Source organism: Ammospiza nelsoni, chromosome 10 (genome assembly GCF_027579445.1).
Source record: "Ammospiza nelsoni isolate bAmmNel1 chromosome 10, bAmmNel1.pri, whole genome shotgun sequence".
NCBI classification, from domain to species: domain Eukaryota; kingdom Metazoa; phylum Chordata; class Aves; order Passeriformes; family Passerellidae; genus Ammospiza; species Ammospiza nelsoni.
In genome coordinates this window covers 23,514,449-24,091,164 of record NC_080642.1, presented here as the reverse complement: position 1 = coordinate 24,091,164, position 576,716 = coordinate 23,514,449, and the positions used below count along the sequence as shown (strand labels likewise).

The following is a 576,716-nucleotide window of genomic DNA, read 5'->3' as shown; positions in this document are numbered from 1 at the left end:
TCTACCTTGGAATAGTGTAAAATACAAACCCGCCACAGGGGATTCACATTTTCTAATTAAATGCCGATTAAAATCAATTAAGAAGCTATAGCAGTCCTGCACTAACGAGGGAAATCGTCTTATTACCTCTGCATTAAGTACTGTATCATCCACTAATTCCATTTAATCACAGTGATATTTTTTGTAATACAAGGTCCTTGACTAATTTTGCAGCAGATTTGAACAAAAAGTGATGCAGTTGCAGCGTTTCCCAGCCAAAGTTACACATTTTCCTGTTCACTGCATGCTATGGTGGCTCCAAATGTAATCTTGTGACAATTGTAAGAGGCATCATTTCCATTTTTTAATTCCTTCATGTTTGAATAGGGTTTTTTAACTCAAAGGATTGCTAATAGTAAATTTTACTAGTATCGTTAAAATGCAGGAAGAACACTAAAGTGTTGTGATCCAAGATTTATAAAATCTTGCTGCTGTGTCTGAAGGCTCCTGTAAGGAACAAGAAAGAGCACAGAGGTGAAGGCAATATGTGATCTAGGAAAAGTACAGAAATAGGAATATTCATCAGGCTGTTAGGGAAGGAGACAAAAGGATCCAAACATCTTCAGGGTCAGATGATGTCCTAACTTTCCAGACAGAGGAATCAAGAATGGGCAAGGAAAGAAAGATGGATCTTTCCATTTGGATTATAGAAAAGAGCAAATAATCCTGTGGTCTGAGTGGCACAGCCCCAGCTTCCAACCAGAGCAGGAAAGACATTCCAGCAGGAGTTCTGCAGTACACATTGAGCCTTGACTGGGTTCAAATAGCTAACTAACCCCTCAGGAGCAAGTGAGAGGCTGCAGGAGTTAAAGAGCATCTCTCTTATTCAGTATTAACTTGGATAGCACACTCTGCAGTTTATTTTCTTTGTAACTCAGTGTCATTATGCCAGAGTATGTCCTGGTAGCAAGCAATGAGGCTGATTCTCTACAGACAGCCCAGCATCCCTCTGCTCCCTCAGGGAAATGCAATTTGTTCCTTTAACAGACCTTGCCCATTTGCGGGAATCAGAATTGGGTTGGAAGGGGAAGAGGGGCTTGGCCAAAGGGAAGAGTGAAGTGAGGAGCTGAAACTCAGAGCTCAGGCTGGTTAGTGGATTCTGGTCTCTGTTTTGTAGCTGCAGGACTGAATTGCAGCTTCCCACTCTCACCAGCCACTAAACATAAATGTGTCTTAAAATGCCTTATAGTGATTGTAATGTTAGGCTGAATGGTGCTGACAATTTATTCATGGGTCACCAATAATGATGATTTTAATGTGATTTCTGTACTTGCCCAAGCTTTTTTATGCAATCTCTCAGTGAGACATCTTTACTCTGTCATTACACAGAGAACTGGAACAGAAGAAAATCTACAACTGTGTTGGCAAACATGATTGCAATGAGAGGGGAAAAGGGAACAAATGTTGTCTTGGAGAGTGGCACTTCTCACCACGCTGACACTCACGGGGAACAGAAGGACCCTGTGCTGCCACAGCATCCTCAGGGGCTTTGGGACCTGCCACGCTCCATCCAGGCCAGCTGGTCCTGCAGCCATCTCCCAAGGGTGCCCAGCATGAGCCATTCATGCAGAGACACACAAAACTGCACAGGGAGGCTGGAGAAATGAAGTGCTTGTATTGATCATTATTTGAGAGCACAAATTCATCAGTGCAAAGCTCCTGGTAGGGGAAGAGCTGCTACACTTTATCCCAAACTTAAATGGAGCATAGTGACACAGAGAGCAACAGATCCAGTGGTTTGTGGTGACTCAGGGAGCTGAACACAGGATAAATCCAGTGTAATGGAAAAGATCATTGAACCATTGGAGGTATTCCTTCCAGAACACTCAGCCCCTACTGAACATTGCTGAAACCTCTGCTTTGGGGACTCTCTGGTAGCCAGACTTTGCTGTGGGTCCCAAGCAGAAGTCCAGCAGTCCATGAGGGCTGCAGTCCTGCATACCCTGGAAACTAAACCATGGGCACTAAAGCAATTCATGGGGTTTAGGGAGTGAGGAAAAAAAGATAATCAGAGATTAAAAGAGGAAACCCCTAATAAGCAAAGTAATGAGCTGCAAAATGTCTTTAAAGTGAAATAGTATTTATCTAAATCTCATCTTTGTGAAAATTTCAGCCTTTTCACAAGTCTTGACCAGAATCACCAAGCTGACAGCCTGGACAATTCAAGCACTTTCTGGCCAATAAGAGGAGAATAACCCACGTGAGTTTTCCTCATTTTGGGCTGAGCCTTTACACCTGATGAAGATAAAAATCCGAGGAGGGGTTGGTAGTACAGCGTGCAGCGGACAGAAACAACACTTTGAACGGTGTACACTGTCAAAAAAATTTCCATGTTGGCTTTTTATTAAAAAGCTTGCTAAGCCTTTCTAGGACTGAGAGAGAGAAGGAAATGTCTTGCAGCAGTCAAGGCTCACAGGGCAATTGTTGCAGTTTAGAGCTCATAATTTTTCCCTCCTTTCATTATTCCTCAGCCCGCTGTGGCTGACATTGTGCATAACCAGCTCACAATCACTTCCTTATTGCATTTGATTTCCCATGTTTCACCCCGTGGATTTTATCTTGCTAATGAAACCCAGGGTATTTGTCCTCAGGTATTCACATGGTCCCCATTGCCAGAGAGCCTGAAGACCTGAACATCTTAATGGAGCCTTACAAATTCCACGGGCTGCTTCTGAGCCACCCGAGATGAAAATAGACTCGAAGTCATTGAGGCTGGGTCACTGGTGTTGTGTATCAATTATGCAGATTCCCTCGAACGGATTCTGAAAGCATCTGTCACACATGAAAGAAAAGCTCTGTGAGCCTTTCCAAGCAGAAATGTCTTTTGTTCTCTGACGACTGGGTACATAAAGGTGTGAAACGAGGGGGTTCAAAGAGGCTTTCCTGTGACAGGGAGCGAGGAGAGCCCAGTGCAGGGATGTGGGGAAGAAGCTTTTCATGGATGCTAAGCACTGCATGGCTGAGGTGGGGGCTGCCCCCAGCCCAGGACTCACCCTGGGGCAGTTCTCACTGAGGGAAGAGCATAAAGGGAATTCTGTTCCCTCTCTGAGCACACAGGAACCTTGCAAGGGGAAATGTGCACAAGCACAAGGCTATGAAGGTTTCAAAGAGTGTATAATGAGAGCGATGTGCTGATAATCAGCTTAATTCCCATTTCAAACACCAAAGTCCTTTTGTGAATCGGGCCCTATAGACTTAATCCTGCATATAGCTTAATTAGCTTAATTGTTGGCCGTGTCTGGTGAAGGGAGGGTGGGCAGGACAGTGTGCTCTGGGGAAGCTCTCCACAGCCAGCAGGTCAAAGGAAAGCTTGTGGTGGATGGGGCTTGGAGGGCTCCAAATGGAAATGGCTTTGTTTCAGGAACAAGAAGCCTGGGAAGAGGCTGCAGAAGTTTGTGTTCAGATAGGCAGAAGTAACTGCGACTGAATGATGAGGAACCTCTTAAAGCTTTTCAGCAGCAGAACGGTCCCATGCCCAGGGCACTGAGGATTGCTTTTTCTTTCTTGTCTCCAGACAAATGTCTCATTTCACTGTTCATGGATGTGTGCAAGGATCCTGTGACTTATTTCTGTTCACTCTGCAAGAGCACAGCTCAAACTGGGCTGGATTTCCTCCACGTGCCCCTTTGCTGTCCTGCACAGAGTCTGTGTGCTGGTACCTGGGGACACCTTGAGCACCAACGCCCCAGTGCTCTGCCCCTGCCTCCTGACAGCCAGGGAGTGTGAGATCCTCCTGTCGAGGGGCTCTCAGGCATGGAAAGGGCTCTGGGACCAGAGCAGGGACACAGTCTGACACATGTCCCTCTGGCTGACCTTTATCACTCTACACTTCAGGTGTCTGAAGTTACACTTCCCCTATAAATCACTCATAATTTGGCAAAAGAACCACCTGAGCATCATCCTTTCTTTAAGGACAGTAAATCACTAATAAATGACTAATAATAAATCACTATAATCACTAATAATTTGGCAAAAGAACCACTTGAACATCATCCTTTCTCTAAGAACAGTAAAATAGGAGTTGGTCCTGCCTGGACAACTTCTGAGAAAGTATTTTCTGTTGCATACAGGGGACATGCAATTTTGCTATATGTAGCAAAAGGCGGGTGTGTAATTGAATGAATATCCTCCTAAATATCCATACAAATCTTTTTAGGTGATTGAGACTACCAGGACTGAAGTGGACTTTAGAATTATTTTTCCTTTACCCTGGTATGCATAGTTAAATGAGGAGAAAGTTGGGTCAAGCTGTCTCAGTTTGCAGAATCCTCATTAAAAAGTAAAATAAGCTATCCTTCTGCAGTGAAGAAACCATTAAATGTAAGTTCCATAAATATTTACTCACGTGAAAGAAAACCTTAATCCAAAGAGTTTGAGAAACAGGCTTGTTTTACTTGTCCTGCTATAAAAAGAATCTGAGCCTGCCCAACCTGATCAAGCTGCCTCTCTAATATTGTAAACATGTGTATGGAATTGCTTTTTACATTTTCCCACGACGCCCCAGAGGACAGCATCGTATTACATTACACACCAAAGCCACAAGCATTTAAACAGACAGAAAGTTCATCCTGGCTATCAGTGAGTTCCTCAGCCAGTCAGGCAAGGCAGTTACACTGGAGCTAAAGAGCCTTTAAAGAATGTGGAGTCATCCACAATCCCAGATCTTTGTTGGACAGCACAAACTATGAGACTGGGGGACATTTAAACAGCCAGAAAAGGTCCCTAAATGTCCCTAAACTCCTTTCAGGGTGGTTGGTGCAGCACATGAGGGATGCCTGCCTGGCAGTGCACCCTTAGCTGGAGTTTGTCCTTCCTCCAGCCCAGCACAGATGGGCCAATCAAAAATCCACCTGATGCATTCCACAGCAGCAGATAACCATTGTTTACATTTTGTTTCTGAGGCCTCCCAGCTTCTCAGAAGGGAAGAAAATCCTAAGAAAGGATTTTCACAAAAAGATGTCTACGACACTCACCTACCAGCCAGGGGCTCCGCACTCCTCTGCACACACATTAAAAAGTGAAATTCCCACTTTGGAGCTGCACTCCTGAATGCAATGTGAACACACAGCAGCTTGAGAGAGTCACCATTGCTGCTGAGAATGGGGACTCTTCTGCCTACTAGGAGTCAACCACTGTGTTGTTGTCCCTGTAAGCTCCACTATCCGAGTCGTGGTCACTGCTGACAGCGTCCTTCCCTCATGAGCTGTTCCCAGCCTGGGTGTAAAAACCAATGCAATCCCAGGGTGCCTTAACCAATCCCTTCCTTGCCTCCTGACCAGGTGTTTTCTACAGAAATCTGCAGAGCCAAACACAGCTCCATACCAACTGTAGTAGAACCCACCCCACTTGCCGCCTTCGAAAGCTGATCCTCTCTAATATCATCCTAATCACCAAGAAGCTGTGAACCAGTATTAGCCTTTTGAGCTAAAGAAAGAGGGCTTCCCCTCCTCCTTAATGGTATGCCTCAACTAAACCCTAGCCCCTGATTTTTTATCATGCTCACTTCATGACTCGCTTTCTCTTTAATCATACAACCCAAACTTCTGTGGTTTATATCAATAAGTCCCCCCTCTAGCAAACCACCCACACTCCAAGCACTACCCCCTGAACCTGACCATGAGTTTAAGCTTCTTCGACCAATTTTCAAGCCCATCCTTCCTAGGAATCCCACCAATTCTCATCTCAATAACAATTCAGCTCTCTTATTACCCTCCCTAGACAATCAATGAATTACTAACCAACTCTCAACCCTCCAGCTATGATTTATCAACCTAGTCACAAAACAACTAATAATACCCCTAGACAAAAAGACTGGGGCCTCCCAAGCACCTCCAGCTCTAATGTTTGAGGCAAAGCTGGTTCCTGGCAGAGCCAGGCTCCCTCAGTGATGGCATTCACACGGTGCTGATGGACCTGTGCAGGACGGGCACTGCTGAGCTGTCACAACCCTCTGAGCTCAGCAGCACTGCCCTGGGTAAAGCTCTCATTCCTCTGTCTCTGTTCAGCTGAACAAAGTAGCTGTCAAACACTTCCCCTTCTGTCCCCAGTGCTTGATTTGCCTGTTATTTTGGCTCCTCACACCACACTCTTTGTTTAAAGTACCAAGTATTAGCATGTCTTTCTCCCCCCCACCCGTGCTCCCCAATCTGTTGTGCTGTTCAGACAGGTGGTGAGCCTTGGTAGACCAGGCAGCTCCTCTTCCTCTCTGTCCTGACAGTCTCTGACCCCTGCACTCACTGTTCACACCTCCAGTCCATGGGCATCTGTGTTCTCCTCCTTGTGGGAAGGTTTCACCACACTCTGCTCTCTCACAGTCATTCAGGAACTCAACAAATAAAAATTTTTTAGAGGAATTTTGTTTGACTGTTCATACAAAAGCCTCCTTTCCTCTTGAACACACTTGCTCAAACTTACTTTGCACCTAGTTTCTCCTGTAAAAATAAACATATGCAATATGTTTTTTCATTTAAGGTATAACTATATAATTCTATTAATTAAAAAAAAATCCTCACGTACTTTTCCATTACAAAATTGTGGTCCTGACTTGCAATAAACACTTCTTACTGAAAGCTTAATTGATGCTTCAGCACGGGAGCTTATTATCATTCAGTGTTTGCCAATATAGACAGTGCTAGAATTTATATTTCTCACAGAAGTGGTGTTTAATTTTCTCCCAGTGTTACCTCCCATTAGCAGATTTAGCTTATCAGAAAATGCAGCAATAAACATACATAACTCCCAGCCTGTAACTGGAGCAAGTTAATATTCTTCACTTGGGATAAAAAAGAAAAGGGAAGGCAGCTTTTTGAAAGGACCCCAATCTTACTTTTTTCCTGTGTTTAAAAAAAAAATAAACATTAATGAAAATATATCTGGCATGAATAATTTCTAGGCAGCAGAAGCATTACTGAGCCTACCTCCTTTCACTACACAAAGCCACTGGCCATGCCCTCAGGTTGCAATTGCTGTTCTGCTGCACCCTTCTGTTGCTGGTTGCATGAAAGATCAATGGAAAACTCTGAGTTGAGACTTTTGGGATTGCACAGCAGCATTTAGTTCACATGAACATGAGGTAAGCAATGTTTGCTCTTTTGTCTTGTCCCTCCTACAAGAAGGGTTACCAGTTTGCTGTCTATATCCACCTAGAGCCTGAGAAAAAATATCCTTTATTTCAATTAACATAGACAAAGTTCATTTAGACCCTCTCAGTATTGGAAGAAAACTAAAAGTGAAGCTGGAGAAGCTCTATGCAACCATGGCTGAGTCTTCAGAGTGGAGTTTGCAGGAGTGCACACACATATGTGCATGGAAAATGTGTGTGATTGTATTGATGTTAACTTACAGCTTGTGGAGATTATACCTGGTATCTCCAATTTTCTGGAGATTTAATTTATAAACACAATTTAATTTATAAATATATTAATTTATAGTGATTTTCTGGATCACTATAAAAAGCCACTTCTTTTGGCTTTTCTGCATATACCGTGGGACTTGGAAGATGCCTAAAAGACATACTTTCCAGATATCTTGTGAGGCAATTTTGAAAGGGTTTATCCTTCTTAGAACCTACCAGTACTGCAGAATAAATATATACAAAAATATATTCTCATTTATTTTTTCCAGTACTTTATCCAGGCAAACACATGCACATTATGGATATCCACAAACTCTCCATGCAAAGTGCACATGTGATTTTATGCACATATGTCTCCATGTAAACTGTATGCACAACATGTATTTGGGTTCCTGCAGGTAGAACTGACATGGATGTATGCAGATATGTTAGACTGGACTGCAGTCTAGTTTTGTTTCATAAAAACTGTACAGGGAGAAGTTGGAGCACTTCACAAAGGGACACAACAAAGGCTGCTGTACTCCCCCCATGAGGAAGGACCTAAAAAGCTGCAGGATTTCAGCAGAATAACAGATATTTAAACTGCTGCTTCTGATCCACAGAGTTTCTGCAGCAGGGACTGAGGGAATGACTCTGGGACACAAGATCCCAACGCTTTGATCAATCCCTGCTCATCTTCTGCTCCTTAGTCCCAACCAGTGATTTTGTGTGAGTTTATTTTTTTAAGTAACTGCAGTTATCCAGATTTCAATTATTATTTTTTTTTTAATTTTGCTACAGAGAAATACAGATGCAGCATGAAATTCCTTCTGAAATTCTGTGTGGGGAATCCAGAGAAAGTCCCAGTCCTTTTTGAAGAGGATTATCCATGTCCTCATTCCCCTCTGCAGGGACAACAACAGAAGCTACTGCCATCAGTCTGTCTCCATTGCTCTGCCAAATCCAGCAGGCAAGGTCCCTGCTGACACAACTCCATTAAAATCACTGGATTTTCACCTTTGGAGATTTTTCAGGGATTTCCTAGGAGGCAGAGCACAGATTGACCTTGAAAAGAAATTAAAGGCTCTGTCATCGATTGCCAATATTTTAAATTCAACAACCAGGGAGGAGCAGCACCTGGAAAGAATTCCCCAAAGCCTGTGGATACAAAACATGCCTAAACAAAACAAGCACATGTTTCTCTGCCTAGCCCCCAGCAATGGGAATGTCATGTATAATGTGTGTGTAAACAGGTTTATTGCTAAGGTTTTGAGAGCCTGTAGTACACAACGCTATGGGTACTGAGTAAAGTTCATTAAGCACTGTCTAAACACTTTGAAAACAACAAAAATGAAGAGTCCCAACATATTACAAACCTTCATTTCCAAAGGTTGAATTCCCTCATTTGAAATAATTCGCATTAGAAATTGACATGGATTAAATGTTGTTGGGATCTCTTGGTACTCAACCCTAAGTGTACATGAGAGGAATTCAAAACCAGCCCTCCTTGTTCCACCCAACCTTCCCCCTCTTGCTGCAGTCACCACCCCTGCAGCTCAGCACAGTGCTCACTAAGCTCAGTGGAGCCCTCTGAGTTGCATCAGGGATTTATTTAGAACCTTATGCTGACTTTAACACGAGAACCTGTGCAGCCACATTTCCCTTCACAGAGAAAAGCAAGGCACAACTGCCCAAGGATTTTCTGGGATTCACATTCTCTGAATCTCAGAGAAAGAAAAAAAAATTCTTTCTCAATTGCTGCTCCTCTTGCTGCTCACAAGTGGAATGCATTGAGGAAGATTGTTTAGCTGAAGGGAATTGGTGATTGGATTCTGGTGTGAGTGTTGTGATTCACTGACCAATTGAATCCAGGTGTGTGTGGGGACTGTGGGCTGGCAGCCACGAGATCCTGGCCAGTTGAGTTGGGTGCTTGGCAGATTCAGTTTGGATGTAATGTAATATAGTATAGAATAATATAGCATAATAAAGTAATTAATTGGCTTTCTGATATCAATGGAGTCCTCCTCATCATTTCTCCCCAGCACAGGGGGTTGCCTTGTTTACTGTAAACCTGTGGAACCAGACCTGCATAAGAAGAAAGAGCTATTTGAAATAAACTTCTGGGTAAAAACAAAGGAGACAGGAGAGCTCAGTGCCCTGCACACATCTGGAGCTGCTAACAGCCAGGTTTGCAGTTATGGTGGGTAGGTACACCAGGGTTAGCTGCAATCTGTCCCTGGCTGGCATCTCCCATCTCCCAGCCCTGCTGATGTTGGGCTGTTTGTTTGCTATCAGTGCAAGGCAGTGAGGATTTGGAATTATTTACTAAATGAGTGCATTTCCCTGGCAGGACAAGCAGCAGGAATAGTTCCTTCCAAGGAAAACAGTGTTCCTGAGACACAGCAACCACACTGAATGCCCTCTGCACTCACTGCTTCCCTATCCACACTGGGATGGGAGATGGAAGAGATTTTCCTGCATAGCTCCAGCAAGCTTGTTCACATCAATAGATCAGACTGCTGAAAGATGAGATTTGAGAGAGGTCTGGCTGGTCATTTGAAGCCTCAGCAGACTGAGTCGTTACCAATTAATTAGAAACAAAATTCACACCTGTTTAAATAAGAATTAATGTGTTTTATCTCAGTCCACACAATGATGTGTATTTCACAGTTTAAAAAAGCAAGAAGAGATAAAACATTAACTTGTAAGGCAAAAATGTGAAATACTCTTTGCAACTACTTTTTAAAGCAATTTTAACGTCCTCAAAATGAGAGGATGTTGGTTTTGCTAATATTTTCTTCCTTTTCTGTAGTACAGAGAAAGCAAAAGAAAGTATGAGTGAAAAAAAATCCTCCCCATGTTTTGGATCACTTGGAGGACAGAGCAATAGCAAAGAGGGCTGCTCACTCTCAGGAAGGACGAGGTTTGCAGAGCCTGTGGGAGCCTCTGTGTGCAGTGGGTCTGGAACTCTCAGTGCTGCAGGAGCAGCATCCCTGCATCCCTGCCCACAGCAAGGGCATCCACAGCACAAACCTGCCTGAACTGTGCTCCTCAGCACTGCCACCAGAGCTTTCTGCTTTTCCATGGCCTGTTCATGAACCTCAGCCTGTGTCTGGGTCCTTGGTGCTGCTCTCAGCCTGAGCTGGAAATGCATTTTCTGCAGGCCAGCTCAGGCATGTTTGCCAAGACTGCAAGGGCTGATTTTCAGCACCTTTAGAAAAGGCTTTTAAATAGTTTTCTGTTTCTCTCTGGCTTTTACACAATCAGCTCTCTCATCTAAATCTGTAGATGCCACTGATCACCCATGAAAACCCTGTCAGCATGTGCTGCCTCAGTTTCACCTTTGGAAACTTGAGAAAAATTTCCACAGTGTTTATCCAATGAAAGAAATCCTGCAAGCACTGTACTCTGCTGAAAACTTGACTTTCACACAACAGTGCCTTAATCAATAATCAAGGGAACAGCTTTGAATGCATACAAATGATGCAGGTCCACTTCACCACAACGATATGCTGAAATTTATTTTTGAACAGCAAAACATTTTCCAACAGATTGTATGTTAATGACAATGCTGCTGGCAAAACAAACTCCCTTCACCCTGAGCTGCTTCCAGATGCTAAACAAAGCCTTAATAAACCCAGGCTGTCCTTTAGAGGTAACTATCTCTGAACCTGTGTGAATGATTTAACACACAGGGCTGTACATTCACAATCACTGCTATATAAGATATTACCTCTGAATATGCAATGAGAGTTTTCGATTAAAGCATAAACAGAATGAGAGATTAACAACTTCTGTGAGGTTCTGCAGCTGGGTTTATTCAGCAGCTGCAGAGATTGTGCAGAAATTCACTTTGTCCAAGATAACCATCTCAAAATGTGTTCTCTCTATATATTTTTCCCTATATTATTTATTTGTTTCACACCTATGCACCTGCTTCAATACATAGAATGAAAATAAGTTCTGGGAAAGTCCTGCTGCTGGAAGAATATGGCAATCCCAAAAGAGTGATGTTTAATCCTTGCCATTTTGCCATATAAATATTATACCCCTAATTTCTTTCATTAAGCCAAAGAAAGATGACAAGTCAGTTTACACCTCTGAAAACATCTTAATTTTTAAAATAATTAATAAAATAAACATCATAATAAGCCAATGTGTTGTCTTCCAAAGACAGATGTGTATTGGTAGAAATAGACTCACAAGATAATGCTTTGGCAAAGAAACAAGCACAATCCTGGTGCGTTTGGCATCTAAGGTGTTAATAACTCTGCACTCTATACCTGGCATGAGTCTCTAACTTGGAAAAAAAAAAGAAAAAAAAAGGAAAAAAGTAAAATAGAAAAACCACCCCTGTGTTCAGGGCAGCCCAGAAAAGCATTTCTACAACAGCAAAACAAATCAAACCCTGACCAATATCCCCGTGGTCACCTGTTAGAGACTTGTGCTGTGCTTCCAGCGCACTTTGTATTGCAGCCATGAGATCCCCTTTCCCTGGTGCTTTATGGAAATTGGACACATCTGAAATCACTTCTGGAAGAAGGACAGCCCTCCTATTCTGCCTTCACACGTCCTTTGTGGTGGTGCCTAAATTACAGCTGAGGGCTGGAAAACAGTGCTTGCAGCTCGATGAGAGTGAGGGGGGCAGAAAGCCATGCCAGGGACAGATCTGAAGGACTTCAAACAGGCCTCAAACAGAGTCACTTCTGTCACATTTTGGTGCCATTAGTGTCTGTTTCAAGCAGCTTCTGTCCTTCCCTCTCCATTCACATGGAGCTTGGAAGGCAGAGAGCAGGGCGGGGACTGTTTTGACTTTATGACTACAGAGGAATAAAATGAAAGAATTCTCTTTTAAACACAAGGACCTGAATTTTAAATTCTCCAGCACGCTGTTCCATTTACAAGAACTATTAACAAGGGAGTAAAACCCTGTGTTTGCTCATCCCACTGCCAGATGGGATTTGTCAGGGTAGCAGAGTTGCCAAGCCCTGAGTGGTATCCTTGAAGAGGCAGCCACTATCCATGAATGGAACTTTGGGAAACGGGCAGCACCACACAGCAGGGCACAGCTCAGGGGTGCTCCTGCCTGGGCACAGTCTGGCAGCACTGCTCCAAGCACAGGGCTGGTGCTGACACCTCCAAGGTGACAGCAGAGACATGTCTGTGTCTCCCACAAACACCTGCAGGGCCGGAGGTCTCACCCTGCTTCATTCTGCAGCGACCAAAGCAGCAGCCAGAAGGGACATCCTGGGACATTTCTCAGTGAAAGGGGACAGGAGGCTGGGCTACAACAGCAATCCAGCAGATGGTAGAAAAGAAACCCAAACCAAGCCATCCCCTACACTAAACATGCCCAGTCTCTGATTTCCCACTGCTGTAATCAGAGTCAGAGCCACCCCTGAGCAGTCCCACATGGCCAACAACCCTTTAACTGCAGCCTGAGCCTCTGCTGCCTTAGATCAGGAAAAGGCTGGAAAGGTGTGTTTTGGCCAGCCTGGACCTGCAGGACATGAACTGAGAGCATCTTCATGCTCCAGGTAAATACAGCTGCATGTGAGACCATTCCTGAGGGGTCTGTGCTCCAGTGGGAATGCAAGACAGGCCAATTCCTGGGGCCCAAAGTAATGCATGAAAATGTAATGGGAGTCAAATCAGATGCTACTGTTTTAAAGAAAACCAAATTTTCTGTCATCTTTGAAGCTTTGAGCAGCAGTGGTCTCCCTCCCTTACCTCTCAGCAGAAGCAACCCCCACACACAGCTGGGCTCCATCCCTCCATGCTCTGACAAGGGTGGGTTTGTGTTTTTGTCCAAGGCCTGCACTTGACCCTCTGGGCCAGATAAAAACTTGGAGAAGACAAGGAAACTTTGTACTGGCACCACACCCCATTTCCATGGAAAGCTGAGCTGCCAAGCAAGGCTCTCATGTAAGAAGCTTTGCAAAAAAATACAAAATAAAGAAAATCAGTGTGTTTTCCTGATTGTAATGACTTAATACCACATTATTTAGGGTCCTACTTAGTTCACTATCTTATCTTTATAGAAAGAAAATAAAACCCATATTTTGTTTTGAAAACCATCCATGTTTTCTTCAGATGTGCCTCACAGTCTGGGGTTTCCCATTGGCAATATTGTATGAAAGATCTGTCAGGATAGCTTCTCATTCCTTTCAGAGAGTCTCTAAAAGATGTTTCAAAAGGAAATTACAGGGATGCCCATGGAGTGGAGAGTTGTCATTAGTAAAGGTTTGTGTCAGAACCCTGATTGCTGAGAATTTTAGACTTTCTGTGCTGACCCCCAACAGAGCCCTGTATTTGACCTGAGGCCATAGAGAAAGCTTCCAAAATTAAATAATAGAACTAAGACTATAAATGTATAATTTGAATAGAAGTATATAATATCACATATTAGAAAACTTAGAGTTTAAAGTTTTAGAATGTAATAATATATATATTTATATATATAAAACAAGGTAGAAGTTTAAGAGCAGAAACTAGTCCTCCTTCTTCATGAGTTTGAGTAGTATTGTGTAATTAGATAAAAAGTCCACACTGTGGACCGCAAGTAGTTAGTTATTAAGTTAAAAGTAAAAATAAGTGAAGTGTCATTTCTTAATTAAACAATTTATCCTTAAAAAGCCTTGCACAAAGAAAGATACAACTCCATTTTTAGTTAATTAGAATACTGTAGAAATCACAATCTGTGAAACTGTAACATAGATAAGAATGAATAAACATCTAAGTCCAAACAAAAAATACCATCTCACACATTTAATCCCAACCTTAACAAAAAAAATCCCAAAGAATCCCCAGGTTTGAGCTATAAAGGACCCATGCTCATAATTGCAGCTGTGCTGGCAGCACACAGAGGGAACAGAGGGGGAAGAGCCCCATGCCCTGTGCCAGCGTACAGGACACCTCACCTGTGTCTATTCTGCTCAAGAATCTCCCCTGTAGATCTGTCTCCACATAATTTATCTGTGATTTACTGGAAGTATTTGATTTTCTAACCTGAGGATGCAAATTTCTACTTTTGATCACAAAAGAACAGAGACAGATGACAATCAGCCCAAGCACGAGAGCCCTGTAGGAGACAGCTGGAAACAACCCCATGCCCACCAAGCTTTGATGCTGAAAACCCAACACAAAAACCATCCCCTCTTCTTCACAGGCTCTAAAGAGCATTCACAGCAGCCTGCCCACCATCCAACACAACTGCTGCCCTTCCAGCTGCTGGGATTCCATCTGCTCCTCTCACAATCCAGGGGACCAAGTCCCACCTTGTGCAGAGAACTCATTTTGGGGTGACACTGCAGGCAGGAGAAGCAGGGACAACCTCTGGCATCACTGAGCAACAGGCTGATGCTGGCTTTGGCTAAATTGCACACAGCATGAAATAATTGTGTTCACAGCCACTGTGGTGTTTTAGGGAGGATCTTAATGAAGCAACACTACTGGGAAAATGCAGTCTTTGACAGAGAAAAAAATCCAACAAAACAACAAAGTCTTCAAGTAGAAGAGGTTTTTTACTCTAGATAAAAGAGGTAAATAGGTAAAAAAAATCTGTAAATTTAGCCTGGCCTGAGCCCAGCTTAGCCATGGAAGAAAGGGATGTGCATACATGACCATTTAGGTTGTTTTCTTTCTGAGCTCACACAAAATCTGCTCTCAGTGCAAAGTTTTTATAGGGACAAGTGGAAATCATAACAAGCTCTCTGGAAGCAAAACTCCATGAACTCCAGGGTTATTGCAACTCTCTCCTGCTTTTTTTTTGTGATTAGAGCACATCATATCACCTGCCAAACATTCTGTTGTTCACAGTAGAAGGTCAAAGTGCTTTAATAAGAAAAGATACAGCAGATGTGCTTTGGATAAAACTGCATTTTTGATCTGGCCACAGGCTTTATGAATGCCATTCTAATTACTTCATAAAATCTAACTAAGTTTTAATCCTACTCTTCTAGAGACTGACTTTCAGCCACGCTTTAATTAGAGATTAAAAATGCCCTTTTAAAAAGCCCTCTTTAGACAACAAAACACCTTCAGAACACAGTGCGCACTTTGCCACAAAAACCCCCATGACACTGCTCTCCTAAATCACCTCTCCTTGAGTCAGACAAGGACAGACTACAGAAAAGACTCACCCCTGAATTCCCAGGAACACGAGGCTGGAACCACAACCTCAAATCCTCCCATCATCTCAGTCTGCTATTGCCTACTGCCATGCCAGCTGAAAAACTCAAGCCAGAGTTTTCAGGTGTGGCCAATTCTCCCGACCACCAGACAAAAAAAAAAAAAAAAAAATAAATCCCCTTCCTGCCCCAGGTGCTTTCAATCAGGCAGCAATGAAAACAAACCCTCAGAAGGCAATTCTGCTGCCAATCCCACCCAGCTGATTCCAATTGCGTAATAAACCCAACCAACGAGGCTTTCAGGTCAGTTCCTGATGATTTCCAGTGAATTTCCAGTGAATTCCATGTTCAGGTTCCCACAGTTCTGGGGACTCCTTTACCTTTGGGGTATCATTTCTGATTTATCACCCTGTAATATCTGAAATTATTTCCCACCAATGACAGCAGCAGCCACCTTGAGTCTCCAGAGCTTTGACACATAGAAAATTAAAACTATGGCACAATGGCATGTGAACTAAAAAAAAAAAAACCAAAAACAAGCCTGCTATGTTTTTGTCTAAAGGAGGATTCAGATATTCCCATCTTACAGATCCATGTTTCTAGGCTGGGGTTTTCAGAAAGAGCACTGAAACTCCATTGGCCAAAGCTTATTTTAACTGGAAAGATGCAGCTCTCAGCTCACAGAAATACATTTTTAACAAGCAACAAGGAGAGGAATGCTCTCAGTGCCCTGGATCTGCAGCAGGTACACAGGCACTGGCAAACTGCTCCCAAGATAAATGAGTGGAATAGTCAGGTCCAGAAATTTTGGAACATTCCTATCAAGGAAACTTGCCTGGATATGACATACGAGTTGAAATCTGTTCCCTCAAGCCCTCCTTTCATTTTCAGCAAGTCCCAACACGTAGTGGTGCAAATTATAGAAGGCACCAGTAAATAACAGAACATGAGACATTGAATGAAAAGGGAACAGGGTTTTGCAGGAATTTCTTTTTTCCAAGCAGTCTATTCAAGCTCTGACCCACAGTGCACTGGTGGCACCAGTTAAAACCTTCTCAGATGTTTCCCATCCAAGCCCTCCTCTTGCACTTGTGTGGGGCCACTGAACATGAAATGCAGGTTTGGTGCAGCAGGACAGCTCTGCTAAAAGCCCTGCTCCTGCTCATTTCCATGCAGTGCAGCACAGAGGGAAGAGCTTGTGTTCCTTGGTTTGTTTGAAACTCCTTCCCCTTTGGAAATGCCTCTCTGGCAGCCAGGCTCTCCTTTCAGAGGCAGTTTCTCTCTGGTCACCCCAAAAGTATCTGATAGCAGAGTTTAGTAATGAGGGGTCCAGCCATTCTCACTCAGGCAGTGACTCTCCTTAAATGGAGGTGATTTCATGATATTCTGCATTATTTTCTTACAAATCTTTGCCTCACATAAGGAACAGCGGTTTGCTTGCTGCTGCCATGAATAAATAAATAGTAAACTGAGGGAGCTCTGAAGTTAGACATCCCAGAGAGTTCAGAAGCTGCTCAATAATTGTAGGGTAAATGTTGTACAAATATCTATATCATGTCAAGTAATGGTCTATGGATCTTGGATGCTTTTTGAAAAGCAGCCTGGAGTCAGTAAGTCATGCTGACACGTTACCCATTTAGGTCCTAATTGATGATCTGCCTGAAAAGAACAAAGCTGCTACTTTGGTTTTGGTTTTGGAGACTGACCACAAATGTTCACATCCCAAGACTGCTGGATTTCATTTGACTGCTCTTAGGAACAGAAATACCTCTGTTACAGCAGAGCCAAGAAGCCAGACTGAAACCATATTGTGTTCAAGGCACTGCACAGAGACAAAAGTACAAATAGTCAAAGGAGGAAAGGGGGAGAGGTGAAGAGGATCAGCAATAGATAAAACAACAAGTAAAAGAGCACATGCCTTGTCAGCAGAGGCACTTAAAGCACTGATAGCTTTTCCCTAATGGGTTTGTCCCCTGCCAGAGCCATTTGTGGAGTGATGCTCCTCTCAGCCTTACCTTACCTACAAGCTGCTTTTCCTATTTCCCTGCCTTCTTGGGGAGAACAGACAAGGTTTCCATAGGACACAGGAAGAAAAAAGCAGCTTTTAACTAGAAGTGGGGAGAAAACAAAGGCACATAGTAACTTCCTTATTGGGGTGCAGAGAGAAAGAGGTTGGAAAGCGACATATACCTCCCTCTCTGTGCCTCCATCTGTCCCACATCCTCCCTTCTGCAGAGGAGATGCCATTCCAGAGGCATTCTCAGACTGGAGCAGACAGATCCCTGGAGTTACATGAGAGCAGAAGACACTACATGGTTTTATGGAGAATGTGAGCATGCACAATGTGGGAATTCTGGATTTGGGGAAATGTAAAAAGATCCTCACCACCAGGCAGCTTTTTTGATAAATCTGTGTAAGATGACTTTCTCTGAGTTCACTTGGGGAAATTCTGGCTGCACAGCCCAAAGCATTGGGCTTTACATTTCAGAGCTGGCACCAGGAGCAGCCTTGCAATGTGTGTATGGCAATTTCAGGAGTGGCGCGGCCAACGCAAACCAGAGCTCCTGGCTTTGGGGCCATCATCATCCTCTCGGTGTGGGAGGTCTGAGGGAGGATCTCCCTGCCCTGCTGGGTGTGGTACCAATTCTATGGTCACCCCCTGAGCCCATACACCCAGGCTGCACAGAAAGAGCCAAATCTGGGCACGGGGAGCAGCACAGCTGCACTGGCACAGCTCCCTGCCCAAACACAGCCCCTTTCCAGGAGGAAGCCTGGGCACCTCTACTTGGCATAACACTGGATACATGCAGATCTCTAATTTCAGAGTTAGAGTATTAGAATAGACACAATATGCTCTCATTCTTTATGTAAGACTTTAAAAAAAAGAAAAAAAAAATCAATTCAAGCAACAAAGCAAATTTGATAAAAGTTTGATGAAAGTGTTTTTCCTGGGCCTGTAGAGCCCTTCATGGCATTCAGGATGGATCCCTCTGCATGGACTCGCTGCTTTGGACAGTGTTTGGACAAGACTGAGTAGGGAAATCTCTCCAGCAGTTTCCCACACAGCACCCCTGCACCCACAGGGAACAGGGATCAGAGGCAGCCAACAAGCCAGCAAGATCTGAAGGAGATCAGCGGGACACTGCAGGATTATATTATTATGCCAGCCCAGTCATTCAGCTGAACCCATGTTAAATTCAGCAGCTGGCTGGGGGCCAAGCACCTCTTTCCCCTCAGGGCTGAAGAGGAGCAGTGTGTTTGCAGAGCTGCCCTGCACAGCCAGGCTGCTGGGCTCTCTGCACTGCCCAGCCCCTGCAGTTACAGCATCTGGAACAGCACAGCCCATGCTGCTCCTGGGATCTCCTCTGCTCTGCCCACACAGCACCAGGCACTGCCCTCCAACCCCCCCAGAGAGGATGGGCCCCCCCTGCAGAACAAGTGCCTACCAATTAGTGACACTTACTGATTGTATCTGTAGAGAATCATTATGAAAAATGCAGAGCATTATGCGCCCACTATTAATCTTCTGCTTTTGTTGCATTTACTCGTGGTTTATGGCCCTCTGAGGAGGATAAATGATCGAGGCATGTACTCACATTGTTATTTGTCTATTTGTCTGTGCAACAATACACGTGCTCAGCACTAAGTAGAAGTTATTTTTCACGAGGAATGCAGCTTTAAGGCTTTTCAAGGTCAGAAGGCTTCCTGAGGAAAAAAACCTGCAAGTGACTCCGGCTCATTTGCTGCCCTCTCTTCCTTTTAAAGTTACAACCCACACAAGACCATAAGCAGGCTAAGGCCCAGGAGGAATGGCCAGAGGAGTGCTGAGGAATCTTTGTCTTTTGCTAGGGCACAGTATGGCACACAGGTGTGTGTGCACACAGATTGTTGTCAAATTGTTGTCAAATGACAGCTCCTGTTCCGAGGTATTTAACATATTTCTGAAACACCCCTTCCACTCTGCATTTGGGATAGTGAAATATCTCCTCCACCCACTGCTCTCCTCACTAGCTTATAGCGCATTGTGAGCAACTATTTTGGCCAAGTTTTGTTTATAGCAGGGATTTATTTCTGGAGGTTAAGTTCTAGCAAGTTCAGGCTTTGGTACATCTGCAGTGGTGCTTAACTAGCCAGCAGACACTAACAAATAGCACTAAGAAATGTTCCTTGGCACTGCACAGCTCTTTGCAGGAACGGCCGGCTCTGTTATGAACACAGAGTACTTAAAACAATATTAGTTCAAACCTGGGAATGCAAAAGCAATACAAATATTTTAGTAGCTGCTACAGAAACTACATTCTGGTTAAAATGATCAGATTTCCATGTTTACTTTGAAAACATGCAGACGTAAGTTCAAACCTCTCCCAAGTTTTTAGTCCTAATATAGAAACATGATATTACAGTAGGGGTGGCACTCTGTTATTTGAAAGATAATAAAGATGAGAAGCAGTGTTTTTCATCTAATAGTTACATGGCAAAACACAGCATTTGTCCCTTCCTTGCTCGGAGAAAGAGCAAGGCTGAACCAGAGCCAACTGTGTCACTGTGAGTCTTCCTGTCACTTCTGCAGCTCTTGGATCTGGCCTGGAAGTCCCACAGGACTATAAATACAAACCATGGCCTTAGCACCGTGTCACACACAACAGGGAACTAAAACCTGTTGCCAGAGTAGCTATCAGGTAAGGCCAAACAGCTGCTGCTTGATTCCCCAAACAAAGCTCCTTTCAGGCAGAGGGTTATAGCAAATATTTATAAAACACAGTCATGGAGGAACTCAGTTTCACACCTCACGATTATCTTTTCTTCCTGTAGTTCTTCCTCTCTCGCTTTCAAGTCAACCAAAAATAGCAAGAGAAATAGGAGAAGACTTTTCCCGAGATATTTGTTCAATGTATTCCTTAAAATAGGTTTTGTTTCCAGAAAACTGTTCAGTGTTCACATTTGCATGTATCAGATCCCCTCAGCCATTTCCATTGGTAGATCAGCAGTTCAAGCAATCTAATTTCAGTAAGTCAAGATGTGCAAAGAGCAAAGCTAGTGGAGTATTTGACAATAGATATTCAGACATCATGGAGGACATTGAACAATATTTTCAAACCCCTTAATGAGATATGACTGAATAGATCTTGCCAGGTGATAAATGGGCACTGTTTGAATAGCAGGTAGTTTGCAGAATATTATCAATTGTATGCCACGAATATTGTATTGCTAACAATAAATGTTTTGACAGATAATGATGCATTTATATATAAATCAATCAGACTACACTCAATTATCCTACTGTTAATTGTTCAATCTTTTTAATTGTTGTGAATGGTGCCTTCATCAAGGGTTTTGTGTGTTATAAATCAGAATGGTTCATTTAATACCTTAATTTTCCTTAGCCAACGTGCAGAAATGTGAAGAGAGTAGAATTTGGCCTATCATCTTTGGAAATGATGAATTTCTCTTAAACTAAAATGTTGTCTCCTTTGGCTTCATTTACAGCAGGTGCTGGCATAGATACCATGCCTTTTTGGAGACTATGGCTATGTCCAAGCTCCAAACATTATATTGCCATTACAAAGGTGCAGGGCAGGAGAGTCTAAAGAGTTCTCTTACATTTGAAAATCACTGCAACAGCCATACACTACTTTTCTATTTATATTGTTTAACTACAACAATAGATTTCCATCCCTGCCTTTAGCATTACTCTGAGTTGCCTACACTTTCTCCTACCACCATTCCTGTAACTGCTGCTCTCCCTCCTGAGCATACCTGGGGAAATGCTGTTGTCTGTGTGCTCTGATGAGATGGCACCTGTGCTTCCAGAGTGACCTGACCTATTTGCCACTTTGCACTGCTCTACAGGTTCACTTGCTGCCCACCATCATTGTTGGGCTGCACATCTATTGCCCTCTGTGCCACTGAATCTCTGGATACGGAGTTATTTTTCCTCCCAGAGTTCCTCTATTTTTCCTTCACCTTGAGCAGTATCCATACCAAGTCCATTCTGGCATTGTATCTGCTTTCAAATGCCAAATAAAACAGGTTAGGCAATAATGGATCTCATATGAATGCGAGCATTTCAACTAGATATCATCTTCATCAACCCCCTGCTTTTATTTCTAATTGTTTCTTTCCCTTCCACCTGTCAGCAAGCAAAAGACACTCATGAATTCCAAAATATTTCTAAATTAAATTTTATGCACAAGATTTCACCAGAAGCCACTTTAGGATCAAGTCAAGCCTTCTTCATACACAACAGTCCAGGTTTCAGGTCAGGTTTCACTCTTACAGCCCAGTGCAAGGCACATGTGTGTGACTTTGCAGGGGGTGTTGTGTAAGGTGCCTCAGCAGTCTCACAGGGAAACCTCTGCTGCTGGAAAAGGAGAGATCAGTTCCCCTTTCCAACAGGGGCCCACAACAGGAGGAGAGGAGTAGCAGGCATCCCTGCAGGTAGGGACCTTTGCCTTATATATCAAGAGTTCTATTATCATCATAGTGCAAGAATTCCATATCGCCAAAGATTCGTACCTCCTCGATGTTTCTCACAGGCACTTCCTCTAAGCACTGACTGTTCCTGATCCTTGCAGTCATCTGTCTCCACTGCCCCCCAATCCACTCTTTTTACCACTCTTCTTATTTGTTACAGGTGTGGCCTGTTAACATTAGGCCTGCTCCTAATTTATAGTAATTGGTTCAGCTGCAACTCTTTGGGGATAAGATTACATTCTATACCACCTTCATACTGTATCTCCCTACAATTCCCCCTTTTTCTTTTTATTAAAGAGTTTCAGCACTACCAGAAAGATATATTTAAAAAAATTACCATTATGACATATTTATACATTTCATTTAGAACAGAGAGTTATACAAAGGTTCAAACAGCATATTATAGTACAGATATATATTTCTATATATTAGTTCAGTTTTATAGTTTTCCTCAGTTTACAAAGCACTCATATTTAATAATCACTAATAGCTGTAAATGTTATATTTTGCTAATAGTTTAGTATTCAAATCCAGTTTCCCCAAATCCACAGGGTGATATAGTTTAGTCGTGAATCACTTTGGGGTCACCATTTGTTCTCTTATAGATCAAGAGTTCTAACATCATTATAGTGCAAGGATTCCATATCACCAGAATTTCATCCTCCTCAATGTTTCTCACAGGTATCTCCTCTAAGCACTGACTGTTCCTGGTCCTTGCAGTAACCATTTGCCTCCTGATCCCACCAATCCACTCATTCATGCCACTCTTCTTATTTGTTACAGGTGTGGCCTGTTAAGATCAGGGCTGCTCCTAATCTTTAGCAATTGGTTCAGCTGCAACTCGTTGGGGGATAAGATTACATTCTATATCACCTTCATACTGTATCTCTCTACAGGGACACTTTCAGTGCTCATTCCCTCTGAGCTCTGGCTGCTGTTTGAGGTTTGCGGGCATGGCTGGAGTGGAAGCAGCAGCTCCATCAGAGCTGTGGCTCCGGATGGATTGCACAAACAGCCCCCACACAAGTGCCCCATGTGTCCTTGCACACACACACTCCTCTCCTGGGGCTCACCAGAACTGCCAGCAAAGTGTTGAACATGTACCCACATTATGGTAGGGCAAATCCTCACAGAACTGTTCAAAAAGCATCACACCTACTACACATCTGCAGGACACCTTGCAGAGGGTTGGCATAGGCTTTTCTTTCCATTTGGAAAACCCAGAAAATGCATTTCACCCTCCTTTCACAAGAGCAGAGCTCTGTACCAGCCTGTCTCTGTCCCTGGATCTTCCTTAGGGAAGCAAGTCTGTCTCTGCTGTTGCAGAAGGATCTGGGTGCCTGTGTTGGCAGCAGACTGAAGAAGATAAAAAGAAGAGGAGGCTTCTGCATGTCAGACCTCCACCTGTTTTGGGAGAATCTGTAATTGTCAGGTGTGACTGACCTTTCTGGTCATCTCCCCACTGAGGCTTCACTTTAAAGAGAATCACCTGCTCCTAGTGCTGACCTTCAGTTTCTTTCCATAGTCTTACTAGAGCTTGAAATTAGATCTACCAGACAGGAACTGTCAGGCTTTTCTGAATTCTGGTATTTCTAAAACATTCACAAATGCTAGATGTGTCTCTCCCTCACCTTACACATCCTAGAGGTCAGAGGGAAACCTCAGAAAAGCGTGACAGCTCAGAATCCAGAAATAAAAGCTGTCAGACAGTGGAATTTTATTAGAGTAATGAAAGTTATCTGACAGAAATAAATGAGCCCCTAAGAACATTCTCCTGTGCACACACATTTAGAAAAATAACCAGCAGAGGGAAAAGAGAGCAACCAAAAAATCCTTCTGAAATGCTCCTGTTATGTCTTTACTTTTATAACTTAAAACTGAACTAGAGAGCAAAACAGTCAGGGGGCCTGGGTTTGGGGCATGACCTTTGTTCCCTGGCCCTTCTTCTCTTGCAGGGCACAAACATTTGCTGCTCTTGCACGGGGGGCGAGTGCCAAGAGGAGATCTGGCTCTGGGATGCAGGAATGAGCTCCTGGCCAAGGCTTTCCTTCCAACCAAACCCATCATGGCTCTGTCACCAAGGCTCTGCCACCGAGAGGATGGGGAAGATCTTGTCACCGCAAGGTTCAGGTCCCCCTTTTACCTCAGTATTCCACAGAAATATGCAGTGAGCCTTTATCTTTCCTACCCTGAGCAGCACTTTCCCTACACAGGCTGCTCCTCTCTGAGCTGTCCATTCCATTGTACTCACCTGGGAGCGCTGGCACTGCCTTTGGAATGAGAACTCCTCCTCTCAGAGCAGTTTTGTGCCCATGGTTCCCTGGAACACAGCAGGTTTCAATGTGTTATACCTGTCTTGCATTGCCAGGTAGCAATTAGCAGTTCCTGTCCTATGGGCCCTAAATTCTGCACTCATTTCCAACCCCAAAAGGCCCAGGTGGTCCTGTGGGTTATCCTCCTCAGGAATCCCTTGCACAAGGGACCAGGTGGATGCAGTTTGGTGTTGCTTGTCGTGTCCTCTCCCCTTTGACACCTATTGTTTCTGTGTGCTCAGTCCTGTGTGTGGAATCAGCCCTTTCCTGCCTGGACTCCTTCTCCAGCTGTATGGAAACGAGGGCCTGAATCCCCAGCCTTCATTACTCAGGTCTGCACCACCATCACTGCCATCACCTACAAAAACTAAAAGCTTATGTATATTCTTTATCTTGTGGATAAAACTTCTAAGTCCTTCCATGTGCTAAACCATCTCATTTGGTTTGCTTCTAACACTTCAGCATTATATTTCACACAACAATTAATTCATCCTCTATTTCTCACTGCACTGAAGGCTGTACCTTTATTGAAGTCTGTATCTGAGCAGAGCTAGTAATTAATCAGCACTCCAATATCTCTACATACAATGTGCTCATTTTGCTATAATGGGCTTTTTTAATCTTGCTGACAATTGAAATGTTGATATTGTTAAGGTTAATGACCCACTGATAAATACCAGAAAACACATTTACCCTCAAATAGTTTTTAATCACAGCTGCTGCAAAGTGTGACAAGAATGCTTTGTGCCTAAACAGGCTTTAGGAACAGTATTTTCTAAATATCTGAAGATCCCTTTTACTACACAAGTGGTTTCTCTGACAGTTCCTGGGTTTGCTTGTGTGCCAAGTTCTCAGGTTTATTACACTGAGTTTGTGTATGAACGGGCTGGTTTTTCTTTCACACTTCTTAATGGTGTGCATTGTGTGTTAGATGTGCTGAGACGCCTTCGATCTGCACTTTACAAATGATGAAATCAATGCAACAGAGCAGGCTAATGGGAAAGAAGAAAAGCCTCTGAGAGTTTTATTGGGGTACAGCCACCCCAAAAGTGCTGTCCCTGATAAAGTAATGCAGCTCTGGGGACAGGGGCATAAGAAAGCAGGATCAACACTGATTTTTCACATTCTGACACAGGAGGAGATGTTTGCATGTGAGGAGATATTTGCCCTGTACTAAGCAAAAGGCATGCCCAGTTAATTCGTGTGATCACTAAGCCAGCATGCAGAAAGTGCTAGAGAAGAAGTTTCCATTTTTAATCCACATTGTTTTTTGGCTGGATTTCATCCAAGCATTGAACCAGCAAAAGAAATATGAAGCACTTTACACGGTGTTCTCAGAGATACTGCCTCAACTCTCTATAACGAAAAAATGTCAGTATGCTCCACTGGAGCCTGAGCAGCACGTGCCTGTCAGCTGATATGTGACCCTAAACAGACATTTCTGACTGTGTGAGCTCTGTGAAGACAGACAGCAGAAATGGATATCAAGGAATGCACAGTATGAAGCGATGGGAATTCAAAAAGAAAATTTGCATTCAAAGCGAGCAGTATTTTGCAGCACTGAAGGGATTCAAGAGGGGAAATGAAATCCAAGATGTGGGTCTCATAAATTCCATGTATTGTCTCTACATGAGGGACAGAGAGCCCTTTGCTTAGGCTTTTACTGCCCTTGATTTGTCCTCTTAATTCCTACTGAAGAGGCTGTAGAAATAGCTGGTACTTTCAGCTGAACGGAGTGTTTCAGAGCATGTTAGCCAAATGCCACTCAGATCCATCTTGCCTCACTCTGAAGCCAAGCAACTGAGCCAAAGGACAGTGCTGGGGAAGGACAATGAACTAATGGAAATGGCTAGAGATATATTACCTCTGGAAGTAAGAGGCTTGCTGAGAAATGATCCTTGCCATCTGCATGATGAAGTACAGCTGCTTTGGGAAAGTCAAGGTAACCATGTTCCCTGGGGAGGCTGGCCAAGACACCTCAGCTGTGCTCTGAGACAGCCTGGGCTGGCAAGAGGGCAAGCACAGGGAAACTGCCCCTTCTGAGTGCAGGTTTGGCAAGGAATGGGCCTCTGGAGCTGGACCTGACAACCTGCACTGCCCAGGTACAAATTACAAACAGGAGGATTTAGGAACTGCTCCTGGATGAGACCAATGGAATCTCAGGCCCAGGATCCTGACTGTGCCAACAGGAGAAACTGTTTAGAGAGAACCTGTCAGTCTGGTCACTCTCTGCTCTCCATTTACATTGTACTCCCCCAAAGCTGTTGTACCAAGGATGTTGCAGTGTGTATTGCTCTGCCCTCTCAGTATCCATTTCTCGGCTCTTGCACCATGAATATCTAGTTGTCACAGACATCTTTTTTGGAAAATCCTTTTCTTAGGATTTTTCCTCCTGAGAAGCCAGGAGGCCTCAGGAACAAAATGTAAACAATGGTTATCTGCTGCTGTGGAATGCAGCAGGTGGATCTGTGATTGGTCTCATGTGGTTGTTTCTAATTAATGGCCAATCACAGTCAGCTGGCTCGGACAGCGAGTCCGAGCCACAAACCTTTGTTATCATTCTTTCCTATTCTATTCTTAGCTAGCCTTCTGATGAAACATTTTCTTCTATTCTTTTAGTATAGTTTTAATGTAATATATATCACAAAATAATAAATCAGCCTTCTGAAACATGGAGTCAGATCCTCGTCTCTTCCCTCATCCAAGAACCCCTGTGAACACCATCACATCCAGTCCCTTTCTGCACCTGCTCATGCAAACCACAAGATGGTTACAATCTTATGGCCACAAGATCCAGAAGTTCACCACCCACTGCAGAAATAAGCACTTTTTAAAATCTATTTTAAACTTTTTTTACCAGCTCCACTGAGATTCAAACAATAATTCCTGCTGCATCTCAAGATAACAGTAAAAATACATATGTAGTCCCTGTTTCAGGCATGAGAATTCCAGAGTCCTACAGAACATCTTGAAAGTCTCCATGATCAAAGAATTAATCACACTTTTGGACTGGTTCAGTTCTAAAGTACACTAGCAACATTATGTTGGTTTAGCCCATATAGCAGCATTCAGTGCAAAGGAAAAATAAAAAAAAAGAGCTCATTTTTTACATGCATACACACATAGCAGATGTTCTATATTTTTAGCTTGTCCGCAGGTGTTTGTAAAAGCAGTTTTGGGACTCATTGATTGTGGAGTTCTCCAACCTGTCTTAAACTTGCACCATTCAAAAAGAGATATAGTCCTAAGAGCCTTACTGCTAACAAGCTAAGCCCTTCACAGGAGCTGACTTTTGGTTTGGCTGCATTCATTTCAAACTGTGTTATTCTCTGCTAATTAAACTTTTGAAAAGGAACATCGCTGACAAGAAGCTGGGAGTAATTTGCTCAGTCCTTGACATTAGTCAGGGAGCCTCAAAGCAGAGGCCACAGAAGTACAAGAATACTAACCTCCAAGAGAAGAGACAACAGCCCTTAATTAGAGCCGTGCCTCAGATGTTGCTGGGAGGAGTGAGCTGAAGATATCAAAGATTTCCAAAGCCCAGATGATGCTGGTGGTGGTGATCAGTTCAGACACACTGTGGCTACTGGATCCCCAGAGGCAAAAAGAAATGGAAGAAAGTCTGAGTATAGCTTGGAGACACAGATGGAAACTTGCCGTTTGCCCTGTGGAATTCTTGGATGCACTTGAAAGGTTCCACTCAAGGATGAAAGTGCAGGCTCTGATTGTTTTTCTGACACCATCACATTATCTCACTCATTGGCAAATGGTCTCGTCCAATGGCTGCAACTGGTATTACATTACAAAATATGCAAAACCACAGATGTCTGCTAAATTAATTGCCAAATTATTAACTGCATGTTAATGAAGCAAGACTTTAAGACCAAAATTTAAAGAAAGAATCAGGTATGAAGGAAATCTGAAAACTGCTGCCTGCATTTTCAGGCTCTATCCTGCTAAAGTGCACCATTAGCCAAGGAGACACTTCTTTTTAAAGTCATGAGCAGCACATAAGTTTTTTGTGATGGTGTTCACAGGGGTTCTTGGATGAGAGAAGAGATGAGGATCTGACTCCATGTTTCAGAAGGCTTGATTTATTATTTTATGATATATATTACATTAAAACTATACTAAAAGAATAGACAAAAGGTTTCATCAGAAGGCCAGCTAAGAATGGAAAGGAATGATAACAAAGGTTTGTGGCTCGGGCTCTGTGTCCAAGCCAGCTGTGATTGGCCATTAATTAGAAACAACCACATGAGACCCATCACAGATGCACCTGTTGCATCCCACAGCAGCAGATAACCATTGTTTACATTTTGTTCCTGAGGCCTCCTGGCTTCTCAGGAGGAAAAATGCTAAGGAAAGGGTTTTTCATAAAAGATGTCTGCGACGGATTTTCCCACTCAGAGCAGGGTTGGTTATGTAGGGAGACTTTACCCTGTCCTCAAACTTCAGTGGAAGTCTCTGCTTAAAAAATGAGTTCAAAACCACTTCCCTACTCCCTTCCCTTGCTCCAGCCAAAACTCCCCTCCAGCAGGGATTGGCCAATGCAGCCTTTGTGGGGACTTGGAGACAGCTGTGCCTTTTTTACACAACACTGTGTACACAGATCAGTGCTGTTGATGTCTACTGCAACAATGGACTGTGTGAGTAAATGACAGTAAATCTATTAAAAGACATGCTTTAACACCTCCCTCCCACATGAGCCCCAGATTTAGGCACACCTTGGTAATGATTTGGCAAGTATAGGACAGAGACTTACTGAAAAATGGAAGGGCAGTAGCTCTGTCATCCGGCAGGATGAAAAAAGGTTTGATTTAACATCTCAGAAGCAGCAATCACAGGCAAAAAGCCCATGGCACAAGTCAGGTTCAAACTACTGCTGGCCCTGCAGCTTCTTGGCACCCAGCCAAGGGACATTGCAGGCCCAGCCCAAAGGGCACTCAGCCCTCTCCTGATGGCCAACCCTGCACTGTGTCCCTGCCACCCCAGTGCAGGGGAGCTGCAGGGCTGCTCCCACGCTGCAGCAGGCAGATGCACTCCCCTGGCCAGCACTGGAAATGAAAATCCTGGCAAGCCTGGCTTGTGGTGGAAATACCAAACCTTCACTGCCTCCTGTTTCCTACAGATCAGTGATGGGTAAGGCCAGAGGCATTTGAAGGAGGAAAGGCAAAGCACTGCCTGTGATGGCAATCTCCATTTTTCTTTTCCCTTCACACACAACTCCACACAGCCATGCATCTTCAGTTTCCAGGCTCAGGCCAGCACTGTTGGCAGCTCTCTGCCCCCTCCAGCAATGCAAGGACACCCTGGGAACACTCTCAGAGTCAGCTCAGTCTTGCAGCTCCCACTGGCTCTGCTTCAGGATGCAGTCAAGCTTCAGCAGAGACACCCAGATGTGTCCCAGCTGTGTCCCTGGCACCCCAGCCTGGTGCCTGACAGCAGGGATCGTGTTCCTTTCTTCCACATACAGTTAATTTATATAAACCAGCACTGACAATTATTTAGCTCTGTGTAACACTTTCTGAGAGGCTCTGGAAAAGCAGGGATTTGGGATCCTGCACTGTGTCAGGCATAAGGAGAGATGTGGGATGGGGAGCACAGAGCAGTGCCCAGTGTCTCCAGCCCCTCAACACAAACTTTCAAGGCATGGATTACTGTCAGCACTCATAGTATGATTCCCTAAACATTCGTGTTCTGCCCTAGGTCACTGTCAGTGTGCCCAGCACTCAGAACTAACAGCAACTGCAGGAAAACTTCACAGCAGCTGATTGAAACCTACCAGGAAACAATGCATGTTCAGGTAGTCAGTCAGAGCCAGGAGGGCAATTCCCTTGCTCTTACTCATGCTGCACATGTGTGCTGACAATTTTAACTTTCCTAGATGTAATCTTTTGTGTTTTGAAGGGTACAGCAGCAGAGCTCTAGGACTCTTTTGCATCCCACAATCAGCATGTACCACTTACAGTCCTCTCCTGAGCTGTCTGGCTGTTAGCACTTAGGAAAATACCAGAGCTCAGAACTCTGTTAAGACTTCCTTATTAGCCTCACTGACTCACCTCAAATCCACAACTTTGTGCAAGGACCTCAAAACTTCACCAAGAAAAATACATTTCTTCTGTTCTCTTGAGTTCCTGCCAAGCTGCCTGAATGCCTCACCTTCCCGTATGTGATGGGGAGCCTTGTTCTTGCTGCTGGCCTGAAACACACCAAAGAAAATCCCAGTTTGAATCCCACTTTCACTTGGCTTCAGAGAACTTGGTAAAGTTTGTTTTGGGACATGTCACTATGGTCTTTTTCCTTTTAGTTACCACGGCTGCCTGAGAGAGAGACGTGACGTGACAGAACATCTGCAGCGTGTGCAGTTCTCCTCCCCAAGAGCCAGACCAAGAAAAACAGCCTGGCAGTGCACTCAGGTAAGTAGCACAGGACAATTTGGGTGCTTTTTGCTGCTGCTAAACCGTTCAGATTCCTGTGGACATTTCTACTTTGTGTGTGTGTGTGTGGTCCTACGTGTTTCTAGCAGTGCTTCATGAGATGGGCTCTACCTCTGCAGGCAAAGCTGTTCCAGCTCTCTTCTCCTCTGTTTCCACTGCTATGCTATGAAAACACAGTTGGCTGCATTTGTGGGATGGAAAGAAAACATGCAAGGGATAGAAGGAAGATGTATAGTCAACTTTCTGGGGGAAGAAGTGGGAATGACCTCCCAGCAAACATTAGCTACTGTCTCAATTTTTTCAAGAGCTTGGAAAAACAAGGAAAGAAAAAAAAAAAAATGTGCAGGAAAAAGTCTGTAAATCTAACCTTAATTATGGTAATGGATCACAAGTGGCTTCTGGCACTCAGCTGAAATGTGTCACCCTGTCAGAGACCAGTGAGATGAAGCACCAGCTTGCAGCCATAAGCCAGACCAAGACAGGCTAGCAGTTGTGAAGAGAGCCCCAGGAAATCCAAAGTAGGAGAAAGTCCAGAGCTTCACAACTCTGAGCACAAGCAGGCTGTGTGCCCTGCTCAAAATCATCATGCACAGTGGATTCACCACTCTGCTCTTTAAATGCACCTTTCTGCATCAAATGGCACTTGTAGTTAGGCTGTGCCATTTCACATTGCATTAGCCTGTATCATCTCATATCATTTGGCAGTAAAATGATATGTCATAACATATACATAACCTGGGAGATGCCACCATATTTACAGTATTTAGTATATTTTATTTGATTACGTGACCCCCTTCTCCATCTTTTTCACACCTTCCTCTTACTGAAGCTGATGGAAGAAGCATATGAAGGACTGACAGGATAATCAGGATCCAGAAGCAGAAGGAGAGTTTGAGTGACAGTCTAGTTCCACTGACTTATTACCAGCAGCATCATTTCAGTTAACCTCACATAATTCTAATTCCCCTTTCTGTCTGTGGAGCATCCCCTGTTGTCACAATGTCAGCAAATGCCATTAAGCCTGGATAGTCATTTGCAAAGTCCTGAATAATCCCAAGGAATAATACTGAATTTTATTAAAGCTGTTCAGCTTCTTCATTTGGTCTCTTGCTTTCTTGAAGATATCCTAAGGAATTTGATTGTTTTCTTCTTGCCAGATAAGGTCTTTTATTTTCTGGCCTAAATTAAAGACTATATGGCAGCTCATGTTGATTACCCATAGCCAATTATAACAACATAATGTATTATATGTCATCTATATCTATAAATATGATTACATACATTTACTTCAGTGAAATCTTCCTCATCCATGACAGGACAAAAGATTTAAAAGCAGCCAGTGATACATACTGTTAATAGCACTCTGAATTTCTTCTCAGCACTTATCAGATCAATATCAGTAACTGGAAAGAAACTGGTCTGGAACAAGACACGAGGATACAAATTTGTCGTGATGCTGATGAGCCTCCAAGTAGGAGCACACTGCCAAGGTGGTGATGAGAAGAGACACAGAAGAGCTCTGACGATAAAGCACCATTTCCCAATCTCCTACAATGCAAGTGCTTCACTTCCAGCACACCTGTTCTTCACAACCGATCTGCTCTTGGATGAAGACTTACACAGAATTAAAATAAAAAACTATCTGCAACTCCCCAAGTCACAGTCACAACCAGTCACAATGGACAACCAATAAATGCAATATATGGTATTTTCAGTAGAAGACAGAGTAAAATTAATGAAGATGCCCAGCCCTGAGGATCATAAAAGCAGAGACAACCTCTCTTGTTAAAAAACAAACTCTGTATAAAATTGTATATTGCTGTGCACAGGCAGTTTCTGGGCAGTTTCTATGTTACAGCCCAGCAATAATTTAGCTGCACACAGCAGCCCTGCCTGGCAGTTTATGGAGAATCTATAAGGCAGCACAATATCCAAATAACATGTCGGGGGGATTTAGATGGGCCCGGTGCAGTAACTGCAATTGGATTTGGGATGCTCTCGCAGCCTCGCTCACAATCAATTACAGGCCCCTTTTGGAGCTGCACACCAGCACAACATTCCCTCAACCCCCCCAGCAGGCTGCTCTCAGGCACACACTGAGGATGGGAGGGTGCAGCACACTGTCACATCCTCCTGCCTCCTCCTCCCTGCTCACACGCCCCAGGGATCCCAGGATGGAAGGAGTGGTGGGAGAGCACCAGCTGTGCTGGAGGGCGGTGGCAGTGACAGCTCAGGGCCACATCTCTCCCTGGGGCTCAGTGCAGCTGAAGTGATCACCGGGGTTCTCCAGTGTGACGGTGTTCACAGGGATGAGGGAAGAGACGAGGATCTGACTCCATGTTTCAGAAGGCTTGATTTATTATTTTATGATGTATATTACATTAAAACTATACTAAAAGAATAGAAGAAAGGATTTCATCAGAAGGCTGGCTAAGAATAGAATACCAAAGAATGATAACAAAGGCTTGTGTCCCAGACTCTCTGTCCAAGCCAGCTGGCTGTGATTGGCCATTAATTAGAAACAACCACATGAGACCAATCCCAGATGCACCTGTTGCATTCCACAGCAGCAGATAACCATTGTTTACATTTTGTTCCTGAGGCCTCCCAGCTTCTCAGGAGGAAAAATCCTAAGAAAAGTATTTTTCATAAAAGATGTCTGCGACACTCCACTTTGGTTAACTGGGTTGCCAATTTATGCTCTTTCCTTTAAAAACTCACTAATAGAATAATTCTTTGCTTCAGATGAAGCCTCTGACTCTGTTTCTCTAAAATGACCTTTTCACGTACAGATGAGCACTGTTTATGTTCTCCCCCTTCCTGTCCCCAATTTAACAGGCAATGCTCAGAGGCTGAGGTGACCTCCATCAGATCTTCTGCCATCTAAGAATTATAACACAGGAAATTATTGAGATTAGAGCCCATGGAGTCTATCTGCATGTCAACACATTGTCTGTTGGTGTCAAAGGCCAGCACATAACAATACCTGATGTCTGAATTTCAAATTAATTTCAATCAGCTAATACTTAAAGAAGCATGGGAAGAAACAAAACACAACCGGTGCAGCAGAAGGATGAGCCGAAGGACACAAAAAGGTTGACTAAACCAAATTATTTCTGGACCCATAAAATGTGCCAACTCACTCTCCTCATACCTACACCTGGCAGAGTTCTCGCAGCAATATGCTGTAAAAAACCTGATTATCCCCTTTGGGATAGGTAGACATCACTGAAGCCCACCTCTCTGAGTTTCCCCTTCAGCTGGGCCTATTTCTGACCATCTCCAGCTGCTGTGGGATGTTGGTTTCTCGGCTGTTTAGGTGACCTGGAAAGGCCCGGGGTGGCCTTGGACAGCCCGCGCTTCAAAGGACAAGAAGAGGCTCCAGATCTTTTCTCGATCTCGGTGTTTATTAATTGTTTATCTAAAAGATTTTCTCTCGGCCCGACAGAGGTCTGCTCAGCAGCCAGCCATGGGCACACTGCGAGCCCCCGGGGCGGTCACTTATCTTTATACTCAAAGTTACGTATACAATATTTATCATTTTTCCCCAATACCTTTTACCCTTATTAACCAGTGCACTTTTAGTAATAACCAATCCCAAAGTGCCAACATCACCACAGAAGATGGAGGCCAAGAAGAAGAAGAAGAAGAACAGGACACGCCCCAATTCCTCCATCTTACTTCTTTAGATCCCCCTGTACAGAAATCCTAAACCCTGTGTCTCACACTCTAATTAACTTATCCCTTCACCATTTACCCCAGTGAAATCCTCCCATCCTCATACAGGTGTCATGTCCTGTGTAGGATCAAAGTCCAGCCACCAGACACTTCTGGCAACATTCCAGGACTCCCGAGCCCCCCAAGGGTGGTCTCGGTCACTCTGCACCTCCGTCCTGAGGTGCTGAGATCCCACAGTGGGACAGCTTTGCCTGTGGGCTATGGGGGGCTCCTTCCCTGGGTGCAGTGGCTGTGGGAGATGGGATGGGAGGTGCTGACAGTCAGCCCAGATATCTGGGAGTTACAGAGCCAGATCCAGTGGGCAGTGCTGGTGGGAAGGGGGTGATTCCAGCATTGAGGTGGGACCCAGCCTCAGCAGAGGCACTGGGGGATGGTCTCAGTAGGCTCCTCAAGGAAATGTCTCAGCTACAGACACAGCACTCAGCCACTGAAGGGAAAACATCTGCTAACTTGGCTCTGCATTTCTTCAATATTTCATATGATGTACTTCAAGTCACTCATTTTCTGTTTGTTTGGTGGGACGGTGTTCACAGGGGTTTTTGGATTGGGGAAGAGATGAGGATCTGACTCCATGTTTCAGAAGGCTTGATTTATTATTTTATTATATATATTGCATTAAAACTATACTAAAAGAATAGAAGAAAAGGTTTCATCAGAAGGCTAGCTAAGAATAGAATAACAAAGAATGATAACAAAGGTTTGTGGCTCAGCTCTCTGTCTGAGCCAGCTGACTGTGATTGGCCATTAATTAGAAACAAGCACATGAGACCAATCCCAGATGCACCTGTTGCATTCCACAGCAGCAGATAACCATTGTTTACATTTTGTTCCTGAGGCCTCCCAGCTTCTCAGGAGGAAAAATCGTAAGAAAAGTATTTTCCATAAAAGATGTCTGTGACAGTTTGGGGATCTTTTTCCCACTAGATGAAAAGCTGGACCATTTCCTGACCCAAGTGGAGCTTACCAGGTTAAATTTCATCCACGGCAAGATGTTACAGCATCTCGAATCAACAGAACAGTTTTGTGCTTGCTGCTTAGTTCAGAATTAAAGAGAAACTGCCAAGGTTAACAAGTAACAGGAAGCAATTAATTAAAGTTTTGATAATGTACTGTTTATCTCTGATTTCACTTTGCTATAAATTTTGCATCCTAAAGGAAGAACAAACCCTTGGAAAATGTGTACCTAACGTAAGAGACTGGCAAGCAAGGTGGAGTCCTCAGCACTGTCCCAGGAATTTTGGCAGCTTTAACACTGTTTATGGAGTTCAGGTCTTTATTCAGCAATGCTTAGTCATTGAAGTAATTCCTTAAATTGACTTTTTATTATCAAATACTCCATAAAAATTTGGATGCCTTCTCTTTAAAAATTCACTTCTGTTTGATAACACCCTCAGAATATTTGCAACATAAGTTTCATGTCTCTTTACCTTGAGAATTAAATCTTTTTACCGAAGAAGTGCAGCACATGTATCTTCTGGCACATTCAGTGTCAGCCCCTCGTGCAGACAAGATGCCAGACTGGACAGACGTGACAGCTGCTTTACTGAGGTTGTTTCTACAGTGCCAACAAACACGAAGGAATTCCTGCAAAGCCTTGGGGCCTGCAGTGGGCTCCATGAGTCTAAATGGTCTTGTTTTCCTTCTCAAATCAAAATTCTAGAGTCTAAATTAACTTTCCAAACTGAAAAATCCACAGTTTTGTCTTTTTAGCCTAATGAGGATTATCACCTAGACCATGAAAATTTTGGCTTCTAGTTTCTCCATCTCCCTATTTTCCCAAGGTTTTTCAGAACACAAAAAGTCCCTTCTTCTTAACCAGTGAATAACAATAGAAGTATGAAGATGACAAGAAAATGTGATAGATGGCAGCTCCTGCAATAGCAGCTGAAAGCTGAGGCCCCCAGCCCAATCTAGGGGGTGCACAACATTACTATAGTTACAGATGAGACCAAGGGATGGATTCATGGATGCAGTACTGATTGTGCATCTTAACACATTGGTAACTGGCCTTTAGCTTCTGGAATAACAGCTTAAATCTGGCCATTAAATTCATTTTAATTAAATGTTTGTGTTAGCTTTTTGCTATTACACACCGCAGAGAGACTGCTGCTGACTGCTCCATTAGTCTCCACACAGCATTACTCCCCGCAGCAAGCCCCTTGCTGCTTTGCCCTGTTGTGGGGAGGGTGTCAGCATTAGTCTTTGTGCACAGGGCCTGATTTTCGTGCTGCTGCAGGGAGACATCTCATTGCTCAGGCTGTCACTGCTCATCCCTCAGCGCGGCAGGGGATCGGCGCCGCGCGCTGGGCATGGAGCGGGGCTGGCTGTGCTCACTGCTGCGTCCTCAGGGTTCCTCTGCTGCTGCCCTTCCCCTCAGGCAGTTCCTTGCTTTCCCACAGGCTTCAACAGAGCTCCTGGGTGTTTACAGAAAGTTAAAGAACTGATTCCCAGAGGGTTTGGTTTTGCTTCCATACCCGCTGTGTTCCCAGGCGCGCACACGGGAATCCACAGGGGTCCCTGCAGTCACTCACCGTTCATCTCCCCACTCCCCCAGAACCTTCCACAGCACTCAGCACCACAGCCAGTCAGGCAGGGTGGCTTTAGAGGCTCTTGTCACAGCACCGGCCCAGTGACAGAGAAGGAACTGCCATTATCACCAAGCTTATCACCATGTCCACCCCACTATTGCCCACAACCACACTGTGACTGTGTTCACAGGGGTTTTCAGGTGAGGGAAGAGATGAGAATGTTGACTCTATGTTTAGAAGGCTTGATTTATTATTTTACAATATATATTACATTAAAACTAGACTAAAAAGAATAGAAGAAAAAGTTTCATCTCAGAAGGCTGGCTAAGAATAGAATAGAAAGGAATGAATAATAAAGGTTTGTGTCTCAAACAAAGTCCAAGCTAACTGAGCTGTGGTTGGCCATTAATTATAAACATCCAAGATGGGCCAATCACAGATGCACCTGTTGCATCCCACAGCAGCAGATAACCACTGTTTACGTTTTGTTTTTGAAGCCTCCCAGCCTCTCAGGAAGAAAAATTTTAAGAAAGGATTTTTAATAAAAATATGTCTGCGCTACCACAGCATCCAAGGAGCTGCACTAAGTGATCTCTTCCACCTGACAATCACATCCCCTCCTCAGTCCTGCTGGGAGCTGCCCCAAAGCTCACCATGCTTCCAGTAAAAACTTCCATCTGCACTCCAGAATTTGCATTTGGTTAAGGCCCATTTGGTTCTCTCCCTTAAGCATTGTGAAACACGTCAATCACTTGTTTTTAAAATTTTAAAAGTTTAATAGTAATAAAATGGTTATAAAAATAGTAATACAATTAGAGTAATAATAATTTGGACAATTTGAATTAGGACAATATGAGACAATAGAAACAAGGAGTTATGGATGGTCTGGGTACCTTTTTCTGGGCAGCACGAGCCTGAAAAAGGATCTACGTTAACAGAGGATTAACCCTTAAAAACAATAACCTGTTGCATATTCATACACCTCATATATGATGCATAAATTCCATTCAAACACAGGATTCTGTCTGGTCATCATCAACTTCTTCCTCTGAATCCTGACAGTGCCTTTGAGGTGGGAAGAAGTTCATTTCTTCTGATAAGAGAGCAATAAATTCTCTTTCTCTGAAAGATTCAGGTGTCCTGTGGCTGCTATCTCACTGCGAGTCCTTTCTTTGAAAGAAGTATCCTGCATAGCATAGTTTCTATTTTAACAATTTTTATAACCTAAAACTATATTAAACACAGTACTTAAGAGAATTAATACAGCATTACATTCTAACACAACACATATAATATTCATTTTAATATTTGTGAAAAGCCAATCATAAAATACATGCATTTTTCACAAGGATGAAAAATTTAGGTTTAAACAGTTGTGAAGGAGAACTTTCTAATATTTCCCTGCCTCAGTCACCTCTGGTGCTATACAACTGTGCAGATATAGTAGTAGTTAATCTTTTTGCCTGTATCACAGAAGAAAGAGGTTTAAGAAAATATTTTTTTTAATCTACAGTGTGATTGGTGTTAGGTGGGTGGAAGGTTAAAATACCAGCAAGAGTACACAGGGAGACAGAACACTGGGTGGTGAGCAAATCCCAGCTTCTTAGCTGGAACTGGTTAAAGATGATTTTGGAAGGGGTGTCACAGCATGACTTAGTTAAGCTTTCTGTAAACTTGACAAATAAAACTCTGTCAGAATAAATTGAGAAATACTGTTTTCGCATGCTTAAAGCAGTAATCTCTGGAACAGAGGGACTATTAGCAGGACAGTCATTTGTCTGCAGCTGCCAGAAGAGCCAGGAAGTGGGAGAAATGGTATTCTGTGCTGCAAATGGATGGAAGGACTTTGCTTAGGTTAGTGGGTGAGTGGAAGGAAGATCAACTCTGCAGAATCAAGAAATGACAGCAGCAGCCATCATAACTTGCTGCAGAAAGCACAGGAGCCTACAGCTCACAGGAGCTCCGAATTCCCACTGCATTAAAGTTCACAGGCAGAGTGTAATTGGAAGGTTAATTCTCTTGTTTAAATAACCCTTAAATTTTACCACACAAAGAGATTTGAATTGAAGAAAACTCCAAGCCCATCACTGGCTAGCACACTGAGGAGGGTTGTCCAGAGTCATGAGCTGGTGCCTGTTTTCAAGATGCCAGTGTTTCAGTCAGACTGGGGAAACTCTGGGAACATGAGCCAGCCCACTGAGGTCTGTGGTCACTGCTGTAAGTGCATTTAGGATGTCCTGCAACAGGCTCCAGCAGCAGACTGCTGGGAAGGCAAATGGAATGGCAAGGATGTGTTCCCATTGGAGAATTGTGAATAAAACCCCCAGTGTATTCCAACAGAGCCTTTATTTCACTGCATACTTCTACCTGTGATGCATCAGGTTTTAGCTTTTACATTTTTCAGGTTCTGTGCTGCTTTAGTGTGTGGGTCTGGGTTCCTATCAGGGGATGGTGAGCTCTGTGCACAGAGCAGGGAGACAAAACAGTTCCTGCTCCAGCTGGGCACCAAGGACAAATGATCCAAATCTCAGCCCAGGAGCACAAACACCGTGGGCTGGAGAGAGAAAAACAAGCAGGGTGGGACTGCATGGGCTAAAGCTGGAATGGGACAATGAACTGCAAGGTGCAAATGGAGCAGAACTGATCACAGTGACAGACCCCGTGCCTAGTTGTGCATTTTGGGACCATTTTGGTTCATCTTGGGTGCAGCCCTGGCTGGGCTCTTGTGCTGCCCAAGGTGGATCCATTGAGGAGATCCATTAATAAATCCCTGCTTTATTCTTTAGCTCTGTCCAGCCTCTGTTCTAGGCCAGCCTTCACAAGGCATCACCTGAGGGGCAGTCCATTGAAAGCTTACACAGTGCTCTGGGCAGGATTGTTGTCAGGACAGCAATCAACTGAATCAGAAGGCCCTAAATTGAGGAGCAGTTCAGACACGTTCAAGGAGAAATAAAAGGATTTCAGACAAGCATTTCAAAACTGGCTCCTGAGATGCTATTTCAAGAAAAGAGACATATCACTTCATTTTCCAGACCACTTATCCCACAGCTCCCACTGTGATGAGTAGGAATTTCTGGGAGTTCAGCAGTTTTGAAGAGCAGGATGCAGGATTTGGGAGCAGACGAGCAGTGGCAGCAGGGATGTGGTGGCTCAGCAGGACCCTGCAGCCCTGGGGAAGTGACAGAACGCTCACCTGCTCCCATTGAGGGGACAGCCCTGTCCAGCTGCTGCACCTGGCACCTCCCAAGGCTCCCTGCACAGCAGAATCCCTGAATCCAGCTGTGCCATCCTGCACAGACCAGGCTGCAGGAGTTGCCCAATTTATTGGTCCCAGGCAGGCTCTGCTCCCAGCCCTGGGAGTCTCTCCAGCCCTGCAGCAGGAACACTCCAGGTTTGCTGCTGCTGCTGCTGCAGGCTGGAAGGGTTTATCCCCACAGGGAAATTCAGCACCAAAAGCTAGGAAGGCATCAGCCTCGACCTTCCACTTAAAGAGAAATATTTCACATGAGTCAATGGAAAAGAATGAGCTGCTATGGATTGGGTGCATTGCTTCCTCCAAAAAGATGCTGATGCTGAATTTACATGCCCACCCAAAAAAAGCCCAAACACACTTATTTTAGCTGATTCAGTTCCACATCCAGTGGTATGAAGAATCTGAGGTTCATCTTCTGGAAATGAAGGAAATATTTTTTGGAAAGCTGAAAGAGCAAGGGAGATAGACTCAGGCTTTACCAGCCTTTAGAGCACCAGTGACTTATCAAAGAGAAATTTTTGGTTTCAGACTTTCAGAGTAGAAAGCCTGAAGGGCTGACTTTAATTAATTTGCAATTTCTTGCAATAATCTAATTTAGATGTCAAACAAAGTTCTGGGTTATTACTTTTTGGAGAAATGACAATGTAATTGTTATTGTTTTCTGCTATAATTACTCTGATGGAATTAACAAAGGATATTTTTAATAAGATTTGCTTATCTGAGAGATAATACTTGAACATAATAGAAACAGAATTCAGCCTTCATTCAGGGCTGTAATATTTTCTGCAGATGTATTCACAGTAACATCAGAATTTAGCTAAAGGGAAACCTGCTTCTGTTTCTGTGTTGATTTTCCATCTGGCTATAGTCATATATATCAGCAGTAAGAAGTGGACAAGAAAAGTCTTGCACAAAAAAGAAGCTTGCTATTTTCATTTAGAAATTAATATATTGGGAAAAAGGACCCTCACTCTTGTTTGGAATGTGTCAACATATTGCCCTGTACTGCAGTGAAGATTACAAGGTACATTTGCACTGGTCCTGCTGTCTGTCAAGGCATTTATTGAATCATTTTGCTGTCTTTAAACAGTGTGCTAGCCGCTGTTTTCACATTGAACATCAAATATTAACAAGGACAAATATACTTTGTAGACATGATTACACCTGGAAGCATGGACTGCAGCATTTACAGTATACATTTTGTAGGGAAATCACAATGCTTTATTATAGTTGAGTTTCCACTCATGTTTTCAACTTGGAAATCAGAAGAGCATCATGAAGTTGAGATTTGAAAGTCTCAATTTAAAGTTTCACATTTCAGCATTGCTCTCTGCTATTTTTCCCCTTTTTGTGGGACAGCCAGCATTTTTATGACCAGATTTGCACAGAAGCCACTGGCTGGGCATGCATGTGTGCACATTCCCTTCCACACAGTCATGTTTGCTGTAAAGCAATGAGGTTTCTCATGGGGTTTGAAAACCCTCTCCATATTTGTATGAAACTGGACGGATAATCTCTCCATTTAAGCTTTTCACCTCTGTGGCTGGGGACTGTCCTCTGCACAAAGTCCTGTAAGGGCTGTGTCAGATCTACAATGCACAGCAGTATTTTCACAGAGCTAAATCATGGCAGTTCCCACAAGGCAGTGACCTCTGTTTATAGACCTAAAGTTTATGAGCTATATATTTTATTATATGACTGTCTGAAAACCATATTGCATTAAGTACTCTGCACTGCCATGAATCACTGTGGGACTGGCTGAGAAAATGTGCAGGGGTCTCTCCTGCAGGGTCAAGGGTACACTCCTCTGTGACCCTTCCCTTCAACCTGAGGCAACATGGAAAATACCAAAGGCTCTTTTTCCACTGTTGGCAGTGGAAATGGCTCAGAGTTTATTAAACAGCAGATAATTCCACTATCAATCTAGCACCTTAAAGTGGGGAACCACCAGCAGAGAATAGACAAGCATGAGCCAACATTAAAATGTAGATACACACACACACACACACACACACACACACACAGAGAACCTGTTATTTGAAGCAAGCTGCTCTAATAAAGCTCTTTTTTCATTATTTTTTTATTTTTTGAACATATTCCTTCTGTTGCCTGAATGACTGTGGTCTTTTTTACCTTAACTATTGTGCCTAGTGAATTAAGGCAATGTAAATTATTCAGGTATGTCTTGTGAATATTTAATGAGGAACCTCCGTAGCAAAAGCAAAAAAACCTGAACATGGAATTGTGTCCATCTGCAAAGGCCTTTCCCAATTCTCTTCAAATACAGAACATTTTATTAGAGAGAGAAGTCATAAAAATAACATTTCAATACTCGTCTGTACATTTCTGAAATCCTAAGAATTACATGAGCTTAGCATTGTTTTTACAGTCAGATTTTTATGATGAGAATTCTGATACAGAATGCTGGAGAAAGCCTAGAAATTGTGCATGACAATAGTTAATTTCTGAAGGCGAAGAACAAAATCTCCTCTTGTTCAAGGATCTCGGTTTTTTATTTTAACAAGACAGATATTGTAGTATCTAATTTCATAAACAAAAATATTACCCACTTTCATCTACTGTAAGCATCTAGAATAACTAGAGGAGCTGTGTTTTTATATATTTTATATACTTCATGTGAATTAAAAGTGTATTTCAGTGAAGAGATAATTGATATTGTGCTTTTAGAGCAAACCAGTGAATAGAAATGCTTTGCAGATAAAAGACATTGAAAGCTTTAAAACAAACATACACCTTAGATAGCCGGCCCTAATTCATCAGGCAGTTATTCACAATGGCAGGAAATACAGGCTTGAGTCTTATAAGAAACTACAATTTTTTTCTTGAAATTTATGAAAGAAAATATTTGTTTGGAAATGTCAGTGTTCACAATGAGGCTTCCAGAAATGGCCACCCTTTTGTTTTGAACTGAAATTAAGGCAGTGATTAATAGAAATTCCCTGCATTTTCTTAAAAAAAATCTCCAAAGATAATCAACTCCTACAGCATCGGTCTGACCTGACATTTGTTCTCAGATTCTTTATAGTCAGTTGAAAGGTGTGGGATTTTTGTTTGGGGTTCTTTTAGTGGATTTGTTACTGCTGTTGTGGGATTTTTGTTTGGTTTTTATTTGTTTTTATTTTTGTTTTTGTCTGTTTGTTAGTTGCTTTTGTTTTTGGTTTTTTTTTGTGGTTTTCATTTTTTGTTTTGTTTTTTAATGGGCCCATAAGTTTTAAGGCATGTCCTTACATCAGCCACCCAAGTAAGATGGGTTGGTTCTAAAAAAGCCTTAGCATAGTGAAGAGTAAAGAAGCAACATCTAAATTAAAAAAAAAAATAAATTTAACATTCACATGCTCAAATATAGCTTTATGCTTCTAGATGTGAAATATGAGTGCTAGGACTTGTGATTTTCTTCTCCCAGGTGAATGGCCTAGTTGCCAGGCTATAAAAAATAATTTACTCCTTCAGTATGGCCCAATTAATATTTAATTATGTCAGGCAAAGTGGAAGAGCTTGAGTGGAAGGACTTGAGGGTCCCCACACAGCCCAAGGGTAGCCCAAACTTACAAATTCATGTGGCACAACAGAAGCAAAGGTGAATCCAGGTCTTGTGCATCCTAAGCAAATGTCCTAAATTGCTGGCTAGCAGGGCAAAACCAGCATTACCTCTTCTGTCAGCTCTGTTTGGTGCTGAGACCAAACCACTGCAGATTTGCTCTGAGGCTCAAGATCCTTTGGGGAAAGGCAGACAGAGTGTGAGGCTGTGAAGCCTGGCAAGGATTAAATGCAGGAGAAATGCTGACCTGCCCCCAAAGCTGTCAGAACAATGCACAGCTGTGAGGGCTGAGAGGAGCTTCAGCACCCAGGCTGAGCATTCCTCATCTTGGATTCCAGCAGCCCAGGAACCAAAGCCCCTCTCTGACCCAAGCTCTGATCTGGGGCCAGATTTTGGCTTGACAGCCAGAAGTGACAGGTAGAGGAGGAGAAAATGAATCCATTTGCCTGCACACCTTGTCTTCTAGCTGCCATTCATGGCAGGTGTTTATATGCAGGAGGTTACAAAGGGAACTGCTTTGTGTTTTCTTTATGTCTAAAAAGGGCACTATTTGAACATTTGGGTTTGTCTCCCTCAATTCAAAATACACACTACCTGGACTGAAAAGACACACCTTCCCACTGATACAAGGGGAAGATTTCCAGTTCCCACCACCAATTCAGAAAGTTGGTTTGCAATTCCTAGTAGAAGCAAAGCTCTGTTTATGCTGTTATTTTATTTCATACTGCACCTGAAAGCTTTAGGCAGCCTAGGGCTAAGGTGAATTAACTCAGCGTTCTCTGTTCAGAGAAAATGAAATGTGGATGTTTGGGATTAGCTATTTAGTTGACAGGCTGTGTGTATGAACAACCCCTAAATTTAGACATAACCCTGATGTTGAAAGAGCACAATTTAACCCAAAGCAGATTCTGGGTCCTGAGCTCACAGTGCCCAGGGATCAGGGAGGGAAGGCAGCTTGGGGACAGGGTGGGAGGACTGTGCCTGCTCCAGGCCAGGAGAAGAGAAGAGAAGAGAAGAGAAGAGAAGAGAAGAGAAGAGAAGAGAAGAGAAGAGAAGAGAAGAGAAGAGAAGAGAAGAGAAGAGAAGAGAAGAGAAGAGAAGAGAAGAGAAGAGAAGAGAAGAGAAGAGAAGAGAAGAGAAAGCATTACTTCATCATTATGGAGACTACAATGCATCTAAATGTTTTTTACCCATTTTTTGAGAAAAGAGACACTTCAAGTGTCCCAGCCTCATGCCCCACAGTGCTTCACAGAGCCCAGACCTCTCCACTTGGAGTTTGTCTCCAAGCCCTGCAGCTCCTCCCAGTTCTCTCCCAGTACAGAACTCCTGTTTCCTGAGCTCCTGTCCCAAATCTACTCCAGCCCAAGTCTTCCCTCTTATCTTTTTTGTCTTGCAAATTGTTCCCCAAAGCCTCCTGTACGCCACAGACCTGGGCTCTCAGTGCTTCTGTCCCACATCCCCCCTCTCTGTCTGGCTCTGCACCCACCCCAGCATCCCCTCACTCCCAATGCCTCCCCACCTCAGGCCACAAGCCCTGCTGGGCTCCAGCTGTTCTGCTTGTGCTGATTATTGACTATTGATTTGGTGGCCTCTGCTGTCCCTCACCCAAGCTCTGACATCCCTCCAGCATCCACTGCCACCTTCTCACCTCCCAGCCAACCAAACTTGTATCTTCCTGCAGAAATGTTCTTCTGACTTGTGCTCCTGGTAAATGTTTTCACCATTTCAACACAGGCTATGTCGCGAACATCTTTTATGGAAAATCCTTCCCTTAGGATTTTTCCTCCTGAGAAGCTGGGAGGCCTCAGGAACAAAATGTAAACAATGGTTATCTGCTGCTGTGGAATGCAACAGGTGCATCTGGGATTGGTCTCATGTGGTTGTTTCTAATTAATGGCCAATCACAGTCAGCTGGCTTGGACAGAGAGTCCGAGCCACAAACCTTTATCATCCCTTCTGATTCTATTCTTAGCTAACTTTCTGATGAAATCCTTTCTTCTATTCTTTTAGTATAGTTTTAATGTAATATATATAATAAAATAATAAATCAAGCTTTCTGAAACATGAAGTCAGATCATCATCTCTTTCCTCATCCTCAGACCCCTGTGAACACGGTCACAAGGCTACACTGGCCCAAAAGCTGCCTGGCTCAGCTCTGATGAAATTAAAAATAAACCACCCCCACAAATAAGATGTATGGGAGCTTTAAAGATCTGCCTGTGTGAATTGGCTGCTGGGCCCCCAAAATAATCAACTCCCAGTCTGATTTCTCTGCACACAAAAGTGGAACCAGCTTTGGTTTCCCAGTTCCTCTAGTTCTATCTGTCAGTGACTGGATGGTGCTATAGAGGTGTGCATATTGGAAACACTGTGAAGAACCCTGATGCTTTAAAATGTGAGATAAATATCAATAAGCTGTCATTCCAGTGCTAAGCTGTAAGCAATGCATGTGGGCTTATCACTGTCACAGCTTGGTGCCTGGGAATGGCTGCCCAATATATGTCATAGAACTCTCTTTTGCTCAGAAGCAGCAGTTTAGAGTATTTTGTGACTTCTTTCAGCACGTGTTGCACATTTTTCAGAGCCCAGGCCTGAAAATGAGTGATCTGTAGGATATTCAACCAGGCCTGACATCCCAGTGGGACAGGATTTCTGTGGACACCATTGCTGAATAGACTGTAAGGGCTGCTCACATCAGTCCTTAGTCAGCACTTAGGGATAGCTCACATCCTGCTGATGTTCTCCAGTCTGGGGGTTTTCCTGCATTTAGCAAACCATGAAAATATGTAAAAAGGTCAGTGGTTGAAGTATTGCCTTTGGGGTTTCTTCTAAATATTGTGCAAGAATACTATATCTTGATTTTAACGGATCTCATCTCCAATCTTACTTTCCAGTAATTTTATTAATTATAGAAATTTTAATCATTATTTTTAGCATTTCTAATCTCTATTAAGTTGATGAAATAAATATTTGGTGATATATTTAGACATGCATGTACTCAGATTGCTAATGGTATTCCCTGTTGAGTGAGGTTAATCTGTTGGGAAGGGAAGAGAAGAGAAGGGAAGAGAAGAGAAGAGAAGAGAAGAGAAGAGAAGAGAAGAGAAGAGAAGAGAAGAGAAGAGAAGAGAAGAGAAGAGAAGAGAAGAGAAGAGAGAAGAGAAGAGAAGAGAAGAGAAGAGAAGAGAAGAGAAGAGAAGAGAAGAGAAGAGAAGAGAAGAGATAGCATTACTTCATCATTATGGAGACTACAATGCATCTAAATCTTTTTACCCATTTTTTGAGAAAAGGGATACTTCAAATGTCTGCATACTTGAACATCTGCTACTGACCCAAGACATTAAATACATTCATACAAGTTTTGCTATTTCTCAGACTACTGTCACTGCAATTTATGAATGTCATATGGTAACTGAAACTGTTCTGTGAACTCTGTGGATGTTGAGTCAAAGTTTCAAATATTTACCCCACAAAGATGGACAGGCATTTTAAATTGGGCTTGATGTTCACATAAGAACCTGCTTGAAATAGTCTGAATTTCAGAAGAGCTCACCACCAGCAGCTGCTACAACCATCAGCATCTTACTCTTCAGATTTTGCCCAGTATCATCCCTAGTTTTGCTCTAAATGCAGGCTTGAACTGCAGCTGAAGCCAAAGCACACTGTCTGTCTCAGGACACCTCTGAAAATGCACAGTTCTGCCTAACAAAATGCCCAGGCAGCCTCCAACAACTATATTCTAAGTGCTATAAAAGGCAGACAGAGACTTATAAAACTTTCCCTTGTAATTAGAAACTTTGTGGATCTCTAGACTTTTATATAATAATTTAGTGAAGAACTGAACCCACAGAGATTTTTCTATGAGGCTCCTCAGACCTGCATGTATTAAAGCAGTAAATATTTCATTTCCTTTATAAATGTTAACAGGAATAAAATGAAACAAGATGCAACAAGACTGGGCTGTGTAGCACTTGGCTGGGGACACAGAGTGTTCTGTCATGTTTGGGGAAGTCAGGGCAGGCGCTGGAGCAGCAGAGCCAGCAGAGATGCTGAGTGTCGCAGATATCTTTTATGGAAAATCCTTTCATTGGGATTTTTTTCCTCCTGAGAAGCTGGGAGGCCTCAGGAACAAAATGTAAACAATGGTTATCTGCTGCTGTGGAATGAAACAGGTGGATCTTTGATTGGCCCATCAATTGGGTCCATCAGTTGGTTTGTTTGTAATTAATGGCCAATCACAGTCAGCTGGCTCAGACAGAGAGTCTGAGACAGCTGCCTTTGTTATCATGCCTTTCTTTCTATTCTTAGCCAGCCTTCTCATGAGAATCTTTTCTTCTATTCTTTTAGTATAGTTTTAATATAATATATATCATAAAATAATAAATCAAGCCTTCTGAAACATGGAATCAGGTCCTGGTCTCTTCCCTCATCCAAGAACTGTCACAACTGAGTGCTGCAGAATCTGTGTCCCACAGGAAATGCCAGCATCCTGTGTCCCACTGCATGCTGTGACCTCCTCCCTCTGCCCCTCTGCTCCTCCCTCACCAGGCCAGCTGCCCTTGCTCCACTTCCCCCTGCCCAAGGGGAGCTCTGGGAATGCTGGCTGGGAGCAGGGAGCCCAGCAGTGCTGGGAACAGCTTCCCTGGCCAAGCAGCTACAAAGGCAACTGCAGAGTATGAATGAGAGCCTGGGAATGCCTCAAAACCAATTTTCCCTCCATTTCTAACAGCAGGGATCTCGGGAGTTTAGTTGTTCATTGCAGCCCCAAGATGTGTGAACAGTCTCTGTTTTGGCCCGCGCATCTGAAGAATGAGCCAGAGTTCTTCAGCTCTTGGTCTCAGAGTTGTTTATTGTATCTTATCTAAAAATTTTTTCTCCTGTCCAGCCGAGGTCTGCTCAGCAGGACAGACAGAGGCACTCTGCCTGCCCCAGGGCGGTGTTATCTCTTTATACTACAAACTACCTATAACATGTTTGCAATTACTTTCCAACACCTATCACCTGTGTTAGACAGTGAGCTTCTACTCTAAACCAATCCCAAAGTGCCAACATCACTGCAGAAAATGGAGGTAGAGAAGAAGAAGGAGAAAGGCTGGACACACCCAGATCCCTCCATCTTGTCCCCAAAACCCCCATTCTAAAAATCCCAAAATCTGCTCTTTCACCCAGTGATAATTTTATTTTACATTATTTAAACTTCTGTGACTTTCAGGTCCTCATACAAAGCTGGTAATTTGCTCCACGGGTCATAATCAAACCCACAGGTGTTCTGGGCTGTGTGCCAGGGTCTCTGAGTCCCCTGGCAACTCTGGACACCCAGAGGGATGCACTGAGTTCCAATACAGGGACATTTTACCCACCTTTTCCATAAATGCTCTGGGAAGGAGCTTATGCTGGCACTGGCATCATGTCACTCCAGAATAATTCTATCAGATTTATTACATCTAAGTGCTTCAGTAAATATTTAAAGAATCTGATTGCAGCATATACAGTTCTAAGAGATTAAAGAGAAATGTTACCTTACATTAGCATATAACATTATTTACCTAAGATAATTAAATCAACTCAGTTAATCACTAAATCAACTAAATTTTCATTACCATGACACGCTTAAGGAGTACAGGTGATGTGTGCTTAGAAATGTTAAAGTAATAATAATAACAATGGTTGGTTGGTGGAGCTAAATTAAAGTGACATTAAACCTCACAAAGTATCTTCACCATTAATCTTAGACAAAAGTCAAGTTTGCACTGCTGTAGAGGAAAGTACTCATTCAGTTGTGAAAAGTATAGTTTAGACTTACTTACCAATCTTCCCTCTATAAATACTAAATAAATATCACAGTGCCCTTAACCACTTCACAGGCAGGAAAGCAATGCCCTGCAGCACACACCTTCCAAAGCAAGCAGTGGTTTTCATGAGGTTTAATCTCCTGACCTTTTATTTGATACTTCACAGAAAACCCTTCACTGGAGTGCTTACAGCTATCCAGTCATTCCCTACTGGCATGCTGAGGATGCTCCAAGGTGATTATTCACTATAAAGGTGGCTGGTCAGAATCATTTTACTGCCAAAAAATTGGAAGTAAAGGCATAATAGCAGGACAACAGCCAGAGAGGAATGGTCAGAGGAATTAAGTTTGAGAACAGATGAATTACTGCCATTAGCAGCAGGAAAAATAGCTTTTTTTTTCTCGTGAAACAGTGCCACTGTATGGCTCCACTTCCCATTTCATTTGCTCTCTGCACCTCTGTGTATCAGATAGAAACCTGGATGCTGCTGTACTTGCACAGACACTCCTTGCTCAGGAGGAAACTGCCAATTGTCATTGCACACAACAACAGCAATACACTCAAGGACTCAAGGAGTCAGAGCTTTTTTCCAGGGAAAAGCTGAACTTCTACAATTTTACTGTTTTTTCAAGATGTAACTTCTGATTAAAGCTTCCTTCAATCAGAGGCATTCACTGGCAATACTATTGTTCCTCACCAACATCTCTGTGGCAACTGATTACAAAGGGAGCTGGTTCTCAGCAGAAAAATATTACAAACTCCAGTGCCCCAAATGGGAAGAAATCCAGTTTTGATTGCTGACCACAAAAAACAAAAAAAAAAAAAAAAAACCACAAAAAACCCCCAAAAACACGCCAAAAAACCAAAAAAAGGTGGGGGGGGAAGAATTAAAACTAAACTCAGAATATTTTTTATGGTTACTCATAAAATTAATAATAGCTTTTCAGGACTTGAATGCTCTGTGCATTTTTTTTTTTTTCTCATAACATCTCCATTAAACCTGTGGTTGTCTGTATTCCTCCTGTTATAGTCCTGAGGAACAGAAATAAGGTAATTCCATCAAAAGCAATAGGAAAAATGCTACAGTGGGACCAACAACTTACTTAAAATCATGATTAACTCTTGTAAACTACTGGTGACTACACGTTAGGAACCTTCCTTCCCTTGTGCTGATCCACTGGGATTTTTAATACCTTGTAGTCCTCAGCCTGAGAACCATCCTCATTCAGGCATATGCAAGAGCCTCATGTTTTTAGCCTGGATGTGTTGACCCAGGTGGCATCCCCTAAATTTCCATTTCCTGGGAGTCCATCCAAGAGGAGATGGAATCATCTGGGCCAGCTGCACCGCAGGGAATGGGCCACGGGTGCAAATCCAGGGCTGAGCACCCAGCAAGGAGGAGAGGAGCTCCTGGGAGGCCAGAATGGCAGAGGGAGAGGGAGGGAGGAGCTGGGAGAGCTGGAGCTGCCAGCTCAGCCTGAGGGGATCTGGGGAGCAGAACCTCTGTGCTTGCTGTGCTTCCCTCTGTGCTCAGGGCTCTCAGCTGCAACGCAGAGCCTCACCCCAGTCATTCCGGCAAGAGTGAATTCTCTGATCAGATGAACTAGGGGACAGCTACATTTCAAATCCTTAACCCTGGCAGTTTAGCTTCACCTTTCGTGGCTCATCCTTGCCAGCATTTTCTGTATTTTCTGTTCTACTATACGATTTACAATTTATATTCCTTTATTTTTAATCACCTTTACTGTGTAATTTTCTTAGGTACTTATCTACCATTTCATCTCCCTGCTTTGCCTAATTACCTGTCCCTTTCCTTCAGATGGTTCTTTTATTCCCTCCTTACTTTTCAGAATCATTAGCATTGCATTATTATTCTTAACAGCAGTACATTTATGTTTATTATGCAGTGTTTGCAAATAAATAGAGAACTGAATTTCTGGCTGTATTTACCTAAAGCTAAAAGGAGAAAATGCAATGTGTGTTGAATTCTCATTTCATTTACTTGCTTTATTTAGAAAGAATAATTTTTAAAGACTTTTAAGACCTCTGCTTTACAATCAGTACTTTTTATAGCTTTGGTGCTGCAAGGAATGTTGGAATTTTTTATTAAATCATATCATTTCAATACCCAAAAAAGTACTAATATTGAATCCAGTTTTCTTCTTCCTTGGATACTGCTCTTTTCCTTGAGGAAATTCTTGTAACTACATCAGATAACTGAAATGATCCTGAGTCAATGGTGACATTCTGCCCTGTGTTGCACTTCTTGCTCACCCATATTTGACTCTATCAACCTCATAAAAGGATAAACCTACACACATGGTGTTTTACTGCTGTAACCTGTTGGACTGTCATTTTTTTCCCCTGGCTGTGTGGTTACCTTGCCAAGGAGTAAGAAGACTAAAGTGATGCCAGGCCCTTCTCCCATTCAGGTGAAGGACAAACACTCCTACAAGATTACAGTGGAAGCAAAGATAAATTCACTCAAAGCAAGCTGGTGGCTGTGCAGCAGCCACATTTTAGCCCAAAGGCCTGTTAAATGCATAAAGATCAGTCCAGACATCCCCACCTGATCAAGGCCCAGCATGTCTGCTGATCACAGAGCCACAGATTCATCTGCTCTTCTTCTGCAGAAGCAGGAGGGAGGTGGAAGCTGTTGGAGAACACCATTGCTTTGTTTGAGCTCATTTTGCTTAAAATTAGCTCGGCAATTATGGTTTTGTAGAAGCTAGTCTTGCTTCCTGACAGCCTGAGCTCTGCCTGCCATACCCACAGCAGGCTCTCAGCCAGACTACATTAAAAAAATTGACACTTCACTTTCATCAAAGGCTGAGAGAAACTTAGCCTTTGAAGAAAGAAAAAGACATTCTCTCTTCCTCCGGGTTAGGCAGCAGTGCTTTTAATTAATCCAGGGAAACAGGGAACTTCTTCCACCAGGGAAGGTCCCAATTGCCAAATTCCTAGGGAACCACTCACTTCATGACTGCTTCTCTTTCTCTGATGCTCTCCATTTAAAGCCTTGGGCTGCTCTCACCCCCTGGATTGCCACATCCTGTCCTAACACGGGGGCTGTGGATACCCTGAGTCTTTAGGTCCCTTCTATGTTCATAGGAAAGGACAATTGTTAAACACTCAGATCTAGACAGGAAGCGACCCCAACATCTCAGCATTAATCCAAAGGTGATTTGATTTGTTCCATGCATTCTTTTCCCTCTGTCAGCAGTAGATAAAACTAGCTGGCATTTAGTGGGAGCTCTGTGCCTTGCCTGTTAAGGGCTGTCTGGGGCTCCCAGGAGCAGCTGTGCAGTGAGATGTGTGGTTTTACGAGGACAGGGACCTGCTGCATGGCCCTGCTCACACAAGAGCACAAGACCAGGCTGCAGCTGAACTCTCAGAACCTGTCTGACTCTGGCTGCCAACCAGCAGGAGCTGTGAGCTCAGGGGATCCCATGGCCCTGGACAGAGGTTGAAACAATAGAGTGGCAATTATTGCTTGCTCTTCTCCTAAGAGGTATCACTGGGCTCAAAGCTGCTGCTTCCATTTCTTATTTTCATCTTGTTTTATTCTTTATCCCAGAGACATTACCAGTCGGTGAACACATTAAATGATATACAAAGCAAAGCACTTATATCAATCTTTCCCTAAGAAGCTCCAGTTGTGTTTTATTAACAGAAACATTTCAGTTTCATAAATTCTTAATGAAGTGACTGCCTATAGCAGGGAGACACTCCTGAGCTAATTGTTGCTGTGGTCAAACTACCAAGCTGCTTAGCATTTGCTTGCAGTGTCACATTACAACGAACACAGCTGACAAACAGGTTATTAAAGTATTGGAAGCATCGCCTCAAAAACTGGGATTGTTTAGTTAGCACAAGTCATTGGAATGATGTGGACTGAGCCTGGTGCAATACTGCAGCCAAGGCAATCAATGGCCCTGTGCAGTGAAACCAGAGAGCTCAGATTCTGGGCAAGCTGGCAGTGACAATCTCTTTGTATGCCTTTATTCTCACCAGAGGAACACAAGCCTGAAGTTCTCCTTCTGGATATACTGGTGCAGCAGCCAGCTACCGACCAGCAGGGGCAGGAGAAAAATCCAGAAGGACAGAGGTGATCCCAGGAGAGGTCTGGCAGCACCCAAAAGCACGCTGAGGAGCTCTACAGCACTGCCAGTGGGATGGGACAGGGCAGCCATCCCTCCCAAAGGAATCAGGGGGATGCCTTGGGATTTCAGCTGTCACAGACATCTTTTATGAAAATTCCTTAGGATTTTTTCTCCTGAGAAGCTGGGAGGCCTCAGGAACAAAATGTAAACAATGGTTATCTGCTGCTGTGGAATGCAACAGGTGCATCTGGGATTGGTCTCATGTGGTTGTTTCTAATTAATGGCCAATCACACCCAGCTGGCTCAGACTCTGTCTGAGACACAAGCCTTTGTTATCATTCTTTGTTATTCTATTCTTAGCCAGCCTTCTGATGAGAATATTTTCTTCTACTCTTTTAGTATAGTTTTAATATAATATATATCATAAAATAATAAATCAAGCCTTCTGAAACATGGAGTCAGATCCTCATCTCTTCCCTCATCCTCGGACCCCTGTGAACACTGTCTCATTTTAGCTTTTATATTTTCCATACATTTGTAATCCTGCAGTTCTTTAGTGTATAATCCAAATTCCACACACAGTGTGAGCTGCTGCTTTCCCATTTTGGGCAGACACAACAATTCCTCTCCAGGCCTGGCAATCAGGAACACCTCACTGCCTCAGGTCCTGAGAGATGGAAACAAAAGTGAGTTGTGGGGAGCAAACTTGGGGTTTGAGCAAACTTCATTACCTGAAGCTGGAATTGGGAGATTAACCCCCTATATGCAAATGGCCCAAACTTATAAAGTGTGAAACCTGTGAGCCATGGTCCATTTTGGGTGTAGCCCCTGGGGGGCTTCGTCTGCCCTAAATGTACCTGAAGGCCCTTCATTAAATATACCCACTTTTTATTCCCTTTATTTTGTCTGGCCTCTGTTTAAGCAAGCCCTGAAAAAGGCATCAAGGGCAGTGCTGACTGTCCAACTCTTCTGAAACCAGGCAACACAGAAAGGTTATTGCAAGATTAAAGTAGATGCAGAGGCTGTACATGTGAGATACTGAAGAAGGGAAATGGTAAACCAGCATCTAGACAAGCCTAAAACATCAAGGTTTGAAGCCTTAAAGTCAAACTAGCTTGGACAGCCAGCAAGGGATTTCTCTCACTGATGATAAAGTAAATTTATTGTATGCTAAGTTTGTAGGATGTTGAGCTACATTGACACAATGAAATTTATAGAATTTTCTCCAAGATACTTTATATCACATATGCATTCTCATACCTAACAGAAGGGCATTAACATATGAAATGAAGGGAGAATGTTTTCTTCCTTTTATCCTTATTATTATTAGTGGACTGGCTACACTGTTTATTTTGGCTCGCCCATGGGACAAAGCCTGACTGGGGATCTGAGAGGACAAAGGTGTGCAACAGAAGCACACCAGAAAGCCTGGGTATGACAGAGTAGTCCCAAAATAACCTCCTCACTTGAGTGAACATCTCCATGTTCACTCAAAAGGCAGCACAAGAGAATTCTTGTTCACACTGGGGTTTGCAGCCCAGCCATGCTGAAACCCCTGTGCATGAAACCCAGGGGAGAAAAAAAGTAGCAAATAGTACTTGAGTAGTACTGGAGTTTCCAAAAATAATCATCTGCTGGTCCCACTGTGGGATAGGTGAACTCCAGATGCCAGAATCACCATATAGGGCCTGAGGTATGCCTGGATTAGACTGGCTGGATATGATTGACTACAGATTTTTTTGCTATTTCTACCATGACTTCTCCCTGCTACACTACACAGTGAGTCAGATTTCATGGTTAGAACAAGCGTGAGTCATACCAAGAATCACTCCCCAAACCTGTACAAGTTAATTTCTTTATTTTCCTTTTCAGAGACTCTTGCTGATCACCCACTGCTGTTGAGATGTAATTCAGCAGTCTGATAGGATTCAAATATTGAACCAAGAAAATATAAGCTGAACCAAGCACTGGAAAAAACAGATCTCACTGAAATGTGATTTAGAAGTAAGTTTCAGAGGGAAAAAAGCCATGTCAGGTCAAAGTCTGTTGAGCTGTGAGTCTGCAGCTGGCATTCTCAAAGGGTCGCCCACAACAGGCAATCTGTGAGAGTGCCGGATTTCATTTCCAGATGTAACAGGGATTAAAACAAGGAAAGACATCAGAAAATATAAAGTGGCATTGGAAGACTCTTCTGAAAGGAAAAAACACATGGTTGATTGAAGGAAAATTTAGTTGGTGATTATGTCAGCATGTTGACAACAGATAGATATTTAAATTGATAAAAATGCAAGTGAGAAAATAATAAGTTTTGCTTTTGCATTGTTCCTTTCTCTTATGCATACACCTCTATCTCACTTGATAAGTTCATTTCAGAAGTTTTCAAATACAGCTCACAACTTGGTGGAGTTACCCATGGACCAGCACTGCTCCATGCACGGGCACTAAGGCACACTGGACTGGTTTGTACTGGGAAATTTCCTTGTGCAAGAGCATCCTGGCTTCTCCCCTACTGCTGTACAGCACATCCCAGCACAGCTCTGGGGAAATCCTGCTGGGAGGCCAATGGCTGCAAGGACAGCAGTTTATTTGGGGCTTTCCTTGAGCTTGGTACTGTTGGAAAGGAGATTTATGCTCTGTTGTGGGGAAGCTGGCTAGGAAGCATGGAAACAAACAGGCCACATCCAAGCCCCAGTGGAATGGGCTCCAAGCACTGAGGCAATTGCCAGTGCCACTGTGAGGCCACACTCAATTATCTGTGAAAGATCAAAGTCATCAGGAGATTTTTCTCAGGATTGGAAAAGCAAAGCTTCCTTTTATCTTCAGGGATCTACAGGCCAGTCAGCTTCACCTTCATGCCTGGGCAGGAGCAAATCCAGGGAAGAGTCACAAAGGTGATTGAGGGACTGAGGTGTCTCTGGTGTGGAGAGGCTGAAAGAGTCAGGACTGCTCATCCTGGAGAAGGAAAGGCTCAGTGGGACTTTGTCTGTGGTGAAAGAGTACAAGGAAAATGAGCCAGATGCTTCTCAGGGGCACCCAATGAAAGGACAAGAAGCAATGGACACAAACTGAATAGATGAAATCCTATTAAACACAAGAAAAAGCTCCAAACATGTCTTTTACCATGAGGATGGTCAAACCCTGAAACAAGTTTTTTTGGAGTCTCCATCCTCTAAAATACTGAAGACCCAAGCAGACCTTGTTCTGAACAATCTATTTTATAGAGGTTGCTTCCAAACTCCAGGATTCTGTGTGATTCTGATTTTTGTTTAACCTGGACACTTTAGCTCAGACTAGATTCTCCTGGACTTATTTTCCTAGAAGACTGTATGAAGATTTTAAAGTTCTTTTCAAATCTCTTATGACCTTCAAATCTGAAGACCTTAGATTTGAAAGGTGTGCATTGTGGACTATCAAACTGAAGATTAACATTTCCCAATACAGTTTTTTTCCCTCATGAACACACCCAATTGCAAGGAAGAAGTTAGATGTGGCCTATGTGGTCTGTCCCCTCCCCAACCTTGTTTACTGCTTTCTTTTCTAGACTTTTTTGATGCTGTGGTTCTTGCCAACAAGCTCTGAGAACAAGTAATACAACTTAAAATCCCTGACTCCTAAAGGTTTTCAAGTGGTCTCTGTATATCACAAAATTCTACAATGACAGGTTGATGGAAGGTTTTTTTTAAAACATTCTTTACTATAATCCTCCAGATAGCACAGGGAGCCCTAGCTATAATATTTTCTTTGACTTAATGTAAAATTCATTAAATCCCATTACTTTAAATTACTGGGCTTTGGAAATTGGTGTAACTCCACTGAAAGCAGAGGAATTAAACCAAGTGACTTCAGAAGATGATCCGACTATTAACCACAGTGCAGAGGAATTTCACCTTCCATCTGGGAATGCAGGTCTTTGGTGACAGCCACAAGTAATCTGATTAAAAGCCACTCTGACTTTGCTCTAAAGCACAGAACTTTATTTCACAGATTTCTCATGAACTTTAGGGTTTATAGGACTATCTGACAACCCAGTGATTTCAAGTCACTTAAAAATAAATCCCATGAGTCTCCCTTGGCCTTAAATAATATCAAGATTGGAATTATGGGCTACAGCACCTGACCTCATCACCACATCTTTCCACAAACTAATCAGGAAAGGGATTAGTTTCCTGATTAATTTACAGTTTTTAGTATTGCTGTGCATACACTACTACTAGGTTCAGCTTTTTCCTCTCAGTTCCAGATATCAGCCATCTGATCCTGCTTTTTTGTTTTTATGGAACAGGTTCTACACCTTGCCTCTGATACTACCCCACAGCACATACCTGGAGAACAATTATTTTGCCAAAGTAAACCAGCTAAGTCTGCTTAGTCTCCACTTAAGGGACAGGCTTTCCACCCCCTGGTGTCATTGTAGCTTTTTCCTGTACCTGTGAATGAATCCCTTCTGAACACAAACACCTGAAATCATTCACACTGTTTAAGATGAAGTTAACAGAGAACCTATGGCTATGCACAGTCTCTAGCAGAATAATATTTTAGGTTCATACTTATCTTGCTAACAGTGATAGGCATCTTCTGGAAAATTAATATATTTATGCCTTGCTTCTCCTTTTTCTTCCTTTTCAAATGCAGAGATCCAATAGCACATAAGAAACTTATCACTGGTCCCTAGCAGCACAGACTTGCCTTGTGCACTGTGGAATTACTGCTCACTTTTTACAGTTCAGCTCTTAGAATTCTCCTGCTTTTCCTGTATGTTTTGATCTGCTACATTTTTGATCAGCTTTATAAGTGTACTCTCACCTACCCATGCCATTAACAAATATATTAAGCAAGATCAATCCATCTGTGAATCTACTCTGACCTTTACTCCCCCCTTCAGCACAGCCTACTGTTGTCTCACATTCAGCCCACTTAATTCTTGCCTTGTCCCTATCTTCATCATCCTGACTATGAAGTTACCATCTGGCAGGGCCACATGGGTTGCACACTTGCTGAGGCACAAAATACATGTGTGCATCCAAGGAAGGAAAAATGACTGTCAAAGACAACAGGATTAAGGAGAGGCTCATTTTAGGAGTGTAATCAGTTATTATTACTGATGTGGGCTTTGAGGATTAATATCTGAAGATGTGAATATCAGACCATTAGTTTTTGGAAATGAACTACAGGATAAAGCTCACTTTATATCCAGCTTTAACTGAATTTGTGTCAGTACTTTTTGCTCATACATCTAGTGATGAAGACTCAAGTGAAATCAAGGACATGGATGAGGATTGGGAGATATGGCTTCCAGTGCAAATTTGACTTCCTTTCCATCCATATCCAGCCCTGTAAAAGGGCATTAGTGCTATGGAAATGTTCAGAACTATGGATTTCTAAGCATTTCCCCTCCATACAGACAAGCACTGCTCATAAATGACTGCAGCATTACTCCCACAACCTGGAAGGCAACAGAAAGCATTCAAGGCAGCAAACACACAGCAAGAAGGAAAGTGAAGCTAAATTGCACATATTTCCAGAGTTAAACATGCACACCTGTGGGGTCCATTAGCCACAGCTGTCTCTGGGCACCAAATGCAATCACTAATACCATGTGAAGTGAGCAGGGGTTGTGCCTGTTTTCTCACCCCATCAGAGTGTGTGGTACCACATGCACTAAGCTTGCTATCAGTGAATTATAGCATATCAATTATCATAACAGCAGAGCTTTATTGAAAGGAAGATTCCTTGTGTCTTCCTTTCAATGCTGTGCTGCTTTCTCTGCTCTGTGTAAGAAATGTTGTGTGCCATTGCTGTCTCTGTGTAAGAAATGTTGTGTGCCATTGCTGTCTCTACAACAGCCAGAGACTGGTACTAGAGGCTAAACAGGAGGAAAGTGTTGGTGCTGCCAGAGCTCTCCATTTCCCCTACAAAGCATATCTGAGCAACCTCCTGGCAAGGCAGGGAGCAAAGAAAGCCTATCCTTGCTAGTAAGCTCCTCACAACCACTTGTAACAGCAGTTCCAGTTCCACTACACCAGAAGTAACAGGAAATCAGGACTCTGCACGCTCCCAGCAGCAGGAGATTGGCAACCTGTGCTACTTGGTACAGCTTAGAACAGAGAGTGCTGAACACTTGAACCCAGAAAAACGTTTTTCATTTTTTTTTTTTTGTGAATGATCACTTGTTTTTTACCATAGCTCTACCAAAACTTTCAATAAGCAATCTGCTCAGAACCATTGTTTCACAATATTGTGCTCCTCTCTCAGGTTACAGGAGGGGTAGCAGCCCCACAGACAGCACCGAGGGAACACAGCCCTCTGTCAGGCTGAATCCTGAGATGCCAACAAAGGACAAGGCCTTAGGAAGTGTGCTTGTTAAAGCCCCTTGTTTTCACATGCAGTGCTGAATTATTTGTTAAGCTCCCATAACAAACACAAAAGACAAAAGGAAATAACCACAGGGCAAACAACCACCTGCTGCTTTTGAGATGGAAGAAATTAGGTACCTTTTATATTAAGACCTTTTGTTTCATGGAATAATTCTGTTGTTCTAGTTAAACAATCCACACCTGGCAAGGGCTCATTCCCATTGTTCCCAATGCTTCAGAGGGTTCACAGTGTAGAGAAAAACCACACTGTTAATGTTTCATTTCACTCCCCCTCCGATGCATGTTGTGAATGACTAAAAGTCAAACAGACCCCTGTTGGGATTAGAAATGATAAATTATTATAATCCTCCTACTGCTGGGCAGAATGGTTAGCAAGAGTATAAATGAAAGGCTGGCACTTTAGCACAACAAGAACTGTGAACAGAAAAGGGATGGAGAGTTGTGGACACATAGTTGTGGAGGGAAATGTGCCATGATTGATAGTCATGCTGTGAAGAAAGAAGTAAAAAGCCACATGCCACCTGGAAGAAATGCTTGTGCTTTGAAGGACTTAGAGAGAGAGCATGGTTCCCTTTATCAGCAAAATTTGTGAAGCAATAGGAGGAAAGTATAAAGGGAGAAAAGCAGGCACTAAGTTTAGTTCCAGCAGGCATTACACCACAGTAACAACAATTTAGTTATAACAATTGCTGTATTTTTGTTATTTTACTTTTTTCTGCTCTTGCCACACAATAGACATGTGTCATCTATGTGTGACATTTCACTAATGCCAGAGTATTGTCTCAGCTCCATGTGCTTAATGAATCATTATTACATTTGAAGTGCAGATTTATTCACAGGAACTAGAAATTATTCCCCTGTTTGCTCTGGGAGAAGTAGGGGGCATGCAATCACCCTTGCACAGCCTCTAACCATTCTTGATCTGAAGAGCAATGTGCTCCCAACTTTTTATTTTTTTCCCCTAAATCTCTTCTGGAGCCTGCCCTCAATAAGCGGATACTCCACACCCTTGAGTCTGCTCACCTAGCACAGCAAAACCACAGGGTTATTTCGTCTGTTCCTGGAGAAATACCTCCCTCTCAAGTCCTTTGGAAAAGCCTGGAAATGTCCTAGGCTGGCAACATCATGCCTTTGAGGTCCTGCTGCTGCTAAAGGTGCAGCACAAACCCTGTGAGTGTTTCCAAGGAGGAAAAAGGAACTGGAATAGCCCATGCTATGGTTACCTCTGTAGAGTAATTCAAAATAAAAACCTGCAGAGGTGGCTACTGAAATCTCACTATTTGTTCCACTGCTGAACTGAGGCCGATTTAGAAACCATTTGTATGCTGTCAAGCCAACATTGATGCTCAGAAGGGTTTTTCTTTTGCATGGGCTGAAAAGTTAGTCCTTCCATTTACACGAAAGTTTAGCCTCTGGAGAAGTGGATGCCAGCAACAGAAGTCTCCCAGAAAACTCATGTGCTGGCAGCCTCCTCATTTTTTCCAGGGCAGAAGGACTTTGCAAGCCTGCCAGCAATGAACTGTGTTTACTACCTGTCTTCCAGGGGGTTCGTATTTTGAAGCCTATTACACTCAGCCGAGAACATCTGACACTGATGCTTTACAGCTGTTAGTGGAGCTTGTTGACATCTATTTCAGTGTTTGTTCCTTTGCTGAGCACAGATCCTACCCCGGTTTTCACACGTGTGTCAGCTCCAGGCCTCTCAAGGTCAACAAAAGTATTTGCTGGCTCCAATGTGCGAGGTGGCCCCAGAGCTGACATTCCTCAGTGCCATCTCCTCCTGCCTCAGGTAGCAGATCAAACCAACCAAACCTCTTCCAAGTTATGCTGTTTACTACACCCAACAGCAGCCAGGGGAGTTTTTTCTTCTTGCTCATTTCAATGATTTGTGCACCAGAGAGAAACTCTCAGTGATAGCCAGCACTGGTGATGAGATGCAACACTGTCACATTCACATTTTCTGATAAAATCCCTTCACCCAGGATTTTTCTCCTGGAAACCTGAGAAGCCTCAGAGAAAAGGAAAATAATAATTATCTGATTTGCTTCTCCTGTATTGTGCTCATGTGGAATGTGTTTGGAGATTGTTCACCCACAGGTGATTGTTCCATTGGATTCTGCTGGGAGTTGTTTTCACTCTTTGGCCAATCAGGGCCAAGCTGTGTCAGGGCTCTGGAAAGAGTCAGGAGTTTTCATTATTATCTTTTTAGCCTTCTGTAAGTATCCCTTCCGTATCCCTTTAGTATAGTATAGTTTAGTATTCTTTTAATTTAACATAGTATCATAATAAATTAGCCTTCTCAGAACATGGAGTCAGATTCATCAATCCTTCCTTCCTCTGGGGGCAATACAAATACAACATAACACTAACACTGCCCCTGTGCACACTCACGCTTTGTTGTGGGCCCTAAACAGGGGTTTGGCTGAACAATTTCATTCATTTTTGCAGAAGCCTAAATCAGATACATGCTTCCACAGTCTTCAACTCAAAAACCTTTACATAAGGAAGACCTGATTTTTCAGCACTATGAACTTCAGCTAGAGGCTAAATGAATGTTCAGTTAATGAATTTTGGCCCTTTGGTCTTGCCTTTCCTCTGGATTATATGGATTAGTTGCCCTTGAAACAATTTATCAAATAAGATTTCAAAGGGGATTAATTGTACTCATGGGTTATTTCAGACACCTCATATTCCATTGCATAAACTATATGTAGTTTGAAGAACTGATATTGCCGGACTTGATAATTAAATGTCGCAAAATCTGTTTTATTTTCCAATTTTAAAATTTAATGAGGCAATAAGTAATAAAATGGCCTGGGCAGTTTCCTCTTTGCTCCTCCTTCCCAAATGTCAGCTCTGTTTAGCAGCCATTCCTGTGACAAGAACTCTGTGAGAATCCAGTGTAAATAATACACTCCAGATCCATGCGGACCAGACAGAATAGAGCAAATATCTGGCAGAGACAGAAGTGACAACTGCTCATTTTCATTGCAGAAGAAATACTACACCATACCTTACAGGTAATAGCCTCAGCTAAAGGCTTGCTCTCAGCTCAGCCCAGAACAACATCTAAAATCATTAAGCTCTAGACCTAACAGGCAATGAGAAATCAGCTAGACAGGGCCTAATGCAATGAAAAGATTTATTGTGTGTTCTGTATTTTAATTTTAATTTTTTTTCTGTGTGAACTTTAATTCTAGAAATAGTTTAATTTAAAAAATAATCAAGATAAATATGAGACATTCCTATGCTGGAATAATGAAGTCAGAGGAGGCTAACATGTGCATCACAAAGTACATATGAAGGAGTAACAGGATGCAGTTACAATGACTGCTTCAGAGTGCTGTGGGGGAAATAAGCAAAAGCAGGAACACCCATGTTTCCAATTCATCTCAACAATGGGTCCAGAAATGGTTCTTAAAAAGCAATGGTTCTTGAAAACTCAGGATCTCTTTCCTATGGGAAACTCTGGTTTTTTGTGAGAGCTTTGTTCTGAATTAGAACAAGAAGAAGAAATTTAGAAATATCCAGAATTAAGGACATTGTGGAAGAAAAAAAAAAACTGAGAAGAAAAGTGTTTGTTTTGTTTTGTTTTCCCCTGAATGAAACAGAACAGTTTAATAACAGTTTAACAGTTCCCAGCTCTGGAGGACTTTCTGTTTTCTTACTCTGAGGGACTTCACAAGTCCTTGAAGTCATCAGTGGGATCCTACACAGAGAAGGACAAACCCTTGAACCTTTTGAGGGTCTCTGCCAAGGAAATTACACTGAAGCCAGGAGCCCAAAGCTTCTCCTTTCTAGACCCCATACCTGAGAACCCGAGGATCCCAAAGCTCCAAGACCACACATGGAGCTTGCACTGGAACTGAGTGCCTCAGCTCCCCAGCATCAACAAGGCAGCAAGAAAGCACACAGCTCTCTACTAGAACTCACCAATGTGTCAGCAATAGTTTGTCAAACAGCCAGGTTTCCTCAAACATTTCAGTTTCGACATAAGTGACATTTTCCAGCAGACTCTCTCTTCTAGGGGGGGAAAAAACCCCCCAAGCTTGGAAAGTTCCCATCCAACTGTACTTGTGATATACACCTACAGAAATAGCACTGCATTTAGAGCCATTTCAAGCTTGATTTATATGAACCTTACGAAAAAAGAAGCACAAACGCATGTGCTGAGTGTCTAATGGCACGCAATATCCTCCTGGGGAAAAGCACCTCTGAGTGTAGTGTATCTACAGAACATTCCTGCAGCACAATCTGTACATGTCTGGCTCTTAGTCATCGAAATAACACCTTGATATTTCATTTTTGTGACTGCTAATTAAAGCACACTACCTTTCTTTGTGGCAACATTCTCATGCACAGCTTGACATTACGGCACACACAGATTGCCCAGAGAAATGCAAGCTTTTTCTTTTTTTTTTTGGTGAGATAATTGATCTGAACTTGCCTGCATTCATTTCCCTCAAGATGTTTCAGATTAAATGAATGAATCTCAGAGCTGCAGTAGAGTGAGTATTAAAAGGATTATGCTCCCCACAAGAGAGCCAGTACTCCTGAATCCACAATCACTTTTACACACTTTCTACCTGCTCGTCAGACTACGATGTCTCCTCACTAAATGTCAGCAGGTTATGGCTTTCTGCTGAGTTTAGAGATGCTCTGACATATTTTGCTCAAGCAGACTGCATACTAAGAAGTACTGCTAAGGTTAATGACCTAATGATAACAGCAGAAGACACCTTTGCAGGCAGAAGTTCACTAACAGAATTACTGAAATGATGATGAACTTTGCTCTCTTCCAGTTTTATACATCCCTGCACCCTAGGAGGGTGCAATCTCCTCACAGAATTGTAACTTGTCATTGAGCAGCAGTGTCTTTACACCTAACGATGGCTAGGACAACCCTTTGTCATCTTCAGGAGGTGGAATCACTGTCTTACTTACACTAAAATGATTTCTGAAAATGTAGGCTGGAACTAGCAATTATAACCACAGAAGGAAAGGTCACGAAACAGCAATTGCCACAGGTCAGCAGCATAGCAGAGTTTGCCAGCATTTGAACAGAGGAGATAGTGGCATTAAAATTAAGTCACCAGCAGCAGGTACAATATCTGTAGCTCTCACCAAAGAGTCAGAATTGTGCTCTTTGCTGCAGATGTCCCTCCCTGCTCAACTGGACCCTTGGGGAGCAGATCAGTCTTACAAATGGAGCTCTGGCCTCTGCTCTTTAATCTCCCATCAGACAGTAGCTGATCCAGGCCCTCAGCAGGATCCCCTTCCAGATCCAGAAGGGATCCCACAGAACAGATCACCTTCTCCAGCTCTCTGGCCAAAGCACATCATTGCTCAGGGCCTTCTCTGGTGGACTGAATGTCCCAAACATCTCCACAGCCCCCACACTGCACCTGCACTTCAGCTGTGAGCCCTTGAGTCCCTCAGTGTCATGGACATTCTTTCATAAAAGTCCTTTCTTTTAGGATTTTTCCTCTTCTGGGAAGCTGGGGCCCCAGAAGAAAAATGTAAACAATTATTGTCTGCTGCTGTGGAATGTAACAGGTGCATCTGTGATTGGTCTTCTGTGAGTGTTTGGATTTGCTGACCACTCATGGGAGAGTTTGTCCCTGCTTTCTGCCTGGACATAGAACTTTGTTATTAGATTCCTATACTATTCTTAGCTTAGCAGCTTCTGAACGTTTCTCTCTATTGCTTTTAGAATAGTCATAATGTATCATATATCATAAATTAATAAATCCAGCCTTCTGATCATGAAGCAAGATTCTTCTCTATCTCTCTCACCCTGAGGAACCCTCACAAGTCATGTAACACCTCAGCACCAGCAAGAAACCAGATGCTCACTCTCCACTGGGATACAAACAATCCCCTTTGGTTCCCTCCAGAATGGGAACTTTAAGTTTGCAAATTTTGTATTCATATTACAAGTCCTCCTTATTCCAGGATTGGACCTAAAGTAATTTCTCAGAAGATAGATACAGAAGCAATCAAAAAAGTCAAAATAAGGATTTTATCAAACTTTACTACTTAAACTGCCCATGAACCAGGCAGTTAGTGTTGGGCTACAGCAGGGACAGAAAGGAAGACCAGTAAACTGAGAGGGCACATCAAATGAGAGCCTGCAGAGAACACCCAGTCACTGCTTTAGATGTATGCATTAGATGGTATTTTATAGAGCAGGGAAGGAAAGTGTTTCCTCACCAGCAGTAAAGAAGCAGTCAAATCAGATAGCAGGAATTACAGGCACCCAGGCATTCTTAAACTGACTTTCCCTGTTTGTGTGCCAGAAATAAGAGGAGGGAAAAAAAAAAAAAGAGTAACTTGCACATATGCTGCCTCCCTGCCTACATCTCCGATGAAATGAAAAGTCATCCTGCAGCCACACATTTTCCTGGGAATGATGACTTAGATATGTCATCCCAATTCTTCCTACACACACATGCACATAAAAAAATCCCCACATCTCCCCAGTTGTGGCCACTGAATGATGCCATCTTTGTGTTTAATCATCCAATTCCACACAGGACCACTCTGACCTGACGGTGCAACTCTCTCACCTGCATTTCAGTGGCTCACCTGGGGGATTTCATGCAGGAAGACAGCACCTTCTGCAAAGTCTGTGGCAACTCTGCACAACACATAGGGCTGGAAAGAGACCACCACTGGATCCTACTGAAACTGCAGGTGCACCACTCATAACACACCAAGCACAGCAAAAATAGGGCCAGGCATAGAGCCAATACACACACTCTTGCTAAGGGCACCATCAGATCAGCACATGCCTCTAGCATTCAGTGCCCAGAGACTCCACTCTCCCCTTGTCCCCCAAACATGCTGTAACACTCTGCTCTAGCAGGAGAAACTAAAGGAACATCCATGAGATAATGAGAAGAGGGGATTGATAGAGGTTAAGAACTTCCAGACAGCTTTAAAAGGCTGCCTGTGTTTTAATTTTCCTATCCCCCTTTCTGAAGGGAGAATCACTATGGCCACAAAATCAGCGCCTGTGTGTGTGGGTTGGGGGAACTTCAAGTGAGAGAAACAGATTGCTCTTTAAAGCTCTTTTACATAACATGGCCACAGGGTCCCTCAATGGCCCTTAAAAGCACTTCAACCAGAAAAACACATCGGATGACTGAGCAGCACAGGGGGAACAAAGCACAGCTCTATTCTCAGCCTGACGTCTGAGAAACTTTTGAGATACAAGTGGGATGGGAAACTCTCGTGCTTGTGCTGTGCAGGAAGTTAATCAGGACTCCACGGGAGGCACACCATTAAGGAATCAAGAGTATCCAGCACCTGCAGAGAGTATGGGCCAGGATGGACTTTGGAACACAGAAGATGAGAGAGTGGGCATTTCTGCAACTGAATTTTTTTTAATGGGGTTGACACAAGAGGTAACCTTTAATGCTAGAACACACTAGCATTAAAAAAAAATATACTGCCCATGTTGACATAACAAAGTAAGGTTGAACTATTTTTTCAAGGCTTTTTTTTTTTAAGTATATGATGTATTGGGGGAACCATACAAAGAATGCTTTAGCAACCATAGCAACAAGAAAGCTGGCATTTAAAGGCTACTTGGATTTTTCCCTTTGTTTTTAAGAAAAGCTTGAACCTTTTAATAGAAAAATGGTATGTCCAGAAAGGCATTTAAGTAGTTCTTGAGTAAATATCCTCTGCTTATAATGGAGCTCTCCCCTGTGGTTCCTTGCCCACAAGGAACCTGAACTAAGCAAATTCACCTGTAGGTCACCCCTTGCAAGGACACAATTATCTGATTTCTTAAAACATGAGCGAGCTGCTATTTTTGGTGAAGCACTGGATTTCCTGCTCTCTTCTGCTTTTTCAGGACAAGCTCCATACTAGTGCTAAGTTCAATCTGTTGGCTAAGCAGAGAGCAGGGTTGGAAAAACAAAGAACAAGGCTGGAAAAACCCATTTCAAGGAACTGAAAACAGACTGCACTATCAAATCAGAACAAGATTAAAATTGCTCCATTTGAAGTCCTGGAAAAATGTAATTTAGCTCTAGGGCGAGCGTCAATAAAAGCACTCCACTATGATTTCACACCTTATGTCAAAGCTTTACTATTCTTGCTGCAGGTAAGTTAGGAGGAGAAATTTATTGCTTTTTCACACTGACAAATATGTAACTTGTGTGAGTTGTGAGGGTGTGCTAGCCTTGGAAAAATAAAGCACCTAAAACATGGAAACCAACACGTTCCCCAAAAGTCACCGGTGCCAGGTCCCTTGGCTGTCCAAGCGTTTTCCACAGGCAGAGCTGCAGCCAGCAGGGCCTGGGCTTGGGAGCAGCACAGGCTCTGTTTACCCAGGTGGGACAGGCTCTCCTGCACCACTTCAGGAAGGAACTGGCACGTTCATTAGCTGCTCTTTTGGGAGTTGCAGATGGCATCCCTCCAGCAAAACACGGTTTTCAAGTGCTGACATGAAAACCCTGGAGAGGAAATAAATGCACAACACACACCTAATACCAACAGCTCTGCTTCAACTGGCCACAGTGCTCCTCCTTCCAGAAACACTGATCCCACAGGGCACCACATCAGGCACAAAGCCAGCTCACTGTCCCTTTGCAATGGACAGACAGGTTTACATAGAGACAAGAAGGGGAAAAAAACCCCAACTCCTCACTGTGACAAAACAGGTAATTATTTTTCATTTCATAACAAAATACTTTGCAGATGGTGCCACCATCACCTGCGGAGAAAGGGAGCAAAGCATTCTTCTTCCTGGAGATAGCATGAGCTGATCACCACAGGACGGCTGGGAACTTCCCTTTTTCAGAACACACCACCCACCCCAGCCTCATCTCCAACATCATTTCAATTCCATGTCTGTGCTGCAGGGCTGGTAATAGAGCCAATGCACTGGGGAGGAGACGAGATATTTCTGGGGTAGCACAGCTCTCATTAAAACACCAGATGCCTTGCTCACTGCGAGAGAAAAGCTGCGTCATCTGGCTGGTTTAACTCAGCCTTTGTGTGAGACGATGGCAGGAAATATGCTCTAAACTCAGCTTGACTTTGGATCTTTATAGAGTCATATAATCATTGGGGTTGGAAAGACCTCTAAGATCATCCAGCCCAGCCATTAACCCAGCACTGCCAAGCCCACCCCTAAATTCTGTCCCCAAGCACCGCAGCTCCATGTCCTTTAAACCCCTCCAGGGGTGGTTACTCCACCACTGCCATGGCCATCTGTTCCAATGCCTGAACACCCTCTCAGTGAAGGAATTTTTCCCAGCATCCAATTTAAACCTCCCTTGGACCAACCTGAGGCCATTTCCTCATGTCCTGTTACTTAGGAGCAGAGACCAAGCCCCACCTTGCTACAACCTATTTTCAGGCAGTTGTAGGGAGCAATAAGGTCCCTACTAAGCCTCATTTTCTCCAGGGTGAAGAACTCCATCATTCTTGCAAAACTCAAGCATGGCAGGAGTATTAAGGCTAAAAAGTCAGATCCACATTTTTAAATTTTCAACATGTTGAACTGCTTATACCTAAACTGTAACCTGTGAGACTAAATGCCAGTACATCAACAGGGACCTAATGTTCTTTAAGCTTGATTTCTTATCTCCCTCCAGTTTCTCAATTCACCTCAGTGGTTTCTCACGCTTTTCTCATGAGCTGTGGCCAAATGCTCCTCCTTCTGCAAGCAACCCTTCACCTCCAGTTAGTGTCTATCCTCACACCCACGCAAACAAGCCACTCCCACCCACCTCTTGCAGAAGAAGCCTGTTCTCCAACATCCTCAGCCAAGCAGCACCATCATCCAGCGTCCACTCCGGGCTGTTGCCAAGGAAAGTGATGCAGAGTCCTAGGCCAGGAAGGCTGCAGCTGCCTGATCCAGAAGTTTATCTCCTGAGAAGGGAGACACAAGGCAGAGTCATCTGGCAGGATCTTGCTGATCCTGGCTACTGCATCCAGTCTCATGCCTTTATTGGGGCACCATCAGCTGATGCTTTTCACTGAACTGTGGCAGGCTCCTGGCAGCTCCTGCTGCACCAAGGGCTTGAGCACAGCTGGCTGTCTCCAGGGGAAATGTGACAGAACACCTGGAAACATCCCAGGCCAGCCCTGACATCAGGGCATTACCACTTAGGCTCCTTTATCTGAGTTTGTGAAGGAGGCATTGGATGGAACCTCCAAAAGTTGGATCCATATGAATGTTTCCAACTCCTCTGTTCCTTTAGGAAGTATACAACACATTAGATCTCCTGTCTCTTCAGAATTAAGGGTGGGGAGGGAGAACAATTTAGATTTGTAAAGGACACAGCTTATTTTTATTTGTGGGTATGACCCAACAATTGGAATAGCATGAGGCAGGTCTGACATTTTAATCTCGTGGTACAGCTATTAAATATCCACTTTTGTTTATGCAGAATTTAGGTAGCAGAAAATTGGCCCTTGCTCAGACAAACCCCCTCAGACTCAGGCAAATAGTGGCAGTGAGCACTGACATGCAACACCACGTCATTCTCCAAAGGAACTGCTTGTATCCCTGGCAGACATGGAAAAGGACAGAGACTGGGCATCACATACAGGTCTAGGGTTAGTCTAGAAGTAGAAGGGAAGATTGAAGAAAAAAAAATAGATTTGACTTGTTATGCAGATAAAGGAGGACATTTCATACAGACCTCAGTCAAAATTAGAGACAGACAGCAAAAACACTCCTCATGGATAGCAGCATGGCTTATGTGGTCTTCAGAAACATGATCATGGAAATGAAATACATTCGCCAGTATGCTGGCAATTTAAACAAAAAGTCTTGGTTTAAGAAGTACTGTCAAATGTCACAACAGTGTACAATATTCTGTCCTCCAGGCAAAACAAAGCCAGAATATTTTTCTACTTTAATTAATTTTTAGGAAAGAAATGTCCACATCAAACTAGGTCAAGATGACAAATCACTGTAAATAAAGCCTGCTATGTTGGTTCACCAAAACTAGGTTCTGCAATATGTTTTTGGTCTAATTTGGATTCCACAGGACCCAGTAAACCTGGCTGGGCAGTCCATGTTAACCTGTGGGAGCAGGGCACCAGAGAAAATTCAACATGCCTGGATTTTGGAAGCTGCAGCAGTGCCTGCAGAATCAGCCAATTATTATTCTCCTTCCAGGGGAGAAGTGTTCCCACAAACCACACTGAGGTGTCATTAACACTGAACAAAAGTACAATAGTGCTCTTGAGCAGGAAAGGGTGATTTCACAGCACTTGCAGATGAAAGACAACACGCCCCATAACACAGTATAAAAATATCCCCAAGCCTCCTGCTTCACAAAGTGATTCAATGAAGAGCTATAAATAAGCAGGAGAGAGTCAGATGTTACAGTGAAGGAACTTGGTGACTTAGTGACACATCAAGCTGATTTGGATAGTTAAGAATCAGTATGTTCCCCTACCAATAAGATAAATAAGCATATAAAGAAATATATAAGCCTTTCCACGGCTCTTGACAAGGTAAACAGGAGAAGACTTTTCTATATACACTGATGGGATTATAAAAATGTGACCAGATGTCTTCTATGCTTCATAATAGCCCATGAACTCTCGAGACATCTGCAGAAAATGCTTTGAGGATATCATTTTGATTTGCTGCCTTCTGCTTCCCTTCACTAACGTTGTTTCCCTTAACAGTGGACACAGATTGACTTTGAGCAGCTGTTCAACCCAGAGCAATCTGATTCTCTTCATTTTAACAGGATAAGGAGGCTACAATAACTCTGTTAAGTTGAGGGCCCTAGAGGAATAGTTTCTTGCTTAAATAGTGCTTGCACTGGCAATCAAAACCAATACAAAAAATGTAGACCCTCCCTCTGCCAATATTTCCTATATGCCTATATTTCCAGGTTAGTCACACAGCATCTTTAAAAGCTGATCCCTCAACCTTCTCTTTAGGGCTCAGTGGCAGAACTTAACCAACAGCATAAGATCGGTTTTGTCTTATTTCATTTTATAATCCATATGAAGCTGGCAATAAAGCTATGGATGATTTAAGGATTGGCTCAATGTGCTGTTTTTGATTCATTTGAACCAACTGCTGAGCTCCTGGACCTATGACCAGGAGTAACTGGGCCACTCATTACTTGCAATTGGTATTGGAGGCCCACTGACTATCTGCTGGATGAATAATCCTACTTTGCTTTTAATTTAATTTCAGATTACTACAAAAGAAAAAAAAAGGAAGCTGAAAAGTATGAGAATAAAAGACACCCAATATACAATAAAATAAAGGTTACATAAATGCATGTTTCAAAGTTGGAAAAGGACACTCATTACTTTGTGGTGAAAGAATTTCATGAAGATCCCCAGATCTGCCAGGGAGACAGCAGCAATGGCTCCAGTGACCCAAACCTGGTGCTGCTGCTGGACGCCAAGGTGAGCCCTGGGGATTTCACTGCTCCAGCCCAGGGCTTCTGGGGCTGTGCAGGACTTCAGCAAGAGCCACCTTGCATGTCCCTTTGCATCAGCTTCACAAAGACCCAGCTGAGGAAAGGTGTTTGGCAATTCGTGTGCCAGACAGAGGGGTGGGAGGAATGGTACTTGGAATGTTGAATAGTGTGAATGAGGCATTTGGGAATGGATTTGAAACATTATATAGTGAGCATGGTGTACTGACAAAGTCACAGGAGCTAGAGAATCTGATTATGCATTAACAGAGCAGCCAGTTACTTAGGATTTTACCCTGGTTTTGACTCCAGGCTTGCCTCTGTGGCCTTTCAACAGACACCACTCCTACTAAAAGTCAGTCATATTTTCACCATGGTGGAAAAATGCATTGGCGAGTTGCTAAGACTAATTTTAAAAAGAACTGACAAAGTAAAATTTAATGAAGAGACAGGGGACTAGAGAGTGAACATTATTTTGATGTTTGTGGAGGAGTAAATCTGCCTTTAACTCTCAAAAAGTCAAGAAAACTTTGCAGCTAAGGATTAATATAAATTCTCTAATTAATTTTATTTTCTATATATATCTGCATGCAGAGGAGAGACATGGGAGATGGAAACAGGGAGACCAGTAAACAAGAGACAAACTGCAGAATGTTGGCATTCTGCATTTTTAGTGGGGTGTCTGAGATAAAATTATTTTCATTCTCCTTTTCTTTTTGCTCAGGTTCAAATCAAAAACCAAGGGATGGAGATATCTCCAAGTGCTTATTCTGTGAGTTTCCCTAAACAAGCTTTGTACTTGGGATTTGTGGAGTCTTATTTAGTTGTTCTCTCTTATTTATTGTCTGGACTACCATAACACAGCTTTAGCTTTCATTAAGGGTTCTTAAAACAAATCTGCCTTGACTGAAAGCTTCCTTATAAATTTCATGCTTCTACATTGCTTTTGGTAATCACTCTCTAAATTCTCTTCAACTTTCTGTCCACAAGATTAAAAATGCAAAGATACACACAACCATGAGCATCACTTTTCTTTTCACAATTGCCAGCACCTGCACAGTCCAAGAAGCTCTTCTCTAAAATTTCTATTTCTGCAAAATCATTTGAGTTATGTCAGAGAAACCTTCAAGCCCCGTGACACCAGATATAGATGATGACACTACACCACTAACATCTATTCATGCTGCTGTGTCATCATTGCCAGTGATGTAGGGAATCAAGGTGGAAAACACTGGAATTGTCACTTTCTTTTTTTAACCACACAATTAATTATTTTTTTTTCTCCAGTGACCTCTGCATGACCTTGCACAAGCTGTTTTCCTCTTTCTTTTACTTCCCCTCTGCTTTTACTTGGAATTTATCATCTTCAGGAAGGGCCTGTCTTTGAACAGGCACAGCACATACCACTGTGATCTCTCATTTCAAAGCACTGACAGCAAACCATGACAAAGGTCTCAGAAATTAGAGAATATGTGATATAAGTGAGATTTTGCATTGCCTCTTTAGATCCACGACAACACGAGAACTATTCTCATGTTAGGGTTAGAGCTGGAACAATGCATGCCCAAGAGTGCTTTACAGCTCATCTATGCACGATGCAATGTTTTGCACTATTGTTTCTGTTTTACCCATATTTATTAAGGAGGTTGTGGTGAACAGTGAGGGAAGAAGAGCACGGCAGTACAGCTGGACAGGTGAAGGGGGCAGGCAGAGATGCTGCAGGAAGTTTTTAACCCTCCAGGGTGAGCACCCCGAAGGGCCGTGACCGCTGAGCTGGCTCACACAACCCCAGCCAGAGCCCCACAGCAACCACTGGGACACAGGGGAACCAACCCTGAGGGGAGCAGGACAGAATGCACAGAATCCAGGATTCACAGGCTTGGAAAACACCTTCAATGAAATAAACATGGCAGGAGACCTTTCTCCTTTTTAATGTCTTTATTAAAAGCGGTCAGCTCGGGTGGGGAGAACTGACGCGTCCACGCTCACACTGCCGCTGCTCCCAGGAATGACTCAGAGGAGGAGGAAGAGTGCAGCCGCATCCATTGGTCTGTGGACAGAGCTGGGGGTCCCATCCTCACGAGAGATTCAGGAAATCCCTTACTTTTTGGGTCAACATTTGAGGTCCCCTGTCTAGCCAACATCTTTGTAGGTTAGGGATTAAAAGGCCTTGGCGGATACTAGATTCTGTTCCTCACATCTAGACACCACTTTGATTTGTCAATTTTGTGTTGGTTCACTGTTTTTAGGGGGTTTTGGCTAGGTTTGGTGAGGGGTCTCTCCCGTTGCATGCTGGATCCGATGTTATTTGCATGTGGGTTAGATGTCCCTTCCTCTTCACTGTCCGGGTGTCATCCTCCAGGAAGCAGCAGTGTCACTGACAAAAAGGGAATTCTTAACCATCAACGACAGGTAGTTAACGAAAACGACAGGTGATTGCAATAACAAACAGATCCTGCTAGCAACTAGCCTAACCTGTGAACTCTGCAACCTTTTAAAAAAATGGGCAGCTTTTCTACTCATAACATTCAAGATCTTCGTGTCCAACCCAGCCCTAACCCCTCAACTGAACCCTGGCACCCAGTGCCACATCCAGTCTGTTTTTAAACACATCCTGGGCTGGTGACTCCACCACCTCCCCGGGCAGATCATCCAGAACTTTATTACCCTTTCTGTAAAAACTTTCTTCCTAATATCCAACCTATATTTCCCTTGACACAGGGAAGGGAGGTGTCCTGGCCCTACACAAACCCCCGGAGCGGCACGGGAGGCACAGCCAGGCCGAGCTCGCGTTGATGCGACTGCACGGACGGGGCAAACAACTCAAACTGACCAGAAACCGGCCCACAGCAAAGCCGGTGGTGGGCAGAGGGACCGGGCTGGGCTGGGCCGGAGGAGCAGCTCCTTGGCACTCCTTCTTCCCTCAGCCCCACAGGAGCCGAGCAGACACCTCCCTTCCCCTTCCCTCCTCTCCTCCCTCCCCTCCCCTCGCTGTCAGTTCGGAGCTCTCCCGTCTGCCCTCACGGAGGTGGCTGGGGCGGCGACGTCCCTCACACAGCCCCAGCTGTCCCCATGAGCACCAAACCCCGCCGTGCCACACGCCAGTGGGGGTGGCAGGGCTGATAATGCACCCAAGGAGCCCCAGGTGTGCCGCAGCTCTCAGGTGAGGGGATGAGCTCCATGCCTGGCAGCCATGAGTGTCCCTCGATGAGGGTGGCCGGGGCTATGTCAGGGACAGGGGTGCCTCGTGTAGGGTTTGTTTTTGGGGCTGGAGTTGTGCTGGGCTCCTGAGCTTCCCTGAGGGGGACATGGCCCCCTGGCCAGCTCCTCCTGACAGGCCTGCAGTGCCCAGGGCCCTCGGGCCGTTTCCCTGGGCAGCCCCATGTCCTGCCCCTGTCTCCAGGCTTGGCCACCTCTGGGGACAACACTCACTCAAACCTTTCCTTCCACATGTGGGCCAGGCCCAGGAGGGAGAGATGTCCTCTCCTGAACCCGTGGAAAGTGTACAAGAACACGTGTAAGTCCTAATCAGGCGCTGTCGCAGACATCTTTTATGAAAAATCTTTTAAGATTTTTCCTCTTAAGAAGCTGAGAGGCCTCAAGAATAAAATGTAAACATTGATTATCTGCTGCTGTGGAATGCAACAAGTACATCTTTAATTGGCTCATGTTAGTTGTTTCTAATTAATCACAGCCCAGCTAGCTCAAACAGAGTCTGAGCCACAAGCCTTTGTTATCATTCTTTCTTATTCTATTCTTAGGCAGCCTTCTGATGAAATGCTTTCTTCTATTCTTTTAGTATAGTTTTAATGTAATATATATATCATAAAATAATAAATCAAGCCTTCTGAAACATGGAGTCAGATCCTCATCTCTTCCCTCAACCTGAGAACCCTGTGAACACCATCACAAGGCACCTGTGCCTTAGGAACAGCCAACCTTTTTGAAGGGTGGGACACAGCCAGTCTATTATCTAGTCTATATTTGAGCCTCAAACTATCATTAAAAACAATCTCTTTCTTCACTTGACAGTCACTCAAATAGGCCAAACTCTCTAGATGGGTTTTTTATATATAGCAGACTCAAACCATATTGCTGTGAAGCTCCCATAGGGTCTGTACACATGCTCTATTTAAGTACCTTTTAAAGTATTCCAGTCTTTATTGATGTTTTTGTGAAATTTTGTGTGAAAAGAGTTCAGCAAGCCTAGTCCTGGAAATCAGAGCTTACTAAGTATTTTTTCACTATCATTTTTTGCTCCTGTTTCCTCAGCTCACCTTCCTTTCGTCTGTTTTTTGCCTTGCCCAATGCTTTTGCCACTGCTCACTGTAGTGCATATCTTCTTTCTCTCTCTCTGTGTTCATCATCTCCAATCTTCTTTTCGAAGAAGGAAAATGCCACATGATGCAACTTTCTAATAAGCTACTTCAAATAAATTATTTTATTCCATGTGGGAATAAATCAACACAACAGATGCTGGGGTTTCTGACCTCTTTACAGGGCTTATCTTTGCCTTTGGTAGCAAATGAGAGGGTTTATTGCTGAAGGAGCAAAAGATAAACCAATATTATTTAGTTTTCACTTTGCTGCTGGCTGTTGATTAGTGCATCTGGAGGAAGATGAGAAGCAGGATCAAAGGGGTTTGGGCACATGCATCTGCCTTCATATGGAAGTGGGCTTGGTCCAGCTGTCTGACATTAGAGCAACCCTTGGTATAAATTGCTTGAATTAAGTCAAACGTGGATCTTGCACATGGTAGGACCGCTTGAAAGGAAATGTCTGAGGGAAGCCATTAGGAGAGGAAGAGAAGCTGAAAGACTCTAAGGAAGGTTAAACCTCACTAGAGAAAACCTGATAAAATAAATTCCCCCATCTTCTCCCCTGCTGCACACACAGATGTTTGCCAACCCCAGGGGAACAGGACAGATTACAAAGGAATTTCTTCCAGAGGATATCTTCAAAGGATGTGCACAGATGTATTTTAAAATAAATTGGGTGGGTATTGAATTCACATCATTATACTATATGTACTGCTTGTTTCTTCCTTAGTGGGTGACTCTTGGGGATCCTTCCCTCATTAGGTCCCAGACAGGAAAAAAACCACTTATTCCTGAAGTGGAGAACTGTGTAATCTGTTTTTTTCATTGATCAATTACTCATCATGCACAAAGGCCATAAAATCCAGCAGGCACCACATCCTAATTTCCCATGGATAGCCTCTCTTTGGTGAAAGCACAGTAGTTATCAAATATTCTTTATACAATAAAGAAAGGGTTAAAGATGAACTTAAGCCCTCACCTCAGCTCATGAGTTACATGTATTCATAACTGCCTCTTGAATGGAATAATAAATTTGGTCCTCTATATAATTTGTACTGCAAAGAAAAGCTGAAGTCTAACAGAGAAGCAAACCCAATATAGTCTTAAGAGAAAATATTTACCTTTCAATAACACAAAGAATTTCATATTTTTCTGCATATTTTAATTTTCCTGACAGACTGTGAATTTTCCTTCACATGTAATAATAAAAGGTGTCAATAACAGGAATAAAACCTGAGAATGTTTTTGCCCTGTGACTTTTCTCTGATGTTAGACTATAACCTTCCTTTTGCTCCACAAATGGCATTTTATGACTTCCTACTAAGTTTGCTCAGACCAAGTCTGGTTTTTTTCCCTATCCAGGACAAACAAATGAATAAGGATGACTTAGAGCAGCAGATCATAGTAACAGAAAGAAGCAAACTGCACATTCTTATTTTATTCCTCCTACTCCTCTCCAAGGTGGAGAAGATGAGTCTGGGGCAAACAATATATGGAATTTGGTGGTGATTAATTTAAGCAAGAGATTGAAAGTGGGAGGGGGGAAAACACCACCTCTTTTTTTGTTGCTTAGGAGAGGGAATATTTCACCTGGCTTACACCTGCTGGGCATACTCCAGACCCTGCTGAGGAGCCTGGTTGAAAACTGCTACCAAAACTTTCTGGTGCTCACCCTCCTGGATGATTTTGCTCATGTCCAGACCTCCCTTCAAAGGCAGGTGCCAAATACTGATAAGAGGCAGAAGGAAAACTCCTCTTGGAGTGGAGCTGAAAGAGAGATCTAGAGTCCTCTTATTTTAATAAGAGAATATTGTAAAGGCAGAATGATTAGTAAATAGCATGCAGAAGGTTAATGAATATCTGTTCATATTCTAACAACAAATATGAGAAAAAAAATGTTCTGGAAGACAGCTTGGATCTAGGAGCATGATGGTAGGCAGTTCAACATGCTAAATGGAAATGTTTACAAAGCAAAAGGGATATCAAAACCAGGTTAGGGGTTTGCAGTGCTTCAGGAAAATGTGCCCTGCATGGCGTGGAACAAGGGTGTTGGGGACCCTGGATCCATTGTTGCAGCAAATTCAGAGCATAAAGTGAAATCCTGGAGGCAGATGAAATATAGATGCATGACTGATTCCATTAATCTTTATGAGTTTGCAAGTTTTTTGAACTTACCTTGTACCTTTGTCTTTTCTATTTTCTTTTCTGACACAGGATATTTCAGACAGAGATGGGCCACCATTTCACCCAGGAATGCACAATTCTTTGGGTGTTCTCTCTGGGACTCTTTGAGCTGTGCATTTTATGGTGGGGTTTTTTTAAGCCTTTTTTTTTTCTTTTTTTTTTTTTACCTTTTAATTATGATACCTTCAATTTACTGATTTGCTTTCTTTCTAAATGTTATGCTTATTGATTTTTGAAGATAACCATTACAGACATGTACTCATTACCATGTACCATGAAGTCATTTGGGAGTTCACAAAAGAACATTTGCCTAAGTAATGAGGGCTGACAGTTCACTGGCCTTTGCTCATGTGACAACACAAAGTACCATCATTAAAGTGAAGCACCTTGAAATCAATTATTATATCACTGCCTTGTTTTGATCTCAGTAAATGATGAATTAAGCCCTTTTATATTTAACCTGTAATTCAGCCACTTCTACATTTTCTGCAGCCTCCTGCCCCAAGTCTGGCTCCCCAGAAATGCCAGCAGAAATACTTTATCTTTATTTTTCCCTAGAATAAGTCCCAGATATGTTGAGGACTACAAGCCTAGGTATCCACAGAGGAGTGCCCATTGTAGCTGGCCAGTATGAAATGTTCCATGGTGGTTTGTGCTTTTGGCTGTTTAAAGCATGGCCTCAAGTGATTTCTGTGTCCTTTTTCAGGAGAACAAAACACCCAGCAGTGAGCAGGACTGTCTCTTCTCTTACCTCCTGCGAGATCCCACAGCTCTCTGCTGCCCAAGGAGCACGAGGTGTGCATACACACAAACCCCAAGGGACTGCCTAACACATGGGAGGCTCAGGTGTGTCTAATTAACAACTTCACTGAGAGGAATATTCCACTTGGTTTAGAGGCATTATTATTTTTATATTTAATAAATTTTTTCCTTTTGAAATTGCTGTGTGAGCCAGCCCTCTGGAGTCTGTTAGATGAACCAGCTTTTCTCATAAAAGGACCTGAAGAAACCTGCAGGTACATAGAGGTGTTTCTGCACAGCTTGTTATCTATACATGGAAATTGATAACAGTGCAGGACTCCTGCTGATCTGTCCACCTTCAAGACAAACCTCATTTCTGAGGCAGAGTTGAGTACTGAGTAATAGCAGGGCTGGAGAAGGCTCCTGGCTGCCAGCATGGCAAAAGGTAAAGGAAAAATGACCCTATAGGTGTGCTCTGCATCATCTTGGAGCCACCTTTTACTCTAGGATCAGTTCTGGGGATCCCAGTTTGCAATGCAGCTGTTGACTGGGGCAAAGCAAGTGACATGGACAGATAGGTTTTTCAGCCAGAACAGGTTTGAATCTTGCTGCTGTTGCATGTGCTGTGAGGATGGAACCCATTGGTAAGTTCTGCTCTGCCCAAGGATGAGTACTCAGGAGTTTGCAGGGAGCATCCAACAGGAGGAATCATATTCCTATTAACTCATTTTGCTACATTCCTATTAGCTTATTTTGCTCTGGGCAAGTACCAGCCTTGTGCTTTTGACTGTTCAGACAAAATAAGCTGCTGCTCTTAGTTCCTTGCCTGTCTGTGGATAGGAACATTTTCTGGTGAGTAACATCAGAAAGTCAGTGCATTTACCAGTGCATTTACCCCAAAGAATTCTTGTCCTGCCTGTAAGAAAAGGTCAGGGAAGTAACCACTGTGAAGTGACTTAGCACATGCTGATGTTCTTAATTTGTTTTGAATTTTTTTATTTTTCAGATTTCACCCATGGCAAATATAATTTCTTCTTTGCATAGAAAAAAACTTTAAGCTCTGGGAGGTTAATGAACATGTTTGTTCACACTGTTCTAATAGGTTACATGCCAGAGTAGGAGCCAAAAACATGAGTTCTCATTGTGGTTCTGACATGCAATGTAAGAGTGCTGTTCCCTGAGGTTCATTTTCCCAGACAGACAATGAACTATGGGGCTCTTCATCTGAGGTTAATTGGAGTCTCTGCACCTTTCCTTAAATTAAAGAAATTCCCTGAGGAAATTGATGCACCAAATGTGTCTCAAGAACTGTACATCCAATTTAAGGTGGAACTGAGAAAGACAAGTGCTAAACTCACCAGACAACACAGCAGTGCATACCAGGTGTATGTGTGTACCATGGATGCTTTCCAGGGAAAAGCAAAGCCACTGCCACTCTTAGAAGTTTCTAATTCCTGAAAGATCTGAGGTTGTTCACATTTTAGACCCAGTAGGACCAAGATACTTTCTAGTTCTGCACACCAAGTTACTCTGTAATGGAAAATATTGATTTTGCAGCTAGAAAGTCAACCCACCTGTGGCTGAGAGAACAGAGGGCAGGCACTGTAACAGTTTGTGCTATAGGATAAGGGAGCAGCCTCCTGCTGCCCCAGCACTTGCCTGCATCAACAAATAATGAGTCATATGGAAAAGAGGCCTTTAGGTTTTAAAGGACAGCTCTTGAACTGAAGGGGTGTCTCAGGCATAATTCATTCCTTCCTGCTCCTGGATGGAGGAACATCAGCAGAAACTCTTCTCCTTTCCTCCATGACCTGTGGGCTACCTGTGGAGCATCCATAACATTGTCTGCATGTACCTCAAAAAAGGGAATGGCAGCATGATGTGGGAGCCCTGAGAACCCTGGGGCAGAACATGGGGTCCTGCTGTGGGACACCCTGTGTCCTCACCCCCCTGGGAGCAGGGTACAATCCCTGTGGGACCAGGGGAGGCAACCCCATAAGGATGGAGTCTCCTCTGGGGGTTTTCAGGTTCTGGGAGTTACCTTGGATCAGTGCTGCAGAGCCAAAACTCCACAAGAAAACAGAGCAACCGCTGTGAGTGAACAGGGCTCACATCTGGTGTAATCTCCTTCTGCTTGCTCTGGCAGATCCCTTTCATCCATATGTTGTTTTCTTGAAAACATGTAAGATAGCAAAGTAGTAGTCTGTCGTTGTAGGACATAATCCTGTAGGTGTAGGACATGGGCTTCTCTTCCTTTGGAATTCCTTATTTCTTCTAAAGTTAACTCTGAGTCTCCTTGAGGACATAATAAATGCAAATAAAACCTGTCTTTTTCTTACACAAGCAGAAGTATTTTCAGTTTGCTCTTTTAGGATGGTGGTAGTTTATGCTGGGTTCCTGAGTTAATCATGACTTCACAGGCGTTCTTTCCAAAAAAAGACTGTTTATTTTCAGATGTAAAACTGAAGTGTAGGAAGACTTCCTACACTGAAGTCACAGTGCCTCTCTCAGTATCATAAGGCAAAACATCATTCTGGTAAGTCAGTGGTTGTGTTTGGAGCCGTTCCATTTTGGAACCCCTGAGACAAGGTAGGCCAAATGCATTCTTTTTTCCCCCAGAGTTTGGGTATGACCAATTCCTGATGTTTCAAAGCCAAAATGACATATTGCTCATAACTAAAACCAAGCAACAAGAAGAACAAAAAAACCTAAAGAGGAACGATTTAACGATTTAGATTCCTGATGGGAGAAGCATGAAATGGATCCTGTGTCATTGGGCTAAGCAGAAGAGCCAGTTACTCAGTGCAATTAAAGATCTCCAGTCCAAGATATGAACTCTAGCACCACTATTAAAGAATGTCCTCGAGGCACCTCATCAGATCTGATGTATTCTGAGTATTTTTGGAAAATACATATGGAATCAGGTGAGAAGCAAAGCCTTTAAATAACCTTACAAATTTGAAGTGTCAAAGAAGCACTTTTAAAGCATCTTTGGGAAAAGAAACAACATCCTTTGAAGTGGAGGCAGGTTGGATTTCAGAATGAAGCAGCTTTGCAGATTTAGACACCTGCTTAATTAGAGGATGAATGTGAAATCCTTAAAAAGCTTTTATGAGGCAGCACTTCAGAGAACAAGCATCCCTTTAGCAGAGGCAGAGAAGAGCTGTTGGCTATTATCTTTGGAGCTGGGTCAAAACTGAATATATTTGCAAAAAGCACTCTCCATACATAGTGGGATGAGCTGTATGCAATTCCAGGACCTCACATAGGAACCCTTTTGAAAGAATCAGGGACAGCTGGAGTTGTGGATGCTTTAGGAAGCGATATGCAAATCATTATGCAATCAAAAAAGAAATTGACTAAGAAAAAATTGGGTAGGTAAACAGGAGGCACACAGTCACGTAAACACAATCAAGATACATTTTGTTGATGATACTGTTGTGCTTCAGTGGTCTGCCTACAGTCTTCAACCAATATTACCAGAACAGGAAGTAAAAGAGAGAAAACCTTTCCCATCAATTTCTAAGCGGGAAAAAACCCATCTGTTTTGATGGAGCAGTGAAGAGAAGGTCATGGAAATGAGCTTTAAGAAATTCTTGTAACAGCAAAGATCTCTGCTGATCCACTTTAGGAATCTGAAAAAAAAAAGAGATTTGTTTTATCCCCCTCAAATGAAGGAAAATTGCAAAGTTTTAACTGACAAGTGATGAGAACATGAAGCTGACAGAAGAGAGTTCCTTTTTCTTGTACACTGGCCTAGATGAAGAAAGAGCAGCAACGTGCTCCTAATCAAAACCATGGAAAAAAGAAAGGCTTTTAATAGAGCACACAGCGATTGCAAGAACTCTGTCAGTAGAGAACTCAGTTCTGACTGTTTATGTAGGAATGGAAGTTTTTTTGGAAAAGTCCTACCTGTTGCGGGAGGTGTGTGGCCTTTACCCAGGAGACCACTGCAGGTATTGCATCTCTTCAGGGGCACTGAGAGCTCCCAGGAGAGCAGGCAGGCACCTTTACACCTGACTGTGCTCATTTCAGGAAAGGAAGAAGAACAACAATAACAGTTATGTGCTGAATAAACAGACCTTTCCTCTCCATACTATGGCCAAAATATGAAGTTCCTCAGCAGTTCTCAATGCATCCTTTAGTCAGAGCATCATCTGAACAGATTAAAATACATTTAAGATTTTATAAGGTTTGTAACTTACATCACTGATGATGAAAAACACTCAGAGGGAAAGAACAGAAATTTTAATACACAACAACAATTTCCTGCTGTGAATTATTTATTTTTATTCCCAATTGCAGTTCACTGTCTTTTACAAAGCACACTGTTTAACTTTTCAAAGTAACCTTGTTCTTCTTTTAAGACATTGTTCTCAGACTGTTTCTTTCAATTGCTTGTATTGTATTCAATGCTGAAAACAAACTGAAGAAAACTGACAAATTTATGCAGTAAAAATATAAGCAGATATACTGCAAATAAAACACGTGCTTGGGAAATAGAAATACATATTAGAGCTTGAATACAGCCTAGGGCAAAACCAATCTATTTTGGAACTTAAAATACCCAAGCTACAACTAATATAAGATAAAAATGGAGCAGCCTATTAATTCCTGTAAAGTAAAATGAACTAAAACAGACTAGGAGGCCATAAACTAGTTATTTAAAAAGCTAAATGGCAAAGCACATATTTTGCTAGAGTTCTATCCCAGTGTAGTGTAAACATTCATGCTGTGTTAGTTCTGATACCAAAGATCAGGAAGTAGCTGTATCATGCAACAAATTGCAAGGTTTGGCATACTGGCTTCCATTTTTATTCCAATAGGGTTCCATAGAATAAATGGGATACAAAAAACATTTTCTTTAGTATTGCTGCTCCAAAAGCCTGCTCCCATCTGCAGCTGCAGTGTTTGGGAGGAGGTTTCAACCCTGTTGCTCACTCCTAATGAAAAGTTCAAATAAGTCAGTTAAATGCATCTCCTCATTTTTCACTGACTCCCACTGACTGCCTGACTGCTTTGTGGACTTGTCTACAGCTTTTGCCTACACATGGTTTGTCACCTGTGAGCCATAATCCTGAGCTTTTCTCCAGCCCAAAACAGAACTAGAGGGTAGATGTGCTCTTCCATGACAGCCAGGTAAACTCTGACCCTTGCACCAAACCCAGCCCCAGTCAGGGGGACCTTTGTGAGGCCTAACATCCTGCTTTGGTTTCCTTCCAAGCTGGATGTTTAGCACAATAGAGAATGATGTTTGTTTCTGTTCAGAAGAAATTAATTTCTTCCCTATAGAACTGCAGCAACTCAGGAATTTGTCATTTTGCTAATATGGAGACTCCTGGATAATTTTACCTGAAACTGAGCACAAAGACACACAAGCCTTAGCTGAGGCAGAGCACAGCTGCCTGTTCTCTGCTGTGTAAGCTTCCCTGAAGACATCAAAGCTCCCATCAGTCTTCTCCAACGAGTCTCAATTTTTGAGACCAGTTCAAGGCTTGGATCCTGTTTTAACATGAAACAGAAAAATCAGGCTTGATCTGCCTCAAAGCTTGATCAGTATCAGTGAACCTTCTCTGAGAAAGAATTTCTACCCTAGGAGATACTCACAGGATAAATATCTCCTCATGGCCCAGCTACAAGGTGTAGAACCATCTGCTGCTGGAAAAGGCCCCTGCTGTGTCCTAGAAAGGGAAAATGCCAGCAGACTCAGGGCATCCCAAGTCTTACAGATTTGTGTTACTCATCAGTGGCTGGGGCAATGCAAAAGTTAACCACATTCTGTAATCCCTGCAGTTACTCTTGATTTTCTGCACCTGCAAAAAGATGGGCAGGAATTCCCATTCTTGGGCTGGATACGTATGTCAGGGTAAATTTACATTGTTAAACTGAAATCATGGAAACTGCACTGATCTCTAGGAGCTTAAAGTCTCTTCCCACATTTCACACCTCCAGAAAAGTATCTTTATTTTTGATTTCTCAATTTTGTATGCGTGGAGACTGTAAACATATTTTTTCAGATCTTCTTTTTAGAAAGATCAAATTATTTTCTTCAGTATTTTGTGCATTTAAATAGAAAATTACTATTTACCTAGAAGCTTTCTTGCAAGATGGAAGCAATCTGGTTTAATTTCCACAAGTTTAACACAGTGCTCTCAACTTCTGAACTGTATATGCATATACAGAAATGTGAAAATTACACTAGTATCTGTATTCTTGAAGTCTTACTGCTTTCCTTTTTCATTACTGAATAAAACAGGCTACAAATCTGGGATGCTGTAGTTAATTATGGGAAAGTGGTATCAGACTTCCTCCATCTTAACTGCATTTAAAATGTCAGTAACTATTTTAGGTGCAATAGCCTAAAAGCCTAGCCTGGCTCATAAACCCAGAAGATGTATGAAAACGTGCTTTTGCATTCCCCTGAAAAGTAATTTTTACAACTGTGTATTTGCAAGGAGTTCACAAAACTAGCAATGCCATTTATTTTTCAAATTAATTGTCCATAGCCTGTAGAATAATTCAAACAGGTGCTAATTAGGTGTACAGAAAGGCCACTGAGGACAATTTATATATCCCCCTGCAAGAGAAAAAAACCTATATAAATATTAATTGCTTATATTATACAACTAATTATTTTTAAGATGGCACTAAATTAACTGCAAATATTATAATTACAAAGTACTGAGTAATTTACTAAAGATTAATTGAAATGATTAAGTGCAAACAGAATAATTTTGCACTTTCTACATGGAAAAAAAAGAGACCAACGTGGTTGTTAGTGGGTATTTAATGAAGCACTTCAAGCACATTGAGAGAGCACCAGTGGCCTCTCCTTGATGTGCTCTTCTCCTGGAAGGGTATTACAGGATTTCCATGGGAGCAAATCCTGGTAGTGTTGATAATGACCAGAATGCCTAATGACCAGAATGTCTATTTTAAGGACAGTGACATGGAGTGACACAAAAAATTTTGATCATGCTCTGTCCAGCAGCCTCTTCTCAAAGCTGCAGCAGCTGCAGCTGCTTCCTGAGCAAGGGCTGGAGCAGCTGCACGTGCACTTGGAATGCATCCCTTGCAACTGGCAAAAGGACATCCACTGCAGGCAAGGTATTGGAAATATCACTGTGCAGCAATAGTTTAAATTCCCTTTGCTGAATGCAGTAGCAGCTTCCTGCATGCAGGCTTCCTGCTGTGTGTGTGAAGGTACCTGGAGAAGGGAGAGGGACTCAAGAAATTGTTCTAGTCCATGGGTGATTTCCTTCCTAGGAGTACTCTCCATGTTAAATGCAGGATCTTTTCCTGAATTTATTCTCTGTTTATTACAATCTCTCACCCAGCATTTATTTTTTTATGGCTTAATATTTAATACAATTGAAATGGAGAGAGTGACAATAGAACACAGAAGAGAATTCAGTATTTAGAATAATTCTAGACTTCTGAGGCAATGGGAGGAAGATAAACTTGTGTTCTTTTTGACTAACACATGTCAGAGGAGTAATGACATTGACTGGAAGATGTTTCACTTTTCAGTGATACTTATGCCATATGTCATTGCAAGAAGCACAGAGAGCAGCAAAATGCAATGAATGAAAAGAAATGCTTTGTACTTATGGCCAGTTGTAACATTAAGCCCTTACAATGTGCAAGATAGGGAATGTCTCCTACAGAGCTAAACCTGACCACGTGAGGAGACATGAGGAAAGCATGTATATCAACTGATTTCCCTTTAAAATGGGCAGACTGCTTATCAATTTTCAATAAAAAGCTGAAATCCCTCTGACACCATGCTAGTTAGGAAATTTTGGCTGCAAACTTTGTTTAATGTGAAGAGTTCCATTCAGGAATGTAGGAACTTTCTGGATTTTGTGTCCTACTCAGTATCTCACTTCAATGTGTGTTTCAGCTCCTTTCACTTGAATAGACCTTGCTTAAACCTAATAATGTGCAATACTGAATATCTCAGCAAATATGGGCAAAAAAGCTTGACTAATATTAAAATCAAGTCTGTACACAACATCCATTAGGACAACATGAAGAAGACTCATAGAGAATGAGAGAGTTAAATTTAAATTTTCTCTGTATGTTGCAGTCTTGGTATCAAAAGGGAATGGGGCCATTTTAAACAGAGATCTGATTGAAGAGATCAGAGAGATGTGAATCTCACAGCCAGATACCCCCACACACAGCCTCTGAAGTCAGTGCAGCTGGACAGTATTATTTGTGTGCCCTTATCAAGCTCTGACAGACATTTTTACCTCAAAAGGTTCATTACTGAGAGATCAGAATCACAGTTCCTTATGCAATAACGAAGCTGCACTAGAAGAGAGGGCACAGCACTGGCAATGTGCAAGCCAGAAACAAGTGAGAGAGGCCAGACTGTGTAAAGCCTCTAAACTGCAAAAAAAAAGTCCAATTCCTAGCAGGTGGCTGTGAAGTTGTCTGAAAGTGCAGTCTCTTGATTCTCTGCTGCTCTTTGCCTGGCCAGTCTCCAGGAGATGATTTGGAGAGGTGTAAAAGCTGCTTGAAATGAGCTGAGCACACTGGGCTCAGGGCTCAGAGCAGCCAGCTGGAGCTGCCATGCCCTGCACCCTGCAGCCACCCACGCCTCTGCCCACCCCTGCTCACCCTCCCCTGGTGCTGCCACAGCCAGCAAGGGGACTGGGGACACACAGACCTGAGCCTCTCACAGGAACACAGAGCCTGGAGAGCACTGAAACACTGAGAACTGACACTGTGCCCACGGCAGCTCTGTCTGATTTGGTAAAAAGCCTGCATCACTCCCAACAGAAAACTGTACATTGATTTTACTCACAAATGCATGACAGCAATTACTTCCCAATGCTGGCATTAACAAATGTGGGCACAACAAAATATTTAAAGAAAGTCATAGCAAAACAATAAACAATCAGAAAGCAGTGGCTAAATACAATTCATAACTGTTAGGCATGGCTACAGCAATGCTCTTAGACTGGTACCTTATTTTACACTGAGATTACATAGACAAGTCCAAAAGTATTTTGAATTTTGACCTTTGTAATTACATCATAATTACAGTGTCCTGGGTAACAAACTAAGACTTTGTAAAGCAGATGTCTAATTACTCTGAAAATGAATGCTTCCTTTATCTGACACAGCCAGTGGTTTTACCTTTACAGGTATAGATGGTTTGTATGATGGAAAACACTCATTTGTAAAAATGTAAATGCAACTGATCCTGAGAGGAAAAAAATATCATAAACCACCAGTAAAAATAAACTGCACTGCCCTCTAAAATGGCACAATTTTTGATGCTCATTGTGAACAGATTTCACGCTGGTTTGACCAGTTCTCTTCTTACAACGTAGAAGTGTTTTTGCATGAAATGATTTAATTGATGTACAACCCTCTTCCCTCATTCTGCAGCAAGTTTTGTCTATCAAAACATTGGTTGAGTCCAATGAAATGAGGTGATTCTATCTCACCCCACGATCTGAACTTGTGTTTTGTTACAGGAACTTTTAAAGGGTTGTCTTACTTGAGAGATGAATACAAATATTCGCCAACCAATCCCCAAATCCAAACCCTTGATTTTTCAGAGGTTTCTGTTCAGCAAAATGATGACATTTAGCCATAACAAATATCTCCCTGGGTGAATTCTTGCATACTTGCCTCCTGTGGGGTTTCTGCAGCTCCCTGTGCTGCAGCTGAACATGCGGCTGGCGAAAATATCGCCGCTAAAATCTTTTCCAGAGCAGAGCTCAGAAACACACCTGGCTCTGGCTGATCAGGTTCCCTCTCTGCAGGTGAGAAAAATCTGAAAACTCCCAACTGCACAGCTGACATCTGGCAGGACTGGAGCCCAGCCCTGAAACCTCATCCATAGGAATCCTGATGGTCACTCCCAGTGCCTGAATGATGACTGAGCACTGTAAGTGTGACAACTCTAAATCAGCAGTCAGGCTGACAAGCACCAGGCAGGGATTGCTCCAGTGAATTCAGAGTGCTTGGTGGGCAGGGGGTGAGTGTGAGCACCCAGGGCACATTTCTGTTTGTGCACACTGAGCTCCTGTCTGACTCAGCCATCACAGGGCAGGATTCTCTGAGTGCCAGGCATTACAGAGTCATTCCAGTGCACAGATGATGGGACCTGCACAGGTAAAACAGCACTTTTCCAAAGGGCACCCAAAATGAATACAAGAAGCAGCATTTTTAATTATGGTTCCAGAGATTGGTGCAGCTCACAAACCCTGGAAAACACATGACAGCCATTTAAATACTTGTGGGAAAACTGATTTTCACTGATAGGACTGGGAAGCACTCCTTAGGGATATTAATATCCTTACCGTTGTGAAAAATCAGACTTAAAATACAAAATACTTGATGTTAATGCAAGTATATTCTCCATTTCATTTCCTTGTTTCAACATTAAAATTGAATTATCTTTTAGAATATTAATAAAATTTAATAATAAAAATTTAGCTGCTGCCATTTTAGAGACACTGCTTTTGTAGCTGGGTGCATCCATGATTCGGACCATACCTTTATGTTGTAAATATGATCTAGGAACCAAATCTGGAAATGAAACTAAAGCCCCACTTGGCAAACATAATTAGACATGTTCACTGATACTGTCTGGAAAGGTGCAAGTGTAGTGAGCCTTTGTTCACTTATTGTCTGCTTGTTCTGTACCATTGTCACCTCCTGTGTGGTGGCACCCAGCAGTAATCCTGGCCCATGGCCCCTTCTGTGAGCCAGGCTTCTGTAACCAAAGTTGCCAATAAAATGCCTGGAGCTGGTTAGTGAGACACAGGGCTCTTCTCTTGAGTAATCTCAGTGAATGGGTAAGTATCAAAGAGATGTTTTACAAAAACCAAAGGCAAGTGTTTTACATTAAATCTTACAAAACTGTACATAAGAATAGTCTACAACATGAAAATGGCCATTAAACAGTTGTAATAGTTATGAAATGTAGTAAATATAACAATTCTAATGTTTCATATATTTATCATATTAATCACTGTATTCATACAGTTGTGTTTGTATACAGATATTCAATGGCACTGTAAACAGTTGTTGGAAAACACACATTAACTCTTAACCCATTAGAAGTTATTATAGTACTTTTTCATCCAAAAAGTTAAAATGCATCAATGTATCATTGACTTAAAAAAAATAGCCTTGTAATATAATGCACATTTGACGTATTCTAGGGTAGCAATCAAGATGAAGCATAACAGAGAATGTTCTAGATTTCAGAATGTTTTACATTTACACCTAACGTGATACAAAATTTTAAACATTAAATGTAATTAAATAATACACAGTTTATGAAACAGTTGATTTCAGAGTTCCATAATGCACAAGATCTAGTTAGTGTCTAATGGGAGTTCCCAATAATTTATATTTCTGGGACCTTTATGAAAAACTTAAGCTGGTTTCTATGTAACATCTCATAGGTAAAGTAAGTTTGAACTGAATTATCTTTTTTTTTTTTGGGTTTTTTTTTTTTTTTTTCTGTACAGAGCTGCATTTAGGTGGATAAAACATTATTATGTTTATTTATGTTTCCCTTTGCTGGACATTCATCCAATAAGCCTTGAGCATATGCTTAAGTATCTGGTAATGACATTTTGTGGGGCAGGGAAACTCACTATCTATGTCTCTCAGTAAACAAAGTGGTTCTATTCTTTTCCACAGTTAAGGCAACTATACTGATATATTAGACACACCATATGTTTTTATGTTGCTTCCTACAATCTAAACAATAAGAGTGAAGAGAAGTTTCAAACATGCTTTGATCTTCTTGACCACTCAGGAATTGCATCAAGCTGGTAGAGAGCACTTCACCCTCCATGGGAGCAACCTGGTACCTGGCTGGTGGGAGGGGTCCCTGCCATGGCAGGGGGCTGGGGCTTGATAACCTTTAGGGTCCATCCCAACCCCATAACATTCTGTCATTCTGTGAACTGGAGCACAGCTTGTTAGCTGCTCACTTCCAAAAACAAAGTATGGATTGCCTTGAAGACTGACCATTCATATAACTTACCAGAAAAATTAAACAAATAAACAACAGCCAGTCAGATTCTAGCAAACGAAATTGATAAAAACAGTAACACACACATACACAATTTCTGGGTTTTCAGTTATTTCTACCCCATAACTTAAGCTATGCAGACCCTTGTGATCATCTTCGCTGTACCTTGGCTGGCCTTTGCCAACAGCTATCTTCAGCCATTGAAAATGATGACACTTGGTATCTGCCAACTCCAGCATTTCACTCCTTATTTACCCTAACAAATCACATCAACTAGAGAGCCATTTCCATTGTTTCCAGTCGGGTAAGGCTGCAGGTATCGGTGACAGTGAGCAGGAGCGCAGCAGGGCAGTGCAGCTACAGGGGACAGTGCCACAGAGCTGCCAGGGCTGCCAGGACAGCAAGGGGGGCACTCAGGGCTGGGCTGCTCCCAGTGCCAGTCACACTGTGCTTGGAGGATGACTTGACAGTGCTTGTGCTGGTTGTGGTGTCAATCTTTTTCACGGTTGGTTTTGGTTCATTTCTGTTCTCTGCATGGGTTTTCTTGTCCTTGAGTACATCTGAAAACATGAAAGTGAACATGAGATTAATCACACATCTTTTAAATGGTGCGTGAACATATTTAAATGTTGCTGGAACTTGGTGTACACTCACTGTGAATAACTGAAACATGGATGGAGACTGATGGGGCCCTCGCACTCATGTTTTAGCTCGACTCAGTGTGGCTCCTCTGTCCTCAGCACCCTCTGTTGTGCTCCACAAGTCTCCTCTGCCTGCCTGGTGGCTGCTCACAGACACAGCCTGAGCAGAGTAACAGCTGTTCTGCACTGCAGTGGCTGGGCTCAGAACCTCATTTCTCACATAAAGCATCTTCAGTTTCACCTGGGCTGGGAACTAGCTCATGCTTTAAAATGTGCAGTTAGGATTGAGTGGATTCATCACAGTGAAACCCACTCCAGGCTGGTGGATGCTACAGGAGATTGGATATTGACTTAACAGAACCCCAGAACGGTCTGGGTTGGAAGGGACCTTAAAGACCTTAAAGATTAGCTCATTCCACCCCCTGCCATGGCAGGGACACCCTGCACTAACCCAGGTTGCCCCAAGCCCCATCCAGCCTGGTCTGGGATACTTCCAGGGATGGGGCATCCACAGCTTCTCTGGGCACCCTGTGCCAGGGCCTCAGCACCTTCTGAGTACTGAACTTCTCCTGGTATCCAACCTAAATCTCTCCTCTTTTAATTTAAAATCACTGCCCCTCATCCTCTTCACTGTCTGCCTGTGCAAAGGGTCACTCTCCTCCCTCTTTTTTTAAGTCTCCTTTAAGCACTGGAAGGCTTATCCCTCCAGATGCATTTTGAGGCAATGCCATGTATTCTTATATAAATTGGATTCAGAAGAAAGGAGTAGCCCTTTATGGCAAAAACATGGATTTGTTTTTTTTTATAGGGAGAAAATAATAAATCTTCAGTTATGAAGACATTTCCAAGCCATTTGCAAATATTACTGAGACCATATTGCCCTTAAACCCTCTCATTGGCATTGTGGAGAAAAAGCAAACAAACAAACCCAAAGACTATTTCATCTGCTGAAGGGATGATGATTTTATAGTCAGTCTGTAAAAGCATACCTGAGTGCTCAGAAAGAACTAATGCCTACCTGGGAGAATTTATAATTAACAATAAATGTTCAGGTCCAAGTCTAAAGGATTTGTGTTACTAATGAATGCAGTGCACATACAAAAGAAAGCAAAAGGCATGGATTTGTAATGCAGATGAAACAGCAGTCCAATCTTAAAATGAAAACTCTGAATCACAGAAGCAAGTTCCTGGCAGAAACTGGAAAGATGGAAAGTATTCCAGAAATGTAAATGCAATCTGAGATCATTGTCTGCATGTCAGTAGTTCTGAACAACCATCAATAAATTCACTTGATACTAAAAATGAGCTATTGTATTGGGAAAGCACACATTGTTCTTTTGCCAGAATAAACTGTGAAAGAAATGCAATGAATCCCTCCATTTTACCATAATATCAACATTAATCCCAGAGGAATGTGAGAGTCCTACACCTGACTCAAGAGGGACTGCAGGGAAGGGACAGCAGCTGGCAAGGCACACTTTGGGAAAAGGGTATTGTGACATTGTGCCTGAAATTCCTTATGGCAAAGTGCAGGCAGGGCTCCTCTGTGATTGCAACCTGCAGTGGAGCTCACAGAAAGGAGGGGGAGAAAAAGCATGCTCCAAGTGTTTAGAAAATATCAGTATTCTGAGGACATTTAAAGAAAAATGGACAACCTTCAGACTGTCATTAAAGTAAATTAAGAATAAATCATGGAAATAGGTGTGTTCTGACACTGCCTCGAGTCCTTTCCATCACTGTCACTCTCCTTTGCAGCTGCACTAAAGGCACTATTTCTCTGCTGCCTCTTATATCATCCCAGCCTGCTGACTTCAGCTCTCTGGGGCCAGCTGATTAAATTAAGCCCTCACTCAGGTAAATCCATTCCCCTCTTTCAGCTGGCCATGTCCAGCATTGTAACTTGATTGGCGTCTATAAATCGGGCAGACTGAAATGTATTAATTCGTTTATTTTCTTGCTATTGACTTTAACAAAAATCTAGGCTAAGATTTAATGCTATCAGAGAGACTGTTGGTTTTTAAAAGCTTTCCTCTCAGTCACTGCTTAATGCACTACATAACAAGCATTAAATAATACATTAGAAAATTCTGCCTCTATCCTTTCCAGGGGAAGGGCTCCATTCTGAATTCTCTCTCTGTCTTCACAGCAGAGGATCTTCCGATGCTATTCATGGCCAATTCTAATTTGGGATCTAATTGTGCAAAATTGGCATTTTATTTATAATGCCTTATTTTCTCCTTTCTTAAAAATAAATAAAAATAGCTTAACTTTCAATTCAGTTCAAAATCTTTTTCAATCCTCTATTTGGTTTTTAAGGCACAAATTTCAGCAGTATAAAGATTTCCCATTTTATTCCAGTTTCCTCAGAGTTCCTGTTGCTTACTCACTCCACGATTTTGGCTGAGAGGCTCTGAGTTAAATGAGTTTTTCCCCTTAAATCTTTTCCTCTGAGTCAGAGATGGTTATGTTCAGTCTACTACTGACATTCAAAAGGCAAAAAAGTACTGATCATGCTAGGAAAGAAAAAAGTGTTAGTGTGAAGACTAGCACAGAAATGAAACTTCAGTCTCAACAGAGCAAACCCCAGATGTTCAGCACCCATGAATTCAGCCCCCAGACTATGACTTCATGAAACCAACCCACCAAACCCCACAGCTTTGGGTTGTTCTCCTGTTTACCTTCTGAGTTTTAAAGGCTTTATGGTTGCCCACTAGAAGCTTTCTCCATTGCTAGAAAGTTCCTTCCACCATCAGTCCCTGTGTGTGTGTGAAATGGAGTGGCTGACCCCTCTGCAGGCTCCAGCTCCCCTCAGCCTGACAGGGGATGGCCTTTGGAGCCTGGCACATGGAAATTGTTCTGTGCTGTTTATTGTCACTGCACCGTGGTGCTGATCCAGCCTCTGCAGTGGTGGCTGTGCTGTTCCCTCACCCAGCTCTCAGTGAGGATATTCAAATCCTGCCAAAGAGGGTGCTTAGTGAAGGCAGCTGAGTGCCCAAGCAGCCTTTCTGAGCAGCCCTTTGGGACTCCTGCCCAGGCCAGGGTCTGCTGGGGTCACTGGAGATGGCTCACGGCTCCTCCAGCCCCATGACTACAGCTCAGCTAGTCCAGGGGATTGAGTCCACCTCCTCAGCTGAACTCTCATCTCTGTTAACTCTGCTGAACTCACACCTTGACCATATAAACAAAACACAGAATGAAAATGGCTTGACCTTGCTGTTGAGTGTTCAGGATTACCTTCAGCTCCGAGCTGTAACCACAGATTGCTGCCCAGGAATGCCCGTGCTGCTCTGACAGCACCGAGCTACTCATAAATACCTCTGTGGATCAATACTGTTCCTCAGAGACACCAGGATGGCAGGAGAACCAAAACTGCCACTGACAGCTAATTTAGGAACAGGAAACCTCCCTTACAATGAGGGCTGATTATGCTTTTCAAATACATTCAGTGAGTACACCTGAATCGAAGGCAGTGAAGATTCTGGGGCAAGAAAATGCCATTATAATATTTCTTTAGACAGAAGTTCAAGTCATACTGACACCAAGCTGTCAGCTCCCCCTTCCTAGGCCAAATCATTTTCAGTTTGCTGCTGCTAGAGATTATCAAAGCCATAACTATTTACTGGTGTTCTTGCATGCTATTGCTCTCTAGTGAGTGATATCATCAGGGTCTGCTTTAATCTGTTCATTTTTCCTACTGTCCTGCCAAGGGATGAACAAGTTCAGCTACTTAACAGAAACCTCCTTCCATTTTTGTCCTTCTCTTGATCTGATTTGAGCTCAGCCCTTTCTCTGTGATGGTAAATGATGACCTCTGCTCGTCAGGCACTGCACTCGTGACTGCCAACAGCCTGTGTGCTTCTGAGGCTGCACATCCTCTCACCAGGCAGGGCTACAGCCCTGAGAGGGGAGGCAGAATAAAAACAAACAGAGAGAGATTTGCCAGAGCAGCCCTGTAAATGTTAATTACAGCAGCCTGGCTTCTAATGGAGTGGGGCACTGACAGCAGAGAATCCATGCTCATCAATCCACCGTGGGGATTCTGGACACATTTCCATCAGTTTAACCTGGAGCTGCTGGAGGGAACCTTCAACCCAGCTATTTGGGGAGACAAAAGAAGCAGAGGTTGTTTATTTCTGCTCTCCCCATGTTGATTACATCAAGTCAGACCATATCCAGACTCTTCTTTTCTTGTCCATTTCTTTCTAGACTTTCACGCAAACACTGTGCTTTGAAAAGCCAGACTGTCAGCATCTATGATAGCAAATTAATGCCTTGGTCTTGAATGGCTCATCGTGGGTGCAGTGACACCATAATACAGCTCTGAAGGGAACTGGTCAGCACCTGCAGTTACTCTCCACGTTGGAGCTCAGTTGCTTGATAAATTTCCCCTTGATCACAGGCTTGGGTTTGGCTGACAGCTTCATAAGAAATTAAAGGTGCAACTTGGTGGAACAGTCTCTTAAATTACAGTAGATGCTGCAGTGTTATTATTAGCTTTTTATCACCTCGGGTAGCAAAAGCTAAAATTACTTTTACATATTCAAAGGAAGAAGCTCTGAAATTGCAAAACAATGCTGTCGCCATAAAATGTACCAACAATTTCCAAATAATCCATTATCTTGACATTAAGACCAGCAGTAATTATTTCCAGTTACAGCTGCAGCAGACAAATGGAAACAGGAATGTTGTGGAAATGGGAATGTGAGAACTCCTAAAGTATGAGAACTCGTGATGCAATTCTCCAGATTCTGGAGTCTGTTATTTTGGTCTGTATAATGCCAGGCAGTAAAAGGTGGGTGTAATGTTTGATTTGTGCAGCCAGAAGAAGGGAGCAATGAACAGCTCTGTGTGTACTGTTCCACCATTTTCTATTTCAGCCTGAGAACGTGGCGTCCAGAGAAGCCTTTTCCCCACATACCTTTTAATGGAAACCTGGTGTTAGGAGGAAAAAAGAAGTCTTTAATCAGAAAAAGAAAGAACTCCAGGAGTTTTAAGTGCACAGACCACTCTCCCCACTGAATTTCTGAGTGGCATTTGGTTCAGGCCAGCCTTTCCAGAAGACCTGTGGGATAAGACTATGGGGACAAGCTGATGTGTCCCAGTTCGATTCTGAGATCTTTCCATTTCTCTCTTTAAGAACTTTTTTTTTTTTTTTTTTAAAGAATGAGAGGATAATCATAAATTGGGACCAGATTATCTATTTCCACATTTTAGTTCTATATTGAGCTCGATGTGATCTTTGGCAGATTGCCATTCCCTGTGGACCAGTGAGAGAGTTACTTTACTTCCTGCACGTTTTGATCATTCTGGATGCAAATTCTGCTGTCTGAGAGCCGTACCCACTCTCTGAAAGAAATCACACTGGCTGGAACTTTCAGGAACTAATTCAAATGCAATAAAGAAAAGGCAGGAACAGCCATGAGACAGTTAGAGATGTCAGGTGCCTGGAAGCAACACTTACATGAAATGGCAGCTCCTTCCCCTTCTCCCAAGCACTTTTTTAGTCCATACACATCTGAGTGCAATGTACAGAGAGAGCAGGACATTATCTCAGCTGTCCTGCTCCAAGGAAACCTGTCCCTGTATGTGTTTGGCTTCTGATGCAGTGGCCATAGCAAACCCTGCAGGATTTTCAGGAGCACAATACACCTGTATTAGTTCTGGGTTTAAAAGTAAACCTGCACGTAGAACTGCTCCTGCCATGGTAAATGTCGAGCAGGAACAATCCATCTTTTCCTTGGGAAGAAATAATTCAACCTAACAAACCTCTTGTGATTCAACACTACTTCCATTAATCAATCAGTCATTTGCAAGAAAAGGTTTTGTCATGTTGTTTATATTAATATGGGACTTACTCAAACGCAAACAAGCTGAAAATATAAGCTTAAAACATGCCAAACATATTTTACATTTCCTGGAAACATCTGTTTTTAGTCTAGTCCTAGGCACATGTTTGTGGTCGCATGTTTATGCTTATTTAGTTTGCCAGATACCTCGTATGTAGTGTCGCACAGCTGACATGATATCCTGAAACACAGCATGGAAGTATCTGTAAAACATGATGTTCCCAGTAAATCTGTGCAACATTTGTTGTAACTTTCTTGTAATAAAAGAAACAACTCAAAAGCCCTGTGACAGCCTTCTGCCTGCACTGTATGGTGCAATTAATTAGCAAAGTTTGGGAATTGTGTACATGCCTGAGTGGTGCTATCAGGGAGACTGAGAGCGATCCTGATCCCGCCTCACATGTCCAAACTCCCATTAAACTTAATGGCAGTTTGGGGGGATGCAGGAATGCAGGGCTGACCTTTATGGGTAGAGATGAATGTGAGCTCCAGACTTCAAAGATTAGGTGCCCCTGCCAGTCTGGAGTGTGCAAGTGATCAGCACGCCAAGTGCTGAAGGCATCTGCTAAATATCACGCCACAGCTCAAAGCTGTAATTAAGAAAAATATAAACTGGCTCGAGGAAGAAAAATATTAGTAATAATTGAAAATGCTTTGGCTCTTGCTTTTGTCCTGATGATCTCATTAGTTTTGGTTACAGAAACAGTTCTCACACTGCCTGACGTGGGGCATGCTTTGTTTGTGCTCTCCTTCTACCCACATCTTTCCCAGTTAACTTTTATTGCTCAATACAAAGGTCAAATCGAAGGCTTAATTAAATTGTATGTGGGGAAACTATAAACATATTTTGGAAGGGAGTACAAAAATATTTAAAGCCATCCCTCTCCCCCAGACACTCCTTAATTTCTTGTGAAGAAAAGGAGCATGTGTTATTGGCACTCTTTCCCTTAAGGAGAAACTGCATATTTTCTGGCTTCAAAATTTACATTTCATGAATATCCCACCTTTTCATAACCTGCTAATTGTATTTGCAATTGACATTTGTAATGAGGATTTTAATTTAGCTCTGCTGCTATAAACACAGAGAGCTCCATTTTGTAACAGGCCTGGATATGATCTTATACTTCAGCAGTCTAAGTTCAACTTACAGCCAGGATTGGAAGTTCCCTTAAACTCTGCTTAACTTTAAACAGAACTTGGAGCACCAAGATAAATACTATTACCCACCTGCCTAAGTTAGGCATGCCTCTCAGGTCTAGATCTGAAAAGTAATTCTGAAAACACTGCCAGCTCTACCTAAGCAGCATTTACAGTTTCTTCACGCCATGAGAAGACAACCACATAGCTGGAGAGTCAGGTCAGGTCTGAGTAGGCTACAACCTGTGCACAGCAAGGCCAATCCCGAGGAATTTCAGCTTTCCCTGTGCCAGGCTGCTGCCCCAGCTGTGTTCATGCACCAGTGAGGTTCTCAGCGCTCCCAGCCAGCTGTTGCCCAGCCCTGGGGCAGAAGGATTCTCTGGACCCTTCTCCGTCTCCAACAGCCCTCCATAGTTTGTGTTTGTGCCCTCCATGGTTCGTGTTGGTGCAGCTGGCTGCACGCAGAGCCCTGGGAGCTGTGCTGGAGGTGGGGATGCTCTGCAGGTCTGCTCTCCTCAGCCAGACCCTGCCAGCCTGTGAGTGCAGGGGAGCAGAGAGGAACCTGCCAGGCAGATCAGACAGATGGCACCAGGGCTCAGAGCCTTCCTGAGAGTGGTTTACAAGGGCTGCTTGCACCCAGGTCTCTCCTGCACTGCCCACTCAGAGCAGCTGTGCAGGGAGGGACATCTCAGCCTGAAGCAGGCTCTGCCTGGATACATGGGCCTGCCCTGGAAGCAAACTGGCCCAAAATACACTGGAAAGAGCTAATCAATTAACTAACAGGGTGTCAGCCAAGAGAGCAGTGACAATAGGAGCTGCTCTGTGCCCTGCATGAGAGGTGTTCATCCCAAGGGGATGGCAGTGATGGGCAGGAGCATGGACTGCTCTCTGCTCAGGAAACCCTCCTCTCACAGTTTAGCATGAGCAGATCCCATATCCTCAAGGAGTGAGCAGGAGAAAATCAGCCCCTGCAGAACTCCCCTCCCACCAAGGGCAGGGACTCAGGGCAGAGCCCTTTGAGCTCAGCAGGGAGAGTTCAACACAGGCACTGCAGGCAGCTCAGCAAAACCCCAGTGAATGGCCACAACTCACAGCAGCTCCAGCATGGCAGCACAGGAAAACAATCACAAGCATCCCTAAAGGATATCTGAAAGGGTCTTTTCACCCTGCAAGCAGGCTGCTCTCATCATTCCCCATCCATTAAAAGCCAGTCAAATTCCTCCACTTATTCCCATTGCTCCCTGAGAAACTTGGGCACATACAATTCCTCCTTTAAGATTCTGAAGCCACCACATGACAACAGAGAGGGTTTAAAATGCTTCCTGTACTTCTGTCATTTTTGAGCAGCCACAGAACCTTATACTAAAGATCTCTTAAAGAGGTTCAAATAGGAGATAATAATAATAATTGATGTTTAATTACAGAATAAACATTGAAATCACCTCAATCTACACAGCATCTGATTGTTTTTTATCTAGATGATAAAAAGGATTAGTTGTAATGCCAAACAATACTTCCAGTCCTTATATCAATCAGTAGGAATTTTTATTTAATTGAATCTTTCCAGTATTTCATTTCACTCAGAACTGAAATCAAAAGAAACTGTGGCAAGATATTATCCTGGATTAATCATCTGAGCCTGAACATCAGGAGCAGTACAGAAAAACATCCTGGCATTAGGCTTGCTTCAGCTCTGGTATGGGGAGCTTTAATTAGTCTTTTCTCCTGCTCTAGACTGGCAACTCTTCAGCCCTGCACATCCTCTATTTCACATTGCAGGTTTATCCAGGCAGCCCAGCTCCATCAGAGCTGACAGTTATTGACAAGGGAGGGTGATTAGAGCCATCACTCTGCTGAGGAGCTGCAGCAGCAAGAACATGTTTCATGTGAAAATACCAAAGGGCTTAAAAGCATTATCTTATTAGTAGCATGCAGTGAAACTGATGAACCCTTATCACAGTCAGCAGGATGATGAATACCCAAATCAACACAAACGGAAAGGAGATATACAACCAGAGTAAAAAATAAATTTTTCTAATAGAAACTCTTACAAAACGAAGCCCCATCCATTAGGGTATGCATAAGGCTATGTTCTGTCAGTGTTCAGGCTGTGGGGCAAATGAAAGGAAGGAAATTCTTGTTTGGAGCTGGCAATGACCCCTTTCCCTGCTCTGTTTTTGTCAGGATGTGAACTGCTCCCTCAATTCTCATGGAGTCACCTACAGCAAAAGCACCAGACTGAGCTGAACAAGTCTGCCAACACTGGTGCATAACAGACTGAGGGCTACAAATCATCCCCTTTTTTTGGGTAACAACACTGCTCAACTTCACCTTGGCCAGGGTTCTCTCACTTGGCCAAAAGGAAAAAACATTTCTGCCATTATCCCTCATGGGCTGAACCTTCCTTGAGGCTCTGTCTCCATCATGAGAATGCTTAAAAACACCATTCTGAGAGGGACAAATCCCGCACTGGAACCCAAAGGTCTGCTTCCCTCTGCACTGATGGGCTCAAGCCTGACTGCCCAGGTGACACCAGTGACAAAGGTCCTGCTGCAGGCACCTGTGCAGGGATCCAGGGGATTGTGACCGTGTTCACAGGGGTCTTTGGATGAGGGAAGAGACGAGGATCTGACTCCATGTTTCAGAAGGCTTGATTTATTATTTTATCATATATATATATATTATAACTATACTAAAAGAATAGAAGGAAAAGCTTCATCTCAGAAGGCCAGCTAAGCTAAGAATAGAAGAGAAAGGAATGATAACAAAAGGCAGCTGCCTCGGACTCTGAGATAGCTCGGCCTTGATTGACCATTAATTATAAACATCCAAGATGAGCCAATCAAAAATCCACCTGATGCATTCCACAGCAGCAGATAATAATTGTTTACATTTTGTTTCTGAGGCCTCTCAGCTTCTCAGAAGGGAAAAAGAATCCTAAGAAAGGATTTTCACAAAAAGATGCCTATGACAGGGGATCATGCCAAGGTGCTGGTGAGAAACAGAGCTTGTTTTCAAGGACAAGGAAGCTGGAGAGCATGCAAGCATCAGGGTGTGGCTGGAAGTGTGTGGAGAGCAGTGGGGACCTCAGATCAGGGAATTCAGTGGGCTTTGATGAACATGAAGGACAATCTTTGCTGTGTTCATGCACAGAACTGGCATGAACACACACAGAACACTTCTCAGGTGACTGAGCAGGGGGCTTCACCTCTGTGTGCTTCAGGCCAGCCAAGGAAGCTTTGACAGGCCCTCAGCCTCTCTGAGATGTATCAGTTATAGATTTTCTATATATATATATTTTCAGTTATATGTTTTCTATATATATTTTCTTCACTGCCACTTCTTCCTGTCACAGGAGCTCCAATAAAGGGAAAACCCCACTGGAAGTTCACGAGAGCTGACACCGTGTGCTGCAAAGGATCTGTTGGCACTGCTCTGGTCTGTTATGCAAATACACATCAGTGGACTTGGTACAACATAAATTATGTAAATATCCAGGTAGAGACTCTTCAAAATGCAGATTGCTTGCCTCATGTTTGGAGACAATAATTAAGATCTCTGATGTGAATTAAGATCTCTGGGATTGCTGTGCAAGCTGGGCCAGCCTGTGGATGTCTAGGCCTAGCACACCTCATTTCACATGCAGATTCCATCTTGGTAAGAAGAAATTTGCACTCAAAGTTGACTGTGTCATAATCTACTTCAGCCACCTATCACTGACACCACAGGTTATAAGAGATCCTTGAATTTACAGCTGCAGAGGGGCTCCATAAGATCCCAACTGGAATTTTGGTATACACTCGTTCAGGATTTTGTAGGGTTGTCCTTTTCAATTAAGAATTTGAATTTTACTTTGTGGATGTCTATGCCAGACATACAGCTCAGCAGAGTGGTGGTGTAACCCCAGCAGGAAGCTGAGTGCCACACAGCTGCTGGATCTGTCCCTTGTCACCATCTCCGAGGGCAGGAGAATAAAAATAAATCTAAAACAGTAAACCTTACAATAGCTGTAATGAAGAGGAGAGAGGAATAAAACCCAAGAGAAGTCAGTGATGCCCTGCTGGCCATGCCCAGCCTGTCCCCAAGCAGTGAGCAGTGCCTCCTGGCCAGCTCCTCCCAGTTTGGGCACTGGGAATGTGGGATGGAATCTCCCTTTGCCAGCTCAGCTCAGGTGCCCTGGTCCTGCTCCCTCTGCACCCCTCACTGGCAGGGCATGGGAAACAGAAGGCCTTGACTCAGGGTAAGCTCTGCTTAACAACATCAAAACATCAGTGTCTTATCAACATTATTCTCATCCTGAATTCAAAGCACAGCACTGTACTAAGATGAAAATTAACCCTATCCCATCTGAAAACTGGATAAACATTTTTTTTGAACACTAAACATCTTAGATTGGGCTCAGTAGGCCCATTCCTGTTATCTGACATCCTACAAAAATCTAGGCCAAGTAATATATCCTTTGCTGGAAAAGAAAAACATCACAGACTGGCTACTCGGGTAAAGAATTTGGAGAAACTAGGTTTTCAGGAATAGTAAACTGAGCCTCTGTTGGACTTCATTAAATTCTTATTTAACTTGAGTTGAGATCAGTGAAATTAACCTTTATACCTCAACTGTGTTCTTCCTGCTTGAAGCAGCTGAATCAAAGCAGCTTACCCAAGGCATCCTTCTGCTTTATGACTTCAAAGAGCATTTATTCAGAGATAGCATGTGAGGATCACATAACTGGAGCCAGATGATAGAGAAATCACTGCAAACTGAGGTAGGCAGGAAAAATACCTAATTTAAAGATAGATTAGAGATCTGAAACAAAGGCTCATAAAGACTGGTGTGTTACAAAGCAGAGGTAACAACGTCCCAGCCCGGCAGAGACAGTGCAAGGTGAATGGAAGAGCCTTTCTAACCCCTGCTGCTGAGAAGTGCTCCCTGAACCACACACTATAAAAAGAAAAGGAGCTCAGAAGATGATTTGCAGCCATGCATTTTTCTGCACTGGCCTGTGTGGGCTCCTCAGGACATGGGCAGTAATTTCTGTGCACCTACAGCAGCCAAGGTTGTGATCTTGACTGGGGCACTCGTGCACTACTGTCAAATCAAAAATAGGAAGACATAAACAATGGTAATTAAAGGGCAGCAAAGAACAACAGTGGACATTTTAACATTCAATTAAACCCCAACATTTACTGGTATCCAGAACAGTTACCAAGTTACCAGCCATCCATAAGGCTGCAATCAAACCCTAAACTAGAAACCCCAGAGATCTACAGCCCTCTAGTTACAGATTTATATCAGAACCATTCAGAATAATTAGAAGGGATGGAACTGATCATTTCACTGAATCTTCTCCAACTGAGCACGAGTGTATCCAAGTCTGGGATGTGCACTGAGACATCCCCCTATCCCTGACCTGGCACACTCAAGCACTGCAGGCTCCTGACATCTCCAAAGCTGAGAGCAAGTCAAGGAAACAGAAACACTCCTGTGATGTGTCACCAGCCACAAGAACCCCTCAGTCCACCATGGATATTCCACAGAGCAGAAGGTATTGTGAGATGAGACCTTGCAACACTCAGAGCATTTATTTCTAGCTCTGGAGTGGGAGAAGGCAAGACAAAATATGATCTTGTATCTGTTTCTCTGCAACAAATTGTTGCACCTCACTGAATATCAAAAGGCAGTTTAGTTCTGGCATTGATAGTAAATGAAAAAAATTGCTGTGGAGTGACAGTGGTCACGCAGCTCTGTGCACCTTTAATGGAACTAATAACACAGTTCCCTTGTAAAATACCAAGCCTTGTTTGTGCAAGGATTACTGCAGTAACATCCCTTAGGAGCAAAACAATTCCTTGGCCATGGGCTGATGCACAATCTCTTCCCCATGCCACATTCCCACCAGCTTCCATTAAAAAATTAGAAGCAAATTGCTTGACTTGTGAGTTACAAGCCTTCCATCAATGTGTGTTTGAAAGTGGGCTGGGAGAAATGCCTGAAGTTTGCTCTGCACTTTACTCTCACTATCCAGTTACACAGGTAATAGGTTTTGCTTAAAACTGACACCTTTCAGAGAGAAATAATTTTACTAAGCTGTCTCCAATTAGTGTGGCAGAGCAGGGGCAGGCAGGGAAGTGGTGGCCCCACACAGCTCAATCAGGTGTCCCCCTGTCTGTTCAGCCAGGCAGGAAAAGGAGAGGCAGAGGATGGTGGGATGGGGCACATGGTGACAAACAGGAGAGCAAAGCCTCCAGTTGCACTGGCAGTGGCATGGATGTGAAGGACCACAGGAAAGGCTCATCACCAGTGAAAGGGAGACCAGGAGAAATGTGAAGAATGGTTCAGGGTGACAGAGGACACTCAAAAACTGAGGTATTAAATGCTTTCTCTGGCCTGGCTTTGCTAACAAGGTGATTGCTCAGGTTCCCATGGCTCAGCCTGGGGAGGAGCAGATCCCAGGGCAGAGGAAAATCAAATTAGGGACTGTGTGTTGGCAGTGGTATGAGGAGCAGCTGCTGCCTATGGGGTGTTGTGAAAGCCCTCTTGGTGAAGGTTTTAAAACCCAGATGAGGCACACAGGGATGTGTTTGTCACAGCTGACTCTGGCCTGGGACACTAATCCATCCTAGAGAAGCTTCTCCATCACTGTTTTCAATCTTCCAACGATCCACTCATTTTGCTTAATCTACTCCACGCGAAAAGCAAACGAAAACAAAGTATTCAATCAGTTGGTGACTGAATTTGTAACTATCTATAAAAACCAAGGGTGAACATCTTGTAAAAAGAATATACACTGGCAGCTCTTGCTGATGAAGTGCTATCGATAGGCATTAAAGCTGCAAATGGCAAGGTGTTGGCAAAGTGAGAGGAATTGCTGCAAAAAGTAAAAAGCCAATCTGTATGATGAACAGAGTGTACATAAAGTACAGCAAATTACCAGACACACAGCCCTGGGAGTACAGAGGCATGGGAGCTGATTAAGAAGTCCTTGTGAAGAAATCTTGAAGGCTGGCCAGTTCCCCCTCAGTCTCTGGCAGGCGCTGCAGCCGCTCAGCAGTGAAAAGAGCACTGTGTGCGATGTGAGCCCAGCACTTGTGGATTACGGGGAGATGATGGATGGGCCATACCACAGCAAATGGCTGCTTGGAGCTGCCACCCCTTGCAGAACAATCCTGCTTTTCAAAGGCTCAGTGCTCTTGGCTGGAGGCCAGAGCAGGAGGCTGGAGAGGCGCAGGGTTCTGTGTGAGGAACCCGCCGGGCGCGTGGCGGATGTGCCCGGTGTCACCGCCACCTCAGCCCTGTCACAGACACCTTTTATGGAAATCCTTCCCTTAGGATTTTTCCTCCTGAGAAGCTGGGACGCCTCAGGAACAAAATGTACACAATGATTATCTGCTGCTGTGGAATGCAACAGGTGCATCTGGGATTGGTCTCATGTGGTTGTTGCTAATTAATGGCCAATCACAGTCAGCTGGCTCAGACTCTCTGTCCAAGACACAAACCTTTGTTATTCATTCCTTTCTATTCTTAGCCAGCCTTCTGAGAAAACCTTTCCTTCTATTCTTTTAGTATCGTTTTAATGTAATATATATAATAAAATAATAAATCAGCCTTCTGAAACATGGAGTCAAATCCTCATCCCTTCCCTCATCCCCAGACCCCTGTGAGCACTGTCACACAGCCCAGGGACACTGGAGCTGCTGGGCTGGGCTTGCTGAGCACCTCACCCTGTGCATTGTAACCCGAGAGGGAGATGATGGTCATAAATCCTCAGAAGCCCAACAGCTGCTGATCTTCTCTAAACCCAGAAGCCTGATTTTTATTTATTTTTTCACTTCCTGGGTTTTCTCAAGACATTCCTTCCTCCTATTTCCTTCTAATTAAATACAATGGAGCCTTGCTATTTAACCTGCTAACTAGAGAAAAAAAATTAATGACTTTCTGATCATTTTAAGAGCCATCAAACTGTTTAGACTGGAGAAGACCTTTAACATCATGAAGTCCAAGCTCTAACCCAGCACTGCCAAGTCCAACACTAAACCCTGTCCCTAAGCACTGGGGCAGGAGCTTGGACTAGATGACCTTTAACAAAGGTCCCTTCCAACCCAAGCTATTCTATGATGTTATGAAAATATGAATTATTTGAGTACTGTTAATAATGGCTTGTGCCAAGGAAAAATTAACTGGACTGAATTTGTTGTAACTGAAAGATGAGCTTGGCTTAGAGTCACAAAAGGACTGAAGAATATTCTCTGCTTTACCAGCTCTCCAGGAAAACTTCAAGGCAGCAAAATCACAAACACAACTAAATTTAGTCTGATTTACCTGTCTATTTGAAAATTACCAGTGCTTTAATTCTTCCAGTTTCTGAGACAGTCTGCTTTAAATGAATGCTGAGTAGGCAAAGGTAGCCTGGTAAAAAATTCATACCTGTCTTTTTGCTTACCTATTGAAAAGGAAAGACTCCCCCCAAATTACAAACATAACTGCTTTAATTGGGGATTGTGGGTTCAGCAGCAATGGAAATAATAAAGCATGCATGAGATTATGATTGTTGAACTTTCATCAGCTTACTTCATCATTCTACAGCCAAAAATAATCGGAAATAGGCAAATGCTATTCCAAGGGCATGTCTCAGTGATTTGTCTTGTTTTCAGACCCACCAAGGATCTGCAGCTCCCATTAGAACCAAGACCTTGAAAAGCATCTCCAGGAAAATGCCCCTGTGGAGCTGTGGCAGGGGCAGGGAGCGGAGCTGAGCAGATTTCAGTGCTGTGCATCCCCACAGCAGAGCAGCAGCAACCCCTCCACGAGTGTCCCATGCCTCTCTGACGGGGCACACACAGCAATAAACCAGCACCACCTGCTCCAGGGGGCTCAGCACAGCCCATCCCACACAGGATCCAGCACAGGGTAACAGCAGCACTTGGGGCAGGTGGAAATAGCAACACTTCTGCTCTTCCTTGTGGGGTGGAGGAAAAATGGGATTGTGGAAGAGTGTGGGGATGGCAGTGGCATGGGAGGGAAGGTACAGCTGTTTTCTGCACCCTGAGTTGTGTTTTTCCTTTCAAAACTGGAGCTTGCACATGCAGCTGGGGGGCTCCTCCACTCTTTACATCCTCCTACATCACATCTGCCAGCCTGCCCAGCACTGTGTGTGTACCAGGAGAGCTGGGTTTGTCCTGCCAGGGCTCTGAGCCACAAAGGTCAAATATTTACAGGTATAATACTTTGTCCTGGCAGGGCTCTGAGCCACAAAGGTCAAATATTTACAGGTATAATACACTTCTGACTCAGGTGTTATCGTACCCTTATGTAGCCTTTAAAACCACTAAATTAAACCCCTGTTTTTCTCAACAGCTCTGAAGCTGTGCTGCAAGTGTATTATGTGACTTCTGAAGGAACTGCCTGTAAAATGTGACAGAAAATGAATGCAACTAAACCCAAACAAACCCCTGCCCCACTCCCAGAAACACCACATCTTTTACATCCTGGAATTCTTCAGTAGCTAAAGTCATACTTCAGCTGAATTTCCACTGTTTAGGTAAAATTTATGATGCAACAGCCAAGTAATTCATATTCTTGTTTGTTATGAGATTTCTAAATTCTGCTTTACTACAGATGTCAGCCACTATACTATATTCTGTCATTTGCCAGTGAAAGCTTTTCTTTGGAGTGAAGACATTCAGATGAATCACGTTTTCTTTGCATCTTTTTTAAATGAAAGGTTTCCTTGTCTCTGTAATTCCCACTCCCCATCCTCCAGCTTCTGCTGCTCTCACTCTACAGAGACAGACTGAGATATTTATTCCCTTACTTAACAATGAATAGTACAACATATCAGTGAAGGCCTTTCTGAAATCAATGAGACTTTTTATGGAGTGTGCCACTACTCATTGTGAGCAGGAGTGTTTCAGTTTGGCCTGAAGAAAGCCCCAAGATGACATAAGCTGGGATGAATAGAGTTACTCAGCACCACAGCACACGTGTCAGAGAGACCTGGGCAGATGGAAAACCATTCCAGCAGCTGCCAAGGGCCCTGACCCCCTGGAGCAGGTAACAAGAGACCCTGGCAGTTCTTAAATCAAAGCATGACTGTCTTGACAGTAATTTCAGAATAATCAATGGAAGAAGGAACTTTTTGCATTCCTAAAAAGTCTTTAGTTCAAGTCTTAACAGATATTACAAACAGCAAGTATGGCAGCACTCCTGGGAGGTATCATTCCCATTTTTCAAATGAAATAACAGACATGAAGAGGCTAAAATGATCCAGGTGGTGTCACAGCAGAAACCTGCAATGGCCTTCAGAGTCAGCACTATACTTCCATCTTCAGTCCAGAAACCAGTGCAGCCAAATGTCACTTCATTCCAAATGTGGCCATTTACTAAAAGCTAATTTACTGTGTGTGCAAATCAAAATCAAACTGTAGGTGGTGATACACTGGCTTTCCAGCCTGTAGCTCACATGCAGCTCGTGGTTCTTGGCCCACAATAATCTGATGAGGGATTGGATTGTCTTTGTTCTGTTTGTACAGTCTGATCTCACACCAGAGCTCCAGGATCATTCATTTATTGTAATTAGCTAGGGTGTACCATAACTGAATGCCTGTCCTTGCTAAAAACAGGATGGGCATCAAAAATAAAAAATGTGGAGTGAAGAATAAACAGTAATAATCAGATGTGATGACAGAAGTACACAACAGCTGCTGCTCTTGTGAGGTGCTGGGAAGAGCAAGCTGGAAGTATCAAAGCAGAGTTACAGTGGAGAAAGCTGGCAGCAAACAGACATGAAACAGTGCAAGATGAACCAGCCTTCCCCAAATCATGCAGCCTGTGACCAGTTTCACATGTGATGTGATACAGGTTATCACATGTGATACACTGAAGGTCCAGTAAGTTCAGAGTTTCTCTGTGTGGGTGTGTGATTTGGAGTTTTTTTAATACTCCCTACAGGGCAAATGAATGGTACCATGTCCTGAAGCACAATTTGATAGACTACAAACATTCATTTAATTCAGACATTCTCAGCACCTGTGAGAAATTACAAAGCCATCCAACCTACCTCTAAAAAATAAAGGTATCCAATGACAACATCTGCCTCAGCATCTGGAGATCCCCATGCAGCACACACATCAAACCTTGCTTGCACAGGCTGAGACAGGCAGGAGTTTGCTTTTTACCTCACCTGCTCCACTGTTACATTGTTATCCTGGAAATACACTGAATGATTATGTAGAGAGAACTTCATGCCTGACCAAGTACACAATGCAATTAACATTTTAAAGCCACTCTGTACATGTCCAATCTTCCTGCTGTCTTCATCCTTGGCCCTGTTCCTGTGGTGACCAATATTTATTTGCCTGTGTCTCAGTTTGAGACACTTGCCCCAAGTTTCTGGAAGGAAATGAAGATTCTTTCCTCAGGTATCTCTAAGCAATTTGCTTTTTCCTCTGACATTTCTGGCTTTCTGCACATCCTGATTGCTTCCCCTAGTCAAAGTGCTGTTTCTCATGTTTGCTTCAAGTGTTTTTGGGTTCCCTGTGTGCTGAAGGGAGCAGCACAAGTTCTCTGGCAGGGAGGGCACAGCTGGCACTGTCACTGTCACACCTGTGCAGGAGCAGAGCTCAGCCTTTTTCTGGGCTGGGATCTGTGCAGGGAGCTCTGCTGGAGGGCAAAGCTGTCCTGGCACAAAGGGACATTGCAATAGGACACGAAATGAATGACACACATAACGTTGAAACCTCCAAGGTAAAAAGAAAAAGTTTATTTCGAAACTCCAATATTTATAGACTTTGAAAAGTGACCATGGATTGGAGGATGAAATTGCCACCTCTCCAGCCACACTGGTCAAACCAACAGCCCATCAAATTTCTCCTCCTCCAGAAAGGAATGCAAAACAATCATTATTTATATGAAAAGTGCATGAGAAACTCCATTACAAAAATGTAAACATAGAAGGCTTAGAAGAACTTAGAAGGGACCTTCATGGACTGCTGGCATGTAAAACCTTTACACCTGCCTTGCCTCAGAACAGGAGAGAACACTGATTAATGCACAAAAATATTGAGTGTCACCTGTTTAAAAGACCAAAGATGGTTAGGCTTTAGAGGGAGCAGCCCCAAAGCTCCCATCCATATCCCCTCTCTGGAAGGGAATGGAATGGCCTTGCCCATACTCACACCCTACAGCCACAGGCTCCTTCAGGCACCAATCAGCACTGGAAGGGAAAGAATTCATTTGTACACGCAGAAATGCAGCATTAGGAATGTGCAGGAGCACGCAGAGCAGTCATCTCAATTTTACTTGTTTATGTACCTCTTGTAAAAATAATCATTTATGGTCATTACAAAGCAGCTCCAGTGTAAATCAAATGAACAAAGCAGTGCATTGCTGCTGCCTGCTTTGCTCAGGTTTGTTTGGCAGCTGGGTCTGTCAGCCCTGGCAGAGCCCAGGTGGGGATGAAGGAATGGTGGGTGCCACACTGATGCTGAGTACAGAGTGAGGGGTTTCTCCTCCCTCTCTGAGCAGGAGACAGAGTGGGGCTGCTCCTGTGATGCCTTAGGAGTTCAGCTTTTATATTTTTCATAGATTTGTAATCCTGCAATTCTTTGGTGTGTAACTCTAAAGCTCCATAGCCTGTCAGCTGCTGTTCTTCCATTGTATTCTGATACAACAATTCCTCTCCAGGCGTGGGAATCAAGGACACCCCACAGCCTCAGGCCCCAAAAAGTACCAACAAAAGGGAATTGGGGGCAGCAAACTGGGGGTAAATGACTTCATTACCCGAAGCTGCAATTGGAGAATTAACCCCTGATATGCAAATAGACCAAAATTATATCTGTCTGAAAAACTGGTACCCATTGTCCATCTTGAGGAGGCTTCATCTGCCCTTTATGAAGGCCCTTCATTACATACATCTGCTTTAATACTTTCCATTTTGTCTGGCCTCTGTTTCTAGGTAAGCCCAAAATAGGCAGCAGTTTTGTGCTTCTTTGCACTCTGAAAGCAAAGGAATTACAGAACTTGATGTGATACCAACCCCATCCCTTGATAATCCTCTCATTATTCCCTCCTAGGTGACTTCATTCAGTGACAAAGTGGCAAAGCAAAGAAGAGGAAAACGTGGGGAGCAATGCCTAAATCAAAAGAAAGGCTCCATGGAAAAATCTTCCCCTTGAGACTTCTGGCATCTCAAAATATGAATTACTTATTTTTACTGGAGAGCTGCCTGGAATAATCTGGGGAGAAATAAGGCCCTGTGACTTGCTCCAAGTTAAAAATATTGTTGAGAGGAAAGCTGAGGGCACCTTTTGCTTGTACCCAGCAACTTTTCTATGCAGTCTGATAGGTATCACATTGTGTTATGCATGAGCACAAAAGAGAGCACAGAGGAGCCTGCTCCTGTAACAGAACCTCAAAAATAAAAGAGATTTGAAAGGAGATTTTCCCCCCTCTTGAAGAAGTCACTTATCAGCTCCAAAGAGTCCCTGTGGGGAAATAAACCTTCAGAATCCTCCAGTAAAAAGTTCCAATGCATTTAATCCTTCTTGAAATATAACCTAGGGTGCCAAGCAGGAAAAGAACAGGGATAATGGGGAGGAGAAGTGCAGACACCAAAATATCCCTGACAACATCCTGGGCTGTGCCCCAGAGTGAGGAGCTGTCCCCCTCACAAACCTTGGTGGGCTTCAGTTTCCTAAAATCCTCAAACCAACCATATTTAGAACCTCTATTGCTAATTCATCTCTACCAGAAATAAAATTTTCATCTTGGTCTGGCTCAGAAATGAGCACATTTGTAAAGCAGACAGAGCACCTCTGAGTGCTACAGCCTTTAGGGAAAGATGTTATGAAATCCTGCAGATCTCTGTATTCCCTGGGCAACATGCTGCACTGTGTTACCTGCTCAGCATGCAGCTCAAAATGAGTACAGACAGGTATTTGCTCTCATAATCACCATTTGATAGCAGGGATTATGTTCTGTCCTGAATCTGCCATCTCCCCCTAGAGCAAACCTACCTGGATGACGAGCACTCATCAGAAATGAACTGATCAGGAGCTGGACTTGACACCAATGGTTTCCTGCCTGTGCTCACATGTCCCTTTCCATGTGCTGGGATGCAGTAACTCACAGTGGCACGGTGTCCCCAGAGCTCAGGGGTCACTGGGATGAGATCTGGGAGTGCAGAGCACAACACAGCACACACACCTCAGAGCTGGCACTGGCAGGGTCTCCCTGCACGGCTCACACAGCACTGCCAGCCCCAGGGAGCCCTGCAAGGGGCTGCAGCTGCAGCTGGGAGCCCCACTGCTCCCTCCCCATGTTGTGATTTATCTGTGATTCTCCATGAATTACAGCACTCTGGTTGTTCCCTCACAGTCTTTGGGTGAAGAGGTGATGAGAAAATATGTCCTGTAAACTGGAATAGCCTCATCTCTGGGTGATGTCCTCTTCTGAAAAGCCAGGCTGTGAAGGATCTAAAGGGTGCTGTGTGACAGACCTACTTCCAAAGATGGCACCCGTGGTAGAAGGAAGCTGTCACCCAGCATGGACATGTCACCAGCAAGGGCACAGAACACACGGAAAAGGACTGAAACCTGCTCTCCCCAGAAACATTTCCTGTACCCCAAACACTGCCCTAGAAAATCAGACTTCAAGGCAAAGCAATTCCCCAAACAAACATCCCCAAGTGGCACCTATTAGGAAAATCAGCCTTGCAAATACAGAATCACGGGGTTGGAAGAGACCTGAAGGTCTCTTCATCACGGAGTCCAACCCAGCCCCAACAGCTCAACTCAGCCAGTGCCACATCCAGGCTTTGTTAAACACACCCAGGGATAGGGACTCCACCATTCCAGAACTTTATCACTCTTTCTATAAAAAACTTTTTCCCGATATCCAACCTGTATTTCCCTTGGCACAGCCTGAGGCTGTGTGCTCTGGCTGTGTCAGTGCTGCTGCAGACAGAGCCCAGCCCCAGCTGAGCACAGGCACCTTTCAGGAGCTGTGCAGAGTGATGGGGGCAGCCCTGAGTCTCCTTTTCTGCAGGCTGAGCACCCCCAGCTCCCTCAGGGCTTCCTCTCAGGGTTTGTGCTCCCAGCCCCTCTGGATGTGCTCAGTGTGCCAAGGTCCTTCCCAAGCTGAGGGGCCAGAGCTGGGCACAGCACTCCAGGTGAGGCCTAGACATCACAATCTGGCAAATCTGATCCCTTCTGGATCCCACTCCCAGCACCGTGGAAGGGATTTATCTCCTTCACAAGGTTGGTGAGGGAATGAAATCACTGTGTGAGCGTAGATGCTGCAGTGACAAGTCAACCCAGTTCTTTAAGTACGTCCTACATCCTTCTGCAGAGAACACAGATTCATCCTGAGGGACTGACACTGAAAGGTTTTTATTCTTTTTCCTCTTTAAAAAATAGAATAGAAAAAGCAGAGCTGAGATTCTTGGTGTTTGGTGATCACTGATGAAGGTCTTACTGAATCTCCCCCCAAATTTTTCATGTTAGCATTTGATCAAAAGGTTACTTTTCTATACTAAGAGGGGATAAAGTCTGTATTTGTTGTTAAAGGCAATTCCTTATGTAGGGAGGTGGGATTCTTCAATGCTTTTATCAAACTCAAAAGAAGAAAATCACATTTTCTAGCAATTTCATAAGCCTCAAGGAAATTTTGAAAGTTTGATTCCTTAAAACTCCTGTGGTTTTTTAAAATAGTAAATCTTGACAGGAAAATACTGCAGCATATTTACTATATGTAAATAGACCTGCTAGCTGACAAGTCTTAATTACCTTTCAACTGGAAGCAAACGTTCATCAATACACCAAAAAATCTCATGGATTTGATTCTGTCTTGTAAAAAACATCAAAGTGATGATAAACATGAATGAATGAATGAACGAATGCAAAAGAAAACTTGTCCTTTTTTTTTTTTTTCCCAGAGATTTGCTAATGTAGTGGAAACAAGAAAATAAATTAATGAAGTTCCACTGCATATTTACAAATATTGTGGGAAATGTTTCTTTACTGAAGTTGTCCAAGAGTTTGATTTTATCTAAGCCACATTGCTGAAGAAAGCATATTTTAATTAAAATTCTTACTGCACTGAACACCTCAAGCCAATACTTACATCCTGTTAATATCAGAGATACACTTTGAATGGGGACAGTCTGATCATTTTGGGACATTTCTGCCAGAAATCATCTTCTGCCAGCTCCAGAGGAATCTCCTACAGCTTGTCCCAGTGCTGGAGAGCCATTCAGAGGCACCAGCAGAGACATCAGCTCTGATGTCTGAAGTCTCAGGAAGCTGCTCTTAATGAAACAGAAGAATTAAAGCAAAAAAAATGGAGGTGCACAAAGAAAGTCTGAATTCTGTGGAAAGTTCAAAACAAATGATGATCAAATTTTGCAGTTGCATGGTCAAGATGAACTTCTGCACAGAAATAAAAAGCATTTGACTGCACTCCCTGCAAATGTTAGTGTTGTATGAGGACAGGGAAGGAAGAATTGGACAGTTCTGGGCTGAATCACCTCTTATTTGTTTTAAGCCAGCTTTACTGGCTTCAGGGAAAAGGCCTCTTGCCACTTAGATTTGAACCAAAGATTTTAGGATTCTCTTGGGTGTGACTATACAATTCCTGGGACTTTTGCATGCTTTCTTTTCAGACAGATAACTTTTCTCTCCCTTGTCACTGAGGAGGTGGCTGCTCTCTGCCACTCTGAGCCTGTCACAGCTGCCTGGGACATCACTGTGGGAGCAGCAGACCCTCAGAGCAGCACAGCACGTCCCAAAGGGGCTGAACAGCTCCCCTGAGCGTGCCTGATGCTGTCACACATGTTCCTGCCAGGGCATGCAGGCTGGAAGCAGATTGTCCTCAGAGGCATTGGCTCCATGGCCAGCAGGGTCTCAGCACCTGCCAGGACTGTGCCCATCCATTTCTGAAGCCTGGCATGCCCACAGAGTGTCTCTAACACAGCCCTCCTCCCTCACTGCTGCTCTCCAGTGCCCTGGAAAGCAGTGGTTCAGAGTTCAGACACAAAGCTGGCACAGGAGCAGCAGCTGACTCCACAAGCTGCCTGGGGAAGGAAACAGTGCCCTTCTGCAAGCCCATGCTGGCAGCTCCTGCTGTTTGCTTCTACCGTCACAAATACAGAGAAATGCAACTGTGGTTGAAGAATCTGCTGAAAACATTCAGCACTATTTTCATATTGTCTGCTTGAACTCTACATGTGCCCTTTTCCTCTCAGCAGCTCTGCAATGGGAAGTAATGGCCCGTGACTGCAGAAGCTCTCAGGTAAGCTAGAGAGCTCTCAAGCTCACAAACATCCTCAAAAGGTCGATTTTGTGTGTGTCTTGCTCCAACAAAACATTTGGAAGAATAGTTTAAGAGATTAATCAATTTTTTCATGAGGTGGGATTTTTCACTGCGTGTATTTCCCATCATTTAGTCTTACAGAGAGAACACTGCTCTGATAAACACCCTGACTTGGTGTACTTCATCAGCAATTTCAACAACCACTCTTTCAAACTTCTAAATCCTTTCTGTTAAACCCTGTACTGTGGAAAACCAGATTTTGCTTCACCAAGCCCTAATAAAGTGTCTCTGTACAACATTTATACACAAATCCTAAACCAGACCCAAGTATGTGATTTTAATGGTCTGAGGTCATATTACTGTAGGTGCAGAGCTCCCAGTTTACATGACCTTGTTTATCACAATGTGCGATGGGGGCTAATTCTGTTTTATATGTCTGGGCTGGGCTGGGGTGAAGGTCAGCAGGAGACAGCCTGGGGCCAGTGGCAGGCACAGAGGGAGGCACAGACAGACAGACAGACAGCAGACACACAGCCGTGGGAACAGGGCAGAGGGAGAGGCTGGACAGAGCACAAATGTGGCACGTGGGGGAAGGCACGGGAAGCCCAAAGCCCAGAGAAGGAGAAATGTGCTTTCCAAACTCACCTCCTGCAGCAGGAACACAGCAGAGAGAATTCCAGCAAGGAAACAAGTAGCAGAGGGCAGAAGAAAGGACTGAGAAATAAAAAGCCTGGGAAAGCACGTGGGGCAGCACAGGGGCGAGAGGAGAAAGCCCAGAAGGCAAACGGAGGGGACAGAAGTGGAGAGAAGCAAAAAGAAAAAGGGTGAGGAGAGCGTGGCCAACAATGGCACAACTGTTGCCAAGGAGGGGTGGCTGTGACAGAAACACTTGAGCCTTTTGATGCAGCCAGCAGCATTCAGAGTGGCCCTGTGCAGGCAGAGCTGGGCAGGGGCCAGGGCAGGCACACAGGGCTGAGCTGGACCCTGCCCCATGCCTGTGCTGGGATGGTGGCTCTGGAAGCAGGATGGACACACCAGGCTCACTGCCTGTCCATGCAGGGGTGAGATTGCACCTGACACAGGGAAAATCAGCACTGACTCCAGCATGCAGAAGGCTGAACCACTTCTCTATTCTTCTATCCTGTATTAATACTATTTTCTTAAGAAACCTGTAACCCCTTCCAGCCTGTCCAATACAGCTTTGGCCTCATTGGTGAGCCAACCCAAACACCAGCACCCTTTGGAAAAAAAATCTCCATAACACATTCCACGTTAGCCTGGCAACAGGTGCAGCAAGGGGAGATAAGAATTGGCTAAATTCTTTCTCTGAGCTTTCTCACAGCCTCTTGCAGCCTTCCCCAGGGAAAATGCCTGGGAATGCAATGCCTGCTGCTACAGCTGGACCCCAGCACCTCTGAATTAATCAGGGCTGAAATGCCCCGTGGGTGGATCTTCTGCGATTTTATCACTGCTGCAAAAAGCCTGCTGTAGATTTGCTTGGGTACTCCTGTGTGCAGCTGGAAAGGTCCTTTGAAAACCCACCCCAAACACAAATTTCCACGGTTACATTTCCACGGTGTTGATGTTTGGAAGTGCTGAGTTGCCCAGGACAGCACTGGGAGAGCAGCTTAGCCTCAGTCTATCGAGTAATGCTGCCTTAATGCTGCTAAGAACCTTTGAGCCAGGATTTAAAAAAAAAAAAAAAAATAAAGAATTTACCTCCAGTTCCCTGTATGACATATGTTGAGATACTTTGTACCAAAAACTTTGTCAGGGTTATTCAGGAAGGACAACCCAGTTCAAAGATACACCACATGTTGGTGCTGTCATTTCCCAGATTACCCTGTTCCACTTCAGCTCAAAATAAGAGAAAAAGATAAAAAAATAGAGAAAAACTACATCCTTATGCATTTGTCTGCTGAGAAGCAAAGAATGGAGTTTTGTTTGTTTCCTGTAAAAGAATCTGAGTAAGATCCATTAAAGCCAATCCTTTGAACCCCACATGCAGAGATTTCAGTAAGATCCACTAAAGCCAATCTTTTGAACCCCACAGAATGCATTTCACATGATTACACAGCCAATACTATAAAATTTTTGCATACAAGCTCAAGTACACAAGCACAGGTACACATGCACAAAGAAAACAATGTTTATCTTCATCAGCTGCAAGTTAGCACATCCCTAAAAGGGAGAAGACTTGTACTCAGCAAGTGGATACTCTGGGTTTGCCATTTAATATCTGTAAAGATTTCCTTCAGAATCCTTTTCTTCTTTCCAAAAATCTTCATGCAAAGCACATTCCAGCTGCCCATTTAAAGCGAAACTGTCTACTTGAGATAAGCTGCTCCCTCCACATTTCTGCATTTATAAAATATGACTTAACTGAGAAAACAAAATGAAAATCTATTAGCTGCAATTCAGGGCTGTGGCTGCAGTGTAATGGCTTCATTATGAGCGGGATGATAAACATTCCCAACTGCAGGCTCTGTTTCAGCACAGCCACCCAACAGGAGCCACACTGGAGCTCAGGGACACAGCACACAGTGCCCAGCCCTGCTGCAGGGCAGGGACCTCAGGCTGGGCTTCCCAGGAGGTGCATTCCATCCCCTGCCCTCAAATTTCCCTGCAGCCTTTGGAAAATGAGCTGTTTGCTGTGTCTCTCCATGCCCAGCCTGCACATGGGAGAACAAATGCAGAGGAGGCTTTGTTTTATTACAGCAACTGGCCATGAAAACATCTTCAGAATGTTATGGATTTATGCCATAATATAACAGCAACCCTGGTTTTCCATGAATTTTTCATCTAGCCTCCCATAAGGGTCTGAGGAGATATTGCCATGGTTTGGGGAAGTGCAGCTGTTTGCTGGGGACTCCTGAGAAATCAGAGAGCTGGGCTGTGTTAGGCCCTGCCATGGCCCTGTGCAGAGAGCATCCAAAGCCACCCCCTCTCCCTGTTGTGGCACACTGTTCACACCACAAAACTTCACTTCAGTGCCCACAAAACACACAGCTCAGGGCCAGAGCCTGCTGTTGGGAGTGATCAGCTCCCCATCCCACAGCAGCATTCCCTGTTTGGAGAATTGTCACAGACATCTTTTCATGAAAATCTTTTCATTAAGATTTTTTCTTCTTGAGAAGCTGAGAGGCCTCAGGAACAAAATGTAAACAATGGTTATCTGCTGCTGTGGAATGCAACAGGTGCATCTGGGATTGGCCCATCTCAGATGTTTACAATTAATGGCCACCACAGCTCAGTTAGCTTGGACTCTCTATCTGAGACACAAACCTTTATTATTCATTCCTTTCTATTCTTAGCTTAGCTAGCCTTCTGAGATGAAACTTTTCCTTCTATTCTTTTTAGTATAGCTATAGTGTAGTATATAGATCATAAAATAATAAATCAAGCCTTCTGAACATAGAGTCAACATTCTCATCTCTTCCCTCACCTGAAAACCCCCGTGACCACAGTCACAGAGAATCTGTTCAGAGTGAGCTGCAAAAGCACACGTAGAGTTCAGCTGTGCTCTCCCTTTGTGCTCAGCTTGAATTAATTGCTTAAAAATCCAAATATGAATTACTCACATATTTGCCTATAAATTAGAAGCTTTCCCAGCAAATCTGGGCAAGTTATTTACTACCCACACAGAGCTCAAAGCAACCTTTAATAGCAGTAGCCACAAGGCCAAGTCCTGAGCTAAAAACCCATCGAGCTTATGAGTTTTACAAACACAGAGTTAAAAAACCTGCTCCTAATCTGAAGAACAAATAGGGGATTTATTCAGAGAATGCCAGAGGGACTGTGGTAATGCCAGCAGACTGCAGCAGCCAGCCTCGTGGAAGGTGAGCAAAGTTCAGACTCAGTACACTAAAGCTTTTAGAATAAGTCAGGACAAAAAAAGGACATGAAAAAAGACAGAAACTGCAGAAGGAACTTGAACCAGCATGGTTAGAGCTGATCAGGGAATAGGTCAGGCTGCTTCAGGTAAGCACAGCATAGAAGGAGGCCAGGTTTAGGCCCAGTCTCCCAGAAACCCAGTGACAAACTCAGTAAACCCCTGTTTGTAATGCTGTGGGTTGATGGTGTTTGCAGATGATCCCTGGTTTGCCCCAGGGCTCTGTTCCCCTGGCACTGAACTCAGGCTCACACCCGAGTTCCCACCTACAGATGCAGAGACACCCTGCCTGCCTTCCCTCCTTGCAGCACAGCTCCTGACACACGGGGCAAGGTGTGCTGCTCCTGGGATGGCCTCTCCCTGACCCACGAACAGCTTGGAAATTATCAGAGTTCTTACACAAAGATTTTTATCTTTTTTTAGACCAGAAAAACCCAAAAAAGACCAAAACAAAACCAAAACAACACAACCAAAACCCACACAAATTCTTATTTATTTTGTGTCTACAAAGTATGTAGTATTTTAATTAATTTGCTTCCACACTTCCCATGACTGATATTTTTGGAATATCCCATTTTTTTTCTGGAATTGATTCCTCCAAGTGGGGTACCTTTCCCTAAGCTCCTAATTCCTGTCCCCAGTGCTTGGTGAAGAGGAACAGGGTGAATCTCACTCATTAGGGAAAGCTGATGTTTCACCCTTGTAATTATCTTTACACAATAATGCAACTGAAGTTTGAGAAATTGAGCATTCAGGGATCAGGAAATGGAGAGAGAAGGTGGAAAATTTGCTGTCTTCAATTTTAGGCTTTTGCCCCACACTCTGATTTCTCTCCAAGAGGGAGAAAAATTTAAAATAAAAGTTTCTCACAACACAAAAGCAACCCTAGGAAGTCTGTACTATACAGACTGATGGAATACACCAAGGCAATTGTCACTTTTACATTTGCAAGGGGTTTTTGTCAGAGACAGCTCTCTGGCAAAATTAAACTGCCCTTACACTTGTATATTCTGATTCTAAATTTTAAAATAAATTTCTATGTTTACCTTAAAAAATGGAGAATAAAAAAATCTCCTACAGAAGTTTGTTTTATGAAATGGAACAATTTAGGCAGCTCTCCCTGAGTTAAGCCCACCAAAGTGCAGCTGCACACTTGACAGAGGACTCCTGAATGCCCTGGAGAACACAGACCTTTGGTTGGCACCTTCAGGTAGTGTAAGATGAACTCTCAGAATTTCAGTTCTATTAAACACCTCTTAACTACTTGGCACTAGCAGAATTTATTCCCAGTAAGCTTAATTCATGTTAATTAAGTACTGCTTCACACCAGTCTCTATCATTAGGCAAAATCAGTTTTCTGGGAAAAGTCATCATCTGGAGGCAACTTCATTTTAGAGTGCTCCAACTCTGAGCAGTGTGCTGTCATAAAGTTCATTTTAGAGCACCTCAGCAGCACCATTTCATATTCTGTGTGCAGGCAGGGCAGTGTCCCAGCACAGCAGGGCTGCTGAGGACAGCAAGGGACAAGGGACAAGGACAGCAGAGAGTGGCCCAGGTGTGCCTGCAGATGGGGCAGGAGTGAAAAACAAGAGAATTGGGAAATTGGGAAAGGGAGGGGAGAGGAGAGGAGAGGAGAGGAGAGGAGAGGAGAGGAGAGGAGAGGAGAGGAGAGGAGAGGAGAGGAGAGGAGAGGAGAGGAGAGGAGAGGAGAGGAGAGGAGAGGAGAGGAGAGGAGAGGAGAGGAGAGGAGAGGAGAGGAGAGGAGAGGAGAGGAGAGGAGAGGAGAGGAGAGGAGAGGAGAGGAGAGGAGAGGAGAGGAGAGGAGAGGAGAGGAGAGGAGAGGAGAGGAGAGGAGAGGAGAGGAGAGGAGAGGAGAGGAGAGGAGAGGAGAGGAGAGGAGAGGAGAGGAGAGGAGAGGAGAGGAGACACAACACCACACAACATGAGAGGCCTTAGACTGAGATTGGTTAAGCTGGGATCAGTGAGGAGAATGGCATTCCCACTCTGATACTGGTCTGAACTGGGGAGGAAGCTTTGTGGGCCACCAGCCCATGGCAGCCCTTGTGTTGGCCCACGTGGGTGAGATTCCTGCTGCTTTTGTGGGAGCTCAGCTGAGGCCAACCCGACTGCCTGGGAAATGCTGCCCGTGCTGCTTCAGACCACCAGCACAGGACACTGCAGGCATTACTTCTTGTAAAAACTGAGCGTCCTGTGGAACAGCTGTGATGCTCTTTAGAGTAAATTTCTGCCTTTCCATAAGTGATTTAGAAGCCCTTTAAGAGTTCTTTGTATATACACTTCCTAATTGGTTCCTGTAACTTTAAAATGCAAGTGTCCCAGCACCTGCCTTGTCCCAGCCTCTGTAAGCATGTGGTCATCCTGGTGATCCAGAGAATGCAGGAATACAATATTCCAACCCATTGTCCAGTCAATAAAGTGAAAAATGCCATTCCTGTTTTAGCAGATGGCAGCAGAAACGCAATACAAGGAGCAAGAACACTAATATAGAAATCAATATCTATTACAGTTTAAATCACATTGCAGTCTTGAAATGATAATAGCAATCCTTTAAAAGCTAATGCTGATCCTGTTTGTATTAGAAATCAGTTCAATGTATTTCAGGTTTTAATTCTGTTACAAAAATAATTACCTTTTAACCTAGACCCTCCAGCCCCAGCCCCCTCCTCCTTCCCCAGCCCCTGATCCCACAGAAGAAAAACAAACCAAGCAGCAAAAAAAGCCCCCAAACAAACAAATGTAATCATTTCCTTCCTTCCAGTCTGTGGCTGGGGAAGGGATTTTTGTAACAGGAATACCCACAGCAGCATGGCACACTCAGTGCACAGGGATTGTTCAGGCAGCTCAGCCCATTGCTGGGCAAAGCCCTTCTGGACAGGTACACAGCAGCATGGAGGAGGAAAAGAAGTCTTTAGAAACTGCTGACAGAGAAAGCACTTTCTTCTTTGAGTGAAACTAGTGTTTGGATGCTAGAACAGCATCTTGTGATATAATCAGCAGAGCTCCTTGCACAGCAATGCTGGCAAACCCATCTCTGCTGGTTAATGGTCTGCCATGGTCAGCAGCTGAGAACTGTCTGGGGCATCATTTCCCTGGTAAATAGCAAAGAACAGACCCTGGGAAACACCCACCAGGCCCTGGGTGTGTGTGCTGGGGTGCCTGAGGAGCAGCAGGACAGAGCCTCCAGCCTGGCTGCAGCACCCCAGCAGCCCCTGAGTGTACCCACATTTCTCCTCACAGAGAAAAGCAAGGCACAATTCTTCCCCAGAATATCCTTACCTCATTTGCTGTGCCTGTGTTTGTGCCAAAGCAGAATGCAATGTGGAGATTGTTTACCCACAGTGATGGGGTTTTGTTTCCTTGGCCTGTCAGGGCCAGGTGTGTGTGTGTGTGTGTCAGGACTGTTGGGCGACAGTCACCTGTGCAGTGTGTGCAGGGCTGAGTGCTTGGCAGACTCAGTTTAGATGTAATGTAATATAGTGTAATATAGTATAGAATAATATAGTATAATGAAGTAATTAATTAGCCCTCTGATAAGATGGGGTCAGATGCATCATTCTCTCCCCTTGTGGGGGCTGCCTGCAAATTCCACACCTGCCCTGAACAGCTTTGTGGCTCCAGGGACCACAGAGGCTCAGGCACAGAGCAGGGGATACCAAATCAATTCTGTTCCCACTGCAGCCAGCAAAATCCCACATTCAGCACTGGTGTTCACACATCAGGGAGAGCGTGATAAATTCCCAATGGCTCTAAGTCCTGAGACTGATTAAGGATGGGGAAACACATCTTGCAGTGACAGTCTCGAGGAGTTCAATTTATTTAGCTTATCAAAGATTAGGTTAAGGCATGTCTGATCACCAAGTAAATACTTACTTGGGGAAAGGGACACTGATAAGAAGAGGCTTTTCATCCTAGCAGAGGTGCAGCAGTCCCAGAGGCAGAACATGAAACCAGACAAATTTAGGCAGGCAGAAGCCACACACTTTTAATAACAGAGGAATAAACCACTGGACAAATTCCTGATAATTTTAGAATTATAAATGGGTATTTCTTTAAAAGATACACTATACCACAGAGTAAAATTTTGGCTAGGTCCCAAAGTTGAAGAAAGCCTAGAATAGAAGGTAATTTTATTAGCTTTTTGATTTTTCATTTCCTTTCTCCGTAGCATTCAACAAATGTTGTTTGATTCAATAAAAAAGCCTCAATGTCATAGAAGTTGTTTCTAGATCATTTTACCTCTCCAAAACCTACTCCTTTCTACTTTTGAGTACAAAACTATTCAAAAGCTTCATTTGCTTCCTTCTTGGAGTAAAACTGAAGTCTTTTTATGCCAGACACAATCTTTTTCACTTCATTTGTTTCTTCAGGTTCATTTGAAAGAATTTCTATCCGTGTCCCTAATGGTACATGTGTGTGCACACACTTTACTTGACAGGGCACAGGGACTGCAAGTCCTTTACAGCACGTGCCTTTCAATGCCTTGCTGTCCTTCATCCTCATGTCCAATTTCCCAAGAAGTTGTCTCTCATTTTTGATGATTTCCTGTCCTTCCCAGTGAGCAGAGGTGCAGGGTTGCCCCTGATTTCCCTCTTGCTGGGCTGGGGAAGAGGATCCCTGCACTTCCCTTCAGCCTCACCCCAGGCTTTGTGGAGTGCACTGAGCCCAGGGGTGGCTGCAGGGCTCCTGCCATCTCCTCGGGGCTTCCAGAAAGATCTAACACCCCGACTCAGGCATTTTTCCCCTTCTACTTGCCAAAAGCAGTGCCTTTCTTGCATGTTTGCATTCAGACTGGCAGAGCTGAGCTTCTCCTGCTGTCTCCTTTCCTCCTCCCCTACCACTGCTCCATCCCACACACAGGAGAGAACTCTGCTCCTGCTGGTCAAGAATGAACCTCCAGCATCTGCCACGGAAAGAGGAACCTTCAAAGAGCAAACCTGTTGAAGATTGCAATGCAAGATGTTTTCCATTCCCATCTGTATGGCAGATTACCTTTGTCAAGTGGGCAGTTTGCCTTATCTCTCTCTCTGAGTGACCACATTCACACCTCCCTGGGAGGGGACATTGCTGATAACAGCTATTGAATGTCTCTGCATGGCTGATAAGAACTACAGCATCCCATTGGGAGATGTGAGCCCAGAGGGAGGAGCCAAGCATTCCTACCCAGATATAATCCAGAGGTTTTGAGACACCAGCACGGCTTCTCCACTGGATTCCCCAGAGGAACAGCAGCTGCCTCTCCTTCCACTGGATCTTCAGAGGAAGAATCCATCCTTCTCTACAGGATCCCTGCTCCAGCAGAACCACCCCTGACACTGCAGGAGGGCTGAGCCACAATTCCAATGGGACTGCCACCAACACCCTGACCCACAGGGAGTCAGGTTGGGTTCTGACTCTGTCAGTGTTGTTCTAGTGTACTGCATTGTTTATTTTATCCTTTATTTGTTTTATTTTTCCCTATTAAAAAACTGTTATTTTCTGCTCCCATATTTTTGCCTGAGAGCCCCTTAATTTAAAATTTATAGCAATTGGGAGGGGAGGGGGAGGTTTACATTCCCCATTTCAGGGGAGGCTCCTGCCTTCCTTAGCAGGCACCTGTATTTCCAAACCAAGACAAAACCTTTGAGATCAGCCTCTCAAGCACACAGGCAGGTCCCAAATCCCTGTCCCTTGGAACAGCCACTGTGCCTGTGACAAGCCACTCTCTGCAGCAGCCAGGAGCAGTGAGCACAGGACACAAGGGCTTGTCAAACACCTTTGAGCAAAGGGGGATTTTAAGGAAAACAGGCCAGGCTGGAGGGACTGTCACCATGTCCTGCCTTGGCTCACACCTGTGGGACTCACCCAACAGCTTTGTTTGCCCACGTGAGATGCAGCACACTCATTCCATGTACCCCTGGTGATTGCTGACTGGATGGCCAGGCTCTGCTTGCACAGTAATTCAGGAACAAAGGCAGTGGCCCAGAGGCCACCCCTGCCCAGGGCACAGCTCAGTCCCAGCAGGTGGGGTCAGATCACTGCAGAGCTGCTGCCCTGGAAAATCCTCACCCTCTGCCCCTCCTGCTGCCAGCCATGTCTGCTGCGTTTCACTTGAGTAAAAACTTCTGGGTTTTAGGGGAAGGGATCAGTGTTTGGCCAGCACTGTGATCCATGACAACAGCTCCTGCATTTTGCAGGAATGACATAAGAGCCACTTGTCCAAATGGTTTTGTCCATAGCACTCTAGACACCAAAGATCTGAGCAACAACTGTGCAATTGGAGCTTTTATATTCACTGATTTGAGAAAAACTAACCAAGCCTCATTGTTAAGAAAATCCAAACTTTCCAGAGTCTTAGCCCAGCTGAAATCTCTGGAAATTCTGGGTTTAACTTAATTATTTTTATTATTTTCTTTATTGTCAGTCTCATATCAGAGCAGCAGAGATCAGTCAGCTTACACAGCAACGTACACATCAGCCTTTGGATCAGGACCATAAACGAAGATTTTTAAGAAATCTTGAGAAATACTGAACAGTTAAAACAAACGCAATAGTTAATAGGTTACATACATCACTTAGTATAATAAACCTCTGCTGATTTATTATGTTTTGAATTCTTGCAATATGCAAAACACTTAAATTAATCATTTCTGTAGAGGCATAATAATACTGGGCTCCAATGTCATATCTCTGCAGTGCAGTTTGCCTGGAGGACTAATAAAAACTGATCATTAAAACAACTGGATTTGGCTTTGATTAGAATCACCATAGAATAAAGGGAATAAAAGGAATTACAAAGAAAAATGGGAAAAGTAAATGAAACAGACAGATACTAGTGAATACTGTACATTAATATTTACTAAGGAATTAGGATAAAAACTTTTAATATGGCCAGCAATGAGGTGTGAAATACACCATATTAACAGGTTACTCACTGCTGCACCAGAAAATAAACCAACAGGGTAAGGTGCAATCAGAGGTCATTTCCATCCTTCTACACTAAATTACCCTCTACCCCATTTGGAAACACAAACAAAGCTTTGAAACATAACCACAAACCCCCCTGCATATACACGTATGAAAAATAAATTACTTTGTTAATCATGTTAGACTGGAGATCAGATTTCACCCTGCTCCCACCATGACTGCTCCTGTCACCATCTCTGCACATTTCACAGTCAAATGTGTTTTTCCTCTGCAAAATGGCAACTTTCTACTTGAAAAACTACCAACTGTTTCCTTAGCACAAGTGGCAAAATATTTAATAGAAGATCAAACACTGATTGCTCTTTTTAAAATTTCACTTAAGTTAGCAGTTCCCACATCTCCCTTTCAAATTAGTCCCACTAATATCTAGAGGTAGAGCATATTGAAATTTACACTTAATAGTTTTCTGGCAAGGACATGCTTCTGGTTTGCACATTCCATCCTGTCTTCATTTATTATGAGGAAGAGAGGGTGCAAACCCAGCTGCCTTGCTGAGGTACCTGTGCTGCTGTGCCTGCACTGAGCTGGCTCTGCAGCTCCTCACACCAGCATGGGATTCCATCCTGCAATCTGCAGAAGTCACCACTCAAAGCAGCAGTTTGGATGACCTCAGTGTAACTAAAGCTCAGAGGAGGGGATACCTTGCATCATGGAATATTTACAGCACTGGGGACAGGTTCTCTCTGGGCAGTGAGAACAAGTCTTTAATGTGTCAATATGGAACATCAGGGATTTCACATTTGACTATATGCTGGTAACTCTCTGGACAATGCTTTTGGGACTTTCCATGTGAAAATAAATAGTGCCTGAACACTCTCCATATGAAAAAATATTTGGATCAGGCTCTGAAGATGAAGGTGCTTCTTTTTTGACTTCCAGAGCCTTGACCCTGTACATTAAGTTTCTGAAATACAAATGTAACTTAGCTTCATTCTCGATCTAGAACAGAAAAAAAGGACAAATGCCTTTCCCTAAGGCATGATTTTCATCAGACACTGGCTGAAAGCCTCAGGCAGGGTGCTGGTAGCTGGGATGGGGCTGCAGTGAACAGTATTGGCAGTATCACTTTCCATCAACATCACTACCAGTGTCCCAGCCCTAATAAATGAAGTCATGACTTGCTTTTCACACTCTTCTCCTGGAAAGATACCTTTAACAGCTCATCAAGGGCTATCAAAACTAGCAGTGGTAAACATTCTAGGACAAAACTCATGCAGAATCAATGTAATAAGCATAATTCCTATTGTCAGTGCTCCCACAGCCCCATGGATCAGTCCCAGCCTTTGCAGCCACTTGGGCACAGGGCTGAGCTGCACAGTGACCCAGGCTTAGTGATCTGCGACCCCTCAAGGTGAACATTGTGAATAACTGCAGGCCAAAGAGGTGTCTATTGATTAGATAAACAAAGGAAAATGCACTCAAGAACCTGTTTTCAGGTTAAGGTCCCTTAAGAAATATTGGAACTAGAATCCACATCCCTATTTTATACTGTTCCTCAGGGTACAGCCATGAAACCCACCCCCAAACCACAACAAAAGGCCTCTCCACAGCTGAAGGGGTGGCTCCCCAAAAGGTGTCTCTTGAATAAAAGTGGCAGATGTGAAAGCTCCTGGGGGCAGAGGCAGGCTGAGTGTCCCCTGTGCCCTGAGCCTGTACCCCATGGACCATCCCTGCCCACCCCTGTGGGCCACTGATAAGCAGGATGGGAGAATTGGCAAGTTTTCAACGCAGATCAGTTCCTCAAACTTCATCACATGCGCACAGGCATGCAAATATGTGCAAATAATGGGAAGGGAGGAGTGGGACAGGAGTAACCAGGGAGGCAGAAATGCAAACTGCCTTTTCAAAACCCTTTCACTCTTCATGCCTTGCTCCTATTAGGAAAACCAACACAGAAACGTGCCTGGGTCACTGTGGGCTTTGTTGGAGTGTGGATTCCCAAAACTCAGCTGCATCTCCAGGGTGGCAGAGCTGAGACAAAGGAGAACTTTGAACAAAGGTAGGGTCCCAGGAAGGGCAGAAAACTGCAACACATCCAGGCCAGGCACAGGGAGCCTGAAAGATGCAGAGGAGCAGCTGCCCCTGAGCCATGGACAGGAGTGAAACCACATGGAAAATGTATTTGACAATATTTAATTGCTCAAGGTACAAGTCACAGATTGGTTTTTACTGTTCTTGTATTTTGTTTCCTATTCAGGAAAGAAGACAAGGCAGAGCAGGAGATGCACACAGCAACCAGAGCAGAAATTAGAGATTGTGAGAGAAACCACAGAGAGCAGGTAGTGCCACTGAGGGACCTCTTGCTTCCTGTGATACCCACAGATAAGATGAAACATTTGTATTTGCCACAGCAAATAAAGATTTGTTTTGACATCAATAATCTGCACAGCACATCCTTCCAGTGGCACAGCACAGCCTCAGCTCTCAGACATGGATTAGACCATGGGGACAAATGTTCCTTTTATACTGCCAGCAACCTGCAGGTAATGCACAGGATGAAGCTGTGGAGTGGATAAGCACAATTAAAATGAGCTAATATTTTTATGCAAAATAGGTGTTGTCAATAAGAAATCAAAAAGAAAGAAAATTCCCTGGTTACACTCCACAAGACCATGTTTGATTAATAATGATCATTTCATCATTGTGATAAGGTTTTTATATGGGGATTTGATTTAGTGCAGCATAATATTCTGGTTAAAAACAAATTATAACAAGTCAACTGAAAAAATTAAAGTGCTAGACTGACAAAGGATCATCATTAAAAGAGCTTTCTAATGGGGCTTCCTAATTAATTTCCCAACACTTCCATCCATGCTCCAGATGGAAATAAATGATAACTGCTACTAAAATCTGGGGGTAACATAGGTAAATAAAGAAAAAAAAGGTGTCTGTACAAAGGAATACAGATCACCCATCTCAATTACAGAAATTAAACTTGAACAGAATCAAATGTGACGTGGTAAACCTGTCTGAACATGTTAATCCTGCTGATGTGCATTTTACACTGCCTGCAGTTCACTTCTTCCTCCAGCCTTCAAATGACTTCAGCCATGGCAGATACTGGGAGGAGAGGCCCAGAAGAGCCAAGTTTGTGCCTGGCTTTTGAAGTTTATAGTTTACTATTCCAACATTATGCACACTGAGCCACTGAGATATGTAATCCCCACTACCAAAGGCACTGTTGGGGAAAGCAATCTGAGTCATGAAAACATGATTGCACATTTTGTACAGTGCACTGCTGTGCTCCCAGTGTAAATGGCTGCAGCAATCAATGCCTGACAAAGGGAATCCTCCTGCCTCTCACCATTTGTTTCTGCTTCCTCACGTGCCTTCTGCTCTTCCCTGCTGCTGCCAGCAGTGAGCCTTTGTCACCTGCCTGTGCTGCCCCATGGGAGTGTCTCTGTGAGCCCCTCTCCAGTTCAGTGTGCAACCTGGAGAGCTCTTCCCACTCCTTTAATTGTTCTAACCCTCTAACTACATGACTTGTCACTGTTAGAGTTCAGCACTTGCTCTCTGTTGCCTGAAATCTGTATAATTAGGAGCAGCATGTGGCCTGACTTGTTGGGGGATATGACTGCGATGGAAATTGTTAAACACAATCAGATTTTGATTGTGTTGCCTTTTTTTCCTCCCTTAACCCGTGTCTCCAATCTCTCCCATTCCATCTTATCCCTTATCCTGCACTCCCCATGCTGTACCCTCAGGACAGCTTCTCTGAGCTATCTGTTGTACATTTTCCCTCTAAAGCAGGCCATGCACACATGAGCATGTGAACAATGAACCACACACGCTCATGTGAGCTGGGGGTAGCCCAGATCCCCAGGGGAAATTCACACAAGCACATTTCCCTGATTCCACCAGCTCATTTGCTCTGCTGGAAAACGTTAAGCATGAGGAATTATGCAGAGCACAGAATGCTGTGTGAATGGAGGTCTGAGCAGGGAAAGCTTGGGTGTTCCTAATGAGCACCTGCTGCAAGAGACACTGCCAATATCCTGTGCAGATGACACCGGCCAGAGCAAGGCAGGTATTGACTGGTGCCTCCAGGGTGCAGGAGGGATTGTTCAGGGTCTCCTGAAAGCACAAGGCACAGCAGTTCCTGGGAGATGTGTGAATTGCTGGTAATAACATTATCCCTGCCATCCCTGCTCCCGGATCAGCGCCGTGCCGCGGAGCAGAACCAGCGAGAGGCTTTCCAGAAATAGAGATGCAAACGAGCATCCCATTTACCAATCCTGTCACTTTAAAGGAACTATAGATTAAATAAAGTCCAACTTGCTGCTTCTGAGTAGGCAGACTGTTGTGGGTAAGACACTTCCTACTGTGTTGACTTAAATCTACCAGAGCCTGCTCGAAGAGGGCTGAAACCGATTAGACCCAATGTGCTAAATGTCACTTAGTCATGATATGTGAGGTTTCTTCCTGCCTCCTGTGGACTGGGAGAAAACAAGCTGAGCTATAATTTCATACCAGTGAGAGAAAGTTCGGTCACCAAAGGGCCAAGGAAACGTTGCCAAGCTGGTGAGGGTGGCAGGAGGTGGAAAGAATGGGGAAAGAAGAAATAATAAATACGTGAACTGTCGTGAATGCTTTAAAGAGCTACAATTAAAAAACTGGGGAGATATTTTAGGGAGATGAAACACTTGCTAATGTGATGCTTATATTAAAATTGTAACCAGATTGGATAGTGGTATAAAACATGTCACTGGAACCAGCATTTCCATATTGTATGTTATGAATTTTGCCTTAAGGGCAGAAAAAGCAGCAAATGAAACAGGAGATTTCCACCCCAGCACCCCAGCTGAGTTTCATGCAGTTATTTCAGCAGGCTTACTTAGCAGGAGGCATACTGCAAAGAAGTATTTTTAACAGAAATTATCAGAATCAGACAATTCAGCCGTTTTTGTGACTCTTCAGTGATAAGATCTCAACCTCAGGAAGGTGGTTTTAATTTCGTTTGAGTACTTTTTTATCTCAGTAAAATGCTGCAATATGGGGCACTTCAAGTAGGTCACTTCCAAAAGGACAGCAGTATTTTATTTGATTATTTGTGGCAATGGATCTCTGGGAGAAGCAGCTGTGAGGGACAGAGAATGGAAAGGAAAGAAAGGTCAGAGGATTTCTTTGGGATGAACCAGGAAACTCCCACTCAGTGGAGCCAGAATGCCATGCTGGCATTCCTGCTACTGCCAGGCATGGGTAGAGACACCCTCCTGAAGGGCAGAAATCCCCTTTTTGGGACTTCTCAACCCAAATGGGAGAGCACCTCCCAGCATGGTGGGGGCTTGTTGCTCGAGTAGTTTCCTTTGTCTAAAGGTTTGTGACTGGAAGGAAATGATGAATCACCCAGGCAAAATGATGCTGTCAGCAGAAGAGAGCTCGGGGAACCTTCACTGTAGGAGGAGCTGCCAGTGCCTTGTGCAGCTCAACAACAGCAGCAAGGCTGAAGCACCTTTCACCTATGCTGCATCACCCAGATAACTCCAAGGGGGAATATTCTGGCAAATACTGGACTCCTCTTATACCTCAGCACGAAAAAAAATTGCAACCAAAAGACTATAAACAAACTTCTGTGGAATAAGTTGACAGAATTTGAAAATAGCTAGTAATAAAATACATAGATACTCCAGCCTATTTTCCATGCCATTTATTGCACTTGGAGAGAATTAACAAATACCAGGCAGATTCTTCATGGGTGGGGAAGGAGGGTATTTAGGATGACAGGAATTACAGTAAAATTGTACTGAAGACTAATGGATATGGCACCTCCCTGTGTGGAAAGCCCCAAAGCTGGGCAGTGACTAGTAAAATAGCTTATTTAAACTTCAGACCCTCTGTAAATTTATAGAAATGTGGATAGCAATGATAAGGCAGTCAGCATGGAGCTGAGGAGAAGTTCTGGCAGCCCTTGATTTCTCTCTGAAAACTGAATTTTGGCTGCTTCTTAAGTGATTCAGTGTCTGCTAAATGTTTGACTCCCCCTCCAACTTACAAAATATGTTTGGCTGAACATTGCTTATTTCTACGCTAGCCTTGGGTGAAATATCCCTGAACCTCTCAAAAACCAGGCCCAGCCCCAGCACCCAACCCACACTCCCAAAGCTGGGCTCCTGAGCTGCACACAAATTTCACCCCAGCACTGCAGAGGTGCCTGAGAGGAAGGATGGGTTATCCCTCTGGGAAACACTTCTGCTCCTTGCCAGCCAGATCTCTGCACCCCTTCACAGGCTGGGCTTTCTTCTTCACCTGTGGTGGGGTTCACAGGGGTCCCAGGATCAGGGGAGAGATGAGAATCTTGACTCCATGTTTCAGAAGGCTGATTTATTATTTTATGATATATATTATATTAAAAGAAAATTATATATTAAAACTATACTAAAAGAATAGAAGAAAATATTTCATCAGAAGGCTTGAAAGGAAAGGAATGGAATGATAATAAAATCTTGTGACTGACCAGAGAGTCTGAGCCAGCTGACTGTGCTTGGCCATTAATTAAAAACAACCAACATGGACCAATCACAGATGTACCTGTTGCATTCCGCAGCATCAGATAATTATTGTTTTTCTTTTCCTCTGAGGCTTCTCAGCTTCTCAGGAGAAAAAATCCTAATGAAAGGATTTTTCATAAAATATATCTGTGACATTCACCCAGCTCAGAAGATGGCCAGGGTTCTGAATTAGACAGGAAAGCCTTGGCTACACTGGGGGGAGTCTCTCCATTTGCTCAGGTATCATCTTTAAAATCCCTCACCTTTCAGTGATCAAAACCCACTCAAAGCATTTTTTTCCAACACAGAAGTAAGACTCCCTCTGGGTGTTTTGCCTGAGATGGGAGTTCCCAAGGCAGGGCTTCCCACAGGCCTTGCTGGGGAATGGTGTGTTCTGGCTTCCAGCAGTTTTGCTCACTGCTCACTCATTTAGAGCCCCTGATCCAGGCAGCACTGACACCCTTGTCATGGCCCCAGCCATGTCCCAACAAGCTTCAGGAGGGGATTCTGTGGATGCAGGTTTATAAATACCAGCAACCCCTCTGAAGCAAGGCTACCTGGGCAATTATCACTGAATTATGAACCTGGCGCAGTGTGACCCCTCTGGGACAAGGGTGGCTGCACTATGGGGGCAGTTTGTTACAGGAATTCCCTTGGACTGAGGTGTCCCCTGCTGCCCTCCTTCCCCAGAGCTCTGACAACTTTACTTTGGGGTGACAACACTACCAGATCCTTGGGAGCCCCTGGAATCCTATCAAAACACACCAAGACTTGGCATTTTCACTCCTGTCAGGAGAAACACTGCTCCTGAGCAAATGTGTTGAAGATCAGAATTTCCCTTTGAACCCAGGTCCACTCCTAAGAGCTCATTAAGAGAAGCCCACACTTATCTCTAGTAACCATTTGCCTTGCTCTATCCTAAATTCGAATCCTTTTCACTTTCCTTCAAAAGATATTTATCACGGTGAATTTCTCCATTTTCCATCCCATCCCTTTAAAGGTCAGGGTACAATGCTGTATTTATAGAAAAATCAGAGTTATCAACAGCTAACATATGGGCTGCACTGAATAGCAGAAGTCACGGTATTTATATCATATTTACAGAAAATGTGTTTGCAGCCTCATCCCTCCTGTACTGCTGGGTGATGCACTAACTTACAAATTAAATATTAACAGTGATGACAACTGATTTACTAAATAGAAATCATAATGATTCACTAAATCACAGCAGCACCTGCTGTTACATATTGGCATTTATGAGCATTGATGAATTTTAACACTACAAAGTGTTAGAGATACCAACTAATACACTCTCCACTCAGATCAATAGGGCTCATGAAAATCAGTACCAATTATTCTGCTCCCACTGGTTCCAACATTTGCCTTCATGTTCAAGGTTGTACAATTACAGCTGCTAAATTCCAGCCACGAGAGGCAACAGGACAATCCAAATTAATTCTGCTGTGAGAGCAAAGCTCAGCGGTGAAGCCGTGCTGTCCCCTGACTTACACCTCCTGTGACATCTCCAGCTCACCCCCACCTTCCCCTGGGCGGGCAGGAGAGCAACTGCAAACTCCAAATCACTCTGATGCTTGATTTATGGCAGTGGAGCCGCCTCTGCTGCAACCTGTCCTGTCTCAGTGGGAAAGGAAGGTCTTTTAGAGCTGAGCTGCTCTTTAGAGAGTGATTTATGTGCTGAGGTGCTGCAAGCACAGCTCCTGTGCCACATCTGGTGCCAGCAGTGCCCTCCTGGAGCTCCCCACTGCTGCCCAGGTGAGGCAGCTGCTGCAGAGACACAAGGACAGCAAACATGTGGGACTCTGAAACAAACCCAAAAGTTTGGGCCTTTAGTGTTTGTTTGGGTTTTTCAAAGCTTGGCTTTCTCCCAGGAAAACACTTATTATGGGCTCAGTGTTGCATCGTAAGGACAAGTTTCTCCCTTTCACCCCCTCTCCTGTGCCCTGTGACCCATCTTTGGAAAAGCAGGGAACACCTGAATGAGTGTCAATGGCAGCAGGGCACATTCTGCCTCTAAAAAACCTGACCACAGGCACTGGCCTGGCTTATCAAGTATTGATATACTGCGCTATCAAGTACTGATATACTGGGTTATCAAGTATTTAATGTGTTCTGCTGGCTGGTGGCTCTGCAGGGCCTCCAGCAAATGGGCTGGGGCTCTGAAGCCAAACACCTCTGTCAGGAAAGAAACACTTCTGCCGGCCTGAAGGACAGCAACTGCTTTTTCCTCCTCTTGCACGCCAGCTCACCTAGCTCAGAGGAGAGGTTTGCTGGTTTGCAGAGTGAGAGCTCAGTGCTGCAGAGCAAGCACTTGGCTTCACTGATTTAATGGGAATTCTTCTGGTCAGCTTGTGTTACTCTGCCAGTCTCCACAGATGCTGAGAAGCAGATCTCAACGTGCTCACTAGTTACAGGACTGGCTCTTAATTGTTACGCACTGGCTTCTTAATCTTTTAGAAAGGAGAGATAAAGCTGGTTGTTTTATAGCCCTTGAAAATAAACATTTGAACCCACTAAGGATACATACATACATACATACATACATACATACATACATATGTACATATATATTATATATATGAATAGATATATTTTTATATATATAGGGTACATATATAATATATAATATATAATATATAATATATAATATATAATATATAATATATAATATATAATATATAATATATAATATATAATATATAATATATAATGTATTAAATATGATATATGATATATGATATATTACATATTATATATTACATATTATATATTACATATTATATATTACATATTACATATATATAAAGGGTACATTCATATATACATACATACATATATACATATATATGATATATGAAAAAAAAATAAATATATATTATACATAAACAAATATATAAAAATAAAATATATGTGTATATATATAAAAAAGGGTATATAATGTGAAGAAGCTGCTTAACAAGTCCACAGGGACAGCATTATGGGAAGCAAAGCTGACAGTCATGACACAGAAATTTCACTGCAAATCCTCTGTGCTGCCACCCTCCAAACGTGGCAGCCAGTGCTGCTGGGAATCTCTCAGGATGGCAGGCTCACCTCATAACAATCACCTTATTAAACTATCATCTGTCATCATAATTTCATTACTTGGTGCCTAGGCCATTCCTGCTCAGGATTGTTTTTCAACACCTGTGGTAGTAGATCATTTACCCCGATGACATTTTATTTCATTTTTACAGTTCTAATCTAATCTGTGAGCTAACAGAATTGTTTTAGCTGTCGTGAATTCAGAGGCACACAGCTTCATTAGACATCAGCCTCTTTATTTTGCTGATGCTTTAAGAAAAAATTACCAAAACTAAGCATTCCTCTCATTTCAGTATCAACTCTCCAATTCTCTTCAGGTTAGACTGAAAAGTATAGCACTCCATTATCACAGTGCATTTAAAATATGCATTAAACACAAAACTACACCTAATCTTGTTTAATGCCAACATAAAACCAGATCTGTATCAACTTGAAATGCTAGATGGGTCTCTCAAATTACTTAGTGTTTGAATTAAAGAAAACTGTTCTTTTCATATGAAGTACCTGATCATGCAAACGCCACATGCCAAGCCCTCCTCACACAGGCTGGGGAGTGCTGGAGAGCTTACTTTTCCCCCTCAAACACCTGATTTCTGTCTGCTGTGCCCTGCACAGGGAATCCAGGAGCTGCCCAAGCCTTTCCAAATCAGGCTTCGCTCCCTGGGGAGCTGCACAGCCTGTCAGAATCTGTGGGGACCTGGCACAGCCCTTCTGGAAGAACATTCCTTTTATTAACCAGGCAGATTACAGTGAGCTGGAGCCTTTGGATAACAAGGGAAGGAGATGTACCCAGGGAGGTGGGGATGCTGGCAGCCATGGCAAAATCAAAACTCTGACCTAAAGCTCCTGGCACCCCTTGGGAGCTGGTATTGAATTTTTTGGGTGAAATTTTCAGACAACTGAGTGACTGTGCTTATCTTTCCAAGCCCTGGCCATGCTTCTCTCAGCAGCTCAAGGTTATAATTCCATGGCTCTCCCTGCTCCACACAGGATCTGCTGTGCCAGGCTCCCAGGCAGACAAACACCCCTCCCAGCTCCACACAGCTTCCTCTCTGAAAAATCCAGGGGCCACTCATATTCTGCCCTCCTGGGCTCCTCTGGTATCAGCTCTTTCCTACACACAGTGCAATGCACACCTCTGATCTTCCAGGACAGAAACTGATGCCTTGGGATTTCAGCTTTTATATTTTTCATATATTTATAATCCTGCATTATAACTCTAAACTCCACACACAGTGTGAGCTGCTGCTTTCCCATTTTGGGCAGACACAACAATTCCTCTTCAGGCCTGGCAATCAAGGACACCTCATTGATTCAAGCCCCAAGAAATATAAAAGAAAAGTGAGTTGGGGGGGAGCAAACTTGGGGTACATGGCTTCATTACCTGAAGCTGGAATTCTCAGATTAACCCCCAATATGCAAATGGGCCAAACTTATAAAAGTGTGCAAACCTGTGGGCCATGGTCCATTTTGGGTGTAGCCCCTGTGGGGTTTCATCTGCCCTGAATGTACCTTCAATAAATAGAACTGCTTTTTATTCCCTTAATTCTGTCTGGCCTCTGGTTTTAGGTAGCCCAAAAAGGCACCAAAAGATTTCAGCAGCACCACAAAACCAGGGCTTGCTCCTCTCCTGGGGCTTTCCCAGCTGCAAGGGCTCAGGCGCCTTTGGATCCCATGGATGTATCCCCATGGATGTGCTGGGGAGTTGGAGTAATTGCTAAACTTCTTATATTGAAAAAAATCTAGTTTGTGGATCTGCCTTATCAAATAAAAATATGGTTTGTTAATCTGAAGTAACAATATTCCACATTAAGTTAAAAAAAAAAGCCCAACTGTCTAAGACAGACAGCACAGGTACACTTGTTTAGAAAAGTCACAAAAAGATGCCCTGTGACATGGATGGGCCCTTCCATCCCATCCAGGGCCTCTCCTCTGCCCCAGGAGGCATCTGCCCCTCCTGCTCAATCTCTGTTAAATTCCAGTTTCCCCCTTGTTACCTGTTGGTGGGGGGCTCCTGGCAAAGCCCCTTTGGGCAGGGTTAAGTAATTTGTGATCCCTCCCCAGGGCTGCTTCCTGCAGCCAGCATTAATCACTGCTGCCAGCCCAGCTCCCACAGGCCTGCAAGGCAGCTTCATGAATTAATTGTTCCAGCAGACAGCTCACTTCCAGGGAATGATTAAACCTACTTTCACTTATTTATTTATTTTTAAGGAGTGCAGGATCCAGCTTCAATCTCAGGTGACAAAACTCTTGCACACATTTACCTCTCTGACTGATTTGTCCTTACTATTCTCTTTTTTTTTTTTTAGGCAAAGCTTAAAGATTTTTCCTAAGATATGGTTATTCACAACTTTTCTATCATCTCAGTATAGCAGTTTGATACTCCACAGGAGCTCTCTAATCACCTCTGGGTTATAGAGAAGGGATGAAGGATGCAGCCTTTTTTTTTTTTTAGAAAAGAAAAGAACCCACAAAAAACCCCCACCAAACCCCAACACAAAAACACAGAGAAAAACCTCAAGTTCACAAAAACCTCATTGATCTTCCAGGATCCCTGAGTTACTGCTCTCCCAGAAGAGACTTCATATTTGAAATTATGAAGGGTTTGTGCCACTCTTGAATTCCCTTTTCAAGCAATGATCTCTTTTACTTTAATGATATTCTTCAGAGCTCAGGGAACCCAGAGGTACTTTTGTCTGCAGTGCATTTGAAGCTGCACAGAGACTCACAGGTTCCATCCCATTTCTGAGGGGTTTTGTTTTGAAATCTCTTCCCACTGGTTTAAGATAATCTTCATCTTTTTTTGATGAGATGCATTTTCCTCACTGAAACCCAAAGATATTGAGCTGGGAAGTGAAGATCTCTGTCCTGGCAGGAGCAGCAGGGCCAACATGGAACTGGATTGTGCCTCTCTTCCCAGGGAACCTGGCCCAACCTCCTCCTCCTCTTCCTCCTTTTCAGTGTAGCAAATGGAATGGAGCCAGAAGGGAACAAGGACTACAAATACACTTCACAGCTGGGACAAGATGAGTCTTAGCACTTTTCCGTTCCCTTCCTACCACCCCCAAATCATTACTGAAAGATTTTTTCTTATCTGTTACTTGTGCACATTAGGAGTCAGTGAACACCAAACACACCTGGGATGGCATCTACCAAAAAGGAAGCTGCAAACGGACCTGCTGAGGCACATGGAAAGATCTGGCATCCAGATCCTAAACTAATTCCACTGCAACAACCAACCAGGACAACTGTGTACCTTCTTCCACAAAACCTTGGCTTTTGCTTCTTCCTCAGGAACAAAGCAAGAGATTTGCACTTGCCAGCTGAAGTTTGGGGACCCCAGACTGATTTTCTTTCTGAAAACCTGCTCCCACTATGAAAGCTGTATCACATTAAAATGAGAAGGCACTTAAGAGAAGCCAATTCTTCTGCTCTAAACCAAGAACCAAGCACTGCAATGATTTGTATCACCTGCTTCTTTCCAGCATCAATATCACTTACATGGGACTGAGAAAAATATTCCATCACTTTGGTGGATCAGGGAAGATAATTAACAGATGCATAGGCCAGTCTGTATCTATGCATAATAATTTCTAACTGTTAAGGCTACTACGTGAGCCTTAAGTGTCCAAAAGTAAGAGATTGCCCATGGTTTATTGAAAACTCCCTTTTATCTTGCAGAACTGGACCTTCTCCAGTTGGTAGGTGACAAGGAGATCCACAGGAGAGCTCAGCACAAACACCAGCCTGATGGTAAGGATCCTCAGAGTGCTGTGCCAGAAAATCTCCCCCCAAAGGCTGCTCTATTGGCAAACACAGTTATTGAGGAGAAATTCCCTTCTGTGCATGAATAGGGTATCAGCACAACTCAGGATCCAGTTCATTTCTGTGCACAGAAAAGCCTGAAGTTGCCCTGAACCTGAGGACACTTGGCTCCCTCCTTCTGGAAGCAGCCAGGGAACTTCAGCTTCATCTGTCAGTGTGAGCAGACTAGAGCAGACTGAAGGTAATCCATTTTGTAAAATAACAAACTCCACTGATTGATTACATCCTCATTTTCTCTAACCATCATCAAACGTGCACGTGAAGAGAAGAAATCCTTTTGCCTAAAAGAACCAAGGTGACTTCCTGACACCCCATGAGGGAACACAGATGGAATTCAGCAGCAGGAAAAGGACAAGCAGATCAGATTTGTGACTTTCCCACGTGCCTGATTCCCACCTCACTGGCAGCTCCTGAAGCCTGGCAGCCACTGCCCTCCCCTGCCCTGGGCCCTTCCAGCTGCCCTCACACCCATGAAACCTGTCACAAGCTTGACTTGATGCACCTGCCTTTCAAAACATCCTCTGATTGCAGAGAAATATGATATGACAGATCACTCACACAACATGTTATTTGTTAAAAACCAGAAATAAATGAGGGCACAGGAAGGGGACCCTCCCTTAAGCAAGGAGGGAGGAGATGTCCCTGTCAGAGAACCCTTCAAGCAGAGCAGTACACCTTTGATGCCTCATGATTTTAGGATTTGTATATATTCCATGTATTTGTAATGCTGCAGTTCTTTAGTGTATAACTCCAAACTCCACAGAGTGTGAGCTGCTGCTTTCCCATTTTGGGCAGACACAACAATTCCTCTCCAGGCCTGGCAATCAAGGACACCTCATTGATTCAAGCCCCAAGAAATATAAAAGAAAAGTGAGTTGGGGGGGAGCAAACTCGGGGTACATGGCTTCATTACCTGAAGCTGGAATTCTCAGATTAACCCCCAATATGCAAATGGGCCAAACTTATAAAAGTGTGCGAACCTGTGAGCCATGGTCCATTTTGGGTGTAGCCCCTGTGGGGTTTCATCTACCCTGAATGTACCTGAAGGCCCTTCAATAAATAGAACTGCTTTTTATTCCCTTAATTCTGTCCGGCCTCTGGTTTTAGGTACCCTCCAAAGGCATCACCTTGCTCCTGCTGGATTTGTGTCCAGCTGCTGTTCACACACAGAGGACTCCTGCCCCAGCACTCATCCCCAGTCCTGTCAGCTGATCTGTTCTTGTCTCTGTAACCACCCAGGGATTTACTCAGTGGGAAAAGGCTTTAATTGCACACACCAGGGTGGGCTGCAGCCACACAGAACCCACCTGGCACACCACTGACAGCTTGGGAAGGTCTGAGGTGAGCCCTGGCAGGAGCAGCCAGTGCCCCCAGCACAGCACCAGGAGCCTCAGGGAGTGGTGCTGTGCAATGTGTGCAACAAGATGAACTGTGTTCAGTACTTTCAAAATTAGCATCAGAAAACAAAGTCTCAAGTTTCAATCCTGATTTATTTCCTCATTTAAATATCACCTACTTTTCCTGAATGAAGCCTGCAATATTTTGATTTAAATTATAGTCATCAGTTAAATCACTCATTTCAGGTATGACAGTAAAAGTGATGTGTTGTAAAATTCATTCCTCAGCTAACTTGATTTTCATGTGTGTGACTAAAACAGCTGCTGCTTTCTGTACATTTGCCTTTGAAAACACCTCCAGAAATAGTGAGGCTGGAGAAATGTTGTGGTAAATAAAAATTGCTTTCTCTGGACTGGTTTCTGACAGTCTTGGATGTGTAAAGAGAAAGACATTGGCTTTAGGAACTATCCGTGTTTATGAGAAGGCTAAATATATTCATGAAAAGGCACACTGTTCATGGACAAGGAAAGCAAGCTGTTTTCAGGAACAATTTGCATGAGATCTTACCCACTAGCCTAGAAAAATAAATGGTGCATTCTAACACACTGGGGAAAAAGAGCACAAAACCAAAACCAACAATTCCTACAAAAAAGCAACATACTCCTGTCAAAGAGAGAAACCAAACAGAGAACAGAAACTGGCATCCTCTCCTGCCTTGACATATCTTCATCATTTTTACACTTACCAAAACATTCAGGGAAGTCCTGACTCACCAACAGGGCAGCAGACATCTGGGTAGAATGTCCAACATTTCCACCTTGCTTCCAGAATGCTTGAAGGAGGGAGGAAATACCCAGGTTTGATGGGAGCAGCCCAGACCCTGCAGCAGACAGGAGCCACCTCGCTCCAGAGTGTGCCAGAGACCCAACCAGCCAACTGAGGTGGGGATGGGCAAGCCCAGATGGATTAATGCTCAATAAATCCTTCCCTGACAAGCACAGAAACATTCAGAAGCCAGGTAAAAAAGCAACAGCACAGAATAAAGTCTGTGAATATTCCTGTGTCAGCTCTGGGGTGCCCTGACCCCCAGGGCAGCACTGACTCTGACCCTCATCCATGGAGAAAGTTTCCCACACTTCAAGACAGACTGGAACCCACAAAAGTGTGAAATAGATTACAGAGAGCAGTGCAGGTGCATCACTGGGTGAGAAATTGAGGGTTTGGGGTTTTTAGTGTGTTGTGGATGGCAGCAAGATGGAGGGCACAGGGTGCTGTCCTGGGTTTCTTCTTCAGCTTCTTCTTCCTCCTTCTCCATGGGTTTGGGTGGCATTTTGTAATTGGGCAGAACGGTCTGCACTGTGGGCTCTGTGGGATCAGTTATTGGGTTAAAAGGGAAAATAATCCAGGTGTCAGTTCTTTATTGGATAGTTTAGTCTTAAAAGACCTTGTACCAAGAGGTTGTTGGGCATTTTGTGCCTTCTAATGCAAAGCTGCCGAACTCACAGCAGTGAGACTGTTTTACTGATAAGAGATAAACACCTAAATCCCAACATGAAACTCCTGTCTGGAGTGCCTGCAATGCAGACCCAGAGAAACCAATACGAGGAATTTAGAGAAATCAAAGGAAGCACTTGCTCTCTGAGCAGGCTCAGCACTGCAGGAGGGAGCAGCTCCCACACCAGCTCCCTCCATAGCCCTGACTCCCCTGGGGACCCGGGCAGGCTGCAGGGCCTCAGGGCCATGGGCACAGAGCCTGCCTGGGCTGCCAGGGCTGTGTCCCCATCACCAACAGCCTGAAAATGAGCCCTCACACACGGGACATGGCCACTGCACTGAGGGACAGCTGTGGCACCGAGGTGTCCTGTGGGGACAGCCTGTGCAGGGCACAAACACCATGGGACAGGGCCCGGCCCCACAGGAGAGCCTGTCCGGCCCACCCAGGACAAAGGCCAGGCCTTGTTACCTGCTCCCAAACCAGAAAAAAAAGGACAAAGTTCCTATTTTCTTTTGTTTTTAACATGTGTTTTCCACAGAAATGTGTGTAGCTTTCCAGTAGATGAAATTTTACATTGCTTCTGTAAAACCTCCCATACAAAACCAAGACACACAGCCACAGCTGTTGTTGGGACCCAGGACATCCCTCTGGCTGCCCTGGGTGATTTGAGACCCTGCCAGGGGCTCAGAGACATTGGTACAGAGACAAAAACACCTGTGCCTTCTATCTTAGCCCATGGAAACAATTACCAACTTTGTGTGAAGAGTTACAAGCCGCAAGGGTTTGAGTAGAATGATAGTGAATTCATCACAGGGTGAAAAAGTAGAATTTTGGGGATTTAGAATGGGGCTTCAAGAAGCAGGTTGGAGGGATCTGGGTGTGTCCTGTCCTTCTTGTCCTCCATCTTCTCCTGTGATGGTGACACTTTTGGATTGGTTTAGGGTAGAGACAGACTGTCTAACATAGGTGATAGGTATTAGGAAATTATTGTAAATAAAGTACACGTAGCTCTTAGTATAAAAGGCCAACACCACCCCAAGGGCAGGGACTGTGCCACAACCCGACCTGCTGGACAGATCTTAGCAGGTCAGAGAAAGAATGTCATAGATTAGAGAAAATAAACAACCTTGAAAAGCAGAACTGATGAATCTTGACTTCTTTTTTGGTCACAGGGCTGGGAAAAAGAGACTTTCTAATTCCTTGGGATCATCTCAACCCCAGAAACCCAAGAACCTGTAAGCTGGGAAGTGTTTCCACAGCCTTCAGCATATCCCTGTGTGATAGATAAGTAATGCCATGGTTGACTCTCACAATTAAAAGGCAAATATCACACATATATGTTCAGAGAAGTTTTACAGACTTACAGTTATGTTTTACCCCCTTGTGTTGTTCTCAGGGGTGCCCTGGGTTTGGGACATTTGGGAGGGTGGGACAGTTACTATGGCAACTCCAGTCAAGAGGTAAGGGAGTGATTTCCACCACTGGACAGAAGAAGGAGTCAATGGACAGAACTTTGGGGGAGCTAAAGGGTTAAAAGGTGAAACCTCCATTGTGTGGGTGAGCACATGGTGGTAAAGATCCTCTGCTCCTCGTGCTATAATATTTTCTCTATTCAGTCTGCTGTTGTATTTTTGATAAGGGTTTAATAAACTTAAAAAAATTTTTTGGAAATGAGTATCATTTCTCACACCTATTTCCCGAAACACAGTCCAGTCCTGCCACAGACACAGCAGCTCAGCCTGGGAAACACCCAATCCCCACCCTGTTCTAGTGGGAGAGGCTGGCACAGTGTATCTGAGCAGAGCTCCTCTGTGCACAGCCCTCAGAGCTGTGTCACCAGTGTGAGAAATGACTGGTCACTTTTAAAACATTTTATCAAACTTTAACAAAAAACTACAACAAAAGACTAAATAAGGAAAAATTACAGCACTGAGAGCCCCCCCTGTGGCTGCCAGCTACATGGCTCATCTACAAAATGCATGTTCTGCCTTTTATATCCTTAGTCCCTCTGCAAGTTTTGTCAGCCAAGTCTTTCTCTGCTGTCCATTGGTGGAGATTACTTTTTGAACCTTGATAGTTCAGGAGTTGTTCTGCTGCCCCTCCTGGTACCAAGCCAGCCTCCTCTGAATGTCTTGATTACTAAGGCTGTTACAAGGGGGGAAAGAGGACTATGGAATGACATCTTACAAGAACATTATTATACATCTACATAATATTTATCTCTTAATTGTGAGAGCCAGATATTACATTACTTATCTATAACGCTGAGCACAAGGCACAGCCCTGAGGTGCTCAGTCCCAACTGCCTGGGGAACTGGGAACCCCTTTTGTCTTGTGGGCCTGGATGCTTAAAAACAGATATTGTGTTTGTAACTGTGTGATGTGCCTGCACTGAACACCAAGCCCTCACCTCATGCCTTACAGGGCGCTTTGCAGATGTTCTCATCCTCCTGCAGACAATTCATTGGCAAGCTGTGGTGAGTGGAGATTCTTGTAATGGTGGCTTAGTGTCACAGACATCTTTTATGAAAAATCCTTTCCTTAGGATTTTTCCTCCTGAGAAGCTGGGAGGCCTCAGGAACAAAATGTAAACAATGGTTATCTGCTGCTGTGGAATGCAACAGGTGCATCTGTGATTGGTCTCATGTGGTTGTTTCTAATTAATGGCCAATCACAGTCAGCTGGCTCAGACAGAGAGCTGAGCCACAAACCTTTGTTATCATTCTTTGCTATTCTATTCTTAGCTAGACTTCTGATGAAATCCTTTCTTCTATTCTTTTAGTATAGTTTTAATGTAATGTATATAATAAAATAATAAATCAAGCTTCTGAAACACGGAGTCAGATCCTCGTCTCTTCCCTCATCCTCGGACCCCTGTGAACACTGTCACAGCTTAGAAGCTGCACCAAGTTTTTCACTGAGTGCAGAGACCACCACAGAGCTCAAAGCAGCAACACCTGATGCTTCCCCAGAGCCACACACAGAGAACCCACCTTGCCCCTGCTCAAAGGTGACACACGAGGTGGCAGAGCCCTTGGGACAGAAACCACAGCCCCTTCTGCCATGCTGGTTCTACCCAGGTTCTGCACAATACCCACATTCTTCAGCCACTTTTTCCTCTGCTCTGCACTTTGCCATCCTCCCTCCCTCCCTCCCTCCATGCTCCCACCCTGCTGAGCCCCAGGACAGCAGAGGAAGGTGGCAGCAGCAGGACCTGCACCCACAAGGAGCAGAGCTGGGCAGCAGCAGGGTGTGCAGCACAGAAGGTGCTGCAGGGTGAGGGGTGCTCCCCTGTCACCCCCAAAGGGGCAGGGGCTGGGCAGGAAAGGGTTATGCTGTGCAGGAAAGGGTTATGCTGTCTCTGGGCCTTTCTGGGTTGCTGCAAGCCCAAGATTGTTAAAAGTCTCTTTTCCCAGCTCGGCGGTGGAAGAAGGAGTCAGGGCTCTTCATTTCTTGGTCTCAAGGTTGTTTATTGCTCCTTATCTATAAAATTCTTTCTCCTGCCCTGCCCAGGTCCGTCCAGCAGGACAGTTCCAGGCACTCTGCCTGCTCCCAGGGCAGTGTTATGTCTTTATACTAAAATCTACCTGTACAATGTTTACAATTACTTTCCAATACCTATCACCTGTGTTAGACAGTGAGCTTCTACTCTAAACCAATCTGTCAGTGCCACCATCACAGCAGAAGATGGAGGCCAAGAAGAAGAAGGAGAAAGGCTGGACACACCTAGTTCCCTCCATTTTGCCTCCTGAACCCCCATACCAAAACCCCAAAATCTACTTTTCCACCTCGTGATAACTTCACTATTATTCTACCTAAACTGTTGTGGCTTGCTGATCTTCAGATAAGGTTGGTAATTTGCTCCACGGGTCATAATCAAACCCACAGGTGTTTTGGGCTCTGTGCCAGGGTCTCTGAGCCCCCTGGCAGGGTCCTGGCCATCCTGGACAGCCAGAGGGATGTGCTGGGATGTTCAGGAAAGGGTTATGCTGTTCAGGAAGGGGTTATGCTGCCCTGCCCTGTCACACAGACACCATCTCAGCTCTAAAGAGCACCTGAAATGCACTTGGGAAAGCTCCAACAGTTCCAAGTTCATTTTCCCATGCACCCAGTCACTTATTTGAAAATTTAAAGGCACTTTACACAGCTTGTCCTCACTTAGAGCCTCTCCTGCCACGTATGTATTTCCTTCCCCCCACCTTGCTTTCATTGTTACACCACCACCACCACTGTCAAAAGTAATTTTATTTCAATTTCATGGCTTGATTGGGCTGAATGTAATGGAACCAGATGCTGTGAATGAATGAAAGTCCCTTCTGTGAAGACCCATCATATTTTTGAGCTAAGTGGGCCATGTTCGGCTGCATATAGGTACTTCATGTGCTTTCAGAGCATTAATCTGTCTGCACCAGGTATGAAGCCAGTCCAATGAGCCTGAACTAAAGTAAAAGCATTAAACTGGCCTTTGTTGTTCCATAAAGAAAAATAGTATAAAGCTTTAATTGCTAGGTAATCAACATACTCCAAAATAAATTAATCATACTATTTTCCTTGGTGCTTACATGGTTTAAAATAGCTAGAAAATTACACGCTCATTTTCCCCCCAAGGGCAAACAGTTGAAAACTGTTTCAAAGATGAAACAATTTACCCAGAACATTTTATTTCAGTAAAATCATGAGGCCACTGCTGAATAAGACTGCACAAAACTCAGTATTGGAGAGTGCTAGTGGCTGGTGTGCTGAATATTTCCTTCAGAAACATGATTTTCCTGAAATCCCCTTTTATGCTCCCATCCAGTGGAATGACAGGGTTGTGCTGTGCCAGGGAGGGAAGGCAGCCTGCATGGGCAATACTCTGGAGAATACTAAAGCAATGCTTGAAGTTATCTGAAGGGGTTTCAAAGCAGCATTTTTTCCAACTTTTCCTAGTGGCTGTGCAGTGGCAGAGTTCAGGGAGCTTGGTCCAAAGATATCCACAGGATTCCCTTTCAGATAATTTCAGCAGCAATAAAACATGGAGTTCAACAAATGAATGAAACATAATGGAACAAACCCAGTGCATTATAGAGGTATTTAGTATAATGCTTCCAAAATCAATCAATGAACAGGAGTATTAATCTTGAAATGTATAAATTTTTAAAGAAGTCTCAGGTAGTGAGATTCCAGCCTGCTGGAGGCAGATCTTGCCCAAGCTTCAAAATTATATTGGTGGGGAAAAATTAATCTCCTTGGATGTGTGAGTGGCAGCCTGAGCACCAACAGGACTGAGGTGTCAGAGGGCCATCAGGACTGAGCCCTCCCTTTCCTAATGGCTATACAGGATTATTCATCAATATCCATGGGCAGACTAAATGCCTATAAAGCATCTTTATGTGCACTAAATGCTCCTCTGAAGTCTCCTAGCCTTATGACAGTCCTCCTGCCTTCTGGGGATGCACTTTAGGTGCTCTGTAGGGCAGGAAAAGCTTCCTGTCCTGTGCCCAGCACCCAGCACACCAAGCTAACAGAGACTGCTGGGCTCTCCAGAGCCTCCAGGCTCATACTCTGTGTACAGCATGGCTACTGCATTTTCTCAGGAAGTTCTGAAGATTAACAGCTGGTTTAGGAATAAACACCCAAATTTAGGTGTAGTTTCACAGAGATGGGAATCTGAATGTGAGGAAGCCCTGGATGTGCAGCAGTGTTACTGACAGCAGCTCTGGAACATGGTTTAAACAGGAACTGGTATGGGGCATCTAAGTGCATTTCCTACTGATCCTATCTTTGTCCAGAGTGACAAAGAGGACAGAGCATCAGCAATAAAGCTGTTTTTTCCTGAGGGTCTCCTTTCCTTGGTTCCCCACACAGGCAGCTGAGCGTGACCCTGTTCCCAGGCACACAGGTGAGATTTTGGGGGTCTCCAAACCTGTGTGGGTCACAGCACACACTGCAACTGGAACAGGTGACCCTTTGATGAGGGGCTGAGCCCTGTGGATGGGGACCATCACCACCTGTGATGCCTTTGGATTTGAGCTATAATATTTTCCAAATTCTGAACTGCTCTGGGGTGCAACTCTAAAGCTCCACAGCCTGTCAGCTGCTGTTCTCCTGGTTTATTCAGACAAAACAATTCCTCTCTAGGCCTGAAACCCAAGGGCACCTCACTGCCTCAGGCCCCCAAAAATGTCAACAAAAGTGAACCGGGGGGACCAAACTGGGGGTAAATGACTTCATTACCTGAGGCTGTAATTGGTGGATAATATGTGAATGGACAAAACTTTTGTCTAAAAAACTCATGACCACAAAACTTTTATTTGTCTAAAAAACTCATGACCATTGCCCACCTTGGGTGTAGCCCCTGGGGGGCTTCATCTGCCCTAAATTCACCAGAAGGCCCTTCAATAAATGTATCTGCTTTTATCCTTTGCATTTTGTCTGGCCTCTGTTTCTAGGTGAGCCCAAAAAAGGCATCACCTGGACAGTGATCCCTGACCTGGACACTGCATCCATACACACACAGGGGCTGCCATCAATGAACCCAACCAATAAACACTAAAAGGGGATTTTAATTAAAATAACACTTATTATGGGAGGATGGGGGGTGGTAAATATTTGAGCTTCTAATATAAAGCTTGAAATTCAAAGAGCTGCCTATATTAACTCATCCACTCTTAATTTCCACATTTAATTGCAATATCAGCTAATTTTCTAAATTTAAAAAAAATGTTTCTGAGGTTAAGTTCCTTATTTCAACAGCATCCCAACTGTGTTTCAAAAAATTCTTTAGATGGCCAACAGACAATTTTCCCCTCACTATTTTTGGTAGATGGCTCATTATGGAAAATCAATTATGTTGTTTCTCATTAAATGGTCCAACAGTATCATGAATGTTAAATGTAATAAATTTCACATTGCAAGACAATTTCCATAGTTGAAATCATGAGGTTAGTGACATTATTAGCCTTTTCCCTATATAAAGCTCTTCTGATTTTCTCTTCCTCCTAGGAAGATATAATTTATGAGGGCAACCTAGTCTAAGCTGGGTTACTACTTGAATTCTTGCTATTGAGAAGCAGTCTTATCTACTAAAATAACAGAATAAAACTATTTAAATATTTCTAGAATATGGATGAATTTTCCTGTTGGAAAGAGATGAATTTAATACTACAGGAATAGGCACAAATTTGACTTAATTAATACACCAGGCAAAGAGGGGGAAAACTGCTTCTTGTGCAAAGGAATTGACATTCATGGTTGTTGTGTTGGGCATGGAAACCTCAGCAAGGAACTAAAATTATAAACAGAATGTTCCCAACACTGAACACAACTTTTCCTTCCTCTTTCCTGAGCACATCCAGCACACCCTGAACCCATGAGCAGCCCCCATGGTGAGCATTAAGGGATTCCAATATGCAGAAACCCCTGACCATGGATGGGGGTGTCCCTTGCAGCTGCACAGAGGCTCTGCCTGTGGTCTGAAGCTGCCACAACTCTGACAGAAGGTGCTTGGTGGGGTCACAGCTCCCTATCCAACCAGCAAAGCTTCCATGGGAAGCCACACCACCAGTGCCATTTATGTTTTCTAAAACAACATAAACAATATATTTTACTTGATATGGAAAGCATTTCATGGTCTATGAAGCATCCAGAACAGTTTCTGGAGTGTGCCATCTCTGAGCAGGCAGAACCAGCAAACACAGACCTGGGGGGATGCTCTGGGAGCCACTTCCCACAGCCAGCACCAAATCCTGCACTCCCAGCACAGCCTGACAGGCAGGGCAGTGAGGAATCCCTCTCCAGAAAGCACACACATCACAGACACTCCAAAGGAATGAGGAATCCTGGAGCACAGGTGTCCCTGGGCAGGCTGGCACTGCTGGGCTTTGCCGGAGGGTTGGCAGTGCCCAGCAGAGGAGCTGAGTCAGTCTGTTGAATAGTCTGTCAGGCTGGAGCATTGTTCTCCTGCTACCTCAGGGCAGCTTCTGCAAGAAGGATTTGTGTGACACTTCAGCAAGTCACCCTCCATGCTCCTGGCACTTCAAACCTGTGGAATTAAAACTGGCCAAGCTGGGATTAGGATTGGAGGTGAGTGCTGATCCCAGCAGGACTCTCCAACACATCCCTGCAGCTGCTGCTCACAAGATATCCTTCTGCCCTCTGCAGCACCTTGTCTGGCTGCAGGAAGGAAACGCTGGGTTTGTTTGAGCCCTCAATGACTTAAAATGAGCACTGGGGTTCCCCCCCACTCCTTTTTTCCTCCTTAGGTGTTTTTCAGCTGTGGATGTGTGGATGAAAACATGCTGCGGCTGAAACTGTGCTTCAGGCTGAGGAAGGTGTCTGTGGCTTGCAAAAGCACAAAGGCATAAACCTCAACCTTTCTATTAATAACTGAAGGAAAGAAATTTCTTTGCACATTATACCCTTGTAATAGCTTTTGTGATTCTATTTTTATAGCACCATGGATTGCCTACCAATCTCTGTTGTCTAATAAACTTTCAAAACACCTCACCCAGGCAAACAAGCATTTTCTAATGTATTCCTGACTGTAAAAATAGTACTACAGAACACAAAATTAACTCAAATTGCAAGCAAGACCAGGTATAGAAAGCAAACCAGTTTTGACACTTCCCCCAGAAGAGAGAACAAAGCCTGCTGTTCTTCAGTCACAGTCAGCCTACATCACCTACATGAGGGAAGAGCAGTGCTTCACTTCCAGGTTAAATCCTGCTTCTCCAGGGTGCTACAGCCCAAACTGTCACCTGCACAGACTGAAATTCTGGGGCCAGAACATGCTGCAGCCTGGAGCTAACCCAGGTGCCTAACACAGGATTTCAGCACAACATCTGGCTGCCTGTGCCCTGTCCTTAGGCTTACCCTCTGAACTGCAACACCACACACACACAAAACACACACTCAAAGAATATTTTATTAGAATAAGGGATTCAAACTGTACACCTCACCCACATAAAGTGAGAGGAAGTTTACAAAAAGGAATAAACAAGCCCCATGTGACATCTGCTGCTCAGGCAGTTTGCAGCACCTGCAAGTCCTGAGGCAAGAACCTGGCACACACATCAGTCCCTGCAGTGGAGCTGCCATCTCCTCCAGGGACAGGAAGCTTTCAGGGAAAATGGGAGCCCTGAAAGGTGTGGGGACAAGGAGCAGCATTCCGGGCAGAGGGATATACAGGAATCCTTCTGGCTCAAGAGCTGGGGCACTGAATGCTGCTGGAACCTCTGATGTCTGGCTGGTGTGGCTAGGCTGAGAAGATTGGAGCCCCCATCAGCTGTACCAGAAACCTGGAGTTTACATGGGTGGCCAAACTCAGCTGTGCCTCAGCCATTGGGCACCACACATCCTCACAGGACAGGCTGAGCCAGCTGGGCTTGGGGGCTCACGTATAGACCAGGTCCTGAAGAGGGAGGAAGGGTTTAAAAATACTGGTTAGCGCAAGGGAGAAAGAGAGACAGTGAAAATAACAGGCTTGGGGAAGGATCCTGAGCAATGCTATTTCAGAAGATGGTGAAAATTATTGAAGAAAACTGAAGTTCTCAGACAGCACAATCTGGTGCCACTCAGCTGCAGAGGCAGCACCACTTGCACCAGTCAGGAATCTGGCCCAGCTCGTTGTCTCTGCACTGCAACAGCCACAGTAAGATCTGGGAGTTTAAGGCAGAAAAGAACCCCAATCTGCTCTGCTCAGCTCAGCACAGGTGGCATACAAATAAAATATTCACCATGTGGGCTCTGCCCCTCGTGAATTCCCTCCTCGCTCCAGGCACGGATCTGATCCCTTCATTCAGCCCCTCACCTGTAGCCTGCACAGCACTGGAGGTGCAAAGAGGCATTGCTGGACCTGCCTCACCCACCTGAGGAACTCTGCACTGCTCCTACCCCCTGGCCAAACATTAAGGAGTGTGGGGAAAAGTTTAAACTGTAAGGGGATTGATTATATTAGATTCCCTGGAAGTTTTGAGGGAACCCCAGCTTCTTTACAAGGAATATTTTACAAATTCACCATCAAAGGCTCTCTCCCTAACAAGCAGCAAAAGCTCAACATGGAAAACAGTGTCAAATGCAATATGCCCTGAGGCTCAACAAACATGAAAAATTCTCTTTGTGGCTGTGTGACATGACCCAGGTGGTGGGTCAGGAACATCAGGGAACAGAGCAGAGCAGGCACCAGAAAAGGTCAGGAGATGGTGTGTGACCGTGTTCACAGGGGTCTGAGGATGAGGGAAGAGACGAGGATCTGACTCCATGTTTCAGAAGGCTTGATTTATTATTTTATGATATATATTACATTAAAACTATACTAAAAGAATAGAAGAAAAGGTTTCATCAGAAGGCTAACTAAGCTAAGAATAGAAAGGAATGAATAACAAAGGCTTGTGTCTCAGACAGAGTCTGAGCCAGCTGACTGTGATTGGCCATTAATTAGAAACAAGTACATGAGATCAATCCCAGATGCACCTGTTGCATTCCACAGCAGCAGATAACCATTGTTTACATTTTGTTCCTGAGGCCTCCCAGCTTCTCAGGAGGAAAACTCCTCAGGAAAGGATTTTTCATAAAAAGATGTCTGTGACAATGGTGACCATTGCACTGCAGCCTCAAAGAGCTGCTTCTCTGCCCAGCTTAACACCTCCCTGGCAGAGCATCCTCTGTGAGTGATGCAGTGTGGAAGTAAATTCTAGGGGTTTAAATGTGCAGTCATTAAGAAAATAGGACTTTGAGAGTGAGGATAAAAAATGTAGAGCCATTCAAAAATTCAGAATGTGAATAAATGACTGGTAATCTGAAAATGCTGCAAGATACTTGTTTGGGAGAATCTTCTCTTTTAAGGGCTGCAGAGACAGGACTGCTCGTGGTGGGTAAAGTGCAGGATCCACACAATCTGCTGCAGCAGGTAATCAGCTGGGTAATTTAATATGACTTAAGGAAGAACAATTAGACATCTAATGGCTAAGAGGAAAGCAAAATACATCATGATTAGGGTTTTTGCTGGAGGAAATGGGGAAGGCTAGAATACTCTAGGAATTACAGTGTAGAGAAGAATGATTAGCACATCAGCTCAGTACAGATCACTTCTTGCAAAGGGAAGAGAAAAAAGCTTGCTGCTGCTCTAACCCTCCTTCCTAACAGAGAGTAGGGGAGTTCTAGGCTCACCTCTGGTCAGTGTATGTGCAGTGCTAATTTCAGTTTTAAGATACTCTTTCATATTAAGAAAAGTGCAAAAAACCTCAAGCCACAACACCGAATCAGGGACCTATAAGAATAATTTCAGTAATTACACACAGCACACTTGGATGAACAAGGCAAATAGATGATACTTCTTGAAAGCTCATCACTGTAGATTCAGTATGCCATCCACATCTTCCACCAAAAATAATAATTTTGCATAAGATGCTGCATTTAGTCAAAGCCTTTTTTGATGAGGCTTTTTAAAAACTCTCTATGGAAAAGAAATGACATCCTGAATGTGGGAGAATCTGAACCAGGTGCCACTTGACAGAAGGTAAGTGCACATGACACCACTCCTGAGGCGTCATGGAGCATCTCACATAGAAAGTTTTTGATTTTGACTTCCAGGGTTTTGCTTATTCACTGATTTTATGGGGGTCAGTCAAAGCCTAAAAGCAATGCATCTGCCAACCTGTCAGAGATGTGAAACATGCTCTGCATCTAAAAAGAAGAATATGAAGTTTAAAGGAGGTACCTGCAGAAAAGACCAGGAAATGTTTTTCATTATATTTAAAAAATAATAATTTTGGGCACTTGTAGCATTCACATTCTCTGAAAAATCCCTTCACTCAGGGTTTTTCTCCTGGGAAGCCGAGAAGCCTCAGAGAAAAGGAAAACAATTCTGATCTCATTTGCTTCTCCTGTGTTGTGCTCATGTGGAATGTGTTTGGAGATTGTTCACCCACAGGTGATTGTTCCATTGGATTCTGCTGGGAGTTGTTTTCACTCTTTGGCCAATCAGGGCCAAGCTGTGTCAGAGCTCTCGAAAGAGTCAGGAGTTTTCATTATTATCTTTTTAGCATTCTGTAAGTATCCCTTCTGTATTCTTTAGTATAGTATAGTATTCTTTAATATAAAATAGTACTATAAAATAATAAATTAGCCTTCTGAGAACATGGAGTCAGATGCATCATTCCTGCCTTTGTTGGGACACTCCCAGCAAATACAAGAGGCACTTGCCCAAAGCTCAGGCTGCAAGTTTTTGTAACTAGACTCTGCAGCAGGCACTGCATGAGTCACAAAGGCCAGAGCCTCTTGCCACAGCCCCTGTGCCCTGAGAGGGGCAACCAAAACCCTGCAGGAGAAGCCCAGGAATGAGGGATGCAGATGGAAGGACCTGGGATTTCTGCACAATTAAATTTGTGAGAACTCAAAGCAACCGTGCCTCACTCTCCTCATCTACAGAAGGGAGATTTTCACTCTTATCTCTGCTGAAGTACTCTGGCATTTATATATATATATATTTATATTTATATAGATACAGGCATATATATATATATTTATGTATATATTCCTCTATATTCTATATATATATATAATATAGAGGAAGTTGAGCAGTCAATCTTTCCTTTTTTGAGCAATTAAAAAAAATTCATGTTCTGCTATTTTAGCACCTCCTCTCTCATGCAGAGAACATCCTGGAGCTTTCTGCTCCCCCAGTGCACTGTTTCCCTGACTTTAGTTTCCTAATACACCAAAACAAGAGGGCAGGAGCAGAAAGCAAAAATAATATTCATTTCACAAGAAGTAGAAAACTAACTCTGGGTGTTAAAATAGCCCACAAAATTGGTATATTTTCAGTAGATGGTTGTACATGAACAGTTTCATTTTCTTAAGCGTAAGATTTATATAACAGCATTTTTTACACATTCAAAGCCTCTCAATGTTTACTGGTTCATTGTAGGATATTTAAAACCAGGGTCTGCAAAAGAAAAATATTCTGTAGAAAACAGAACAGTACTTTTAGTGCTGTACTTGTGTCCAAATAACAAGGCAGATATCATTTTTGAACACTCTACCACATACACTCCTTCTCCTTTCATTTAAAAGCATTAGGGCTGTTAAACCTGTAAATGGCAGCTCCAGAGCCAGGCAATAAAAATGCACTTAGAGCTATTTTAGCCCCACATGTAAGTAATTCAACCCTTCAGGCTATTAGAAAAGACACCAATTGTGACAAAGCTGAGAGGCTTTTCCCACCATTCATACACCAGGCTGAGCAAGAGAGATGCTATTTCTCAAATCTGCTCCATCCCCACCTTTGTGCTGGCCAGGGGGGTCAGTGTGTAATAAATCAGCCTGCTCAGAGGCCTCTGCACACCCCAGTGTGAGGGCACAGCTCTGCCCTGGCCTGACAGACACACCTGCAGTGCACAGACACACCTGCAGTGCACACACACACCTGGAGTGCACAGACACACCTGCAGTGCACAGACACACACCTGCAGTGCACAGACACACCTGGAGTGCACACACACACCTGGAGTGCACACATACACCTGGAGTGCACAGACACACCTGCAGTGCACACACACACCTGGAGTGCACAGACACACCTGGAGTGCACACACACACCTGCAGTGCACACACACACCTGGAGTGCACACACACACCTGCAGTGCACACACACACCTGGAGTGCACACACACACCTGGAGTGCACAGACACACCTGGAATGCACACACACACCTGCAGTGCACAGACACACCTGGAGTGCACACATACACCTGGAGTGCACAGACACACACCTGGAGTGCACACACACACCTGGAGTGCACACACACACACCTGCAGTGCACACACACACCTGCAGTGCACACAGACACCTGGAGTGCACAGACACACACCTGGAATGCACAGACACACCTGGAGTGCACAGACACACACCTGGAGTGCACACACACACCTGGAATGCACAGACACACCTGGAGTGCACACACACACCTGGAGTGCACACACACACCTGGAGTACACACACACAGCTGGAATGTACACACACACCTGGAATGTACACACATACCCCTGGAGTGCACACACACACACACCCCAGGAGTGCACACACACACCTGTAGTGCACACACACACCTGTAGTGCACACACACACACCTGGAATGCACACACACGCCTGGAGTGCACAAACACACACCTGGAATGCACACACACACACACCTGGAATACACACACACACCTGGAGTGCACACACACACCTGAGTGCACAGACACACACCTGGAATGCACACACACACCTGGAATGCACACACACACCTGGAGGGCACACACACACACATGGAGTGCAAACACACACACACACATACACCTGGAATGTACACACAAACACACCTGGAGTGCACAGACACACCTGGAGTGCACACACACACACACACACACACACACCTGGCATGCACACACACACATGAATTCATGTGGGAGGTGCCTGTGCCTGGCTGCCAGGGCAGCCTCCAGCCCAGCTGCATGGGCTCACCCTGCTGGCATTTTTCCCTGTGTGCCATAGGCTGGGCCAGGCACCACTGCAGAATTCTGCATTTGTTGCCAATGTTCAAGGTCTCATCCTGGAGAAAAGGAGACTCAGGGGTGACCTTATCACTCTCCACAGCTCCCTGAAAGGTGCTTGTAGACATGGGGGGCTTGGTCTCTTCTCCCAGGCAGCACTGACAGAATGAGAGGACACAGCCTTAAGCTGCACCAAGGGAAATTAGACAAGGGTTAGATATTATAAATTAGACCATTAGAAAAAAATTCTTCACAGAAGGAGTGACTGGGCACTGGAACTGTCTGCCCAGGGAGGTGGTGGAGTCACCGTCCCTGGAGGTGTCAAAAAAAGCCTGGATGTGGCACTCAGTGCCATGGTTTGGTTGATGAGGAGGTGTTAGGGCAGCGTTGAACTAGATGGTCTCAAAAGGTCTTTTCCAACCTCATTAATTTTGTGATTCTGTGACCCTCAGTTGTGAGATTCCCAGCCACCCCCCAGCCCCGCCCCTGTCCCTGGGTCACACTCACACAGGGGCTCTCCCTGGCATGGCTGGCAGACTGAAACCCACCCCGGGGAAAGCCTGACTCCACACACAGCACTACTGCAGCTGTGCTTTCCACCAGTTAAAAATACACCAGGAACAGCCCTGATACTGAATTTGCCTGGTAACATCTGCTGGGTACTTGAGTGTATTTAAAGAGTTAAATTACAGGAAGCAACTTAATGCCTTACAAATACACATCATAATGTGTAATTTCAGCTAATAGAGCTAAGCTGGTAAAACCAAATGCATTCTCAAGCAATAATTGAATTTCTTAGGTACAAAGGGCTAAACAAGGGCAGTATCACTGTCCCTGTGAAGGTATAACCCGTTTCTGTCAAACCCCTTTCCTTCACTCAGAATTTCAGCACTGGTGGAATGAGACGTGAGACTGGTGGAAAGAGCACTGGAATAATCTCCTTCCAACCTGTGCCTTCCAACCTGTACTGGCCTCAAAATCATTCCTACACAGCAGAGCTTTCCCTCTCTCCTCTGGGCACATCTTGGAAAAATAAAAGTACTGTTTGTTTATCTGGCTTTGTTGGGAGCCCAGCCAAGTTAAGGATGGATTTCACTCTTCTCCCAACAACCAGCAAATGAAGTCAATGGGATCCCTGTTTCCCCCTTGGGGGGAGGCATTCCAGGGAAAGCTCCAGAACCAAAGGGCAGGAGACATCTCCTCAGGTAATTTCTCCTATGCAGTGAGGAATAATTGCACACATTGTCGCTCAAGGGGAGCACAGATGGGCAGCTGCAGGTATTCAGTGAGCTCAGCCAACACCTCCTGCTCCCCTGCCCACCCAGAGCCCAGGCACAGGCTCAGCTCCTGACAGCACAGCACTGCCAGGGCTCCCACACCACTGCCAGCACTGCACACAAGGGCACCAACCCTACCCAAAATGCCTTTGCTAGTTTCATTTCAACTGGCACGAGGATGCAATCAGAAACATTCACTGTCCCTAATTTAAAGAAGATGCATCATAAAAAACAAGTGCAACACTTTATTCTTCATTCATAGAACTGAAAAGGGTTCTGGCACTGAAAGGTCAACCCACCTGCTCTCTGAGCCAACACCCTTTTTTGCCCATTTCTTGCCCATTTCTTGCCCATTATAAGGCTTTTTTTTGTTTTGGTGTTGGTTTTTTTATTGTTTGTTTGATGCTTTTTTGTTTGTTTTTCTCTTTTTGGGGTACTGGGAGAAGTTTAGTCCAAAGGACTGGCATCCATTTAACAGAGAACCTGGCTGGAGATCCAGAATCCTTTTATTTCCAGGTTCCCAGACCTCCTCCTCCACAGTGGAAAGCACAAGCCTGCTCACACCTGCAGGGTCTCAGACATCAAGAAGTTCCTTGTTCCCCTCACACTTCTGAGAGGGCAAATCCAGCACTTACACTGTGGCATTCACATTCTCTGAACATGATTCCTTCACTCAGGGTTTTTCTCCTGGGAAGCTGAAAGGCAGCAAGAGAGGTCTCAGGGAAAAGGAAAACAATTCTGATCTCATTTGCTTCTCCTGTGTTGTGCTCATGTGGAATGTGTTTGGGGATTGTTTACCCACAGGTGATTGTTCCATTGGATTCTGCTGGGAGTTGTTTTCACTCTTTGGCCAATCAGGGCCAAGCTGTGTCAGGGCTCTGGAAAGAGTCAGGAGTTTTCATTATTATCTTTTTAGCATTCTGTAAGCATCCTTCCGGTATTGTTTAGTATAGTATAGTGTACCAGATTGAAAGGCAAGATGTATTCTATCGCCATCTGTATGGCGGTTGTCTTCTGTTCATTAGGCAGTTTGTCTTATCTCTTCCACAATCCCTCCTCCCTCAGGAGGGGACATCTGCTGATAACAGCTATTGAATGTCACTGCATGGCTGATAAGAACTATAATATCCCATTGGGAGATGTGAGCCCAGAGGGAGGAGCCAAGCATTCCTACCCAGATATAATCTGGAGATTCTGGAACACCAGCACAGCTTCTCCACTGGATTGCCCAGAGGAACAGCAGCTGCCTCTTCTTCCACTGGATCTTAGGGGAAGATTCCACCCTTCTCTACAGGATCCCTGCTCCAGCAGAACCACCCCTGACACTGCAGGAGGGCTGAGCCACAATTCCAATGGGACTGCCACCAACACCCTGACCCACAGAGTGTCAGGTTGGGTTCTGACTCTGTCAGTGTGGTTCTAGTGTTCTACATTGTTTATTTTATCCTTTCATTTTCTACCCTATTAAAGAACTGTTATTTCCTGCTCCCATATTTTTGCCTGAGAGCCCCTTAATTTAAAATTTATAGAAACTCAGAGAGAGGGGAAGGTTTACATTCTCCATTTCAGGGGAGGCTCCTGCCTTCCTTAGCAGGCATCTGTCTTTCCAAACCAAGACATATAGTACAGTATTTACATTATATAGTATAGTGTTTATATTATAGTCTGTAATATAACATAGTATAATAAAGTAATAAATTAACCTTCTGACAACATGGAGTCAGCTGCATCGTTCTTCCCTGCCATGGGGCTCACTGTGAATTTACAATACTTAAACTGCAGCCAGCTCTCCCTGGGCTGGTGGCAAAGGGACAGGCACCCCATTTTGGATACTCTGGCTTAGAGCACACAGGATGTCACTGGAGCTTTTCATCTCTGCTGTTATTGTGGTATCATTACAGGGGCAATGAAAAACATCACAGCTCCTATCCAGGCTGGTACTATGACCACCCCATCCTAAAGGTTCTGCATTTAGGAATTCAAAAGAGCAAGACCAGCAATGTTGGCTTCCACTCCTGATTTGTGCTTTGAGTTCAGCCTTTTTTCCTTTGGGCTTTCTGACTCTCAGTGTGTTTCCTCTGAGCCAGCAGAGCTAGAGCTGCCTGTCTAGATTGGCCAGGAAAGAGCCTGGGACACATCAGCAACCCCTGCCTGCCCCCAGCACCTGGGATTGCCTGCAGGGAGGGCAAGAGCAGCCTGCTTTGCTGCCAGGGCCATGATAAGGAAACAGACCCTGATTAGCTGTGCTCAAGCCTTGGCCACAGCTTTCATCACAGAGCCACTCCTGAGCTGACAGAGTACCCAGGGAAACCCTGCACTGTAAACCAGGCAAGAAGACAAATGTACTTCAGAAGGAAGCTAAAGAACCCCTAACACATCCACAGATGCTCAAAAAAACCCCTGATGAAGTCCCAAAATAGTAACCAGTAAAAGTAGCTTTAGAAGCTACTAGCTTTGTTGATACAGTATCTTCCCAATACAATAATGTTTACTCATTTCTGATGAAATCATTATTTGTTGAACTGAATCTCCACTGAGAGCTTTTACTGATGGCTGAAATGGGTGGATGATTAGGAACTGAGTTGGTGTGAGTGCAAAAAGATCTGCAACAACAACAAAAGCCAGGCTTATACAACACTCTCACATTATCTCTGCATCTCTTTGATATCAACTCATTATCATCATAAGAAAGAACCTTCCTTCAGATGCCAGAACTTATCCAAAGCTAGAAGAAATAATACTTATTAGAGTTTAGCCCTGTTCCTTTAGAGCTGCTGAGTCCTGGAAGCAGTGCTGTGAGGCAGCCCCCATGCCAAGAGATGGATTGCACAGGCTGTTTTCATAAACCATCCTCAAACCAAAGAGCACATTTCTTCACTCTGGCAATCGGTAAACCTAATTAAGGAAGAGAAACATTGCAAATGAATGCACTTAATTTTGAAGAAAATGTGCAGCATATGCAAACTTGTAGCACACTGAAAAAATGGCTGGGCATCCTTTTTTCTCTCCTCAGGTCTCAGGAGCTCTGCAAGAAAAACAGCTACTGAGTCAAAGCAGGGGAAATGCACCAATTCTTGCCACTCAGGTGTCACAAATCAGCCCAGCTTCCGCTGCACACTCCCTTCCAAAGTCATGGAATCACAGCCTAGTTTGGCTTGGAGGGAACCTTTAAAGGTTCCAACCCCCCAGGGTAAATCATTCATCTACAGAGGCCTGCACACCAAAATTCTGCTCTGGATAAAGAGCCCTCGAGGAGCTAGCAAGGTGCCAGGGGCTGTTGCAGTGCGGCCAGAGAGGATGGGAGGAAGGTGCAGGTGCCCATCCACAGACAGGCTCAGGGATCATGAATTCTCTGAAGATAACTCCCCTGGTACTCACAGACACAGAATTTCCTCCCAAGAGTGAGGGAACAGCCCTGTCCTGGTGTCTGAGCAGGGCAGGGCTCAGCTCCAAACTCCCTGAGTACATGCAGTGTCACACATGGGGCTCCTGTCAGTGCCAAAACTTTTGACCACAACCTGTTTAAACATGTTGTGTTTTTAAAGGCTTCCTCCTAAACAACAAAAACAAACAGTGACTGGTAATAATGGAACTGGAGATTGTGTATAAAGGAAATGGGGAATTGTTTAGGCTAATCTTTAAAAGGACTCTTAAATAAGGTAACATTGCTTACAACACACAGGGCCAAAGATTAACATTATTTTAGGTTTTGTGCTGTGGTTTTTGTTTTTTAAACCACTGCAGGAAAGGAAAAAACTGATGTTTATTAACATTAGCTTGACTGAGAGAAAAAAACCAGAGTAATTTGGCAATATAAAACTCAGAGGGGACAGGGATGAGCCTAAAACCTGAAATCATGTGGATTTCAGCATTTGCAATTACCTACAGGACAGGTAAGGATTCAAATGCATCCTTAAGCATGGACTGCCATAGTCTGTGGAGTCTACATTTCTGTTGAGATGGTTTCCGGCTCCTTCAGGCACCTTGCAGGATGTCTGTTAATCAGCCCCTAGTTCTAATAAAATGAGGGTTATGATATTTGCTCACTGAATTATGGCCTGCAAAACCTTAGATGGTTTATTTATATACCTGATTTCAGCAGCACAATGATGTCTTAACATGAAAGGGCTCTGCAGCACTGCATGGCACAGCCTGTCAGCCACAGAAAGGTCTCAAATGATGTTGAGTAAGAACTGCTCAACCTGCACCCACCAGAGAGGCATGGCTGGTCCCCTAATTGGCAACAATCAAATTATACTTTCTAATTCTACATGCAGTGGAAAAGGCTGTTCAGATGAACAGAGCAGCAGATGACTTCTTCACTCTTAAGTTCTATTACCTAAAGCAGAAATAAGGGAGAAACACTGCAAGCAGTGAAGTGCTTGATGTAGTGTCAGAGAGCCACAGGATTGCTGGGACATGGTTCATGCCTTGGAACCCCAAAAGTGACAGCCACACCATGGAACACATCTGGAAGGGACAATTTGGTCCCATTTGTTTTGCCTGGCAACCTCAGATTTCCCATCAGCTCCAGACAGGTTATTTAAAATATGATGGAGCCTGTGAAGGGCATCAATATTTGAGGTAGCCCAATATATCAGATCTTCCAGACATTTTTTCTATGTCCAGGTCCAAACAGAAAGCAGATATACTGTGACAGATTCTCTGCCTTGAGGCTCAGAGCAAAAGAAGAAGGAAAAAAAAAAAAAAAAACCAAAAAAACCCCCCAAAATCTAAAGAAGTGAAGTTTCTGCTTGTTTTTCCCTTCCCTTTTCCAGGGGGAAACAATCCTTCACTCAGAACAAATGAGGCTACAACTCCTGACTTGCAGCTGGCACACAGAACATTGAACTAGATTATGTAAGCCACAGAATGCAACACAGACCAGTTGTTTCCCCAAAAGCTTCAGAAGCATGGAGTCATACATCTGATACGTTCCCTGAACTCCAGGGTCTGGCCCAGATTTGTATCTGGCTGTGTGAGTGCTGCCAATGAGCATCACTCAGAACTTGGCCCGAGCTGTGGATTTCTGTGGAAGTTGATTGTGTAGAACTGAAACCAAAGCACATGGATTCACAGAGCCCTGCAGACCCTGCACAGCCCTGCTGCTCCTCTGCATTTCTGTAGCTGCAGGAATGCCATGCAGAGTGGGCAAAGCAGGCTGGCTCACACCCATGCTGCTTCCACAGAGGCTCCTCTCCACCTGGAGCTCCACAGGACTAACACATGCACTGGGTCCCCCTTCCAGTTTGTTTCAGTCCTCATCACCTACCATGCTCTGAAGTGGGTGCAGCTGGTCATTCATCACCTATCAGGCTCTGAAGCTGGTGCAGCTGGTCATTTATCACCTATCAGGCTCTGAAGTGGGTGCAGCTGGTCATTCTGCTCCCTTTATCAGCTCCCTCCAGAAGGTTATCACTTCCCTCAGAAAAACCCTTCAGTGACCAGCAGCACAGTGGGGTGGCAGCCAGGGATCAGGAGACCCTGGCTCTGGTGCTGGGAGCACAAATCTCAGCCCTGCTCTGCCCCCCATCCCTTCAGCCTGGCACACCAGGGGCACAGGCCAGCTCCCCCAGGTGAAAGTGCAATTCCTCATGTCACAGCATCCTGGCATGGATGCATCGTCTAGACAGAAAAGCAATGCAGCTTTTGAAAAGCTGGAAAGATTTCATAGAGTCAACATCTGGCAGCAGTTGCCAAAACAAACACAGCATAGAAATATTTGCAAAATAGCTGAGGAGCACTGTGGATAATGTGGCATTATAGTAGAAACAGAGCAGCATATTAATCAAGGAACAATAAAGCTTTTAATTATATTTTAAAGAGTCTCACTTAAAACCAATGCAAAACAGAACTCATGTGGAATGGCTGGCCTATTTCCCATTGGCTCCCTATGCCAGTTCTCCAGCTGTAAAATTAAGAAAACAAGTCTTGGGGGCACAATGAGGAAAAAAAAAAAAGATGAAAGACTAAGGAGCTCCAATGGAGCTGTAATTGATACCATGTAAGTAGGTGGGCTAGAGATCACTATCCAAGTACTAAAAAATTGTGTTTGTTTGGAGGGAAATACCACAAATATTAGAAGAGGACTTGTGGCCATCCAGTACACAAGTGCAGATTCACTAGGGAAGTCAAACACCCTTCAGCTCTGTCCCACCTTCTGTGCCACACTGAGAGCTCACAGCAAACCCTGCGTGGAGCACTGACACTGCCACCCACAGCCACGAGGCCACTGTCACCCACTCACTGCATCCTGCGAGAGACAGCTGCCAAAATGCTCTCCTTGAGCTTGGAGCAGGCTGAAACAGATAAGGCTGTGACACTAAGCTGCACCAGACAGGGTATTTTACACCACATATCTGGATCACACATGAATCAAAGGAACTTTCAGACATAAGGGACAAAAGATTGACAATATCTGCTGGTCTGAGGTGCTGAGAAGAGAGGCTGTCATCGGTTACTGTCAGCTACACAAAGTCTATATGGCCCTCTGCAGCACTCAGCTCATCCTCAGCTTCCAGCAGAAGTGCCAGATTGATGGGAAGCCCTGCATGAGCAAGGTGCATCTCCATGGGAATCCACAGTGAGGGAAGAATCTGCCACAGGAGACAGAGAGCAGAACAGCTGGGGCTCAGTGACATGAGGGACAATCAGCTGATCAAACGGCAGTACTGGCCACAAGCACCTTGGGAGTTTTTGCCTTAAAACCCACCCCACTCAAACCCACTCTGTTTAATATGATCTTTCATCTTAAAATTTAAGGATAACTATAGTTAGAAAACATCAGTGCAGTAAAAGCTGTAACAACTCACTTAGATGAGTTGTACAACTCATTTAGATGGGTGTACTAAAATGAGTGCTCTGTGTGAACCCTTCCCCAGGCCCCACACTCCCAGTGTCTTTTCCTGCTCCTATTAAAGGGACCTGAGCATTCTCTCCTCCACAAAGCTCTGAATATTGCATTTCCTCATCACTGCACACTTCCAAAGGAGCAGGACTGTACTTTGCAGTGTGGGTTTAACACACAGGACCCATGGGAGGTGTTCATGGCACTGGACAAACTCACAGTTTGGTGTCACTTGAGGGCCTCTGGAAGCACCAAGGAAAAAACATCACCCCAGCTGAACACCCAGAATAAGTGGGATATTGCTAAGAATGGAAAAAGGGATGGTAAATTAAATTCTAGGGACCAAGGAGTGTAAGGGAAGAATGTGAGATACCAAAAGGCAACCTGAGACTTGGTGACAGATGTGACAGCCCATGACACAGATGTTCTGCAGCTGGATTTGTTAAAAGAGAACAGTAAAGCAGCAGAGGAGCTACCTCACTGTTCACCATGTGGCTACACAGTCACATAGTGGCTTTGGGATTATTTGTGATTATGCCGGTGAATATGCACAACTGGAATGTCTTAGCAGGAAATGGATATGGAAATGGCCAAATGTCCCATGTTCTGCTTGGGAGAGGACTAAAAATCAGAAATGCACCATAAACAGCCATCCATGGTGATGTCTCTGATGGAAAACCACAACAGTCACAACTCCAGGTCTAACTGTGATTACATCAAAGTCTGTAACAAACCCTGGCTGAGGGCACAAGGTGTCTGTAGGGGAATAAGGGTGGAAACCCACAGGACTGATTTGTGCTCTGGCCTTCCAAAAATTTTAGAGCAAGAGGCAGAATGTATTGCTGAAGGCTTCTCTGGTACAAACCATGCCAGCAAGGGCCTGAAGGTATTTTCAGCAAACTGGGGAAAAGTGAATCAAATTTTCAGCACTGGACAATGAACATTTCAGCTCAAAGTAAGCAGCAGAGATTCTCCTCCTTCCAACCAGGCCTTAACTGCATTGATCCCTCAAAGAGAAGGCTGAGTGGTAATTTACATTTAAAAAGATACAGACACCATCCCATGAGTGAGAGGGTATTTAAGTTACAGGTTACTGTAAACAAGCCAGGTCAGGCCCAGGAGCTCTCCTGAGGATGGGATCCAGGCTTTGAGCAGTGCTCCAGGATATTAAACCAGGCAGAGATTACCCTGCTTTGGGCACATTTATTTTTAACTCTTCAACTTAACCCAGCAGTCACCTGTTGCAAAAACACTTGGGATGAGAGAGGCTGACTCCAGGATGATGCTCTGTAAATCACTCATGCTGGACTTGAACAGAATGAAGCCAGAAAATAGCTTTGCCCAGGTAAAAGGCAGGAGAAGAACACCCCAGTGCTGGGACAGCAGATAAGCTCGATGGAGAGAACCTGAATTAATTTTACTGTATTGCACAGGAGACTACCCAAGGGATGCTATTATACAACAGAATTATTCCTTATCTAATTTCTGCACACCCAGACGATTGTGTCCAGTGCCTGTAGACAATACATCTAGGTAGAATATTAGCACACTATCCAAGAAGCAGGCTGAAAGGTAGTACATTTTCACTAGGGCCATAATTCCACAAGAGAGTATATTTTTATGGAAAAATCAATTTTTCACTTTCACAGTGATGTTTAAGTATTGCAATACATTTTACAATAGTTTCCTCAACATTAAAAATACAACTTCAAATAATACAGAGCTATAAATGTGACACTTATGAATATGATGGCAAATGAAGCAGGAATGAGATCTTTAAGGTGGGTTGATATATTGGGCTGACATACCTGTAAATGCCAATTTTCTTTGGCTATTTTTTTCTCTTTCCTAGGCTTAATATTGCCAATTTCTTCTTGTTGGTATTTTAGAGAGGGGAGAAGAGAAGAAATGAGGGGCAGGATGTTGACGGTGTTCACAGGGGTCTGAGGATGAGGGAAGAGACGAGGATCTGACTCCATGTTTCAGAAGGCTTGATTTATTATTTTATTATATATATTACATTAAAACTACACTAAAAGAATAGAAGAAAGGATTTCATCAGAAGGCAGGCTAAGAATAGAATAAGAAGGAAGGAATAACAAAGGTTTGTGGTTCGGGCTCTCTGTCCGAGCTAGCTGGGCTGTGATTGACCGTTAATTACAAACATCCAACATGGGCTAATCAAAGATCCACCTGTTGCATTCCACAGCAGCAGATAACCATTGTTTACATTTTGTTCCTGACGGCTCCCAGCTTCTCAGGAGGAAAAATCCTAAGGAAAGGATTTTTCATAAAAAGATGTCTGTGACACGGGATGATACCAGTTGTTGCATCTGGCACTCGGGTGACAGTTTGAAAATGACTTTTAATTTAAAAAGTGTTGACTTTTAAAGTCAAGAGTAATCTGACTCTGTAACACGCAGCTGGGAAAGCAAACAGACACGAGTTCAGCTGATAAGCACATGCTGAAGACTGGCAAAGGAGGACACTGCTGGGATCCCACATGATGCAGACACTCAGCATGGCTGGGGATGTGTGTGAGCACATGTGCACCAGCAAGGCCTGACCCAGCCAGGCTGGCACAGAGCTTCAGCCCAGTGAGAGGCTCTGCTCAGAATGCCACCTGCTCAGAAAAGCAGTGGTTTGCAAGGATAATCTGATTTCTCATGTGCCATCAGCAGATACCACAGCACCCTGGCCAGCAGACTGACTGCAAACTTGCCTTAGAGTTACCAGTCAACAAAAACAGCCCCCAGTCCCTGTCCTTCACCTTTCTCCCTTCAGATCAGAGTGAGGGGCAGCAGAACCAGCCCCTGGCACACAACAGCTCTGCAGAGCAGGGAGGTGCATGGGCAGGCAGTGGGAAAATCCCTTGTGATCCCACTGCAACAGCAGGAAACCTGGTGTGGTGCAAGAGAAAGCTCAGAAGGAATAAAGGTTGTTCTTATCTGCTCTAGAGCCAACAATCAGCTGAAATCAGGCACAGGAATGGCCCTCGCAGTAAAGGAGAGAGATGGAAGCATTTGCAGTGGCTTTTCTGTGGGTTGGAGCCTCTGGAAGGCAAAGAGCCAGCCCTGCGCTTGCCCTCCCCACTCCCAGGCACTGCACAATGGTCAGATCAGCACTGTGTGCTCTCTCTACACCACTGAGATCTCATTTCTCCTCTCACCCAAAATCACAATCAAACCAAGAGAATGCCCCTAGGACTGCTCCTGTTGGCAAGCCAGAGTCCACAGGAGTGCAGGACTCCTGCCCTGATCAGCTGCTGCTGCCCTTGCTCCACATTTGGCCAGCCTGGCTGCAGCTGGAGCCAGCAGGGAGCTGGGAGAGGGATTTCCCTTGTGGATTCCAGGCTGCAGGAACTGGAATCTCTCAAGCTGAGAGAAAGGGGAAAAAAGAGATGATTAAGCAGATTCTAGTGACCAAGGAGTGTAAGGGCAGAATGTGAGATACCAAAAATCAACCTGAGACTGAGCCAGAGGAGCTGGGAGAGGGATTTCCCTTGCGGATTCCAGGCTGTAGAAACTGGAATTCCTCAAGCTGAGAGAAAGGACGGTGTCTGGAGGATGTTGGAAAGTTATTTCTGATAGGCACTGAAAGCTTGCAAAGAATTAGCAGAGAATTAGGCTGAAATGGAGTTATGGTGCTCAGATGGGTGTGACCAGGCTGCAGCACTTCCAGGAAGGAATGTTTAAGGGAGCCAAGCCATGGAGCTCAGCCTGGGCACAGCTGCAGGAAAGGCAACACTGGTAGCAGAGCCCAGGAAAGCAGGAGCTTGGAGAGGGACACCAAAGGGGGCTGGGACAGTGAGGAGCAGGGACAGCTGGCTCTGTGAGCCCCCAGAGCTGGGTGAGCAGCACTCTGGGGATACACTGAATATGTTTCTGTTCTGCCTAGAAAAATGCCAATACCTGAATCCAAAGGCATCGACAGCTTCTGAGGTAGTGCCAGAAAAGTAGGATTTAACTTTTTACCCACAAGCAATAGCAAGGGAATGTTAACAAAGAACAGAAATAGAAATATGAGTTCACAGCTCACAGCCACAAGAAAAACCTTGCCCTTTGCAGAGTTCAGCTGCTTCCCAAGCCCCAGCACTCTGTAACAAAGGCTGTCCTGGCTCCTTCCCTTGGCTCAGCCAGGAGAGCCTTCCTCCCATGTAACCTGTCCCAGGCATTCCCCTTGGGTCCCTCAAAGAAATTCACATTTTTCACTGCTGAGATCTTCAGACATGCTCATCTGACAAAAGCACCCAGAAATTTCAGATAAAAAGGAGATATTTTGAATACTGAGTGGATTCTTGCTATCTGTTGTGAAAATGGATCATTGTACTAAGTTTTCTGTGAGGAAAAACCTAAAAAAAAAACAAACAAAAAAAAACTAGTGCCCCAAATCCTCAGGCTGAGACAGTGACCTCTGGAGAGGTCAGAAGAGATGAGATCTGAGAAAATGAAAACTATGCTGCTATCTATTCACATGGCACAATTAAGGTAGTTTGAGAAAATGCACAGAAATTTCAACACTTCTTGTAAGCCATTACACTTTAAAATCAAGGCTGTTCACAGATTGTCTTCTTTTAAAACCAAGCATTTTTTTTTTAGAATTTCAGTAAAAGTCAGAATGTTTCATTTCTCAGTCATAATTGCTAATCAGGAAGATGTGATACAATCTGCTAAATCTCAAGAGTGCTAAGATATGAAGGGCCTTTAGCAGTGGTACAGGTAATTAAGTTTGTTATGATTTTCTATATATTCTGCAGCAGAAAATCTGATTGTTCTTTTGGCAAGGGGCCATGTCTGTTCATCTTCAAAGATGACCTGCTTTAAATTTTAAAATAAATATTATTTAAAGTTGAAGGTAATTTTGTTTTAATAGAGCACACAATACCAATGTACATTCTTCATTACATACAGCAATTATTATTTTTGCTAATAAACCATTGCATTGAAAATTTGTCTGATATTTTTAATACATATTCAAAAGATGGAAACACTAAAGGCAGGTGATGTTAACTGAGATGACAGATCCTGTGGAGCTGTATTAACATTCTGCATACTAAGAGTCTGGAATTTTATGTCTGGCTGTCGTAAAGGGGAAGATTTGAGGGAGAGGCTTTGAAAAAGAGGAGAACTTAGCACAACTGTTTCCTAATTATTGGTATTTCTCAGCAATTTCCATGAGACATGATGAGAAACAATGACTGTGGGAGATCTCCAGGGATTTTGCTAGTTGACAGCAGAAGGGGAATGTTATTTTGGGAGGATCGTGGGGTTAGGGGCTCCCATTTCTCTGCACTGGAGGGAATAGAAACCCTGTGTGCCACTGCTTGGGAGTGTCCCTCATGGAATCAGACCTAAAAATGCCATGGGTGTTTGGTACCTCCAGCAGAGCTACTACAAACTCTCCTTAGAGTCAGCTCAAAGGTGATTTATTTCATTAAACAGATTTACACACGCCCTAGTGTTAACCCTTGATGTTTCAGCCAGTATTCCAAGTTCTGAGTGCCATTAATGCACACATGCTCCCACATCTGCTTCCAGCCAGCACAGCCAATTGGTTTTCCTCCTCCAGAAACTGTCTCAAGGGAAGCCCCCAAGAAAGCCCTAATCACAGGCACCTCACCACTTCCTGAGATTTACCCCCAAAACTGTTTGACAAGCTATTAGACTGAACTGAAAAAAAAAGAAAAAAAAAAAGAAAAGATGAGTGCAACCATTTAGTTCCTTTACTGCACAGACAGCTGCTTTAGCAGCTAAATAAAACTGAAAGTATCTGACCAATTCTCATGTAGAGGCTTTGTTAATTTACAGGCACAATTTGGATTTCTGGAAAATGCTTCCTGTTGTCTATTTTGAAATGATACTTTTGCTTTGGTAAATTACATTACTGAAGTCTCCAACTCTAACAAATATGTTAAAAATAAGCCAAACTTGGTGCATGGCATTATTAATCATCAGTCATTTAACTTCATAATATTTGTGTATTTTTCCTAAAAAGCAATCACTTAAACCAAGGCAATAATCAAAATAAATTTATCTACATCCTGTAACAACCAGATTTCCTCAGCACAGACAAACACATTTGCACTACCTTAGCCCAATGAAGAATTAAACAGAAGTATTAACGCAGCATTTTCAAGAAAAAGGTGTGAGCTTGCCAGGGATGCATCAATTATTACATTACCACCTACTGCTTGGGAGTTTAGCCATGCTGCTTTTGATGAAGGGCATTTTAAGGCATTAATGCTGGGCAATTTTCTCAAAATTCCTTTCAGGACAAATCTCCTTAAGCTCATAACACCTTAATGCTTTCCAAGAACAAAAGCCTTCCGTTCCACGAGAGCAGTGCTAATGCAGGGTGCATTTGTGAGGAGTGACTTGCACCAGACCCCAGGAGAGAACAGATTACAGCTGTGAGCTGCTGCTGCTGCTGCTGTGGGGGCAGCAAGGGAGGCCAGGCAGGCAGAGAGGGATCCCACTGATCTGCCATGGTCACACAGCTCTGCAAGGTGTGGCTCTGCCGTGGCCGCACAGCTCTGGCATGGCCACACAGCCTTGCCACAGCTACACAGCTCTGCCATGGTCACACAGCTTTGCCAGGTGTGGCTCTGCCCGATGTGACTCTCCCCGGTGGGACTCTGTCATGGTCACACAGCTCTGCCAACTGTAGCTCTCCCAGCTGTGGCTTTGCCAGGTGTGGCTCTGCCATGGCCACCCAGCTCTGCTACGGTCACACAGCCCTGCCATGGTCACACAGCCCTGCCAGGTGTGGCTCTGCCATGGTCACCCAGCTCTGCTATGGCCACACAGCCCTGCCAGGTGTGGCTCTGCCATGGCCACACAGCTCTGCCTCTGCCAGATGTGATTCTACCATGGCCACACAGCTCTGCCAGCTGTGGCTTTTCCAGCTGTGGCTCTGCCAGGTGTGGTACTGCCACGGCCATCGATCTCTGCCAGCTGTGGCTCTGCCATAGCCACATAGCCCTGCCATGGCCACACAGGTCTGCCAGCTGTGGCTCTCTCAGGTGTGGCTCTGCCACGGCCACACAGCCCTGCCTGGTCATACAGCTCTGCCAGGTGTGACTCTGCCATGACCACACAGCTCTGCCTCTACCAGGTGTGATTCTACCATGGCCACACAGCTCTGCCAGCTGTGGCTTTGCCAGGTGGGACTCTGCCATGGTCACACAGCTCTGCCAGGGGTGGCTCTGCTATGGCCACACACCTCTGCCATAGCCACCCAGCTCTGCCATGGTCACACAGCCCTGCCAGCTGTGGCTCTGCCAGCTGTGGCTCTGCCATGCCCACCCAGCTCCACAGGCACTGCCAGGGCTCAGTGTGGCCCTGCAGATGAGAATCCCAAAGAGGAGACTGGCATGGGAATGGAAATCCTTCTGTCTCAGAAAGGGATTTATGAGCACGTCCCAAATCCCAGGAATCACTGACATGTGTGACACGGGTGAAGTGGAAAGAGCAGAGGACCTGAACGCTCACCAGGGCAGGATTTTTGACTATTTACCTTCTCAACTTGCTGGCATTTACCCTGCAGCTGTGACCACTGGGGGAAAGGATCATTGCAAAGATTTAACCTTAAGGCTCTTCCAGGGGAGCACAGCAAACACAGAGAAGTTACTGCACCAAAAACCAAGGCACCTGTCTGCTAAACAGGGCAAAGAACCCTTGAGTAAAGAGACACCTGTGCCAGTGTTCAAGCCTTCTTTGTAACAGGAGGGAACAAATAAAGAAGGATCTCTATTTTATAATAGGCTTCTGCTTTTAAAAAATTCCATTATTAAGGTGTATGATCCATAAATCCATCTAAAAAGAATGTACATTACAGAAAGGGATGGTGTTTGATTATGTAAGTGGTGGTGGATTACATTGCACTCCAGTGTCAGCAGAACATAAAGGACTGGAAAACAATGATTTGATTTTTAACCAGATGCGGAGAATTTGTCCATGGTTAGTCAGAAGCATTGTACTTTACATAAATGCCTCACAAATGGTGACACAGTAATTACAGCAGCAGAAAATGGCCACTATCTGTCTGCTCTGCACTTTACAGACTAAATAGAGATTTCATGCATAATGAATACACTTGTGTTAGCCCAATTCACTTTTTCAATATTATCTTATAAGGTGAGAATAACATAAAGTTGAAATCGTTACTCAAGTGTTACATCTATTATATCACGAGTTACATTTTTAATAAAATGCAACTTTACTTGAAGCACACATAATGTTTGCATAATCTGTGGAAGAAAATTGGCACTCTAGGAATTTATAATTTGCTTATTTCTTATAAAGCCTTTTGATGTATCCTGCAGATTGATAGGGTTTCAGTGTATTTATACAGATAGAAAAATATTTTCTGTGGTTGGTTATTTGCTCCTTTGAATAGACTTCTTTACAGTTTGCAATGCATTTTCATACAGTTTGCAAAAATAAGTTTATGATTTATCTGTAGTTAAAAAAAATTCATTTCAAATCTTCTTTGATACAACACACTTCCAATTTTTGTTGTGACGCAGATTATGCAAATGTGCTCGACAAAGAGGATGCAAAGTGATTTTAAAGCAGAAGTTCAGCTGACAGTGCCCAGGCTGCTGGGGGAATTCAAAAGGATTGGGGGTTTTCAGCCCCACAGATGGACATTGATTTCTTGGGGCTTTTCTTGGATTAATGGGGAGGCTCCCACTGGGCATTTCCCAGTGATGCATTTGGGTGTGATTGCCAAATGAAGCACTGCTGTGTCCCCATTAGTGTCACACATCTTCTTCATCTACTGACAAGCTGTCAAGGACATGCTAACATGTCAGGACTCTGGAACGTGATTAAAGTGATTTTTTTTTTTTTTTATAAAGCTCTTTTCAGTTCATGATATCCATGTGGAGTTAATGTTGAGGCTTAAGGCAGCTTGGAGACAGCCAAGCTTCCTTCCTACTCAAGAGTGGAGGATGCACATGCAGCAGAATGCCTGGAGCAGGGCAGAACCACACAGGGATGGAGAATTCCCAGAGGAACCTCACATGCTGCTCACCAGGGCAGGAATCCCCTCTCAGCACCCAGGGACCTGAGCAGGGAACACTGTGTGATGGTGTTCACAGGGGTTCTTGGATGAGGGAAGGGACGAGAATGTTGACTCCATGTTTCAGAAGGCTTGATTTATTATTTTATGATATATATACATTAAAACTATACTAAAAGAATAGAAGAAAAAGTTCTCATCAGAAGGCTAGCTAAGAATAGAAAGAATGATAACAAAGGCAGCTGTCCCAGACTCTCTGTCCAAGCCAGCTGACTGTGATTGGCCATTAATTAGAAACAACCACATGAGACCAATCCCAGATGCACCTGTTGCATTCCACAGCAGCAGATAACCATTGTTTACATTTTGTTCCTGAGGCCTCCCAGCTTCTCAGGAGGAAAAATCCTAAGGAAAGGATTTTTCATAAAAGATGTCTGCGACAACACTGCTCTATGAAAATCTGCATTCCCAGCCCCACAGGATCAGGAGGCCATGGGGAACAACACACAGCAGTGGCTGTGGCCTGGAGAGAGAGAGGAGGGAGTTCTTCCATGGGCAGCCACTGAAACTGTGGAGGCAATGACTGGACTGCAAGTGATGCCTTAGGATTTCAGCTTTCATATTTTTCAGATCCTGTACTGCATCACTGCATCACTCTAAACTCTCTATTAAAGTGTTATTTAACTGTCTTCACATTTTGGTCAGACAAAACAATTCCTCTGGGCCTGAGATCCAAGGACACCCCCCAGCCTCAGGCCCCAAAAAGTACAAACAAAAGTGAATTGGGGAAACAAACTGGGGGTAAATGACTTCAGTAGCTGAAGCTGTAATTGGATGATTAACCCCTGATATGTAAATGGAGCAAACTTGTAATTGTCTGAAAAACTGGTGCCCATTGTCCAGCTTGGGTGTAGCCTCTGGGAGGCTGTGACTGCCCAAGGTGCGGCTGTTGAAGGGCTTTAATAAATCCCCACTTTATTCTCTGAACCTTGTCTGGCCTCTGCTCTAGGGAGCTATCCCAAGGCATCACAGGAGGAGAGGTTGCTGAGCAGCTGTCTGGCTCTCTTACAGGGCAATGCCATATTCCACCTTGTCTGAAGGGAAAACACAAAACCATGTGATAGTGCCAGCCACAGAACTGCTCTGCAGCTACCAGAAAAGCCTCCAAATGTGAGGCTTTGAGTGTGACACAGCCTCATGGCTCTGCTGATGCTCAGGGCTTTTCTTCTGCTTTGGGAAAGCAAAACCCAGGCAGCACCTGGATGCATCCATGCACCTGTGCAGCCCTTGGAGGGCTGGAATGAAATCTGCAGGGACAGTGGTTGGAGAGGCAGGGATAAGGCAAAGGATAAGGCAAAGAACTTCCAAGAAAAATCCCCTAAGGTCCATGGAATGAACACAAGTGCAGCAGGTAGTGGCCAGACTGCTGGAACACAGAGATTTTTCTCACACCAAGGACTCAACAAAAGGAATGATGTTCCCATGGCTTGCTTTAATAAAAAATTTGGAGCTCCATGAAGAGAGAAAGAGAAAAACTTACTTCCAGTGAACATGAGTAGTTGGTCATTTTCAAATATAGTAATTTTTTAATGCATGAATATAACACGAATATTTCAATCCCCAGGACTGTTCTGCAAGTACTTTTTATGATAAGTGATAAAATCTTCCTGCTTGGATGCAATTGTACTAAACTCCTGTAATGGATTCCCTGCTTGAACTTGCAGTGGAGCTGTATCCCAGATTTGGGGCTGCATCTCACTTTTGAGAGGATATTTTATTATCAATAGCTGAGTTTCAAAAGGGGCCATGACCTGTGTAAATTAGATAAATCAGGATATCAAAAGAAGACAGTGCCACAGTTGTTTAACCTGAAGTAATGGAATTTCTGTGCTGTGGCACAGGCCAAGCTCTCTGCTTCAGGTCACCATGGGCAGCATCTTTGCAGCAGCCTTAGGGTTCCCACCCTGGGCAGGAGGGAGAAGGGCAGCAGAACCCAACCCTTTGTTTGTTGGCTCAAACTGGTGTCTCATCAAGTCAAAAGCAAAATCCCCACTGATAATTACTGGGTCAGAATCAGCCCAAACTCCCCCATCTTGTTTTTTTCTGGCCTTTATATTCTTTCTTGTGAATTTTAGAATGTAATGCCTTTAAATCAAGAACTTTCTGGCTAAAAATATCAAGCTTGCTATACATTATTATTATCTTAAAAGCTATATATTATTTGCAGGGGGTAAAATATTCCAGCTTGAATCAATATTTTTCCTTTTGTGTTCAAAACCTACAAAAAATATCCCCTGAAATTAACATTCTTCCAATTGCATATGTACAACAAATGTTTCCATTTTTCAAAATGAAACCTTTTCGATAGAGAAACAAATTTGTGGGTTTTTAAACAGGAAGAAAACTGCTTTTCCCCCATCAGCTCTGCTGTTTTTCTATTGTGTAAGAGATTTATCCTGATGGAGTGTAGCCCAGGGCAGTGTGCTTGCCCCTCCACGTTCAGGTTACTGCAAATGTTCTTTGTGCTGTTGGAGCAGTGTCCTGTGTGTGCTGCAGCTCCATACATATTTAACCAGGCTGTTGCTTTACAAGCACATGTTCAAAAGATTTTATCTAATCAAATTTTAAATAGGAAATTACTTGTCTGACTTCACATCAGAGAGCCATTCCTTCCCCTGCTGCTCCAGATTGGGTTATTAGGACTTCACTACCAAATGGTCAGCAGTGTGGCTGAATCACCACTCTTAATTCTGGCCTATAAATATCAGATGATGATTTATTAGCAGGCACTTGCAATGCTGCAGGAGTAAATTCTCTTTAATCTCTTTAATTTGGAGAGCAATGGCAAATAGTTTGGAAAGCTGAGAATTTCCAAGGTTCTCTGCGCAAGTAACAGTTCTATCAGCTGATTGCAGTGTCTCCCTCCACTTTCTGGTGATCCCAAGAGGTTTTCATGCCCACACTGACCCAGTCCTGCTTCTCTCTGTGAATTAACTGCTAACTGTGGGCAGCAATTCCATGGTAAGTGGGCTAAAGCTGTGGTGGTGAGAATATTCAATGACTTTCACAAGTAAATTGAATAAACACTGAAGGAGTAGTTGTTCCCTTGTGTGCTACCTGCCTCACCACTGTCCAACATTCCCACCTCACCTGGTGAGAGTTTATGGTCTGCACAGTGACAGAAATGGTACTGCATGTTCAAAAGTTGGAGTTTGCTCCCCAGAATATCCACTTACAGCTTTCAGCTCTTCCAAAATGCTCATTCTGTTTCTCCCAAAGGACACCAGACCAGTGTGTCTCACCCTTTTTGGGCAATGGAGCTGCCCAGGAAGGTTGCTGGTGCAAGGGAGGTTTGGTTGTGCAGATCACACCAGGATCAAGAATGTGCATCATTTCAGAAAGCACTAAAGCAGGAAATGGACTTGAATAATCTCACTGAAGTGAAGACTGATCTGCAAACTTAACAGGATTGTTTATTTAGAAGATGAACAAACTAATGTGTCACAAGATACCTCAAGAGATTTAAAAAAAAAACCCAAACCAAAACCATTTTCTTAATTTCAAAACACCTTTTTGTCATATTCAAAGTTTGGTTGGTTCTTTTTGTTTTTTTTTTTTTTTATTTCAGAAATAGTTCAAATTTGGCTTGACAATCTATTAGGTATTCAGAGAAGAACAAGCACAATAGGGAGATTAAAGAAGACAACCTAAAGAATGTCAGATAATCTGTCTAAATCTTAAAAGACAGGAAGACAAGGAAAGAAAACATTTTCTGATTGTGATATTTAGGAGCCTGAACTAGAAATAGAATGCAATTTAGAAAAATAAAAGCTTCTGATACAAGTAAACATGAGGGGCAATTACTGGAGGCAAATAGAGGAAACCAGACTAACAGCAGTGTTAGAAGTGCTGTAGGATCTTGAATCAAGCTGAGTTTTCCATCACTGAGAACTGTGACCCTCAGTCATCCATAATTTAGGGACTTCACCCTGTTTGTACACATTGAGGCTCCACACTTCAGCACCTCATATAAACCCTAAAAGGTTTCTAACTTCCCTCTTTTGCAAGTTAAATCCAGTTCCTGAGTTTGGGGCTACTGGGTGATGTTCCAGCCCAACACATCCTAACAGGCCTCTGAAAGGTGTCAGCTGTCCTGTCCAAACTGGAGATCTCAGGGAAATATTACTTGGCTGCTTTCAGGATCAAAGGACAGAAATAAACACTCCTAGAAACCAGCAGGCAGGAGACACTGTGGCATAAACCAGATGCAAAATCACCTGCTGAGGAATAATGTGCTTAATCTTGGAACACTTTTCAGGGAAGGTATTTAAGTACATGCAAGATCATCAGCTGGCTTAAGTTATTTTAAAGTACCTTGATCTCAAGGCAGGCAGATCCAGCCCTATAAATTTTGATCCTGTTGATATGTCACATACTTTAGCCTGAAGTTCTGTTCTTTTTGTAGTAAATCGAGTATAGAGCACAGAGCAGTTGTGCTGTGCTCTCTGTTACTGTAAAACTAAACTGTGCTTGCTTTCAGGCTATTGTTTTGATCCTAAATTTCTCAGCTGAGACATTCTGATGGCGTATCTGCTGGCTTCAGGCACAACAGAACTCTTTTAAGGAGTGTTATTTTACCTTAAAATGGACAATCAAGGAATAGAAAACCTCCAAATGTGCACCTGGTGTGCTCAAGGCAGCTTCTCCCTGAAAGCAAAGACAAAGCACCCCCAAGAAACACTGGTTCAAAGGGGGGAGGGAGGGAAAACAAACCAGAGCAGTTCTTTTCCTCCTCTATAAGAACAGCAGCTGCTTAGGCCTTCCTTCTGAACCATAAAACAAGGGAAGGTGTCAGCAGGGAAAAACAGAAAGTGTATTTTCATTTGTCAGTAACCTTCAGTTCTATTTCCACTGCCAAGCAGCTGCACCACCTGCCTTGCACTTGTTGTGTGCAATGAGAGATGACAGAGGGCGTCTCAAAGCCTTTAGGTTGCAGTAATTCATAACCTTACCTTAATTAACCTGGCAGAATTTACCTTTGGAAGAAACAAGGGCTTGATTTTAGTATCTTCCTTCCTTGCAGAAAGGTGAGGAGGGAAGGTGGCAGAGGTGCAGCACAAGGAGCAGAAACAATGTCCCTGTGACCTGGCTCTGGCAAGGTAAGTGTTTTTCCCTTGTGTGGCACCAAAACCAACTGGCAGGTGAACATCTGCCTTGGGCTTGCAGGATTGTTTTGAGAATTTATAATCTAATGGCATGGATATTTTAAAGGGAGATTCTGTGGTGTTTGTGAGGTCCCCAGGATGAGGTGAGAGATGAGAATCTGACTCCATGTTCTCAGAAGGCCGATTTATTATTTTATGATATTATATTAAAAGAATACTATACTAAAACTATACTAAAAAAGAGAAAGGATACATCAGAAGGCTTAACAATAATTAATAATAAAAAATCATGACTGCTTCCAGAGTCCTGACACAGCTGGACTGTGATTGGTCATTAATTAAAAATAATTCACATGAAACCAATCAAACATTCACCTGTTGGATAAACAATCTCCAGACCACATTCCAAAGCAGCAAAACACAGGAGAAGCAATCAGATAATTATTATTTACAGTTTTCTCTGAGGCTTCTCAACCTCCCAGGAGAAGAAATCCTGGCAAAGGGATTTTTCAGAAAATATCATGGTGACAAGCTTCCATTAAACAATATGAGTTATCTGTTTTGGAGCAATCTGAAGGACCTTTCACTGTTAACTCCTCTTCATTAATTTTGGCTTTATGATGTTTTGGGGACAGATTGCCTCAGCCTTCACATTTACCCTATCACTGTGTGGCATGACCAAGATATTGGAGCTCTCAGGTGCATTCTTGTCAGAAGGATGCAAACCACACACTTCATGAAAGCTCCATGTGAAGGATTGGTTTTATCCTCCACCTGTGAGCTCTGGGTGCCAGCCTGCTCCTGCAAATGACATTCCCAGAAAAAAGCACCACAACTGTGGGGTCAAAGTATCCACCTGCAGAGTGCTCCCACAGCCTGAATCAAAATGTCCTGCTTCATGTGTTTAGCAGTGTAATTTTTCTTAGAAACCTCTCTTTCTCATATTTTAGCCATCAAACACCAAGGTGCTTCTTTCTGTTCATGCTCTTTGTGGTTTGACTGTGATCCTATTTAGGATCATTCAGCTTTGTGTCACTTGTGTTTAAAAGAATTCCTTTTCATTAATACCTGTGAGAAATGCTGCTGAGTGGGAACTCACTGGAAAATGAGATCAATGAGTTTTCAGTTTAGGGCTGTTTTCAAAACCCATCTCAGAAATAGATATACACATGGAATTACTCCTGTGGAAAGTAACCAGATAAAATACTGCTGACAAGGGCAGTGAAAACTGTTCTGCTGTAAGAAGTGTGTTCAAGGGACAGAGATTACTGGTAATATTTTTAGTAGGAAGTTGGTAAAAGCTCATTACCCTCCAGTGATTTCCAATGCAGTCCCTGATGGCTGCTTATTCAGAACTACTGCAAACACCTGAGCCCCAAATATCTTTATCCTGATCTCTCCAATGTTTAATTTCCTCCTACAGAACATGCATTGGAAGGCTTAGGGTACCTTAAGCAACTAAAATGCTTTATCTTTTAATTTTGTCTAAATGCTGCTAGGATGATCAGAAATGTGCTGCAAAATGGTAGAACTGCATTTCCCCAGTTACCATTTTGCCTCTTTGAAGGCACCAGAGATAGCACCAAAGCTGTGCAGAGAGTCACAGAGCTGGCACACAGTCTGTTGTTCCTCCAGCTACTGCTCTGCTCAGCATTAGGAGGAATTCCTGCAGGGGATGTGTTTATCTGCTCGTGCAGAAAGTCATTTCTACAACTTGGCAAAAACTCCTGTCTTGAGTGGATCTAAGCAGGAGCCCTGGTGTGCTGGGAACTCTCACCTCAGGTCTGGGAGTGGGAATCTGAAGGAACTGAGATCCCATTCCTTTACACCTCAAAATGTCACATCAGTGCTGAGGCTGAGGAAGGCTGAGGAATGATTCTAAGATTCTTGTGTTCAGTTCATTTCAGTTAAAATTATACTAAACGAAAAAAATAATGTACTCCTGTCTTGGCAGATTATAAAATAGATTTACCCAGGGGACAGAGATGAGAAAACCTCCTTCTATCTCTCACTTTTATTTTCTCTCTTCTTCCCTCCCTTTGCAACACTCTCCTCCCTTCTCTGAAGCCCCTCAGCACAGAGCAGAGCCTGCAGGAAATGCCACTGCCACCCAGAGAATGCCTCAGCCAGGTGCATCCAGGAGGGAATGGTGGGACACCACTGTGACATCAAAGTCACTCATCTCAGGACCCTCCCCAAGTTCAAATAAATAATCAAAAACCTGTATTTTTTATTGGATTATTTCAGTTTCTCTGGTTTTCTCTGCTCTCATGTCTCTTCCCAAACTGTACCCTAAAACAGAAGCCACAGCCAGAAATTTGCCAGCTGTGGAACCACCACTCACTGTCCCCCAGACATGCTGAAGACCCTGGCAGGGTTTGCTTCTGCTCCTCTTGACAGAGGCTCATGTCTCTCTACCACCCCAAATGGCAAGCATAAGGTGGAGTTTTCCTGAAAATCAAACTTCTCTAAGGGTTTAACATGTTACTGTGCTGTTCTGAGGACAGAATGAGGCATTTATGCTGAGGGCAATCTAGGAATTTATAGGCTTTCTAAAAACAGAGTTGGAAATAAAATGTCTTGAGCAACAAAGGATGTAGAAAAATGGCACTGCAAGGCAGCAGGATGGGGAGGAGGTGTGATGGAGAGGTTTCTCTAGGCAGAAGATAGCAGAGACTGAAAATGCAGCAGTTCTGTGAGCCAGGATCATCTGTGAGGACGTGTGGCAATGAGAAGCTGACGAGCATGGCTTACTGCCAGCAGATATTATGATCTCAGAATATTGATGTTTTGTACTAATAATTACAAAATCAGCAGCTGTACAACTGCGTATTTGGATAAATACAAGTGTAAGTGCAGCCTGTGACACGGGGAATGGAAATGAAGGATGATTAAAACGACGGGTCACACAGTAATACTGATGCCAAGAAAAGACTGACAAGCTGGGAGAATGATAACATAATAAAGCATTAAAGAATCTTGATATTCAAAAGGAAAAAACTGATAATGGAAACATTCATAAGCAGTCAGAGAAACACATTAACTTTCCATTGCTCTTGAGAGCAGATACAGATCAGAGAGAAGACAGTAAGAAAAAAGAAAATTTACTTGTCTGCACTTGTAAAGGCATATTGGGGCAAAAATGCATCTTTCTCATAAGCCCTAAATAACAAATCTACAAGAGGATAATCTCTTCAGATACTCTGAAAGATAAGCAGAAAGCTGGGGATTGTCTACACAGCCAAAAAGAATGCCAAGAGTTGGAATCATGTCATCTGAATGTTCCAAGTAGATTTGCTGTAGGTTCCCACCCAGGCAATGATCTGTGACAGTAAGGCAGGATGTTCAGCTGGGATGTCCAAAGTGTGGAAGTTCTTGTTCAAGGGAGGGAGCTTCATGAAGGAATTAGGAAGAAGTACAGAATAAAATTGTTCCTGGGATTAGGTAAGCATTTGGCAAAAATCACAGTAATAAAACACATTTAGGCTACAGTCATGGTCAAAGTCTGGCTGGGATGTCCCAGGATGTGTTTTTATTGAATGCCTGCACTGACAGACATGATTTGAATTATTGTAAAAATCTGCTGTGCCTGAGGCTCAGACACTTGTTATTCCATGGACATCCTCTGCTTTTGGGATGGGGACACAGCAGAAGCCCAGCTCTGTGTGGAACAAGGCAGTGAGCCAGGCCAAAGGAAAGCTCCATATTTCCATTTCCAAACAATCTCAAGTTTCAAGGCATGTCAGAAAGAGTGGGATTAACACCTGTCCCACCTGAGGGCTGAGCTTTTTGAGCCACACACAGATTCTGACCTCAGAGAGGTGAATCTGAAGGTCAAGTACACCACACATTTGGGGTTATCTCTTCTGTTCAAGGATGGACTAAGCTGTATTTTCCTTCACCAAAGGACAGCTCCACTCCCTGGGATTTTGCACAATGTTGCCTCAGGCTCCTCAAGACAGAATGGGATGAATTTCTGCCTTGCACAGGCTGTGTGGAAGATCCAGCCTCAGACACAGGGATCCAGGAACACCTGGGTGTCCCTGCATGCAGGTGTGCTCATGAACTCGTGCCCACAGTGGTGTCAGCACAACCTTGGCACCACAGCGCTCCACAACCTCCACACAGCCGCCTTTGGCCTTGCTCTAAACACATGTTTAATCCTTCCTGTGGCCTAAACATTTCCTCTACCTTTGTACAGGAGTGAATCACTGATGATTTCCCTGAACTGACCCCTAATGTTGGCTGTCATTGCTTGGATGGGGCCCCATCACAACACAGAGCTGGGAACTGGAATTCCTGGCACAAGCTTCCTTCCCACTTTTTACCAAACATTTTTCTCCTCTGAAAAGGAAGTAGCAGAGGCAGGGCCCAATGTGAACTTGTTGCTGCTCTCTTTTCACAAGCAGCAGGACTCTCATTTCTCTCCTTCAATCCTGCAGGGCACTGAGCACTCCCTGCTCTCTCCAGCATCCCCACCTTCGTGTAAGGGCTAAAGAACAAGGACTGACACCAGTGAACTCACACTGTGATCAGAACTGGTTCTGTGAGCAGGCTGGGCTCAGCAAAGCTCAGCCAAAGGTGCTGCTTTGCCCTTCTGCCTAGAAACCTGCAGGACTGCAGCAGGGCAAACCACAGAGCAACTTCCCCATCCACGCTCCAGATTTATATGGCTGGCTTTCCTCTTCTTAAATCTCTCCCAACAGAGCTTTGTTCCAAGATGATTCACAGATGTTGTCATTAAAAAGTTGGGACTTGCCAACAAATAACACATGGGCCTGCTTGAGAAACTGCTGTTCCCACAGCTTTCCCCAGGAAGAGATGCTCAGGGTAATTGGTAAGGCCTGTGAGAACAGCACAGTATAAAGCATCTTCCACCATCCATAATACTTGAAGAGAATCCTGGTTTCCTGAGAATTTATCTTGTTCATTTAAAAATCACATGGATAAACACACATGATAGAGAATAGATAATTAAGCCCATTATCATGAAAGAAGTGTTGATCTTTTCAGGTAATAGTGAATGGCTCAAGCAAAGATTTATTTGCAACAAAGAGAAAAAAAATCCCAGTACTAGCTAATAGACAGCCATGTACCTTAATTATAGACATAAAATAAAATGAATAATTGATTTGCAGACATGAGTCTCAAAGGCCAGAAGGTGACAAACAAAAGGACAGGACTGTACTGTCCATTGCAGGATGAGCCGAACTACAGAGAGAGCAAACCCCAACCAAAAGGGAATAAAAACCAACAGAGGGAAAAGGGTGTTACAGTGACCTGGCTGGAATCTTGTGCTCACCCAGGACAGGCTGAAATCCAAAACCCAGGAGAGCACAGCCCTCTGTTAGCAACGTGGGGAGTCAGCAGGGAATCCTCTCTGGGCAGATCTTTACCGATAGCTATGAACAGAAATGTTTCATGATGGTCACCCATATATTGATGAAATTCTTGGTCACTTAGCAGTAAGGAAAAGCTTTTTTTTTTTTTTTTTTTCAGGGAGGTGGAAAGAAATGAGCATTCAGTAGGTTTTCAAATACTAAAAGCAATCTCAGTCTTTTGCAATGCTCTCAACACACAGAGCAGTAAATATAATTTTCATATAGTTTTGAATAAATGACAGATGTAGTACATATTTACTACATTCTCAATTCTGCAATTTAGAGGCTGACATTAAAATATTTTCCTCTGTTTTTCATGGGCCTGTTGTTACAAGCATGGCTGCTTTGCCAGAAAATTTGTGTTTGGAGAGGCTTTTATTCCTTTTTCATTCCTTTTGTCCTGCTGGGTGACTCTGTGCTCCACCGTGCCCCAAAGAGCTTGGTGGCATCTCACAGCTCTCCTTGTGTCTCAGCCACACCTGTGAGGACATTCCCACTGGCTTTACCATCCTTCAAACCAGGGCTCCAGTTGGGATTTGCCTTTAGAGCCAGTTCACCACTCAGTTTCCAGGCAAGCAGGGAACAGGCAATGCTGCCATATTCCACTTCCACAAAACAATGAGTAGATGGACTGGAGGAGTTTAAAGCTTAGGAAATACAAGTTCACAGGCTGTACAACTGCCAACATCATCTCCCAGACATGCAGCAAGGGGAAATTCAACTAATCTGATGTTTGTTTTTCTTTAACATTCTATTAAAGCAAAGCAGCTCCATAATGAGATTACTGCATTTTATCTCTTAATTGTATCCAGATATGGAAAAGAGATTTACTGCTAGTGGCTTGTATACAGTACAATATTTTAAAGCTAATTATGATAGAGCATTACTATTGTCACACAATGAAATACTTATTCTTCTGTTATGAATCAATACCATTTTCTAAAATTTATTCTAACTACCTTTTTAATTGGATATACACCCTGCTAAATTCTGAAACAGACAGTTATATAAATATAATTCTTTTAAATCCAGGATGATATCAGCATAAAATATTTTAATTAAATAGATTGCAAAAAAAGGAGAAAAAGTAACATTAAGTAGCTTGCCATTATTAAAGCCAGCTGAAAGTCAAGTCTTGAGCACATTCAAGATTTTATTTTTTAACTCTGCCATTGTCCATGGAAGCATGGATACACATCCTCCCCAAAGGGTGAATTAATAGTTTCGTTGTTCATTGAAGACTACCAAGCACCTGGCTTTTGTTTCTATTGCTCCACACAGAGAGGAAATCATATTACAGTATTTATCTTCCTAAATCCCCAGGGCCTAAAGCCTCTAAAAGTCTTTTCTTTGCTTATGGATGAAATACAGTAAACAATTAAAAAGTTAGGCAAAGAGTTTTAAAAAAAACATTGTATCCAAGTTCCTTTGTTCAAAAATACTGGTGAGTAGATGGTGAAAACCTCTGCTTGATCTGTCAGTTGTAATTACTTAATGATTTTTAAAAACAGTGTCCCTGTGTGATGACACCCTGATCACACTGGCCATCAGTGCAAACTAAAATTCAAGTATTTATAAGCTGGTACTGCAATTAACACTTTGCACACATTCCAAAGTACACCTTTAAGCTTGGTTTTCCTGAACAAATATTCACATCAGGGACAGCTGAAGTTTTGACCACAAGCTGATCACAGCATATCTGCAAATCTTACCTGAGTATGAGACACCTCCTCCCCCTCTCCACTCAGGGCAAAGGGACAAGGAAAAGGCATTTGTTGATCTCAGCAGAATCAAGCAGCAGTTTAAACCTACCTGAGCTCCAGCCATCTCAATGGGCATTGTTTTCAGCACTGTCATACCTGTATTTCATGGGTTTACACATCCAACCCACATTATATTTGCACTATGGTAAATTAAACCAGTCACATTTTGGTGAGGTAAAATGAATCAGAACTTAGAGATGAGGTAAATCAATAATATCATGTATTTAGAAACATCTTACTTTTTTATTAAGTTGCTGAAAGAATTTAACTACATATCATATTGCCAGTATGTTGGTGGAAGTTTTAGATATTGAAGCTGATTCTACACTTGATGACATATTATCCAAGTAATTTAATGAATAAATATTGCAGAATGCAATATCTGAGACTGTCAAGAAATTTCATTTAACCAGCAGCTCACCACGAAGGAAAAACCCCACAGTATTCCTTATGGTTTTTCTTCAAGAATATATACATTGGGTCATCCTTCAGTATGATTTTGCAATAAATAAATGTTTATATGTTAACACTTAGCATACTCTATAAGGTCATCAATTGTCTATTTATCTGAAGGGCCCACATTATGCAGGAAGGCTCTTCAGCATTCCTTTGATTCAAATTTCACTGCAGACATTATTCACTCTACATTTAAGTCTTTTATCTGCATGCCAAGTGTTAAATTATATTGGGTTACTGTCTGTATCATTCTATTTTTACTGCAGCCCTTCACAGATTAAGATTCCAATCCTTTGAATTTAGTAGGATTTTGACAGCAATTCAAGCTCTGTAAGTCTTAGCTCTGTCCACCTAATTGTGACACAGGGATTTCTAAGCTCTCCAAGTGCCTAGAGAAGCTGTGTTTACCTGCTGTGTGCATCCTGTCCCCGGATCCTTGGCAGCCATCCTCATCATCACAGTCCCCACTCGACTCCATCTCCTCACTCCTTCCAGCCCCACTGCCAGCATCCCGGGGTCCCCATCTCTCCAGCTTCAGCTTGGCCTTCTCAGCATCCAGCTGAAATGGAAGAAGTGACAAAGCAACCATGGTCAGAGCATTCACACAGCTCCTACCCCTGGCACCCATCTGGCTTATTCAGCAACAAACACTTTCTCAGGAACTTTCAAGAGCAGCTCCTCAAGCTGGAGGCTGTTTCTGGCAATTCAAATATTCTGGAATAACACACTATGCAACCAAATGTTCTGCACTGTAGATGACCAGGGGCACTTATCAACCTTTTAATTGAAAATATCACATCTACCAATAGCACCCCAGGGAGTGCTGTTCCTGCAGCTGGGGAGTCTTTGCTTCTTTTCTGCCAGGATCAGGATTAAATGTGTGAGATGGAATTTCGTGTTGGGATTCAGATGTTTATTAGTTCTTATCTATGTTACAGTCTCACAAACTCTGAGTTCTACAGCACTTCACTCTAACAAACTAAAATGGAGTCCTAGCTCTCTTTCTCTACAAGGCCTTTTAAGGATAAAGTGTCTAATTAAGAAATTACACCAAAATTATTTTTACTTTTAACCCAATAACCAACCACCTGTGCCCAGAATGGGAATTTTTTATCCAATTACACAAAACCAACCAAACCCATGGAGAAGATGAAGAAGAAGGAGCAGCATATGCCCTAAAACATCCATCTTGCTTTATATATATATTACTATATTCTAAACCCTTAAACTCTAATTATTAATTAATTATTAATTATGATTTGCAGAGACATATTAAAAAAAATTATTACGCATTTCTATTCAAACTCCACAGCCACAATCCCAGTTCTGCCATTCCATTTTGGAAGCTTCTCCACGGTCTCAGGTCAATGCAGTGTTCTCCTGGGGGTCAGTGCCTGGCAGCACAGAAAGCCTGAAATTCTCAGCATCCAGGGTTCCAACACACAGCTTTTCCTTTGCCAAGCTCAGTCTGGGGAACACTTGTTAAGGATGGTACAATCTGCCAGCTGTGCAAGTATTTGTTTTGAGGGATTTACAGCTGAAGACCATGACAAACTTCACAGCTGAGGGCATTTGCTACTTTTCATGATGGGTTTGGTCACTTGGAAACCTTGCCCCTGTACATGATTTTTAAGATGTCTGTTCCAACTGCAAGTTGTTCATTAGAATGTTTCCAGGACTGAGCACAGAATAAGAAAACCTTTTCTAAAATAAATGTAAATCTATCAAACCAGGTCATGCTTGCTCTAACAATATATTTACCCCCCAACACTCAGCTTTTTGATGTTTAGATAACTCCTTCTCCTGCTGTCACCCTGAACAGCTGCCTACTAGTAGCACTGTGGAAATAAATGATTTTCAGCTCTCTGGTAGTTCCAAAAGATGAAAAATCCCATTTCCTTGGGAGTGAATCTAAACCCAGCCTGTGCATGTCACACCAAGAACAGCACTACCTGGAGGAAAGGAAAAAAAAAAAACAAAGCTAAGACAGAGGCTTAGACTAATAAATTGTGTTATAAGGCAAATATTCATCAAGCAAGGATGGTCCAGGAGAACCTCCACACCTGAGGAGCACTGACCAGATGGGAAAAACTGCTCTCAAAGCCTCTGCAGTGCTGCCAGACTGGATCTACCCAATACCCTTCAGCACAAGATTCTTCCTCCCAAAGTACTCCAGATCCATTTCAGGATCTGCTTCATCCCAGAGGACTGATTATTCTTGGTACTGAGCAAAATGTACTTTGAAATGTAACACTTTGGAGATTCACACAGTACAAAGGAGCACTTCTGGGAGCTGGGGGTGAACTGGAGCACAGGGCTAATACAGCTGTATTAAGTGGGCTGAAAGGATGGTGATGGATGCAGCAGTTTCTCTGCAGTGGGAAGTTTTGTGTCATAGTCTCCTTCTTCTTCAGGTGCTGGAGCTGCCATCCTCCACTCTGGGGCTGCCAAACGCTTGGAGCAGAGATCTGGTTCTGTGGAACAACAGATGCCAACTTCTACAAGGCAGAAGTCAGGAAATTCTGCACCCGCTCCCTGCAGAGCTCAGTTTGCTCCTTCTGAAGACACAAATAACTGCACAGGGCACTGGGAAGATCAGCAAGTGGGAGGAGAGGGTATGGACTTGAGTGGGGAAGCACGTTGAGCACTCTCTAATTGTTACTGCATGTCTGGTTTTTATAAACAAGTTGCTTAATGCTGAGCCTTGGTATTCACAGCCATGAAAACCCATGTGACAGCAATACAAAACAACATTTTTGTTAAACAATTGGAAACTTTTGCCTATGAAGGAGAAAGATAGCTCAGTTCTTTCACAAATTTATTGTGTCCTGGTCATATTAGAAAAGCCTCATCCATTCTTAGTTATAATTCTTCAGAATGAAAAGAAATGGCTAAGTGGCAAACAGAACAGACACAGAATTTAATAAAGGCTTTTAATGACTGTTTGCAAGTCAGAGCAGAAATGTTTACTGCCTGTTAAGGCACTCCTCCTCTGCAAAGATCTGATTTCATTCATTGCCCATGGCTCAGATCCTGACCTCTGCTCAAAACAAGCAGTACTTGAACCAAATGGGCCCCAGCTGCAAGGAGGAAGCTGAGCTCTCCAGCATGGTTCACTGCAGCATTTCTGGGTTCTGGTGCCTTCACTGCAGCAAGAGAGGAGCTGGAGCTCAGATCTGCATCTCCTCTGTACCTCTGAATGTGCATCCCGCCCTTCCTTGGCTTGTCAGCAGAGAGGGGCCACCAAATGACCCAGAGCCCTGATTTCCAGGTTCCCCATGACCACATCAGCTCAGGTGTGACCCACCTTTTCACCTTGGATACCTTTTCCCAGCCTCTTCACAACAGGGCTTTTATGTCCTGTGGCTATCACTCACCTAGAATGATGGACCAGAGCCTGACTGTGCATCACTAAAGCTTTATCTATACATAAACTCATTCCAGGAGATGGGACAGTGCAGCCCCTTCAGTGAAGAGCTCCAGACACACCAAGCATCCCTGTTGAGAAGGCAATGTGCCCATTTCTCCATGACTTGTGACCCAGCATCCTTCTCTTTTCCGCATTCTGAAGGCACAGCTGTCCTTTGGCTACTGCCACAGGACTCCAGTGAGATCAGTGTCTCAGGGCAATAGCAAAGCTTATGGCAGCATGTCCCAGTCTCTTTTTTTTTTTCCACAGAATAACAGAAACCTGTCTCAAAGGCCTGAGACTGCAGCCTGGAGGTGTTTAACAAAGCCTGGACACAGCACTCAGTGCCATGGTTTGGTTGGTGAGGAGGTGTTAGGGCACAGGTTGGAGCAGATGCCCTTAAAGGTCTTTTCCAACCTAGACCGTTCTGTGGTTCTGTGAAAATAGCACTGACTGCATCAGGATGGACTGGGATGGTGGAGCTTTAGAAGACCAGAATGGAAGACATTAATAATAATTTTTGACTCTCTGGTCCCAGTTGTTGGGTGTGGGCAGGGAATACCTGCTGTGCTTGGTGGCTGTGGGACTGCAAGGTCCCTGTAGAGGAGCTGCAGCTCACCTGAAGGTTCAGGTCATCTTCAGAGACAGCCTGGCAGACACAGATCTGTTAGAAACCTTGAACAACTCTCCAGGCTGCTGCCACCAAGCACAAATCCTCCTGCTTCCCCAGATGGCCGTGGGGAGAAGCAGAGTGGCCTTGCCCTATTTAACACAGGGGGAGCAGAGATGGGAGTCAGATGTGGCATTTCTAGCACTGTTTAAGAGCCACTTTTAAAAAACACGTTATTTTGGTGGCTCTTTCCCTGCCAGCTGACAAATGATGCCATCCAGCCACTCGGGTAACTCTGCACAGCAGCTCCTGCCTGGCAGTGCCCTGTCCTGGTGCTCAGAATTGATGCCTTGGTTAAATAATTCTGGGCCCTGGAGCTTGTGCCTTTACCTTCACAAAACACAAGATTCCAGGGTATACTGGAATCCTAACAGCTTAAAAATTAAGTCTTTAAGTTTTTGTGAAAGACTTTTTTTCCCTTTTGAAAAGGTTATATAAATAGATCAATAAGATTTGTACAGTCCAACTGGAAACTGACTCAAATCAGGAATTTTCCCAACTGCAATAAGCCTTGGATCAGGTTCATAAACCTCTGAAGGGTTTCTGAGAAGCTCTATACTGCTTCTGTGGGGAGGTTTTAGTGTCTGTATCTGACTCAGCTGAAAGGCAAAAATCACATATTACTATTCAGCTCTGAGTCAGACACAGATGACTCTGCTGCATGGATTTTATTTATTCCAGCAAAGGTCCCAACCTTAAGTGACATGAAAAAAACCCCAAGTTCTGCTGACATAAGGTTTTCTGGAGAAGAAAGAAATCATATGAGAGTGGCTCCTGTCTTTCTCCCCTATTAATACTTCATGATGTAGCACACACATTCCCAGTCACATAAAAGAGTCCTTCAGACTTCAGAGGCTTCAAAGAGAGAACCCCTGAGCCCTCCACAATGACTCTAACCCTAAGGCTCCCTCTGAACACAGGTGTGGCAGAATACAAATTCATTATCGTGGTTTTTCATGAAGCCATGTTCCACTTGAATACTTCCACACCTTAATGAAATAATAACTGCTTCCCTCCATGGAAACCATTGTAGAAAAAGGTGCCAATTTCTATCTGTTTCATTGATGAGTCTATTTGCACCATATATGCATGTGTATGATTTCAAGCTGTAGGATAATAACCCCATTTTATCAGAAAATAGGTTTTAAAAAATATATTTTGCACCACAGTTTCAGACTTCTCAAGTCATTGAACACAATGAAAATATATAATTATATATATAATTATATAATAATTTATATATAATTTATATATAAACTATATATTAATTTATCTATAAATTATAAATATATAAATATATATCTATTATCTATGTAGATATATTTTATATAATATATATAAATTATATATTAATTTATACATAAATTATATCATATATAACAATATACTATTATATATAGTAATTATATAATATATGTATAATAATTATATATATATAATTATATAATAATTAAAATATTCTCTTTTAATAAAGCCAGTTAAAAGCTGTGCGCTTGGAATATTCAGAGAGAAATTCCATAGAATAACTGTTCCAGAGGGATTTGGTAATGAGTTTTCTACATGACAGATTGCACTGTGGGTGCTTTTTCCTTCTGAGGAGTCAGCTCTGAGGTGAAATGTGACTTGTGTCCACTCCCCATGTGAGCACACCTATCACTCTCTGGTGTTTCCAGTGGGAAGAAAAACCAGCTGGTTGTACACTGCCTTTAGGAACTGTAAGCTAAACATGATTTTTTCTCAAGGTACTTACAAGTAGCTGCCTTTTTCAAAGTGCTCTGGTGACATAATAGTGACAGAAATATGATTTGCAGAGACAAAGGTTTTGCCGGCTTATGCACAAATAATGCACAAAGCCTCATCTTGAAAAGAGTCATAAATGACTCAATCCTCCCATTGATTTCTTTAAAAATAAAAATAAAAAATCCTTTCTAAACCATTATTAGGTCAGAAATGACTACAACTGGAAAAGACAATGTGCCTTTGTTTCTGGCCTGTTATATACATTTTTTGTTAGGAACTGACATACTGCTTTAGGCATAAAGCTGCATTTTACTGGTGCCTTGTGACTGAGCAGATGTTCTGTCATTTCACAAAACAATAGCAACATAGCAAATTTTCGACATAACTGCCATGTATACGCTTATTCCAAGTGGGACCTCTCTGAGAAAACATTTATGGCTCATTTTGCTCCACATATGCTCTTATCTCCTTTATAAAAGCATTTGGCAGTTGCTTTTTTTCCCCTTCTTTTCATATTATCTAGCACTCATCTATTACAATGTAAGTAAGGGAAATAAACTTATTTAGCTTCAATTTTGTGAGATATTTTCTTTGGTTCGTTCTTCCTTTGTCTCTGTTTCACAGAAACCCAAAAAGGCCTGATGAATTATCCCCTCCTAGTTTCTTCAGGAAATAATACAGCTCAAGAAGGTTTCTCCTGCTATCACCATGAACAGCTGCCTACAAGCAGCACTGTGGAAATAAATGGTTTTTAAGCTCATTGGTAGTTCCAAAAGAGCTCCAAAATCCCCATTTTAGCAGAAAGGAACAGACATCCGACCTTCTGCAGCAACCAACACCCCCAGCCCTCCTTCTGCTGTTTATTCAGATCCTTCCAATAACCTTTCATGACACATCCTGCTTCACAAGTCACCTGGACACATTACAATAATTTAAATGAACAGCTATACATAATTTATGGGGCACACTTATGGGCTGACAATGGCTTTGGAATTTTATCCACGTCCCTCCAGAGCAGACCTTTGCAGCTCAGGAGCTGGACCAACACTGGTAAATTCCTTTGTTCTGTGGTTTCTCTCCAGCCTAAGCACCTCATATTTACATACATTGATATTTGTATTTATTGTCTGTGCCCATGCTCCTAGAATATATAAATATATATATTTTATATGCAAAATAAACACATATATTTATTTTATATAATTTTATGTATAAATATACATTTTATTTGCATATTTTATAACATATGTATATTTTATATGCAATATATATTTATTTTATATGAAGAGAAAGCTCTCTTGAGGCACATGGAAACATGCCAAGTGCAAGACTCAGAAAGTGGGGCCTGACACTTTGTTTTGCCCTCAGCCTTAGTGTATCTCCACTCAAGGAATTTCAAAGTTCTTTTTCCATTTTTGGGAATTTTTTTCCTCAGGTTTTTCTAATTTGTTCTGCCACCAAGTTTCTCAGAATAACCCTGCCCTCTCTGTCCTGGTTTGGGACACTGCAGCTCCCCACAGAGCCACCTTTTGGATAAAGCGCACCAATTTCTGGTGGAGCAGGACAGACTTACAGATCCAGCAGCAGGAGGGACACACTGACAGAAAGCTTCCTTGGGATCACTGCATGTGGCAGGGGAAATGACACAGCTGCTTCTAATTCCTTTTCCATGTTGTTCTTCATCTCCTGCTTCATTCTAGGATGATTTTGTTCCAAGTATATTGATTATTCGACCAGCCCTCCCACTATTTCTGAGCATCTCCAGTAGGAGCTGTACATCTTCTGGGAAGGTCAGGATTTGTTTTCTGATTTTATCCATCTTTTTTTTCAGCCAAAAAGCTGTTGGAATTGGTATTTTGATTTGGTTTGACTTGCTTTTATTCACATCAAATCACTAAATTACTGCTTTCAGAAACAGCATCTGTATTCCTACAATGGCTTTAGATTCTCATGGTTTCAGTGGAAGTCTCTTGCAAACATTCCTTTATTTTCTCTATGTTTCCCTCCTAATTTTAAAGCTTTATCTTCTCCACACACACTTCCCATCCTCTTTCATTGAGGCTTTGTAATTGCCCATATCTGTCTCCACCTGTGATTCCTTTTTGCTCTCCTGGTTTATGCAGATTGACTCATTACCCTCTTCATTATATTTTTATTGCCAGGTGACACACTGGATATCTACAAATCCACACCTTCACTTATCTTTGACTACTTTTCATCTCTTCTCTGAGTCCTTCCTCCAGCCTGGCTGTGTCTCTCTGATTTCCTGGACATTCCATAGCAGATCCATACCCAGGAGCAGAGGAGTTAAAAGCATTTATTTCTTCCTGGTTGGGTTACAAATGTTTCAGCAGGAATCTGAAGATGGTTTTTAGAGATTCACTTTGTTACACTGCACAATTAATGCTTCTGTTTTTGCAGTTTATGGTTTCTGTTTTCCAACTGCTTATCCAAGGAGAGCTAGGAGACTTCTAGCACCAGGAGCAGCTCAATATTCACTGAATTAAATTACACAAGCTACAAATGTTCTCACATTTACTGATTTCACTGTGAAGGAGCAACAAGAATGTGCACTCACAGAATCTTACACTACTAGCAAGAGCTTCATAGTAACAGTTTGGGTAAAATGTCACCCAAAAAGCACTAATTGTCACTGATTGTAAAGTGAGCACAAGTTAAAAAAATACTTTTTCCAATTAAAAATGTGCTTAAACAGATGTTTGCAGAGAAGAAAGAAAATCTGATTTAAATTCAGCAAGTCAATTGGGGCAAGGAAGCAGCAGAACCTCTCCTTGATGTCCGGGCTGTAACTTTTTGGTATTTTGTGATCCTTCTGATCTAGTATCTAACATGTCTAACTCAGACATAGATATTGGGTTAGTCCCTGCCACAGGTGTGAGTTTCACCTTTAGATAGAAAATGTAGCCCAGTGTTGCCCAAAAGCATAACTGGCTTTTTAAGCTGCAGTACGTGTCGTTTGAAAATGGAGCATATGGCAAAAAAATCTGTCGTGTTACACTGAAGACTCTCTGCATCTTGTTAAGGTAAAAACGAGGTAAACAATTGCAATAAAATTGTAATATTTTGTAATAAAAATGTAACATAAACATAATTGTTGGTGAGGAATAGGCAGTAGTTTCTTACAAAAGACCTTAGACTCTTCAAAGTAGTTCATCTGGGGAGAAAAAAAACCCCTTTAGACAGCATAGTGTACTTTCTTCCAAAAATAAAATCTGCTTACAAAAGACCTTTTACCCTTCAAGATAGTTCATTATTTGGGAGAGGGTCTGTTTGATACAACAGCTTCAGAGGCAGAGGGTTGCTGGGAGTGCCCATAAGGTAGTGAGAATGATATAAAAACCACATAAGTTTTGTTTAAAGATTAAGAATATAAATGACCAGAAATTGTAGATATCTCCGTCTCTTTTCAGTGGGCTCTTGCTTACCCCTCAGCTCTCTGTGCATGATATTCACTACAGCATGGCTCAAATACCAAGTTTTGTATAGATAAAATATACTAAGATATACTACTTATAGAAAATATACTGTATTTTATATAGATAAAATGGTTTTATATATAAAACATTATATATTAAATAATATATCAATACACTATATTAAATAAATATAGTATATTATACTATTTTAAATAGATGAAATATTTTATATATATAAAATATACTATATTTTACTTAGTAAAATATACTAAGAGCCTGAGAAGACGGTGCACAAAGATGACTGGGAGAATCTGGTTATTACTGGTAAAAGGTATTTTGCCTTTCCCTTAAATGCAGACATCTCTGAGAATAAAAGAATCATAGAAAAAAACAGGTGGAAACAAACATTTTAACTATCAGAGAGATGAGTTTTGGAAGCAGTCTCCTATGAGGAAGGTGGGGACAAAAATTCTCAAGCACTTGCAAGCCCTGGCTGAATAAATGGGTGAGGGGGATTGCCTGTGATGTCAGTGAGCTACATGTGGTATTTCAGGAGGTCTCTTCCACATTTCTATCCTGTAGCTCTACACTCCACTGGTTTCTAATATTAGAAAATTGATTTGTAAAATCCCAAACCAGAACTACCCCCCATTAGCAATTAGGAGTGGGTTTTTTCCTTGCTTCTCTGATTTCTATGTGGGAAAATTGTGTCCACCTAGCAAATTATGTCCTAGCAAATTCTTTCTTCTAGGCTAAGAATGAAGCCTCTTAATTGTGCCTGAAGTCAAAATGTGGTTCAAAAAATGTATTAATTATTACTGGGGCTTAACATGGTTTACAAATGAGCTCTGACTCATCAGGGTTTAGATGTCTAATAATAGGCAAGGACCTTGTGTCTGCTCAGACTTGGGAAGTGTGAAATGAGAAGTGCCCGCAATCAGCAGGCTGGTCACACTCCATCAGCCCAGGAATGGCACCCTTCTGCTAAGCTGCATGTTTTTATGGGCTAAGTGAGTAAACAGTGGCCAATCTCAATTGTCTAAGGAACACAGCCAACCTTTCTCCTTGCTTTGTACTCTGACAGCAATTACCTTTGTTATTTGCTGAGGGAAATGTTCATGACATGCTCCAGTGCATGTTAATTCTGTTTCATGTTCTTGGATAATTATCTGTTTTCAAGCTCTATGTTGGGGAACATAATTTTCATACTATGAAAAGTTTGACATTTCATTGGAAAGACTCGTGAACAATCAAAGTCTCTCATTTCTTGGTAGTGCTCAACAGACCCAGGCTTCAAATTTGACATTTCGTGTTAAAACATGACAGAAGCAGGGATCTGCTTAGGCTCCTCCACACTAAATCACAGCAACAAAGCACTAAAATACATCATGGAATGAAGTATGGAAAATATGGAAAAAAAATGGATAATGATGTTTGTCATCCATTTAGGATGTATCAATGCTGGGAGCTAAATCACCAATTATTCATTACACAAGCTAACCAGCTTTAATGACACTGCAACCCAAAGCCACATATAAAAATAATCTCACTGTCTCAGGGCCACCACCCTTCTCTGAAATCCTGAATATCATAAATATGTTGTATTATTTAGCAAGTGCCACATGTAGGAAAAGAAAATTAAAGGATTGGAGCCTGTGCTGCTATGAATCAGCAAACTGAATTCTGTGGAGCTGCTCCAGTTTCTTCCACATGAAGGGCCAGCCCAGATTTTTTCTGTTTGGGAAAGCATGGTGTTGTAACAGAACAGACAAATGCATTTCATGTTGCATAAGCCTGACAGAAGAAAAGAGTCTCTTTCCAGATGTTTTGCTCCCATGGTTTCATGGCAACATCTGAGGACATGATTGAATGCTTTTGCTAGATCATTTTTATTTAAAAAGGGAAGAAGAGGGGAAAAAATAAACTTCTGCAAGCAGCAGCTGTCCCTGGAGCTTTTTTCTTATGGTTTTTCCTATGGCTTTTCATTGATAGCTTCCATGGAGGTTCTGTGCCCCCACAAAGACTGAGTTCACAACACTGTGTTTTTACCAGCAAGTCTCTCTCCTCACAGAACTCAGGATCTGTTAAATTTGATTAAAATTGGCTAAAGAGTAGATCCAGCAGGAGTGGCAGAGCTGAGAGGCAGGGACACAGCAGAGCACATTACATAAGCTGTGTTTGTTTATGAAACCAGGTTAAAACACAACGAGAGGGCAAACACCCAACTACCCTTGGCAGCCCAGCAGTGAAATTTCTGGAGAGCAGGAAGAGCTCTTTGTCTGAGGCAGCTTTGCTTTTCCCCTCCCAGGTTTAAATTCTGTTCAGGCTCAGAACAGGCACAGTAAGTGGAAAAAGGTCAATGCATCGGTCTTCATGGAATATCATCTGCTCCTGCTGCCTTTTGAGAGCCACTAACAAGATAATCTGATCACAAAGATCAAAAGCTCTCTCGTGGTGCACTGGGGAAACTGATAACTGCATCCTCCTGTGCTGGATATCCTATAATTCAGGGCTGGGAACTGGCCCACATTTACCAGAGATGTAAAGTGGCTTTGAAAGTCTGTCTTTATCTCTCATTCACACTACATAAAGGAACTGATATTTCCTGGGAGAGAACATGAATGTTCAGAACAGGGCTGCAGACTTGTGCTACAGTGCTTTACTGCAGGACTTATTTAAGCCATTTCACCACATCCAAGCAACCATCACTTGCCCTGGTGTTTTACACTTCTATTTTGTACTTATTAATTCAGAATGTTTTCTTGACAAGTGACTAAGCTCCCACTTAATCAAATAGAATAATTTTCACTGATGTATCTTCTGAGATTTCTGAATTTCTTCATTCCATTCTTTATTTCACCAAAAGTTTAATTCTTTATTTAATTAAAACAATCATCCTATTTTCTCCATTGATGGGTCTAAATTAGATTCTGCCCCTGTACAGCTCTGTAGATCTTACCTAATTTTCAGCAGTGTTCAAAAGGAGCAAAGAAAAGATGTCAGCTCTGCTAAAGACCAGAGAGAATTCTGGACTGGAGCTGGCTTCTATTATTGTTAAGACCTAGTTTGGAATAGGTGAAAACCCAGGAAAATGACCTGAGAAGTACCAGTGTAAGACAGTCAGTGGAAAACAAAACATTCTACTGATCTTGTTTCCCCGCTTCTCAGCAAGATGCCCTCCATTTCATTTCTATTTCATCTTTCTTGCCAGTCCCTCTTCACTGCTTACTCGTGACCCATCCCTCTTCTTTTTGCCTTCTCATGGAACATCATCCTCTTTCCTGCCTAAATGCAGTCATCATTCATCTGAGCACGAGGGCTCTTGGTCCCTTCTGTCTGAATGCATCACTAGGTTTACATGTGGAAGCTCTTCTTGTCCTGGAGAGCATCCCTGGTGGGCTGCAGCAGCTCTGCCCAGCACACACTGAAGGCTGTGAGGACCCTTCAGTCCTGTGTCTCTTCCCTGCCTCAGACCTCTGCAGAACAAGGCTGTCCTGCCTTTTCATGTTGCTCTCTCACAGTTCTGTACTGTTGGAGCCCTGGCTGCTGAGAATTTCAGACTTTCTGTGCTAACAGGCACTGACCCCCAAGAGAACCCTGCATTTGACCTGAGGCTGTGGAGAAAACTTCCAAAATGGAATGACAGAACTGGAATTATGCGTGTGTATTTTGAATAGAAGTGTGTAAATAACATGGTAAAAAACTTATAGTTTAAGGTTTTCAAATATAGTAATATATATAAAGCAAAATAGAAGTTTTAGGGTGAAGGCTATTCCCTTCTTCTTTACCAGCTTCTTCACCTTCTTCCTTCTAGGTATAGGTAGCATTGTGTAATCAGATAAAAAAATGCATGTTGTGAGGCATGAGTAGTTAGTTATTGAGTTAAAAGTAAAAATAATTTAGGTGTCATTTCTTAATTAGACATCCTTAAAAAACCATGCAGAGAAAGAGATATAACTCCATTTTTTAGTTTGCTAGTAAAGTGCTACAAAACTCACAGCCTGTAAGACTATAATATAAATAAGAACTAATAAACATCTGAGTCCAAACAAGAAATACCATCTCATGATTTAATCCTGACCTTAGCAGAAAAAAGAAACAAAAAAATCCACACTGTGGTGGATTCAAAGACCCGTAGTCTGGGTCTTTGAAGTATTGCTGAGGTAATACAGCTACATATAGCTGCTTAAATGTAACATGAAGTGTTATAGAGGGATAATGAGATGATTGGCTCTCACAATTAAAATACAACTGTTGTGTGAATATTAATAAAAGGTTTAGTGATGTATAGTTATGTTATTGTAGTTCAGATGCACTCTGCTCTCCCCACAGTTCCCTTTCCCCCTGCATTGTTGCCATCACACAGCCTGGGCTGTCTGGGACAGGTACAAAGAAGCTGCACAGGTGTCCCTTGCATGGGGCAGTGGGAATGGAAAAGCTTGGGGGTGCTCAGGGGGTGGGCATGGCAACACCTGAGCTCCAATGCAGTGACAAGAAAGCAGTTTGCACTGATAAATGGCAAAGGAGAGCTGCCTGACAGACTTTGGGAGGGGCCAGGGCTGGCTGATGCAACCCCAGGGTACAAAACACTGAGCATCCATCTTGAAGGGAACTGGCCCTGTGGTGTGCATGAGGGGCAGCTCCCAGTGCTGCAGCTTTTTCCTTATGCAGTCCTTTGCTGTATTTTTGTTAAGGTTCAATAAACCTCTTTAAATATTCAAAGTGAGCAGTTGTCTCTCATATGAAGTATAGCAAGAAGCCTGCTGTGTATTTGATAATATAACATTTTCATGATCTTCAAGGTAAGATAGCTCTAGGACAGCTTACTTACATTGTGTTTATTGAACACCCCGTGTGGGGTGTCTGTCCTGCTGTCCTGTCCTTGTACCCCATGTGGGGGTGCCTGTCCTGCTGTGCTGTCCTTGTACCCCATGTGGGGGTGCCTGTCCTGCTGTCTGTCCTACTGTCTGTCCTACTGTCCTGTCCTTGTACCCCATGTGAGGTGCCTGTCCTGCCACCCTGGGCCTACTCTGAGGGGGAGCTGAGGTGTGACTGCACCCAGGGCTGGTTCTGCCCCAAATCCTACTCTGCTGCCCCTGAGCCATACCTGAGAGGCAGTAATAGAAAACAAACACAGCCTGGGATAAGCTGTGCCTTCCAAACAAAAAGCTGAGGGTGAAAGACCGCGGATTTCAGGCCTGACAGCAAACACTGTCAGTTTTCCTTCCTGGCAAGGCCCTGGCAGTGCAGTGAGGGACGAGCTGTGGCATTGCCACCCCACAGCTCAAAGCTGTGGCACTGCCACCTCAGAGCTCACGAACTGTGGCACTATCACCTCACAGCTCAAAGCTGTGGCACTGTCACCCCACAGCTCAGAGCTGTGGCACTGTCACCCCACAGCTCCCGAGCTGTGGCACTGCCACCTCACAACCCATGAGCTGTGGCACTGTCACCTCACAGCTTCCGAGCTGTGGCACTGTCACCTCACAGCTCAGAGCTGTGGCACTGCCACCTCACAGCCCATGAGCTGTGGCACTGTCACCCCACAGCTCACGAGTTGTGGCACTGCCACCTCACAGCTGAAAGCTGTGGCACTGTCACCTCACAGCTGAAAGCTGTGGCACTGTCGCCTCACAGCCCATGAGCTGTGGCACTGTCCCCTCACAGCCCACGGCAGCCTGCTCACTGTACCTCTGATCCCCCAGGGTGGGTGTGTGCACATCAGCTCTGGGAGGAGCCATTGCCTGTGATGGCAAAAAGGATGATCTGAACAAACAAAGGCACACCCTTGTCTTCTCACCTGATGCCTGAGCTATCACATTACCGAGCCCTGATTCTGCCCTGGGCGTTTTCCTAAGCGTGAATCACAACAGGCAGAGATGGCATGAAGAGACCATGAAGAATTGGCCCTTCTGGCACTGTGGCCTCCTCTCCTTCCTTGACACTCAGACATGGCTGTGCTGAGCCCTGCCTGCCCTGGCAGCAGCCACACGAACCAGGGCTGGCTCTAACCCAGCTGGGAAGGAGCAGCATCCCCAAAGAACCCCGGCACCATCGCTGTATCTGGGGGAGTTGTTTGGTCTGGGTCTTTGAAGCATTTCTGAGGTAATACAGCTATATTTAGCTGCTGAAACGTAACGTGAAGTCTAGCAAGGAGCCCGCTGTGTATTTGGTCATCTGATCCAAATTAGGCATGAAAAAGACGGGATCTATCTTTAGTTCGAGTTCAAAGCCGCGGCCGGGGTTCCTGCTGTCAGGCAGGTAGGGCTGGCAGGATAGCTGTGATTACAGCCGCGGGGGCAGCTGGAAAGGCTCAGCAGCACTAATGTTCCCTCTGTCTCTTTTCCTGGCTGCTGGGTAAGTTATGGGGCAGGCCAGGCTATTCATTCCCATTACCCTGATGTCCTCAATGACTGACTACCAAATCAAAGCCTGCTCACTGATTTCACTCAAGGTGATGCCTCGAAAAATTTCCCCTCCCCAGTGCTGTTCCCAGCCCTCCCCGTGCTGTCACAGGGCTCAACACAGACACACAGCCACCAGCACTGACAGGGACACAAAGAGAACAGTGCTACAAGAATTTTAGAGAGCAAAGTGGGCAAAAAGCCACTGTGGGAATTGTGTTAAGATCCACCTCCACCATAAAGCTCTCTGTTGTGCTCTCTGTCACCCTCCCCAGAGCTTTACCTGGCCTCCTGTATTTGCAACCTCTGCAGGGACTGCCTACTCTTTTGGATTTATTACCAGCTTAGAGGGCTGTTCTTAGCTGGTCCCTTATTCCATCTGTAATAAACATGATTAATCATAATAATTAAAAGGATATCCCCCATGCTTTTTGGTTCTTTTATTGCTATACAGATGGTAGGTGTTTTTTTCCTGTTTTCATTTCTATGCTGGGTTTTTCCTTTTAAATCTGAACTCAGCACCTCTCCACTGCAATGTATGCATACATCAGACAAGTAAGTGCAATTTTAATAAGGGGAATGGTGCTTAATTGTGCCCATTTTTATAAATAATGTTTCCTCTTACCCCCCTTCATCTGACATATTACACTCCAGGTAATGTGGACTTACACCAGTTATGCCATGACAACACACATTGCAAGCTTTGTTGTGATTATTTAAATACACGGTGTCCTGATTCTTATTCATTTCAGCTGGTTTTTGTTAAAAGAGATGGCAATATGGAACCATAATGAAGGACCTTCTTGTCAAATTTAATCTTCAAGGAGGTTTGATTTAATGTGAAGCACACAGCTGAGGTATCTGTGTTTTGAAGGGCCTGAGAGACTGTTTAATTGCTGCAATCTGTTGTGCCCCTCAGATCTATTTGTGAGGTGTTCAGCACGGTGTGTGCTTTGCTGATCAGCTCTTCTTTGTCTCTTTGTAATGAAGAAATGTTTTGTCTTCTGTCAGATATTAGAGCCACTGATATTTAAATGTCTAAGAATGGGAAATGAAAGAATGAATATTAACAAAATAATGAAAACAGTTATGATGGTTGATACAACATCGTAAGGTGGTGTTTTACTATTTTATTATGTTTTGTTTATCTCTCTTCTGTTCATTAGCCAGAAGCTCAGGAGTTTTCTTTCAACACATCCTCTAATGCTTTCTAGAAAAAGGCAGTTTATAACCTCCAAATAAACAGTTGCTATGGGCTGCATACATATGTTTTCTATATCCTTTCTTTGGGTCTACAGTGGATGTTTTACATTAGTGGTCTCTCTCAGAAGTTCCCATTTTTAAGATGTGTCTAAATTGTCTTGATACAGGGAAATATGCAGCAATAGTTGATTATACCCCCTAATTCTTCTTAGTATTCTATCAAAAATGGGAATTTATGTCACAACATGGGTGGGACTACCATTGGACCAGAAAACTTTCATAAATGTTGATTTAATACTAATAATAAATCATGTCTTTATTATCTCCATAGTAATCTAATACTTAAAATAAATATCTAGCGTAGAGCAGACCAAGTCACTGCTCACTTGTAAGGAAGGGGAAACTGACTGAAGCAACCACATTTTGCTATAATTTTCATGAATTCTCCCTTCTCCCTGTTGTATATCTCCCACACCCTTCTGATGAGTAATACACATCCCAGATAAACACCCTGGGCTTCTCCTCATCCATCCCATCCCTGCTGTGCTCCCACAAGCAAATGTCTCCATTCCCCTCTCCCACCACTCTGGGGTTATTTCTTCCCCCTTTACCTGATCTCACACACTTTATTCTGCCTCCTCTCGCTGTCTGCAAAGCCTCCATCACTGCAGTTTGCTTCTCACATCTACTCCCAGTCCCTTTATTCAGCTATGAAAGAGTGGAAGTACTCGGGGTGCTGATCTGGAGTTGCTGCCTTTGTTAACTTTTTTTGGTACTACAACTCCCTTTGTACAGTGTCTTCTAAATTGTGGTGTACCTGATACTGGGAGCATGATTTAATCTCGTTTAACTCTCTGGAAGTTAGTGCAGCCTGCAAGATCAGAACTAACCACTCTCAGGCTACTCATTTTCACAGACCATATTAGTCAAGAGTTTTTTCATTTCCCGTTCAAGTGCCAGAACTGCCAATGGAAGGTGAGGACTAATGATCTACCTCCAGAACAGACCTTAATATTTAATGGTCCATGATCACTATTTAATTTGGACCAATCCCATACTGTATGCCATAGAGGTCTCTCTCTACTGTTCCACATCTGTTAAATATTTTAGATATTTTAGCTTTATATTTATGTAGTTGAGGTGCAGTATAATAAAGCCTGTTAAAATCAAGAGTGTATGAGGTTGTATTGGGTATTCTGAGAAAGACAGATTTAGCAAGCTTAATGGAAACCATTCACTCCTCTGTGGAGACGTCACATTTGTTTCTCACAGTTTAGCACACTATGTTTAACTCAGTTTTTTCCATCAAAGGCAAGTGATGTCTTCTAGCAACACATTCAGACATGGTTTCCTTGTTAGCTCCAGCTTCTCCAGAATAAATTAATATGACAGACAGAGGCATGCATGTGAAGGAGATGATTCTGTATGCAAAATGACGTCTCCATAAAAACATAAAGGAGCACAACTTACTGTCTACATCTACTGGAATCCTTCCTCCTAAGTTCCTACTGGGCTTCCTGTTAACATTTGGGCAGCACATTCCCATTATGGCTAAAAACTCTTGCTCTGATTTTCCTAAGCTTTAATCAGCCAGGAATGTCAGGCTAACACCACAGCAATTCCACCTCATTTTCAGCAAACTGTACCACAAAGCTTGAGTGTCATTAGGTGGATGGAGCATTACAGATGTGTCTCTGCCATCAGGCTTCTGTCCATAGCCCTCTGCTGTCAGCATTTTTGCTAAAATCAAAGCTTTTATCCTCAGGAAAGACTCCTACCCTGAAGCAGGACATCTGTCTCTACCAAAGGCCAAATTTCCTATTGATATTAGGGCAGGATTAGATGAGTGAAGACAGAAGTACCCTCAGATCACGTCCTCACTGTTACAACTGTGGACACCACAGTCTTGGTACGAACTGAGAAATGCAGATCCGACCAAAAAAGTGTAGGAACAACTCCCAGTCTCACTCCTCACTAAAGTGCTTTAAAGTGATCTCACTGGGCAGGGGTACTGGGCAAGGCCCAATGATTAAAATGGATGACATAAACTTGGCATTTGAGCCATACTAGAGCAAATGCCATGACCCTCACAGACAGCTGAGGGGGAAGCAAGAACCCCCTAAAAAGAAAGAGACTGTACCTACTATTTCCTATCATTTACATCCTTAATCTTTAAACCAAACTTCTGCTTTATTTATTTGTGCAATTAAGCAGATTATTTCATCACTGGCTGTACACAGAGCTTGGAGGATTTAGTTAAGCTCTTAAGCAATTCTGAAACGTACTGCGAATACTTGTTCAAAAACGTGCCCGTACCATATAGCATGGACAGGTAAGAGAGTTAATCAGAGAAGAAAAAAGCTGATGTTAAGGAGGAAATGCTCTCAGGGGACACTAACACAAAGCAAAAGACACATTATGGCTTGTGTGAATTACTTACAGAAGCATTTGCTCTCTTATTGCAGCATTAATCTTTGCGGTGCTGGGGTTTATCCTCGCCCCTGCGTGCAGCAGGCAGGGAGCTGCAGGTCACCACTGCCTCCTGCCCTCCTTCAGCCACTGACAGCACTCATCTGCAATTTGTGTAGGTCAACAGTGCCTCTGGCAGGGAGAGGAGAATTTTTTCCATCTCTCTTACAAGCACTATTCAGACAACACAGAGAGTTTCACTGGGCTTCTCTCCACGTCCCGAAGTTTCCTCTTCTCTCCCCTTCCTTCCACAGGAACACACAAGCTAAGCTTGGCCATGTCCACCCTGAGTGCCACAGTCCAGACCCTTGTACTCATTCACATCAAGGGTCACAAGGACCTCTCTGCCCTCCGCACTCCTGCAGAAGGAAGGGCTGGATCAAGAAAATGTGGCACCACACAGGCACAGGTGCAAAATTCCCCCCTGACAAGCCTCACATCACAAGGCCACATTTGCAGGGCTAGGGTTTTTGTCCCAAGTAGAAAATGAAAAAAACCCTTCTGAATCTTGGAGGTGTCAAGCACAAAAAAGAGATAAACAACATCTGCTCTTCATAAAATAATAAATGCACCAAACTTTTCAAGCTAGAGGCTTCCCGAACGCAAAGCACAGCCCCACGTAACGTGACCTTCCAAAAGAGAATTATCACCTCCTGATTTATACTTGCAGTATCACATCTTTTCTGCATGAATTTCAAAGTGTATGATAATGTACTACAAGTCCTCAGAGCCGGAGTGAATTGCTGAATAGCTGGCTCGGGATCAAAACGATCAGTATGCCATAAAAATGGCCCTACAGGTTGAGAGAGGAGTTCATCAGCCCACTATTCTGCTCCTGATGGTGGCACAAAAGTGATACTGCTCCGTGCCCCTTCAGGCAAAGTGTGTTCATCATCCTGGTGACAACAGGCAAAGGAATTTGCTGACTCCCTCCTTGAGGAGCTGAACTGCAGCTGGTGGTGAGCACTGAGGGACATGGGCCAGAGCAGGAGGTGTGACAGCCTCGGGGGCTCTCAGGGACAGGTGACAGCAAGGCTCCAGGAGCCTGAGCCACACTGCCTCCTCTTCCTCCTCAGGAACATGCTGCTCTCCCAGCATTGGGGTCTACCTGAGGGATTCCTCCCCACTCAGGCACCCTGAGGACCAGGATGGGCTGGACATGCTGGGTAGAGCTGAGAGCCATGAGGGAACTGTAGGTTGGAGCCCAAGTTTTTATCAGTGCAGCTCTTGGAGACCTCCAGGTGAGCATGTGCCTGTCACATTGCTGAGTCTTCTCATGGCCACAGCTCCCAGTGGGCACGTTTAGCATGGCAGGGCACTGATGCCTTGGGATTTTAGCTTGTATATTTTTCATGTATCTGTAGTCCTGCAATTCTTTAGTGTTTAAACTCCACACACAGTGTGAGCTGCTGCTTTCCCATTTTGTGCAGACACAACAATTCCTCTCCAGGCCTGGCAATCAAGGACACCTCACTGCCTCAGGCCCTGAGAGATGGAAACAAAAGTGAGTTGGGGGAGCAAACTTGGGGTACATGGCTTCATTACCTGAAGCTGGAAGATTGACCCCCAATATGCAAATGGGCCAAAGTTATAAAAGTGTGAAACCTGTGAGCCATGGTCCATTTCTGGGTGTAGCCCCTGCCCTAAATGTACCTGAAGGCCCTTCAATAAATAGAACTGCTTTTTATTCCCTTGATTTTGTCTGGCCTCTGTTTTTAGGCAGCCCAAAAAGGCATTAGAGCTCCATGAGGGCTGTGCTGCAGGTCCAGCTGGCTCTGCAGCACCTGCTGCCACCAGCACGTGTGTCCCCATGTCCCAAATACACCAGGGTGCCTCCTGCAGGGCTCCTGAGAGCCTTTACACAGCACAGCTGCAGATCTGCTCCTGCTGACCCTGCAAAGAGCCCATCAAAGGGCACACACTGAGACAGGAGAGAGCCCCGCATGTGCCTGAGCCCTGCTCCAGCACACGCCTGGGAGCTGGCAGGAAATGCAACCCAAAGTGTCCATTTGTAATCCCTGCTAGCTGCCATGAAATAAAACCAGGGGCGTAGAGGAAATGCCTGACTGATAGTGTAAGCACTCATGTAAATGTGTGCAGGCTGGCAGGCTGATTTTCATCACTCAGGCTGCTCTATTCTTTGAAGATATGTCACTTGCCTGGATCACGCAGCTGTGTGTTTGAAGCTCACACTAGTTGGACAACATGATTTGTTCATGATCTTAATGTTTAGCCCTTTCACGGAAAAAAATTCCGGCACTTCAAGCTTTTGTGAGTCTGAAAGACTCATTCAGTTTTTACTGATCTGCCTTAGCTTTTTCTCTTTCAGTTATTTATTTGAAGCCTGAGCAGGCAATTTCATGAATGAAAAAGAGAGAGAGGGTGGACAAGAAAGCACACAAATATCATACTGTATATAATTTTGCCAATTATCACGCAACAGTCCTCAACCAGTTGAGAAGATTTTGTATTTGCTACTACACGGGCTTTCTTTAATTTTCTTGTTGCTTTCCTCTTTCCTTATTATTAATTAATCTATTCAATCAAGAGAGAATCTAATTTTAGAAACAGATCCTGATGGTTTTGCCTACACAGAGCAGTAGTTATGCTGTGTTATCTTCAGGAAACCAATGTCCTGATCCAAGAAAATCAAAGCACTGGATTCCGGAGCTGGAGGGATATTCACTTCATTCAAGGCTCTTATGCAAAGATGTTGAATTTCTCACCCCTGCTTCTTCTGTGCATATTTTTACAATTTTAACCCTCTGCATACACCCATGGCTGATTTCCTCCCTTGCACCTCAACCAACACACAGAAATGTTAATAGTAAGATGCTGTTATTTCAGGAGTGTCACTAGTGCCAGCCCCATCCTGGGAAAGGTGGCTGTGGTGTCTCTCAGTGAGGCAGGTAAAAGCACAAAGCATCCCATCAATGCAGTTGATTCTTCATTTGACTCACTGTGAGGCTTCATTCTTTCTCAAGTGTCAGATTAATCTGGAAGTGAGACCCAGTGCAGCTCCTCCTTTCTATGAGTTTGGCTATATTGCTTCCCTGGGAGGATCTGCCCCTACACAGCTACAAACCTGCTGGCTTCCCCGTATGATAAAAAGGTATTTTTAGACCACTCCTTGCACCAAAAAAAAACAAACCTGAGGGAATAATTTAAATAAAGAATGGCCATTTTTACAGAGTCCTCAATGCCAGCCTATTTCCCAGCAAAGATTGTGCTGAATTTCCTGTTTTGTTCATCAGGACAATCTCTACACACAGTGCCATGTTATTTCTTTTCATTCTGTATTTTCCAGAGGACTGCTCTACTGGGGGGTGTGAAATTTAGGCCTGAAAGCATTGACTATTTTTTGAAGCTAACCCTAAGCCTCTGAGCTACTAAATTATTTCTTAACCAGAACCAGCACACTCCTCATTTAAGATCATTCAGCATCCTCTTGATTACAGTCTGTCATTACTTAAACTGCTGGAAAACTTTAGCTAGTCACTAAGTTTTACACTGATCGTATTTTGCCAGTAAAATTTTAGCTATGACATAGTTAAAGAGACATCTTTCATAGCTGCTGACTGAATATTAATCTGATTTTTTATTTCCACCAGACTCCATTAGAATGTAACTAAACATTAAAAATGAGCCCTGGATTCAGTGATGCTTATTCCCCCATTGCCCATCATTATGTGACTCCTGAGTCCTGTTTCTCTTCATCCCATTTGAGGTCCCATCCATCTGATTTATGGAGCAGGCTGTGGCAGGAAGTGGAAAGGAATTCTAAATCAGCACTCACTCGTCAGACTTCAATACTAAGTGCAAAATATGGTATTAAAGCAAGACTGAAAGCTTTCTTAGGAGAAAATACCTCCTTGCTCAGGGCTGCAAGGAGCAGCAGAGGTAATGGGATAAGTGGTCAGGAATTTTCCAATACTCAGCTGCTCTGCACCTGTGTGCCACCAGCCAGGGAGAGCTGGAGGCAGGCTCCAACATGCAGAGTACATTGCAGTTTATGATTTAATTGTGCTGAGAACCAGCACTGTTAGGCTGGATCAATGGTGCTGAGAGGAGCATTTCTACCTCTGGGAGCTTCCCACACTGATCTGCAATTACCCTGCAAACTGTCCACTTACTGCACTGTCCTGCAGGATGATGCCTTCTCCAAGAGACATTAAAGGCTTTCATTTCTGCTGCTCAGCTTTCTGTTCCATCTTAAACTTCCAAAGGATTCATGCTATCTGACATATGGTGCTTATACTATCTGCACTGCTGAATTACTGCTTCAAAAACGATACAAGCCTATTTTAATTAGATTTATGGGAAATCTTCCTAAGGCAAATTCTTCCCAGTTGCAATTACAGAGCACACCTGAGATAAAGGGACGGCAGCGGAAGGAATTATCTTTCTTTCAACATGAAATATAGTTTATTTGGCTATTTTCATTATCAAAAGAGGTAATAATATTTTCAAAAGAAGCCAAGTGCCTCATCTTTATGAATCATTAACTGTCTATCCATAAATATGCACAAAGCTGCAAGAAATAAAGGAAATGAGGTTTCCTGCCCTAGAGAGTGTACAAAATGATGCTATAGACAAACTTGCTGTGGCAGCAGAGCACTGGGGAACACCTATGACTTGAACTGTGTGTGCAGAATGAGTAAAGACTCAAAATTACCACGGCAAAATTTCCCTAAGATCTTTCAAGACAAGTGGATGCCTCTGGACTTTGGGTGCTGAGCCCTGGGAGTGCAGAACTGCCTCTCTTTGGGGTGAATCCAATGTGATACCTCAGGTTTTAGCTTTTATATGTTTCAGATTCTGTGCTGCTTTAGTGTGTGGGTCTGGGTTCCTATCAGGGGATGCTGAGCTCTGTGCACAGAGCAGGGAGACAAAACAATTCCTGCTCCAGCTGGGCACCAAGGACAAATGATCCAAATCTCAGCCCCAGAGCACAAACCCCGTGGGCTGGAGAGAGAAAAACAAGCAGGGTGGGACTGCCTGGGCTAAAGCTGGAATGGGACAATGAACTGCAAGGTGCAAATGGAGCAGAACTGAGCACAGTGACAGACCCCGTGCCCAGTTGTGCATTTTGGGACCATTTTGGTTCATCTTGGGTTCATTTTGTGCCCATTTTGGTTCACCTTGGGTGCAGCCCTGGCTGGGCTCTTGTGCTGCCCAAAGTGGATCCATTGAGGCCTTTTAAGAAGTCCCTGCTTTATTTTTTAGCTCTGTCCAGTCTCTGTTCTATGTCAGCCTTCTCAAAGCACCCAATACACCTTCCCAAGTGCTGAGCAGGGCCAGGAGCAGCAATCCTCTGTGAACTTGCCTCTCCCCTTGCTGCTGACAGCTCTTTGCCCTCTTCTGCCCAGTACAGCCCCACCCCAGCCATGCAGAAGGCAGCTCTCACACACATGAGAGCAGACAGAGAAGATGGGGTCAGGAAATAGGAGAAAACATAGAACCACTGCCTTTTGCTCTCTTAATTACTCAGAACTGAGAAGCCCCCCATCAGCATAAAAAGTTTGCCCAAAACAAGGCAGACATTGAAAGGAAACCCCCCCAATGGTGACTTCAGGACAGCCCTGCACTGACTTTGCAAGGCTTATACAAGAAGCAGTGCTTGTTTTTATCGCTATATGCAGAAATGAAAATTGTATTTCATGCAAAAAGCTGCTCTGCTTAAATGGAACAGCTGATGAGAAGTAACCCCCTCGAATTGTGTTAACACCTGGTTCTTTTAGCTTCTGCTTTGAATGAGATTTTCCAGTTGAATTCTGAGTTGCTCAGGGAGGGAGGCTGGGAGGGAAGTGCTGACACCCCCTTCCCACGGCTGTGCTGGGAAAGGTACAGCAGTGCCACGTTTGGGGTGGGAGCTAAATGGGAAGTCAGATGTTGTCACCAATATAAACCACAATTTTCAGCACAGAAGTTACCTTACATTTTTGGAAATGCAGTAACAGTAATGTTAAATTTAACAAAATGCTGGCATGTGACCTTCATGCAGACTAAGCACAGCTATATATGCAGATCCATGGCCTCAATTGCATTTTGTTAGGTAAAATCCCATGATAGCTGCATTATTACACTATAAATGTAGCTTTTTTCTAAATACAATACATGTTAATTGTGGCAGATTTGATGTCACCAGGACAATGACCTGCAACAAACTGCAGAACAACGAAAATCTACAGCAAACAAAAAACCCCAAATCAAGAATGAGAAGATCTTTAAGATCCCTTTCAACCCAAACCACTCTGTGATAATATCTATATTATACATCACCAGGTTATTAAACACATCTGACAGAACAAGAACCCTTGAATTCAGCATCTAAGACAGGCAGAGCTACATAACATGATGCAAGATCTAAGGAATTCCTTGTGCTTTCCCTGCAAGTAAATATTTTAAAGTATCCATGGAAGAGCAGCACATGAGCTTCTTATGTGGAACTCTGGACCAGCTCTCTCTCATTAGCAATACTAAATCCCTGGAAAAACCAATACAAATATAAAATATTCCTGTCCTTTCAAACAGTGTTTTAAAATGTTTTTTCAGGAACATGCAATTATCCTAGCTGGGAATGGAATGAAAACTAAATAGAAACACGTGTAATCATTTCCTTAATAATGTTCTAATTTACTAGATGGATAAGCTCAACATCCATTCCATGCAGGAGAGATGATTTTAGCTCCTTGCAGCTCTGGAAGTCCTGGCACAATCTTCTAAACCCAGCACACAGCAATGCTAGAGGAGGCATTTATGATATCCTGGCTCCCTCCACACTGTCACACTCATGGGGCAGCAGGGGGGTCCCAAAGGATGGATCTGAGATCTCCAAATCTACTCTGAGCATTGCTCTGTCCCACACAGAAATGAAAAGATTTTCCATCTTAGGAGAGATGTTAAAAGGGTCTCTTTTTGGGCTCACTATTATCACATTCACAAATTTTTTGCACACCAGTGGCTGCTGTACTTCTTCTAATGTTCCTCCCACCCCCTGACTCTTTCTTTTCTTAGCAAGCTCTTACTTTTTACATATTACATATATGTATATATATTTTAAATAGTAATAATAATAGTAATAGTAATAATAATAGTAATAGTAATAATAATAGTAATAGTAGTAGTAGTAATAATAATAATATAGATGCATATATATTAATATATACACTATATTAATGTATATATATTAATGTATATAATGATACATAATATATATAATAATATATACATATATAAAACACACATACGTATATAATATATATAAAATATATACATGTATGTATTATATATACATATATACACATATTTTTATATTTATATAAAATATACATATAACAAATATATTATATATAATATATATATTCTTAAATATATTATATCTATATATGTACATATAATTACATATAAGTATAAAAACTACGTAAATGTAAATATATAAATTTATATAAATACATAAAATGGATATAATAAAATAAATATAAAAATAAAGTATGAATATATAAATATATATAAAAAATTTAAATGATAAATATATATATATAAAAATAGTTCTGCCCTGAATGTGTTCTTTGGATGCTTAAATGAAGATACCCAAAATGGAAGCAGCAACACACGTAGCAAATGTTAGAGTGGTCAAATGGTCACTTGTACAAGTATTAGCTTGCTTTTGCAACATTCAGTATTTAACTGTTGGCTCGATAATCCTGATGCACTCCTCAATGCCAGTCAATACCCATTTAATATTTCATGCTCAAGCTAACCAGTGAGCACCAAATCAATGTGCCCCCTGAGCTCTGGGAAGCACAGAGGAGCTGCAGGCAGCCCAGGGAGCCAGGGATGCTCCCCCTGCTCCTGGGAATGTTCCCACTGTCCCCACTGCTGCCACCCCTCCCTGTGGCCTGTCCTCAGGGGGAAGCAGGTGACAGATCCTCACTGCTTGGCTCTCTGTGCTCCCTCTGCCCTGAGAGCTCCAATATCCAGCATTGCTTTAGCAGCACAGGGAAGCCTGAGGAAGCTCAGAGCTGAGATCCTGATGGCAGATCCATGTTGTCACTGAGGATGGATCTCTTCTCTTCAGTGCATCTTCTCCTGCTAATGGCTGTGCCTTCCAGCTCTGTGGGGCTCAGGGCTGTGCTTGGGTTGTGTAAGGAGGACAAGAAAGCAAAGGCTTTCATTCCTTGTCACTCTGCTTTGTCTGGCTGTCCTGCAGAGTGGGGGTCACCCTTTAGGTCACCATCACCCTTTATTCTCCATCACCAGCCAAGGAAGGCACTGGAGCAGCAGGAGGAAGCGTGTGGGCTTTGCCTGTTCCCACATTCTCCTTTATTCCCAAGAGGAATAACTGGGTTTATGCAGGAGAAGAGTAACTTTGCCCTCAGTGGAGCAGATGTAACTTCCCCAAAGCAGAGGGAATTGTGTTCCCCTGTTGGTGTAGTTTAGGTGCTGAGAACACAACTGGCATTACAGCCTCACAGCTCCAGCACTGCTGTGCATTCACCTCTCCATGACTCCTGGGAGGTTTTCCCTCATAATGCCCCTATCAGATAAGAGATGCTGTTTTTCAGCCAAAAGCCTGAGAGCAGGTGACCTATCCAAGCATGACAATGGTTGCAAAACCGAGCCTAATTTTGGGAAAATACAAAATTCTGTCCTTCTCACTCACAGTGCCTCCAATAAAAACTGAGCAGATGATTTGATTTCAGGACATGTGCAGGGAAGTCCACTCATTAGCCAGCTGAGTGAGCACCAGCTAAACAAGAATGCTGACATCCAGCACCACACTTCACCTGCTCACACTCTTTTAATATTTTCAATTTAGCAAGTACATTCCAAAAGTTTGCGTGTCACAAAACAAACGAACAAACAAAAATGAAAAAGGTGAGGAAAATCCACCAAATTATGAAGAGAAAGGACAAAACCAACCCAGCAACAAGCATGACTTGCAGGACTAAAGCAGCAGCAGCAGGTGTCTCATGGGCTCTGGAGCAGCTGTCACGAGGTGGGAGCAGCAGGGACACACTGGGACAGACACTGGGACAGACACTGGGACAGACACTGGTCCCCTCCAGAGCCAGCCCTGCAGCCCTGGCTGCTGCTGGCAGCCAGACCCAGCCTGCAGCTCCTGCTTCTAATTACTGTGCTTGTACCGCACTGTTCCTCAGGAAACTTCTCATTTCCAGATCTGAACTCTGGAGATCAGGCTCCTTCCTAGTTATGTATTGATCCTTTTCAACCCAGATGCCTCCAGGGATGTTTAAATTGCACATTTTGTAGTAGTGACAGAGACCTGTGCTTCTCTTACAGCATGTGATTGTGCCTGCAAAATTGTGGGGTAGACAGAAACTTCACAATTTATTTTGGGGTGAAAGCCTGAACTTGTAAGCTTTTAGGAAAAGCAGAATTGTTTCAAATTTAATTTCTCTTTTATGTTACTGCTTCAAGTTTTGGCATTCAGAAACCTCAGATGCAGGGGAACAAAATAAAAAGGGAACTCAATTAAATTAGTGGCTCCCAAAGTTGTGTCTATAGCACTGGCTCGCCTCCTGATCTGCAGCTGAAATAAAACAGATGTGAGGGGAAATTAAGGGAGCAGCCAAAGCAAATGGTGTGACTTGGTCAAAAGGAACTCCCTCTCCCCTGCCAGATTTCAAGACTCCCCCTGCACCACAGCCAGCTGAAGGGTTATAAATACTTTGCCATTTACACCTGGTTGAAGCTTTCTGGATTTCATTTTTTCTCTTCCTTTCATCACCCCCTCATTCCAGCCATGCTCTGCACAGGTATACATGCACAGGTAAACACACTGAGCTAGAAATGAAACACATTATGGGCTGAATTAAAACACCCCATGATTTGCAGGGTGATGTACTCTGAAATGTGAAATGCTATCTAAATACTGTGCAGAAAATTGCAAAGTGAGTCATTAAGACAATTTTTGGAGACACACTTTGCTGTTGGAGCTCCAGCATTAGATGTTAGTTAGCATTTTGTGCAGTGTGGCTTTAAGTTAACACCAATTACCATCAGCCCTGCCACTAAAACAATTATTTTATCTCACGTTGCTTGGACTTTACTAGTGGCACTTTCTTTCAAACATGAATTGTGCAAAGCATGTGAACAGCTACAGTGTTTTCATGAAGCACTATTGAGGATCTCAGTTTATTGTTTCATCTTGTTCTGCCTGTGAACTGCTCTGGAGTTTGGGAGAGCAGAACAGATGCTCAGCACCACCTGGGCTGGGCCTGCCAGGGCGAGGAAAAGCATTCTGCCAACTCAGTGGAAACAAGGAACACCCCTCTCAGAAGGGGGCTTCAACCAGCTGACGTGCACAGCGCAGGCTCATCCGACAGCAGAGCTGATTTATGGAAGAAAAATTCTTTAAATCTGAGAGAGAGACAGAGGCAGGATGGAGGTGGAGAGCAAAATGCAAACTTTTGTCATGTCCAGCTGTCAGGGCTCACCCAGCAGCTGGCTGTGAGAGAAAGGGGTGATGCTCCTGTTTGATGAAAAAACCACAAACTGCACGATGGGCTGATCTAATCCAAAGTGAGAAAAATGTGTAGGCACCTGTTACTGAGTCTAAATTTACTTGTTTGTTGTGCAAAGATAATTCAGCAGTGTTTGAGGGGTCTGGGGTCCATTTGGAGGCTCCAGGCTCCCATCCTGCTCTCCCAGTTTCTGTGGATGGTGGTAGCAGAGAGAAAGAGAGCCCTGAGGAGCAATCTGTGCCCTGACACACAAGCTCTGTCTGCTCCTTGCATGCCTCATGTACTCTGGGTTCACTAAAAAGCCTGTCACCACCCCCCTGCTCAATTAAACCCGGGAAAAACCCACACCAACCATTTGTTGAAGTGTCGTGAATACCCCCACAAAATAAACTTCAAGCCAACATGAATTGGCAGGGCTTCATTTTGCCTCATGAATATGCATAACTAATATAGAAAATGCTAATCTTGCCCTCCTCCACTTCCTTTCTGCCTTCTCCGTCTGCCCCTTTTGGAATTAAGCACTTATCTCCTATGGAGTGAATAGGGCTCCATTATGTGGAGGGCTGCAGAATTTTAATGAATTGCAAAATATAGTTAATTATGGAAAAAAGACATCTTCTGCACTTTTTCATGTAAATGAGACAAATTAATTGGTGTTCGGTATTTTTTTAAACACATGCAGCCCTGGGAGGGAAGGGAAAAAAGCCACTTGACAATTCAGCACTGGAATGGTGACAGAGAAAGGAAAACTGAGGGGGCATTTCTGACCATGCACTAATCCAGCCCCCAAAGTGACAACCATAATTCCCAGCAGAATCGTGAGAAACCCAGGGAAGGCTGTTTCCACAAACTGAGTTATTAATTTTTGATGTTTTCTCCTCTTTGAGCTCCCAGATCTCAGGAACACATATCAATAGCTGGGTCTGAGCACAGCTCAGGGTGGGAATTGTGTGGGATTTCCCCAGCACTGCTGGTGCCACCTCTGTGCCCATTTCCCTCCAAGTGACACCCTGGATGGCATCATGTGTCTAGCTGGGGCTGCAGTGACTCTGTTTTGGTTACACTTTACCAGCATTTGCATCCAGCACCTTCAAAATGATAACAAGCTGTTCTGCCTGAAACCCTGTCCACGAAGAAAGCACTGCAAATTGCCCAGGCTGTAGCAGTGAACAAATATTAAATATACTCCAGGAGAGTGTGAGTCCTTCAAAACACGACGTAAATCTGCACTGCTGACCCAAACAAAGCACCTACATCCTGCCTTGGCTGCCCAAATCAATACTCATGTGTGCAAGGAAACACTATTTGCTGCAGGTGGGTTAAAGGAGTTCTGTTTAACTGGAGCTTAGAACAGAGCACTCTGTCAGCTGCAATAAAAACAATGGGTTTATTTCCCAAAATGTAAAATTGACTCTGGATACTTTCAGAGAGGGTTACTGTCACAAAACAACACAGCAGCAGCAATAACAGCATCTATTAAAATTACTATATAAAAGATGCCAGGGTGTATTAGGACTGCTCTTTATAACTAATATTGCACTCTTACATTGCAACTGGCGCCTGTAACAGAAGCATTCAGGCTGATTTATTTCAGAGCAGCAAGGCAGCATTACCCACACTGTATTATTTTTTAATCTGGCTGGAGAAGTGCCCCATTTGGAACACCTGAACCCAGAATGTGCTGACATGGAGCACAATGTCATGTCCTGAGAACCTCCAAAGCAGCACACAAAAATGGATATTTGAGGGATCTGGGGCATGAGCATCTGGGAATGCTGTTGGCCCCCTCACACCCTGTGGTCCAGCATGTTGCTCCCCTATTTCATACATGCATTCTGTGTGTCTTTATTGGCATTTGGAAGGAAATACTCCCCTTGGAACATGTCTTTCCACAACTGGTATGGCTTCTGCCTGTTAAGGATGCTTTAATACCTAATGATACTAAAGCTTCAGTGAAGATTTGAGCCTTGGGTGCTCCACAAGCCCAAGAGACAGGAGGTGCTCATGAAGAGGATGCAGCCAAGGGAGAGAGGAGCTCCTTCCTCATAGGGAGATGCCAAAGCAGGAACCTAACTCAAAGGGGTCTGAATCTATTCTGGTATTTCTCTTCCTCTACCCTAAACAGAGAAGGATGCTGTGGACACTAAAAAGGACTAACATCAGCCTTTAACAGCATGCCTGTATCTCCTCTTCAAAGAGATTAGATGAAAACACGTAAAGGATTCCAAGTTCAACATTTATTACAAATATTACAAAAATGAACTTTGTAACATTAATATGAGGTAAACACAAGAAAATTTTCTTTCTTGTTCTACATATGGAGTAATTGACATTATTTAGATTGATCTTTAAATTTAAGCAATATTAGAAAAATCCCAATTAAGAAGTAACTTGACTCTGATGGAAGAATGATAAATGCTGAATGCAATTTTATCCAAGTGAGAGTTCAAAGCCCTGCAAAGCGCAGCTGATCCTCGCTGACATGAAGGGAGCATGCCTCAGAGATATCAGGGCTTGTTTCAGGAACTGATTTATTTGAAACATGAAACACTTCTCAGGAAAAAGCTGCTGATTAGACCTTTTTAAGAGGCAGCCAGTAAGTCACTCAGTGAGTTGGGCAGGGGATGAACTTTGTGTGGGTCATCTGCAGACAAGTTGAGACGTGGATGTGCTGAAAGAGTTAGGAAGCATTAGTAACAAACTCCAACCAGATTAAATTCTTGTAGGAAAACCTTCCTGCTCCCAGGAAACTTTTGTGCCTTGTTAGGAACTTTAGATGATTAGGAAGGGTTTAGCATCACAATTTTAAACACTGGAGGGAACTTCAGCTAACCTTTCTATGTTTCATTTTATTAACCATGATTTTAACTTTAAAAACCCCTCCACACAGTGTTCTTTTCCATCCCCAGTCTCTTTGAACCAGACTACAGCTGGGTTACATTTTGTTGTCAGATAACACACCTAGGATCAGACATCCTTGGAAATCCATGTAGGTTTTTAGGGCTACCTGGATCAGCCCTGAAATAGCATTGAAGCATTTCAGCATCTCCCTAACTGTTAAGCAGATACTACATCTCCCCCTCTAGCCACTGATGAAAATTAAGATTATTTTAAGTCCTTTTGATGCCTCAGGTTTTAGGTTTTATATTTTTCTGTTTCTGTGTTGCTTTATTGTGTACTTCTAAGCTTCACATTATGGGATAGTGAGCTCTGTGCACAGAGCAGGGAGACAAAACAATTCCTGCTCCAGCTGGGCACCAAGGACAAATGATCCAAATCTCAGCCCCAGAGCACAAACACCGTGGGCTGGAGAGAGAAAAACAAGCAGGGTGGGACTGCCTGGGCTAAAGCTGGAATGGGACAATGAACTGCAAGGTGCAAATGGAGCAGAACTGATCACAGTGACAGACCCTGTGCCCAGTTGTGCATTTTGGGACCATTTTGGTTCATCTTGGGTGCAGCCCTGGCTGGGCTCTTGTGCTGCCCAAGGTGGATCCATTGAGGCCTTTTAACAAGTCCCTGCTTTATTCTTTAACTCAGTCCAGTCTCTGTTCTAGGTCAGCCTTCACAAGGCATCACTTTGCTGAAAAGAATGGAATTAAGCACCTTCCTCCCAGCCAGACCTAGAAAACAACAGAACCAATGAGCAGAGCCCTTCTTTGTACAGAGACTTTAAATGGGAAATGCAATTACCTTAGATAGATGTATCTGACAGAGCCATTAGAAATCACCAGAGCAAGATCACACAGATCAGCTTTGCTCTGCATTTCCTTCTAGCCAGACTTGTCAGGGCTGTGTTGTCCTAAGGTTCCTCATGAAACACAGAATCACAGAATAATGAGGTTGGAAGAGACCTCTAAGATCATCCAGTCCAACCCAGCCCTAACACCTCAACCAGACTATAGCACCAAGTGCCATGTCCAGCCTTTTTTTAAACACATCCAGAGATGGTGATTCTGCCGCCTCCCTGGGAAGAGCATTCCAGTGCTTTATTATTCTTTTGGTGAAAATTTTTTTCCTAAAGAATCACAATCACAACTGAAGCCTGTGAGGGTGCAACACATGTGAACACAGCTGCTGAGTTTAAGCTTCTACACTATTGGTACCTCTAATTTAAATCTAAAGTAACTCAGGTTCTGCTGTGAGCAGGGAGAGTGAGAGCCCTGAGCAGCACAAGCTGATAAAACCCCTCCAGCAGGTACTGCACAGCTGGAACACCCCAGGAGCTCATGGGCTCTGCTGGGGAAGAGTCAATCAGCCTATTTCAAGTGCCACCACTTTGCTCTACACTGCAATTTCATCTGTCGGCTAAAACATCCTGAATGTTGCATTATCAGTTGCAGCGTGTTGATTTGAAAGGGGTGTGAAATTCCAGGCTCTGTGTTTCCTGCACTGCAATCAGGAACAGCTTCAGCAGCTCCTGTGTGAGGCAGGATGTGCCTGCTTGGGCACAGCTGTGCCAAGCTGAGCTTCCCCACCCAGGATCCACCAGCATGGAAGGAGCCTTGATTGAAGGGAGGAGACAGAGCACCAATTTCCCTGCCATGCTGAAGCCTCTGCAGAAGCAAAGGACTTCCAGCAGGAATTAACCTCTGATGTGGGACAGCTGTCAGCGCAAGGTCCCATCCAAACCAGCATGAAAGGGCTGCAGCAGAGCTCTGAGCACTGCAGGGCAGCCCCAAAGGGCTCAGGCAGCTCCTGCTCCTCCCTGCACACCCAACAGCAGCACTGGACACCTCCCTGCAGGCTGAGCCACCACCTGGGTGAGCAGGGAGCTGTTGGACTATTCAACAAGCAGCTGTTGGACTATTCACAAAAATTCTCTAAATCTTATTACCACTCCTGAAGCTACTTAAGAAAACCGAGTAGAGAAAAGTAAATCAAAAGTACATTTTGAAGAACAGATTCTGTGTAATAACGAATTCAGCTCCCATTATCAAGCTTCATTTATATTTGTCTAGATAATGAATGAGATCTATCTTCCTGATGCTAACAAAATTTATTTGCAAACAGATAGTCCCATTGTCCAAGGCACTGGGAGATGCTTCTACCTGATAAACAGACATTGTACAAAATAAATAGCTTTGAATGGCATTTCAAAGATATGCTTCATTTATTTCTACTTTATCTGCCTGGAACAAAAAAGGAGATCATGATGTTTTTGCTTGAATTCCTCATCTTAGCCTGTTTCTTGCAACAAGAATTAATTATCACCATCTATCCATTATATTACCCTGACAGATGCCCTTCAGTTTTTTCAGGTATAGACAGAGAGAAGAATCTCAGTGTGTCCTTTTAAATAAATATTCTAGTGTTAAATATATGATGTGTACACAGAATAGCTATTGTACAGCATTGATCTGCATGTACCATTAAAAAATATTCTACCTTTAATTGTTGCTGAATTTATCATTGTTATGAGGAAAGTGAGATGAAGAAATGTCTTGAACTAGTGGAAAGTTTGCTTAATTTTCAGAGGACACTTTTCTCTAAAAAAAATCTGTATTTTGAAATAAATATTCTTAAAAAGAAACATTTATAAACAATGGGATTACAAAATGCTGTAAGAGGCTAATTAGTGCAAACAGTCTCCTCCCTCAAATCAGAAGTAATCACACTGCCCTGTAAATGAGGGAGCTGCAGTTACTCCTCCAATTCCCAGTTTTCCAGGAAAGCTTAGAGTTTTGTAAGGTCAGAAATGTTGGCAAAGAAAAGGGGATTTCTATGAAACATGTTCTGTCAGCTGTCCAGTCCAGTGTTCCTCCTCCACCACAACGCCACTGTTGCTTTCTAACCCACAAATAAAGGCAGTGCTTTTCAAGGACCACTTTATCCCTTGCTTCAAAAGAATTTCCAACAAACAATCTAATGATCTTCCCGTGAAAAACGATGATTCTTAATTCTCTATTTAATCTCCATTTTTTCTTTTTGATCATAGCTTTTTGTCCAACTTACTTTTTCCAAAAGCCTTCATTAAGACTAATGTGTATTTGATGAGCCTGGAGATAAATTTCAGAAAAAAACCATTTTGCCTGAGCAGAGCCACTCAAACTGCTATGAAATCTGGTTTCCCTTTCAGTATGGCTCAGGTTTGAGCTTTAAAAATATCTATTGCCTTGTTAGAATATTCTGCCCATGAACACTGAAAGGGAAGGGAAAGGAAAAAAGGGTAAGGACAAAGGGAGGGAAGGGAATGGAATGGGAAGGGGAAAGAGGGAGAGGGAAAGGAGAAGGGGAAAGGTGAAAGGAAAAGGGGGAAGGAGAAGGAGGAGGGAAAGGAAAAGGGGAAAAGGGGAAAAGGGGGAAAAGGGGAAAAGGGGAAAAGGGGAAAAGGGGAAAGGAAAGGAAAGGAAAGGAAAGGAAAGGAAAGGAAAGGAAAGGAAAGGAAAGGAAAGGAAAGGAAAGGAAAGGAAAGGAAAGGAAAGGAAAGGAAAGGAAAGGAAAGGAAAGGAAAGGAAAGGAAAGGAAAGGGTGCCATCAATTTCTACCCCATTCCCAGCAAGGCTGTGGCATGTTCAGCCCCATGCCAGTGTGATGGGAGGTGCTGAAGGAATCCTGTGCCCAGCCCTGCTCAAGGTCCCACAGCTGGTGCTCTGAGCAGCCCCACCAGCAGCACAGCCTGAGCATCTCCAGCTCTCCTTCCATGCCACAGCTGGTCCTGCACAATCGCTGATGCCCAGAACACCACAGGAGGAGGGGACTGTCTGTCTGTCTGTCTGTCTGTCTGTCTGTTGCCACAGGAAATGCTGTTAAGGACAGACACGTCCTTGGGAACACCAGGGGTTTGTCTCCAAGGTGGTAATTAAAATTGAATTCTCATTTGTCTTCTATATCGACCCTGAAAACTTCTCCATCTCTGACAGATAATCATCCTTGGCTTCCATTTGCCTTCCCCAATCCCTGCAAGGCAGCCTCCCTGCAGCTGAATGCTGAGAGAGATGCCCATGATGAAATAAATGGCCTTTTATAAAAAAGCAGCCAGGATATTGAGTTCCCAGCCTTATGTGATCACCTTGCTAGGAAATGGGCTGTTACAGCTCAGCCTCAGCGTGGAATATTTTGTAATAATAATCATGAGCTGTGGTGATGAGAACTCTCCCTACTAACCTATTCAGCCTTTCTCAGGGACTGGGGAAGATCAACTCTTTCTGGATTAGCAAAATTAAAATTACAGAGCCTGCTTTGTTTACATTTAGCAGCATTTACACTGACAGTACAATCTTCAAATTGTGAAACTGCTTCAAGAGAGGCTTTGCATTTCCTCCTCCTCCCTTTCCACACCCGTTTACACCTCCCATGGAATACATTTTAAGCACCTTGTAAAACTTCATGTAAGACATGTGTCTGTCCTGAGGCAAGGCCAGCAGGGAGTTGTTGACCCTCACCCCTCTCCCAGAGAACACAGAGCTGGGAGGAAACACCATTTCAGTGCCATGGCTGTTCTCCTCTCTGTGGGACAGGGACAGACACTGCAGGCTCCTTGCACTCCCACACCCAGTGCTCTGTGCAAAGGCTGGGCACTGAATGAATAATGAAACAATAGAAACCAAAAAATTAGGAAAGAACCCCTTTTTTAACAGAACATATATTTCTCTGAAGCATTTCCTTTTCCTAGCACAAACAATGAATACAATCTTTGATACAAGGCTTCAATACCACTGCATCCTGAAAAGAACCCCTGCTCCACTGGGAAGTGCCAAATGATTCCCAAGAATGTAAAGGAAGCTGAAAATCTTGGGAGGACCAAGTGCAGAGATGCAGATAACACATGTTCCCATGGCTTCCTTGGCATTTCCCCTGCTGGAAAACTGCCAGGGACAGAGCTATGGGCACACCAAGAGGGAAATTGTTTTCACAACATTCCTACCAGAGGGCACAGTGGTGCAAACACAGTGGACAGCTCCTACCACATTCCCAACCCCGGCATGCTCAGCAATGTGAACTCCTGGAACTTTGGCAGGTCATTCATCAAAACTTAGAGCTTTTCCCCTCCTTGGAATAGTTTTTGTTTCTTTATTTTCATCTTTTTTATGGGTGATCTTTTGCCTCCTTTTGTGACACAGTTTCCTATCCCTTTTTCATGTCCTCTGACTCTTTACCTTTGCCATTAATCTGCAATAGGCAAACTTGTCAAATGTCAGTAACACCCACAATGTCCTTACAGGCTTGAACTCTCTCTTTTCTTTTCTTTTCTTTTCTTTTCTTTTCTTTTCTTTTCTTTTCTTTTCTTTTCTTTTCTTTTCCCTTCCTTCCTTCCTTCCTTCCTTCCTTCCTTCCTTCCTTCCTTCCTTCCTTCCTTCCTTCCTTCCTTCCTTCCTTCCTTCCTTCCTTCCTTCCTTCCTTCCTTCCTTCCTTCCTTCCTTCCTTCCTTCCTTCCTTCCTTCCTTCCTTCCTTCCTTCCTTCCTTCCTTCCTTCCTTCCTTCCTTCCTTCCTTCCTTCCTTCCTTCCTTCCTTCCTTCCTTCCTTCCTTCCTTCCTTCCTTCCTTCCTTCCTTCCTTCCTTCCTTCCTTCCTTCCTTCCTTCCTTCCTTCCTTCCTTCCTTCCTTCCTTCCTTCCTTCCTTCCTTCCTTCCTCCCTCCCTCCCTCCCTCCCTCCCTCCCTCCCTCCCTCCCTCGCTTCCCCTCCCCTCCCTTCCCCTCCCTTCCCCTCCCTTCCCCTCCCTTCCCTTCCCTTCCCTTCCCTTCCCTTCCCTTCCCTTCCCTTCCCTTCCCTTCCCTTCCCTTCCCTTCCCTTCCCTTCCCTTCCCTTCCCTTCCCTTCCCTTCCCTTCCCTTCCCTTCCCTTCCCTTCCCTTCCCTTCCCTTCCCTTCCCTTCCCTTCCCTTCCCTTCCCTTCCCTTCCCTTCCCTTCCCTTCCCTTCCCTTCCCTTCCCTTCCCTTCCCTTCCCTTCCCTTCCCTTCCCTTCCCTTCCCCTGACTTTCAGCATGACTCAAAATAACTCTTTTCAAAAGAAGTGCAATTTTAAATCCAAAGGAATTCAAACTGTCATTTGGTTTGCAGCTCTAGCATCCACGTGTCCCAAGCCTGTATTTAAGTATGCACAGGCATGTTTAAAAAATGGTAAAAGAACATCAGAGTGCAACTTTTGTGAATTCTGAATTTTTCAATAGATCATGTTATGAAGCAACATGTCATAGACATACAGCTTCCAGTAAAATTGTGATTACAATGGGTATCTTGATATCTTCTATTAGTTGTTAGCAAGGAGGCACTTTTTGAGATGTTTCCTGGAACCAAAATCTTTTTGATGCCCTGATCCTATTCCTAATTTAGCCCTGAGCTACTTCCAGCCCTGTCCTCATGGATATCTGTCTGCAGCCACAGATTCCTGTGTTAGAGAGACATGGCAGAGCAAGTGCTGCTCTCCTCCACACAGAGCCATTTTCCCAGAGCCCATCCCAGTTTCCCAGCCTGGGCTGTGGATGCCCCAGAGCACTGAACCCCCCAGAGAGCAAACCCTGCCCCTCTGCCCTGGGGCAGCCTGCAATGGGGAGCACTGCAGGCTCACAGTTGTGCTCCCCACCCCAGGCTTGCTCTGGCCCTGCAGTGACAAACTCCCTCAGGAAAACCCTGCAGAAAGAACAGGCTTCTATTCTCATTGCCAATAAATCAGATTTTAGGAGGATGGCTATCCACACACCAGGCACATGAACTTACAGAAACAATCCCATTGGGACTGCCAAACACTCAGAAATGTTTGCTTAGACTTTGAAGGCTGCATCAGACACATTCCCCTTCTCCCCATCTTGGGCTTCTTCAAAAAGTTGTGATTTTGCCCATTTTTTTGTACAAATCTGCCCCAAAAGCTCCAGGCTGCAGTAGCTGGTTTGTTGAGCAGGAGCTGAGAGCTGCAGCATCCCAAGCTGTAACTCAGGGGGATTTCTGAGTTTCTTTGCTCAGAAGAAAATAAACTTTTCTGGGTTTCTTTGCTTTGTTTTCCTGCCTGCCTGAACACCTCAGCTCTTCTTTGAGCTGGGAACTGCACTTCCATGGGCTTGGCCTTCTGAAGATCATTTTCAGTGTGTAATCATCTGTCACTGCTAATTATTGCCACATTTTGGTCTATGTGAAAAACAGTAGCTAGGTTTTTCAGTTTTCTAACAAAGCTCTCTTGCATTTGAAGCATTGAAGAGGCTCTGTGGCATCTGAAATAATTAATAATTCAGAGTCATTCCATCCAAAAAGCACAATACATGACTGACAGCTCTCAAACGTATGACATCACCCTTCAGTCATACAACATAATAATTTATGGTCTAATGTGTTCAGTAAAATGAACAATCCACAGAAAAGTACAGAAACTTAAAGGTGAAGTCCATGGGAGGTTTCCTTTCTGAGCTGTTAATTTAGATTTTCTGGAAACAGTGGGAATGAGCAGTTCTTAGCACAGCAAGGCCCTTCTGAAATGAAATTAACTTTCAGCATGTAACCATTACCCCACAATGGTCCAAGATCACACATTAGGCTGCTGTACACTACGTGAGAAACTCAAATTCTGCTCTGAAAAATACACAGAGAACATTTTCCTTTCTCTTAACAATTCTTACTCATTACTGTGTTAGTTATGCAAATACAAACCCAACACTCAGATCTCCACTATTTTGGGTTGCAGATCAATTTACACTTCCCCAGAAGAGACAGCAGGAAGTGAAAGGGTAACAAGAGGCACATGGAGTCACTTATTTGGCAGTAAGGAGTTTAACTGTTCTCACTCTCCAGCCCAGAAACAGCCATGTTTAGGCAGATTTTTGTTCACCAAACTGCTGAGTGTAACAGGAAAGCACAACTGGACACAGGCACACGTGGAATGAGATGTTCTGTGGGAAGCAGAGCAGCCTGAGCACCTTTGGCTTTGTGTTCATGGCTGGATTATCTCATCTCAACTGTACTAAAGCAGGAGACCTGGCTGAGGCTCCTCTCACAGCTGAGCCACGTGGACACTTCTCATTCCTTCTCCTTAATGTGGATTCTATGGGGTACAGAACACAGCCCAGCCTTTCTGTCAGTGGGGCTGAATGTCTGTAAGAGCTGAAATGAGGGACGTGGGACTCCAGGCAGCTCTCCAAAATGCAGTTTATTGTATACAGAATGCAGTTTATTGTATACAAAATGCATTTTATTGTATCCAAGATGTTACAGCAGCCCAGAGTTGTGGGTGACAGAGCCTGTGCCCACAGCTGTCAGCTCCAGCTGCAGGCAGGCCTGGAGTCCTGCATCCCTCATTCAGGCTCTTACTGATGGTACCCCACGTTGGGCGCCACTGTAAGAGCCTAAATGAGAGATGTGGGACTCCCAGCAGCTCCTCAAAATGCAGTTTATTGTATCCAAAATGCAGTTTATTCCATCCAAGAGGTTACAGCACCCACTCTGTGGGTGACAGAGCTGTGCCTACAGCTGTCAGCTCCAGCTGCAGGCAGGCCTGGAGACCTTTTGGTTTTGGTTACAAATGCATTATATACTTTTCTTTTGGTTACAATGCATTAGATACTTTTCTTTGCTGAGCACCTTAATACAGTAGAACCAATCTATACCTTAACTATTATCTATAGCCTGTCATAACTACTGTAATTACCATATTCAAGTTACTGTTCTCCAATCACTAAAAGTCAGTACATTACAGTTTAAGCTAGAAGGTTTTTTCAGTTTTCTTGCAGTGGAAAACTCTGAGACCTTTTTTCTACTTGCAACATCAGCAGGCTTGTTTGCCTGTGCCATCTTTGTGCTTGGTAAAAACATCTTCTTGTTTGGGGTGGGTTTATCCTTTGCTTTAAGCCGTAAAGCCCCTTCTAACTCAAACACCCTTGGCCTCCTTGGTTATCCAGTAAGATTGGCCCAGCAATTCTTTTCTTCTATATCAAAACTTGCTTCCATCTCTATTCCTTCATCAGACTCCACATTTAAAAATCTTTCTGCCAAGCACACATATCTGTGAGACTTCCTCGTCAAACTTTCATCCTTCCCAACAGGGCATGAGCAGGATCTCTCTCTCCAAACACCTATTCAACTTCTACAGTCTCACTTTATTTTATTTTTTTTGAGGCTAGAACAGTGGTTGAAATGGCTGACAGGTTCAAGAGTTTCTGGGAGGATGAGCAGGGGCACCAAGGTGCTCCCTCCCTGTCCCTGTGCCAGCCCCACAGAGGGGACAAACACCAATCCCTGCACTTGCCAGGCTTCCCCCACTGCTCACCAGGCAAGGAGGGAAGGGAAACTCCCCAAAGCTCTGCTCCAGTCTGGGCATCTGCTGCAAACCTTTCTCAAGCCTCTGCCCTGGTTCCCAGAAGAAACACTGGAGCTTCTGACACGTGGAAATGCCACGGGAGCAGCATTTGGACCAGTGAACTTTCCCTGTTATTTCTGCTGTAGCCATTTCCCCTCTTCCCTTTTCAATTTTTATTAAAAGAACACAAAGAACCTGCAGCTATAGGAGAAGATTATCTGCTTTCTAACAGCAACAACAATTTGCCATTTTCTGCAATGGTGAGGGGGAAAAACCCAACAAAACAACCCAAGCACCCAAGCCTTTGAAAAGCACTGGTTTGCCTGCAGTTATACCCTCACAATCTGAGCAGAGATGGAAGGGAACCTTTATCTTCAAGGAAAATAATGAGCTGCAAGATGCCTGTATTTAAAGATACCACACAAAATTAGCCACATAATTCTCATTTTTGGAGAGGAACCAGCTCCAGGGATGCTGCAGAGATCCAAATTTAAATGGTACAATCTCACCGCACAATGAATATCGGATAGGGCAGGCCAACAGAGAATAGCAAGGAATTAATAGGCAGCCCTCAACACATTTTTAATTAAAAGAATCCAGAACAATAAGTGTGTCTAAAAACCTCCCCAAAGACCTGAAAAAGATAGATCTCAAGGACAGAAAATCCTTTTCAGATCGGCACCCTTGTAAAGGTCATGCTTGGCAAGGGTAAAGTGTAAAGTTACAGAAACTTGGCATCCCAAAATACTCAACAACATAAATTCTTGCTTGCAGATTGAAAATTTCCACTGAATTGTATTGGAAAGCCATAAGATTGGTTATACTGGGTTTTTCCACTGGGATGTGCAGGGCACTTGGTGTATCAATTCTAGAATATTCACAAAGAAACACCCAGAGCTCAGCTGCTGCTCCAGAGGGGCTGGAGGGATTGGCCCTCTCTAGTCCCTGCACAAAGGGCAGCTTTGGGCCAGAACCTGTCTGCCACAGCCCTGTGTCCCCTGCAGATGCAGTTCTACATTTAGATTTGGGAAGTCACATTTTAATTCTGTTTTGATACAAACATGGAAAGGCATTTCTGACCTCTGCCTTAGTCAGGAGCTCCTATACCCTGCAAATGAACCTGACCAGCACCATCAGATGCTGCTGAGACTTTTGTCTCACGTTAGAGCAATGCCACAAAAAGTGGCACCCAGCCTAAACACTCAGGGAGCTTAGAAACCCTGAAGAGAGGATGCTGCCTTGGCTAGAATTTGAAATCATAGTTATTGAACGATGCCTTAGGGTTTCAGCTTTTATATTTTTCAGATCCCGTACTGATCAGTGCATCACTCCAAACTCCATACAGAGCTCACATTTTGGTCAGACAAAACAATCCCTCTGGGCCTGGGAACCAAGGACACCCCACAGCCTCAGGACCCAAAATGTACAAACAAAAGTGAATCAGGGGAGCAAACTGAGGGTTAAATGACTTCATCAGCTGAAGCTGTAATTGGAGAATTATCCCTGATATGTGAATGGACCAAACTTATAATTGTCTGAAAAACTGGTGCCCATTGTCCAGCTTGGATGTAGCCTCTGGGAGCTGTGACTGCCCAAGGTGAACCTGTTTGAGGCCTTCAATAAATCCCCACTTTATTCTCTTTATCTTGTCCAGATTCTCTTAATTAACTAATTCTCTTAATTCTCTTAACCTCTGTTCCAGGTAGCCCCTCCAAGGCCCCAGTAAACCACACATGAAGGTGAGTTGAGAGCAGGGTGAGAGGGATAAGAAGCTTTTTAAGGACCAAACACCAACCATGGAACTGCAGTGGGCCTGGAGGATCCCTCAATGAGCACAGCAGATGGCAGAAAAAGGCATTTTGTGGACAACCAGCCTCTTGTCTTCTTTCAGAGACAGAGGGAGAAGAATCTCCTGTCATTGTGGCAGGCACAGGTAACCACCCACTGCCAAGGCTTGCAGTGGCATGTGAGCGTCCAGCTGAGCCAGCAGCTTTTGATTCTGCTGCTTTCAGTCTGTGAGGCTCACAACTATTTCCATACATACCCACACACGCATAGATGCCAACCCAGCAGATCACAGTGACAGCTCTCTGAAAGCCACCAAGGTTCAGATATGATGGCAGCCTGCTCAAGCTGCTGGAGATATTTCATCTGATTTCTGTCTCACCCCAGACTCTGTACACAGCCACAGTGAGGAACAGCATCCTCACACCACAGACTGAGCTGCCACCAAGCACTGAGGACTTGCAGGTGCTAATGAGCACTTTGGGGTGAGGGAGGGACTCTGAGGAAAAAGATAAAATTCTTCCTCAGTCCTTCATGTCAGGACTCATGCTGCAATTTTCTGTTTAGTCCTAGGCTGGAAAATTAAAATACAGCATGTTGAATTTTCAGGATTTTGTGTTCTTAAAGAAATCCTTTTTTTTCTGCAGGAGCCAGACTAACCCTGCCTTCTCCCACTTCTCTTATGGGGCTTCCAAAATGGTGGGAGAAACTTGGCTGGTTTAACTGCAGCAATGGAACAGTTCTGTGCTTGTAGCTGTGCTTGTCAAGGGTTTAACCCACACCCAAGGCACAAACCAGGGACTAACTGTGAATTTGCTGAATCTCCCTCTTCCTGCTCTTCCCTCTGACAGACACCAAGCTTCCAGCTTTGCTAAATTCGCATTATTGACCACTGTGAGTGGTTGATCCAACCAGAACAGAGGGATGCTGAGACTGACCTGGATTCTGGGGTTTGCAGTGAATTGCCACATCCCCACACTGCATCCTCCACCCACCTGAGTCCTCCCAGGAGAAGCAAATCCAAGTGCAAGGCTCCCCCACAGGCACAGGCAGATGGGCTGCTTCACACACTGGGGCTTCTGCTCCACCCTGCTCCTGTCACCCACTTAGCACAGGCAAAATTAAACATTGCATTTGCAGCAGGGATGACAAGGGAGAGGGAAAAATGAGAGTAGGAGAGAGCCAGTGCCTTCCCTTATCCTCTATAGTCTGTCCACAGCCATTTTTACTCCACCCTGGAGTAAGAGGATGTCACATCCCCTGGAGTAAGAGGATGTTATATCCTCTGACACCCAGGCCCACAATAATAATGGGGATCAGGCCAGACTTGCTCTTTTCAGACACTTTCTAATCCCCTATAAAAAATATTGCTGAAATCTGCCCTGGGATGCAACTAATCTCATCGGGTTTTCTCCACAGACCAAAATTTCCTTGGATTTGAGGTTCTAGCAAATGATCTTGTTGTTCCTGTGTGTACCAGGCAGAAGAACAAATGTATTGATCATATGAACTCTGTGAACCTGCCAGAGCCTAACAGCAGGCAGCACAGCAACTGCACACACTTAGCTCCTTTTCACCACTTTAACTCCAGCCTGACAGCTCATGTGGAACTATTTTAGCTCACCCCAGATTACAGACATTCACATTTTCCCCTGCCTGAACTGATAAAAAAAAGCATCCACACACAAAGCTGCTCTCAGTAAATCAGAGCAGCAGCAGCAGGCCAGTCCCAGCTGGTGCTGTGCACAGTTCCCAGGCTGAACACAGTGCCCTGCATCCCCTCATGCTCAGAGAGCATCACTCAGGCACTCCTTCCATGAATCTTGCCCAGGAATCAAGCTGCCATATGTCTGTCAGTGCAGCCCAAACCCCTGAAACAGGAGGAAAGGGCAGGAGAGAAACCTGCAGAGCTGAGCATGGTGAGGAAACGTGTTTAGGCTCCATCACCTCCAAAGGAGGACCAGACAGGCAGGACAGCTTGGGCTGCCCAAAGGAACACAGCACAGCAATGCCAGAGCCTTTCCTGGAACTCAAATGTTGCTCAGAGCCACTTTTTGCCTCCTTATTAAATAAAGCACTTGCTTATTTTCCTGGGCCCTACCTGTCACAGGTTTTACACTGCACCATTTAGCTCTTCTGATTGACTTTTATATGCCATAATTTCTCCTTCATTCACTTCAGTAGTTTTCTTTTCTTACTGTTGCTACCTTTGAATTTGCAAAGTGTTTGTTTCTTTGCCCACTGGCCTGGGATAGTTTATGACCAGCTAATCCCATTTCCTGAGTGTGCACTCATGACTTTCTGGCTTTTACCATTACACTTCGAAGCTAAAGAGAAACTTCTTATTTCCAAAACAAATTATTCACATTTTCAAAGTAATGGAATCTATTTAGTTCTGCTTGACCATCTCAGAATTAAGTAGCAATTTATTATATTTTGTTTGGATTATTAGTTAATATATCATCTTACCAACACAGAAAGTATTCTATATGGCTGGTTACTGGTGTGCAATTTGTAGTCTCCCAAGTGCTTGGAAGTGATTAGCAAAGCTAGACAAAAAACCCCTCAAAAATATTCTAACCAATAACTAAAATAATCTTTATAATCAGCAAGTATAATATTGTTTCATATGGTTCATAAACACTCTAACTGAAGTCCAAAATTGAACTTTAATACTCAAAGTGATTAATTTTATACACCTCACTTGGAACTCTTGTATGGTGCTGCATGACTCAGAATTACCCTTGAGACCAGAACTTCATGCAACACAGCTCCTTAACATTAAACCTTTATTTGAGGGGCTGGCACGAATGGTCAGCTTCATCAGGGGGGTCAGAGTGCCTGCAGCTCACCACAGCCCCTCTATGACTTCATCCAGCCCCAATTATAAGGCCTAAGACAAACCTCAAGCTTTCCATTTACCCTTCTGAAACCCATTTGATATTATTAGATTCTCTTATTTCAGATGCCACATCAAATATGGCTCAGCCTCATTCTCCTGCAGCCAAGCACGAGCCATATTTCATTATGCTCCCCAATAAGGAGATTGTTTGTCTCCAGTTCACTCCCATGAACATGTCACTTTGAAAAACTGCTCTGAGAGCCTCCTCTTATAGGTCCTGAAAGCAAACAAGACATAGCTCTGAAAGGATGCTGAGCACTTTCTGATTCTGTTTGCAAGGCTGATCACTTGGATCTGGACATATGGCAGCATTCAAAACACTCCCTGCCTCCTTATCAGCAGGCTGCATTCTGCTCATTTGCTTCTGGCTATTAAAAGCTCTGTTTAAATTTGACTATCACTTGAATCCACTTCAATTAGTTATTAGACATACTTTTACAACTGTGAAAAAGTCCTCATCACATAGAAGAATAATCTTCCCTATCAGAATTATTAATAAATTAGAGCTGGAAACCTTTCCTAAATGTTGGAAACAACAGATTGTGTGCATGAGGGTATTTTTCTTTTAGTTACACACGTTAAAATCATGTAGAGGCCAACCTAAATTCATCTTCAGATGTGCCTGAACTGTGTAAGACTGAGGACACATTGTGGCTGCTTCTAAACAATTCAATCCTGTTACCTGTCCCTCTTGGGGGTGTGTGTGTGTGTGTGTGTGTGCTGGGGTTTGCACACTCCTGTGAGCCTGACACACTCAGACACCTGGGCAGGAGCACGTCAGAGAGAACTGGGGGGGTAAAGGAGCTGTGTGACCGTGTTCACAGGGGTTCTTGGATAAGGGAAGAGACGAGGATCTGACTCCATGTTTCAGAAGGCTTGATCTATTATTTTATTATCTATATTACATTAAAACTATCCTAAAAGAACAGAAGAAGGATTTCATCAGAAGGCTAGCTAAGAATAGAAAAAGAAGGAATGATAACAAAGGTTTGTGGCTGGGACAGAGAGCTGAGCCAGCTGACTGTGATTGGCCATTAATTAGAAACAACCACATGAGACCAATCACAGATGCACCTGTTGCATTCCACAGCAGCAGATAATCCTTGTTTACATTTTGTTCCTGAGGCCTCCCAGCTTCTCAGGAGGAAAAATCCTGAGGAAAGGATTTTGCATAAAAGATGTCTGCGACAGAGCAGAGGTTCCTGTGAGCCTCACCAGAGAACCCTCCCTAATTCCCTTTGTTGGTAACAGAGAAGGGTCATGGGGTAAAAGCCTCAGGGTTTTGATTTATCCTCTCAAAGAAGGCAACAAATACACCAAGAGCTCAACTTCAGAAGGCTCACAGGCCTTGCATCTCACTTGCTCCTGAGCGTGCATAGCTGCAATTCCACACAGAGTGAGCAGCCAGTGGAATTATTTACAGCTTCCAAGTCATGGACACAGGTAAAGATTGATTCTGGGCTTGAGCACGTTACACATGCTGGGTCTTGTTTGCTCTCCTGCCCCAATGTCACCTTCTGCAAACACTCCCAAGGCTGCTGGGTGAACTTCCTGAGAGCTCTGAGCTGCTGAGAGAGGCAGAGAGCTGCACTGCTGCCCTGCACCACTGCTGAGAGGCAGAGAGCTGCACTGCACCACTGCAGGCACCTCCTGCGCTGCTGGGAGGCTCCCTGAGCACTCACCCCAAACCTTGGGGCTGGGGGAAGCACCTGGCTGAGATGCAGCTGATAAAGGATGCCCAAAGATTGATTCTCTCCTCCAGAGGGATGCCTGGGCTCTGCACAGCCCCAAGGCAGCCTGGGGAGCTGTGATGGAGCTGTGCAATTCCTGCACATGAATCACTGCCCCTCATTCCTCACTTGGCTGTAAAGGCAGCACCAAGGCTCCCTGTCACCATGATATTTTCTGAAAAAATCCTCTTTGCCCAGGATTTTCTCCTGGGAAGCTGAGACGCCTCAGAGAGGAATGAAAACAAAAATTATCTGATTGCTGCTCCTGTGTTTGCTGCTTTGAAATGTGGCTTGGACATTGATTACCAACAGGTGAATATCTGATTGGTTCCATGTGAATTGTTTTTAATTAAGGGCCAATCACAGCCAGCTGTGTCAGACTCTGAGTCAATCAGGAGTTTTTATTATTCATCCTTGTTAAGCCTTCTGATGTCTCCTTTCTCTTTCTTTAGTGTAGTTTTAGTATAGCAGAATATAATATGATATATAATATAATATAATATAATATAATATAATATAATATAATATAATATAATATAATATAATATAATATAATATAATATAATATAATATAATATAATATAATATAATATAATAATCAGCCTTCTGGGAACTTGTAGTCAGATTCTCATCTCTCACCTCATCCCTCACAACCACCACAGCTCCCCAGTTCTGAAGGGACTCAGAATGCTCTCCTGGGCCCCTGTTCTGCATAATGAAAAGTTCATCCATGACATCTGGGGCTGGGAATACTCAGCTCCAAGCAGAGCCACTCCCACATAACTGTACTGAGGCACAGGCTCATTTCAGATGCAGCAAAAAGGCAAGTGAAATAAATGTATTATCTCATTTAAAATGCATACAGTCCCAGGAAGCAGGGTAGATTGGAGGTGTCACTGAACAGTGCATAGTAAATAAATCATATTTGCAATGCAAGACACTGCAGCCAGCCAAAGCCTGGGGTGGTTAGGGCATAGAAACTGAGGGCCTGGGCGTTTGCAGGACTACAGAGCTCCAATCTTTAGCAGCATTTTCCACCATGAAATCACAATTAAAGGTAAAAGTCCCATCTGTGTTCAGGAGGCAGAGCTGTCTGCAAACCACCAGAGCTGTGGCACACACCTCATTGCTATTCAAAATAATGAGCAAATGGCTCCTCCTGTAACACCCCAGGCTTTCCCAGCACCATGTGCTCAGCAAATTTTCCTCCAGCCCACCAGGGTATGCAAATCCTGTGCTCTGGAAATGAGGTGGCTGCTGCTTCATCAGTGTTCTCCATTTATTTATGTCCACCTGCCTGCTGGGAGTCCAGGTCCCACCAGGAACCAGCCTCACACAAGAGATGGAGACACTCTGTCTGCCTTGGCTGTCATTTCCTTTGGATGTTTTCCTGTAGGAAGCAGGAACTTCCAGGTGTCTCACTACTGAGCCACATAAATACTCCTGCTTTGTACATTAGAACATATTTCAGTGTATAAAGGTATAAAGTGCCTATTCTTTGCCCAAGACTTATTGTCCTTGAATTCAAGTTGGACCCTGAGAACACAATAAACAGGAAGGAGTGAGGCACTTAGGAGTAGTATACTTATTTTCATAGAGATAAGCAAGCAAGCAAACACAAAGCAGAGGGGCACCAGGGAAGAGATGGAATCTCTCCCTCTGGAATGATGCAGGACCTGGTTTTACAGGGCCCTGGATAACCTAATCTAAAGCCCTGCTTTCAACAGAAGGCTGGATTGTCTCCAGACTGTCCCTTCCAGTCTCAAATTATCTACTACTTACTCTGTAGTAACTTTACTGAATGCTGGTACAAGATGCTAGAAGACTCAGAATTAAAATATATGCCTCTAAAAATAGTTTTATTGCTAATGCACTTGGAAAAAAAAAAAAGCCTTTAATCTCAGCTGACTATTACATGCCAGCCATTCCCATCAGTGCTCTGTGGGGGTCTCTGCATTTTGTCATTTAAGCATCCCCACGTGAGCCACAGACACAGTGCTGGACCTGGCCTTGTACAGAGGCTGAGGAAGGTCTGGTTTTTAACATTCCTACCTATCCACATAGAACAATGTGCTGGAACCCTGGCTGCTGAGAATTTCAGACTTTCTGTGCTGCCAGGCAGGAGAACACTGCATTGACCTGAGGCTATGGAGAAGCTTCTAAAATGGAATGGCAGAACTGGGATTGTGGGTGTGGAGTTTGAATAGAAGTGTGTGATATCACAGGGTGGAAAACTTAAAATCTGTCACAGACACATTTTATGAAAAATCCTTTCCTTAGGATTTTTCCTCCTGAGAAGCTGGGAGGCCTCAGGAACAAAATGTAAACAATGGTTATCTGCTGCTGTGGAATGCAACAGGTGCATCTGGGATTGGTCTCATGTGGCTGTTTCTAATTAATGGCCAGTCACAGTCAGCTGGCTCAGACTCTCTGTCCCAGACACAAACCTTTGTTATTCCTTCCTTCTTTTTCTATTCTTAGCCAGCTTCTGATGAAATCCTTTCTTCTATTCTTTTAGTATAGTTTTAATGTAATATATATAATAAAATAATAAATGAGCCTTCTGAAACATGGAGTCTGATCCTCATCTCTTCCCTCATCTTCAGAGCCCTGTGAGCACTGTCACAAGAGTTTAAGGGTTTAGAATACAGTAATCTATATAAAGCAAGATGGAGCCTTTAGGATGGAGGCTGCTCCTTGTTCTCCACCTTCTTCTCCATGGTTTTGGGTGGTTTTGTGTAATTAGATAAAAAGTCCACACTGCAGGCAAGGGTGGTTGCTTATTGGGTTAAAAGTGAAACTAATTTAGGTGTAATTTCTTAATTGGACAGTTTACCCTTAAAAGACATTGTAGAGAAAGACAGTGACAGCCATTTTGTAGCTTGTTAGTAGAATGCTGTAGAACTCAGGACTTGTAAGACTGCAACATAGATAAGAAATAATAAACATTTGAGTCTGAACACAAAATATCATCTCCAGTGCCTTCAATCCCAACCTAGACAGCAGCAGAGAAAAGAAGCCAAGAACCAACAGCAATGTTCATGGAAAACTGTGCCTAAGTCTCCTAGGACCAAAGCCATTCCTTGCCAGGTTCTCCTCCTCAGCCCTTGTACCTGCACAGGGCTGAAGTGAGTTAGGAGCAAACTGCACAGACTGTCTGGAGTGCAATGAAATCAGTGATACACTCAGTTTGTCGTGCCTTTAAGTAATGCAACTAACTCAATTGTTGTAAAATTGACTCAAATGAGGCTCATTTTCAGCAACAAAACATTTCAATATGGGAAGAAAGGCCAGTAAAAAAGAAGGGTAAAGACTAATCTATATGCTCCTAAAAGTCACAGATGGTGAAAATCAGAGTGTGGTAGGGTTTGTAAAATTCCTACTAAACCTTTTCACTCCCGTTCTTAGTAAATCTCCAAGAATTGACACAAAAGCAAGGAGACAAAAAGTAAGAAACAAACAGTTATAAACAGAAGTGATATTCCCTATGAGATGGCTCTCTCACACCCCATGTGTTGGAGTTCTGGATGCTGAGAATTTTAGATTTTTCTGTACTGACACACTCTGACCCCCAGGAGAGCACTCCATTTGGCCTGGAGCTGTAGAAAAGATTCCAAAATTGACTGATAACACTGAGATTACAGGTGTGTAGTTTAATTAGAAGTGTGTAATATCACAGAGTAGAAACTTAGAGTTTGGAGTTTTAGAAGACAAGATAGAGGTTTTAGAGTGCTAGTTCTAGAGTCAAGTTCTAGGTAGTTCTTCTTTACCTTCTTCACCTTCTTCTTCCTTCTTCTTCATAGGTTTAGGTAATTTCTGATAAGTAGACAGAAAAGTCCCCATTGTGGACATCAAGTGATTAGCTATTAGGTTAAAAGTGAAAATAATTTAAGTGTCATTTCTTAATTAGATAGCTTAACTTTAAAAACCTTTTAACAAGAGACAATTAGCCATTTTGTACCTTACTAATAAAAGACTACAACACTCCCTCCTGTGCTCACTACGTGCTCACTCGTGGCAGGCAGGTAAGGCTGGCAGGGAACTCAGCCTCTGGTGTCTGATGGGAATGGTGGGAATTCTGAGCAGTGGGATCAATGTGCAGCACTGAGCTCTGTGAGGAGAAACCAGGCTGGGAGCCACACAGAGCTGATGCTGCTGAGGGAGAAGGGTTTCCCTGGAGAAGCTGCTGCACTTGAGGAGAGGTCAGGGTCAGGATGGCAAAAGGATCCTGTGGAAACCCAGGGCACACAGGGAATATTCCTGTGTCTGCTCTGGGGTGCCCTGACCCCCAGGGCAGCTCTGACTCTGACCCTCATCCATGGAGAAAGTTTCCCACACTTCAAGACAGACTGGAACCCACAAAAGTGTGCAATAGATTACAGAGAGCAGTGCAGGTGCATCACTGGGTGAGAAATTGAGGGTTTGGGGTTTTTAGTGTGTTGTGGATGGCAGCAAGATGGAGGGCACAGGGTGCTGTCCTGGGTTTCTTCTTCAGCTTCTTCTTCCTCCTTCTCCATGGGTTTGGGTGGCATTTTGTAATTGGGCAGAAGAGTCTGCACTGTGGGCTCTGTGGGATCAGTTATTGGGTTAAAAGGGAAAATAATCCAGGTGTCAGCTCTTAATTGGATAGTTAGTTTAGTCTTAAAAGACCTTGTACCAAGAGATTGTTGGCCATTTTGTGCCTTCTAATGCAAAGCTGCTGAACTCACAGCAGTGAGACTGTTTTACTGATAAGAGATAATAAACACCTGAGTGTGAACATGGAACTGCAGTCTGGAGTGCCTGCAGTGCAGAGCCAGAGAAACCCACAGCTGGGACCATCATAACTGGGACCCTCACAGCTCCCAGCTCTGTCATGGGGCAGAGGGCACTCCCTGCACCTGGGGAGCCCAGCCCAGCCCTGCTCAGCACCCACAGCTCTGAGATGCCCTTTCAGCTTTGGGGAACAGGCTGCAGAGAAGCTCCAGGAGGTCTCTGGGCATTTCAGAGCTGCATCCTGCTTTGGGTGAAAGAGCAGCAGCAGCAGTGACCCTGTCTGACTGGTGCTTTTTGATTTTACTAATGAGGTTGATCCTACACACATCTTGCTTTTTTTGATTCCAACTTGGCAGAGGAGCTTGTGAAGAGATGAGGAAAATGAGTCTCATAAGCTAGCATCAGGCCTGGGTTTGGTGAGATGTAAGACACCCAAACCTTTACAAGTACTATGCACAACACCAAACAGTGCAAGAGTGTCAGAAGCAAAGCAGGCTTGTTTTAAGACTGAATTTCTTTGATGTGACAAAAAAATGCTGTTTCACAGCAGTGGTTCTGCCTGAAACGAAAGGATTGTTTCCTTTAGTCCTCCTGTTCACTAATTACTTGTGAATGTTTCTCAAAGTAGAAAAGCTCTTGCTGGCATGGCCTCTCTCCAGCATCCAGCCTTGCTCTCTAAATTCCAGTGTGTAAGGCAATAGACACTGACAGAAGGGCAGGGTAGAGCAAGAACTCCTCTGCCTCGCTCATGGCCCTGTTCTCTCCTTCAGACACCACACTGGGGAGTTTGCACAACCTCACCTCACAGGCACCATCAGCTCCTCTGCTCTCCAAGCAGGACATCACTGCTCACACGGCACCAAACACTCACAGGTTTAACTCCCCACACCCTGCACTGAGCACACAGACTCAGAGGGTGCTTTCCTGGGCAGGCAGGTGAGAACCATCTCACACGAAGCTGTCACAGCTCAGTGACCCAGATCTGAGGGCTGCAGGTGCTGTCCAGGCCCTGCTCCCCAGCTGGTGCAGGGAGCTCCTGGGGCTGGCACTGGGCAGCCAAACCAGGCTCACAGGGACACCTGAGCTGGCCTCCAGCCCCGCTCTCGTTCATCAAGCTGTGCTGCAACACAACCCAAATTACTGCTGGAGCCACGTGGCTTGCTGTAGCTGGAAGGTGTCGCAATGTCTTTGCAGGGTTAGGCCACAGTGTGCACCAGCACTGCTGCTGAGTCTGGTACCAAAGCCTCAGGATTTCATCAAGGATATTGGAGCATATTAATTGTGATAAATTAATATGTAATTAATTTAATACTTAATTACCCTAAAAATAATTAATAATTAAGAAAGAAGAGGCTGAGAAACTGAATACCAAGACTGCAGGAGAGGACTGTGAAACACCTGGATTGTAACCACTCACATACTCTAAGAAATGCAGGCAGAAAATGAGGGAACAAGACAAAGGAACCAATAAAGAAGTGTGTACTTGGTAGTTTGCAGAATCTATAAATATGTGTGTAATGTAAACAATAAATGGCTTCTGCTTGATCACACTGGTCAGTTGTTCAGGAGTCCTGGATCAAATCTGATATCATAACTGGACTGAGAATCTAAGGTTCTGTTTTGTGTGGTGGTGGAAATTGGGGGAGAGGAGGGGGAATGTTTCTGGAGGGTTTTCATTCTGTATGTTCCTTTTTTTCATATTATAAGTGAATAAAGCTCTTTCCTTTATTACTAAGCTTGAGCCTGCTTTGCTCCATTTCTGGTCACATCTCACAGCAGCCACAGGGGAGAATGTATTTTATATATAGGGACACTGGCATTGTGCCAGCATCAAACCAGGACATTTTCCCACAGGAAGGGGCTGAATCCTTCAGCAGATGAACCCACTCAGCACCAGCAGTGCAGCCCCCTGGGCTCACAGAACAAGTTTGGGTTTGATGGCCTTGGTCCTTCTCCCCAGCCCTGCTTTTTGTGCCTGCCTGCTTCCTTCAGAGCAGAGCAGAGAGAGAGGAAAATGACCTTGCTCTGCTTTTGGACAATGATCAATCAATTGTTTAAAGACCTTTACTCTACCCTAAAGAAAACAATGATCAACCCATAAAGCTCTGCTTTCTTTTCCTATTATGCTAAACTTACCACCTCCAAAAATAAGCACATCATTGTAGCTGAGGAATTAGATCAGAAGTAAATACCATGATCTCACTTCTAATGGTAATTACTTAACCAATGCATGTAACTCAGAATTACTGGAGTGATCAGAAAAATATGGGTAAAAGAAGAAAATAATCATGAATTTGTAATTTCAGCTAATTAATTCAACGATGACTGCTGACTTTCTGTCCATAAAAAATCAATTCCCATCCAAACAAACAGGCCAGCTCCATGAGTGCCCCTCCCCTGTGTGACCCCAGCAAGGGAATGCAGTGACAGCTCCTGCCCTTGGCGCTCACTCAGCCCTGGAGCTCCCACCCTGCCCTGCTCCATCCTCCCCTCAGCAATTCCACAGAGCATCCCAAACCCTTCCCAGCCCTCAGGTTTCCCTCAGCAGCCACAAGAACTGGGCACCCACCCCAGGGACAGACCCCATATTTATTTTCTCACAGTAAGACTCTCCCAGCAATGTTTTTGTGTGTGTGAAATGCTTTGGCTCAGCTCTGGATGGGAACAGTAGCTCTGCCCTCCTCTCCCCCACTTGGCTCGAGTCACTTCTGAGATTCAAGATGGGATCTGGATTTATTAAGACTAATTTCCCACAATGAGCAAAACAAAACACATGCAATGGTCCATCTGGGCAAATAATTTCTGAGAAGGCTTGCAAGACAAATAGCACAGCACACTCTGAGACACAACACATGAATAATAAAAGGGCCATTTTAGCATTATATATTTGCTGGCATATAATAAGATATGCTGGATTTACACTGAGGTTTAGATTTGTCTTGTTTTAAAATGCTAAATTCTACTTTAGTGGAGCCAGTATTTTACATTACTGTTCCTACTGAAATCCTGATGCTGGTTCTAGTACTAAAAGGTAATTTCTCAATTCTAATTAAAATTATTTCATTCTATCTCAAGTCACTATGTTTAACAAAACCAAACTAATAACCTGCAGCCCTCAGACCAGCAGAAGCTCACTGATTTCAGCTAGGAATGATAGGTATCTCAATTAGCACCAAATTACAATTTTAACACATGCTGCCCATAAAACAATGTTCAGTGATGTTTTCTCAGTGCACTGGACTAGAAAGAACTCTCCTGTTCTGATTCATGGACAAACCTCTGGCTTTGACAGGGGTTTTAGTGCCACAGCAGAACCAAGGTTAGAGCTTCCAAACCACCTTTCTTTTTAAAATCCAGGAGGATTGGAGAGAAGAAAAGCACTGCCCACAGCCTGGAGCTGCCCAGCCCTGGATGAGGAGATCCCACATCTCCAGAGGAGCAGCCCAGTGACAAATCACTGTCAGCTGCTCTGCTTTCACATCTATATAGATTTATATGTGTATATGTATTTCCTAAGAAATAGAAAACCATACAGAAGAGAGCACACAGAGGAAGATCATTCTCAATCTTTGAGTAAACTGGATTATTTCAAGCATTGGGATGAATTGTTTCATTGCACATTGATTGTGAAAAAGATCATAACTTATCTCAGAGCTGAACATTCAGCACCCATATCTGGAAGCAAAGACCTGTTTGACTTAGCAGGGGATAAGAAAAACTGCCCATGAATTCAATAAGGACAAACATATTGAAAAGAAAAAACAGGATGAGAAGCAAACTTTGTATAATTGCTGAAGTAATCTGAGATGATAGTTTATTTGACTATAAGGGTGAACAATTTTTATACAGCAGGGCAGGAAATAAAAAACCAAAACAATACAGTTCATGTGGTCTTTCCTGGTCTTCTCAAGATCCTAAACATAATTGTTTCAGGTTTAATTAATTCTATCTTTATTTTCCTCTAGTATGTGCATGTCTTGGTGCTTTCATTAATCAGCCAATAAATGTGGTATTAATTCAATTATCCCTGCTGTTTGCTCTGGGAGACCGAGGTGCTGAGGGCTGTTAATGCCTTCCCAGGGAGGAGAATTCAGAGAGGAGCAGCACAGCTGCAGAATCTTCCTCAGGTGATGCCTTTCCTTCCATGGATGGAACCAAGAACAGAAAATCCTGAATCCCAGTCCAAGGCAGCTACAGCTTTGGCTAAAAATCAAACCAACTTGTCTCCACTCATATCTCATATAAAAACTCTACGAGGTAATAAATTTTATAGATGTCTAAAAAAATACACACTTTTAAATTAAGTACTACTTAAATGATTTATTGTATTATTCCCTATTGTATAACTCAACTAAATTCACTTTCAAGATTAAATTATGGCTGGCTCATGTTATTGGAATGAAACATCTCAGTGCTGTTGCTTTGAACTCTGCTCTAACAGAATCCTCTGCATGGAAGTCTGAAAGGAATTAAGTTACATGCATTTCTTAGTTCAGCTGGCAGATCCACGAGACTTTGGCAGAGAGAAAAAAAATTAAATACATGGGTCCACATTCAGCAAGATTTGCTTTGACATCACTCTCATTTTCTGCACTGGGTTATTGCACTGCCTGAACTCCAGCCATGCCCTGAGCATTCATCTCTGACAAGAACAAAACACAAAACTGATTCACAAAACCTGTCAGGAGCAGATTTAGGCTGACAAAAACCAAATAAGTCAAACCTGTATAATGCTTTTTATATTGTAATCCCTTGAGAATGCTGATACCTCCCTGCTACTGAGGGTACAGTCACAGCTTTTTCACTTTTCCCAGCATTCTCATTTCTTCTCAGGGCAATTGATCCTTGAGGATTTTTAACCTTGGCCTGAGAACCAGTTTAGTTTGAACTATGAAAAGCATTGGGCTGAAGAAAAGCATTGAAACATTTAAGTGTGATTCTGTGGCAAGAAGCAGCACTCCAAAAGGTGCAATGGGGGATTATTGTGTTTAACATCAATTGTGGTTCACACCTGCTCCACTCACAAAAAAGAGGGAGGAAAAGATGTTATTTCTGCTGATTTTTTTCCCCCATCAACCTGAGACTTCACTTGATCTGTTTTTGCATTACCAGGAGTTACTGTAAATTGTAGCTCAGTAATTCTATTGATATGTGAATCAGCCACTAACAATAAAACCTTCAACCACCTTATCTGTCAGGGATGCAAATAACAGTAATTGTTGAATAATATTCTCTAAATTTCACTTTACTTCCAGCTTTGCCAAGTGGATATAAAATAGCCTGCTATTTGCATAATCATTTTAGGAAAAAAACCAAAAAACAACAACGATGTGCTGAGGATTTAAGTCCCTGATGAAAAAAAAAAAAAAAAAAAAAATGAGGAGCTGCTATAATCTCCACCAAAGTGGCATTTCAGCCTAAATGACAGCAGGACTGGAAGATGCCTTGCATACAGATTATTTGTAACTTGCTGGAGCTGGGATGCACCAACTAAAACAGGGGCAGGACAAGAGTTTTGTTCAGATCCATGAGATTTAGGGTCAATGGAGTTTTTGGATTTTTGTGGGTCTAACATGGAGCTCACAAAGGAAGGGCGAAGGGTGGGATTCCAATGAGGGAATTTTTGGCTGCTCCTGCCTGGCCAGAGCCACTCCTGTCACAGTGGCCAAGCCCTGCTGGCCTGGCAGAGGCTCCCAGGGAGGAGGAGGAGGAAGAGAAACCACCACAGACAGCAGTGATGAGATTTGCTCCAGAAATCCTCAGGAACTGCTGAGCTAAGGCAAACCCTCTAGGAAAATTAATGCTGATTTGAACACAGCTCTCCCCAGCCTCAGCAAACTGATCCACAGCAGGTTATTCTGATTTCAAACACTCTGAAAACCAGAGAGAAAGTGAAATCCCTGAGGGACAGACCCAGCACGTTTCCTTGAGACAGAAATGTTATTCCTTCAACAATCTCATCACAGCCTTCTCCTACCCAAGGCTGTGCTTTCCTCTGGGTAGCTCAGCAATATTATTGAAGGGGTAGGAGATTGCTGGGGCCCAGGCACCCAAATCACCTCTGATGCACATTGTGGGCATGGCTTTGCTCTCCCCACTGCTACAAACACTGCTGCAAATATTTCAAAAGATACATGCACATCTTATTTGAGCAGTGTTTACATTTCACCCTACATATCACAAAAAAAAAAAAAATTAAAAATATATTCTTATGAAAAAATTCAATTTGTCCATAAAATTAGGAATGGAATTCTGTATAACTCTGCAGTCTACACACACTATTGATGTCACTTTAAGCTCCTGATTTAATTGGCTTTTCAGTGTCAGTTTTTATTTGTACAATAATATCACGACTGAAACAAAAATCCAAGAAGTAGAAAACAGCTACATGTGTTTGATGTTGTATGTGAAAGCCTCAGATATTTAGCAACTTCTTTGATGCTTTGATCTCCAAAGAAATCTTACTAAAATTATGATCAAAGGATTTTATATTATTCTAAGTACTTAAGAACAAACCATGTTAGGGCAATAATCAGTATTCTGTTTAATCCTTCACCCTTGGAATCCATTCTTGCTAAGCACCTCAATCTGATGGGAGTTACATTTACTTAAAGAAGATATTCTCCTGAAACTGGTACAAGTACCAAAAAGCAATACTTCCAATTTAGAGCCAAGAGCTGGGTTTTACTCTGCTGGCTAAAAAGTGCTTTCTGAGACTGTTTTTAAAATGTATGTAATTTAAGAAAATTGGTATGCAGCTCAGACCAGGCAGCTTTTTATTTTCCTACAGCAGACAAAGAAATAGAATTTCCAATACACAACTACTTTTGATTTAATCTATTTCTAACTATTTCCTATTGTCAGTGTTTATAGAGCACTATTACACAGATGGATATATCTAATATTTATAAAGTAAATTAACACTCTATAACATGCAAAGACAGATAAATAATGAATTATCCTTTTCATCAATCTGACCACACAATGCCTATTTCAGTGCAATATTAAGCACTGCACCGGACTGGTTGTTGTAATCCCCCATGGTGAGTTAAATCAAACACAAAGCATCCCTAAACTGCAGCCTTCAGAACAGGAGAATATTACAGATCAGCAAGATGTAACAAAAACACTAATTACAGCTTAGATGATGGATTTATAGATTTGCTTGATGAGAGGGAAGGAGGTAAGCAGCATTTTTTAGGTGCAAGTAGAGAAATTCCTGACTCCCAGTCAGAGCCTTTACAACCTCCCAGATCCTGACTGAGCATCACCCCTCAGTTTTACCTGAGCAGGTTATTCTCCCTCCTGCACACCCACCAAGGTGTTTCCCACTATTTCCATCCCCACACTCTTTAACGGGGGAAGGTGATGAGCAGATTGATGTGCCCACAGCTCTGCTGAGAGCATCCCTGCAGGCTGGCAGCAGAACATGCCTGCTCTAAATGAAAATCAATCCTGCTAAAGCTGCTGGCTCCAGCTGGAGCTCCCAGAGCTGCTCAGGGACCACTCTGAGCTCTGGGGATGGCAGCAGCACCACGAGTGCCACAGCTCAGAAAAGAAAGTCAGATCAACATCCCAGGTACTGCTCTGGGAAGTTCTGGCAAAGCCCAGAGTGTCACAGACAAAAAGATCCTTTTGCTAGGATTTTTCCTCCTGAGAAGCTGGGAGGCCTCAGGAACAAAATGTAAACAATGATTATCTGCTGCTGTGGAATGCAACTGGTGCATCTGTGATTGGGCTCATGTGGTTGTTTCTAATTAATGGCCAATCACAGTCAGCTGGCTCGGACTCTCTGGTCAGTCACAAGATTTCATTCCATCCCTTTCTATCCCATTCTTTCCCTCTGATAAAAATCCTTTCTTCTACTCTTTAGTGTAATTTTAATATGTCATTTTCTTTTAATATAATATATATCATAAAATAATAAATCAGCCTTCTGAAACATGGAACAAGATCCTCATCTCTTCCCTCGTCCTGGGACCTGATGGTGTGAATTATAACATCTGTATTGTCTCACGCTTCACGCCAGACTGAAAATGGAATAAAAGTGTTTAGAACACCTCTGAGCTGCCCCATCTGTGTGTCAGGAAGGGGCTCAGTCCCCCGCAGAGGAGCAGAAGCTGCACAAGCAGAGGGCAGTGTCCCAGCAGGGGCAGCTGCAGCCCAGGAGGCTCCAGGGGAACTGCAGCAGGAGCTCAGCAGCAGCAGCCAGGGAGCAATTTCCAGGGAATTCTGCCTCCCTGGAGCTCAGAGCCCAGCTGGGACCATGGGATCTTCAGCTGCCTTTAGCCAAACCAAACCCCAGCTGCCTCAGGCCTGCAGTCCTGCAAGGTGCAATATGATGATGGAATATAAATATGAATCTCCACCTGGAGATTTTACCTTCAGCTCCATAATAAAGTGGTTTTATCTTGGAAAAATTACTTACTTGATTAAAGTGCTGAAGTTTATCAATTAAATTTTTGATGAGTGGGTCCAATCCTCTGACTTTCAGCTCTGGATTATTAATTTGTGCTTTTAGTCCATTGGAAACAACTCTGCTGGTATAACTGAAAAACAGAAGAAATAACAGATCAGTGAGTGGAACCACATCCATCAGAATCAAGAATCATATTACAGGGGACTTACAGAAAGAAAATGTTTTGCAAATGGGAATGAAATTTATTATAAATATTTATGTTTTAAAACACACCAACCAGAATAAAAGTCTCAGTTCCTTGCAGTATCATTTACCACTTTAACTATTCAAGTCATGAACCAACAGCAATTTCATAAACCATGGAGAGGTTTGTTTCATTCATAATTTAATATTTGAACCTTTGTAACTAACATTCTCAAGTTCTTCCATGCAGCAGTCAAAGCTGATAGCTTCCAAATATTCACTATTAGGTTATTGCAGAAACATGGGGCATGTAAGACAGAAATGATGTTTTATCAGATTTAAACAAATTCCAATGAACGGGGGATGGGATTTGAAAAAGATTGATAATCAAAGTGTGAATTGGAGTCCTCTTGCCAGAGCAGCTGGGGACACTGGGGACAAACTCTCTGGGACACAGCACAGCAGCAGCTGCTGCTCTCCAGAGCTCCAGGGAGCCTCACCTGTGCTGGGCCTCCCCAGGCATGGAACACAGACAGCAATTCCCTCTGAGCAAGCCCTGCTCTCCTGAGGAACAGCAGATCCCTCTCACTGGCTGGTGACTGAACAGCTCCTGCCAGTTCTGCGTTTGTGGGGGTACAGGGAGGAATGATGCAGCTGACTCCATGTGCTCAGAAGGCCAATTTATTACTTTATTATACTATATTATTACTTTGTTATACTAATTTATTACTTCATTATACTATATTATATTAAAGAATACTAAACAATACAGAAAGGATACTTACAGAATACTAAAAAGATAATAATGAAAACTCCTGACTCTCTCCAGAGCCCTGACACAGCTTGGCCCTGGTTGGCCAAAGAGTGAAAACAACTCCCAGCAGAATCCAATGGAACAATCACCTGTGGGTGAACAATCTCCAAACACATTCCACATGAGCACAACACAGGAGAAGCAAATGAGATCAGAATTGTTTTCCTTTTCTCTGAGGCTTCTCAGCTTCCCAGGAGAAAAATCCTGGGCGAAGGGATTTTTCAGAGAATGTGAATGTGACATGCCAGTCCTTTCTGGGAACACCCCACAAAGGTATTTTCAAGTCCTGCTTAGGCTGGGGCTCCACCAGGGTACCCTGATGGGGAAAATTTGGGGCAGAACACACTGTAGGACACTGCTGCTAAAGGTGTGGCTTAGAAAACAAAATAACTGAGAGTGGCCTGCTTTTTCAGAGCATTTTGGTCTCTACTTCTCTGTCTGTACCCCAGCTGAGGAGCTGAATCCATCAGTGTTTGCTGAGCCCAGTGCTGCCTGCAAGAATCCGGACTCCTTCAGATTTGCTCCAGCATTTGTCTGGACACAATTTAAGTACCACAGAGCTACAGAGCAGCCTATTTTTGAGAGTTATGGTTTTTAGGGTTGCATGAACCCCTGAGTGCACCACTCACTCGTAACAAAGGGCATCAGGGATGTTTTGCATGACCAGCTTTGAGCTGGACAAGTGCTCACAAACCAAACTCTCCAGACCCACACACACCAGGGAGGATCTCATTAAAGACTCAAATTGGCATCTCTGAGAGTGAGGGAGCCACTGGCTCTGCTCCTTTGGGCTGAAATGTGCAGAGGAACATCTTGCTCCATCTTTCACTTTGATCATACACACACACCTGGAAATGCCAGATGTTCTCCCTTCACTGTGAACCAATATGTGCTGAAGCTCAGGACAGCACTTCTGAGTAGAAAACAAGGCCCAAATTCTATTGTAGAGAGGCAACAGAATGAGCTAGGGGGAGACCTAGCTCTCTAGATATATTTGTCCTACCTTAGTTTCATTTCAAATGAACAACAAATTGATGCAAACTGCTGGGAGAACACACTGTAGGACACTGCTGCTAAAGGTGTGGCTTAGAAAAAGAAATAACTGAGAGTGGCCTGCTTTTTCAGTAAACTCAATAGATGTCACTTCTCAGGAAAAAAAAAAAAAAGAAAAATTTGTTTAGAACAGAGAATTGAGAAAAATCATGTTTTGACTTACTAGCTAGACAGTATTGACTGGACAAATGGTTAAGGAAAATCTTTTGCACTGAGATGGTATTTTTTTGTTCACTGAGCCTTTTAAAGACAATGTTCTATTTTTTTCTTGGCAATAACTCATAGATGTGTAAACTAATCTGAAGGATAAGCTTTCCAATGCAATAACACTCCCAAAATGATGGCAGGGCTCAGGTCTTAGAAGCAGACCCAGCTGGACCTGTGTCCCCAGGAAGAACCCAGCTGAACTATTACTCTGAAGCCAAGGGTGGTGTGGATTGTAAAAATCCACATCAATGCATTTGGACAATATTACAACCCTGCTGCATCTTACCTGCCTCTACCTTTATTCAGAAATCATATTATTTGAATGCTCAACACAGTTCATCATGTGAAAACAAACTCGTGGTGAGCCACTGTGGAAGCACAGGGACATGTGACACAGCTTCCTGAGATCATCTCGTTGTAAAACAGGAGAAATTTAATTTAATGGGTCAGCTCCTGGCCTCCTCCAGTCTGTTTGGGGATGCCCTGTGTGTGCTGCTTTGTCCGACCAGAAACTCATCCACAGCAGCAAAATGCAAGGGTTTTCCTTCTCACTGCTCTTGACTGCTCTGCATTCACCCCCTGGTTAGAGCTGTTGGAATTTCTCTGCAGGCTTACATCACCATCACTACAACCCAGGCTAAAGAAACCTCTGGGTTGGCTGGGGTGTTTTTTGGCAAATGACATTGTTTTTTCCCCCATGAATCACCAGGCTCCATTAACTGCCCCTGAGTGCAATTACAGACCTACAGCAGTGCATGGAGTTTGCACAGACATGGAGAGTGCAGAGACAGCAGCAGCAGTAGCAATGCCAGAGCCCTCAAAGGGACCAAAATGGGCAAAGGCAAGCTCAGGCAGCTCAAACCTACTGCTACTGCTGCTAAAATCTCCCTTCCACACATCATCACCAGGAAAACAGGGCCACTTGGAGGGAGGGTGTGAGTGAGTTCACAGCCCACGGAGACAAAGGGGCTCTCCTATCCTTGAAGTTCCACCCATGATTAAGAACTCCCTCTTTAAAGCTCTGGATATACACATGCATTATGCACAGATATTGCTGTTGTTCACAGCTAGATTCATCACACAGCTTGACTAAACTCCACGTGTCACAGACTGCATGGAATCTGTGTGAATCCTTCTTCAGCTCCTTCACCTCCCTGGTGCCACCAGCAGCACATCAGAGGTGGCCCAGCTCTGGTCTGGTGTCGCCACATTGCTCTTCACAGACAAAAGCAAGGCACAGTTCTTCCCAAGAATATTTCTGGGTTTCACATTCTCTGAACCTCAGAGAAAGGAAAAAACAATTCTTCTCATTTGCTGTGCCTGTGTTTGTGCCAAAGCAGAATGCAATGTGGAGATTGTTTACCCACAGTGATGGGGTTTTGTTCCCTTGGCCTGTCAGGGCCAGGTGTGTGTGTGTGTGTCAGGGCTGTTGGTGACAGTCACAGACTCTGGGCAGTTCTGTGCAGGGTTGAGTGCTTGGCAGATTCAGTTTAGATGTAATGTAAAATAGTGTAATATAATATAGAATAATATACTGTAATAAAGTAATTAATTAGCCTTCTGATAAGATGGAGTCAGATGCATCATTCTCTCCCCTCGTTGGGGGCCCCTGTGAACACATCAGTCTGCCCAAGTGGAAAAGCCCAGAAAAGCAACCAGAATGGTGAAACAGATGAGATCTGCCCCATGAATGGGTAAAAAGATGGTGGAAAAGGAGGCAAAAGACTTGCAGGGCACAAAGGCAGCTCTTGGGTTTTCCCATAAATACCTGTTTTAGCCCTTGTTGATCACAGTGGAATTGTTCAACCAGTACCAACAGAAATTATGAAAAAAAGGAGTGGCAGATGACAAAATATTTCTGCTTAGATGCTGCTGTCCTGATGTGTATAGAGTGCAATTCATTTTATAAAAATGTGATTCCAAGCTGTGCTGTCCTGTGTGCTCTCCCTGGGAGGTCCCTGCTACAAGAACCCTGAGCCTGGGGAGGCTCAGAGCAAGCAGGAGATGGTGATTTCAGACAAGAGAGTGATTCCAGAGAAGATGGTGATTTCAGAGGAGAGGGACTCCAGTTCCTGAGGAGGAGGAGGAGGAGGAGGAGGAGGAGGAAGAAGAAGCAGGGCACAGAACTGCAGGAGAACTGCACAGCCAGCAAGAAGGGAGCAATCCCCCAGCCCATCCCAGCCAAGAGCCAAAGCCTCACCAGGAACAGCCCTTTTGTCCATCTGACCCAAAGCACCACCCTGCAGAGCCTTCTACTACCTCTGTACCACCTTAAAATGCTTTGAAATAAACACTATACATTTCCTGAAATATAATCTGATTATTTTACTCCTTTGCACTATCTAAACCATTTTTTGTTGTTGACATCAGATCCTGAATTACTGGAAATGTACATTAAGTAAGATCAGGAATTGGCTTGCTTTATTTAATAACCTGCAATTTAACTGAAATATTGTAGTATAGAATTGTTAACTCTGGTTACAGCTCTAGTACTTTATTCCAACTAAACCCAGAAATGTCAGCAGGAATGTCCAGGAAAGCTGGATTAAAATATTGTCACTGGAACACTCCTGAAAGTAACTGTTACCCTGGAGCCCAGGTAACAGCTCCTGCAGACAGAATTTCCATCCAGACCTCAAGCCTCAGGCCAATGTTATTCCATTGATTGATCAGGCTAAGCTATGACACTTTAAAAAAACAAAAGCAAATCATAGAAAAAAAAACCCCAGCAGCCTCCCAAACCCAGCTTTTCAGTATTTCAGAAAAAAAGTATCAATTTTTTAGATCTTAGGAAAGGCTCATCTCAAGTTTAAAAAAAGATAAAAAAGTGAAATGCTGTTTACATACAGACTGCATTTCAGTTGAAGGCATATGTTTATATTTTATCAATAAATAAAGATAAATTAAGATATCTGAGTTAAAAAAAAAGGCATTTTAAAAAGCCAGATGCTTTTCTGAAATCTATCTTTTTAAATTCTTAATATGAAAAGGAAGCAAGGTACAGAGTTTTCTCAAAGTCAAATACACCTGTTCTTGCCAGGGTGCAGAGCCTGTTTGCTCCATCACAACCCTGAGCACAGTGCAGAGCAGCCAGCACCCACCCTGAGTGACTCAGGGGTTAAAAGTGATGGGGAGAGGCAAGGGAAGGGCTCTCAATGTGCCATTTAGTGAGGAGCAATGGGAAACATGGAGAAGCCACTTAACCAGCCTTGAGACCCCCTGGAAAACTAATTCAGTCACATCAGGCAAGGCTCACCAGATGGTGTGTTTTGTCTTGTATTTATTCATAATTTGACCCTTGGGCTGGAATGGTTTGCCTGAAATTCGATTGTGTGAATCCACTGACGATCTGCAGCAGTCAGTGGTGTCCCCAGATTTATAATTTTTGGGCATTTCCCTTGCAATTTTCAGATGCAGCCCCTGGAGCATTCAACCCTCTGACCTACAGGGCTCTGCAATCCTTGTTTTCCTCCCAATTCAGGGAACACAGGAACGTGCACCAACTAGTAAAAGCAGTGAGATAAGCTGCAGAATGTGACATAATTGATCAGGATTATCAGCTTTGATCTCACTGACCCCTCTGCCCACTCCTTCACATAGTAAAGCAGAGCACATGGCAAACACAAATCCCTCCCCTGGTTATCACAGGTGCTTGCCACCCATGGGGAAACTCCAAGGAAGGAAAGAAAATGTTGTTTTCCTGAGCTGCTGCTGAGTTTGAACACAATTCTCCGTGAGGAAAAGCCAGGCAGAGCAGGACACCCCTCAAACTCAGCTTTCCCTGAGCTGCTGCACACAGTGAACTGCAGAGGGGCGAGCCCACCCTCTCCTGAGCCCCGGCACTAAAAGTGACCCACACTGTGACCAACAGGCTGTGCTCATCCCCGAGCAGCTCCCGCAGTGGCACCGCTCACACAAACCTCCCCAGTCACACATTCTGTCATTTCTGCCCTGTAGATTTCATGTTTCTCTTTGCTGATTTATGTCCTGAGATAGCTCAGGGACGCCACTTGTAAGTTTTCTGTGCTGTCTAGGTGGCCTGGAAAGGCCCAGGGATGGCCTTGAAGAGCCGGCGCTTCAAAGGACGAGGAGAGACTTCTGATCTTGTCTCGGTCTCGGTGTTTATTAATTGTTTATCTAAAAGATTTTCTTTCAGCCTGACAGAGGTCTGCACAGCAAGTCAGCCATGGGCACTCTGAGAGCCCCCGGGCGGTCACTTATCTTTATACCCGAAGTTACGTGTACAATATTTATCATTTTTCCCCAATACCTTTTACCCTTATTAACCGGTGCACTTCTAGTAATAACCAATCCCAAAGTGCCACCACCACCACAGAAGATGGAGGCCAAGAAGAAGAAGAAGAAGAACAGGACACGCCCCAATTCCTCCATCTTACTTCTTTAGACCCCCCTGTACCAAAATCCTAAACCCTGTGTTTTACACTTTAATTAACTTATCCCTTCACCATTCACCCAGTGAAATCCTCCCATCCTCATACAGGTGTCATCTCCTGTGTAGGATCAAAGTCCAGCCACCAGACACTTCTGGCAACATTCCAGGGCTCCCGAGCCCCCCAAGGGTGGTCTCGGCCACTCTGCACCTCCATCCTGAGGTGCTGAAATCCCACACTGCTCCAGCCTGAATGTGGTTACACTCACTGAGCATCGCATGGCTGAGAGATCTCCAAAAAGGGATGAGCAACCCGTGACCAGAACTGCTCTCTAAGGAACTAAGCTGCCAAAATAAGCACTTTATTTAAAAAAAAAACCAAGGAAAAAGTTAAAAATAACACATCTTGATAAGTTTACTGGCACGCAATCATCATCCATGGCTGGTTTTTGAGGAAAGAGCCATGGCATTTACTCCAGAGTACAATTCTGCTGGAGGAGCTGCAGTCACCAGGGTAAAATCCGGATGCACAAAGGAAAACAAAAGGATTTCGTGTATTCTACACAATCAGCTGAGCACACTGCTGCAACATTCTCTGAGAGAAATGTTTCTCCTTTGAAAAATACCTATGGAATGAGTTCATTTTGAAATATTAAATAACTGCCAACAGATTACAAGAAAGCTCAAGTCTGGCACATAATGAGTTTTAGCTGCCCTGAAGATTTTGTGAAGCAGAACTGACACGACGAGGATTTCATCTCTGCCAGAACTATTCTAATGGGCTCCAGTGGAAATTTCACAAATAATCTTATTTATTAGCAATTATGGAAAATGATGAGACAAATGCAGTGTGCTAATGGGATAATTAGAAAAGGAAAATCACAAAGCCAAATAGCATTTAAAATTGTCTTTCTGCACTTCTACAGGGCTGAAAAAGAGCTCCTGTAGTCTAGATTATAAAGACAATTTTAAGACTGCAGCTACAAAACCAAGTTACCAGATGGCTTTGAGTGACTGGATGATGCCAGCCCATGAACACCCTGAAAATCAGTGAAAACCAACAAGAGAGTGTACATGTAAGAGATGTCAGCCTCCAAAAAGATGTGTTCATCAGTTTGTCCAAAATCATGCTGAAAATGTACTGACTGGAGCTTCACAGAATATTGTAAATGCTTGAAGGGTATTGCAAAAAAATATTATTCCAGATTGCTGGTGGAATAGCCTTCATTGAGGTAACTTTTCCTACAGCTAGGAAAAGTTACCTCAAGGCACAGCACAGAAATTTGCAGAAGTTAATTGGACAATCTTTATTATGTCAAGGGAAAGAAAGCACTTGCCTGGAATACCATCAGGTAGGAAAGCCCTTTAGTTTCAAGTGAAATAAACTCTTCAGGCCACACAAATGGCACAAACACACAAGCACAAACGTCTATACCCATCACAGGGAATGGAATGAGCAATGAAAATGATACAAACCCAAAGCTGATAACCTAACTGGGAACTGGAGGCATAAAGAGCATTCCCCACTATAATGACTCGAGAAACAGAACAGAAAATGGGACAGTAAACAAAAATATAAACTTATCAAAGTAACATCTGGGGCCATTCCTAAGGGAAAAGTAAAGGTCATCTGAAGCACCTTTTCCTCAACAATTCCCAGGCCAGGAGAGAACCTTCCTTGAGTATCACAGACATATTTTATGAAAAATCCTTTTGCTAAGACTTTTCTCCTGAGAAGCTGGGAGGCCTCAGGAACAAAATGTAAACAATGGTTATCTGCTGCTGTGGAATGCAACAGGTGCATCTGTGATTAGTAGGTTTTTTTAAATTAATGACCAATCACAGTCCAGCTGTCAGACTCTCTAATCAGTCACAAGATTTTATTATCATTCCTTTCTATTCCTTACTAACTTTCTGATAAAATCCTTTCTTCTATTCTTTAGTGTAATTTTAATGTATCATTTTCTTTTAATATAATATATATCATAAAATAATAAATCAGCCTTCTGAAACATGGAGTCAAGATTCTCATCTCTTTCTCATCCTGGGACCCCTGCAAACACCACCACACTTGAGAACAAACAGAACAGTGCCAGGATAAATCCTGAGGGAGGGAGTGATGCTGCCCCTCTTGGGGGCTGGCACAGCAAATGGGGATGCCCAACTTGAGAACATGCCAGAGGGAAAACACTGGTGGAAAACAGCACTGACTCAGCACCAAGTACACTCTCAGGAGAGGAGAGGACTTGAACTCTTACAAGGAAAAAATAAAAGCAGAAAGCAAATAAAAACAAAAAACCAAACTTAGCAGAGGAGAGAGAATGAGCATGGAGCAAGGGTTCACATTATTTGCTTGACAGGATTTTAGACAGGCCAAGGCAGCAAGAATCCAATTGCCTTTCTGAAAACCCTGGTTGTAGACACTTAACAATTAGCCTTGACAGATGACCACGGCTATACAAAAGGATATTCTGTGATCCCAGCACAGGAATTTTTATGAAGCAAAATGGAAAATGTCCTAATTTGCACACTATCCACATATGTCACAGGGAGAAGACCTTGCCTGTGGCTCATTAAAAACAAAACAAAACAGGAATAGATTAATACTGAGGTCAAAATTGCAGCTTTCCTCAGAAGCCAGTTTCTCCAAATGCACGTGGATACACGTGGGGGATTAGAGAGCAGCTGCCAATAATGAGTACATGAAGTGCAGCTCTGGATGAACCCAGCTCAGGGGCTGAACTCTGCCCTCCAAGCCCTTGCTGATCCCCCTGGCTCTGGCCAGACTCCATTCCCTTACACAGTTTTTCCAATCTATGTGTGCAGTATATTCACTACAATTCTCATCTGCTGCAGTCTCTGCTTCTGCCCACCCTTAACACCTCAGAGCAGGTGTTTGTCCTGGAGTCCCAGGTGGAAAAGTTATTTACCTTTCTGGGCTGCACTAGTGCAAGGTACATAGCTCCAATTCCTTCCTATTTCCAGGGTAAAAACTTCATCACAAAGATGGTGGTGCTAAATTTTACAGAAGGAAAAGCAATCAGGCGATCTTCGTGCTGTACGGAAAGAGATCAGACACCAAGACCTCCAAGTCTCCTGACTCAAGGGGTCCTAAAGTCCTTCCCTTTTGCTTCATCTTTTCCACCAGCAAGACAGGGAGCTGAAATCATCACTCCAAAGCCCCCAAGTTTTATTCTTGGTAGAGGAATCTGTATTTTACTGCAGAAGCTGCCTGTTCTGTACTGCAGAAGCTACCAGCAGACCTGCAGATTTCACTCATATTGTTCCATTTGCAAGTGCCTGATGTTATGAGTAGAAAAGCTGCCCATTTTTTTAAAAGGTTGCAGAGTTCCCAGGTTGGGCCAGTTGCTGCCAGGGTGGGGTTCTGTTTGTCACTGTAATCACCTGTCGTTTTCATTAACTACCTGTCCTTGATGGTTAAGAATTCCCCCTTTTGTCCAGTGCTTCCTGGAGGATGGCACCCAGACAGTGAAGGGGAAGGGACACTGATTTGGCATGGAAATGACATCGGAACCAGCATGCAACGGGAGGGACCCCTCACCAAACCTAGCCAAAAACCCCTAAAAACAATGAGCCAACACAAAATTGATGAATCAAAGCAGTGTCTAGATGTGAGGAACAGAATCTAGTGTCCACCAAGACCCTTTTTACTCCTCACCCTAACCTAAAGATGAGGGCTAGACAGAGGACCTTGAATGTTGAACCAAAAACAGAGAGAATCTCCTGATGCTCTCATGAGGATGGAACCCCCAGCTCTGCCCACAGACCAGCAGACACAGCTGCACTCTTCCTCCTCTTCCTCCTCCTCCAAGGGAGCAGCAGCGTGAGCGCAGACCCGTCGGCTCTCCCCACCCGAGCTGATCACTTTTAATAAAGGCATTAAAAAGGAGAAAGGTCTCCTGCCCGTGTTTATTTTCTCCTGACATGGAGCAGGACAACTCACACTTGTTGTCCCCCTAAGAGTAAAACAAGTGCACTAAGCAAATCCTGAGCCACTGGGCATGGCTGAATGTGGGAAATGGATTTCCCACAGCTCCAGGCACTGCACTGGGCTCAGCCTGGAGCCACTGGGCATGGCTGAATGTGGGAAATGGATTTCCCACAGCTCCAGGCACTGCACTGGGCTCAGCCTGGAGCCCTGCTCACTCCTCCAGGCTCACCAAAGCCTCTGCCACCCTGGCACCACAGGGGATGTGCTCAGCAAAGACCTTCCAGTGCCTTCATGGCTTAAAGCACTGTTAAAGCAGCACTTGTAATTTGTTCTAGCTTTTACCTAACTCAGTATTTGATGCAGTGTTTCAGTATGTAGCAAAAATCACTGTATTTATTCCTCCTGAAAACACTGCAGAAAATGTCAGTAGTGGTAAAGGGCAAGTAGGGTCCAGTTATGGAGAGCAAAATGTCTGTGCCCTTACCCAAGACAAATGTTTACCCAGGTCAAGGTTGAAGAGCTTTAGAGAAATGTGGGAAACTGAGCAGCCTCTATTCATGTTTTTGTAGTTAAACACAAAGCATTGTTTTCCTTGCTCCAGTGTTTGGTACTTCTCACAAAATAACTGCACTAGAAGAGAGGTCAAATGTAGAAAGATTTTCCTGTCATCACAAAGCTGGAACAGAAAATATTCATACAAAAATCAATTTATTTGACCTATACTGTTCAATTTTTCTGCTAATACTGCTGGAGATCTATGTCTGGTTAAAACTGTTCCCTTCTGCAATTTAGCACCTCTCCCCCTTGATTTTGCAGAAAGGTCACGATCCTGAGTTCAAGATTTTATATTTTGCTGCCACAGAGAGACAAACAGCAACACAAATTCACACAAGTTCATTGCAGGATTAACAACATCAAAACCACACTGTTGAGGGAAACTCATTTAATGCACACAAATGCATACACCACAAAGTATTGTGCAGAAGAAGAGCTAAGAAGAAAAATAAGGACAGGGAATCCCTTTTCCCTTGCTACAAATGTCCTCTTCTTGAAAACCCAAGCTGCCAGTTCAGTCGGGGAATGCACAATCTTATTTTTGATAGTTATTTTTAAGGTACACCATAGCAAATGGGAAGAGGAGCCACTTCTGACATAGTTCCAAGTTAGTGGCTGGTTTCTCCTCTTACGTTTTGATTTCTGTTTCAGAGATTCCCTTCCCTCAAACCCCTGCAAGAGCTGCAGCCCTCTGTGTTGGATGCAGACAAAATGAGAATCCTCAGTATGAAATCCCCAAGCACAGGGCAGATCAGGAGGCTCACCAAGGCCAGGAAAACTCAAACCATCTGCAACTCACACATGCCATGTAGCACACTCACAAACATGCATGATTTACTGGTTAGCTAAAAGGGGTAGACAGCTGAAAAAAGAAAAATAAATAGAATTAATGACATAACAGAGAAAAACCCAAGCCTGACAGGACAGAGTGCTGTACACAACACAAAAGGTCAGGTTGCAGGGATGGCCCTGCAGCCCTCTCCTACAGAAAGCCCTTTTTTGGCATGTAAGCATAATCACAAATAATCTGTTTAGCAGTGACAGATAATTCTGTAACAGCAATAACAGCAATAATTCTGCTCTTCCCAGTTTATATTCAGGGGATGAAGTGACAGTGCCTTGAGCAGAGATCCTAAAAGGACCCTGCTCCATCCCATTCCCACGGATCATCTGGGCCTACAAAATGCAAATTCACACTTGGGGGAGGATTCCAATGGACAAGGAACCAAACTCTGTCCCACCTGCCAGGACAAGGCACAGAGCTCAGGAGCCATCCAGCAGCTCCTGATCCTCTCTGTGGACATCAGGAAGCACTTGAGGCTTGAGTGGGCCCGGCCTGGCTCAAAAAGGAGCTGAGAGCTTCAAGTGGCTGCCCTGGCTGAGCAGACACAGCTCTCTGCTCCAGCTCACAGCTGCCCTGACCGGTGTGGTTTTCTCAAAGGGTTTGCTGAGATGCTGAGAGGTTTTGTCCCCCACACACACTGGGGCTGACACCCCTCAGCATGGGAAGGACAAACTCAGCCGTGAGGAAAGGCCTGCAGATACCAGGGAGACAAAAAAAGCACAACAAGAGAACTGGCTTTGCTTTTCTGCCAAAAAATCGGGGGGGGGGGGGGGGGGGGGGGGAAGGAGAAAAAGAAAAAAAGAGACAGGAAGTCTGTTTTTTCCTTTTTCTTTTTTAAGATGTGTACAGTATTAGAGAACACAGAGAACCAAAGTCATTTTGAACACAAGACAAAAGGAATGAGAGAATAGCAGGCAGTTTGTTGTGGCACAACTATGGGCTAACAAAGCACCACTTGTTATGTGTGTGCTAAAAATACTGCCATGATTAACAGCAAGGACCAAGGAGAAAACAAATAATAGAAGAATAAATGACGTAACGATGGGGAAAAAAAGGAAAGCATGTGACATTTCAACATTTACAATAGGATCTGAACAGACTCCTGTTGTCTGCAGCCTCATCCATGCTGGAGGTATCTGAAGAGCTTACAGAGGGTGGGTTGGGCTGGTACTGCTGAATGCAGATGGAAATGGCACTAGTCATTGTGAACAGCACAAATATTACAGCTGCTTTTCAGTGGGGGGAAAACCCTGCAAGCCTGTACAGCTAATGCTGGATACTTAATTCTCTTTTGGATATGATGGCCAGCATAGCACAAGGACAATTATGTCAGATTTCCAGGGAGAAATCACTCCATGCACAAATCCACAGGCTTTGAAAATTACACTGGACAAAGGCAGGAGGAGCAAGAGAAGGAGCAAGTATTGACTGTCATGTCCTACCAGTGCACAGAAAATCTTTCAACAGAGCAACCAGGTTAACAAACTAGGAACCAAGCTGGTTTGAAGTCATTAAAACAAGACAAGAGTTGCCTGTAGGGAATGGCAAAGTATTTTCTGCAGACATTTGTTTAACTTGTCAATCCTCTACTTTGAGATTGCATTTAAAGAACAATTGATAAATGATAAAAGGTTTTCAAATTTGATTAAAATTAATCAAAAGAGGTGCAGGGGTGAGGAAATAGTTTATTGCTTGCATTTTAGATGAATCATCTCTTTTTACCGTGGCAAAAAATTAATCAAAAAAAAAGGATCAATTTGGCAAAAGGTAAACTATTTCACCTGATTTTTACTCCTAGTGTCTAAACTAAGAGTTCATGAATCCCTGAGGTGTACAGGATATTCCAATGTGTCTGTCTAGTTTTGCATACACTTAAAAGTTTCTATTTGGATTTTGCCTTGGCATGAGACTAAATACTACCAAAAATGACTTGCCTCCATGCAGACAGTAATGCTCAGCAATAATGGTCTCTCATTTATTTTGGAAAAGCATCTGAAACTCTAATGACAGCTCTCCCCTTGGCAAGTGGTGCAAACACAGCAAATTGCATGAGGAAAAAACCGTTTAATCAGTGTTTTACTGGTTTTCGCCTTGAATAGAGCAATATATGATCCACATAAAAAGACAAGGTAAAATTATTACAAATTACTGGATGATTAGCCCAGCACAGGCCAAATTTGTTAGGCAATCAAAGCCTGTGGCTTAATGCCACTGCTCTACAAGGGATGAGCCTGGAACTTGTAGAAGCAGAACTAAGAGCCACTTGTGATCATGCCTCAGGTTTAGCTTTTCTATTTTTCACATTCTGTGCTGTTTTAGTGTGTGGGTCTGAGCTCACATTAGGGGATGGTGAGCTCTGTGCACAGAGCAGGGAGACAAAACAATTCCTGCTCCAGCTGGGCACCAAGGACGAATGATCCAAATCTCAGCCCAGGAGCACAAACCCCGTGGGCTGGAGAGAGAAAAACAAGAGGGATGGGTGTGACAGTGTTCACAGGGGTTTTTGGATGAGGGAAGAGATGAGGATCTGACTCCGTGTTTCAGAAGGCTGATTTATTATTTTATTATATATATTACATTAAAACTATACTAATAGAAGAAAAAAGTTTCATCAGAATGCTGGCTAAGCTAAGAATAGAATAGGAAGGAATGATAACAAAGGCAGCTGTCCCAGACTCTCTGTCTGAGCCAGCTGACTGTGATTGGCCATTAATTAGAAACAACCACATGAGACCAATCACAGATGCACCTGTTGCATTCCACAGCAGCAGATAACCATTGTTTACATTTTGTTCCTGAGGCCTCCCAGCTTCTCAGGAGGAAAAATCCTAAGGAAAGGATTTTTCAGGAAAAGATGTCTGTGACAGATGGGACTGCCTGGGCTAAAGCTGGAATGGGACAATGAACTGCAAGGTGCAAATGGAGCAGAACTGATCACAGTGACAGACCCGGTGCCCAGTTGTGCATTTTGTGCCCATTTTGGTTCATCTTGGGTGCAGCCCTGGCTGGGCTCTTGTGCTGCCCAAGGTGGATCCATTGAGGCCTTTTAATAAATCCCTGCTTTATTCTTTAACTCTGTCCAGTCTCTGTTCTAGGTCAGCCTGCACAAGGCATCAGTGAGAGCACCACAGGGGGGTCACACCATGGGGATGCAGCCAAAGGAGCTGCAGCTCTGGGCAGAGCTGGGACCTGCATTCCTCTGCCTTGTGCCACCCCAGTGCCAGGGAATTGGCTCCCAGCTGGCACCTTCCCTTTCACAAAGCTCTCTGCCCTTGCACAGGGGGGTTCCCACACTCATGGGCTGGAAACCTCAGTTCTGGTCATGTGTGTGTGCACAGATCCATGGGGAACACTCCTGGATGTAAGCTGGGCACTGTTTGGGCATGCAGACAGACAGACAGACACACCACATCCATCAGTGCAACTGTTGCATTAGCAGGGAAGCCCTGACAAAGGCAGGAATGATGCTTCTGACTGACTCCATGTTCTCAGAAGGCTAATTTATTATTGTATGGTACTAGATTATATTAAAGAATACTATACTATATTAAGGAATACAGCAAGGATGCTTACAGAATGCTAAAAAGATAATAATGAAAACTCCTGACTCTTTCCAGAGTCCTGACACAGCTTGGCCCTGGTTGGCCAAAGAGTGAAAACAACTCCCAGCAGAATCCAATGGAACAATCACCTGTGGGTAAACAATCTCCAACCACATTCCACATGAGCACAACACAGGAGAAGCAAATGAGATCAGAATTGTTTTCCTTTTCTCTGAGGCTTCTCAGCTTCCCAGGAGAAAAATCCTGGGTGAAGGGATTATTTCAGAGAATGTGAATGCCACATCCAACCAGCCCCTGGTGGAGAGCCCACCCCCAGAAGCTGGAGGGTGATGTTGTGATGCTGACAGCGCCCCAGGCAGGTTGGTGAGGAATTGAGGGGTCTGGGCTGTGTTTCTGAGAGGCATCACTCACCTTTAGCAGCACAGAGCTTGGGAGGAGCACAGGCTGCTCTCAGGGGCAGCCCAGGCTCTCTGCTGAATGCCCAAAGCTCTGCCCAAAGCCCTGCCAGGTGTCCCAACCAGCCCTAGAGCAGAGGGGGAGCAGTGGCAGGACTGCCTTGCTGAGGAGGCACAGCAAATTTCTGCACATTTTCCATCCTGGTTTTTCACTTCACTTAGCACATGGAGGCCTCAGAAGGGAATGAGAATCCCATGTCTTACTCCTCTCTTAAACTGCTGTGAATCAATCAAAGGGGAAAAAAAGACTGAAAAGAAAGTAACTAGTGTAAGGAAACAGCTAAAAGCCAACAGGTAAGTCCTGCTTACCTCACCTATCCCACAGAAAACTGAGAATCGCTGCACCATCACAATCTGATGGTGAGCTTGGGCAGAGCAGCATGTCTGGAGCTGTGACCAGCCTGCAGTGACACTGCCACAGCCACAGAGCCCCTCCAGCCCAAGGCTGTGCTTCAGGAACCCCAGGTTTATGGGGCTGGTGGGCAACTGCTTGTCACTGCTGAAAACAAACCTCTGTAAGAGAAGGAAATTTAAAAAGCAGCTCTTGGAGCAGCAGCTGTCCCTGCAGGGAAGGAGCAGCATCTGTCACACACATGGATGGCACAGCAGGGACAGTGTCACAGAGTTTTGGTGGCTACAGGACACAACAGAGGCTGAGCATCCCTTGCAGGGTCTCTGTGACTCAGAGTGACCACACCATCTCTGTACCTGCTCCATGCATTTATTTTTAATTTTTTTTAATGCAGAGGAAGCATTTTAAGCATAAAACCAGTTTCCACTTGCCTCACTGAAAACCTGCCCTGTGTTTCCTCCAGGTTAGCCAGAGCAGCACTGACATGGAAATGCAGCCCCAAGCTGGGTTCCAGCCCAGCCCATGTGCCCTGCAAAGGCTCTGGGCACCCCCAGAAGGGACCTGAGCTCACAAGCAGGACCTCAGGAGCACCAGAGCTGCACCTCCAGTAAGGGGCAGGGATTAATCACAAAGCTGTATGCTGTGGGAGTGGAAATGAAAAGCCTTTTATTGGCAACCTCATTATTTAGTGATAATTAGAGCCCAGTGTGCCATAAACTGCCCCCAGATTTTATTTCTGCAAAGAGAAGGTAAATTCACTGCTCCTTCCACAGATCTCCTCAAGTACAGAGGAAATTGGAAACGCAATGGCAGAGTTAAATCCAATACAGAATTAAACAAACCTTTCCCCACTCTATGCTTTTCAGGGAGATGGGGAAGGCAGAACTGCTGCTTCAATTATTCCTGCAGCTCTACTTGCTTAGTCTCCAGCAGCTCTAATCTGCCTCATTTGTAATTTCTCCCAACTGCAGGAGGCACATTGGAATTGCCAGCGAAGATCAGCTCCCCAGCACGTTTAGCCCTCAATTCCTGCCTCTGGCAACTGCCTGACTTCTAACTTGCACTGTAAAGCCAACAAAAGGGATTTTCTGAGCCAGGATGCCAGCTTGTAGCCCCAAGCTTTCAATTCACACCTTTCCTCCCTAAATATATATTGTCCTTTACACCCTAGTCATGCTGCTGTACCTTTCACTGGCTTTCCCAAAAACAAGACACAGAAGGAATTTCTCCCCCAACAAGAGGGATGAGGCAGATCCCAGGGTTCAGAAGGCTGGCATGTCTTCTAGGAGTTACAGGGGAGAGACCCAAAGCACCTGGTGAGTGAAATTACACCCACAGCTGTAATTCTCTAGCAAACTCCTGGCCTTGGCCATGGTTTTGTATCAGAGGAGTGGATTACCACATTTCCTTACAAAGCAAACTAACAGCAATTTCTGATAAAAAAAAAATTAAAAAAAAAAAAAAAAAAAGAAAAAATGGAAAAAACCCCCAACTTTTAAGCTGGGCAATATAAAAAAAAAGCCACTTCTAGCTTTTGTGGCAGAGCACCAGCCCCAGTCCCAGGTGTGTGCCCTGGCTGTTTGTGACATTCCTGGAGTCACCATGAACAGTACTGCACACTGCTGTGAGGGAAGGACAGTGACAATTAGCACTGAACACTGATTTGGGGCAGGAAAGAAGCTCAAGACTTCTCAGTTCTAATTGGAAAGGCAGTGCAGTAATTTTCTGTCACTTCCTTGTGCTCATCCGACACGCCAGTCACAACTGGTGAGGAAGAGCAGTTCCATTTAATGTAATTTTGAATAACAGCAGCACATTATTGCTGCAGAGTGATCAGTACCAGCACTCCCATCACAAGTTAGTGCACAGCATCACTGCTCAAGTTCAGCTCCCTGCCAAAGCTCATGGAGTGATCACTCCTGAAGCTCTCACACTGCATTCTGTACATCATTGTTAGAGCTGAGCAGGTCTACAAAAAAGCAGCTCTTTGTGAATTACTGTATGAACTCAGCGGAGAGGAAAAAGCCAGTTTGTACGGATTCTAATGGAAAAAAATCAAGTAGTTTCAGTTCCATTAAACTGTTACATTCTTGAAATTGTAATTTTATAGTTAAGTCTAATACACTGAGCAATTTAAACCAGAGCCTGGCTGAGGATGTTCTGTACAATCTATGAATATTCAGCAGCAATTTGAACCTGGAGCTCCCCCTTGTGCCACGCAGCCAAATCACCATCAGAATAAATTGGGTTTCATTTCCAGCGTCGGCTGGGGGAATTTGGGAGAGTGGATGCAAGAATGCAGGAGCAGTCCCTGGCTCCAAACAAGGGTTTAACATCCCACACAGCCCCTGACTGGGAAAAACACCGAGGGAAGGTGGGAACAAGGGGTTTGTACTTGTGCTCAGCTCACAAAAATAAGAATATCTCATAATGCCACTGCCACATCCAAATGCAGCTGCGGCCTAATGCATGTGATCCATGTGAGATGCAAAATGCAAGATCCACATTCACTCCTCATGGATTCCTCCCTTCTGACCAGAACACTGCTTGTGACATGTTTTTCAATGAGTATTTCCTCCCTGAATCCACATAATCTGAGGCTACAAATGCTACAAGAAATAACCTCTGAAAACCAAGTGCCAGCTCCAGCCTGAGCCAGCCTGATGTTCTAAAGGCAGAGACCACCACAGGCAATTCTCAGGTTTTGGTTGATATTTGCTGCCCCGAGATGTGCAGGATGTCTCTGCTTTGGCCCATACAACTGAACAACGAGTCTGGACTCTTCCTTTTTCTTTTAGGTCTTGAGGTTGTTTATTAATTCTTATCTACAAAATTTTCTTTCTGCCCAGCGAGAGCTGCTCAGCAGGGCAGCCACAGGCACTCTGACTGCCCCCAAGGCAGTGTTGTCCTTTTATACTACAAACTACATATAACATATTTACACTTAATTCCCAATGCCTATCACCTGTGTTAGACAGTGCACTTCTACTCTAAACCAATCCCAAAGTGCCAACATCACTGCAGAAAATGGAGAACAAGAAGAGGAAGGAGAAAGGCTGGACATGCCCTGATTGCTCCATCTTGTCCCCATAACCCCCATACCAAAAATCCCAAAATCTACACTTTCACCCTGTGATCATTTTGTTATTACACCATTCAAACCTGTGTGACTTTCAGGTCCTCATACAAAACTGGCAACTTGCTCCAGGGGTCACAATCAAACCCACAGGTGTTCTGGGCTGTGTGCCAGGGTCTCTGAGCCCCCTGGTGAGGTCCTCAGCAGCTCTGGACACCCAGAGGGATGCGCTGAGTTCTGACAGGCAATAACTGTGTAAATAAGAAATCAGACTGCTTCAAGGCTTCTTTCTAACCCCCATTCCACATTTATTCTTTTACTCTGGAGTAATAGCTCATCTGTGAATTGATAATGAAAATACTGGTTGGTTCCATGAGCTCCACTGTGGGTAACTAATGCTGACACCTGAGAGCCCCAAGAATTGCAATCACCAATTTCACCAACAGGAAAGTGTTTCTTCAAGCAAAGTTCCCTGGCTTTGAAGTATTTCTGTTTTTCTCATATGGAAAATCTGTGCCTGTAACTGAGTTTAGCTTATAAACCACACACAAATAAAAACCACTTAAAGGTGACAGTGCTTAAAAACCAAACTAATGCACATATAAGATACATCTTAAAGATGTGTATCAAGAATTTCCCTTGCACCAGAGATTATATCAAGATGAAATGCTTCTCACCTTAAAACCAAAGAGGAATTAGGCTTTAGCAATTGCATTTATATTGAAATATGAAAGACCTGTGTTTATTAGAAGTCTGTGGTCTGATGTTTTTCTGGGCCTTCAAGCACAGCTCTGCTGCAAATCTGTTTTTCCTGAGATTGATTCCACTCTCCTGCCCTGCTTTCTGAACCAGGGCTCCCAGCATAATGACAAGGAGTTGATATGAGTAGCCTTCAAATATCCTCCTAGGTTTTGAGGGTTTATTTTGTTTTGTTATAATAATTTCCTTAATTTTCCCATCATTTTCTATGACAATGATTTTACATTTCTTTCCCAGACACAGGTGCTGATTTGCACTGGGCTGAATGCAGATCCCCATGGAATGAGCACAAATTAAGCAGCTTCATTAGATGAGTATTCCTCATTTCCAATTTGGAGGTTTTTGGTGATCTTTCAGGCAGTCTTAATCCAGTGGATATGGGCAATATGGATTTAACAATCACACGTGGTTTTACTCACAATGTTGCCTGGCACTATGTCAAATGCCCTACAGAAATTAAATGTACTAACAGAGTTAACTTTATCAAACTTCTGTGTGTGCCAACAAAAACCCAGCACCAAGACTGCCTGATAAAATCTTGTTTATAAACCAGGATTTTTATTCCAGTGCTCCCTGGAATTCTCTTTCTGTCTCGAGGTCCCCTGTGACCTTTCCTAACTGCAATTACCAACTGCTTGAGCATCCCACTCACTGATTGTGGAACAGGGACACCCCATGAGCTTTTCCTCCCAGCTTTCCCATGCAGTGTTTGCCAAATTTCTGTGACCTCAGGGATGGAATTTGTCAGCCCCCACCAGGGTCACACCCTGCTCCACCCCTCAGCACTTACAGGTGTATTTGCACCTAAGCTGTGCCTGTGGTGGCACATTTTGTGTACAGAAACAAAGAAAAAGGGCAAAAGCAACCACCCAAAGGCTGGCCTGTATTTGCAGAATTGGGTTCCCTCCCACCCATCTTCCTCAGCCTCAGCAACTCAAAGCAGCTTCTGTCAGGACCATGCTACTGCACATGAAGCTGCTGCTTCCCTTTGTCCTTTAAACCAAATTTGTTGTGTTTCTTCAAAGTAATTTAATTCTAGCCTAATTCTGCTGCTGTAAAAACCCACATAGTCAGGCTTGCATTGATCAGGAGGGCACCTGTGAGGTATTTTCCTGGTGTCCCCCGTGGCAGGAAGGAAATGATGAATCTGACTCCATGTTCTTAGAAGGCTAATTTATTATTTTATGATATTATATTAAAGAATGCTATACGAAACTATACTAAAGAATAGAGAAAGGATACTTACAGAAAGCTTAACAAGATAATAATCAAAACTCATGAGTCTCTCCAGAGTCCTGACACAGCCTGACTGTGATTGGTCATTGAGTAAAAACAATTCACATGAAACCAACCAAACAACCACCTGGTGGATAAACAATCTCCAAACACATTCCAAAGCAGCAAAACACAAGAGAAGCAGATCAGATAATTATTGTTTTCATTTTTCTCTGAGGCTTCCAGCTTCCCAGGAGAAAAAATATTTCAGATTGTTCAGAAAATATGACAGTGCCACACCTGATTGATTTTACCTTTTTCTCCACCCTTCCCTGGGATGTGTGACCTGAGCCTCTGGTCCTTGGTGGGAAAACACCTGGAATGTGAATGTGAATGTTTCTGTGCTCCCACCTGCTGCCCCCAGGAAGGATCAGGAGCAGGCAGCCCCAGCTCCTAAGCACAACCATTCCTTGGGGGATGTGGTCAGCATGGGACATCAGACACTGCAAAAATAGTTTGATGTATCCTCACTGCTACAAGCTTCAAGAAATCTGGTGAGTGTGCAGATTTGAATATTTAAATATAACCAGCACACTCCTCTTACCCCCTTGAGCAACATAAGGAAGAATGTCTTAGCTCCCAGTGCCACCTCTCTTCCCACTGCTCATTCTGCCCTCACAACTGAAGTGCATTTTTTACACTCACTTTACACAAGCAAGAAAAGATCAGAGGATATATTTCAGCAAGAAAAGATCAGAGGATATATTTCAAAAACTTAAGAGTTTTTAGGTTTAAAAAAGAATTCTTCTCCTTCCTTATTTTCCACAGCAAAGTAGAGAAGGAGAAGAAAGAAAACAGAAGTGCTTACAAAGCTACAGAAAAATAAAGTTGCATAAAATAATTGGTTAAAATTTTCTGTCTGCTCTCTTGTTCAATACTAAATGAAAAATGAATTCCCAAAATCTCATAATGAAGAACTCCATAACTGTGATTTTTTTATTTTGTTATTGCTGTTGTTGATTGAGCTTGCACATCTGTGAATTAAAAAGAACTACCATTTGGGGAGCAGGTTTATCTCTTCTGTTGAAGATGTGTGCCTGTTTTCAGACATTTGTTTTTTGATAAAAAATTTAAAAACATGATCAAGTGCCTGTGCTTTCTAAGAAGAGCACAGCAAAAGGCTGACCATTAGATGGCCTGGACACACAAACTAAAATTAAACTTGTGAAAGTTCAGCTCCAGAGTGTGTGTTTCTGGGAGATAAACATGTAATACAGACTAACAAATCAAAGTTAATCTATTGTTATCTCCCTTTTATTTCATCAGCTCTTTGGATTAGACTACACAGCTTCACTACTGTGCACCAGGAACTGAGTAGATAGAAAAATCTTTTTTATTCTTCTTACTTTAAAGAATAGATGGAAAAATCTTTTTTATTCTTCTTACTTTAAAGAATACATTTTTCAAAGCCTGATTATAAATCCTTGGCTGGCAGGAATTACTACCATAAGTATTGTGTAAGAAATATATTCTCAGCACAATGCAAAAGGCTTTCATGGTGGATTTGAGGAAAGCAATGAAAATTAACATTAAACCTGAAACTGGGCAGACACTGCACCTTTCCACACCAAGTGTAATAGCTTACCTTCAGATTTGCATACTGGCCCTAATTTGATATTTTTAGCCACAGAGCAGGTGCTTTTAGACATTTTTAACACATCTGCATATTTCTGCCTGTCACTGCACTGTAGTGCTTTAAGTCTGAAAAGGAAAATGGCACCAACCCTACATGGAAGAGGTTTTACAGTGACTTCTGTGAGCCAGAGAAAAGTTTGATAAGAGGATCCCTGTTCACCCTGAAAGAATTTCCTACTAAGGTCATTGACATAGAAACCAAGAAAGAAAAAAGGATAATGTCCTGGTTTGAGAAGAAGTGAGTTTTTTGGGATGCTGTGGTCAAACCAATGGGTGCTCAGATTTGAATATTGGCACCTGGTGTGGCCCCTGAGGACATGGATACACCTCTGAGAACACAGGGGGTTAAAAGCAGAGAACTCTCAGGGGAAGCTCTCTTGGTTCCATCCATGAAGGAGGTCAGAGCTGCCCTGCCGAGCTCAGGAGGGTTAAAAGCAGAGAACTCTCAGGGGAAGCTCTCTTGGTTCCATCCATGAAGGAGGTCAGAGCTGCCCTGCCGAGCTCAGGAGGGTTAAAAGCAGAGAACTCTCAGGGGAAGCTCTCTTGGTTCTGTCGGTGAAAGAGGTCAGACCGTTGAAGGAGGGGAAGCCATGGGCTGGGTGAGGTAGGCCAGGCCTTGGACAGAGAGGGGAGGTGAAGGCCCCTGCAGGATGGAAGGGTGGAAGAGCACTGAGAGACATCAGGGAGCCACCCCAGAGAAAGAGAGAGCCTGTGCCACCTTGAAAATGAATGCCACAGCCTTGGCTCTTCTTTTTTATCCTATTCCATGCAAGGCACGCCGCTCTGCATCCTTGAAACTCACATAATCCTTTTCTCTGGAGAGGCAGGACTGGCCTGGCTTTTTGCAGAGATGTGGTGGCTGCACCTGGCTCTCACAGCCATTTATAATCTCACAAAGATTATTAATGTGAACAAGTGATGAGGAAGCACAAGGTTTTAAGCTGATGAGACCTTGAAGCCAATATTTCAAGATGGTGCAAACAGGTTGCTCTATGCCCTCTTCTTTCTGGGACAACAGAGCAGGGAGCTGGGAACACGGCTGCCAGTTCTTCTGAATAAATTAAAGATTCACCTGAAACTAGTGATTCAGGTCTGCTTCGAGTGCCAGGGTCTCTGTGACAAAATAGCCATCCTTTGGCTAATATCCTACAAGGTGTTGCATCAGTGACAGCTGGGGAGATATCCTGGTGAAATGGGTTCAGGCTGAGAAGGAGAAGGGGGGCGAGTGTGATGAGAAGGTGCCTGGCAGGGCAGCATGGGAGTTCTGGACAGGCAGAACAGATTTTTAACCCTTTTTCTTGGATGATAGAAACCTTACAAATGCTGATCCTCCTGGAGTTGAATGAGAAGAGAGATAGGGATGAAATAGGAGAAAATGGGCAAGTGTGATATAAGTTTGTGCAAGTGAAAGGTGTCCGAGAGAAGTTGAGAAGAATTCTAGGTGGGAGGAGGTGATGGAGTGGCCTTTGGGTGGACTTTTCTTGTACAGCCAGGGACAGAACCATTTTTCCTGGGACACAGAGACTGCATTTAGGGGGAGGCAATGGCTTGGAGCCAAGAGTGCAGTGATGTTATGTGAAGGAGTGCGTGAACAGAGACGACGAGTGAGGAGGGTGGTGGTGCCCTCCATCTTCAGTAGAAGAGATCTCTGTTCTTGAGACCCCCTCAGCCCCAGGGGGTGAATTTGGGGGGGACAGGTGTCCCAAAAGTGTGCTTTTTTTTGGAACTGGGCAAAGCATCCTTAAAAGGGAAACCCTAGAAGCTGAGAGCACTGGGCATGGAAGGAAGGTGTCAAGATGGCAAATGATCTCCTGGCGGTGCCACGTGTGACATGGAAACACACATCTCAACTGTTTCCAGGGGCAGCCTATGGCACAAGAGGGACTCCTTTCCTCTTGATGAACTGACAATTGATTATCTGAAGGGTGGTGATGGTCTGAGAGTTGGTGATCTGAGGGGTGGTAACTGAATTGAGAATCCAAGGTTTTGTCTTACTGTGATGTATTGGGAATTTGGTGGGGGGAGGAGGAATGTTTTTGGAAGGTTTTCATCCTGAGTTCTGTGTGTTTCTTTTATACATTGTAAGTTAATAAAGTTTTTTCCCCTGTATTCCTAAGCTGGAGCCTGCTTTGCTCTATTCCTGGTCACATCTCACAGCAGACACCAGGGAGAATATATTTTCATGGGGGCACTGGCATTGTGCCAGCATCAAACCATGACAGATAAATAAGAGAAATCTGCAACTGCCCATTCCAATGAGCACTTTGTCTTTCCTGACCAATGAGTAAAGTGTGGACTTATGAGTTCTGTAGGAATGTATAAAAAGCATGCATGCTAGAATAAAACCAGTTTGAAGCCTCCTGAAAATAGAGAGTGTTGCTCTGTTGTTACCATGATATTTTCTGAAAAATCCCTTTGCCAGGATTTCTTCTCCTAGCAAGATGAGAAGCCTCAGCTTCTCCCTGTTTTGCTGCTCTGGAATGTGGTCTGGAGATTGTTTATCCAAGCATGTGAATTGTTTTTAATTAATGACCGATCACAGCCAGCTGTGTCAGTCTCGGAGTCAGTCATGAGCTTTCATGATCATTTTTGTTCAGCCTTCTGATGTCTCCTTTCTCTTTCTTTAGTATAGTTTTAGTGTATCATTTCTTATAATATAACATCATATCATAATAAATCAGCCTTCTGAGAACTTGGAGTCAAATTCTCATCTCTCACCTCATCCTGGGGACCCAACACCACACTCTGTATTGTCTCCACCTAAACTACGACAAGCCTACACCAAATCACTGCCTGTGGAACACACCAACAGTGCCTGTGCCACCTTCCTGTACCAGAAGACAAATTTAAACAGCACCTGTGGTGTCCTTGTCCCCAGAATGGTGCCCCACAGTTGAGGTGTTGGGGCTGGACTCAATCATCTTGAAGGTCTCTTCCAACCTTGTGATTGTGTGAACCCCAAAATGCAGCCCTGTGTGCTGGGACAGGCACCCAGGGGTGTCTCAGTGGTGTCACCCTGTGCTTGCTGTCCTGCTGCTCCACCCTGGGCAGTGGCACAGCCACACTCTGCACAAAGAATTACAGTGACCAAAGAATTACAGTGGATAAAAAGCACCGAGACCACCAGGAAACTGCCAGCAAATGGAATTTTTTTGCTCTCACTAATTTTCTTCAGCCATCCCTCCTATTATTCCTGACCCTTTTATGAGCTCCTCTGCACTGCTACTTTTTGTGCTATCTGCTGATAATTGCAGGCAGTGATGAAGTGGAGAACTGCAAGCAACTGGTCTGCTGGCTCAATAATGCAATCTCACATATGGACAAACCCTAAAAAGCAATCTATCAAAAGAAGAATAAGCCTCCCCTTTGTCCCAGGGGCAGAGACAAGGTTTTATTAAAAAAGAAGGAGGGGGTTATGGGTGAATGTCTTTGTTGAGAATTTTTACAATTATATTTCACTGTTCCTCTCAACACTGAACTGCCACTTGCTCCCACGTCTCCTGAGTTTTTTGCCTGTGTAGAACAACAAAATGCAAATGGGCCAGTTTTAATTTAAAAGCAGACCAAATAAAGAATGACCCTCTAGGCTGTAACCTATGCAACAATCATTAAAGCAATTTCAGGCTATTCTAAAAGGAGCTTTTCCACTGAAAAATTTTCCAATGAATGCTCAAGCCCATCCTCCAATCTTGCTGAACTCATCAAGTTTAGCAGGAAACCACCACACTAAATGCCCTACAGTAACAACATTAAATTCTCTGGATGTTGGATATTTATTCTGTATGTAGTGTATTACATCCAGTGCATCAAATGCTCTCTTAGCAAGAAACAACCTCTCTTCACCAAAATGAGCTCACTCAGACTCTTAATAACAGACAAAACCCCAGATACCCCTGGGAGAACATAATTCACTAAAACCCAGTGCATCTCTGACCTCTCACCCCTCATGAGGGATTCTTCAAGAACAGGTCTAAAACACAAAAGCTTCAGAACTAAAATTCGTAACTCTGCTGGACATTAAAGCACCCCAATAAAATCAGACAATAAATCAGTTTACACACAGTGGTTCCAGAGATGTTTCTATTTCATCTGCGTGAGCTGAGCTGCAGACTATGAAGGACCTGTCTCCTCTTTTCTTTCTCTGCCTCTGCAGCTCCCCAGGGGCAACAACCCCCCTCCACCTGCCCCAGGTACTCACCCAGCACTCAGTGCCCATCAAATTACTGCATGGAATAATCCTTTATCCCAGCACAGCTCACACTGCACTCCTTGGTTTCTCTCCTCTGTTTCTCAGGCGTGCAGCCCCTCCTGAGGAGCTCTGGGCTCCCAGCAGGTAAAACACAGCATCATCTCCTGTGTCCCCATCCAGATACAACACAGCAGGTCAGAGGGAGCCCAGCTTCAGGCACATTCTGCTCAGTTAAAGCTGCATTTGGGGCCATGCTCAGTTCTGCTGCTGTTTAAATAGACCTCTGAATGGGCACCTCTGTGGTCCTGCTGCCAAATGTGGTACAATAATGAGAATATCAGCACAGCCCCAGAGACCTCAGCTGGACAAAGCCCATGCAACCTTAAATTTCCACCTGCTCTCTGTGACCCTGAGCAGCTTTTCCCACTCTCAGGGTTAGCTGACCTCTCTCATCCCACCTTATTTTCCTGTTTCTCCCTGTCCTGTGTTGCCCACAGTGGCAGAGCAGGACAGCTCAGCACCAGAAACAAGAGCAGCAGCTGCCTTGTCACACCTGCACCAGCAACCACAGGCAGAGAGCAGCTACTGTGCAAAAGGACTGCCTCTGATTGCTGGGAATGACCCCATTAATTGCATAATTAATTAATTAATCCCTGAATAAGCCAGGAGACTGACACAGCCAGGTGACTGCAAGGGATGACAGCAAAGTCAAACCTGCTTTGACTTCTGCTGCCTTTCTCACATGAAATTCCAGTGAAATCACCAGCTGGGGGCAACAGATCTACAGGTGCCCCTTCTCCAGGTGTGTTCTTACAAATTCTTACACTCTGCGGGACATCAATAACATTTCTTCCTGAAATTTGCAGTCATAGCTAAAACTGAAATAATCTTGTGAATGTGAGCCCCAGTTCTGTGTAAGGAAGCATTGAGGACACATATCCAATCAAGGGGGCTCTAAAGGAGTGATGGGTTTTCAACTCCATTATATCCTCCCCTGGGAAAGTTAAAAAAAAATGAAATAAAATAAAAAAGGCAGGACTTGTGAAGTGGGGAAATGCTATATTCCACTCCTCCTTTCCTTCTGGACTTAGAAAGTTGAGAGAAAAACATTCTAAGGTATGGAGAGCTCAAAGGAATAATTCTTTTCTTGGTCCACTCAAAACTCAGGGAAGAAAAGCCAGAAAGCTGCCAGGTGCTCAGGATGGCAAACAGACTCTGTGCACCCAGGGTTGTTCAAGGATCCCTAATGCTGGGGATTTTTACAATTATTTTTCAGTTTTCCTCTCAACACTGAACTGCCACTTGCTCCCACATCTCCTGGGTGCTTTGCCTGCGTAGAACAACAAAATGCAAATGGACCAGTTTTAATTTAAAAGCAGAGGCTGTAACCTGTGCAACAATCATAGGTGCCAGCCCTGTGACTCCCAAATTCACACCCCTGGAATTCAAATGGGATTCAGCCCCTCTCTTAATAAACTTGTCTTCTGTTTGTCTCCTTTGCTGGGCCTGTCAGCTCAAGACAGAATTTACTGCAGTTAAACATTGTTTAGCATCTGTTCAGCTATAAATTAATCACTGCCAGATAGAAATAAAGATAATTAGTTTCCTGGAGTGCATCTTTTTCTTTAGTTGTTAATTACCTACACAGGGACCTGCACCTTTCATGGAGTCAGCATAATCACAGCATTGAAATGCCATTATTCAAACTCCTTCTTAGAAAACATTCACCATCTTTATACCTCAGCAGCATGGAAATATCTACATGGATGAAGACATGATTATATTCACCATTTAAACAAGATGAAATAAACAAGTGATCACAATGTTTAAAGTTAAATTTCTTTGCTACTGGATTGTAATACAATAAAAATGAGCAACTGCAGGCAGATCATAGTCTGGATTCTCCCCCCATTTTATATGGCTGCCCCTGGATTTCAAACATCTTCTCAGAAACTCAGGTGGCACTTACCCAATGCTGCAGCCTTTTGTGCAGAACCCTGTAACTGCTATGTATGAAGTACAGGGTTTTGATTTGCCTTCTTGCTTAGCATAAAAAAATTCAAAAGTAGTGTAGAAATTGATTATTTACAGAGATGCCTGATCCAAAAATGAACAGATATTTCAGTAAGGCTGTCCAGAGCAGAAGACATAAAAACTAGGAATATAAAAATTTAACTTCTTGTTTTGTTATACAAGAAATGTTTTTCAGGGGGAAAAAACTCCAAATACACAGAATAAACTCTCAAGTCCAAACAAATATGTAATACATACCAATTTCTCCCCATAAAGCAAGAACTGCCAGCTGTGAGTTTTTATGTGAAGCCAGTAAGTGGACTTCTCTCTGACCACAGGATCAGAACCTGAGACACAGAAATCCTGCCCTTTCCTGAAGCTTGATTATCCAACACCTTTGGGCTTCAGACTGAAATAAACGACCAAGGGGGAAGAATTTCTGCCACTGTCTCCCAGAGCAGAGAGGTGCAGCTGTGCCAGGGCAACCCAGCTGATGCCAGGCCCCTGTGGAGGAAGGGAACCTGTGTGTGTCCCAAAGCCCCTGCAGGAACAGCAGCACTGTTGTATTTGCAGGGAATGTCCCAATAAAGACAGGAATGATGCATCTGACTCCATGTTCCCAGAAGGCTAATTTATTATTTTATAATAATATATTATATTAAAGAGCACTAAACTATTATATACTATACTAAAATAATACTAATATATTAATAATTAAATAATTAATTATTTAATTGTTAATATATTAGTATTGTTTTAGTATAGTATATAATTATAATTAATTAAAATAATTAAAATAATATAGTATTATTTTATAATACTATACTATACTAAAGATCACAGGAAGGATACTTACAGAAGGCTAAAAAGATAATAATGAAAACTCCTGACTCTTTCCAGAGCCCTGACACAGCTTGGCCCTGATTGGCCAAAGAGTGAAAACAACTCCCAGCAGAATCCAATGGAACAATCACCTGTGGGTGAACAATCTCCAAACACATTCCACGTGAGCACAACACAGGAGAAGCAAATGAAATCAGAATTGTTTTCCTTTTCTCTGAGGCTTCTCAGCTTCCCAGGAGAAAACCCTGGGTGAAGGGATTTTCCAGAGAATGTGAATGCCACACAGCACCTTTTGGGAATCCACTGGATGAGGAGGACATCTCCCATTTCCTTCTGCACTACAAACAAATGCAATCCCAATCTCAATCCCAATCTCTGAGCTGTCAGACACTCACTGAGGATCCACTCAAGGGACCTAAACCAATGTTTAAAGTACCAAAATCTAAACTGTTAAACTTAAAGATGGGTAAAAATAGTGAAATTACATCCTGTTAATGCTTTGTTCAGCCTATATTTACAAAATTCTATGCCAATACTGGAGGGGGCAATGGAAAAGGGGATGCATGGAAGGAATGGCTCTTCCCAATGACAGCAGTGAAACCAATGTCTGAGCTGGAAAATAAAGGAGAACAAGCACATGACATTTTCTCTGATGGAACACACTGGAAATCCAGATCAACAGGCATTTGAGAGCAGAACTCCAGAGGAAAACGACCTCAGGAGAGGTTTGGGTTGAATATCAGGAAAAGGTTCTTCACCCAGAGGGTGGCTGGGTACTGAACAGGCTCCCCAGGCAGTGGGCACAGCACCAAAGCTGTCTGAGTTCCAGAAGCGTTTGGACAATGCTCTCAGACACTGGGGTGACCTGTGCAGGGCCAGGAGTTGGACTCAGTGATCCTTGGGGTCCTTTCCAACTCAAAATATTCTATGATTCACATATGGAATTTAAAATTCAAAGTTAACACCGGAATTAAAATTCAAAATAAAATTCCGTGTTAACACCAGTACATCTCCCTCGTAACGTAGGACATTGTAACGTTTTTCACTGAGAAATGTCTGAATATCCTCTCCTCCAGCTGCCAGAAGGTGGCAGCATTTCAAAATATTAATATTATTTATGAGGAAGCACAGTCCCTGGTTGCTGCAGGCTGGCTGCCTGCCAGGGCTGCATTTATTGTACCCCAAAGAGTCACAGGCCCAGCTCTGCAAGGGCCTTGATCCCCAGCCCTGGGTGTCAGAGGGGCTGGAAAACAAAACTGCAGAGGGGAAAATGCATCAATGCCTGCTTGTCAGTGGGGCAGGCTGACACAGGATCAAACATCAATGCTGACTCCTGGAATCTGCACAGGAACTGAGGGAAACATTCCCAGGCTGAGATCAGAGTCTCAGAAGGATCACTCGAGGCCAAGCCTCACCCTGGAAATAAATGAACACCTCTTTACAGTGTCATTAAATCCTCCAGAGCTGCTGCTGCCTTCACAAATGACTCCTCCAGAGGGGACAAAGCAAGTTTCAGGATGGATCTGTAATTAAATAAGGCTGCCAAAGAACAAGTCTGAGTCATGTTGAAAGCCAGTTCTTGGCACGCGGTGTCTGAGTGTCTATCAAGGTAACCTGAACAAAAGCCATTCCACAGAAGTGCTAGAAAAGAATTCTGAGCATTTATTCATAAATGAGCAAAATTCTGCAACCTCAGAACCAGGGTGAAATTGCTGCAGCCACATAAATATCGTGCACGTTGCTTAGACCAGATGTGGTTGTAGCAGACAAAAAGCAGATGTCCTAACTAAATAAATTAAATCCAATGTATTTTTGCAGGATACCAAGGGCAGAAAGGGCACTGCTGGCAGATCCCCATCAGTGCTCCCAGGATGAGCTCAGGACAGTGGCACAGGGAAATGGGCTTGTTTGGAAACAGGACAAGAAAAGATCCCAGTAATTCTGCCAAATTGGATCCACACTACCACAGAACTACTGCTCAATGTGGGCTATTACACCAAATTTTGTGCCATTCCTCCAGCTGGTGGAGACTGAGGGGATGGAGGAGCCAAATGAGGACAATGAGGACAATGGCTGTGCCCTCCCATGGAGTCCTGTGCATGGACAGCTCCTTCCTCTCCATGGATTTCCCCAAGAGCTCCAGCAAGGGCTGCAGAGGTGACACAGCCCCAGTCACCATCTGTCCCCTCCCTGGAGAGGGGGAACAGCATGCACAGAGCCTGGAGGGGTTTCCAGGGAATATCCCCACCAGGAATCTCATTCCTGGCCAGGTTTGTGAAGCTCCTGCATCCCAAATGTGAGAAAAGCTGAGTGGCACTGCCCAGCTCTGACCCACCCAAACAGTGGCTCTCAAGGCATCCTTTATTTACCACATGGTAGGTGAGATATTCCTCTCAAGGAGATATTCCTCACAAAGGTGACCCTTCCTGAAGACCTAAATGACACTCATATAGAAACCCCTCCATGTACCTACCTGCTGTTAAAAGAAGTGGAAAACCTCTCCCACCCCAGAGCTGCACATATTTACAGTCAATAAAATACTCCTGATTCTTGCATTTTGATTTTTTTTCCCCCTACATCTTTAAGGAATAAAGTTTGGCAAAAGGTGCCTTTAATATGCAGGGAAAAAAAAAAAAAAAAAAAAAAAAAAAAAAAAAGGAGTTTTTACAATGGCACCCCAGGAACCAGAACAATAGTGCTGCCTTCATTCGGGTGTGATCTGTGCAGCTTGAAAAGTCATCTAGAAAAGCCAAGTGCTATTAAAAGGGAAAGATCTTTTCTTGGGGAAAAGAATTCCTTTAGGGCACGGCACACAGAAAAATCAAACCACAAGTTCCATGGATCTTGATTACACTGAGAGAATTGTGTGCTTCAAAAGTGTTAGCTCAGCTCTGGTCAAAATCCAGTCAGAAGGAATGAGGCTGAAAAATAAAAGGCTGTGTGGGAGATAAAAATCAGTCTCCTTGCAGAGGAGAGAGAGGAAACAAGCCCTGGGTCTTGGCTCCCACCACAGGGGTGTGATGGGGCTGCTTTAGAGCAGTGTAATGGCTCAGGGAAAGGCTGGTTGTAGAAGTCTGACCTTTGAGGCATAAAGGAAACCCCCTAAAATTTCTAGGAATTAAAAGCAAAAAGATAAAACAATGTGGAAATAACAGGAGGCAGAACAGCTTAGAGTGGTGTGTTAAATCCAGCTTTATCACCCATAAGAGAAAAATATTAAACACAAGGGAACCCTAGGTAGCAATTTATTTTTTTGAGTGTGCAAATACCACCTTTCTGTTGACCTTTTTACTGAGAAACAGAATTTCTAATGCTGAGCTAAGAACTGCCCTGCCTTTTGGATACACACAGAAAAATAAACACAGCAAGATTCCAGCCTCCTTTCCTTGCACCATGAAGGATGTTACACCCAAAGCAGAAACGAGAAAAAAGGAACCAGAACTCTCCCAGTTTTGCTACTGGCTGGAGTCAGAGCCCAAATGCCACATCTCCTACATCCCTCAAAGGGAATAAAAAGGGATGAAGTGTTCTGGACTGGGCTTGGAACTGTCAGGCCACTGCAAATGTTGATTTCCCTGGACTCTGCCAGACTGAAGAGAAATTGAGAGTCCCTTACCAACGGGAGTTTCTGTTTTCCATAGAAATGTCCTATAAAAAGATATTTATTGGATAATGAATTGCAAAGGGCTGTCAACTGAAAGTGATCTCTCATGCAAGCAAGTGCTCACATTAGGCAAAATCCTTTGGTCATTTAATCAAAATCAAGGATATGAGTTTACACATGAATCCTTCACATGACTCCCTTTTCTACGATTTCCTCTCTTTAAACAACTTCGGGTAGAATTTCCAAACCCATCAGTGACACTCAATTCTCACCTCTGTAACAATTCACTGGTTAAACATCTCAGGAACTTCTGCTTTCCAGAATTTGCATCCAGACTGTCCCAGCCTTGCCACTTGCTGCCTCACACTCCACTTTTGAATGTTGTGACTAAACATTTCAGTGTTCTTGCTACACACACAGGTAGTTCTGTGAGTCCAAGTCTTTCCTTTGAGGATTTTTTTTCATGTTTAATAAAGCTGCACTCACCTTACAGCCTTTCAATGAATGGAAATATTAATGTGGTTTCTCTGTGCTTCCTATTCTTGCAGGAATTGTGTTGAGAGCTCTTCCCTCCCATCAAATGGGCTTAGACTAGTTCAAATTTCACTGAAGTTCTGCAAGAACTGAGAAGTTAAGAGCAGAGGGGAACACTGTGACTGCAGGCACCTTGTTTCTACAGGAAACAATGCCAATAAAAAGAAGAAGAAAAGGCTTTTTTAATAATAATATTTAACTGCAGGGGGAAAAAACCAATTCAGCTGGGATCCTTGTAAATGCCTGGCTACTTCTGCTCAGGTTTTAAACACACATTTGTTCCAAACATTTAATAATTGTGAGACTGTTTCAGGATTTCTCCTTCTGAAGATTTTGCCATCTTCAGGCCAGGTTAAGGAATAGTGTGTGAAACCCAACCTTTGAGGTCAAAGCTGCATCAGCACAAGAACATTTTTAGCCCTTTTTAGGCTTGACAAATGATTTGAAATGAGAGAATTTGCTTGTACTGATCAATGAACAGAGATTTTACACCAGAACACCAGTAAGAAGATGGAAGTGCCAACATGGAGGGGCAGGGCTGTACTAATTCCAAGAACATTTTGGATTAAGAAATTGATTATTTTATTGTTAGTAAAGCACCATCCCAAGTACATGCAAATGAGAGAACAACCAAGCCCTCAATCAGTGCACCCACTATTCAATGAAATTACTTTTATGAAAAGAGATGGCTTAGTCCCTGTAGACCTGTCCAAAAGTGTTCTCACCTGACTGGTGCCAGACTAAAGGCTTCAATCATTTATTTGTGAGCTACAAAATTCTTCTCAGAGCTGTGAGGAGGAGGGAAAGGGATGAGCCAGCAGAGAGGGGGTGTGATGGAAGGGGTTCAGGTGCTGCTCTTGTGCCTGTCACACCCAACCTTGGTCACTTTTTTACTCTGAACAAGAGACAGCAGAACTGAGAGGGGTATTTACAGAAAAAAAAAGGGGTGTAGAGCAGCTTCTCTCCAGATTGCTGCTCTCCTGGAAGACTGACTATTCTCTCTTTTTTCTGGAAGCCTCCTTTCCTTCACTGGAGCCCTTTTCTGACTCAGTGCAGGCACCTGAGCTCCTCCTCCCACACATTCTGTATTTGTGCTATGGGTGCACACTGCACATTTCTTGGAAGCAACAGGCACAGGAAAAAGCTGACAGCAAGTTCTGCCAAATTCTTTCCTTGTCCACTGAAGAATGAGAAAATTAGGGTAGGCCTTGGGTGAGAAAAGTAGATATTAAAGAAAATATGAGAATCAGGATGGTGCTGAGAAAGTACTTATGGGAGGAAGTATTATGGGAGAAGGTCCTAGGAGGGAAAATGGTGGCTGAGCTGCTGAACTGGAATAAAGAGTACCATAAATAGTAAGAGTTTGTCACCTTTCCACCTATTCCCAGCATTTGTGGGAAAGCAAAGGGAGCTGGGCTTGTTTGAATGGGCCACAGCTTTCAGGGAGTGACCCAGGTCAAGTGTACCCACTGTGGCCTCACCACGATGCTTAAACACCCCAACCTCCCCAGGCACCCGAGGTATGAACTTCTGCACTGGCACCAATAAATCCTGAGAGGCTTTCTGCAAGAGATGTAGCTGAGCTGTATCTCAGTTATCCATCACCTTGTGCCACATGTAATCATTTATGCTCCTCCAAAGCAGGCAAATGTGTAATTAAAAACCTGTGGCTGCACCTTGTGCAGATTTTCTGCCGGTGTAGGTGATGGGGAGTTGACCTTTTCCTTCCTTTCCCCCAAGAAATACCAATATTGTTTGAAAGCTGCACTGAAATGGTGTAAGGAAAGTTTTTGTTATTTAGGAACAGAGCAGAAGTGAGAATTTTAACATTCTTTTTCTCCTTGAGATGAGAAAATATCCGAGATATGGACACCACCAGTGATGCAAAAGCCAAGTGTCCATGGGCTCTTGGTGCAGCATAGCTGAATGGCTGGGCAGAGGATGGGCTGGACAGGGATGGGGGCACCACAGGCTCCCTGAGGGATTCAGCAAATCCTCCTGAGGGCATTCTTGCAGCCCCTTCCCAAAGCCAAGGTGCTGCAGTGAGGGTTTGGAAACACTAAACCCTGATTGTGCTGGCAGAGCTCAAACCAGACAGCATGAGCAATCCAAACCTGAGAATGCACTGCAGGAAAATTAACTCATGGCAAGGAAAAAGGGGACACAATGAGCACCTCCAGATGGACAGAACTGCTAATTCAACCTCTAGGAAGAAGGCATCTCTTTGCCCTGAAAAAAGTCACCTGAATAGGGGTAACAATTTCAGCATTCCTGAGAAGCAGCAATTCACAGAATTCACAGAATGACAGGTTGGGAGAGCCCTTCAAGATCATCGAGGCCAATCCAGCCCCAACAGCTCAACTCAGCCCTGGCCCCCAGTGCCACATCCAGGCTGTGTTAAACACACCCAGGGATGGGGACTGCACCACCTCCCTGGGCAGCCATTCCAGAACTTCATCACTCTTTCTATAAAAAACTTTTTCCCAATCTTCAGCCTGTATTTCCCTTGGCACAGCTTGAGGCTGTGTGCTCTGGCTGTGTCAGTGCTGCTGCAGACAGAGCCCAGCCCCAGCTGAGCACAGGCACCTTTCAGGAGCTGTGCAGAGTGATGGGGGCAGCCCTGAGTCTCCTTTTCTGCAGGCTGAGCACCCCCAGCTCCCTCAGGGCTTCCTCTCAGGGTTTGTGCTCCCAGCCCCTCTCCAGCCTCGTTGTCCCCTCTGGATGTGCTCAGTGTGCCAAGGTCCTTCCCAAGCTGAGGGGCCAGAACTGGAATTACTGGAGAACACTCATGGTCTGGTGTGCTGGCATGGAGAAGCACACGCCTCAAAGGCACCTCTGAGTTAGAAGACAATCCTCTGTTACCCAGTCCTGGCAGAGCTGTTCAACTTTGGGGCAACTGGAATCACCCGAACAAAAGAAACCAGCAAGGGCACAGGCAAGAGCTGCTCCAGGGATGGCCTCCTGGCTGCCCTCCTCAACCAGAGAAAAAGGGGTTCTGGGTGGCTCCCATGGAAATTTTTTTCCACTTCATATTGCCTGAAATGGTTTAGATGGAAATAGAAATCCAAACTAGGAGAAAAGCAGGGTTGTTACCCTTGTTCGACTGACAAGGAATTGGGACAAAGGGAGACTAAGTCACGGTTGTGAGCAGGAACTGTAGCTTAACTCCTTCATCTCCTCAGATCCACACTTTAAACATCAGACTTGCCACACCCTCCTTCTTCTTTCTTCTTATTTCTTCTTCCTTCTTTTTTCTTCTTCTTCGTCTTCTTCTTGTTCTTCTTATTCCTGTTCTTCTTGTATCTTGTTCTTGCTCTTCTTGTTCTTCTTCTTCTTCTTTTTCTTCTTGTTCTTTTTCTTCTTGTTCTTCTTGTTCTTGTTCTTCTTCTCCTCCTCCTTCTTCTCCTCCTCCTTCTTGTCCTTCTCATTCTTCTCCTCTTCTTCTCTTCCTTCTCCTTCTCCTTCTCCTCCTTCTTCTTCTTCTCCTCCTCCTCCTCCTCCTCTTTCTTCTCCTCCTCCTTTTTCTCCTTCTCATTCTTCTCCTCCTCTTCCTTCTCCTCCTTCTTCTTCTTCTTCTCATAAGAAGGAAGAAATGCAAGCCTTGATGGTTTTGGGGAGTCTCTTTGACTCAGGGGAGTCACCACCACCTCCCCACTCTCTCCTCTGCCTTTTCTCTACAAGGCCCAGCTCCACAGCCCTCAAATTCCAGCCCCAGCCCTGCTCAGCTCTGTGCTCACACACCCTGCTGGATGTCACCATCAGGCCCTGGCTGTCACCCTCCTAACGGGATCTAAAACCACATGAGCAGTTTGAGAAATTTTATCCAATAGGACCAGAATTCCAAAACATGTTTAAAAACAACTATGGCAAAAAATATGTATACAAGGGGAGGGAAAGAAGCAGAGCTGAAGAATATGTTATCAGTATGGCTTCTGCATTGCTTTGCAGTCATTCAACGATGACAACAGTGAGAGTGATGGACACCCAGCAGCACTTCACTCTGTGCTTTGAGCAAAAGGTCATATTCATGAATTATGGATGACTGACTCCATCATCACTTACACTAATGCAATGCTGGGGCTTATACTGTTTCTCCTACCTTGATGCTCCTGCTGGAATATTAGAAAAGACACGTGCATCATAAACTATCAAAGCAGCCAAAAAAACCCTCAAACTCCAATAGAAGCTTGTAGAAGCTGGAGGTAAAGATGAGAAAAGTTCTTGGCACTAAATGCATTAAATTTGCTGAAAATACTATAGTGAGTAGCATTTGGGTTTTTCTGGGTCCCCTGCCAACCTATTTTCTTCAGTTCTACCAATGGCAAGCAACTTTCAAAAGGACTATCAGCCTCCTTTCCAACTTAAATCACAACAAGAGAATATTTTATCCTCACACTCCACCAGCCTCACTGCCCCTCAGGCTCTCACTTGGGTCACAGTGAGGGAACACCTGGGACACTGCTCACACACAATCACTGCTCCCCCAGGAATTCCTGCATGGAATCACAACCCAGAGCCATCCCTGGACTCACTGCTCCCTCCAAGCTTACACATGTGGGACAGGATGATCCGTTCTGAAACTACAGGAGCTGCCTCAGTTTCCATCTGAGGAGCCTCAGCCTTTCTGCCAGCAAGTCAGTGTGTGCCTGCCAGGGGAGATATTCATTTACAGCTGTGAAAACCTGTCTGCTGAACCTCACTGCAGCTATTGCTAGTCACTGCTGGTGCAACTGGGACAAGAACTGAGCTCTCTGAGAACCAAAGCTCACACTGATCCAAGAATGCCTGGCATTCCTCCCTCACCATTGTTGTGTCTGGCAGGGACAAAGCATGCATGTAACAGAAATCCTTCTCATTAATGTGCCTCAGGAATCAGGGCTACTGAAGACTCAGGATCAAGGCAACAATCTCCAGTTAGGGAGGAAAAGCCTTTTCTCTCCAGCGTGGCAGGGCCCCACACACGACAGCATAGCTACTTGGGCTTGGGGGGAAAAGGGGAAAGACTCAGCCCCAAGAGAGCAGAGGGTGAAGAATTCTCTCTCAAAACCCTGTTTTCTATGTACAGCAAAAGCTTCAAAGCTCTAGGGAGCAGGGAGCTGGTTATATTGTTCAGGCTGTGGTTGGGTTGCTGGGATTTGGTAAATAAAAAACATTTTACAGCTCATTAAGTGGCTCTTTGGGAAATGTTCTCATATCCGTCTTCAAGGGCTGTGGAGAGCTTGCCTTGCCTGCTGGGTCAGGGAAGCAGTCATTTCAAAGTAAGGGTTCCAGGGAAGGTGTGTGCAAATGTGTTTATATATTTTTTATAGAAATACTGGTCTGAGGAACCTTACTTTACTGATATTGGTAGTTGCTAACATGTTATTGCTGTCACTTGCTAGATTTCACTGAGGGACACTCTCTGCTGCTGTATAATGAAAAAGAATCATCAAACAGCCAGGAAGAATGGGACAATAGCAGTTGGGCACCTTAAAAGATTCTGCAAAACCATGGAATTGCTGTCATACCTGCTTCAAATCATATAAAAACTGTTTTGTGTGTGTGGAGGTGAAATTCCCAGGTGGGCTGCACAGGAGCACTCCTGGCCTCACAGGGCTTAAGGGACAGCAATCTTTCCATTCCTTCTTGATATAAACTCCCTAAAAACCCACACAGGCTGTCTTTCTGAAAAACACAGAGCACTTTCTGCAGGCTGTCACTGCAGAGCAAGCTGTGCCAGTGGCTCACAGCACTTCCAGCCATGGAAGGCCCTGACTGTACACAAAGAGACAGAGATGTAGCAGCACATTTCCTTTTTCCCCTCATGTTTGGGGTACAGAATATTCTAGGGGGGTATTTTTGTTTGTTGGTTGGTTTTTTTAGGGTTTTTTTAGATGCTGTCTCATCTTAGAACACCTCCCAGTCACAGGCAGCTCTGTGGAAGAAACCAACACTTTCACCTTTCCTCTCCTTTACCTCGGGTGCATTTCCAGGGGAGGAAGCAGACAGACATCTCTACTGTTTATTTTTATTTTGCAATCACTGCTGCAAAGAATACCCACCCCTGCTTTCTGTACCTCTGAGCTATTTGATGTTCTGCCTTCAGAACCATGAGGAAAGTCACAAAACCCTACAAACACCTTTCTGCATGCAAAACTAACCAAAGCCTTTCTAAGCATGGAATTACATAAACCCACATTTTGAGCCCATATCTAAAACTGAGAATTACACAGGGAAGCAAACAGATGGTCAGCAAAAGTGAGAAGTAACTTCTCTCACATCAACACTTTAAGGACTTCTTTGTTTCCTTTGAGATTAAAAAAAACCAAAAGCTAAAAACAAAACCAACAAAAAAACCCCAATGCCTATCCCCAAAAAAATCCCAAGAAAAATCTTATACATTAAAGAGTAATTTTTTTTTTTCCTCATGAAAGATCAGATAATTAAGAGCCCTGCAGGAATGCCAAAACAGTCAGGAGTTTGCAGGTAAATGGAAAAGCCTTGTAAGGATTAGAGTGCATCCATCCCAGCCAGCACTGCAGTGGGCTGGAGAAGCAGCAAAGATGTCCCTGTGAAGCTGTAGGTGATTGTCACTCCAAGTCTGAAAGAGAACAGCCAAGCCAACAGGGTGTGCCTGGAATTAATTCAACGGAAGGAAATTTGCTGATTGGCAGCAATCAGGATGGAGCTGACAGCCAGACATTTTCTGGGGCTGACTCAAAGAAACGATTCAGGACTTGGTTAAGAGTGTCCCTGAGGACAGAGTCTGTCACTGCTAATTAGTTTATCAAAATGATGCTGTCCCTTTGGGAAGAGCCAATTGGATTCATCTTCACATTTGCTATAAAAGTCCCTCAGTACTTTTTCTTTCCAGCCAGCACACATGTACCTTCAGAGAGCCTTCCTGCAAGATGGAATTTAATTCTTCAGTGCTGTTCTTAAATCTTAATTGTCACAACTCCTTACAGCCCAGTGCCATGTGAACAGGCAAAGTGACACAGTCTCATTTGTCACCTCCATCAGCACCATCACCAGTCTGTGCCTCTGTGGGTGCCTGCTGGGGCTCCTGAGGCTGTGAGGCTCTGACACACAGTTCACACTGCCAAGGCAGGGGAAAATGTGACCTAACAGACATGAAGGAAACAGCAATCTGAAATTTATGCCCATTAGTTTTAGAGCATTTCAACCCCCAGTACACAGCCCCACTGTTCTTTCTCCTCCCCATGCATGTGAAAGTGGAAAAGAAAAGCTCTGGCACTCAAAATAATGCTTGTCTTAAAAAGAAAAAAAAAACCAACAAGCAAAGTCATCAATTAAACAAACAAAAAATAGAAATTACTTTAAACAAGTTTAAAGGTAACTTGTGTGCAAAACTGCAACAGCACAGCTTGTAGCTGCTGCAGCAACAGTTCCACACAGATGTCCAGACTTACAGGAAAAAAGGTAGGAAGCCCCAGAGCAAAAACAGGGGAGAGGTTTCTGTTTGTCTTGGGGTTTTTTTAATACTTTTGTCATCCCTTTCTTCACTGGAAAGTAATAAATCTTCTGCAGGAAAAAGTACCTGCTAGTATCATTAAGAGACTTAAACACAGCAAGATAAAACTCCCTGAAGCCAAAGCAGCTATTTGTGTCAGAGCAAACAATACAGTAATTTATACTTCCACTCCCAAATCTTATGTTACTGCACAAAATGTGCTCCTTTAACAATTCATCATAAATCAAAGCACTGACAAGATATTAGTCTCCCATTCCTCTGGGAGACAAGTGGAATGTGCATCAAGCAGCAGGAGCAGGAGCTGGCCTGCCAGGGTGTCAGATGGGAGATGGGGAAGGGGATCCCTGCACTTCCCACCACCACAGCAACACAAACCAGGGATTTCTGATTCAGCAGCAAAGCTCGGAGCCCACAGGCTCCATCTGAAGGGAGCTGCTCTCTCAGAACCCTTAAATGGGACTCAGGGAGTGCTGGCCAGGGGCACCCTCTGGTGTGCACCCTCTGCGCACACTCTGCTCTTACACATTTTGTGATAACTCCAAGGGAACAGGGAAAAAGCAGCACTGACTTTTCCCCGTGGAAGAGGAGCAACTTATGTTTGTTTAATTAGTGATCATTATTATTAAACAGCCCGAGCTGTTAAATGCTGGAAACTTCAGACAGAAATTCTGAAACAATTCACACCGAGAACAAGGCAAGTGAGAACAAACTTGAGAAATAATCTTGCAGATCTATAATTACAGCCTTATTGGGTTGCTATCATCTCATACTGCATATTTACCCAGCTGACTGCTTGCCCAAAAAAACCCCAAAAACATGACAACAGCTCTTTATTTTCATATAAACCAGCATTCTAGGTACGAGGGAAATGTTGTTCTATGTGTGGTCAATTCTTTAAGGCAGCGTCTCAGGTGTAGAATTAAAGGGATTTAGGATAAAAATGGAAGGATTTCTGAGAGGTACTCAGCAGTGTCTTCTCTTCTCTTCTCTTCTCTTCTCTTCTCTTCTCTTCTCTTCTCTTCTCTTCTCTTCTCTTCTCTTCTCTTCTCTTCTCTTCTCTTCTCTTCTCTTCTCTTCTCTTCTCTTCTCTTCTCTTCTCTTCTCTTCTCCTCTCCTCTTCTCTGACAGCCTGGAGGGTGACTGAAGCACAAAGAGCCCTCCCCACATGCCCCAGGAGCTCCCAGCTCCATCCATCCTCAGGGCAAGGCAGGGGGGAAGGATGGCACAGAAATTCAGGTCAGCACTTGCCCCCTCTGCAAAAACCTCAGGAATTTACAGATTGCTCTTATTCATCAAATAAGCTGCTTTTAGGTTTAGGGCTTTGGTTTTTTATTTCAGTAGTGGCATTTTTAGCCCCATAAAACAAAAAACAAAAACAAAAACAAAAAAAAAAAAAAAAAAAAAAAAAAAAAGGAAAAAACCACTAAAGAATTGTGCACATCCTGTAGAAAAACACACCCAACCCAAAGCCATCTGAACAATATTAAAGTGCAATGTGTGGTGGGAATAAAGTGGGGAAAAGCAATCTAAACTTTGTAACTACCCTCCCAAACAGCTCCCACCAGCCAAGAGTTTCTAGTTTTAGGGCAGCACATTCACACCACTCATGTTTGAATACTTTAACACCAAACACACATCTCCCATCAGTGTGAAATATTGCTGCCTGCCTGTTCTCCACATCCCTCTCAGCCCTGCTGGCTCTGCTGGGATTGCTGAGCTGACAAGTACAGGACTAACCTGTAATCTTTTCTTTTCCAGGGAGATTTTTTCAGACAGTTATTCTTACAGCTTCTCACAAAACAAGCTATAATTTCACTATTTCTGTGACCAAGGAATAAGAAATCCTGATTACCATTTCTGTAGGGAATGCAATTAACAAATCTTGTGCTTACTTTAAATAACTGCTGAATGGATTTTGTTATTCCTACAGGATTTCTCACCTGACCAGGAAATCCTGGTTGAGTGCCCTACATTAAGAATTTCAGTGGCATTCAGTTATACCTACAAAAATTCATCCCTTAAAAGAAAAAAAGACAGAAAAACAGTGTGGCCTTGAGCAATTAAAAGATTTCAATTCCTCCAAAGCCAAGCAATGTCTCCTCAAAACTTCAAAAACCTTTACAAAGCTCGAATGGAACCATTTAGCAAATCCTGAATTTGTATCTTTGCTCTCCTCAGTAATAGAATATACTGGTATATGTAACTGATGATATCCACAACTATGATGTGTGCAGTAAATTCTGCTCATGCTCATTTTCTGGGAATTGTTTGTGGAGGCTGGGATACTTTTTAATGGACAAAATCAGGATGGAAGAATCTTATACAACAGCAAGAAGACAACATTTTACAATATAAAATGCCTTAAAGGTGGTGTAGTTTTGATTTTTTCTCAATTTCTTTTCCTGAATTGTCTGAAGAATTAGGTCACTTAGACCAGAAAAAGAAGTTACAACAGGTATTAATGAACTCAAAAGAAAAAAGCAGCTCTAGTCTCCACACGTAAGTGTCACAGGATGTCCACATCCCCCAGTAAGGCTGAATTTAACACAACTGGGGTTTCTGAAAACTTCTGTTCAGCTTGGTAATTCGATTAAAGCAAGTCTTCTATCTGAAATACCATTTCATGGTGTTCAGTAGAAAAGCTTCAAATCACTAATCTTACTAAAACATGAACACTAAGAACATTTAGCACATGTTAAGGATTCTTTAGCATCTCTCAGAGTTATGTGAGCAGCTGAGACATGTCCCAGCAAGAGCCAAAGCCAATCTCCTGCTTCCAGGTGTGCTTGGATGAGCAGCATTTATAACAATTCTCATAAATCTGATTTTGTCACTGCCTCTGCTAAAATCCAGCCCTCACTGTGGCTTTACACAGTGATGAGGATCCCTTAACAGGTGACTGAAAACCATCTTGTTATATTATTGCTATTATCAACAAAAGGGCACAGAGAGAAAGGTTAAAGGGATGAAGGATTCTGGTAACCTTTCCTGATCCAGTTTTAGCTGGACCACTCCCAGTCAAACATTACAATATTTAGTGACATTTCTCTTCCTCCTGACTGTGAGATTTTCCCTTTTTAACCAAATCCCTGCACACAAGAAGCTCAGCTGATCTCTGCACTGCTTTTTGAATCTCAAGCAATCACCGAAGCCAGAGGATGGAGAGAGCCACAGTTTACTTGTATTGCCTAGGAAAGTCAGAAATGCATTGAAAGCAATGGCAATTCCACACACTGTGTTTGCAGAAAGGCTGCTCTCTTTTGAAGTGCAATTTAATCTCAGAAACACTTTGCAGCATTAGAGCCACTTTACAAGTCTGTTTTGGACATTTAAAATAGAGCATCTTTTACACAACTATCTCAAAAGAGACATCTTGAAAATGTTTCCAAGTTTATTGCCCAGCTTTATTTGGTTAAAGAAATTCCTCCAGTTAATGGGCTCAGTTGTCTAAATTGTGGGCTATCTACAAAGTTTGTTAAGGACTGAGGGCTGGCCTCACCATCACTTGACTCGGTGCAGAAAGGACAGGCAGGTTTTGGCAGGAGAACAAGTCCCACACCCTGTTTATCACAGGATTGGACTGGAAATGAACCTCACCACACACAAACAGCCTGCAGAACTCCCTGGCACAGAGTACAGGAGTTTGGGAAGGCTCAGACCAGGATGACACATTAATGCAGCAGTGGGAATCTGCACTCTCTGGGATTTGTCTGAAAACCCTCAGGATCCCATCCTCCAGACAGAATCCACAGGTGTGTGTGCACATCCACAACCTTCATACTGCACTCACTGCAAAACCCAGATTTACACTGCAAAATCCAGCTTTACGAAACCTAGATTTTCCAGCAGACTTCATGCCTTGAAACACACCAAAAAAATCAAGCTGAGAGTTGTACAAGAGAGCTCAGAGTCTCTGAGCTGCTAAAATATAGTCATTATTGTAAACAGCGAGTGTGCTTTTTATGGTTTCTAACCTGAAAACATACTTATCTTTTCAACACAGGATGGATATAATCCTTCCCCTACTGTCCTTCAAAATAAATGTAAATCAAGCACTTTCTGAAAAGTCACAGAAATGTCAAACTGTGCAACTGCTCTGGATGGGCTCACTGTCATGTTCAGTTTATTCAGGAGAAGATTAAATTGCAACAAAAAGCAGAGAACATTTAAGAATTTTGCACCATTTGGCCTGCATACAAGTGAAGGAAAAGGCATGCCACACATCTGCTTCTTGTCATGATTCAAGCCAAAACTCATGTGACAATTGCTTTGCTTTTTATTACCATGCATTCCATCAAATTCCAAGCCTCTCCCTCCTATTATGGACATAGCGGTTTCCAATCTGTTCCTGGATGTGAAGTGTGGGGTAAAATTCCTGGTTAACCAACAATTCCTTATGAACTGTTAGGTAACAGGGAGGGAGGATTCCTCCAGGGAGCCTGGTGGAAGGGTCACAGCCATGCTCAGAGCCTATGGAAGGGCTTGCACAAGGGTGGAAGATGTGAGGAACAGCACAAAGAGCATCTCCAACTCGTGCTGCTCCCATCCCAGGTGTGTATTTTGGGAGCTCTGATGGAGAAGGGTTTCAGTCCTTGGTGGACTTTAGGGTGGTGTGTGTCGCAGACATCTTTTCATGAAAAATCCTTTCCTTAAGATTTTTTCCTCCTGAGAAGTTGGGAGGCCTCAGGAACAAAATGCAAACAATGATTATCTGCTGCTGTGGAATGCAACAGGTGCATCTGGGATTGGTCTGATGTGGTTGTTTCTAATTAATGGCCAATCACAGTCAGCTGGCTCAGACTCTCTGTCTGAGACACAAACCTTTGTTATAATTCATTCCTATTCTATTCTTAGCTAGCCTTCTCATGAAATCCTTTCTTCTATTCTTTTAGTGTAGTTTTAATGTAATATATATCATAAAATAATAAATCAAGCCTTCTGAAACATGGAGTCAACATTCTCATCTCTTCCCTCACCTGAAAACCCCCGTGAACATTGTCATAGGGGTGGGCAAAGGCTCTGGTGGTGCAGTTTGTTTTATTTTGTACTGCTTGGCTCCCTTACTGAAATTCCCCATTTCCACATTTCCTGAGCTCACAAGGAACTGGGAATGGAAACTGAGGAAATGGAAACAAGGAGATGGAAAGGGTGAGGTCAGTGCACTGTGCCTGCCCTGGCTCCTCTGATACCCCACCAAAAGCTCATAATCCACAGCTGGGCATCAGATATTCCACCCAAAAACCCCAGAGAATCAGGGAAATACTTAGAAGGGAAAAGGCCCTGAAAATAATCAATCAAACCATTAATCTAAAACAAGTCCCCCACTGAAGCATGTCTGTGACAGTGTTCACAGGGGTCTGAGGATGAGGGAAGAGATGAGGATCTGACTCCATGTTTCAGAAGGCTTGATTTATTATTTTATTATATGTATTACATTAAAACTATACCAAAAGAATAGAAGAAAATGATAACAAAGGCTTGTGTCTCAGACAGAGTCTGAGCCAGCTGACTGTGATTGGCCATTAATTAGAAACAACCACACCAGACCAATCCCAGATGCACCTGTTGCATTCCACAGCAGCAGATAACCATTGGTTACATTTTGTTCCTGAGGCCTCCCAGCTTCTCAGGAGGAAAAATCCTAAGGAAAGGATTTTTCATAAAACACGTCTGTGACACACGTCCACACTTTTTACAGGAGTTTTTATCCATCAGGGAGGATCCACAAAAAAATAATATGAACAACACAGCACCAGGGACTATTTGCCAAGAAATCCTTGTGGAAAGGGCGGAAGGGGAAAAGGTGGGGCTGATTCTCAGTGCAGAGACAGAGAGGAGGCAATGGGTGCCCTCCTGCTGCCATTGGGCCTCTCCCCTCAGCACAGCCGAGCCCTAGGATGCCACAGACACTGCACTGGATGATGATAAACAGAATAAACTAAAAAAGCACTAGGTCCTGACCAATTTACATCACAACAATTAATTCTTATATAGAATCAAAGCATGGGGTCAAAAGGAACCTTAAAGAACATCCAGCTCCAACCCCTCTCCCATTACAAGCCTCTAACTGCTGAATTTTAGGAAAAGTAGATAAACAGTGAACTTCAGGTCATCCTTGACTATGGCCCAGAAGTACACAAGCATTTATACAGTCTCCTTGGCAAATTTTCTATGAGAAAAAAACCAAACCCAAACTCCACAACGTTTCACCCTAAAGTGAACAGTATAAAAAACAGGAGATTGATATGACTGGAGAGATTTTCCTGGCTTCCCAAACATGTCCCAGAACACCCTGCCTGTCCCAGAAAAGTCCATACAATCAGGCTTTAAAGTTCTGATGGTTCCTGAAGAAAAGTCACAAAGTTCCTACTGAAAAAACCTGCTCTTGATTCCAATCTTTCTGGCACCTGACCTCTGCTCAGCTGGGCTAATGAGGTCACCTTGCCAAGCAAGTAAATCAACATCTCTGCTCTCAAGTGAGCAGGGCACCATTGATTTACAGCTCTTCTTTTGGGCCATGGAAAATAATCTTTGGGCTGTGAGGGCTAAGCAATTCTTACTTGTGAGATCTAGAAAGCAGTTCTAACATTATGTTACAAAGATTTATTTTTAACATTTCAGTTGCAGAGTAAGAGTCCTCTCTGCTTTCCAGTTCACAAATAACAGAATCTTTTCAAACTCTGCTGAAATATATGTAAACCAGGTGATAGTGAACCAGGTGAGAGTATTCTACCAGCAGATGGATGGACAAAGCAATGCTTTGACATCTTTCAGAAAATTAGTGAATGCTAAATAACCTAAAACAGAAATCGTTTTAGTTTCTTGTTTCTTAAAGGTTTTGTTTGTCTCCTTCACATTCACAAATGAAACACATTTCCAACATAAGAATCAGCAAAGTGGAATTATTTAGGTCATAACATTTGTGGCTTCTTAAAACACACCCAATAAAGCCTGAATCCCTCATTCTTTGGAACATTTTCTCCTGAAAGTTGTGGTTTGATACTGTAAAGAATCACCTATTTCTGCTTTCCTCTCTCATAACAGCTGAACCCAACGCTGGAAACAAAACACCAAAACTTTCAAACCCAGCAGACGGCAATGCTTTCTGAATTTGTGCCCAGCTTGTGAGACTGAGAAGATTCTGCTGCTCCTGGCAGCCCAATGGGCTCCAGCTTGGCTGGTTCTGCTGGGGTGGAGAGCTCAGATCCTCTGCCCTCAGCTCCTCTTTCACAGGAACAGAAATTCCCAAACGCCCCTCGAGTGTAAAACTCTTCTTCTGCTTTGTCTCTGGAACCTGCAACACTATCAACAGAGAATGCCAAGGATTTTAATTAAAGAGTGCCTGGAAACAGTTTTTGGTTTGGAATTGAGCGCCAGAATGTGGTTTGCAACCCAAGAGTGCAGAACTCTCTGCATGTGAGATCAGAAAAAATGGGTGGCAATGAAAAACTGTTCTCATTTAACTCCATCACTTTACTCATTTCTGATCATTTAAGTTAGGGAATATCTGTGAAAACATCACCATCCTCTCAATGGTACTGATTCTTTGAAAGCACTACTCCATGAGATTTGCAAAACATCACAGATTAAACATAATGTCAATTAAACATAAATGGTAATTAAACATAAATGGTAATTTGGTGTAGGTCTTTCTCTTCAGGTCACTCTTGAGTGGGCCTGCTAATGTGAGGCCATTTCCCTGAATGGAAATAGAGACTCTAAAATTGGGGTTTATAAACAGCCCAGACTTTGGGGGGAGAAAAGGCAAACAATGTAAAAGGAAAAATCATGAAGTAATTGCAGAGGCCAAACATTTCTAGCAGTATTTTTCTAACTTCCCCTCCTTATTTTGCCTTTTCCAGCAGAAGCAAGCTGGAAAATGTAAATTGATGCCAAAGTTTACTGAAAGGGTACTTGATTCTGGTGCAAGTGGCCCTAAGATGTTGCTGACAACAATAACAATATTACCCAATATTGACAGTACATGTTGAAAGCATGTGTTCTCCTCCAGATGACACAACTTTTACAGACTGGAAGCAAAGAGCACATTGGACCCTGATGAAAGAAAGGAAATTAGAAAAAGAGGAAAAAGGAAACAAAGAAAATACAAAAGTGGTGTGGATAAATGTTTTATCAAGTAACTAACTTTTTAAAAAAAGGTTTTTTTTCTTAAACACACAACAGATTTGTAAATTATATTAAGGCATAGTCTGACTGTATGGCACATGAAAAAGATGCCTGAAAGTGTCAGGATTAAGTGCCACATTCAGGCAGGTTCCATGTTCTGAAAATCCTTCTGGAACTGCTGAGGAATATCCATTTCTGTCTTTGCTTACAAAGGCAACAACATAAAATCTGGCTTGCTCACCTGGCAGTCAGGGAGCCAATATATGGAAGGCAAAGAATAATCCAGCTTTAAAAGGAAAATATCCAGTACAGACGGGAAAATGAGGAATTGGTTTTGTGTGTTGTTGAGGGGGTTTTATGATTATTTGGGGGGCTTTGGAGGGAGGTTTTCTTGTTTCATTTACTTTTAACTATTTCTTGTTACTCATTAACTATTCTTAAATATATATATATAAAATATATATATATATATATACATAAGAACATACATATATATAATATATATATATTTATATATAAGAATATATATATATATATAAAAGAATATATATATATATATATATAAAAGAATATATATATATATATATATATATATATATATATATATATATATATATATATATATATATATATACACACACACACTTATTAACTATTCTCTTCTTAACTATTTCTTGTTTCTAACAGAACCGAAAGCAGCTACAAGCAAAAAAAGGAATGGAGTGTTTTTCTCATGGTACCTTGTATTTAAATATCCATTTTCACACACGGCTAAAAAAGGCAAAAGTAAAGGCAGACATCTCAGAGGAAGGCAATGCTCCGGTTAGCCAGCACAGGGGACTCCTCTTCCCCTGCAGGAGCAGGCATATGGCAGGGTGGGATGGAGCCAGCAGAGAACTGAGCCTGGCCCCTCATTCAGGGGAGGAGGCATTTTTGGCAGGCAGCAGGGCCCAACTGCAGAGCTGAATCACCCCCTCCAAGTGCCTGATGCTCTGTGCTGACAGCAAACAGAGACCGTGGCCAACAGGCTCCTTAATCACTGCCCTCAGATAAGCTGCTAAAATTAGGAAAGGGGAATTGAGGCAACATCCAATTGAGGACAGCAGAACGATGCTACAGTGTTTGAGACAGGAAAGCTGGCCTTGCATGGCACAAAATGATGGCAGACAGGTCCTGTAGGTCACTACAGGTTTCTAGCATGCTTTCCTGGCAATGGAGTCCTAAATCCCTTCACAGGAAGGGAGCAGCATGAGCTCCTGGACAAACACATTTGGTTCCATCCATTCCCTCAGTGGCTCCTGGAACAAACCTGTGCTGGAGGAGCCAAGGGGACGGGCTCACAAATCAAGCATTGACATCTCCAGTGTGCCAAACTCTGCTCTGCCAAGGGATCACGTCCTGCCCATGAGCAATGGGACAGGGAGCAGGAGCCCTACATGGAAACAAAGGAGGATGAGCCCAGACTGAGCTGCTCCAGAAGCACTGCAGCTCTTCCCAGTGTGGGGCTCAGCAGAAGCAGGGGATGCCTTGGAGTGGCCACCAAGAACAGAGGCTACATAAAGTTAAGAGAATAAAAGCAGGTATTTATTGAAGGCCTTTGACAGACACACCCTGGGCAGTCACAGCCTCCCAGAGGCTACACCCAAGCTGGACAACCAGTTTTTCAGACAATTACAAGTTTGGTCCATTTACATATCAGGGGTTAATCCAATTACAGCTTCAGCTAATGAAGTCATTTACCCCCAGTTTGCTCCCCCAATTCACTTTTGTTTGTGCTTTTTGGGGCCTGAGGCTGTGGGGTGTCCTTGGTTGCCAGGCCCAGAGGGATTGTTTTGTCTGACCAAAATGTGAGGACAGTAATTCACACTCTGCATGGAGTTTGGATTGATGCACTAACACAGTACAGGATCTGAAAATACAAAAGCTGAAGCTGAAGGCATCCAGGGTGGCTGGAGAGGCTCTGAGGACAGCCAGCCTGAGAAGGGGCCATGGCGCTGCTCCTGCCCACAGCAAGGAGGAGGCTGCAATCCCAAGATTTCAGCTCTTCTGGCTCCCAGGGAGCCTGGGCAGCCCCACACTGCAGGGTCAGTGCGTGGCAGACCCCACACACACCACATCCCCTCTCCAGTTTCCCTTTTGGTTGGCACATTCCACAGAAATTCCCACCAGGAGCAAAGAAATGTGTCAGCCTTTCCCATCAGCTCTCACTCCCCTCCTGAAGTACAGGAACAGTTATTTCCCTTTTGGATCTGGCATATCATTAGTGTCTAATATAATGCATAAAAGATTTTTGATAAAATATGATTTGGCCTGAAGCATACTTTTATTAAAAAGCTTAACTCTAGTATATGCACAAGCATTAATAAAACACCAGATTATAATTAAAAAGAAAATATCCAAGTTTTTGCAATGTCCTTAAAACTCCCACACACTTTTGTTGTTTTTCTTTGGTTTGATTTGTTGGGGATTTTGTTTGTTGGGTTAGTTGCTTTTAAACAAATAAAGTTGGTCAAAACCAAGATGTTTCCCAGCACTGCCTTCCTGCCTTCTCATCGTGACAGTTAACTTTAGCACATTATATATATATATATATCTTGCCTGAGCTGAAGTTATTAACTGGAAAAATGAACAAAGTTTCTATTTGTCAACTCCTGAGTGAAGGAAATGCCAAGTATTGCTTTGTCTGAGGATAGTTTGGAACACCTCTGCTCTGGGAAATCTTGGCTTCTGGTCTGGAGGGAAGATGGGAGCTGGAGTTCATTTGATCCCTTTCCAGACAGGGTGTCCAATAAATGCTATCAGCCCAAATCTAATGGAAACAATCTCACAAAAAGATCTGTAGCTCATTTTGACAATTCATATCAGGAAACTTTTTTTTATGCCACAGAAATTACCATTTCTTTTGATTTTTTCCCCCAAAGCAGATTTTTAATCTTATTAGAAATCCAGTGTGAGCTGTTCTATGACAGCAGCCTTCTTTTAGTGCAGCCTCAATCTAAGAAAAGTATCAGTATGGATTAAAAGCATATGGTGGAGCAGGAATTTCTGCATGTTCTACCTTAGGCCAGCCACCTCCCTGCTCTGAGTGTCACCCTGCACTTAATGAGAATTGAAGATTATTTGGTTGTACTTCAAAGTGCATCTCTAAGGCAAACAGAACACCCTCCCATTTTCCTGAGAAACTGATATTCCCACAAGCTGCCCAAGGCTACAAGCCCTGGCTGCCAAACCCAGGGTCAGCACCAGCCCTGTGCCAGAGAAAATGCTCAGCCTTGGATTGCTCTGCAAGCTCCACGTTCATTCTTCATAAAAAGGGGATGAAATAGAATTACTTATCTCCGAGGACTCCTGCGGTCTATAAATAACATTTCTGCACTGCTAAGTCAGAGCAAGCCTTGCCAGGGGTGGCAGAGGAAAAGCAGCAGTGGAAAAGCAGCTCCTTTTTTTTTTTTTTGCTGTGTTGGTTGGACACAGTTTTATGGGTAAAGCACGTTTTTAGTCTCAAAGAGCAGGCAAAATGTGCAATGCCAGCTGTGTACAACGCCAGCTTTGTGGGCAGGGATGCTGCCAGCTGCCTGCCTTCAGAAGCATGTAACAGTAGAAGGATATTTTCTGGAAAGGAAAGTTCGGATTATTTTACAAAACTGTTTCATTTCCCCTAACTTTTGACAGATGCAGAAGTGGGCAGACATTTTTCAACATTTGCTTTCAGATGAATGCCATTTCACCTCACACACCAACTGCTGGCCAACACTGTCAGATTACACATTCTGGGACATTTGATGCATTTGCAGTATTTTGCCTGCTCTTTTAGACTAAAAACATGCTTTAGACATGGATGTGTGTCCAACTCAGCAAAAAAAGGACCTTCTTTTCCTCTGCTGAAAGATTCCCAAATGGACAGACTCATTGGGGTTGGTGTGAGACCCTCCACTCTCAGTTCTCTCTGGCTTCTTGGTAGCCACAACCCCAATTTAATCAAGCTTGCAGAAAATTGCATAGGCAATAATTTCTGCTCACTCATACTGAAATGACAGAAAAAAAACCCCTTTGATTTCTTTTCTGTCAGCTGCACTACAGAAAAAAAACCAATACACCAACAGAGACAACAAGGAAAATCCTGAAAAGGAGAATGTATGCACTTCTAAATACACCAACAGAGACAACAAGGAAAATCAGGAAAAGGAGAATGTGTGCACTTCTAAATACTGTTGTTTCTTCTGGGGAAGTTTTTTCTCCTAACAAATGTAATAAAATACTGCTTCAAATATTTTCTCTCATAAATTTCTTCCATTTTCAGAACTGAGTTTTAATCTGTATGTTTATTAAATTCCATACCCTTAATAGAAAGCTAAATGGTTTTATACACACCAAATTTGTGAATTTCACAAGGATGCAATAATATAACAGCAAAGACATCTGAAAAGATTTATACTAAAGCCATATGAATCAAGTTTGAAACTAGAAACAGCAAGCAGAGCAAACAGCAGTGTTCTGAGCAGCTGAGTGAGTGTTCCAGTGTGGATTGGGGATTTTTAGGTAATGCTCCCTCTAAATGTTATTGCCAATTCTAAGAGCAGCAATGTTATCACTTCTGCAATGAGCAGATCATGGCTGTCCTGATAAAGCACAGGATAAACATTTGTGGGGGAAAAAAAACCTGCAGGTCAAGTTCTGGGGATGAGAGACAGAGATGAGAGTTATCTGACGGAGGTGGTAGTTAGGTTGTGGCAGCATCAGGAACACAAAAGAAATCTTTTCACTCCCAAATGCCCACCAGTGACAGGACAGAAGCATAAAGGCCATATTCAGTAGAAAACACACCATGAATGATACCAGACTGGAATTCCTTAACTCTGATTCCCTTACTGCTTGAAGTGCCCTAAATCTGGAACCACAGACAGCAGAACCAGCAGAACCAGCCACCCCATCATCTTCTTCTTGCTGCTTGCTCCTTTTCTGCGGAGAAGCTGCATTAGCTTCACATCTTGCCTGCAATTCTAATATTTCAGTGCCATTTTCTGGGCTCTGGGTCTGGTTTGGGACCTGCCTGGTACAAGCAGAGGATGCTCTGTGCCTCAGAGGCTGATGAACACTGGGAGCTTATCTCTAACAGAATTTAACTTCTGCTTGAGGATCTCCCACTGCTGCTACACCCTGAAAGGTGCCAAAAGCTCATGGGCTGTGAGTCCAACCAGCCCCAGCACACAGGCACTAAACACAGCCCTCTCTGATCCTCTTTTTTCTCCCACACTTCATCCTCCCAGTGGCTTTCCTTTTAGGAAGCTCCCTGATATTTTCACCAGGATCTCTGTTAGCAGAACAGAACAAGCATCACTCTTTGGAACACCACCCAATAACCACGGTGCAGACACTGCTTGGTGCTCACTCCATTTGTATTATGAACAAATCCTGCAAGCAAAAAGGTGCCACAAAACATCACCAAAGGTCTGTGCCCAATGGTGATGTATTTATGGTAATGCCTCCAATTCATCACCCTCCTGTCCCATGGGAAGGGATTTATGTGCAAATAGCCACAATTCCAGGGAGTGGGATGGAGAGAGGACCCCCCTTTGCTGGGAAACCTGATCTTCACCAGAGCAGACTGCAGGAACAAATGCAGTTTGGGTAAACTCAGTGGTCTGTGATTTCTGTGTTTCTTGTGCTCCTACATGTTTTGTGTTGGGTTTTTCTTTGTATTTGACATAAGCAGCTCAGGATAAATGGAACTAGCAGAATGTGTCATCCCATGTTTTCCTTTCCATTCAGCTGACATGCTAATTTTGTGGAACACAAGAAATGAACAGCACTTTCCAGATGTATAAAATTGGGTTTTAATGACCAAGTAAGGCAGGATTTTTTTTTTTTTTATGGGATCACAGTTTCCTCAATTAAATTTTAAGAGAATTCAGCTTTGGAAACATTGAATGCTGTATTTTACAGTTCTCTGAGGGGGAAAAAAAAGCGAGGTGAGAGGATGTATGCCTATTTTCAAAGTCCAGAGTTAACAAAGCATTACTTGAAATTCAGTGATTTTCAAGTTGGTTGTTCATGTCTGCTTAAATGCCTGTGGGTAAGTGTGCTGAGGTCTGTAATACATTCCAAATGGTCAGTGCTGTTATGATACCCTCACAACTACTGCACTACAAGACAGATTAAATCCACCTTTAAGAGCTGTAGAAAGGAAATATTCTTCCCTTTTCTGGCTAAGACAGACAATTTTTCATGTCACAGCTCCACCCAACAGCTCAAAAGGAGGGTGGGGGACTGTACTGAAGGTGCTGTGCCACACAGAGCCCAAAAGCTCTGCCACAGCTGGGTCCAGCCTGAGCTGGTGGAGCTGCACAGGGCACTGAAGGGGCTGAGCTGGTCCCACCAGCTGAGTAAGAACCAGCATTTTAAGGGCAGAACTTGCTGATTTTACCAACAAAACAACTACTGACCAAGGGAGGTGCACACGTGTTTATGTGCCTGCAGACAAAGAGAGAGGAAATCTAAATCTATATACAGGCAGGTAAACTACAAAGAGGAATTCAGCCAAGCTGTCAGCACAGAATTCCTTGCAGAATGGAAGGGAACAGAGCTGCTCAGAGAACTGAAAGCATTAGAAGCAACTTGTTTGTGTTCCTCTGGCTTTTTGTTAAGTCAGCTGTGAAAACTATGCACATGTTTGAGTGAGGCAGTAAAATCTTGAGTTACCTATCCCCACTGAGGAGAGGCATCAGTTCAATCTGGGGACACTGACACCATTTTGTAACCACAAAAAAAACCAGCAAAACTCCCTGAAGTGACACCATCTTCAAATTTACCAATTTCACAGTTCATTATTCCTGCAAAAGAACATGGCAGAAAAATTACACTGAGGCAGGCTCTGCCCTCCTCTTCAGAACCAGCTCAAGAACATGTTCAGAGTTAAACTCCACTGAAGGAGCAGAATTTACCAATAACACAAATTTCTTCAGTGTGTGGAAAATCACAACATTTCATGACATTGAGTGACTGGACAGAAGAACTGAGGGATGAAGTTGGACATCACCAGACGGAGCCAGAGAAAAGCTGCCCTAAATACCAGCACATTGTGGGGGCACACAATCAGCCACATTGCTCAGGACAGAGCACAGGATTGTTATGGTCAGTTTGGGAACATCAGCTCACTGTTCAGCCACTATGAGAAAGGACAAACATGATTTATTCTTAAATTTTCTTTCTTAGATTTCTTTCCTCCTTTTTTCTCCCCCCCTATATAATTTTTTTTACCATTTCAAAGCCACAGTAAGGCTGTGTCTTGGACACTCCATGGAATTCCATTTTTCCCACCTCAAAGAGGATACTGCTAGAGAACAGAGAGGAATAAAAATGGCAATAGTTTAAAGATGTGGGGTAGCTGGAATCCTAGGACAGGCTAAACATATTAAGGTTCTTCACTGTGGGAAATAGATAGCTGTGAGTGGCATGATTAAAGTCAATAAAATCCATGAATGGCCAGTAAAAGGAGGAAATTTGGTTTTTACACAGTCTCAGGGTGATTGTGGAGGAATTAAGCTATCAGATAGCAGGGTTAAAACAGGAATATCCTTGGTAATATCACATATACTGGCACCCTGCAGAGACCAAGGGAGTCATTCCCAATACATACACAGGTACTGCTCTGCCCACAGAGAGCTGCAGGCTCTGCAGCCACCGAAGGGGAGGTCAACAACATCTTCTGAACAACAAAGCAACCTCCTCTGAACAGCAGCACTTCAACCTGCCCACAGAAAGTGTTCCACCCATCCCTGCACTGGGTTTGTGATTTTTACAGCACTCTCAACCTCCAACAGCAATTCCAGCAGCTACAGCAAAGTCACACCTGGGTTTTTCAGTAGTATTCCTACTTTTCTACTAAAAGTCTGATTTCAGGCTCAAAAGCTTCTCCTAAGGGCAGAGCCACAGGACAGAGAGGGTTAGTGCAAGTCAAACACCCCAGGAATTGTTCTTTCCAGCCCCTCCTGTGCAGTGCTACCAAACACTCAGCATCTCCTACATACACAGCCAGGCACTAAAACACACAATTAGTGTTTGTGTCTGCTAATAACAGGGTGATTTCTGCTACCTACAACCATAACCATAGCCATTATTGTTCTTATTATAATAAATATTATTATAATAATTATTATAATTATTATAATTTTACAATAATTATATTATTATTACTATAATAAATATTATAATAAATACTATTATAATAAATATCATGAATAAATTGTTACTCAATTAATAATTTATAAATTCAAAAATATGATATCATATTCTAATATGATATAATGTTATAATTAGTAAATTCTAAATTTATTACTTATTAACACCAAACGCTATTTAACAGATCTGTACCCCGATGCTGTCTATGTACTTGCTACATCTACCAACATAACTCCCTGTACTTTATCTCCTTAGAAAGACTAGAGAAAGAAAAGGACAAGCAGAGTGTTACAATTTCTATTGTGCTTTAGGCAACTCTTGAATTTGAATTAGTAGCTAGTATATTAAGATGATGTACCATAAAAGCCAAGAGGATAAATCTATAAATAGATTACCAGGCTGACTTTCTAAAGGATTTTAAGTATCCTCTCATAATTAGTCCACCCAGTGTTACTGAAACATTAAACCAATTTCTCAGATACTTTTATATCTAAAATATATACCACACGGTGCCCATAGCAAGCTTTCCATTCAAAAAATGTTTTTCTTTTTTAAAATGACACCTTTAACCCTAACGATTATGAAAACCTAATCTACCTGAAAGCAGCCTGAAGCTTTGTACCACTCTTTGCAGCCCGGCTCAGCAGTGCAATTCACCTTTTGACAACAGCAGATCAATTAGGAGGCATCAAATTTACCCTGAATTTAGCTGAAGGCTGCCCAGCCCTGGGATCTGCAGTGCCAGGAATGGCTCATGGGGAAAAGGCAGAGGAGGAGACACCCAGAGGGAGCCAGAGGAGCAGAGCCAGCCCAACAAACGCAGGGTGCAGCTCGTTCCCAAACCCTGCCCTGCAATTACAGCACGGCCAAGGGGGGTTCCTGCCCACACTGATCACTCTGCGTGCTTGGGTTTGCTCCTTTCATCTGAACTAAAAATTATAAAATAATCTTTTTTTTTTCTGCATGAGATAGAGCAGCTATTTCCTTCCAGGAAAAGCATCCAGTGCAGACAAACACAGTGCAGCCTTTCCAATTTGCCTGGACACCATTGCCCCTCTTCTGTCACAGCCCTGGCACTGCAAGCACACCTGGGCTGCTCCAAGGAATTTACGCAAGTGCAGATATCCAGGTTAGCTTGTTTCTGCAAACTATCCTGTTTCCTCCTTCCCTTTTGTCAGTATTTTGTTGAAATTCCTTTTAGATTCAAAGTTCTTTATCTGTTTGGATTTCAATTCACACAACAATACCTCGTTCACTATGAAAAAAACAAGACAAGTTGGTTTTGGGTTTTTTTTTTTCCAGGAGAACTAATGTTAAGCAATGTGAAACCATGGGAACTGTCAACTTGCACAAGGTTATGCTATAAAAGAAAATGAATTGGTGCAACCATCTCTTAAACACTTCTGTGGGTTATCGCCATAGTAAATCTGACAAACCCACACTTCATCCTATAACCAGATTTTCATTTCAATAAGGGAAACCATTGATCATTTTAACAAGCTATTTGTGATCTACAGTCAGCAGCTCCCACAGGAAGTAAATCTGTGCTAAGGGAAAGAGGGGAAGAGTATTTCTTCCAATGGTTCCTCTTCCATCAGCCCAGGGCAGCAAAGGGTGAGATGTAGGAGCCCTGGCTGGGACAGGCAACACTCAGTAGGAGCAGCCTGAGGTGCCTTGCAGCACAAGAATCCACAAAAATGTTCAGCTTTACTGTCCTTTGAGCAACGGAAAAATAAAAGACCATGAGGGCCGATTAACCACACAGAGTTGCTGAAGGAGTCATGAACAGAGAATAAACCTGAGCACAGCAGAGCTGTGGAGAAAAGGCTTGCAGGGAAAATTTCCTGGTTATTACATACACTTCCTACAGCAATGGCCAGTGGCATCCTGGGGGGTTTTGCCTCACATTCTTCCTTCCTTTCCATGATGTGCACATGAAACAAGGAGAGTGGATGAGATGAGGGTTTCTGTCCCACCAGTGTGTCACCATGATATTTTCTGAATTTCTTCTCCTGGGAAGCTGAGACGCCTCAGAAAAGAATGCAAACAATAATTATCTGATTGTTTTGGAATGTGGTCTGGAGATTGTTTACCACCAGGTGAATGTTTGATTGGTTCCATGTGAATTTTTAATTAATGACCAATCCCAGTCCAGCTGCGTCGGACTCTGCATCAGTCACCAGTTTTCATTATCATTCTTGTTAAGCCTTTTGATGTATCTTCTCTCTTTCTTTAGTATATATAATATATAATAGTGAAAATATGATATGATATGATATAATATAATATGATATGATATGATATGATATGATATGATATGATATGATATGATATGATATGATATGATATGATATAATATAATATAATATAATATAATATAATATAATATAATATAATATCAGCCTTCTGAGCACATGGAGCCAAATTCTCATCTCTCACCTCATCCTGGAGACCTCACAACACCACACCAGTGTAACTCAGGAATCCCTGCTCTCCTCCATCCAATTGTATAATGGGGGCTCTGTCAGATGGCAGCACTCCTTCCAGCACACAGGATGGAAACTGAGCTCCTGAGCCCCAAGCTCCAGGCTTTAGTCATGCTTAAAATGGCTCCTATTAAAACAATATGGCTTAGCTGACCCTCCCTACTCCTCTCAATGAACTGCTCCAGCAGTTTGGCTCTCCAGTGGACTGACATCTGAGTCCCAGACTAGATTTCACACTCTGCAGTCTACACCTTCTTACAGGCCTTTGCCAAAAACCTTTTACACTTAAATAACTTTTCTCTCTCTATGGTGAGGCCTTTGAGAGAGCAGCCAGAGCCCTCAGTGCCCCCACTGTGTGCAGCTGCCCAAGCCATGTCCCTGTGTCCTCAGCCTGAATGCAGCCAGAGCTGACCCTGCCTGTCCCAGTCACTGCCTTTGCCCTGGGCCCATTCATGCCTCTCTGCACTATTTCCTCTCACACAGAGCAGCATCACCAACTCTATCCACACATCCCCAAGCTGCTTACTCTTGTATTTGCTGGGAATGCCCCAACAAAGGCAGGAATGATGAATATCTGACTCCATGTTCTCAGAAGGCTAATTTATTATTTTATGATATATTATAGAATGCTATATTAAACTATACTAAAGAACACAGAAAGGATACTTACAGAAGGCTAAAAAGATAATAATGAAAACTCCTGACTCTTTCCAGAGCCCTGACACAGCTTGGCCCTGATTGGCCAAAGAGTGAAAACAACTCCCAGCAGAATCCAATGGAACAATCACCTGTGGGTAAACAATCTCCAAACACATTCCACATGAGCACAACACAGGAGAAGCAAATGAGATCAGAATTGTTTTCCTTTTATCTGAGGGTTCTCACCTTCCCAGGAGAACAATCCTGGCTGAAGGGATTTTTCCAGAGAATGTGAATGCCAGACCTTACATCTGCCTGGAGCTGTGCTGTGCAGTGCCTTCCTCCCAGCTCTGCCATCCCTGCTGCTCTGCACCTTCCTGCTCTGTTCTCTCCACCTCCATGGAACACAGGGAGCCTTCAGGGCTCTCCCTGCCTTGTTTCCAGTCCATGGTCCCAGCTTATTTGCTTCTCACTATATGTCCTTTGCTTGACCACACCATGTCCTGGCTGGGTTCAGCACTGTCCCCCCATTAATGACAGCATTTCTGTAATTACTGCCCTCAGCAGCCTCAGGACCAGGCTGTGCATTCACACATGCTCATGCCTATGTGTTGACAGCAGCTAATAAATTAGACTCAGGCTATTTCTTACTACAGATGATCAAGAATGGTGTTTGAATTCTGTTACTAAGGTAGATTCTTACCTCATGTGCTCCGACACTTCCAGTTTGTCCCATCAGACGAAACAGAGTGATTTTTAGAAAGAGGAAACCAGCAGTAATGACACATTATTGACCCATCAAGAGAGCTCAGGGGCTTTTTGTTTTCTTTTGGTTTTATGCACTGAGTTATCTCCCAAGAGAGATCACACAGCATTTTCATCATATTTCACAAAAGAAAGGCAGCAGCAAGAAAGCACAGACTGAGGTGGCTCTGAAACCCAGTGCTGGTTAAAAAACAACAGCAAACATTGTTGTGGATACAGCCTTTGAGGATCAGAGCCTCAGAAATGAGCCCAGTAAATCCTGGCCCTGTCAGACCTGTCCTTTCACCCAGGGATGATCATTCCAGCCCCAGTGAGAACACAACCTCTGCCTTCACCTCTTGTTTCAAACCCAAATGCAGAAAGGAATTTCATCTGGAGCTCTGCTACCAACCTGCACAATCCTGGCCCCAGACTGGGAAAAGCTTCTGAGAGATGCAACTCCATTGCCATAAACTGCAGGAAACACAGAGTTGCTGCTGTTGAGAATAAATTTAACCTGCCCCAACGCTCACAGGTGGAGTAAGCAGAGCTCCAGACAAGAACTGTCAGACAGCAGGCACTCACAAGTACACTCTGAATTGTTCAGTTAATTATAGCAGACTCAAAACTTCCCTAGCAACTTTGTTCTGTCCTGTGTGCAGGCTAGGAGGGCTGAGAAAGTGAAGACTCATTATTCTCTTCAGCTATCATTCCAGAGGTATAATTTGTTCTAAAAAGCAGCCATGCTGCTTTTTTCTGAGTTTCTCTCTTCATGAACAGAGGCAGGAAATTCAGAAACTGCCATTATGAGATGACACAGATTCAAAGCAGAATTCTGCAAAGATTCAGAACTCTGACTCCAAGGTTTATGAAGAATGAGTTGCAAAGAAAAAATATTTGATTATTCCATTTTTTTTTTTTCAATTAGATACTGGAAAATAACCTAAAATAAAAATGTAGAGTCTTAGTTTAATTTCTGAACCTCTCCATGCCTAGATAATAAAATGAAGCAGCCTATGGCATTAGTTTGTAGTGAAGTACAAATTTTTGAATACTTGGTAGACAGGAAACTAAAACAACATCTGTCAAAACAAACAGCTACTACATAACAGCAATCATGTACTGAAACAATTCAATTTTCTGCTGGTATGAGGTGGTGCAGCTCCACTGAGACAGAAGCTGCAGCAGCTGAAGGGACAGAGACTACAATGGACAGTGCTCCCAAAAAACTCTGCTTAAGGAACATTGGAACAGCCTTCCCCAAAATCTGTATAAGTTACCCCAGAATAAGCTTGGGTTGAAACCTCACTGCTGCTTAACAGATCTTATTGCAAAAAAGGTGATGGAAGTAAATGCTAATGGTGTTTTTAACAAACAGAAGATTTATAATGAGAAGGTGTCCAATAACCAATCTTTGTTTTTCCATGGCATTGTTGATAAATTAAGACATGTTCAGTGTTTGATCACTTAAACACTTAAACAATCTAGAAAGGTTCACCTAAATTATTTCAATAAAGCCTTTTCTCACTCTTCTGACAAGCAGTGACCTGAACCACTTGACACGTTTTATGAATGGACAGCTAACAGCATCCAGCACTGCTGACACACACACTGCTACTTTGGGAACACTCACACTTCATAGCTATTAACCCTGCCACACAGAAAAGCTCAGAAAAGCATTATTAACACAATGTGATCATCCTGATTAATTAAAAAGCTCTGGTTTACACACAGAATTTTCTGCAAATGCTTAGAAACCACAGACACACAAGTTGTCATACAAACTGAATGCAGTTTTATTTTTAAGCTGGATCAAGTTATATTACCTAACACAGACCCTTATATAGAGAACTTCTATTAACTCTGTAAATAATTCTCATCAGCCTGTGAAGATGCAACTCAAAAAACCCCCTTCCTATTAAAAAGGAACTTCATTATGTTCCAAGTCTGCTTGCAATCAGCCGTTCTTTGCAGGCAATAAGGCGGTTTAGGTCCTTTGCCAAATCTCAGTGTGTGGTCATCCTATAAAATTTACTAAATCAATGCACTTGGAATTCTCCAGACATTAATTTTCCAAAGAACTTGCCTGATTCAGATGTATTTAATACATATGCAGAAAAATGCACATTACATCAGTTTCTACTTTTTTACTTTTTACATCTATTCAACTTAATTCAGTTCCCATTTCACTTTTAGGTATGTCAGCATCAGCTGTGCTCAGTGCTGATTCCAGCATGACTTATGAAAGGCTGTAAAACATTAAACCCACTGCTTCCATGGCTGCAACACCCAGCAACAGCTGCACCTAAAGGTGTGAGGAGAGCTTTAATGCTCACCTTCCATTCTTCACCATCAGCTTTGTCCTGGATTGCAGGATGTGGCTGGGGTGTGTGTGTGTTCTATCCCCACCTGTCAGAGCTGGGGCAGTTCTCTGCTGTCCCTGGGGCAGTTTTTTCTTTCTCTCTCCCCCAGCCAACCCTCCCTGCAGGAGATCTCTGCTGTCCATGGCCACTGAGTGTCCCTGCAGGGCTGATCCAATGCCAGCATCCCATGGGGAGATGCTCCGCCCAGGGGAGGAGCCAAGCATTCCTGCCTGGATCCTTTTTGTCAGGAGTGCTCAGCTGGAAGGGCTGTGGGAGGAGCTGGCACCAACAGGAACAGGGTGGTTTCTCTCAGGAATGCAGAGTTTGCAGAGTTTTCCCTTGCCATGCACCCTGGCCTGCTCCCGACAGATGTTTAGGATGGGAGATAATTCCCTCCTCCAAATCAACCAGAGATTGTGAGAGGTTGTGACCGTGTTCACAGGGGTCTGAGGATGAGGGAAGAGATGAGGATCTGACTCCATGTTTCAGAAGGCTTGATTTATTATTTTATGACATATATTATATTAAAATGATACTAAAAGAATAGAAGAAAGGATTTCATCATAAGGCTGGCTAAGAATAGAAAAAGAAAGAATGACAACAAAGGTTTGTGTTTCAGACTCTCTGTCCAAGCCAGCTGATGGTGATTGGCCATTAATTAGAAACAACTAACATAGGCTAATTAAAGATCCACCTGTTGCATTCCACAGCAGCAGATAACCATTGTTTACATTTTGTTCCTGAGGCCTGTCAGCTTTTCAGGAGGAAAAATCCTCAGGAAAGGATTTTTCATAAAAGATGTCTGTGACAAGGAGTCACACAAAACTGAAACACAACTTAGAAATCAGGCTTAGAAAGGTCAATCTTTGCAAAGACCTTTAGTGACAAACAACCTCATTTCTCCAGGTAAGAGAGTCCTTGGCTGTTCCTGCAGCCCCTCAGCCTTTCAGGAGGGCTGTGCTTCTGGAATTACCACATTGGGGAGCAAATATCCCTGAGCATCAGGGCACTCTGTCCCCTCAGAAAGGTCTGGTCTTCTCCAGCTCTGCCTGCCTGACACCAAGGACAGCAGCTGCACCTCTGCAGGTGCTCCTACTTTGCAATAAGACAGAATTCAACTTTTTAACCCCAACACATCAATGACAGGACATCAGTGCCCCTTCACAGCAACATTCAGGCTATCAAACCCTGCCTGCAGGCTCCCCAGCTCCTGGCTGCCAGCTCTGAACTCAGGGCTGTCACAGCAGCACAGCTCTGACACCTGCCCTGTCCTTTCTGCAGGTGTGGGGCAGCTCCAGCTCTGTTTTGCACATTTGAGCCACGTTCCCAAGAACATCACAGAGGTGCAAGGCAGCCTAGCAAACTCTTGGAGGGATTGCTGGAGCTGGGTCCTCACCCCCAAACCTTGGAGATGTTCTGACAGGCTGCTGGGCAGAGTCACACTTCAGCACAGCACAGGAACTGCTGTTTACCATGATCTCCACTCTTAATTTGCCACAGAAACTTCTGAACTACAACTTGCCTTTTACTGTCTTTTCCCTGTAGTGAAGTCCTCCTTAAAGAGCAAGGTTTGTACCACCCACTTGAGATGGAGTAGAAATTTTCCAGAGTAGAAATCCATTTTTATTTAAGTGAAATGTACATCTTTGAGTTAAGTCTGTAGTTTGAAATATAGCTGTTTAGTCTGATTGCCTGTTCTCATAAAAAGCCTAAGCTCAAAAATAAAAGCTGTGCTGCAGCCTAAAGACAAAGATAAGGAAAGAGAAACAGAGAGACTGCTGTAAGAACAAGTTACCTGACCTAAAAATTCTTTCTGATAAGGAAGAATTAGCAACAAATGTCACACAAAAGTTATAAAAATAAATATGTATGAACCTATTGTGAAATTGCATACATATGTATTTTAAAAGAAAATTAAAAAAAAAAATCTGAAGTTCCCAAAAGTGCATGTCTTTTAAAAAAAGTAATCTCCACACGTGTCCAACACTGTAATAAACATACCAGCTTTACAGTTGTAGAGTTTTGTCTCTGCAAAACACACTCAAACATCTTTGGGGAGCTGTCTGACACCACCCAGCAGAGACCTCAATCCTCTCTCCTTCCAGTCCAGCTGCAAATAAACTCACCCAGCCCCAACCTTCAATAAAAGGTGTCAGAATATCCCAACGGGGAGCCAGCCATGCCAGGGAAACAGATGGGCTTGAATTTAGCTGAATTTCTGTAAATCTATCCCTGCCAGGGTAACCCTACACAGAAGTCTCCATTCTTCTCAGTTCAGTTCTAGCTCACCTTACATTCTGATGGAAACTCTCACAGGCAGCTGCCCAAATGTGCTTTAAAATTAAAAGTACTTAATATTAGAGGATACTCAGGTTTTTGCTGCATTACCAGGGAATAACACTGAGCTAAGCCAAGGCAACAGACAAGGCATCAGCAGAGGGTTTTGTAGAAGACATTTAGTCTGTGGCACCTCACCTGGAATTTTAGAGCATGCTGTGATATTTTGAAATCTGTTGGAAAGCCTTTTCTAGGTTCCCAGGGAGTGCAGCCACCTAAGCTGTCCCACAGAGCAGCCTGTCCCCAAGGGATGTGACCACGAGATTGAATCAATTATCATGGATCAAATCTGTCTCTGGTTTAAAATGGCACAGCTCTATTCAAAATAAAACAACTTTAAGGATGTCGGTTCTGTATTCCAGGTATTGCAAATACACCCAAAGAGAAGCTGCCATTGGAGCACCAGTAGATCCAGTTGTTCCTTTAACTTTTCAGCCTGTGAAGGTTTTGGTGGCATTTCTTCTCCTGCACACATTGGAAGGAGGCTGAGGAGATGTGAAAAATCCTGCAGCAACCATGGCAGTGTGCTACATCCCACTAACTGTGCTTGCCTGTCCTGCCTCTGCAAAACCAGAAAATAAAACTGCAGTTTTTGCAGTTTTGCTTTGGCCCCAGGTGCTTTTGCAGCAGTTTATCCCTTTTTGTCTTGCTTCAGCCAAAGCATTTTCCAATTAGCTGATGAAGACTCCCCATCACGAATCCACCACAGATATTTAAGATACTGGAAGGTCTGCTGGTTCTCCCTAGTGAAACTCAACCTCCTGATGTGCACTCAAAATCCCACACATACACTGAATTTCCTCAGTGCTTCAAGGATTACATTTTAAATGCATTTCCTTAGAATAAACCTGCTGATCCTGAGTCTCAAAACTCAAGTCTGTTTCTATATTCCTGAAGTAAACCAGGTGAAATTCTGATTTTAGACAAAGAGCCTGCCAAGGTTAGAGGTTAACACTGAACATTGTATTTTTCAAGTTAACTTACAGTGTTTGTCCCAAGTAGTTTAATACAAGGAATTTGAAAGGACTCCCACAGCTGGGCAAGGAATACATAACTTGCTTTAAATTTCTGTGTGTGGAAATAGTGCACTTATTAAAAACAGAAATGATGATTTGCCTTTTTTACATTAAGTTTCTGCAAACATATTGTTCAAATCATGCCCCAAATTCTTCAGTGGAAGTAAACTGCCAAGTGCTGGGTATGAACAGAAATAATAACTGAGTATTTATAGATAAATATTATCTGTAAATAAATAAATGTGTTTATAAATAACTTAATTATTATCTGAAAAATGACCCTGGGAAAATGATGAGGTCACAATCCAGACCACAGCCACATTATATTATTCACTGTAAAATTAATTTGTCCAAAGGTGAATCCATGAGCTGAAAGGCAAATTTAACTCCTTGGTTCAGTCAAGAGTTTTAACAATTCACTCTAAACTATTCACTGTTTATTTAAAATATGCTTTGAAATGGCAATATTTCAATAAGTAAAAAATCGCAGGTGAGTCAGAGATGGGCCTGGATCACCAACTCTGTCTCTTCAGGTCATGAAGTTCATCAGAGCCTTCTAAACTATCTGCAATGTTGGACTATTTTTCCTTAAAAAAGACTTCTGATTTTTCACATCTATTAAACATGCACTTCAATGTTTACTTTTATTTATTGTAATTAAAGGACAACATTAATGTCAAAAGAGTTTACAAAGCAATAAACTCTTCTACTTGACAACATTCTGCTCAAAGAATAAAGTAAATTTACCAACAGTCTTGAGAATTCTTTCATATTCAGGAAAGCGCGTGTGGTGCCTCCTTCTGGCCTAGAAAATAAGATAGTTGGGGGGTTTTGTTGGTTTTAAAAGCCAGCTTTGAAAAGTTTTCATCCTGCTCAAATTTGCTTTTCCAGCAGCAGCTTTCAGGAGCATTTCAGATGTTTCTCCAGTGACTGCTGCCAATAAAGACACTGAGATGTTTGCAGACCCCAGCTCCCCCCTCTCATCAAATCAAAGCCCAAGTGAGCAGGGCTGCCAGAACACCTCTGCAAACAGAATTATTTCCACACCAAGTAAAGCAAAGACTCAAAGAAACAAAATCCAGGTCAAGAAGGAAATAAATGCAGCAGAGAACTGAAAAAGATGTAACATTCCCTACTTAAGCATTGCAAGAAATTAATTTAGCACATGGAAAAAAAATGGTGCTGGTAATTTCAGATATTTGTATTTTTTTTATTCTGAGTAACACCGAGATGAGCCAGACAGTTCCTAAGTTGTGAAATATTTGTAGCAATCACTTTGACAGGTTGGGTGCCATTTCTGTTTGTTAACTGATCAATGTAAAGAGCTGCTGGGTTATTAATGGATCTTATTGGGCCAAGATCTCTGGTTGCACTGTGGGTGAGAAAATACTTTGAAAATATGATCACTCAACTGAGCTGGCAAGAGGCTGTCTGGACAGAGCAGGGTGTTGGATTAATCCCGTTTCTGACCCAGAGAGGGGGCAACTGAGAGGTGTTTTAAACACTTTTATTCCATTTTCAGGCTCATGTAAAGAGACAATACAGATGTTGTAATTCACACCATCACAATCAAAACCCAATCATTTCCTAATTACAATGCATTATAAACACTTCTTGGCCTATCAACTTTTGCCACACCACGCTATAAATACCTTAAAACCAATCATCTAAAATTACCCCTGTATTTGTATGTTAATGTATGTATGCAAACTTTTGTTTATGTATTTGTACGTAAATGTATGTATGTAAACTTTTGTTTATGTATTTGTATGTAAATGCATGTATGTGAATGTATTTGTATGTAAACTTTCTATCAAACTTTAAGAATTCTTCACAAATTCATTTCCCACACAGGGGACGTTCAGGTTTGACTCACCAGCTGAGCAAGGCAAAACTTCCACCAAAACTCTTAATTTTCTTTATTCACATCAATCCACTGGGCTGTTTCTGTGGCTGTGGGCAAACCACCAACTCCCAGCACAGAAAAGCTCATTTTAAAAAGCATTTTTGGGGAGGTCAGGGAAGTACACACCAGGCAGGGACACAGCCAGCCAGAGGGGTTTGGAGCAATAATATGGATAGGCTGTGGGATAAACAATGTATAAATTAAACTACTTTTAAATTACACTTAACGTGTATCAAGCTTTGTGTTTACTCATCTCATGGAGGCCTCTAAGCACAGGCATGGCTGTGAACCTTCCTGGAGCCAGCAAATACTCTGAGATAAACCTGTGCCACTGGGAAGTCACATTGGTGGGGTTTGTTCTGCCACAAACATCAGCACATTTCAGAGATTTACCTGCTCTGTGTTGGGAAAACACAAAAGCTTTCACACTGGAGAACAAGATCAGCCCACCCCACATCCTTCCTTACCAAAAGTGAGATTTACAGCCCAGCCAGCCCCAAGTGCAGAGCTCCACACTGAGCACCCTTCACTGGGCTGGTGTCACTGTCACATTTTCTGAAAAATTCCTTCAGCCAGGATTTTCTCCTGGGAAGCTGGGAAGCCTCAGAGAAAAGGAAAACAATTCTGATCTCATTTGCTTCTCCTGTGTTGTGCTCACGTGGAATGTGTTTGGGGATTGTTCACCCACAGGTGATTGTTCCATTGGATTCTGCTGGGAGTTGTTTTCACTCTTTGGCCAATCAGGGCCAAGCTGTGTCAGGGCTCTGGAAAGAGTCAGGAGTTTTCATTATTATCTTTTTAGCATTCTCTAAGTATCCTTCCTGTATTCTTTAGTACAGTATAGTATAGTATTCTTTAATATAATATAGTATTATAAAATAATAAATTAGCCTTCTGAGAACATGGAGTCAGATGCATCAATCCTTCCTTCATCTGGGGAACCCCACAAATACAATAGGGTGGGAAATGGTTTATGTTATCCCTTATTTTATCCCTCCCAGCCAGAGCAGCTCCAGCAGCACAGAGTGACAATCTCCCCACAGCACAACAGCTTTGCTGGCAACCTGGGACACTCTTCAGCCTTGCAAGCCAGAATCCAGGTTATTTTTTTTCCCCCATTTTGATGAATCAACATGTTTCCAGTGAAAACCAGCTAAAAAAAAATAAAAATGCCTCTCTCTGATTCCAGCTCCAACTCTGGAATCGACTCCACCTTGCCACAGCAATTTCTCTAAGAAGTTGTGTCCAGCTGGATGTGTTAAATCACACACACATCACACTAGACCAAAGATATTTTGCCAGCAAGGAATACAAACCAGTAAAAAGGAGATTATTTTGTGTCTTTTGGCACTTAAGGCTTGGAGAGCAGCAGAAACAGATTGCTCCTCCACCCTTTGGATATAAAGTACCTGTAAGACAAATAAAACCAACCCCAAGGCCTAATTTAACTTCATGACAGTTTACAGCAAGATCATCCTGCTAGCACAGGAAAACCTGCATCAAACTGCAAGGTGTATGTACAATATATTTGTATTTATATATAAATATATCTATACACTCATTCCTGCTTCTCTGTCTCAAAAAATCATCTGTCAGGAAGGCAAGAACTGTTACAGAGAAGCTTGCACCACCATATATATATATATATATATATATTTATTTGTGTGCATGTATGTATGCAGATGCAGATATATATTTCAACATATATCTAAATTATTTCACACAGAAAAAGATTCCAAGGCGGGAGGAAGGCTGGAGAACTATGCAGATTTTTTTTTTTTACATTCCCACTAAAAGATTTGCATTTAAGCAACAGGTTTTATCTCAGCAATACCTTCCTCACAGAATTCCCTTCTGTTTGGAAAATGTAAAATTTATTATTTGATATGGTGTGTTACAACACTGATGGATTCCTTCTTCAAAGTCCACAGAATTTAATGGATTTTTTTTTTCCATTGACCTGCTCATTCCACAGAGTCTACAAATGCTGTTTTCATCACTGCTGGGACACAGGATGAAGAAAGGAAAATGAGAAAATTCACTTCCAATTCACTTTACTTTTTAAAAATACACCTCTACTTTTAAGTCTCCAATTTCAACTTGAAATAGAATCGAAAATTCAATGTCCTGAAAAATACCAAAATCCAAACATCATATGGGAATCCTTTTTATCCAACAGACAAAAGCACCACACTTCCAACCCTGCCCTATAGTTTTAGGAGAAAGGATTAAGTGTATCAGCATTAAAAACACTCTCACTGATATCTCATTTAACTGGGATTCTGCAGAATACATTTCCAGCCCAATATCTCCAGGCCTTCATAGGATTTATCCTTCATGTTTGTATTGCTGTATTGCATAGCCATAGCAATTGAAAGAAAATGAATTTTGCTTCCCTCCAGTAAGAATCATTGGTAAGACAGACTGAAGGATCAGACAAGAGTTTCACTTTCTATCTTTTCAACAGGGCCTTGAGTGTCACCTTTCCTAAGTGAAACAGGTACAAAGTCACTCTGCTGGACTCTGCTCAATAAAATAAACTTTATCTTGGAGATTTTCCTTAGACTTTAACCATGTCTAGATTGTTCATGTTAGAAGAGCTTAAATGATTGGAGCACTACTATTTTAATACTGTAGTATTTTAATCGGAAAGCTTCAGTTTTCAGACTAAATAAGGGCTGTTCTTTCCTTCTGAATAACAAAAAAAAAAGCATACAAAAGAAAGAGTATTATTTTATGCAATAAAAAATATGTTCATTATTTTATGCAATAAAAAATATTCCAAACTTTCCTTTCTTACTATGATAGTATCAAATTAGTCCCTATTACAGTATTTTGCATCTGCAAAATACTGTCCCACTGGAGCAAGGTGGTGGTTGGATGACAAGATTTATTTTTTCATGAATTCTGCTCAAAGGAGTAAAGTAGACATGAGAAGGTACCAAATCTGAAGAAACGCTGAAGTCAAGAATTAATTATTTGTGTTCAAGTTCCTCAACCTGAAAAAAAATGTTGAGCGCTGCAGTGTCAAAAAAATGCCTTTGCAAGTTAAATGTCCATTTGCATTTACAGAAACGCTTTTCAACTACCGACCCAACCCATCCATTCCAATTGCATGGATGTATCACAGTAACTAAAGTCTTAACTGAAAAGAAGAAAGTGTGTCACTGCAAGGAAGATGAGAGAGTGATTTCACAGCAGGAGGACTGTTCCCAACAATCAGGTCATTGCTAACCAGCAGTGGGGTCTCCATGAGTCAATCCAGAGAATTTCACTAAATCTCAGTGAAATTTGTAACTCTAGCATGCAACGAACACAACCTAAAATGCAATTTGAGAACAGAAAGTGGGAAAAAATCCACCTTTAGAGAGAAGTACCCAAGTATTGGAAGTATTGGAAGTTAATTCTGTGCTGCAGAAGGTTGGCTGAAGCTGCCAGCAGAGCTCCTCAGTGACCCAAAGACAGCCTGAGCTCCAGGACCGTGGGGCTGTGAGGTCCCCAGGACAAGGTGAGAAATGAGAATTTGACTCCAAGTTCTCAGAAGGCTGATATATTATTTTATGATATTATATTAAAATAAATGATACACTGAAACTATACAAAAGAAAGAGAAAGGAGACATCAGAAGGTTTAACAAGAATGAATAATAAAAACCCATAACAGACTCAGAGAGTTCAACACAGCTGGCTGTGATTGGTCATTAATTAAAAACAATTACCATGTTTGGATAAACAATCTCCAGGACCACATTCAAGAGGACCAAAACATGGAGAAGCTGAGGCTTCTCATCTTGCCAGGAGAAGAAATCCTGACAATGGGATTTTTCTGAAAATATCACAGTGACACAGGATCTGCTGCCCACCAGCATCTGTCACCCAAACTCCTCAGCACTCCAGGCCAGGAGGACACAAATCATTGCATCAAACCTTGCCAAGATGAGCTCCTCATGCCTTCCATCAGGCTTCCTGGGCTCTTTTCTGTGGTACCACAGCTCTCCTGGCTCTCTCTGTACCTTCACACAAAAGTTCCCTCCTGACTCACTTTCACTGCTCATCTGGAGCTGGGGCTGGAGAATCCAACACACTGCTCCTTCTGGGGTTACATTTTCTCCCAATAGCTGGCACATAATTACATTTAATGAAATATCTACACTGAGATCAATCTCTTGATAGTTTCCAGGACTGGAATCCTTAAAATTGTCTTTCCTTGATAGCTGCATTTTAAAAAACCACAAAACAAACAAGCCTCACATCCCCACCAACATAAACAAAGTACAGATTTATCAGTTTATCTTACAAAGATGAAATCCAGGCAAATGGTCTGACACAAGTATCTGTGGGTTAGATACCATGTACAAACATCACTGACTTCTGTCACTTTTCTTCACACCTTTTTTCCAACATGGGTCATGGTGAGGACCTGCCTTGACCTTTTTAAAATTTGTGGTGAGGAAGACAAAAGAACAAAAGCCAACAAAACATCCCAAGTCCTGGAAAATACCCTAAAACCTTAAAAATGCTGCAAAAACAGAGATAGCATTTTGCAGTTTACAGTCACAAGGAGATCTCCAGAAATTGTTTACACTGATGGCATGAGAACAACAGAAGTTAAATATGCTTTAAGTAAGCTGAGGCTGAATGACTGTCTCTGTTTTCCATATCCAGATGGCTGCTTGCTAGAGCCTAAGGAAATGAGAAAAGGGACAATGAAAGTGCTAAACTCATAAAAACTGAGAGTCTCTAAAGGAACACATTTTGAGAAAAAGTCACTGTGATTTGCCACTTCCTTCCTCAGCCAGCTCTCACAGGCCCTGAGAGCCTAACAACCCATGACAAGATCTGTTCAAGCTCATGGACATGTGTCCCATAATCCCCCCTCTCAGTGCAAAAGTCCAAAAAAAACCAAGGTGAGGAATGAAGGAGAAAAGGAAGGAAAAGAAGTGTGGGTCCCCACCAGCTGTTACAAAACATCCTGATTTTCTGTTCCAGGTAACCTGGTTTAAGAACCATTTACATGTCCAAGTTTGCTGGAAAAGGGACTCCAAGTGCAAAAATAGTTGCTATAAAATATCTCCTCTCGTGTCCCCCAGAAAATCAGGGTACTGTGACGGTGTTCACAGGGGTTCTTGGACAAGGGAAGAGACGAGGATCTGACTCCATGTTTCAGAAGGCCTGACTTATTATTTTGTGATATATATTACATTAAAACTATACTAAAAGAATAGAAGAAAAGGTTTCATCAGAAGGCTGGCTAAGAATAGCAAAAGAAGGAATGATAAAAACGGTTTGTGGCTCAGCTCTCTGTCCAAGCCAGCTGACTGTGATTGGCCATTAATTAGAAACAACCACATGAGACCAATCCCAGATGCACCTGTTGCATTCCACAGCAGCAGATAACCATTGTTTACATTTTGTTCCTGAGGCCTCCCAGCTTCTCAGGAGAAAAAATCCTAAGGAAAGGATTTTCCATAAAAGATGTCTGTGACATCTTTAGGGTACTACACATCAAACCTGCACTCTGCAGTGACAGGAGTGTGTATTTATACCCTTGAACTCCTCAAACACTACAAAACCACAGCAGATATGGAGAAAGGAGATTGAACACTTCACCATGTCTCAAATATTTCTGCAATACCAACCTGAAGTGTGCCACATTCAGAACAACCCATTGTTAAAGCTAAAATCCACCCATGCACACTTGAGGAGACTCCTGTGCAATGGGAAGCTGTGTCTGACTAGCAGAATATTTCTGCTTCTACCATCAACAATGATATTTCAGATCAAGCTAACTGGCATTAAGAAAAAGATCATTTCATCTGGAAACCAGGAAATTTCCTCTAGAAATGGAGAGGCAACAAACACAGAACTGCCCAGAGTGATTTTCAGAACAGTTTTTCTTTCTTCACTCCAAATAAATCAAACTTTGATCTTCTGATCCAACAATTCTGTGCAGGATCCAAGTTAGAAATGGCTGTAGCCCAACAATCATTAAGCTGAGACCATTCATTAGTGCATGGATGATTTCTTACATGAAGTCTTGCTTCAGGAACAGGATGCTCAAAAGAGCAATTAAGAGAAAGAAAGTACTCCCAGTGCAAGTATTTCTAATTTTGTCCTGAACTGACACTGGAGGATTCCTAGCAAAGCCATCTCTTCCTGTTCTCTGAAAAGCAGGCCAGAGGCAGAGTCTCAAACCAGTGGGAATCTCTTTTTATGGTGTATTTAACTGGCAGCTCAAAGTCCTTTTTCCTGCAAACACAGTGATTTAAACACAAAGAAAAACAAAAACAAAACCCAAAGAACTAAAATCCAAAAGAGAAACGAAATCCAAAGAACTGACCTAAAATTAAAAGGTACAACTCTAACCCTATTTATCGGACCTCAAGTGCCCTCTCTACCAACTGAATGAATTATTACTCATTTCTGAGTAATGATTTCATATTGTTCCAGGCCAATAAAAAGGCTCAGTGTGGAGTTCAGAGCTGGTTACTACTGCTGGTATTTAATGCCCTGGGAGGGGAGGAAGAGCAGAGAGGAATTCATCCTCAGGAATCAGCAGGACAGGATCATGTGCCACGTGGGGAGGGCTGTGCCAAGCCCAGCTGTGCCAAGCCCAGCCTATAAAACAGGTGATGAAAGGAGCAGAATGTGCCTATATATATATATATATATATATATATACACATGTATATACATATATATATACATATATATATACACACATGTATATACATATATATACATACAAATTCATATATATAAAATACTTATTACATTATATATATTATAATATATATTATATAGAAATAATATATAATTACCTATTATTAATTATTATATAAATATTATTCTTATATAATGCTATAATATATAATATATAGTATATAACATATAATATGTATTAAGTATTATATTACATTATATTATATTAATCATATACAGTATATATTATATAATATAATTATATATACTATAAATATTATATTAAAATTATATAAATATATTTAGAACTTAATATAAATTTTAAAAATTTAAATGTATATTTAAAATTTTAATACAAAAACTATATTATATAGAAATCATATTGAAATTATAAATAAATTATAATATAATAAAATTATAAAACTTTAATTTTATATAAATTATAATATTTAGCTAGCTATCTATAGCTGTCTGATTAAACACATGAATTTAACCTTTTAGCTTTCCATTTTGCCCATTTAATATGTCAGCTATAGACACATATCCAGGTTGGTGGTAGGGTTAGGGGTTTTGCTGCTGTCATCTTTGGGGGCAGGCTGTTTAGATTTCCTTTTTCCTTTATTTCTCCTTTGTAATTCAACATATGAGGGATCTTGTTAGTCTTTTCCCTGCTTCCAATTCCTTTCAAACTTGATTTTTTTTCATGTGTCTCCAGCTCTGGGAATGTTACAGACTGGCAAAGTACCAACAGCTTTCCCCTTCATGCCTTTCTAAAACATGTGTATCAGCAATTTGAGTGCTTTGGGCTTTTTTAAAATAAAGTAAGATAAAAATTAAAAGTAACTTTTTTTTCCTCCCCCAGGAAACTGATATAGAAAATATTTGGGTTTGGGGTTTGTTTGGCATTTCTTGGTTTTTGTTTTTTTTTGGCGAGAAAGCTGTTTGTTCTAAAAGTTATCTGTGCACCCAGCAACATGCCACAAGCAAAAGAGATTCTGATAAGGAAACATTGATTAGAAATACTGATATCCTTCCTGTTTCCTCTCCATTACTTTTACAGAAAAAACTTCAACCTGTATTGCAACCACTACACATCAATATTTGGAAGATTGCTTTGTTGCCAAAATATTAAAACATATGCACTAGAATTCATTTTAATATATTGAAATTTTTTTTGATGTGTTAGACATGCATTTAACTCCAAAGAGCTCAGACATAATTAAGCTGAAGTTTTTTACAGATGAGAGAATTCAGCAGAGCTGTGTGGGAGTCAGACCCCCCATAAATGGCACAGACTGTGAGTGTCACATCTTTGCTCCATGTTGGAATTACTCAGGAAGTTCCTACAAACCAATTGTGACCATGAAAACTGTTTTAAAGCAAGAAAACAGAAACACTGGAACTTTATCTTTTGTAATTGCTACAGACCACAAAATCCACTTCAAAAAGAAACATCAATGAAAGCCAACACAATCCCATGGAACTTCTCTGGTTTGAAAAAAAGAAATTTTTGGAGAACATTCACTGGCACACTTCCAAGCAGCTCTCACTGCAAAAACTGATCTATACTTTGACAGTGATAGCAAAGATAGAATTTTGTTCTAAACATCTCTTTTCTCCTCAGGGTGATGTAACCTCATGTTATACAGAATAAAAGAAATGACAGCAACAAGTTTAGCTCATGGAAATGCAAGTGTGTATTCCAGTTTAGAGTCTGAAGGGTGATGGGAAAGGCACTGATAAAATACAGAGGGGAAAAAAACTAGCTGGGAAACTGGAAAGGTCTTTTCACTCTGCAGAGCACCTCCAACAATGCCTTAGAATGCTGCTGAACCATCAGAAGGATGTGAAGAGACCTTTTTTCACCATTTGTCCTGGTTTTGCATGGGAGGAATTTAGGGAAGTTGTGGAGGGGGGAGAAGTGTTCTGAAGTTTTGATTCTTACTACTTTTTTTTTTGTTGGTGGTTTTTTGTGTGTGGGTTTTTTTTTTTTTTTTTTGGTGTTTTTTTTTTTTGTTTTTTTTTTTTTTGCTATTTGTCACCATCACAGCAGAAGATGCAGGACAAGAAGAAGGAGAAGAAGGACAGGACACACCCAGATTCCTCCATCTTGCCTCTTGAACCCCCCTTCTAAAACTCCACAATTCTACTTTTTCACCCTGTGACAAATTAACTATCATTCTACTCAAACTCTTGTGACTTGTAGACCTTCACACAAAGTTGGTGATTGTTTCCATGGGCTAAAATCAAAGGCACAGGTGTTTTTGACTCTGTGCCAGGGTCTCTGAGCCCCCTGCCAGGGCCTTGAATCACCCAGGGCAGACAGAGGATTGTCCTGGGTCCCAACAGCTGTTAATAAAATTTTCTTCATACCCTTTTAAAGTTTTGAGCCTTCTTTGCCTTTCTCCTAATCCTGTCTCCAGCAGGAAGTGATTGGCCAGCACTGAAGCCACCACAGTCATTGTTGCATTGGCTGGGAAATGTAAAAATTGGTGAAATCTCTCATTGGTGAACCAAAACCACTACAGCATGCCAGCAAATTTTTGCTGAGAACTTTACCTTTCCACAACATCCTCTCCATTCCAGCATGTTGAGCTGTCTCTCATCACCAGGTCTCCATCACAAAGCCTTTCTGCTATGGAGGCATAAAAGGTTCTGGACCTCTTCATGTAACTGATGAACTCTCTGCAAGGCAGGAAGAGCACATTTAACAACACAACAGCAAACTCAGCACTCCGTTAAACCCCCTGCCAGCCCAACCCTCAATCACATCAAGGCTTTAGAAAATATCTAATCTGAATTAATTTCTACTTCTAGTGTATTTTTACTCCTTATAGATAATCCAGTTTCACTTAGTCTGGTGTCAATACAGATAATTACTCACCTAAAGGGTGCTTTTAACACATGGTGTTAACGTGTCTCTCACGAAATCTGAAAAAAGGCTACACCTACTCTTTGTAAACAGATTAAAAAACACTGAGAAAACATCATCATAAAAGGCATGGCCAGTACAGACAGTGTGTATGGAAAAATGCCTTGAGGGCAAACTGCTGCCTCTTTCATAACCTGATTATACCTATAACATATACCTGGCTGAGGCAGCCATAAAAACAAACTAAAATAACAAATGTTAATTCAGCCCCATGAGGAATTACCTGCTGCACTGCTTTAGAAGCTCCTGTTTGGTGTGTTACAAGGTTCAGGACCCAGACTGAGCTGGAGCCATCCCTGAGCTCTGTGCCTGTCTCAGAGCTGCCCTGGGGAGCCCAAAGGATTCCTCCTGGTTTGCAGGGTTTCAAACACTGGAGAGGAGCCTGGGTACAGCTGGATGGAGCTCAGCACAAAGCAGGCAGGATTTATCTCTCCTGGTTTGCAGGGTTTCAAACACTGGAGAGGAGCCTGGGTACAGCTGGATGGAGCTCAGCACAAAGCAGGCAGGATTTATCTCTCCTGGTTTGCAGGGTTTCAAACACTGGAGAGGAGCCTGAGTACAGCTGGATGGAGCTCAGCACAAAGCAGGCTGAGTCTCTAACCAGGATTTATCTCTCCTCAGCAGCAGCAGGTGCTTCAAACAACATCCAGCCCCACTGGGAAATATCTATTCCTGCCATCTCTCCCCACAGCTATCTTTATACCTTCTTTATACCATCTCAAAAGTGTTTAACCATCCCATTTACCTTCTGTGATGAAATCCTGCTCTAGATAAATCAGTCGTCTCATGCTCCTAAGAAACTAACTGAGCCTAATAGAGCAGGAAAGCTCGGATTTAAAGCAAAGAAAAAAGCAGGAATTTAGGGGCTTACAAAGAGGTAATCAACATTTCTACCTCTTGAGTACCATACTTACAAATGTGAGCTCTGAGTATTCCTAGAGTAAAGCCAGGCCCAGCCAGAACAATCTAAGAGGATCAGTTCCAAGAGGAAGCACAGATGCCAAAGATTTTACAGGTTCTAAATCAGAGTCTTCTTTGAAAGAGGAAACCAGCACCCTCTTAGGAGCCTGAAGCTTGCCTTACTCAGCTCACCCCTAGAGGTTTAAACTCCTTTGCCTCCTCAGCAGAGTGGGGCTCTGATATTTCAAAGCAGGGTCTTAGCAAATGCAGAATTCTCCCGGTCTTACTGAGTGAAAATATTTACTTTTCATCATTATAAAACTGAACACACTAGGGGGGAAAATGTAGAGTTTCCCAGTGCCCCACAATGTAAAAAATCAAAAGGGTTCCAGCTCCCAGATTACAGCTGGAGGTGAGCTAGGTGTAGAGACAACAACAAAGGATGTCACCTTGTTTCCATTCTTACCGAGAGATTTTTTTCAAACTTCTTGATTTGTCATTCTTTGAAGCTTTCAGAGGCAGAGAACTGGAATAGGCCAGGGAGAATAGGCATCAATCAGGAGAGGTTGGGGAGTAGGGGAGAAGCAGGAATTCAGGCAAATGAGGAAAAGAAATGAAAAACAAAAGAGAAAAGCAAAAATTATTTGAAGGAAAGGTCATCAAGCACATGCACAGGACATTATAAGAAAATAAATAAGGAGGAAAATTATCATGAGACTTTTGCCAAGTATACATGCAATCAAAAATGTCAATTGAATTATACTGGAAAAGAAGTACAACAGAGACTATTTGTCACAATCATTTCCAAGTAAGAGCAGAATTACAAATGCAGTGCACGCAGCAGAAAGCTGAAAATAAATTCAGTGGTACTTAAATTAAGTGTAACTGATACCAAATGGAAGGGTTGTAAATACATGAAGCTGTACAAGAAAACAGTGGCAAACAGTTTAGGATGGGAACCATGGGGAGGGGGATACAAACCAGTAGCATTCATGTTCTGGTACAATGAGCAATTTACTGCCTGTTAATAAATAATATAAACACAGGTATTTTCTGCTGTTCTGGGATTCCACCACTGAAAAAACCACCCAACTCTGCAAAACTGGAGACACAGACTTTCAGGTTACCGTGGAGGAAGAACTGTGGCAATAACCCTGGTGATTATTTCGTGTTTTTAGTGGAGACAGCAGCCTGAGGACACACAGAGGATGCAGCTCTGCCATCACAGCCCTGGCACTGATGGCAGGAGTGGCCACAGGACAGCAGGGACCTGCCCTGGCCACCAGGGGAGTGGCACCTGCCTGCAGGAATTCCAACACAGCCACTCAAAAAAACAAATGAAAATTTGTAACAGGGAAAATCTGTATCAACTGAAACTTCAGCCCTGGCCAGTGGTTCGTGTGCATCTGACATTAATAATCTGGTTTGTACTAGCACTTTATTACTCAAATGTTAATAAAATCATGTGATGTCTGACCCAACAGACAGTTTATTTTAAATGAAATAGATATCATTGACTCTAAACATTCCCAAAGGAATTCCTAAACTGTTGATTTAAAAGATCTGCAAATTCATGGCATACAGAAATCCCAACAAAATAAAATTTCAAAGCCTTCTTTCTCTAGTCAGGGACCTAAAATGTTGTAGTTCTTTGTTGAAGATGTTTGATATACAGCTCTGTAAGCAGTGTTTAGTGGTTTGAAATGTCCCATGGAGCAGAGATGCTAAAGGCAGGTATTCAGCTTTGCTGGGAGACCAGACCCTGGCCAGAACAGCTCTTTGTGCTGAATTCAGCAATAACATTCCAATTTACTGAGATTCTCTACATGCCATTTCCATTCCCTGCACCATCATATGGTTTCAATTTTCTTGTCATCTCTATTACATGTTATAGTAACCTCCACATTAAAAAAATGACTCCAGCAGCAACGCTGCCAGTTTCAGTTAATCCCTGACTACAATTGTGTAATGGTAAAAAAAATAATAATCAATTTTATGCTTGCCAGTTTAATCACAGGAAATGGTTTCTTGCAAGATCATGCAACATTTATTCAAGTTTCAGCTTCTTTCATTATTGTCCCTGACACCTAAGTGATGCATAACAAAAAATATGCAGGAATGGAATGCAGAGTAAAATCAAGAGAGATGGGAAATCTCCCAGGAACTCTTGAGAGTCAGAGGAGAAGAAAAGGCTTCAACTGCTGCAAAAGAGGATCCAGTTGCTGTGTGCAGACCCTGCAGCAGAGTGAAGGGTGAGGAGGGCTGGCTGCAGCCAGACCCCAAACAGATCCCAATGAAGAACAGCTCGGGCCAAGGGACACCATGGAAGAACCTCACTTGTCCTGCATCAGCAGCCCTGGCTCTGCTCCACAGCTGAAACCAGAGGTTCTCCAGCTCCAGGAAAAGGATCCTGATTGTTCCCAGAGACCCAGCACCCCTGGAGCAAACACCCATCTGCAGCTGTCTGGCACTGGGGTTCTGAGGGCACCTTGAGCAGGTTCTGTACTACACAGGAGAGGCCACTTGGTTGTGGTTTCTCCTCCACAGAGGTTCTTTCTGAGCTCAGGAATGCTCTGACACACAAGGGAAGGAGCCACAGCTTTTCTGTTCACTTGGGGAGTGCTGCCTCATCCTTTCTTTTTCCTCCTTACCCTAAAAGGCTGCAGTCAGTGCCAGCCAGCCCTGGAATTACAGGATCATTTGGAAGGATGTCCCTCAGCCAGACCTACAGACAGACTCAGCAGGGCCAGGGTGACCTTGCAGATGACATTACTGCTCTCCCTTTCTCATCACCACCAGGAGGAGGGGCCTCACAAGAGATTCATGTAATTACTCTTCATCTGGTTCCCCTGTAGCAATTTTCTGTCACTCCAAGTGCATTTTACACAACCCACTGCAGAAATTATTTAACCCATGTATTACAGATTTTTATTACCTTAAATTGATTTTTTATTGATGTCATATGTGATTAAATGATGGAGAATGAACAACACAGTGATGCTGCCAACCACTGTGTCTTTCACTCTATGGTTTCACAATTGTTTCCAAGAAGCAGAAGTACAAGCTTCAGGCAATGTGTTTTATAGGAAGTTGTGGAGAATAGCTTCAGATTTTCCACTTCTTGCTATTTATGGCATATTTCCATAATTCATTTTTGGTGCACAGGCTCTCCACAATACCTATCAACACTGTAATTCAGTAATTTCTCATGCTAATTATATAATCAGGGACTTAGTTTAGATGTTTTGGATAAATTAATTTTCAGACCAATTCTAGCAAACTTTCTAATTCAGAGCACAATATTTTCTTTTCCATCTACAAGCCTTCCATTTTAAAAGGTCAATATACCAATAATTCTGGATGGTGAGGAAGGGGAGCAAGCAGATCATCAGCTGAGAAAGAGCAGCTTTCATGCCATTGAAGACACAAATCTGCAACTTTTTAAGAGATCACCTGTTGAAAGGTTGGCAGTTCTGGCTTTTGGGCTGCCAGTGTTAAGCCCCAGCCAAGTCAGTGAGCTACACAGAAGATGGCCCAGGGCTCTGTGCTGTTAAAAGCCTATTTGAATAATTGTACTACAACTGTTCTTTGGATTTTTGTTGCTGAAGTTATTAATTTAATATCTGTAATGCTCCCTTTTTCTGATCTGCATGGTAAAAATTGATTAACTCCAAGCACTAGCACAAACTGTCATGGCTTGCCTTTCAATTACAAAAGAATAAAAAATTATCACTATCACTCAAAACACTTTGCTTGCTGTTATTACTTTTATCTTTTAAAACAATCTTTGTTCCATTCATGCACGCTAAGAATTAAGCCAGAAATGGATAAAAATCTCGTGTTCACAACTGAAACACCAGAACGCAGACTGTGGAAATGTTAACATTTTACAATTTTAACATTGCTCAAGTCATCCACTTACCCAACAGAGATACACACAGGCTGCCTGGGCAGTTTAATGCTGCTTTTGGACAGAGGTAAACCCAGCACAACTCCCCTGATGGGGTTTGTTCCAGATTAACTCTGCTCTTACAGAGGACAAAGGACCAGCCACAGACAGGCACTGGGAGTTTATGGGCAGCTTGCTCTGACATCTACTCATGTATTGTGAGTGGGATTGTGGAAAAATCCTCCCCTAGAATGTACAGAAGGAGCTACACAAGGTGAAGTGAGAGAAGAACTCAGGAGATGTGGGAGCAGGGACAATCCTGTCCAGGCCAGTGGCAGTGCTCAGCTGTGGGTGTCTCACATGAAGAACAGGAGCCAAGAAGGTCACAAGAAGCCTAAAAAACTCTTTCAGATCTTTGTTATACAACAAATCAAGGAGATCCCAAAGGATTTTATCACTCCTGCCCAGTCCAGGGCAATCAGGCACTGACTTGGTGTCAGGGCAATGAATTTTTCCTTTCCAACCCCTTCCTCCTTCCCCCTTCTGCCCCTGGGTAAGCTCATGTCCTTACAGACCTGGGCAGGTACATTTGAAGCACTTTAGACTCAGCTGTGGAAATCAGTTTCCCCAGACTTTGTTGAGGAAAAGCTTTCACCATTTTCACTGAAAGATTCTGGAAATAACAAACACTTTGTTGTTAAGCAAGGATACCAAGCCTGGCCTTTCTTGGACAGACCCACAATGTGACCCACAGTGTCCCCTGTGTGACTGTGGCTGGAGAACACACAGAGGAGGTGACAGAGCTGGGGCTTTGCCTTGAGCAGTGCCAAGAATAGCCCAAATGACGAGCTGAGGGTTTGTTTCAAAGCAATTGCAGCCCAGGGTTACCTTCTCCTGTTGTTGAGGCTGGTGTGGGCCATCACAAAGGTCTGGGTTCCAGTCACGTCCTTCACTGGCACAATACTGGCTGATGACAGGTTCCCTTCTTGCTGCTTGGGCTGTCCACACACTTTATCAACCTGTGAGAAAGGGAGGCAAAGTGAAACAGGATGTGAGTGAAAAGAAAAGATTTCCAACCCCACAAAAGTCCATTCCCTGCAGTCTGTGTTCACTGCACAAGATATTGTGAAAGGATTCTTCCTTCAAGCAGCTGGGAACAAGTGCCTTGCAAAAGAAGGAGCAAATTCCATGGCAGGGCAAAGAACAGCAGAAAGTCAGCAGTCATGTATTTCCCAGTGGCTACTTGCACAGCAGCACACTCGGAAGGGCTGAAGTGGTGACTGGTGAAGTATTGGCAAACTAAACTTTGATTTAGAAACATACCTGGAGCTCAAAGGTACACGGATTTTGGTGGAATATCTGCCTCATGCATGAAAAGCAGAGTCTATCCAGAGTTTGAAGGGCTTGTAATCAGCAGATAACCAATTCTTCCAGCCTGTAACCAGACCATGTAACATCTCTCAGTCCTCACTGCCCCTCCTGAAGGCTCCTCCAGGGATTCAGTATCAGCCCAGGAGAAAACAAGCTGGTGTTTATCCTTTCTGCACTGTGGATCTGACATTGCTCATGTATCCTGACACATTTATTTGCTGTAACAGCTTTAAGTGACAGGAGGAAGACAAGTCCCTTCCCTTTCTAATACACAGATGTGATTTATCCTGTGATGTTTTACCCACACTTAAATCCCCGAGCAAACACAAAGAGACCACAGAGGGAATCCTGCTCTGGGCATGGTACCACCAATGACCTGAATCACAGAATCCACCATCCCACACAGCCCTGGGCTTGGTGCCCCTTCCTCAAGGTCCCACAGCAACCAGCCAGGGTGAGATGGACTCTGACTGATTTGTGTCCTTTCCTGCAGCCCTAGAACCCTCAAGTCTGCTGAGTGTTTCACCCACAGGTGTCACCATGGTATTTTCTGAAAAATCCCTTTGCCAGGATTTCTTCTCCTGGCAAGATCAGAAGCCTCAGCTTCTCCCTGTTTTCCTGCTCTGGAATGTGATTTGGAGAATTGTTTACCCAGCATGTGAATTGTTTTTAATTAATGACCAATCGCAGTCCAGCTGTGTTGGACTCTGAGTCAGTCACGGGTTTTTATTATTCACTCTTTTTCAGCCTTCTGATGTCTCCTTTCTCTTTCTTTAGTATAGTTTTAGAATAGAATAGAATAGAATAGAATAGAATAGAATAGAATAGAATAGAATAGAATAGAATAGAATAGAATAGAATAGTAAATCAGCCTTCTGAGAACTTGGGAGTCAATTCTCATCTCTCACCTTGTCCTAGGGACCCACAACACACGGGTGACTCCAGGTAACTTTTCTGTCCCTTTGCACCACTATCACACAGATGTCAGCACCAGCACAGGACTTTTTCTCTGCCTAAGCCCATTTATTCCAGGAGAACCACAGAACCACAACTATGTGAAGCTAAGACATCCTCCTCTGAGAAAACAAACAATGTGCAGAACTGGAAGTTTTGTAGGCATGACAGTGACAGCCAGCTTTAGCTGTTTGATTTCCAGCCCAGCCCAGTATAATATGCTGTGAATAAGCTAAAACTGCAGCAGTTGGATGGAAATACTGGATTAATCCTGACACGTGTCCAGCACAGGGTGGGAGCAGCTGCCTCACTCAACACCAGGCACTGTGTACACTGCTCTGGTCTCACCAGGGACTAGCACAGTACTGGTTTAAAACACAACTTTGGGAAATCAAATAGTACATTTCAGTCCCTTCCAAACTTATGAAAAGGAAAAAAAAACACTCTATGCAAATGAAAATACCAAACAAAAAAGCCTTCTGAACCCTTTAGAGTGGACAGAGGGTATAACACAGCTGGAGCACATTCCTGCACAGGATGCTTTCTGCCCTGCACCCCAGGCTGCCCAGGTCCCCCGCAGCACACAGACCCCAATTCCCAGCAAAGCTCTCTGCAAAATCCATCTCAGATTTCATCATGGCACTAAAGTTCATGTCTTCAAATTACATACACCTCACATCTTGTCACTATGCATTTGAGACAGTTTTTACCAACTCAAATCAGAGTGGTTTGCAAAAGCAATGTGGCTCTCATATACATGACCAATGGAGAACTCCCAAGTTTCTTGTTTTTCCTAATAGAAGATTCAAAGATACTGAAGTCATCATTTCTGTTGTGAATCAACAGTTTAAGCATCCAACTGAAAACACCAAATTTGTTTTGACTGGAATTTTTGATACTATAGAAATTACTCTTTAGATTGCCCAGGTTTCAGTATTTCCTACGCCAAACCTCTGCTTCAGGGCTTGCTTTTTAAGCAGTAGTAACAGTTTCCAGCATATCAAACAAAACCACACGTTTGCTGGGAAAAAAAAAAATTCTCAGTGGAAAATTTTAACCAGTTCTACTCCATTAAGAATAAAGTTGTTAAATAAAAGGGCAAACTACACTTCTTTTGTCACACAGTGCCATTCTCAGCCCGGCTGGTGCCAGGCCAGGCAGTCCCAGCAGCCCCTCTTGGGGGTTATCCCTGTTCCCATATTTGTTCCAGATTCTGAATGAGTTAAACAGAAATCTGACTTTTCATTTATTTTATTTTTTTTAATGTGGGATAATTTTCACATCTCTCCAACATGTGTATTTCTCTGCAAAATAAACCAACAGAAAAGCCTGGATTTTACCAGCTGATTTGAGCAGTCACAAAGCTGATGGCACAAATGAGAACACTCATGTATGAAAAACCATCTCAACTTCCAGATGGGTCATTTATAAAAAATATGGTAGTGTTGTGTAAATTGAAAGGCATTGAGGCACACCATAAAAAACCCAAAAAGGTGTTTTCTGGAACTGCAACATCTAAAATCTCCTGCCACAAGTTCCCTGTGTGTTAACAGTGAGGGCCAAAGAGTTTTCCTCCCATTCTAAGTTGAACTCCTCAATCAACCACCATCCAGAGGAAATTCAGTGCAGCTGGAAATGGGGACGGGAATGTCAGATTACTAATTAATTTTTAAATTAACTAATTTAACACTAATTAATTTAAAATTTAAATTTATTTAAATTTTATTTTAAATTAGTTATTTTTTCTTATCCTAATTTCAAGGTGTAGGACTAGGAATAATCAGGAATCAACATAAAGAATGACTGAGCCCACGTCTTGGATTTTTAAACTTTAAATAAGTCTGCCAGTCTTAAATTACAAACTGACAGAAAATCATCCCTCATCAATGGCAGGACCCTCATGTCATTCCTCTTCTCTCTGCCATGATATTCAAGCACCATCTTCTAACAGTGAACATCTACAGCTGAAAACTGGTATTCCCCCTGCCTCATTAATTTCTGAATTATCAATCATGTTTCACAATTCTAACATTTTTATTCATATTAAAGCTTTTTTCTTACACAGCAATGATTCCTCTTAAATATCTGTTTTTCCAGCCCTAGCTACATTTTTTTCTGCTGTGAATTCTTCTTTGTAATGAAAAGCAGAATCATATATACACATTTTTTGACCTCTTACTATTTGTTATTTAAAAGAATGACTATTTACAATTATTACAGAGGCTTAACAAAATAAATGGAAAAATTCTCATCCAGAATCCTCTTGAACTCTTACAGCTTGAGTAACCTTAAACACTGAGGTCATATTTAATATATTTGATATAATCAAACATGGGAAAAAATGTCATGCCCTTCTGGATACCAAGAGAATCTTATCTCTCTAAAGCAGGAGACCTTTTCACTAGTCCAGAACAGTAATTTTCTTTGAGTTTGTAATGGGAAGATTAGTGTTTTAAAGTGCAAGATTTTCTCAGTGATGGGCTTTGAGTTGTTATTATTAAAATGCTGACACGTTTGTGTTACTGTGATATTTTCTGAAAAATCCCTTCACCAGGATTTTCCTCCCAAGAAGCTGAGAAGCCTCAGAAAAGAAATGTAAACAATAATTATATGATTGCTTGGGATGTGGTTTGGAGGTTGCTCACCAACAGGTGAATCTTTGATTGGTTCCATGTGAATTGTTTTTAATTAATGACCAATCACAGCCAGCTGTGTCAGAGTCTCTGAGTCAGTCAGAGGTTTTTATAATTCATTCTTGTTAAGCCTTCTGATGTCTCCTTTCTCTTTCTTTAGTATAGTTTTAGTATAGCATTTCTAATATCATACCATAATAAATCAGCATTCTGAGAATCTGGAGTCAAATTCTCATCTCTCACCTCATCCTGGGGACCCAACACCACCACAAAGCATTTGCCCACAGGTTTCTGTGCCTGGATTTGTCCCCAGCCCAGCTCTGTAGATCCCCTCTGCCAAATGACATCCCCAGCCCTGCTGTGCCCCACAAGTGCCACAAACACCCTCCAAAGCAGGACTGGAGTTTGGTCTAATCCAGGTTCCAGATGCCAAGTTTGAACTGATGTGGGGGTCCCAGCTGTGGGTTTCTCTGGCTCTGCATTGCAGGCACTCCAGACAGCAGTTCCATGTTCACACTCAGGTGTTTATTTTTTATCAGTAAAACAGTCTCACTGCTGTGAGTTCAGCAGCTTTTCATTAGAAGGCACAAAATGGCCAACAAGCTCTTGGTACAAGGTCTCCTAAGACTAAACTATCCAATAAAGAACTGACACCTGGATTATTTTCCCTTTTAACCCAATAACTGATCCCACAGAGCCCACAGTGCAGACTCTTCTGCCCAATTACAAAATGCCACCCAAACCCATGGAGAAGGAGGAAGAAGAAGCTGAAGAAGAAACCCAGGACAGCACCCTGTGCCCTCCATCTTGCTGCCATCCACAACACACTAAAAACCCCAAACCCTCAATTTCTCACCCAGTGACACACCTGCACTGCTCTCTGTAATCTATTGCACACTTTTGTGGGTTCCAGTCTGTCTTGAAGTGTGGGAAACTTTCTCCATAGATGGGGGTCACAGTCAGTGCTGCCCTGGGGGTCAGGGCACCCCAGAGCTGACACAGGAATATTCCCTGTGTGCCCTGGGCTTCCACAAAGTGAAGTGAGGGTGTGAGAAATGCTGAATTATGGGGAAATCCTGAGATTTCAGACCTGCATGTTAACCATGCTCTCACTGCTCAGGGTCAGAGATGTCCTTGCATCACTCCATCACCCAGAGGAAAAGAAACCAACCCATATCACTTGTGGTTTTATGCTGTCCAAGCATCAACCAGAGTTTACTCTGGAAACACAGAATCCTCTCCTTGGGATGGCTGTCACCTGGTACCAGAGTATTGCTGTAAAACATTGATTTCCAGTGCTCCAAAACCAAGTGGGCGCCCATATGATAAAATGCAAGTCAGGGCTCATGGCTCATTGCCACTGCCTCTATCTTACTGAACAAAATCAGACAAGAGAGCAAATAACCTCTGATTTTGTCTTTTTTAAAATATTCTCTCCCTTTTGGAATATGTTTCCTATTAAGAGTATTTTGCTGGTAGCAGAGTTCAGCAGTACATAAGTAAACTAAGGGATTATTCATTCATTTTCCTACAGGAATATGTTGGCTTTCACTCATGAGGGAAGCATTCTCTTCTCTCTCATCTTGAATCTACTGAATAGTTCAATTTAAATTAATTTCCTATAAATCTTCTGAAATCTGGAAGTTAGAGAAGCTGACCCTTAGATGGTAGAGATTTCTCCAAGGAGAATTGTGTTATGAATTCCTCAGGGGTAGAAAAACCTTCTGTCAGACTTCACACTTGGACACCAAACAATTCAGCCACAGAACTTAAATCCTAAAAAAATATATTAAAAAAATTTAAAAATAAAGTTCTGTGTGTTCTGTCTGTGGCAGAAGAGATCTTATAAGGTACCAACACTGAGCACAAGGAGTGGACAAATTCTGCAGCAGTTTTTCAAATGAATCAAATTCTACCCCAGCTAAAAGTAAAAATGGTGAGGATGTGGAGTGTTGTTCTGTAACACCATTAACAAAGAGTGGTGAGATAACCTGTGCTGGGCATGCCACAAAGCTGCATCTGAATGCACACACAGCCTTTGTTCACAGGGAGAACAGGCAAGAATTCCTGCAAAAATGTAAAATAAATACTTTACATGCCCACCATTTCAAGAATTCTACCCAGTTTGTATCTTACCAACTCTTACCATAAATTACAGTGCTGGTATTTTCTGTTCTCACTGGCTTTTAAAATTGCACATTTCTGCTCAGCGTGTCAAACTATCCACAGTGCATCTCAAAAGGTAGAATCTCTTAAGCACACACAAGTCAGTAATTTTGTCAGGATTTTTTCAAAACATTTTCAGTCCAACTGGATATATATTTACCCAGCTGAAAAGAGAAGTGGTTATTATTTATAAAGCCAAAACAAAATACCAGCAGCACCTGAGAGGTCAAATGATATCTCCCCTTTTGCTCCACAATCCCCCCTAGACTCAGAACTAATCTTCCCTGGCCTTTGTTACTTGTGACATTTGTCTTTAGATATTGACAACCTACAAAGGTTAAGCTCAATTTTATAATTAATTACAATAATCTAGCATGAAAAGAAAATTCCATTGGGAGCCAATCCAAGTGAGCCACTTTAGGAGCTCTCAGAAAAATTAGGTGACTTTAAAGATAGCATGACAAAATCAATTAAAATATTTTATTCAAATTTTCTTTTAATCATTTCTCAAATTAATTACAGTATATCGAAATGATATTGCCTTGTATTGTGTTTACTATTTATACCCATTGTTAAGGGAAAGCAATTATCCAAATATTCCTGGAATTTCTTTTATCACTACAAGCTTAAAATGTAACAAAGAAAAACTCTTCCCAGTTTGTTTTACAAAGGTTCAATAACCAAGTACAAGGCTGAAAGGTACAGCTGGGCGTGTGTATTCTATCCCCACCTGTCAGAGCTGGGGCAGTTTTTTCTTTCTCTCTCCCCCAGCCAACCCTCCCTGCAGGAGATCTCTGCTGTCCATGGCCACTGAGTGTCCCTGCAGGGCTGATCCAATGCCAGCATCCCATGGGGAGATGCTCCGCCCAGGGGAGGAGCCAAGCATTCCTGCCTGGATCCAATCTGGGCCTGGCACAGCACAGCAGCCTTTGCCCCCTGCACTGCCAGAGGAGCAGCTTTCTGCTGCCCTGCATGGCCAGAGGGAGCCCAGGCCCATCTGCAGCAGCCCTGGAGCTGCAGAGGAAAACTCCCCCCTTGTGCAGGATCCCTGCTGCAGCAGAGCCACAGCTGGCACTGCAGGAGGGCTGAGCCCCCCTGGCATGGGGCTGGGACACCTCCCTGGCACACAGGGGGCAGGGACTGCTCTCACTCTGACAAGGTTGGTTTGCGTTACTGCATTTTTGTTTTAATTTTCCTAGTAAAGAACTGTTATTCCTATTCTCATATCTTTGCCTGAGAGCCCTTTAATTTCAAAATTATAATAATTCAGAGGGAGGGGGTTTGCACTTCCCATTTCAGGGGAGGCTCCTGCCTTCCCTAGCAGACCCCTGTCTGTTCAAACCCAGACCCTGGACTGCTCAGGCTCACTTTGAGCCCGGCCCAGTCAGTGAGAGCTGCAGGGCAGGGCTGACAGGCAGCAGGGATCATACCCGGGGTTCAGACAATTCCAAAAATTCCCATCATTCCTTAGGCTCACGTACCTCTCTACACATCTTTAGTCAAAAATGACTGTGCCATACTTCTAGTACCTATAGATGAGCCATGGTTTTCTCAAATTAATTTTGGCCATGTTGAGGAATACCTGGCCTGCTGATGATGCCCAAGAGCTCCCCACGACAAGATCCCTTTCCAGCCCCCTTTTCCCTAATGCAGCCAGTTTAATCCCCACCCCAGCACAGTCAGTCCCCTTTGTTCAGCAGAATTCACAGGATGGCCCAGGACATCAAGGATCAACATGCAAAGGAGGTTACTGAGAGAGAGAGTGTTTCTCCCTCTTCTGGCACCTTCTTTTGGCATTGCCAAAGACAACTGGGTAGGACAGACCCTTAGTCTGAGCCATCTGGAGTCTCATGTTCCTGCAGCCATACTTATTGCAGTTGTAATTACACCAGAATTGCAGCAATGATGATTTCAAATAACTGGCTGAGGTGACTGACACCCATTTCTCATCTATGAACAAATAACAATTTGCAGTGAATTACCAGGAACCTGAGCCAGATTTGATCTGTGGGAAACTCAGTCACACAGCTCTCTGAACCTGCAATTCAGCTTCATTTCCTGGTTAACACACTTTTGTAGGTGGCCATCACCGCTCAGGCATTCAGGCACAAGCCCAGACATACAAAACAAACATCCTAACAGGTTCTTTGGTACAACAGACAGCTCTCAGGGAAGTGTTTTGTCTCCAGGCTTTACAGAATGCAAGCAGAATTGCTTCTTAGCAGTTTTCATTAGTGGCTGGCATTATAGAGGATATCCAAAAGAAGGCAAGAAACAGCAAAACAGAGCAAAAACAGATGTCAGACTTACAGGTCTGACAGCTCCTGATCAAAATCTCCCCTTTCTCTGCAGGTAGAGATATCCTAAGAACCAAGTTTCAGGAAAATAAATGAGGGAAACATTCTCTAAGTGAAAGAGTTTACACCAAATCCCTTGTGATAAACTGCTTCTGCTATTTTAAACTGACATCTGAGTATGTTCAGGGGATAATTAAATATGTTATAATACATATAACAAATATTGGTTATTACATATATACATATGCATGAAAGAGGGATAAGAGCATTCCTCTTAGGAATGGTGGATGGTGCAAATGTAAACCAGCATTTAAGATACATGAAGTCATGCCTCTCCCATGTATTTATAAGAGCACTTATAAATCCACCCTGAAAACATTTGCCAAAATAGCTATCAAGAGCAGAAAAAATCACCAATTTCCAGCAGATATTTGAAATCCTTCTGTGATTATTATTTTCTGTTCATCATTACTGTAAGCATTTCATTGGACAGGCAAAATGCCTGGGCTTTCTCCAAACAACATTATGGAAGCTGCCTAACAAAAATATGTAGGAAGTCAGAAGGTCATTATATACTTTCACATTGTCCTCTTAGACAAAATAATACTGTAAGTTTATGCAATCATTAAATCAACATGTCAAAAATAATGTCAACATCTACAGAGAATGAATAATCTTCCATTTTGCATTTAACTAATATAACAATTAGAAAAGACTGATAAACACATTCAATTCTTTTTACATGAGATATATAATTTCAATTACCATTTACACCCCTATTTGCTGACAGTTGCTGTCAAACATATTCTCCCACGCCTTTTTTCCTGAGCACAAATAAGTGACTTTAGATGACTCTGAAGAATTCAGTAACTACCTGTAGCAATTTAGGCAGCACAATTATCAGGGCAGCAGCAGCCACTCTTTTATAAAAATACTTAGAAGACATTTTTCACATTGAGACAAGTACATCAAATTTATAAGCAAATTCTCAGACTTCTCTCCTGTCTCCCAAGGAAATCACTCCTCATGCAGTAGAGGTGTGTCACTGTCATATTTTCTGAAAAATCCTTTTGCCAGGATTTCTTCTCCTGGGAAGCTGAGAAGCTTCAGAGAAAAATGAAAATAATATAATTTTGTTTGCTTCTTTGGTGTTTTGCTGCTTTGGAATGTAGTTGGAGATTGTTTATTTAACATGTGAATTGTTTTAACTTAATGACTAATCACAGCCAGCTGTGTTGAGGTTCTGAAAGGTTATGAGCTTTTAATTAGTATCTTGTTAAGCTTTCTGTAGGTATTTTTTCTCTATATTTTAGTATAGTTTTAATGATACTATATGATATAATATAATAATAAATTAACCTTCTAAAAACATGGAGTCAAATTTTTCCTTCTTCCTCCTGGAGACCCAAAAATACCACAGAGGTGTTTTGCTTACAGTGGGTATCAAAACAGCCACTTTTGTGCTCCTTTGCCTTAGGGCCTCAGGAGGTTCACCAGCAAAGAGGAGCGGGACCCTGCACAAGGGAAAACCTGCAGCCACCCCTGGGGGCCTGAATCATCACATCTTGGTGTGATGGTGTTCACAGGGGTCACAGGAAGACGGAAGAGATGAGGATCTGACTCCATGTTTCAGAAGGCTTGATTTATTATTTTATTATATATATTATATTAAAAGTAAATGATATATTAAAACTATACTAAAAGAATAGAAGAAAGGATTTCATCAGAAGTCTAGCAAGCAAGAAGAAGAATGGTAACAAAAGCTTATGTCTGAGAATCTGAGGCAGCTGACTGTGATTGGCCATTAATTAGAAACAACCACATCAGACCAATCCCAGATGCACCTGTTGCATTCCACAGCAGCAGATAACCATTGTTTACATTTTGTTCCTGAGGCCTCCCAGCTTCTCAGGAGAAAAGATCCTTAGGAAAGGATTTTCCATAAAAGATGTCTGTGACACCTGAGCCTCACCTGCACCACCAGGCTTCTGATTTCTAAATGTGTGTGGCAGGCAGATTGCCCTTGTACACGTGGGGAAAAGATGGATGCTCTGAGCATTCATTAAAGTCCTAGGGTGACTTTATGATGTTTGTATCCCCATTTGTGTGTTCTGTTTATGCTGGATATCATGTTCTGTGCCTTCAGGACTGGCTCTGAAGAGTGAAAGTTTTGTTTTGGTTTTGCCTCAGCCGCTCCCCCACGGCTGGCAGGACACACAGACAGGGCAGTGCATGGTGCTGCTTTTGCTTTTTGCTTTGCTGTTGCTCTTGCTCTTGCTCATGCTTCTGCTCATTAGTTAGTGTAGCTAAGCAGTCTGATTTTTCCCTGGACTGTTTCTCCTTCCCCTTTTTGGGACCTGCTCAAACCTGCTCTGGACTGGGAACTGGGAACACGGAGAGTTTGCACCTTGTGGCTGCAGCAGCTGCCCCAGCACAGGAGGGACTGAGAACAGAGCAACCACCCCCCGAGAGACTTTCTGAATTTGTCATCTTTTTCAGAGCAGTGACAGAGTGCTGTCATCTGGTATTGTTCATTTTGTGTGTTGAGGGTGCTGTGCCTGTTAAATAAACAGGTTCTCTCCACTTCTCTCCTAGGAATCCTTCCCCACCCGGTTGGTGAGTTTGCTTTCTGGAGGGGCCCCCTTTGGAGGTTTTCTCCCAAATTTGCCCTAAACCAGGACAACTACAGTGATTAATAAGAATGTGGGTCTGTTTGGACTATTAAACCAGTCAAGTCACTTCACTGGCTGAGCATTTCTGCAGCTAAAACCTCTGAGGATACCAAATCTGCAAGTTTAAGTCTAAAGCTCAGATCAGACTTTTCAGACTGTATCTTTGGATATCAGAACAGAGATCTTTCCAGCAAGACAACAACAAATTTACTAGTGAGGGCATCTTGTTTTGAACTTATAAACCACTTGTTAAATAAAGGAAACATACTCCCAAGAAAATTCTGAGCCTGCCTGCTCTGCAGGATTCATCCTGGCTGTGCTCAGGTGCAGGAATGGCCCCACTGTGCCAGATCTGTGCTGGAGCACAGACCAGCCTGGAAATAAGGAATAAAGGTGCTTAGAGCAGCATCCAAGACTACAGCTCCTAATTTATGGTTGTCAGGCCTTTTTAATTCTGAAGCTTATTTGTGATTCATGCTTTCTTAAAACAAAATCAACAGAAGGATTTACTTTAAACCATTTTATGTATTTTTATAGACAGACAAGGAGTTTTGTCATTATTCACAAGCCTAGGAATGATTTCCTCACTGATGTCACATTGACATTTGTGAGATGCATTCATGTACCTCTCTGGGCCATTTCTGATGAAGTTCTGCAACAAGAGCAAACAAAAAATAGCCGTTCTTTTAACTTGAGATTCCTCAGACTTTCTATACAATCTCAACGAACATGACGGAAGTCAGACTGGACGTTTTTGAGCTGGAAGGTAGTGAAAAATTCACATTATTACTATTAAAAACACATCATAATCCAAAAAAAGTCTCCTTTTACGATGTTATGTCTTTCTGAAAGAGAGACAAATTCAAAAAGGGACATAGAGTGGAGTCAACAGTAAGTTACAGTCATTCTAATATCAGTAATTGCATTCACTTCATATAAACCTTTCACCAGTGACTGGCTGGAAAAGAGTTACCAGCTCTGACTACAGGCAGAATTAATGCCAGCAACATTGTCAAGAATAAATCGTGCTTTATCAACCATGCAGTAAAGCTGCACATCAGGCATCAGATCACATCAAAAGCAGCACAGTGAACGTGTGTGGAACATTCAGCCCACTGAATGCACACAGAAAACTGACAGAAAATCTGGGTCCTCAGCACAGAACCTGAATTTGCATGGAAAAGATGTCCCAAAAGGGCACTGGATTGGGGATCAGAAAACCTTAACTGAGCCAGCCCTACAGGTGAAGGCTAAAAGTAGCCAGAGTATTTTACAAGTGATGATCTTCCCTTCTCTCCAGCACTGGCAGTGCCACCCCAGAACTGTGTCCAGTCCTGAGCATTCACATACAGCATGGAGCATGGAGGTTGGACTAGATGACATTCCAAAAGACATTTAAGAGCAGGGAATTTAAAATCTGGATGTTCCTGCTGAATGTGTGGGTCCTTAATTGCAGCACAAGAAATCTCAGGAAGGGACGCAAACCAAGCAAGCACCCAAAGCAGAAGACAACAAAAGGTACAGAAGTATCCACAAACCTCTAAATTTTCTCCCATGATTAAGTAATTTTCTAAAGATTCACCCTACCCCTGTTGAAATCAACAGTGGAATATTAGGATTCAGTGATTTTGTTTCCTACCTCTGGAAGGCACACAGGGCTGCCCTTCCTTACAGCACACTGAGTGTGTGTGTCAGGATATATATACATATATATCCTGAGTTTGCATCAGGATAAAATACCAGATAAAAGCTGGAGGCAAGAGAACTCCCCAGACCAAAGGGAATTTGGTGCAGTCAAATTGCTGTTGTTCAGCGCCAGTGCTAAGCACTTCCAAAGAGAAGAAAAAGCAATCTGAACTGCAGAGGGGAAAATAACTTAGCTAAATTCAGAAAGCTCATGTACAATAATAAAAAAAAAATAAAAAAATTAAACAAAACACTATCTATATGTCAGGATCTTTAGCTTGTCAGAGTGACCCTGAGAAGAGTTCCAAAGTCTCTTTTCCCAGCCCAGTGCTTGAAGAAGGAGTCAGGGATCTTCATTTCTCGGTCTCAAGGTTGTTTATTGTATGTCATCTATAAAATTCTTTCTCCTGCCCAGCTGAGGTCCGTCCAGCAGGACAGTTCCAGGCACTCTGCCTGCCCCCAGGGCAGTGTTATGGCTTTATACTAAAAACTACCTGTACAATGTTTACAATTACTTTCCAATGCCTATCACCTGTGTTAGACAGTGAGCTTCTACTCTAAACCAATCTGTCAGTGCCACCATCACAGCAGAAGATGGAGGCCAAGAAGAAGAAGGAGAAAGGCTGGACATGCCCAGATCCCTCCATCTTGCCTCCTGAACCCCCATACCAGAAATCCTGAAATCTACTTTTCTACCCCATGGTAACTTCATTACTATTCTATTTAATTTGTCATGGCTTGCAGATCTTCATCTAAGGTTGGTAACTTGCTCCACGGGTCATAATCAAACTCACAGGGGCATTTTGGGCTGTGTGCCAGGGTCTCTGAGCCCCCTGACAGGGGTCTGGGCTGCTCAGGAGAGCCAGAGGGATGCTCTGGGCCCTGACATCTAAAAGCACAGTGAAAGTTCCCTGCCAAGACTTGTCTGCCTAGCAGACACCACAGTGCAGCACTCCCAGCACAATGCCATGCACCATGAGACCACTACACTTCTGGGAATACTCTGTTCACTTCCAGTCTTTAATGGCATTTATCAACACTGCACCCTTCCCACCTTACAGCCCTCACCTCAAGGCAGGCAGCGACTTTGTATTTTTATCACCATTTCTCAGACAAGGACGCTAAAGCAGTGAGATTAACAAAAGCTCTGAGAAGAAACCACATAGGCAGGCCTGGAACTGACCAACTCCTGACAACCAATTTCCTTCTTTGACAATTAAATCAGATTCTGAGCGGCACAGCTTTGGCAAGCTGCCTGCATGTTTAGACACTTGCCTGTCTCTAACTTGTGGATTTGGGCCACAGATCTGCAGAGCTGGTCTCACAAACACGCACTGGGCCCAGGGCTGCCCTGCAGAGTGAATGTGCAGACAACCCAGGCACGATGCTCCCAGCTCATGGCCCAGACCACCCAGCAGCCCAGCACAGCAACAGCAGTTGGCAGCCACCACTGCAACCCAGCTTATTGTCCAGGGCTGTAATTAAACTGCCCCGAATATGCAAACTCGTTTCATTCACTGCTTCACTTGCCCAAAACAGGAACTGGAAGCTGTTGATTTCAGCTATGTGGTCTGTGCTCAACTGCTTTTCAAAACATGCACTGGATTTTTCATTAATAACCTCTATTTCTTTACTTCTTTCAGAGCAGCGGAGAAGAGTTTAATTTCCCTTTTTCTCCAGCCTCTTGGGCACTACTGGCTCAAACTGAAGCTAAATGAAGCCACTGGTTGTGGTATTTTCAGGGTCCCATGGATGAAGGAGGAATTGAGAATCTGACTCCATGTTCTTAGAAGGCTAATTTATTATTTTATGTACTTATATTATATTAAAGAATGTTATACTAAAACTGTACGAAATAATAGAGAAAGGATGCAGACAGAAGGCTTAACAAGATACTAATTAAAATTCATTACTCTCTCCAGAGTCTGACACAGATGGCTGTGATTGGTCATTAAGTTAAGACAATTCACATGAAACCAATCAAACATTCACCTGTTGGATACACAATCTCCAACCACATTCCAAAGCAGCAAAACACAGGGGAAGCAACCAGATAATTATTGTTTTCATTTTTCTCTGAGGCTTCACAGCTTTCCAGGAGAAGAAATCCTGGCAAAGGGATTTTTCCAGAAAATGTGACAGTGACAACTGGTCCTTTTAATACATCCTCACAGCCTGGTGCCCAAAGCTCACTCAGCTTTCATCCTCTCATGAGGCCTCCTCATTTAAGTGGGATGACAACAAAAATCCCTTAAAATATCCATCAAGGTTTTGATCTTGCCTGGGGTATATTCTCCAATACGTTAAATTTTCAAATGCTAAATTTTCAGCCTCTACTGGGATAGAACTGAAGGTCTTGTTTAGGAGCAAGCTCTTGAAGCAAGAACGTGGTAGAGCAGTGAGAATAAAAGTCATCATTTGGTTGGAGAAACAAAATTAAAGCTGGGGAATAGATACATACCTGGGGTCAGTTAATTACCACACAATCTACCATAGTTACAATTTTATTTTCAATTTTAGACTTTTGCAAGACAACGTGATTAGATCCAGACAAAACACTTACTTGTACAATCTTGTAGCCTGTTTGGCCTGGTTTTGTGCGAATTGGAACTGGTTATTAAAATCTGCTGAAAGCATCTTGAGAGTCCTGTAAATACAACCACTTTCACTACTCAATATACATCCAGGATAAATGGAATAATAACTTGTCTACGGCAAGCAGCTGATTCAAACCCTTCAGCCACAGTTTAACAAACACCAGCAAACAGCAGGCTGATATTTGTTTCCCTAAGCAAAAACTGTAAAAAGATGCTAGTCCCACTTTTTTCTGATTGGCAAAACCAGACATGACAAAACCTGTCACCAGAATGAGACAGAGAGAGAAAACTGAACTATGAGGGAGAGAAAACTCTCCTGAATTCCAGATGTTTCAGCCCAAATCTCAGATGTCTTGGGTTGAGATTACTTAATATAAGAAATGTAATTTGGGCAGTGCTTGTAGCAGACATTTTTTGCTACCTTTATATAAAATTGTCTTGTCTGCAATAGCATGAATGGGAATGAAGACTGAACTCATTTTCTTTTCATAACCATTAAAAATAAAAAATTAAAATCTCAGCAACCTAATAAAACACATGGGAGGTTAAAAAGTAAAACTGGCTTGTTACTAAAACAGGCCTTAATATAGAATGCCTGTAATAATGAAAAAGGGTAAATGAAAAGCATGCTGATTCCTGTTATTCTTTGAGCTAGACCATGCCCTTGGGTAGTACACAAAACCCCAGAAATGCAAAATATGAAAGTAATAAACATACAATTGCTCAGAACTTGATAATGATCTCTGTGAAAGAAAATCTGAGGATTTTTGGTAGGCTTTGATGATTCTGAACATGGAATTAAGCTGAATGTATTTTAAATTAAACCTAAAATAAAAACAGCTGCTGGAAAACATGCATGACCAAATTCCTCATCTGAACACGTGCTGCTTTTGGCTATTTTCTTTTAGATTTTCAAACTTCACTGGCATTCTGTATATTCAACTCCACTGTGAAGCACAGTACAGTAGCTACTGCTGGCATCCAGTTAAGCCAATCTAATTTTATAAATGTTTGCCTGACGACTCAGAACCACTGCTATTTCCATTGGTGAAGGATTACACCACCAAATAAATTTATTCACTCTGGTAGCTGCAATTCTGTGTGTAACAGGGCCTAAGAGAAACACAGGCATTAAGGTTCATGAAGTACCCCCTACTGCTCTGATGGCAACCCTCAAAGTCAAATAATCATATGGAAAAAAAGACAGCTAATTAATTTTTCTAGGAGTTAATGTGAAGAGCAAAACAAGATGGATTCCTAAGTGGAATTTTCCTATATGAAAAAGATTTGTTCCATTTAAAAAATATAATACAGATGAAAGAGACAGAGGAGAAGAAATCACCTCTATTAATAAACATATGAAAAAGACTTAGTCCAGCACAGCAAGCCAGAGGGCAAAATTAACAAGATGTATAGAATTCACTTCCACTTGTGACTGAATTACCCAACAAAAGATATCCATGTCACAGTGGAAATGCCCTAATCAAATCAACTTTGAAATACCATCTATTTGGAAATCTGACCCCTCTATCCCCAAATCTACAAGGTTCTGTGGAAATTCAAGAGACACAAAAAACAGTGTTCTGCAGCACTGTGAATTGAATAACTTTCAGACTTGCCATGGTTTTGTTGATAAAACTATAAACCATGTGTATGTATTGTTTCCTTTGCACTTGGCAGGATGACAGCAAAAACTTGAAAAATTAATTTCACAGTAGTCAAAAAGCAGTTTTGTATCCCATATTCATTTACCTTTAAAACCTGAATATCTTAAAAAATAACCCACATCCTAAAAAAGCCATTCCTATAAAAACCTTTCTCACTTTGTTTTAATCTCCTTGTAGCATGTACATGTCTCACAAAACACTTTAGAGTGAAAAGCCAGATGTTTTCTTCAGCCTAAAATCAGCCCATAACCACTGCCAAAACAAGGCAATATTAACCATAGCTAAAGAGTAGAAGATAATTTTTAGAATCTATCCATAAATCTGAAATGCCATCAAATGGAGACAGTAGGAAAAGAATTCCACATGTCCTGGGGAAAAAAAAATCAAAACCCAATAGAGTCCACATGCTCCACTCCTGAAAATGCCTCCCAGCACAAAGATAAGCTTTCATTGCTTTCTGCAGGAGTAACTCTCAAGGGTTTTGGGTAACCAAGTTACTCATAAAGTTGTTCCATGACAGGCATGGCACACAGAGGACAAGAGAAGAAATGGAGTTTTATTTGTGTGTAAACCTCAGGAGTGAATCCTGCAGGTCCAACAGCTGCCTACCCCCTCACAATCCCAAATGTCTGCACCTGATCTGGCCACAGGACTTGGAACTGATAACACTCCACAATTTCAGATTTCTCTATTCCACCCATTAAGTATGAATTTCACTGCTCAGCCTTCCCTGACACCCTGATCTGCTGAAGGACCTGCTGGCCTCTGACTGCCACAAGGCCCAGCTCTCAAGGGTCACAAAATATGAATGCTTTGGGTTGGAAGAGACCTTAAAGCTCATCTTGTTCCACCCCTGCCATGGCAGGGACACCCTGCACTATGCCAGGTTGCTCTAAGTCCTGTTCATCCCAAGTGTCTGCACCTGATCTGGCCGCAGTTGGGACTGATAAAACTCCAGAATTCCAGATTTCTCTTTTCCACCCATTAGCATGAGTTTCACTCCTCAGCCTTCCCTGACACCCTGCCTTGCTGAAGGACCTGCTGGCCTCACAAAACCATGAATGCTTTGGGTTGGAAGGGACCTTAAAGCTCATCTTGTTCCACCCCTGCCATGGCAGGGACACCCTGCACTATCCCAGGTTGTTCCAATCCCCATCCAGCCTGGCCTGGGACACTTCCAGGGATGGGGCAGCCACAGCTTCTCTGGGCACCCTGTGCCAGGGCTCACCACCCTCACAGGGAGGAAATTTTCCTAATACCCAATCTGAAGTTACTCTCTGCCAGTTTGAAGCCATTCCTCCCTGTCCTGTCCCTCCAGGCTCTTGTAAAAAGTCCCTGTCCCCCTTTCCTGCAGGAAGGGCACAATGAGCTCACCCTGATCCCTTCTCCAGGCTCAACAATCCCAGTTCTCTCAACCTTCCCTCACAGGAAGGCTTTCAAACTGGCAGAGAATAAGTTCAGATTGGATATTAGAAGAAATTCTTCAGATGAGTCCCTGGCACAGGGTGCCCAGAGAAGCTGTGGCTGCCCCATCCCTGGAAGTGTCCCAGGCCAGGCTGAACAGGGCTTGGAGCAATCTGGGATAGTGCAGGGTGTCCCTGCCCATGGCAGGGGTTGGAACAAGATGAGCTTTAAGGTCTCTTCCAACCCAAAGCATTCATATTTTGTGACCCTTGAGAGCTGGGCCTTGTGGCAGTCAGAGGCCAGCAGGTCCTTCAGCAGATCAGGGTGTCAGGGAAGGCTGAGCAGTGAAATTCATGCTTAATGGGTGGAAAAGAGAAATCTGAAACTCTGGAGTTTTATCAATCCCAACTCATATAGCCAGATCAGGTGCAGACACCTGGGATGAACGGGGCTTGGAGCAACCTGGGATAGTGCAAGGTGTCCCTGCCCATGGCAGGGGGTTGGAACAAGATGATCTTTAAGGTCTCCATCCCTCTAATAAAACCCCAAACTGTGGTGATGTGAGGTCCCCAGGACGAGGTGAGAGATGAGAATTTGACTTCCTGTTCTCAGAAGGCTGATTTATTATTTTATGATATTATATTAAAAGAAATGCTGTACTAAAACTATACCAAACTATAGAGAAAGGAGACATCAGAAGGCTTCACACAAATGATAATGAAAGCTTGTGACTGACTTCTCAGAATCTCAACACAGCTGATGGTGATTGGTCATTAATTAAAAACAATTCACATGGAACCAATCAAAGATGCACCTGTTGGAGAGCAACCTCCATACCCCTTTCCCAAGCAATCAGATAATTATTGTTTTAATTCTTTTCTGAGGCCTCTCAGCTTCCCAGGAGAAAATCCTGGGCAAAGAGGATTTTTCAGAAAATATCATGGTGACACCAAACCATAAAGTCCTGTGTTCCTGCTCCACTTTCCTTCCACAAGGAAACACAAAAAAGAGGCAACTGGAAGGCTGCAGTGATGTTTTTAGAAGGAAATGGGGCTTGCTAGGGAATATTTAGCAGCATCCAGGCTTTTATATGGTGGTCAAAATATTCCCTCCTTGCAACTCACAAGAAGATAAAATTTTCCAGAAGTTCAGGACAGCACTGCTTTTACCATATCCAGCAAAATCTTCACACAGCAAAGCACCAGAGCTCAGTCCCAATGATGGCAGTGACATCTGACAGACACGAGCTCCCCCTCCAACCCTGGTAAACACACGGAGACCACACAGCTCAGGTGAAATGGCACAGAAAATCCCACTTTCTTTGTCATTTTTCCATCTTCTCCCATAGCTTATTATGGACATTTTACTCACATTTCAGTATCAGAATCTATTTACTAAATAAAACCTAAATAATCTCAAGATTGTCAAAATACTGACCTTGGAATCAAAAGAGTGCAAATTTTATTAAAGCAGCAAGCAAGACAATTTCCAGGAAAAAAAAATGCAAGAGCACAATACCAACCATGTCAGCATGTTTTATTGGAAACATTTTATGTTTGTCTGGACAAAAAAAAGATGAAAAATTGCAGAAAATTAAAATTATTCATTATTATTTTAAAATATAAGAGAGGCTTGAAATATCTTGAAATATCTTCATGTTCAAAAATTTTCAATTGCCTCAAGTAAATGGACATAACATCCGTTTTGCAAAAGTGAATTTAGAAAAGTCACAAACATCAAACTGCTCAGTTACACATAAAAATATGTATGTTTGATGTCACATCACCAAAATGTCCCAGAAAACACATCCACCATGGCTCCTACCACTGGGGTTCACCATACTTCATTTTTGATTCATTACCTGGAGCAGAAGTGGGACCTTATTGCAGTTTAATAGTTGTAAATAACATCACATCAATTTTCAAATTTGCATTTAAATTCAAATTCAATACATACACTTTGGGCATATCATCATCACTGTCACATTTAACCCTTACTGCTTTCTTTAGGTGATGTGTTTGAAACAGATCAAAATACTTTCATTTAACCAAATTTTTTATGTATCCACTTCCAATAAACCCTATGAGTATGACCTTGCCTATGTTCAGTACATTTAGAGAGCTTCTGTATTTACACTGGAGTAGTGAAGAAGTTACTGGGACAGCCTGTATTTAGATATTCCCAATCCATAATTTTGAGTGTGCATGGCACTGCAACTCAATGCTTTGTGTCAAAAGAATGCAAAGTGCACCCTCATAACAAGCAAATGAGCTGAAATATAAAAATGTGCTATGGCTTGGAAGCTGAAGAAACTTTCAGGCACTAAAAAAGCACAGCAATAAAAAGGGAATATTTTGCTATGCAAATCTCAGTATTTTTTTCCTCCGAAGAGTATTAGGTCCCTAAGTAATTCACAATTAATAGGTCTGTTCTTGACAGAAAATGTGTATCTCATTAAAGGAAGAAAAGTTTGTTACTTTTACTCAGAAAGATTTGAGAGTTTCCAAAAGCTGCAAGTGGCATAAGCACTTCTTCAGAGAGGTACTTCTCCTCAGAGGTATAATCTTACCCTTTTCAACCGGGGCCTGTTAAAAGAATTTATTTGTGAGAGGATAATCTTGTGCAGTTTGAACTTTCTCACCAAGCTGCCTGCTCATTGCTATGCTGGGTGGGAGGTGAGGCTGCTTGCAATGCCAGCCATGTCTATCGAATCAGAACTAACCTTTTGTTCCACTCATTTTCTCTGCGACTTTCTGCCACCAGCAGCCACCTCAAAAAAAAAAATAAAATAAAAATACACTTTTGAAGCCTTGGTGCCTTTCAGGTAATTCACTTCTAAGATGGTTCAAAATAAGGAAGTTTGGTGGTTTTGTGGACAGCCAATCAGGAGTTTTTGCAGAACACAGGAATGTGTGGCCTTAACTTTGTCACCTCCACTTTGCGAATACTCATCAATGCAAAAATAAAGGGAATGTCATCTCAAAGTGTAACACATACTGATACCAGGGTCCAAAAATAAAGACCAGAAGACTGATTTCCATTAGTTATCAATGCCATCAGAATAGCAAGATTCTGACAGCAAATCAGTTTCAGAAAGAAGAAAGATCCTAATAAGTCAGCACTGGTGATACACGGAAACACACTAAGAAGAGCAAAGAAAGACTGATGACTACAGTACTCACTTCACTTTACAGAAAAGCAATATTCTTAAGGAATAAGTACCTGTAACTTACACTACACACACAAAAAATATTAGTGCTTGCTCACTAAACATCATAAATGCCTATAAAATCATAAAACATATGCACAAGTACCCTGCAATCCAAAAAAACCAACCCACAGTCTCTGAAGGAAAAGCACACAAAACCAGCATATAAAATTAGAAAACCTTACTAAGCAGACACTGGGGATACATCAAGAATGCAGCTTTATCACAATCTTAAACTGAAAAAAAAGCACATGATAAAATTGTGTTTATGGTTTCTCTTTTCATTCAATGCTGTGTATTACATTTCCAAAGTATCAAAAAATCATCTTGGTAAAATCACGAACTGTACGAGCAGCACTGGGGAATCTGGTAAAAAAGAAAAAATTCTTTGTTAGCCAAGCCACAAAGCATCTACAGAGGCTAACTGATCATGAAAATGCCAGGAGGGCTGACAGCTGAATGACAGAGCAGCCCTGGGATGCTGCCTTCCCCTTGCAGAGGAGCCCCTTTGATTGCATGTCTGCTCCTCCTGGGCAGCACAGCTCCTGGGCACAGGGCTGAAAGCAGCAGCCTGCCTCAGGAAAGGGGACAGGATGGGGACAAGGTCCTCACAGAGGATTCACTGCAGGCTGGGCACAGAGCCCTCACAGGGACAGGCTGGGCACAGAACCCTCACAGGGACAGGCTGGGCACAGAACCCTCACAGGGCCCTCACAGGGACAGGCTGGGCACAGAGCCCTCACAAGGCACTCACAGGGACAGGCTGGGCACAGAGCCCTCACAGGGACAGGCTGGGCACAGAACCCTCACAGGGACAGGCTGGGCACAGGCCCTCACAGGGCACTCACAGGGACAGGCTGGGCACAGAGCCCTCACAGGGACAGGCTGGGCACAGAACCCTCACAGGGACAGGCTGGGCACAGAACCCTCACAGGGCCCTCACAGGGACAGGCTGGGCACAGAGCCCTCATAGGGCACTCACAGGGACAGGCTGGGCACAGAGCCCTCACACGGATTCACAGGGACAGGCTGGGCACAGAGCCCTCATAGGGCACTCACAGGGACAGGCTGGGCACAGAGCCCTCACAAGGCACTCACAGGGACAGGCTGGGCACACAGCCCTCATAGGGACAGGCTGGGCACAGAGCCCTCACAGGGACAGGCTGGGCACACAGCCCTCACAGGGCACTCACAGGGACAGGCTGGGCACAGAGCCCTCACAGGGACAGGCTGGGCACACAGCTCTCACAGGGCACTCACAGGGACAGGCTGGGCACAGAGCCTTCACAGGGATTCACTGCAGGCTGGGATCTCCCTTTTCACCCCTTTTCCTTCCTCTCCCCCAAGGGCGATCAGGGAGCTCTGCAGCTCTGCCCAGCCCGTGCAAGCACCTGGCTCTGGCAACACCACCTGACACTGCCCAGGAACCCATTCCCAGGCATCCCAGTGCTGTCACCTGGAACCATCATCTCTCCTGGAGCTGCCATCCCATCTAGAGCCACCATCTCACCTGGGAGTTGACATCCCACCTGCAGCTGCCATCCTACATGGAGCTGTCATCGTACCTGAGAGATGCCACCCCACACGGAACTGCCATCCCACCTGGAGCTGATATCCTGCCTGGGAGCTGCCATCCCCCCTGAGAGCTGCCATCCCACCTATCACACCTGGAACTTCCATCCCATCTGGGAGCTGCCATCCCACCTATCACACCTGAAACTTCCATCCCATCTGGGAGCTGCCATCCCACCTGGAGCCACCATCTCATCTGCAGCTGCCAGCCCACCTATCCCACGTGGAGCTGCCATCCCAGCTGGGCATGGAGGATCAGCCCTGGCTGGGGCACAGCAGAGTGAGGAACCCAATTCCTGCTGCACATGCAGGGTCAGGGAGTGGCAGTTCAGCATTTCCAGCTGCCACTCCATCTCCTGCTCACTTGAAAATGAAGCCTGGGCTTAAGTGCTTTATGGGACTGGGGCCAGGCTGCTCAGTTTCTTGCAGAACTGTGTTTTTATATCCATAATGTTAGCTCAAGCCTTCTGCCAAGGAAACCTCTTTTCCCAGAGTTTTGTTTATTTTTCAGGATTGAGCTCAGAGAGGGCTGGGGGTTAACCTCAAGTACAGTGGCCTGATTGCCACATATGTTGAAGACACTTTCTACTGAAAAGGGAACTCTATGAAGTATGCTCAGTTTATTAGTCCCTAACTCTGCAAGGGACAAGCAAAGCAGCACAGGGATAAGTGAAAGTGGGGCTCCCCCATGCAATCTGTGACAGAACAGACAGCATGCAGATGAAAAAGTAAATTAAATAATGCCAAGTCCAAGTAACACAGCATTGGATTGTTTATGCTTTCAGAACCTAATTTTTCTCTGTGTATTTTAAAAATCTAAAACTCTAAGATGAAAGAGAAAGGGAAACAAGGGAGTACTTGGAAAAAGATTTCAGAAGAAAACACTTGAGCAAAACCACTCGAATCACTCAAAAAGAGAGATTATTTTCCTAATCATGACCAACGTGTTGGTGAGAAATGACCCTAAAATAACCCCAAACTTTTATACCCAAAGATAATCAGCTTCCAAAACTAAAGCAAGAGATAGTTTGGGTTCAGGAACTTTGTGGGAAATTCATGTATCTGTAACACCTTCCCCAGGTGGCAGCAATGGCTGAAGAGGCTCAGGTGGGGAACAGAGCAGGACTGAGCTCAGTCCCACAAACCCTGCAAGGCCACACAGCTTTGAAGGCTATGAAATACAACCAGATTTTAAAATCTTTGTTTCCCTCCTGCTGTTTGAGTAAGTGCACTTCCTTGGAGAAATTTTCATCAAAAATTTAAGAAATAAATTACAAAAAAAAAAAAAAAAAAAAAAAAAAAAAAAAAAAGAAAGAATAGAGCAAAAGTGGAAAAGAATTTATGGTTTTACGGCTTGGCTCAAGAAAATTTAGATGCTCCAAAGCAAAAGTGGTCATGAGGTCTTTGGCAGCAAACCAGTGAGGCACAGACTTGTTCTCTTTCACAAAGCATTTTACAAACAGTGTGCACAAGGAAAACTGGAACCACTCAGACCTTGCCATGACAAGATAATATTTTAAGTCTCACCCATTAGTCCACAAAGTAATGATGGGACAAAACCAACTTCTTTAGGCTCTGATGTCAAAAAATGGTATGTATACTACAGAATACTGTAAAGAAGTGATGAAACATTTTCATGGGTTCAGATGCACTGGGGAGGAACATGAAAAGACTTTTTTAAGTGTATCATGTCTTATGAATTGGAAACCCTGGGTCACTACATGTAGTCTCAAAACAGAACCATGGACTGGTTATACATTTTCACAGTCAAATATAATGAACAAGCCATTCTTTTTTACTGTCAGATAATCATAAATGTCACTTCAACTAATCATCATGAAGAATTAAGCTCATATCAAAATTCAGAGTCTACCAATGGAGCAGCTCAAATCCTGCAAGAAGGATTCATCATTCCATCAGGGATGAAGCCCCACAGCTGAGGGCATATCCTGGGCAAGCTCAGACAAGGAGAAGTACAGATTATACATACTTAATAATTAAAGCTTGCAGAGTAATGCATCACATACCTCACAAAAACCCCAGCAAAACACAAAGTGCCTTTTTTCGTAAAACAGGACCAATTAAAGGGAGAGGAGCAAGACAAACTGAGCAAAAGCCCTGAAGATGTGCTGCAGTGTGGGTGTGGAAGGGAGTTTGTGTCACTCACACACTCCTGTCCCTCCCCAGGTATCAGCAGCAGGGAAGCAAACACCTGAGAAGGTCAGGCTGGGTGCTCTGCAGAACTCACACACTGCTTAGTCCAGCCAAGCCCCCTCCAGCACAGGCAAAATATGGCTAAAAGCAGCTTGAAATGGTAGGATTAGCCAAGCAGGACAGTGTGAGGGGAAGACAGACATTATTGATGTTGATAGGTTCTCACCAGCACTCCAGAGTCTTCAAATACTGGGAGGTGGGGGTGTCCATAATTTTTTTTCCAGCTCTTTTCCATGTCTTTTGTCTCAATTTCTTACATTCCTTTCCCACTGCTTAGCCTCCATGTTCTTCTACATCTCTTTCTCCTGGGTTAGCTCTTCGTTCTTTCCACACAAACAAGATTCTCTCAAAACCACTGCCTGTCTCATTCTAACTGTGAATAGTGTAACTTTTCTGTTACCTCAAATCCCTGTTTCAGTTCTTCCTGTGTGCCTCTCTTCCCTTCTGCCAGTGTCCAGCAGTTCAGAACACAAATGACAAATTCCTGTCATAAATAAAGGTATAATGTACAATTCCTGAGAATTTGCCTAGTTTAACTTCTTCCTGCAATCTTCTGTTCCATAAAAGATCTGTTCCTTGAGTTTGAGCTTTCTCCCCGAATTCTCATCTGTGTCACACTCACTCACTAGAAAAAAAGAGGGGAAATAATGTAATTATACTATAGAGAGCATATTAGGAATGAGAACCAAGGATAAACTCCATACACCAAGTACAGCAGTGAGTCAAAACAGTCTTACTAGGTGAAGTTTTTAACAGAAAGTATGGACAAAGAAAGAAAATGGGAGAAAGCATGGACATCTCCCTAAAAAGAGCCAACAGACCTTTCAAACTCTCTCTCTCTATATATATTAAAAAAGTATTTATATAGATATATAAATATATATATAGATGGACATATCTATATAGGTACAGATATATATATTTGTGCACATCTCTGAGTACTTGCACTGTGATCCCATGGGAGCAAACAAAGATCCTTCTGTAAGGGCCCAGTGATGGGCAGAAATGCCCCAATCTCCTTTTCCACCTGCCCCTCAATCCTCATTCTGTACATCCAATTTCCTGCTGCTCCTGCCAGTCCAGCACACCAGGGCTCATCCTTCAGACTGCACTCCTGATCCACCTCATCTCCAGAGAACGGAGCACAGACCTGAACGCTTGAAACAGTCTAGAAATTACTGTATTTTTTTCTCTTTCCCCTATCCTCCAGTCCTTATTAATATTTCCAGTAGTAAATGCCCTCTAGGGAGCTCTGCAACAAGGAGGCTCACCTCTGGGAAAATGAGGATTCATGTGTTGCCATGGCTCACAAGCTCAGGAGCTATGGGGCTATAATAAAAGCAACAAAATTTCATTAGAGAGGATTAAAACTGTTTGATCTCCCAGAAAACAACTACAGGAGATAGTGCAGAGCAAGTTTGCACAGAAACAGAGATCAGAGGCACCAACATCCACTTCAGGTAAGGAAACAGAGGCTCTCAGCATTGTAAAAATCAGCTCTGGAAGTTGTGTCAGTGACTGCCAGTAACTCAGGTGTAACACAGCTGTCAGAATGTTCAGGCTCTGAAAAATCAGAGCCTGAACACTGAAAAATCAGGATATATATAATATATCCTGATATATATATAATTTTATACTATCTCCAGTTAGTGACATAGAAGCCAACACATGTTTGATGTCACAGACAACCAAATGTGTATATCTTTCTATATAAATGGCAAATGTTGCAAATGTTGCTCTGAGCAGAGTCCCTCTGAGCTGGTCAGGGCAGACACTGGCTCCACTTGGCCCAATGGCAGCAGAAAACATCTGTCTGCTGCAGAAAACATTTGTGCAGCCTTAGAACAGCCACATCTCTCTCTAGGCTTCAAGTTTCTAAAAGGAAATGCAGGTTTTCTATAAATGCTGTACAACTCCAGTAACTACCATTTATAGTTCCATTGCCCACTTCTCTGGTTTATATAGACATGGGTGGACTGGAGGAAAATTCAGTGAAGGTTTTGCATAGATGGACTAGAAGATTTAAAAAAACAGTAAAGCTTCACTACAATTAATAAAAGCCTAGAGAAACACAATAAAATCACCAGGGCCTTTGAGCTTATCCGGCACAGAAGGGCACACACCCCATGAGCCACCAACCAGGCTCCTGTTTCCAAGCTGTGCCCAGGTTCATTAGCACAGCTAAGCATTACAGCATTTCTCCTGAAACACCAAATACTGGTATTGGTCATTTTTCCTCAATTTTTCCAATTACTGTTAACCTAACTGAGCTGTGGCACACTGGGAGGCAGCCAGCACTGGTAATATCAAATATTGACAGGTAAGAACACATTTTTATTCTCTTTCACACACTAATGTCCACAGCTCCACTTATTTTTCAGTCTTCTAGTCCATCTATACAAAGCCTTCACTGAGTTTTTCTCCAGTCCATCTATGTCTACATAAACCAGAGAAGTGGGCACAGCTTATATAAGGGAAAATGGAATTATAAATGGCAGTTATTGGACTTCTTGTACCTGCATTTAGAGAAGACCTGCATTCCTTTTAAAAACTTGAAGCCTAGAGAGACATGTGGCCTTTCTAAGGCTGCACCAAAATCTACTTAGAATCAAAAAGAAAATGAAAGGAATTCAAAGTGAAGGCAGAAGAATTATCACCCAACTTCAGCTGGAGATCGAACAGACAATGCCCTGAGCTGTTTGTAAAAGAACTTGAAGCACTAAGATTGTTTGGCACTGCAGCCCCTAAAAGGTGAGGAGGGAATGAAATGAAGACCTACAAGTTTTGTAAACAGATTAGCCCCCAAATGCCTCATTGATAAAAACAGGACTGCAAGTTATTGATAGAAAATACAGTGCTAAAAGTTACTTTACAGTTCAGTTTTTATATTCAACAAAATGTAACACTGTTCCAGGTACAATTTAGATGGCTGGTATGTGTTTGGGGTTTTTGGTCATTTTTCTCCCAAAACCTAAACTATGCTAAATGCAAAATCAATGAAAACCTTTCTGAACTATCTTAAAAATGAAATTAATCTGGGAAAATTTATTGTTTGAATTGGCAAATCCTCTGCTGGCAACCAAACGGTTAAAGAAGAAATAAGGGGAAAAAAGCCTTAAAAGACTCAGGAGAATTAGCTGTTGCTAAAACAATTTTATGGTCCTTTCCACTCCAGTGGAGGTAGTTTGTATGGCTGACTGGAATCTATTCAATGCTGTCAAACATCTAACACTCCCATAGCCAGATGCCTCACAATGAATAACAAGCAGCCTCGCTGCCAATATGCTCGAGCTGCATTTTTTACCAGGGACTGGACCCCAACCCAGCAACACTCCAACTTCATTGTTCCGTGCCTTGTTAATTTATAAGACCAAAAATCAACCACAACAAACAGAAGTGCCAGAATTCTAAAGCATTGCAGCTACAAAATCCATCATATTTAACAAACCACAGTACAGAAAGTCAGGTTCATAAAAAGAACCTGCACATCTAATTTCTCTTTTGTAGTTTAAATTGATTTCATAATAGAAAATAACACTCAATTTCAGCAGATGACTTCCATAATCTGGGGAGGCTCACAGTAAGTGCACAGAATAAAAAAGAAAGAAGTAGAAACAATGAATAAAGTGTACACAACTCTCGTTGAAACAACTAAGCACATCATCTGTCATCCTGAGTATCATCATTTCCATAAATATTATCCCACCCGTTGATTGCCTTGCTCAGTGCTGTGCTTCAAGCAGAATCCTGGACTCTGACCATATTTACATCCTTCATCTTTCAGCTCTAATAATGCTGAAGTGCTGACACCAGCCTCTCATTGCAGGGAAGACAGAGTGTGCTCAGTGACAGCCCTGGCTCTGGGAAATTACAGCTCTGCTCTCCTGGCAGCTTTATGATTATGGCTCTGACAGGCCCTGTGTTCTGGAGCTCATCTCCTGCCCTGGGCACATCCTCCTCTGCTGCAGCACTAAGCTAAAGTCAAACAGGACACACACATTTCCATGGAGGTATCCTGGAGCATTTTCAGCTTTGGAGGGGAAAACCAGCACCGTTCTCACCATGATTCAAACACCTGATGACTCTGGGGTTTACTTTTAATTATACTTGCTGCTAGAGTTCCCAGCATCTAATTTTCTAGGAACCATAAGGTGGTGCTGAAAAATTCCAGAGCCTGGGTTTGTAAAACAAAGTGAAGCAAAGCAGCTGTTTTGAGAAAAAGTGGCCATATCATGCAAACAGCCCTGAGAAAAACTAAACTCGAGTCCACAGCAGAACTCATGAGCTCATTCTTATTGAATAAAAATTGCTGCTGCACTTTCAGAGCTGAGCTGATCACCCACATTAAAAAGACACAGCTTTGATGGAGTGAAGAAAAGCAGGGGGCTGTGAGTGTCAGTGTGTGCACAAGTGCTTGTGGGTGCTTGTGCTGGTGTTGAACATCCCAGAGGGACAGGCTGGGCAGCCCTGCAATGCTCAGGGACATTGCTCATCAGCCATGCACTTTGAAGGATGTATTCAGAAGTAACATCAATGAGGTATCATTGTTTTTAAGCCTAAAGAAAACAACAATGAAGTAATAAAATGTAAAGTTGAGGGATTTACCACCACTGAATTTTTTACCTAAATACGGGTAGTATCTTTATTAAAAAGTGAATTTTTTTAAGATTTATTTTTTACAGCATTGTTTAGGCCTCTTGCTCTGAAATCAGGGTACTATTTCTTTCTATTTATCATTAACCTGCTGTCCTTACTCTCTACATCTGGCCCCACAGCATTCATTAGCACGTGCACTGGAGAAGAAATACCCAAATTATGCACAACTTCATCTGGTTTGAAGCATGCACATCTCCAGAAAACACTCAGCTAAGAGCATTTCTGGGACCCCACAAACACACACAAATACCTGACACATTTTCAACAAACACCGGCACAAGTGTCAAACAAGTGTACCTTGACTGTAAACAGGAAAAATGGCCACAAAAACACAGATTGTCCCAAAACCTTAACCACAAATGATGAACCACAGATAAAGCTGGTCCCAGACCAAAAGCAGGTAAAAAGCTACATCCATCAGTTGCATTGATATCAGTGTTTAACATGAGCCTTTTAGGTTACATACTTACACAAACTCCAAGATTTAGGGAATGAAAAGTAGAACTTGAGTGCTGCTCCAGCAGGCAGAAAAGAGCTTTTTATCTTCCTACAGACTAATGAGTCATTAATAGTGTGGTTAAGCACTATCAGCAAGTCAGCAGCCAGTGGGGAGGCAAGCTGGGCTTTCCTTGTGAAGGGAGAGACACATCCCTGCAAGTGCATCATCACTCCTGCAAAAGCAACTGAAGGCTGCACAATTTATGTCAAATCCAATTCTTAGCTACATGTTTAGTCAAACAACATGACAGCTGGATAACACTCAGCAAATATTCTCAGAACTAACACAATTGTAATTACACGGTGTTTCTTTATTCCTGCTCCACTTGATAACAGACTTTTGGAAATGTGTATTTCAATTTAACCTACTCCATTTTGACATAAATACTTAATTTTAAGCAGTTCCACTGCTGCAGATGAGAGGATCCTTAGCACCAGGAAATCAGGCTACTCTGTGGCATCAAACACCTGCATGAAGAGAACTGTCATTACCCAACAGGGGCCAGAAAGCTCCTTGGATCCCCCCAGGGAGCTGTTCAAGGCTACATGAGCTCTAATTCTGCAGAGGACTTCTGGAACAGATGGAAATAAGGCAAAAGCATTAAACAATTTAGATTATTATTTCCAGAAATACTTCTACAGTACTCAAGTGTCAAAATGCTTTTAAATCAAGCAAATTGCACGTGGCAAGACTTACAAAGCTGACTGCAAGAATTAGACGCTTACACTCCATGAAATTCAGTTGATTCCAGAGATATAGCTCCACTGCTGCTTTTTAAAAATTCACCCATGACTGACCATAACATGAGAGCAGTATCTTAATGAGTATAAAGCCCAAGAGAAATAAAACAGAAATTTAATGCAGACTTATTTTTGCACGTTTACAGCACGGTGAAAGCCATCCCCTTCCCTTTCCCTCAGAAAAAGGTCATTGCAAGGTGTGCCCTCAGGGCAATTCCCCTGCTTTTTACAAATCTCCTCCTGCCCCAGGATTCACAAAGGACTTGAACTGATGTACATTCACATAACCTGGGTTCATGAGAACCAGATACGAAAGGACTGCAAGAAGTGCTGCTAAATCAGACAGGGCTTTTTGGAGATCTTGAACAGAAACCTCATCACAGCTGAGGGCTCCTCCAGTTTCTGTTTTCAGAGGAGGTGTCCTGCTAAGTGCTTAGAAAAAGCAAAATGTCATTTAAAATAACAACTTTCCCTGTCCTTTTTTACAGTTGTTTTCTGCAATCTAACCACAAGGAATTGAATATACTGCTTTAACCTCTGCTAAGTACAGTTTTTATACTTATTGACAGCTGGTAATGATCATTTGAATTGGAAAACTTGCAGGAAGGAAGCACCTGAGTTCAGCCCTGAGTGTTCTCCAAAGTCTCCAGGAGTGTTTTATGATACCATTCAATGTCATTAATCAAGTGGTTCATTACAAGCTGGCAGAAACTCTTTGTTGCTGTGAACTCACTCAGCACAAAGTTATTTTGTTCATAGTACTGCCACTTCCTTTTCAAATTTGTAAGGTTACTGTGCATCAGCCTCCTGCTGCTGCAAATTTGGCACTCTTTTCTCTGAGCTTTTCTTTCTCTAAAGGTGACCATTTAACAGATCTTGGGTCTTTTTTATTTCTGCATTCCTCATAATTTAAGACACCTGAGTTATTTTCTGTAAGCCTTCCAGACACTGCTGAATTTTTACCAGAAAATTTATAGTAAGATTTTATATTTGTTTTCCCCAAAAGTCCCTCCCCTGTAAGTTCTGGCTCAAGGCCACTGCAGTAACACAGGCATTCCAGGATACCCCAAGTGTGTTTTTCCACTGGCAGATGCCCCCTTCTGTCCTTAAACTGAATCTAGAAGAAATCTATATATTTGCTTGTTCAGTGCAAAGGTCCCATATGCTGCTTCTCATCAGGGATCATCTGTTCTGCTTAAATGCAACATTTAAACCCACTGATGGGAGGAGATTGATCAGCCAGCCACCAAGAACAACCATCTATCTACATGTATTTTCTCTTTGGTCTTTTTTTCACTGCCCTAAGCTCTAATTTGCTGTTAATTCTGTGTAATTTGCCTCCCAGGCCCCAGTGACACTCCGAGCTGCACAGGCACGGAAAGCCCAAATCCTTTGTCTGCATTTTCTCTGTCAGCAAGGACAGCAGACCTTGCTGGAAGTTTTCACCTTCTCGTGCCTTTCTTGCATTTCTTCTGAGCCACATGAACTTTTAAGAAACAACACTCAAATGATCTGCCAAAAATAGGCATCAGAAAGTCTCTTTCATTACAACCTGAAATCAGACCCTTTAAAATACAAATGGTATTTAGTGGATATTTTCTCAATACTATCCATCTTTCTCCTTGATGTCACAGAAAGGTTGTCATTGATTTTGCTCCAATTTTGATCACAATCATAATTTCTGTGCTTCCTGACACTCTTGCAATTCCATGCATCTTGCATCTTAAACATCCTTTTCTGTATTTTTCCTGCCTCTAGCTGCTCCTCCTCCCAAAGTTTCTTCTTCTATCACTTTTTATATCACTGTTATCACATTCATTACTGAGCTTGTCTCCAAGAAATTAACTGCCTTGAGGCACATCCTTCTGCTTTCTTCTAGTGCTTAATCTCAGATTGTATCTTGGTTTTATAATCCCTATCAAACCTTTTATTAGCTTTTGCTTTTATTACTCCTAAAATCACAAAACACAATATGCTGGACTTTGCTCTTGCCTAACAGTCATCCATCCTAAAAACAGCAGGTCTGTGGCTTTTTACATTCTCCTCATTTAATGCTTTCTCAGCCATTAGAACATTAGCAACAAGATAAATACTTTATGTGTATGAACTCCTTGCAGTTAGAACACAGAGAATTACCAGATGTGCCTTCCCACATTCCAAATATCCTGCTAGCACACCCCACTTTGCATTTCCCATCCCTTTGCATTCCCACCACAGGCAAAGGGATTCTGATCCAGAGACAGGAGAGAACCTCTGGAGCCATGAACTGGCAAAGGAAATCTGGAGGGAAGGAGAATGGAATGGAATGGAAAGGCCATGAAAGGCAAGGAAAGGCAAGGAAAGGAAAGGCAAGGAAAGGAAAGGAAAGGCAAGGAAAGGCAAGGAAAGGCAAGGAAAGGCAAGGAAAGGCAAGGAAAGGCAAGGAAAGGCAAGGAAAGGAAAGGCAAGGCAAGGCAAGGCAAGGCAAGGCAAGGCAAGGCAAGGCAAGGCAAGGCAAGGCAAGGCAAGGCAAGGCAAGGCAAGGCAAGGCAAGGCAAGGCAAGGCAAGGCAAGGCAAGGCAAGGCAAGGCAAGGCAAGGCAAGGAAAGGAAAGGAAAGGAAAGGAAAGGAAAGGAAAGGAAAGGAAAGGAAAGGAAAGGAAAGGAAAGGAAAGGAAAGGAAAGGAAAGGAAAGGAAAGGAAAGGAAAGGAAAGGAAAGGAAAGGAAAGGAAAGGAAAGGAAAGGAAAGGAAAGGAAAGGAAAGGAAAGGAAAGGAAAGGAAAGGAAAGGAAAGGAAAGGAAAGGAAAGGAAAGGAAATCAAAGGAAAGGAAATCAACGGAAATCAAAGGAAAGGAAATCAAAGGAAAGGAAATCAAAGGAAATCAACAGAAATCAAAGGAAATCAAAGGAAAGCCAAAGGAAATCTGTGCCTGGGCAGGGCAGCAACTCCTGAGAGCCCCTGGTCCAGCAGGAAAGCCATGCCACAGATGAGGGTGCCTGGCAGAAGCAGCAGTGCCACTGCGGGGACAGGATGGCCAAGCCTCACTGGAGGCCCAAAGTGAAGCACTCAGACCTGGAGCTGGAGGGACTGGTCAGATTCCAGCCATTTGTGATCCAACAGAAATCCTCACTCTGATCCCACCCCAGACACTCCTGCTGGAGTAGGACTGCAGGTCCCTGCTGGCCCTACGGGACCATGGAACAGCTCAGTGGGATGTGGCTCCAGGGGTGTGGGCACTGTTGGTTACCCCACCTGCTGATACACCTGCACCACAAGCACTTCAGAACTGCCTCTCCTCCTCCTCATCTCTTTATTTCAGTTGAGAGCAGTTTACTTTCACTCTGAATAAAAAACAAAATTAACATCAGCAACGATGTGTAAGTACAGAGCTTGTACAGCAATACAGAAACTGAACACTTGAAAAAGGAGACCAGCTTTAAAACACAAAGGCAGAAAAAGAAATAAACAAAGAGGAAGATGCTAAGGAAGGGTAAGGCAAGTTGGTGTGTGTGGCTGGCACCACGGGGCAGCCAGGGCTCCTAGCAGGAGGAAGGACAATTAGATTGAGCAGATGAAAGCAATGATGCTGATTGCTGGTGCTGCAGACCCGGGCTGGCCTGCATTAGGCTAAGTAAGCTGGATGCAAGCCAGCATCATTGAACAAATGGCATGGCACATCCCCAGGAATCTGAGCAGAGATTACCAATATCTCAAAGGTGACCTCGCACACTTGCTATCCCAGCAAATCAGGCAATTCTCTTGGCTGTAATGGACAAGATCAGCAGAGGCCACTCTCCTGAAGTTGTGCACGCCTCATACAAATAGGATTTTTAGTTTTAGATTTAATATCAATTGACTGCACCTCATTTGAGCAAAGTATCCTAAGTGCTTTATTGGTTTATTTCAGCCCTTCCCCATTTTAAAGAAAACATAATCTAACTTTCCATTATTCATTACCATCCACGCAGGCAACAAGAGAAAAAAAGAACCCTAATTTTTAGCCATATTGTCTATTAAAAATGTAAAATGTTTCCTAAAAGGGCAGGCACATTAATTAAGGCTGCCTCAGGATAAATGAAGATTACTAGGAGTGCTCTGCTTTCCTGGATGAGTTTTTCATTATAATCAAATGAAACCAATTACTGCATTTGTAATGGAAACTACCTAAGCTGAACATTTCCACTTTTGCAGAAGCTGGGGAGTACAGTGCCCAAACAAAAAAAAGGTCCCCAAACACTTAGGAAAGGAAAAGAGAATAAAACTTTTCTGGGGAAAACAAAGAATCCTGAAAGTAAAACCATAAGTAAAACACTGGGTACAAATCAAATGGCCCCAGTGTAATTGAGAATCACAGCCTGGATTCCCAGAAGCCATCTCCAGCAGGAAATCCTGGACCTGAGCACTGAACTCCTTTCCGCCGCTTCAGAGGAGAAAATAAAGCCTAATTAGGCTCAATTTTCTAAATAATGGTTATCCTCTGCAACTAATCAGGAAAATTTTAAACCAGTATCAGATGAATGCTTGTTCAAATAGTGAAACAGGCTCTGTCTTCTAAATACCATCTTACTCTGCAGGCACCTGAAAGGATTGAGGGTAACACACTGAGGCATAGCTTTTATTTTCAAGCATCCTTTGCCATCCTACTGAGCAGCCCCTAGAACAGCACACAACAGCACCTTCTTCTGCACATGGAGGTTCTGCCAGTGACAGAAAGCAAAGATAACTTCAGGGAAAAAAGAATTAATGGAATTTCAAACATAACAGCCTATTCTGAACTTATTCCAAATGGAAGAAGGCAAATGTTTAAAGGTATTTCTAGGGAACTAAGAAGGCCACAAATAAAATTATTTGAATAATCTTTAAAGAGAATCTGGAGCCTGAAAGACACTTTGAGAGAGAATGCTACTTCCAAATCACCTAAAAGCAACACACTCATTGAGTTCACCCATGATTATCCAATATTCACCTGGACCATGAATTGTACCCCAGTAAGCTGAGCAAAAGCACATTAATTATGAGGCTGATAAAGGCAATGCAGAGTTGTGTTTTAGCATTCTGTCCATGAAATCAGCAATGAAGCTCTACAATGATTTTAGAGGTATTCATCTATAGTCAGATAAAAACAGTAATGGTGTATTTTGATTTCTGGTTCCCTTTTAGACTCATTTAAAAACAACTTCTGAGTGAAAATAGGGGCAGAGGCAGGAACATTGCACACAACATGTTCTAAGTTTAACACTCCTCCATGGGGAACATTGTGACACCACCAACAGACTTTAGCACAGTGCAGACCTGCAGCACCTGCAGGCTCCAGTGCCCACTATCCTACCCAAGAACCTGGAAAAATTTCATAAAGGTTTTCCATGTTCATCTCTGAATATCAGATAAACTAGCAAGTTTGCCATTCATGAAAAGGAAAGGGAAGCTGAGGCAATATGAACTGAGTTTTAACTAAAATACAAAGTGAAATTCTATCAGATTACAGCTAGTAGTTGGGGTTTTTATAATTTATGTGTTATACTGACTCTAGGTATGACTCCCAATGAAGGGAGCTGCAATATTAGAGATTTTGGAAGGCTGCAAACATAGAAGCATTTTTCTCCTATTAAAAAAACCTTCCATTGTTTAGAATAAACTTGGCCACAGCTTCTTTCTGTGGAATCTCTAGACTACCTTCTCTCTTACATGATGTGGTGACCAAAGTTCTACACAGAAATTACGTATTTAAATTTGTGCATTTTTATCTCTGCTCTCTCCAAGAATTCCTTTACTTTAAAGACAGGCAGATGTACCTGCATTTTTTAGATTAGTCTTTCTACCCTACTTAAGGCCACACTGATACATTTTTTAACCACTGACAGTTGTGTTAACTTCCTACAGACATAGGCAGCCGCATCATCAGTCATTTCAGTAATTACTATCCTAATCTCCAACACCTTGAGAGAACACCTGCCAGTCATATGCTGCTATTATTTATGTGACAGTTCTACCATCCTAGTTCTTTCCACTTAATCTACACCACTCACAAAGCTGTTTCCAATTCAAGTGCATTTTTATCCTTTACTTATGCAAATGCTGCCAAATAAGTCTGAATGTTTTCACGCTCTTTTCCCAACTTCTGTATGATAGGTGTGCTTATTACAGACCTGTATTCCCTTCCTGATGTCTCAGTCAACACAAAAGTAAAGGGACTGTAAAATTGTCAAAGTCAATTCTTTTGCCTTTATTTAAAAGCTCACTTTTCAAGCCTTTATAGCAAATCCTATGGGATGTCCCCACATGCTACAATTACATGCCAAGATTACACCTGATTGATATCCAGTATCAGTTTTTGTTTAGAAAACAAAATTGTGAAAATCAATACTTCTGTCTTTATTTTAAAGCTCGCTTTTGTAGGCCCTTCCACAAAATCCAGTGGGATGTCCTCACATGCTACAATTACATGCCAGGATAACACCTGATTGATATCCAGTATCAATTTTTGTTTAAAAAACTGTGCAGACAAGGCAGAGTGTGATGGTGCTCACAGGGTTTCTTGGATTGGGAAGAGACGTAGATCAGACTCCATGTTTCTGAAGGCTGATTTATTATTTTATGATATATATTACATTAAAACTATACTAAAAGAGTAGAAGAAAAGGATTTCATCAGAAGGCTAGCTAAGAGTAGAAAATAAAGGAATGGTAACAAAGGTTTGTGGCTTGGGCTCTGTGTCCAAGCCAGCTGACTGTGATTGGCCATTAATTAGAAACCACCATATGAGACCAATCACAGATGCACCTGTTGCATTCCACAGCAGCAGATAACCATTGTTTACATTTTGTTTCTGAAGCCTCTCAGCTTCTCAGGAGAAAAAATCCTAAGGAAAGGATTTTTCATGAAATTGTCTGCAACAGCAGAGCTCTCTGCTTTACTGGGTTCCTCCCAAAGAAACAAATCCCCCCAACCCCTTCATTTCAAAGCAGACTCTACTGAACTCCACCATAATTCTGTGTAAAGTCTGCATGGATTACTAGACACAGATCTAGCTAAACACTAAAAACTGCTGCAAAGACAACACCAACTTGTTTAAATGTTTATCCACAGAAGGAGGGAACTGATAAATGTGAATGACCAGTAATGAGGGAGCACTTACTGTGGCAGAGAGCTGTGGTCCATTGAGCTGTGCGTGCAGGACGGCCTCGTTGATGGAGCTCCAGATGCCCGCCAGGGCCGTTTCCAGCTCGTGCGAGGCAGCCATTTCACTGGTGAGATATTCCAGCGTGGAGATGAACTCCCTCCACTGGGCATCCAGCTCTGCCACGCTGGCCAGGCAGCCCCTCATGACATTGAGGCAGTACCCCACGCAGGGCCTGATGAGGGTGAGCCCCTGGCAGTGCGGGCAGTACTGCATCCTCACCAGGGCCCGGCTGCACTCCTTGCTCAGCGCCGCGTGCTCCGTGCTGTTGATCACCTCGATGCCCAGGCTCAGCGCCTGGCTCAGCATCCTGCTGGCCCACAGAGATCTGGACAGCTCTGTAACCATGTTTTTAGAGTAGTGTCCAAAAGGATTGATGTCTTGCCTTGTAAGCCGCAGACACTCGGTGTAGTCCTCTGACAGATCTGTAATTCCTGGGTTTATGAGCCGGCTGTACACCAGAGGAAAGAGGCTGTCAAAGAACCGCAGAACTGCGCTTTCCACCGTGGTCTCTGCACCCAGAATGTAGAGAGAGATGTCTGTAAAAAGCTCCTTAACAGGCTCTGCTGCTTCTTTTGCCATAGGTCTGTAAGCTGTCTCAAACAGGGAACTCGTGCGGTTCTCAGCAAAGCGAAGCAAAGACTCAAAGGCCTCTAAAAGGGGGCAGGGGAGAGAAAGAACCAGAGGTTAATGGCAGGCACCTGAAATCTCAGTCACAGGACTAACACTGTCCTGAACAGGAACATCAATAGTTACATGGAATCTGCAATATCAATGCAATAGGAGGTAATACAGCTTTCAGCAGTAATGTGATTAAAGGGACCCTGTGTGTAATGAAGGCAACACTTAACAATTGTTTTTCTTAAAAAAAAGATGACTCTGTTCTCACTAGCCAGACCCTGATCCACCAAGGACTCACACAGATTCCAGGCCAGGCCTGGAGCACAGTCCAGGGCTTGTAAGGTGGTTTTTAGAACTCACACTGCATTTGGGCAGTTCAGCTGGGTACACTTCCAAAGCATCCCTCAGCTCAATTGTGAGGCAACTGGATACACACAGAAGCTGAAGGTTTTGTTTCACAATTCTTGAGTAGGTGGCTGAGAGGCACTTCTTGCAAAGTACAACTCCAAAAGGAAGGAAAAGAATATTGCTGTGTGAATAAATTCTCTCCCCATTAACACTGGCCATGTCTGGACACCAGCCAGTGGTTGGGGAGGACTTGACATCATGTCCACTATGACCCAAAGCCAAAGTGAAAAAAACAAATCAGGAAAACATTATCTCCTTTAATTACACCATTTCTGAGTGGCCTAAGAAAAAAATAATATTTAAGGAGTTCCACAGTTAACACATTTCAAATGGCACATGGCAAGTATTATACACCCAAACCACTGACTGGGGTGCTAGAATTCATGGCCAGGGCAAGGAAAGGATCATTTTTCCAGATTATTTTTAAAGACACAGAAGACAGTAACCCACACCATTCCCAGTGCTTTCTTTGGAAGCTCTCCAACAAAAAGCCTCTGACATAAATCATCCTTGCACTCCTCTGGGTGGCAAGCAGCTCCAGGCGAGGCAGATCTGTCATGCCATTCCTCCTGAGGCCTGGCCAGATAATGGGGTTTGGTCTAATCCTCCTCTCCATTCATGGCAACGTGGCTGTGTGATTCCCTGCTCTGCAGCACAGCCCCAGATCACCCAGAGATCAGCCCCACAATACACAGCTGCAGATGAGCAGAGCCTGGCAAGGTTCTGCAGCAAAGCCTGCACTGTGCCATCCCTGGGACAGCTCCCTGGGCAGCTGACTCCTGCTAGGATTGCATTACAATCCCTTTTAGCACAAAGCGTGCTTTAACTACACTGATAGCACAGCTCACCGGACAGCCATCAGCAGCATTTTGCACACACACGCTGCAAAAAATCCCTTCAGCACTCACACTGGGATTACAGCAGCTAATAGCTTGGAAGGGCTTATAAAATCCTAGAAATTAATGAAGCAGATACACTCCAGTTGAAAAAGATCACAGTACATTCTTGGCAAGGAAACACCTTGCCAAGTTTCAGACTGAAGCAGAGCTGACAACAATTCTGAAAACTGGATCCAGGGTAGGAATCTTGACACAACCTAAACTGTGGTTTGTTGTGTGCTACTGCATGTCACAGACATCTTTTATGAAAAATCCTTTCCTTAGGGTTTTTCCTCCTGAGAAGCTGGGAGGCCTCATGAACAAAATGTAAACAATGGTTATCTGCTGCTGTGGAATGCAACAGGTGCATCTGGGATTGGTCTCATGTGGTTGTTTCTAATTAATGGCCAATCAGTCAGTTGGCTCGGACTCTCTGTCTGCGACACAAGCCTTGGTTATTCATTCTTTCTTTTTCTATTCTTAGCTAGCCTTCTGATGAAATCCTTTCTTCTATTCTTTTAGTATAGTTTTAATATAATATATATCATAAAATAATAAATCAGCCTTCTGAAACATGGAGTCAGATCCTCATCTCTTCCCTCATCCTCAGACCCCTGTGAACACGGTCACAACTGCACACTGTTAAAAGAGGTTTTTGTTTGCCACATCACCTCTGTATGTTTATTTCTAAAGGAAACTAAAACATTGTTTTTATAGTACTAAAAAATCAATAGAAATATCACAAAACATAAAAACAGTTGTTTAAGTTTCCTCCCTATGCATGGTCCCTTACAGATATTCAGCTTATCATTAAATTATGGGAGCAGGGACTGCTGTCTGCAATGCCACCAATCTCACACTCTTCCTTTATCTGCCATATCCATAAAGGCACAACTGCAGGCATCACTCTCCTTACCTGAAAACTAAATGAAATTCATTTATCAATGTGCTAGTGGCATTATTTTCACAAGAAAATAAAAGCCTCAGTGAAACATACAACCAAACCATCCACTGGCAGCATACATCCCAAAACCAGAGATTTCAGCAGATTCCTGGGATACTAAGTTACAGGCTAGAAACCATGTAGTATTTTATTTTCAAACCTCTTAACTGTGAAAATTCTGCATTCTATTAAATAAAACTCTGCATTATTCTGAGACAAGCGTGAAATCATGATATATAATAATGACATTTATTTTTCATGGTGTAAGGGAAAAATTGTGATAACAAATAGCTTCATTCCTCCTGCAAGAAGAGCCCTCACACCAAAAACATGGCACAAAAATACTGTCTGGGATTATAGATATGCTGCTAACCCCTGTAGGGCATCATTGCTTCCTTATAACCACTGGTCAGACACGAAACGTGACTTGTGCCTGAGAGTAATTACATTTCAGAAGGAAATATGCAGGTCTTTTTCCATTTTGAAGGCATTAAGAGGTGTTTGAGATAATCAAATTACTGTTCTTAGGCCTTTAAATCAGAAATTGTTTAAAGGGACTTCATGCAGTCAAATTTGGCAACAATGGACAGCTTGAGTTGTGGCTGTATAGAGCAGAAGCTGCTGAGGTGATGAATTATCTTCTCTTTAGTGCTCTTTGTGTGGTACTTTGTACAAAGTTTCTAAACTCCAAGGAAGGTTTATCATATCTGCAAGACCAGCTTCTCATCTATGCTGTCGAATACAGCAAACTTCAGGCAATTATGAACTCACAAAAAGCTGAATTCTATGCCTAAAGATACACTGGGAGAATTATTTGATCATCTTTCACTGCCTTTGGCTTCAACACAAACCTACCCAGCAGCATGGAATATATTGCAAATATATCAATTCTGAACAGAAATAAGCCTTAACTGAAATAATCCAACACTTGATGAAAATATCAAATTTAGAAGTTTTTTGTCTTCCACTTGTATTAAAACAAATAGGAAGGTGGAGAGCAAGGTTTGTTCCCATGCTGCTGAAAAATCCCTTTTTGATTTAAGACTACAGGAAAAGTGAAATGACAATTAGTTTTGAATTTTAAACACCCACACTGGTGACTACTTAATGAAAGGCTGCATCACCTTCCATGGGGAGAATTTTGTTCAAACCATGTGCTCACGGATGATAGTCATCACCTCTTTGCCTGGAAGGCTGTGCAAGATTTCCAATGGAAAGGGGCTCAGTTTGGTATTAATTCCTCAGAGGTAATGCAATTAATACGTGTAATTAATGCAGATATGCTTGCGCCTTACTGCCCTGCAAGAATTAGTCACAGAACAACTGCAAGTGGGACATATTGAGGAATCATTCAGCCCCTGGAATATCCCTGTTTTTGTAATGAAAAAGAAATCGGGAAAATGGAGACTTTTACAAGATTTACAGCAGATAAATGCTGTAATTGCAACAATGGGAGCTTTACAACCAGGCCTTCCTACACCTACAGTGATTCCACAGGAATAGCAAATAGTTTTCATTGATTTGAATGACTGTTTCTTCACTATTCCATTGGCTGAGCAAGACAAAGAAAAATTTGCTTTTACCGTGCCTTTCACAAATCATGCTGAACCCAATGAAAGATATCAATGGAGGGTATTCCCCCAAGGCATGAAAAATTCACCAACTGTTTGTCAATGGTTTGTGGCACAGGCCTTGTCAAAAGTCACTTGACTCCAGCACAGCTGCTCAAACCCAGCTCACCCCTGGAAGTTCCCATCTGTCCTGCTGGGGTCATGGAATGAGCTGTGGGCACAAGCCCAGCTCAAAATCCATGCTGGGTTAGCTGCTCCCGTGGCAGCATCCACAAGCATCCCCTGTGCTGGGCTGTTATGGCTTTGGCCTGGCAAAGCCAGAGCCCCCATGAGTACACCTTCTCCCCGGTGTCTGCTGTGAAATGTAACCAGGAGTAAGCAAAGCAGGCTCCAGCTTAAACATAAAGAAAAGTTTATTAACCCAACTACACACAAACAATTACTAAACTACACACAAAAGAAAAAAAGAAAACACGAGGAAAATGAAAACCTCACAAAAAACACTCTCCCCCTCCTCCCCCCTAAATTCCCAATACAATATCCTCCAAAATCACCAGTTCTGGGTCCAACACCACCCTTTAGATTGCTCAAACTTTCAGTTCCTCAAGAGGAGAGGGAGTCCTTCCATGTGTCGTGGTGGCCTTTTCCGTCCTTGTTCCGGTGCTCTCACCACCGAACAGGGATCAGGGCTGCTTCCAGGGTTGTCTTTTTAAGGATGCTTTGTCCAGTTCCAGAAAAGCACAGTATCTCACCTTTGGGACATCTATCCCCCCCATATTTTATATACCCCCTGGGGCCGAGGGGTACCCACACTGAATCTTCTCTGGCACTGGGACATTTCTCCCCCTGGACTCAGTCTCTGTATCACACGGAAACATAGCTCTGTCCATGGCTACACAAAAGAGTCCAGCATAAAATGCCACTCCATCTTCTCCATTCTTTCAACATCTCTCACTCTCTCTCTCTCTGGTCCAGACCTCCATCACTCGCTCATTTCCTTCGTCCTCCTCCACTCTTATCACTCGTCTAGGAAGGGTTAATGTTCTGTAAGGTTTTCATTGTCCAAAAAGGGTTAAAAACTCCTCCAGGCGGCTGGACTCCTGGCTGCACCCCCCCCCACATCTCCTCAGCCGGGCTGCCTGCTGCCAGCACATATTTACTGAATTTCAAGATAACGACACAGGCTGCACTCTCTCTCTCTCTCTGTCTGTCTCCAAGGAGGGGGGGGGGGGGGGGGGGGGGGGGGGGGGGGAAGGCTGTCCGATGTCTCTTGGGGCTCCTCCACCCTTCCATCCTCCAGGGCCTCCTCACCCCCATCTCTGTCCAGGCCCGGGCCTACCGCATGGCTGCCCCTCCCCGCCCAGCAGCAGCGGCTGGACGAGGGAGAGCTCCGACCTCCGTCCCTCGAAGTCCCAAGAGAGCCTCCCAGGCCCGAAGCTCTGCTCTTAACCCCTGGGTGTTCTCGGAGGTGTGTCCTAAAACCCACTGGCTACACCAGGTGCCAGTATCAAAATCCAAGCACCCATTGGTTTGACCACAACATCCCAGAATTCCCACTTCTTCCTGGTCAAACCACCACAGGGCTCCAGCTGCTGCCAGCCCTCAATGCACCCAAACTGGATGATGCTCACTCTGACACACTGTCCTGGCTTGACTTTATCATGCTTTTACCCCCAACTGTCCATTCTTTTTATGCTGAATAAGAAGTTTTGCACCTTCAGGATATGAAAAATGCATGTATTTTATGATTGGCTTTTCGCAAATATTAAAATGAATATTATATCTGTTGTGTTAGAAAGTAATGCTGTAATAATTCTCTTAAGTACTGTGTTAAATATAGTTTTAGGTTATAAAAAATGTTAAAATAGAAACTATGCTATGCAGGATACTTTTTTAAAGAAAGGACTCACAGCAACATAGCAGCCACAGGACACCTGAATCTTTCAGAGAAAGAATTTATTGCCCCATTATCAGAAGAAATGAACTTCTTCCTGCCTCAAGGGTGCTGTCAGGATTCAGAGGAAGAAGCTGACACTACCCAGACAGAATCCTGTGTTTGAATGGAATTTATGCATCATGCATGAGGTGTATGAATATGCAACAGGCTGTTGTTTTTAAGGGTTAATCCTCTGTTAATGGGTGTCCTTTTTCGGGCTCTTGCTGCCCATAAAAAGGTACCCAGACATCCATAACTCTTTGTTTCTATTGTCGTAATTCATATTGTCTAAGTTATTATTACTCTAATTGCATTACTCTTTTTATAACCATTTTATTACTATTGAACTTTTAAAATTTTAAAATCAAGTGATTGGCGTTTTTCACAAGGACTTGTTCCAAGAGTGAAGGGGGGAGAGAAGAAGCTCAGTTTGTTTTCAGACACTGCACTCACTCCTCCACATTCCTGCTCCTGCACTGTGCTGTCTGCGGATGGACAGACAGCGGGACAGAGCTCTCCTTTGCTTTTAGTTAGTTTAGCTAGCTGAGGCAGAGAAGCTCCCTGGACTGTGGGGTTTTTTCCCTTTTCTTTGGCCCTGTTTAACCTGCTCTGGATGAACACCCAGGGGAGCACCGGCAGCTGCACCTGTGGCCACCGGGCCGGGCCTGGCCTGGACATTTCCAGCACCGAGGGACTGATCAGAGCCCGAGTGAGCTGAGCTGCAACCCAGGGAGGGACTGTCTCAGTTTGTCATCTTTTTTGGAGCAGCAAGGGGTTCTATTGTTTAATATTGTTTATGTTTTATTGTTTAATAAACAGGTTTTTTCCACTTTTCTCCAAGGAGGTATTTTCTCCCAAACCAGTGGGAGGAGAGGCCAATTGAATCTGCTTTTCTGGAGAAGATCCTTTGGGGGTTCTCTCCAAAATTTGCCTGAACCAGGGAAACACACACATGAAGTGTAGAACAAAACTCTCCAACTAGGCAAAGTCAGAAAGGGATATGTTTATTGAAAGCACTGGGCACAAGGGGAGTAATTTCCCAAAGGCATGTGCAAAACATCATAGGCACCGGGCTCTCAATTTATCTAAAAAGTATAATGACCCATATAATCACCCAAAATGCCTAACACATATTCATTACCTAACCCCACCTATCCCTGCTTTGTATTAAAATGTATTTAAATGGGTCCAAAGTTCTTTTTACGCCTGCGCAGTATCCTGATTGAACTGGGGAGGTGGATTTGAAATGGGTGGGTTCTGAAATGGGAAAGTGGGTTTGAAATGCTATGGTGGGTTCTGGAATGGGTCAGCGGGTTCTGAAATGGGGCAGTGGGTTCTGAAATGGGACAGTGTTTTCTGAAATGGGACAGTGGGTTTGAAATGGGGTGGTCGGTTCTGAAACAGGACACTGGATTCTGAACTGGGACAGCGGGTTCTGAAATGGGACAGTGAGTTCTGAAATGGGTCAGTGGGTTCTGGAATGGGTCAGTGGGTTCTGGAATGGGTTGGTGGGTTCTGGAATGGGGGTCTGCTGAGGTCAAAGTGACCTTTTGCTTTTGCCTTGTTGGCAGGCTTTGGGCCCCTTGGCTATAGCCCAAGTTTCGGGGCCCAGGTGCAGCCACGGTCCTCTTCTTTTTCACAATTAAATCTTCATCCCATCCTGCTTTTTTAAGCACATAAAGACAGGCAGGTGATATATAACCCTAGCTTTAACTACTTTATCTGCTAATAATTAACTATCCCTTATTATTTCTACTCTTCTTGCTATACTCTGAATTGTTTATATCCCCCCTACTTAATCTAGCTAAACTTTTAAACTCTTTCAGTTTGTTTAAAGCCTTGATTCACACACAGATAGACAAACATTGCTTTGCAGGTACAGCATTAGTGCTTGTTGATCCCAAGCATGGCAAAGCGTGGTTTGGAGCAAGACAGAAAACATAAGATACCGAGCACACTTCCCTTCTCCTCAGCCACCAGCTACACCTCAAATTCCTCCTGCAATGAGAATCACAAAAATTCCTGACTTATCTCACACCAGCTTCTGCACTGTAACACTGCTGACTTCTTCAGTGGGATTTAATGCTGGTTTAAATCCGCTGCACGTCACAAAATGCTGCAAGGATGGAAATGCTTCTGCTGAAGAATAGTGCTACAGGGAGAAACAAATGCAGGAGGAATGTGTCAATCTGCTCAGTGCTGGGGTACCAGCATTCTCCAAATATCTCCTCTATTTTCCCACTACCTGGGGGTCTATTTGTGGAAAACCAGGTAGATATTAAGTTTCTCATGTCACATAAAGACCACATTCACCAACTTGCATGGTTTCCTTTCAGCAGGAATAGCTGCTTGAGTTTTTTAACTGCTGTCACCTCTATCTTAGTCTGTGTCCGTTTCTCCTCCTGCACCCTTATCCTCCAGACAAGAACAAAAGATGCAGAAGTGTCACAGATCCATTTGCCACTCTTTCTGCCACAAAAATCTTCCTGGGTGTGTTTATTTTTGTCAGGCCCTGAGACAAACAGCAACACAAGCTCAAGGAGAGGTGTGAGCAGAGGATTCAGTGCAGTGTGCAGAGCTGGTGTCAGAGCCTGCATTCAGGGCTGCCCTCATCTCATGAGCCCTGGATTCCTTACAGAGCATGGGAGGCAGCAGATGTGGTCTCAGGAACACACACAGATAGGAGCTTTCCAAGAAAATCTGAACTGACATATGATAGCCATGCTTAGAGCAGGCTCGTTTGCGTTCCTCACTCCTGCAAGATTTCCACAAACTATTGAGATTAAACTTTCACAAACTATTGAGAGCCTTATTCTGCAAGCAGCTGTGAGGTTCAGATGGAGAGCATTAGGCAAGGTTAAGCAACATCCACCTTGCTGGATTATGATTTACCCCCAAACCTACATTCTTTTCTCTCCAGAGATCCAACACAGAAATATTAGCATGGAAACAATCTCACCAAAACAAAGGCAACCTAAACACCAGATACCTCTGCCCACAGAGGATTATTTCAGAGTAGCTGAGGCTAAGATAATAATGCCTGAACCCAGAGTCCTAACACTCACTGCAAACCACAACATGCCTGTGTGAAGGGGAAGTCACTGCCACCAGACCTCTGTGTGCCACTCCAAAAGAAAAAAAGGAAACTTTTACATTATAAACATCACGAAAAGATTTAACAATGCTCAAAGCCCAGAACTATCTATACAGACCCTATACAGAAATAACATCTGTGTACATTTTAGATTTTGACTGTAATGACGAAAGAAGAATGACAAATTTAAGTAGCTCCATTATTTGTTTGGTCCTGAGAGACTACACTAATATTTGGCTCCTTTCCTTTCAACATCTTGCATTTATTACGCAGTTCCAGAATGAATGAAAGCTACACTCGGTTGAACAATGGCTTCCTTTTCATGCTTTCCTTTTCCAATCTTTCCATTAAGATTTCTGCATCTTTACAGCTTGCCAAAATAAAGAACAACATATTAATATTTTGCAGAAGTAGAATTTACAAACTGTTTGCAATGTGCTATGGGGAGAACAGTGTACAAAGCAGAAAAATCACACCCAGACACGCATCTACATGGCACACAAATAATAAAATTTGGGGGTGTGATGATTTCTAAACAAGTTTAAAAGAATATGAACAAAGAGTGCTTAAAAACCATCATTAAATGAGATGAACAGGAAAGGTTGGGTTTGGGTTTTTTTTTTTTTTCAGATTACTTTATAAAAGGACGTAAGTGCAAAGAAAATTGTGTCAAGTTTGCAAAGACAAAACTCAAAATCCATTCATTCATTCATTCAACTGCTTTTGTAAAAAACTTTGTGTAACTTTCAGCTTAATTTCAATTCTGTGACATTTTGCTAAGGGCAAAATTTCCAAGCCTTCAAAGTTTCCTACTTATCTTCTTTATTTATCCTCCTGCAGAACACAGGACCAAAGCTCTTTATTGATACCCTTCTTTCCCATGTGCCTTGCTGGTTTTAGAATGGCAGCCTCCCTATACATAAACACAATTGCTCCTGATGAAGCTGATGAGAAATTACATGTTAATAAACACATGTTAATAAACATGTGTAGTGAGAGAATGATGTCTACCACATCCTGGCTGCCACATCACGAGCATTTGCAGGAAACAAAGCAACCTTGCTCCAAAACCATTTTGGGCCAGAGAAAACCCTGGAAGTGCTCAGAAGCATCAATTGCTGCCTACTCACCTCCTGAAGCTGCTTTTAACAAGGCAGGGCCGAAACAGTTTCAGAAGTAAGCAAGCAACGTCAGTTTTGGCAAGAGGGGGGAAAAGAAGTTTGAATTTACTCACCTTGACAGTCTTTAGAGTTCATCAGTCCTTCACAATATAGACCAGATGGGAAAAAAAGCAGCTTTTCATTACTGTGCATTGGGGTGAGGTCTTTATTTAACAGCCTCCTCTTGTCTACATTGACAACTTCAGATAAATACCCTGCTGTGTAGCTGCTGATAGAAACTTCTGCCCAAGCTGGAAAGAAGTCTGTGCCTCCTCTGTTCGCCCCCAAGAGCTATGGACACTGCTCATTAACCAGGAATCAATGAGCAGAATTATTTACAGGCCATTATTACCTCCTTTAAGCTACTGCTTGATCCCAGTTGTATTCAATACTGGTTTTAACTGTTAAAAACTTATGAGAAGTTGTAAGGGCTTTAAAAAGTTCTAGAAGTGAAACTTTGGGAGCATAAGAACAATTCCTTTCCTGGCCTTTCCTCCTGTGCTGTGAGCTGGGACAGGGGTTTGCCTCATGCACTGTGAGTGTCAGAGCAGCTGATCCCCACTGGAATTTGGGAATGTGGGCAAAGCCATGGCACTTGGGAAAAGCCATTTCCAAATGTTCTGCTGGAAGATTGACTTCCAAGAGCAGCTACAGGAAACACGCTGTGTTGAAGGACCATCTGTCTTGGGATGAAGATTAGTCTTGCTTCTTTTATATGCACAAATCTATTCTGGCAGCCTTGGCACAGCTTTGCAATATAAATGAAATAACCACCCCCCTCAGACTGCTGCCCCAGCCAGCAAACCCACACCCTTTTCTCCATGACACAGTCCTACAGAACATTTCTTTCTTTTACTATTTCTTCTTCTATTTTTTTTTGTAAATTTAAGCAGTTTATTATACATTCTTATACAGGGAGAAGAGGGGTGAAAATGCAGGTCATTTTTCTGCCACTGATGTACACCAACTTTGGGTTCAAAAATAGAAATAACACCAGGTTTAAAGGAGGCTGACTGCTTTAGAGGCTGGTGAGGCAAAGGAAAAACAGGCAGTGGATGCACAAGCCCAGGAGATGCCTTAATAACAGCAGAATGGGCCAGCAATAACCACAATCATTTGTTCTGCTCTGGTCAGTTTGCCATGAAATCACAAATAATGGTTCCTGTAGGCTGTGCGGGGAATGTATCCAAACTGCTGGAAGAAGAATGCACATATTCTTCACACTTAATGGCCTTGGCTTCATAATTTCTTCATCATTTCCAAATCAGCAATGCTTAACAAGTTACAACTACCTGCAAAACTATTGGCCAAAACCAGACCAGAGTGAGCTTTACACTCTGCTGCCCCAAAGCAATACTGCCCTTTTTAAAGAAAACACTACATGGAGGAGATTCTAGAAAATAATTAAGTTGTTACACTTCACAGAATCAGTTACTATTTGCTGGCTTGACTTTGACTGTGCACTTCATATTTCACCTTCAAACTTTTTTTGTGAACACAATGAATGAGCTGGTAATTAAATTTAACTGTTTATTACTTCTGTATACTTGATTTCAGTACAGTTGTACATTATTTTATACACTGTAATGATGGGGTAAAATGACTTTTTTTCCAAGTGAGCAGTCTCAAGCAAAGCCAAGTCAGTTGGCTGGCAGAAAGCTGGAGCCCAGATGTGGAATTAACCTTGTGTGACACTGCTGGGCTTCTGCTGACAGATAAATAAAGCAAGGAGTTCTCTGGGAGTGTTTGTGCAGTAGGAGGCTGATGGACACCCAGCAGCAGCATGGTGAGATGATCCATAAGAGCAGGGAAAGCCCTGAGGAGAATGGCTGGATGTGGCACAGAGCCGTGGCTATCGCTCTGATTTCCCTCTCATCAAACACAACTCCTAAGGATGATTCATAAAATCCTTATCTGCCAAGTTCAAACCTGTCGGCTGTTACTTAATAATATCAATCCACAGTTTTAACAGGATTTGCACCAAGATAAGTGAGGAAAGAGCCACAGCTGTGCTTCAACACCATCATCTGTGCCCTTCACTGGCTTTCCAAGGACAAGTGATTTATAAAAACACTTCTCACAATCCATGAGGGGAAAGCCACAAGCAGCTGTGTATCTCTAGGCAGCCAGCTGGTCACACAACATGTGAAGTTATCTGGAGGTTCAACAGCCAGAGCTATCTGATTTATCTGATCAGTCACTTACAGGGACAGAGATGACAAAAGTCACAGCTACAGAAGTCACAGCACAGAATCCCCAGGATGGATTCCAGCCCAAAGCTCTTGCAAAGCAGCTCTGAATGACAACTCTGGAACCATCACTTTCTTTCAAGGCAGACCCATGGGAACAGTCTACATTGCTTACATTAGGACTGATCTAATTAGTTTAACCAACAAAGTTTCTGCCACACAAAAAAGAGCATCCAGTTTTGTTTTATGTACTGTTGCAAAGATGCACCATCAGCTCAGAAAACAACATATTTCCTTATAAAATAAAGTTTTCTGGTAAAAAGAAACAGTTTGAGCAGTATTTTCTTAGCACTGAACCATGGCTCAGGGGATGAGGTAAACCCCTGGTGGCTTTGCAAGTGAGTGTCTTACTGTGGGGTGGGGTTGGATTTTTTACAAATTTTAGCACTGTTATAAAAACATAGCCTTTAAAAGAATGTTGGCCTAGCAATCCAAGATTTGCATGGTCCTAGACAGGATGAATGCTGGCTCTAAAAAATGGACTGGCCTCAGTTTGGACTCTTTGGAGTAGACGCCTGTGGCTCCTTGGAGTGAGCAGAACCTCCAGTACCAAAGGCCTGCACACTCTGCGTTCCTATTTTCAACACACAGTGGTTTATTCAGCTATAAGTGCACATTTCTCAAGCTGACAGGGTTGGTACCCAAGCACACAGTGAAGGGTGGAGCTCAGGTACCATCTGATGTCTGATTCTGGGGCGACACTGCTCCTGGGGATGACACGTGTCACACTCTGGCACCCAAAAATGCCACTGCCATTGGGAGATGGTGCAAAACCCTTACCTTGTTCTTCCTGGGGTTCCAGAGTGTTTATTTTTCCACATGTTAAGCAGTTTTCCAGAGCTGAGAATCACTGCACTACACACGACAGCACAGGGGTAGCTGATAAATGAAAATAATGCCCATATTGCAATCTCTAGGATTACAGCCTTCAGGTAATCTCTTCCCACAGACTGCTGGACAGAACAAAAGGGAATCACTTCTCCTTGGACTTCCCAAACTACTCTTATCAAAAGGACCTTTGGAATGAACTATTTAGTGTAGTTTCCAGAAATCTCTGTACATTCATGCCTGCTGTATGGGCTGGCTGGAGTGCCTGAGGCAGCACATCCTTTATCGTGGCACTCCAAATACTCTGGGCCTTTGTGGAGCAAAAAATTCTCTTAACTGGAACCTGTGCCTAGGTTAAGGGTGAGAACAACATTTAAATGACAACATGTGTCAGGCATACACACAGACAAATATTCAGGAGCAAACAAGCAAGAGGACTGTGGCCAGAAAATCCAAAATGCAACTGTGGACACAGCTCATGTACAAGTAAAATGTGGCTGTGTAGAGATACTGCTGGTTGATATTGCTGGTTTACACTGCTTGAGGAGAGGGACTATTCAGATAAATACTAGACAAAAAAAAAAAAAGGCCAAAAATTGCTTCTGCAGCCTTCCTGCAACTGAAAACCATGGAGAAAGTAAAAGCTGTGCCAAGAGTGCCCCGTGCCAGGCACTAATACCAGGGAGAGCAGATGCCATGGCTGGAGAAAGGGAGGGCATTTAACGCTGGTGGTCCCTGGGAGCCCAGACACTGCACAGGGACACAATGGGGCTTGGCCAGGGCCCAGCCAGCCCTGCCACAGCACTGCACACACTCTGCTCTCTGTTGGGATGCCTCAGCATTTTAGCTTTGCTATTTTTCATATTTTTATAATCCTGCAGTTCCTCAGTGTATAACTCTAAACTCCATCTGGCCTCTGTTTTTAGGTAGTCCCAAAAGGTACCAGCTGCTGGACTTGCACAGTGGCACCAATGATTCCTGAGGCACCGAGCACTGGGACTTACCTGTGAAATATAAAATACAAAACTATCTTTAGAATCCAGAGGTGAGCAGGGTACCCAGGACACACTAAAACTTGTCTCTGGAACACTGCTGCACTGCAGGTTCATGTTTCCTACAGAAATACACTTCAGAGTCACCAGTAACTCGGGCATACCAAGAAATTGAGGTATTTATATATATCTGATGTATTAAATACTATTGAGAAAGGAGAGTACAAAATAGTATAAGACTTGCAGTGGTTGAGAAGAAAGAACCAAAAATCCATCTTATGAGTTAATCAGGAGAAAGCAGAAAGATGCAGAAGACTTTTCATTCTTCTGGGAATCTTTTCATTAACAGAAAAGCAACAAGACAGGGGTCTCTAGAGAGAATTTTCTTGACCCTTTGATTAAGGAGTTCAACTGGCAGTAGGAAAACTAATATGTTTGTTTCATAAGGTCATGAACTATTTCATGATTTCCAGCTGAATTAGTTAGGTGGTCCATTAAGATCTATTTCTAAAAATCTAAGCAAAAAACAGATACAAGAGACAGGTTAGTTTAACAAAAATGAAATATGGGGGGACATGGCTTGTTTTTGTTTAGGCACTAACATAGAAATACAAGAAATTATGTCCAAGTTCCGTTAAGGAGTAAGGTCATAAATAAGACTAGAAGTTTTAAATATCTAGATTAAATTGTATTTATTAACAACTCTAAAGGTCTCTGTGTGGAGAGCAGTGAGGCAGCCTGTGCAGCCCAGCCGTGCCAGCTGGCCCGGGCACTGCTCCCTGTGTGTGTGGGCACATCCTTCAGCTGCCCAGGAACAGCAGCAGGGCTCTCCCAGAGCCACCAGGCTGAAAGAGCCCTTCAATATCATCGAGTCCAACCCAGCCCCAACAGCTCAACTCAGCCCTGGCACCCAGTGCCACATCCAGGCTTTGTTAAACACACCCAGGGATGGGGACTCCACCATCTCCCTGGGCAGCCATTCCAGAATTGTATCACTCTTTCTGTAAAAAACTGTTGGAATCCTGGGTGCTGAGAATTTTAAACTTTCTGTGCTGGAGGGCACAGACTCACAAGAGAACACTGCATTTGACCTCAGGCCATGGAGAAGCTTCCAAAATCGATTGATAGCACTGAGATTGTGGGTGTGTAGTTTGAATAGGAGTGTGTAATATCACAGGGTGGAAAACTTAGAGTTTTAGAATATAGCAATATGTGGGGCAAGATGGAGGTTTTAGAGCGGCGGCTGGTTGTTCTTCTTCACCTTCTTCTCCATGGGTTTGGGTGGTGTTTTGTAATTGGACAGAAAAGTCCAAATTGCAGACTTTGAGAGATGGGTTATTGGGTTAAAAATATAGGAGTCTTTTTTTAGTGGGATGGTTTAGCCTTAAAAGACCTTGTAAAGAAAGACAGTTAGCCATTTTGTGCCTTGTTAGTGAAAGACTGTAACATAGATGGGAAAAAATAAACATCTAAGCCTAAACACAAGCTATGGTCTCAAATGCCTTCAATCCCGACCTTGACAGAGGCAGACAAAGAAGCCAAGAACCAGCAAAAAAATTTTTCCTAACAGCCAACCCAAATTTCCCTAAATTTCTGTCAGCTGTTGCCTGGAAAAAGAGCCCAACCCCATCTGACTACAAGCACCTTTCAGGAGCTGCAGAGAGTGATGAGGTCACCTCTGAGTCTCCTTTTGTCCAGGCTGAGCAGCCTCAGCTCCCTCAGCCCTGCACAACCATGGTGTACTTCCCATGTACAGGGACCCACAGAACCCTGCTGCTGCTTCTCCTCATTCTGGATTGACCAACACTGACTTCATTTTCACTTCACCCAGACTTCCTCTCCAGCTTCTAGAGGAGCCTTTGCAAAGCAAACTAAGGAAAACATGGGAGTACCATAGCTAAGATTGGTGCAGAGGCTCTTCTGTGCAAGTCATCTTCTGCAAATACTTTAATTAATTGGCTCTTGTGTTTTTCAGGCCCTTGGACAACTCCTACCCACAAAAATCAGCAACAGACCAGCACAAGTATCCTCACCCAGATCTGAGGTGGGAACGCCCTTTGGCATGGTGGCACAGACCAGCTGGGTGAGGGCCACTGAGCTCCTCAGCAGCACCCCCAAAACCACTGAACTCATCTAAGATTAAAGGCAGAGGTATTGCCCTTGGAGAAAAGACACAAAAGATACAGGCATGCAATGCTTGAAAAACAGAAACCACTCCTGCAGCATCTATTTTTGGCTGTGTCCTCTTGTAGATTACTCTGAAGACATATTTGATACCACAACACTGTAAGGTAATTGAAAGGATGTGTTTGCTTGGGGAATCTGACCTGGTCCATGTACTTTTGTTCCACTCTGAACAAAGAATTTCTCTAGACTATAGAAAAAAACCACTGGACAAGACTTCCATGACTGATGTACTGAATCCAAATCACTGTAAATTTAGGAAAATATTCAGGGTGTTGCTTTTTAAAATTTCCCATGCTGACAAAAGCTCACTCGATGGAAAAAATTAAAGGTGGATCAATAGCTAAAATAATCCTATAAAAACAGAACACATATTTCTTTATGGTGAATAGTTTCCCCTCAATTTATCTGCCAAATTCCTTCAAGTAAAGTGACTGGCATGTGTTCAACACATGGGTCAGAGCTGGCAGCAGTACATGTGCTGGTGATTTGATAGCTGAGCAGATGTGTGTGGAGAACGAGCTCCAGCTATTCCTGAGGGAAGGCACATGAGACCCCTTAGCACTAATCAATCAGAACACCTATTTTTCTCCTGAAATTCGTCCCTTAGAAAATACACAAAGGTAAGTTTATTCTAATCACAGACATTTTACAGGGCAAGTCACCACCACACCAAAGACATGAAATTTATGTGCAGAAAACTACACAGTCCTTGATCAAAATAAAACCACTGTGATACTGTATTTCAACACTGCCACACGTACCTAGACACCTTTTCAGATGAGCAGGGTTTACCAGATCACAGAATTTCCTTATATTCAACAAATTGCACATTGCAACCTCATGTTTGCTTATTTATGCCCTAACTTTGAGGTGAGATGATTGGCCTGCAGCTCCTCAGGTCTTCTTGTTTTCCTTTCTAAAAAAGTTTCTCCTTTTCCAGTCACTGTGAACTTTACCAGACTGCCAAAATTTCTCTAGTATGATGGATAGTGGCTTAGCCACTGCATGTGCCAGTTCTCTCAGGATTGGCATCCCAGAAGAGTTTAAGGGCAGATTTTTGTGGGAATGCATTTGTTTCCTCCTCCTACTTTCTCACATTGTGTTATCAAAGTAATCATTGCATTGCTTCCTCTGTTGCTTAGGGTTATTTTGTGAATTACTGAGGGTTTCTGGTTAAACATGGGTCATTAGTGATGGGAACTCAAGTGCAGAAATATTATACTTGAAATTGAGGGCCAAAGCATCCATCACATCTGTCACGCTGAAGTTTTAATATGCAATTGTAAAAACCTCTCAAATACCTGCAGCTTTTATAGTTCTGCTTAAAGTTTTGCAATCTTTGACTCAACAGCTTAATGAAAAATAAAGGCTGCAGATAAATCAATCGGGTAATGAAAGCAAATTAGGCATTCTGCTCCAGCAGAATTCCAGCACGAATGAGTACGCTGAGATTGACTGCAGCAATAAAATGGAATGCTCTCCTGAATTCCAATTCAGAGCTTCCCTCTCCAGGAGCTTCAGAGGAAGTTCAGCAAACAAGTTTTCAGCACCAAAGCAAACTATGATCTACATAAAGGTTCCATAAGCTTTGACAAGCCCCAGCCTCTCTTAATTCTTATTACAGTCCTGCCTTTTCAATACCAGGGGTTTTCAACACACCAAAGCAAATCCATTACTTTTACTTGCTCATTAAGATGAAAAAGTTAATTCTAGACAGAGAGTTTCACAGTATGGTCACTCTTGCTTTCCATCCTATAAACTCCATTAATTTTAATCACTGAGTGCTGTCCTTAATTTGCATAATTTACACTGTATTAAGAATACTTAATACAGGGCGCAAACAGATGCTTAACTAGAAGGCAAAGTTTAAGAAGGATTTATCTTCTTAAAATGCTTATCTTCATTTCAAGGTCACATGGAATCAATAAAAATAAATAATTTTTGTACCTTGCTCATTTAGGTATCACATTTCTAACCTAGTCAGATTTAAAAAGTAAATCTGAAGTTTTTAAAAGCTGGTTGTGGTGGGAGAGTAACTATTAAATATTCTGACAGCAATTTTGTTGGGTTTGTTTCAGGAAAAATGTTCAGGAAAAAAAGATTCAGCTATTTTCATGAACAAGTAAATTCTCCCCTTTTTTCCTATCTTTTTAAATTTAATAGACACCTCCCACTGTTTGAATTCTACTCTCTGAAGCCCTAGAACTGACTGCTTATTTTAAAAGAGACCCTTTGGCATGAAACTTTATCTGTGTAACCCTGGAAATGGGATCAAGCCCTTCAGAAGCACTGAAAGAAGCCGAGAGAGGAACAACCACCCAACCAAAAAGGAAATTACTGGAAGGCTGAAAACAAGAGGGTAACAGATAACTCCTAAGAAATTCTGGGCCCTGAAGAAAAGCACATTTCTGCATTTCAGACCCTGCTCTAAAAAGCATTTTTACATAGGCAAGGTTTATCTTAGTTGTGCAGTGCTGGTCTTGATCCACAAAATCCCCACAGAACTTCAGTGCTCACTTCAGGTTTGCTGCCAAGAAAGTGGATTTGCAAAAAGGGGCCTTAAACTTTGCAGAATAATTTGAATTCTGTAAGGCCATTTCTGTTCCTCTGACAAATCTCCTGCCTTCTTGTTCCACAAAGGTCAGCTCATGGAAGAGTTTTCTTTTGTCTTTCAGATCAATCTTGTATAATGATACTCTTCACAAGATTATGAAAAAAGATGTTGACTTGATTAATTTATTCTGGGAAATGTTAAGAACCAGCTCTCTGTAACAGAATAAAATATTTCAGTGAGAAAGGACCTACAATGACTACATCTAGTCCAGCTGCCTGACCCATTTAGGGCTGATCAGGTTATATCATCTTGATAAGGGCACTGTCCAAACACCTCTTCAATCACTGACAGGCTTGGGGCACTGAGCACCCTCCAGATCCCATTCCAGGCCACCCCCTTTGCTACAGAAATGCAAAATGCCCAGCCTAGACCTCACCTGGAACAGCTCTGAACCAACTTTTTGACCAAATATTCTCCCATCTTGTGGAAATACCATCCCTAACACATTTTTTACCCCATCCTGATGGAGGGAAGCTCTGTAAGAACCAAGAGCTTCCCAATTTCACACTGTCAAAGCTTTCCTTCAATGAAAACCCACTGATGCTAACAAGTCTGCACTGTAATTTAGTCAGGCACAGCTAGAGACAGCACACCAAACAATAATTTAGCAAACACACACTGAGCAAGAGACACAAACCATTACAGTAAAAGTGGCACCAGGTGAAGGGGTTTCCAGATTTAGAGGATATGACCTTGAGGACTGGTTTTCTTCAGAGACAAGGTGTTGGAGATTTGTCACTTGGGGAGTTTCAACATAATGAAAGGAGCAGAGCACTCAGCAAAGGTGAAATTCATAGGAGCCCTTGACCTGACTCTGAGCAGGACAGAACTAATCAGTATTTACAAGCCTTATGAAATCTGAAGTTGTTTAATATACTTTGGGCAATGCTGGTTCTTCAAGCAGGCTCAGGAACATTATAAATTTCTCTACAATACCTGAGCATTTGTTTCCCAATCCTGACCACAGAGACAGAGAACAAAAGCCAAGCAGTCTGTCCCACTGGCCAAGACAAACATCCATCTACATCTTCTTATGCCTGGTATTACAGCAGGCCCTTGAGGGATGCAAAAATGTACACCCACTGCTCCTCCAAATCTGACATTTGATGTCACTGAACACTGCTTAAATATCACAGAAATATCCAGAGAGTACTCAGAAATTATTTCTGGATCTGGGGGTTAGCTGGGCTGGGATGGCAGGGACTTTGGGGACACGAAGCAGAGTGGGATGCAGCCCCAGCTCTGCAGGCTGCCCTCCCTCAGCTGCCTCACACAGAGATGATGAAGGCCTGCACTGACAGCTCCAGGGTACAGGGCAGTGTGCCCAGGGGACCTGCCCCATCTCTCACAGCCCTTCCTGTCTTTAACATACCACAAGAATTTCTTGCTGTTTGTTTTCATGTCTTTGACTCTTTGCTCTTCAAATTCCCTTTCAGGCTCTTCAGTTTCCTTCTCACAGTGCCCACTTTGGTCTGTGCCCCTGTCTTTAGGATTCACTAGTGTTGTATTTCCAGTTTCTGACAGCCATTCCTTTTGCTCAAATAACCTCCTGAACTCTGTGTTTAAGCATATGGATTCATTTGCCTTTCTGCTCCTTTTCTCAAAGGGTGCTGCTCCTATTTGCACTGACAGGCTCTGGGGTGCTTAAGTAGCTACCATGCCTAAACTAAGATTTTAATTTCTATATTTAATCACAGCCATATATTTAAACAATGCTCACATTGTTCTAGTAATCAAGAGGGGACCCCAAGAATGTCAGTCATTATGTTTTCCTGTCTCTCTATAACCTACATTGGACTTCAACTGTAAAACTCCTCTGTGAGCATGAATTTCCTGCAGGTTTAAATGCAAGTCTCCATAAACCAGACCTGCTCTTCAGCTGAAGCAATAAAGGTAGTAGGTAAGAGTGGTACCTCAATCAAATACAGCAGTGGCATCTCCAAAATCTGTCCATATCACATGGATAAGCAGTGGGTTGTTTTAGCTACAGGCATTTGTGCAAAAGTTCAAATAGCAAAGCTCTCCAAGTGCCCTAGGCTCTGAAAAGCACAGCGTCTCTGGAAATACTGCTTATTAAAACTTCTGGGCAAGGCTTGCCATCAAGATCTTAGAAGTCTGCATCTAAGTGACAAATACAACTTGAAAAAACTTCATTTCCTGAGATGCTAGCAGACATCTCAGCCCAAAGTTCTCAGGCATCTGGACTTGCTTTCCATTTCAACTAACCTGCCAGCACAAAGTTAAAAATTAATTAGAGACTGATTTCCTTGCCACAGAAACCATCCCATTCCCTTCAGCAGGGCAGCTCTGAGAGGAAAATCCTCCTCCAACAAAGAGCATTGAAATTTGTCCCCCAGCCCTGCATGGTTGGTTTCAGGGGTCTCCCTCAATCAATCACTTCCTCCACAGAATAATGCCAAAATTAAACTGCAATAAATCATCCCTCTCACATCTTCAGTATCCCCCATGGATTTGGCTCCTTCAGCCTCTAGGAATTAATCCCCTCCGCTTTTGCAGACCATCCATCAGGCTCCTTCCCACTCTGATTTCCCTATCTCCTTATACCACAGACTTCTTTCATCTCTGCTGCAAACTTTGGAACAGTTTTCTCAACTCTGCTAATCCCTCTTTCCAGACAATTCTTCCTACAGCCAGATGACTTCCACAAGTCTTTTCCTACCAGAATTTTGTCATTTCACATTCCTTTGTGTTCAGCTACTGAACAACACAGAAGTTATACATACAATAAAAAGCAGTAAGTTCATAGTGCTTACCCAGCTGAGCTGTAAATAGCTGCAAGTAGGCTGAAATGCACTTATTAGGGATTAAAGCTTTTATATGAAACTTGTAAATAAATATAAATGTAATTTACCATGCTATCTTTTAAGCATGCATTTGCTTTAGAAAGCACTTTGGAATTCATTGATCAGCAAATAAAATAACTTTTATGTCACCATGGTATTTTCTGAAAAATCCTCTTTGCCCAGGATTTTTTCCTGGGAAGCTGAGAAGCCTCAGAGAGGAATGAAAACAATAATTATCTGATTGCTGCTCCTGTGTTTGCTGCTTTGGAATGTGGCTTGGGCATTGTTTACCAACAGGTGAATGTTTGATTGGTTCCATGTGAATTGATTTTAATTAATGGCCAATCACTGTCCAGCTGTGTCAGACTCTGAGTCTGTCACGGGTTTTTATTATTCTTTCTTTTCTAGCCTTCTGATGTATCCTTTCTCTGTAGTTTAGTATAGTTTTAGTATAGCATATATAATATAATATAATATAATATAATATAATATAATATAATATAATATAATATAATATAATATAATATAATATAATATAATATAATATAATATAATATAATATAATATAATATAATATAATATAATATAATATAATATAATATAATATAATATAATATAATATAATATAATATAATATAATATATCAGCCTTCTGAGAACTTGGAGTCAGATTCTCATCTCTCACCTCGTCCTGGGGACCCTCACAAACACCACACTTTTAAATCATGCAAAAAGATTGAAATAAAGATCTTGAAGACACAAGCAAATAGTAAATTTTCATTTATATCAACATTATGTTTTTTTACCATCAATGAACAATATTTAATAGATCTACAATTTTACTGAACAAAGACAAAAGTACTGGCTCTTTCTAAAAATCTTAAAGATGCACAGCCTGTTTCAGTCCCACTTAAGTAGTAAAATGTAGGAGGGAAGGGTTGCACATTTACAGCGAATACAAAGACATAAAAGCATGAAATCCTGTCCATTTTACAGCTACCTCTGAAAAAAAAAATATTTTCCAACAACTTAACGTTGCACATAAAAAACAAATAGAGCTGCCTGCTAAACACAAGCATGACAAAGCTCTACAGTGAGGAATAAAGGCTTCCCACGTTGTACCAGAGAGAGGAAGGAGCTCCTATTGAAGGACTGTCACACCTATCAGCAAACACAAAATGCCTGTGCAGCCTGCAGCGGTGGAACAGTGCCAGGCCAGCCCTCGGTGGGCCAGGAGAAAAGCTGAAATGGCTTTCCCAGGGAAAGCTGCCATTGCTGCTGCTCGGGGACACTTCTGCGAGCAGGGAGCAGCAGCAGCAGCAGCTGCACTCCCCAGCACCTGGGCAGCTCACAGCTGCATTTGTGCCTGACACCTCCAACACCGGGGAGACACTGCTCAGAAATTCTGGAATGGACCCGTCAGCAAAGGTCCCTGAAAACTGCTTTTGTTTAGGTGGCTTAGAGAAAACCACTGCAGGTCATTCTGCAGTTTTTCATGAATTATTAGATTATTAACACTACATGAGAAACATCTTATTCAACAATTCCAATTACTTCTCTGGCTTTATCCAGCCATGAGCCTACATACTGTACACACTGCACAGTACAATCATAACTACTGACCAATTATAGCTGCTTTCAGGAAGATCAAGGACATTTAACCGTGGGTGTCCCACCCAGCCTCTCCTTCTGTGTGTCTTTTACTGCTGCCCACCATGGCATTGTCTCCCTTCTGTCAGGAGCCACTTGGCTGAGAGGCATTCCTGGAGTATCAGCCTGAACCTAAACATCCCTGGAGTATGACAGCCACATTTCCTGTGGGTAATAGTCTCTCCTTTTTCTGAGGACAGACCAGCTGCTGAACACAGATTTCTATATTTAAAAAGAAAAAGGAACAATTAAAAAAAGGAACAAAAACCACCACCAACAGAAAACCCACCACAGCAGTAAAAATAACCAAGCTTCAACTTCTTTGAAGTGTCCAGTTCAGAGATCACTGAAATCAGAGGCTGGAGCATCATTCCTCCAGACATTTCCTCCTCCTCTTTCAAGTTTGAATGTAAGAGTTACAGATTTGTCCAGATTTCTCCCCCACACCCCTGGGCTTGAGCTGCTGAGAAGCGCTGATGAATTGCAGCTCTGAGCTGCACACACGTGCCTGTGTGTAACAACCCAGGGAACTCTGCATTAGAGCTGCTCTGCTGAGCACAAGGGCTCAAGCTACCAAAAACCATCAGACTTTTCTAAAGTCATGCTGTGCAACTGGCCTAGACATTCGTAATAAATGACATTTCCCAAAATATTCAGGATTCCAGCAAGAGGACATTTGTTTGCAAACATAGGAATAGTATTAACTTGGAGCCCCAGAGTTCAAGCATTATTATAATTCTCAGAAACTGATAAAAAAGCATAAATGGCTTTGGGGGGAAAAAATGGAAATGCCTTCAAAAATATTTTATTTTCCTTTTTGAGGCATTCCTTAAGATCTTCATTCAAAACCCACAAGACTAAATTAATTTTCTGATAAATAAACCAATTTAATTTTAGTCTATATTAATTTTCTGATAAATAAACTAATACACCAAATAAATAAAGTAGTACTGCTTAGCTGAAAAAGGGTTTTTTTTTAAATGGTAGGAAAATATGAAGCATTATATAGAAAACATTCTAAAAAGAAAAGAGGAGCAAGCATCAGCATGGAATAAGCTATCACCTAAAATCAACTGAAGAGAACTGTTTGTCTCTTCAAAGAGCAGAATCTGATACAGGAATAAGGTCACAGATGCTTTCCCATTATCCAACCCCACCAAAAGCAGCAGATCCCACTCAGGGAGCATTCCCAGAGACTCCAGCAGCATGGCCACATCTGCACTTGATTCACTGGAAACCTGACTCCAACACCACAGAAGGAAAGATGTTTTTTTGAGGGCAAGTGTGAAATTCTGCTCTGGCCACAGTGAATAGGAGTGAGTGTTTTATGAGGTGTCTGTTATCTGTGCTGGCACAAAGCAAAGCCTGCAGAGCTCTTCCCACACCTCTGATTTACCTCCACATTTCCTTTATCTCTCTGCATTTCCTTTGATACACAAGCCATACCTTGAGGTCAATGGGGTTTGCATTTCTTTAAAACTGGAGTAAAACTGGAGTAAAATATATTTTTCATCTCTCAGCTCAGGTCTCTCTCTGCTTTAGAGCAAAATTCCTCACACTCAATGCTGATTGTTTGTCTGGTGCACAAAGTTAATAAACAACTTTTGAGTTCCCAATATTTGCCTGCTATAAACACCTACATTATACAGTCTCAAACTGTACCATAAAAAAACAATCTTAATCAAGCAATTAAGAAATTAAGCCATCAAGAATTGCTTAAGAAATTAAACAATCCTAATTTATTTATACTTAGCCTTATTGAGCCCAGAGGAGCACCCATGTGCACACAACTGAATGTGTTTGTGAGTACCACCATGGTTTGGACTGAACAGCACAGACTTAAGATATAAAACATGAGATCCAAATCTTGAAAAAACATGAATCCAAATGCTTCCAAAAATTCTGTAATTTAACTGGAATTTGCTACTGTATGGATTTGAAACTGTACTCTGAGCTTTCCCTTATTTTTTCTGCAGCCTTATTCCCCTACCACCAGCTTCCTGACAGGTGAGATATTTTTCTACTGACAGGCTAGCAATTAACCTGCTGCCACAAAAGAATAACAGAGTAAAACAAAATGTGAAAAATGAAAAATTCATCATAGGTATCACAGAAAAATCTAGAAACAGCATCGCTTCAATTAAGGTTCTTCTCCCTATGGTCATATAGTTTCTCCTGTACAAATCCACTGTTGTTCAGTTATTACTTCAATCTCAGGATTTAATTTCCTCCTCAGCACTTGAGATGCAAGCAGGAAGGAAAGCAGAGAATGAAAAATTGAAATCAAAGCCACTACACAGATCTTGGACTTTGCTTCAGCTGATAAACCAGGAGCAGCAAAAAGTTCAGCTCCTTTCATTTAAGACGTTCTCAATAAGCATCTCTCTGGACAAATTAAAAAAAAAAAAAAAAAGAAAACAAAAAACAAAAAGCAACCAACATTTAAAAACTGTTAAATGATGGGCTAAAAGTCACTAAGCCAGTCTGATGGCAGAAAAATACATATTTATATGTATATGCAAGTTGAAATTCCTTTGTGGAAATAGCTGGCTTCCATTGTGCCACCTGAGAGGTATAAAGTACTGACCACCCAAATGACAAATTAGGGAATCTGAAGTTGGAACTCCAGGCTATCTCTCCTGAATACAAGAAATACACACCTGCTTGAGTGAAACAAACCTGGCTTCTTTAGGCTGAACACAATCAGTTTATTGCAGGCAGAACAACACAGGGACTGCACCCATGGAGAAGGGGTAAAGCACACACAAACTCCACACAACACAGGAGAGCCACAGCACAGCCCCAGAATGATAAATCCTGCCCAGAAATGGTCCAGGATCTCTGAATGCCCCTGATGATTCAGGTGATGGATTATACCACAACAGATACTGCATTAAACCGTTGCTCCCGTGCTGTTGTAGAAATTCTGCCACAGGAGGCAGGTAAAGCTCTGTCCTGCACAGAAAATCTGCTCCAGGAATGTGATGTGACTTCTACCCCTTAGAACAGCACAAGTGGAAATCTCCAGACGTATCTGCCTACAGGAGGAGTTTCTTTAGATCCACAGAACACTGGAAAGAGGGCAAGAGAGGAGAATTGATGAATCCATTTCAGGAGTCCAGAAGTTTAAATAAGAAAAATTCTATTACCAGATGCCTTCATGTTCAGTATTCTAAAACCTACACCTGCACTAGAGAATTCTCAGGAGTGAGAAAAGCTTAAAAATTACCAAGTTAATGAGACACAACTGCCATTTACAAGCTTCTGCTAATCCCAGAGGCTTCATCCCAGCAGCGCTCAGCCAGTTTTTACTTAATGCACAGCCAGTCGTTCATTTCCAACTGAAATTAGTCAAGCTCTTGTGAATGATGATTGAGTAAAAACAGAGTTATGACTTAAAGAACTGGTCCCAGGATGTCAATTCACTGTCATGAAAATGAAAACTGTGCCCTGTGTGCACACAATGCTTACTGGTACTACTGGGAGTTACTCACTGTTGAACAGGCACAGAAATTAAGGATTTTTTTTAAAGTTTATTTTTAGGCTATGATAAAAACCCCATTAGGGAAATTACCTTTCCAAAACTAAAGCAGACAGTACCTCAAAGCAGCTACCTGACGTTCCCACATTGAGGGTGACAAAACTTTGCAAAGAAACGAGGATACTTGGACACACTGCTCCGTTCCCTTCCCCACCTCCTGACACAACATGACGGACATTCCCAGGAATTTCACCCACTGACTTCAGAACCTTGGGGGCCAAGGTCTGCAGCAATGACGAAAGCAGGAACAACAACAGGGGCCTGAACACCACAGGAAAGACAAAAAGAAGTCAGGGAAACTCAGGGCCACACCAAGCCAAGAACCTGGCAGAGGAAGCCCACATGATCCAGGGAGAGAAAAGGGCACTCTTCTGGGCACAGCCCCTGAGGAAAGGTGTTAACCAGTCCAAAAACACAATTTTACTACCCAAAGACTAGAGAAGAGGCTCTAAAGTATTGAGATTTACAAGCATTCCCCACTGAAATACTGAAATTGCATTAACTTGTGTGTTTTTCACACTAAAGAACCAGACTAGAATAGGGAGCCAGCATAACTTCTAAACACCCTCAACAGAAAAGGAATCATCTCAGAGAAAGAATCATCATTCTGGGAGAATCATTTCCCAAAAGAACTTTAATTCTCATGAAGTACATAAAGATTTCACTAACCCTTTTCAAAAGCACATCTTGTATCATTTTCATGGTTTCTTGTTAGAGGAAGCTCAGCTGATACTTTGAAATGGTAACTAAAAGGTTGTGTTCTAATTAAGGAGAATAGTGTCCATCTGTTATGGATCTAGGAAGGACTAATTAGAAGAACAATGTCTAATTTGATCAACCTCAACTGGCCAGGTTAATCCATGAATGGGTCCAAACAAATATATAATCTTTTCTAATCACCACTGGATTAGCTGGATGCATCCATTTGGATGTATATAATGTTTACCATATTTATTTCAAGTATCCCACCCTTTTCCTTCCCCTTTACAAGCTATACTAAATTACTTTAGGGCTTTGCAAGGATTTTTGGTTTTTGTTTGGGTGTTTTTTTGTTTGTTGAGTTCTGTTTTGTTTTGTTTTTTTGGGAAAGAACATTCATTCCCTCCTTGGTCCTCCACGAAAAATGGCAAACCATCATTTTGGACAACAATAATCATTCTGGTGTAAGGGACCTGGCAATGTTTACTGGCTTTAATTTTGCATCAAAACTTATCTGAGAAACAGGGGGCAACTGCAATTAATCATCTCTCCCAGCTATATAACTAATATATAGTTATATCCCACTAATTAATATATAGTTCTATATTTTTAGAACTGCCCAGTAGGCATCCTCACATTATCTGCTGACACTTGCTGGGAAACTCCTCAGACCAGATGGTTCCTCCAATTCCAGGGGGTCTTTAACCCCAAAAAACCCATGAAGAAGAAAAGGACCTCCCTCCCATCTGTGGCTGACCTGTTTATGAGTGCTGGGAGGAAGAACCCAACAATAAAACAAATCCACATCCACCAGAAGGGAATTATCTCAACCAGCCCCACACTGGATTGTCTCTTCCTGACAGTGGTGGGGTCCCAAAACCACCTGTGATGGGTTTGGTGAGAGGAAAATGGAACTGATCTCCTCAGGAAAAGAGGCTGGGGGTGTAAATGGCAGTAGCTGAGCCAGGGGAGGCTGACTGAGTGGAAAAGGGAATTCCTTGCTCCCTCTCTGCTCTGTGGTGCCCACTGAGGTACCAGAGCCAGGCCAAGGAGCACATCAGGGACTGACACCCCTGCTCTGACACAGATTGTGCAATAACTGGGAACAAAAGCTACCTGGAAACTGGATGGGGGATACAGGAACATTTGATAAATGTTCATTTTAACTGCATCACTTACACTTGCACCTTGCTTTCTTCCCCTCGCTTAATGAAGCATAGAAAATCCAACCCTTCTCTAACTTCACTCATTTCTAGTCCAGGAATTAGATTTTTCCTTAATTTCTCTTGCACTATCAGTGTGGCAATGAGAGTCATGACCCATTTCATCCTGACCCTATCATTCCACTCTCCCTGCCACCATTTCTTCATTCCCAGGGACATTTTTCTCTCGTTTTCAGTTGTACAAATGCATACAATAGAAAAGGTGTTTTATTTCCTGCTATCAAACAGAATGTTTTGATTAGGACCTTGTGTGTAAAGTGAGTGTCAAGCAAAAGGAGCTGCAAACCCTTTAAAGAGATGCTAGTCTGCAACTGAATCCATAGTTTTTGGGAGAATTTAGGAAAAGAGAATTAGCTAGGCTTTTCTGCTGGGATTATTTAAAAGTTGACCAATGAAATGAGCAATTAACTCCCTTAGGGCCATTTTAAAAAACTTCACATTTAATAATTAATCCCAGTCTGATTGTGCCAGAGAAGAACATTTAAATAGCACTGAGATCAGGGCTGTGCAGCTCCACCCAGCTCCAGGTAAGCAACAGGAATGTTGAATATCTGAAGCAGAGCACCGTATATTCCTGCTCACATCATAAAGCTGATAAAACACATTTCAGATGCTATGAAATACTGCCAAATTAATGTTCTGGGAACCCATTACTCTTCGTATTTCTTGTGTTTACTGGGTTTTATCTGGGCAATCTCAGTATTGTGTAAATACAGTCTGTTTGTCTCTTCTATAGATAACAGAGAATAATATAGTTTATGTACTTTTTTATATAGTTTTTTAATATAGTTATATAATTTTCCTCCTTAACAGGGAGAAAAACTGAGGCATTATGTAAAAAAAAAATCACCTTGGTCAGAGTGCTTCATTTCAAATAGATCTTAGACCCCCACATGACCCATTTCTAACAGAACCACATAACAATAAACTTTTAATTTCCTCCTCCAGCACTTCTCAGCATCATATCACTCCTGCCCATCACCAACAACAAGCACAGCAAATCTTTAACAAATGACCTAGAGGCTTCTCCAACGGTTCTTATAGGTTACTTAATAAAACTCTTTCATTCACAAGTGTCTGGAGAGTTGCATGTTGATAGCTTGAAAAAGGGTTAAAAATGCAACTTGGATTTCCTAAGGGTTTACAATGGAAGATCAACATTAGTAGTAATAAAGACCCCAATTTAACACACACTTAATGCAGGTTGTAAATAAAAGGTTTAAAGACAGAAAAATAGTACTTCTTAGATGGAACAGGGGGAGATTTTGAAAGCTGAGAAAGTTAAATAAAACGTACTGGAAGCATGCCAAGTTTAAAAACATTTTTCATCTGTACTGTTTCTGAAGTACAACATAAACAAAACCAATCATCTAATTAAGCTAATTACATCAGTAATACACAATTAATTCTGCTGCAGCCTTGGCAAAGATGATAAGAAAAGGATTCATAGAAAAGTATTTTTTCTGCCTAATTACAAGACAAAATGCGAACATTCAGAGCCTGGGTGCAGATCTCAGTGGCAGCAGTGATTTCTGGGGTGCAAGGCGGATCTGAGGGGCTGGCTCTGGGCACCCACACCAGGGGCTGCTGTGAAACAAGGAGGGTTTTATGGGGAAACCTGGGGACACCCAGTGCAGCAGCCCCTCCTTCAAACTCGGCCGCTCTGGCTGTGACCCACACGGCTCAGCTGCACACATCAGCGCTCTGATGCCTTGGGAAGGGTGGCCTAGAACAGAGACCAGACAGAGTTAAAGAATAAAGCAGGGATTTATTAAAATGCCTCCATGGCTCCACGTTGGGCAGCACAAGAGCCCAGCCAGGGCTGCACCCAAGATGAACCAAAATGGTCCCAAAATGGACACAAGGGCACGGGGTCTGTCACTGTGATCAGTTCTGCTCCATTTGCACCTTGCAGTTCATTGTCCCATTCCAGCTTTAGCCCAGGCAGTCCCACCCTGCTTGTTTTTCTCTCTCCAGCCCACGGTGTTTGTGCTCTTGGGCTGAGGTTTGGATCATTTGTCCTTGGTGCCCAGCTGGAGCAGGAATTGTTTTGTCTCCCTACTCTCTCACCATCCCCTCATATGAAGCTCAGAAATACACGCTAAAGCAGCACAGAACCTGAAAAATATAAAAGCTAAACCTGAAGCATCAGCTGAACCCAGAAACCCACAGCTCCTGAGCTCTGCATTGTTTCCACCTCTGTGCACTGGAACTTGGCTTCCACGTTGGGTTTTTGGCGGGTTCAGGGCACTGTGAGAATGCAGAGTTAAGGAAATAGAGCAGATGGTCTGTGTGAAAGAATGCCTTTGTGGCCCCAAACCCGTGTCACACAGTGAGCTCATGCCATGAGCAGCTACGTGATCCCTCCCCTTGTGACACGCTGCTCATCTGGGGCTCCTCACTGAACACTGTCACATTATCCCATGGACAACGTGACACCAGGCACAGGACCCTGCAGTGGCACTGCTGATACCCAGCCTTTACTGGAAAACCAATGTAATGAACTGCTGCTCACTCTAGGGGCAGGAATGTCACCAGAACATGGCTCTGCTGGCAGGTGTTTGAAAGGACACTGAAAGCCTGGACCAAGTTCACAGGATATGGCAAAGACTCTGCACCAAATCACACCTTAAACAGAAATAATGGGACATGCATCAACTGAAGACACTAACTCCACAGTTACTTCAGCTGATTTTGAACATTCATCAAACCCCATCAAAAGTTTCAGAAGAATTGCTGTGAATATATGGGTTTTGTGCCACCACCCTTATTTTCCAGTCTCTAACCATTTCTCCATCATTCCCAGGCTCCAAGGCAATAAAGGAGAACCTTGCCAGCACTGAAGAGCACAATTACCACATCTACACACAGCCTGACACAAAGGCTTCGAGACATTGAGTTTCTGCTCCTCTACAAGGTCTGCAGTGGTAAAGCTGGAGCCTGTGACAGTGTCTTGGTACCAGCAGCATGAAAAGAACCCTCTGTCCTTAACACAGGACCATGGGCTGAGCTGGAGCTGGTACAGGACAGAAATAATAGGAAAAACAGTGCAGGAGATTCACAGAGATGTGGAAGCAGAAAGGAAGAGAACAGCACAGAAACACAGGAGAGTAATAACTGCCAAACCAGAGCAGATTTTCTTATAGGGGGTAAAACAGAGAAGACAGCACTAAATTTAATCCATGCATGCAGAACTGAACTTTGGCAAAACTCTACTGCAAAAAGCAAAGACCTAAAAGAAACTAAACTCCTGTCAGCACAGTCATAAAGTTGAAAGATTCAGGTATTTCTCCCAAAACAGTATCTAAAACTCACAACTTAAAAACCTTCTTGATGAAAGAAGCAGGAATGGCCCTGCACAGCACTCAGTGCTGCTGACTCCAGCTGGGAGAACATGCTGGAAGCTACAGCTCCACAGTTCCTCCTCCAAGGGAATGCCCATTCCCATTCCACAAGGGAATGCCCATTCCCATTCTCCAAGGGAATGCCCATTCCCATTCCACAAGGGAATGCCCATTCCCATTCCACAAGGGAATGCCCATTCCCATTCTCCAAGGAAATGCCCATTCCCATTCCACAAGGGAATGCCCATTCCCATTCTCCAAGGAAATGCCCATTCCCATTCCACAAGGGAATGTCCATTCCCATTCCCCCTGCCCGTGTGCAGCACCCCAGCTCTGCAGGCTGCCTGGAAAGGAGAATTTAACCCCCTCTCTGGGAATCAAGGAACTGTGCAAACCAAATGCTGCAGCTCAAATGCCTTCATGCCATAGCTGGAACAGATACTTAACACAAATGACTTAAAATGGTGATTCCAATCAACTGATACTTGCAGAACTTTAAATTATTTTGAAGTTTTGCAAAAGACTCATTAGGAAACTGGTGGGCTGGCAAATCATGTTCAGCTGTTGCAAAGAACTAATTTCTATTTCATCCCTGCAGCTCATGATGAGCTACCTCCATAAAGCTTTTAAGCTTCTACAAAAGAAAAAAAATTGGTGTTCAGTCATCCTTTTGTGGCTCCTCAAGGTTGCAGCTCCCTGGTGCCAGCAGCAGAATGACACCCAAGTTCACCCAGCACGAGACGGTTCGTGTCTGGAAGCAATACAGCTGCATTTATTTTGTCACTGTGCTGCCAGACTGACTTGATCAGGTCAGGCCAAGCTGAGAGATCTCTGAACTGCAGGCAAGTGTCACTGACCTCTCCTCTCCCCATTACACCCACCATGGATGTTCTCACAACCCCAGCTACATGTGTTTTGAATAATCTGTCCTGTCTGGGTTATAAACTTACCCTTTTACCACCTGGAATAATCAAAAGCTGACCATATTCACAATTCAGAGGCCCTTATCCTACAAGTGTTAAAAAGCAAGTATTTCACTCACCTCCACACACAAAAGCATGTTTCATTATGAAGCAGTAACTGGGATAAACTTACAGGCATTAAAATTGCATTAAATCTTCTGCTTTTAAAAATTACTACTTCAGTTCAACATGTAAAAAAAGTGGAGTTTCTAAACACTGGGGAAAATGTCATTGGACGTATTTTTAGATTAAACTGTCACAATTGAAATGAAAATGCATTTTTAAGACAAGTTTTGACATCTAAAATAAATTTTCATACCTACTATATTGATTCAGGAAATTCCTCAAGACCACAGAGTGCAGATCCTACCAGCCTGCCTTTCATGATCATACTGAGCATTTCAGAAAAGAATGCTGGCTCCAAAGTAAGCAGGGGCTGTAGGATGGGAGCTTTGCCTGACAATCTGCCTTGTGGTCATGGCAATAACATTAATGAGGCTCCTGGCTCGTCTTTTATTAGAAACATGAAGATTTTATGAGTGCAAACCCTCTTAAAAAAACTCACGTAGGTCAAATGTGAAACACAGCTAGATGCTAGAACAGTAATTGACTTGATTCAATCAAGACTCAACAAAAGTCTTTCTGAAAGGCTGAATTTTCATCAGAAATCCTGGATATCAGACACATTCACACGTGGATTTGTAGCAGCTTAAATGGTTTAAGACAAGATCTTCCAAAAGGACCTTGCTGTTTGCAGAGTATCACTGGTGAAAAATAACACTTTGAGTCCTTTTGTTAAACATCTGCTGTGCTGGAACACAACAGAGTGCTGGAAAACAATGTTGTGATGAGAGTACTTGGAGGAGGAAGCAGTGTTTGTTTTCCTGGGAACCCCTTGAATGTTTGAACCCCAGTCCCACCATGGCCTCAGTCTCACGGATAGGAATTATGAAGAACAGATACTGTGGGATGAATGTTTGTTAATTCTTGCCCGTTTATCAAACCCATATGTACACAACCATCTCCTACTGAGCTACTGTAAGTACTTAAGGCTCCCTCAAGTAAGCTGCATGCACAACTTGCAGTGAATCATTTAAAGGAAAAAGAGTTCACTGTACCAGGACAGACTGATTTATCTTCATGTTTGGTTTAGCTTGTGTCAAATTATATGTAAGTTTGTATTTAATTTTATTATATAAATAAAAGCTTGCATTTAATTTTGAGAATGCAAATTATCTCTTGGGACCTGATGGAAATACTCTTTAAATTAGGCACATCCTGGTCTTTTAGGACCCTGGGAATATTCTGTCTCTGCTTTTAGCCTATGCCATCTCTAGATACATGAGAGATGTTTGGGGAATACATTTTTTTTAAAACCAAATTTCTGCACACAATTCAAAATAAGTAAAAACTTACACCACACTGTATTGTTTAAGATACTTTACCTGAGTGCATTACTCTACATAAATCACAGGTCTTCAAATAATGACTAGAGATTAAATCCAAGGCTTTACAGAGACAAGCTTCCTCTGAAATTACCTCTGTATCACAAAAGCTGGAGTTAATTTCAATAATATCTACTTTAATAATAATTTATACCTGTCACTAAGCCCTCCAGTATTTAGCAAAGGTGATTTTGACTGAGATAACTTCCTTTTTCTTACATCTTTTTCTTTAAAAAAGCACCCACCATGGCTTCCTGCCTGAAGCAATTCTTTAGTCTCACTGACAGTGTCTTTTTGCTCTCCTAGTTCTTCAAATACTTGCCATGAAAATATCCCTTTACAATTTTAAGTCAGTTATTTGAAGGAGGGAGTGGGGCTGGAGTCTGTGGCCCCCACTTGAGGTGACAGCAGGCTGTGTGACAGTGACAGCAGGGCTGAGGGACCAAGGACAAGCTGCTGGTGAATCACAGGAGCCTCCAGCTGAAGATCCATGCCCATGGAGCACTCCCTGTCTCTAAACACTGATGCTAAAGTACAGCTGCTCCTTTTTTTTTTTTATTTTTTTTTCCTCCTTCCTCAATTGCTGAGTCTGTGTCTGTACAGGAAAACCAAACCAAACCAAACAAACAAAACCAAAACAACAAAAAAACAGCCAAAATCTCTCAGCCTAACATTTTCAAAGGTGCCAGTGGCAGGTCTGACACTGCTCAGCCCATGGAATTCCTGCACATCCTCTGTACATGGATCCAGAAGGAGAAATGTGTAAAGCCATCTCAAAAAGGTACCAACAGCAACACCTTGCCACTAATGAATCAATCTGCATCATCTCCACAAGGAGACAGAGGGAATTTGGCTTTCTGTGATGTAGGTCTGTACTTGTATGACCTCAGCAATATAAACACAGGAATGCATTTATTTAAAATGAATTTCAGTCTCATTTTTAATAAATATCAAGACCAAACTATTCACCCTCAACCTTAACTTAACCTGAACTGGCCATGGGGTTTGCAATCCATTCTGCTAAACAACCCAGATCCAGGGCATTACATTTACAACACATTTCTATGACAAAGCTGGAACCCATGTGAATATGTGGAAGATCATGAAATCTGATACTGTATGAATGATTCCTTTGATAACTGAACAGTACCAAAGACACCAATACTTCCTACATGTAAAAGGGGTTCAGCCATCAACCCTCTGCAGATTATTTCTAAGAACTCACTCAGCATAGCTCAGATTATGAAAGGACTGGCTGCTGGCCATTACATGCATATCTCACTCTGGCCCTGCTTTCATGTGAAGAGGCAAGAACCAGAAGTTATTTCCATTAGAGCCTTCATGAATTTCTTAAAATATATTTGCTAACCTGTAATTCTGTGAGGCTGAAAGTCCAGCTTGCTCGTCCAAAACGTTCAAAGTTTATCAGCAAGAGGCTGCTGAGGGAGCTCTCTCCTGTCTGTGATGGTGTTCACAGGGATCTTAGGATGAGGGAAGAGATGAGGATCTGACTCCATGTTTCAGAAGGCTTGATTTATTGTTTTATAATATATATTACATTAAAACTATGCTAAAAGAATAGAAGAAAGGAGTTCATCAGAAGGCTAGCTAAGAATAGAATAGGAAAGAATGATAACAAAGGTTTGTGTCTTGGCTCTCTGTCCGAGTCAGCTGGCTGTGATTGGCCATTAATTAGAAACAACCACATGAGACCAATCCCAGATGCACCTGTTGCATTCCACAGCAGCAGATAATCAATGTTTCAATTTTGTTCCTGAGGCCTCCCAGCTTCTCAGGAGGAAAAACCCTAAGGAAAGGATTTTCCATAAAAGATGTCTGTGACACCTGTCCTTCAGCAAGCCAGCCACACTTTCCTGCTGGGAAGAAGGGCAGCGCATTGCTTTAGCATCTACATGTGTACCTGGGGCTTGGAACTCCCTATAATCATGCAATTATTTAGGCTGGAAATGACCTTTAAGGCCATCAAGTCCAACCATTAACCCAACATTGCCAGCTCCATCAGTGAACCATGTCCCCAAGGGTCCCCCAGTGCCACATCCATGGCTTCTAAATCCCTCCACGGGTGGGGACTCCTCTGCCCTGCCTGTTCCAATGCTTGACAATTAATTAAATGTTCCCCAATATCCAATTCAAGCCTCCTCTGACACAACTTGAGGCCATTTCTTCTTGTCCCTTTTTACCCGGGAGAAGAGACCAACCCCATCTCACTCCATCATCACCAGTCTCCTCTCAGGGAGTTGTGGAGAGCAAGAATGTCCCCCCAAGCCTCCTTTTCTTCAGGCTGAGCCCTCCCAGCTCCCTCAGCTGCCACTGGTGCTCCAGACCCTTCCCCAGTTCCCTTCCCTTCTCTGGACACTTTGTTCTTAAGGTTATTGTTCTGATCAGAAAAGCATTCAACTTCCTATCACAAGAAACTAACAGCACAGTATTGAAGTCTTAATTTCAGTAAAAATCATGTGAATGGCTCATTACTTTTCAGTTTTGCTGCTTTGAGTGATTCACTGCATAAAGTAAATGATGTGTAAAGTGGAGAACAGTTCAATTTCTATAGGCTATTAAAACAGAAATATGGGAGGCTGGGAGCAGGGAAAATAGTGATGCTGCAGGGGAGTGCTGGTCCATTTAGAACCACTGCACACATCTGAGTTTTACAGAAACAAGAAAAATTATACTGAAAAATGAACTCTTTTTTTAGAAAAAGTATTGCCCATTATAAATCATGCTCTGCTAGACACACAGCATACAGAATAATCCTTGAATCATCACATGCATTTGGCCACACTGACAGCTTGAGCATTAACCGCCACAATATAACTTTTATTACACAAAAGAATTTGAAAATTCCCTTTTTCCAATCTGGATGGCCCCTGGTTTTAGAGTCATGAGATCATAACAATAGGAGCACTTGATTTCCTTTTTCTGTATCAAAACTTCTGAGCGCTCTTAAAAGGAAGGTGAAAAACAAGATCCACAAAAACCAACACTGCAGTCCAGACTTTATGATATTATCATTATGAAAATCAAAGTCAAACAAAAATTTTCCCATGACAAAGATTCATAAGAAAATCCTGGTTTGGTTTGGGGCACCTTGGCCTTGATGGATTTGCTTGTCTGGTCCCTCTGGGCTGCACTGCAGTGCTTGTCCCAAACAAGCTCCTGACAATATTCTCTCCTCCATATGCACAGAAATACCTTTTGAGGATGAAATTAAATTATGTCACTTGAAATCAAGGTGGAGTACTCACCAGGCTACTTGTGAAGCTGTTCCTACTAAAAGAAAAGAGCCTAAATCCTTTAGACTTCTATCAAAATCCCAAGCTTCAGAAGTCAGCACCTTTCCTCCAAAATCTCCTTGCCAGTAGCTCTGACTCTTGAATAAGGAGTTTCTGAATGAGGAGAATGGGACTCCTGCTGGGTTCCTCTTCAGGGACATCATTAACACTCACACTGAATCTTTCCAGCCTGTCTTTTTCTGCTCCACATCCTCTACATCTGCAGTAGAAAAATCCTTCCCTTTCCTACAAACTGCAATGCCCTCAATCCCCACAGAGCCCAAGCTCCTCTTTGCTAAGCAACTTTTTCTAAAAGACCTCACCTACCACTGACTGTTCACCTTCAGAAACATGATTTCACCTTTTTCCTCCAAAACTTCACTAGGGAGACCTGGGCTTTCCTCCTCTTTCCCTGCAGACTCAAAGTGGCATGCAATCTTTCCTCTGTCCCACAACGCTGCTGTGAGCAGCCACCTGCAGATGAAATAAATCCTGAGTGCTCCATGCCATTCTAACTGCACTCCTGGCACTTTGTCCTCAGCACACACAACTGAAAACACACAGCTAAAATCTCCTCTACTGCTGGAAAGCTCAGTTTTTCACTGCCATGGAATTTGACCTGGAAGACTGACACTAAAGATGCACATCACCGACATGGCATGTGGAAAACCTGGGAGAGGTGAAGCTCTTCAACAATCCTCTGAGCATTTCTCAGCAGATTTCTGTCTGAGTATTCCTTAGATGATTCCTTGACACCTTTATTTCAAGATATCCCAGAGGAAAAAGTGTGAAACCCAACTCTGTCCACTGCCATCCAATAACTTTATCCAGTTTAGAGGAAAAACTGGAAATTGGGACTGGAGTAGACACCAATAAGAGCAGACATGGCACTAAATCCTGTTCCTGAGGTCTTACCTGTGTGCTTCTAATTCTGCCTTCAAGAGTTTGTGTATGTGCAGAATCAGAGCCTACAAGGTCTCAGCTGACAGATTTAAATCATGGCCATAACACATTTGTCCTACCTGTATTTAAAGCCCTGGAAGTTAATAGTAATAATATAATATAGTAAAACATTAATATAATATAATATAATATAATATAATATAATATAATATAATATAATATAATATAATATAATATAATATAATATAATATAATATAATATATATAATACAATATCTATATAGTATACTATGCTATATACAGTATATATATATATACACTGTATATAACATATAACATACTATATACACTATATATAGTATTTTATATATACAGTATTATATAATTATATTAATAATTATTGCTTATCTTTTCTTTTTCACTGGAACCTAAACAGTTAAAATAGTTTGATTTGAAAATACACTTCAAAATTTATAAAAAAAAAAAAAAAAAGACATCAGGTTTTTTTTTATTAGAAGATGTACTGATTGAAGAGAATATGTCAGAGAGTACTAAAAAACTCAAAGAAATCATCAACAGGGAACATGAGTTACTGTTCTGCCAAAAAACACTAAACCCAACCTAGTGCAACAGTCCCAGATTTATTGGTCTGGAAAGAATAAAGAGCCTCTCGAGCCAAGAGATGTTAGTGCATTAAAAATTGCACTGGATCAAAACACTAGATATAATTTCACTAAAGGGAATCATTGAAGAGCATGGAATTTACATGGGGTTTCTCTACCCAGAATACATGAAGTCAGCATCTGGCTTCTTTTATTAAAAGTAGCATTTTTTTGCCTTTTTCTTTAAATTTTTTCTGGAATAGCTCATTGTTATGCCGTGTAGCCAAAACCATTTTATTCTGCTGGCAAACACGTTCAATGTGGATTTAATAAATAATATGACTGGGAAAGTAGTTAATAAATATTATTTTTCACCAGGAGATTCTGCTGCCTACAGTGAGAAGCTATCCAAGGTTAGTTTGAGGCACTGACATGTGCCTGCATGTTGATGTTTTGGGCTGGGTTTTCTTATTCACAAGGCACCAGGCACATGACTTTTGATGTCCCAACAGAGCATTTTGATTTGAAAATGCAACGAGTGCCAAGTGCTGCTAATGCTGATCTAGGTGGGATTTTTAGCTCTATTTTTCTGGAATTCTGACATTATCAACAGGAGTCTTTTGACTGCAGGTGTAACCGCAAAGCACATGGGTTCCAGGGAAAAACAGATCTGTTTAGTCAGAGATGCTGAGGAACATCCACAGAGTTAAGATTCAGTCAGGCTCTGATTTGAATCAAGTTGATGAATTGTAAATAGAAACACTCTAATCCCACACAGGGACAGCAGGGAACTCCCAGAGCCCCTCTGATGTGCTGAATGGATTCTTTTAGAAAGGAAGGCCACACTTCAAGAATGCTGATTGAAAAAAAAAAAATCTTTTTCCATTAAAAAATAGGAGGAGGGCAATTTCTTTTTTTAAAATTCTCCCTGGCACCAGCCAAAGATACGCACACAGAGTTTTGATGAACTCTGTTCCTCAGTTTATAAGCAACAGTGTCCACACTACACAATGTTCAGGTGCCTTCTCTCAGTGTGCTTTTCCAGCTATTTAACAGATCACACAAGGTCGTGGCTCAGACCTTAAAAGTAAAGACGTTGCATGTGGAAACCTTCTGGAGTGAATGAGAGGAAACCACAAGGCACAATCTTTTGGGTCAGCAGATTATACGGGTTCAGATTTGCTGGTGTCAGAATTATTACTTACATTTTCAAAACAGATTTTAAGCAGAATGTAAGTGGTTCTCCCACTTTTTCTTTTGCTATTATTCTTTTGGGAATGGTTTGGTGTGACCAACCCTCGCATACACTTCAACTTGATCTATAATTTTATGTTGACTGCTCACTGTCCTAACTCAGAATAATTCTGAAATAAATTCTGGGAATTGTTCTGGGTTACAAGTTTTTAGAAAGCAAAAGAAAAAAGACCATACAGCTGAAGTTTTCACATGGTTTTCCACTGTAAAGGATATGCATGTTACTTCTCTATAATTGCCAACTACTAAACCATCACATATAGATCCATGCTTTAATTAATACATTTTAACCTGACAACATTAAAATGTTCTCAAAATAAAGTGGGATGAAAAATATTTGGAACTTTGTTTTATACTATATGTATATTTAAAAGAGTAATTACTTTTTTTTTAAATTCAAGAGTAAGATTCTTTAATAACTAAAATGCCCAGGTCCTCCTCTCTCATGCAATGAGCACAACCTGAGATAAAACCAAAGGCAGAATCTAAACAGAGTCCAAATTTGAAAATAAAAGAATGAACACATCCACAGTTCTCTATGCTTATAAACTACACTGGAAACAAAAACAACCAATGACAAATAGCATCCAAATACTAACAAGAAAAAGCTTTTTTTCACTTACAGCTCAACACAAATATTAAAACCGTTTCAGTTAAAATTTCATTTCCCAAATCATGGATCAATAACTGCATCAGCTTTAAATAGCAAGCCAAGATGAGAATGTGTCCAAATTACTCTAAAGGTCATCATAAAGGCTTAATTCCATTTTTATATCCAATTTTTTATTTAAACAAATTGTCATGCATGCGAATCTGAGAAATTGAAAGGTTAGCGTGTAAATAGACTTGAGTTCCTTCACTCACGAGCCCTCAGGCTGTCGAAACTCATATCCTGGCAGACCAATAAAACTTGTATGAAATCAAAATGTTTGATCTCCAGAATGCTGAGTTCTTTGGTCCCAAGCCAATAAAGAACCTAACCATGTGTCTGTCTGTCTTTAAAGCACATGAATCGAGGGCTGACCCCGACTTGAGCAGCCAGTGAGCCACAGCAAATGGCTGTGGAAGGAAGATGAGAATGAGTAGTTGTCCTGAGGCTTCCAGAAACTTATTTGACAGAACAACAATATATTGAGTGTTCAGATTCTTTTTCAGACAGACTGGACTGTGCAGCACAGCCCTCCTAGGCTGGAAGACCCCAAGCATCTCCAGGTGATGTGCTGCAGACACTGAGTGCCTGCCTTAGGTTGAAAGATTTATCTATGGGTGTGTGTTCTATCCCCATCTGTCAGAGCTGGGGCAGTTCTCTGCTGTCCCTGGGGCAGTTTTTTCTTTCTCTCTCCCCCAGCCAACCCTCCCTGCAGGAGATCTCTGCTGTCCATGGCCACTGAGTGTCCCTGCAGGGCTGATCCAATCCCAGCATCCCATGGGGAGATGCTCCGCCCAGGGGAGGAGCCAAGCATTCCTGCCTGGATCCAATCTGGGCCTGGCACAGCACAGCAGCCTCTGCCCCCTGCATTGCCAGAGGAGCAGCTTTTTCCCTACTTTGACTCTGTGAGGGTTGTTTTGTATTACTGCATTGTTTATTTTTTATTTTCTTCCCTAGTACAGAACTGTTATTCCCATTCTCACATCTTTGCCTGAGAGCCCCTTAATTTCAAAATTATAACAATTCATAGGGAGGGGGTTTACATTTCCATATCAGGGGAGGCTCCTGCCTTCCCTAGCAGACACACCTGTCAGGGTGTAATCTCACCACACAAATTTTTAAGCAACATTCAGTGCCAGAACAGCTCCATTCTGATTCCTGCCTTAACAGGGCCTTGTGCTGTGTCACCAAACCCAGCACATGGCCTGGTGGCACTTGATATGACAGCAGTCCCAAAAGGTGTGTCACAGTGTGTGAGGGGAAGAGTGGGTGGGCTGGAAGCCTGCACTTTGCTTTTAGTATTTCAGTTTTATTGATCTTGAAATAAAAACTCACTAAAACTTGCCATAAAGCCCATCAGTCATAAAATAAGATCAAAAGCAGACCTATAGAAAAGATGTCTGCTTGAGAAAAAGACCTTGATGACGGTTTCAGAAATACAAGAAAGCACATCCTTAAATAATGTTTATAGCCTCAAAACTGCTCTGTTCAGACAGATTATAAAATTAGATAAAACTATCTATTGCCTTGAGTGATGACAGGAAAATGAACGCTTCATCCTCTACAGAACCAGGGATCTTCAGATAAGATTTGTCTCTGCCATCACAAGATAAATCACCATGGGTCTCATGCTGCTGTGATTTACACCAGCTACACCTGGTGCAACTTACTTCACTCAACTTACTCCACCTGCAAGGAGCCATGAGGAGAATCAGTCTTCTGATACAGAGAGATAACTTAAAGATCTTTGAAACCTTCATTAGTTCTTTGCATTTTCCTTGAAGCTTTGCCATCCCCAGCCTTATTTTATCTTATCTTTTTTATTCATCGGCACGTTATTTCTAAGCCTGCAGTGGGTAGATGTGCAGGTACGTATTTCTTTTTATACAGCTTTTTCTACTTGTCTTATTTGTCCTTGAATTGTTGGGTATTCCTTTCTGCAAAAGTAAAATCATTGTTGAGGCTAGTCTTGCTGCTCAGACCTAATGAAAACACTTAGCAAAAAAAAAGGGAGGGAGGAGGTTTGGTGAATACTTTAAAAAAAAAAAGAGATGACAAATCTCATAGCCCAGTAGAAAAATGACTAGATTACAAGACAAAAAATTACAACAAATTCTGATTCAGACCACTGAAATTACACAATAAAGCACACCTGACTCATTAAAAAGCTCCCCTCCACTCTGAATTATGCACTCAGAAGAAATGACAGCTCATGCTATCAAGTGCCACATGCACGTGGTTAAGGCGCGCAGGAAGGTGAGTGACTGACCCACAGCATCCACACACACACAGCAGCTCCCTGCCAGAAGGACACACTGAAATGAGGGGACTTTTCTCCCCTTTAAACCAAGCCCCCAGCTCCAGACCCACCTGCTGCAGAAGCAAACTGCTCAGCAGGGTGAGAGGAATGTCAGGAGTGTGCACAACAGCCACAGATACCCAAAACAGAACTGGTGTGGAGCTGCACCAGCTTTGCTGGAAGGAAGGCTGGCTGAGGATATTGGAAAATGAAAGGTTAATCGGGAAGGATGGCATCTGTTATGACATGATTTGATACTCTGGACACAGAATTCTTCAGCCACGGAACTCTGAAGGTCTCAGACTGAAAACCAGTCCATTTTCCCTCCCCACTGTATTGGCTAGTGAAACAAAATATCTGTTTTGTTTGAACCTCAACCTTCTCTCATACCCTTGCAGAAGTTACTCTGCACATTTGAATATCAAAGCACTGGTGTTTTTCCTCCACCTATTCCAAATTTTGCCACCACATACAGAAGCAGCAAGAGTGAGGTAGATGGGATAAACAGTCTCAAAATCTGAAGGGAGGTGGTGGTGAAAGAGTATTTTTGCTGCTACATTTAGCATGTAAGCTAAAACATTAGGAGGTTATACGAGTAATTTTGTTTTCAACAAAAATTAACTACAGTGGGTCTTGGTTCTTTATACATTTACGTTCTCTGCAGGACTAATCTCCATACATTGTATTATTAAATCCAAACAAAAAAGAGAAGTGCCCGCCTCTCTTCGCATGTGTATATATCAGTACTTTACATTTTTTGTATCTCCTATGTTCTTTTGGCACTTGCTGACTTTCTCCTGTCCCCCAGCAGGACCCAATGAATGATCCTTCTCTCAGGAATCCATTTTTGCAGGTTGCCAGGAGGAAGATTTCAGTAATGAGTTCAAGCTGGCTCATACCCATTGCAGTTCAGTCATTTGCCACATATTCCATGGCACATCCCAATAAAGTAATCTTCACTGGGGAAAACAGAACCCTTCCCCTTTCTTTGGCATCATAATTGAAAAGTTTCAGTTTCATTCTGTCCTTGGAGCCAGAGCCCAAGCTCAATTAAATCAGTGCAAAGATTATCAGGGTTTTTAACTCCTTCTGGACCACAGCCAAGGTGAATGCTACATTCTGTTTTGTAAAGACTACATACATTTAAATCAGAGAAGCCTTTCTCATTCCTGTGTTTGCAGGTAAAAAACAATATTCATCTTGGTAAGAGCGGTTTCATCACTCACTGGTGCTATATCCTCCCCATATCTGCCAGCTCTGCTCAGCAGCTTCATGCTCAGGGACAGAACCTGCATGCCTGAGAGCTCTCACCTTCATGAGAGTTATAAATATCAGCCACTGCCACATCAATCCTGACAGTGACTCCAGGACAGCAGTGGCTGCATGCAGCAGGAACTTCTCAAGGAAACACTTCTGAATCACTGAAATTCCCTTTACTCCCAGTGCACAGATGCACTCTTCCATTATTCCCAAGGGTACTGAAATTAGTTACATACATGAAGACTGACATATTCACCACTAATCCCAAACAATCAACAGAACAGCAGTCTGGGTTAAAAGGATTCTCCCTCCTGCAGATGGTCTGCTGTTTCTTTAATTTCACATTCGTTTGCTAGTGCCCCCAAACATTAATATTTTTTTGCAATAAATTTGGTGGATTTCACATTTTCTGACCATTTTGTCCCAGCTGACTATAGTTGAAGAAGTTAGTATCTCTGGAGTGTTAAGTTTAAAGCATTAAAAAAATTAAAACTATTCCTTAAATTTAGATATTTATATTTGTACCTTTAGACCTACTCCCCATTCTGTGAGGCATTATTTTATCTGCAGTGTTTCAGCATTTTATACCTCATGTTTACAACTACCATGTGCTCCTTTTCTGCCAAGTTTAGTGAAGAAGGAAGGATGAAATGTGCTACAGGAGGTGAGTCCTGCCAAACCCCAACAGCCTCTTTTCACCCCATTATTTAAAAAAAAAGTGCCTCAGATTTAGCAGTCTGTAAGAGCATTTCAGAGACCCACACATCTCTGTGCTTTTAAAATATAAAAATTTCTAATATTTAATGTTAATTGCACACCTATATGACTGGCATCTCGATCATTTCCTGCTGAGTGAGATGCAGAAATAGCCCTGATTTTGGACTTCTAGTCCACAGGAAAACATAAAAATTAGCTCTTTGCCACATGTCAAAAGTTCTCCTTAGAGCAATCTGCACAGGCAGGAACAGAAGGAAGGTATTCCAGAGAGATTGGGTCATGTTTTCTGTTAGGACTTTCACACAACCACCTGGCCCAAAACTGCTGAGAGAGAAAAGGAGGATATCACACATGAGGAAGTGATTAAATGCGTGTAGAAAAGACATTCTAGCTTGGATAACTGCTTTCTGTCTGCTGGTCAGCTGTTATTTCTCAGAATGCTATTTATCCACCCAAAATTCCTGCCCAGCCAGCTGTATGAGCACTGTTCTTGGGTGGAACAGCCTGGCCATGGAGAGAAGGAACGAGGAGAGGTTCCCAGAGCAGTGAGTTCTGCACAAGGTGCCATGGGGCACAGGGCTTCAAATATTCCAGCAATCCCTGGTCATGCATGGAAAATGCAGAAGCCTTCTCAGAACACAGCTAAAAGGGGCAAAAAGAGATCTACAAGTTCCATGTTTCCACATGTGCATCTCTAAAATCCTGGTAGCAGAGACATACAGAGGATTGTTATGAAAAGCATCTACTCCTGTCCACAGCCTTCTGTTTACAATAAATGCTGTGAAACCCTACAAAGGCAATAACAGAAAGGGTAAAATAATTATTATATCCCCTACAGACAGACCTCTTTCCCACAGCAATCTAAAAGAGGCTGAAGGAAGCTCTCACAAGCATTTGAGAGAACAAATCAGAAAAAAAGTTACACAGCTGCAAAACAGTCATAGCAAAAAGAGTAAGAACTATTAAAGCTCTTCTTTCTGTTAAGAATCCATGAAGGTTTGCATCAATACTTACCTTCCAAATGTAAAACATCTAATTTTAGGATGGTACAAAGACACAAGTCTCAATACAGGAAAATGAAGAGAGCCAATCTCAAGCCTTTCTCTTTCCACTGAAAAGATTCAGAGCAGATGAAGTTATTTTCAGCAGGAAAAAACTGTTGGATCCTCTCACATCTGAGAAAAAAAAAACCCTTTAATTGTTATGAATAGGCCTGTAGGACTGAGGGAAGGATCTGGGAGTATGCATGGAAGACAGGACCCATGAATTCCTTAATTCCATGTCCTATTCTTACACTGCTTTCACTCAGATTCACTCCAAAGCCCAGAGCTCCTCCACACCATGTCTGAAGAACAGGGGGAGGGTGAGTGGTTTTGGTTTGTAATTTAAGATTTTTTTAATTTTGAGATTTTTTAATGGATGTGTTGATGAGCAGCACGGTGGGCTTTAGTGTTGGTTAACTATTAATGTATTTATTTTATTTATTGTTGTGAGATAGGATTAGGAGAAAGGTAAGGTAGGTTTAAAATTTTAAAAGGGTATAAGGAAAGTTTTATTAATAGTATTTAAAAGAAAATAGCTGATAATATAAAGAAATAAAACTTAAAATTTTAAGTTTCAATTTCAATGAGAAGCCTCAAAGCCTCTAGGAAGCAGCATCAATCCTTTCCCCACTGAAATGGATAGGAAATAATGCAGCACATTTTATTTATAACACAAATTTTCCTAATCCCCAAATCTGAATGTAGAGAAAATGTCTTGAGCTTTTTGTCAGGGTGGTGACAATTAAAAGATTCAGTACTTCATTAAGGAAACCCCAACTCTCAGGAAAACAGCAAACAAAAGGCACAATCCAATAGCAGCTTGCAGAATATTTACACTCCATCTGCAAGGTCTGAAGTGGAGAAATGCAATCCAAAGAGATGTCCATGAAAAAGGCACAGGACCAGGAATCCACTTAATTACTTCAATTAACTTCAAATCTGATATGCTGCACATGTCATTTCACTGATATTTCTGAGGACAGATGGAAAGCCATGTCCATTAAAAATCATATGGAAAAGTCAGTTTTAGTGAGAATTGTGTTGACATACCATGGATTTGAGCAGACACCTCTACATGGTTATAGCACAGTAGTCAATTGGATAACTGGTATTTCCTTAGAAATGCCACTCTCCCCACACCGATGTACACGGGGCTGTTCCAAAGCACCTCTGACACCCTTGCCACTGGGCAATCACAAAAAAAAAAGTCACAAAAAAAGGACACAATCACAAAAAAACCACACCAGCAGGGTTGATTTCCTTACCTTCAAAGACTGCTACAATTCCGAAAACTTCTGAACATGTTTTGTCGGAAGTAATTTAAAATCAAGCACATCTCTTTTTAAACTGAAGTCTCCTCCAAGCCTGCCAACCCCAAAGCTCTCAGCTGGTGGGTGACCAGGCAAGCCATGACACTGCAGAGCGTCAAGGAAATTGTGAGCTAAGATCCAGCATGAATTCTGAAATCTGATCTAAAAATCCCAACATAGCTCAGAACACTTTCTCTTGCACTGAAAAACACGACCCTGTTGGTTTTGCACACCCTGCATCTGTCTGTGCTCCTGCCTGTTGTGTTACAGGGACTGTGATGTTCCCAGCACTGTCACACTGACTTAGGGCTCTATGTGCAGCCCCAGCCCATCAATAAAATACCCCACAACAGCAATGAGTCACTTTCTGCCAATAACTGTGTGAAAAGAAAACTTTATTATCTTTTTTCACAACTAGACACACCTAACAGTTTAGATCAGTAATGCATTGTGTTACTCAGCATTACTAAAAGGCACACATTCAAATTTCTCTAAAAGCAGAAACAGATTCATTAATTTGGCTAAAAACCTCAAAGTAATCTAAGTCATTCCACCTCTGCCCTCTAAAACCAAGGCCAAAAAAACCCCAATGGCAGTGTACATGTAAACCTAAAAAAAAAATTTAATTTTTTGAGTACAATATTCATCCACTGAGTCTACAGCTGGCACACTGCAAACTGAAATGCCACCATCACTGGGGCACAGAGCTGAGACTGGAATCCATTTCTATTTCCTGTGCTCCCCTGAACATACTTGCTTTGTGATTCTGTTCTCTTAACCTTGAAGTCCCAGTAATTTTCTTTTTAAGTCTGAAAATGCAATGGTGAAAATTATTAATTTCCATCCATTTACACCCAGTTGTCTATAAGGGTTTTACTCATATTTTTGTTGAACTGACCAGCATTTACAATATTGCGGTATCAATACTCTTGCTCAAAAAACATCTACAATTTTGGATCCAGAAATGGCCTAAAAAGTGCCTCTCCTGTTTTCAGATACACAAGAAAATGGCTAATAAAATGACAAAAGGAATTTTTAACAACTGATCATCTTTGGAGAGAAGGATGTGTAATAAAAAGCTGAATTTTCATTGAAGTACCCCCAAACTGGCAGTCAGTGGTCTTTTCATTCCAAAAACCACTTTGGAATAAAAGTTTAAAAAAAAAAATAAAATCCTTTGTGCAGGATGTTCACACACTTACACTCCTATTCAGAAATCTGTCAGAACACATTCTTTCTCAGGTCTTTACCCATTTATTTTTCAAAATTCAGCCTGACTTTGGCAAGCAAGAACCTGAGCCTCGATTACAGGGGGAACAACTGGATGTCAGAAGATTTCCTGAAGCACTCCCAGAGGCAGCAGCAGAGCCCTGGGCTGAGGGACTGGGTGAAACCAGACTGGGCAGTCATGATGGGAATTTCCTGATGGAAATACCCCGTGAGAACAAAAGGGAAACAAAGGGAGAAAACCACCCACCTTCTAGAGCACAGGAAGGAGACTACAGAAATTTCACAACAAGGCTGTGAACTAGGTGTGCAACTCCAGAAGAAAGGACAATAAAGGAGATATACCAGGTAGCCAAGCCCTTGGATTCATTTGTTCACTTTGCTTTTGCGGGCTTTTTGGGGTTTTTTTTTGTTTGTTTGTTTGTTTTTTTTTTTAAGGAATGAGCACTTTGTCTCCAGCCAACTTTGTATCTTTGTGGTTTCTATCTCATCTAACATCTCATTAGTTTGTTGGGCTACAGTTCCATCACGTTTTTGTACTCTGAAAATACAATCAACAGCCTGACAAGGCACTGGAGAGAACAAAGAGGAAGAAAAAGACAAATACAAACACCAACAGGTGAAATATGGACAGGGTTGGAAGATAACCAAATACATGATCACATGATAGATATGTGTGTGTGTATGTTCATTAGATTTCTTGTTGTAGCACCAAGATGCCCTACCCACATTGCCTGAAAAGCAGCTATAAATAGATGATGAAGAGACTGTCCCTGCCCTAAATTGCTGACATTCCAGGCATCAAATGGCAGCCACAGGCAGACAAGCTCAGGAAGAAAGTTAACACAATGGTTATCAAGGCTAAATGGATGATATCTTATCTGGATGATCTGCTGTTTCCTTTTAAATGTATTTAATGTTTATTTCTCTCACCACTTCACATGGAATCATCCTGTCCTTTCAAAGCCTCAGGCCAAAGAGTTCCATAAAATCTGTGTTTAATAAATTGAATGTTACAAAGATATCTAAACAATACAGCACTTCTGCTTAGCAGTCAAAGCACTGCAATCCCAGTAACCAGCCAAAAACCTCAATACTGATAAGTGCATAATGATTTCCAGTATCAGCTTCTGGCAATATTCTCCAGTTATGCACAAGCTCAGCTCTGCAGGTGCACTCCTCAGGAAGAACTGCAGCATTTCACAAAGCAAAGTTGCACTCAGGAACTGTTGTAGCAGTGAGCTGCTCACAGGGCTGGGCACTGCCAAGGGTGACTGCTCATTGCCACTGGGATGTTGGGGAAGATGAAACAGGAAAGTCTTATAAATATGATTGTCTGGCAAAAGATTTTGAGAATATGGAAACTATAAGTGAGATTGAAATGAAAGCAAGCTTTGAGATCCCTTAGTTACTTAACAACTGGAAAACAATGGCATGGCCAGCTGAAGGTGATCTCCTTTTGATGGAACAACACCCTCTGCTTGCAGACAGCTCCAAGGGTCAGAGCAGACCCTACAGCTTGGCAGAAGGGGCCCAAAGAGGAGTTTTTAGGGTTTAAAATGTAACATGCTATAGTAATGTAATGATTCTTATAGGCTGTATGTAAATGTTATAGGATTTGTATCTTGTACTAGATTGGTTAGTGAGAATCAGAATATTCAACACAGAAGATGATTTATTGTATTGTAACGGGAACTTTGCGCTCTTACCCCTTTTTCTCTCTCACCCTCTCACCCTCTCTCCCCCTCTCTCCCTCTCAGGCCTGCTCTGAGCTGTGGCTGCAGCTCCCAGCAGGGCCCTGCACCCAGGCCCTTTGCAATGAACCCCAAATCCCAGCAGGGCCCTGCCCCCAGGCCCTTTGCAATGAACCCCAAATCCCAGCAGGGCCCTGCACCCAGGCCCTTTGCAATGAACCCCAAATCCCAGCAGGGCCCTGCACCCAGGCCCTTTGCAATGAACCCCAAATCCCAGCAGGGCCCTGCACCCAGGCCCTTTGCAATGAACCCCAAGTTCCTGACCTGGCTGCAGAGATCTCTGCTCTCCGTCCATCCCACTGTGCCACCACCCATCGTTCCTACACTGGATAAAAAGTGATTTCAGTCTAATAAGACTTAATGGAGGGTTCTCCTATGTTTAAGGAGAAATCCACTATTAAAAATACAGTCACCAGCTGTAGTTACCCTATAAAGACTTATGTGGAAGTGATCATTACTGAATTTGGTTTGCAGGACAGTGATTTCCATTCTACAGCTAGAATTAAGCATCCTTCCTCGGTTTTCATTTATTTTTCCACTTGATTTGAAAGCATAAAGTCATCAGGATTTTTTTATTTCCTCCATTATTCTTCTGATTTTTCCTGTGTTCTTTTAAAGACTTGTGATTTTCTTCCTAACAAGCTGCCAAAATGACAAGCAGCAGCCAAGGGATACATTAATGCAATCAGAAACACACAGAAATTACCCAGACCAACAGGTATTTACGTTCCAGAGGAGTCAGAGATGCTGACTGAACACCAGAATCACAGGTGGATAAATCCTGGCACTGAAGGCACAGAGAATCTTTACAGCTCACACATCTCTAACATGAAAGGGAGCACAGGAAAAGCCAAAACTGTTTCCATTTGAATTTTTATACTGGGAGAAAAGGCTGGAATTACTGGCCAGTGACAGTACCTGGCATTCAGATCCCAGGTAACCAGCAGCATGGGTTACAGTGGACAATACAGGATGAAAGGTGTACTTTAGATGCAGGAGGGGAGCACTATCAAGGAAACACAGAATGGGATCAGTAGTTTGATTAGGGAAATTATCTTTTCAGTAATTATCTTTCAATAACTTTGAAAAAACAGTGAAAGCCATACAAAACCATCAGATACTTGTTTTTTGTAATGTACCCTATGGGAAATCAAACAGTATGGGAAGAATCTAGAGGCACACAGTCTTAGAGGACATGAGAGGCTGGAATTAACTTCTGCACAAGCTCATTTTATGTTTAATAGGCACTACAGGAAAATTTTAAAGCTATGTTTTATTTAAAGGTTTTATTTGGGGATTTTCCCTATTTAATTTTCAACCTGTACATAGAAATGAAGTAAATTTCTTAACTATTCATGGATAGTAGATCCCAGTGATTTCAATTTCTATGAAAAATGGAACAATATTGTATTGTTGACACCAAGTAAGAAACATATTAATTCTTTCAGTAATGTACAGCATGAAAGCATCAATCTGAATCTAGAATCCTGACAAAAATGTACACACAACTTCTGAAAAGGTATTACTCCAAAGCACCACAGGTAGTCTTTTAGCCAAAAAGAAAATACCACCTCACACCATTCAGAAAATTTAGAGACAGAACACATAAGCTGCACAGAGAGTTCAATAATCTCCATTCACAATGTAATGCTAATATTTAATCAAGTCCCTGGCCCCCACCAAGATTTTCTTTTAATTTTGCAGGTTCAGAAGATAAAAGGTGAGAGCATCAGGGAACAGCACATTGCAAACCTTTTATTTTGCTGAGAGAAGGACAATTACAGGAAAGAATTTAACACCTCCTTCCACCACTCCACATGCAAAGACTGAAATCTTAGCAAAGCCCTGGGCTTTCAAGGTAAAATCTTAGAGGCAAAAGAAGAACAGAAGGTAAAATCTTATAGGCAATAATAGATTTGTAATGGTAAAATTTCAGGATCCATGGACACCATGGAACAAGTAAGAAGTGTGTTTAGAGCAGGAGACCTGAAGCACAATTAAACAGCATCAGCACACAGTCAACACTGCCAATTCTGCTGTGGCAACCAAGAGATAACCTGGAAAGAAGGGAATTAAGGGACAGTGAGCTCAACAATGGATAATCGGTACATCTTGGCCTTGACTTGGCAAGCTCTGGCATTATCAATTTCCAGGGAAAGAGGGAAGCATGTCCATATTTCTGACAGATTTCCCTGCTCATTTACTGCCCATGCCCTCCTTTAGGGCAAAGCAGCCCAACCATTCCAAGATCAAGGACAAGAGGAGCATCTCTCACTCCTGCAGCAAACACCTCAGGAGACTACAGTAGGACAAAATTCCTTCCTCTCCAAGGTCTCTAGAAAATACTTTTTTAGAGATATCCTATAGTATATGATGTTCCACCTCAGGAAACGCATCTTCCCCTTTCTGCTCCTCCCTTTACCTGTCTGCAGCACCAATACACTGAGGTATCCACAAGTGCCTGAGGTCTGTAAAGAGTACCCAGTGCAGTGCTGTGTCTGCATTTCAACAAGAACCAGCAGCAGCTGAGCTGAGCCTGGTTTGGTCACTGGGATGAACTGGGGGTTCTGCAGCCCCAAAGGCAGGCAGCAGTGCTGCACAGCAGGCAACTCACAGCTGGGAAAGGATTTTCCAGCCTTGGATGCATGCACAACTCCCACTGCTACTGGAGGACACAGATCCACTGGGACCCTGGAGCAGGAGGGGGACAGGAATGCTCTTCCTCTGGTGGAAATCATTTTTGCCTAGAACCAAAACCAAACTCTGCATCCTGGCCTGCTGGAGTCCTGGATGCTGAGAATTTCAGACTTTCTGTGCTGCCAGGCACTGACCCCCAGGAGAACACTGCATTGACCTGAGGCCGTGGAGAAGCTTCCAAAATGGAATGGCAGAACTGGGATTGTGGGTGTGGAGTTTGAATAGAAGTGTGTGATATAACATGATGGAAAACTTAGAGTTTGGGGTTTTAGAACATAGTAATATCTATAAAGCAAGATGGAGGTTTTAGGGCAGAGACTGGTCCTTGTTCTTCACCTTCTTCTCCATGGGTTTGGGTGGGATTTATTTTGTCACTGGACATTTTGTGCCTTGTTAATGAAAGACTGCAGAACTCCCTGCTGTGAGATTGTAACTTCCAGCCCAAATGTCAGCAGAGCACAACACACGTGGGAAGGGGTGGGGAACAACTTGGCTGAGTGAATAACCAAGCAGTGCAGGACTACAAAAACCTACTTAGAAAACAACACTTCTGCATTTCTGTAATCCAGCAGTAAATAACAGGAACCAGAAGCACTGGTGGTGAGCTCTGGCAGGTTTCTGCTGGTGATGGTTGGCCTTTTTTTAAACAGCTCATCGATTCTGGACTGCATCCATGTCAGCATTGTGGCTACACTTGATGCAGTAATTTACTTCAAACCAGAGTGCACTTCTACAGCCAAGTCTTTGTTTTGTAAATGTCACTGCACTTCAACACCACTAACCATACACCCCTATTTCAAGCTGATATTCCTACATTCAGTAAAAATAAGCATCAGGAACACTGCAACAGAGCCAAATGAAAACAGAAAATGTTTTTGACTCCACACAGCCCTGAGTGCTCTGTAGTGTATTATTCCCTTCTGGGAGAGTTTGGATCAGTTGATTAATGGGCCCACTGGTGTTATCCATCCCAAGATGCCCTGAAACCATCCAGTCATCCCCATTCCCCATGGAGGCTTTCAGAGGAAAATCTTTGTGCTTTAGGACTTTGTGGATAAACAAGGCATTAACTTTCAGACATTTTACTGACAACCAGAAGTCCTGGACTGCTACAAGCAGCTTCCCTTTCTGTCATTCATGTCCTTCCCAAGCTTCCTGCCTGGATCAGATGGCAACAGGGCAAACCAACGTGCATGCACTGCAAGGTCAGGGCACCTGCACTATTAGAAACTGCAGCAAGGTGCTTTCCCAACCAGCACCTTCCCATTCTGTAGAAAGCAGAAGGTGAGCACAGCTGTGCCAAACCCTGTGGGTTAGCAGTAAGAAGAACAGAGCTCCAAAGCTCATCCTCCCTCCTATAGCTGGGAGAACACTGGAACTGGTCCCAGCACCTGACCCTCAAGGTCAGATAAATGTTATTTCAGAAAAGCAAGACAAATTAGTGCTTTATGACCAACAAGCTTTGTTCATGGAAGCTTTCTCTTCAGAGATTAAGTGAACAATATTGCCTACAAGTGCAGAGAACAGTAATTCTTTTAAACTGTTGAGCTCAATGTTTTTCACCCTATCTCTGACAGCTGCTAATTTGGTGACTGAAAAGTGATGTAGGTTTAAAAGTATCTTGTTCTGCCTCTGTGCAGGGACCATCAGCAGAACAAATAAATTATCAGTGTTTGGATTCTCATTACCTCAAATTAGCCTCAGCACAGGATGACAGGAGCAGAGCCAAGCTGTCTGTGGGCCCTTATGTGGCACCTGTTAGCACTCCATAAAGGACACAGAAAAGGGAGGCCAGGTTCTCTCTGCTGTCTGAGCACAACAAAGCTTTCCTGACAGACTGTCCATACCTCTTCTGACAGCAACTTTCAGCCTGCACACCCACACTGCCCCTAAGCCATTAACAATGAAGCACTTGCCACACTTGGAAGTGTCCCCAGGGTGTGCAGGGACTGCATGAGGAAATTGGGGCAGGGATGGATGAGTCTGCCAAATAACAGGTACCATCCCCACAAAGACATCCATCTAAAACAATGCATTTCTTTACAGGCAAGCCTAAAATAATCACTGTGGCAAAGAAAACAGACAGGCAGGCACATTTCTGGGTGGGACAAAGTGACCTGCTCCAAAATGCACCTACAACAAAGCCAGCTGTGGAGAGCCAAAGGCTGACAGGGAGACCATCACAACAGGCACATTCCCCTCTGTTACACAGCTCCTGTAACAGCCTGGATCACTCACTCATCTCATGCCCTTCCTCCTCCTTGCCTGTGACTCCATTTGGAGCAGTCACACATCTGTGGAGGGACTAAACCCATGGCTGTGACCTCGAGGCTATACCATGGACCAGAACATGACGAGAAAGGAAATGCATCAGCTTTCCCTGAAACCCTCCCAGGGGCCCTGCTTGCATTCAAGCTGCCAGAGCCCCAGATTTTGTGTCCTGTATGGTTTTGCAGGAGCTGATTGTGATGCTGTGCCTCCCAAGCAGCCAGCTGGCCCTTCCATTCCCCTGTCCTGCTTCTCATGGGGAGGGCATTTTTCACTGCACTTGGTGCCAGTGGGGCTCTTCCCACTCAGATCAGTGCTATGAGCACCTGAGACAGGAATTCAAGCAGAACACATCCATGCAGGAGCTTCATTTAATCAAGTGTTTGAGCAAAAACACTTGCTAACATTGGAAACTTTAAAGAGGAAAAGCAGTAGGACAATCTTAGTGCTGAAGTTGTCCATGTAAATGGATTGGGCACTAGCCCAAATACAACAAGCCTGCCCACAGCTGTGATATATTTAATCAGGTCTTACAGACTAATTATCCTGCACAACTAAATCCACCTGTGAAAATTGTCTCATTTCAGCTGTGGGCAAAGCTACTTAAATAACATTTTCACTTTCAAGAAGAAAACCCCAAACAGTGTCTCTTCAAGTCCAAAATACCCACAGCCAACTGCAGTGCCAAGGCAGCGTAGAGAGAATATTTAACCAAAATCATAACAAAATCCTGCTCACCTGAGAAAAATCCTTATTATTAATACTTGTGGCACCTACATGTCCCCAGAACTGTCTTGTGACTTCTTTGAAAGAATATAAGGAGATGATAACTTAAAAAAAAAAAAAAAAAAAAAGAAACCAACATTCTCTTTGAGTGTCTCCCCTTCCAAAAGAGTTGTCTCTTTTTCCCAATGAAATTTAACTGCCACCACTATGTTCTCAGTGATGGACTACTGAAAATCCATCTCTTACACCACAGTAATTTTGAAAATTATTTCATCAGCATTGGTGTAATATGAACAGTATTGTCTGCTTAAAGTGCATAAAAAGCAGCTGAGATTTCCTCAGAAGCAAGCAGCAAGGCTAACTACTGCTTTGCTTTGACTAAACTAACAGTACTAAAAATGTGTATATATAGAAGTAAATTGTGCATGAAAATTGTACAAGTAAACACCACTGCACACAAATGAATAAAGTGCTATTTTTCAGTAAGTCTGAGTCAGTTCTCCCTGCTGCAAAAAAACATGCAATCTTAAAAGCATCTGAAAGCTTCTAAAAATCAGGGTTTCCTTTTCTCAGGCTGTAAAATGTGCTGTTGGCACACTCACTTTATCATTCAAAACAGCAACAAGTGAAAACAGACCAAAAGGACAGAGTTAATTCAATGCAAAGATCTCCTCTCTCAGTAAATGTCTGCACAGCACCACTCTTAGCAACAAAATGTTTATCCAGCACATGATAGAGAGGCTTTTCCCTGACACCTGGGACAAAACCAAAGAACAAAAGCAGCTCCCAGTGCAAGCCAGCAAAGTTACATTTTTCAAGTGTTCCCACCTAATGCAGACAGAAGGCCAGCCACAGCAAGCCACAACAACCAACCTATTTACCCACTTCCAGAAAATGCTTGTAAATTTAAACTGTGTGAAATGTCCAACTACTGCTTTCATTCCATCAAAAGGCTTCATCTGCAAGGGACAATAAAGCCTTTGGCTTGACCCAAAGGGGCTGCTAGGTTAATCTATTCTGACCTTACCTTTATTCAATCATAATACTGAAAGATTGCTTGAATGAATAACCAGCATTTAACAATGCCAACAGGCACTCTTTCACTACAGTGCTCCTCTGAAGTGCCCTCCAAGCCAATTCTTTAGTGACAGGGGATATCAAAAATTTCAAAAATTAACTGTAAAATAAACCAAAAAATGCCATTTCTCATTTGTGGATAAAAAAGGAATGATATTAAAAAAACAAAAGAAGAAAATTTTTCTCTCGCCCCTTCATGTCTATTTCAGACTTCCACCATCACTTATTGTCAATTTTTGATAATATGCTGTCTCTTATTAACTGTCAGTCACATCTTTTATTTATAGTATTTTCACTCAAATGGGAGAAACCAGACAAAAAAAGATACTACTGATAAAACCTGCCTTCCAACAATAGATCTTAATCACCCAGGCCTCAGCACTTGGTATTTTAATAACTACAGGCTTCATTTCAGAGCCCATTCCATGAGGGTGCTCAGCACTAAACACAGCAAAGCAGAGTTAAAATTAAGCACATAATTAGGCCCACAGAGGTCAGTAAGCTGCATTCACCATTCAGTGACTGATTTAATCACTCAGCTCCCATAAGTTTAAAGTTCACAGCCTATGTTTAAATGTCCTTCTAGAGAAAAGCCTGCAGTACCCAACACTACAGTGCAGAGTTCTCCCCAAGCATTTTCCTCCCTGTAACAGTGCAATAACCACCTGCATGAAGGAGCTAAATAGTCTGATATGTGTCTGTTAGAGCAAAGAATCTTGCATTTTGTCATGAAGCAAGAGCTGTATTCTCATTGACATATCAGTTAGAGCACTCATTTTTCAGCATCCACAAACAAATGCATCTTCATTTAATGTTCTACACCTGTAAATGGTTTAGCAACACAAGAGAATATCAAAAAGCATGACCAGCACGCACTGAAAAGACACTTAAAAAGACCTTAAAAATCCACACTAACCTCAGAAACCCCTTAAATCTGTTCCTAATTAGATTTAGGAAGATGCTTAACATACCAGTCAAGATTAAGTCCCATCACCTTTATCCAAAAGTACAACCATCAAAGAACTGGGAAGTAAACCATAAGGCAGTGACAAGAGCATGCAAAGCAAGAGGAATGAAAAATAAAAATAAGAGCTTTCCTTTGGCTTGCAGAGAATACTGGTATAAACTATTCCAAATTTCCTACCTTGAAAAGCTGTGATGTGACCAACAATCATGTACTTCAGCTCAAAGTTCAGGGCCTGGATGCTCTGAGCCCTCTCCCTCCGAACAGCTGCCTGGTAACTTTCTTCCATCTTTTTGGTGCAACATGTTGGTGCCCTGTGTTGGCAGATCTGTAAATCTGACTCTTAAAGCAAACAAGAAAAACACAGAAATTAGAAAACCTCTGAGTTTACATCATAAAAGAAATGCATCTTAATACCAGAACCACCACATTTTAAATTTTGAAACAAGACAAAACCCACAAGGAGTAACAATGTGAAACTCAGCTGTTGTCGGAAGGACACAAAGTTGTGATGATTTCATTTGAGGAATTATCAGATGATAAGTTATTTTACACTGTTAAGAACACTGGGCACAAAAGTCACCTGGACACAGTCAGGGCCAAAACAGAATCATGGTCATGAAGATGTGTGACCGCGTTCACAGGGGTCTGAGGATGAGGGAAGAGACGAGGATCTGACTCCATGTTTCAGAAGGTTGATTTATTATTTTATGATATATATTATATTAAAACTATACTAAAAGAACAGAAGAAAGGATCTCATCAGAAGACTAGCTAAGAATAGAAAAAGGAAGAATGAATAACAGAGGCTTGTGTCTCAGACAGTCTGAGCCAGCTGACTGTGATTGGCCATTAATTAGAAACAACCACATGAGACCAGTCATGTGGTTGTGGATGCACCTGTTGCATTCCACAGCAGCAGATAACCATTGTTTACATTTTGTTCCTGAGGCCTCTCAGCTTCTCAGGAGGAAAAATCCTGGAAAGGAATTTTTCAGAAAATATCATAGCTACAAAATGCACCATCAAAGGGGTAATATTTCCACCATACACCTTGTACTAAAGGTATCAAAATTTGAACATGTGAGTGATAACCTTGCCTCAAATGAGGATCCAATACTCAGCCCTGGTGTGCCTCAAGGGATCACCTATTCACCTTTTACACTAGGGGAACCTTTTTAAAAAATCTGTGAGCTCCTAGGCAGCTGACCAAAAAGAAAAAACCATAAAGGCACTGCAAACACTCTCACCTTGCAACTACAGAGAAAGCTGAAGACTGATTAAAACTTCATTCTTGGAGAATGTTTTTTTGTTTTTTTTAATCATTCCATCTTTGTATGTGTTTCAGTAAGTTTAGTATCCTTGGTAAAGGAACCTACATCAAAGAGTTGTGATGGACACACTCAGGGTCTGTTTGTTCTACACCATGGGACTTGCAGATGCCCAAAAGGATCTGGTACACACTGCAGGTGAGTATTTTCTGAAACTCCACAAATACACATTTTTAGAAGGGGGGGGAAAAAAGCAGGAGACTGTTAATCAAGCACACCCCAAAGCAGGGGCACACATAAATACCAGAGCCCAGAGAGTCACACAGTATTAAGTGTGACAGTGTGTCAGGGGCTTCCTTCCCTTCCTTCCCTCCACCTCAAGGCAGAAACAGAGTCCCTGAGGGAAAGGGGTCTCAGTGTCCACCTCCATCCCATCCCTCGGGCTCTGGGATGGAGACACCTTTCCCAGGAACACCAGTGGCACACAGGTGGCCAAGCTCCCCAGTGCCACCCCAGCACTGGCTGTGTGGGCCATTCTACTGGAGCCGGTGTGTCCCACACTGCCCCTCCCTGTGCCCAAGGGGGCTCTCTGTTCCCAAACACCACTGGCACCCCCTCCCCACACAGCCCCAACAGGGCTGGAGGGCACACGTGCATGAAAACCACCCCAATTCTCCAGAGAGCCACAATTCCTCCTGAGGATTTCTAGAAACATCCAGGCCACTGCAGAGAACCCAGAGCAGGCCTTGGGATGGAAATATCAATGAACCATCACCAGCACTGCCCCTCACACCTGGGGTTAATGCACACCTTGCAGGTTAATGCACAGCAAGGCATAACTGACAGGGATCAAAAACACAAGGATGCACTCAGAAATCAGCAGGCACCCCCAAAGGACCAGGCTCTGCTCAGAGCCAGCTCCAGTCAGCACTCACTGAGACCAACCCACAGGGAGAAGCTTCAATTAAAAAAAAAATAAAAAGTCAGCTCAAACATCTCATTTAACTCAAAAACATTGCTTCCAGCTGCACTCTCATTTGAAAGTGCAGCTAATTTATGACAAGAAGGTCAAAACCAAAGTAAAATATTTCAATTCACTACATTTTTATACAAGTTTGCAAACAAAGATCAGAGTTGTCACAGAATGAGCTGAGTCAGGTACCATTTTGGAGGTGGATTTGTTTCACATTTCAATCTAATCTCAAAAATGAGAAACAAGCACAGTGTGCAGCCCCAAGCCCCACTGAGGCCCTGCCAGGAGCAGCAGCAGGAGGGCTGCGCTCGTCACCGGCTGGGCACGCTGGTCCCAGGCTAGAATGAGCTCTTTGGATGGGCTAATTTTAACTTGGATGGGCTCCCTGATCCAGTTCACCCCCTGAACACGTTTGTCCTGTCACAGGAACTGGGGGACAGGGAAGGACCAAAACTCAGAGCTGGCACCAGCAAAGCACCAGTGAAATGGAGATACAGAGAAACTGCAGAGCAACTCGCTCAGACCCAAAGAGTGTCCGAGCACAGGGGCTGGAAATGTCGCTCAGCATCTGCAGAACTGGGATGCTGACACCTGTAGAAGGATAGAATACAAGTAAATAAAGGTAGTATAGAAAGTAATCTTACCCCCTAAAAGAGTTGCAGCTGGGTTAATTATTAAGGATTAGGAGCAGGCCTGATGTTAACAGGCCACAGCTGTAGCCAATAAGAAGAGTGTTATAAAAGAGTGGATTGGTGGGATGAGGGGACTGGAGTCAGCTGGCTCCTGTGAGAAGAAAAAGTCAGTGCCCAGAGGAGCTGCCTACAAGAAACATCAAGGAGAAGCTCTAGCAATATGGAACCCTTGTAATGTAATAACAATAGAACTCTTACACTATAATGACAACAGACACCCAGAGCATTTCTGCTTATAGATAAGCAATGTAATAGCTGGCTCTCACAATTAAGAGATAAATATTATGTAGATGCTTAGTAATGTTATTGTAAGATGTCGTTCCATAGTCCTCTTTTCCCCCCTTGCCTTAGAAGTCAAGACATTCAGAGGAGGCTGGCTTGTTCCCAGGAGGGGCAGCAGAACAACTCCTGACCTCCAGTCAAGAATCTCCACCAATGGGTGGCACAGAAAGAGCTGACTGACAAAACTGTGGGGGGACTAGAGATATAAAAGGCAGAACATCCATTTTGTAGATGAACCACATGGCCAGCAGTCACAGGGGGCTCCCAGTGCTCTAATTTTTCCTTATTTAGTCCTCTGTTGTAGTTTAATAAAATATTTAAAAGTGAGCAGTTGTTTCCCACATCAGCCCTCTGCAGTTTTGCTTAACAGGGCTCTGCAAAGCTCAGAGCTGTATCAGGAAAGGTTTGAAATGGCAGGAGCTCTGTGCTGGCCCTGGCTAGGAGGCAACCCATGGCTACCAGAGCTGCCCCAGCACTGCCCTCTGAACTGAGGCACACAGGAACCTGCTTCTCCTCCAGAAAGTTTAAGGATACTGATATCTCAGCTGAACTGCACTCCTGAGCTTCCCCACTCAGATATTCCCCCATGAATGCTCCAGGAGCCTGAGCACTGGGATTTGTTGGTCCAGAGCCAAAATGACACAGAAGGCACTCCTAAATAGAAACAGCGCTAAGCCCCTGACGGCTCAGGAGCCTGATGTAAAACACAGAGCACTGAAGGCCCAGCAAAGAGCAAGCCCCCCTCTCTCACAGAACTGTCAGGTCAGAGCTGCCATGCACACAGCCTGGCAATTCCATTTGCTCCAGCATTAGCCTCAGGGTATCACTTCTAACACAATTATAGAAACCTAATAAAAGGTTTCACTGCTATACGTGCCTGGGTGACGAGATTAAATTAGAACTCATTAGTAATGTCTCTAATAACTCAGATACTAATTTTAGTTTATCTCATCTCTTTCATCTTGATGAAGAATACCCTCTCCAGCGGGAAGAGGGGAGGAGCAGGGACACAGGAGAGGCTGAGCACCCCAGAGTGAGCTGCCCACCAGCCCCAAGGGCAAACTCCTCCCTTCTTTAGGGAACAAAGCCTTCAATACACCAGAGAGAAAGCACCGTTCCTGAAAGTTACCAACAGCATCATTTCAGGATTTCACCCTGCTAACTTCCATCAAGGACTTGTGTTATCAGCTTTTCCCAAGCTGCCCCTCATTTCCTAGCTAATTTGGGAGGAGCCTCTACCTCAGCCTCCCCCTTAAAGCAGATCTAACCACAGAAGAGCTTCATCCAGTCAAGTTTCAAGCACCTACGAAGATGAACAATACCACAACCACTCAGAACCTGTTTCAGTATTTGACTACACTCATGATAAAATAAGTAAATTTAAAATGTCTATCTGAAGATAATTTTCCGTGTTCCAACTCACACCTGGTTTTTTTCAGCACACAGCCCTGTACCTCCAAGAAGCTGACTCCACTTTCTCTGTTTTCTCCCAAAAGGCAGCACAGCCTCCTTTAACCTTAATTTTCCTCCAACTGAACAAACCCAGCTCTCTATTCCCACGTGTTCCATGATAGGAGCCCCCTGCTAGACTAACTTTGTGCCACAGATGCAAAGCACCTGCATCCAAGGCACCTCTCTATTTCATTTTCTTATGCATTACCTTACTGACAGGGCAGAACACTTTCAACTCTACATGCCTGGGCTTCAATTCAAAGGGTTTATTATAGCTTTCCTAAAACAAATTAATTTTCTGCTTCAGATCAGATGTAAGGATTATTCTGCTGATTATGTACATTATTTTTCCATCCAAGTCTTTTTCCCTTGAGTACTGGTTAAAAATATGGCCTGGCTTATTTTTTAAAGTGAGAAAAACTACAGACTTTAAACCCTAACTGTTATTATAAAAAACAGGATAAAGTATCTTGCTCCACTTTGAAAAACAGTCTCATTCAGAAGTGTAGGGGAAAAAATACCTGAGTGTAAAGCATGTGTGTTTTGGAACGCATCAGTGATCCCTGATGAAAACTAGTGTGCAACCCCAAAGCAATTAATACATGCCAAAGGCATCACCTTCAGACACTTCCCTGTCACAATTATAAATTACTTTAGGTGCTGAATGCACAGAAAACTGTGTATCCTACCTGACATCCATCTGGCCAGCTCTATCACAATCAGCTATGCAGTATTTTGTGTGTTGCTTGGAGAACTTTTTGGTTTGAATCAAAAAGTTTGGGACTTCATTTTGAGCTTTGGTACAAATAAAATCTAAGACTCTGGCCATTAAAACTAGCTGGATCAGTATTATTTCCCAAAAGCAGAGAGGCCTGTTTAGCAAAAAAAAAAATTAACTTCTTCCAAAGGCTGAATATATATTCATTTTGTTAGCTGACCATGTAGTTTAACAGTTGTGTCCTTAAAATGCTGCACACACTGTAAAAGCCATACTCTGAAACCAGAAAGCCAAATTTAACACACACTAACTGATCTAGCTGCACCAATTTTTTCAAAGACAGGCTGATTTATGTTTTTCAAACAAGCTGAGCCTCTAATTTCCACTGCAGAGAAGAGTCCTGAGCAAGCACGGTCAGAGGGTGAGCTCAGTGCAATCTTTCTTCTGACAGCTTTTGCCTTTGTATCTTGACAAACACTTCAACAGTATTTCCAAACAAAGCTTTAGTCCAAAGCCCAAAATTTTAATGTTGTACAAATATCTTCAAAGGCTCCAAGACTGATTATGCCTCAGTAACAGAGAAAGGTGCCAGAAGTACGTTGCATTGTGTCTGGCCCAGCTGAACAGGAGCCAACACTTCATCCTCCTTGAGACTCATCTGTCTGCTATAGCTGCTGCCTCAGCTTGGGGAAAATTCAGCAATTAAACACAAACTAATTCGGGGAGGAGGCCAAGTCGAAAGAAAAAGGAGCAATTTCCAACAAGGGCTCTCCCTGCAAGGACTTGGGGCATGAGCAGAGCCCACACCAGCAAAACCACATTGAGGAAAGGGAATCCAGCCACTGTGGGTTGCCCCAAGTTTGTGAGGTTGTTTTTCCATGCACCTCCTGTGCCCCAGCAGTGCTAAAACCATCTCCACCTTCACCTGCAAGGCTGCTGCCAAGAAACTCACCCAGTGGCCATGCTCACCGAGCAGGGAGCCCAGCTCCCTGTGCACAGCCCTACACCACAGCTCAGGCCCACCACAAGCCATAAAATGTTTGCAAATAAAAAGATGTGGTGTTTGTGAGGGTCCCCAGGATGAGGTGAGAGATGAGAATTTGACTCCATGTTTTCAGGAGCTGATATATTATATTATATTATATTATATTATATTATATTATATTATATTATATTATATTATATTATATTATATTATATTATATTATATTATATTATATTATATTACATTATACTATACTCTATTACACTCTATTATACTATACTCTATTACACTCTATTATACTAAAACTATATTAAAGAAAGAGAAAGGATATACCAGGAGGCTTAACTAGAATGAATAATAAAAACTCCTGACTGACTCAGAGAGTCTGACACAGCTGGACTGTGACTGATCATTAATTAAAAACAATTCACATGGAACCAATCAAACATTCACCTGTTGGCAAACAATGTCCAAACCACATTCCAAAGCAGCAAACACAGGAGCAGCAATCAGATAATTATTGTTTTCATTCCTCTCTGAGGCTTCTCAGCTTCCCAGGAGAAAATCGTGGGCAAAGAGGATTTTTCAGAAAGTATCATGATGACACAAAGACAAGCAAAGGATCTTCAACTCATCAACTCACCATGTGCATTGCCAAACAGCTGCTATTTTATCTGTCAGTGTGTCAGATACGGTAGTTATTACGCTTGAAGTGGTGCCAGGAATTAGCACAAAAATCAACAAGCCAAGGCATCTGTGCTCTGGGACATAAAATAGCAGCTAACTCAATAAACCTGGGCTAGCAGTAAAAGCCAGGTCAGCTCCAGGGAGCAGAGTCTAAGTCAAACTGAGGTGTCTTTTCTTCCTGCTAAAGGTACACTGGAGCCAGGCCCTCCCACACTCATTTTCTGACTAGGCAGAAAGAACTTTCCAATGTCTTTCCTCTGTTTTGTTAAAATATTCCTATTATCAGCTTTAATATAAAGATCACACAGACAAACAGCACATTCAAATGTCCCTTGAAAGCAAAAAGCTCATGAAATACTAAAGCAGAGCCCAAATTTGTCCCATCCACCTACATGCAACTTGGCAACATGCACACATCCAGCAGGAAAGCTTACAAGTGCAGTTTGGAAAACACAAGTTATGAAAATTTCCTTTTCCCCATCCCTCCTTTCATAATGTACATTAACAGAGATACTATTTAATTTGATAAGTAGACTTTGCATTCTCAGTGTTCCTTTGAAATACACTGGAACATGACTAAGGCTATGACCAGATGTGCTATTCCAGCTGAAACAATCAAGGCTCAAAGGCAAACACCTCATGTTTCATCAAGCACAGCTTAGATAACCTACAACATAACTACCAGCAAGTGTAGCTACTTCCAACTTCGTCAAGTCAAACAGCATCCATTTGCTCAAGAGTTCTTGAGTAGATGTGGAAAAAAAAAAAAAGTATAAAATCACAAAAAGGAAGAACCCCTTATTGATGGCACTGGAATTAAACGTGGACATCTGAGGGTGGTGGGAACCTGGAGTGGGATAGCAAGAAGCACTGGATGTCAGACTCCAGAGAGCTGCAGCATCAGCAAGTGCCACAGCCTGCAGGACAGCCAGAGACCATCAGGCACCAGCCCTGAGCAGCTTCCAACCACACAGCTCATAGGGCAGCATCTGTACACTGAAATGCTGTTAGGCCTGGTGCTAGGTGCATTTTGTTTTTTTTCTTTTTCCCTCTGCTGTTTGCCTGGTTCTCACTGCTCTTGTACTCAGATTTTTGGTGTCATTTCTATAGCACCTTCTGCCTTATCCTATGAGTCACTGCCTGGCAGGATTTTCACCATGGCTTGTTCCCCACAGAACCTGCCTTGTGCCTGGACCCAGTGAGCCAAAAAAGCATCTGAGTTCCCTAAACTGAATGGCCCTGCACTCACTGGAACCTACACAGGCACAAACTAGGCACTCCCTTCACTCCTCCAAGTCCATCTCTTCAGACCAAGATTCCCATTTATTTGTAGCCATGATATTTTCTGAAAAATCCTTTCCTTAGGATTTTTCCTCCTGAGAAGCTGGGAGGCCTCAGGAACAAAATGTAAACATTGATTATCTGCTGCTGTGGAATGCAACAGGTGCATCTGGGATTGGTCTGGTGTGGTTGTTTCTAATTAATGGCCAATCACAGACAGCTGGGTCAGACTCTCTGTACCAGACACAAGCCTTTGTTATCATTCCTTCTTTTTCTATTCTTATCCAGCCTTCTGATGAAATCCTTTCTTCTATTCTTTTAGTATAGTTTTAATATAATATATATTATAAAATAATAAATCAAGCCTTCTGAAACATGGAGTCAGATCCTGATCTCTTCCTCATCCTGGACCCCTGTGAACACTGTCACAATCTATTGATCCTCCCTGGCCCCTCAGCTCCCTTCTCCCTGCCTTCTCCAATCCTTTGCACACCTGTGGGACACCTGGAGCAGCTGGACACATTTCCAGCCCATGGGCCACAGTTTTCCTGCAGGGAGGAGCAGCTGTGCAGGCAGAGACCTCCTCATGTCCCTCATGCTCAGTTTTCCAGGCTGTTCCTCAGAGAGTCTGGCTGCACCCAGGAGGCTGAAGGCAGAGCGCTGAGCAGGCAGCTGTGGTCACTGTTCCTTGCCTTGTGCCTGCTACCAGACCTCTGGCAGGAGGAACAGGGGATGGAACTCACACACGGGAACAAAACGTCCTGTAACACAGCTACAAAGCACCTACAATTGGAGATTTTACAGTTTCCCAGAACAGCCTGGTTGTCAGAAGGGTGCTGGAAGATATATCTATGGTAATCAGAGTCCTGAAGGAACAAAGTGTGATTAACTTCCACAGTTCACTGCCCCCTCCCTCTGGTCTTCCCCACACCAGCCCTAACCTCAGAACCAGCAAAATTTCAGTAGGAAGGCACAAAACTCATAGAATTTCACTGCAAACTGTTAATTGAGCAGCTGAGCAGAGGCTCAGCTTGGTGCATGCAGGAGCAGCAGGCAAGGACTGCCTGCCATGCCAGGGACTGCCCTTGGCCATTCCTCCATGCCTGGCACTTGTTTAGGTGGGTGATAAATTCTTTAATGCTGACTACATTTAATACTTTCCCATGAGCCCAGTGCTAAGTGAGATATTCTCTGAATGTGGATCTATCTGGGGGGCAGGCAGCAGGACACTGACTGCTAAAGAGCTTGCTAACTACACACTACATGCAAATTCAAAAGATTTACACTCTCAAGGATCCATCCTTGTCGGGATCTTTAGCTTGTCAGAGTGACCCCGAGAAAAGTTCCAAAGTCTCTTTTCCCAGCCCAGTGCTTGAAGAAGGAGTCAGGGCTCTTCATTTCTCGGTCTCAAGGTTGTTTATTGCTCCTTATCTATAAAATTCTTTCTCCTGCCCTGCTGAGGTCCGTCCAGCAGGACAGTTCCAGGCACTCTGCCTGCCCCCAGGGCAGTGTTATGTCTTTATACTAAAAACTACGTGTACAATGTTTGCAATTACTTTCCAATACCCATCACCTGTGTTAGACAGTGAGCTTCTACTCTAAACCAATCTGTCAGTGCCACCATCACAGCAGAAGATGGAGGCCAAGAAGAAGAAGGACAAAGGCTGGACACACCCAGTTCCCTCCATCTTGCCTCCTGACCCCCCATACCAAAAACCCCAAAATCTACTTTTCCACCCTGTGATAACTTCACTATTATTCTACCTAAACTGTTGTGACTTGCAGCTCTTCATCTAAGGTTGGTAATTTGCTCCACAGGTCATAATCAAACCCACAGGTGTTTTGGGCTCTGTGCCAGGGTCTCTGAGCCCCCTGGCAGGGTCCTGGCCATCCTGGACAGCCAGAGGGATGTGCTGGGCTCCCACACATCCTTCTTTCCCCTAGAATTGACACAGAAGCATGAAGACTGATGTACAAAAAGTACATTATAAAACAACTCAGGTTGGTAGAGACCAGTGGATTTCAGCAAGGAGGTTTCTACATTTACTGCAATGCCAACTCCTTCCTCCATTCTCCTGGGACAACACATGGAACTGAATGCAGAGGTGAGAGAAAAATTACAAGAGCTTTCATTAATTTAGAGTCTATTACGAATCATCTTTCATTATGTCTCATCACATCCCAAGCAGTAAATCCTATACATTTTCTCCACCAACAACAAAATTAAAAAGTCTTAAATGCATACAAAACATTTTCTAGAGGAGTCTGGTAAATCTTCCTACTCCATGTCATGCAAGGACAACAATGAACCACCAGCTGCATTCCTGCTCTCCAGAGGGGACAGCATTTCACTGCCACAGAACCCTGCCTTACCTGAAGAATGAGACACTGAAACCACAAGAGCTGGGAAGCCTCTAGTGGAACACAGCTTACAACAAAAAACTGTGTTTAAATGAAAGGAGTAGGTTTGTAGCCCTGTACACTTAGAGAAAAAACACCTTCTGAATGCAATCACACAGGCTGCCTATCCAGTCCTACAGGGAGGACATAAAATTATTTATGAGAGTTGTGAATCGCCTCATTCATCTCAACTTCAAACCCTAACAACAATTCAAATGTTAGCAACTGTTTTCCCAACTTTTTCATAGGAACTACTTCCTAATATGCTTTACCTGCTGTGGTAAGATCCATATAAGGTGGCAAAGAACAGAAAATTTCAAAGATATTGACAGGGTCGCAATAAAATGTATTTCCTATTCTTCTTCATTTTATCTGTCAACATAAAAACCTGTAAGAAGGTTAGACTGGAAGAAGAAAGAAAAGCAAAGATAAATATAAAGGAGCCAAGGGACTATTGGACATCTGAGCCTCAGAAAGGGAAATTGCAAGAACAGTATTTAAAAGGAGAGAGGAATAGCAACTCCTCAATACTCCCTTTCCTCCCAAAATTTGAGTATTTCTGGTTTTGCCATCTCTTGAAAGCCATACATGAAGCCAAGTGCTCAGACAACTATTTTCTCTTCCTTAAAAATACATACTAGTCTTGCCTAAGTATTAATTTAACAACTAAATCCTAATGCTTTCAATGAGCTTTTCCTGTAAGCCTGTAACTTCATTTTTGTGTATGACTTCAGAATGAGAAATGGCTGATTTACATCAGTTTTTACCACCATCTGAACATATTTCTTTAGGATCCCATTCTCACTTTCATTATTTATTTTTAGGGAGAAGAAAGAGGAAAACTATAAAAACCCAGATGAAATACCCAAGTGTAAGTTTTCTGTGCTGTCTAGGTGGCCTGGAAAGGCCCAGGGATGGCCTTGAAGAGCCGGCGCTTCAAAGGACGAGGAGAGACTCCTGATCTTGTCTCGGTCTCGGTGTTTATTAATTGTTTATCTAAAAGATTTTCTTTCAGCCCGACAGAGGTCTACACAGCAAGCCAGCCATGGGCACACTCTGCAAGCCCCCAGGGCGGTCACTTATCTTTATACCCGAAGTTACGTGTACAATATTTATCATTTTTCCCCAATACCTTCTACCCTTATTAACCGGTGCACTTTTAGTAATAACCAATCCCAAAGTGCCACCATCACCACAGAAGATGGAGGCCAAGAAGAAGAAGAAGAAGGACAGGACACGCCCCAATTCCTCCATCTTACTTCTTTAGACCCCCCTGTACCAAAATCCTAAACCCTGTGTTTTACACTCTAATTAACTTATCCCTTCACCATTCACCCAGTGAAACCTTCCCAGTCCTCATACAGGCGTCGTCTCCTGTGTAGGATCAAAGTCCAGCCACCAGACACTTCTGGCAACATTCCAGGACTCCTGAGCCCCCAAGGGTGGTCTCGGCCACTCTGCACCTCCGTCCTGAGGTGCTGAGATCCCACACCCAAGAATTTTAAGGAAAGCATCCTGCTCTCTTGATTCCATTTACACGAAAGGAAGAACTGAACCATAACTAAGCAACTGCTTACTAGACAAGACACCCCTCACCAGGGCCAATTCTGCAACTTCATCCCCTGTGACACAGTAATTAATTAAAACAGGCTGCAGCAAGGCTCCAGCATCACCAGGTCTCTGCACCTTCCCTCCCTGTGGTTCCTCATGCAGACAATGCCACCGCTGCAATTTGTCACAAACTGGACCCACGAGCATTGGGGGCCATCCCAGAGCAGGAGAGACAGGGAAGAGCCCAGCACAAGTGACAGTCACTGCAGAGGAACCCTCACTGAGCACAGCCATGCAGAGGAACCAGCTGGCAGCCCCACAGGTCACATACAACACACCAGGAGCCTGTTCTGATGGTCTAGGCTGAGCCTACATTTATGCTCAGATCACTTCTCCCACCCCAGACCACGTGTGCACAAAAAAGGAAAGGTAAAAATATCAAAGAGGTTGGTTCAGCACCCCCTGATGTCAATGGAGACACCCAGTGGCATCAAGTCATACAAAATACAACAAAATACAGTCAAGAGACAGCTCTGTGCTGGGCTTCATGTGGGGATTCAGCAGTTTGAGACTTAACAGAGCTCTGTACCCACAGAGCTTTGGGTCAAAATCTTGAGTAGATCCTGGAACAGGGATCACAGCCAGGAAACCCAAGAAAACTACCCTTAGGAGGAAAAAAATCAAAATTAAAATTTAGAGAAAAATGAACCTACAAAGAGTTGTGATTTAGAAATGGTTTGGGTCAAACTCTTGAGTAGATCCTGAAAAAGGGATCACAGCCAGGAAACCCAAGAAAATCTGCTCTTAGTAATTTTTTCTTCTCTTAGTAAGAAAAAATCAAAATTAAAATAAAGAGAGAAATGAACCTACAAAGAATTGTGATTTAGAAATGCTTTAATTACCTCAGAGTAACTTGCACTTCATTTCAGACAAGTGATTTTTAGCTGCATGCATTCAATGAAAACCAGCGGAAGGTCAAGCAGCCAAAACCCCAAGCACATCATGGAGCTGGTGACAGCATTCATGGGTCTAAAGCAGTGAGGGTCCATGAGTAAAGTTCATCTAACCCCCAGGAAATTAATGCCACACCAGTATTACCCCTTAAGCACATGGCAGTCCTTAGGGTGGGACTGCTCTTCTGCCCTTTCTCATTTGCTTTGGCACTGCTTTGTTCTGTCTGCCTGGTTCTTGGAGAATGTTCTGATTGTGGTAGGAGCAGATAAGGAATGAAGAATTGGAGAATCACAGTCAGTCCACAGTGAAATCTCGCTTGAAGGAGCCATGCCCTGATTTCTGGGTACCAGTCAGACCCCTAAGCAGGAAAGCAGCCAAGCTCAGTGCACAGACATTCCACCAGCCTCTCCAGGACCCCAGCAGCATGTTCAGCAGGAAAACCTTGATCTTTCTGGGACTCCTTGAGCCAGGATAATGATTCTGAAACAGATGCTGCTTCCCAAAGGCTGAGGGGGAGGCAGGAAGATGTTCTGAAAGCCTTCATGCTGAGGCCACAAACAACCAAGTGTAGAAACCCCTGGTGGGCTCCTCCATGTGGCAACACTAAAATGCACATTTGACCTCAGGCTCCACACTTTGTTTCAGACATGGAAAAGAGGAATACTAAAATGCACATTTGACCTCAGGCTCCACACTTTGTTTCAGACATGGAAAAAAGGAAAATCTCTTCCATTAGTTTGCTCAGACCAGTAAGCAATCCTTAGTGGAGAGTGCCCTCTGCTATGTGCATGTTCAGTGCTTTCCTGAGACCTGCTTTTGATTTGGACCCTGTGCACCTGTTATTTAAATTAAGAAATCATGTTTCTCCCTGACATCACTCCAGCAAGGCACCTCCACAGCACATTGAACTGATTATCCCTCCCTTCTCCCTTGTGCTGCTCCACCCAGAACCACCAGCACTCCTGGAGCTCTGGGGTGGCCAGCACAGCCCTGGTGGCACAGCAGGACAGGGGACAGGCAGTGCTGGCTCTGCTCAGTCCACATTTGGAAAAGCCAGGGGTGGGCAGGGGATGGCAGCCCCAGAGACACAGCAGCCAGGCTGGCACAGCCCTTGCTGCTCAGCTCATGTTTTGGCACCTGGGATAGTGATTTAGAACAAACTTTCCAAATGGAAGCCAAGAGCCCTGCCAACAAATGACACTGACACTTTTCATCCCAGCTGGGGTTTGTTTCTGTCAGGGAAGGCACAGCAGGTCTGTTACAACAAGGGGGAAGCTCCCAGTCAGCTTTAGACCCCGAGCAGGTACAGCCAAACCACAGCTGCTTCTTGGGGAATGCAAATGTTTAGATTTCCCGACATATCTAAGGCAAACCAGATCAGAAAGAGTAAATTTGATTATTGCAGCTTGAAACTGAAAATGCAATGCTTTAGCCAAATACAATTTTGGGCTGCTCCAAATGGTAACAGATATATTTTTTCCCAAACTTCAAAACTCAGATTAGTAGATTAAAACCAAGTCTTCTCTGAGCAGAAGTCTGAAAGCCTTTCTCTGAGAGCTGTGCTTTCAATTCCTTTTTCTGAAGCCCTAGTCTGTTTTGGGAAGCCAGTGGTTTTTCTACATATACTTTGTTCTCTTGCCTTCACCCTCATTTCACCACCCCTTTTAACCACCCATGTAAAAAGAGAAGGAGGACTGCAGTTCTCAAAGCTGGATCTTGTTGGGAGCTGCAGGGAGGGAATATTTTCACCACCATCACACGGCAACCATGTAACCCCCTGGGTGTGACCGTGTTCACAGGGGTCTGAGGACGAGGGAAGAGACATAGATCTGACTCCATGTTTCTGAAGGCTTGATTTATTATTTTATTATATATATTACATTAAAACTATACTAAAAGAATAGAAGAAAAAGTTCTCATCAGAAGGCTAGCTAAGCTAAGAATAGAAAGGAAAGAATGATAATAAAGGCAGCTGTCCCAGACTCTCTGAGCCAGCTGACTGTGATTGGCCATTAATTAGCAACAACCACATCAGACCAATCCCAGATGCACCTGTTGCATTCCACAGCAGCAGATAATCATTGTTTACATTTTGCTCCTGAGGTCTCAGCTTCTCAGGAGGAAAAATCTTAAGAAAAGGATTTTTCATGTCTGCAACACCTGGATACTGCTCCCCAAATATCACCCAACAAGCCCCTGCTTCTAAAAACATCACCCCAGCCTTCCAGTTCCCACTTTTTTGTGTTTCCTCATGGAAGGCCAATGGAGCAGGAGCACAGGACATTCATGTTTGAGATTGGATTAGAGGGATGGGGCACCTCTCCTACAATGACAGCCTGAGTGAACTGCAGTTGTCCCTGCAGAAGGGAAGGGTTCAGGGTGATCTAATTACAGCCTTCCAGTAACTGAGAGGAACCCACCAAAACAAATGGAATTATTGCCGAGAGCATGGAGTGACAGCACAAGGAGAGCAGATTCAAACTCAGAGTAGGCTTAGATTTGATATTAGAAATTCTCTGCTGTGAGGGTGGTGAGGCCCTGGCACAGGTTACCCAGAGAAGTTATGGATGTTCCATCCTTGGAAGCGTTCAAAGCCAGGCTGGACAGGGCTTGGAGCAACCTGGTCTAGTGGAAGGTGTCCTGGGTTGGAACAAGATGATCTTTAGGGTCCCTTCCAACCCAAACCATTCCATGATTTCACCCTCTGAGAGACTCCAGGACAAGCCATGTGGAGCCCAGCCATGCAGCATTCTGCAGACAGACAGACAGACAGACAGATGTGCTCTGGGGAGGACAGACACAAGCTCTGAGCTGGAGCACTAGAGAATGATCTGAATTTGGGCAGCATGCCAGGGATGGCTACACAGTTCTGGAATAGAGGGATCTAATCCCTCCCTTTGGAGCAAGACCAAATCCACCTGGGGATGCAAACTTTACCCTCTGTCACAGACAACTTTTATGCAAAATCCTTTCCTCAGGATTTTTCCTCCTGAGAAGCTGGGAGGCCTCAGGAACAAAATGTAAACAATGATTATCTGCTGCTGTGGAATGCAACAGGTGCATCTGGGATTGGTCTGGTGTGGTTGTTTCTAATTAATGGCCAATCACAGTCAGCTGGCTCAGACTCTCTGTCCCAGACACAAGCCTTTGTTATCATTCTTTCTTTTTCTATTCTTAGCCAGCCTTCTGATGAAATCCTTTCTTCTATTCTTTTAGTGTAGTTTTAATATAATATATATCATAAAATAATAAATCAAGCCTTCTGAAACATGGAGTCAGATCCTTGTCTCTTCCCTCATCCTCAGACCCCTGTGAGCACCATCACAACCCTCATCTTTGAGCCTTTCTCAGCCACAAAGAATAACTTCCCCACATCAGTAACAACAAAACACTGCTCAAGAATTAACACCCCAAAACAGGGGAACACTGATAAACAGAGGGTTAAGGACCAGAGCTCCCCTCCACCTGAAAAATTAAGATATATTCAGACTTGCTCTGGAAATGCCATGTCTATTTGCAAGACTTAAAATTTTGATCAATGTCTTCTGATTTCAGCAGCCCAATTGCCACCTCACCTACACACCTGCAGTGCAGTGAACTGCCTACCACCAGCAAAATCTAGGGTGAATGTTTTATTTAAGCTAGGAGCAAATGCTCCACATGGCTTCAGGTTGCTCTTCCATGCTGCCTTTCCACAACAATGCAGTTTCCCACTAGCAGTCCTGCAACTTGACTGCTGCTCTGAGTTTGATCACTTGAAAACTGATTTTTCTGCATACTCTCATCTTCCACTACATTGCAAATCTGTGAATTTATTATTTTGCCTTCCTGACCATGGAATTTTATACCCCCACACTCTGTTTGCTCCTTCTTCACAATACTCAAACCTATAAAGGAGGAAGAAACCTATTCTTAGGGCTCAAATAGCAAGTTATAATCCTTAATGAGTCACCACATCTGGAATTCACTTCATTCATTCCAGGTGCACGGGACCCAAATTTAGTTTAGATTCATTTACACCAACAAGCTTATTGCTCTGGGACCAGTGCAAAAGCACAGAGCATCGTTTCAGAGAAGAACAAACACAGCAGTTGTCATGTGAGTGTTACTGCAAAGAGGAAGGCCCTAAGAACAGGATAATGCTGTATTTTAGCAAGGAAGAGCTAGGTTTTCCATTAGGAAAAAAACCTCTGCAGCAGGGTAATTAAGCACTGGAACAAACAGACAAAAAAGGCTGTGATCTTCTCTCACTGATTTAAACAGTTTATTCTGGCCACAAGCAGAGGGAATGGACCAGATGATCACTTCAGCTCTCTTTCAGTACTATTTTCTGTTATTATAATCTTTCAGCAGCTCTCAGCAGTGTATTTTTCTAATTACATCCAGTTTTCAACAGATTAGTCTCCCTTTATTCCCATTTCCTAGCACAAACACCCAGAGCAAGCTGTTCCTGGACACCAGCTCCTTTGGCACTATGCTGCTGCACCTTTTGTGAGGATTTGGCCCTTAAGATCTCTCAAGAGTAGAGCTTTAATTTCACAGCACGGATCTTGCTCATTTTACTCCATATTTACCGAGAACAAAGGGAAGACTATGCAAATGCCCTGCTACTTAGACCTGAACAAAGTGGAAGCAAACATGTAGATGTGAATGGGAGACATAATGGTAGGGGGAAAAAAGCAGCCCTTTTCAAAAGTGAAATGACTTTGTCAGGGTCCCTTTGCACTACGTGCATGGATGATTTGTGACAAAACAAAAAAGCGCTAGCCTAGCACGTCACCCATGTCAGAGATTAGAGCACTTCAAAACCTTCAGCAGTTCAAGCACTTGCTGGAACTTGAAAGGCTTTCTTAGGCAGGGCTGAGCTTCTTTACGGCTTTTACACGACTTTGATGTGCACCTAAGAGTGAGGAATCTTAATCTGAAAGTTTTCTATGGAAACACCCATTTTGTATAATAAATCAGAAAATCTCATCACCCTGATTAATGTTGAGTCAAAAGTTTGAAAATGTTTTGTTGACAAAAATTAAAGATTCATTGTTTTGATACCCTGAATTTCCTAGCACTCTGGGTACTTTCAAAAGCTTCTACAATAATGGCAGTGGTGTGATGTTTCTGACTATTGACAAAGTATGGTGTGCAAAGAAGGAGGTGCTTATGCAAGTGTCACTTTCTCCCCCATTCTCACTCCCTCTTTAAAGCAAAGATTTCAAGTTTTCCTTGAAGTTGAGGGATCTGGGGACACACAATCAGTTTCTCCTGTGTTACAAAACTTCTTCTCTGAGTGCAAACATGGATGTGTAAACATCAGCTTCATTTCCCCCCCTCACTCCACACCCTTAACCCCTAGGAGCATTAATGGGAATTATGCATGCATAACGAGCACAGAATGCTCCCCTTATGAATAGGGGCCTTGTTGGGACAATGAATACATTTAACCATTAACATCTAGGGATGTGCCCAACTATCCAATTTAACTAGCTGCCAAACAAAGCCACCATGACCTATCTGATATTGTCAGGTTTGCCACTGCAGCTCTCTGAAATTTGTCTCTCATTTGTTTCTGCAGGAGGTGACAGCTCTTTGTCACAGGGATGGGCTCCAGAGCCCTGGCACATCCACCATGGGATGGGAGAACTCTGCAGAGGCACAGACCATGACCCCAGAAAGCAAGGAGTGGCATCAGAAGACCAAAAAAATCTCTATATATAATTTAAGTACATATATATATGCTGGCCATCAGTATTAATAGACACTCAGAGCAGAGAAAGGCAGAATGTGGCACAGAATCACATAAAGTAGGCTGAGAATTACATTTCAAAAGAAAACAGTGGAAAGACAACTTCTAGGGGAATAATTTTGTCCTCTGCAGGTCTGAAATTCCTGTGCAATTACCTGGCTACACTTGGTCTTTATTTCTGTATTTTAGCCATCAAAATGCAAGCCAGAACCAGAGGATATGTATCAATGATACTCTCCTGAGACTTCCGAGTCCACAAAATAAATGTAATGGTATCATCTGTGATACTCAAAATTCCTCCATTGTCTTAATTTCTTTCTGTATTCTTCCAGCTTGTGCTGTGAAATTCCACAAATTGAAAATTTACTCATTATTCATGCATGTATGAATACACTAAGAAGGCAATTAATAACTCTCCTTTAAAACTGATGTACTGAAAAGACTAAAATAGATAGATTTATTCTCCTGCAAGTGCATGCATAGCGCGCCTCAGTAAGAAAAGGCAAGGTTGTGACTGCTCCATCATAAATCATTTGTGCGACTCTGCTGAGCTGCTCGGTGCTGTACAATGGCCCAGAGCCCCAGGAGGGTCCAGGACAGGCAAGGAACCCATAGAACTCATCTGCCAGACTGCCAGGGTCAGCCCTCGGGCAGCACCTTGGACAGAAGTGAGCACTGCTGGCCCAGAGGGCTCCTGTGGCTGCCACCGCACCGAGCTGTGGAGCCTCATCTGCCACCAGACACCAGCACTGGAGCCAGTGCTGAATGGGATGGAATTAGCAGAGCCACCTGAGCTTCACTCCACACCCTGAAACAGGGAGGCTAAACTTTGTTTTTAGGTTCCTCTGCAGGGTGGTCTGACGGAGCAGTGCTGCTGCAGCAGCTCAGGCACAACGGGCTCATCCTGCCATCATCAGCGTCGCCATAAAGGATATTTATCTGCTGGAAGGGACTAAATGCAGCCACAGAAGTGTCAGAGCAGGATGGCACAGTCCTGCTATGGCTACTCCACACACAGCACAGGCAGCTCCCTGTCCAGACCAGGCTCAGGCATCAGCACACCTGGATCTACAGATCACTGCGTCAGCAAAGGCACAAAACAGGGAAAAAACCTTGGGGAAAACACACAAAACCTTATCCTCATCCATCTGTGCTATGGAATCCTGTGCACCCAGCTCTTAGCTTGAAGCTCTGGTTACTTTTGTGCATCCAAACAGAAATATTTTGTGTTTTGCCATCAAATAATATACTGCCTCAAAACACTAAATCTCACTGCTCGGTGGAAGATTTAAACAGGCTTGCCTCCCTGTCTAATTCTATCCTTAGGATAAATCATTAAATATTAGCTAGATGCTTTCTTTCACCCACTTGTGCTGCTCAGAAGTTCCTTGTATGTGAACAAAGCAAACACCTTTAAATATATCTTCATGGGTATGAGGATGAAGCTATCAGCTTCAATGCTGATACCTAATCAATAGATTGATACACTCCATATAAATTTTGTCACAGGCCTGGCTGCTGAGAATTGACTCTGATCCATCAAAATTTTTATTTTCCCCTAGAAGCAAAAGCTATGCTCTAAACTGGTATGTGATGAGTATGCATCTGAACTATTATTAAACATATGCCACTTTATCATGTCATTTTATGCTTTCATGGGACAAAGATTCAATTACAAAGACTTTACAGTATTTGGAACTGGTTTTATACCATTTAAAAGCAAAACCATTTCACCACCCCAGGTGCATTTTACACCATATCCTTGCTTTTTACAGATCCTCAGGCTATGACATTTTTCATTATTAATCCTTATGAAACCTCTTCTTTATTTTGATGTATTTATTTTATTGATTTATATAGCAATTATCGTGCCAACTTCGTTTCCACTTACCACATTAGTGCCTTTTCATCAGCACTGCCCTTTGGTTAAGATCTGTCTGCTCAGACCTGCCACACTAGCATGGGGGTGTGAGAACATTATTTTTCTATTATTTTTCTATTATTTTCTCATAACAATTGGGTAGCAAAACTTCAGTGGCACATAAGGTATTCCAGAGGCAGCTTTTGGGAGCTACCAGTATTTTAGCATGAGTCATTTCCTACTAAGCTTTTTTCCCCATCCCAAGGTCCAGTTCAACTCCAGAATCACCAGATCTTGAGCAGTCCATTAATAATAAAAATAATTACACACTCTTTTCAGCAGAGATTTCTCAGAGAATGAATAGACCATGTGAATTGGGGCAATACTTGACTCAGTCTGACAAGAAGATTGTGTGCTGGGGGAGAGCAGGTTCTCTGCTGCCTCTTGGATACCTTCCCAAGACATTTACAGGAAAGGCTGATCTGAGTAACTAAGTCATTTTTCTTCTCACCTGGACCAAATGCTCAAGCAAGCCATCAAGGACAATGATCCTGGGGCTCGTGGATTTGAAAACTACAGGTTTCCATATGGCAGTGGAACAGCAATTCCATCTTTATGAGGCATTAAGGAAGTTTAAACACATTTTTTCTGCCTATAGATTACTCCCAAGAGGGCATTACAGAGGGGGCAGCTGGTCCTGTGTCAAACAGAAATTTAAGACATGGGAAAAGAAGGGGGAAAAAGATGTTACTGCTGGTGAGACCTTGCCTGTACCCACAGGCATGACCAGCTTCAGGTTAACACTTCTGGTGACAGCCTGAGCCTGAAGAGTGCTACAAAACCCTGAAAAGATTAATGAAGGAAGGATCCTTTCTCCAGAGGAGCTGCAGGCTGCAAAAGCAAAGCTTGCCTTCTACTCAGAACAGCTATTTCAGCAGGCACAGACCACAGCCCCTGGCTGGGAGAGAGAAGTGAAGGAAAGACAGCTTTCAGGTTCAGCTTCCAGCTCAGAAACCAACGTAACTTCTCGCCTTTTTCCTCACCTAAGGAAAGAATTAAGTGAAAGTCAGCCTGAAGAGAAGGTGTAGCTCAGTGATAATTTTTCTAGCTGCAATCTATCACCTTTTCATGGGGGGTATTCAGCAATAAAGTTACTCACAGCAATATATCATTATATAGCCTGTAGACAGGGAAACTGAGGCACAACTGTTCTCAGAAAGAAACAAAGATGGGCACAGAATGCCTCTCACACTGCACCAGCCCACCCCCTCTGTGATATAAATCACCAAGAAGACTCTGTGTGTTCATAAATAAGCGAATCCCAAGTGTAACAGGAAAAACACCTCCACTCAACAAGCTGCAAGGTAATGCCAAGGACATTTCAAACTTGGGTAACAACCAGGTTTGCCAAAAAGAAACAGGAACCCCATGGAAACAGGACTAATTTTTGTGCCTTTTTTCACAATTGTAACCATCCTATAAAGTTTCTCTGCATAAACAGAACTGTGCTCATCCAGCAATGTTTGCTCCCAGATGGATCCTTCACCCACCGTGCTGAAGGCAGTCCCACAAACCACACGTGCAGGTGGACAGAATATCCAAGAGGATTTTAGTCTCTCATTCTGATGGTGGTAAAAGCCCAGAGCCAATACAGCGAGTCCACATCTCCCCTGACACAGAGCAGATACTGACAGAATGTTACTGTGAGCAAAATGCCTTCCTGCACTACACCTTCACCACGGGAACCTCGCTGCTCTCATTAGGGAGGCAGAACAGCTGAGCAGGAATAAAAGAAAAACAGGAGAATAAAGCGTGGCATGACCCACTTCATAGGAAAATGGGCAATTTAATAGATATTCTTGGACATGTACGATATAGGGATCCAGCTCAGGCTCCTTTCTCAACACACATGGGAGCTGTGCCACAGACTGAGGTGGGAAAAGATCCAGGCTAATGCCGGCACCACACACAGCAAGGGGCTTCTGCTGGGAATCTAGGACTTGTCTGTATTATTCAGAAAGTGAAACAGTTTTAATGCATAAATTGTTAATGCATGTCCAGCTCTACAATGGGACATTCAATATATACACAGAAATGAACACTCCTGCTGATTTAAGGTGCAGGATGACACCAGAAAATAAAGCAGCTTTTACTAGAACAAAACCTGCCCTTCAGAAGCAAGTTCCACAGCACAACCTGGGCATCTTCTTCACTCTTTATAAACCAGTAGTACAACAAGAAAAAGCTAATCATCCCTTTGGTAGTTTTCTACAAGATGATTATTTAAATGGTAAAGAGCTCCAAAATTCTTTCACAAATGACATATTTTCCATGCTCACTAGAAACCAGCCCAGCTCTTCTCTCTTACTTACCATATGTTTACAGACTGGGGTTATTGCATGCTCAGACACTGGTCAACCAGCCAGAAGGAGAACTGAGCATATGTGAATGCAGGATGTTCTTGTGGTTGCTTACATGATTACCCAAGGAATCACAAGAGGACTTTTATTGTACTTGCAGGGAGCCCCATGGCAGGGAGGAATGATGAATCTGACTCCATGTTCTCAGAAGGCGAATTCATTATTTTATGATACTATATTGTATTAAAGAATGCTATACTAAACTATACCAAAGAATACAGAAAATATACTTATAGAAGGCTAAAAAGATAATAATGAATGCTTGTGACTCTTTCCAGACACAGCTTGGCCCTGATTGGCCAAAGAGTGAAAACAACTCCCAGCAGAATCCAATGGAACAATCACCTGTGGGTGAACAATCTCCAAACACATTCCACATGAGCACAACACAGGGAAAGCAAATCAGGTAATTATTATTTCCCTTTTTCTCTGAGGCTTCTCAGCTTCCCAGTAGAAAAATCCTAGGTGAAGGGATTTTTCAGAAAATGTGAATGTGACAGACTTTTATTCTGGTTCTGCTACCATTCACTGCCTGACTGTGGTCACGTCACATCACAGACTCCACTTGGGTTCATCCAGTTGTCCCCTGAGAGCTTGGAGAGCAGTGACAGGCAGGCACCACCACTCTCCATGTCCCAGAAAAACCTGGGAGTGTCCAGAACTCCTCCCCAGCCCGTGCCAGGGCTCACTGGGGGCTGTAACACAAGCCAGGGCTGGCAGGGCAGCACGGGCACACTGCAGCCCCCGCCCGGGAGCCATTCCAGACGGGGCAGCACGCGTCAGGTTGGAGCCATCCAGACTGCCTGGAACCACAGGCTTAGTGCCCTGGCAGGATTAACACAGCCCTGCACCCCTGGAGGCTGCTTAGAATCCTCTCTCATCAAAATGTCAACCAAGGAGCTCCCTCAGAAACATCCCAGCTCAGTCTGTGATCATCAAAGTACGTGATCAGGGACACATTACCTCATTGCTCAGTCTGGGGAAGGCACAAAAAGCCTTTCCTGTGGATCACAGCCAAGGCAGGAGTACCTTTACCTGACTTTACCTTTTTAAGATACCTATAGTATCTTAAAATACTGAAAAGGTACCTTTACCTTTTCATTATTTTAAGATACTGTATAATATAGTATCATAAAATAATGAATTAGCCTTCTGAGAACATGGAGTCAGATTCATCATCCCTTCCTGCCATGGGGTTCCCTGCAAATACAATAAAAGTCCTCTTGTGATTCTTTGGGTAATCTTTGCTACTGGCAGCAAATTACCCTTGAAACATTCCATTTGTACCAAAAAAGGTACCAGAGAGAAGCACAGATTCCACCAGAGGAGGAGTCTCACAGACCAAGCAGATCTGCTGTTTGCAGCTTGGATGTCTTACCCATCCCATACCCAAACATGTCCTTAGCCCTGCACTCATCCATGGACTAGACTTCAGAGAAGAAAAATAACTCATGTCTTTTGGGGGAAGCTGTGGAAGAGAAATTTAAAAGAAAACTCCTGCTCATGTCTAAGAGCTCATTCAGGTAAAGATTTTCAGGCAGATTCACATCACACCTTACGAACAAAAGCCCTTTTTTTTCCTTTCCTTAGGAGTCTTCCTCCTTCCCTTGCCACTCCATTTTACCCAGGAGGCTGGCAGGTCCTGCCCAAACTCCCCACCTCACTTCAGGCCGTGCTGCCAGCACTCAGCAATCCCAGGAACCTGGCTGCAGACCAGGAGAGCACAGGGCAGCGGCTCCCAGCCCACCAGTCCCTATGAGGTTATATTCCAGATCCACCTGCTGACAGCTCCAGCACAGCTAATGCCACAGGAGAGGGTAGGCTACTGATTCTCCCAAGCATTTCATTTGATTCCAGGTGAAATGGGTGCCACCCGTAAGAGGAGACAGAAAATGTACACCTGTCTGTCTGTCAGTCCCTCTCCAGGCACTGGGCTGGGCCTCTCTCCCTGACTGAGCTACTGGTTTTCCTGAAGGAAAGGAATCCAATAATCATTAAGACTTTAACCTCTGCCAGATTTGTTGTATTAGCCTATAAATACTGGCTTGAGATTAGCCAAGGGCTTTCAACACTTTGGTGACTAAAAATATCTAATACACAGACAACAGGACCGCAGAAGTTTCATTTTTTTTAGAGAAAAGCCCAAACCAACATGCAGGTGATGAGGAGCACCCAGGGCACGGCAGGTCTGGCCCATGTGAGCAGAAGTGAGCAGTAATAAGAGCTCCTGGCACTGCACCCAGGGCTCAGTTCAGCCCAGCACGCTGCTCCCCAGCTGCCCACCACTCTCCCACTGTAGCTGACACCCAGCATCTCCAGGGGATGTGCTTCAACATTTGTGTGGCATTAAAATGCATCATAAAATCAGCCCCAATGTCAGGAGAAATGTGTGTCTATTAAGATATACTCACTGATAACAGCTGCCCAGGAAGATGCTGGAGAACACTTCAGTGTTTAATTAAAAAAGGGCACAAGACAGGAGGCATTAGTGCCCAGCAGGGATCATCAAAGCACACCAGCTTTGGTGCAGCAGAGTGATACTCAAGCAACAGGGAAGATCAATATGCACCACTTGTTCTCAGCTCCGCTCCAAACCTCTTCAAAGGAAATCTTTATGAGCTAGAATTTAAAAGCATTATTACCCTCCCTCACCTTGTCTCTTGCCATTTCTTTTCTGGGAGCTTGCTGTTCAACAGGGAAGTTGGATAGGACACAAGAAGACAATGAAGGCTTGTCCACAGCAGTAGGGTGGGAACTAAATGAGCTTTTAAAGTCCCTCCCAACCCAAACCATTCCGTGATTCTGTGATTCTCTTCAGCATGACAGGACCTATATCTTCCTTCTGAATGCACACAACTTTTTGCGAAAGTTTCCTCTACAGCACTAGAGTTTTATAGATAATGTAAATCCCTCAATTTAAAGTTGGAGGAACTTCTTCCAGGAAGAGCTCAGGAGAGAGGGTTAAGCATCCAGCAGAATGGATGAAAAGCCTTGTTTTGCCTCTCCAGAACAACCACCATCTGATGCTTCTATCAGCACAGAACAGTAAAACCAGGCTTCAAAATGCCATTCCTGCAAATCTCTTCTTGCCAGAAAATGACAAATGATTCCTCCTCCACAGGTAACTCTACACCCCAGTGTCATCTCAACTACCTCATGCAAAGTGAAGATCACTAGCACTCTGCAATCGATTACAGCTGCAAGAGATCAGCCCAGTGGCCTATCAAATGTAATCCCCAAGACAGAAACCCGTGCCAGAAAACATATCCAAAACTCATCTAAGACAAGGAGTCTTTCCATCAAACTCCACAGGGTTTGAATAGAAGTGCTCTCAAAAAAAAAAAGTAAAAATAATAAAACAACAACCCAAATTGAAACTTGTACCACCACACACCTCTAGGCAATTGCAGTGCCATGACGTAGCTAGAAATTGTGTTAGGAGATTGATATTCTCTTTTTTATTTCAATGCCTGCAAACATTGCCTTTAAACAGATTCACTGAAGTATTTAGACTGGAAAACATGTAAAAGTGAGGAATGTGACTTCATTATCTAGATATATGATACATTCACAAGAGTTTAATTACGAAGTGCTTCATCCCCTTACCAGGTTAGTTGTAGAATACGCAATAAAAAAAGTCTATTCTTATTATCTATGCGTTACTTTCCCCTTTCATTGCTGCCAGGCAATGTTGCCGAACTCTGAAAAGGCAAAACGGAACAACACTCTGCTCATCAACTTTCCCAAGTGCTGCAGACTTACTGCTTAACTAAGCAAAAGCCAAGTTCTGCTGGCTGTATCCCTCCAAGGTGTCACAACTGCCTTTCCCTATGACAGCGCTCCCGAATTCATCCACAAGATAACTCTTCCCGGGGCAGAACTTACAGTGAATTCTGAGTTCCCGTGTCAGAATTACAGTGAATTCACCCCCCGTCTGATGACCCCACACCTGCCCGGCAAAACAAACCTGCCAAAAACTACCGGGCAAAACAAACCTGCCAAAAACTGCCCGGCACTGCCTGCCTCTTGCCAAGGGAGCCTTGCCGCGGGGAGCGTTCTGCCCCGGCACTCGGCACAGGGATTGCAGCGGTGCGATCGCGGGATGGAGCCCCGCTCCTGGCGGTGGGCACCGGTGTGCAGCACCACCTGCACGGTGCAGGAGCAGCAGTCCTATCGCTCTTCCTTCCCGGGAAATGCTGAGTTCTTTCAGCCAGCGGCGTGCCCGGTGCGCTCCCCAGCCCGCAGGGAGGGAAGCGGTGCCGGCCGGAGGGAGCCGGGGCAGCAGCGGCACCGCGGGACCCCGGCTGAGGCGAGCGCGGCTGAGGCGAGCCCGGCCCCCGCCCCGCGCCCCGCAACCCTCCCGCGGCGGAGCGGCCACCCGCGGGTACCCCGGTACTGACCGGCCGTGGGCACGTCGGGGACCAGCTTGAGGGGCCCGATCTGCCGCAGCTGGAACGCCGTCCGCACTTCGTGGCAGCTGGGGGACCTGCCCGCCGCCACCGCCGCGCCGCACAGCCCCGCCGCCAGCAGCCACAGCCCCAGGACGGCGCGGCTCCCGCCGGCGGCCATCTCGCACCCCGGCCACGGCTGCGGGCGGCCCGAGCGCTGCGGGGCGCGGGCCCTCAGCCGGTCCCGGCGGCGGCAGCGCTGCCCCCGCCCGCCGCCCGCGCTCCTCCTCGGCGGGAGCGGCCGCCGCCCCTCCCCGCCCCTCCCAGTGGGGCCCGAGGGGCGCCACCGCCCCCCGAGCGCGGCGGGGGCAGGGCCGGGAACGGGCCGGGAGCCCTGGCAGCCCCGGCCGGGTATGGGGCGCGGGGCCGAGAGCTCAGGCAGCCCGGGCAGTCCCGGCAGGGACCGGCCCCGCGGGACGGCCGCGCTGAAGTTTGCGCTGAGCATCGCTGCCGTCCCTGCAGAGCCGGCCAGGGCAGGGCGAGGGACCGGCGGTGCCCGGAGAAGGGATCTGCGCGCTCTCGGCGTTGGGCTGCTCAGAACAGGTACGGGAGCAAACCGAGCACGAGGAATAAAGGGAATAAAGCCCCAAGCACCGCAGGTTGCACACTCGTTCACGGTGTGCTTCGATCCTGAAATTCCTAGCAGATGACACGGAACGGTCTTCGTGAGACTAGTGTTAACTCCAACCAACAGTCCCTGCAGAGAATAGAAACTTTACCCCAGGAAACGCATCTTTATACACCAAATGCAGGTATAAATTGCTCATTTGTACCGAAGCCGGCAGCGGTTCCATCCTGTGTGGTTCGGGGGGCATAGCCGCCTCCTGGGGATCACACCACCTTCAGAGAGGTGGTCTGCGATCTTTCCACTGCCCTCAGCAAGCTCCGGTGTCAGCTGCTTTACCACACGTTTGAGAGCTATGCTCAACACCTATGAACATTTTCCATTTCACGAAAACATTCAATTTCCAGAGAAGCCAGACCCAAGCAGTCTCCCACAAAGAGTCCCATTTGCACAGTACCTCTCAGGCATATGGAGCACGTTACCAGCTACAAGAATGACTATTGTTTGGGGCCGTTATGTCTGATTTCTTGAAGGTTACTTGCAACCCTCAAGATGCTTCTAATGTGCTTCTGGAGCAGCAGGGGAGCCCACCTGCAGCTAATTTAACCATTATACATTCCCATAGGTCGTAATGCGAGGCTGAACTCAAGTGCTGAAGTTGCCTAAGTTGTATTTTAATAGCTAGAAGCACAAATCCTTTCGGCAATTTACTTGTATTAACTTTGTTCCTATCAAGACAACAAGAGATTAATTTGCCCTCTTTTTGAGAATAAAAACCACAAGCAATTTGATGTAGACCATTTAACTCATGAACTAAAAGAAAAAACAAACTGGAAGAACAGACCAGCTGTATAATCAAGCTTCTTAATTCAAAAGTAGAGAACAAGTCACCTTGAAAACCCTCTGCTCACCCAGTTTGGAGCTGCAGTCCCTGGCTCATCCTGCAGCTTTCCAAGGTCACACAAGAGCCCAGGACATGATGGAGCAAGCCAGCACACCAAAAGTGCAGAGCCCATGGACACAGAGGCAGGTTATACAGCCAGCAAAGCTGAAGTTACACACACACACACACACATGAACAAATCAGGGTGCCAACAGGTAGGTTAAAGAGAGATGAGGGAATAATCAGCATCAGTGACAGAACAAATCAGCGTCATAAGGCACAGTACCCCAGCTATCGCCAAACTATTGTCCATCATGTGGGTTTGTGAACCCAAGGAAGATGTTATAACAAGTTGCCCCCAGTTGCATATTGTTTAACCTCAGGCCCAATCCTAGAAGACTTTATTCAGACAATACCCCCATTTGACTTCAGTGGGAGTTCTGCCAGAAAAGAAACGGCAGGATGATGGATCTGACAAATAATTTACTTGACAAATAACAGCATTATTTGGCACATACGTTATTCTATGAATAGCATTGAATCAGTCCTGTGCAAGGGCTTGAGGCATTGAATTCAGTGGGGGTTTTGCTATTGTTTTCAGTGGGTGGCAAATTCAAATCCCTAGTTCTTTCCTAACATGATTTTAGGGCCTCATCTTTGTATGATGGGTGTTCTTTTCATCACCTGTCTTTTTAAGTTATGTCACTTATTTGTAATTGGTCCTCATATTGTTAGCAGAGGACAGCCCATTACATCATCTCCAGCTCCCCTCCCTGCCTCAAAATCCTGCTAAGGAGCCAGAATTATTCCTGTGCCCAGCAGAAAACTCAGTGAAGTGGAATGTCCATACATGTAATACCGGTTACTTCATTACGTAAGGAAACATTTACATTTCTCGTGATTTTGTGATATCTATACTGAGAAGCATTAAATAAAGATGGTGTGTTTCAGGCTGGAATTTAATTTTTTCCCCCTCTTCCAAAAGAATAAAAGTAGACCTTTCCACACAGTGCTCAGGTGTGTGTTTTTGCCACTGATTCTATCCATGACAAGGAGGTGTAACAATGAGATAGCTGTTATCACCTGAGCTGCCCCAGGTGATGTGCATGCACACAGTCCTCAGGTAATTGCACCCCTTGCATCCTGGCGGTGACACTAACCTGTCACACCTCCTGACACTGCCTGGGTGACAAATGAGAACCTTCTGGCACCACTGAGCACCCAAGATTGCTGCTTAAACCCAGCCAGTGAAAAGTGACGGGGGCTCCAGGGCTCTGTCCCTACAAAGTGATCCTCAAACCCAGCATGGTGTTTGGCTTCCCAGAGGGCTGGGAACACTCACCACAGGCAGGATGCAGTGGGCTCCATGGAATTCAGCCCCCATTTCTCCAAAACACACACAGCAGTGCAGTCAGAGTGGCTGGAGTGGAGGTGGGCAGGTGCTTAATGGCAAACACAGCCTGAGGGCTGTGCTGGAGCAGGCTGCAGATAACACCAGAGCTGTTTAGCCAATTATTGTACATGACATTCTACCACACTTGAGCAATTTGCTTGGAACAATCACAGTTTACCTTGTCAACAGGTGCCTTGTATTTTAACAAATGAATATTTATCAACTGTACACCACTGAGAACTGTATCAGTACTTCTTACAATGAATGGCCACATAAATCTGCCCAAACAATCTGCTCAGCCTAATCCTGCTAAAGTGACCACAGCACTCAGCATGAGCTTTGGATGTGTAAGAAAAGCTGGGATCAGGCTTAGAAATGGGGGTTTGTGTGCCTGCTGCCTCAGCCCTTCTCTGGTTGAATGTAGCTGGAGCTGTGCCAGTGATTTAAATGGAAGCTGGACTAATTCCCTTATGGTTAAGATGAGCTCAATCTCCAACTGGGCTTGCCACCAATGGGACTTAATGGGCACGAGGGCTGCTCTTGCCAATTTGGCTTCCCAAGGAAAGCCTTGCTCTTTGTGTCTCAGCCATGCCAGGAAAGACAGCAATCCAGTCTGTACAGCCTTAGTTTATCTCTGGAGGTCCAATTCTTCAAGGTACACGTTTCACTGAAGCACCTGAAGAGCTCAGTGGGCAGAAGTAAAATTAAGGAACCTATTTATGTCAAATGACATGCTGATTTTCATTTTTAATTTTAATCATCCTCAAAAGAAGTGTAAAACCCTCCATCTGTAATTAAGACTAGTTTCCTTTCTCAGGTTTTTATAATTTTCTGGTGTTTCTCCTTTCAAGAAAGTTAAATTTATTTTCTGAAGACTATTTCAAGTCAGAGCAAACTTTAAAGCTGAGTATGAAATTTTAAATATAGATCTTAATAGTAAAAAAGTCATGCATGAAATATTCATAAATATGCCAGGACTAAAAATCACTGCTAGAAAATTATTTCTGGCGATTTTACTCAAAATTTTCTCATTCTGTTAAATGATGAACATATGAACCTATTAGAAAAATTACCAGTCTATGCCTACCTTTTTTTTTTTTTTTTTTTTGCTTAGAGATCCCATTTTCTTCTCTTCTCCTTCCCTCTCAGTACTGAGCATGAAGAGAATGATCATGCTGCCACACCATGAATTGTTTCCCATGCTGCATGTACTCCACACAGAAAAAATGTGTGAAGCCCTTTTTGATAGTCAGAATGCAGTATTCCTGTGCTGCCTCATTATTTCAGGGATATTTTTCACTTTACCAGACCTATTGAAATGCACACCTTAGAAGTGCCTGTGCTATGTTTTTTTCCCCTGAAAAAACCCCATCATGCCTGAAAAGCACAGCCATTAACTGTACCATAACACTAATTTTGACAAAAATTATTAGACCACCAACTAATCAAAGATCTGTGGAAGAAATAAAATTGATGTGACAACTCAGCAAGTCAGGACAGCCACTAGTTGAGAGAAAACATCCTATAGACAATTCTGAAGATACTTCCACTTTTTAATCTTTTTTCCAGTGCTTCAACAGTGTGAGAACAATTATTTTGTATCAGACCAAAAATCCTTCAGCCCCTTGACTTATCTCCTGTGGCAGAGATCAGACCTGCTGTGCTTATTTAGAGATTACACCGTGTACAGCATTTCAGAGTTCTCCCTCTCTAGATCTGTTCCAAGTCCCATCCTGGCCCCCAGAGACTGCTGTGAGCTGAGAACATCAGCCTTAACAGCAGCTTTTTGGTTATAAAAACCTGCCCTGAGAAATAGTTATCTCAAAATCTCACTGGAAATGTGAAGGAGGAAAAGGCACAGATTTTAATGACTCAGAAAAACAGCACCTCCAAGGGCTGATGAGTGATACAACCCAAGAGGAACACCATGGGAAGGTGTCTGTGTGGTATCAGCCTTCCCATCTCAGCAATACCAGCTCTTTCTGTCTGAATTCTTCCCCAAGCATCCTGGTCACTGAGCAGCTGAGAAAATGAATATACTCTTTGCCCTCACCTGCATGGCTCAGCATACAAATTAATTTAACTGGGACAAGCTAGAGTATTCTGAACTTTCTCAAGTGAGAAGCTGCCTCACAGCCCAAGGGAAATCAAGAAGATTACTCAAGGAGTAAAAGCTGCATAACACCAGCAGAAGCATCTAGCTCTGGTTTTGCTTACTTCAAAATACTAATGAGGGAAATAAGTTTCATATTGGAAAAGTCAGACTGGATACCCAGGGAAGAGGGATGTGTGGACTGGCTGTGACAGGGCATTCGTGCTTCTCTGAGCAGTTCACCTCCCACAAAATCTGTACCTGGGGCTTCCATAGTGAGAACACATCACATTTAAAGTGCTGAATTTAACTTTAAAATACGCATCAAAAGCTGCCTATAATTTCTGATAACCTTACAACAACTCCTGGCTTTTTCCTCCCTGACAGGTAAAGATCACAACATGTTTGCTGCCTATAATTTCTGATAGCTGTACAAGAACTCCTGCGTGGTTCCTCCCTGACAGGTAAAGACCACGGCATGTTGGACTTTGTTAACAGACATTGTCATTGAATTCAAAACTGCTTCTAAAACTTCAATTTATTCTTCTTAGGAAATAGTGCCCTGATTCAAAAGCTTATGGTATGGAACAAGATCATCTTCCAAAAGTGCTATTTCATAAAAAATTTAAAAGATCACATAAAATTTATAATAGAAGTGTGAATAGCATCATTATAATGTTTGTAATAGCTTTTTCGAGCAGAACAAAATGCCCCAACTTCCACTTTTCTGGCTGGGCACTCAGAAGAGCTGATTTTTAACTATGTGTCAGAATTTGAAGTTAATTAAAACTAATTGCCCACTGTACTGTAAGCGATGCCACTGCATTTTCAAACAGCTCTGTTTCCATGGGATGATTTACTTAAAACTGATGTCTCTCATTGAGAGACTGAGTTCTGGGTTTGCCTTAATTGTATTGTTCAAGTTGTTTATCTTTGCTTTCTGCCTTGCAACTTTACATGAAAGGTCATCAATAGCAAAGTTCCTCGCTAAGGCTGACACTTTTTCAACAGGAGAAAAAGCATCCTAGAATATCAACTAGTTTATCAAAATAGACAAACTCCTTTGACATCTCACATTACCATTCCCACCAGCTTTCTGTCCTCAGAATGTTTGTGTATGTGCTCAGCTTTGCAGCAAAACTTCATGGCTCAGAACCACTGTACTGTACAGCAGCATTGTTCTCTTTCCCACTCGGGGGTAAATTAAACCTCTTTAATGAGAATTTGTGCGCACCAAGAGCTTTTCTGCTGCTCCACTGCCACTGGTGCGCACACAGACCTGTTCAGCCTTGTGTGTGCTGGATTACAGAGTGGCAGCACCTCCTCCTTCATGGGAGGCTGTGAAGGGTAAAAACCCAGGGTAAAATAGGGCAAACAGGGCCAGGCACAAGTTCATGAGGGGCTGCAGGACTGCAGCAGCACAGGGGGATTATGTCTGTCAGGAGAACAGGAAACAGGGGAGGAGGAGAGTGCTCTGGATTTCTCATGGCACAGGTTGAGCCTAGTGGAAAAGCACAGCCCTTCATGCAGTGTGACAAAAGCAGCCTGGTTGCCACCATGATGCACAGCATGGCACATTCACATCACCTGCAGCACTTCAACTCACCTGCTTCCCCCAGCTCATCTGCAAAGGGTGCTAGGACCAGTGTCTAGGGCAGAGTCAGCCTTTGGCATTCCCTCCTGCTGCCCTGGCACAACAATCACTCCTTTCCCTGTGGTTTGGTTGTGGGAATTACCCCAGGAGATCCAAGAGGAACCCTGGTGAAGTTCAGCACACAGCCAGCACACAGCAGCTGCCCTTAACCACAGCATGCTCCAGTCGGCATCACTGGCACCAGCATCACACAGCATCACTGGCACCAGCAACCAGTAGGGAGCTGGAGTAGGTCCTGAAGATAACTTTTGTTGCTATAGAAAATGTACTCTAGAGGACCAGATGCTGTGAAATTATATTTTCCAGCCTAAGAACATGCCTTCAGAATTAAATTTAACAGCCGCAAACTCGCCTCATTCCCTGAAGTCAAATCCTGCCCAAACCCATCCCAAGTGCCAAGACTCCTGCTCAGGCCCATTCCAGAGGTCAGGTGGTGCTCAAAGGAGACAGACAGTGGGCTCTGCAGACAGCCTTCAGCTTGCCTGGCACTTTTGGACAGGAGCCCCTGCAAAGTCACTCAGCACAAGTCATCCACAGTGTGCATAGAGACACACTGGGTGTATGATGGGCTGGAGGGCAGGACTGTGTTAAAAAATGCTGGCATGGAGACAGACCATCATTTATCAGTGCAATCTGCAGTGGAGAGATGTACAAAGTGAGAGACATGAAAGGAGCACCACATTTCACCAAGTCCAACTTCCAGATGTTAAATTCATCCAATATTCCTAGTCCATTTCATTATGGAGGGCAACAGCAGCTTGATAGCCTAGAGACTGGATCAGCAAGAGCAGAACAGGCACAAGTCACTGCTGAAATATGCCTGGGAAGTTTGCCTGTGCTGTCTGAAGCACATTTGGTTAAAATATGCTATTCATAAAAAATACACGTTGTGAAGAGCTTTTTCTAATTGGCACTCACTGTTGTCAGTTTTAGACAGACACTGTTGCTAAAGATCTCACTGCAGAAGACTTTGTGGTAAACATTTCCGACAGGAGGATTCAGGAGTGGAAGTCCACACTTCAGGAAAACTGTGAAAAGCTTCCTGGTGTCACAGTGCTGGCAGCAAGTCCCACTGTTTCTTTTTGGTTCAGCAACTGCCCAGTGCATTCACTACAAATGAACTTGTAGAGGTGTCCCTCAGAGCAGCAGCTGGAAATGGTGGATTTGGGGAAATCTCTGGCACAACTTCTTCTGTGGGATCATTGTAAGTGCAAACACTCAGCACCTTTGCAAACTGAGCAAGTGTGATACAGAATCAGAAAAATAAAGAGTAAGCACACTGGGTTACATTTTAGTCTATGATATCTGCTACACATACCACTGTGTATTTTAACAACTATATTTAACCACTGGTTTCCTTTGTTTAAATATTGAAAATCACCTTTTGCTGCTTTCCCATCACACCATACAGTGACTTGTAGATATAATGCAACAAGTAATCCTGGAGCTGAAAAGTGCTTTTCAAAGGGACAGAACCTGAATGCAACAGCTCAGTTAAACCCTGGGTGTGAGTGCCAACTTTTCCTAGTTGGTTTTGCTCATGAGTAGCAGAGCAATTGCTGCAATTCTTCACCTGAGTAAAACAGGGACATTCAACCCCTTTAGCCCCAGTCCTGCTGTGGGAACAACCCTTAATGTTCACCAATTTCAGTTTAAGTTTTTTCCCTGTACTCATGGTTCATGCCAGCAGAACAGCAATTCCTATTGCAGCTCCTCTGGGGACACATCACTGCAGCTTCTTAATGCCACGAGTTTCGTGGTCCTTTCTCAAACAGAGGGTGGAAAAAGCAGTGACAGAGCTGCTCTGTTTGGGGCCAGGCTGCTGGCACCCCTCCCTCAGCACTCACTGCTCTCCTGAGCAGCTCCTGGCCTCGTCTGCTGGACACCGAATTCTTCATGCACATGGCTGTAATCTCTCTTCTCCAAGAGACTGCAGGAAAAGGCAGATGAGCCCTGAGCAAGGATAAATTAATGCTGACATTTGCTGGAATAATGTACTCTCCCGAGCCTCTGCATCTATGACGCAAATGGAGGCTGCTGGCGACACGAGTTTATATGCAACTTTCTGCTAAATCAGAGCATCATCTGCACAAATCAAGCACTTGGGAGACATCCTGAGATTTGTGATGGTCCCTAGAGCCATAGCTGGGTTCTGAGCCATCTATTCTCACTGACTGCTGAGATTCCTTACAGGCAATTTTTAGTGACAGAACTGAGGATAAATCCCACCCATATTTCACAAAGTAACAGGCAAGCTTTGTTTGACTTTGAAGTACAGATTACTCAGTGCTGATAGCACTACCTATTCCACACTGCTCATTTTCTTTCTTCTAAACCAAATCCAGGGCTGGTTATAAGTGGGTTTCTGCCCTGCACAGTCAATCTGGGACAAATGTGGACCCCAAGGCGCGTTATCCCAAGTTCTTCACACAGTTGGAGAGTTGAATGAATCAGGATTTTCTACCTGTGAAAAACTGTGTGTATGTGATCCAAGACTCCTCAAAACCAGTGCAGAGCTCCTGTGGCCCCAGTGAGCCTTGGGACAGGTGTGCTGTGGCCTGGTGCTGCTGTACAATTCCATTTCTGAGCATGCAAAGAAAAGGGCTGGGGCCACGCTGGGACTCCTGAGGATCGCATCCACCTTCTGCAGAATCTTTGCCCTCCAGGTCAGCACTTCCAGCTCACTGGGAGGACCTCAGCCTGGAGCTGAGGGTGTCAATGTTTTCTTAATAGGGTTTCTAAACCTTCCATCAATGTATTAACCACAGCTCTGCTCAATGGCTGAAGTCAGCGTGCAAGAATTTAGCCCTTTAAACTATGACTTAGGGGCATTGATCTATCCAAAACAAAGCCTTAAAAGTCATCAATAAACTGAATACCAGGACCAGGTATATACTCACAACCAGAATTTGCACTTAAAGATGTTGATATGTGGCAAGCTTCTTTGTGAAGGAAAATACAGAGTATGAGCAGGGTGGGTTTTTTTAGCTCTGATATACCACTTAAGCTGTGGCATGCTTCATTTGCTGAAATGGAATATAATATGTCTTTGTATTGAATTATACTTGGGTTGGTTATGAAATGAAAACTATTATTCCATTATAGCCATAAGAAATGGGAGTGCTGCATATGGCTGTGTGCAATCCATTAACTGGCTTATGGAGCCCCAGACCCTTCAGAGACCATTACAAATCCATTCCATGGCCCTCTCTGCCAGATTTTACACTCTGATATCTGCACTCCAGGCAAGAGGCATAAGGCTCTGTAGAATCTCTATTAATCAGCCTTTATACACTGTTTGTGCCAGCACAGACAAAGAATATTCCAAGCTTAAACCAATTTTTCATGTATTAAAGCTATTCCTCATGTGTTGTTCTGTAGGTAAGTGTGTGATGCATGGATACAGCTTCCCTGTTCCAGGCTCACCAAATACATCAGGCTGAGGAGCTCACAAGCAGCTCATCTGCACCAATGCCCACCTGAACCTGCCTCTTGCAAGGCCATAATTAACAATGCAATAATTAACAAAACAGGGCAATCATCTCGCACTGTGGGGATATTTTCCAAGGGCACAGAGTGAGAATAAAAAGGAGAGTTGCCTTAATTGACTAATAGACAATCTTCCTCAATATTCCTTCTGGTGGCTGGGTTGTTTTGTTTTTTTTGTTTTTTTGTTTTTTTTTTTTTTATGCAGAACTCTATTTTCTGTGTACAGAATCCTTAATATTAGAATTATTTACAATGATTCAGCAAGCTTTTTTTTCTGCAATGTTGTTTGAAACAATATGATGATCCTGCTATGAGTCTGCATGGTTTGTGTTTAAAAAAGGTCAAGCTTACAGTGTGAAATTGATCTTTTGTAATTTCCTTTGTGTCATCTAATGGGGGAGGGCAGCTTGGATTTAAAAGACAGCAAATTAATGACTCCAACAAAGATGCTAGTTGAGAGCAAAAGTTTGACCCAAGTTTTAACCAGGAATGTTTTGCTACCCAAAATTAATTTTGGTAAATTTGAATTTTGGTAAAATTTTGGTTTTACGTGGCTAGATGAATTTTCCAAGCTGCCTGATACAATCAGTTCTCTCCTTTCTCCATTATCCATGCCATGCTCACCAACTCAACATCAGCACTCAAACTTTCACCAGGAAATGGTGGTGACAGAAGGAGGTGTTGGCTCCCTGTGAACCTGGACAGGACTGGTGAACATGTTGGTACAGAAATCATACAGAAAATGGTTGGTCACCAAAGCCAAAGGGGGAAATGCTCCTGTGAGTTGCAAGTTCCCAGAAACCTCATACACAGCAGCATTCAGCCCAGGAGAGCACAGGAGGGAGCTCTTGGTAAAGGTGGTGACAGGGAGACACCAAATCCAAACTGCTGGAAATGGACACCTGACTCATTTGACCCCATTCAAGGCAGAACTGAACATCTCTCTGCTGAGGGTCAGAGGGTGTTTCTTACTAACATGTGAGAGAGAGGACAATGCTCAAGGAAGAGCCAAGCAGGAATTGGGAGGTGTTGGAGAGCAATGGCATTGACAGCCCAGCATGTTAGCACTGCCACTGCCAGAGCTTTGAAATATGCCTTCACTTCAGACACACACAATCCCATGTATTTAGTGCATTTTCTGGCAATGCAGTGAAAGCTGATGTGCTAAAAATGCATGACTCATGCAGGCTGTTAGATTTAGATTTAGATTTCATTTCCTCCTGAGGAAAGACAACTGCTCTTGTCTTTGTCTCAGGGCCAACATTTTGGGTAATCCACCTTTGACACTTACAGCCCTAAGCCAGTTGGGATTTCTCTCTGGGCCAATTCCCAGTCCCTCTTCCAAACAGAACAAATGCAAAAAGCTGATGCAATTCCTCAAAAGCCTGAGGTGGCTGCCTCAGCAAGGCAGTAATTAATTGTCTAATTAGCTGTTCTGAATCGCTACCACTGTGCACACAGGGATCCACAGGTGAGCTGTGACAGCAAAACATCTTTTTGGCAAGCCTGCTATGATCTGTCATGGCTCAGCACAGGAGGGGAGACAGCCCCACCTCTGAGATATCCAATCTACTTTACAGGAACGAGCTCTGAACTACAGGAGACAGGAACACAAGGGTTTTTTTCATATTTTTGTTGACCTATTGTTGCCAGGGTCAGAGTTATTTCAAGTTACATGGCACTCCACCACCAGGAATCTTCCTCTGGACTTTTCTTCATTCAGCAAATTCATTCAGAGGAGCTGAGAGCAGATGCTTGCATAGAGGTGATACAAGAGGGAAACCTGCCCAACTTGGCAGCATCTAGGAGCATCTGGTTGCAATAACACATCAGAGGTTGCTATTTGACTCAGACTGTGTTCCTAATGCAACAGCAAACCCTTCCCACAACTGGCAACAGGAACTTGACAAATTCCTTTTTGTTCTATTTTTCCCACTATTTTCAATACCATGCCAAGCTTGTGGCCAGAAGGGATCCTCCTTTCTGTACCTCATCAGTAGGGCTCTTGCCTTTTATTTTTTTCCTTTTTTTCTCCTTAGCACCAGTGCTTTTGAAGAAAGGAGAACAGTCAAAAATATCCTGAAAATGTTCTCCAGGGAAACATCTTGCTGGAAAGAGGAATGGGAGATAATCCACCCTGCTAACTGATGTTCATGGCAGACATGCTCCTTCTAGGCATTTAAGGTTCTCCTGGTTCTGATCAGTCCAGACTTTCAAGCCCCTTCCTAGAAACTCTTGAAAAACCTAAATGTACCTTTTAATCCCCAGGCTAAAAATTCAAGGAGCAACAATCATGCCATCTCCAAATTCTTCTGATTGAATAATTTCTTTTATTAGGAAAATTCCACTCTATTGACACCTCAGTTCACCCATGAGAAAATAGGCATGGAGCATTTTTTAGGTGCGACATTCCTTCATAGGAAAAGTACAAAAAGAAAAGTACAAAAAGCATTCTTTATGTCAAGCTGCCTGCACTGAATAATTTTTTTCCTCATTTTATTTCCTTCCTGGAAAGACACCTTTTTCCCAATCCTTGTTTCCTACCAAAGGGAAGATCAATATGTACAGAAACTTGCAATCAGGATTTCCACAGCTGGAACGGAGAAATCACACAAACAACTCCCTCCTGTGCCCCTTGTTACACCAGGATAAATCTGAACCTGCCAGAACAAGCTCTGACCCTCTCTGTCTGACTGCTAGGAAAATAAAACCTGGAGGTTTTTTTTCATAATTTCTGCTTTGGCAGAGCACAGGGGGCTCGGAGGTGTGAGCAAGGGCCGGGCAATTGCAATTAGCTGACAGAAATGGGCACCAAGGGCTGCCCCTGGTGCTCAGGGTGCTGCCCTCTCCAGAGGGAGCCTCTCTCTGTGAGGAGACGCCTGCTGGAAAAGGCACTGCCACTAATTTAGAATTCCACCTGAAAAAGGGCAGGAATCTCGCGGAAAATGTGAATTTCGTAAGTTGTAAGGTTTCAGCAAGTTGGGGCAAATCTCCAGAGGAGGTAAAACTTCAAATAGAGACATAAAACTTGCTGTTAAAGGCAAAGCCAGCCCTGAGTATTTCATATGGAGAAAGAAAAAATTCAAGCTGTAAAACCTTGTGTCTTCAGAGGAGCGCAGTCCTCCATCAGCTATGGCAGCACCTGGAGGATGCATTTACCCCTCAGCACTTCCTGACTAAGGAATCATTTGGATCAGATCATTTTTGGGAGGGTAATTTCTCTGTGCAGGAACCTCAGCCATCAATCCCCTGCGCTGCCAGCTGAATGCCAGGGTCTGTACCAACAAAAGCAGAACTGGACTAGAGCCAAAGCTCTTGGTACTACAAACTTCACATTTTAAACATGGTATTTTACTGCTATTTAGTATTTTTACAAGAAAGCAGATTTTTGCCCAGTTAAAAAAAATAAGCATCAGTATCTCTGGCTAGATGCTATGCATGAATTCTTGAGCATTTCCCATTTTTAGAGAATGTCTCTGGTTTCTATTTGCTTCTTTTCATTTTTTTGGTAGTTAAAACAAAGCAATTTTTTTCTTTTCTGAAGCCAAACCCTCTCTCCAGATGACAAAACACTATAACTAATGAAATGAAAATGATGTATAAGAAAAGAAACCTCCATTCATAAGAGTTATTCCAATTGGCTGATGAAAGGCATTCTGATATAGTAAACACATGTTAGAAAAAGACCAGAATTTCTGCTTATAAAAAGACAGTTCTCAAGTGTTTACCATTAATTTCAAATTAAATCAGCCTAACAATGTTCTAAGGTAGCAATACAGCTATGTAATTTCCCCATTAGATTTAGTAAGTCGTTTTGTGGGCACCAAGATGATGTAAAGCACATGATATACAAATAAATCAGAAAAAAAAGAACTATTGGGTTGTTGTTTTTTTTTCATAATTTCTCAGAGGACACTGAAATTTCTCATTAAAAGAGGGCCTGGCTGCAAAGAACAAATCAATATAACAAATTAATATACTGGTGATGAAACATGTGGAATATATACAGCAGGATTATAAATATGGATTTTATGCATCACTATACAGAATATGCAGTGAAATCTCCTCTTCCCACAAATGTAATACAGGAATAAACATGTTGCAGGAATAGATTTATTGCACAAAGTTCCACATTTAAGAGGTCTCCTGAGCTGTGTTATGTGCTAGGTAAGCTCTGATTGATAGCAGCTTCCAGTGCAGGCCTCTTTATCCCCTACCATATCTCCCTGTCAAAGCCACAAACTATTTTTTTTCCTCTTTGTCTTTTTTCTCCCATTCACTGACAGTTAAAACACTCCTAAACAATGACAAAGTTTCTGTAAACCCTTTCTCATATGAAAAAGGCTGAATTTCTAAGCCATCCTTGCTCATGAAGTGTTCTTTGACTCCACCCACCAGTAAAGGGAGACACATGAACAGTCTTTTGAAAACTGCCTTGTGTGCAAGGAATCCCAGAGCAGCCTCTGACCCTTCCCACTAAAAGCCATGGGAATTTCCTTCCCAAGTCACACAGTCCACTGCAGATCACCCAGTTTTCCTCAGGAGAAAAGAGGCACTGCCATTTAACAGGAGCTGCACAGTGTGCATCTTGTCCTAGGGAAGAAGGAGCTCACCTGACACTTCCATCAAGGAAGAGATGATCAGCCCTGGGGCACTGTTTTTAAAGAAAACCCCCTTTTGAAACTGATGAAAAACAAGCCAGATCTGAACAGGGTTGTGCTCTGGGTTTTGTATTATTTTTACTTGTGATTGTCAAATCAATCTGCAGCGCACCTTTGTTGATAAGATGAGCTTGTTTACTAACATAAAAATGACAGTCTGTCTGACAGCTGTGTGTATGTCATTGAGGAGCCTGTTAGTGGCTGTGGGACCATTTCTGCTGCTTGCAAGGCTGAGCATAAACCCCCAGGCCTGCAGAGTGGGCAAATGCCCTCACAGCAGCTTTCAGACACACGGCACCAAGCTATTCACCAGCCCAAACCAAACTCTGCTCTAACTTCACTGAATCAGCCTCAGTCCCTTTGAAGACACCAGTGTTATGCCAAGCCCTGGTAACTGAACATCATTTGTTTGTTGTTGGTATTGAAATGAAGTGCTAACTAGTACATCTCCTGCTAAAGAAAGAGTGGCATTGAGTAATTCTAATCAGCTCCTTTATGAGAAAGTCTGTTTCCCTTCTGCCCATGTTTGCTGTCTGCATGCTAATTCACCCCTGCTTAAACATGCATTGTCACCACTTACCCAAGTAAATCTAGATTTTTTTTTTTTTAATTATTAAACCACGTTAAGACAGGTGCAGTAAATGATTTATTCATCTGGACTGGATTGTTCCTGAGACAGAGACATCCACAAACACCATCATAAGTCAGTGTAAAATATGCACTTGCTTTAGCTACACTGCTCAATTAGTGATTCCCTGCAGTTCTAATAGTTTTTATATATTCTGTCTCCTCTGTCTTGGGCAATGTGCTGCCATTTACAAAATTCACTAGAGGAAACCTATGGCCTACTGCCCTACATTAAAGCCCTGCTAATTAATGACAGATATTCTTCCAGGACTGTGTTCTGGATCAATGAGAGGAAAAAAAATGTGTCCCATACTTTTCCTTTGTTTTTCCACTTCCACACCACATCCAATGGCTCTTGTATTGAAACCCTCTGCTGAATGTAATGACATGCAAGACTCTTCTGCATCCATGGTTACTATTTACTAACAAAACTGATGATGTCAGGAATTTAATTAGGTTGTTTCTAGCACAGAGATTTTAAACCATGAAATCATTAAAGTGTCTAATCTTTTCTTTGTTTGCATTTGATAAAAAAGTAAACCCCAAACTGAACACCATTGCTGTCACAGAGAGCTAAGCTCCTCAGGGTTTGCCAGGCATAACACACTAACAGGTTTAAGAGTAATTAACACAAGCTAGTCCACACACTATTATTTTTTCAAACTACACCACAGCAGCAGCAGCATTGCTGGGCTTCAAGACAGTACCAGTGTTTTTATTACAAATCCTTACTTTCAAGATTTATAACTTGGCTGTAAAAATGAGCTTCAGGCTAAAATTTGGCATACGTGCTCGAGGAATTTGTTTTTAACACCAGAATTGTTATACTCCTGTGTAGGGAGGGTTGGGACATGGCACTACAGAGAGCAGTGGGTGCAGGGGCTGTGGAAATATCCCATGTCTCCATCTAATCCCCGAGCACCCCCTCCCATGGGAGCCCCCCCTGCCTGCCCCACTGCCAGGGGCTGGGCAGCCTTTAGCAGAGCTTGGCACCAGAGAGGCTCCAGCCCAGAGTCACTGGGTGGAAGGACACACATCTCCTCACACTGAGGAGGAGCCTTTCCAAGCTCCTGCAGCTCCTCAGGGAGCCAGCAATGAGGCCACCAACACAAGGCAGCCAGGTCGAGGAATCCACCTGTGATCTGAGCAGGGTTCACTTTCAGGCTGTGATAAAGTGAGCTGCAGTCACCTACCCACGGGCTTGTTTATGCTTTTTTAGGTTGTTTTTTTTTTGTTTGTTTTTTTTTTTTGTCAAACTCTTACAGCCCTCAGAGATCCTTCAGTAGGAAGATCCCCCTGCCATGGTGTTGCTGCCACAACAGCTCCATGGTGAAGGCACAAGGATGGGAGCACACAAAGCACCTCCCTCCCTGCCAGCTCAGATCACACACTTGGGAGCTCAAACTTGGAGCTCAGCTCACACACTTGGGACCCACAGCCCTCCCAGGAGGATGATCAGCAGACATGCAGCCTGTGTCCAACCAGGGACAGGGTTGCCAACCAGCAAGACAGCACAGGCAGCTGATACCTGTTCCCTTCTCTGTTCTCATCTAAAGGACAGCAGCACTGAACATGGTCCTTGTCCTGCTTTTATAGACTAACACACCTGCAACCCAACAGAATCAGAAAAAATTCCTCCTTGAACAAGGCCTAAGTGAAAAAAATCAACAGCAATATTTTTTTGCATGACATCAAGGTAGTTTCCACTGGCTGCTCTGAAGGTGGGCTGGAAATGCTGCTCACACTCCTATCAAACTCTGGGCCGCCTGAGATGTGTCCTGCCTGTGCTGCTCAACAGCTGTGGCTGTGCATTCATCTCCTCTGCAGGAAACCCAGATGCACAATGCAGCCAAAAATTAATATTTATTGCATGATATCAAGGTAGTTTCCATTGATGCCTTGAGAGGCTGCCTGGAACAGAAGCTAGACAGTGTTAAAGGAATAAAGTAGGGATTTATTTATTTGAAGGCCTTCAAAGGACACACCATGGGCAGTACCATAAGCCCAGCCAAGGGCACACCCAAGATGGATCCAGGGTCACAAGTTTTCACACTTTTATAAGTTTTGGTCCATTTCCATGTTGGGGTTGGTTAATTTTCCAGTTCCTGCTCCAGGTTATGCAGTCCCAATTTGCTCTCCTCAATTTGCTGTTGTTTGCACTTTTTGGGCCTGGAGCTGCAATGGTGCCCTTGGTTCTGGGGCTGGAAAAGGATTGTTCTGTGTGACTGAGCTGTGGGGAGAACTTGCTGACACTTCATATGAAGTCCAGAATTATACACCAATGCAGTGCAGAATATGGAAAATAGAAAAGCCAAAGCTTAAGGCATGCTCTGAAGGTGGGCTGGGAATGCTGCTCACACTCCTGTCAAACTCTGGGCCACCTGAGCTGTGTCCCCCAGCTGAGTGGCTGTGCATTCATCTCCTCTGCAGGAAACCCAGATGCACAATGCAGCCAGGGTCCCCCAGGGAGGGACTGCAGCACAGACAAGTGACAAACTGAGGATTACTGTAATGCCCTCGGGAGAATTAGAGCATGCCAGGAAAACCCAGCCCTGTTCATCTCCACAAAAGGGATCAAACTGTTCTTTATCACTATTAGCACCAAAGCTCCTTAATGTGCAAAGCCAGAGGTGTCCTGTCAAAAAGCAGTAGGGTATCAGGCAAACTAAAGAACTCCATTAAACCCAAATTTCCCAGAGTCATGTTTCTGCAGTTTTGACAGCATCCCCTTTGTCATCAGGAGTAGAAAACCTCATGAAAGTGCCTGAAGTTCTAAGTGACAGGAATGTGATCACACTTAAGAGTAAAAAAAAAAATTAATTAAAGAATCAAAGGTATAACTTCAAAAGGAAAATAGGCTAGAAGTCAAACTCAAATGAATCAACACATGGAATTGCTAAAGGCCCCAAATAAGCATTTTGCTGAGCATTTCCTTTTGAACAGAAAGCTGTTGAAAGGTAGATTGGAAGATCATCATTACATTGGACTATAAGATAGGGGTTTTGTTTTGTCATATAAGATAAAAGCAACTCAGATTTACTGCTGCTTCACATAGCAAAATTCTCATTAAATTCAAGATAAACACTGAAGAGAACTGCAGTGGGTAAGAGGGTTTTTACTTTTGAATGATTAAACTTCTCCTAAAAAATGTTATAGTGGTTTGGTGAAAGCCTTTTTGCTAATCTTAGGAAATTATTTTGCTTGCAGAAGAAACCAGAACCTGAGGTTTCTTCAGTTCAAACCCACTTGTTTTCTGTATTATATCCTAAACTTTCACATGAAGATTGAAGTATTTACCAGAGGTTCTTTTCAAGTTGTTGTTTTGTTTTGGTTTTTTTTTTAATTTTCAGCTTTGAAAATCAGACTTCATAAAAGTTAAAATTCACTGATTTTTGAATCATAAGAAGTACTGATGGAAATAAACTAAACCAAAGGTGTGATCATCCCATATCCCAGAAAGACTGCATGGGTGGCCCTGAATAACCTGGATTAGCATGTTGGGACTGCTTGTACACCTGAGTTTGGAGCAGTGTGTCTCCCCAAGCCCCTTTGTGTAAATTATTTGTGAAGTCACTTCTGGTACTCAGGGCTCTGAGACAGTGCCCACCTCTGTACAGCTCAGTCTCTAAGCTTATTTAAAGACCAGTCCCTGACAAACCCCAAATATGCTGGGGCACCAGTTGTGGGTTTCTCTGGGTCTGCACTGCAGGCACTCCAGACAGCAGTTCCATGTTGGGACTCAGGTGTTTATTATCTCTTATCAGTAAAACAGTCTCACTGTTTTGAGTTCAGCAGCTTTTCAGTAGAAGGCACAAAATGACCAACAATCTCTTGGTACAAGGTCTCCTAAGACTAAACTATCCAGTTAAGAGCTGACACCTGGATTATTTTCCCTTTTAACCCAATAACTGATCCCACAGAGCCCACAGTGCAGACTGTTCTGCCCAATTACAAAATGCCACCCAAACCCATGGAGAAGGAGGAAGAAGAAGCTGAAGAAGAAACCCAGGACAGCACCCTGTGCCCTCCATCTTGCTGCCATCCACAACACACTAAAAACCCCAAACCCTCAATTTCTCACCCAGTGACACACCTGCACTGCTCTCTGTAATCTATTGCACACTTTTGTGGGTTCCAGTCTGTCTTGAAGTGTGGGAAACTTTCTCCATGGATGAGGGTCAGAGTCAGTGCTGCCCTGGGGAGAGGAATATTCCCAGTGCCCTGGGTTCCCATACAAATCCTTTCATTCCACTTCTTGCCAGGCTCGTGCCAGTCCCCCAGGAACCAGAACAGGGGGGCACACACAGGGTGGCACACACACACAGGGTGGCACACACACAGAGGGTGGCACACATACACAGGGTGGCACACACAGGGTGGCATACAACCACACCACGGCCCTGCCCAGCCCTGCCCAGCATTTCCCATCCAGCTGCTGCTTCCCCATTTTCCCAAGGCAAGGCTCCCAGACTGACCCAAGGGCACTCCTGGGTGTCCCCATCTGTGCCTGGGGCCACATCAGGGCTGTCACCCCAGAGCTTTCTCACCCCAGCACTGGAGGCACCGAGGTGCTCTAAGAAGAGCTGCAGGCAAAACACTTGGCCACAAGCACTTCTCCAGAAATGCTTCAAATAAAGAGATGCCTCATTGCTCATAAGTCACCTTAGAGCAGCAGGCAGAGAGGACACTGAGGATGAATCTGAGTGAGGAGCTATTACTTAAGTGAATGACAAAGGCTGTTCTAACTGAGCATTTAATTACTTTGACCTTGTAATAAAAAACATCCCCTTTATATTTGTTCCAGGTTTACATAATCAGTTTCTTTCCTCTTTGATCATTTAACCACATGCAATTCTCCTGCACAGAGCTTTGCTATTCTTCCCATCAGACTCCAAAATGCCACTGTGCACTGTTATTGCACAAAAAGCAGAAACAGCAAGTTTGGGCATCCTGCCATTGCCATTTCACTTATTTTCATCTTAAGTGCAAAATGTTCTTTGTTTGGCAAAGAATAAGATGTGTGTGTCACAGTGGGGAGGGCAAAAATATGAGCTGAAAGTCAAGCAGGGTACATTGTGCTCACCATGCTGTGTTTTTGTGGGCTGAAAGTCACCCATGATCCAAAACTCACCATGGGGAAAAAAAAAATCACATAAAATCTGCCACCATCACCTCAATACATACAGATAGTGAAGAATTACCAAGATACCCTGGTCTTTATTTACTATTGGAGACTGATCTTTTAAGAACTTTTGTCAAAGGACAGAGGAGCGGGCAGAGCAAAGGGGAGGTATCAGAAAGAAAAATATAACTTTCAGCATATCTGTGTTACTTCCACCAGAAAAATTAGGATGAACACAGGTAAAAGTATAGGAAGAAACAGAAGGGAAAGCAAGGAAATGGTTTCAATCTGTGGCAGCTGGAAGGTTCTTCAAATGGCTGCTGAGTTGATGTGCTCCAAAAGCGAAGTGCAGGGCAAGGGCCTGAAGGCAAAAGGGGAGAACCCAGCTTGTCCCAGCAAACAGGAATTGAAGACCCCAAATTCCTCTCATGCTGAGCCATAGGAAGAGGTGGTAAAGTGTAAAAATGCTGCAGATTCATAGCATACCTAGTCAGAGTGGTTTGAATATTTCTTCCACTAGAATGATGGCACAAGGGAAGGCAGATCATAGTTTCAGAACGGAGCAAAGCAGCTGCAACTCATTTCAGCAGCAAAGAATCAGTAGCAAGAGCAAAACAAAGAAATGCATTTGTGTGAGTGAGGAGTCTCTGGGGAGGCAGTGTTAACATGGCCCAATGTGGCTCAGAACAGATAAGACTGACCTGAAAATTCATCCTAGAATGATCCTAAATGAACAGAGCTTACACAATATGGCCTAAACAGGAGCCTTAGAATAATCTGGAAAAACAATCCCTTTTGTTTGTTATTTGGTAGGACATTAATCAGTAGAAGTTAATCACCATTAGCACTCACCGCCAACTATTTCAGCTGAAGATTATCAGTCCCTTGTGCCAAGACACAAAACTGAAGCACCAAAACTAACATCCGAGCCTGGAATATAAGAGATCTGCACTCTGTGGCACAGCAGCAGAGCTGAGGGCCCATTTCAAAGAGAGAATCAAGGAACAAATTATAGGGATTGACAGTATCTTCTGCTGTGACACACATTCAAGTGTTGTTTTAGTTTAATCCTTTTAAATCCCATCTGTACAGACCTCAATGAGAATTTTAGTGGTTAGAGAAACCAGGTAACATCACAGAGCAGCACTGCCTTCAGTTCTGTGGGACTTTTTGCCTGTTTGTGAACTGAGACTGACAGATAACAGGTTTTATCTCCTTTAGCTCCTTTCTCACCAAACTTTGCAGCACAAGTTCTGTTTCTGGCTCTCAGAGTTCAGTGCCTGGGACAAAGGGCTCTGAACTCATCTCAGATAATCAATAGCACCCACATGATCAGCATCAGGAAGATAACCCACGAATCCAGCTTCTAGGAAGCCTGTAGCTGTACAAGAAAGCCTAAAAACAACCCCCCTTCTGCCAAAACACAGAGAACTGTTCAGTCACTAATGGGACTGCTGGTCCTAATGATTAATTTAAACAAAAAAATTGTTTTAGGATCCATAATTGGTTCATACATGAAGTATGTTGGGTGCCATGCCATCCTTTAAAAAAGAACGCAATCTCTACAAGTGGATAAATATTGATTTCCCAATTATACAGTGGGCCCTCAAGCAGCCATCAACAAAGAGTTATAGGTATACCCTACAAAAAGATAAGAACTTTATGACTCCCTCCCCATTAACAGCCTAACCCATATTTAAATAGGAGAATTAATGCTATTATATAAATAATGCTAAGGAATTGGTGTTCTCCTTTTCTGTTGTAAGGAAAGGATGTTCTGTGAGCAGCCTGGCTGCAAAGTGTCCTCAGGGCTGGGCTGCTGCCATCCCATGTGGGTTGGGCTTGGGGAAAGGCACAGGCAGAGCTCCCATTTCACATGAGGCCGTGGAGAAGCTTCCAAAATGTGATGACAGCACTGGGATTATGGCTGTGGAGTTTGAATAGAAGTGTGTGATATCACAGGCCGGAAAACTTAGAGTTTAAAGGTTTAGAATACAGTAATATCAATAAACCCAGATGGAGGTTTCAGGGTGGAGACGGCTCCTCCGTCTTCACCTTCTTCTCCATGGGTTTGGGTGGTTTTGTGTAATTGGACAGAAAAGTTCACATTGCAAACTTTGAGTGATTGGTTATTGGGCTAAAAGTGAAACTCATTTAGGTGTCATTTCTTAATTGGCTGGTTTAGCCTTAAAAGGCCTTGTAACAAGAGATTGTTGGCCATTTTGTGCCTTGTTAGTGAACAACTGCAGAACTCACTGCTGTGAGGCTGAAATATTGATAAGAAATAATAAACACCTGAGTCTGAATGCAAACTATCACCTTGAGTGCCTTCAATCCTGATCTCAAGAGAGGTAGAAAAAAGAAGCCAAAAACTGGCAGACTGCCCCTCATACCTAAACACTTCCTAAGGATATCTAATGTTAAGTGTAAAGTACTTGAAACTTTAAGGAGCAGGAACAGGTTGGAGTTCATCTTGTGTTTTAGTTCTGCTACAGATCACTACACTGAACGTCTCTCTGGGCCTTGGTGGTCATTTAAAAATAGGAATAAAATGTCTCCAGCCATAAATATTTTTAGGCCATAAAACCTCTGTGTTACTGTCCAGTGTGAAGAAGATGCTCAGCCCTGCAAATTGAAGGGTGAAATAACACTTTCTGAGACATCCATCCTTTTCAAAGTTTGTCTGAAGAGAGTTTCCAGAAATATTGGGCTATTTCACAGTCACAGAATCATTAGGGTTGGAAGGGACCTCTGGAGATTATCCAGCCCAGCTCCCTGCCAAGGCAGGGTCACCTGGAGCACAGGAACACATCCTGGTGAGCTTTGAATGTCTTTTCAAATTAATCCTTTATATTAGAATGCATCAAAACAGATCAAAGGGAAGAAGAGAGTCAATTTTTCTAGCAAGAAGGTATTGAATGTCATATTCACATTTTCTGAAAAATGCCTTCAGCCAGGATTTTTCTCCTGGGAAGCTGAGAAGCCTCAGAGAAAAGGAAAACAATTCTGATCTCATTTGCTTCTCCTGTGTTGTGCTCATGTGGAATGTGTTTGGAGATTGTTCACCCACAGGTGATTGTTCCATTGGATTCTGCTGGGAGTTGTTTTCACTCTTTGGCCAATCAGGGCCAAGCTGTGTCAGGGCTCTGGAGAGAGTCAGAAGTTTTCATTATTATCTTTTTAGCATTCTGTAAGTATCCCTTCTGTATTCTTTAGTATAGTATAGTATTCTTTAATATAATATAGTATCATAAAATAATAAATTAGCCTTCTGAGAACATGGAGTCAGATTCATCATTCCTTCCTTCCTTCATCTGGAGGGAACCCAAATACAATAACTGAGTTTTCTTGAGGTTCTCTGAAGAGCTGAGACAAACATGAATTGCTTCTCCATGTAATGCAGCACTTATCCCTGCCCTCTTGATGAAGAGAGTGAACTTTCCACAGGTCCTAATTTCACAGTTCCACATCATACCTTGCACAGGCTACTTTCAGGTAAAAAGAGAGTGCAAAATAAGTAGCAATAAGATTTTTTTTTAAAATTTTCACACGAAGCAAAGACTGTTTAAAGTCTGTCTTTTTTTCTGAAATGCCACTGTGATTGCTGCACTCATTCTGAGACCCTCTGTGCTGTGATGTTTAATGTTTAAGCGCTCCCTTGGCTGCAGCAGATATAAGCAGATATAGGATAAGATGTAAGACAAGATATAAGATAAGATGTAAGATAAGACATAAGTAGATATAATTTTTTTTTCAATTTTTCACATGAAACAAAGATTGTTAAAATCTTTTTTCTGAAATGCCACTGTGGTTGCTGCACTCATTCTGAGACCCTCTCTGCTATGATGTTTAAAGTTTAAGTGCTCCCTGTGCTGCAGCAGATATAAGTAGATACAAGATTTTTTTAAGATATAAGGAGATACAAGACTTTTTTTTTAATTTTTCACATGAAGCCAAGATTGTTTAAAGTTTGTCTTTTTTTCTGAAATGCCACTGTGATTGCTACAGTCATTCTGAGACCCTCTCTGCTATGATGTTTAATGTTTAAACGCTCCCTTGGCTGCACCCCACTGAACACAGGGACATGGAATGGGTCTGGGTTTCAGGGCTGGCAGCAGGGGCAGGAATCACTAAACAAGAATTCCCTGGTGTTCACAAGCATGAATGAACCAGACTGAGAGCACCTTGTGGTGAGCTGAGCACAGTGTGAAGAGCCTGAACTTCAAAAGCTGCTCACAAATTCTGTGGCCATGTGAACAGGCAAGGACTGATTGCTCAACACATTTATTTTGCCACCTGCTGAAGTTAAAATGCATGGCAATGGACCCTCTCCCTGGCAGCCCCAATACTATCCATTTCTTCACCAAATAGAGAGAAAGCAGCTTTGTAAAGCTATCTGTAAAGTTTTCCAATACTTCAGCTACAGGGTCTGCAACCCAGATGGGTTGCTGCTATTCTCAGTGAAATATTCTATTAATTAGCTGCTGACAGCACAAACCAGCTTTAAACTGTTCAGCTGGAGGAGGGTGGGGGAGACATCAAATGAATCTGATCTTCAGGGGACAAGATAGAAAGGTAACAGATGTTGGTGTGCCCTGACCTTGGTCTCATCACTGTTCTGTAGGACTAAGGTAAATAAAATTTAACAACCAAAGAGAAAAGTGAAAGGGATTCAGCTGTAAGAGCTCCCAGCTATGCTCCAGCACTTTGGCAGATGATAAAAGCAAGGGTTAGGTCCTCAGCATGAGGACTTGGAGGTGAGGATCTCCAAGCTCACAACATGAATGTGACCCAGCAGCAGCAGCAGAGCTCTGGCAGGATCCCAGGTGAGGAAAGGACCTGGCACTGCATCCTTCACTGCTGATGGATGCCACACACTCAGGAAAAATGAGGAGACACAGTGCCCTAAAGTCACTAAACAGCTCTGAGCACAGGGTGGCACAGGGGGCTGGCACATGCACAGCCTCAAGCCTGGCTCCCTCCTGCACAAGGAAATGTCCTGTGCCTCTAACAAGTCAGCCTGGATGGCCAGATACAAACACCACCTCCTCCTTGTTTCTGAGGTCCGTGAAACAAAAACTACAATTAAAAACAAACAGGCAGCACAGATGCCTGCTCAGACTGCAACTGCAGCAGTGAATATCCAATAGACAAACCAAACCCTGAGGTACCTACAAATGCTTTGGGCAGGAACCAGGACATAAATGCACAAAGTTTCTAACAGGAAAAGCCACTGGGGACTACCACAACCACAAGAACAGCTGAGAAAAGTGGCTGAAGAATGAGAGAAGAGGCTGAGAAGCAGCAATAGAGGTCTGAGATCAGGGAAGGAGGATATGGGAAGCACTAAAATGCCATTCAGTTGGCAAGAATTGTTCTGCTTGTCTGCTAATCCTGTCTTATTTATGACTTCCAAGAAACCAGACTCACCCCTGGATGCCCAGCACACCACCCAGCTGAGAATTTCAGAGTGGGCTTTTAGAAGTAGCCATGGTCAGACCTGTGTTCCAGATTGCAATGCAAGATGTTTTCCATTACCATCTGTATGGCAGATTACCTTTGTCAAGTGGGCAGTTTGCCTTATCTCTCTCTTTGAGTGACCACAGTCACACCTCCCTGGGGAGGGGACATTGCTGATAACAGCTATTGAATGTCTCTGCATGGCTGATAAGAACTACAGCATCCCATTGGGAGATGTGAGCCCAGAGGGAGGAGCCAAGCATTCCTACCCAGATATAATCCAGAGGTTTTGAGACACCAGCACGGCTTCTCCACTGGATTCCCCAGAGGAACAGCTGCTGCCTCTCCTTCCACTGGATCTCCAGAGGAAGAATCCATCCTTCTCTACAGATCCCTGCTCCAGCAGAACCACCCCTGACACTGCAGGAGGGCTGAGCCACAATTCCAATGGGACTGCCACCAACACCCTGACCCACAGGGTGTCAGGTTGGGTTCTGACTCTGTCAGTGTTGTTCTAGTGTTCTACATTGTTTATTTACTTTTATTTTTTCTTTTCTTTTCCCTATTAAAGAACTGTTATTTCCTGCTCCCATATTTTTGCCTGAGAGCCCCTTAATTTAAAATTTATAGCAACTCAGAGGGGTGGGGAGGGTTTACATTCTCCATTTCAGGGGAGACTCCTGCCTTCCTTAGCAGACTCCTGTCTTTCCAAACCAAGGCGACCTGTAAGGCTGAGAATAACCAGAAGAGCAGTGTGCTCCTATTGCTCCTTGTCCTGCCCTCACAAATTCCCTTCCATGTGACAAATCAGCCAGAACAAGCACTCCTGGAGCAGGATGCCACAGCTGGTAGGGCAGGCAGATTATCAATTTGTGCCAGCTGAGATCAGGATGAGCTGATGGCTTCTGAAGAGGCTTGGTGTCACTCACATCTGCCTTTTGTGACACCACTGGTACTGGGAGAGGGAGGAGCTGGAGGGTTCTCCACACTGCAGAACCCTCAGCAAGAGGAAAACAAACTCCTGTTCTGATGCCAAAGCTATTCTTCTTCCCTTCAGCCCTCTTGCTGACACCCAAACACCCAAAGGTACATGCAGGATGAGATCACGGCAGTTTAAATTTCCCACAAGTTCAGCAGTCCAATTTAAGAAAACAACTATCCCAAACTTTAGGCATTAATCTTGGGTGCAATTCCAGTGCAATCAATGAGCCACAAGGTGAAAAAAAAAGGGAAATTCTTTTATCTCAAACAAGACTAAGGTTACATGGGCCACAGAGAGAAAAACTGCCTGTTTCTTAGAAGTCAAAAATAAAACTCCACATTTGACACAGAACAAAACCACACAATCCAGTGCAAATGCCGCCATTTAAAATGGATGTGTCAACATCTCTCACATAGATCAAGGAAACAGTAATGTTTATGTGCTATCAATAAAACTTCCAGAATCTCTTTCTTGCACCAAGTCATGGTCAAACTCAGCTTGTCACAGATATAAATCAAAGGTAATTGAATTTAGACACTGGGATTTTTATGTGTAAAAACAGATCTGCAATCTGCATGTATGGACACAAGAAGGATAAATAATAAATACATTACAGCCATGAACTCTGTGTATGGGTAGAAATGACTAAGGTCTGGATTCAAAATACACACAAATATATATTTATTTATATATATATTTATATATATTTGTCTGTTTGTATGTATGTATATATTCTGTATATATAGGCTTTCCATAAAGACTGGATAGATTCCCTCCTGACCTGGAAGTAAACACATCTCTAGGACCTAGAAGGATGAAGCCCAGATTTGCAGAGGTATTTAAAGGACTTAAATATCCAGGTAAATGCTGAATGGATTTTATAAAAGCCACCTGAACGTGCTAATATTTGCCTCACTGAAAAACAGCCTCCTTTGTTAAGCTGTGCAAATCCCTGGTAGGAATTTACCCATATTTAGCTGCTCCAATGGCTTTATGAATCTGTTTCCTTATCTTCCCCCCATTACCTGTGTTGGCTCAAAGCCATCAGTTAACTAATGAAACAAATCTGAGTAAAACACCACTCAAAATATAAATAGGGAGAACAACTTGCTAATGGGTAAAGGAGGAGATTATTTGAAGAAAACCCAAATTATTAGTGCAGACTGAATTAGCACATAATGAACAAATGGTTAGAAACACCATGAGCACAAGGACAGGGGAGCAGGAAACCATTTTATTATAGAAAAAGGCAAGATCTCAAATTGGCAAAGCTAACTTTGTGTCACATGGCCTCTTCACACATCCATACCATGGAATGATGAAGAACCTGCTCACATTCTGCCTGCTCCATCCTCTTCTTAACGCTGATATTAAACTTATCACTGTTTCCCACCCATTTTCTGCAACAACCTTCCCCCACAAACCTGCTTTAATGAAATTTCCCTCTAACATCATGACATGGCAGAGCTCACTCATGCTTCTAGGCTGCTGATCTGCTCTACAAACAGCTTCAAGTTTTCATCATGCACTCACTTTTCAGGTGAGTTATCAGCAAAATGCCAGCCCTGACTGATCTCCTGGGATTCCCACCTGCAGACACTCAGTTCCTCTGTCAGGAATCCAGGTCCATCCTAAGGCAAGCAGGTAAGAGATCAGTGACACCTTGGGATTTAAATTTTTCTGTTCTGTTGGTGAGCAGCTCTTGGCTTTATTTAAGTGTCACTGGGATCTTTGCACAGGGTGCTGGAGACAAAACAATCCTATTCCTTGAGCTGGGAACTCAAGGACAATCTCCTCAAACTTCAGGCCCAAAGCATGAGCAATGTGAAGAGAGGAGGGTGGGCAAGCAAGCAAGGAGGGTGAAATTTCATCATTGAAGCTGTTAATTGGGCAGTTAACTCCTGCATGCAAATGGACTAAAACCTATAAAAATGTGAGATCTCATGACCAATCCCTCCTGTGCTCCCACCTTGGAGCCCCCAGGGCAGAGCCAGGACTGTGCCTCTGGTACTGCCAGGGTGAGGCCTCTGAAGGCACCTCAGTAAATATCAATAAATCTGCACTTTATTGCTCTGAACTCCTTCCAGCCTCTGCTCCAGCTCCTTGAGGCATCACCAGAATACAGCTCTACCTTAAAAACTGCATTTTCAGATCTCCATGTCAGTGACCAAATAAGACAGAAGCCTATCAAGGAAAGGTTAGAGGTAACAAGAAAACTAAATCATGCTTAGGGCTTCTGAGGATTTGTATTATTTTGGCTTCTCTACTTTGCATGTGCTTCCTTACTAAAAAAGGAGACATTAAAAAAAGGGAAACCCCAAATAATTGCCTTGGCAGATGAAGTAACAGTTATAAGGCATACAGAAAATCACTGCAATACAGTTTTAAACCATACAGAAAATCACTACAATACACTACAACCCAGCTTTGTGCTCATGATGGGCATGTCATCAGGTAGAAACAAAATATGTGACTATAGGTGGGCAATGAGGCACTCAGACCCCTGGATCTTTATTAAAACCCCTCTGCCCACTGCCAACAACAAGTTGAAAGGCAAATATTTAGTTCTAGAGTCTGACCTAACAAGCAAATCCACCGCAACAGCCAATGACATTTTCATTTAGCTGATTAATAAAAAAAATCTAAAAGGTCCAAGTGGCATGGTGGGGAATACTCAGTGAGTGAAACTGCAAAATGCCTGCTGCCTGCAACAATTTGGCTACTCATTATTAAAAGGAATTGTGTGAAGAGCTGTTCTATAAAGTGACAGGAAGCAACTCCCATCGAGGGAGAAAGCAGATGATGAACATGCTGGAAAATGTTATTCATCCACTCTCATTTGTGCTGTTCCTCTGCTCTAGAGGAAGCTAATTCTAAAAATAGAAAACCTCCTCAGAATTTAACTAGGATTTTATCATCTGGTACCTTCCACGTTTAAAGGAAATGCATCTGCTAAACTTGGAAATTAAATAGAAGGAAAAAATATGGAGATCCCAATTTTGCTTATAACTTTTGCTCAATAAATATGACTCCCCAACTGGTTGCATCAAAGAGGTTGGCACAAGGTTTATTTGGCAGCTTCTCCTGTGATGTTGTACAGGGAACAACTGTGCTTTGTCAGCAGAATTTGTTGGGTTTGGGAGCAGACAGAGAAAGCCCAGTAATAACCCCAAACCAGAGCAGATGCATTAAGCAATAGATTAATTGCAGCAAGAGATTTCTGTGTACATTGGGCAGCTTGGTCCAGACACTTAAATCCCAATCCTGAAGAAAAACGCAAAATCCTGGAGGTCTATACCTAGTTCTTATAGACCAGGAACCATACAACTAAATTACAAAACCCCTCATCTCTTTAAAAACAAAGCTTATTTTTAGCCACAAGTCCCCTTTCAAATTTCACCAGAGCAACTTCTGGGAATGCATTTCCCTGAGCATGATCAAAATTGGGATTGCCCAGAGGAACAGCAGGGCTTCTTCTGTGGTTATTAATTGTTGTGGTGGTGTTGTGGGTCCCAGGACGAGGTGAGAGATGAGAATTGACTCCAAGTTCTCAGAAGGCTGATTTATTATATTGTATAATATATTAATCAAAATTTTTCTTTTAATGTATTATATAATATATAATGCATTATATTGAAATATCATATGATATATTAATATATTATATTAATATTATATTATAATCTATATTATTTTAATATAATATTATTAAAATATATTATGCAGTGATACTATTAATATATAAATATTATTAATATACTTAACATAATAATATTAATATATTAATATATATTAAATATTATATATTATATCTTTAAATTTGTATATTATCTATTATATGCTATACATAATATTATATGTTAAATATAATATAATATAATATAATATAATATAATATAATATAATATAATATAATATAATATAATATAATATAATAATATACTAAAATTACACTAAAGAAAGAGAAAGGAGACATCAGAAGGCTGGCAAAGAAATGACAATAAAAAACCCATGACTGACCAGAGTGCCAACACAGCTGGCTGTGATTGGTCTTTAATTAAAAACAATTCACATGCTGGGTAAACAATTCTCCAAATCACGTTGCAGAGGAGCAAAACATTGAGAAGCTGAAGCTTCCCAGGAGAAGAAATCCTGGTGAAGGGATTTTTCAGACAATATGTCAGTGACATTTGTTGCAAGGGGCATGGGCAGAGCCAGGTGAGCACGGGAAAAGGAGAGCCCTGGCAGGAGGGCACTGGATGTGGCACAGAAGAGCCCCAGTGCTGAGATCAGAGCCTGGGCTCACTGCTGGAGCTGGGACCAAGGGCTGGGCTTTGCTATGGTCTCACTTCTCAGCACATGCCCAAACCACCTCATTTCTACCCCATCTCCACAAGGCTCAGACCCAGCTCTTAAGGTGTGCACACCTACAAGTTCTGTTTCCTGGTATCACCTGGTGGGTTTAACTTAAAGCCTTCCTACTGGAGGCAAATGATGTTCTCTTTGGGACACTCATGTTTCCCACAAGAAACACCTCACAGTAATTTTCAATTCATTCTGATGCATAATTGAGCTTACACAAAGTTTATGAAGAACAGGGTTCCACCTCATACCCTCCTGCCCTTCTAGGTGTTTTAATGGTGATAATTTACTTTAAAATTAAGACCTGTCCTGTAACAGGTCTAAGACACTTTCCATACATTCAAGTAGATACTGTCAGCATCAGATAAATGCTTAACACTACTACTGACAGATAACATCATTTTTAAAGGTGTATCAAGAGCAAATCACTCACTAACTTTTGCACACATATTTTTTTCCCTACAAACCAAAGGGAAAACCCTTCAGTATTTTCTTCTCAGGAGGTTGGCCAGTAAAAGCCACACATTAAAAAACCCAAAGGAGCATGTTTAAGTCCCATCTTGAAAGCCCTCTCAGATGCTGAGAGCTTGTTGCTGTATGAAAGGAATCAGAAGAGCTGAAACAGAGAGCACCTGACCCAGTGGGATCCCAATTTAGGATGCTGTAATCCTGGGAGAGAGCCAAGCCTGTGAGTCAGACCTTTCAGCCAAGAAACTACAACACACCTGTCATTTCAGGACAGAAAATATTGTTCTCTGACATATCCAAGCCCTTGGAGTCTCCTGGTGGTACATCAGGACTTCAACATAAATATCAACAGTGGCAGGGGAATAGATGTTAGGGTAAGGGTGGGAGAAAGGCAGCACACCAAGGAAGCATAAAGATTCCATCAGAACAAAGATAAAAACAAGAGTGGAGAGCTCAGAGTCAAAAGTGGAGACACTTGCAGTGCCTTCAGCTTTCCTTGATAAACCTGTTATCTCTAAAGCTCTCAGCTTCAGAGCAGTTTGGGCTTTACCTGCTGGGTCAAGAATTTAGGAGCTTCATCTCAGAGAGAGCCCCACAACCATTCCAGGTTGTGTTAAAGACTCCAGAGTAATGCAGGAGCTGATGTGGAATTTATCAAACCACAGCAAAACAAGTCTACTCACTTTAAATTTTCATTTCTCAGTGGATGTGTGCCCTGGTGCATGGCTGTAGATGTCTCTGCAGAGAGCTGCCCTGGCTTTTGAGGATTTGGAGCCAAAGGGAGCCCAGGGCTCCCAGCACCATCCTACTTTCAGCTCCAGCTCAGGTGCATTTGCTCCCACCAGGCTGCAGCAGGTGCTCAGGGGCTGGGGCAGAGCAGGCACTGCAGGCAGCCTTGCAACTGGAAGCAGCTCTGAACTGGGACATTCATGGTAATTTGATAGTTGGAAGAAGAAGGAATTTCATAAGGAGGAATCCTAGGTAGGAGGAGGTGATGGAGTGGCCTTTGGCTGGACCTTTCTTGTATAGCCTTAGACAGAACCAATTTTTTTCTGTAACACAAAGACTGCATTTGGGGGGAAGCAATGGCTTGGAGCCAAGAGAGTGCAGTGATGTGATGTGAAGGAGAGGAGATGGATGAGGAGGAGGGTGGTGGTGCCCTCTGTCTTCAGTGAGGAAGACACATGGAAGGAAGGAACATGTCACAATGGCAGATGTTCTCTAATGTGTGACATAAAACTACAAAAGGTTCAACTGTATTTCCAGGGGAAACCTGTGGTATAAGAGGGACCTCCTCTCTCCTTGATGAACTGCCAAATGATTATTTGAGAGATAGTAACTTGATTGAAAATCCAAGCTTTTGTCTCACTGTGCTGTATTACAAATTGAGTGGAGGGAAGAGAAATCTTTTGGAGAGTTTTCATTCTAAGTTATGTGTGTCTTCCTTTTAACATATAGTTGTAGGTTAATAAAGTTTTTTTTTAAATTTATTTCTAAGCTTGAGCCTGCTTTGCTCTATTTCTGGTCCCACCCCACAGCAAATACTAGACAAAATATATTTTATAGGAGCACTAGCATTACACCACCATCAAACCATAACAGTTGTGCTGCAAACTCTTTTAGGGCTCTGACAGCACTGATAACACAACAAAAATGGAATTGTTTCCAAAATTGTACCTTATTATTCCTCTGGGGATGCCAATCTACCTGAAAATGGTAAACTTCTCTTAGGGGGTACCTTCCTGATAGCTTAAAACTCTCATAGAGCCAAGGAAATTATTAACATCCTAAAGGTTAATGTCATTTGGCTGCTTTCGTATGAAGTACACAATAATTTGATATCAAGACAAATTCCACACCTGGGGTAAAACACAATAGCTTCTGCATTTATATTTATTGAGCTTTCACTTAATTTCAGATTCTTTGGAATTTGTAAGCTATTCTTTGTCTGGTAATTTGTAACTTACTCCCTTCTCACCTTATTTTCAGCAATAGGTTTTATAGTTCTTGGTTTTATGCTTGCAGTGTCCCCTTTGCTTCAATTTGCCTTGAGACAAATGCAACCATGCTGTAACCATGTGTTTGCTTGCTGGAACCACAGTTCATCTTTTTTTAAGGATTGCAAATATCCTTGGCAATGTTGTCCTGCCTTCCTGAGAAAAAGTGTCCTGATGGGTTCTAAAGCAAGTGCAGCTGGACCAGCTCTGGGTGGGAGTTTTCCTTAGGGGAGCCTGGCTTCAGTTTTTAAAGCTTGTGCTGGATACCTCAGAAAATGCCTCCAGTTTCTAGGAGCAAGAAGATAAAAATGCAAAGAGGCAAGAATGCAAGCCTACAGAGTGGATAGAGAAGATGAGAGCTCCTAAGAACATTCTGTCCTACTTACTTCATAAATAATTGGCAATAAAAACTTCAGAAAACATAGCCTGCACACAATGATAATTAGAAGATCTTTTGATAACACTTGAGTGCAAAAATGTTTACTTTAGTCATCTTATTATTTCTGGAACCATCACACAGCCAATGTCTGATATCCTCCCTTTCTCATTCCATTGCCTGATAGCAAACACACAATAAGCCAGAAGAATGAAACATTTATAGGTAACAGATGCAAGACTGAAACCTCCTTATTTGTTAAGATTATTTTTCCTGATTAACTGTTGTTACTAATTCTTTACATGTGGCATCACAAACAGCAATTGGAGTCTCCTTAGGGCTCACCCAGAGCTGTATTTTGTGTTACACACATGGAGCCTAAGACTCAGCAGATTGAGGCACTTCAGTCTCACTGATCAGCATTAAGACACACTTTGGGATTAGAAAAAAAAAACAAAGGAAATGCTCAGTCCCAGTAAATCTCACAGGTATCAAGCCTGACCTGTCTGTACAAACCCCTGTGGTGATTTCCAAGTCCCCTAAACAGGTGAGGGAACATGTGCTCTATGCCCTCACCACTCAGCAGGAGCTTCATAAAGGGACTTCAGCCTGGACAAATTGTCAGTGACTTTAAACAATGGCCTGGAACCTGTCCTGGGTACACTGGGGAACAGGCTTTAGCAGCAGGGTGGGTTTACTGCCCTTGAAGGTGTATTTCGGAAGCTACATATGAGATTTATTGCCATTGCAATAAATGGTGGTCAAGTTTCTAAATCATCCTCTACAGTTTATCAGGGAAGAGCTTGTAGAAGCAAAAACCAAGTTGCTACATGCAGGTAAAAAAAAAAAGTCAGCTTCATATCATTCACTAAATTTATTCTTATTTCAGGCTAAAGTCACAGAGAACTCATCTGAAAACATCCCTCAGAGATGAGACTGGAAACGTGGCTGCAGCACGGCTCACTGAGGAGGGAACTCAGTGGCTCTGATCCTTCTTGTTATGCTTGAGAGTCCTTGCTCAATTTCAGAGCTTATTTGCAAAACAAGATTATTTTGCTTCTTTCCTCCCACCTTTTGTATGAGCTACCTACATTACCTTCTTTATTGAGCAGCCCTTCTGTTCCAGTCCTAATTACAGCCCAGCAGACCCATCTCAGGGCAGCCTTGATCTATAAACCACTAGGAACACCAGAATATTCTCATTTCTTGACCCAAGAACTGTCATTTACCTGTCACATTCACAAGATCTTTTTTGCATGTAATTCACTTTATAACTATAGCTTTCTGTACAACCAGAATCCTAAAGGACTGAAATAATTTCTCGCCCTACAGTCTAAATATAACACTAGGAGGAAATGCAATTTTAAATCTTTTACACTCTGCAGGAACAAGTAGGAGAATTTTTCTCTGTGAAAAGAAGCAGTACTTTGTGCCAGGTTGAGTTAGGTGTCTGGGAATAATTCCAGTGGTTACCAGACCAAAAGACAACAACTGGTAACAAAGTTCATGTTCTAGTGAGCATTGTTTGACAACCATTTTTGAGCACATGAACATGAATTGTCTTCATCCTCATTTTAAAGGATAATGCAACACAATATTTAACCTTCTCAGGTTCATGTGATTCTGAGATCAGAGTAGATCTACATCACCATCCCAAGAGGGAATTTGGAGGTCACTACCACTCTTCATGGCATACTAAAAGACAGGTTTGGTTAAGCTCAGAATGAGCTGTCCTGTGATTTTTACCAGTGCCAATCCATCAGGACTGTACCCCACCACAAAGGGGAAATCTATAAAGCACCTCATTTTCATTTCACATCCTTTGCACCAAATCCCCTACCCAAGCAGTTTTTGCTCAAGGCCTTGTGCTCTTCAGGCACTTCAGTGACCACAGCCAAACCCCACAAACAATACCCTCCTCTTCTCTAGAGAGGGAAAATCAATCAAATTTGAAAATTAATCACTAACCTAACCTGAATACAGCTTCTAGGAACAACCTGCATTGGCTGCACTGCCTTGGCCCTCCCTCAGCTCAGAGATGGAATCTCCTCCTGCACTGGAGGTCCTGCAGCTCTGTAGTGACAGAGTTACACTGAAAGATGAACTGTGCATTACTTCACTGAAAATCCACCTTTAGAAAAAGCCATAAACCAGGCAGCTGTTCCACATCTGATCCCTAGCATGCATCCAGCAAGAGCAGCCCAGATTTCCAGCACAAATGTGTCAGTTTTACTTTCATTTAGGAGTTATCACAGCAGCTGTGGATAAATGTGCTTGTACTTGGCAAAGAATGATTAAAATAGGCTTCTTAGGAAGATTTCTTCTACAGATAGAAATTTTACCCCTGACAGTGCAACCAAGTCAGAGAGGAGCTCCAGAAAATATCTAGTGCTTCAAGTTATAAAAACTTTTATAACAACATTTTATTTATTAATATTTTAAGAGGGAAAGCAGATTAGTGCAATGAAAATGCTGCACTTCTGGGTTATTGGGGTAATCCTACCCACTATCCCAAACACACTCAGTAACCAGTTTCAGGAAGCTTCTGGGTTCTACAGGACAGAGACAGAAGTGCTCTGTGTGCTGGCATACAACTGGCAGCACATCCATATTTTTGCCACATCCCAAAGTGCACTACAAAGAAGCACAGGATGGATTTTCCCTTCATTTCCATTGCACGGCTGGAGTGGCAGAACAGGAATCTTGGGCTCTCCAGAACTGCAGTGCTCCAGCTTCTTGTAAGAGCAGCCAACTGCAAAACCCCACGGACCTGGGTTCATCTGGAGCCATCAGTTCATATTTGTGAGGAAACCCTGAAGCATGTTCAGGTTTCTCAGCCCTAATGCACTGAGCAATGTAACAACTGGAAAGAACACATTTTTAAGTGAGCATTGTATAAACATTATTTTCTGCAGCCGTCTGCATCTTTTCTCTGCTGTAACCACACATACTTGAGCATGACTCATACCCATGACAGAAGCCTGGAATTCCCATGTCCCAAGCTATAAGCCAAGACAGCAAATTCTCCAGTTTCCAGAGTCTCCTCCTGTTTTCAATCCAGCATTTCCTCTCACCCAAACCTCCCTTCTTTACAACATTTACATTCCAAGAGTTTTAGAGACAGCCTTGCCCTCCTCTTCTGTTTTTTATACACAGAGGACAAGTTGTGGCTGCCCAGCTTATATGGGTTAATAACCACACTTCAAAACACCCAAAGCTACAAGGCCACCCCAATTTATTTTGGAGGCACTATAGTTTGGAGGAGTTTTTTTACACACACACATGAACTACCCAGCAGAAAAGAAAGGAAGGAATATCTGCACATCTGCAGTTCCTGCAGTAAACTCTGTGTTAGCTCACTCCTTGAGCAAGGCAAAGAACAGGATCCATCAAGTGGAAGCAATTTCAGAGTATCCTCTAAAAATCTCTGCAGGTGTCTCTCAGATCTCACACTTTGTCTCAATGAGTGATATTTAGTAACAAACAGCACTGACCCATTCTGAACTTCAACTGGGAATGCAATTAGCGTAATTAGCTGTTAATCTACATCTAACAGGGACCTGGGACATTCTCAGTGTGCAACTCCTGTGCCCGCAGAGGACCCATGTTAGGGCTAAATCCAACCTGCAGTGCCTGGTGCTTGTTACAGCACTCACTGTGCCTCTCCCTCACAGCAAAAAAAGGAATCAGGAGATGAATTACAGATGCAGACAAAATCTTCCAAGCCACATTCAATTTGGTTTCTTTATCATCACTTAGTACAGATACCATGAGATGTTCAGCTGCACAAAGGCAGACTCAGATGCTGTGTTAATGTTATCTATTATTCTGTGCCTCTGGGAAGGGGGAGGGCAGCTTTCCCTCTCACTAACTGCATATTTTTAACATCTGCTATTTTAATGCAATTTAAAAAAAGAAATATTTCTGAGCTCTGGAGCAATGAGATTATTGGATGGCAGAGTCCCACAGAGCCTAAATTAGGTGTTTCAGGTCACAGGAATCTCTCATTTCAGCCTTTTTTTAGAGGCACACAATACCTGGGGAGAAAGTTCAGCTTGTTTGCATCTAAGAACACACCGTGTGGAAGAATGAGGATTTATTTAAAGCTGCATTTTGTACATTGCAAAAAGAAGAAATGACAGTTTAAAGATGCTGAACACCAGCTGAACATGCTTTTAACCTTTTCCTGCCTGTGTGGACACAAATCTGCCAAAAGAACAAGAAGATTACCCTTGGAGAACTCACCTGCCCTACGAATTCCTGGGAATATTTGGGATCAGGAATTCTGGGATTTGGGAATTTTGTAAATTTTGGGATTGAGGAATTTTAGCATTTGGGAACTGTGGGATGGGGAATTCCAGGATTTGAGGATTTCCAGGAATGTTTGGGATCCTGATTTCTTGGATTTGGGAATTCTTGGATTCAGGAATTTTGGTAGTATTTGGGCTGGGGAATGTCTGGAATTGGGGAATTTTGGGATTCAGGAATTCTGGGAATTGAGGATTTGGGGAATATTTGGGGTCTGGAATTCCAGAATTTGGGAATTCCTGGATTCAGGAATTTAGAGGATAATTGGGCTGGGGAATTCTAGGATTGGGGAATTTTGGGACTCAAGAATTCCAGGTCCTGGATTCGGGCATTTTGGGATTCAGGAATTTTGGGGATTTGGGAATATTTGGGATCAGGAATTCCAGAATTTGAGAATTCCTAGTTTTGGAAATTTTGGGAATATTTGGGCTGGGAAATTCTGGGATTTGGGAATATTTGGAATCAGGAATTCCAGGATTTGGGAATTTAAGGAATATTGGGGGATGGGGAATTCTGGAAATAATTGGGAATTTTGGGATTGGGGAATTTTGGGATTTGGAAATTCCCGGGAATCTTTGGGATCCTGATTTTTGGGATATGGGAATTCCAGGATTTTGGAATTATGGGATTGGGGAATTTGGGGAGTTTCAGGATTTGGGAATATTTGGGCTGGGGAATTCTGTGATTTGGGAATTTTGGGAATTGCAGGATTGGGGAATTCCGGGTGTGGTGCTGAGAGTGAAATCTGTGCCCTGAGGCTCCCTGTGCAGAGGGGCAGTGGGAGACAAGAAAAGCCCTTTCTGCAGCTTCCACAGTCTGTTCTGGGCTCCTGCCCAGGGGAAAGGTGTGGGGGTCCCAGCTGGGGGTTTCTCTGGGTCTGCACTGAAGGCACTCCAGACGGCAGTTTCATGTTGGCACTCAGGTGTTTATTATCTCTTATCAGTAAAACAGTCTCACTGCTGTGAGTTCAGCAGAGAGAACTTTCCATTAGAAGGCACAAAATGGCCAACAATCTCTTGGTACAAGGTCTCCTAAGACTAAACTATCCAGTTAAGAGCTGACACCTGGATTATTTTCCCTTTTAACCCAATAACTGATCCCACAGAGCCCACAGTGCAGACTGTTCTGCCCAATTACAAAATGCCACCCAAACCCATGGAGAAGGAGGAAGAAGAAGCTGAAGAAGAAACCCAGGACAGCACCCTGTGCCCTCCATCTTGCTGCCATCCACAACACACTAAAAACCCCAAACCCTCAATTTCTCACCCAGTGACGCACCTGCACTGCTCTCTGTAATCTATTGCACACTTTTGTGGGTTCCAGTCTGTCTTGAAGTGTGGGAAACTTTCTCCATGGATGGGGGTCACAGTCAGTGCTGCCCTGGGGGTCAGGGCACCCAGAGCTGACACAGGAATATTCCCTGTGTGCCCTGGGCTTGCACAGAAGGGCTCAGTCAGAGCTGTGCCTGCCCAAAGCAGCGCTGGGAGCCGGGACACGGCACACCCAGCCGAGAGCATCCTCCGGGCACAGCGCTGCCCCGCCCAGGGATGCGGAATTGGGGCCGATTGGGCTAAAAGAGCCCCATCTCGTGCCTCCTGTCAGTATTACACAGCGTATCACCCGAATAAAAGCTTTGTTTCTGTGTTAGCTCTTTGGAGATCAGCAGTTTCTTGTGCTGGGAGAGGTTTCCCTGTGACAGTGTTCACAGGGGTCTGAGGATGAGGGAAGAGACGAGGATCTGACTCCATGTTTCAGAAGGCTTGATTTATTATTTTATTATATATATTACATTAAAACTATATTAAAAGAATAGAAGAAAAGGTTTCATCAGAAGGCTGGCTAAGAATAGAATAGGAAAGAATGATAACAAAGGCTTGTGGCTCGGGCTCTGTCTGAGCCAGCTGACTGTGATTGGCCATTAATTAGAAACAACCACATGAGACCAATCCCAGATGCACCTGTTGCATTCCACAGCAGCAGATAACCATTGTTTACATTTTGTTCCTGAGGCCTCCCAGCTTCTCAGGAGGAAAAATTCTAAGGAAAGGATTTTTCATAAAAGATTTCTGTGAAACTTTCCCTTCCCAGCACCTTTTCCCCAGGAGAGCTGGGAGCAGAGAGCAGCACAGAAAGGATTCCCACAAAGGCTCAGTCCCCCTTTCAATGCCCCTTTAGAACACAGGGATCTCCAAAAATGCTCAACCCTGTTCGTTGTTTGTCCCAGAAACATGGACTCAATCATGAAATCTGACACGCCTGAAGTCAGTGGGTTTGATCCCATGGATTGTTTGTACACTTAATACAGAAAAGCTGTGTCTGATTTTGTTGGTTCCCACTAACAGTGCAAAATGATGAGGTATCCATGCTATCTGAATTCTTTCCTCATTACATCAAACTGCAGAAAACATGCTGTGGCAATTTGCACTTGGGACATAATGAGTGGCAATTGCCAGAAAGGAAGCACAGACAATCTGAGAACCAAGGGGTGAGAGGATTCAAGTGATTCGCACTGACACTTTTATCTTAACTAGGAGTACTCTTGCTATTAAATTCCACAAGCAAGAACCCGTCAGAAACCCTCAGCTGGCAGCAGTGCAAAATGTACTGCAGTCACTGATCTCATCAAAGTAAGAATATTTCCTTATTTTTTTTTCCCCTATCACTTAATTTTTGTTTTGTTGCCTGTTTTATTCTCATTTTGACTTTGAGATAATTGTTTTCAGTACATTTATACAGCATTAAACATGTGGGTCTTTAGCATGATCAAAATATAAATGCATAATCATATTCTCTATCCTACAGCAAAGAGAGCTAGTATAGCACGCAAGAGACCTGGGGCGGAACTCCTTCCACTCTGCTGTGCAGGAAGCCACAGCCTAAAATTGAGCTTTTTAGGTACATAATTCCCAAACCTGAAATTGCACATTCTGATGCATGGGCCAGCTTGGCTCCAGCTTGATGAAGTGCTAGAGCTGCAGGATGCTGAACAGTAACCAGAACATGTCCTGGTCCAGACCAGATGCAGGCATTAATGTGGTTATTCCCACACTGGTTTTGGTCCCTGGAGCCTGTCCCAGCTGGATGCTCTGCAGTGCAGTCACCCTGACACAGGAGCAGCTCCAAAGAGCTCCTCTGCGATGAACCAGCTCAAGCAGGAGCCCCCAGCTGCAAAGGTGAAGCAGATAGAGCTGATGCCAAACTGACTAGAGCTAAAAAAGGAGATTTTGTGAGTGCACTTGCTCTTGCCTTCACTACTCCTGTCCTCCAAAACGGGCTAAAGCTTTGCCCTGTCAAAGTCTGTGGCAGAAACAATGTGCTCCCCTGCTAATCTTGTTTTGCTGCTTTTCCTGCAGCTCAGGGGTTTCCCAGCTCAAAGCAAGGCCCCCAGATCCCTCACCCTGAGTGTCTAGAGGAGGCATTATTAGCCTGAGCTTATAGGTGGGGAACAGACAGATTAAACACTTTGCCTCCAGATTGCACAGAAAGTCTGAGCTGAACCAGGGCTGAGCTCAGGAATTGTCTCCCAGCCACTCCTTCAGACAGGATTCTCTTGTCTCCAACAGGATCTGCAGTTATTCCATTGGTAAACCACAGAAATTATCTGTTACCATTTCTGCACATGAGGTTGACAGAAGGAAGAAAAATAGGACAGTGGGGAGTGAAGTCAGAGAAGGCAGCATGTGATAGCTGTCAAAACTGTGCAGGGCTGACATTCCCAGGTTTTTACATCCAAGGAACTGAGTCAGCTTCCTCCCAGTATTTATTGGGATTACTGGCCACTTCCAAGGTCAGCACGTGCCAGACACTAACATGACTTAAAACAGCACAAACAGCTTTTAGCAATCATGAAATTCATCATTCTCCAGGTGCTGATAAGCCTGTTCCTAGTTCTACCCCAAATTTGTTATTTTTAATAACTTACTCTGGAAGGATTTGGAATGTGAATTCCCTTTTCCATTCATTCCCTTCTGTTATTACAGTCAGGGATCCCAGCAGTTGGTTTCAAGTGATATTTACTACAAAAAGCCTGTTAGATGTGCTGACTGGTAAATATTCATCACTCTGAAAAGAAGAAACCCCTCTTTCTGTGGATGCACTGAACTCCTGCTCTCCAGGTGGTCAGCTGCACACCACACAGACCATTTCAAAACTGGGAAAAATTTTGTTTTGAATTCCAGAACTTCAAATATTAGTAGCAAATGAGCACCAAAAATGGTGTTTTCAGTGACCCACATAATTTCCCTCAACACAGCCATACAAATGCTGAAGCCTGTAAGGCCCAACTCCCAACAGTTGTATCATGCATTCCTGCAAAGGAAGCTCTTGGCAGCATTTTCACCCTGGGAAAAGACACCAGAGGGGTGAGGGCTCCCCAGCCCTTCTCCATTGCCATGTTTCACAGCTGGTGGGCAGAAGAGGACAAGCCAGCTCTGTGAGGTGTTTGGGGCTTATCTGTGCAAAGACCACTCAGGTTTGGAGGTCTGAAAGGCTTTCAGATGTGCCAGACTGGCATAAAAATCTAACTGGGACAGTAAAACATGAAGAACTGAGTCTAGTTTACAAAAACTCAGTTTTCAGTAGTTCAGATGCAGCTCATGCTGTGCAGAACTATTACAAAAGCGTTCCTCCAAAAGCTCTTCCCAACATCTGCACTTTCTCAAGTCACAATTAAGGGCTACTGAATGTTCTGTTCCTGCTGTTTTTCCTAAAAATCACGTCTTGGCAGAAAAGCCAATGTGACATCTTCCCTGCTGCAGTGTCCTTCCTATGCCAGCTACAATGCCAAGCTTTATTTATAGCCACAAAAAGCCAGGATGAGCTTATACAAGAGTGTCTGAGCAAACCCAAATTAAGCAGGAATTGCAAACAGAACAATTTCTTTTTGTAGTAAATCTGTTATCACAAATCCTAGAGGACCTAGAGAACTGCAAGCCTACACAACAACAGAGAAGTTCATTGTCTGGGTTCTGTTGTCCTCCCTCAGGCAGAATCATGGAATTATTTAAGTTTGGAAAAGACCTTTAAGGTTATCAAATCCAACAGTTAACCAAGTAGTGCCAAGCCTAAGCCACAGATTAAACCCAGTACACCTTTTGCAGGTATAAATGCACTGAGAGACTCAAGAACAGCTGTGAGATATCAAGGTATGGGAAGAGTGGGGCTCTGGAAATGGTGGGCTCATCATGAGAATGGGACCTGCATCAGACTGCAACACAGAATTTCAAAGGGAACCAGTGAAAACAATGAGAACAATGAGCTCCCTGCAATTAAAATATTATCATCTCACAATGTTTCTTTGAAAAACTATGAGCTTTCCCTGTCATGATGAGGAAGATCATATTACACATATGAAGGCACCAGATATTTTTAAAACCTACTTTCAATATACTTTAAAAAACAAAAATGGAAACTTCATCTTGTAACAATCTTCTTTCAAGCTTTAGGGTTTTCACAACCCCAGACTACAGTGAGTATTCAAGGAAGGACCCAATGAATCCAACATTTTCTTCTCTAAGGACTGGTCCTAGAGATGCAGTCACCAGCTGCCAGGTTTTTCTTCCCCAGGAAGGGACCCATTGCTGTGAATTGAGCATCAGACCTTGCTGTGACTCTGTGTTCTGCACTCAGGCTACCCCTTCCTTCTGCTCCAGCTCAGGAAATTCCTGCAGCACTCACGACTGGTACACAGGCAGAGTGCTCAGCAACAAAACATCCGTAAACCCTTGTTGCCTTATATATCAAGAGTTCTATTATCATTATAGGGCAAGGATTCCATATCCTCAGAGTTTCACACCTCCTTGATGTTTCTCACAGGCTTGTCCTCCAAGCACTGACTGTTCCTGGTCCTTGCAGTAACCAACTAACTCCAGTTCCCACCAATCCACTCTTATGCCACAGTTCTTATTGGCTACAGGTGTGGCCTGTTAACATCAGGCCTGCTCCTAATCTTTAGTAATTGGTTCAGCTGCAACTCATTGGGGGATAAGATTACATTGTGTACCACCTTCATTTACCCATACTGTGTCCCCCTACCATTCCCTCTTTTTCTTTTAACCAGAGTTGCAGCATTTCCAGAAGTACATATTCAAATAAATTAACATTATGACATATTTGTACATTCCATTTAGAACTGAGTTATACAGGTGTTAAAACAGCATATTATAGTACAGATATATATTTCTAAATGTTAGTTCAGTTTTATAGCTTTTCTTAGTTTACAGAGTACTTATCTTCAAAGCCTTTTATATTCATATTTAACAAACACCAGTAGCTGTGTTTTGCCAATAGTTTAGTATTCAAATCCTGTTTCCCCAACTCCATGGGGTTATATGGTTTAGTCCCAATTCCAAAGGGCAATATAGTTTAGTCCCGAATCATGTCAGGGTCACCATTTGTTGTCTTATATATCAAGAGTTCTATTATCATTACAGTGCAAGGATTCCATGTCACCAGAGTTTCACATCTCGTCGATGTTTCTCATGGTCATCACCTCTAAGCACTGACTGTTCTGGTCCTTGCAGCAGCCATCTGACTCCAGGTCCCACCAATCCACTCTTTTTTGCCACTTTTCTTATTGGCTACAGGTGTGGCCTGTTAACATCAGGCCTGCTCCTAATCTTTAGCAATTGGTTCAGCTGCAACTTGTTGGGGGATAAGATTACATTGTGTACCGCCTTCATTTACCCATACTGTGTTCCCATACAAACCCTCTTCTAAAGCACAGCTGAACAGCACAGCCATGCTGGGACACCCCTCCCTTGGTTGCTGGCAGTTTTAGTTTTGGAGAAATCCAGCAAAGTTTCCCAATTTCTTGCTTGGCACCACACGGTCAGCCAGGGTGAGTGGTCGCAAACAGAGGCCATTCCCCATGGGAAAGAGATGTCATCTTCTTTTTCAGCACAGGCCACCTCTGTGCTGATACCCAGAAACCCACAAACCTCTTCTAAAGCCCAGCTGAACACCACAGCCATGCTGGGACACCCCTCATTCCACAGCTTTCTTCACGTGTCTGACCACAAAGCATTAAAATTTCCAGCAAACTTTGGTATCAGTGTGGGCTTACAACAGGTTCTTAAATGAGTGCAGTGTGGTTACTGCAATTAACTGCCCTAATCATTCTATAATGCTAGAACATCCCACCATGGCATTTGCAAAAAGGAGAAAAGTATTTTTCAGAAGCACTGAAGTCCTTATCAACAAGTACTTAAAATCCTTCTGGAAATTGCTTCTTCACTCTATTTTAATCTTTTTATAGAAGTAACACATGAAACTGGTGCTGGGATGCTGAACAAGTAATGAAAAGGTCAATCCTAGCAACTAGAGCTATTTCAGTCTGAGGTATTATACCACACCTATCTATATTGAAAACATTTCAGCAAGGTTGCAAAGCCAGGTGTTCAGTAGTTCAGAGATCTGCTGAGCTTTTATGTTGCTTCCTGAAAAGCCTGTATGGTGATACAGCCTAATTACATGATCACAACTTATTTTTCTCCAGAAGTTCCCCATCTCATTCAAGACACAAAAAAATGACAATATTACATTTCATCTGCTCTGACCAGAACTTCGCCTTCTGCTCCTCTTCAAAAGCAGACACTAAAGAAAAAATATTTCTTTATGGCTTCTTCCAGTACTCAGCTCTTGCATTCAAGCAAATTATTCTCACAATGAAACAGGGAGATGAGGTGTTTTTACTGGCTATACAAAACAGACTCTGCACCTAAGATAATGCACTCCAGACCTCCATCTCAGGCAGCTAGCAGCAACTTTCAGAACTCTTGAAGTGATATTTGGTTCTTGGAGCAGAACAATTTGCAGTCAAAATTCCTTAATGGGAGCCCAGGACTGTGGGCACTGAGCAGAACTGATGGAAATAAAGGATGTGCAAATAGCAGATGGTGCTGACTGCCTTCCACACAACCCAGGGTGGGCACAGGTAGGAGGCAAGGCTCAAACTCCCCTTCCATGCTCTCGCCCCTTCTCCCTGCAGTTTCCAGCTGCTCCTGCACCCCCTTAGCTCGGGCTCAGGGTGAAGTGCTCTGGGCCAGAAGGTGCAGCCAGGCACAGGGTGAGCACTCAGGAGATGGCATCCCCCAATCCTGCACTCCAGGGACAACAGAAGCTCTCCAGGTAACCTTTATCCACCTCAGCACAGCCCCTTCTCCTCTGAGACCTCACCATTACACCTGCTTTTCTGTGGTTCCACAGGCCTGCCTGGCCTAAAGTCAGCTGCTCTTCCATGTCCAGCTCTGGAGATTTTTCACTCCTGGTTTTCTTTCCCCATCTCTCCATTTAGCTTTTATCCTTTCTGCAGACCAGCCACAGTTGTGCTCTAGTTGCAGGGTGTCACACAGCCACAGAAAAGGGAGTGGAAAATCACATTTCTGGGGAAATGGCTACAAACCCTAGGAGCCAAGCCCAGGCATTGTCAGGATGAACTGGGAAGCAGCTACCAAACCAAATCATTTCACTCTGCAAGACTGGAAAGCATCTTAAGACCTCCCACTTGGTTGTGTTTGGATGGCTCTTCCCTATCACTGTCATATATTCTGAAAAATCCCTTTGCCAGGATTCTTCTGGGAAGCTAAGAAGCCTCAGAGAAAAATGAAAACAATATTATCTCATGTGCTTCTCCTGTGTTTTGCTGCTTTGGAATGTGGTTGGAGATTGTTTATCCAACATGTGGTTGTTTGATTGGTTTCATGTGAATTGTTTTTACTTAATGACAAATCACTGTCCAGCTGTGTCAGACTCTGGAGAGAGTCAGGAGTTTTTCATCGGTCTCTTGTTAAGCCTTCTGTAAGTATCCTTTCTCTGTTCTTTAGCATAGTTTTAGTATAGATAATATAATATATAATAAATGTGATATAATATATAATAAATGTGATATAATGTAATGTAATGTACTGTAATATAATATAATGCCTTCTGAGAATATGGAGTCAGACTCTCAATTCCTCCTTCCTCCTGGGGACCCAGCAAATATCACACTCCACTCCTTCAGGATCCTGAGGTATGGATATTGCCATGCCATAACAAAAGACACAAAAGTACCCCAAAAGTGCCTTTGGTCCCTCTGCCTCCCCCACCATGGGCACATCAGGCATCACAGCCAGCTCTGCAGCCCCCAAGGAACTAAAAGTAGCAACATTGGAGCAAAAGGATTGAGTGTCACTGGTGATGATGAGAAAATTTTGTCACGAAAGAGCAGAACCATCTGACACGTGGAACAGCAGCAGTAATTTGGAAATTAGAGACCCAGGCATATGCTTTCTAAAATTATCCATGAAACTAAAACCAAGGGCAACATACTTAAAATACTCTTCCAGCAAGGCTGCAGACAGCCTGCATGCACGCTGCAGGCTGGCAGAGCTGCCTGCCCTGGGCAGGACATGGAATGTGCCTTTGGATGAGCTCAGAGCTCAGCTTTAGCCTGTCCATCCCCAGCTCCAGTGCCTGCAGTGCTCTGTGTGACACACCCAGACCTGGGCAGCACTTGTTTCACGCCAGCTTGGTCAGAGTAGCCCACATTTATTTTAGTGCTGCCTAATTGACTTCCCTCCCCCAGGACAGCAATAAGCACAGCCAGAACATTTATTTGTTTGATGCAATGTGATTTTCAACCAACTGCAGAAAAATTGGTTTCTCAGTCGGGCTCTCAAGGACAAAAGTGACAGTGCAGACAATATTTATCTGAAAATAGCCCCAGATACCCCTCAGCCTTCAGCAGCTGTCCCTGGGTGGTGGCTGCCCAGTAACTCACCCTGCACTAGCACAGGGGAATATCACTGCCCAGGAGCTCTGTACAAATCACCAACAGGACAGGACTGCTGGGAACGTGCCTTGAGCTGTTTGATTTTCCAGCATCAGCCTCATTCCATGGTTATGACAATGGGAAGATGCCAGCAGCTCACATCCCAGGCAGCAGACACAGAACTTAATGTTACAATTTACTTTAAAAGTTTTTTGACCAATCACACAAAGCAAAAGCACATTGACAGTAGTTCCATCCAACCACTATAAGCACAGGTACCTTTGGTTAAACAATGCTTGCTTATTTCAAGTACAATACCTGCTTGTGAGCCTTAAAACACAATGCACAGGGCTCCATTATTAAGCTTTAACCTTCCTAATATCTCACTAGATAAACTTTTCTGTAGCTTAGGGAGTTATTTTAGACAAGCATTAATACACAGACCATTGTTCTATTTGTCTTTGTTTTTCTACATTTTACATAATTTTTCTGCTGACCAATCTCATGGCTACTGCTTAGCTCTAATCACAGTTCTGCTGTCTCTCTGCCTTTTGCAGCTTTCCCAAAACCTCTGATTTTATGGATTCCCCCAGGGAAGAGCTCTCGAGGAACAGAGCAGCCCTGGGTCAATCACAGGCAGCCAAGGCAAACCTGGCTCTGGCTCAACAGGACAATGTTCAGGGATACTGATTTAGCACGATTCACTCACAGCTTCCCCTCGGAGCTTGCAGTAAAGATAAAATCCTCAAGTGCCCATGAAGCATCATGAGAAAATTCAATCACCAGCTTTCCAGCCTTCTCTTTTCTCCAGCCATTCCCCACCTTTTCCTCACTCTCTCAAAACCTCCAGTTTCAAACAAGTTTCTGGTGTCAGAACAAGAGATGTGTATACCAAACCATGCAGAAGTGCTCCTGCTCTGCAGTGACACAATCCACTGATGTCAGAGGCTCTCTCTCCTCCCAGGGAGCAGAGCAGCAGTGCCACAGCACATCACACAAGGGACACAGAGCTCCTGTCCTGCATGGAATGGGCACACTGGGGGAAGCCTCCAGTGGGAATGCAGCTCCAGGCACAGCCCAGAGCAGGAGAGGCAGTTCTGGTGCTTCTCAATGACACTGGCATGGTTTGACACAAGGCCATCCCTGTGCATAAAGGGGGAGCATGGATTCAGCATTAGTGGCAAAAAAAAAAAGTGTTTGAGAAAGGATTTTGATGGTGAAAGGAAGGATTTAATTGTCACAGACATCTTTTATGAAAAATCCTTTCCTTAGGATTTTTCCTCCTGAGAAGCTGAGAAGCCTCAGGAGCAAAATGTAAACAATGGTTATCTGCTGCTGTGGAATGCAACAGGTGCATCTGGGATTGGTCTCATGTGGTTGTTTCTAATTAATGGCCAATCACAGTCAGCTGGCTCTGACTGTCTGAGACACAAGCCTTTGTTATCATTCCTTCTTTTTCTATTCTTAGCTAGCCTTCTGATGAAATCCTTTTCTTCTATTCTTTTAGTATAGTTTTAATGTAATATATATCATAAAATAATAAATCAAGCCTTCAGAAACATGGAGTCAGATCCTTGTCTCTTCCCTCATCCTCAGACCCCTGTGAACACCATCACAGTTAATGGAGCATTTCACATGAAAAAAAAAAGCGAGAATAGGTGACACTTGCAGAGGAAAAAAAAAAGATTAATATGGGCATTAAAGTGGCATTATTAGCCCAGCAGAAGGAAGAGCAATAACCAACCAGGCTGGAAGAAAACATGTGGGAGTTCCATAGGTAGTCTGGATAATCAGACAGCATATGGCCATTTTACAGGGAGGCTTCTGTGGAATCAGTGAGGAATGAATGCTGCCACAGAGCCTGAAAGCACAGAAAGTTTATTGGAAAGGACAGACAAACGCCAGTGAGTTACACATATTCCTCAAAAGCCAACATGCAGAAGGCACAGTGTGACTGGGACTGGAGCAAGAGCCGCTGCAGCTCAGGTCACTGCTATTCTGATTTGCTGCCTATGAGCTCTGCTGTTCACCTGCCAAGCTCTCCCCTCACCACACCAGGCTCTGCTGGTGCAAGAAGATTGAGGGATAGGTAATAAACTCCTCCTAAACCTGTGCCCTCTGAAGCAGCACCAGAACTGAGCAGGTGAGTGATCCAGGATAATCTGGAACCACAAACAGGGAAGGCACTCCTGCCATTGATCTTCCTCCAAACTGCTCAGCATACTCCCATCCTCACCCTGAGGTGGCATAAGGCAATCACTTGGAGTGCTCCAGGTTAAAACCTGCCCAAAAATCAAGACAGTAAGACTCAGTAAGCTTTACTGAGTGTGATGGTGTTCACAGCAGTTTTGGGGTTTTTGGATGAGGGAAGAGATGGAGATCTGACTCCATGTTTCAGAAGGCTTGATTTATTATTTTATTATATGTATTACATTAAAACTATACTAAAAGAATAGAAGAAAGGATTTCATCAGAAGGCTGGCTAAGAATAGAAAAAGAAAGAATGATAACAAAGGTTTGTGGCTCGGATTCTCTGTCCAAGCCAGCTGACTGTGATTGGCCATTAATTAGAAACAACCACATGAGACCAATCCCAGATGCACCTGTTGCATTCCACAGCAGCAGATAATCCTTGTTTACATTTTGTTCCTGAGGCCTCCCAGCTTCTCAGGAGGAAAAATCCTAAGGAAAGGATTTTTCATAAAAGCTGTCTGCGACAACTGAGCAGAGCAGAGCCAGCTACAGCTGTGCCCCAGCCCTTCAGCAGCGCAGGGGCTGGGCAGCAAAATCCAGGAGAGCCCTCACAGTTCTGAGAGAGGCTGCATCATCCTCCAGGACACCCCAGGGTGCCACCAGGGCTGACTGTCCCCTTGCAGCAGCGGGAGCATTGTCACCCCTACCCTTAGTGGATAGAAAGGGCTCTTGCCTGATATCTGCAGTAAGGAGAACAGCCAGGTTAATTAATGAGTGTTAATTTGTCACTCTGAGCAGGGAGTGCAGAGCCTTTGCTGAACACAGACATCCTTTCCAGTGTTGATCTATCAAGACTACATGCCACAGCTCTTCCCTCACACTCAGAGACCCCCAGAGCCTGCAGCTCCCACATCTGCACCTCCTGCACTGCTTCAGCCCTGCAGATGAGAACTGGGACCAGAGGCAGGATTAGCATCTGGTGCCTTGAGGACCCTGTGGCCAATAAAAGTCAGGAAAATATTATGAAAGAAACCAGGAGCTGTTTCAGAAAATTGAGACAGGTGACAGGGAACAAAAATCCTTCTCAGAGTCTTTGGCAAAAGCTGAGCTTTGGGTTTGACAAGACCATCTCAGCTCTCATGGAGACTTTCAGAACTTGGGCCAAGGTCAGGCACAATACAAAAGAAAACAAGTAAATATTCATGCCTGCCTTTATGCCTCCTTATAAAAATTCAGTCCAGCCTCAGTCCTAATTTTCTTATCATTTCTTAGCATTGTTGTCACCCTGTATGAACTGTGTGCTATTGATGTATGTGCCCAGTGTAAAGATTAATTGAAGAACCACAATTCAGGAGGGGTAACTTAATTCCCTCCTGCAGGTGCTCTGCAGTATTTCACACAACTTGTGGCCAGGAATACTTTATCAGCTCCATGCAAGAAAAATCAAGGCAAGGGCTGCTCTCAGCCTTTGCTGGCTGAAGCTGCTGCACAAATTCCAGGAGGGACAGAACAGGGAAGCTGTGGGTGAACACCTGTTAGTTTAAGGACAGAAAACAGAGACCCTTCCATCCTGATATATTAAAGCACAACTTGTAAGTGCACAATCCTGTTTTAGACTGAAAAGGATGCCCACAGCAAAGGCTGGGCAATGGTACCATTGCTTTTGGCTCCCAAGCTGGCAAAAATAGAGTTTGTGGGCTGAAGTTTTCCTTTCAGCTGCTTGGTGCTTTCAAGAATAACAATTAAACCTGATACACATTCTTAATTTTGGGAATAATTATCCAACAGCTTGAAACTTCTTCACCTATTTTGGATAAAAGCAAAGCAAAGACCATCAAAATAATCCTGCTGGTACAAAAATCTTTACAGAAACATGTTAATAAATGTTGTGCCACTACTTGAAGCAGCAAAACCACCCAACAAAAGACTCTGAGGACAGGAGAGTGGAGCTCTGCAGGCACAGAAAACTCCAGCTCAGCCAAGGGTTTCTGCCAGCTCCCATTTCCAGACCTGCTCCAGAACAGAGAGAGCAAGAGAATGCCACCCAAGGCAGCTGTGACCGTGTTCATAGGGGTTTTTGTTTGAGGGAAGAGATGAGGATCTGACTCCATGTTTCAGAAGGCTTGATTCATTATTTTGTGATATATATTACATTAAAACTATACTAAAAGAATAGAAGAAAGGATCTCATCAGAAGGCTAGCTAAGAATAGAATAGGAGAGAATGATAACAAAGGTTTGTGGCTTGGGCTCTCTGTCCAAACCATCTGGGCCTTGATTGGCCATTAATTACAAACATCCAACATGGGCCAATCCCAGATGCACCTGTTGCATCCCACAGCAGCAGGTAACCATTGCTTACATTTTGTTCCTGAGGCCTCCCAGCTTCTCAGGAGGAAGAATCCTAAGGAAAGGTTTTTTCATAAAAGATATCTACAACAGCCAGCCTTCACCAGCCTCCACTGGGCTGCTCCCCAGACTTGGTTTAACAGGGTGGGAGTTTGATTCAGTCAGTGATGACCTTGTCCATCCCCAAGTGAATGAGTAACCCGTTTCTGGAAGTTTCTGGAATACTCAGACCCCTCACTGACACCTGAAAGGGGCCTATTCCAGGAAGCAAAGCAGGCAGCTTAGACACAGGTCACACCCAAAGTCATGAGGAAGGTAATATATTGGATAAAAGAGAATTTCAAACTAAGTATTTAGAAAAAGAAAACCATGTCCAATAGGAAATTTTGGTAGCTGGCAATCAGTGTCAGAATTTGAAAGCTCTGAGTAAGAGTGTCTACATATAAGTGTTTTTATATCAGGTCCTGAAGTCAGATCTCAGCCCTGCAGCAGAATCAGAGCTCTGCTCAAGGTGCAGGAACTTTTACAGGTCTCACCAAGACAGCCTTTTTTGTAATTTAATAGAAATGCCAATTTCAGGATGCAAATTAGCTGTGAGGCCAACTCTTTGAAGAGCTGGCTCTCCTCAATTCCCACTGAAGTCAAGAGAGTCAAAGAATCCATGAAGGCACAGGATCAGAGTAAATTAAGAAAGGGATGATAACCATGTTATGAAATCCTGATACATTCAGTTAGTTAAAGCTTCTGAAGAGTGAAAGTGTAGCCAATAATAGAAGCTAATAGTTAATTCTAAAGAATTAGAGGAAACTAGGGGCAGTCAAATTCTGTATTTCAGCCTAAATATTATTAATGTGTTTCTATACAGGTGTGGAAAAAAGTCAGCTGTAAGTATTCTCTAGGTACAATAATTAAGGTTCCACTGTGACATGTCTCTGTAGACATTTATTTTCCATTAACAGAGGATCGGAATTACAGTTTAATTATTCATACAGTTCTAAAGAGATACTCTATTTTATTCAAAAAGCCATTGACTGGATTACAGGAAAAGTCCACCAAGCTCCCATCCACTTAATTAAGGCAAAGCAGCAAAGAGCAGCCTCAGGAGAGAGCAGGTAGGGGAAGATGGGAGAGCACAGGCAGGGATGGCACCTAGGCCAGGCCCTGAGGACACATCCTGGGTCACCCTTCCCTGGTTCTGGGCACTCCTGCACTCCCTGGGCAGGAGATTTCACCTGCCAGCATCTCCCATGCTCAGCTGTGCCCCAGCCTGGCACTGAGTGGGGCTGAACAGGACACAGGGACGCAGGGCCCATGGCTGCAAGAGCTCAGCTCCAGATTGCCTCAGCTTCCTGTGAAAGCTCAGACTTGGATCATTCCTTCATGAACAAACCCCCATGCCCCAAATCCTTCCACACTAACAAACCCCATTCCCAAAACCCCCACATGAACAAACCCCGTTCCCAAAACCCCATACAGAGCAACCCCCATGCCCAAAACCCCATTCCCAAAAGTTCCCCACATAAACCCCCATTCCCAAAACCCCACACAAAGAAACCCCATGCCCAAAACCCCATACAGAGCTACCCCCATGCCCAAAACCCCACACAAACCCCCATTCCCAAAATCCCACACAAAACCTCCACAGACAAACCCCCATGCCCCAAAGCCCACACAGACAAAACCCCGTGCCCAAAACTCCATTTCCAAAAGTTCCCCACATAAACCCTCATGTCCAAAACCCCACAAAGACAAACCCTCGCACCCCAAACCCCACACAAACAAATCCCCACACAAACCCCCACACCCAAAAGCTCCACATGAAAAAATCCATTCCCAAAAGCCCCCACAAACAAACCCCATGCCCAAAAGCCCCCACAAACAAACCCCATGACCAAATCCCCACACACAAATCCCCACAGAAACAAACCCCACACAAACGAACCCCATTCTCAAAAGCCCTCACAGACAAACCCCACACAGACAAACCTCTATGCCCAAAATCCCACATTAACAAACCCCCGTGCCCAAAAGCCCACACAGACAAACACCCGTGCCCAAAAGCCCACACAGATGAACCCCGTGCCCAAAAGCCACACACACAAACCCCGTGCCCAAAACTCCATTTCCAAAAGTTCCCCACATAAACCCCTATGCCCTAAACCCTACAAAGACAAACCCCACAAAGACAAATCCCATGCCCAAAATCCCACATTAACAAAATCCCATGCCCAAAACCCCACACAGAAACAAATCCCAAACCGCCGTGCCCAAAACCCATACAAACAAATCCCATTCCCAAAAGCCCACACAGACATACCCCATTCCCAAAAGCCCACACAGATGAACCCCCATGCCCAAACCCCCCCACACAAACAAACCCCCATGCCCAAAATCCATATAAACAATCCCCATTCCCAAAACCCCCACAGACAAACCCCCATTCCCAAAAGTTCCCCACATAAACTCCCATGCCCAAAATCCCATATAAACAAACCCCATTCCCAAAAGCCACATAAACAAGCCCCCATTCCCAAAACCCCACACAAACGAACCTCCATGCCCAAAGGCCCAGGTGTGGCAGCTCTAACAGAACGCACAAGCACTGGGCACAGGCAGGGTCACCCTGCACCAAGAGCTGCCACCCCAGGAGGGTCAGCCTGGGGAAGGGGCATTGTTGGTGAAGATGAAACAGGACAGCCTTATAAATATGATTGCCTGGCAAAAGATTTTGAGAATATGGAAACTATAAGCAAGACTGAAATGAAAGCAAGCTTTGAGATCCCTTAGTTACTGAACAACTGGAAAACAATGGTGTGGCCAGCTGAAGGTAATCCCCTTTTGATGGAACAACACCCTCTGCTTGCAGACAGCTCCAAGGGTCAGAGCAGACCCTACAGCTTGGCAGAAGGGGCCCAAAGAGGAGTTTTTAGGGTTTAAAATGTAGCACAGTATGGTAATGTGGTAATTCTTATAGGTTGTATGGAAATGGTATAGGATTTGTATCTTGTACTAGATTGGTTAGTGAGAATCAGAATATTCAACACAGAAGATGATTTATGGTATTGTAACAGGAACTTCGCTGTCTTAGCTCTTACCTCTTGCCTTTTACACTCTTCCCCTCTTATCCTCTCTACCCCTCTCTGGGGTCTACTCTGAGCTGTGGCTGCAGCTCCCAGCAGGGTCCTGCACCCAGGCCCTTTGCAATGAACCCCAAATCCCAGCAGGGCCCTGCACCCAGGCCCTTTGCAATAAACCCCAAATCCCAGCAGGGCCCTGCACCCAGGCCCTTTGCAATGAACCCCAAATCCCAGCAGGGCCCTGCACCCAGGCCCTTTGCAATGAACCCCAAATCCCAGCAGGGCCCTGCACCCAGGCCCTTTGCAATAAACCCCAAATCCCAGCCCTGGCTCCAGAGATCTCTCTTCTCCGTCCGTCCCGACCGTGCAACCCCCGTCAACCCTACAGGGCATCCCTGCCCTGCCGCTCCGGGGAAGGGGCAGCCCAGCCCCGCCATCCCCTGCCGAGGTGCCCAGCAGGGGTGGCCGCACACGGCGGGACACGGGCGCTGTCACTGCTGTCTGGTGCCCTCTCCTGGCACCTGGTAAATCCTGCCCACATCCCGACAGCGGGGATAGCTCAGTGCACTGTCAGCGCTGTGTGGAAATGAGGTAAATAAATGGTACACGTGAATGTGGAATTTTGTAGCAGATGAGCACCAGGTACTGACAGAGTAACTATGGATTTCCTTAGATAAACACGCTTGGGGAAACAAGCTTCCTGCTTCCCACAGGAACTGACAGTTTCATTTGGATTACAAATTTCCTAACCCTATAAAAAGGAAATTGAAACACTTTTGTGAAGCACTTCTGATTAGTAAAAAGCCCTTCAATTATTTTAGAACTTCTCCTCAACAAATACCAAAAAATCTATATTTTTTTTCCTCTGAATTTATCTTAAAGAGACCTGGGTAATTTATCCTGGAATTGGGAGTTAACTCCCTGAACTAGCTAACCATTTCTAGGACATGTAGGTGCAAGTGATAGATTAAAAACCAGAGAGGATGTACATGTTCCCCCAGACAGAATCATTCTCTGGGGGAAAAAAAATAACCTCTGTAACCATGGGGAATTGTGGACCAAAACGCTGCTTTGATTTAAATAGTAATAAGTGTAATATTAAAATATAGAATACATTTTAATATATAATATTAATATATTAATAATATATTATATATAATATCTTTAGTCATCTCCCTGGATCTAAGACAGGGCTTATTCCTGTCCATGTATTTATGCAGAACTTACACTTATTTCTCTGGTTTAATAACAATTTACTGGTTACAGTGAAGAGCATTGCAGTGTCACTGAATATTTGTGCAGGATTGGTAAAATCCTGGTCAAGACAGCCCAGGAGCAGCTCACAGACACAGAACTTTGGTATTTAAACCAAAAGTGCATTGCCTCCTGTCTATAAATACAAATCAATTTAACACACAAACATTGCATCTCCACACAAACGTGTATCTCCAACTCTTTTAAACTAGCAGAATTTTAGAATTGGCCTACTTACTAGTCCCTTCAGTATTAATTATATGAACATTAATTACACATTAGCTCCCAAACTGCATATTTTCTCTCTTACATTCACAACTAACACAAGCAATCACAAACAAAATTTCAAGTGAGAATTTTCAAGAGAGCTCTCATGTAGTAGTTGAAAAAAAGGACTCTTATTCCAGATCACTAGCACAAAATAGTCTTCAAATGTGCTCATGAATAAAAAGTCATGAGGACACATACAGAATTCAAGGTTATCAATTAAATAATTGAGCTTGCTGTCACAATCAAAGGTGCTCACAATAATAGGATAATAATGATAATAATTATTGGTGACAATAATGGTCACAGAAGGCCACTGCAGCCCCAGGTTACACAGAGCTATTTTGAAGCTGCAAAGCAAGTTTTGAAAGAGAAATTCTTGTTCCATAACTTAATCAGCTTCCAGTGCAGCTTAGGGAAAAACACTCCAACACGTGTTTATGGCCAGGGTTCATATGTAGCTCCTCCAAAGCCTGAGTGAGCACACAGGATCCTCTGTGCTCAAGGCTGCTGTCCTGCTTTCCCTGCTGGACTGGTGTCACTGTCATATTTTCTGGAAAAATCCCTTTGCCAGGATTTCTTCTCCTGGGAAGCTGAGAAGCTTCAGAGAAAAATGGAAACAGTGTTATCTCATTTGCTTCTCCTGTGTTTTGCTGCTTTGGAATGTGGTTTGGAGATTGTTTCTTCAACAGGTGAATGCTGGATTAGCTTCATGTGAATTGCTTTTACTAAATGAACAATCACAGCCAGGCTGTGTTGGGACTCTGGAAGGAGACACAGGTTGTCATTATAATTCTTTGTAGCCTTCTGTCTGTATCCTTTCTATATTCTTCAGTATAGTTTAGTATAGCATTCTTTAATATAACATAGTAATATCATAAAATAATAAATTAGCCTTCTAAGAACATGGAGTCAGATTCATCAATTCCTCCTTCATCCTGGGCACCCAGCAAATACCCCAGACTGGGGTTCCAGGCATCACCACCACCTCCAGGGCTCAGCCTGGAGCATTCCCTTCCCCTGGGAAGTGCTGTGCAAACAGGAGGTGGCAGGCAGTAAACCCAGGAGCTTAAAACATTCCAGCCACCTCCTCATGAGCTCACTCAACAGCTTTAGCAGCATTTCTCTTCCCAAACGCACCTCACTCTCAGGCCCGGCCATGGCAGCCCTGGCCTCCAGGAGCACCTTGCCCTGCCAGTGTGCTCCAGGGAAAGCAGCCCTGCTCCCCAGGAGCCAGAGACAAGAGAGGGAATGATGCACTGGAGAGCTGTACACAGGACAAGCTTGGGGGAGTTTTCCATTTCTAACTTGTGTTTTATATTCCAGGCTCAGTCCTTGGTGCTTTTTGCATTAACTAGCCCCTTGCCAGGTCCTTTTTTTCTGTGACCGTGTTCACAGGGGTCTGAGGATGAGGGAAGAGATTGAGGATCTGACTCCATGTTTCAGAAGGCTTGATATTTTTTATTATTTTATGATATATATTACAGTAAAACTATACTAAAAGAATAGAAGAAAGAATTTCATCAGAAGGCTGGCTAAGAATAGAAAAAGAAAGAATGAATAACAAAGGCTTGTGGTTCAGACAGAGTCCAAGCCAGCTGACTGTGATTGGCCATTAATTAGAAACAACCACATGAGACCAATCCCAGATGCACCTGTTGCATTCCACAGCAGCAGATAACCATTGTTTACATTTTGTTCCTGAGGTCTCCCAGCTTCTCAGGAGGAAAAATCCTAAGGAAAGGATTTTCCATAAAAGATGTCTGTGACATTTTTCTTTCCTGAGACCAATGTGCTTTATCAGCTCTCCAGTTGAACAGGCTTGAATGGAACAATGCAAACAGAGTCAGTCCTCAGCTCTTGGTGCCCCAGTCATGCTCATCACTCCTGCACTTTCCTCGTATCCCAGTTTCCCTGGGAAATGCCAGTTTGGGAACACCACGAGCTACAGAGCAGCAGCAAAGGGCTCTGTGGGAGCAGGAGCCTCACTCCCCTTGTGAAAGCTTGGCTTGCATACACTTGGAATACAGAGTCCGAAAAAGCATCCTCAAAGTCCACCCCTCTGGATCAGAATATAGGTAACAACACCAAAAAATCAACAAGGGCCCAGTATTGGGCTCATACATATTGAAAATGTATTCAATACATATTAGGAAGAAGTTCTTTACTGCGAGGGTGGTGAGGATCTGGCACAGGTTTCCTGAAGGTGTGGCTGCCCCTGGATCCCTGGAAGTGTGCAAGACCAGGCTGGATGTGGCTCTGATCAGCCTGGTCTAGAGGAAGGTGTCCCTGCCCATAATGGGGAGTTGGAACATGATGGTCATGAAGGTCCCTTCCAACCCAAACCATTCCGTGATTCACCAGGCTCCCTGCCCTGAGCTGGGCATTTCTAGGGCTGCCTGTACCTCTCTCCCACCCCGGGGAGTTCTCTCCAAACCTGAGGTCTGGGAAGGTCCAAGGGACTGAGGGGAATGTGGCAGCCCTCATGTTCCTGCCAGCACAGCCTGGCGCTCCTCAAGGAGGAGTTATTGTCAAGGGAGAACGAGAAAACTTCAACATTTGGGCTGTCTTCAGGTGACATCCAGCTGAATTCAGCTGGCCTTCCCTCCCCTCAGCACACCATGCCACTCTGGAAGAGAAATCAAAGGAAAATTTAAAAAATAGGAAATCCACACCTTGTGATGAAAGGGGAAATGGACACCCTTGCTGAGGGGTGGGAGCAGGGCAGGGGCTGACATCTCAGAGACCCAGCAGAGGAGATTTGCCCCTTCTGAGACCCTCACTGTGCACTTCAGGAGCACCCACCTGGGTCAGCACAGCCAGAGATATTTATTAGAAAATATCCATTAACCAGGGCAAAGCTGCAGGGGCCACACCTCAGTGAAGGGTTAAAATATTGCAAGGAGAGTGCCTGCCAAATTCTAGGAACACAGAATGCCAGACCTCCCATATTTTTATTGCAGGCTTCTGCAATAGGAGCCACTCCATTAGTCCCCACCAAAAAAATGTTTGTTTCCATACTTATGTCCCTGAGCTTAACAACTTCTAAGGGAGCCCTTTCACACCCTGGAAACCAAGCCAGGCTGGAATGCAGGTAGGTGGTACATGAGGTTTGCATTAACTCTCATATGTCCAAACAAAAAGGTGTCAAGCGTTGAAAGTCATCAACTGCACAAAGTCTCACAATTTAATGGCAAACATACCCCTTGTGTTTCATTAGAGATTATTAAATCAATAGTGCCTTTGCCCAGACCCAGATGGGTCCTTTAGAGAGTTGCTGATCCTCCCAAAAGCAGCTCTGAGTGCTCTCATGGTGTAGCTCTTGGGTGGTTTCACACTCAATGTCTCCCTTTGTATTTCAGTGTCCACCGGGCCTGCAGGGCTGAGCTCTGCAAGGAGCAGAAACATGCACTACAGAGACCTACAAAATACACTGAAATTCCTTTAGGACACAGTTCCCAGTGAACACAACTTCTCCACAGAAGTGTTTTTCTCCAGAAATGTCCAGTGCCCAGTTAAAGTGGCATTCTCATCTTCCCTTCTCCAGCTGAAAATTCTCCTTTATATTTTTATTTTGCCTCTAATTGAAGGCAAATAACCTTAAAATTACTAGAGTGCCCATCTCGTAGAAGAAATAAATCTCCACAATCAAAAGCTTAACTTCATTAATTTAACCACAGAATTTTAAATTGAAAATGTCAGTCAGTTCACTCTGGGGAACAGCCTGCTATGACCACCTGGGTAAAACCAACCCCCTGCTTCCCCAGGAGTGCAGGCTCACATCTTCACCTGTGCTCAGTGCCCACTGCAGCCTCTCCTTTTAACCCCCCTGCCTCCAGCTCCTCTCAGGCAGCTTTTTCCAGCAAGAACTGAAGCCAGCTGCCCTGGAAGTATTGAAGGCACCACCTCTTTAGGTTAATCATACAGTGATTAATTGTCCCACTAGTTTCTCAGTATACCCCTCCTGCAAAGTGGAGGCTGAAGTTACCACAAATAGCAGTGACATTCATTTATCTTCCTTTTTTTTTTGTGTGTGTTAGGTTTTTAAAACAAAAGAGTCAACAGAAAATTGTGAAACACCCAGAAACATTCCTTCCTTAAAGCACTCCCACATAACAAATGGATTCCTCCTTTCATTCTGCTCTTTCCACTAAAATCAGCATGTGGAAAATACCTGTTTGTATCCCAGATAGACACAGATCAAAGCCACAAGACAGGAGTTGAAGCTTCTGGCCCTGGAGGGATCAAGGGCTTTCCCTTTGAGGGAACCTCCCCTCAGCAGAACCCAGCACAGTGAAAGCTCCTCACAGGAGCAGAGAGCCGCAGCAGAGAGGATCCTTGTGCTCCTGCCCCTGGTCTGAGGGCTTGGGGAGGCATCAGTGGCAATAGAGACACCTGAGCAGCTGCACCTGCAGCCACACTGCTCCTAGTCAGTGTCTTGATGAGGATTGAACTGGGAAAAACAAAGCTATAACAGCCCCAAAGCAAGGATTAGAGAGGTGGGGTCTATAATTTGAGCAGCCTCATGGCTCAGCCTAATTCAGGTGTGCCAGCCTCAGTGTCAGCCTGCTCTGGGGGAAGCAAGGCAGGATCACCAAAATAAACACAATTGTCACTTGCATGGTGCTGTGGAGGGGCAGGGGGTGTCAGTGGCTCCCTGTGCAGTGGGGCTGGACAGATCTCACAGCTCTGTGCTCCCAGCCCTGTGTGCTCCAGGACCCCTCCAGTGACACAGGCACACTGCAGGGGTGGGCAGGGGTGTTTGCTCAGGGCACCAAAGAGCTGATAAAGTTCTGGAATGTTCTACCCAGGGAGGTGGTGGATTCCCCATCCCTGGGTGTGTTTAACAAAGCCTGGATGTGGCACTGGGTGCCAGGGGTGAGTTGAGCTGTTGGGGCTGGGTTGGACTCAATGATCTTGAAGGTCTCTCCCAACCCGGTCATTCTGTGATTCTGTGAATATTCTGAGCTGCCCTTGGGGCTTCTCCAGCCCCAGCTGGGGGAGGCTGGGGGCCAGGGAGCAGGAGGCTTCCCAGAGAGCAGCTCTGTGGTCATGAGGAGAACTGGTACACAACCAGGCTGATTTCCTCCTCCTGTTCAAAATCAGCATCCCTCAGTGGGGCTGTTCTGGTGACAGAGGGATCTTTATTTTCATCCTCACCATCTCATGGGTGCTTGTCCTCCTTGCTCTTTAGTCTGAGGCACAATTATCCCTGCCCTGTTCTGACAATGCAGCTTGTGAAATCCATGACTGAGATATTTCCAGGTCAGCCAAATCCAAATTCTCATACATCAGCTTTATCCTGTGGGGGATTTGCTTTATTATTCAGATACCAGTAGGATGTGATTAACATAGCAGGGAACAGAGATGCTGAGCCACATTCTTGCAAAAACATGTATTCCTGAGATACTTGTACAGAAAAATGTGCCACTTTGAGATTATGCAAAATTAACAGCTTTCAAACAAACTGTTGGGCATCTCAATTTTCTTGCTGTGTCAGAGGAGCCAAAATCACAGCTTAATTATTTAATTGCATTTATCCTGCCTCTGAATTTGATTGGGGAGAAATATTACAAGCAAGGCCTGGACCCTGTTGTGTCAATTAGAGCCAGAAAGACTTTCAGACACAGCTCCTGCTTCAAAGGCAGTTTTCTCTCCATCCCCAGAAACAGAGTGCTTGCTACTTCCCATTTCCCAGGTGGTGAACTGGGTCTCAGCAGCCTTTTGCCTGAAAGTAGAAGGGGAAAATATTTCACGAGCACCTTGAGTTCAGCAGGAGCAAAAGCTAGGCATGGTGAGGATGTTGTGGTATGTTCCAGAACATCCAGTGAGGATGCTCTGGACACCCACCCCATTCTGGAAAGGCAGGTGAAGAGAAGGTTCTGGCAGTGACCTTTCCAAAGTGCCCTCAGAGCAGGGGGTACCTGGCAGCCACAGGGTGAGATCTTGCAGAGGGTAAAAATGCAGCATTTTCCTGGGGCTGATGGTCACAAACAGCAGCTCACAAGGGGCTTTGTTGTGCAGGACTCCTTCTGTACCATCATGGAGCAGCAAGTTTAATCCCATTTGTGTGACCGTGTTCACAGGGGTCTGAGGATGAGGGAAGAGACGAGGATCTGACTCCATGTTTCAGAAGGCTTGATTTATTATTTTATGATATATATTATATTGAAACTATACTAAAAGAATAGAAGAAAGGATTTCATCAGAAGGCTGGCTAAGAATAGAAAAAGAAAGAATGATAACAAAGGCTTGTGTCTGGTACAGAGAGTCTGACCCAGCTGTCTGTGATTGGGCATTAATTAGAAACAAGCACATGAGACCAATCCCAGATGCACCTGTTGCATTCCACAGCAGCAGATAACCATTGTTTACATTTTGTTCCTGAGGCTTTCAGCTTCTCAGGAGGAAAAATCCTAAGGAAAGGATTTTTCATAAAATGTCATGGCTACAGATTTGTCCCATGTCTGCCTCCCTGAATGGAATGGACCCCTCCAAGTGTCTGGTTTGGTTCTCTGCTCTGAACCTGCCTTGCCCACCATGTTCCACCTTGGGAAACAGCAATTTTCAGAGGCTGCCTAACATCCACCCAGGAGAAAGGGGACTGTGTGCATCTGGTGAACATAATTGTTCTTTGATCTCATTACTGCTGCTCTAAACCAGTGTGAATTTGCACTGAAAATGATGATCAATGCTAGCATGGAGCCCATGTATGTGAGAGGAACCTCAAACTTTGTGCCTCCAGCTTGTATTCAAACGATGCTGCCTTCCTGGACTGCTGTGTATGACACACATAACTCATTGCACAGTGATGGAGCCAGAGGAAACAGCATCTGCCCTGCCTGCCCTCCTCTGTGCTGTTGGACACTCCTTTGTTCCCACTGGTACAGACTGAAACCAGATAGACTGAAAAACAAAAGCCTGTGCATGGCTGTGTGTAGCCATGATATTTTTTGAAAAAGCCTTTCCTTAGGATTTTTCCTCCTGAGAAGCTGGGAGGCCTCAGGAACAAAATGTAAACATTGATTATCTGCTGCTGTGGAATGCAACAGGTGCATCTGGGATTGGTCTCATGTGGTTGTTTCTAATTAATGGCCAATCACAGCCAGCTGGGTCGGACTCTCTGTACCAGACACAAGACTTTATTATCATTCTTTCTTTTTCTATTCTTAGCCAGCTTTCTGATGAAATCCTTTCTTCTATTCTTTTAGTATAGTTTCAATATAATATATGTCATAAAATAATAAATCAGCCTTCTGAAACATGGAGTCAGATCCTCATCTCTTCCCTCATCCTCAGACCCCTGTGAACATGGTCACAGCTGTGCTCCTCTATGGCTCAGTTTACTGCTGAATATTGTCATCTACAAAATATTCCTGTGCAGGGAACAGGAGACAGGTGACATTTTCTCAGTGTGGTCTGGTCCCAGCTGTTCAGCATTTTGCTCCTTTTCTCCCCAGCCTATCCCATACAAGCACAGTAGATCCAGAGGGTGGAGAGGAAAATAGCTAAAATTACATGGTAGCTGGCATCCCCCAGTACTCCCAATTCTGCAAAGACTTATTAATCATGAATGGTTCTGTGCATCAGTTTTTGATGTAACTTCCTTCCTTCCTTCCTTCCTTCCTTCCTTCCTTCCTTCCTTCCTTCCTTCCTTCCTTCCTTCCTTCCTTCCTTCCTTCCTTCCTTCCTTCCTTCCTTCCTTCCTTCCTTCCTTCCTTCCTTCCTTCCTTCCTTCCTTCCTTCCTTCCTTCCTTCCTTCCTTCCTTCCTTCCTTCCTTCCTTCCTTCCTTCCTTCCTTCCTTCCTTCCTTCCTTCCTTCCTTCCTTCCTTCCTTCCTTCCTTCCTTCCTTCCTTCCTTCCTTCCTTCCTTCCTTCCTTCCTTCCTTCCTTCCTTCCTTCCTTCCTTCCTTCCTTCCTTCCTTCCTTCCTTCCTTCCTCACCTGATGATAGAAAATTTTTTCCTCCAGGCAGGACCTCTGTGTGTCCCACATGGGCAGGGCACAACCAGGACCATCAGTGAAAGCACACAAAGCTTGGCAGCTTTCAAAATGTCCTTCAGTGCTGGATCAGTGGCTGTGGCACGTGTTACCTGCTCTGGTGACAGACCAGGATAACAAAGTGCCTTTCCCAAGAAGGTGACACACAGAGGGTGTCACTGCTCCTTTCCAGAAGGGCCTCACCAGAGACCTGTGCTCCAGATTGGTGAGCTCTGGAGCAGATTGCCAGGTGCTGATGAAATGTAGAACTCTCTGTTGTTCTCAATTTTTTTTTAAGCAGAACAAAAGCTATAAAATATTTTATTTTTATTCAGCTATATACATGTTTTACACCCCAAAGCAGCTCAATAATGAAGTGAAGCATAAAGTTTTAAAAAAAGAGGAGCAGAACACAGCAATTTAGGTGAAACCAGGGAAATAAGTGTAAGTCCTGCATAAACACATGGACAGGAATGAGCCGTATCCTAGATCCAGGGAGATATCTAAAGATAGAAATGCCTATTCTATATTTTAATATTACACTTATTACTATTTAAATCAAAGCAGCATTTTGGTCCACAATTCCCCATGGTTGCAGAGGTTCTTTTTTGTCCTGAACTGTGCTTTGAGAAGAGGCTTCTCTCTCTCCTAATCAGTGACAAGACAATGATGTATATTAAAAAATATACTTCTGAAGCCAAGTTGTCAAGGTTTCAAATTTCTCTCTATGTAATCAATCCTCACAAGATGCCAGATCTTGGAAATGGGGGTCAGAGACTTTGAGCTTTTCCCACCCTTGATATTTACATTCACAAATGGTTTGCAGCAGAAGATTCTGAGAAGTGGTCAGAGTGATTTCCCCATGTTTGTTTATCCACAGTGACACTGTGGCCAGCTAGCTCATGAAATAATAATGACTGTAATACACAAAGAACTGCACTTTCCATGGAGTTCCAAGTCAGATGGGGCTATCTGTCATTTTTGGAGCTGAACTGAAACAAGGTGCTGCAACCTTCAACCTGTATTATCTTTCTCTCCCTGAACTGCATTATGGAGTAAATTTAAATTACTTCAGCAAACAAGTGTGGCACTGGTGTTCTCCTGTTGGTAAAAGTGTGCCTTGGGGCACTGGCCAGGTCACACACACATGGAATTAAGCACTGGAGCCATACAGTGGGCAAAATCCTGGCCTTGGCAAAGTGAATGGTAAATGTTTTGGCTACAGAATAAACAGGCTTCTGTCTGTCCTTCCTTGCAGGGAATGAGAGAGGAGGGAGTAGCAAAAATAAGAAGGTGATAAATCCTGAGGGCACATGACCAAATGTAACTGGTTACACAGTGGCAGCAAACTAGAGACCTCTCTCTACACAGCCACTGGTTTGGCATTAGAGATTGCCCTTTTTCTGCAGGTCTGAAAAGGAGTTTGGCATTGGATATTACCCTTTTTCTGCAGGTCTGAAAAGGATTTCTAAGAGAATATCAGAGCAATGTGTTGAATCTTGAGAATCAATCATATAAATTATTTCTGATAGTACCCTGCTCTTTACCAATTTCACTCACCCATGTGATGATTTTTCTTTTGCTCTATAGCTTTCACCCATAAGTCACAGATTTCAGAAAAAGCCCTGAGGTTCACCTCACTAACAGAGTGAGCTGTGGGTGCTCTGTGCTCCACAGATGTGGCACAGCAAACCAGCTGCACCCATTCCTCAAGGGGATGAAGATTGAAGGGATGGCAGCACAGACTCTGCCCTGCACCCTTCCCTGCCTTGAATTCCTGCTTGTGCTTTGAATTTTCAGTGTGCACCTTTCCAGGATGAAAAGCTACAGCTCCCAAGCCTGCCTAGAAGCCGTGACTGTTCTCTCTGCATTTGGCATGGACACAGTTCAGACTGGGTTTGCACATTTCCCAAATTTGGTCACATCACCATCAGGAGGACACCAGCAGTCACTGGGCTGTTCAGCCTTCCTCAATGGCTGAGCCAGATAATGAAAGACATCTGTGTTCCTGTTGGGAAGGGTTTCCCAGCCTTCCCTAAGTAATTGATGTCAGCAGCAATACAGCCCTTTTTGCTGCTATGGCTCAGTAGCATTTATGGTAGGTTTCTTTTTTAACTATGCTTTCATTTTTTCCCTATTTCCTGCTCTTAGAATCTTGTCCAGTAAACTCCTTGTTTGGGTTTTATGGAGTTTTTGATCATATTTCTTAGAAGATAATTCTTTTGGGATGTCACAAGCAAAGAGGAGCTTGAAAGAATTACCATTGTTGACAAGATGTTTGGTCATGGACAAGTGTTCCTCATTAAGAACAGGTTCTGTTTTCTACTTATAAAAACAAACTTCCTGCACGCTCCAGTTACAAGGAAATGGCCTTATTTTTATAAGGATGTGTTTATGTTTGAAGCCAGCAAGGGGCTTAGTCCTTGTCTGGCCTTTTATCACGTTCATGGTTGCTTTCCCTTGCCCTTGCAGAACTTGAGAGAAACTCCTCTCAGTACACCATCAACCCTTGACCCAAAGCAAAACAAAAGTACCTTAAAAATAATCTTGTGTGCTTGCTGCAGGCTAGCACAGAGCTCCATCCACATCAGAATGAGGTCTAGAGTAATGCCACACATTCTGAGTTCCTGCTGGCTCTGTATTTGCAGGGACCACCATGGCAGGAATTATGAATCTGACTCCATGTTCTCAGAAGGCTAATTTATTATTTTATGATACTATATTATATTGAAGAATGCTATACTAAACTATACTAAAGAATACAGGAAGGATACTTACAGAAGGCTAAAAAGATAATAATGAAAACTCCTGACTCTCTCCAGAGCCCTGACACAGCTTGGCCCTGATTGGCCAAAGAGTGAAAACAACTCCCAGCAGAATCCAATGGAACAATCACCTGTGGGTGAACAATCCCCAAACACATTCCACATGAGCACAATGCAGGACAAGCAAATGAGATCAGAATTGCTTTCCTTTTCTCTGAGGCTTCTCAGCTTCCCAGGAGAAAATCCTGGGCAAAGGTATTTTTCAGAGAATGTGAATGCCACACCTCTGCCCTTGCCTTGCATTATTAATAACAATTTATGACTCTTCAGCCATGTTCCTCATCTTGCAGCACATACTCTGATGCAAATTGAGTGCTAGGAGCAATAGCATGAACTGCCTGTGGTTACCCAGGAAAGCTGGGATAGAACTCAAAAGAGAGCCTGGCTCTCTTGGGTCTCATTTGAATTTTGTTTTTTTTTCCTTCCTAGTGCCATCTTTACCAGCCTCCCTAGCACCTTGGCACAGCTGCCTGCAAGGGGTTGGCAGGCGGGAGCAACCCAGCTGAAAGGAATGGAGTTGTTGCAAGGCTTAAAACCAATCATCCAGATAAGTTACCTGATGTCACACAGGGTGAAGACATTGGAGATCTGAATTTCTGGCTTAAATCCTGGCAGACGCCATGATTCAGTAGACATTACAGCATGTACTTAATTAAAACCTCCCAGTGCCCAATCCCTGGGCAATCAGGCATGTGAATGTCTTTAGGGCTTGCCAGGATTAGCTGTTACCTGCCTTGCTACCCAGAGCTAAGTACTCCACACCTTTTTTGCCTGGCTTTTCACCACTGTGGGGCTGTTTGCAGAATTAATGGAGATTTATGGCCACACTGCAATGGGGAGACCCCTGGGTCCCCCCTGTGCTGGTTCTGGCAGCTGTGCCCTCCTCACTGCTGTGTCTGTGAGGGCATTTCCCCCTTGCTGCCATCACACACTCCTGTACCCTCAGAAATGTCTCCCCTGTGTCACCATGATATTTTATGAAAAATCCCTTCACCAGGATTTTTCTCCTGAGAAGCTGAGAAGTCTCAGAAAAGAAATGCAAACAATATTATCTGATTGCTTGGGATGTGGTCTGGAGATTGTTTACCAACAGGTGCATCTTTGATTGGCTTCATGTGAATTGTTTTTAATTAATGACCAATCCCAGTCCAGCTGTGTCAGGACTCTGGTCAGTCACAGGTTTTTATTATTCATTCTTGTCCAGCCTTCTGATGTCTCCTTTCTCTTTCATTAGTAATATAATATAATATAATATAATATAATATAATATAATATAATATAATATAATATAATATAATATAATATAATATAATATAATATAATATAATATAATATAATATAATATAATCCTTCTGAGAATTTGGAGTCGAATTCTCATCTCTCACCTCATCCTGGGGACCCATCAACACCACACCCCTGCTCTCAGCAAGGCTGCCTTTTAGTCCTCTTTATCCTCCATAAATCATCTTCTGAGTTCCTTGTGATGTAAACACAGGGCCTGAAAGGGATGATATGTTGACAAAATCTTGGCTTACTTTTACAGCTTCAGAACAGATAAGGATAGTCAAGGGTTTTACATTAAACCTGTTATTTCCATTGTAACAGCTCCTGTTATTTCTTTTTAATCTTTTGTTAAGGATGACAAGAAGGCTGCAGGTAATGGGAAGGAGGGAGAGCACATTTAAATAATTTCTATTTTAAAGCTTTAAAAAGGCTGTTATCTTATTTAAAAACCACACTCACGTATTAGCATTACCCTTTGCCAAAAAAATTTCAAACAACAGAATCTCCCAGAGAAGGGAATTTCCCTGTTTCAGGCAGCTCTCAGAGCAATGAGCCTGAGTTAATTCTGGCTCCATGCTCACACACTCTGGGCTCTGGCCCCAGTCCAGCAGAGCACTCTGAGCTGTGTTCTTGCCCACCAGTTTCAGCCAGTCCCCCTGCCTTTGTTCAGAGATAAGCACGTGCTGAGGGCTCTGCTGGAGCATGGTCAGAGGCAGCCCAGGGACACTGAGTCCCCTGTATCTCTACAACATCTCTGGGGCTTCAGAGGAAAGGCACTGCTGTGTCAATGAAACCAAAGTTTATACATGGAGCTGTTCTATTTGTGTGGTGCCCCATGGCAGAGAGGATTGATGAATCTGACTCCATGCTCTCAGAAGACTCAGTTATTGCTTTATTATACTATATTATAATTAAGAATACTAAACTAAACTATACTAAAGAATACAGAAAGGATATTTACAGAATGCTAAAAAGATAATAATGAAAACTCCTGACTGTCTCCAGAGTCCTGACACAGCTTGGCCCTGATTGGCCAACGAGTCAAAACAATTCACAGAAAAATCCAATGGAACAATCACCTGTGGGTAAATGTCAGGACCCAGGACATTCCTCTGACTGCCCTGGATGGCTTGAGACCCTGGCAGGGGCTCAGAGACCTTGGCACAGAGGCACAAACACCTGTGACTTCTATCTTAGCCCATGGAAACAATTACCAAGCTTGTGTGAAGATTTACAAGCCACAAGGCTTTGAGTAGAATGATAGTGAATTTGTCACAGGGTGAAAAAGTAGAATTTTGGGGTTTTTAGAATGGGGGTTCAAGAGGCAAGATGGAGGAATCTGGGCATGTCCTGTCCTTCTTCTCCTTCTTGTCTTCCATCTTCTGCTGTGATGGTGGATTGGTTTAGGGTAGAGACAGACTGTCTAACATTGGTTATAGGTATTGGAAAATTACTGTCAATAAAGTACATGTAGTTTTTAGTATAAAAAGCCAACACCACCCCAAGGGCAGTGGCTGTGCCTCAACCCGACCTGCTGGACAGATCTCAGCAGGTCAGAGAAGGAATGGAACAGATAAGAGAGAACAAACAGCCTTGAAAACCAGAGCTGAAAAATCTCGACTTCTTCTTTGATCACAGGGCTGGGAAAAATACCTTGGGAGCCATTTCAGCAACAACAAACCCAAGAGGCAAACAATCTCCAAACACATTCCACATGAGCAAAACACAGGAGAAGCAAATCAGATAATTATTGTTTTCCTTTTTTTCTCTGAGGCTTCTCAGCTTCCCAGGAGAGAAATCCTGGGTGAAGGAATTTTTCCAGAAAATATGAATGTGACATGGAGCTATGTGTAAACTTTAACATGTAACCCTCCAGAATGTGATGTACTCACATTTGCCTTTTTTTCTTTTTTAATAAGCAATATGTAAAATATTATCTGCCTCAGAGTTGATGCAAAAATAACAGCTGTGCCTCTTCCAGATGAGAAGAATAAAAATCCCATGCAAACAAGTTCACACACAGAGTGAAAAATATTTCATGCTGAAGGATTTGCAGCCTGTATTGCTGGTCCTCCTGTGTCATGAGGATGAAAATGGGCACCCAATCATCAGCATGATGCTAAAAGCATTAAAAAGCATGTGAGAACAAGAAAAAGGAGGGGAGGTGAGCCTGACTCAAAGCAAAAGCCCTGATGTGAGAGTGGGCTGACATTTCTGAGCTGCTGGCAAAGGGACAGGGGTGAGAGCAGCCTGTGGAGCAGTTTTGGCTGTGTGACTGAGGGAGGGGTATGTGGTGGGGATAGTTAATCATGGTTAATCATATCTGCAGGGTTTGGGCAAGGTCAGCAGTGGATTATGTGTGTCAGGCTCTGGCTTCCCTTGCAGTTTGAGAGGGATTAGGAATTGTGCTGGCTCAGGCAGGGAGAGGGTGATAAGGCTTTGCTATCTCCCATACAGGAATTTTTGATAATGAGGGGAGGAAGGACACTGGGGACTGCAGAAGAAAATGAAAAGTCTCTGCCCTTAGGCTAAGCAAAAGGAAAGCTGCATAATGAGCAGGGACATTTTATACAAAGGGTGAGAGGTATTCTGGCACCTTGTTCAGCGGGAGTCAGAAAGTAACACAGCAGGCTGGTTATGCTAAAATAGAGAAGTTTGTGGTGTAGGGTAATTTTTTCCTCACCTAATAGACAGGATGGAAGTGGTGAAAGGAGCAGGGATAGCAGCAGGAATGTACAAACACTGGGAAGCACAGAGTTTACAGAGAAGCCCAGGCCCTGGACTAGCAATCAGGAAACAAACCTAACCCATGCATATGGGAGAGATGTCTCCATTTATTAAGTATGGTTGGAAATGGGTTCCCAATATCCCTTTTTTTGTTTTCCCTAAAGACCCTCATTCTGCTTGAACTTGAGCATGGACAGACTCCAAAAGCAGTAATCACCACTTGTTAGCAGTCCCCGTTTTGGGGTGCTGCTGAGTGTGGCAGTAGCAGCTGTGGGTTTCTCTGGGTCTGCACTGAAGGCACTCCAGACGGCAGTTTCATGTTGGCACTCAGGTGTTTATTATCTCTTATCAGTAAAACAGTCTCACTGCTGTGAGTTCAGCAGCTTTTCATTAGAAGGCACAAAATGGCCAACAATCTCTTGGTACAAGGTCTCCTAAGGCTAAACTATCCAGTTAAGAACTGACACCTGGATTATTTTCCCTTTTAAGCCAATAACTGATCCCACAGAGCCCACAGTGCAGACTTTCCTGCCCAATTACAAAATGCCACCCAAACCCATGGAGAAGGAGGAAGAAGAAGCTGAAGAAGAAACCCAGGACAGCACCCTGTGCCCTCCATCTTGCTGCCATCCACAACACACTAAAAACCCCAAACCCTCAATTTCTCACCCAGTGACACACCTGCACTGCTCTCTGTAATCTGTTGCACACTTTTGTGGGTTCCAGTCTGTCTTGAAGTGTGGGAAACTTTCTCCATGGATGAGGGTCAGAGTCAGTGCTGCCCTGGGGGTCACTGGCTTTGCACACACTCCTGTCCTAAGCTGTGAAATGTCCCAGCTGTCAGAGTACTGGAGTGCTGCAGCATCCCACCCCTGTCACTGTCATATTTTCTGGAAAAATCCCTTTGCCAGGATTTCTTCTCCTGGGAAGCTGAGAAGCCTCAGAGAAAAATGAAAACAATAATTATCTGATTGCTTCTCCTGTGTTTTGCTGCTTTGGAATGTGTTTGGAAATTGTTTATCCAACAGGTGGTTGTTTGGTTTGTTTCATGTGAATTGTTTTTAGTTAATGACCAATCATGGTCAGGCTGTGTCGGGACTCTGGAACGGGTCACAAGTTTTCATTAGTATCTTGTTAAACCTTCTGTAGGTATCTTTTCTCTATTCTTTAGTATAGTTTCAGAATTGCATAATATAATATAATATAATATAATATAATATAATATAATATAATATAATATAATATAATATAATATAATATAATATAATATAATATAATATAATATAATATAATATAATATAACCTTCTGAGAACATGGAGACAGATTCATTATTTCCTTCCTGCCATCAGGGACCTCAGAAAATACCACATCCCCCCTCCTTGGGCTGCACAGCCATCTCAGAAATGCTTGTTAGGCCTTGGCCCTGACAAAGAACTTTTGGGCTCAGCTCTTCCTGAGCATGTCTGAAACACTGTCCACTCCCAGGGACTTGTGCTGTCTAACGAGCTTCTGGCTCCTGGAACAGCCTTGAAAACTTAACTTTTTTTGCTGAATAGCACCCCCAGTGGAACAATATTTTTGTTATCAAGCTCTCAGAGAAACATGCTGGCCTAAATAGCAGCCAGGATGGAAAACTGCTGTGGCTAAAGCCCAGTGTCTGGTGGCCATGTAAACAGAGGTGCACAGTGAGAATTTGGGCTCTCCTGGACTGCAGCAGGCTGATCTGGAAATCTTTAGCTTGTCAGAGGGACACCCAAGAAAAGTTCCAAAGTCTCTTTTCCCAGCCTGGCACTTGAAGAAGGAGTCAGAGCTCTTCATTTCTCGGTCTCAAGGTTGTTTATTGTTCCTTATCTATAAAATTCTTTCTCCTGCCCAGCTGAGGTCCATCCAGCAGGACAGTTCAGGCACTCTGCCTGCCCCCAGGGCAGTGTTATGTCTTTATACTAAAAACTACAAATAGAATGTTTACAATTACTTTCCAATACCTATCACCTGTGTTAGACAGTGAACTTCTACTCTAAACCAATCTGTCAGTGCCACAGGAGAAGGCACTCACAGGAGAAGATGGAGGCCAAGAAGAAGAAGGAGAAAGGCTGGACACACCCAGTTCCCTCCATTTTGCCCCCTGAACCCCCATACCAAAACCCCAAAATCTACTTTTCCACCCCGTGATAACTTCACTATTATTCTACCTAAACTGTTGTGACTTGCAGATCTTCATCTAAGGTTGGTAATTTGCTCCACGGGCCATAATCAAACCCACAGGTGTTTTGGGCTCTGTGCCAGGGTCTCTGAGCCCCCTGGCAGGGTCCTGGCCATCCTGGACTGCCAGAGGGATGTGCTGGGTTCCCACAGCTGAGTCCAGCACCTCTCGAGTGGGGCCTCTCAGGGCAAAAGAGCTCTCAACAGTGCTGTTCCTGGAGCACCATCCCCAAACCACAGCAACAGAGCCTGGGCTGACAGCCCCACTCCAGTTCAGGCAGCCCCTGCCATACTCAAACCCTACCTGGCTTCTAAATGAGATGAAATTAAAAGAGACACAGCCTTTATTGCAGAATTGGCTGGGCGTGTTGCTGCAATTTTAGAACACAGAGAAATCCCCACCTGGGCAACACTAATGAGTGACATCATAAATTAGAGTCAAGAGAGAGGATGGAGTGATTTAGCCAGTAAAACTAAAAATAAAAGTCATAATCTCAGACAAATTGGCTATTCCCAGGAACCGGGACCTGCAGAAAACAGAGGTGCAGGAAAGAGCTCTATCATCACACATTATCTTCATTAGACATTCCAAAGGTGCAATTCAGAGCCAGCCTGTTGGTGTTACCCAAGCCAAACCAACATTCCTGAGATGAGATGGCTGTATATTGTATGGGAGGCCATATGGGGGCTCTGCCCTGAGGAAGTGCAAAGACATCCCATGTGAGTCCCCGCTGAACTCCAGGGAGTTTTCACAGGTATTTATTTACCTGTGAAATAAAGGTTATAAAGGTTGCCTTTATTTCACAGTTATTTATTTACCATGCTTCTGTAGGTGTGTGTGAGGGCCGGTGTGCCAGAGCCAGTGCACAATGGAAGTTGCTTTGCTGGATTCCTGAGTGCTTCAGAGTCATAAATAAGTTAGGCCTCTAAGTGGGTTATTGTTCTGCTATTGTAAATTCTATGAGACTATTTTGTTAAATTGTTTAAAATAAAGTCTCAATTAAGTGCTGCTAAGTCTAAGTGCTTTTAAAACCTTTAGGCCTCAATGGTTGGTGAAGTCCAGGGCTGAGTTTGGCAAGGGGGATCACTCTGAACATTGTGACTCAACAGAAGAATCTCCCTTATTCTCTTTCATCCTCACCCATTTTCCATCCTTACCCTTTCCCCATTCCCCAGATAGATACATTTTTTTTGTTGATTTTAACTTCAGATTGACTGATTTTAGGTTTTAGTCCAGTTTTTCTCTGTGTGCTTTAACCATCTGATAAGCAGTAGGGTGAATCTTGCCAACAAGTTTGTCACATTTTCACCTTAACATTAAACCTGCTTTTGCTGGTACCTTTTCCAGCAATTCTTTGAGCAACCTAAAACACTCATTTGTGACAAATTGTTGCAGTCAGCAGGATGGGAAGTGAAATCACTGACTACTTAGGAAAGCATGGAAGAAGTCCAAGTCCTGAGTTCTCAGATGAATGGGCTCAGAATAATTGGCATGATTGGGAAGTTGTGGAGGAATGTCTAGAAGCACCTAGGGGCCACATGAAGGCTGGGAAAACAAAGGAATTATTTGTAAAATGTTAGGCACCTGCCTAGAAGCTGCCTGCTGGTATAGGAAAGATCAAATTGAAGAGGAACAAGAGCTAAAAACTGAGATAGAAGGCAGGAAAACAACTGAACTATTACTGTCCTTGGAAATAGAACAGCTGCAGAGACAGTTACAAGAAGAAAAGAAAGGAAAACCAAAGCTGAAGGAAAAAGTTGAGCTGATGCTTACACAGGCTCCAAATCCTCTTGACATTGTGCAGATTAGAAAACTAATTATATCCCCTGAAGATTGGGATGGAAATATATGGGGTGATCCCTGCAGTAACAGGGGAAAATGATCTTTTATCTCCTTCAAAGTCCAGAGGTAACTACTGGACCTCGGGGTGGACAGTGAAATCACAACCAAAGCCCAACTCTGTTTGATCAGACTCAGCAAATTTGCAAGAACACTACAGCCATAAGCCAGGTAAACTGAAACTGAATATTTATGGTGAGTTTGTTTATCTGGAGGAAACAGAGTCTTAGGAAGTGGTGAAGAAGCTAAGACAGGTTTTGGGGTCCTGCTGTCTTTTTAACAGACAATTGTCCCCATTCAATCCAATTGTCCCCATTCAATCACAAGCAGGGTGGCGTAGGTGTGAGGGAGAGAGGAGAGCCTCTGCTCCTGCCCTTTAAATCTTGGAGCAAACTCTTCTTTGCTGTTACCAGAGCTGCCTCTGTCCAAGCCATGCCTGAGCCTGGCCCCATTAACATTCCCATTACTGCACCTGTAAACTATGACATGTGAAAGCTGCTAATTAAGGTAGCCCCTGCCATACTCAAACCCTACCTGGCTTCTAAATGAGGTGAAATTAAAAGAGACACGGGTTTTAATGCAGAATTGGCTGGGAGTGTTGCTGCAATTTTAGAACACAGAGAAATCCCCACCTGGGCAACACTAATGAGTGAGAATCAGGACCTGCAGGTCATCCATCCAGAAAACAGAGGTGCAGGAAAGAGCTCTATCATCACACCAAGGAATGCTTTAGAGCTTTGTCAGCAACATTGCCCTCACCCTTCTTCTCCTAACTCATCTGTTATCTTCTTTACAAAAATGTCAGCAGTTTTCCCTTTAACTAAACATTTTCCTGGGGTCTAAGGGCACCAATACACCCTAAAGGCCTCCAGCAGCTTCCCCTGCAGCCTCCTGCCATGCCCTGCCCGTGGTCCCAGGAATCATTTAAGCTCAGCCCAGGGTCACAGATCCTCAACTCTCTTTTGTGGGGATGTCAGTCTTTGGCTCTGCTACAGTGATGAGTGGTTCTGTTTTATGGCTCCTGCTCGTATGTGCAAGGCCTTAATCTATAGCAGGATGGTGTGAGTGCTGCTTTCCTGTAAGGGCTGATGGAGCCTGACTGGGGGGAGCAGAGGGTTGGGATTGTGGCAGGGGTTGTTTCCCTCCCCCTTGATGCTGTAAAGGTGAGTGCTGTCTGCATAGAGGAGGTAAGGTGCTCCTGGTTCCTGGTGTTGTAAAGAAGAAACTGATATATCCTTCAAGTCTGCTGGAATGTGCTTTTCACCTTTGTGCCTTTGGTCCTGCTTTTTATCTCTCTCCTGTCACCCTGATTTTTTAAGATTTTCTAAACCTTGTGATGTTTACATTCTTGTAACGACCTTTCTCACACACTTTCTGTAAATAACTTATTGGCTTAGATTCTTTTAGGGAAGAAGAGAAATTTGATAGACTGTTGGTTTGTCCAGGGTCACTTTCACCCTCCAATCCACTATCACTTTTAGAAATCTATAAATGTTAGAAAATAACCTTGCTTTTTTTCACCTTGAGAACAGCAGTGTGTACACTCGTGTTGTTTTGTGTCCTATAGTGACAATCTCCTGCTGCAGCTTGTGACCATGTTCACAGGGGTCTGAGGATGAAGGAAGAGATGAGGATCTGGCTCCATGTTTCAGAAGGCTTGATTTATTATTTTATGACATATATTATACTAAAACTATACTAAAAGAATAGAAGAAAGGATTTCATCAGAAGGCTAGCTATGCTAAGAATAGAAAAAGAAAGAATGATAACAAAGGCTTCTGGCTCGGACAGAGAGTCCGAGCCAGCTGACTGTGATTGGCCATTAATTAGAAACAACCACATGAGACCAATCCCAGATGCACCTGTTGCATTCCACAGCAGCAGATAACCATTGTTTACATTTTGTTCCTGAGGCCTCCCAGCTTCTCAGGAGGAAAAATCCTAAGGAAACGATTTTTCATGAAAAGATGTCTGTGACAGCAGCTGAAGTTTGACCTCAAATTGCAAGCGTGCTAAACCCGAGCAGGCTCTGCCGTCCCGCTGTGCGAGCATCCCGGTGTGTGTGAACATCCCCCTCTGGGTGTGTGTGTGTGCAACATCTCTCTCGATGTGTGAGCATGCCAGTGTGTGTGAACATCCCCCTCTGGGTGTGTGTGTGCAACATCTCTCTCGATGTGTGAGCATCCCGGTGTGTGTGAACATCCCCCTCTGGGTGTGTGTGTGTGCAACATCTCTCTCGATGTGTGAGCATCCCGGTGTGTGTGAACATCCCCCTCTGGGTGTGTGTGTGCAACATCTCTCTCGATGTGTGAGCATCCCGGTGTGTGAGCCGTATCCCGGGACAGCAGAGGGAGCCGCAGCCCCGCGCTGAGCCCCGGGCCGGGCTCGCTTTCCCCGGGCTGATCCCGCCGCACCTGGGTCTGTCCCCGCTTTGTGCGGGCTCTGTGCCCCACTGAATGTTTTTCCCTTTTTCCCTGTGTTTAACTGTATGCATCGAGGAATTCGAGAGTCAATAATGCTGTTTTAACGTTTAATTTATTTGGTCCTGATATAACAGGTTCAGTCTTGTTCAACTGCACTGGAGTTTAGCACATCAGTCCAAACTAGAACATCAAACATAATCTCTGCAACGTTGCTTGGTAAGGCCACTAATTTATAAGGGCAATCTCTGCCTTCAGTATATAAGGCAATAATCTGAATAACAATAATTTACAAGCTCCTAGAGCTGTGCAGGGTTTGCTCTCCAGCTGCAGTGTCAGTACTGACCACTGTTACCCAGAAAACCTAGGGCAGAAGGTAGGTGCTTGTCACCATGATATTTTATGAAAAATCCCTTTGCCAGGGTTTTTCTCCTGAGAAGCCTCAGAAAAAAAAATGTAAACAATAATTATCTGATTGCTTGGAAGGTGGTTTGCAGGTTGTTTACTAACAGGTGCATCTTTGATTGGTTCCATGTCAATTGTTTTTAATTAATGACCAATCACAGCCACTGTGTCGGACTCTGCTCTGTCACAGGTTTTTATTATTCATTCTTGTCTCACCTGATGTATCCTTTCTCTTTCTTTAGTATAGTTTTAGTATATCATTCTCTGTTAATATAATATATATCATAATATAATAAATCAGCCTTTTGAGAACTTGGAGTCAATTCTCATCTCTCACCTCATCCTGGGAACCCTCACAACACCACAACAGATGCTGTTTTATTTTGGGATGGTGACTGATTATCTTCACCCTGTCAGTCTTTAAAACAGCAAAACTTTATAAGATGGATAAACAGAACAATTCTTTCCAGACCCACATATGATGTTCCTTGGGTTTGCCAACCTGCTCTGCTTGTAGCAAAGCCTGTGTGGTTTTTGGTCTGCAATGCTGCAGCCACTAACAGGTCTCATTGATTGCTGGTATCAAATATACTGGCAGCTTGCTCACGTTTGTGATGGATTTTTTTGTAATCAAGCTCATCTCTTCATCAATCTGGTTAATCAATTTTATGGTCCCTAGGGCAGAGCTGCTTGTGGACAGGTATAACTGGTGATATTGAAGCAGCCTTGGCATATGAATCAAAGGGAAGAAAAGACCCTGAGTGTAAAGAAGCTTCTATTTATCCTACTGAAATCTTAACTTTGGTAATGAAATATTTAATGCACTTTTCTTTAAAGAAACATCTCTATGAAATGAAAACAATAAACATCTGCTGTTGGCTTAATAGCTTAAGTGTAGCTGGAGCATTCAATCAATCTGAAAAAATTGTGAGTATATTTCAAAATGGTGGAGGTTATTGCTATGATACATCTAACCTTAATGGCAATGGGAAAAATATATCCTCTCTTGAGAGCTCTTGAATAAACCTGTGAGTTTGTGACCAGTTTATCACATTCTCTCCTGAGTTCAGTCATCTGTGGCTGTGCTGAATAGCTGAGCAAGGCTAAAGCACAAAACTGACCAATTTACCCAAAAAGGTGCCTTGGATGAGCTTAGGCCTAAGGTGGGTGCAGGAAGGGTGTCCTGGTTCCCTTGCTGCTGGAATACAGCTGCTGCTGCTCCCTCTCACTCTCCCTGCAGCAGGATTGCTGGGCAGCCAGTGCTCCTCACTGCATGAACTCTCTGTGGTGCTGATGGGCACTGCCAACTGTGTCTCCTGAGCAAACAGCATGCAGGAAACCAAGTGGCCTTGTTGGCTCTGATACTCCATTTTGCCTATAGCAAAAACAGCTTGAAATGTTACCAAATGCTAACCCAGTCTGGTGGCAGGTGGGGTGTGAGGTTCCTGTCATTCACATGTGTTGCAGACATCTTTTCATTAAAAATCTTTCCTTAAAATTTTTTTCCTCCTGAGAAGCTGGGAGGCCTCAGGAACAAAATGTAAACAATGGTTATCTGCTGCTGTGGAATGCAACAGGTGCATCTGGGATTGGTCTCATGTGGTTGTTTCTAATTAATGGCCAATCACAGTCAGCTGGCTCAGACAGAGAGTCTGGGACAGCTGCCTTTGTTATCATTCTTTTCCTTTCTATTCTTAGCTTAGCTGGCCTTCTGAGATGAAACCTTTTCTTCTATTCTTTTAGTATAGTTTTAATGTAATATATATCATAAAATAATAAATCAAGCCTTCTGAAACATGGAATCAGATCCTCATCTCTTCCCTCATCCTAAGACCCCTGTGAACACTGTCACACACATGAAAATTTGTAGATGGATGGTAGAAAAAGATTGTTGGTGTCAGTGATGATAGGAGGGGAGCAGTCAGCCTGCAGCTGCTCTTTGCTGGCTCAGGAACATCTGCTTGACTCGTGAGCAGGAGCACCAGGCTGCTGGATTGTGCCAGAAAGGCTGCATGGACCCTGGAGAAAGCCAAAGCTGGTGCTTGGAGCTGCCCTGGGAGGGCCAAGGAGCAATGGGGGAGAACTGAGGATCCTCCTGGGGAGTGGCACTGATCAGGATGAGCTCCTTGGGAGCCAAGCTGCACTAGCCCTGATGCCTGCAGGATTGCTCCCCTCCTTTGTTTCAGTACCTGCTGCTGCATGCAGCACTGCCTGCTGCCTGTGAACCCCTGGCAGCTCATTTGTGTGCACAAATATAACTTTCCTTCAGATAGAGCTTAAAATGATAAGTTGAAATAAATGTCTGATGCATTTACTTGTTGGCTCTTAAGTGTGATTGATTTAAGTGTAGAGCTACTCCTTAACTTGGGTTTGTAACTCTAACCTTCCCAATTAGCTCTAGTACCTCTGCAAGTGGTTCATTTTCACTGGGCTATCTAATCACACTGCATTATTCTGTTAATGGCTTTGTAACTATCTAAATCCATCTGCTATGTCTCCCCTCAATTGTTTCCAGGGGCTATGAGTATCAGGATGATCAAACCCCTTTCTAGCAGGAAAGCTGTCTGTTCACAAGAACTGGAAATATGTCATGTTTCAGTAAAACTGACTGTAAGATCAAGCCCAGGCTCAGCCTGGGAGCTCACCTGGCCCAGCAGCAGAGGGTGTCAGAGCAGTGAGACACAGAGCAAAAGTGCAGAGCAGCTCTGCTGCCAGGCCAGGCTCAGACTCTGCAGCCAGGACAGACACTGTGTAATTGATAATACACCGTGACAAGACATTCCACAGCTGTATCAAACACCACTACCTTTTGTTTTGAATAAGCTGTTGTCAGACTAATTTCGTATCTCTTGGTAGAAATCAAGGTCTTGTCATCCTTTTGCTGGCCTGAAGAGTCTCAGTCTGCTTTAGTTGGTCCATGTCTGTTAATTTCCCCTCACACTCTTTGTATCCTATCTTGTTCAGTCATGACCTTCTGTTATGTGAGACCAAAAATGCAGGCAATATTCAAAATGGGACTAACTGGCACAATGGCAAAGTGATGCCTTATGGGTTTTGTTTCCTGTCCTCTTATTTGTCTTTTTGTCTATGACTGAGCATTAAAGAACACTATACCACACCTCTCTTTGGTAGCTCCAAATCTAGTTTGAGTGGAAATGGTCAGAAATCCCATCCCTTGAAAGTGGGAGAAAATTACAGTTACCTCATTTTACATTTACTGGTCACTTTGTTACTTGGCTTCTTAGTACTTCCTTACACCTGTCTGAGCAAAGCATATTCTAGTCACAGGAATCTCCTCTTGACCTGTATTATTTGGACAAATTGCTGGAGGAAATAATCAAACATTTGTTGTTTGTTGTTTTTAGGGGTGGTCAATATATATATCACTGTCATTAGTTGTTTCTGATGTACAGAAATGTTGTAGCCGTATGGAGAACATTTTGTCTGCTCAGCTCAAGGGCAGAGCACTTCAGATGCATCTATTAGTCCTATTTAGTTTTTAGATAAGTTCTTATGGAGCTCTGCATGCACTTGCTTTTGTCTATTGATTAAATAAGAAAGATTTAAACGGGTTTTTTTTTTTCAGTGCCTGGAGCATTATAGATTTGTGTGTGTGTGACAGCAGTCTAACATAGCTGTTGAGAAAAGAAAGGCATCCATAAACTTGCTTTTATGTATTCCTTTATCTTTGTTTCAAGTGAATCGACAAGGGGAGCTGGATTGCTCCACAGGGGATGGCTCTGGTGAAACAGCCCTGGCAGCAGCAGCCCTTCTGAAGGCAGGCTGGCACTCCAGCACTGCTCCCCACCGAGCCACACAAACACCTGTGCTGCCCAAACTGCATTCCCCTATCCCCAAGGGAATGTCCTCTGTGCTCCCATTGACTTCTGTCTCTGGCACGGCTCTGTGTGGGATTTTCTGGCTTTGAGAGCCATCTACAGAAAGTACATATTGATTGGGGTAGGGAAAAACAACAGCCCTTTCTATCGTGCAGCAAAGCTTTTCTGAGTGAATGGCCTTAGCTAAAAACTGTATGCAAACTTTAGAGTACAGAACCTGAAGAACTTCTTGTCAGCAGGAATAGCAGCTTTTTGAGCTAATAGGCTGTTCTGAAAAAGGAGAACAGGAAATTTCTTTCCAAAATAAGTAGAAATTAAGACACTGAACTCATTAAGCAGCTGCCCTGTTAAGTGCTGTGGTGTCTGCTGAAATGTGGCTGCTGCTGAGCAGGATTTGCATTTGTGGGCATCATGGCATCTCCAATTACTGCTCAGCAGTGAAGAAGCCTGCAGGGCAGCAGCTATTAGCAGAGGGCTCTGCTAACTGATCCATGCCAGCACTTGTGCTGGACACTCAGTGCTGTTACTTTAATTGCCCTCTGGGTTGAGTTTGAAAAAAGGAAAAGTGCTCCTAGAGAAAGAAAAGGGGGAAAATATGATTAAATGAATGTGCTTGCAGGCTAGAAAACCTGCAAGTCAGAGCACCATGTGTTCTGGAACCAGCCAGGAGCACACTGCACTGTTTGGCACACACTGAACCCAGCAGACACAGTCCTTCAATCAGCTGATGAGAACTCATCACTTTTTCTCTAGTCCAACACTGTGTTTAAAACAGACTCAGCTGGGACAAGCAGTCATGTACAGCAACAGAAGTGTTGATAGAAGAGGTTGTAACCTGTGATGCAAGCTGCTTTCAATGCTAAGTCATATCCTCTTTTTATCATTTCCTAGGTCTGCTTTAGCATGGAAACCCTGAGAATTTATTCATATGTGCACTAGCAAGGGGAAAATTTTGATTTGAATTAAGCTGCAAGTGTGTAATTGTTAGAAGACTGACACACAATGTCAGATCAGCAATCCTCCTGGCTCTGGAAGTAACTCCAAGCTTCAAAAGACAGAATAAGAAGGTGTAAAGGAGTTAGGTGTAAAGGTGTGTGTCAGCCCAATAGCTATGGAAATCTTCCCAAGATCATCCAGTGTTGTAGCAGATCATTTTGTGATCAGATAGACCCTGAATCTGATAATCTCTGTGACTTTGTCATCCTCCAACAATGCTGTTAATATCTCAAGAGGAGAGCAGCAGGATGTGACTGCATCAGGAGCATCATTATTCTCCTTTGTCATCATCCAAAACACGTTATCTCACCTCCCACTTGGAACTACACCTGGTTTGTCGCCAGCCAAAACAAAGAGCTACTGATGGATGTGCACAGTAGCAGCTTTATGGCAATTATTCAATTACAGCTGATGACTGCTTTGTGTGTGTATCAGCACACCTCAGTGTTTCTGGTTTTTATTGGAGCAGGATATACAGTCTAGGCAGTGAAAGGGAAAGCCTGGCTCTGCAGGGAGCACTGCTGGGTGCAGACAGGTACATGGATGCACAGAACTCCAAGGAAGTGCCTTTTCCCACCACAGCTGCTGCAGCCCAGGTGAGGGGGTGAGGTGCTGCAAGAACAGCCCTCCTACAGGCCTAGGAAATACATACTAAGCAGGAGGATTAAAGCCTTTCAAAGATTGAATTGCTTCTGCTTTCATAATATTTTTCTTTTCACCCTCCACAAGACTTGGCACAGCCTACTGTGCACAAAGCACCCATTTTCCCCCTTACTCAGAACATCTTGAATTAATTCTTGGCAAAACTATCTAACTCTGTGTGTAGATAGGAACAAACTCCAGCCAAGCTGGGTCCTCCTGCAAGGCCACTCACCTGGCTCTCTGTGCTCCAGGGCTTTGTGAGAGCACAGCTTTCCCCTGTGCTCCTGTGGCAGATGGGTGATGTGGTACAGCCAAGGCACCGATGTCAGGAGCCATGCACGGAGTTGGGAAATGCAGGTACCTACAAGTGACACAGAGAAATGCTTTTGTAGACCATAAAGACACTGAAAATGCCCAGCAAGAGAGTGCAGCTCAGATCAGCATGTGTACAGTCAGATCCCACAGCATGAAGGTGCACAGTGAGCTCTGCACTGGCTTCTCAGGAGCACCTCTCAAGAGAAGCAATATCTGGAAATTGATGGTATCAGTGATATTTTGTTCAATGTCCGGGAGGAATGAGGAGGAGGACTCTGTCTTATCAGAAGGCTAATTAATTACTTTATTATACTATATTATTTTATATTATATTACATCTTAATTGAATCTGCTAAGCACTTAACTGCTCAGAATCTTGTGACTGTCTGCTGACGCACAGTCTGCACACACCTGGCCCTGACAGGCCAAGGAAACAAAACACCATCACTTTGGGTAAACAAAATATATATATAGTGTGTATATATATATATAGTGTATATACATATCGTGTATATATATATACACACACATATATATATCTATGATATTTCAAAATTTCTATATTGCATTCTACTTTGGCACAAACACAGGCACAGCAAATGAGCTAAGAACTGTTTTGATCATTCTTTTTTCTGCTTCTTTCACTGCTTCTCTCAGGTTCAGAGAATGTGAATCCCACAAGCTGGAGGTTTGGCCAGATGACCTGAACTGCCACATTGTTGAGAAGCATGGAGATGCCCAATCTGCCTGTGAGTCACAGAACACTTTCTGCTGCACCTTAGTCCCTGACCACACCTGCTGCCATCAGGGCTTGTGTGCTAGATGAAAATGAATCAGGTGTACGTGACAACTGAATATTCTCCAAATCTTCCCTCCCTTTCAGGCTTCTCAAAGTGCTGGATCCATACAGCAACCTGCACAGGCTGGAGCCCAAAGCACCTGCTGGGTGTGGGAGAGGAATCCTTCCAGGAAATGGGTATGATGTGAAAATGAATTTCAGTGCACACTATTGACCCTCTGAAGGCACCAGCACCATCAGCATGGCCATGCTCCTCAGGGACCTCCTTCTTTACTCTCTGTAACCCAATTGATTTCAGTGGCCACTCACTGCCTGGTACATTTTAAGGTCTAGATTTTAAGGATCCTAAATAAGAATATAAAGCACTGTCAAGTATTTCTGGGATTTATGACTGAGTTGGAGAGGGAACTCAATATCCTTTTAGCAATTTGCTCAGCTAACATTTAAAAAAATCTATTTGGCTGAAGGGACAGAAAGAAATCAGGAGGGCAGAAACTATAATACTCACTGAATTTGCTTCTATATTTTTTCCCTCTATCTTCCAAAACCAAATGTTATTGCCCAAGTTAATTCTGATTTCCTCTCAGAAACTGACCACTGTCTCTTCCATGGGCAGTGCTGAAATAAAATGCAAATGTAAGCAGTTAAAATACCTGAAGAAAACAAAATCAGATTGGTGTAGTAACTCAGTGACGTTTCCCTCCACCCTTCCTTACAAAGCAGTGCTATTTTACTGCAATAAAAACTCTTTTGGAGTTTTGTGGTTGACTCAGAGCTGCAAAAAGAAGAAGAAGAAAAGAAAAGAAAAGAAAAGAAACAGAAAGGTAATTTCCAAAGTGAAATTAAATTAACCACAAAATCAAACATTTCCAAAGACAGTTGATTTCATGTCGATTCAGAGGCACCTTTTGGATTTATGCCATCTAAACCAAAATATCAATACGCATTTCAGGACTGATGGTTTTTTAATGCTCTGTGTTGCACTTCAGAAGCTATAAAAAATATGATTGGGTTTTTTCATGCCTAAATTAGTAACTAGAATCTATTTTGGAATGTATTCTTCTATTAAAACAAGAAATAATTGAGTTTGCGTAATTATTAACCTCTTGTAATAATCCTCAATTGTACAAATTACTTTTCAGAAACACAAGCAGTTTCTTGCAGACAAGATGACATTTACTGGCTTCTTTATCTTCTGTATGCTGATGAACATGCTAACAGGTAAGATTACTACCGAATTTATTCTTGTTTATTTTTTTCAAGCCCCCAGAAATATTTTATTACAAACACAGTATCTTCTATTTAGTGTTGCTGACATTTTAATCCCAACTGTTCAGGCTGTGAGTTCTGACAGCCAGACTGAGGTGGTTTGTAGCACTCATTGCAAACAGGGAATTCCTTGCTCTGTTGTTCAAGAAACAAAAATCTTCTGGCTACACAGAGGGGCCAATGTGGGCATTAAAAGACTTGTGATCTTCTAGTTATACATGGAAAATGTTTGGTTAACAGAAAGTCTTTCTGTGCAGGAGCTGGTACTGATGTGTTTGCTCTTTACTTACAGATGCCCGATCCATCCAGGATGGAGATGGTAATTCCTAATGTTTTTTTATTTTCTTTGTGTCACTAATATTTAGGAGAGTAATTTGTAACTCCCAGACTTGATGCCCAGCAATGACTTTGGCAGGAATGCTTATTAACCTCGGTGGACTGAGGAAAAGCTTTCAATTAGTTCTGGTGAAAAAAAAGAATAGTGAATTTTTAAAAATCCTGTAAAATTTATTAAAAGGTGGTAACATATTAATGTATAATAACAGAGCTAATATCCAGTCTTAAAATGAAAAGGGATTACAGTCAAGTCACTAATTATGTTGTACAAAATCCTAACTGGAATGCACCAGACTTAGATATGTATAGGACATCTGAGAATTTTGTCTGTCCTGAACCATAATGCTGTATGTGTATCTGCTTTTTGGCAAGAGATACCAGCTTTCATGACAAAAAGCTTAAAATTTACAAATTGCCACAAATCCAATTAGAGAAATGTTGGAATAAATCCCTTAGCACAGCTACCCTGTGGTTCATGTCACTTTGTGTGATTAGTCCATTGGATTAGTGTTTGCCTTTGATTAAAAAAACCCTCAACACCCTAATGATGTTTGCACTGGTTTACTGATGATTCTATCATTTAACCTTTTTTTGGCTTTTCAGACAGAATTCTGTCTGAAAACAGAGTTGCAGAGAAGTATCTGCAATAACCAAGCACTGCCAGCAGCATCTCCAGTTCACAAATATACAGAAAGCATCATAACAGATATGAACAGAACAAATACATAATACAGTCTAATATGATTACTTATAATTCAAACCTTTTTTATCCCTATGCTCCATTCTATTTCTTTAGGAATAAATCTTTTTAATATATAATCTCTAAAATATTTTAATATATCATCTGTGTTTGTGTACAGCAAATATTTTTGTGGCAAGCTTTGCAACGTTCAGGAGAGGCTGCATCAATCTAGAATTAGAACCCTGTTCAGGCAGTGTCCTGTTGCTCTCATTACCAGCAATTATTGTTTTCTTTCACACTGGGCCAAGCAGCAGCCTGCAAAGTGAATCTGAGGCCAGCTGGTATAAACAGTGGGTTCTTCTCTGCAGACAGCATTTGGCTGGTTCATTTGGTTTGTTATGTGCCATCTGTGCCTGCACGCTGCAAACTTTACTCAGTAAAATTAAAGTCTGACAACAGGATTGTTGAAAGCTCTTAATTCCTACTGAAGACCCTGGCCCCAAGCTGAGTGCAAAGACTTTCATTCATCTAAATGGGCTTCAAATCAAAATAAAATACTGTGTTTAGCTTCACTGCACTGAAAGACATTTGTGACTGTGCTCTCAGCTGCTGTTTACATTTTATATATGCTTCTCTGTTTGCCGATATTTGGGCCTGGGGTGGTCGGTTCTTGTGTTTTCAGAACTGATTTTGTTTTGCTGCTGAATTGTTAATCTTGTTTCAATGCCTGTATCACATTCTGGTACTGCTAGAGCAGGCCCAAATGCAGCAGCTGTCCCCCAAGTGGCCTTTCCTCTCCATCCCTCTGGCTCATTTCCTACAGTGCCCTGAGGAGAGGCACAGCTCTGCAGTTCCAGGCAGTGTCAGGGCAGTATGGCCCCAATCCCTGGGAGTTCTGTGGGCAGTGTGCCCAGCTGCAGGGGCACAACATAGAGGGTGGTGCCTTATTCCTTATATTTTTCTGTGGGGCAAAGCAAATTATGTGGAATAAGGAAAAATGGCTTTTGATTGCAATCGCTCCTTGCTTTGAAATAACCAGCAGCGTTCTAGAAATGAAACCAGCCTAATGAATTCTTGAACTGGTGTAAGTGTGGATGTGTCCCTTCTTTCCTGCTCCCCATCTTGTCCCAGTCTGTCACTCCAGGTGCATCTGGAGCAGGGAGTACTGGCTCCATTTTCTGCACAGTGGGTCACAGAGAGGGGTCAATGGCTCTCCTTGCCTCTCTCCTGCCAGAGGAGCACACCAGCCCCCAAAGGGAACTCACAACCCCAAACCATGGTGGCTCCAAGCCCAACCTCTCAACAAAAGCGCTTCGTATTATAGTAATATGCAATATTTTATTTTGGTTGGGTTTTTTAGATCCCTACCAGGATGCTGCAGCCTTGCCCTACTGGCCCTTCTCATCCAACGATTTCTGGTCCTATGTGGAATATTTCCGGACCTTGGGAGCCTACAACAGGATCAATGACATGGCCAGAGCCTTCTTTGCCCAGTTCCCTTTTGGGAGCCACCTTGGATACCACGTGCGTGACCACGAGCACTGAGAGCCTCGCTCAGCTTTGCCAGAGCTGCTGCCCAGGTGTTTGGGTGAGCACCTGCCTGCCACTGAACACACCTGGGCTGCCCTCACCTGCTTTGTGACACGACAGTCATGTGCAGCATTTTATGGCTTCAGTGAGTCTCTTTTTTACCATTTCTTGTAAAGGTGTTTGCATGAACATCTGACTGACTGCCAGCAAACACATCTGCACTGTGCCTCAGCCACTAAGTGACACTGCAGCCATGTGCAGCATTTCAGGCTTTAAATTAATCCCTTTTTTACAATTTCTGCTTCTGTGTGACACAATAAATTTGTTCATTCTGCTGCATGGCTTTGGGAGGCTTTTTTTAACAGGTGATGCTCTCAGCTTCATCTCAGGAGACTGCTCTCTGTGCAGAGGAGTACATGAGTACAGGAGTTATTCAACCAGTGCACCCAGTTTGGGGGCTGGAGGGGCTGCCAGTATCAGTTACACCCACCTCATTTGCAAGCTGATGCCTCACTGAGGCCTGAAGGGGCGCAGGGCCTGCCATCGCCACAACAATAAGGCATGGGAGAGCAAGATGGCGGCCTCCATTGCTGGTCACCATGGCCACAGGGCATGAGGGAGCAAGATGGAGGCCTCAATCACTGGTCGCCATGGTGACGGAGGCATGGGGGAGCAAGATGGTGGCCTCTATTGCTGGTCGCCATGGCCACAGGGCGTGGGGGGGGGAGCAAGATGGCGGCCTCCATTGCTGGTCCCCATGGCGACAGGGGGTGTGAGGGAGAAATACGGCGGCCTCCATTGCTGGTCGCCATGGCCACAGGGCGTGGGGGGAGCAATATGGTGGCCTCCATTGCTGGTCACCGTGGGGATGGAGGCATGGGGGAGCAAGATGGTGGCCTCCCTTGCTGGCCGCCATGGCGACAGGGTGTGGGGGAGCAAGATGGCGGCCTCCATTGCTGGTTGCCATGGCCACAGGGCATGAGGGAGCAAGATGGCGGCCTCCATTGCTGGTCGCTGTGGCGACGGAGACATAGGGGAAGCAATATAGTGACTTCCATTGCTGGTTGCCATGGCGACAGGGTGGGGTGAGCAAGATGGCGGCCTCCATTGCTGGTCGCCATAGCGACAGGGTGGGGTGAGCAAAATGGCGGCCATCGCTGCTGGTCGCCATGGCGACAGGGTGGGAGGGAGCAAGATGGCGGCCTCCATAGCTGGTCGCCATGGAGACGGCGCGGCCCCGCTCGGGGGCGGCCATCGCTGCACGGCGCCGTGCTGCGGCGGAAGTGACGGCGCGGAGGGGCCGCCATGAAGCCGGCGGTGGACGAGATGTTCCCTGAGGGCGCCGGCCCGTACGTGGATCTGGATGAGGTGAGGCGGGCGCTCCGGTGCCGCGGCCGTGGTGCCGCGGGCCGGGGGCGCTCAGCGGCCGCTTTCGCAGGCAGGGGGAAGCACGGGGCTGCTGATGGACCTGGCCGCCAACGAGAAAGCGGTGCACGCCGACTTCTTCAACGGTAAGGAGCGCCCTGATCCCGGGCTGCCTCGGCGAGCCTCGCCCGGCTTCTCTGCCCTGCCTCCGCTGCCTGTGCTCGCCACAGCTGGGCCTGACCGCATCTCTGGGAGCGGGGTGTTCCTCTCCGGGGAGTTTAGTGTGTTAGGCTACAAGGAAAAATACCTTGGTCCGTTCGTGTAACAAGTAACTTATGTTAAACAGTGTAAATCCGAGTAAAAATGTGGGGTTCTCTGGACAATTCGTGCCTCACCGCCCCTCACAGGGAAGATTTTTTTATCAAATCCCTGAACCTCCATGCTGTCAGTTTAAAGCCATTCCCTACTCCAGCCCGTGTCAATAGTCTGTCATTCCTTGGAGGCTCCTCAGGTGCTAAAAGGCCACCCCGAAGCTTCTCTTTTCCAGGCTGAACAATCCCAGCTCTCTCAGCCTCTGTGTAAGTATTTACACCTGCTTTGAGGGAGAGCAGCTACATGTATTCCACGCAGGGGTGGAATACACAGCACTGTGCTGCACCTGGTGGCTAAAGGGGTTTTTATGCTTCTGAAGAAGTGCATTCAGACATTGCAACAGTGAGTTTTATATGTTATTAAATGCTTTATATGTTATTTAATATTGCAGTGGCAGTGTTAGTATTAGAATCTGGTGTTGATTCCGAAATAAAGTACATTTTTCATTTTGCTCAAGGCTTAGGGTACAGGAGTGGAAGGCAGTTCTGCTCTCAGCTATCTGTTGGATCCAGCATATTCAGGAGTAGCTGTTTCCATCTATTTCTGCCATCACACTGTGGAACTGTGTTCCTTCCACTGGTATTTAGGGTTCTTCTAAATGAGGATTCATCCTCAGTTCATTGTAGGTTCTTGTAAATTGGCTTCTGTAAGAATAAAGACTGTGTTCACTCAGGTGATTAGTTTATGTTCAGCACACAAAGAGGATGCAAGGCCGAGTAGTTAGGAGTAATTCCAAATGTGAATGGAGCCATTTCACTACTGGGACATTTTTTTTCTGAGACAAAAATGTTATTGGCACCTTTAAAGCAATTAAATGGTTTTGAGGAAGGGCTTTTTAACACAAAATAATTAAGTGTTTTTGAGCAATTAAATGTTTCTGAGGAGGGGCTTTTTAACACAACTCCCAGTTCATTAGTCTGCAAAATCATCGCCCTGATGCTACATTTCTAATAACCGATGGTGCAGTAACTCTCATTCTCTGAATTCACCTTTATTTCTGTCCTGAATCCAAGGAACAAAGTACTGTACTTGCATGTGCATTTGTAACACTGAAAGTTCTGAGGTTCATTTTTGTCTTGTTTTCCTGACTAGATTTTGAAGATCTCTTTGATGACGATGACATCCAGTGAACTTGGGTGTGCAGCAGAGCTGAGATGTGGAGTTTTCTCTAAGATCACCCTTGCAGTCCATTATTTATTAAATAAACCAAAATGGGAAACTCACAGAGGGGAAGAAAGCCTGGATAAGCTGCTTGGGGGAATATGAAAACCAGATGGGTAAAGATAACTGAGGAGGGAAGTGTGCACTGTTATTTCTAGGGAGCTGTGTGTAGATTTTCCTGGAAATTTCATTTGCTGATGTGCTTATTGAATAAAATACTGAAGAAACACACATCTGTCTGACTTATAAAAGTAGAAATTGTTGTCTTCTGAGCTCCCTTAGAGTGATTATTTTGGAATTAAATAATTCATTGCTGCTTTTGGATATTACATGAAAGGTATGCAGTAGGGCACATGCTGCCCAGGAAAGTTTTGTTCATCCCACAGTAAAGGATTGTTTTGGGATCAGATGATTGCTTGTTCTGAATAGTCCAGTTCATACTGAGAAGGGCATGGGTTGTCTTTTGTTTCAAGACAGAGAGCTGCCATCAGTACTTCACTTTAAATTTAAGGAACACAGAAAAAAAGAAAAAGTAACTTCACCTTGACATGTTAAGCAAAGTAATGTTCTGACCCCAGATTAGGAGAATGCTTGGATTTAAAAATATAATTTCATTCTTGAAATTGTACTTGATGGACAAAGAAACAGTAAAATTTTCTTTTCCTGCAGAAGCTAATGCACTTATTTGTGCTTAGAGGTACACTGTGTATGAACCAGGCTGTTGAAATACTGTTCAGATTTTGACACAAGCTTTTCAGAACATAAAAATGTTTCATTCTTACCCTTCAGTGACCAAACTGAATCCCAGAATGAAAGGAACAGGTGAGTTTTTAGTGTTTTTTTCAGAGTCAAAAGTGTAATACTGTCCAATCTCGAATGCAATCTGTATTCTATAAATTGATCACAGACTAAATACTGTGACTGATCTTTCTTTAAACACTTCACACTACTTAAATGTTGCCTGCAGTGAAACCCTTTCATCCCTCTGTCACATTTTTATTTCTTTAGTTTGCCTTCAAAAAGGAAATCTTAAATCCAACAGTAACTCTTGCAGCCAGTGAGTTTAAAAAAGGAAGCACAATAAACCCAGTGGGATTTAGGTGTCTTTTGGTTGTGCTGCTGTGGATTTCTGCAGAGCCTGTGTTTCATCATGCAGTGTGCTGTAAATCAGCACTCTGACATCCTCTCTGCTTGGTGCCTGACCTGTGCTGTGTCCCTGGAGGAACAGCCTTGCTCAGGCACTGGCCTTTCCCTTCTAGTGCTTGCTGACAGCCTGGGCTTTCCAGTTTTCCTCATTGAGACTGGGGTAAAACAATTTCAGTGGTGGCAAATGGGCTTGGGCTGTCTGGGGCTCTCTGCTGTATGGAATTTGCAGGCAGCCCCCACAAGGGGAGAGAATGATGCATCTGACTCCACTGATATCAGAGGGCTAATTAATCACTTTATTATGCTATATTATTCTAGACTTTATTACATTATATTACATTACATCTAAACTGAATCTGCCAAGCACTCAACCCTGCACAGAACTGCCCAGAATCTGTGACTGTCACCAACAGTCCTGACACACACACACACACCTGGCCCTGACAGGCCAAGGGAACAAAACCCCATCACTGTGGGTAAACAATCTGCACATTGTTCATCATAGGTAGACAGGGAAGCAGACATGGGATTTTTTACTGGGTTTTTTTTTCTTCTTTTTTAAACACCTTGATGGATCTTGGGAAATTCTGCTTTGTCTGAGGCACTGTGCCTGCAGGAGTACAGCAATGCTCTGAGGGCCCTGACGGAGGAGGAATGATGCATCTGACTCCATTGATATCAGAAGCCTAATTAATTAGTTTGTTATACTATATCATTCTATACAACTAAAACTGAGCCTGCCAGGCACTCAACCCTGGACACACGGAATCTCATGACCATGAGCTGACAGTCCACACACACACACACACCTGGCCCTGACAGGCCAAGGGAACAAAACCCCATCACTGTGGGTAAACAATCTCCACATTGCATTCTGCTTTGGCACAAACACAGGCACAGCAAATGAGAAGAATTGTTTTTCCTTTCTCTGAGGTTCAGAGAATGTGAAACCCAGAAATATTATTTGGAAGAATTGTGCTTGCTTTTCTGTGTGAAGAGAAATGTGATGACAGTGCTGTGCTTTCTCCAAACTATGTTTTGAGAAATGAGTTGCTACCAGGAAATGGAGCATTTTGGGCAGGTGCAAAAGATGAAATAAAACTCAAGAAGCAACTCTCCTCCTCTGCTCTTTTATCTGCTTTTGCTGATTCCTCAATGTGGTTGGTTTTGGAATACATCCTTGTCAATATTTTGTAGATACTTCTTTGTTTTTCATTTGCTTCCTTAAGTTGTAAGAAACTTGAGCTTTAATTTGATCACAGCAGCAGGAGTATATTCTGTGATAGAAACCCACCTTGAACAGCTGCTCTTCAGTAGGGATGGTGTTCTCTCCTTGAAAGATGTCTGAAACCTCAGTGAACATTGGTTTGAAGGTGCCAATGGTGAGTGATTCTGGTTTTGTAACATCTCACCTGATCAAAACATGGAATTCTTTCTGTGGAACTGGATCCAGCAGTTTTCATCCTGCTAGGATGTAACTATCTGCTCAAGGTAGGTTGAGCTAACACCCCTTTCTGTGAAGATTTCCCAAAACTCAGGGCTTCACACAGAAAAGCAGCATTAATAGTACTGCTGGCAGCTGGGAGTTGTGGTGTGTGTGTGTGTCTGTGGGGAAGGAACTTCATCTGTGCAGTGTTTAAAAGTATTTGAGTTCATCAAAGTCCTCAAGCTGTGGAAAACTGTGGAATCCCGTGAACTGCCTGGGTGTGCAGGTGGTGCTGCTCTGGCTGTAGCTCCTGGGGGTTCTGGACATTCCCAGTCCTTCAGTCTGGTACCTGTGTGGGTCTCCTGGGCTGGGATGAAATGAAAGGAACAGACCCGGGATATTACCAAAAATGCATCCTGGAGCTGTCTGCAGGGTGCAGATCCCTCCTGCACAGTGAGACTGAGGGTGTGCATCACATCATCTCTCCAAAGAGGGCTGTCAGTGTGTTAAACTGCCAGCAGGAGCTGTGGTTTGTTTGGGTCCCTGCTGGAACAGTGGTAGATGAAGAACAAATTGCCCTTCAGCTTCACATTGCTGCTGTGTTCACATTTGTCAAGGATTTTGGTCCAATTAGTCTGGGGCAATCAGTCTTTTGTCGGGAAATAATCATAAGATGTCAAAATCTTGTGTTTATTTCTAATAATCTATAATAAAAATTGATGTAAACAGCATTTGACTGCCTTGGCCAATTAATTTCTTGAGCTTTGATTCCTGTCCCTGTTGTGGAGATTGACACCTCTCATAGGCAGTGTTTCTTGGGGAAAAGGCTATTTGAACAGCAATATGCACACATTCAGGCTGGTGTGTATTCATTTACAAGCAGCTGGGTACTGCTGAGTGTTTCAATGTCCAAGTAAAGGCTCTAGTCTGAACAGTTTTGTGAATTGTCCCAGTGATTGCAGTTGGGACAGCTGGCAATCCATAAATCTGAGGCTTGGCAAGATGAGGCCCTAAGTGCTGAAATGCCTTAGAAGGGTGTAGCCACATGAAAAGCAATCCCTTCAAAACACTTAAATGTCAGCCTGTTCCCTTCCATACTCTCAACAGACCCCAGCTCTGTCTTCAGGGAACTGCAAACTGTCCCAGTACATTCTTTGGAAATAAAATGTACAATCTATTTTGAGCTGAAAAGAATCCACTCATTGTGAGGGAAAGTTGCCATGCTAAAGGAAGCTGGCTGTCATCTGTGCATAATATTTCTGCTGCAGTGCTGCTTCTGAGCTGGTTTCCAGTTCAGTATCCAGGGTTCCACTGCCCTTCATATGAGCAGGAACAGGCAAGCTCAGACCTAGTGTGGCAATAGTGGATTTCCTTGGTGGCTTTTTGCTGAGTTAACTTCCAGGGAATAAAAAGTTTTCCTTTTAATATTTTGTTTCAGTAATTGAAGTGGAAGGTATTTTTCTTGATAAAGAAGGAATTCATTTAGATGAATAAGTGGAGTTCTTCCTGCTTCGCTGGGGTGTTGAGAAGCTGGCAGGCACCGTCCTGCTCTCAATGTGCAGTTGTTGAGCACATGAGAACGTGCTGGGCACATGACAGACAATGCAGCCCTGTTCCCTGAAGTCTCTGTTGGTGAAGGACTGGAATGCCAGTGTCACATCAGGGATATTTTGGAAAAACAAAATGCAAGTCAGTCCTTGGCAGCAGCGATGGCTTTGAGCACAAATATTTGCTTCTATGGTTTTGCTTTCAAGTTTATTTATTTTTTGAGTTTGCCTTTTATATTTGTTTCAGTTGGCCTTTGCCAAGCAGCAGGGTAAGAATCCTGACTCATGTTACAAACCTTTTATTCAAGCTTCTATAAGGAGTTCAGAGAAGAGGGAGACAGGAACAGTGTCTTTTAAACCTTTTAAAATTCACAAATATGACTTTTTATGAAAAAAGGTTTAGGTAATCCTTGTATGAACTCATTTAAACCTAAAGTCTCCTGGAAGAAAGGACTCTGGAATATTGTGAATAAACAGATGCACAGCTGAGAATGCTGTGTATGAGGTGGGTGACAGGGCAAGGGACCCAAAGCATCCCTGGTGCTGACAGGAGCTGCCCCACCAAGGGAGTCCCAGTTGGGGATGCTTTGGTGAGGACACTTCAGAGGGGACTCCTGCCACAGGACAGTGGCTGTTGCAGATATCTTTTTATGAAAAAATCCTTTCTTAGGATTTTTCCTTCTGAGAAGCTGAGAGGCCTCAAGAACAGAATATAAACAATGATTATCTGCTGCTGTGGAATGCAACAGGTGCATCTGAGATTGGTCTCGTGTGGATGTTTGGATTTAGTGACCAGTCACAGCAGATCTGGCTCACTCTCTCTGTCCAAGCCAGCTGCTCTTGTTATCATTCATTCCTTTCTATTCTTAGCTTAGCTAGCCTTCTGAGATGAAACTTTTCCTTCTATTCTTTTTACTATAGTTATAATGTAATATATATATCATAAAATGATAAATCAAGCCTTCTGAAATATGGAGTCAGATCTACGTCTCTTCCCTCATCCTGAAAACCCCTATGACCACCGTCACAAGTGGCTCTGTTCTGTCACAGAGCAGAGCTTCCTATGCAGGGCATTCTCAGCTCCCAGTGCAGCTCCCTGAGCTGTGCCCTCCTGGTTTCCTGCTGCTCTGGAGCTGCCTCTGCATGGCTGGGGTGCAGGTGCTGTGCTGTGGGAATCACCTTCCCTGTGCTGTGCCTCATCCAGGATGGCAGATCCACCTTGGCCTTCAACACTTGCCAAAACACAGTGCAGAACTAGAATGGCTTCTCTGGAAGTCCCTGTCAAGGAGCAGAGAGGCTGTGCTGCCCTGACTCTATAGGCAGAGCTCCACTTTCACAGATGCCCAGGTTTTCAGAGGGAGCTGGGTGGGTTGGTTCATACCCCCTGTCCTTCCCTGCCTGACTCCAGAAGGGAATTAAAAATTGTCCTCAAGTGTCATCTCTCTGCCACCCTCCCTGATGCCTCTCCATAAATCTGTCCTGCTTTTATGGGAGGGATTCCACAGATTACCTCGAGGGTGGGAATATCTGCAGGAAGAAATAGATACTTGTTGTTATCATATTGTTGTTATTATATTTCTAGCATCCCATATGGTTGCAATCATATTTCTAATGTCCCATACCTTCTCAGTGATACTTCTTGGAGGCAGTTCTTCACAGCACAGACTTCTGTTTGTTGCTGCTTCTTAGTCAGGGCTCCTTCCAGACTCTCCCTGACTGGCCAAGCCCACCCCCTTTTATCACAGTTATCTTCATTAGCTACAGCTGTAGCCCATCAAAAACAACCAGGGCTTATCAGGGCAAGGCCTATATACAGATATTCAAATAAAATACAGATATTTTACTAGGACTCCTACTATAGATACTGACATAGAATGCCTCCATTTCATTGGGAATAAACCTTTCCTTTCCCCTGGATTGTCTGGAGGGTAATGAAGTGCACCTCCATGGAAGGAAGTTTCCCAGTGTTCTCAAAGAGCTGGGCTGATCATCCCAGCATGAACTAAGGGTGGGTTTGCTGATTTGCAGTCCCATGGAGACTGAGTCTTTTCATCAGGTACCTACACCCAGCACAAACACAGTCAGAGAAACATGTGGCAGCCTGGGCACACTCTGGTTTCCTGCACAGTATTTCAGAGACTCTAAATCTGATGGCAGTGGCTGATTAGCCAAATGTCAGACTTGATCCTAATCCCTCTTCCTGCTTCCATGATAAAAACCCTCTAGTGAGTTTATACTTCAGCAATGCAAGTCTTGCAAGCAATTTATCTTTTTCTTGTAGCTCTTCATGGTTTAGTGCATCTGCTATTTGTATTCCAATTAATTACTGGCACAAGTGATTACATGGGGTTGAAGTACAATTAGGACCAGCCTATAATTGTGTTTGAAAGGGCTGTGGATGTTTTCACAGATGGTTTCCCTGCTGCTTGAGACTGGTCAGTCTCTCCAGCTGTCTCCAGCTGTCTTCAGCTTTTCATGTTATTTCTCCCTAATTGTTAGTGCAGTGACTTCAATCTTTCATTGGGGAATGTTCTTGCTTTCTGCCTCTTAGAGTACATTAGCTTCTAAAGGGAAAAGCATCCTTTTAAACCTGCCAGAGAGGCAGTAAATAGTGAGACATAACTTTGTACAAGGCATCTGCTGTCAGGATTGATTAAAAACCACAAACTAAACCATTTAAATTTGTTGGAGAGCAGGTGATTCAGTGCCCTCTCAGCATGCCAGTGTCGTGTTTGCTCTTTTGTTACAAGATAATTGTGTGTTCAATGCAGGGTGATCCTCAGGAGCCAGCCCAGGCCTTGGAGGTGTGCCTGTGTTGGCCAGGTTTTCCCCTACCATGGGTTTATGAAGCATAGAGGGATAGTAAAACCCCAACTCCATAATGGAAAAAGGCTGGATTCCTTAGGAACTCCCCTGAGCTCATCCCCCAGGACCTCATTCTCGGGAGGTTGCAGTTTATTGCAGCCCTGAGACACGTGAACAGTCTCTGCTCCAGCCCGCACGTTCGGAGAATGACTCACAGCTCTTCAGTTCTCGCTCTCAGAGTTGTTTATTGTATCTTATCTATAAAAATTTTCTCCTGTCCAGCCGAGGTCCGCTCAGCAGGACAGACAGAGGCACTCTGCCTGCCCCCGGGGTGGTGTTATCTCTTTATACTACAAACTACCTATAACATGTTTGCAATTACTTTCCAATACCTATCACCTGTGTTAGACAGTGAGCTTCTACTCTAAACCAATCCAAAAGTGCCAACATCACTGCAGAAAATGGAGGTAGAGAAGAAGAAAGTCTGGACAAGTCCCTCCATCTTGTTCCCAGAACCCCTATTCTAAAAACCCCAAAATCTACCCCTTCACCCAGTGATAATTTTATTATTACACTACTTAAACTTCTGTGGCTTTCAGGTCCTCATACAAAGCTGGTAATTTGCTCCACGGGTCACAATCAAACCCACAGGTGTTCTGGGCTGTGTGCCAGGGTCTCTGAGCCCCCTGGCAGGGTCCTGGCAACTCTGGACACCCAGAGGGATGTGCTGAGTTCCAACACCTCATTATCCCCCAAACCACATCTGCAGCTCTTCCTCGAAAGCAGCCCAAGGCCAGCACGGTGCCCTGCAGCTCCCTGCCCATGCTCAGCCTGGCCACGTGCCCTGAGGTGGCAGAGCTGGCGAGGTACAGGTCTGATCTCCATCCCACATGCAGGAACTTGGAGCTGCTGGTCCATCAGGATCCCCAGGGTGATGGGTGGCCATGCTCAGCTGCTGCTCCCAAAGCTTCTCAGCATGTTTGGGCTGGCTGAGACCCCCATGCAGACCCCTCAGGAGGCAGGGACAGAGGGAAAGGGCAGCTGTGGGGCTGCAGGGGGGCAGGGGTGCTTCTCTGCCTGCCCTGTGCCTGTGCTTGCTTCCTTGGTGGACTGAGACTCCATTGGGAGCAGTTGCCTTCTAGGAGAGATGGGAGGTGGCTTAAATTGGAATCTGGTGCCTGCTGGGAAAGTGCTGGTCTGAGCTGAGCAAGAATCTTACAGAGATTGGAGGTGAAAGGCTTCTTAAAAGAGTCCCAATCCCTGGAGGGAGGGCTTTGATCCCTGTTTCCATGGTGGGTGTTTGCCTTGGGCTGCTGTTTGCTGGGCTTTGAGGCACCAGGCTGGGACATACAGGGGCAGTACAGGCACTCTCCTGGTATTGGTGAAGCTGCAGTTCAGTGTTTGTGTCTGTGAGAAGGGGGAAGAGTCACTACATGGAACTGCCTTAATGACTTTCTTTAACATTTTTCCCAAGGTCTGAGCCTGAGTGCTGGTGTTCTGGATAAAGCTGTAAGCATGTTTGCTCCTGCTGCATGGCAGCAAAGAAAGCAATAATTTGTTTTGGCTCCCTCTTGGGAACTGGTCTCTAAACTTGTATAGCCTCCTAATGTTTATCCCAAATGCCTCTTAGTACTCTGGCTGATTCAATTTTCCCTGCTTTCTGAAGATCCATCTGAAAACATTTGAGAAAAAACAGTGCAAGGGCTCTGACTTGCTCTTTTCAATTTAAGCCTCTTACACCATTTGATCCAGCAAATGCTGCATTTTTTAATCTCTTTTTTAATGGATTTCTAGCTTTTTAAACCTTTGCCCTGTTCCCTCCCAATAAATTCCCACAATAAGAGCAGGGTTTTTCCCAGCTCACTGAATTTAGCATGACCAGATTGAGCACCAGTTTCACCCTTGCTAAATCGAGTGTTTGGAGCCTTCAGGGCCAGCAGAGGCCCTGGCTCTGGATGGTCATTAAGGCTGGATTCAGGGAATTTGGTTGGGAAAAAGGGTGAAAACCAGACTCATCTTACCCCAGAAGAATGCAATACAGTGTAAGGTAGTGAGATGCTGAAGCCTTGATGAAATTCAGAGTGTGGAGTTTCTTGAGAAAGCAAAAGGGGGATAACCCTGTGTTTGCCAGCCTATGTTGCCCTCACTTTGCTGGAAAAAAAAATTAAAAAGGATTTCCTGGGCTGTCTGGTGAGGCTAGGAGTATATCCCTTTCTTCAAGTCCTTCCCAACAACAGACACACACAAAAAAGTGGAGACATTCTCATTGAGAGAGCTTTTTATTGTTTTTTATTTGCAGTGTGGTAATTCACTGGAGTGTGGAAAATGATGTTGCAAGTAATTTCAGCTGAAGCTCTTGAAGCTGTTTTGTGCTTGTGATACTGCATTAGCTCTGCTCTGTGTTAGCTGGCTCTGAAGCTCAGTACCAGGAGTCTTCTTAGAATGTATCTGAGAAACCATCAAATCCTCTTTTAGCTAAAAGTCAAGCAAGCTCCTTGGGGAGCAGTTTGATGGGATTGACACTAATTCCAGCCTTAACACTCTTCTGCATGCAGGTAACTTTGCCCAAAGCTGGGGCAGGGATGGGGGTGCTCATCCCGGGAGCCCACCCCACATGGGAGGCTTCAACACCACCCAAAGCTGTGCCCAGCTGGTGGGCAAACCATGGCTTGTGGCACACTTAGAGCCTGGAAAAGGACAAACACAGCTGATAGATCTCAACTTCTGCCTGCTCCTGGGAGCTGTGTAGAGGGGAAATGGGACAGGATCTTTGTGGTCATCTCAGAACCCCCAAAACCACACAGTCAATGGGCTGCTTTCGTTGTGTGGCCTCACTGGTGCTCACAAGGCTTCTCAGATAAACCCCAAGAGAAGATCCCTGCCCTAAACCAGCCTGCTGTCTGTATTAGAGATAACAACAGGGGATAAACATAAAAAGAAAATCTAAGTATTAAAATCAGTGGATGTTAATAACCTGAATACATTCAAAGATCTGGGCTGAAAAAAGGGAGACAACAAACCAGGAGTGGAAGTCAAAGGCCGTAATAAGTGGGAGTTACAAAAAACTGAGCCATCTGTTTCAGCTGAATACAAGAGCACTCTTCTTCTACTCAAACTTTAAAATGCTGAGTAAAATTCCTACAATTGGTTTAAATGGATTTAGGTGGCTAAAAAAGGGAAATTTAGAATGTCACATTTAAATGCAACCAATTTTTCTCTTCTCACTTCTAAATTCAAAGGAAGGTTAAGCCATGTTGAGAGTTTTTCATGACATGGCAGGAGTGGTATCTGACTTTGGGCTGAGGTTTCCACAGGAAAGCAAGAGCAGGGGTAGGAGTGAACTCTTGCTTCCATGCAAGTACTGGTATGACCTCAGTGATTTCACAGGAGATAGGGTCCCCTCTTGGCAAAAGGCAATTTTTTGGTAAATACATTACAGCTATAGCGCCAGCGCCCCAGGACACACCCAGGGTTAAGCCACCTCCTCCTTTTCCACACAGCACCCCCTACTTTAGTATGTATCTGGGTCAGGGTACAGGAGGAAGCCCATGAAGGTGGAATCATTGAGGTTGTCAGCATAGACCCCATTCTTGTCCCCGTTCCCATACACCTGGAGCCACACCTCGTCCCCAGAGCTGAGGTGCAGCAGGACGGAGCCGCTGGCTTGGTCCACGTTGTTGTTCTGGAACTGGTCGTAGGTGAAGATGACGGCCTTGTCCTTCCTGTAGAGGCTGACCTTGACATCTGACAGGTACACGGTGAGGTGGTAGGAGAAGAAGTAGGTGCCAGGCACGTTGCAGAGGAACTTGCCCGTGCTGGGGTCGTAGTGGCCCTGCTCGTTGTAGAAGATCTTGCTGAAGCGGATGGGGACGTTGGGGGCCGGGCTGTGCTCCGTCAGCCCCACGCTGAAGGCAGAGCGCTGCACAAAAGCATCTTTGCCCTTCTGCCCTGGGATTCCAGGAATTCCAGGAGATCCAGGGGGTCCGGGAAAGCCTCGGCTCCCTACTGGGCCTGGTTCACCTTTGGGACCTGCAGGACCTGCGGGACAGAGTGGAAATTGGGAGCTGTGCTTGCACTGTGTTGGAAGCTGCTGCTGAAGTGCAGAGGGGGCTGTGGTGTGAGCCCTGCTCAGCACAGAGCTGAGGAAGGGCTCAGGGCTCCCAAGAGCCCCCAGGGGCTGAGGCAGTGAGTGGAAACCCTGCTCACCCACCACCACCCTGGCTGTGTGCTGAGCTGCTGAGAGCAGCACATCAGAAAAAACATCATTAACTGGAGAAAAACCCACACCAAACTCTTTGACTTGGGTTATGGAATCTCCACCCCAGGCACTAATGAAAACCCATCTGGATAAAGATCAGGCATGGACCCACCAGACATGGAACCTGTTGGGACAGGGACTGGGACTCGAGCAATGACATACCACCTGCTCCTCACCAACCTTCATCTCCTTTATCTCCCTTGAGTCCATCTCTTCCATCCTTCCCATCCCGGCCGGGGGCACCGTTGTGGCCAGGGTAGCCGGGTGCTCCTCCCATCCAGTTGGCACATGGCATTTTGGGGTCAGGCTGGGGGGTCTCCTGGGCAGCCACCCCTATGGAGTTGGGGGCCAGCAGCAGCCACGAGCACAGCAGGAACCCTGCCAGGCCCCTCATTGCTGGTTCCTGATGTGGACAGTTGCTTTGTTAACTTTAAAGGTTAATAGAGAAAAAAAAGTGAACACTCTTCCCACCCTCCCCCAAATAACAGAGAGGCACAGAAGACTAAATTTCAGTCAGTCCATCTGAAGGAAAGCAGTTTGTGCTGCTGGTGTGAGCTCCATGAGCCAAGCTGGGCCCCTGGGGCACACAGCTACCCCCCCAGCCCTCTTGGGTTCTGTGCAAGGCACAGATGTTTCAGCACCCAGCACAGCAGATGCCAGGGTATCTGTGGCAGATCTCCTTGCAAAGCTCTGCTCAATTAGCCACAAAAAGCCCTGACTCGTGCCTGGGTGAGTGAGCAGCTGATGGGAGGCACGGGGCTGGCAGAGTTGTCTCAAACCATCCACAGCCTCCCAGGCAGGGGTGGGTTCTCACTGCACGTACACCCTGCTCATCTGGATCTATCTAACACGAACAGAAATCACAGCCAGGCTTCCCAGCTCCCCTGAGCCACAATTTGAAATTATGATACTGGAGGTTTTTTTCCATCTGAATTGTTTTTTGATTATGGGAAGACAAATTGTGCAGTGTTTAGGCACTGTAAGATTGCATTTCTCTTTAATCTGGCTGCTTTGCTGGTCAGAGCAATTAATGCAGCTGCCCAAAACCAGGTTGGTGGGGACACCCTGCAGCCAGCCTGGCTTTGTCCTATGGTCCCAGACCCTGGTGGGCTTTGAGTCATGCTTTTAGAACACAAAATAATTTTTAAATGACCATTGTTGTGTGATACTGCTCCCCGGGCAGGGTTTATACTCTGGAACAGTAAAGGTATCCTGTTAGGAGCATTGTAAGTGGCATAATAGGCAATAAAAAGTAAGCAACAGCATGGCAATTAGAGTCCCTTAGCTCTGTAATTTTCAAGAAAAATAGTATTTTGGAGCAATTTCTTTGCAGGGTTGCTTTTCCTAGGCAAGCTATTCAAATGTCGTATTTTAAATAATGTCTTATTATCTCTGGTGTAATTGCTTCAAAGGAGGCTGAAGAAATGTGCTGGTTTTAGCTGGGGCAGAGTTAATTTTCTTTGTCCATGTGTTGTGTTTTGGATTTGTGCTGAACACAGGGCTGATGCCACAGGGATGGTTTTGTTGTTGCTGAGCAGTGCTTGCACAGCATCAAGGCTTTTTCTGCTCCTCATGCCACCAGTGAGGAGCCTGGGGTGCACCAGGAGCTGGGAGGGGACACAGCCAGGACAACTGAGCCCAGCTGGCCCGAGGGATATTCCAAACCATGGCATGATGCTCAGGTCTAAACCAGGGGTAAGGCTGGCCCCAGGCTGCTCCTCGGGGGCTGGCCAGTTATCAGTGAGTTGGTGCTGAGCATCTGTCTTCATTTGCATCACTTGTCTTTCTCTCTTTGTTATTCTCCTTTCCATTACAATTTCTTATTGTTATTATGACTATTTTATTTCAATTTGTTCTCATCTCTCCCCATGAGTGTTCTCACTTTTATCAGTGCCATTCTCTCTCTCCCATTCTGCTGTAGCAGGGGTGAGTGAGTGGCTCTGTGGGGCTCAGTTGCAAGCTGGGGTTAAACCACAACAGTAACAAACAGGTTGCCATTATTTCAGTTATTCTTGGAAAAAAAAAAGTATTTATATTGAGGGTATTGAAGGGTTTTGAAAAAATAAAATTAAAAACTCTCTTTGATAGCTTTGGTGGGCAGTGCCTAACACCTAAAATCAGGAAACTCCCAAATCTGTGCCCACCCAGCCAGGCTCGAGCAGCCACCCAGCACTCTGAGATGGCAGTGCCCTGCCTTGGGGGCAGTTTTGGGGCTGAGGGTGCTGTGAGGTCCAGTGGGCACAGCCTGAGTATTAGGCAGTGCTCCTGTGGCCCTGCACTTGGGAAGAGAAACATCCCCTTGCAGCAAGGGATGTAGTGATTGTCCAGGGACCAGCATGGAGCAGTGAAAGTGATGTCTGTAAATCCTGAAAGTGGCTTGGTTTGCTAAGAAAGGTGTGCACAGTGATCACACCTTGCCATGCCCCAGTGGGACCCTTGTCCCCCCTGCCTGGGTCCCCTCCAGCTCATGCACTACCCCTCCAAACCCAGCACAGGCTGTCTGGGGACACCTAACTGTGTTAAAGCATGGTGGTGACCCATAGAAATGTGGCTCAAAATTGTGTTTCTTGAGCTGTGTTTTGGTGATTCTGTTGGGGTTAGTTCTGCTTTCTGGTGCCCTGCCTAGAACTCAATTTTAGTGGTGTGCCCCACATCCAGGTCTTCTCCTGGTGCAAAATAGCCCCTCCTGTAAGGCCACCAGTGGTGCAGGTGTGAGGAGCCAAAGCAGGGCTGCAGAAGCTTTTCTGGGGGCTGCCTGGCCAGCCTGCTCAGAGCCATGCCCTCCCCAGCATCAGAGCACACAAAACACACTCAGTGCTCTCCTTGCTCAGGAGAAAAGGCTGTGATTGCAAGGAAAGAACATCTTCTATCCCCACAGTTTAACTCGAGCCCGGGTGATTTCTGTGCTTGAGAAGCCAAGCATTTCTCTGGCATAAGTGTGTCTTACAAAGGGGAAGTTTTAAGCTGTGTCTACCAGATCTGAGCTTAAGCTCTGGTTTAGAAGTGACATCTCTTTACTTGGTCTGTCCCATTTTCTTTTGGTTTTCCATGTGATGCTTAGCATCAGTTTAACATGAAATAATCTGCTATATTTGAATGTCAGTCGTACCTTTTGGACAATAAATAGATGAACAAGAAATAGATGAGCTCTGTGCTGCTGGTGGCTTTCAGGGATTGCCTTGGCAGCTGCTGTATCAAAGGCACATATCTGTTATATGAAGCTTATTCATTTATCAGCAGAAACCACTGTAGCGTCTGTGAGAACAATGCATTTCCTAAGGGCTACATAATAATTCAGAATTTAAATTTCAGATTGCACTATATCAAAAATTATATACTCTAAGTCCCCACATCTTTCTGCACAAAACAGACTTAAAAGTCCATCTGTTTCCCCACTGGAGAATTTCCCTTGAGGGAAAGGGTATTTACCAAAGGGTATTAACCAGGGCTTTGGCTTATGTCAAAAGTTTTTCTTTTTGTAATTCTCATAGTGTAGTTTTTGCTGGTGTTCCAGAGGGCTCACACCTTAAATGTGGGTGGTGCAGGTTTCTGGTGAGGAACTGGTGCCACTCAGGGAGATTTGGACAAACCCAATCTTCCCTGGAGTCTTTGAGGAAAGAGGTGAATCGAAAGGTGCCAGTGCAATATTTACTGTTACAGCCATGCAGTTTCTCACTGTTCTTCCTGACTACTTTTTGATTTAGGAGTTCTGTTCTCTAAATAGTGTTTCCAAAAAGGGGAGTATGAATCTAATGGAGATCAGCTATTCTTGGTTTAAAATACTGTTTGCCTATTACGAGAATAACTCTGAGAAAGAAAACCTTTTGCAAACAGAAAAGTCTGTCCAATTCAGCACAAAAGAAGAGAAACTCCTGAACTTAGTAAGGAGGGAGGAAAAAAAAAATCATGCTTACCAGCTGCTTTGAGTCCTGGTTGGCTTGCTGCAGTCTGTTTAGAGAGTGAAGTCTGGCTATTGCATTGCTAAACTGAGGGCACAGGGAGCTGTCAGCTCAGACACTGCAGCTCCCTTTGCTATTGCGCATGCTGACCTAAAACTTGGGTTTTCCCATTAATTTTTCCTGGACATAACTGAAGTTTTGGAACAGATATATAATCCACTGGGATAGCTTGGGAAGATGGCCTTACAGGGAAAAGATGGCTTTGGGAATTGGACAGGAACTGGAGGAGCAGTGGTTTGCTGGAGAGCCTGTGGGAGAGCCTGCTCAGCCAGGGCTGTGCCTGCTGCTCTCTGCAAATTGGGAAATGCTTTAGTGGCTGCTGGAGAAAGTGTGTCCAGCTCACAGCAATGCACACACGTGGGGCTTTCAGTGTGCTAGGAAATGAATTATTGTGGAATAAGTTTGGGCTTCTCCTTTTAAACTGCAAGAGCCATTCCTGGAGGCTGGAGGCTGCTGCCACACCAAAGAAGGGCAAAGCTGCCCCAGGGGGAGGGCAGCACTGGGCGAAAGTTCCTTTTTAAGGCACCTAAGCTTGTGCCAGCACTATTGTAAATGGCTGGAGTCATTCCAGCCCTAGGATGGCTTTCCACCTATCAAGCTTTTTGGCTTTAGGTCAAAACCAAATCTCTTTCTCCCTGTATCTTTCTCCTTCCCAAAGCAGAGGTGGAACCTTAGCTAGCAGAGGCGTTCCTCTGCAGCTGCTCTGGGACAGTTCAAAGTTAGCTAGGTGGCACCTTGGCAAAACTGAGTTCCCAAAATCATACCAGGAAAAGATTGTGTGGTGTTGGAAGTGGGCATGGACAGCTGGTGTGATTGTGAGAGGGGAAACTCATCCGAGTGAATGCCAGTTCTGGCATGGCAGCATTCTGAATTGCTGAGTTGTTTTCAAGACGTGGCTATTGGGAGGGACTAAAAAGATGTATAAATGAGCACATAAATAACTTTTTATATGGAGAGCTGGAAGTCAGCATGAGTGAATGTTAAAGCCTGAGGAGAAGGTGCAGAAGGGAGGAGCCACAGGACAACCACCTGCCTTGTTCTTGTCAAGCTCTTAGTCCAGCATTTGAAGAATATTTGTAGTTTTTGTTGGAATATGGGTATTGCATGCAATGTTGAGACTTAAAACAACCTCTCGTGCAACTCCAGTAAAATACCACAGTAGTTTAGTTGGATGTGTTTTCTTATGAATGTGATTATCTAGGGCCATGTGCATTTGTGTGCATGCAATGCCAATGTTTCTGTCAAAGTCTCCTGAGCAATGAATGGAGGAGCAGGACCTTGGAACTGAAATTGGACCTGCTTTGGCTGTGGAGTGAGAGGTTTTCAGCTGCCTCTGCCCCAGGTGGGAGCAAGACAAGGCCGCTTCTCCTGTCAACTTTTGGCTTGAACCCCAAAATGTATCACTGGGATATTTGTTAGGCTGCCAGGAGCTGAGGATTGGACCTGAGGTGTTTTACAGGTAGTGCTGCAATTACCTTGTGGTCTTTCAATTCAGTTATCAGGGAAGTACCACAGTGATAAATTTTTCATTGCTTTATCAAACATCTTCCCAAACATTATCCCTGCCTCCCAGAAGAGAGGTGGAAGTTTGTCTCTGGGGGTACAATGAGCTGATACAACCCCTGGCACACCTGCTTGCAGTTTTGTTGTGTTACACACTTGGTTTGCAGGTTGGTGCTGGCTCCTGTTCCTGCTGCAGAGGGAGATCTTGTACAATGCAGAAAGCTGCTTCTGGCTTTGTGATAGGAGAACAAATCAAATGCCTTTGGCTCTGCCTGGGGACAAGCAAAGCCTGGCACCAAATGTGGGCTGTCCTGGCAGCGCCCACAGCTGCAGTGCTCAGGGACAGCACTCTGGATGGACTGGGGGGTGTTTTGGCACAGAGGAAGCTGCTGCTCACAAGTCCTGCAATGCATTCTCTGCTCTGCTCTGTGGTCACCAGCCCTCCTGTGTGGGACCCACTGCCAGTACCTACCTTGGCTACAGGCCTTGTGCCGAGCTTGTGTAAGAGCCTAAATGAGGGATGTGGGACTCCCGGCAACTTTCCAAAATGCAGTTTATTGCATACAAAATGCAGTTTATTGTATCCAAGAGTTACAGCAGCCCAGGTGGTGGGTGACAGAGCTGTGCCCACAGCTGTCAGCTCCAGCTGCAGGCAGGCCTGGAGACCCTTTGGTTTTGGTTACAATGCATTATAGACTTTTCTTTGCTGAGCATCTTAATACAGCAGAACCAATCTATACCTTAACTGTTATCCATAGCCTATCATAACTACTATAATTACCATATTCATGTTACTGTTCTCCAGTCACTAAAAGTTAGTACATTACAGTTTAAGTTAGAAGTTGTTCTTCAGTTTTCTTGCAATGGAAAATTCTGAGACCTTTTTTCTACTTGCAACATTTGGTGACTTGTTTGTCTGTGCTATCTTTCTGCTTGGTAAAAACATCTTGTTTTGGGTGGGTTTATCTTTTGCTCTAAGTCATAAAAACCCTTCTAACTAACACACCCTTTGCCTCCTTGGTTAGCCAGGAAAACTGGCTCAGCAATTCTTTTCTTCTCTATCAAAACTTGCTTCCATCTCTATTCCTTCATCAGACTCTATATTTAAAAATCTTTCTGCCAAGTATACATATCTGTGAGACTTTCTTGTCAAACTTTCATCCTTCCCAACATGCCTGGATGTTTCCTCTCTTGGACCTGATGCAAGCCAGCCAATATGAAAAACCCACAACTGACTTGATGGATTGTGGCTCGCAGCTTTCAGTAAGAATTAAATATAACCACAAGGCTATATTTAGCCATCTATAAACAGGAATAAAATAGAGCAGAGGCTCATTATCAGCTGTGCTCTGTCAGACCCCTGTAGCTGCCTTGGTCTCAGGGAGGCTGGGACAGCTGCCTCAGAGGGAGGCTGGTGACAGTGCAGGCCCTGTTGGCAGGGTCTGTGCCATGGGGCTGGGCCAGGAGCCCTCAGCTGCCCACACCGTCCTGTCCCAGCAGGATCAGTCCAGCACCACGGTGGAGCCCAGTTCCATGGGAACCCTCATCCCTCTGGCTGTCCCTCCCTGAGGCTGCTCTTCCTGTCCAGAGCTGGGCTCCTCCGCTGGGATCTGTGTGAACCCTGTGCTCCCACTCACTGTCCCCAGGGGTGCCAGGTCATCCCCTCATCTTCCCTCTGGCCCTGGATACTGCATGTCCCAGAAACAACACATTCCCCACTTTGCTAAACATGGCCCAAACTGTTGATGCTGTCTGGCAGACAGCCTGGCAGGCTGCTCCTGCTATTCTGGTGCTGTCTGGAGAGACCATGGCCTCTGTGCCAGGGTGCACATCTCCATGCCAGGGGCAATGCTGGTTCCAGCCCAGGGCACCACGAGCAGCCTGGACCAGGCCCACTGCTGTGGCCAGCCAGACCCTGCTGTGGCAAACCCTTTCTGCTGTGCAAAACACCAATCACTTGGTTTTTAAAAGTTTTAAAGTTTAATACTAATAAAATGGTTATAAAAATAGTAATATAATTAGAGTAATAATAATTTGTACAATTTGGATTAGGACAATATGAGACAACAGAAACAAAGAGTTATGGACGTCCGGGTACCTTCTTCTGGGCAACATAAGCCTGAGAGGGGATCCACATTAACAGAGGATTAACCCTTAAAAACAACAGCCTGTTGCATATTCATAACCTCATATATGATGCAAAAATTCCATTCAAACATAGTATTCTCTCTGGTCAGTGTCAACTTCTTCCTCTGAATCCTGACAGTGTCTTCAGGGCAGCGCAAGGCGGGAAGAAGTTCATTTCTTCTCATAAGAGGGCAATAAATTCTCTTTCTCTGAAAGATTCAGGTGTCCTGTGGCTGCTATCTCACTGCGAGTCCTTTCTTCAAAGAAAGTATCCTATATAGCATAGTTTCTATTTTAACATTTTGTTATAACCTTAAACTATATTTAACACACTACTGAAGAAAATTAATACAGCATAGCTTTCTAACATAACACATATAATATTCATTTGAATATTTGCGAAAAGCCAATCATAAAATACGCATGTTTCACACTGCTACCGCCTCATGGGCACTGGAGCAGGACAGCAGTGAGGGCTGAGGGGGCAGCTCCGCACAGAAAGCAGTGAAATGGCCGGAGCTGCCATCCCCAAACCGCGACTGCCCGCGGTCCCAGGCACTTCCCCGTCCCTGAACAGCCTTGCACTTCCCTCTAGTGGCTAATTGTTAATGGAGCTCTCCCCGTGCCCGGCCCGAGGCTGGCAGCCCGCTCCTGTGTGCCCTCACGGCCTGCTCAGCCCTTCCCCATCAGTGCCAGCAGGGAGGCAGAAGGGCCATGCCGTGTGGCACAGCCTTTCCTGTCACTCCTCACGGGTTTGTTTGTAATTCCCATTAATTACAAACTCATGGCCCTGATGCTCCCCCTGGGTTTTTCTTCATGAGCGTGAGGAGGTGGCACAGGTCTGTGACGGTGTTCACAGGGGTTCTTGGATGAGGGAAGAGACGAGAATGTTGACTCTGTGTTTCAGAAGGCTTGATTTATTATTTTATGATATATATTACATAAAAACTATACTAAAAGAATAGAAGAAAAGGTTTCATCAGAAGGTTAGCTAAGAATAGAAAGGAATGAATGATAACAAAACTTCAATCTCGGACAGAGAGTCCGAGTCAGTTGACTGTGATTGGCCACTAATTAGAAACAACCACATGAGACCAATCCCAGATGCACCTGTTGCATTCCACAGCAGCAGATAACCATTGTTTACATTTTGTTCCTGCGGCCTCCCAGCTTCTCAGGAGGAAAATCCTAAGGAAAGGATTTTTCACAAAAGATGTGTGTGACACAGGCCCAAGGTGGCTGCTCACCCGAGCCCATGGCAGTGATGAGGGGTGGGGGACGGGAGGCCTCTGGAAGTCAGGAGCCCACAGGAGCCATGACTTCTTCCCATCACATTTTGCTGTGCATTGTGCAAGGCCAGCAGAACAGTTTTATTTGCCCACAAGGGATTTTCCATTCACTGAGGGATGGATCCCCAACCCCAGCCCAACCTCTGCTGGGCATTGCTGACTCCTGCCTGTTGCAGGTGAGGGATGTGCCATGTGCTGTGGGGTGGCTTTGGCACTGGTCTGTGGGGCCTGGGGCTCTTCTCCCAGTGCTGGATTCTCCTGGACTGTCATCCAGGGATGCTGAGCCTGCCCTTGGTTCTAGGGACAAAGGGACACACCACACTGGGTGGGCTGGGGGGCCCTGGCCCTGGCTGAGGACATGGCACCCACTGCCACGCTCTGCCTTTGCTCGGGGCCAGCCTACCCAGCGCTGGGGCTCCTGCTTTCCCGGCTCATTTCACACAGACAAACGGGCTCTTTTCCTCCCTCTGATGGGCAGCTCGGACAGAGCAACTCCCTGCCAGGCTTGAGCAACAGTGCATTTCTCTTCTTGGCCATTGCAAACAGACTTCCCCAGCCTCAGGGGAGCCCTGCTTGGCTCCTAACGAGGCGAGGGATCTTGGCACAGCAAGAGTTCTCATGCTGAAGGGACATTGAGACGTTTTGTCCAGGAAGCAGAGCCCTGTAAATACTGCCCAGAGCTCCTGTTATTGAGTCACAGCTGTTCCCAGGGCTCTTTTGTGCCCTCTGAGCTCAGGGTGCTGCTTTGGCCTCCCCGGGCTGGCCAGGGCAACCAGGGGGTTCTGCATGATGGCATCCAGCTCCCCTCTGCTCCACTGGGCCAGGCACTGGCTGCTTTCACAGAATCACAGAACCACAGAAACACAGAACGACAGAACCACAGAATCCCAGTACCACAGAATAATGAGGTTGGAAGAGACCTCTAAGATCATCCAGTCCAACCTATGCTCTAACACCTCAACTACACTAGAGCACCCAGTGCCATGTCCAGCTTTTGTTAAACACATCCTGAGATGGTGATTCTACCACCTCCCTGGGAAGAGCATTCCAGTGCTTTATTACTTCCAGCACAGCCCGGGCTCGTCCGGGTCTCCCTCTGGGCTGGAAGGAGCTGTGCAGGGAGCAGAATGAGCTCAGTCCTCTGTGTGTGGGTCACCCCTGTGAGTGCCTCCCCTCCAAACCCCCCAGCTTTCACCCCTGCAGGGATGGCATCTTCCGCCAGGCACCTGAGAGCGCACCTCAGCCTGGCTGAGCTGTTAATGAGCAACTTAATGAGGCTGCCACTTGCCCGTTCAAATGAGCAGCTTGTCAGAACTCAATGCATCCCTCCGGGTGTCCAGAGTTGCCGAGGACCCCGCTGGGGGGCTTGGAGACCCTGGCATGCTGTCCAGAACACCTGGGGATTTGATTATGACCTTGGAGCAAGTTGCCAGCTTTGTATTAGGGCATGAAAGTCACGCAGGTTTGAATGGTGTAATAACAAAATGATCACAGGGTGAAAATGTAGATTTTAGGATTTTTGGTACGGGGGCTATGGGGACAAAATGGAGGAACTTGGGCGTGTCCAGCCTTCTTCTTCTTCTTCTTCTTCTTCTTCTTCTTCTTCTTCTTCTTCTTCTTCTTCTTCTTCTTCTTCTTCTTCTCCTTCTCCTCCTCCTTCTCCTTCTCCACCTTCGTCTTCGCCTTCTTCGCTTTCTCCGCCTTTGCCTTCACCTTCACCTTCGCTTTCTCCTCCTCCTCCTCCTCCTCCTCCTTCTTCTCCTTCTCCTTCTCCTTCTCCTTCTCCTTCTCCTTCTCCTTCTCCTTCTCCTTCTCCTTCTCCTTCTCCTTCTCCTTCTCCTTCTCCTTCTCCTTCTCCTCCTCCTCCTCCATTTTCTGCAGTGATGTTGGCACTTTGGGATTGGTTTAGAGTAGAAGCTCACTGTCTAACACAGGTGATAGGTATTGGAAAGTAATTGCAAACATGTTATATGCAGTTTGTAGTATAAAAGGACAACACTGCCTCGGGGGCAGTCAGAGTGCCTGTGGCTGCCCTGCTGAGCAGATCTCGGGTGGGCAGAAAGAAAATTTTATAGATAAGAATTTATACAACCTCAAGACTGAAAAGGGAAGAGTCCAGACTCGTTCTTCAGTTGTGTGGGCCAAAGCAGAGACATCCTGCACATCTTGGGGCAGCAAATATCAACAGCAACCTGAGAGCAGCTCAGCACAGGCAGGGCCAGCAGCTCCCCCCGCAGCCTCAGCGGCACCGCATTCTTACAGAGCCCAGGAATTGTTCATTATGAGAGCGTTTCTGAGTCACTGAGGCAAGGAAAAGCGCATTTCCTTCGCCCGGAGGAGCGATCCGAGGCAGCCCCTCCGCTGCTCGGACAATAGATGGAGCTCCCTGCCCTGTCGCCGCACGCCCGGCCGGGGATGCCCGAGCGGGGATGCCCTAAGGAGCCCCCGAGCTCGGGGGAGCCCCGGGACCCTCGGGGACAGCCAGACCCTTTTCTCTGCAGGTGGGTGGGCAGTAGGGGGTGAGGGAGACGTGACCCCAGCCAGCTGGAAACAAAATGGAAGAGGAGAATTGGAGTTTTCTGGAGCTTTGCAACATTTGTGCATTTTGGTGGAGGCAATCCCAGCACAATTTCCATGGTCTTCCCAGCCTGCATCACACTTCTGTCCTTTCTAAAGAGGTGGGGGCTCTTAAAGAGAGGGGCTCCCAGTCCCCTATTTTTCTTCACTTTTGGCTGCTGAGGGACAGAAATTGCATCATCTCCCCTTGTCACCATTCCCCATCACTGAACATGTCTTTTCTTTCAGGCTCCACACCTGCTGCTCTCAGCCTGGGGTGTCTCAGTGTTTTTGGGGTGTCCAGAGGACTGCACAAACCAGAAGAGTGCATTTGCTCTGGGTCTGATGGCAGAGGGAGCATGTGGATCCCCAAAACCCCACGTGCCTGGTGTCTCCATGCTGGGGCCCAGTGCAGGCAGCAAGGAGCCCTGGCGTGCTGGAACTCCTGGTACGGGGGTGTCAGGGTGTCCCCAGCCCTACACACAGCAGCCAGCTGGGATCGGGACTCCTCACAAGGGGATTTTCCTTTCCTCTCTCTGTTCCTTTCCCCCAGACATGGCACAGGGCACAGCCAGGGAGCAGGCAGGGCTCCTCATGGCTCCACAAACCACAGCCCTCACCTGCAGCGTTTGGAGGCCCTGCCTGGTGCCAGCCCTGTGCCCTCCATGCCCGTGGTCACCCCAGCACAGGGGTGGAAGTCAGGAGCCCACAGGGGTCATCACTCCTTCCTGTCACACTTTGCTGTGCATTGTGCAAGGAGTTTTTGGCCACAAGGGATTTTCCATTCACTCAGTTATGGATCCCCAGCCCCAGCTGTGGATCTGCTGGGCATTAGGAGCCAACCCTGTTGTCTCTCTCACTTTTCTTTGAGATGATTATTTTAACCATTTCCTCAGGTTGTATCTGCATTAGCTGACCCCCTGCCTTTTGCAGATGAGGGATGTGCCATGTGCCATGTGCCATGGGGTGGCTTTGGCACTGGCCTGTGGGGCCTGGGGCCCTTTTCCCAGTGCTGGACTCTCCTGGATTCTCATCCAGCTGCCAGTGAGACTGAGGCACTGTGGTCTCACATCAGTCCCTGCCTGCCTTCCTGAGAGTCTGTGCTCAAATTCAATAACCTTTGACAACACCACTGAGGTGCTAAGGGATAACAGTTTGCTTGTTTCTCTCATCTACAAAATCTATTCACTTAGAAATGAGGATGTGATTAATTAAAGGCATTAGGAATATTGCATTGTCTATAAAGTGGAATATCATTGCTCAATCTCAGTGATGCATGTTTCTATAGAAAGAAACTATACATCTATTAAAAAATTATTTCTCTGTGTTTTTAGTTTGGGCATAAATCATCCCAAAGTGGTCTTTGGGAAGTCACAGAGAATGACACATCTGTGGCACTTTTGATAGGGCATTTCTTTGTGCTTTCCAGGAGGTGTTTGTGTTTACTGTAGGACTAATAAAGTGTCTTCAATTATTCATTTTTATGAGCACTTGTTCTCCTGACTTGAGCAGTCAAAGCCACACTGTCACTG

At 43.4% G+C, this 576,716-nt stretch overlaps 4 protein-coding genes across 5 annotated transcripts; 2 read left to right on the top strand and 2 right to left on the bottom strand.

The window, feature by feature from the left end:
- Nucleotides 1-90,531: 90,531 nt before the first annotated feature.
- Nucleotides 90,532-460,424, bottom strand: LOC132077535 (glypican-5-like). 2 transcript variants are annotated; one of them, XM_059479307.1, is made up of 9 exons: nucleotides 460,203-460,424; nucleotides 432,716-432,877; nucleotides 373,303-373,997; nucleotides 334,739-334,869; nucleotides 330,428-330,487; nucleotides 328,689-328,814; nucleotides 249,872-249,992; nucleotides 188,638-188,788; nucleotides 90,532-92,310 (listed from the first exon to the last, which is right to left on the bottom strand). In XM_059479307.1, the coding sequence occupies exons 1-9, from the start codon at nucleotides 460,369-460,371 to the stop codon at nucleotides 92,108-92,110; spliced, it is 1,818 nt and encodes a 605-aa protein (XP_059335290.1). In that variant the 5' UTR covers nucleotides 460,372-460,424; the 3' UTR covers nucleotides 90,532-92,107. The 2 variants fall into 2 exon arrangements, with proteins under 2 accessions (XP_059335290.1, XP_059335291.1); XM_059479308.1 differs by lacking the exon at nucleotides 330,428-330,487.
- An 86,598-nt stretch (nucleotides 460,425-547,022) lies between these two features.
- Nucleotides 547,023-549,685, top strand: OTOS (otospiralin). Its single transcript, XM_059479685.1, has 3 exons — nucleotides 547,023-547,074; nucleotides 547,415-547,441; nucleotides 549,501-549,685. The coding sequence occupies exons 1-3, from the start codon at nucleotides 547,023-547,025 to the stop codon at nucleotides 549,683-549,685; spliced, it is 264 nt and encodes an 87-aa protein (XP_059335668.1).
- Nucleotides 549,686-550,938: 1,253 nt separating this feature from the next.
- Nucleotides 550,939-552,799, top strand: COPS9 (COP9 signalosome subunit 9). The gene is made up of 3 exons (XM_059479677.1): nucleotides 550,939-551,038; nucleotides 551,109-551,181; nucleotides 552,500-552,799. The coding sequence occupies exons 1-3, from the start codon at nucleotides 550,976-550,978 to the stop codon at nucleotides 552,535-552,537; spliced, it is 174 nt and encodes a 57-aa protein (XP_059335660.1). The 5' UTR covers nucleotides 550,939-550,975; the 3' UTR covers nucleotides 552,538-552,799.
- An 8,953-nt stretch (nucleotides 552,800-561,752) lies between these two features.
- On the bottom strand, nucleotides 561,753-567,983 carry ADIPOQ (adiponectin, C1Q and collagen domain containing). The gene is made up of 3 exons (XM_059479418.1): nucleotides 567,665-567,983; nucleotides 563,931-564,153; nucleotides 561,753-563,530 (listed from the first exon to the last, which is right to left on the bottom strand). Exons 2-3 carry the CDS (start codon nucleotides 564,142-564,144, stop codon nucleotides 563,004-563,006), a joined length of 741 nt encoding a protein of 246 aa, XP_059335401.1. The 5' UTR covers nucleotides 564,145-564,153; nucleotides 567,665-567,983; the 3' UTR covers nucleotides 561,753-563,003.
- Between the last annotated feature and the right edge of the window lie 8,733 nt (nucleotides 567,984-576,716).

Coding starts and splice junctions, on each gene's coding strand:
- LOC132077535 (XM_059479307.1), bottom strand. CDS start 460,371: ATGGCCGCCGGCGGGAGCCGCGCCGTCCTGGGGCTGTGGCTGCTGGCG. Junction 328,815..330,427: donor AGTTTGAAAAAAATCTCTCG/GTAAGAATGGAA, acceptor CCTGCCTTGCAG/AGAGTTCATCAGTTACATGA. Junction 249,993..328,688: donor GGAGAGGATGTTGTGGAAAG/GTAAAGTTCTCA, acceptor TCTGTTTTTCAG/TTATACCAGCAGAGTTGTTT.
- COPS9 (XM_059479677.1), top strand. CDS start 550,976: ATGAAGCCGGCGGTGGACGAGATGTTCCCTGAGGGCGCCGGCCCGTAC. Junction 551,039..551,108: donor CGTACGTGGATCTGGATGAG/GTGAGGCGGGCG, acceptor CCGCTTTCGCAG/GCAGGGGGAAGCACGGGGCT. Junction 551,182..552,499: donor GCACGCCGACTTCTTCAACG/GTAAGGAGCGCC, acceptor TTTCCTGACTAG/ATTTTGAAGATCTCTTTGAT.
- ADIPOQ (XM_059479418.1), bottom strand. CDS start 564,144: ATGAGGGGCCTGGCAGGGTTCCTGCTGTGCTCGTGGCTGCTGCTGGCC. Junction 563,531..563,930: donor GGGAGATAAAGGAGATGAAG/GTTGGTGAGGAG, acceptor TCTGTCCCGCAG/GTCCTGCAGGTCCCAAAGGT.
- OTOS (XM_059479685.1), top strand. CDS start 547,023: ATGACATTTACTGGCTTCTTTATCTTCTGTATGCTGATGAACATGCTA. Junction 547,075..547,414: donor GCTGATGAACATGCTAACAG/GTAAGATTACTA, acceptor CTTTACTTACAG/ATGCCCGATCCATCCAGGAT. Junction 547,442..549,500: donor ATCCATCCAGGATGGAGATG/GTAATTCCTAAT, acceptor TGGGTTTTTTAG/ATCCCTACCAGGATGCTGCA.